This window comes from Harpia harpyja, chromosome 13, assembly GCF_026419915.1.
Source record: "Harpia harpyja isolate bHarHar1 chromosome 13, bHarHar1 primary haplotype, whole genome shotgun sequence".
Lineage (NCBI taxonomy): Eukaryota > Metazoa > Chordata > Aves > Accipitriformes > Accipitridae > Harpia > Harpia harpyja.
This window is the reverse complement of record NC_068952.1, coordinates 252,708-799,822: the sequence shown is the minus strand read 5'-3', so window position 1 is coordinate 799,822 and position 547,115 is coordinate 252,708. Positions and strand designations below refer to the sequence as shown.

Here is a 547,115-nt window from a genome sequence, read left to right as displayed (position 1 = left end):
TACCTGTTGACAGGGTTAATTCACTACCCCAGTTTGAACCTAAGCTTTCGTCACATGCAGTGCTGATGTTCTTCGGAAGACTGATGCCTTGTGCTCCATTTTGAATTTTAGATTTTCGTAGGTTGTGTAGAAATACATATAAGCCTATTTCTCTCTCTCTCTGTGTACATACATGTGCATTTGATGTTCTGTATTTCTCCATGCTCTCCACGCAGGACTCTGCACCAGGGGTAAGATGGTCCTACAGCTTCCAAACCCCTTGGTGAACAACTCCTAGCAGATTCCTCATAGACCCCTTAGGACATCAGGGCTATTTGCACATGTGGGCTGACAATTGGATTCTTTTTATTTTCCTTTGGGACCTTTGTTTCCTTTCCAAGGATCAGGGTGAAAGTGTCATGGTTCTCTCTCCTCCTCGAGAGCGGTGGCAGTGGCTGGTCCTGAGTGAGCCACGGGGAGGAGGACATGCTGAGCCAGGCATGGGGACAGCCATCGGAGGGAGCAGGGTGTGCCAGCACCGTGGGGTTTCAAGCTGACATCACTGCTTTTGATGATGGCATTGAACAGGGGAGCTCGATGTATTGTTTTGATCAGTGCTGCTCTTTCCATTGGCGAGCCTCATGCCCGACGCTCGCGGGGCAGGCTGGCCCTCTGAATGGGACCGCACCACTGTGGCACCGGCTATACGCAGAGCTGTTTCCTCCTCTCTGGGGTGTTGCATCTTGGGCTCTTTGCAGGGCAGGCAATATTTTCATTTTTCTTCTCGAGTCTCTGCTTTGCCCCATTTCAAACCCTGCTCCTGGGACAGGTTTCCAGCCGCTGTAACCCAGCCTGTGCTCGTGACAGGTTCGGACGGAAAGCCATGCTCCTGTTGTCGCTCGTGTGCGCCGTCATATTTGGGATGCTGAGTGCCGCCTCCGTCTCCTACAGCATGCTGGCCATCACGCGGACCCTCACCGGGGTGGCCCTGAGCGGCGTCTCCCTTATTGTATTGCCTTTGGGTAAGTATGTGGGGGTTTGTGGGTGGCCGGTTGTACCCGGGGACTTCTGACAGGCAGTGGGTAGGTAGGGACTTGTCTACCAGACAGGGCAGAGCTAGTAGGAACGGGAGTTTGGGAATTGCTATGTGTGCAATTTCACTACCAGCAGCCAAAAGAACATCCCACTTGGGAGGATCCAACAATTACAATTTTCTGTTAGTCTAATTAATGCTTTAACAGTTTACTCAAAATATAACAACCACTTATTAGTACTTCTGTTGCAACATTAACACTTGCAATCCATGCTACCCAATTCCTCTTAAGGATCATCGGTAGTACAATAAAAACCATCTGCCCCTTTCCTCTAATACTGAGTTCTCACCCTTCAAACACGCTGCTAAGACAATTCATCAGCGTTGCCATGTCCTCAGCAGGAGGAGGACAGTGTGTCATTCACGGGATGTTTCTACCTCCCCAGTCCTGAATTTGCTCAGTTTTCATACGTTCCCAATCCGTATTTTTAGAAAGAGTGGGGGGAAAGAACCACACAAAAAACCAATCATACAGAGCTAGGCAAAACCGAAGTTGAAGAATTTAGGTAATTATATAATAAAAACAAGCTCCAAACTTCAGGGTACCCAACAGAGCACTGGATGATTTTGCACATACAGTGGGGATGTACTAGGCAAGACTCATTGTACTGAAGGGCAAGTTACAGGTGCAGCAAAAATTTCCAGGATTTTTGCCAATATATCCAAAATCAAGCTAAAATGGCTTCAATACTGGAAAAGTCCACACGAGACCTGACAAATCCCAAGGCCTGCTATGGTTTTTTATTGTTATAAAGATCGATGCCTGCAAGATGAAGTAGAGCTTGGGAGGAACATTTCTGGTTGTTAGAGGTTGTAGCAAGATGTGCAGATCTTTGCATGAAAATTGGCTTTTTGTTCACACACACAAACAAGGAGACCACCATCTGTTCTGGTTTTACCTACTCCAGATAGATTCCACATGAATGACAATTCATCCTAATATATTTCTTTAATCTGGAATGATGAGTGGGCAGAGAAATGGGAAGCTGTGCAGGCAAGATGATTAGGGAAAAAAAAATAATCTCTTTGAGGAAGACAACCATTTCAATGCTATTGAATGGGATAAAAAAAAAGTATAACCTAAGGTGTTTTTAGCACTGTTTCTTACTATATGTCCAGTATTTCTTCTTTTAAGGCTTTATTTTAGTTGCTTACAGCTTTGCAGGAGGTTAACCATTGTGGATGAACATTTTAAATGTGCCAAATGTCAGCCAAACAGTAGAACTTTCCTGGAGGAGAAGACCAGGGACGTTACCTCGCTTTGCCCTTGTTAAAAAGCTCTGCAGACCCCTTCCTGGAGAAGTCCTGTGTGTCCCACCTGAACATTGCCTCCCTCTTACAGGGATGGAGTGGGTGGATGTAGAGCACCGCACCTTCTCCGGGATCCTGACTAGCATGTTCTGGAGCATCGGGAACATGCTGCTGGCCGCGGTAGCGTACTTGGTGCGGGAATGGCGCTGGTTATTAGTGGCCGTAACAGGACCGTGTCTTCTGAGCATTGTCTGCCTGTGGTGAGTGCAGCGACCTACGGCTGGTGGGGATGGGAGCGGGCTGTGATTTGCCTCCTCTGCCCTGTGAGAGGGGCAAAAGTTGCAACGCTGATCCTAGGATTGGGTCCAGCAACCCAAAGAGGAGCGGGACTCGTCTGTGTCTTGCACTTGGATTGCCCAGGGGTGGCAGCTCCAACGAGCCAAGCACCATGGCTTTGGGGACAAGGAGGAGGCAGGAATGGGGCCGAGGCCAGGCATTTGGGGGACAGGTTGCAGCGCAAAGGAGCAGAATTTGGTGCTGCAAGCACTGTCAGACGTGGCTCGGAGCAAGAAAAGCGATCCGAATAAAGGGAGGCAGGACCAGGCCAGGTCCCTGCCTTTAATCCCTGGTAGGCTCAAGGTAAATAATTTATCCATCCTCTGTCCCCACCTCACTGGGGAGGATACCTTTGGTACCAATTTTTCCATACGAGGCAATGACACCTGCAGGCTAGGTCAGGTGCATTTATCTCTGCACTTCCCATGGCCTTTCTTAGCTGTGTAACCATCCTGATGGGTCACAGACATCCGCTTTCTGTGGGCTATTTCCCTCCTGTAGCGTTACTTAAGAAATACTTTAGCCTTAAAATGGGACATGGTTCATTTAATCAAAGAAACTAATTTTCTTTTTTATTTTTTTCATGTAGTAACACAGACTAGAATACAGGGTCGATTCACTGATACTGTGACTGTAATGTGAAGTGTATTGGATGAACTTATTCAGTGATCCAAAACAGTCCTTTGAATAAACAGCTCCATTTCCTGGCTGGACAAAAGTCCCGTGTTGAAATAAGCAAGCAGGTATTCCCACAACTGCCCCACTGAAAACATTCAGAAATGGGGGCCTGCGTCTCCTCCACCTTAAGGTGGTTGTTTAGTTCCTCTTGGACATCGGTGTGGTGCTGGACCACACTGCAGAAATCACAGACGTGTCTCTAAGGGTGATGGGGAGCTGTAGCTGGAAACGATGCAGAATAAGCTCTGATTGTTAGACACGTGGGCCCCAAAATTATATGCAGAATCGCTGAGCAGAAAGAGTGATATCCAAATACTGAAGTGCCTTTCAGCTGCCGTCAAAGAGGCTTCTAGAGACTATGGTTTGCTTGCTTACTATGTCTGTCCATCAGCATGAAGCAGTAGATTAAATAGCTGCACAGATCTAGCAAAAAAATCTCAAATAATACTTATGAAAAATGGGATATAAACGGATGCTGTTGTTAATCAATGGCTCAAAAAAGATGTATTGTTTCGGTGGTGATGAGGGGTTTCTGGCAAAGAGTAACATCTGATATTTTGCTGATCAAGTCCAACATAACTAAAATATGTGTTCTGCTGACTTTTTTAGTTTGAGTTGTTTTGCTCTTTTTTTAGGACAACCAGCCATAAAAAATTGAGTCCTGGGAAGTGCTGAAATTCACAGATACATTTGGACCCACCCTTTCCATGATAGCTGATTTCTTTTCTCTTATGTTAATGCCTTTCATGGAGATTGGTTCTCCAACAAATTATACTGTAGTCTGATCAAACTTGAAGCACCCAAGAGGTCAGTGATTGTTGGATAATTAAAAGTCCCTGAAGCATGGAATCAAAATCTAATTTAGCACGCTCTGTAGATATCGTTGACACAATGTCAGAACTCAGTTGAGACATTAGACAACCAAAAGACATAATACTATACTCTGGAGATGGTGGCAATGAGTGCAAAATGCTATCTTTCATTCTTTTTATTTCCCAAGGTGCATTGGGTTATAAGCTTATGGGAAGCAGTTGAAAATTTTCCAGAAGACCAGTTCTGCAAATGTTTTTGCTCTACACATCCTTTTCGGCTACTGCTTGAATAGTGACAGCAGTTGTTCATTAGTTTTATTGTAACCTGATTTAGGGCACATTAATCACCAACAGCTCACAGTGATCTGGTCTTGGACCACTCCAGTGGCAGACTCCAATGAGAGATTTTGACAACTGTGTGACCTCAGTAGACCTCATACCCACATACTTCTTCAAGGCTGTAAGTCCACCCACTGACTGCACAGGATGCTCAGCTGAAAGTCTCCATGAGAACGGCAGATTCTGTTTTCTACTTCTCTCAGGGGACAGATTTGGGTAGCGGGAGGTAGGTGTTGGCTGTTCTAGCAGGAGGTAGCCACTCTGGGGTACTTCCAATGTCTTCTGGACCCTGACTGCTATGCAAACCCAAAAAACACCACGTACCCTCTAGGCCAGATGGGCTGCGCTGTGGCCTGGGAAGCTCCGTGTCAAACAGGGCCATCAGTTGCAACCAGATGCAAGATTAGAAATAAGTCCAAGGAGAGGGAGTTGCAGATGCTAGTTTATGACAAGTGCTGGATCTTTTGCTGGAACAGACAGAAAAATAAGAGTCACAGGACTCCCGCCCTACACGGGTCTGCTAAGCAGACCTCTGAGTTGCTAATTAGCTCTACAGCAGTACAGCACCCCTTGTCGCTCAATGACTAGCATGGATACTTCACTGGGGGCCACAGCCGCAATGATTTAGACCCCAGTTGACTGTCTTGTGCAGAAGGCTTTGATTATTATGAAAAACAAACAAGTTTAGCAATTAATTAAGTATAGAGCTCACTAAATCCTTTCCACATAGTCATTTTTTATATCCTACGATTTCAAAGTTTAAAGTGTCCCCAAAAGCATGAATCTGTAAATATAAACTCTCTGGGGCCAACTTTAAATTATAAGAGTTTGAAACTTCAACCAGCTCAGAAAATTCAAGCTTTGATCAAAGATCACATGATAAAAATTTTGGCTAGACATACTTCAATTAGCAGACTGTACTCCTTTCAGGGTAGAACACTATGTACGTGTAACAAGGGCGTCCCATTACTCTTATTCTCATGCACCACAGTTGCTATTTTTAGCTGAGGTTGAAGTCTCATAGAGAAGACCCCCTCTTTTTGGCCAGGGCCATGTATGTGGGGTGGAAAACATGAAGTGCCAACAGGAACACTGTCTTCTCTCCTCGCTCCAGGTGGGTCCCAGAGTCTGCCCGGTGGCTCATAGCCAACGGCAAAGTGAAACGAGCTCACAGGCATCTGCTTAGATGTGCAAGAATGAACGGAAGGAAAGACTTTGCTGTCTCACCAGAGGTGAGAAACTGAAGATCTAGATACATGTTCTTCCTCTCCCATTTTCTCTATGTTTTACTGCTGTTTGATACCTGAAGCAATGCTCAGCCTGCAGTGTGATCTGTGGTCCACAGGGTGCCATGCTCCATTTTACTCTAGAAAGCAGCTACACCCACATCTAAAGATAAAGCAGCAGCTCAGCTCCCATAAGGCCAGAAATCCCCTTCATTAGGTGGAATGTCTTTCCATTCATTATTGCCATGACAAGAAGCCTCAATGCACTGGACTAAATAGGCAGCGAGAGAGAAGCACAGCCTGAAAAAGTGAGGCAGAGGCATCACTACCATAGCAGGGAGGAGAGTGTGCAGGTGCACAAGCAATTTGTGCAGCTCAGTGTTTGCCTTCTTGGTTGCCGTAGCGGTTGCCAAGTGTTGGTACAGTGGTAGCAGAAAGCAAACGCACATTAATAGCATGTAGTTAGCATATTTTCTCTCATATTACATTTGAGATACTGCATGTAGTGTTATCCAAAAATACAAAAGCTAGTCCACCTTGGGCTGCGTTTGGTGTACATGTGAAACTGGAAGATTGTCGGCCATAGTGCCCCAGTGGTGAATGTGGGTGTAAAGAACATTTGGCATAATCAACTTTTTCCCCTGGCTAAAGCTCTGCACTCAAGTCAGTCACGGCTCTGCCAGCAGTTTTAAAGGAACGTGGCAAGGGTGAGGCGTTGGGCAAAGTAAGCATGTACCCACTGGTTTGAATCCATTTTTTGCTTGACCCCAGAGGTGTAAAGGATGGAGCGAAGATGCTCAGCTAGATCACTGAACAAATAAAGGGGAAGGAGAACCCTAAAAAATAGCCACCTATTCTTAACTCCAAAGCTCAAGGTATGAGGCTGATCTGGAGATCTTCATCTTGTGCTGAGTTCTATCTTAAAAATGTATTTTTGCAGAGTCACAAATGTCAAGACCTTGGTCCATGATGCTTTTTTAAGAACACCCTGTTGGCTCCAGGAGACGGTGACAAGCTCAAGCGATGTCCCAGTTCTAGGCAGGACTCAAGGGCCAGGCAGAAGTTGGTGTCTCCCTTTGGAGAAACGCCAGAGCATAGCCAATGTTCACAACAACCCTTCCCAGCCAGGCTTGGATGGCTGCACGTCTGTCACCTCTGACTAATTTGGTCTACAAGATTTGTCTTCGTCTTGACCTTCTCAAGAGCAACAAAGCTCAGCTGTGAAATCCAGTGGGTAGAGAAGTTTGTGGTTTATTAAATATTGATCTCTTCTTTAGTGTCCATTGGTTTTCCTCTTACCAAAAGAGGAAGATCGGAAACCCGTGGCACCAGCATGTGAGCCTTGTGCTTTGCTGTCACGATCCACCTGCATCTCCATGTGCACACAATGCTTCTGCATCCACACCACTTTCTTATCCTGGCCAGCACGAGCAATTTCTTAATATCTGTTGAAGAGGTAATTAGCCCTTTTGATTTACAACAGAAAAGTGGTGTTTAATCATGTGAGGAATGATGAGTTTACAGGTTGTGGCAGACAGGAGTTGAGTGTGACTCTTCCTTGCCTTTAATCAAGCCAGTAGCTCTGACTAAATACGTAAAAATAACAAGTTATAACCTTTTTCATTCAGCCTTGGCTAATGACTGTATTTCAGAGTGCAGTGCTTCATGAGGAAGGGCATGGGCTTGCACCCTCATTCTTAGGGTTAGGAAATGTAGCTGGGGCTTCTCCACTATCACAGCCTTGCACCAAGTCACACCATACTGTGACCACTGAACCACGATCGAGAAAGACTTGCAGCTGTGACTCCTTGCTGGATTCATGAGGTTTATAAGGACATACTTGTTTTTTCTTGTCCATATCCAAACATGGACTTAGCTGATTCAAGTTTGCTTAATTGACTTGACCAGGCATCAGTGCATTTTGATGACTTATTCAGGTAACAACTGATTTTCCTTAGTTCAGAAGACTTTGAGTTTGAAAGACATATAACCTCTGGATAATTGCACAGCACGTTACTGATGTACGCTCAGGTTTAATAGCATTGTCTTAGAGAACTGATTAAGGAATTTCTCAGTGTGAAATTCTTTTTTCAGTATGAAAAGCTTTGTCACTCATCCAAAAACTGCAAAGAATAGTGTGCAATTAGAAATAAAATCTTAGCTCTTCCCTAGTGAAACATGCTGTTACTTAGAGCTATCCTCTCCCCTTTCCTAATGTTTTCTTTCATTTTGTACAATTCTTTTAACCAGAGAGCTCTTTGGGCTGGGATTTCTCTTTTATTAGATATTTCCACAAGTCCCCAGCCCCCATAACTGTTCAGCACTGTCTTAATTGTAGGTGATGCAGTAGGCCTGCAGATTCCCTCACCCTCCTCGTTCCCCAGCCATCACTGACTGATGTGCATTTTAAGTTTCCCGGGGTTCTGGCTCTCCCAGTTGTCCTTCCACATCCCAAGAAATCTGGCTAACAATACATACTAAAAGATGTTTTCCATGTTAATATCTTTTGTTGCCCATTTTAATAGCAAATCATGCAAATTAAAGAGAGGACAGACTGCCATCAGGGTAACTTGAATCTCATATTGAAATTCCCAGCATTGCAGAAGTAGTCTGTTATCAGTGCTATGATTCATCTTATGCATTTGGATGAAAAGACTTATTATTTGTCTGTGAAAAAAGGTAAAAAAAAAAAAAAAGGTAAAAGTTTAAAAAAATATATAACTTACTTGCCATACTGCAGCATTAACAAAAGTTACCAGATCCAGAGATGAGTATACAGAAATAAAAGGAAAAACGTGGGTTCAACAAACCACTAGATAATGTGGGAAAAGATCATCAAGATGCTAAACAGACAGACCAGACACCACATCTGTTTCAGAAAGTCCCTGAACGGCTGGAGGTGGTGCCATTTCTAGGGGAGTATCTCTACATGCTTGCCCAGCTCTTCTGCAGGCTCCACTGCAGGATGCTGTTGGAGACAAGGCACTGGAGAGGATGATCCTCTGGTCCAAGATGCTGCAGGCCCTCTTCATCCATCTAAGTTGTAGGTTCCCTATGCAGCTCGGTGGCTGGGATTAAGTGTTTATGCAAAAGCTTTGGCCAAGGCTTTGCTTTCTCTGAAGAGGATATTGATTTGAGAACACATGTAACTAAACAGACTCTCTCCTCAAGGTTTCCTGTGATTCATAACCTAACCAACCGTAACTGTCCTACCCTGCATTTGCTGATGATTTTTGGACATGATGAAGCAAGGCCATCCTGAGAGGAATTCATCTCTCCCAATATTAGGTGTCCACATCATCGCTGTCTGCAGTCTCCTTTACAGTTTGCAATCTAATGAATAGCCAATGGAGGCTAGCACGTGGTCCTTTTGACCAAATGCTGTTGTTTGCTCTAGAATAAAATGACTCCATTCCTTCCACTGGAGATCTCCATTAACTACACAGTGAGCTTATGGCAACTAGCTTAGTTATAGCTGCCTGCATTGCAGACCTGTAGTTGTGTGGATCTCTTGCATCTCAGCCAGTGAGTAGAACTTTACCAACTCTCCTGGTACTTACCCCTAATTCAGTTGCCAAAAGATTTTGTGAATAAGCCCTCCCTTCTTCCTTATGTGCCGGGCTCACTTCTCAGTGCCTGACTTTGTATTTATATAAATAGAGTATAAATAATCATGCTTTATATAAATGCACTCATGAGAATAAAGCATGCAGCTCACTGTTAGCTCCTGCCTGAGACCTGACACAACGGCAGGCAACCATATGGGGAAGACGCTGTAAGTGGCCAACGCTGACTTTGCTAACACCATGATGATCTGCCATTTTTCTGCAACCTTTTTGGCCACATTGGGTATGTGGGGAGAAGGGGCCATGGGAGAAAAAAAAGGTCTAAAATGGTAGGCAGTCTATAAAGTTGTAGGAAGACATGATTCTGATAATGTATGGCCAGAGAATTGTTCTGCAATGGGAACGTATGGAAAATGCAAGATGGAGATGGAGCTGGGAAGGACACAGGCCCCACCCTGTCTAGGGTTTCATGTCTGGATCCTAAATGTACAGCAGCTGAGCTGTTTCCTTCTTTCCACCTCTCCCAGGACCTCAGAATGATGACAACAGACAAAAAGCCAGGAGAGAATTACACTTACATCACCTTGTTCAGGACACCAGTCCTGCGGAAGATCTCGCTGTGTTCTGGGACTCTGTGGTAAGCAGTGTCACTTTGCACAGGGTATTTGTCCTGCACTTCCCAGCTGGATTTCCCTAAGCCCCATCTCCACACATTCTTTGCAGGTTTGGTGTTGCCTTCTCTTATTACGGCATGAGCATGAACCTAACTGGCTTTGGGCTCAACATGTATCTCTCCCAGTTTGTCTTTGGCTTCATTGAGATTCCAGCCAAGATGATCATGTACGTGCTGGTGAATCGAGTTGGACGACGGCAGAGTCAGGCGTGGGCACTCATCCTGACCGGACTATGCATAGGAGCAAACATCGTCATTCCCAAGCGTAAGATTCTCTTCTGCTATACGCAGTACTTGCTAGAGGGGAGGTTTCCATTCTGTGCGGTGCTAGAGAAGGAGAAGAGTAGATCTTGCCCACAGGCAATTCTGTATGGAGATGTCCTCCTCCTAGAAGAGCAACTGCGGGACAAGGTTGCCAATGTGGGCTAGCCCTAATATCTGGTAGCAACATGGTCTCCAGTCACCGTGAAGTGGCTAGTGAGGGTCCAGTGATGGCGAGGTGAAGTGCCTATCTTTATTATAGACATTGTCCAGTTGGAAATGTTGGAACCTATCCTTTCATCAGTTCAGCTCCCACTTGGGCTAACAGTTACCGAACTTACTGGTCCAGACTTTGGAGGCAGCAGCTCCAGGGCTATGAAGCTCCCTGTTTTGTCTGTAGGAGCATTGAACCTTCTTCCTTCTTGTACCTGAGGCCACAAGAAGCTTCTTCCTAGAGGCTGCTCTTTGACCATTGTCATAAATGTCTTTTCTTTCCTCCTAGCCTTCACCCCCTTGCGCTCTGCAGTAGCCATTATGGGCAAAGGTTTCTCAGAAGCTGCGTTCACTACCGCCTTCTTGTACACCTGTGAGCTCTACCCCACCGTACTGAGGTAAGAGATGCCGCTCACCCCACTGCACAACCAGAGCCTTGGTGGGACGTCACCCTCGGGTCTTCCACATCAGCACAGCAGGACGTGCTGTTGGCTAGCCTGCAGGACTGATGCCTTGCCTCGAGAAGGTTGTAGGGATTACACATACTCACAGGAGAGGGGCAGAAAGCTACCCTTTTTTTACCTGGGTTATGTGTGGTTAGGTTATGGTGACAGGAAGATGTATAGAAAGGTGAGGAGTATTCCGTGTGGGAAGATTTTTGAACTCCATAAGGCAACTGTGCTTAGTAAATTCTTAGTTCCCCTATGATAATCTGCCAATAACCATTAAAAGACCCCCAAAACAATAATTTGAAATACCAAGTTTTATAAGGGACACCTACTACCACATGTTTGACAGTCTTCTGGACTTCAGATGATATTAAAGCCGCAATTAACTAGCCTTTCAGGAGGAAAAAGAGAGCTTATTTGAAATATCCAGGTAATGGTGACATAAAACCAGATTTAGCACCAGCATAGTTTGGGATATAGCTAATACTGGTGGAGGGAATCGCCTCACTGGTTTCTTTGTGAAAGTCTGAAAAAACCCTCATGGATTACAGCAGGCCTCGTGGCTTACTTCACCTCTGTCCGTCCCTACCCAGAGTACCATTCTCTGCCATGTAGTCCTTTAACTTTCACTGGTCTGTTGCCTGTGGAGAATGATGCATATTTAAACTGAAGTGGCCACGCTGATCTGCTACTTTTCTTCTCAAATTGGTTTTTATTTTTACATGCTCAAAGACATTGACAGATAAAGACAAAAACATTAGTTCCTTCTGCAGTACTTACTCTGCACATGCATAAGTAGGTCCTGGGATCCTTGTTGTCAGTGTGAAATGCCACCCATTCCCTGAAAATTAGCAAGTGGAATAGGTCCTAGGTCTTATTTTTGGCCTCCTCTCCAAGCTCTCCTGGGCTTATAGCCGCAGCAGGACCAAAGGTATCACCGGTATCTCTACTGCCTGCCACCTGCCTAGAAGTACCTGGGAGAAGGAGGGACTTAGGTTTGCTCTCAGCAGATCGAAGGACTTACTAGAGGGATGGGTAGAAAATGCACTCAGCGGTTTAGACATTTAAAGCAGAAACAACTTTAGAGCAGGTATTTTTAGCATGGAACTGCAGCTTCTTTCTCATAGTAGACATAAATCTATTTCTCACAGCAGCTACGGTTGCTCTCTGGGAAATATTACCATTGTAGGAAGATACAAAGAAATTTAGAAAAAACAACCTAGAAAAAGCCTGGCAGAGGAAAAACCTGGGGGGGGGAAGGCTTCAGCACTTGTAGAAAAATAGAGGGAAGGGGCAGAGGGTCTGCACTTTTCCCCAAGGTCTGATATGAAAGAAGTACCCATCTCTTTCTCGCGGTGCTCTGCACCACCACGGTGCCCTACGTTTCCAGGCAGAATGGGATGGGGTACAGCTCCTTCATGGCACGCCTCGGCGGGGCTTTGGCCCCACTCGTGTTTCTGCTGGATGAGGTGTGGAGGTCTCTGCCCGAGGTGACGTACTGTGGCGTAGCAGTGTGCTGCGGCTTGGTGGCCTTCCTGCTCCCGGAGACGCTCCACGTGCGTTTGCCTGAAGGCATCGAGGACATCGAGAAGACACAGTGAGTCAGCTCCATCCTGCCCTCCACGTGGAGTCTGCTGAGAGAGGCGGGGGACATCCCTCTCCGCCGCCCGTAATTCCCCATCTGTGGGTGGCAGCGGATGAAGGGACAGCCCGGTGGGGATCGGGGCTGTCGGGCTTCCTGCTCTTCTGTCCATCAGCCCAAACGTGCCTTCTTTTCTTCCAGAGTGAAAGGGCCGCCACAAATCGGTGGTCCCAAGGGCATGCCGCTACAGTCTCTGCTGAAGTGAGGGTCCCCGTGGGACAGCCACTATGTAGGACTGCAAAACTGAGCCGTGCTCCCACCCGTCAATAAAAGAGCCTTTACTGTCCACCTAGTCTCTCTCTGCAGGGAAGTGGGGCTGAGGACATTGGAGGAAGGAGGCGGATCACGAAACCAGCTGGAGGGAGCTACCCCACTCTGTAGTGTGGCCAGGAGCAAGGATGCAGAGGTCTAAGAGGATGTGGAAATAAAAGCACCCCGTGCTAAGCTCTTCCCAGCCTTTGGCCTTGTTGGACTAGCAGCACCTTTCAGATCACTGCACAGCCTTCCAGAAACTACAATGCATCAGTTTACACACCACAAGAAATGCAATGCAGCAATAAAAAATACTGAGTGTGAATCGTACAAAACCAAATAATCTCAAATAAATCTAACTGGATGGTGGATAAACCATAAACTGTAGCTACAAATGCTTCTTGAATTTGGAAATGGTCTTGACATTTTTCACACTGAGGCTCAAAGCCAGCAAAAAGCACATGCAGGAATCTCACTGAGATGCTGACAAATCACTGACAAATGCTTGCATTTGTCCCACATACACAAAGAAGAATAAAAGCTTTTGCAAATTATTTAAATCTAGTGTGTATGCAATAAGTATCCTTTAAGCTAAAAAAAAAAAAACAACAACCCACCTCACTACAGGAACCTTTGCATGGAATATTGAATAATTCATTATTGGACTTCAGTCTGCTTACTGGTCTAACGCATTGATCTTAAATTTACAGAATGCCTTTGCCTCTTGCACTTACTCCTGCAAACAACAAAGATAAGCTGTCAAATTATCTATAAATTTGGAACCCTGACAAACAGCACTTTCCTAAATTGGGAAGAGGGAATGGCCTCAGCATCTGAGTCCCAGGCGCACCGTGGTTCCCTGGGCTGTGAGGTGTTTTAAGCTAAGGATAACGCATACTTGAGGATGCATCTGAAAGCGGGTGGAGAGGCCCATCCGATCCCAGGTCAGCGAGCGCCTCCTAGTAGAAATAATCTGCCTGGCAAAATTTTATACATCACCTTTTTGCTTTAAGGCAGCAAAAGGAAAGCAAACTCCTCAGAACCACCCTAAGGCTGAGACAATTTTGCATATTCTTTCTGTCTTAAAGATTGGGTCAAATAACCTGCCAAATTCCTGGGAAAAGAGCACCTCGCTGTGCACTGCCTTGGGTTCATCAGCGGCAGACCAGAGTTAAAAATCACGCTAACATTAATAATAGAGCGTAATAAACCTTCGAAAGTGCCATGTGCAGAGCACTTGTTTGGGCATCTTTTTGGGGCATTCCCCTACCTACAGCAAATACGTAGTATACGTACATTAGATACCCTAATGTGCTTGTGCCACAAGGCAGCACGCAAACTGTGCCAAAGAGTAGAAATTAGCAGAAATTTCTGGGTTTGGACAAGCCTGGTATCTCTAACTAGTTCACATTTAGTAACTGCAGGAGCTTTCACATCTTCACTATATGCCTGCGAGTATAATAAATTATGTGTAATGCTGTCGTCAGTTTCTGACCTGGGAGCAGTATAGCCGCACCTTATTTTGGCCATCCTGCTACCTGCCATCGGAGAGCTGGGAAAGATGGTTTTCTTTTGCCGGCAGAGGAGCCTGAGCAGGCTAACGCTGCAGCACTTTCTTCTGAGCCATCCAGGGCAGGGGGCAAAACAAGCTGTGAAATTCACTTTGTCACAACCTGGCAAGTGCCAGTCCAGGAAAACTTTGAATAAAGAAGGTAAAACTTCACTCCAGAGCAGGAGAAAGGTGAGATTTAATGTCCTGATTTCTTCCCCATCTCTTTAGTCTTGTCAAAAGGACGGCAGATGGGGTCCCAAATGAATGGGGCTGAAGGTTGACAGTTCCCATTCCCACTCTGCCCACGCAGGAGCATACCCATAGGCTTCTCCTCACAGACCAAGGTGTGCATTAAAAAATTACCGTGGCTCACTTCTGTATGCCAGGGTTGAGAAAATATTGCTTTAAAACCCTTTTCTTTTTCTTGGTACAGTGTGTATTATATATGTGTATATATACACACAGCTAATTAAAAATTACAGCGTTGGCACCGTGGCCAGCTGGGACAGACCTCTCTCCACAGCACCTTTCTTCATCAGCTCCCCCCCATCCCGCCCCAGGCTGGTCACCAGTCCCCAAGGTGCACCCACCATCGCTGCTGTTTCAGGATGTGATTTTTCTAGTCTTATGACGACTGAGGGCACCTGTCTGGACACAACTTGGGAATTTGGCCGTGTTTTATGAAGTTGCCACTTCTCTGTCTGCTTTGACGAACTGCCAGTGAACCAAGACCAAGTCATGAGAAGAAGGATCCTGTTTGCCCAGAAACAATCCCTTTAAGCTCTGATTGTTCCTGGTTTATGTTCAGGAAAAAACTTTTAGCTTCAAAAAACTAAATTCAGTATCCCAAGTTTCATCCCAGTAACAAATAGGAATACACAATAGCGTCCCATTTTAACAGCCTCCACTTTGGCACTCAGTCAAAGTTGATAAAAAATAATCTGACAGTTCTTTTTCATTTGAACATTGTTATCATCCATTTGGCCTATTGTTAAGTGTTCTGTATTTTCCTTAAGACTACTAATAAAATCTGTGCTTTATTATACCAGCTTAGAAACACTAATTGTTGTCCCTGTCCATAATCCTTTCAAGGTGAAAAGAATTTAATGAAAAACATTTTGAACAATTTAGCAGGAGAAAATGAGATAGCAGCCATTTTTTAAATTAAATTTTTCTGTCCATTAATCTGATGCCGTGAAAAGCCGAAATCAGGACTCCATAGTTGGAAGACTATTAAGCAGGTATCCTTTATTGCAGTGCTGGGCACACAGGGGATCTCTCCTCCTATTGTGGGCGCATGATCAGGTTAATTGCATAGTTTATATACAGGTTCTATATACATATTCATTAGATTGCCAAGAAAAGTTTTACCTATTCATTAGTTTTCTGGGAACTCATTATCATATGCAAATGTCCCTCACACAGGCATATTCGAGGTCTTTGGTGGTCTTCAGGAGTCCTCCAGTGGTCTTCCGTAGTCTTCCTTACTTGTCCGCTGTTTGACCCTTCTCGGATGATTCCGCGCAGTGTGATCTTCTACGTGTTTTGATACATCTTGTCCTAAAGAATGCTCGTTAGTGCCTCTATTATCTACGTCTACATTAATGACGCAGTTCTCCAGACACTTGCAAGGCCATCTGAAAGCACTTTTTTTCTTTGGTATCTTACACATTGTGCAGCGTACAGAACTCTTATCTACTACCGGTCAGCAAATAATTGGGTAAAGAAATAGCAAGACCATTGTGTTCAGAAAAACATAACATAACACCTTGTGCTGTCAAAGAAAAGGCAATAATATCAGTGTGCAGGTCATGACCAATCTGGCACACATCTGAGTTTCCTTCAGCAAGATGTTCTTGATTTGTTGGAAATACATCATGATTTATAGCAACGAACATGAGTATGCAATGCTGATGTCATTCCTCATACAGTGTCTGTAGGAAAACCAGGACATTAAACAACTCAAGAACTCACAGTTTTCATTACTGATAGGTTTGTTAAGACAAACCTGATTTGGGAGGGGAAATCTGATTTCCAGGTTCTGAATCTGTGAGATGAGATGTCTTTGGTCTGCTGCAGACTTGTTTACGAGGAGGACAGAAGTGATGGTTACAAACAAAGAGACCTTTTCGCAAACAGAAAAACCAAACTAGTTAACAATGCATGAGAAGATAAGAACACAGCTTTAGGAAAAACTAAAAGATAGCACGAAAAATGTGAAGGGTTGAATAGGTTGAGAGGAGGAGGAGATGGTCTGTTGGCTCTCCAGTCCCAGTGCCGTGTGGCTCGGAGCACTGCATCACCCCCAGACATGGACAACCGAGGTCTGAGGGGGCAGAGCAGAGGAGGCAACCCTTCCTCACTCGCTGCCCTCCTTCAGCAGCAGTTTATCACCCTGGTTTATTAACGTCCTTCTTGAAGTGGACACAGTACCTAGATGCAGTCTGACGAGCACTGAGCTGGAGGGAACAGCCTCTTCCCTCCACCTCCCAGCTGCAGCCCTGTTCGTAGGGCCCTCAGAGCTGTGCCCGCCAGGCCCCCAGGCCTCGCAGAGCCCCTCCAGCTCCAGCCTCTCTCATTGCCAACGTTCCCTTTCACCCTGATTTTCAGGGGATTCCTGTCGCCTCCAGCCTGCCTGGGTCCGGCTGGATGCCCACCTGCCCTCCTCAAGCTGGCCGACCTCCCCAGCTCTCAGATCTCCCTACCCGCGGCCCGTGCGGCTGTGCAAAGCGACGTGCCATCTCTCTCCAGGACCAGGCCAGACCAGGCCTGGGCCTGTATTCTCTCCACTACCGACACCGGGATCCCACTCGTGGGGCCCCACAGGCCAACCGAGGCCTGTCAGTGCCCGTGACCCCTTAGCACTACCTGCAGCGGGGCTGCAACCCCCGGGCCATGCCTGTCACGGGCGCTGACACCCAAGAGATGTTGCTGGGCGAGAGCTGAGGCCCGACACCGGCACACCGAGAAGGGAAATTCGGTGCCGGAGGCGGTAAGGCCGCCGCGGCCCCCCCCCCGGGGGCGGCCTCCGTGACGTCACTTCCTTGCCAGCGCTAAAAAGGGCGGGGAGGGCGGTTCTGCTTCCGGGTCAGCCCTTCTCTCTCCGGCTGCCGGCGGCGGCTCTCGGCCATGAGGAGCCGGAGCGGGAGGCGGCGGCCGCGTAAGGCCCTGCCTGGGCTGCGGCGGGGGCCCATGGGTTTGGGGTGCTCCTCGGACCGCCGGGGGTAGGGTAGGGTAGGGTAGGGTAGGGTGTGTGTCCCGTCTTCCTCCCCCGCCGCCATGTACACCTTCGTGGTGCGGGACGAAGGTAGCAGCGTGTACGCTGAGGTGAGCCGGCTGCTGCTGGCCAGCGGGCAGTGGCGGCGGCTCCGGAGAGACAACCCTCGCTTCAACCTGATGCTGGGCGAGAGGAACCGGCTCCCCTTCGGCAGGCTGGGTAAGGGTACCCCCCCACACGCTCCCACCCCGGTAACACCACCACCACCACCCCCCCCCCCACGCCGGCAGCAGGGCCGTCCCGGTCCCCGGGCATCCCGCTGGCAGCGACAGCCGAGGGTTTGCTGGGCTCCTTGTCACAGGGACACGGTGGCCGGTCCCGCTTGCGTCGCCGGGAACAAAAGGTGGGGACCGCGGGGGGGTGGGGGGGGGTGTCTCCGTGCAACCGCTTCCCGGCCCCCCCACCCCCCCGGCGGGGTTCTCTGCAGAAACCGGCCCCGGGGACCGGGACCGCTGCCACCAGCTCAAAAGATCCCCCCGCTCCTGTAGTCCTGGAGGGGGTGGTTTTACTGGTGCCCCCCCCCCCCAAAAAAAACCACCCAGGCCAGCTTGGGGGCTGCGGTGTGGTGCAGCAGCAGGGTGGGGTGGAGGGCACCCGGGGACCCCCTCCCACTTCTCGCATGTCGCAGACCCTCAGGGTCGCAGCCACCCCCAGGTGCAGCCCCCACCTCCTGGCCTTGTCCTGCAGTAATGCGCTTGGGGCCGTCGTCACCATCGCAGGGGGCTTCAGTCACCCAGCGAAGTGGTGCCAGTGGCAGCCCCTGGCCTGGCGCAGGGCAGGGACGTTGCGGTGCTGAGCTTAATATGTTTATGGGGGTGTTTCTACGGTTTGGGACAGGTGGGGGAACGGGTGTGAGCCAGGCACGCTCAAACCTTCGCCTTGGAGCTGAGGCTGGTGGGGATGTGCCTCTGCAGGGGCTTGGTGGGCATGACGGCGTTCCTAGTGCTGGCTTGGAGCAGGGGGGGGTTATTCCAGAGGCTCTGTGTGTGTGTATGGCCACACACCCCCCACCTTTTCCCCTGCTGTCTCACTCTCTCTGTCACACTGCCGGCACGTGGGATCCCGGGACCTTCCCTGTGCAGGCTTGTCCCCTCCCTACCTGCCATGCACACTGCCTGTCCCGTAGCAGGCAGGGCTGTCAGCACAGCCACCCCGGCCCTCCACCCTGCCAAATGGGGAAAAGCCCAAGAGCAGAGAGGGAGAGTGCCATGCACTGCCCACTAGCAGGGAGAGCCAAGCCAGGGGCTGGCAGCGTTGTAGGGCACAGCGGGGAGCAGAGATGCACTGTCATTGCCCACGGCTGGAGGCAAGCCGGCAGGAGCCGCAAGGCTGGCAGGTCTCCGTGCATGGTGCTGGCTGCTGTGCTGGCTCCTGTCACCAGGCCTGTGAGAGCAGATTTGGGATGAGGACACGGCAAACCCCAGCAGAGCAGTGTGTTTCCCTCCTGCGGTCCCCTGTGTCTGCATCTGATGGCTGGCAGGACCCTCCTGGCCTCCCTCCCTGCCCTTGGCCCTGGTTTCTTCCTTCCTGGGGTGATTTTGCAGCACTGCTGCTGGCTGCAGAAACATCGGAACAGGAGCAGTCCCCTCGCCCCAGCAGCTCTGGGGCAGGATGGCTTTTGCAGCCCCTTTCTTGCAGTTGCGACTCAGCACTGCCTGCTCTTTCGGATTTGCAAGTCACCAGCTCCAGCACCTCTTCCCTTTTCTCCACATGCATTTGTGAGTGGAAAGTCCCTGTCACATGGCGATGCCATCTGGTCACCTCCTGGCATCAGGGTGTCTGCAGCAGGCAGGGAAACACCGTGAGAGGCTTAAGCAGTGAGGATGCTCACGCACTCTGTAGCTGGGCACAACAAGCAGACCTGTGCTTTAATGTGGCCAGCAGGCAAGGCCTGTGAGCATCGGGCTTCATTGCAGAACGAGTGCAGCTCTTTGATGTGAGCAGTCCTGCACAGCATGTCCAGCTATGGTGGGCTCGTGGCCATCTCTTACTAACCCCTTCCATCCTCGAAAAGAGCCCTGGGTGATAGAAGGGCTTCAGCGAGCCCTTCAGCATGTGTTGCCATGGGATGCTCGAAAATTCAAACCGTTTCTCACAGCCAAGACACATCTATAACCCGTGGAGAGGGACCATGCTTTGGCACTGCCTTCGTTAACCCATCCTCCTTACAGCAGGAGCTGGCTGCCTGAAATCAGTAGATTCAGACCAAAAATAACATGGTTATTTTGGTACATCTTCCAAAAAGCTGTGTCTTCTCTGGTACATCTTCCTAAAGCTGTCCTCCTGAGCAACTGTTGCATCAAAGCTGGCTTGATTTGGTTTTCCTAAAGGCTCTACTCAGGGGAAGCAGGCATTAATGTGGGGGACTGTGGGGATTTGCGTTGCTCGGGGGCTAAGCTAGATCATTTGATGTGGGAGAGGGGTAGAAGTGGGGACTCTCAGCGTGCACCGCTGCCTCTGTCCAGCTGCAGGGACTTCTGTTGCTCTCGCGGAAACCCTAATTCTTGGGGCATCATGCCCTTAACCTGTGAGTGTCTGCATCTAAGTCTGTATCTAATGGAAAAGCAGTTTGTGCTAAGAGGAGGGAAAGGAGGAGGAGGCTGCAGAGTCCTCATGGAGCAGAGGATGCTGGACTACGCCCTGCCAGCCAGTTTGCTTGGTGCCATGGCAGCTTTTTAACCCTGCTAAATGCATGGTGCAGACCTCACAATGTGCCTGAGAACCCATTCCCCTTCCTACCTTGTGGTCCCTCCTTGCTGACCACCAGACTCCATGTTGCAGCCCACTGCTCCGTGGAGATGCTCAGGGAACCAACGAGAATATGCCTCCCAGCAGGTCACTTACCCAATAGCAGTGACTTCAAAGCAGGTTTCAGCCATTTCCGTCGTCCTCCTTTCACCAGCCCCATTTCTCCATCACTGGTGGGATCTCCTTCTGGACCTTGATTCCTCCAGGAACCAAGCAAAATCGATAAACTGGAAAGAGAAGGAAATTTTTCAGTTTTTTACTAATTTCTTTCAGTAAATTAGTGCCTGGTAGTGCTGGCTACATGTTGAAGTGCCTGGAGTTACAGATTTTTTCTGGAAGATGGTTTTCAGCTGTTTTGTATTTAAAGATTTGTGAATAAAATAGTGACCCAGGTCAGGGCCATGACTTTGGGGTTGAAATAGATATTCATTCTCTGTTGAAATAGATATTCACTCTCTGTGATCTTGCAGCTGCTTGGTCTTTAAGGTAATGTTTGCTCCAGGCCTTTTTTCCCAGGCAAACACCAAGGAGGACAGCTAAAACTCTGAATCCTTTTTCAGGGTCCAAGTCACTCCCATGAGCATTTTTTTGAAAAGAGAAGGTGAAGATGGAAGTAAGTGCCATGCTTGGGGGAATCCCCCTGGTCCTAGGTTATATCAAACCAGAGCAGTTTTTCATCATCGTTTCCCTGTTGATGCTCTTGTCAGTTGTTGTCACCAGTGACCCAGGTATTGCTTCAGGCATCACTCGCCTCTTGCACATCTGTGTTCGGCTGCATTGGTTGTGTGGGAGAGGCTGTGTGGCGCTGCCCAGATTTGCGTTACCCTTCAGACAACTGTTGCCATCCTGTCCACCCAGAGAGCTTCCAGCTGAGTGCAAGCGTTCGTGTCATGTGAGAAGGTGAAGGAAGGCAGGCTGTGGTGCAAAGTCCAGTATTGGTAAGGAGGTACCCATCTATTTGGTGCTCTGGAACTTGTGAGGCCACAGCTGGATACTGGGACCAGTTTGGGACTTTACAGTACAAGAAAGGCATAGACACCCTGGACCGACTCCAGCAGGGGATTGTCAGGGGAGGCAGGATGGCAGTCAAGCACTGGGACAAGGACCTGTAGAAGCAGTAGGATCTTCATCCTTAGAGCTCTACTCAGACTTTGACCAAACAAGAGGTTGGAGCAGAGACCCCCAGAGGTCCCTTCCCAACCCAGCTATCCAAGGGGGCTTGCTGCAAACTGTCAGAGGGAAGCAAGGCTCCAAATCTTTTAACGTTTCCCAGTGTTTTGTGATTATCAGGTCCGACAGGGAATCCTGCTGTATGTGACAAAGAAACAAGGCCCTTGCCTAAACTATGATCTTTGTATCATGGTGTGCTTCCCTGCATCCTCTTGCTGCATTTCAAAGTAGCTGAAGTCTTGGCTTTTAAAAACTGCCACCAGCAAATGGGAGAATATTTTTGGGTGGTGCTGCCAGCTCCCAGTGTGAATTAGGAAATTGTTATTTTCCCGTGGAAAATGGAAGTGTCAGATTCAAACCAGACTTGGGTAAATGCATGGTTTTTCATAACTAAAAGAAAGAAGCCACAGGAGCCCGTACCAGCTTAAAGCCTGTTTTTGTGATGCAGGGCAAGGAAACAGCCTCCTTTCTCTTCCCTACTGCACAGGTCCTTTGCACCAAGCAGATGTTTTTTCTTCATTAATTGAGAAGTTTGTCTGACCTCTTTGTTTCCCCTTTTTAGGCCATGAACCTGGACTTGTGCAGCTGGTGAATTACTACAGGGGAGCAGACAAGCTGTGCCGCAAAGCATCTCTGGTGAAGTAAGAAATTCACTGAAATGTTACATGGGATTGACAGAAATTTTTCTTCTAACTGTTGTTGAGTGTTGAACCTGTTCGGAGGGTATTTCACAGAACAGCTGCCCTGGGAGTGTCCTAGCATGTGCTGTCTTCAGACTCCCATGCTAGTCTCTAGACTGTCTCTATCTGCATGCACAAAGGCCCCTTTGTAACTTGAGGGGAAATGCATTTTCCACTGAATTACAGCTGCTTGAAACCATAGAGTGTATTGCATCAGATTAGAACCAAATCAAAAGAAAAAAAAACCAAACCCACAAGCATATCTGTTCTTTTTCATTGTAGACATTTAATTAAAACCTACTCCTTTTATACCCTGTTTCATACAGAGATGAGACACTAACATGCCTTTAGCTAATCAGATTTGTTGGTCAAACAAATGCTTGGAGACATCTCCAGGAAGAGCTCTGGGAGTTATTTCTGCATGACCAGCCATGCCAGGGTCTCCTGGGGAAATGTGGATGAGCTTTCATTGTAGATAACCCTCGTCCCTGTGCAAACTCTGCGGCCATTAGGGCATCTTCATGCCAGGGCTCTTGGTCTCCTTCAAACATTTGATTCCACGTTAGTGTCTGTGCTGCCTATTGCTGATGCAGTCCTGCAGACTGTGTGTGCTGATCTGAGGCCTCTCCTTCCCCTCCGAAGAACCTGGTCCCAGTTGCTTTCTTTACAGTGGTGATGGTTTTTGTTAGGAACTAGCAGAGTGTTTTTTAAACAAGCACTCACGGCATTCCCCAGCTGGCTTTTTCTGCGGCCCATGGTCTAGAGGCAATGCTGACAGTGCTTGCACACCTGTTTTTCTCTCCTGAAGCTTGGCTGACCTTTCTAACTGTGGGGTCACCCATGCATCAAGCTACTTATGAACCCGAGGGACCACAAATGACATTCCTCAGGGCTCCCAGGGTGTCACTGACTGACTGCCATTTCAACAGAGAGGCACAAATGCACAGAGAGAGTCAGCAAGTCATGAGCTCTGCTTTTGGCCTTAAGCAAAGCACAGAGTGAGCATTCAGAGAGGCAGACAGCTCCCTTGACTGAAAGAAAATAGGCCTGGGCTCCTGCTAACAGGCGTTTGCAGGCATCTCTAGACATTACTGGTAGGAGAGGTGTGCCAGAGTGATCAGAGACTGCATGATGCAAGGGGGATCGCAGACACCTTGGGACATGAAACATGTAGCTGTGTCCTTGCTTTCAGTGGGTTCCCAGTGGTCTTCATCCACAACTGGAACACCTGATCAGATCTCAGTGAGGATGGGATCAAGAGCTAAGCATCAGCACAGAAAACATTACTGCTTTGGCTTCCCTTTTGCCTGTTGTGATCACAGCATCCTTCCTGCCCCATTCCGTGTTGGCAAACACACCTCCTCAGTTCCCTTGTGCAAAGATGATGCAGGGAATGTACCACAAGCTCTAGTCACATGGAAACTTTTCTACTGATTGTTTCACAATTTCTGTAGTATCTACAAAACGTTTAGTGAAAGCGTGCAGGTCTGGTTCAAAGAGCAGTGCTTGGCTGCAGGTTGGGGTTGCCATGATAGCTTTAGGAAAACCCTGATTTCAAGGGTCTAAGGAAGATACAATAATTTGGCACTGACTTATCTGTAAGCTGCTATTCATCACCAAGCAAAAGAGCCCAGTTAATGATGATTTTTATTTATTAAATGATGTCCATGCAGGTGGGGACACTCTGGAGATTAACAGCCTGTCTCTCTTCACCCAGGCTAATCAAGACAAGCCCTGAACTATCGGAGTCCTGCACGTGGTTCCCCGAGTCATATGTGATTTACCCAACAAACTTGAAGACCCCTGTGGCTCCAGCACAGAATGGAATTCGCCATCTCATAAACAACACAAGGACAGATGAGCGGGAAGTCTTCTTGGCAGCTTACAACAGGCGGCGGGAAGGCAAAGAAGGCAACGTGTGGATCGCCAAGTCCTCAGCTGGTGCCAAAGGTTCATTCTCCAGCAAAACAGGCCACCTTCTCGTTATTCCTTACTCTTAACTTGATCGGTAGAGTCCCGGGGTTTGGCTGAGCCCAGCTGATATCTAGCCTGTCTATGAAGGGCTTCACCTGCCAACTCCATGCTGGTTAAGCCAGCATAGGGCTGTCCTTTGCTTGGTAGCGTGGGGCATTGTAACATGCACATGCTACCTAGGACATGGATGGCAGTGAAAGGACCTCGATTTTTCTACACGTGTGCCTCAAAATATGGGAAAGTTTGCTGCAGGGAGACAGCAGCAGGGACCAGCAGGCAAGGGGAATGTGGAGAGCAGGAGATAACAGGGAGCAGAACAGGATATGGGAAGGAGGGCAGCAGGCAGGACAGCAGCCTTCAAGGGCAAGGAGCCCAGCTCTCCATGCTGCAGCTAAGCCTGGTTTCACCTGGGCAGAAATACTGCTGCTTGTCTTTGAACTGAACCCAAATGCCTGGTGCCAATGGCCTACCCATGGTCACACTGAGAGACTGGCTGAGCATGCACGAGCTCAGTGCATCGAAATTACACCTGAGCCTCAGCGGAAGGCACCAGAGCAAAGACAAACAATGCAGTGTCTGTATGACCCTTTAATTTGAATAAGGTGATAGATACCTAAGTGATAATGTGTCCTTTCTTGTTCCAGGGTCATTGCATCATTTGCTCTACAGAAATAAAGAGCTATTAGATGAGATAGCTGGACATAGCTATAGATGTAATGCTTTGGTAACTATGTGCTGTCTGCCAGTTTTGGCAGTATCACAGGCATGTTATCAGAACGGCTTTATGAAAACTTGCCTTGCCATGTGTGCAGAACCCAGCCCGAGGCAGGACCTGGTCTTTTCAAAAGGAACAAGCTCACGTGTATTACTCTTATTTACAGAGTCACTTTTGATGCAGTCTTTCAAAAATCACCAGAGAATGTGAAAGCCAGAAGTGGCTGATGCTAAAACTGTCCTTCATGCTGGCTTCCTTCACTGCTCTGCTCTCTTGGCTGTGTTACCAAGAAGCATCAGAAGAGTACGCTCATTTTCATCAGGGATGAAGGGGAGATGAGTCCTTTCATTATGCCAGTGAGGGAATGTGTTTCAGTGTGGTATAACTGTCTGGCAAAGAATCAATCTGGGCAGTTGAAAAGGCCATTGCTGTGGTTCACTGCAGGGTGGGGAGGTTTAAACTCTCCACATACTTTATTCAAGTGTGATCCCATCTTTTCTGCATTAAAGCAGAGTAACCTTTCGTATTCATCAGTGTGCTGTAGAACTCAAGCTGGGAATTAAAGTGGAAAGCAGAGCCTCATGTTAATCTTCTAGAGGGAAGTTTTAAATGTCTGGGGATTACTTCTGATGAAGAAGAAAGCTTGTCAATGTTAATTGCCAAGGCAGATCCAACTCAGGCACAGCTCCTGACTCGGGACAGGTCTAGTGGAAGCTTGGTTGTCCATCAGTAAAAGGAAAATTAAAGGTTTAGGATGTCCTGACTTGAAAGTTGAGAGATTTTTCAACTGTGGCTAGCGGTTTTGATGTTTTCTTTGAGAGAAGGGACAGCTGCCCCACATAAGCTTCTTTCCTGCCTCACTGGGTTGCTGACTAGGTGCACAGTTAAGCTAACCTCCCCCTTGATTCACCGTCTGTCCAGTGCAGAACAGGTGCCTGCTGATTTTTTTCCCACTGCAGGGGCTTTTCTGGCTTACAGAGATGTTGTTTCCCTCCTTCCCCCAGTGCACAGCCTGTGGTTGTACCAATGCAAGCTTCTGCCTGGCTCTGCTGTGATCAGGGGACTAAAAATCTTGCTCCCTGCATAAAAGATGGGTGAGAAAGACACTTTGATGAAAGGAATTCCTTTCTGTGGAGGATGCTAGGATGGGTAGGGGGTCGGCAGGTCTGGGAAGCTGTGACTCACAGGTATACAAAGCATGGAGCAGTGAAAGTACCTGCAGGGCTGTGTCGACAGTGACCTTCAGAAGTCACAGCTAGGAGCGTTTTCCATGGGATGATCCTGTCAAACCCTGCCTGTGCTCCAAACCTGTGTTCTCCCTCTGATGCCCCCCTTGAAGAGTGTTTGTTTCTTTTCACTCAGTATTTCCTCCAAAACACCCAGCACAAAATTAAGACTGAAGTCATCAGCTTTAGTCCAAAAAGTTAACTAAATGCCTGAAGTCTGGACATAGTGCCAGAGAAGTGTTAGATAATTCTAGCTGAGCTGGTTTATCCCTCATGTGGCACCATGCCATCGCTTTATCAAATCCCAGAAGGGATATGTTCTCTCTTCATTGTTCTGCAACAGTGGTTTCATATCTGGACTCTTGCAAGAAATGAACAGTGGCAGCTTCAGCCAAAATGTGGCAGTATTTAAACGGCACATCTAACTTCTTTAATGAAGAGCTTCCACAGCAGGGGAAAACACTGACTACAGGGATGAACATTTTGAAATAGTTCTTTTCCTAATTCAGCAATGATTTTAATAGTAACTTAAATGAACTCGGTGAGCAGGGCAACACAGAGCAAGTATGCATGTGTGACTGCCTCTGGCAGCCAGAGAATCCAGGCAGGGGGAGAAAGTCTGAGTATGGAATAATAAACCACAAACCTCCCTCTCCAAATAAAAAAAATTTAAAAAAAGAAAAATCTCACAAACAAACTGCCAAAACCCCTGTTCTCCAAGCTGCTGAAAAACAGGGAGAAACAAAATGAAATTTGACAAGTGCTGAACACGTGCTCCACCTCCCCGTCAAGCCCAGCTGGAAAAAAACACTGGAAAAGGAAACAAAATCCCCCAAACCAAGCAGCTGCCTCACTGCTTGACAAGGTCCCTGTCTGTGGTGCATCCCCTCGCACCTAAATAGCCACCCCCCTGCAGACAAGGCCCAGGCAGGCCATGCCATCTTGGGTACCCTTGGTTTCCATTTGCGTTAGCTCCGATTACTGGGGAGCTGGATGTCCCATGGTGTGGTAACAGGGAGATCCCTCTGCAGATTCACTGCCTGACACTGAGCAAACATGACATCGCTTGGGCATCGACCAGCCATGGGTTCTTGCATGTCGCATGCCTTTTTGGGCAAATGAGCCATGGTCCACTTGGGCCCTGAAAGAGCTCCAGCAAAGGTAGGAGGATCCTCTACCTAATTTTGTCTTTGTCTTTCTGTGCCAGGGGAAGGCATCCTGATTTCTTCAGAGGCTGCAGAGCTCCTGGACTTCATCGATGAGCAGGGACAAGTGCACGTGATTCAGAAATACCTGGAGAAACCTTTGCTTTTAGAGCCAGGGCATCGCAAGTTTGACATCAGGTAAATTTTCTGCTTTTGTAATAATACTGGGTTTCATTTTCATGCTGTTTCTTTTTAAGTCACTGAGACTAGAGTTTGTTCTCTCACCCCCCAGGAGCTGGGTTCTCGTGGATCATCAATATAATATCTACCTCTACAGAGAGGGTGTCCTGCGGACCTCTTCCGAACCATATAACAGTGCTAATTTCCAGGACAAAACCTGCCACTTGACCAATCACTGCATTCAGAAGGAATATTCCAAAAACTATGGGCGGTATGAGGAAGGGAATGAAATGTTCTTCGAGGAGTTCAACCAGTATCTGATGGATGCCCTGAACATGACGCTTGAGAATAGCATTTTACTGCAAATCAAACACATAATAAGGTAGCCAGCTGCCTGTTGCATAGGGGAACCTAACCCTTCAGTGACAGGGAATGCGTATGGACACAGCTGGGAAGCAGACAGACCGACAAGGGAAGGGTTTCAATTGCATACATTTAAGATAAAGCTATAAACACCCCAATGTCATTGCTCAATGAAAAGGGACCTTCGTAGGTGCTTTTCTCTTAAGGGTATGTGTCAGTGTGTCTGCGTTTTGCCAGCTGTGGCTGGAGATGGATGGAGTGAGATCACCTGGTAAGGGAAGACCTTGGTAGGTCAAAAGACAGGGCTGGGAGAGGTTGTGGTTATAAAAGGTATATGGTGTAAGAGGGGAAATGAAGGTGGACTCAAGTCTGCAGGATCTCGCTCCTTCCCCCACCATCAGCGGGCAGCAGCACATCTCGTTGGCATAGGTCGTCTTACTCAGGCCGCACAGAGCCAGCTACCTCCTGGGCACAGACAGTGCCTGGAGAGAGATCTCGGAGATCAGGGTGCCACAGAGAATCCAGGTCCTGACAAAGTGATCCTACATGGTGGAATTTACTTTGCAAGTACCCTATTGCTGTTAGTTACACCAAAGGGACGTGACACGATCTTTAAGGGACTCCGAGGCAAATGAGCTCTCAATGGCAGTTCTTTGGGGACCTGGTGCAGCCCTTTGTGGCTCTGCCTTCTGCTCCAGGCTCTTAATTGCACATCGTGTTTTTTAACTTGCCTAATCCAGTAGTGAGAGTGGATGCTGCTCTCCAGCTCTTTGGGAGTTAATTCAGGGGTGTCCCCATGTGTGTTTTGATGGTTGCAGGATCTCACTTGCAGAGACCTTGTTACCATGACTTGTGTTGGATATAGCATGTAATTTGGGGCAGTCCCAGGGCAGTCCCCTTCACTTAACTGTGCTATGCATGTGCCCTCAGAAGCTGCAGTGCAACAGGTGTGTCTGCAGCGCTTTTAATCTTGTGTTTCTGTTTTTCCCTTCACAGAAGCTGCCTTATGTGTATAGAACCTGTAATCAGCACGAAGCATCTTCACTACCAGAGCTTCCAGCTCTTTGGCTTTGACTTCATGGTGGATGAGGAGCTGAAGGTCTGGCTGATAGAAGTCAATGGGGCCCCAGCGTGTGCCCAGTGAGTAATCAGGTTTCTGTAATACCCTTGCAATGCCACCATTCACACGCCTCACCCAAAACATGGCTGCGTCCCAGCTCCAAGTGAAAAAGGTGGAAGAAAGTGAATGGCAGGGGAGTTTTCCAAGCTAATGCATACCAGACCACTGCTCTAAGTGCCAGTTGATTTAAGTTTGTTGCTCCTGTCTCCATGGTTGGTATCCCTCAGCTTCTTTCCCATGTGAGATGAGGCACTACCCTCAGTTTTTGGACAGATGGGTTTGAATTTAACTTGCGTCATTTTTATTGACACTGTTGGGTTGAAGTTACATTGCAGAATTAACGCTTTGGGGGTCAGGTGGTTTCTCGGTCCCTCTTGTGGAGCCACTGATGACTGGTCTTTACCTGAACACATGATAAATGAGTAGCATTAAGGGCAGCAGCTGGGAGTGACTGAATTTGCAGGCAGCAGGACCCCAGAGCACACTGTGGGTGCTGCAGACATTGGATCAAAGCCTCCACCAGCCACAGGGAGGCTGGGACAGCCAAACAGCTGTGGCCACGAACATCTCTGCATAGGCACAGCAGGAGGTGTTGTTATTACGTGATTGAGACAACTGTGAGAGACTAGAAGTCTTTGCTAAATGGGCATCTGTATCGTATAGAAGCCCAGCAAAACAGAACAGGCTGTACGTCACTACATTAGAATTTGATTAGATTAGATTAGATGTAGATTAAATTAGATTAGATCATCACTAACAGTAGACAAAAAATACAGGTCAAACCTACCAGACAGCCTGTTCAGCAGCCTTTTCAGGGCTAGGGCTTGGGAGCTTTCTGTGTCCAGGATACCCTGTTCACCATGTGCACCGTGGTGCAATACTGCCTTGCACCTCCTTGTGTTGCTGTACAGGTAGAATTTGGCTGTTGCTGGGTGGATTTGGGTTGCAGCAATGCCCTGTTTGCTTTGTGCCTCTATGGGCGCTTGGAAACCATTGAAAGCAGCTGAGGTACGTTTTGGCTATTTGTGGCTTCTCCTTTTAAGGGTTATTCTAATTTATAGCACCCATATTGCACAGTTCCCATTTAAGAGACAAAAATTGGCTGCTGAAAGCAGTAACATTCCCAGGAGCTGAAAAAGCATCTTACTGTCATGTAGCGCCAAAGGCAGAGGGTGAAAGACATTGTTAATCCTAGTAAAGACAGCTTTGGTACTAAAAATGTCCCAGATACCAGCATGTTCAGGGAGGTTACATGTGTATTTCCTTCAGCAGAAAGTGAAGCTTTTGTTAACTCATTTCTCAGACACCTTGTCTCTCTTCGACCTAATCCTGCTCTGCAGGAGCTGTGCCATGGTGAAACACATTCCACATGGTCTTGTGAAGTCTCTGTGCCTGGTCACAAGCTGATGTGCACAGCTGCACCCCAGTGCAGCATTTCATCAAACGTGAATGCATCTGAGCAGTCCCTCTGGGGCACATCCCCACATGAATGGGTCTGGTGTGATAATCACAACTCCCTGAGTTGGAAGGCCTGTACAGGAGGTGCTCAGCTGTTGTCTGCCCCTGTGCATCTTGCAGTGACTCAAGTCTGGGGCCTGAGGGTGTGGAGACTCTGCTCAGGAGCCTGTTCTGATAGTAAACTTAGATAATGTGTTTTGTGGTCCCATCTGGCAGAGAGCAATATTGGGAAATTCAATGAAAAAGACAGTTGCTGGGGTAGGTGGGGAGGAGATAGAAGAGATGCCACCCTCCTCCCGTTTGCCACCCTGGAGCTACCTGTAATGGGAACAGGATCTTGTAGAACCTGCTGGGAAAATACATGTCTATGTAAAAATTGGTCGGGGGCCTGCTGGTTTGTCCTGCCTGGGCATCTGATTCTCTCTCTCTCTTCGTCTCTCAGGAAGCTGTATGCAGAGCTCTGCCAAGGAATTGTGGATGTAGCCATCTCTAGTGTTTTCCCCCTCAATGACACAGGGCAGAAGACGGGCCAGCCATCATCGATCTTTATCAAGCTGTGATCGTGACAGGAATGCCTCTGCTGTGCACAGGGAGAGACTGCACCCATCGGGTCAGCACAGTTCGGTGGCTTATCTCAGTATCATGCCAAAAAGTGATAGAGACAGGCTTCTCTTCTGGGAAATCACGGCGAAAAACAACAAAACAGACATCCACGCAGAGCTGCGATGAGCCAGAGCTGCTCAGATAACTCTGCCTGCATTCACCAAAATCCACTTTAGAAACAGCTCATGTGACTTTGATATCTGAAACAAATCTCTCTGGGAGAACAACAACATAACCTTAAAATGAAACCCCAACAGGGATACGATAATACTGTATTAGCTCCTCCTTTTCTATAGAGATAACATTGGGTTTTTTAAGGGAATTGAGCGAAGAGAACGATGATCTTCCGGGACATCGTGGCTGGGAAGTTGTCCTCCTCCCGCTGTGTTTCTTCTTTCCTCACCTACTGCATCATTAGTGCCTTAGCTCAGCTCCAAATAGGTGACTCCTTTCCTTTGTTCCTGCTCTATTACATAGAAAGGAGCAAGCTCTCTTGCATCGCAGGATGCCTAAAACCAGGAACACCAAGAATTCAGTTTCCTTAGGTCATTTTCCAAGCTGGTTGCCTGAACACCCAGGCAACAGCTGGCAAAGGGGTGCTGAACTGCAGGCGGTGAATTAACCCAAGCAAGGAAGGCAATTTTGTTTATTTATAGCTATCCCTTTTCCTAATGAGATTTGAATCAGTGTCCATCCCAGTCTGATGCAGTTGGATTCTGTTTAAAAGAGACTCACCGGCAGGCTGTAGGATTCCTAGCATCACTTTTGTGCTGGGAGTGTTTCAAATAGCAGAAACCCAATCTCCTCAGTTTCTTCTGAGACACTGCAGTGAATTTAGGCTCTTCTCTTAGCTTTTACCTTCATGCATTTGAGGCTTGAATCTGAAACCTTTCAACCCAAATTATTTTTATCCTATTTGATCCAGCCAATTTTATTCTCCTCCATTTGACAAATAGTGCGGTTTTCTGCCCTGAACACAGTCCACAGCTCAGTCCCAGCTAGGGGGAAGGTGGGTGAGGTTTTGTAGACCAGGAGAGAGATTCCTTGCATATAGGCTTGCCACACAGCTGGGAAGGCAGGTGTTTTGGGGGGTGGGCAGGGGAGGTTAAATTTCCTGAGGTCCCTGAATTTCAGAGCTAACATCTACTCTGAGTATAACCTAAATCCCTGGCGTATTGCCCACCCTGTGAAGTGTATCTGAATTTTCAGCATGAGCCCAGCACATCCCTCCTAAGCCAGAGCTCTTTGCAGAGCACAGTGGCACTTGTAGCAGCAGTGGGCTTTGTGGCAGGTGTTCAGGGCTGTGTTCTGCTGCCTCTGGCAGGGAGAGATGGTTGGCACCAAAGTAAACTGGTTCCTGCTACCCAAAACAAAGAAGAAGAGATTGTGGAGGTTACAAGCTTCTGGCTGCCTGTGTGTAATGGGAAGTGAATCAAGCAGTGGGATTTCTGCCTCCCTCAGAAGATCCTAGTGCTTTGGCATACTCGTCTCTGCTTGTGATGGAGATTTCAGAGGTCTTTGTGCCAGCAGACCATCCTGGCACCTTTCTGTAGGCAGGACTGAAGTGCCCAGGCCTCCTTGGAGTGATGCATTTTGATCATGCTGTCATGGGATGGATGTTCATTGCGACATGCTGTGAATCCACAAGTGGCACCATTTCACCCAGGGCCAGGAGGGAACAGAGTGCTTAGCAAAACCCCACGGAAGCATCGCAGAGAGGGCACATCCCAAAGTTGTCAACACCTGAAGCGCGACGTAGATCCTCATCTGCAGGTGTGTGGCGGATGCAGGGTGCACTGGTGCACACTGAGAAGTGACAGGAGGCAGGAGCTGTGTGAAAACGGGGCTGCGGCTTTGTTCTCCTGCACTGCAAATGCTGGCGGGTGGCTTCGCTTCCAGCGAGATCCCGAGTGCCAGGTCTGGTGTCTGGATTCGGGCCTCATGGGTGTTCAGAAGAGGGACCGTGAACGCGTCAGTTCGTGAGAGGGGGAGCACTGGGTGATAAGCTGGGAGAGGGGTGTGGGGGAAGGACTTGTTGGGGTTTTTTAACCTTACGATAGCACATAGGTGTCAAAATTTCACTGCAGGCCAGGTAAAGCATAGTGGTAACACTCCAAGGTAAAACAAAGGCTGTAACAGTTGTTACTCAACTTGCAAAGTTCACCATGTCTCCATTGGCACTTTCATATTAGCTCATGTGAGCTTAAAAATTACACCTTTTTGCCCAGCAAAGGGAAGATCTAATAGCCATCGCTCTGGTCCACAATGTGCATGAAGTGACAGAGGAGATGCTGGGCTCTCGCAAGCTCTAGGGCAGACAAGAGCAGAGTGCGAAGCGAGAAGAGAAAATTCTCCCCATCATAATGAAATGAGAAATGCTCATTTTCTGGGGTGCTAGACTTATCCTTGTTTTCCCCTCAAAAGGGAAGTCAAAAAAATGAATCACTCTCTTACTGCACAGTAACATGAGATTCCTGCCGACGTAGTGGGATAAGGGCAAGAAAGTTGCCTGGATGCAGGCAAAACAGGAGTCCCCACTGGAGCAGCTGGTACCGCCGGGAGGAGCAGTGACTCAGGAGTCTCTGCCTAACTCAAAGGCCTTTTCTTCCCCCTTTTTCAGCCTGGATTGTGTTGTGGCACGTCAGCAGCTAGCTGGTTTTGCTGCTCAGCTGAAAGTGGGACTTCAGCTTGATGGTAGAGCCATGACCACAGGTGATGCAGCTATTCATACCCTGCCTTTTCAGCTGGGCTTGGGGCAGATAGTGATTCAGGGATGCTTTAATCGTTGGCTTCTTTGCTGAATTTTTCAGAAATAAGCAACAGCCTCTGGAGGAAAACAGCAAGTATCAGATGTATTTATCACCTGCTCTCAAAGTGCTTCCCAGGGTGAAGCACAGGAGGTAAATGATAAAGGATGGAGAGCACAGTGCCTAAGGTCTTGCCCAAAATATTAGCTATGAGGTGGAGTAGAGGATGCGTGCATGGCTGAGGCCTGAGCATTGCAGCCATGGGTGCACCTTGCAAGTGATGCTCACAAGCCCTTGTGAGACTTCTGTTTGTTTCTTTTTTTAGGAATACACAACAATAAATGTTTTCTAGCTTATTTCAGCTAAAAGGTCAATAGAAAAGGTCTTACTCTCTTTCCTGAGCTTTCACAAAGGATGGTGCTGGCTTTCCAGAGGACACCTACCATATTGCAGAACGTCTCTAGTCTCAGTTGTATCCCTTCATGTCAGCCATGAAGGGTTTCAGGCCCAGGTGCTCTGGCTGTGTTTTCCAGCAGGGTCTGGTCTCACTGGACTCTGTGTTTCAGGTAACTCCCACGTGGCTTGTCTCATACCAGGTTAGTCGTGATTACCATGCAACAGCTACTGTGCTCCTGCCAAAATCCGGTGGCCAGCCACAGCCCATGGAAAATGCTGGAGAAGTCTAAGAAAGGCTCAAAAGCCAGTTCGTCCAGGTGGCCCGGCTTCCCAGCCTTGCTGTGACCAGCACCCTTCAGGACTGCTTGCATGTCCCTGCTCCCAGCATTTCTTGTTCTCCACGTCCAGCTCTCCCCCAGGAGAGCAATGCTGTGCCATACGTAGGTTCATAATCATGTCTCGTTGCCAGTGTCCGCTATGGCAACCCTCAGAAAAACCTGGTGTTGAGAGGATGGTGGGGTACATACGGCACTGCCAAGCTGGCAGCCTGCCGGGCTCCGGTTCGTGTCCCCAGCCGCTCTCACGTCAGCATGCGCGTGTGGGGCCGGCGGGCGCCTGAACTCCTGGATCTCCGGTGACTCGATCCATATCTCTCCTAAACCATCATTAAAACATGCAAAGCCCACAGCCTGTGTGGTGTTTCCTTGGGGCAGCGGGGTGTCAGGTCCCCTCGGAAACCTTCCTGGGGGTGCCTGTGGTGAGCTTCGCCCCCTCCCCCCCTTGCCATGTGGGACCCCAGGAGCCAGCCCAGCTCCACAGTGGAGGTTTCCTCACCTCAGAGTGACGAATGCGCGACAGCAGCGTGGCATGAGGGAGGGTGCTGGCCTCGCACCCCAGGGCTGTCCCAGCACCAGTGGGAGCTGGGGAGTGTGTGTGGGGGGGCTGTTTGGGGGTCCAGAGGCAGCAGGGAGTGATGGGGGGGGGGGGGTGTCAAAGCTTCCCCACCGCTGCTGCAAGGGCCCTGAGCCGCATGTGGCTGGGGTGAGGAGGCGAGCCTTGGGACACGGTGCTGGGACTACCTGCGGGGGACGGGACACGGGTGGAGGTGGCTGTGAGGGGCAGGGACGGCGTGGGACGCGGCTGGGGATGGCTGTGAGGAGCAGAGATGGGGGGGGGGGGGAACGACATGCCCGCGGCCGGCTGTGGGGAGCTGCTCCCTGAGGCGGGGAAGGGTCGGCAGTGCGCAGGCGCGCTGCCCGCGGGCGGGAGGAGGGTGCCGCCGCCTCCGCCCGTTTACCCGTGAGGCGGCGCGAGGCGGTGGCGGCGTGGAGACCGGCATGGCGGAGGCCGGTGGGGATCCTCACAGGCTGCGGCCGCGGCCTCCGGGACGCAGCGGGGCTCGTCGGGACCTGCCCGGTGCCCACATCGAGTCTTTCAACTACGCCGTCAGCGAGGGCGTCTACCGCGCCGTGCAGGTTTGGGGGGCGAATGCGGGGAGGGGGGGGGGCTCGGGGCCGGGCCCTCCCGGTGGGCTCCCGCCGCCCTTCATCCGGTACCGTTGCAGGATCTGTCCCCGCTGGAGTTCGCGCTGAAGGACAGCCGGGTGTTGCTGGTGGTGGCGGGGGTGTCCATCTCCCCCCCCGCCGTGCCGGTAGGGACGGTCTGTCAGGAGAGGAGAGTGTTCCCCGCCGAGTGCCGCGGCCTCCGCAGCACCTACCGCGGCAGGATCACCGTAAGTGGCCGGTTTGCCGGGGGGGGGGGGGCCCTCCCCGCCCGCCACGCGTGTCCTCCCCGCGCAGCCGCTCCCGTGGGGAGCAAAGGCAGCTTGAGTGCTTCACGCGTTTCTGCGTGCTTTAGTTCAAGACCCCTTCCCAATTTCACCTGTCTGGGGTTGGGGAGGTGGGATTTCTAGCTCTGTCCCGCGTGGAGTCTCGGGTGTTGGAGAAGTAGGAGCTCGCTGCGCAAGCTTCCCTTCAAACCCAGCTTGAAACAGGCCCCGTCTCCGCCGCCCTTCTTTTCCACGGGACCCTAGCTGTGTTCTTTACTCTGCTGTCACATTTGCCTTGCGGAAGGAGACCTGTGTCATCCCAGAGAACGTGACAATCCAAATCTTATTTCTGCCGGAATCCAGGTTTCAAAAGCAGCATTGCTCCCATATGCAAGTCCAGAGTTATAGATCCCTCTTGTTCACATCACGTGTTGATCGTTTCTCTGAATTGCTCCAAAATTTGCCTGGAGAAGAAGCAACCTCCCCAGCAAATATTTTCCTTTGCGCCGTGAAAGGATTGCACTGCCATTGCTGTTTTCTATTAAAATTGTGTAATTGCATCTGAGCTGTTCGTGTGCATGAGGCACCCGGTGCAAGGGAGTGCTTGCTTGCAGTTTCAGCTTTTTTTTTTCTCCAAAGCATTACAACTAACAGTGATAAAAGCGACTGTAAGTGCAGTATCTTACCTGAACATGAAAGTGGGGCAGTCACAAATCGTTCGTGGCCACTTTCCCAGCGGCTCTTAAATTTTCCTGAGCTAGAGATGCTTTTCTTTTTCATACTTGAATTATTTCCCATCCTTTTTCCAATGTTTGTTTCTTCGAATATTTTTTGAACCCGTGTAAAGGTTTGGAACAGTTGGAACAAAACGTTTTGCTGTGCCTTGTGTGAGAAGGTATTGCCCTGTGCTGGGATAGGTTGGTTGGTCTCTCCCACTCCCTGCCCTTGCACAGCAGGAAGCAGCGTGTAATCATTCCCTGTTTTCACCGTGCTGCCTTCAACCACATACCCCTCCCTTAGATTCTTCCTGCAGTTCTCACTTCACCTAAGTGAGAAATAAGCCCTGATCTGCTGAGCAGCCACTCATAGGGGAGCCACTTTATACCTTTAGCCATAGGTTGAGCTGGAGACCAGAACTGTGGAGAGGTCTTGATGTAAGGTTGCACCGTGGGTTTAGAGGGGCACAGTAATGTTTCCCTTCCCTTCCACAGTAATTCCTAAGGCTCGATTTACTCTTTAACCTGTTGCCAGGTGTTGAACTAATGTTTTTGTATTGCAGTGCTGATGTTTCTTTCCTGCATGGCAGCAGCTCTTTTAAAGCCTGTTGTTCTGCATATCAAGTTAGGATTGTTGGCTCCCACAGTGCATTTTATCACCTTGTTTCGTACAGTCAAGGGGTCCTTCTGCAGACCCACTGCCAGATCTTATTACTGTAAATAAAGCATTTTCTTTCACACTTTTCTTTCTTGCTTTTCAGATCACTCATGAACTAGTTAGGTGACCAAGTCTTAGGAAGGGCCTCTGCAGGCTTGTAGCATGGATGCCCTTTCACTGAGCAGTGTCTGTTTTCTTCTACTTTTCTTTTAACTATTTGTCAACTTCTGAGGTTTCCTTTCATAACCTGTGGCTGCCTTTTTTATTTAGGCTGCTCTGTTGAAGGGTCTGAAAGGCAAAGTAGACTGTATCAACTTTGTTCACTCTACTAGCAGCTTCTTTACCTAGTTCTAGACTTGTATGATTGTTCTTCTATAAACCCATGTTGACTGTTTTCTGTGGAGTAATCTTTATGCATGTATCTACTAGTTCTGCTTTTTATTACCATCATTACCATTTTACAGTGATAGCATTTTGTTGGACAGAATGTGATTATATTAAATGTACAGTTAATATAGCAGGAAAGATTAAAAGGGCAACTTAATTTGCTCACTGTTTGCGTTGTGTCGTTTTAGGCTGACATCAGCTGGTCAGTGAATGGCATGCCACAAGGGACTATTAAACAGCCCCTGGGGTATATTCCAATCATGGTGAAGTCCAAATTGTGCAACCTCTATAATCTTTCTCCACAAGAGCTCATACAGCACCATGAGGAGGAAGAGGTAACGGGGATTTTGTGGGTCAGGAAAATCTGCATTTTACATGAGCGCTATCTCAGGCCAGCTTCTCTTTACAGAACTTGAGCATTTATATTTTATTTCAAGTTTGACTTGTTATTTTCTCTGAATGTACCCTAATTATGGTGGTTCCATACGGCATCTTGAAAAATTTGCAGTCACAACTGTCTTTGAATACAGGGACCTGTTTGGTGGTGCTACCTACAGTTCCACTATACGACTTCTCAACTGCTAACCGGCAGCTGAGGTTATGTAGCTGTGAGTAGGCCTCTGTGGAGACAAAGATTTGGAGAACAGGCATTGAAAGACACGTTTTCATTCTTGGTTGTCTTCTGCAGCTTTTTCCGCATCTCCCCAGTAGTGTGTCAGCTGTGGGGAATTGAATACAGAATTATTTACTGCTGTATTTTTTGCTCACAGAAAGAGTGAGCAAACTATGAAAGAAAATTTACAATGGCGTACTATTGCTGCCCCCCTGGTATGCCGCTTGTACCTTCATTCATAGTATTACTTGCTACTGAAATGTTTTTTGTCTAATGGCATGCTGTTAGGGGAGCTTTAAATTTATCAGTGTTAAGCTTGTATGTGACCGGAAAGAGATTTTCTGCACTGAAGATCCCTCTGGTTTATAAACTCAGAATGAGAACTTCGGAGCATTTATTAAAAAAATAGTTAATGTCAGCTCTTCAAAGCTGTTCAGTTGACCACACAGGTTTTTGGTTTTTTTTTTTCTTTCTTCCTTTAAATTGTGGAACATGCATCCCTTTCCTTGCACTGTATGCTACATTTAGACTTAATAGTCAATGGCAAGGAGAGCAGCCTTTCCAAATGCAGTGCTGAAACATGTGTCTTGCTATGTGTTTCATAGTTGAAACATTAAACGTTTGTTAACATATAATACAGGCGCTTTTATCTTTTACTTAAAATGTTGGGTTATGAATGTCTAAGCACATTAAAATTATTTTTCTTCTTCTGCCAGGAAATGGGAGGCTACTTTATAATTAATGGCTTAGAAAAAGTCATTAGGATGCTGATTATGCCCAGGCGAAATTTCCCTCTTGCAATGACAAGACACAAATGGAAAAACAGAGGCCCTGGTTTCACAGAGTATGGTAAGCTGAACAGTTTCCTGCAGCATCCTGCTAGTAACTACTTTGAGGACAAATGGAGTGACCATCTGTAGCTGACTTTTGGTAGTTTGTTTTGGTGTAGCTCTTGTAAAAAATATAAACGTTATACTACATATAAAAATAAAGGGTCAACACCACCATAACGATATAAGCCTGAGGCAGGTGCTGGCCTTGTGGGAGCTGTCTGAGCCGCCCATGCTGAGTGAAGCAATTCTATTCTAGGCCTTGGCAGTACGTGTAACCTTTTGTTATGTGGCAGGTGTAACTAAAACCCTACCTTCAGTAGAGGTCAGTGTAAACTGCTGAACTTCTTTCATTGAATTTGTTTATCCATACTTTGAGATGGCAGATTTAATTTACATGAAGCAGATTAACTAGATTCTTGGCTGTCCCATACCTTTGTCATGTATACTCAGTAAAATGAGTTTACAATTTAATTAAACCAAAAAAGTTGCAGTTTTAAACTTGGGTGTTACCAGCTGCTGATTTGACTGGACCATGGCGCTTGAGCATCCACTGTAATTCCACATTAGCTAATTTTGAGGCAGTGCCTGTTTAAACGGTCCCATTTGTTTTATTTTTCGTTGTCCTGCAGTGGATAGCATGGGACTGGACCAGGAAACTGCTGCAGCGGTACCACGTGAACACAGAGATGTGAAAACTTGACCCAGAGTGCAATTAGGAAGAGTACTTGTGTGTTGCTGTATCTTACAGCCTAAGGTTACAGACAGAATAGTTGAGGCTTTGGGCTTTCCTTTTCTTAAAATCTGTACGCATCTTCCAAGCCTCTTGGCAAGTGTGTTGGCTGTCCTGAGACATTTGTCCACTAAGAACTGAATTGAGCTGGTGTATTTATTTGAAATGGGAGACTGATGCTGGAACTAGTGATCTGCCTCGTGTTCTCAGCGAGGAAGTACCGAAGTTTCTCTCATGAATTGTCTCATACCTGCTCAAACATGTCACAGCAATGCAGCCAGTTGGTTTTGTACAGCTCATGTTGGTCTTTGCTTGTGTTAATTTTTGCAGGAGTAGTGATGCACTGTGTTAAGGATGAGCACACTGCAATAAATATGAACCTTCACTACTTGGAAAATGGTTGTGTCATGGTGAATTTCATTTTCCAGAAAGAGTTGTTCTTCCTTCCCTTGGGATTTGCTCTGAAGGTAAACAACTAATGCTCGTGCTGAATAAATACGGAAGTTTTGCTAAGCATTTTTATTCAAGTAGTGAGAAGGAGCTAATTCCATATTAAGTATTTTCAGTCATCCTTCCTATGCTGGCTGAAGAACGATAGTCTAAACAGAGCCTCTGCCTGTAATGTAGCACTTGGCTGCAGCAGAGGAAGTGTGTGCAGGGTCAAGAGAGGAGGGAAGAGTTATGCAAGGATTTCGTGGCTTTTTGCTCATGAATGCTCTGGATGAATAGCTCTTGGAAGGTGTAAGAGTTTGCCACCTAATGTGAAAGATCTCAGGAATCTTTTCTAAAACAGAATGACAGCTGAGTGTTCAGTGAGTGAAGAACATTAATCATTAAAGTCCAGTTGTCCCATCTAAAAGTAAATCAGTGAACTGGCTTTTTTTTTTTTAAGGAGAAAAATAAAATGCTGTTTCTGGTTGCAACTGGAAGCAGTGAAGATCTGGAAGGATCTATCTGAGCACCTTTGATGGATGTAAACTGTTCTTTGGATAGCAGGCAAAACTTTTACTTGAGCCAAGACTTTTTTTAAATTCTCTAAAAGCATGCTTTCTCTAGTAGCAGAGCCAGAGTACTTCAGCCACATATTTTACCTACAGTAGCTAAGTGTTGGAGCAAATCAGAGGCCTGTGGCACTACATGATGGAAGCATCATGTAAATCAGCCTCAGTGAATTTGTATCTTCTTTCAACCTGCTGTATTCACATTGCTTTTGCATAATACATTTCACTTTTTCTTCAATGCTTTTCTTCAACTTTTGTTTCAACAAAAGTAGTTACCAGAAGTAGCGGATTACCTGTTGGTTTAATATGCAAAGAAATTGTACTGACACTGACTTTCTGGTAGCTCGTGAGATCTCAGGATAAGCAGCTCGGTGTTGTCTGAAATTCGAATTCTTCCATAACTGGTCACTATGGGTTTGCACACACACCCCTGCATCAATCAAGCTCAGTTCTGTACTGGTTTCCTGTGGCCCGACCAGGTCAGGCCCACTGTGGCAGACTGCTGCTACTGCGGCCCCACTGCACTTCTGGCTGTAATTGTAGTTTCTTCTTGTGTGTAGCCATCCCAGTGCTCTCCCGTGTTGGACAAGAGGCACCATGTGCTGGACAAGAGGCAGCACGTGCTCTGGCTGCTTCCAAATTGTATATATTGTGATAACCAAGCAGCAGAACTGAGCTTACATCGCCCCCTTTCATAAAGAAATCTGCCTTAGTGTCTTTTTTATGCAGCCTTCAATTTTTCCTGAACTTTTTGAAGCCTACTTAAATGTGATGAACAAATAGTTTACTTAAAGATGAGGCACATTTGTCAGTAAATACGGAAGTCATTGGTGGACAACATACTTGCTTAACCCTGATGTAAAGAAACAACTAGGAAACCGTTATAACACCAAGAGCTAAGAACGTTGGATTTAAGTATGAACTTTAGTATATGAAGTGCTGAAACTAAAGTGAATTCCATCTATTAGCCTTCATCAAAAAGCTAAATTGCCTTTTGGTTTGCATGAGAATAAGTAGCAGCTTGAGCCAATGGTGAATTAAATTCATGTTTCTAAGTGAGCTCATTCTGTAAAGATATTAGTAAATCTTACCTAAACAAGAGAAGCCTGTTAATTTAGAGGGTGCAAGTTTGTTTTTTCCCAAGGTCTCATTGGATTGGGAGTACTTGTGGTCATCATCAGGGTATGAATATCCCCTGCGTTACTCTCTAAGCACCTCAACCCCACCGTATTTTTCAGTTTGCATGGTGGAGGGGTATTTTCAGAGGACTGAAAACTTCTATCAGTGGGGTGCCCTAGTTCTTTTGCTGTATTTTATGGACAGATGTTGCTATGACTTCTTTTTCTGATCTGATACGCTTCTGTCTTTCAGGCATTGGTTAATTTCCCAGACTATCAGATTTTTGAAGAGTTGATCAAAGAAAAGGAAGGTGACACCTTTTACGTGAACTGCATTACTGAGATGATGAGAATGGTAGCAGATGCAGGCTGTTTTACACAGCAAAACGTCCTCGAATACCTGGGAAAGAGCTTCAGAGTAAAACTTAACCTTCCTGAGTGGTACAGCAATGAACAGGCTGCAGATTTCATTTTGGAGTATGTATGTATGCATGTAAGAGTGTGTGATTCAGTGTAATTGTATTGCAATTATAGGCAGATCTAAGAGCACTCTGCCATATCACATCACACTTTGTTGTGGTTTTCACATGCATCTATAAAATGATAGCCAGTGGCCAGTTTTGGGGGGCACTCCAGGATATGATGATAATCTGGATTTGTGGTGTTCAGAAATATGTATTTTAATGGATTGACACACGTATCCCCAAAATGGTTTCAGGAGAGGGTATCAGTTGTTACTTAGCTGTGATTTTCTGATGTATGTGGTGAAAAACATAAATATTAAAGATTAAGGCAGAGAAGGTTAAAGCTAGGTCTGTGGCTGCTCAAGGCTCTATTTGTTGCTCAGAAATACTGCAATTTCTGGCACTTTATCAGTTTCACACAGTCGTTGGCAACTATGATGAGAATTACATTTATCTTTTAAAATGGTAGAAATTAGATGCTTTAAAACCTTGCTTCTTCCATGGAATAAGTTAGGAAGGAATGGAAGAGCTGGCTTTGAGACTGTCAGTGTGACAGGCATTCAACTAAATAATTTCTTTTTCTTTTTTTTTTTTGTAAAGTATGTGTTTGCTCTTTGAGGGGGTTTTTTAGCACATGAAAAGGATCATTTGGGATGCCCAAGTCCTGAGTACTTGTAAATAGGGGGTGGTTGGGTGGCTGGAAACACAAAGGCAGCCTGCAAGTGCCTCAGAGGGGCACTTAAAAGTCCGTAGACCAGCTGGAAGCACAGAACTTTGTACTGAGAAATGTGAGAGGATAATTTCAAGAAAGTTGGAATTATTCTGATTTTCTTATTTCTAAATATTCTGGTGGGCGGTTTCTTTGGGTTTTCTTTTTTCCCTCTGATATGTTCTGTACACCTTATTTGCCTCAGCTGAGGAGATAGAAGAGGAGGAATAGCGAAAACATTAATTGGGATGTACCCTGTATGTAAGAGTGCTGGAACTGTAACTTATCTGGACAGAACCTGCCTTTGGAATTTTGTCTTGCTTTGCAGTGAAGTTATGAAAGCTTCAGTAGAGGGCAACGTAGAGCAGAAGTGAAAAGCTGAAAAAAAATCCTTGAGTGCTGGTAGAAGACTATTGCACTCTCGTCTTGGAGAGCAAGTGATCCCAAGTGTCTTGGGAAGCAGTCAACCAGCTTTAGCGGGAATTCGGTGGGGCTTTCCTTTTTGCTTGTGATAGTGTTGTTCAGCCCACTGTTTTCCACACGTGGGTTGATAGCAGTGCAGATTTGGACTTTCTGTGGCAAGTCACTGATAGTGTTAACAGAAGTGTTTCTTTCGTGGTTTGCTACTAGTTTCCAGCTCAGATTTGGGGTGGGGTGCGTGTGTGTGGATATGTGTGTGTCTATGTGATTGGTGTCATAGTTACTGTAAAGTTAACACGCAGACCTCATCTGTTGACTGGTCCTGACTCAAATATCTGTTTACGTAAACTGTATACTTAAAAGGACATCTAACATGGGAGTGTGTAAAATCAGTCTTTCACAAGGTTCAGCTTCATCTAATCAACCAGGTATATCCTTAACAAAACTAGCCCCTTAAAAAGACAAGTTGTTCATTTTTCAGCTCAGTCTCTGGGCGGTGTTTATTCTTATTTCTTGGAATTTTCCTGTAATACTAAGGGCAACTGGAAAAGCTTGTGCCTTGTTAGGCTTTTTAGCCAAAAAAATTGGTTTGTGATTATTTAGGGGAAACTTGAAGAACAGCTAGCATGAAGAGACGGTGTTAGTTGTCCTCCTTCTTTCTCTTCCTCCAGCAAGTGTATCTGCATACACCTGACAAACAGAACTGAAAAGTTTTACCTGCTCTGTATGATGACCCGCAAGCTGTATGCTTTTGCCAAAGGGGAGTGCATGGAGGATAATCCAGACAGTCTGATGAATCAAGAAGTGCTTACCCCAGGACAGCTTTTCCTTATGTTCTTAAAGGTAAGGTCTTAAGGGGTTTAAGCCTGTGAATGTAATGGTCATCCAGCCCAGACCCCACAGTGACCATGGGGACAGGAGAAGTGCAGGAGCCAGGCTGAAGAGCTAGGAGCCTGGATATGCTATGAAAGCTGAGAGCGCACTGGATGTGGTGTAACCAGGCAGTGTAGTCAAGGAAAGCTTGGCTGTCTCAGTGTAGGGTACTAAATATGCTGAAGAAAAGCCTGTACAAAACCTGGAATAAAGAGCTTTGTAGCCTTGTAGCAAATGAATGCGCCCTATTCGGTGTGGGAGTCTGAGGACAGAGGAATACCGATCCTTCTGGTGTTTGAAGAGGCGTTTGAAACGGCATATTTCTGTTGTAGCAATTGATATGGGAGTGGTAGAGGTCTGTCTTATTGCGGCGTTGCTGCTGTTTCACTTGGAAAATGTGCAAGAAAATAACTGCCCCCCACCCCATCTTCCAAAAGTGATGATTCATGATGTTGTCATTGCTCTCCTGTCTTTAAATTCCTTTACAGATCAGGCAGTTGATAGCATGCTTCTGACTTACATCACCAGTAATAAATTAACTGTGTAAAAATGCAGTTTCCTAATCTATTCCAATTCAATATGAATTCAGTTTATTTCTAGGGTTTCCTCATTTTAGGATGCCGGGAGGAAAGTATTCATGTTCAGAAGCTTGACTATCCCATGAAAATCATTGTGCGATAGTAGTTCCTGTCCTCAAGTAAAGATATTTCCCCGAGTTATGAGATAACTTTTTTTTTTAACCTTTCTTTTCCATTTTAGCCAAAAATTTTCTTTAACATTGCTTTGTTGAAAGACTACTAAAACCTCTCTACTACTTGGGTGGTTTCAGTGAGTTTAGAAATAAAATAAAATGTGAGTTCTGTGAAGCATTTTAGTGCTATATGGAATTCCCACCAGGAACCAGAAGAGGTTGCTTTCCTGCCTGGCCCTGTCAGATCAGCAGGGGAGTGAGTTAACAGCCCCTTTTTTGAATGCAAAGGTGCTAAATAGACTAGAGCATAAAGTAAATGGAGTGTGGCTGTATACAGTGGGTTTTTACAAAGAGTTCAAAGCGTTGTTGGGTATCTTATGTCCTTTTCCCTGTTTTTATATGGTATCTAAGATCACAGCACTGATAAAATTACAGTTAAAATGAAAATCCAGTCCACTATCTCAGCTTGTCTCAGCAACATTTAAATACTGTGTGTCCATGGCCTTCAAGTTTTAGTATCTAAACTTACTTCGTAATGTCGTTTTACTTCGTCACTGTATTTAGCAGGCTAATCAGTGGAGTTATTCTTGTGGTCAGATTATAGGTACAGTTTCTGCTTTGGGTTTTGTTTGTTCTTTATGAAATTTTGTTACTGTATTTCGTTTGCCAGACTTGCCACTGGTCTGGGTGGAAGTGATTACTAAGATGCGGATGGGTATTTTCCTTGCAGGTCTGTGTTGGCGTGATACCATCAGAGTTTTGATAAAATGAAGCCCGTGTGGGAAATATGGCTGGAAAACTGTCAGTTCACTAAAAGTTGTCCATCCTGCTGATTTCAGAGGATTTCTGTAGCACATGCAACTGATGCAAAGTTCTAATTTGAGCCTTTATTTTCCTGTTTTAAATTTAAATCTCTCGCTTTTAAACCGTAGGAGAGGCTTGAAAGCTGGTTGCAATCTGTTAAGTTCGTTTTGGAGAAAAGAACAGAAAAGGCAGGTATCAGCGTAAATGAAGACAGCTTGATGAAGGCATTCAGCCTGGCAACAGACCTCACCAAGCCATTTGAATATCTTCTTGCAACTGGTAACCTGCGATCTAAAACTGGTAAGCCTCCAGGCTTAAGAAGCCTTTTTTTTTCCTGCTAAACAGAATGAGAAGCAACTTAAAACTGACCTCTTAACTGAAAACAATTGCTTGTATGCAGACGTTGTACACTGTAACTGAATTAATGAAAGTGGTTTGAGGAAGGGGATGGTTGAGGAAAAAGGCAAGATTTCTCCTCAAGCATAGACTTTATGTGTGGTATAAAACAGGTTAATTATTAAAGCAAAGCCTCTACCCAGGTAAATAGTTGAAACTAAATTTAACATTGTCCAAAACAGCAACCGTGTTTTGATTTGTTTTCCCAAAGGTTATTTCTTCTTAGAAGGTGCAATGTAAGACAGAGAAGGGGCATTTGTTTATCAGGACTCCCCCATTGGTCATGTGAGCTTAAATGGAGAGAAACTGCTTCGCTAACGTATATTTCGGATTTACCTGGTGCTTCCCTGAAGTGTCTAGTGTTATGATGTTGTAATGGAATGCCCACTAGAAAATGAAATGAGATTAGAAGGCCCCAGAATTTCAGTAAAAAGTACCAGCTGCAAATCCCCAAGTTGCTTCACTGGACTTTCATGCGTTTCTAAAGGGAGCTGGGTTTTAAGCAATAACTTGGAATTTAAAGTCTCTAGGCCTCTTACAGGTCACTGACTTGCCTGTGCACAGGCAACAGCACATGTGTCTTCTGTTGTTGGGATCCTGTGTGAGCATCTTTAGGGCTTGTCAGTGAAAAATAAGAAACTGCCCTGTAATATCATACTTTATTTGTTGAAGCTGGATGACGTCGTGACATAAATCTCAATTTTGTTCCCAAGGCCTGGGCATGTTACAGGACAGTGGTCTGTGTGTGGTGGGAGACAAGCTGAATTTCATTCGCTACCTTTCCCACTTCCGCTGCATACACAGAGGGGCAGCATTTTCCCAGATGAGAACTACAACTGTCCGCAAGCTGCTGCCTGAATCCTGGGGGTTCCTGTGCCCTGTGGACACCCCAGATGGAGAGCCCTGCGGTCTGATGAACCACATGACGGCTGTGTGTGAAATAGTGACGGAGATGGTGCCTGTGATAGACATTCCACCTTTGTTATGTTCCCTAGGTATGTTTTATTGGCTTGATCATTTAATGAAGCAGTCTTCCTTTTTACCTTTCTGCTCTGCAAACCCGTATCTGGGAAAGGTTCTCCAGATACCATCACTGTACACTGTTAATTTGAGAAGGTGAAATCAAGTTAAACCTGTACTACTGTGCTTCTGCTTAGCAGTAAGTAGCACATTGCTTATACAGGCATGTCAGCCTTTTGGAGAGTGTGAAGTTCAATGTAAATGTCTCTTAGCTGCGTGCTGTAGAGTGAAGAAGTTCACTTAAGCAAAAGGGATTGCACAGTACAAACTCTAAGAAATCGGACCAAGCGGTGACTTTCTTATCCTGCTGGTGACTTGAATTAAACTGCAGCTGACTTGTGATTACCACGATAATGGGGATCCTTATTTCAATCAGAAAAAAGGGGGAGGGGAATGGCATTCTTAGTTGTGCATGTTTTGTATTTTCCATTAAGTAATCTACAGCTTTGCGCCGTAGGTCTGAATTTTTTGATGTCTCGGAAAGGTTTTTGGTGTGGATTGAGGCTTCCTGCAGAAACAACTTTGGTGTTTTGTTTGCTTTTTTGGCTGTTCCTTCTACCAACCCCCTCTTCTCACAGGTGTCACCCCCATTGATGCAACTCCAAGCAAGCCTTACGCAGAGTGTTACAGAGTTGTGTTGGACGGCTCTGTGGTGGGCTGGGTAGAGCGGGAGCTGGCTCCTGAGATTGCAGAAACCCTCCGCCGTTTCAAGGTTGTCTTGTTTGAAATGTTCCTTAGCTACACATCCTCAATATGCAGTGGTAAAAAAAAATAGGCATGCTTGGAACTTTTTTTAAACTTCCATTTATTTTATTTTTTAAATCTGACCCAGTAAGTTATCTTTGGCTGTATGTTAGTATTGGAGTGGGCTTTTCTCTTCTTCTTGTCTCATATATCCGTATGTTTGGTCTGTTGGTTTATGAAGTTGTCATTTTTAGAAGAACTTCTTTTCTTGAAAAAGGTAAGATAGACATACTTTGTCCTTTTCTTGGTGGAGATTTTTCTAGAAAAAGTATTTTTAAAATCTTTTCTCCACCATTTTATATTAGTAACTACACCTGTGGTTGGCATTTTCATTGTGTAGCCTGTTGGATGCAGCTTAACTAAACCACTGTCGGTTTGTGTTTCTAAGTTGGCATTTCTTTGCACAAACAGATAACGCAAGAGAAGAGATTTCCTGCACGGGCAGAAGTGGTCCTTATCCCAATGACGGGAAAACCCAGTCTGTATCCTGGGTTGTTCATTTTTACTACCCCTTGCCGGATGGTGCGGCCTGTCAGAAACCTGTTCTATGGAAGGAATGAATGGATTGGTACTCTGGAACAGGTGGGGTTTGCATATTTCCTTTATAAAGCGCTGACTATTGCAGAGGTACCCAGCATCAGAAACAATGTTTTAGAAAATATTTGTGAAAGGAGCTGAGGATGGGACACAGGGAGCTTGTGTTGAAGAGCTAGAATAGGTGGCAAAAGGGGTTTGTCACCTCCTGCTAATTGGTTTCTGGTAAATGTCTTAGATGGACTGTAGGGATCTTTTTGAGATACTGAAATCTGCTCTCAGTGTTAACTTAGTGAAGCTTCTGAAACAAAGGATTGCTGTCATATGTGTACTATCTCATCTTGTGTTACATCATGTTCTCCAAATTGCCCATGGGCAGCCAAGCAGTGGATTGCCAGGGAACTTGCCTATTTGGAACAACTAAAATGGGACACAGCGAGGAGGATGTGTTACTGGAGTTTTTTATTTCCAGACTTGCTTTCCTTGCAGTTGGTCTGTGATTCTGATAGGTAGTTTAACAGCTGTCTGATATTTTTCTTGCCTGTTAATACACTAAGGTGCAGACAACAACCACAGCTAAAACTGAAATGGATAAAAAGACATCGGAGGCAGCTTTGTTTTGCTTCCTTCCGTTTAAAAGAAGGAAGCAAATGAGTGTTGTCCGATTTGATGCTTGCAGATCTTCATGAACGTGGCCTCGCTGGAGTCTGAGGTGGTGCCTGGAATGACCACTCACCAGGAGCTCTTCCCTCACAGCATTCTGAGCGTGGTGGCCAACCTCATCCCCTTCTCTGACCACAACCAAAGTCCACGGAACATGTACCAGTGCCAGATGGGTAAGTGCTGTAGTACCTAATGCTGCAAGTCCCTGGGCAAGGGAGAGGGCGGGGAGGGAAATCTCTCGCATGTCTATTCCAGTGTGTCTTCCTGCATTCCCAAATAACAGCTCTTCCCAGCCATTGTTTCAACATTGAGGTTGACTAACAGCCAGTTTTTTCATGGCAAAGTAAACGAAGTCAAGTTTGTCATCCTGGCTGCCTTCCAGTGGGCAGTTCTAGGTTGTTGCACTCACATTGCCTTCCTTAAGCCTTTAGTAAGTTTTATTTGGGTTTTTTTTTTTCTTCATTTGATGTTGTTGATCATATAGAAAAGTGAAGGGCACTGCACCAGCTGTTTGGTGGTGTTAGTGTGTGACAACTGCGCTGCCAACAGTCCTCTCATCCCCACAACCGACAGGTTAACCTACTTCTGACTGCCAGCTACAGTAGATGCTCTGCAGTAGTGTGAGGCTTCCTTGCCACCTGTTTTCAGTGAGCGACTGCTGTCTTGACACTGCAGCTGTTGAGGGGACACTTGCTAGGCATCTGTTGCAAAAGAGTAATACAGCACTGTGGCAACAGGGTGGGTTTTTTTTCTGACAGCTATTTGACAAAGATTTAAATTGATTTATTAGGTTGTGTGAAAGAAGTTGATATAGGGTATGTAGTGGGGTTTCAGTCAGCTTAGGTGCAAGTGATGTGCAAGAAGCTTATTAAAAAAAAAAAAAGGCAGGCTAAGAGAAAGTGTGTGGGTAGGGACTTCAAGAGAGCAGGCCTTGTTACCTCGATAGCATTGCTAGCGTATTACATTTCTGACAATATTATCAGAAAGATGTCCTTAAAACGCTACCACTTTTTCATACTTTTCTGAAAGTACCAATGTGACTATGTTCAAGACTTGTTTTCCTTGCCAATATATTCATACTGCAGAAGCAAATGCTTTTTGGCCTGGAAATATGTAAGGTGTGCCTCACTATGGGAAACTGGGGAGAGGAAAAAAAAAAACCAAAAAACAACAAAACAAAAAACCCCAAACAAAACCAAAAAAACACCACAGCAACCTTTTCGGAGATTTTGAAATTACAGAAAAGACAGAAAATTACAAATAGTCCTTATGAAATACTATGAAAGGAATTGAGTTTTGTGGTTCATAGAAACTTTTATAGCTGGACTTGGGGCAATTATTAAATGCCAAGGGTTTTAAGATTGATAATCCCTCTAAATTGGAAGTATTTCCAGCTTGCTTTGTAACAAGATACATGGAGGATGAAACATAGATTAACTTTGAATTGATCCTGAATAAATCCAACTTGCTTTCTTTCTTTATAGGAAAACAAACCATGGGGTTTCCAGTTTATAACTACAAGGACCGCTCAGATAACAAATTGTACCACCTTCACACTCCTCAGAGCCCTCTGGTGCGGCCCAGCATGTATGACTATTACGGTATGGACAGCTACCCGGTCGGCACCAATTCAGTTGTGGCTGTCATCTCCTACAGCGGCTATGACATGGAAGATGCAATGGTAAGCCACCAAAAGGAGAAATCCTGCTGTCCTGTAAAGGAATTTGACGTGGGGGACTGCGAAGAAGGGTGGTCCCTAGCTGAGAAGAGCCCGTTTTCTGCTTCTGCTGATCCACAGACTCCGTTAGGGCAGATATAGGAGCACAGTGGTTAAGCGTTGTTACCACAGGTAATGTTGGAGGTACTGAGAGTAGAGTGGAGCTCCCTTCTGCAAGGCAGTGGGCTTCCAGCATTGAAAAATACTGGGGTTACAGGAGGTTTGGGCTTTTTGGAATGGTGACTTGCTGGGAGGCTTTGTTTAGGAAGGCAGTGTTAAAAAGCTAAGTATCAGATCGGAATGGAAATGCTTTCTTTGTTGAAGTTACTAGCAAGTCTTTAACAGGCCTTTGTTTCTTCTTTTTAGATTGTGAACAAATCTTCATGGCAGAGAGGGTTTGCCTATGGAAGTGTTATCAAGATGGAGAGCATTGACCTTTCCCTTAAAGCCAGCAGGGGAGGCGATAATTTAGTCTTCGGCATCAGGCCTGGTGATCCGAACGTTACGGAGAAGTTGGATGCCGATGGACTGCCTTTTGTTGGCTCTATTCTACAGCCTGGGGACCCCTTCTACAGCTTCATGAACCTCAACACAGGGGAGACCTTCACTGTGTACTATCCGTAAGTAGAGCTTGTCCCTCCTGCCTCCACACAGCTGGTGGTGAGCAGTCTCAGAGCAGTTGGCCCTCATGAGCTGCAGTATCTTTTCCTCTAAGTGTTCCCTTTTCTCCTCATGCGATAGTGTCCGTGTCTTGACAGAGAAAACATGTAGGTGACTCCCAAGCGTGTATCACAGCTTTTCTCTAAGCCAGTGTATGCTGCAGAGCCTGACTTATCCCAGGAGGAGGATCGGAGGCCGGTAAAAAAAGCGAGCTTGCAGAAATGTTTTGCTGTCTCCCAAGGACTGTTCCTCTGCCCATCCCCCCCAGTTATTTTCTGTAGCTTTTTGTTAATTGACTCACATAAGGTGTTCTGTCTAAAAAAAGCCAAAGACATGCCAAACAGAAAACCAAAACAAAGTGCCTGGTCGCAGAGACTTGCCAGAAAACCTTGTAAGCAAAGTTGTTACAGGATTAGGGGTTCAAAGAGCAATTTTTATTAACATTGCAGCTTCCAAACTGCTAGAATATTAAAATGTGTCAACTACACCCCTCCCTCCCCCTGGAATATTTCAGGGGTAAGTTTTTTGTAAGATTTTTGAACTTCAGTTGAAAGAGAGAAGGCTGCAGAAGCTTTCATTAAAATCCTCTTAATTATTTCAGGAAAGGGAAGCAAAAACATAGACAAAACCTGATAAATTTAAATGTGTCCTGCACTCCCAGTTGTCCGTACAACTTCAGGCCTTACGTGTGTCTCTCTACAGCACTGATAGAGTGAGGATAATGCTGTGTAGTTATTCACATTGTGAAGGCAACTTAGTTTGAGAAGCACCTGGGTAACACAGTAACTGGCATTACTGGGAAAGCTATTGTTTATTACTCTGTAAGGGGTGGTGCCTTAGCTGCACTGGGGAGACTGCCATGGACTTGTAGAATTAGTCATCCTGTTCATAGAGCAGGGCTAAGAGATTCGGCACATGGTAGTGGGGATCTGTAAGCTCAACCTTGTCCTTGCGCTTGTGGAGCCCTCTTTGGTTCTCCCACCCCACGCTCCTGCTCCCTGGCTCTCGTGCCAGCCCAGCCTTAGTTCAGGTTCTTTATCCAGAGACCCTCTGTACCATTCAGCTTTTGTTCATTCTTGGTCCAAATCAGGTAATTATTTAGGTTCCTACAGAGAGATGAGGTTCCCAGCTCTCAGTGTTGGCTCCTGCCCCCAGTTTGCCCCAGAGACCCAGGGTCCTTAAAGGGAGTTCTCCCTACTGTTGTAACTGCTGCATATGCTGCTAGATCTTATGTGTGGCTTGGAAGAGAGGGAGGACAAAGGCTTTGACGTCAAAAGTTTGAACAAGCTTGGAAGAGGCTTATGAAGCACAGTTGGTTTGTTTGGGGGTTTTTTGAGGGGCGGGGGGGGTGTGTGTGATGGCCTGTACCCTGGTTGCATTTGGACACAGCAAAGTAATAGCTTTGAAACAGAAGCTAAACTGAGGTACAGGCCTTCCGCAAACACTGTGTTCATTAGGACTTCAAAGGAGAAGAAGAAAAGTAACCTTGTCTTAACATGGAACAAAATGTGTTTTATTCCTTAGCTGTCATCTCCAAAACTAGTGGAGAGTTTGGGCTGAAAGCTCTATAAAAACAGTTAGGCCTGCAGCAGACACCTAGCACGTGGAACATCAGCTGAGGGTTCATCTGGAGAAGCAGTACACCCCTGAACAAAGCACTTGTTGGCAAAGCCCTCTCAGCTCACACTGCGCCTTCCCTTTCTGCTCTGAACTTTCCTTTCTGCTTTGCACAGAACCTGGTTCTTTATTTTGGTATCACTCCAAGATGGTGTGAATTTATTGGGGGTAGGGAGAAGGACTGCTGCCTTAACACAAAACAAATGGCACTGGGATGCAGTTTGTCGGATAAAGTGTGATACAGATGAACCAGGTTTAAATGATCGTTATTTTAAATCGTGGGTGGCACATTACCTGAAAGTTGTAGCTGTGCTTCTAGTATTAGAAAAAGCAAGTGAATGGCACTTGGCTGATGCCATTGTATTGCTTCCTTGTCCTAATTCTCACGCAGTCTGATTTCCCTCACTACTGAATAGTACTTTTCAAGCACGGTGTTCCCCAGCTGCCCCAAGGCATTTTATGAGACTTAATGAAGTGGTTTGGTTTTTTTCCTAGCTAAAAATCATTAGCACACCTGACACCTTTGCTGTGATTGTTTTTTCCACCTACACAGGAATAAGGAAGTCGGCATTGTAGACAATGTCAGGTTATGCAGTAATGACCGTGGCACTGGGAAATTCAAGAAGGCTTGCATCACTGTGCGGGTCCCCCGAAATCCAACTGTCGGAGACAAATTTGCCAGCCGTCACGGACAGAAAGGTATCCTGAGCCAGCTCTGGCCAGTTGAGGATATGCCGTTCACAGAGGACGGGATGGTTCCAGACATCCTCTTCAATCCTCATGGCTTTCCCTCCCGTATGACCATTGGGATGTTAATCGAGAGCATGGCGGGGAAGTCAGCAGCGCTGCACGGCATCTCCTACGACGCCACTCCCTTCACCTTCACGGAGAAGAATTCCGCTTTGAAATACTTTGGCGAGACTTTAGTGAGCGCAGGTTATAACTTCTTTGGGACGGAAAAGATGTACAGTGGCATCAGCGGCCTGGAGCTGGAGGCAGAGATCTTTGTGGGAGTGGTGTACTATCAGCGCCTGCGCCACATGGTCTCGGACAAGTTCCAGGTGAGGACAACGGGGCCCCGAGACGCTGTCACCAACCAGCCTGTCAAGGGGAGGAACGTGGAAGGTGGGATTCGCTTCGGCGAGATGGAGCGTGACGCTTTGCTGGCTCACGGCACGTCTTTCTTGCTGCAAGACCGCCTGTTCAACTGCTCCGATGGCTCCATAGCCTACGTCTGCACGAGCTGCGGCAGCATGACGTCGCCTGTGCTGGAGAAACCACCGCACTCCTCCTCCGTGACAAGCAACAGGAGGTACTCCTGCTCTGTCTGCAGCGAAGTGGACGCAATCGAGGTTGTCCCTGTCCCCCACGTCTTCCGTTACTTTGTGGCGGAGCTGGCAGCCATGAACATAAAAACAAAGCTCAACGTGGAGTAGCTCTGTCCTCGGGCACAGCGATGCTGCTGCTGGGAGGGAGGAAGCACGCGTCAGTCCTTCCTTTGCCCCCTGCGGGTTTCAAGCGTTAAGTCGGTTCTCAGGTTCTTCAAATGTTTGCAAGATAAATTTGATGTTTGTACCAAGACGGGGCAGTCGCCAAGCTGTATGGTGAGGAAATACGGCTCTGTTGAAGTTTGTTTACACTTCCTAAAGGATCACTAGCTATTGAGATGTGGCGTATGGGAAATCAAGCGATATCACTGCTCCCTCCAGGCTGCTGGGTTGAGAGCGGTGGGGGTTCTTTATGCTCCGAGCGCTGGCTGCAGCTGTGCAAAGATGAAGAGGTCATAAAACAGCATGAAGCGAATGCTGGGAATGACGGAAAAAAAAGGATATATTTTGTTTTGTGAAGAAAAGTCCTTGCAAAACGCATGCCTTAATGATGGGTACGTGTTAAAGTGATTGGACACGTTTTGTTTTGCTCTATTTCAATACGTATGCCTTGAAACTCATGAAGAAGGCGCAAAGTTCTACCGCACGAAGCCGCAGCCTCGACCCCAAGAGACCACGGTGGCCGAGCCGGGCCCGTCCCGGGAGCGTTTGGTATCGCTGAGCCCAGCACCTCCCTTGGTACGGCACCGCAGCGGGATTTGGGGTTTTTTTGGTGTGTTTGGCTGAAGAAGAAAAAAGAAGAAAGCAGAGGGCTTTCCGGCCTGGCCCCGAGCACCTCGTGCTGTTAAAGCGCAGACGCCGTGGGACAGGAGCTGGCTGTGTCCCCGTCGACGTGCGCAAGCCCGGTCCCCCGCAGCCGCTGCCGCCCCCGGTGGGTGCCAGTCCTGCTCCCCCCGGGGCACCGGCCATGCTCCCGCCTACTCCCACCCCATCCGTTGCCCCCGTCCCGGCCGGGCCGGTGCCCCGGGGCGGCAACCATACGCTTCTTGTTAAAAGAGTTCTTTTGTACGTTTCTACATCACCCGTCTAAAGAGCCGTGCTGGGGACCGGGGGAGGTGGCGGGGGGGGGGGGGTTGGGGATGTGCTCACCGGGGCCCGGCGGACCCGGGGCGGTTCTCCCAGGGTTTGGTGGGCGGCGGGAGGCGGGAGGCGGTGGGGCTGTCCCCCGTGGGCGAGGCGTGGGGGTGCCGTAGGCCCGGCGGTTCCTGCCCGTTCTGTATCAGCCGTAGCACCTCGGCGAAGGAAGGGGCGGCGGGCGGCGGCGGCGGCGGCGGCGGGACCGGGCCCGGCTCCATTACGCGGGATGGACCGTACCACCGCGGCGGGGGGGGCGGGAGGTACCATTGTAGGAGAGGGAGAAGGGATGGTACCACTGCTGCTGGAGGGGGGGGGGGGAGGCGGGCGGTGCCATTGCAGGGGAGTAGCAGTGTCACTGGGGGGGGGGGGGGACAAGCCGCCGCGATGCCAGGTGATGGGCCACGCAGCTGGCAGCGACGGTTGGAGGGGGGCTGAGCCCCTCACACTGTGGCTGCCATGGAGGTGCTGCTGGCTGTCGCTCTGCTCCTGCTCCTGCCCCGTGAGTAGCCCCGGGATGACCAAGAGTAGCCCCGGGACGACCGAGACCGGTGGAGGGGGGGTGGGTGCGAAGGCTGAGCATCGCCCAGCCGGTAGCCGTGGTGCCTGGGACACCGTGTCCCTAACCCCTGTCCGTGTCCCCCCCTCCCCGTGTCCCCTCGCAGCTGGCAGGGCCACCGGACCGCTGCCCACCCTGGCCCCGCCACTGAGCATGATGGTGGCCGGGCAGCGCCGGCGGCTGGTGGTCTGCGTGGTGAGCGACCTGGCCCCCGGCTCCGGCCACGCCGTCTGGATCTCCGGTGGGAACGGCAGCACCCTGCAGTCCTTCACCTACGGGGCCTCCCAGGAGGACGGTGGCACCGTCTGCACCGTCTCCCTCCTCCCCGACGACCCCCCGGCCGAGGGGGATCTCGCCTGCCACGTCGGACCCAACACAACCTCCCCGGCCCACAGCTCCAGCCCCATCCGCGTCACGGGTACGGCCCCGCAGCCACCCTTTCTGCCCGTCTTGCTTGCTCCCCGCTGTCCCAGCGGTCCCCGGGGATGGGGGCCGGCGGGGAGCAGGTGCGAGGTCCCCCTTCCCCGGCCGACATCGCTGCCGACGTCGGGGCGTGCAGGAAGGGGTTTGCGGCCGGCCCTGCCGCACACCTGGCACCGGGTCGCCGCTGTCGCCTCCCCAGCTGCTCTCTCATCCCGCAGGCGACGAAGAAGCGGCAGAGCCGTGTCCCAGCAGCACAGCTGGTGAGTCTCCGGGTTGTGCCGTGGCGGGAATGTCAGTAGCCAGGGAGGGAACGCGGCTGGGCTCCTGGCAGGGACCCGGTTGGGGCCGTGCGGTGGTCGGGGGGGGTCCTCAGGGCGGTGTGGGGCCGGGGAAGAGGGGATGAAGCTCCATCTCGATGGGGAAGGTGGGTCAGAGCCAGCCTGCTCTCGGGGACAGCGCGAGGGTGACACGAGGTATCTTGGGGGACACGCGAGGGTGACAAAAGCCCACGACGGGTCCTGGGGAACCTGTTGGGCCTGAAGTCTCGGGGACAATTCCCCAGGCCCACGGCACCGGAGGGGACGTGGTTGCAACGGGGTACCCCTCCGTTGCAGTGCCGCCGGCCCGCGCCTCGGCAGCCCTGCTCGTGGCCGTCCGCGTGGTGCTCCTGAAAGTCGCGCTCTCCGACGTTCTTCTCACCTCCGTCCTCCTGGCCCAGAGCTGAGGGTCCCGGGACGGAGGCCCACCCCCGAGGGGTAAGTCCCCCTCATTTGGCCTGGGGGTGCAGAAGGTGCCTGAAAGATTCCGGAGGGTGGAGAGGAGCCCCCCCAAAATGCTGGAGGGAGAGACCCTGTGTTCTTTGGGGGGCTGCAAGGGGTGGGGGCTGGAACCCTGCGTGGGTGGGGAAGAAAGAGGGGCTGCCATGTTTTTGTGGGTGGCAGGGACCAGGAATTATCTGGGGGCGTATGGAGGGGACCCTGGATTACCTGGGGAGTAGGGAAGGGACCCCGGATTACCCGGGGGTAGGGAGAGGACCCCAGATAACCTGGGGAGTAGGGAGGGGACCCCAAATTACCAGGGGGATAGGGAGGGGACCCCAGATTACCTGGGGGTAGGGAAGGGACCCCGAATTACTGAGGGGTAGGGAGAGGACCCCAAATTACCGGGGGGTAGGGTGGGGACCCCGGATTATCCGGGGGTAGGGTGGGGACCGCGGATTACCAGGGGGGCCAGGGCAGGGCCCCAGGTTTGCAGGGGCAGGGAGGGACCCCGGAGGGCTGTGTTGGCGGAAGGAGAAGGGGACCCCGGGAAGGGGACGGAGGGGGGAATCGGGGGGTCCCCTCCGTACCGGGGCCATGTGCGCAGCGGCCGCCCCCCACGTGGGAACTGAGCGGGACGACCCGGAGGCGATTCTACGGCGGCCGAGCGGGACCCTCGAATGGTTGGGATTGGCCGGGCGGGCCACGCGCGCCGCTGGGATTGGCCAGCGCCGCGCGGTTGCTATGGTTACCGGGAGGGGCGGGGCGGTGGTCCCGGAAGCGCGGCCCCGGAAGCGGAGCCATGGCGGCGGTGGCGGCGGTAACGCTGCTGCTGCTGGTGCTAACGGCGGCGGCGGCGCTGACGGGAGGCGACGACTCGGACTGGGTACGGCTGCCCAGCAAGTGTGAGGGTAAGCGGGGCCGGAGGGGGGGCCCGCCGGAGGGTCGCCGCCCCCTGGCTCCTCGGGCCGGGCCTGGAGTGGAGGGTGTTACCGGTGAGGAGGCTGCGGCCTGCACCGCGCCCCTACGGGCTGCCCCTCTACCCGTCCCCAAGGCAGGAGCAGAGGGTCCCGCGGCTTGTCCCCGCTGGCGGTTGTCTTCCGTCATCCCCTAGATGAGAGGTTACGGGGTGCCCGGGCAGTTGGTGCTGTTCCCGGTTGGCACTGGTCGCCCAGCCCTTCGTAGCTGGGGGTCGGTCGTCTCCGCTGCTCACAGTTCGGTCTCGGTGATGCTTCCTCCCTGAGCTGCCCCTTGATTCACGAGCAGTCAAAAAGGCTTCGCAGTCAGGTCGTGACGGACCTTTGCCGTCTGTCGTGGTTTCCTCTGTCTTTGCTGTGCAGGGAGGTGCGGAGCTTGGCAGCAAAGAAAAAAGGAAGAAATGAAACTCCGCAGCTCTGCGCAAAGCTTTTCCTGCCAGGGAAGCGGCTCTGGAGACGCTGATGGCCGAGCTGTGCCGTGGCACCTGCATAACCCCAGAGAAGCATCATAGCAAGCGCTGACCACGCGCTGCTCCTCTTCCTGCCCAGGCCTGGAACCCGTGTCAGCGCGGAACGATAGCCGCGGGCAGCACCTGGATAACTGGACCCGGCAGTGAGCGCTCGCGGGGACGCCGCAGCAGGCGTGGTGTGGAGAGGGACGTCCTCGAGGCCCGAGTCCAGAGGGGCTGCAGGAAGGAGCACTCGTCCCACCTGAGAAATGGCTGCGGTCACTTCCAGCCCCTGGTGCCAGCAGAGAAAGGAAAGCGCAGGAGGTGCACGCAGGGCGTCTCGGCATGTGCACGGCAGCCCTGGAGAAGCCACCTCGCTCTCCTCCTGCCTGCGGCACATCTCTCCACCCACGTCATCGCCTGGGAGAAGATGCGGTGGCTCGTCGCTGTCAGACCGTTCCTGCTGGGGCTTGGCCCTTCCTCCAAAGCGGAGCTTGAAGAAGAGGTGGCTCCCGGCAAACAGGAGCCCACAGCACAGGACAAAGCTTTCTCCAGCCTCCCGGGACCCCAGCTTTGGGGGAGGAAGGGCCACACCATGCCTGGCTTCCATTCTTCCATTCCTCCGTATTTCCACTTGTAAACCCCTGAAATATTTCTCTTCTGCTCTCTGTGTCTATAGTTCTGTTGGACTTTTTGTTACAGAAGAAATAAAGCTTTTGTTTCCTTTTTTTTTTTTTTTTGTTTTATAAAAGAAAACATGCGCTGTTATAGAGCTGTTGGTGCTGTGATCTCTGCTGCAGGCAGTGCCCCATGCAGTATTGCTGGAGCTGACAGCCACTTGTGCGGTGACACATAGCCAGCATCTTGTCCTGCTGTCCAGCCCACTGAGCTCTGCCGGCTTCTCGGTCCCCAACGCAGCCCCCGTGTCCCCAGGGCGCTGAGGGAACTGTTACCCGGTGTCATGAGAAGGAGCCATGACCCACGCCGCGGCTCGCGTTGTGAAAAGACCCCGTCCTCTTCCAGGAGGAAGGGAGCGGCTTGTGGCATGGAGGCAGAGGCTTTGGTGGCTGTGAAGCGGAGCTGTTGGGAAACCTGCAGGCAGAACTGGTGCCGTCTGCCATCCCAGCTGTGCCGCAGCAGCTGGCTGCGTAGATGTGCTTACACCGAAGCACTGTTGCGGGTGTTCCTGCTTCAAGGGATTTCCAGTGGAATCAGTTGAGCCATTCCTGGTTACTTCTTTGAATGGCCGAGGCGTCTGTTTTCTGCTCGCAGTGGGACTCCTGGTGCTTGTTTCTGCTGCTGTCCCGTCCCCAGGTGCTGCGTCGTGCTGCCCATCAGAGCGGTGAAACCCCCTAACCCGCCTGTGCTTTCCTTCCCGCAGTGTGCAAGTACGTGGCGGTGGAGCTGAAATCCGCTTTTGAGGAGACCGGCAAGACCAAGGAGGTGATTGACACCAAATACGGCTTCCTGGACGGGAAGGGCTCTGCCGTCAAGTACACGCAGTCGTAAGTCGGAGTGGGACGGGTGGTCTCCTGCCGCTGTCGCTGCCTGCGGTCTGCAAAGCCGGGGGCTTTGGCAGCCTGCGGGCAGGCTGCGCCGTGTGCAGCTCCTCCGAAAAGACTAAACTGTGCCAGGGCTGGTGGGGTGGGGAGGGCAGGGCAGCCAGGGGGTGCTCCTTCTGCTTGGGGGGAGCCTGGGAGCCGCGGAGAGCTCCGCCATCGCACCGGCTGGACTGAGGCTCGCTCTCTGCCCTGGCTGTTCTTGGGGGTCAGTGCCGAGCCCAAGCCCTCCCTCCTCTCCGTGCAGGGACATCCGGTTAATCGAGGTGACGGAGAACATCTGCAAGCGGCTGTTGGATTACAACCTGCACAAGGAGAGGAGCGGCAGTAACAGATTCGCAAAGGTGAGGGCTGTCCGCCAGTCCCAAGCGTCCCTCGCCCGCCCCGGCGCCAAACCAGGGTTCGTTCTTCCCATCCCGTGGATCCCTTGCCAGCGCCCAGCGTGCGAGGCCGCGCTGCTCCCCAAGTTAGGTGTGGGGTGATGTCCTTGGGGGGTGTCCTTGCCCTCGCCTGCATGAAGGGAGCCAGGGGCTGTCTTGCCTGGCCCGTGTCTTCCTGGTTTTGGGAGCCGGTTTGCAGAGGGGGACTCGCTGCCACTCGAATTCCCTCCCGGCAACGCTGATGCCCCGGGGACCCTGATTTTGGCTGGCTTGCACGTACCTGCGCCCCTGGGCAGAGTCGCGTGGCCGGCGCTGGGAGGGGGGGAGCAGGAGCCTGGCGAGAGGAGCGCCGCTTGACCAGGCAGCGCTGCTCCCTCAGGGCATGTCGGAGACGTTCGAGACCCTGCACAACCTGGTGCACAAGGGCGTCAAGGTGGTGATGGACATCCCCTACGAGCTGTGGAACGAGACCTCTGCTGAGGTGGCTGACCTCAAAAAACAGGTACCTGGGCCCGGGGGGATTGACTCGGCAGCCACTGTTGTCCTTGTGGGCCAGAGCGCAGGGGGAGAGAGGGTCTGCTGGGAACGGGGGTGTCGGCAGGACCCACCACCCCTATCCTGGTCCTGCCCCGGCGGCGCGTGGCTGGAGCCAGGCTCTCCTCTCTGCGCTAGTGCGACGTGCTGGTGGAGGAGTACGAAGACGTGATCGAGGACTGGTACAGGCACCACCAGGCAGAGGATCTCTCCCAGTTTCTCTGCGCCGACCACGTGTTAAAAGGAAAGGACACAAGTAAGTCCTGGCCGCTGCCAGGGACAGTGCAGGCATGCTGGGGCAGGTGGGGGGAACCCCGTCAGGGCACAGGGGAGCCCCGCTTCTCCCTCAGGGCCCCCTCTCACCCCTCTCCTCCCCAGGCTGCCTGGCAGAGAAGTGGACTGGCAAGAAGGGTGATTTGGCCAGCGCGGGGGAGAAGCAGAGCAAGAAAAAGAGCGGGAAGAAGAAGAAAAAGGGCCGGAAGGATGAGGACGAGGGAGCTGCCAGCCTCCCGGCCGCAGGGGAGGCCCTGGAGGAGAGCGGGGTCCAGGAGGAGCCTCCGCTCCCCCACAGCCCGTCCGATGAGCTGTAGGGACGCAGCCCCAGCCCCCGGGGTCTCACCCCGCCGTCTCCCGCGGGTACCAAAGGAAAAGGGACTTTGTGGCGAGGCGTGAGCGACTGACCCCGGGGAGGCTGGAGACTTACAAGGGGGGGGTGATCCCACGAGCGGGGGTGGTGGGTGACACGGAGCCACCGCCGCGACGCTGCTGGGGCTCCGGCCACGGGAGGGGCCCTGGGGTCGGCTCCTCGTCCTGCCCGCGTTGCCCGCACCTTGCCCGGACTGTAAATAAAGCCGTTTTCCCCAGAACCGCCGCCGCTGCCGGCCTTGCTTCGCCCGCCGGGCCGGATCCCGTTCCCGCGGTGGGCGGGGCTCCGCTGCTCCGGCCCCGCCCTCGACACGGCTCCGCCCCCCTCGCCCTCGTCGTCCAGCCAAAGGTCGGGGCCGGGATAGGGAGGGGCGTGGCGGCGGGAGGGAGGGGGGCGTGGCGGGAAAGGGGTGCGGTGAGAGCGGGGATTGGAGGAGCCGCAGGGGGGGCGGTGGAAGCGGCGGCGGGGATTGGCGGCGCGGCGGGGGCGGGGGCCGGAGGCGGGGACGCCGTGCGGTGGGGCCGGGGCCGGGGCCGGGGGCCGGGGCCGGGGCCGTGTCGGCGGGATGGTGGACAGCGTGTACCGGACGCGATCGTTGGGGGTGGCGGCGGAGGGGTTGCCGGATCAGTACGCGGACGGGAGGGCGGCCCGCGTATGGCAGCTGTACATCGGGGACACGCGGGGCCGTACGGCCGAGTACCGCAGCTGGCTCCTGGCGCTGCTCCGCCAGCACCGCTGCCGTTCCGTCCTCGACGTGGCCTGCGGCACCGGGTGAGGCACCGAGCCCCGCGCCCGACCGCTCCCCCCCCCGCCCTAGGTTCCCCTCCCCCGGCCCCAATTCCCCCCCCACCTCCCATCCCACCCGCCCCCGGGCCCCCTCGGCTGCCCCCGGTTCCCGCTGACAACCGTGTCCCCAGGGTGGACTCCATCATGCTGCTCGAAGAGGGCTTCCAGGTGACCAGCGTCGACGCCAGCGACAAGATGCTCAAGTACGCGCTGAAGGAGCGCTGGGAGCGGCGCAAGGAGGAGTCCTTCGACCGATGGGGTGCGGGGGGGGATGTGGGTGGAGGGGGGGGGCCGGGAGGGGCGTGCGGACACCGACACCCCAACCCCGGTACTGGGGATCTCTGGCCTGAGCCCCTCCCGTGGCTCCCCTGGTCCCTCGTGTACCGTCCCCCGTCCCTCGCCGGTGCTCGGGCCCCTCGCATGGGTGCTGTGTCGGCCAGGTGGCCTTGCTGCAGGAACGGGCAGGGACCTGCCGGAGCTGGCTGCTCGGCAAGCCCAGGCCGTGGCCCTCGCCTGCCTGCTGGCCCCAGGCCGGATCCGGCGCCCGCAGGGTCCAGGGATGGGCTGGGTGATGCTGGGCTGGGGTCTTGTATGCGGGGAGGGGGAGGCTGTTGGGTAGGTGGGGGTGTCCCTGCCCTCATCTGGTCCCCTGTGTTGCAGTCATCGAGGAGGCCAACTGGCTGACACTGGAGAAGGACCTGGAGAAGCCGGGGGACGGGTTTGACGCAGTCATCTGCCTGGGCAACTCCTTCGCGCACCTGCCTGACTTCAAAGGTGAATGGGGGGGGGGGGAGAGGAGGGGGAGTACCTACGCACATGTGCACAGCGTCTCCCAACAGGCTGAGAACGTGCTCAAACTCATGCCATAAGTGGGGCAGGGGATTACACACGATAGAGTTGCTGTGTCATGGTGTGGCTCCAGGGAGGCTGAGAACGCGCCCCAGTTCATGGCATGAGTGGGGCCATTGGGTCCCACGGTGGTGGAACTATGTGCACCTATGTCACGTCTCTGGCAAGGCTGGCGACACACCCAGACTTGTGCCACAAGCAGGGTGGTGGGTTCCCCACGTGGCTTGCTCTGCCCCAGTGAGGCTGAGAACTTGCCTGAGCTCATACCATGGGTGGGGCTGTGGGTTCTTCAAGCTGAGACTGGTGGGGGGGAGGATGGTGGGGGCCAGCTCTCTGCATGTGTTTGTACGGGCAAGATGGAGCTCCACGGGCTGCGCCGTGGGGTGCAGCCAGTGCCTGGGGACACCACGGATTCCTCCCCAGGGGACCAGAGTGACCACAAGCTGGCCCTGAGGAACATTGCCAGCATGGTGCGGCCAGGGGGTGTCTTGGTCATCGACCACCGCAACTACGATCACATCCTGGCCACAGGCTGCGCGCCGCCTGGCAAGAACATCTACTACAAGGTGGGTGGCCGGCGGACCCTGCCCCATCCCACGCCCCTCTGCCCCAGCCCCCTGGCCCCGAGGGGGCCACGCGGGGCAGGGAGCAGGACTGTGCCCAGGCTGGGGGCCACCACATCCCCGCAGGACACAGACGTCCTCCTGCGGTCCCCAGAGTGATTTGACCAAGGACATCACCACCTCGGTGCTGCTAGTAAACAACAAGGCGCACATGGTGACGCTGGACTACACGGTGCAGGTCCCCCCCACTGAGGCGGGGGCAGCCCCGGAGCTGAGGTGAGAAGGACCGGGGGGGGGGGTGGCTGGTGCCTTGCTCTGCTGTCCGCCCCCCCCCCCACCTCACCATTGTTGCCTCCTTACAGCAAATTTCGGCTCTCCTACTACCCGCACCAGCTGGAGGCCTTCACAGCCCTGCTGAAAGGTGCCTTCCAGGGAAAATGCCAGCACAGTGTCCTGGGCGACTTCCAGCCCTACACACCGGGGCAGGCCCACGTCCCCTGCTACTTCATCCACGTCGTGAAGAAGATGGCCTGAGGGAGCCGTGGAGATGGAACTGTGGTGGCTGGGAACAGCTCTGGGGACAAGCAAGAGGCTGGGGACATTGCTGAGAGCAGCCTGGAAGCCCCCTCCCCTTAATTAAGAGCACTCGTGAGAGCTACCGGAGCCAGTGGTCCGTGTGTCCGTGTGTCCATGTATGGGGCAGGGTATGGCCCTCAGGCCTCTCATCGGGGAAGGAAGGGCCCAGCCTGGGGGGGGAGCGTGGGGTGGGTGCAGGCACAGCTTCACCCCCAACCCCCCAGCTACAGGTGCCAGTCAGGCCTGGGCCGTGGGCTTTGGGGCTCCCCGTGACGCAGACGCAAGGGTGGGCCGGCTCCTGGGTGGTTGCACATCCCTGCCGAGCCCCCTGCAGCACCACTCAGAGGGGTGTACTGCAACCAGTTTTCTCCCTTGCACCCCCCCCCAGCCCCAACCAGGCACTGATCCCCTTTTCTTGACACCCTTCAGCAGCCCCCCTCCTTCCCCAGGGCTCCCAGTGCAGGGAGACTCCGCACACCCCACCAGCACTTCTGCTGTGGCTGCAGCTCCCTCCTCACCCACCCTGGGGAAGAGGTGGTGGCCAGATCCAGCAGTGCGTTGCGGTCAGGAACGGCTCTGCCTGAACACGCTCAGGTGCCAGAGCCGGAGCAACAGGGCTGAAGGCACGCGTCAGCTGGATCTTCATGCGCGAACCACCTGCAGCTGCTTGGAGAACCAGCCCTTCGCTGGGGAGCTGGTCCTCGATAGCCACGCTTGGCTCAGGGACGCGACTGCCAGCAGTTTCGGCGCAGGCAGCAGCGGGGCAAAGCCTGGAAGCAACAATCCCTGGGGCTGGGGTGCGCACAGACCCCTGGTTTAACGTGGGGCTGCCCGTGAGCCGCACCAGCAGCTGCGGGGACCTGGCCGAAGGCAGCTGCTGGCCAGCCGGCTGCCACACACGACTCAAGTGCGGATTTATTTGGCATCCTCGGCAAAGGCCGGGAAGCAGGGCACACACGATGGTGCTGGCAGCTGCCATGAGGCTAGAGGGAATTGAGAAGACTTCAGGGAAGGGGGGGTCTGGGCCAACTGGCACTCGACACAAGTTAGCACAGAGAGGGCAGCTCTGGGCTGCTCCAGCCAAGGGTTGAGGATTTCCAAGGCTGGAACCCTCCCTCTCCCTGTGACAAGTCTTTCCTAGTATCTGGCGGAAATTTCCCTTGCTGCCAGTTGACCCTATTGCCTCTTGTCCCGTTGCCCAGCACCTCCATGAACTGGGCTCCCTCTACAAAGGCAGCTGAGCAAACCCTACTCCCTCAGCCTTTCCTCATCCACCGCGGGCTCCAGCCAGTCTGGCAACCTTTGCCGGACAAGGGTGGCCCCAGCCCAGTTGGTGGGTGTGCTCCCCCCTCTACCCACAGGACAATCTTTTCTCTGCAACACCCAGCCCGCCTGGGGGCTCACAGGGACCTTCCCAAGCCCACAGACACCATCAGCAAGCAAAGACCTAAGGCCAGGCAGTGAATACCTAGTGCCAAAAACCTGTATTTATTCAGGGACACCGTGTCGAGCCCAGGCCAGCTGCAGCAGCAGCACCCTGTGTCCTGCTGCCCTCTGGCCAGCACCCCTCACTAGGGGCTGACACCCCACCAAGCAACTGCCTCCAGTCCCACTCTTGCTGTCCAACTGGGTGCAGTTTGGGCCTTGCTCCCATGTTCTGTCACCCATGGAGACACTCCTACATTGCCCACGACCACAAGACCTGGCTTTCTCCCCAGGGGGGAGTCACCCTGGTATGCTCCCGGCAGCCACAAAGTGCTCCCTGAGATGTGAGGGACTGTTACAGAACCCACCACCAGCTTGGCTGAGCAGAGCAGTGCTTCCACCAGGCTTTGGCTCAAGAAACTGCACAGCCGCTTTTTCCACCCAATCTTGAAAGAAGGGGGCCCAGGAGACATCAGAGAAGAGCAGGCGGGTGCCTGTTTGTGCCTGTTCTCTCGTACCCCTTAAGACACGGTCCCCATCACACCTCCAGTCGCAGCTCTGCTGAGCGTTAGGAGGCAGCAAACTTCTGCCGGATGAGTCTGTACCTGAGCAGCTCCTGCTCGGAGACTGACGGCTGCAACCTCGCAGCAGCCTGCAGGAAATCTTCCATGGTCAGGATTAGAGCAGAGCTCTCTGTATCCAACCCTGCATGAGAGAAAGAACAGGAAAAGGCTGAGAGCCAAGCACAGGGGTGGCTGACAAGATCCAACAGCCCCCTCTCCAGCCACCATAGACTGGAAGGAAATCCTGTGTCTCTCTCCTTCCCCCTGCGGCCAAGCACTGGAGGTGGAGATCATCACATCTACCAAAACCGCCTGCCAGTAACCCAGAGCCTAGCATTTGGACATGGTCCCAAAGCCATCAAGGCTCTTCTCACACAGCCCAGTTACCAGTAGTGGTAACTATCCTCTCTGCCCCTGTGCTGGGCTGCCCCAACATATGGAACAGGTAGGGGCTGGGCTCCTACCTTCCTCAATCCATTCCACCTTGCGTTTGATAGCGCACATCATGGCATCTGAGCACAGGGCATAGATGTCTGCTCCTGTCAGCTGAGCTGGGCATTTTTCTAGGATGGTGGTGAGATTCACAGATTGATCCAGCTTAAACCTGCCAAGAGAGAAAACTGCAGGTGTAAAAGCCACAGAAAAAAACAAACCAGGAGATACGCGGCAGCCAGTGTGACTGGGCAGGAGGAATCAGAGGCCCCATGTTTAGCCGGTTCTGGACTGTGCTCTGCATGCTCCAAAAAAAAAAAAAAAAAAAAAAAAAATCAAAGGGGTTGGTTGATTTGTTTTTTCAACGCAGTCACTTCTCTTTGAATCATCCCCGCAGCAAGGTCCTCTCACCTGCTAAGCAGGATGAAAGATAATTTCTCTGAGTGAGAGCTCAAAGTTAAGTGCTCCACATGCCTGGGAACAGCCTACAGCCAGGGCTGGATAAGAACATGTTTAATTACAGACAGTACAAACCACTGTAACACCAAACCATCCCATCAGAGCCACACTGCAGACAGCGAGCCTCCTTCAGCACGAAAAACAGCATGGTGCTGGAGGGCACGACTGCCAAGCCACATGGTGTGAAAAGATGCTCGCAGCCAGCCCACGCTTTCACCTCTCCTGCTAGCTTATAGTCAAAGGCAGCAGCGATCACAGCTATCCATGACAAAGTCCCTGGAGAGGCAGCTGCGGCGGGTGGTACCTCTGCATCTGAATTGCACGGCTTGCCTCTCTCCCTCCAGAGATGCTCTCAGGAGCTCAGAGCAGTTGGGGAAGCAGCCAAACCCCGCTGCTCGGTGATCCCACACAACCAGTATTCGGGAAAGAGACACAGAGCACAGGCTGAACTCCCCACAGCATTGCAGGAGAGGCAGTGAGACAAACGGAGCTGCCCTCACCCTCAGACCTGCAAACAGCAGATGTGCTAGCGGAACTCTTGCTGGAAGCAAATGGGAGCTTCCTGCCATGCTGCTGTGCCACAGTCTCATCACACTGTTAGGATCTGGCTGAGCTCTTCGAGAAAAGCATGTGGGCACGGTGACAGAAGAATTCGTATCAACCCTTCCCTTGGACAGCCAGCTGAGCTGCTCCCATCTTGTAGGAAAACCAGCCCCAGTTCTGCTTCTGGAAGTTGCCCCATCCTCTTCCCCTACTTGCTGGCTGTGGGTTAGTGACTCAGGTACTCCCCAGGGCTCAGACATGAAGCCGAGCTGGAGCACGCTACGCATCAACCCCAGGAAGACTGCGACTCATTGGAGGGTGGTGGAAAGCTGCTGCGAGCGCACAGGGTCACTCACTTCCTAGTGATGGCACTCAGCACCTGCAGCTGTGACTCCCGGTCTTCATTTATGCCCACATAGACCAGCTTGTCAAACCTGTCAGCAGAGAGGAGAGACGGTCAAGATCGGGCCAAGACAAACTTGCCACTGGTGCTCAACCCTGCACACCAGAAACTGAAGGGTGGCCCTGGGGCAGCTCCTTTTGCTGCCAAGTTCGTGGATGATACAAAGCTTGGGGGGGGAAGCAGTCAATGTGCTGGAGGGCAGGGCTGCTCTAATTCCTCCCACCAGTTTGGTGCCACAGCACCTGCTGTACTGCTGGGGCAATAACCAGAGTGGTAAGGGATAACTATCTTGTGCTGCTGCTACAGCCACAGGCACTCGCCTCCTCTTGGCTTTCTATCTCCTCCACAAACCAGCGCCAGGGGGCTTTAGGAACAGTCTCTGTGGAGGGAACATGGTGGGGACACAATCCAGCTCATCACTGCCTGAGGAGCTCCGGTGAACTACCCTGGGAGCAAGGCAGGTAAGATGCGACATACCTGCCCGGCCGGAGCAGAGCTGAGTCCAGGAGGTCAGGCCTGTTCGTAGCTCCAATGACAAATACATCTCTGGTGGAATGAAGACCATCAAGCTCAGCCAGGAGCTGCGAGACGACTCTGCAGGGAGCAAGACAGGACTCTCACAACTAGGCCTTGGTGAGTCACCCACTGTCACCCTCAGCCACCAAATGAAAAGAAGAAATAAGCAAGGCCACCGGCAGGTCCATGTCTTGGACTTCAGCTCTTATTTTTCTTCCCTGAAGAGCCCTGACACAGACATCCAGACTTCTCCGTCTGAGTGCAGCCAGTGACCATGAGGCTCATTGCAAAGAGAGTGCAAACCCCTGGTACCAAGACACTCCTTCAGGACTGTGCTTGGCTCTGAACCCTTCCAGGATGGCCACACGTCCTTATGCTTGCTATCAGACACTGGCAATACAGACCAAACATAGGCAGGCACGCATAGCTATCGCTAAGGTTCCCCACTCGGATGTGCTAGCTGGTCCTAACTCTTCCCGCTACGTGGTACTGCCCAGCGAGTTCAGCTGCGAGACTGCCCTGTCAGTCCATGCTGGGGACACCCTGGCAAGCCAGTGACGCTGCCAACCAGTCCTCAGGGCAGTGAACGGCACATGTTGCAGATCTAGTTCTGCAGCCACGGGGCTTAAGCTGGTCTGGCAGCACAGTACTTCAGTGCTGCACAGACCCGGAATGGGGATATCTCCACCAGGTTCTGGGATCACCTGAGGTGCCAAACAGACACCATACTCAGCCCCTTCCAGAGCTGCTGGTTTGCGTGTGTGAAGATGGACACCGGGAGCACATGGTGTCACTGGAAAACTCTGCGGAACCCCTCGTGGATGGAGAAGATTGGATGGGGACTATCAGCTCAGCAAAGAGGCCTGGGGGAAACAACCCTGTTTCTGGGTATCTCCAAGCTGTACATAATTTGCTTCTACCAGAGGCACCTGAAAGGTTTCCCACCGCAGGGAAACAGCAGCTAATAGGAGGAGAGCACGGCAGGGGTGTGAAGGATGACCTTGGAGAGGCCAAAGGGAGCAGCTGGCAGCCACAGGAGCAGCTGGAAGAGACTCTGTCTTAACCAAATGTTTGCACAACAGGCTTGGGCAATCGGGAATCTGTGGCAATGCAAACAGCAGTACTAATGTCCAGAGAGAGGAGACAGGCCATGCAGAGGAGCTGAAGGGAACAGGGAGGGAAAAAGTAGAGAAAGATAGTGGGGATGGACTCTGCCTCACAGGGCAATCCTGTGCATGCCCCCAGCTCAGGCAGGTATGCTGCTTTCCCAAGGATGCATGATGCTCACTCACCTGTCCATGACACCCCCTGAATCTCCACTCCGTCCACGACTTGGGGCCAGGGAATCCAGTTCATCAAAGAAGATAATGCAGGGAGCAGCTGCCCTGGCTTTGGCAAACACTGGGAAGAGGCAGCACAAAAGATGAGAAAGACCTGGAGGAGCAGTCAACAGCAACAGGACCTGCTACATCACCAGCAGGGAAGAGCTGTGGATGGAAACCAGCTGCCCACTGCCTCACCACCAACAACTGCTCCTGCCTGAGGGGCTCAGTGGGAGCAGGGACAGGCAGCAGCTAGCATGATGGGCCCCGAGGCTCAGCTGTTGTCTCTGAGGGGCTGCTGTCCCATCAGGAACACCAGGGAAAAGAGTGACAGGAGCAGAGAGAGCAGGAGGGGAAGCTGCACTGAGGCAGGGAACAGACTGGGTGTAGGAGACAGTTGGGTTCATGCCCTTGTGGGCAACTGTGGGTGGGAGTTGGGAAGAGTAGTTTAAGCACTACCTCCTTCCCTCCAGCACCACAGAAAAGCCCTATCTTCCCACATGCAGGAGCAAGATGCATCTCCTCACCATTACGCACGTTCTCCTCACTTTGCCCAACGTACATGTTGATGAGCTCTGGCCCTTTCACGCTGTGGGGCAGGGAGAAGAGGAAGCCAGTTAGAGCATGCCCATCCACTGCCAGGAGAAAGTCAGTCCCAGTGCGTGACCCCCCCGCTCTTTACCTAAGGAACGTCATGGCACACGTGGTTGCCACAGCTTTTGCCAGCAAGGTCTTTCCTGTCCCTGGAGGCCCGTACAGCAGCAGACCAGAGCGGCACAGACCAAGAGACAGCAGCTCTGGGTGCTCCAGGGGCAACTGGATAGTGTCCAGGATCTCCTTCTTCACCTCCTGGAGCCCACCAACATCCTGCCAGGACACAGAGGGGATCTGCCAAGAGAGGGAGAGTACCTGTCAGCACTTCTTCCTGAGCCCCGAGCATGCCTGGGCAGCTCTTTCTCCAGTGGGCTACTAGTCATCAGCCCCTTAGGCCATCAGCTGTGTCTGGCTATGCAGCAAGTCAGCCCCACACTGCACTGCCCAGCCATCCCAGCTGTGGGATCCCCCAGCATCCACATTTCCCCTCTCCTGAGCTTTGCAATAGGGAAAACAAACTGCACACATCCCCAGGCAAGCTGCGCTTGCAGTGTGCTGCCTTGTCTCCAGTCCTCCATTGCACCTCATATCACCCGTCAGCAAAACTACCCTGGGGAAAGTATCTATCTGCCAGGGTTGCCTGCAGCTTTGTGGGGAGAGCGCCCTGCTGCAGACAGCCCCTGGGACACATGAGGGAAGGTAAAAATAAGAAAGGAAAAAAAAAAAAGATAAAAAAAGAAACCCAGACCTAGCAATTATGAGCTACTTGTGTTCAGGGCGCCTTTTCCCCCAGGGTGGTGAGACTGTGCAAGGGCTTCAGACCAGAGTAACAAAACCTGGGCTACTAGGACCTCTGTCATGTGAAGGAGGATGTGAAAGAGAGACATCCTGGAGGACACTGTACAGAAAACTAGCTGCTTTTGAAAGGGGGGGATGCAAGAACAAAGTCCATGGATGCTTACAAGAAATAGATAGGGATGGGGTCAACTGCAAACACGCAAGGGATCATTGCAAAGACCAGAAAGATCCAAACTTGAGAGGGGTGAGCCATGCCACTTTAGTTATTTTATGCTGAGCAAAACAATCTCAGAGGATGCTGCTGCTCTGCTCACAGCTTTAGAAATAGCAGGAATGCGACAGTCTGCACGACAGATCCTCCTGAGAGTCACAGCAGCTCTCCTGGGAACACGCAGAGAAAGCAAAGCCCCAAAACACTTCCCCCCAGCTGCTGGCTGGGTGGGCAACAGGTGCCGGCACAAACGGGGAGTTTAAAAATAGGCTAGAGCAAAATTCTTTCCCCCTCAGCCAGTTTGGCTCTCCTTCCCTTGCTACTTGAGATGATGTTATCTCATGTTCTTTCTCCAGCTGTCCAGCAAGTCCACCAGGAAAATCAGGTCAGACAAGATAAGGATTTCCAGGGGAAAAAAAAAAAAAAAAAAAAAAAAATCTTTTAAAGCAACAGGTCACAGACCCTCCTTCTTCAGTGCCGATGAATGGAAGAGTTGCCCTCTCCCCTGCACTCTTGCTTATACTAGCTAGAAAAAAAGCTCTACAGACATCAGCACAGGAGCTGGGAAACTGCAGCAAGGCTATTTCCAGGGGAGAACATCGTAAGTCTAGGACATGTTGCAGACACTGCCAGCAGCTGGAGGTTTGAAATTAGTTCTTTCTAGGAGGCTCAAGATGTAACTGCAAACAAATGCATGACTAACCAGAAAATGCAAGCAGGGAACTGAAAGTTATGTATGTTGAGAGTATCCGGGTTTGCTAATGGGCTTTCTGAACCACAGCCAATTACTAAGAAATTGATAAAGGATTGTAAAATACAAATAAAATTACCTCCCATTCACACAGTTCAATGCTGAGCACACTCTATGGTTATTATTTGTCTTATAGCAAACTTAACAAACACGCCTCAAAGCAGAGCTCATTTCAGTCTCTAGTAAATTTATGAATGAATTAAGTCCTGGAGTAGCTCCTGGATGATGACACCAGGAAGGATGACACCAGGAAGGTGTCATCCTGCTAGGGCAGGACTGCAAGTGGGCAGTTGGGGAAGGTGCCAGAATAACTGCTCCCAGGCCAACCTTTCCTGTCCTGTGCTGAGCTCAGTCATTTGCACTCAAGGGCGTGGAGAAGGGGCTCCGATCACTTCACTTGGTCCTAACACTACATTACCCAGCAAAAACAGTCACTCCAAATGCTGTTTCCCTGGGTGCCGAGCTGCCAGAGGTGGATCACGCCCCTCCCGAGAAGCTGACTCTGCTGGTGTTCTCTGACACCCCATGTCCCTTTCCCTGAAGAACCCCCAAGCTCTTCAAACTGCCCAGCTGTCAGAAAAGCCTGTGCCAGCTCGAGCAGTGTCCAAGGTCAGGGATCGAATATAAGGCTTCTCACACGTGGGGCAGCTTGTGCCTCAGCCTCTCTGTTCCCATACACCAGGTGGCTGGAGAGACCTCAGCAAGGCTGCCAGACTGCAGATGCCTTTGCCCCTCGAAAGGCTGAGCTACGCAGCTGGCACCCCTATGGCACTAGCCAACTGAGCGGTCTCCAATTAGAGCAGCAAGGGCTTCCCTGACCAAATTCAAAGCCAAGAGGGTGAAAAGCAGTAGTGGGGGAAAGCCCACAGTGGGACTGTTTCCCACCCAAGGCTGGGGGAATACGTGGAAGGACATAGCAGGAAGTGTCGTGCCAGAGCACAGCCCCGTCTGGTGGGGTCTGCGAGAGGTATCTTGAGCCATAGAGCTCTGGAGAACCAACCCCCCTTCCTCTGCCCCAGCGTCCTACCTTCGGGGCTCCCACTGCCTGCGAATGGGCGTCGTGCAGCTGGTCCAAGGCAACACTAAAATCCTCCTCAAGCACTGGGAACCCAGCAGTGCAAAAATCTCTCTCCACTTCCTCGCTCAGTCCGCCTGGAAAACTGGTGAGGAAAGAGAAGGGAAGGACTCAGGCTCTGCCCCACTCCTGGCATTATCAGGCTGGCTGCAGCCCCTGCCCTCTCCCGCCTCCTGCCCTGTTGCCTGTGCTACCTCAAGGCCTGGATGCGGGTACAAGCAGCCCGGCTGCTGTGGGACAACAAGGCACAGAAATCTCCCAGCACAAAACCCTGTGAATGCGGAAACAAACAGCATCAGTTCAGTCACTGACCATAGCTCCAGCTAGGCCATAAAAGGTGTATGGGGAAAAATTCCTCGCAGAGCTGTTCTTTGAGCTTCGGTGCCCTGGTTAAAGGCTCTAGCTTCTTTTTTTTCTATTGGCTCTGTCTTGTAGCAGAGCTGAGCATCAGCCAACACCTCTGCAAAAGGTGTGCAGTCCTTACGCACTAGAAATCTGCGGTTAAAGCTGATGTCTGAGGACTGGGGGTAACCACTGAAGAAGTTGACTGGGCTGTGGGAATTGCCCCCTTTCTCCATGGGCAGATAGGGAAGGTTGGCCTGGAGCTCCTGGCCTGCCCATCTCCACATGCTGCTGTGGTTTCACTCACTGCAGTCCTGCGGGCCAGCTTGGATAGGCTCACTTCTTTGCCCAGAGGTAGACTGGCAGTCAGCATGCTCAGCATCAATCTCCTCTGCTCTTCTGAAGGGGCTTCGATTTTCAACTCGTGAAGGAAAGCAGTCTGCACGTCTGTAGGAACATCCTGGGGCTTGCAGGTTGTGCCGATCACCAGGACTGGGTGGCTGTTGATAAAAGGGGGACAGTGCATGGTCTCAGCTCTATGGAAGCTTCCCTCTTACACTGCCATCACCCATGCAAAGTCACTCTCCAACGGCTAGCCTTTCCTCTGAGAAATGCACACATATTGGCCAAGGCGTCTTGCAGCCACTCTCCTCCAGCTTGCCCTTGAACTGCTTTGTGAGCTCTGTCTCCAAGTCAAGGCCCTTCAAATGACATCTTATTTCTTCACTTGATGTCTCCCTCCCTGCGCCCCGGTACTTGTCATCAGCCTCAAGATTCCCCCGGGGTGCAGCTCCCTTCTGGGGGCTCTGCGACCCTTGGCATGCCTCACAGGAAACACACCAGGTTTGCTCATCTGAACTACTCAGAAACCAGCTTCAGACAACGAAGCTTTCTGAATCCCTCTGACACTAAGCTGGAAGAAGAAGGGCCCTCTGAAGTAAACAAAACAAGTCGTGGGACAGACTCCACCGGATTAAAAATAAAACAGGGCACGTTAGCAATCAGTCACCTTGATGTAACGGTGACTGCTGCCCTAGGAAAGGCAGAAGCAAACAATCACCTCAGATGCCCACAGCAAACATGCAGGGTGCATACCTCAGTGCTGGGTCTCTGTCCAGGAGCAGCTGTCTCAGAGTAGCGATGACCCTGGCATCCTCTCCTAGCCTGTCCCGGTCTCTGCCAAGCACCTCGATGTTTTTCAGCAGGAGCACACACGGATGATACTGCTGGGCCTGGGCAAAGGCCATCTGTACTTTCTCCTCTGTGGCTCCACTGGTGTCACAGCACAAACTAACGCAATCAACCTGCGAGACAGACCACACAACACACAGTCTGCAGCAGTTGCAACATGGACAGCTGGGGTGACCCAGGACAACGTTCACTTCCACAAAGCTTTCGACAGGCAACTCACAGCTGAAAGGAGATCTAAGTGGATGTTTCCCAGAGACATATTCAAAATAGACACATTCAGGACTCCCTGGCATGGAAAAATGGCTGGTTCTTGCTTCTCTGCAGGAGGTGAGGGGGGCAGGAGGGTCTATGTCTGAAAAAGGTGAGGCCAAGGGACCAGAGAAGTCAATACAGTGGGTGTCACAGCTCAGCAACACAAGCTGGAAGGGATGGGAGAGCTGTGGAAGAGGCCAAGACAGGGAGAACAAGGTGTCTCAGAGGAACAGTGCGAAGAGTGGAGGGGGAGACTCAGGAAACTGTTCAAGCCAGTGCCGCACAGGCTCAAAGTGCAAGAGGAAGGTAGAAGGTAAGGGGCGGGGTTGCAGGGGGAAAGTTAGAGGTTGCTAGAGGCCCAGACACTGTTTACAAAGTGAACACTTGATGAAGTTATCCAAAAGGGAGAGGTGACTGGTGAGCCTCAAACAGCAGCTTGAACGCTGCTGGGGCAGTGCTGCCTCCTGGTGCCGTGAGGTCATGCAGGGAGAGCCAAACCATCTCTGGGATTCCCTGGGCCTCATCCTCGGTGTCGTGGTTTAACCCCAGCCAGCAACTAAACACCACGCAGCTGCTCACTCACTCCCCCCACCCAGTGGGATGGGGGAGAAAATCAGGAAAAGAAGCAAAACCCGTGGGTTGAGATAAGAACGGTTTAATAGAACAGAAAAGAAGAAACTAATAACGATAATGATAACACTAATAAAATGACAACAGCAATAATGAAAGGATTGGAATGTACAAATGATGCACAGTGCAATTGCTCACCACCCGCCGACCGACACCCAGCCAGTCCCTGAGCAGCGAATCCCTGCCCCCACTTCCCCGTTCCTATACTAGATGGGATGTCACATGGTATGGAATACCCCGTTGGCCAATTTGGGTCAGGTGCCCTGGCTGTGTCCTGTGCCAACTTCTTGTGCCCCTCCAGCTTTCTCACTGGCTGGGCATGAGAAGCTGAAAAATCCTTGACATTAGTCTAAACACTACTGAGCAACAACTGAAAACATCAGTGTTATCAACATTCTTCACTCTGAACTCAAAACATAGCACTGTACCAGCTACTAGGAAGACAGTTAACTCTATCCCAGCTGAAACCAGGCCACTCGGAAAGGGTAGCTTGGAGTAGGGAGAATGCCTCAGGAGCTGATGTAAAGGGCAAGGAGGGTGATGCAGAGCAGAGGAACTCCTGTGCTTCATGTACTATAGAAAAAAACAGGAGTTAGGGTTGTGGAAGGCACAGCCAAACGGCAGCAGTATCTGTATGCAAGCGTAGAAGGGCAGACAGAAAAGACAAAAAACTGCTGATTGTCCAGTGGTGGAGACTACAGTGCGGAAGAATTACTGTGTCCTGGTAGGAGAGCAGGCAGAACAGTCAAAGGGAAGAGAAGGTGGAATGGTAATGTAAGCATTGCAGTTAAGTGAGAAAAGGAGGGGAGAGTGCAAAAGCTGGGATAGGAGCATAAGATGGACAGCAAATACCTCTGGCTTCAAAAGTAAGAGTGTTAGTCTTTAAAAGCAGCACATAAGGCCAAAACCAGAGCTGTAGCCTTGCACATCACACTAGAACCTGAGGCCACCTGCCAGGACACGGCAGTACCACAGTGCTCCCAAACACATCCTGTACGTGGACCTGAAGGTACTGGGAAGTCTCTACAATCTTGTACTGGATCCAAGAGCTATGGCACATCTGCAGAAGAGTAAGAGCTCAGCACCACTAAGGATCACGTCCAGAAGATAAGCTGCACAGCACTTGGCCAAGGCTGTATCCACCTCCCCCACTGACCCACTGTTATAGCTTTACTTGGGTAGAAAAGAACAGTTACAGACAGTCATGTCAACTTAACAGGACACAAACTCTAAATAGAAGAAGAAAACCCAAATATCCAAAATGCTTAGCTTGTTTTCTATGAGCTTACTCTAAAAATACCCACAAAAAGGAATAAGCCCATGTTTTCTTTCCACAAAAAGGAACCTTTCTGCTCTCTTCTTTCCACCTTTATTCTTCTTCCAAGTCATAGAATGGCTTGGCTTGGAAGGGACCTTAAAGATCATCTCGTTCCAACCCCCCTGGCATGGGCAGGGACACCTTCCACTAGACCAGGGTGCTCAAAGCCCCATCCAACCTGGCCTTGAACACTTCCAGGGATGGGGCACCCACAGCCTCTCTGGGCAACCCGTTCCAGTGTCTCACCACCCTGAAGTCCTTTCAGAGTTTCAGAAACTCTCCTAGAAAAATCACTGTGTGACTTCCAATCCCCTCACTTCTGCAAACGTAACTCTACAGATTCAAGGAGATTAAAGCATTTGCAGGATACATCCCGACTGTCAGAGTGAACAAAAGAGACATGCAGAAGGAAAATAGTATTTCTAACAAGTCTTGGTGCCCAGAAGCTCTGGTGCTGAACAGAACCAGGGCCTAGACCTCATTTTGGCCATGAAGCTTACCCAGTACAGCCACAGCCGTAAGAATGTAAGAATGGCTGTACTGGTTCAGACCAAGAGTCCATTTAGCCCGCTATTTTGTCTCCAAGTATGACCACAAGCAGCTGCTTAAGAAAGAGTAAGATCAGGCTAAGTACATATAACCCTCTCCCCTCGGTACTCTTCCAGGCACCTACCATGCCCACCGAAAGGGATTTTCCCAGTCAGATGCGGTTTCCTAACAGTAAATTTCTCCTCCAAATACTCTTACCTACACAAAGAACCATCTCCTTTATCTTGCCTGTTCCCACTAGCTTCACCTGACAGCCCCAGACCTCGTGCTGGCACAGGGAAAGCAAACAGCTTCCACTCTCTGCTGACCACTCAAGATCTTGTAAACCTTTAGCAAACTCTCCCTAAGTTCACTATTTTTCAAGCTGAAGAGCCTGTTCAGCTGTTCATCACACAGAAACTGGTCTAGATCCCTGATCTTCCCCAGTGGCCTCCTCTGAATTTTTCCAGTTCAGCTTTATGCTTTTGTGATGGGGAGACCAGAACTGTGCACGATATTCAAGCTGTGGCAAGACACGGATCTGCACAGCAGCAGCACCTACACCCGAGTTTGTTTCCTAAAATATGACCTGATTTTTTACAAAAATGGAGAACAGAGCCCAAGTTTTCATAGAACCATTGACATAAACCCAAATTCTTGATACTGACTGGTGACAGTCAGCTTGAAATCTATCATTTTCCATGTAAAACCAACTGCAGTGAACTTTACCTGCCATTTCACTGCTCAGTCACTTGGTCTCATAAAAGCTCTCCTCTAGCCCAAGAACAGTCTGTCTCCCTTTTCCCTTACCTTTAATAACTTAGTTATCACCAAACCATCACATCACTGTTCACCCCCTTTCCCAGGTCATTTCTGAGCTCCCAGTGCAGATGCCTGCAGAGCTCCGCTGCTGATTGTGAAGACCCACTGACTACTCCCATCCCATTCCCAACCTTTAACCAGCACTTTATCCACACCAGGACCTTCACTAACATCCCACTGCCACTCAGTTTCCCAAAGAGCCTTTTCAAAAGCCAAGTAGACTGTGTTGGTCAAGTTACCTTCCCCATACGCTTGGTAACAGCTTCAAGTAACTTTCTGAAGGTTTACAGGACAGGACTTCCCATTGCAAAAACTACATGGATTCTTCACGAGTGGTGAAGTCATCCCAGAATGTCCTAACTCTGTCCTTCACTCTAACCTGCTACAGGTTTGTGCCTCTTGAAGAATGCCTCTTGTTTTCAGCAACTGCCCTTTCCCTGCTGTTCATCTGTTTTGTCTTCCCTTTACTTTTCTCAAGCCCGTCGCAGTACGATCTATGCAGTGGCCTCACGTTGTGGCGCGGTGTCACTCATTCACCTCCACACCAGATGTAACACTTCCTTATCTTGGCTGATGCTTTCTTTCTAAAGAAACCTCTTTTGATGTTGTTCCCCTTTCAGAAGCCAAGCACTACTATGGAAGAGTTGGTGGCTTTTTTGCTCTCAGGGCAGGGTGATGGTGAATGTGAACAGTTACAGGGCAACTCTTCTACCAGCCATGAGATTTTGAACCAGACCTGGCACACATGCTGTTATCAAACCAAGGGCTGCATTTCTTTTCTAGGTTTCCCACCCAGCTAGAGAAGATCTCAGCATCATCTCTGCCTCACTTTCCAACATGCCTTTTGCCCAGCCTATGCAGGGACAATTGAAAACACCCAATGCCACTGCAATTCCTGCCCTTGTTACCTCTCCAATTTCTCTCAGTATATTTTAGTTACCACCACCTTCTGGGGTACAGTATCAACTCAATGCCCTATCAAATGACAGGAAGTTAGCATGCTGAAATACAACTGTGTATTGCAGTATCTGTAAAGTATATCAGACTGACAGCAATAATAGCAAGAATCAGTAAAGAAAGGTACAAATGTACACCCTGGGCCAAGAGATTTCTAAATCACTGACTTCGGACCGCTGGAGGATACACGCCAGAGGAAACATCTCTTCATGCTTATGCTCTTTTCCTGAGCATCTGTTACTGGCCAGTCTCAGACAAGCTCCAGGGGGCTAGACGGACCTTTAGGCTGATCCAAACGGTTGCTCTGAGGTTCTGCCCACCAGCAGTCACAATCCGTGCCAGGGGGAGCTGCTAAGCTCAGCATACTCAGACTCCTTTTGTCTGCATGTGCGCATGGGAGCAGCTTCTGGGTAGGTTCGTGTCATGGTTGCAGCAGGGGTGTTGGTATGGCTAACTTAAAGAACATTTCCATAATTCTTTGCATTGTTGTAAATCCACCAATCAACAGACCGCAGGGGGAATTACCTTGAAGAGGTGGAGGTTGAGGCAGCTACACACAGCTCTGACAGCCATCAGCTTCCCACTGCCGCTTGGCCCCGAGAGGAGAACGTTGCCGGCCCCGCTCAGTGCGCTTGCCCTGTAACACAGAGGCAGTTCTCCCAGTGACTGGGGACCACAGTCCCAGCTCTCCCAGGGCTTGCTAGAAGGAATTCTAACCCACCGACTGTTCAGGTGAGGCTGAAGAGCATCACAGAGCTGCTTCACGACATCAGAAAGTCCAGCAGGAGACAAACTGCTCCAGAACTCATGGCTGTTATAGGCTGGGGCAGATGGGACAGCGCTGTTTGTTGAACCCACCTGTGAGGAAGGGAAAACAGCACTCTGTGGAACACCGCCTGAGAAAAGACAGGTACCAAGTGACAAAGTCTGTCCCGAAATGCCATTTTCCAATGGCAGGAGACACAAGCCTCCACAGGCACCTTCATCATCCATAGCGCAACCTCAGCCTCGGATCTCCTGTACACCCTCCCTGCTCTCCACTGACATCTTACCAGATAGAGAGAGGTGTTCCGGGTGTCCACCAGGTAACCCTCAGACTGCTCGCCTTCCACCATGCCTAAAATCTTCCTCACTTTAAAGTAAAGCTCTGGCCACCTAAGGGAAAAACAAGCAGTCTCAATTGTCGAGTCAAGATCTTGAAGGCAGGAACAATACAGCTGTCATCAAGAAGACAGCTGAAAGGTACGGGTAAGCAGAGATACTCTTGCCCTCTCCCAGGATGCACATGGATCCTTTACGGACCCCGCTGCGCTGTCTGGCCAGACAGACCAACAGGACTGTCCACAGTTACAGCTTCTGCTGGTAGCTTCAGTCCACAAGTACAGCTGTACTAACCTTATTTCATCTAAGAGCTCAAGACATTCTCTTTTCTGCCATCGCTTCCTTCACTACAGCTCCACAGAGATTCACCCGCAGTGTATAAAACCTTACAGCACAGAGTCCTCTAGGCTGCAGGCTAGGACTCACCCAAATACCACAAGAGCCTTACAAGCATCCTGTCCTGGACACCTTGCAGAAAAAATGCTTCTTCCCACATTGATATCCCACTGGACAGATTAAGGGATCTGCAGAGGTCTCCTCCAGGATTTTCTCCACCCTCTGAATAACTGTAGCACTTGCACACCAACACAGTTCCAAGCTCTTTAGGTCTCATGAACTCTGCTGTCTTCTCTAGTTTGCCACATGCCTAATATGTAAGTCCACAAATGGAAGACTTGTGCCTCCTATGGTCCCGCCTCCCTCTGAGAAACAGCCTAGAAAATACTCATTGTAGTACTGCTATAAAACTATTGAATTTTCAAATACATAGGGGAGCTGCTCAGTGTTAGCAACGTGTCATTGGTGCATCCTGCATGAAACAATTCAAGCAATTCTTCACATCGCATGCCTTGGTTACCTGTGGCAGGTCCCTCAGTGACACAGCTGAAGCACTTATATTAACGCCAGCCAAATCCCGCTGCAAGCACCTGATACAAAGCACTCTGATACAAAGGTGACTTTCTCTCATTTAGCACAGAACTGTTTCAAAGCCATATAAGCAAAACCAAGAAAGGCAGAATTCGTGGCCAAACAGAAAGTTATTCTAACATGAACTGTAAGGGCTTATATTCACACTTTGTTGTTTGTCACACGTTGACATGCCCAACTTCCACTTTGCTGTCTTTATGTGTGGCGCTGGCTGTCCTCAGGCCACCCCTTCCTCCTCTGCATTCTTTTTCCCCATCAGTGTTTCTCTCTCTCTCTCTTTCCTTTCTTCCCTCCATGACTATTTGAGTGAGCTAAGGGAGGCCTCCCTTTTAGCTGCAGCCCTCCATAATCCAACAAAAACATCTCCCTCGTCCCCCTAAAATAAGAGGCAGATAAACTCTAAACTCCAGGGACAGAGGAGAATGGAATAAACTATCTCGTTTCAAGAGAGTCAATAGTGGAAGAGTATCTCTTCTCTTGCAGTATCCATGTAATAGAGCCACAGTTTGTTGCCACCTACCTTAGGAATTTGTCTGCATTTACTTCTAAAAACTCAGCATGTCCAAATGTTGGAACACACAGGATGTCTCCCTCCTGGACAAGCCTACAAAAAAACCAGGGAGTTTCACCAGTGAAAGAGAGTAAATCCTACCAGTTGTGTGTCCTCCCTGCCCCATACCACATGCGTTTTTAGAGAAAAGAATGTAGCTATTCACACTGGCTCACTCCTTTCCTGAAAATAAAACTATAAATAGCCACTTCAAGATTTAGCATGTGAGTAGGCGCATCGAGACTAGTAAGGGGAACCTTCTGGGAACAGCATAGAAGATGAATGCTATTGAAGAGCGTCTCTTCCAGACAAAATAGCCTCCTGATCCCTGGAACAGCTGAGTATAATCCCACCAGCAAGCCTCGACAGCCAAATGAAAAAGGCTCAGGGGCAGGTGTCACAAGAGAATATGGCAACACATCCAGTTCCCCGATTACTCAACTTTGTTCAAAGCTGAAAACCGGGGTTACAAACGTGCCCCAGAATGGAGGTTTGTGGGCAGCACTTGGGAGCCCTCCGCATCAGACAGTAGACCACGAGGGAGGAGACTTGAAGACGACTGCCGAAGGACAGGACAAGAGGCGTTGCGTGCAAGCGAAGCACGAGCGGACATTTTAAAACTACTCGGCGTCTGCGTTAAGGCGTTGATTAGGCACATCATCACCGTGTTATCAAATCCGGGCGCCGCAAACGCAGAGCAAGGGCACGGACGCATCTCATGAATACACGCCACGAACAGAAACATGTCTGCTCCCCGCGCAGCGGCTCACCGGGGCGTATCGAAGTGCTTGTAGAGAAGCCGGTCGTAGCTTCCCCGGGCGCTGTAGGCCGGCGAGCAGACGATCTCTAGGTGCAGCTCCTTGGCAAAGGGAGGCACGGATAAGATGGACCGGCTGCCTTTCCCATCCGCTGCCCCGGATCTCTCGTACCTCTGCAGAGGCGTAGAGGACACACCGTCAGAGCCCGCCGCCACCGTGGCCGGCCCCAGAGGCCTCCGCATCCCCCGGCCCCGACTCACCCGCAGGCGAAGCTGAGCGGCAGCGGCGGGCTCGCAGCCCAGATTGAAGGCCAGGGCGGGGGCCAGCAGTGCTGTCCCGTCAACCGGGCCGCGGCGGGCGGCCCGCGGATATTCCCAAGGCGGCGGACGGGCCAGCAGAGCCGCCAAGTGCTCACGGCCCGTTCCCTCGGCGCCCACCCTTACCCACTCCCCTTGGAAAAACCCCAGCGCCAACAAACCCCGTCGGCTTACCCACACCTCCGCCCCTCCACCGCCCGTTCCGCCGCCGGGGATCGCCCTTAACACCGCCGCCGTTTCGTCCCCCCCCGCGCTTTTCCCGGTCCCGGCGGCGGCGAAACGGGAGACGAGGGGTGGCGCGGTGGGGCGCCGGCAGGGGGCGCTAAAGGTCGCGGGCTCGCGCGGCGGCGGGGGCGGGGGGGCGAGGGCGGTGCGCGTGCCGTTGCCTAGCAACCCCTGAAGCGCCGGCCTCGATTCTAACACCAGTGGGCCAGGCCCCGGTCCCGGTCCCGGCACCGTCTCGCCCCGCCGCACAAGCACGGCACCGTTTACCGGCCGTCCCGTCCTTCCCACGGCTCCCAGCAATACCCAAGCCAAAGGCGGTGGGCGGCGTACCGGCCAGACGGCCACCCGTCGGCCGGCCGCCAATCCCAACCGCCGCAACAAGGCCCCGCGTAACCACAGCTCCGCGCCCCGCCGGCCGCCGGCCTCTAACGCCACGGCGTTCAGTAATACGGCCTGAGCCCCGCCGCGTCCCGCCGGCCGTACCGCTAGCACCAGCCCGCCGCCCCGACCGCGCAAAGCCGCGCACAGCGGCGGCGGTGCCAGCAGCAGGGCGGTGGCCGGTGCCAGCTCCGCCGGCGGAGCGTCCAGCGGCCGCAGCACCGCCACCGCCATTAGAGCCGCCGGGCGGAAGCCCCGCCCCGCTACCATAGAGTTGCGCGGCTAGAGAGGACGCGGCGCGCAGGCGCAGGGCGGTCCCGTCGGGCCTCCTCGCCGTTCCGCTAAGGTCATGGAGACGGCGGCGTAGAGCGGCCCCAGTAGCGTCGGGGATCATAGAGCGGGGGTGGCGAGAGGCTGCTTTCTCTCAGGAGAGGCCCAGCTCGGCCCCGCTTCGGGCGGCGCTGGCGGTCAGCGGTACCGGGAGTAACGGCACCTTGCCCGGCGGCTGAGGCGATCTCACCTCAGGGTTGGGCCTCTGCGAGGCCTCGCTCCCCGGCCCAGCCACCGCCGAGGGCTGGAGGCCTGGGCGCAGAGCAACGCGGTGGTACTGGCCTCGGCCTCCTCAGGCTCCAGCGGGGCCGCAGCCAGAGGTTGGGGAAGGTGGGAAAGAGGGGAAACGGGGCTGAAAAGGCGGGTGAGGCCTTTGCTGCCCTGCCCCTTCCCCGAGCCCAGCGCCGGCAGAACGTGGAGTCAGAGGGAAATGGCATGCAGCCAGAGCGCGATACCGAAAAGCCAGTCGATCTCTAAGACTCGTTTTGGAGTTTTAGAAAGCAGGCGTTCTTTATTGCAGCGCTGGATGCACGGGGAATAGTTCCACCTAGCATGCATACCACAGCTTTAGCACTAACAGGTTATATAGAATAACTAATTACATATTAGTCAGATTAGTATACATATACATAAAAATAATTGCAACAGATTATCTTAGTACTGCCTACATCTTATCATGCGCAATGAAGGATCCATTTGAGTCGAAGGGCTGCTTTTGCGACCACCGACCCATTTGAAGTTCTTGTTGGCTGTCCTTGAAGTCTTTATTCTTGTCCTTGTTCTTTGATCTTGAAGCTTAACGCCGCTTCAATCACACGTGGTCAGTTTCAACGTTGTTCTCATCTAGCGTACAGGAACATCTAGTCATAAGAGCAAAGAACTGCAAAACTTACGGGTAACTACCTCTCCTAGTTAATTGCTTGGCTATACTTTTGTCTATTGTTTCAATCATAGTGTCAGTATAAGATTTCTAATAATTATTTACCACATCTCACTTTTACAGTCACCTAGCGGCAAACCAGTTTCCACAGCTGGTACAAAATATTAAAACCATCAAAATATTTAGACATACCATACAGAATGTATGGAAATATGCTATCAAGCGGAACATGTTGCCTTCACCGGCGCCAGCCTGGTGAGATTTTTGCAGGCTGAATACGTCCGCTTGGTTCATAAGAACGTGCTTGTGTCGGTGTCAGTGCTGAACTAACCTCGGAAAGGAGCAGTCTGGAGGAAGCCTGTGCCCGCTGCCAGAACCCGGCTTGCTCTGGGGAAGGGACCGCTTATTGTACCGAGTGCCTGTTGGCGACCCAAGAAGCGAGTAATGAAAAACAACCCCCCGTAGGATTCTTTTAATTCTGCATCCAGGCACCGCTGCATGTCGCCCCGCAGGTAGACAGGGGTCTGTTGGACTGAGGGGAAGGAGTGAGGCTTCTGGTTACCTCTAGGACTCCAGCCAGCCTTCCCCGTTCCTGGACGGCTCGCTGTGTCCCATCGCCCCGCTCCACACGAGGGAGCACTTAGAAAACGTTCGTACTCGCTTCCTCACGTCCCAGTCTTGAAAATCTAGCCAGGGGCTTGGGAGGATCGGCTGAGACAAAATGCCAGTTAGGAATGAATATTACTAAGCTGTGCAGAAATGGCACCATGAGGATGCTTCTGCAAATGCAGCCCTGCGGCCTTCTCTGTACCGGACGGCTCTGGGGCCATCACCAGGACACCCCCAACTGCCTCCTTGCAACCCCCAGACGTGCATGCCTGGCAGTCAGCCTCCAATCCCATAAAAGCCGAGAGGTGCCAAAATAATCTCATTTTATTCCCTTTTCCCTTTCCTCATCCCTTCTTCCATGATTGGTTCAGCAGATCGCTTAAGTCCCCGGCTAGCGCTGTATACATGGCATTGTGAAAAGATCTGGATGTGCCAGGGCGGATGGCAGCCCCGATGAACTGAAGTGAGGCTGCGGCAGCGCCGGCTGCTGAACGGTGGCTTTGATGTTACCGACTCCGCTGCCCATGCCGCGTCGAAGGGATCTCCCACCTGAGCAAACCCAGCCTCTGTGGCTGAGGGACCCCCAAGGCTCCTCACGGAGGGAAGTTCGTGCCAGCCAGGCCCTGGTGTGGTCACCAAGATGGCTGCTGGGTCTCGCATGGGCAACCCCACTGCAGCAGCGGAGGTGTGCGCAAGCGGCAGCCGTTGCCATAAGTCAGGGTTTCTTGTGTCGCACTGTCGTAACCGGCCCTGGTCTGAACCGGTACTGGCAGGAGTCGTGGCTGGGTTTGGCTACCGCTAATCTCAGGGTGGATGAAATGTGAAGCAACGACAAGAAGAATGTGTTGCCGTACTCCTACTGCCGCTACAACCACAGTGACATATGGAGGACAGCGAGCACTTCCCTGCCAGGCTTAGCGCAGACAGCTAAGAGGCGAGTGACTGTCCCTCCTCTGAGGATTGCCCCACCAGACCCTGCCACCAGCTCCTGGTGGCAACTGGGAGCCCAGCCTTGGGCAGTTGCTGTCACCCACCAGCACCTCCCTTCGCTTGGCCTCCCCTGGGCTCTCACCTCTTCTGAGCCCCGACGTACCCGGCTGCATCCTGTGGTTACTTCCTAGCACACTAAAAGTACCTCGGGCCAGCAGCCCTCCCCGTGACTCCCCCTTCACGGCGGAAGGTGAGAGCTGGGAGCCCACCAGGAGAGTTGTCCGCACCCCTGTGCGGGGCCGGGGCTGTGGTGTTTCCCCTTGTAGCAGTTGTGGTGGCGACATGCTTGCTCTCGCGGCGCTGCACCCAACACAAGGCGAAGAGCCAGGCCATCTGCACGCGGGCAGGGCAAAAAAAAAATGATTGCAGGCATCCAGTGCCAGCATGGCACGGCCCAAATAAAAGGTTTGCAGATGCTGCTCAGGCAGGATTAGGCCTCCAATGTGCTAAGTCTCGGCTCTCGGTGAGCCTAATTGCTGCTGCAATAAGCCCTGGCTGGTCCTTCCCTGAACCGTGCTCCCCACGGCCCCCCCGTCAAACATTTTTTTTTTTTGCTGCAAAGCTTGTATTTGCTATGCATATGTTCCCCCCCGCCCAGCAGGGCCTGGCCAAGCAGAGGAGGGGAAAGGCAGGGAATCTGCAGATGCCACTTTTTATTGCTCTGCTCTTCCCAGCCAGTGTCCCACCGCTCTCTGCCCGCCCAGCACAGCCGGTGGCTGCCTGTGTGCAAGGAGCCAGGCCAAGCAGCAGAGGTGGGGACAGGTGACAGCATCGTTACATGGCCGCACACCCCCTGAGCTGTATTAGGAAACCTTCCAAATTGGAATTATTCAGATTTTAATAAAACCTTCTGATAATTTTCCGTTATGTTTTGGCCAGCGGTTGAAACTGGAGGTGTTCCACGAGAGCTGTCGCGGCGTGTGCGTGGGCCAGTTCAGCCCAGCCGTGAGGTGAGGACCCGTCGCAGCCAGGAATCGGGCAGTTGGATGGCCACGGCACCCTTTGTGCCTCGCTGGGGGTGCTTGTGCGATTGGGACCATGTAGCTGCTTTGTGCCCCTCCCCAGAAGGCAGAGGTTCCCCCAGCGGTGCCTCCCATCGTGCGTTCACCTAGCCCAAGTGAGCAGCTGCTCCTTGTATTTCATCACAAGAGATGTGGAGACACAGGGCCCAACTCCACACTTTCAGAAGCGGCAGGATCAGCAGGAGGAGGAGAGGACTGCACAGAGACTCGAGAGGTAGAGCACCTTTCCTGCCATCAGGGCGGCAGACGTTTCAGTGAAGAACCTCACACTTGAGCTGTATCAAGGAGGATTTTCAACAACGCTCGGGAGAACGAAGCAACTTTCTCCCCATGACTTCCCTCAGGAACTGGCCACGTGCTCCGTTTCGGACGATCTCCTAACCCATCGGCTGTGGTTTGGCTCTTTGACTGGCACAAATCAATCACCTTCTGGCACGTGTAGGCCACTGGACTGGAACTCAATTCTGGGGAGGCACACGAGGGCTTTGCTTTGCCCCCTTGGAATGACTACACTGGCTCAGCAGAGCTCTCCAACCCAGTTTAGGCACGAGTCTGCAGAGGATCTGTTCAAAGCTAGCAGCTACCATGAGGTGTGCCGAAGGAAGGTACAAATTGCAACACGGAGCATGAAAACAAAAGATACACCACAATTTTATTTATGGATGTGTAATAAATAAATGGTGGACAAAACAGGAAGAGCCACATTCAAAAATCCAGATCACTAAAGTGCTTTTAGACATAAATATAGGACAACCAAGAAACAGCTCTGACATTAACACTTTTTACAGACAATTACAAAATATCTTCTTATGTCAATTCACAAAATCATTTAATTGCTCCGGGATATTATGGCTTGGTTTTCAAAAAGGTCTGTTCTATTATGCATAGCGTGGCAGATATAACATTCAAGAGCGTACAAAATCATTGCATAAACAAAAATGTCTTTACCCCCTTCTCCCAAATATGAGTTAAGGAAGCTACACAGTGTAAATCCAGTGATAAGGCTGCATTGGCAGGCCAGATCCTCAGGAGGTATAAACTGGTGTGTCCGTCAGGTTACACCAGCTTGAGGATGAACCCTACCGTGTTTAAAAACCCTGCTGCTCCTCGAGGTGGAAGAATTGTGTGCTCAAAGCGGAGGGACTTGCCCCACGGGTGCTGTGCAGGGGTGGAAGTGCTCGGAAAAGGCATCTGTAAACTCCTGCACCGTCTTTGCACCTGCGCATTTGAGAAGGGAGCGACTCCCATTGCATTGCTGCTCTTTGTGCTCCTGGCTAGCCGGGGAAGCGTTCACAGCCCAGAGGGGAAGGACGGCTCTTCCCCAGCAGCAGTCCGTGCTGACCACAACGCGGTCTCATTTTCTCACTGCTCTTGGCCCCGCTGGGACACCTCTCCCACCCTCCACCCTGGCTCTGCTGAGAAATGAACAGCTTGAAAATGAGGGGACAAGGGGATGTGTGTGCCCAGTTTTAAAATGCCCTGAATTCAGATAAAAGTTCAATTGTTTAAGAAAAATATATATATATATCTCAATAAATCAATAAATACTATTATCTCGCCAGGAAGCTGCGAGGTCTGGCCTCCTCCGGGGCAGCCCGAGCTCAGCGGTCCCTGTCCTTCTGCTCCGGGGGGGGGTCCCCGTTGATGCACTGCCTCAGTACGCCCCTCTTCTCGTGCTTGGCTGTCCTGGAGAGGTCGATGGCTGTGTCCTCCGAATCTTTTGCAGGGCCAAGCTTGTCGGAGCCCCTCTGGGAACTGGCCTGCTTCCCTTTGAGTTCCTCCTCCTCCTGCTCCGCTCGCCAGCCATCTGCCAGCTTCTCTTGGCTCTCCGCCTTCCTGCTCACCTCCATGGACTTTTTGTGCATGCCTTGCAGAGGGCAGAGAGCAAAGCCAAGGGTGCCGGCTGCTTATTTCTGCCCGGGACCGCTCAGCATCACCTCCTGCCCTCCTGCTGTTTCTTTCAGCTCTCGCTTGCACCCCGAGGAAAACTCACGCTAGCTACCAGCATTTCCCGACCCAGAGCCCTGCCACCTGCTCTCTGCAGCCCGAGAGGATGGCTTGCAGCAGAATTGGTCCATACCTCCCCTGCAGCGGGGAAGACTTACGGGGAGAGGGGGGCTGTGATGGCCCATCCCAGCCAGGATTTCGAGTGCCACCTCAGCGTAGGACCGTGTATGAGCAGAGGGTAGCTCTGAGGTAGCATTAACATTATGTTTTGTTTGGGGGGGAGGGTGATGACTTCCTAGCCGCCCTGCAACTCCCGTGCTGGCTGCTAGCACTAGGAAGCGATACCTCAGCACGTGCAGGCACCTGTCTGACACGGCAGTAAAAGGTTTGCCTTTTCCTAGCTGTTCTTTGCAAGGAGGGAGTGGAAAAGCCAGGGCGCTTGGCAGCCTGCATACAGCTCATGGCCGAGGCCCCATTCTTTTCTGGGAAAAGGCAAGGACCGTCATAAAAAAGGAAGGGCGGTTCGCTCCGCAGCTGCCTCCTGACCCCCCGCCCAGTCCCAAGCTCCCACTTACCCAGCAGCCATGGGGCGCAGGATCCCACCAGCCCGCTCTTGGCGGAGTTGATGATGGACTCGGGCAGAGGGATGGAGTGCCTCACCATGGCCCCGTAGAGGCCGTACTCGGCCATCACGCTGCTCCGGCCCCAGCACTTCTCCCGCTTCCGCCACTTGGCTCTTCGGTTCTGAAACCAAACCTTCAGGGGTAACAGCCAGGAGAGCACGGAGGGGTGGGATTGGGGAGGAGATAGCCCCCGCGGCCGGGCATCCAGGGCCCGTTGGGCACGGGGGAGCGTGCGTCCAGGGCAAGGGGGCAGCCGCGGGGGTGCGTGGAGGGGTTTGGGTGTGCGAGCGCAGGGTGCGGATGCGCAGGTGGCAGAGGGAGGGCGGCCGGGGCGGTGCGTGGGGAGGGGGTTGGAGGAGGGCACACACGTGGGTGTCAGTGAGAGAGGGGAGGAAGGGGGGGGGGAGAGGGAACACACGTTACACGAGGCTGATCGTGACACAGGAGGGTGATCCCAGCCAAAGTCACCCTACGCTTCGCCTGCCCGCAGGGCCCCTCTGCTGCCTCCGCACGGAGCACCAACCTCTCCAGAAAAAGGGGTCCGTAATGCAGTGACCAACGATGACAGTGAGTTCTCAGGTCCCTCTCCCCAACCCCTTCCTGCGTTCAAAGCCTCAAGGGGTGTAGATACAGCCTGGCTGCTGCCCAAACCACCACCCCATTCTTAAGCCAATGGGCTGCTCCACAGTGGGGCAGGATCAGGCCCTAAAATGCCATGTGTCCCTCAGAGGGACAAGCTAGCGAGCAAGCTAGTGGGACACAGCTTGGCCCAGCAGCTCCTGAATCGCTCTCCGGAGACCCAGCTCAGGCAGGAGCTGAGTCTCCGGAGGACAGAGCCGAGCTGCTGGCAGCAAGCAGCTGTCAGAGCCAGCTCCGTCCCCTGGTTCTGCATTTCCATTTGGAGCCTGTTCAGTGCTGGAGCGGGGGGGGAGGGGAAGCTGAGCTGCTCCCCCCCCGCCCCAAGCATCCTGCAGCACTTCGGTGCCACCACATTCCCACCGCCTGCATCAGTTCAGTGCCACCACTTTCCCACCGCCAGCGCTCACTGGTCGCAGAGCAGAAGAGACAGCCAGCTGCCCGCAGACTCCACGGGGAGAGAGGACCAGCACAGCCACCCACCTGTATCCTGTCCTCCGGCAACTCCGTCTTCACGGCCAGCATCTCCCGGGCATAGACGTCAGGGTAGTGAGCTTCGTTGAAAGCCTTCTCCAGCTCTTCCAGCTGGTGAGCTGTGAACACCGTCCTGCCGAGAAGAGAGAGCGTCCTGTGACACAGTCCAGACCCTTACAGCAAGCAGCGGGGCTGGCAGCCCCTTCCCCGCTGAGGTTTTTCCACCTGAAAATCCTCCCCCCAGCTACAGCCCTTCTCTTTCGTTGCTCCCTTGGGGACATCCACCGCCCCAGCCCGAGGACCAGAGGGGACAGCGGGGAGGCTGGCGGTAGCAGCGAGGAGGTGAGAATGGGGACAACCCCGCTCTCGGGCTCTACCTGTGCCGGCGTTTCTTCCTCTTGATCTGGGACGTGGGCATCTTCAGGTCGCTGGCGTCCCCGGAGAGGCTGTCCTCGTCTGGCAGCAGCATGCGGGAGGGGAAGAGTCACATTCCCGTTGGGAGCACGGACACCAAACCCAGCTCCCAAAACACGGCTCCAGCCACCCGCGGGGAGCAGGCCCGGGACGAAGCTCCCTTCCCGCACCAACCGGTAACATCAGGACCACCGCCGAGGCCGGAGAACCGCACCGGTGCCACCATCCCGGGGCAAAGGGGATCGACACCCACCCTTGCCGGGGGCGGGGGGGGGTCGGAGAGGCGGCAGCCCTGCGGGACGGGGATACACGGGGCCGATCCCCCCCACCCCCGCCCCGAGCCCTCCATCCCGGTCCCCGCTTACCGGAGATATTCTCCTTGTGGCGGCGGGCGGCGGGGGGCGGCCCGGGGGGCGGGCGGGGACCACGGGCTGGCAGCAGCGGTAGCGGGGCGGGCAGCAGGCAGGGGGTCCCCGGTCCCCCCAAACCGCAGAGCAGCCCCAACCCCAAGCCCAGAGTCCCGCCGCCCTCGTAGCCACCGGCGGCGGCGGGGGGCGGACCGGGGGGCGGCTGCAGCTCAGCCTCCAGCCCCAGCAGGTCGGTGATGGCGAAACCTTTGGCTCGCAGCCCCGCGCCTCCCGGTCGCCCCGCCGCTCCGGGGGCTACCGGGACGGGCACCGCTACCGGCCCCGCCGCCGCCGCCGCCGCCGCCGCCACCGTGCGTCCCCCCGACGGCTCCGCCCGGCCCGGCATCGCCGCCGCCGCCGCCGTTTGGCCCGGCCCGGAGCGGGCACCGCCGCCCGCCGCCCTTTTTATCGTCCCGCCGCCGTCTCCGGCTCCAATCACACCCCGGGCCGGCGGGGGGGCCGCTCCCAATCCCCGGATTAACGGCCCCCGGCCCCCCCGGTTACCGCCCCGGTCCCCCGCCGCCTCCTCCCGCCGTCCCTCCCTCCGCTCCCCTCGGCCCCCGCCCCTCGGTCCTCCCCCAGCCCCTCGCCGGGTCCCCTGCGGTCCCCCCCGGGTCCTCTCCTTGGGTCCCCTTCGGTCCCTCGCCAGGACCGGCACCCCCTCAGCACCCCGCCGCCCCCGGTCCCGGCCACCCAGCTCCCCCATAAGCCCCCCCCCCCCCCATCCTTGTGGGTTCCCTCCCTGGGTCTTGTCCCACTCTGTCCCCATGTCCCCTCCTCCAGGGCTCCGCAGTGGCCTCCCCAGGTCCCCTCCCTGGTACCCCCATCCCACCCGGTGGCCCTTCAGCCCCACACCCCAGCCAGAGCATCCCACCAGGCCACTCTGTCCCTGGGGATGGGGACAGGGATGGGGACGGCCGGGGGCTGTTGGGCAGGACCCTCTGTGACCCCCGGTGTCCTGCCACCGGGTCTGGGGCCACCTCGAGGTGCCTGGCCTCCGTGTTCCCTTTTGCTCCCAGATTCTTGCACCTGGGCTGCTATTTTTTCCCCCCTTCCCTTCATCTGTTGATGGAAACGATTTACAACCGGCTTACACGGGCCGCCTGATCTGGGCCTTCGCTGGACGGTCAGATTAACCGAGGGTCCTTCTGATAAAGATAATTACAAGGGGACTCCGCATTAACTTTGCATTATTAAAGAAAGACCCAAATCTCCCCTCGCAAGCTGTTCCTGGGATTAGCAGAACAATAACTTTCATTTAGGATAATTGCCGTGGCCGGCGCTGGGGGCTGGCGGCGGGGGGGCACCCTCTGGGCCATCGCGCTTCGCGCCAAGAAAGGCAAATGGGTGCGAGGGGAGCGGGAGGTGTGTGTGGGGGTCACGCTCCCAAAGCCACCGAGCAATTGGGGGGCCCCACGTGCTTGGGATGCAGGGATGCTCAGGGCATCCCCACCTGGGGTTGCCCCCCACCCAGGGACAGGGCACCCCAGGGTCCCCTTGGGCACCTTCGCTTCTCCAGAATGGTTTTGCCGCAGTTTTGCTGGAATCAGAGACTTTCACTGTCAGGCAGGGAGGATCTGCCACAGTAATTAGAAGCCATAATCCAGCCACCACCCACAACAAATTTCCTGTCCGAGCAGATATTAGTGGATAAAACCCTAATTTTTGACGTTGTCCCAGAATCAGCTTGATTTCAGCAGTTTACATTCAGGCTGAGCTGTTGGGAGAGATGATGAAGCCTTAAATATGCATATGGCCTAGGCATTTGGAAAGTTTGGGGATAAAGCACGTATAATTGCTCCTAATCAGTTTATGAAACATAAAAGCTCAAACCCAAGAGAAAGCCGATAGATGCAGAAATGGAAATAGCGATTAAATCTCGCCGTGCTGGCGAGGTGGCCTGGATACGGCGCTGCTGCCCGAGGCAGCGGGCGACCGTGGGAGTGCCACGGGGGACGGGGATGCGCCCGCTCCTGGGACAGGGCTGTGGGACAAGGTGGGGGGACGTGCCTGCCGCCACTGCCGGCTCCATCGGCCACGGTGGAGAGGGGCATCTCCACCGGTCCTTTGGACAATAAATCAGTTAAAGGATATCTTGATATATGCTCATCAGATAGGATTAGCTGGGATTAGACTAATCAGTAAATGTTTCTCTGCTCATTATTTTCCAGGGAAGATTTTCAGCTGATTCTCCGACGCCGAAAGATTATTAATCGCTTAAAGAGCAGAACATCAAACATCGCCCCTTGCTCTAATTTCCCCCGGCTTCACCCCCCCCTCCGTGAGCAGGGCGCCTGCACCAGCCGGCCCGGCAGCCCCAGGGTACCCCAGGACCCAGACCCTCCACGAGGGCTCCGGCCAGGGCGGACGGAGACTGCAGCGCCCCGGCCCCAGTGCAGACCCATGTCCCAGGGGTGGGTGCTGCCCACAGGCGATGCTGGAGCACCCCGTCCCCTGCGTGCTGCTCCCCGCTGCACTTTGCAGGACTTGGGGCACAGCGAGGTGGGACAGTCCCCGACGTGTCCCCTCGTCCCTGTGGCTGCACCAGCACCACGTCAAGGCACCCACGGTGCCCTGCAGCACCCTAAGGGATAATGTCGTGCGGGCACACAGGATGGGACGGGTGGCTGGGACTGTCCCGTTCAGACACCGGGGACGAGCCTTGCCCATCCTTGGGGGATTACAGATACGTGCAACATTTTGGCAGACCCTCCTCAGCCAACGATGGCTCCCAAGCCAGCGGCTGGTGGGTTTTTGGGGCCCCGGCTTTTGCAGGGACATGAAACTCAAGGAAACCCCAGAAAGATGTGCATTTGCCTTGCAACCACCTGCTGTAGCGATGATGAGGGGGAAGCAAGGAGGAGGTATTCAAGGGCCTGGTTTAGGGGATTAGTAATGGGATAAGTCAGCTTTCACCTCCCCGGTTTAGATATGAATCAGGTCAATAATAAAGGACCATCTGACAGTTTCAGGCAGCACGGGGTGGAAGAGGCTCCCGTGCTCCAGGCTGGACAGAGAACCCCTCTCCAAAAGCACGGCTCCTGCTGCACATCCACCCGTTGGACTTGTGTCGGCAGCCACAGCCCGATGCTCCCCGCCGGCTCCGTGCCACGCACCCGCATCAGCTCCTGGCAACCCGGCACGGGAGCGAGGTTGGAGCCTGGTCCCCAGGGATGATGTTGAAGCCACAGCCCTCGGGTGCCTGCTCTGTAGGGCAAGCTCAGCCGGCTGACTGGTGGCCGTGGTGGACCTTGCATTGGTGTAGGGTGGCCCAGAAGTGGAGCGCGGCAGGGTGGGCAGCCAGCTGACGGCAACGCAGGCAATTTGGCAAAGGTGGGAGCCTGGGGAGAAGGTCCCTGCCTCAATAAGCATGGACAGAAGGAAAAGGGCTTTTCTTCCACCTCCTCCGTGTCCTGCTGGGAGCACAGGGAAGTGATGGCTGTTGTGAAAACGTTGCCTCTGACACATGGATGAAAAGGAACTGAGAAATAGCCCATCGCTAGGGGAGAAGGCAGCAAAGAGGGGGACGTTGCAGTGAGGCACGTCCGTATTTCGCAAGGCTAAATCCCCACCTCTGAGTTACAGGTGGGCTTCCTCCTTGCAATGCAGGTGATGGGACTTTTCGCAGGCTGCAGCCAGGGCTGAGTGGTGAGTTATGTGTGTGCTCCTGGCCAATTGGGAGTAGATCTATCTAATGGCCAAATATCCTCCATTTTGGGGTGATGGATTTGCGGGGGCAGGCGGCATAGCCAGGTTAAACGAATGGGGAAATCTGTGCTCCCCGGCACTGCCGGGCTGCGGGAAGTGCTTCGTTTCTAGCTCGAGTGTACGTGGCTGAAGCAAAGGGTTTGCAGGGTGAGCGCAGCCACAGCTGGCCACGCACGCCACCTGCTTAGTGCTGTAGCATCGCCAGCGAAGCTTACTACAAGTGCATCGGCAGCCCTAATTTGCCACTGGGGGAGGTCCCTTTCCATGTCCCACTCTGCATGCCCCAGAGACATCCCTACTAATTCCTCTGCACAGATTTCTGTCTTAAGGCATTTGCCTTTGATTAAAACCAGAAGAGCAGTCACGGTTTAAGTGGAGTTTAAGAGCAAACCATGTGCTGATGCACAGGGCTCTCACATCTGGAGTGTCGCAGATTTAATCAAACTGCTGGGAAGTGCCGCACACAGACAGCTGTCACAGCAGCCTGGAGCCCATCTCCTGATTAATTCCTAGCCAAACACAGGGCAAACAAATGACCATCAAGGTGCTACACCTACAGCCTCGACTGGAGGCATGACTGGCAATCGGTGAGCAAGAGAAGCTCACCCTGTGTATCTCCAGAAGCTATAGGTGATGTAGCCCATGGAAAGCCCTGTCCCTGCTGCTAGAGAGGAGACTGGGGCTTGTCCCAGAGGTGTAAACCTTTAAGTGATATATGGGAACATGAGGGACAGGGTGTTTATGAAGAAACCCAGGCGGAGCAGGCACAACAGCCATAGCTCTGATTTCTGGCTGCTCCTTCAGCTGGTGCTTTTCGCTTCCACTCCACTTTGTTGTTGTTTTCTAGTCCCGTTTACCTGCTCATCTCACATCCCCGTGGGCAACCCGCTCCTGTCCTATACAGGGTGCGTGAGCTGGGACACAGCCTTCCCCGGGGATGCTCTGCCTGGCGTAGATCCTGGGCAAACTCCGCTTGCTTCCGCAGCCTTCTGCAAAATCTGGGCAATGGCAAAACAGGGCAGGTCCAGACTCGGTTCTCCTTGGTGCTCATTCACAGCTCATTAAAGCTAATTGAAATGACTATCGGAGCTGGGTCTATGTGGGTGCTTGGAAGTCCTGGGCACACGGCACAGCTAGGCTGGGAATATCCAACTGTGAGGAGCCCCAAACTAGCCGATGGACTGTCCATTCCAATTAGCCCCACAAAGGAGCTATTATTCCTCCGCACTATGCTTGTCCGATTACTTTATCTTATTATTTTTTGATCATTCCTCCAAAATGTGCTAATTAAACAGAAATCATCAAGTCAATTAGAGAAACACTCATTAAAGCAGAAAAGAAAAGAAAATATCAGCAGAAGAAAAACGGCTGTGAGGCTCCCAAGCACACACAATAGCTGCCACATTCATTAAATCAGCATCTCCCAAAAGAGGGGTAGACATTGTCCCACTCTGGTACGTGCCCTGGAAATGAAACTTCCCAAGCGATGGAGTCAGATTTCTTTCTTTCTTTTTTTTTTTTTTTAAATGGAAAAACACCACCACCTCACGTTTCTTTTACATTTGGGAGAGCAGAGAATTTTTTGATCCTGTGAAGGTCTCAACCCAAGGACAATGAAACCCCCTGGAAGATTTTTACTGACCTTAGTGGGTTTTGAACTGAAGGCTTAACTTACAGACTGGAAGATTGTCAGCTAGTTTCTTCATTCAGATGTTTGACCTTCAATCAGATAATGACATGAAGTGCAAATAAGTTAAAAAAAGTTAAAGCCCAGCAAGGTCTTTCAGAATATCTCCACTGACATCCATAGTTCTAGCATTTGCCATCTAGATACGGAGGCTTGGGGGAGCTCGCTCTGCTTTAGCCTGGAGGATGCCAGCAGCGATGGGCAGATGCTCTCTGCGCTACGTGGAACAGGGAGGGCGAAGGGAAGGGACCTACCCACACCAGGCAGCAGGACAGGGACAGAGCTGGGAGCCAAATCTTGCTGGATCCTAGCGCAGGCATCTTATCCAGGTGCCATAGGCATTGCTGCTGCTCAGCACTCTGGGTGTAACATAAAATATCCCAGTCTGTGGCTGACACCCCAGTTGCTTCCATGGGAAATCTAGGCTTGGCTCCAGGACTCCAGTCTCCTGACCCGGCTGGCTCTCAGATACCCAGCAACGTGCTGGGGGATAGGGCATACCTCACCCCCCCGAGAGCCACAGCTACAGCTTGCGAGTGCAAGGGGTGTTGGAAAAGCTCCGGGACAACTGGGCTGGTTTGGAAGCCACTGGTCCCAGGAGGTGAAGGAGTGATGGAGAAGTGCCTGGGCTGCAAACAGGCATTGTGAGAACTGGCTGCTCCTCTGGTGACTTGAAGGTTGATTTTTTTCCTCTCCTTGCCTCTTCTCCACCTCACAGCCTTCTTTCCCTCCCAGACACCTCTACCCACCCAGCCTCCAAGCCATCCCTCTCTTTCTCTAAGTGCCTGTCCAGTGCTCATTGTCACAACATCTGAACCTCTCTGCATTTTCTTCTTTCTGCTGCCTCCCATGGCTTCCTCAGCTCCCAGCTCAGGAGCACGGTGAACCCCCAGGCAGCACCTTCTCCACGTTCATACCCAGCACCTCGCCAAGCAGAAGCCGCCCAGAACAAATGCATCCCTTCCCACCTCCCTGCCCTGACCTGCAGCAAGCTGGAAGCAAGTGACTTGCCCCGCAGACACAGGGAAATCCAGGAAAACACATGAAACAGTGATTTCAGTATTTCTAACATATCTCTGTTGGTGGGTAGAGAAAGGAGGATTTCACTTTATTCTGACCCCAAAGTGGTGGAGAGTCCAGCTCAGGTCCGGGTGAAGGTATTGCCTAGCCTTTGCGTTTCCAAACCAGTTCAGCCATGCCTAATCGTAGGCGCTATGCTATGAGACCTGACAGAATTACTTCTCCTTTAATTAATCTCCAAGTTTGCTATCTGAGTGCTGTGCCATATGGTATTGATTTTTCAGCTCGGTATGACAGCACTTGCCATGAAAGAAGCTAACCTAATTAAAGCAGAGGACACCACGCGCAGAGGCCGCTACTCTCACTCTTCCCTTTAATACCGCTTTCTAGATCGGCTCTCCTGGATGCAAACAGGTGCCGAAACACGGCGCCTCTGCTTGAAGGTGAATTCAAAGGTTTTGGCTGTGCAAAGAGGTCCGGGTCCCTTTCTCGGCACCGGCCTGGGCTTGCAACGCGGCTCTGGGTCTGCCGTGACAAGTGATACCCTGGGCTTTCCCAGCTCTCTCCATTCTGCGGCTAAGCAGGAGGTTTTGGAGCACGGCTTCCTAACACCAAGCAATGTCTCCATTTCTTTTCAGACAGAGCAGATAATTCATCAATGAAATTCACAGCTCCCCCCCAATTAAGGACTGGACTCCCAAATGACATAAACTAGGATTTTTTTTTAGCTAAAGAGACTGACATGTGGCTGTCTCATAGAACCCACCTGGCATTATACGAGCAAATGACCCTTTACTGAAGCAATCTTGTCCCAAACAGACCATCTAAAGGACCTACAGAAATAACAGAAAAATAACATCAAATATATCCCTGTGCATGGATCCTCGCTCTTGTATGAGTAGGGTCGTATGTGCCTGGCCATCTCAACTTTGCAGGCAACGACATTAATTAGTGTTAGAAATACAGATAGAAAAGGTAGGGTTCCCGTAGCTCACTTCACCCATTTTACTTGACCCTGCAGGAAAGCTTTTCATACCCAGCTTCCCTTTGTGCTCTCGGGGACGCGTTTGCTGTGCTCTGACACTGCATTCTGCAATTTTCTTTTCGGATGCAGAAAGAGCAGCTTTTGATGTGCACGGACTTCCCCCTGCCTGCTTCTCCTGCCGTAGCTCAGCCCTGCTCTCACCAATGCCACTCCTGACCCATCTTTTTCTCTTCTTCTTTTCTTTTCAGCTCCTTCATTGGCAGCACCTAATTGTAAAATGTGTAAAATTTTCTTGTGGGATTAATTTTTCCTATAATAAAGGACAGATTTTAGCACAAAGGACTTCCCAGCTTTTCTACTAGCTCCTGGTCTTTGCTTTGACGTGATTCCTCCAATATAGTCAATGTGGACCTTGATGCTAAAAGGGAACATATTGTCCAAAACGAACAGATTGAATGTTGCCGACAATGAACAGTTACTTAATCACCTCGAATAAGGACTTATATTACTGATATTGTCATGCTCTGGGAAAAAAGGAAGAGGAAAAGGATTAAGAGGCAGAAGTAAACCTCTCCCTTGTGGGATCATTGTCTGCAGGCTTCCCTTTCCGCCTGAGGTTTTGCTGGATTTTGAAGGTGGAATAAACGTATTTTCTTCCTATTTGGAAACGGCAGCGAAGGCTCTTGTTTCCTTTTGCTCGGTACCTAGAAATGTTCCAGTTTCACTAGGGAAGAGATACCTGGTTATCGGTTTCCTTCAGCATCCCCCCGCTCACCCTCCTTTGCGAATCCTGCAGTGCTCAGCCAGCCAAAGCGCTCTCCAGCCTCCTGGGAGGTGAACGCGCGGTGGCGTTGATGGCAGAAATCCTGCGGAATACCCTTCCCTCTGCTCTTGTCGCCCTGCCCAGCGCAGGAAACCTCTGTGCCAGCCCCATTTTGGGGTACTCGCTGCCCTGGCCCAGCAGAGCATCTTTGGAGGGGAGGACGCAACCCACCTGGGAGGGGACCCACCGCTGAGGGTGTCCTACCCCCACTTCCCCTTACTTTTGTTGGCCATCCCAGCACCATAATGGTCTGGAGCACACGAGCAGGTCACCTCCATCTCCCCTCCTAGCTGGGAGCCCACGGCCCATCCATCCCTCTCTTTTTAAGTGACCCCCCCTTTGTTTCTTTAGCTCATGAGGGGAGATGTAACGAAGAGCCCCGTGGCCCCGAGCGGCAGCTGAGTGTTCATTTGTTTGGCAAAGGAGACGCTCGGACTGGGGGAAGCCCCCGAGAGTGCTGGCGTGAACCGTGGCCGGTGTGAGCTGTGCGGCGGGCTGCGGGGCAGCCATCCCCAGGGGCAACCTGAGAAAAGAGGCAATTAGCCGGCCCCTCACCAGCACAGCGGGAGCGGTTCAAGAGGACAGAAAAGCCGAGCCCTGGTGGTAATGACATTTTTCCACATGGGTAAATGCATTGATCTGTGACAAACAATACCAGGCTGTGCCTCTGCCCGTGGTGCAGAGGAGGAGGGACGGGAGAGCTTCCCCATGCAAGATGTTAGAGACAGAAGTTTCCCAGTTCCCCTGCAAGAAGCTGGATGTACGTGGAGGACGGGGCCCTAAGGATGTGCCTCCAGCCCCTGCTGAAACCACAGCCCAGGTCTCACCCAGGGACAGGCTTCCCAGCGGGTGCCAGGAGCTTAAAGTTAAGTGCAATGCAGGCGAGCTTCATGCATGATCGCATCCCGCGTCCTCAGAAAGTCCTGCAGAGCAGAAAAGCAGGGTACAGAGCACTTGAGCAAAGCTTGATAATAGAGCTACCCTGGGGTACAACACCTATTCACTGAGGCTAAACCAGTAACAATTAAATCTGCTTCTGCCCCTGATACCCTAACTCATCACCGTAGCCTTAGTTGCCTTCTACCCATCCCCTGCGGGGCTGTGACTGTGGGCTGATCCCATGCTTGTAGAGCATCTGATGTAAGAGAGCATTTGGGTAAAATCCCAACCAATGCCTGGGCCGGGGCATCTCTCCCAGGGCAATTCCTCTGGGAAAAGCCCAAGTCGCCTAAAGGCTGGACCCTGGCAGACCTGGATTTCTGCTTTGCTTGGAGCAGTTCTTCCTACTTCCCCACTTCCAAAAATAGCCAGGTGACCACGTATAAATACCACGGTTCAGACAGAAGTAGCGGGATGTTCCAGGAACATCATACGCCCTATGGATCAGGCATCCTGCGTGTCTGAGAAGAAACATATAGGAGTGTATTATTAGTGTCTTGTTATCGAGTGGACAAAGTGGTTTTAGGAGAGCACAGGGCAAGGCACGCATCCTGGCCGAAGAGCTTAACTTCTAAGCTTTAATCAGAAGAATTAGGGCTTTACTTTGGCTCTAATTTAATCAGAATGAATAGCGGAGGTGGTCGTGCCATTTCGTGGGCAGGGTGCTATCGGCTCGGGGCATTCCCTCCTGCCTTGCGTTCGCCAGGCAGCACCCCTGGGTGACCAGGGTCTGACCGCTGGCCACAGGCACTCTCCCGATGGCCACAGCTCGGCTCTGAGCACCTCGGGCAGGACAAAAGCCCTCTTGGCTCTGGGGGGAGTTGCCCGGGCTGGCTTTGCCCTTCCACTGGGGGCTTAGCTTTAGGTGGGCTCCCACAGGGCTGTCCGAGTTCTCAGCTACCTGGAAACACATGCACGTGTCTGATGGCAGCTCCGGCAGGTCTCCTACGTCTCTGCTCACTCAGCACTCTCCTTGGGGCTGGAGCCATCAGGAAACGGCCCCTGATGGTCGTTTTATTGCCAGCTGGACTGTAGCCTGGGACCTAGTTTAGCCCGGCTTCCAGCACCCGTGCGGTCGCGTGGCTGTGCCGTGGGTATAGCAGAGCTGGACCAGGTCTCCCAGCAGCAATAGCGAGCATAAAGGAAGGAGATTTGTTCCCTTCACAGCAGGCAGGCCTCTCCGCTCGTGACACGGGGGTTGCAGACCCCTTGGCAGGCCAGGACCTGTGCGTGGGGAAAGGACCTGGGGCTAAATCCAGGGCAGGCATCGCTCTTTCCCCCCCAACTCAGCACCTGCCTCACCCACCACATCGTCATGGGATCGCTTTTCCTTCCTTTTTAACTGCAAACTGGCACTTCGCGGAGTGACGTTTCACCTGGCAAGCTCCACTTCAAGGCAAAGAGCCCCAAACTGTGACCGGTTGAAGCAAACTGCCCCGTCCTTCTGATGTGAGCCGCAACGGTCAGAGGGCTCTTGCCACGCACCTCTTTCCACCCTCTTTTTTTTTTTTTTTGACGCTCTCGTCTGTTCGCTTTTGCACAGAAGCAAGCGCATCCCTCATCGCAAAGCCAGACCCCAGCTGCCCTGGGCACCGTGCCACCCTGCCACTCTTCTCCCTGGCCAGAGCAAATTCCTGACCGTGGCAGCAGGCAAATACCAGGCACATGCACTGAATGTGACCCTCACCCCAGCGCCTCTCACTCCTCCTTGCTGCGCTTCCAGCCCAGAGAAGTGGCTCGGATCCTCCTGAGCAAAATCTAATCAGGCCTGTGTAAAATAACGGAGGGTGAAAGAAAAGCCCTGACCATATTTTTAAATAATACCAAAAAGCTGTAAGTATGTGGTCGGCCTGCTTGTTCTTACTGCCTGGGATCAGCCCGATTATTCAGGGATTCATTTTTATTTCTGAGTTTTATTTTTTCTCATTTAACAGCTGCACATTAATAAAAACTCCATTTATTGGAGGATTTGGCTGGGATTGCTATAATAAAATAGAAGGATTTGTGCCGGGCACTGAAAGAACTCTCTGCAAAAAGTAGTGTTTTTCCAGTGATTAGGAGCGCCGGAACATATTGTTTTGCTGTGTAGCCCCGTCACTGCCGAGGATGGTGACAGATGTCTTGTGTTAATGTTGAATGATTAAATGCCATTTCTGAAGCCACTCCCTAGCTGTGTAGCACGGTGCTGCTTCACCCACACAATCTGCCTTCAATCTGTTCCCTTCGCCGAGAGCATCCCGCCTTGCTGACTGTCAAGAAGCCCCCATCGCAACCCGGGCTGCACGCCGTGCCCCAGGGCCAGCCACTGTCTGGACATCAGCCTTTCAGTCACCCTGTAAGGACCAGACCGACTGTCATCGCAACTCAAAGACGGAGGAAGCAGAGAGACAAGTACAACTCTTGTGCTTCTCACCCTGTCGGGGTGTCCTTCACCCGCACCAACTAGCGAGGGCAGGTTTGGTGGGAAACGTGAGGCTAGCCCAAGACATCACTATTTCCAGCTCTAGCCACTGCTCTGCTAAAAGAGGTGATGATACGTTCCTGCAGACTTGCCTCTTTTCTATCCATAGGCCACTGCTTTTGTCAGCAGAGGCTTCCTTGATCCCATTTTTGACCACTGCCTTTGAGCAAGGCAAAGAACATCCCAGTCATGGGTGTCTACGTAGCCATGTCCAGCTGCACTGGGGGCTCCACAAGCCCTCTCACACTGGCTTACTTGCTTTCCAGTGTCCCCAACCCATCTCCTTTTACTCCCTTATTCTGCTAAACCACTGCAGCCCACAAACCGCATCCTGCCCTGCGCAAAACCAGGTAGGTAACTCGACTCTGGGAAAAAAAGAGCCTCTGCCCAGGAGGAGAAGATGGGCAGGCCAGCAGCGAGGTGGAAGTGGTGGCTCACTGCTGTCCACCTGAAATTTAGCAAACAGTGATGCTCCTCTTCTAAAAGCCTGCTCTGGCCTCGGCAAACACACACAGAGATACCCAGAGATACCCACACACACACATACACACAGATCCTTGATCAGAACATCTGTATCCTCTGGAAGTATGTTGTCTTTGCAAAACCATTATCTGTTTGGCATCTGTTGCAATGACCTACTCCAGCGACGTCGCGCGCGCACCACTTCTGACCCACACGCGCACATGCGACGTCCGAGTCCCAACGCAGCACAGAGGACAAATAAGGTTGTTTCTCCAAATAGAGCCGATACGGTGGGGGGAAGGGAAGAGCCGGCTGGGGAAAATCTGGCCGTTCACATGCATTCACACATGTCGCTACAAGTCCTGTCAGTCAAGAAGAAAACATGGTAGGGGGCAATTTGGCAAGCTGGGAGGCGCAGAGAGATGTTAAGGAGGGGGATGCCCCCTTGGGAAGCCAGGTCAGGCCAAGATGGTGTGACCACATCCATTCACGCCATCTGCAAACGGCACCCTTCTGCCCGCCTCTGCTCCCTCCATTCCCCTCTCCGTGCACCCCATGGATTGGGGGGTGATGTACCCCCTCATCCCAGGACCAAGCGCCACTGAAGACGTCGTCGTCCCCCCCCCCGGGCTGCAGCGACGTGGCTGCGCAAGGCGGCTCTTCTGCAAAGCGCGAGGAAGTGGGAGGGCAAGGTGGTGCCAAATGGCAAGAGGCCCAAATTGACTTATTTCTACCACCTCTCCTTTAAAAAAATATGAAACCTGCTGTCACTCGCTAATCCATCAGCCTGACAGGTCAAGTAAAAGCAGGTTGCCCACTCGCTTTCACTTCTCCCCCAACTTAATCTCTGTGCTAAATTACAAGTTGATAATGGGTTCCCATTAATTATTGATTTTCCAGATAATACTTGTTAAAGTAGAATTAACGCTATTGTTTCTGAACAAATACTGCCCAAATACTGTGTTTAGCGGGCTTGTAATCAGCTTTACCCACTTCTCCTCTAATCTGATTGAAACAGATTTCCTACCAAATCTTTTTTATCATTTTGTTGATATTAAAAGGTCACATATTTATGTCTGCCCAAAAGTTTAATTTAAGTTACCGCAATTGATTATCATTATGTGCTCGTGCGCAAATAGAAGAGTGCTGATGGATGCAACTTTAATTTAGACTGGGAATGAAGAAGCGGAGAGACAACGGAAGAAGTACACTTTCCATGGCGTTCAGTGAGTGATGTTAGGCATTGTACATTTTAGCTTATTTTCCCAAGCCCTATATTATGATTCTGTTCATCATAATGCCTTTTGACCCACTGCATTTACTCCATCATAATTATCCTTTAATACTCTTATAAATGAACTTTTAGCTTATCTTCCATTAATTCTCAGAACAAGCAAAGCACACACGTAACAAACAAAGCCATCTAAATAAAGTGTTTAACCCTTTTGGTGGCTTTCCCTGATTATTCAAAGGCGGGCCGTGCGTTTAAGAGGTAGGTGGCTTAATTACGCTTCCTCTTGCAAGGTGCAGAGCGTGTGATGGCATTTCAGCCCCTCTTCAAGCCAAGCCCCATCGGACGACTCTCTGAAAAGCAAAAGCAATGAATTAAAACCAAAGCAAAACTAGCTGGCAAATGTATCACAGATCAGCCTGGGATTTCTCCAGTGCTGGGCGGCCGCCCAAGCCGAATGGCACACAAGACCTGAGATGAGCTAGTTAGAAAGGGAAGGTGGAGGCGACTTGTGTCAAGCACTTGAGAGGCTTCAATTCGGTTTCCAGCTCAGCCATGAGCTCTCAATGAGCCCTTGGATAACTCAGCTCTCTAGGACGTGGAGGGAATACCCCTGCCAGGTCTGTCCTGTGTACCTGCACATTGGAGCAGCGACCGTTTTTCACAACGCAGCCATCAAAGAGCTCACGGTATTAAACACTATATCGCTTTCCACCTTGTTTCTCCTCCACAGCCAGGCTCAAGCCATGGTGGGAAATGGGGATGCACCAGCTTGTTCCACTTACCGTGTTTCAGAGCTTGGCACATAATCACATCTCAGCTATGGTCTCAACAAAGGTTTTGCTAAATACAAATATTCCAGCAATACGATGTCTGGGGAGCACAAGACCAACACCGGTTTGCAGCTGTAGTCGGGTGCGGGCGAGACCCTGCAGACTGGACTGGAGACATCATCTGCCAGCAGAGTCTTCCTTGTCCTTCATAACCCAGGAGGGACGAGAGTCTCCAGTACTCCCAGCGCCTTGGACACCTGCCACTGACCCGGCATGTCAGACTCTCTCAAACTCTTCTGCAGATGGCAAAGCTGCAACCCATCTCTGCTGTGACCTGATTTCCCTGATCCACCTTGCGACGAGCGTGCGGTAGCTGGCACCGGTCAGTGCCTGCTTCCCGAAGCGGAGGACAGGCGCCCGGGCACCCACCGCCCAGACAGCCCTGCTGCCCACGCATTTCCAAATGTCCCAGATGGGGACAAGATCAGTAAGGGATCTGTGGCACCGTGAGGGGTCACCTCCTCGGCAGGAGATGCCCGCTGCTGCTAGCGATGCGATCGCAGTTCCTCTTGCTGTGGTCACTCCAGTCTCCTTGCTGCGGTTATTTATTATATTTGCATGACAAGCAAAGCAAGAGAAGGTCCCTTTCCCGGAGAGTTTGCTAAACCTGGACATACAAGGGCAGAGAAATGGAGCATTATTTTCCCCGAAGGAGCTGAGACACAGAGGTTAAAGACCAGATCCAATACAGGCTTTAGCTGCCCTGTCCTCAGACTTTAGGCATCTCCGTGCAACCCTGCAAACCTTAAACACCTTGTAAGCAGCTGGTCAATGGTCAGCCCGAGGGGCCTCACATTTTCCCAGGAGACATGGCAATGAGGTCCCATGGGCAGAGCAAGGAACGGAGATGGGTGGATACTTCAACCACCGGGTCGTTGTCCTGAAATGGCTCCACATACGGCAGGGACTCATCTGCTTCAGCATTTCCTTCCCCACACGCATCCTGCATCTGCTTGTTCTGAAGGCAAACTGCTTTCATTTTCCATCAGTTCATCGCAGAGTATCTCACCTGCATAATTCAGAGGTAGCTAGAGGCCAACTCATTAGACACAATTCTTAAGATCCTCTTTTATAGACTGGGTAAACTCTGCAACTTGCCAGTGAAAATCAAACAGATTTTCATGGAAATTTGGTGATATTCAGTGAAAAGCTATTAGCGTGCATAATGAGAAAATACCTAATTCTCCCAAAGAAGGTTTTATGCCCGTAAGTGCATCTACAATAACCTGGAAGGGTTAGATTATAGCTAGTAATGCCACGCAGACCTCTAAAGGAGATTAACTGAGGAGTTTTGTTATTAAAGGTGTACTGTTCATGAGTCTAACTCTGCTACAGTGATAGATACTAAAGAGTAGTAAAAAAGGTTAGCAGCCCTGAGCGGCTCTACGAGACGACTTGCCCACATTGGTGCACGTTCCACTAAAAAAAGATCTCAACAAATGACAAATGAAACAGCCGCCCTATTTGGTCCCCAGCCCATCTTATTTGCTCTCTAATATTACTTGCCCTCACAAAATCCTGTTATAGTCTTTTCCCTGGTTTTGCCAGCAAGATGATGATTCTTTCAAAGTCACGGGGCTGGATCCTCAGCTGCTGTGGACCTGACCCAGCTTTGTCAGCTAATGGGACTATGCTGACTTACATCAGTGGGGAATCTGGTTGCTCCCCTGCTTCACGTGGAACGGACTCACAAAGATTATCAGTTAGCTTTAAGACTATCATGTTTTTATTGTAAAGAAATCACTCTAAAAGCATTTTTCCCAATTCAGTTTTTAAGAATCCAATCCTCTGCTGTAGCTTAAGGACAAACAATTGCATGATTACCACCAGCAGAGCCAAGGCCAACTTGAGAAATTTTTATTTATTTCCTGATAACATAATCCACATTCCACAGAATCTGCCATGTGAAATATACTCCTGTGTAATACCAAAGTGTTAATGGCACAGAGTAAAACCGCAAGCTGGTTTGAAATCCAGAGATTTTGAAGGAAAAGATATGAAATCACGTAATGCAGCTCCATAATCGTTTGACAATAAGTGATCCTTTTATCCGATTATTATTTCAGTTGCGTGTCTTTAATAAAATGCAGCAGTTACCCATTCCCCAAAGCATTTGGACCACAGTTATGACCAAAGAGTGGTGGCCCACACCAGGAAAGCTGTGTCCTGATCCTTCATTACCCCATGCACAGCCTGAGCTCCTCAAATCTTAGGACCATCAATGGGCTGAGACATAGGATCACATCAATAATTGCTTTAAACTGCAGTAGCTCCAATGAAATCGTTGCACCAGTGGTTACTGACTGGCAGGCAGGAGATGGCGAGGACCAATATAGGAATATAAAGACAGCATTGAAAAAGACCGTGACTAATAAAGTCAAAGAAAATAAGAAGGAAGTCTTTACATTTACCAAGAGCAAACATATCTCCTGCTCGTTAGTTAGCTTTCCTACAATAGACTGCTTGTTAAGCTGCCATTCACGGTTCAGAATAATTTTATTTCAGTCAATAAACTTTTGCAGTTTTAAATAAGGAAAGAAGCAGTGGTCACCTCTTTTGGTGATAGCTGCAGGAAACTACCAGCTCCTTAACTTTCCAAGGGGAAATTCTCCAACACAACAGACGACTTAATTTGTAAAGAATTTGGGAGAGCTAACACAGCACCAGGGAAGTCCTGCTTTTTATGGTTTCAAAAAAGACAAATGATCCTTTTCCATCAGATTGGAAGTTGGCTTAAAGAATGTAAGCATGTTGGTAAAATAATACTACGGCTTCTCAAAGGAATTTGATTTCATTTTGATTTAAAAAGAAGTAAGTGTTATGCAATATTGGCTGTGCCCATATTGACCAGTTTTCAATCTATTTAACTGCTAAATCCTCAAATCAACACCAGCCTTTTCTCAGCCCAGTAGAGTTTGGTTAACGACCAGTCTGCAAAGAAACATTAAATGTTGCTGGGTTTTCATCACATTTGCAGAGGATTCCAAAATGAGCACTGAATAGCATGGGGTCAGGTCAGATACAGAGACAAATTTAACCACCTCCAGAAATACATTATTGTTTTCAAAAAAGCTACAGTCAAACGTAAGGCTACATCTCCTTGGAAAAAGACTGCAGACAGTCCTTTGGGATGGTGCCTAAAATAGCTGAAGAAAAGGTTGAATAAAACGCCATGGTTGGTACATATTCTCCCTCTGAAATGAGATGAATTTGGATAAGAAAGGAAGGGATGTATTTTTCACCATGGATTCCCTAATGTCATTTACAGCAGCCAAAAAATGAGCTGTTCTTAGCTGTGCCAGCTATGAACTTGGCTGTTCATACATGGTGTCATGTGTACATGGGGTATAGTAAAATTATTCACTCCTAGAAAGCACATTATCAGAAACTAGGGCATAAAGATATGAGGCAGAGAGATATTTTTCTCTTTTTGTTTTGTTTTGCTGCTGTTTTGTGGCCCTTGGGGACTGAACGACAGAGATGTAGAGGGGGATTTCCCATAACTCACCTAAGAAAATCCATGTTGAATTTCTGGAGGAGAAAGTCAGGAAAGATGCAACTTCTTTTGCCTTCACAAATTCTGTAACTGGAAAGGAAGAGTCCTTGCATTTTGCCTTCTAAATAGTCTAGTGGAAAAAAAAAAAAATCCTACAAAATTGCAAAAGCAGCATGGGAATCATACTGCCTTGGTCATCCCTTGCTGGCCCCACTCAGCTGTTTGGGAAAATACTGAGTAACCTGGGATGCTTTGCTGCTGACTACAGACCAGTTACACAGATCCGTGACATGGGTCTGATTTTCACAGGTGCCCCACTCTACCCAGTTCCCACTGAAAGCTATGAACACCGCAGGCTCACAGCACCCCAGAAAATCAGGCACCGTGTATCTGTACAGCAATGCCATTGGGCTTTTTATGTCTTTTCCTTGTAATAAACAGGCAGCGATGAATGCAGTGAAGGAAGATGCGCCAGAGCAGAGTTGTGTGTCAGAGAACAAGCCACCAGAGCCAGGCTGGACGGGAATGAAGTGGCTGACCTAGTGCAAATGCACAGACCTTCATTAAAGTCAGCCACTATGCCAAATAATTCAAGAGTAAATTCTTATTAGAACAGTATTTTTCAAAGTCTTTACAGCTGTCAAAGATATTTGCAGAGCAGTAGGTTTTCTTTCTTTACCCTGATCAACTGCTTGAAGTTAAAGACAGTCCTACAGAGCATCTGCAACAGCAGCCTCTGAGATTTCCCAGAAGATACACAGATGTCCATGTAGCACATTCATACCTCCTGACCACAACTTGCTTTTCTATAACTGTTCATAGCCCTGAGTAGCCTCTGGCCTGCCAAGGGTCTGGATATCGGGCTGAAATCCAGTGGTCCAGAGGTGAGGATATAGCAGGAGCTGAATACTTATATCAGGGCCTGCAAGGCATGCAAAGTAAGTGGCTGAGCTAAAACCCAGCTCAGGGGGGCCCTTCTCCTTCCTCGTGATGGTGGAGAAACATCAGCAGGTTCAAAGCTGGATAACTGAACCCGTAGACACCTGCAGAGATTATCAAAGGTGCTAAAAGCACAAGCTCTTTCTTTGGCATGTACAGATTAATTGAAATGTCTGACCAAAATGCCCAAGTAGGACAGACAGAGGCACACCTCATCTACAATTTTCTTTTGCTGATTAGGTAGCAGTGACCTGTGGTTTGGGGTTTTGAACTGGAGAACAAAATGAGGTGTGAACGCTGAGCAGGACCGTCCATTCTGTTAGACTCCTTTCCTTCCAACATGACTCTCCACCAGCTCCGGCAAATTCAGACCAGAATAAAACTGATGACGTTAAATCAGGCTGAATAGATTGGTGGCTCTGGTACTTCTTTGCCTCTTGAGATCCCAACATGGGATTTCTCCAGAAATGAAGGAGCACTTCAGTTACAGGATTGGGGTCACATCTCCGAGCACAGAGCATGTGCACCAGTGATGGCAGTACAAGCTGACAGCTGTCATATATTTTTTCTCACCAGAAAAAAAAAATGTTATTAAATGAGCAAAAAACTTTGCACAACACACGCCACCATTACACCAGCATCAACCCAGAAGCTTAGAAAGACACAGAGGCAACATCCCTGGGAACCACTCTTTTTCTCCTAGGGATCCCACCCATTGCCTGTCCCCTCTGAGGAAGAGGCGAGAACTGCGTGTGCGTGGGGAGAAAGGCGTTTGTCCACATCATCTTATTTATTCATGGGCCTTCCTTAATAGTAATGATAAGAATAATAAATCCTGTGGGAGCAATGTAACTAATTCATGCGCGGATGTGCAAATGGGCAATTTGCAAACTAATTGCCCCCGCACAATACGCTGTGCAGACAGGTTGTCCCAACACTGGCTCTGCGTACTTTTTGTACGCGGCGGCTGCCTGGTAAGAGGCGGTTGAAATGCTTTCTGGGCAGACAATGGGCTTGCTCAAGTGTGCAACTATTTCGGAGGGAAGCTATCCCGCCCACCCCGGGTGGCGAAGGTTTGTTCTGCCTGCGTCCAGCTGCCATGCTGTGCCAGGAAAACACAGGGGCCATGTGCAGGACAAAACAGTTTTGCCTTATTGCCTCTGCCGGCTTGGAAGGACGCAGAGAATATCAGCAGCATATGGGCCTCGGGGGATTTCAGCCATTTAACAAACATTATATGCTCCATAACAAAACAACAATATTTCGGTACTTAGATCAACCAAATAACTAAATTAAATTCCCTAGACGGTGAGGGCTGGTATGCTAATTGGCTTGCCTTGTGGATTTTCTATGCGGCTCCCCAAGAAACAGATTGGCCCATTTTTCAGGCAACTGATTGTTAATTGGAGTAATGAATAGCAGGCTGGAGGGGCTGATCACTTCGCTTGGTAAATTCAAATCCCCGTTATTCATGAGGACAAGCTAGAGGTGAAGTGGTTTTCATGGGAGGTGGGCAGACGGGCTGGTGCCGGGTTAAATCAAACGTGTTTTTCTTTCCTTTTACGCTGGGAACACAAGGGAAGGTTTAGCACCTGATTCCCCCATCCCTCTGAGATGCTGTGCTCTTCAAACAGCTGAATCACCCGCAAGGGCTTCCCCCATTGCCTGCAGAAGGCCAACCGGTACCTTTATCGAGCAGATCTCTGCAGATCTCTCGCTCTGGCTCTGTGGTCCCTAACACAAACAACCTCTACTGCCTCTGGTTTTGCTACGCTTTGCTTCCCTGGTAGCTCTGATGGGCTGGACAGAAGGGCTTGAGGGGCAGGAGCAGGCTGGTGTAGCCAGGTCAGCAGGACACAGCTCCGAGGCTTCTCCCTCCATCGTCCCTCCTGCATCCTCAGCCACTGCTCCTTCCCCTTCCCACTCACTCACCAGCAGTGGTTCTCCTTCCCCACTATCCCAGCTTCCCAAGTTGGTCAGAGGAACACAACCGGGGTGTGGGGAAGGTGAAGTTTGGGGTCTTGTCTGCTCTTTGATCTGGAAGACCCAGCCCTCAAGTCTGCAGGAGGAGGGATGAAGGCTGTTACCTGGTTTCCCACCCCACTCTCTCCAATACCTGGCTTCAGTTTCAAAGAGAGCGTGAAAATGCTGAGCCCTCTCTGTTCCCGCAAACTTTGCTGTAAGCCAAGCTCTCAGCATCGCCCGAGGGCTGAGCAGCCCTCTTCAGACCTGGCTCCGTGGGAGCACACGGGACACCTGCAGCTCTTCCGAGCAAGCTTCCCTGCAACTGCTTTCTGCACCAAGACCCCAGGTAATGACTGCCTGAAAACCACGGCCAAACTATTCACCAAAGACTATACTCAGAAAGTTTTAGAAATGGGTCCCTTTAGGGTATTTCAAGTACTGATAAGCTTTTCAGTTTGTTAGCTGAACCAAAAAAATAGCTTTTCTAAATTCACGGAGTTACCCAACCAAAATATTTTAACTTGGTAATACATCACCTTTCCAGACAACCACAGTTATGCATTCTACCAAAAGGTAGCAATTGTTTCAGTTGCTTATTCTCCAACAAATGCAGTTTCGGTTTCATGTTGAGCACGAAGGTGGCTCAAACCAGCACACAGGTGCCTAACATCAAAAGCCACTTCTGAAAATCTCACAGCATAATTTTTCTGCATCACGGTATCAAAGTAACTGAGCTCATCAGAGAGACTAAAATTACATTTGGCAAGAAGAGACTTATTTTCATAAATTACGTTAGAAGACAGGCAGGTGACCCCATTTACTGAGAAAAAACGTGGCACAAGAGAAGACACTCTATATTCAAAAGCAATTAATGGGTTTTGGTATCTGCACTTCTGGATGCCCAAGGTGGGTGCTCCAAAATGTCCCATCCTCAAAGTGCAGGGAGGCTGGGTTTTGGAAAAAAGTCGTCTTAAAGCGCCTCAGGTTGAAAAGCAGAGATTTCCTATGGTTGCTTCTCCGAGCTGCTCATAACTATTCATCCAGGCACTTCTGCATTCACCCTGGCATACAAGTGCTTTATAACCAACAGTGAATTTATCACTGGGGCACTAGAAAACACATTCATTTTATAGGAACTAAACCACTGAAAATTAGTTTGCTTCTTCAAGGAAGCTTAGAAATACTGGAGAACAGTCCTGCAGCTCCTGAAGCATAAATGACTGAAGGCTAACAACAGGCTGCCACTAATATTTATTTGTCAGTACTTGGTACAAGACATGAAAAAACTACCTGTGAATACATCTTTTCTTTCAAAGGTGCACAATGATTATTTCACACACAAAACTTTAGGCACCCTCTAACAAATGAGAGGTTCACAGTGTTTCAGAGTGTTTCTGGATCATTCTCCCTTATGAGACTCTACGCATTCATCATCAATGTACAGGGTCAGGCAAAACCACATGGAGGACTGGGAGCAGTGAACTCCTTCTCAAGGGGCACTGGGACAGCAGGGCACCCCCAAAAACAGCTCTCAGGGCATGAGAAGTGACATTCAGCAAAGAAGAAAACAATACTGCACTCAGATCTGATGCAGATGGTTAAGTTGGGCATAGTCCTCTGGATACAATGCCACATTTTTGAAGGTACCCTAAATTAAAGTCAAGGTTTGTTTCTGATGTGTTCCTCTTCAGCTTCTGAGATAAATACAAGAACTGCACCTGTGAACAGCTATTTACTTCTCCCTCCGTAAAGCTGACATGAAAGTTTCATAGAGTGAAACCCACAGAGCTGTCTCAGACCTCCGTGGCTTCAGCTCCTCTTGTTGCTCAAGGAATGCAGTGTAAGAGTAGGCTGTGCTGCCTCAGACAGCACTGTCACATTGAAATGGGCCTCTGGAGGTAGTTTTTGCTCTTTAATGTGACCCATTCACATTTTTGTACAATGAAGAAACATATGCTAGTAACTCTTCAGGTCAGATTTAATTTTAAGATTGGATACCTTGGGTTATATACATAGGGGGGAGTCGGCAGCCAGCTTTGTTTCCATATTTCCATTTCTACACATATGGAGCAGTAGAATATTATCAATATTAAGGACAGACAGACACTTTTGGTTTTCCGTTCTTTGTAATTTTAAATTGCTCCTAACGTGCTTTATATAATAGTAATTGAAAATATCGTTAAGACACACACAGAAAAGCCGTCATGAAACTGAACAGTGTGAAAACAAGTAATCATGCGAAGATCCACATCTTCACACAAAACCCACAGCTACTGTCTGTAGTCAGCAGTCTAACTGGCAGCTGATTACTAAGGGCATTTTTCAGGAGTCGATACTATCTAGGTCTTCGTTAATGACCTGGAAGATGGGATGCAATGTACTTTCGGCAAGTTTGCGTTCTGCACCAAGCTGGAGGGCAGGGCTGCTCTTCAGAGGGACCTGGACAGGCTGGAGAAGTGGGCTGACAGGGGCCTCACGAGGTCCAGCAAAAGCACATGCCAAGTCCTGCCCCAGGACAGACAGAAATCGCCACACAAGGGGACAGACCGAGGGCTAGCTCCATGGAAAAGCCCCCGGGGGCCAAGCTGACCAGGATCAGCAGCATGCTCTTGCAGCAAAGGCGGCTAACCGTGCCCTGAGCTATATTAGCAAAAGAGGAGCCAGCAGGAGAGGGAAGAGACCCTACTCCTCCATTCTGCACTTGTTTGTCCAACCTGGAGCAGGAGAGGCAAAGGGGAGAGCTTTCTGCTATCTGCAGCTACCTAAAGAAGAGAAGACGGAGCCGGGCTCTTCCCAGAGATCTTCAGCGACAGCGCAAGAAGTGATGGGCGCAAGCTGGAACATGGCAAGTTCCTGTTAGGAAAAAAATCTCACCTTATGGGTGGTTCAGTCCTGGGACTTGGCCCAGAGAGTCTCCATCCTTGAGATACTAAAAACTCGACTGGGCAAGGCTTTGAGCAACCCGATCAAACTTCAAATTTGGCCCTAGTTTGAGCATGGGAACCTCAAGAGGTCAGTTTGAAGCTAAATTATTCTAAGTTTCAAATATCATGCACAACATGTTTTTTAAAACCAGAGCATTTTTACCAAAAGCTGCTTTTTTGAACCTTAATGTCATACATCATACATACCTTAATGTCATTCATCATAATAGCTCTCAAAAGCTCTACAGGAGAGGTTGGGATCGATTTTCTGCAGAGGAAGCAGAATGATAAGGTGAGAAAGGACTTTCTTCTCCCTCAGAATATTTGCAATTGACTCCAAGATTATGACAAGATCATAAAAACCTTTATTAACAAAAGCCAGGTCAAGGCACGGACTATCTGTTCATCTAGACAAACCTGTGCCACTTGACAACCAGTTTAGCTAATGAATAATACACATATTTGAACAACTGCTTTGCCCACGTGCTTACTGGTAGAACATACATTTTTGACTGCCTGGAAACCCATGCCTAACATGAAACATGGGGAACAATTCCTGAAATCGTGAACAGTTAAACGTGGTAGCAATTTGTTTTCACTTCACTCATCCTCTCCGCCCATTTTTTTTCAAAACAAGCTTCTTGAAGGAATTACGGATAATATTCAACACAGTGCTATGTGACAGCCCACAGATGGATGCGTTTCTAATGAATTTGGAGAAGTTAAAAGCGCACTGATAGCAGACATGAAAAAAATATGGGGAATTCTCCTTAATTAGATTACACTCTGCGCACCCTGTCTGTATGAATGAGGACGCAGCAGTGGAAACCGCCTGACAGCGTTGTTAATACAACTGCTAGGGTTTGTAGTAGCGGACATCTGTTTTAAAGCCATGATCCACATCTGCCCCTAGAGGCCAATCAGCTGGGCTTTGGACCTCGGTCTAAAACATTAAAAGCAAAATTCATACTTGCTGAGAGCAGGTGCAGTTCCATCAAACTCACCACATTTCAACGTCACCCTAGATTTCAAACAGTTCCTACAGTCTGCAAGTGAGGCACAAGTGCAAGGAAGAATAAGCCCATTTATTATAAAATGTTCAAATATCAGCAGGGTGTACTAATGCTGTTTCCCAGCGTAGAAATGTGTCTCAATAGAGTGACCAAAGTGCAAAGCACACTCGGCCCCTACTCACTGCCCTACAAGTCAAGGGCTTGAAAATGTTGCTGTGTTTTCTCCCTCACACTTAATTTTCTTGCATATAGACATGCACGACGATATATCCCCTTGCCTAGAAGAGCAATAAAAACAATTTCACTTTTTTTTCTCTGAAAGCAGAATCAATTCAGGTTTTATTGCAACAATCCAAGGCACGGGTCAAATATGGAGGGGGCAGAAGGGGAAAATCTGGAAATGATCCTCCCATACGTCACTGCAGATGACAGGCACACACCTCAGTATAAATAAATAACTGCTAAGCCATCCCCATTCATGTTTCTAATTAGTGCAACCTATTTAACAAATAGACACATAATATAGGTCAATTATGTAGGTCATGATAAATTTGTGAGGAACTTCAGCCTGTAGGGCACCAAAAAGACCACGTTGAGGCAGCATTTTCAAAATTACAGCTCATTTCTGCACATGGCTTGCGAACAGCAGTGAGGAACAGCAGAGACCTGCTCGGTTTTTGTTTTGTGGTGCTACAGTCACAACCACTAACAAAAGCATCAGTGACATCCCCTGGGACACACCCTCTGTGATACGATCACAGAACGTGGTAGAGCCCATCCAGCGTTTATTCTAGATAAATCCAATGCAAAGCCACTAAAATCATCTATCACACCCTACTATATTGCAGAGCAAGAGCAAAATATACTTACTTGGCCTGACTCTGAAGTGCTTCAGTGTTTGAACTTATTGCCACACAATACCTTTAGCTCGAAAAAAAATCCCAGAAGACAAAAAGACATACTACTTCAGACCACAGAAATCGTTGGAGCATCATTAGAAAAGCAAAGACAGAACTAGAAAAGCAAAGCAGTCAGTGGAGGGCCTACATGTGAATGTGGCAAAGGCATGTTTTGATCCTGATTTCCGCAGAATAGGAGGCTTATGTGATTGTTTTGCCCCCCTGCTGCCCCTCCAAAACTATTGAACCAGTTACTAGTTTCAGCCACAGTTGCCAGAAATATAGATGTCTCAAAGATGTTTAATTTCTCTGAGTTTGTCAAAAACTGGTGGGCATCCAGAGGAGAAGGAGAAATATCTTATTTATGCTTCCTCCATAGGAAAGGAAATGGCAACTCAGCATTTACCTAGTACATTTGACCATGACCCTCTGACGAGGGACAGAGGCAGCTCCAGAGAAGCCACAATATGTGCCAAGTCCTGGCTTGCTAGAAATTTTGGGGAGGAATGATGATGAACCACAGTGGAGTGCACCAGAGAGCAGCAGGTGGCACGTGGGGTTTCAAGTAAGTGACGGGACTGCAGTTACCTATCCTGCTCAGGGATACGGGGAGGACGTGGGGATAGAATATCACAGCAAACACTACAGGTGTGTGGTTTGCAGCAAGGAGATAAAGGGGTTGTGGGACTCGGATCTGTAGGGAAACAAGCTTAGTGTTCACTGTTCAATGAACATCACACTTTTCTGCTGAAGGTCAGAACTACTGTAATTTGTTCTTTGAGATGAAGGGAGAAAATAGATCTTGAATGGGAATTTGAGCTGTAGGTTTAGTTGCTGTTACCTTTCCTTACTATTTCCAAAATATTTTTCTTCTTCAGGCAATCTCAACTCAGCCTGCCATGGGACAGGACTTCTGGCTTCCTGGACTGCTGTTAGCAGAAGAACTCCAAAAATCTTCAAATGAAGTATCTCAGGAAGTTACCTGAAGTACTCTTTTGTACCTTAAACATGCAATAATATTAACAGCATTAATAAAGTGGCTGGGGAGCATCTGGGACCCAGGAGTTAGGAGGCTGGTGTCTGAGCACCCGTGGGCTGCTACGCCAGCTTCAGCGGCACCAGCACCAGCCACAAACTGGGAACAGACTCCTTACACCCCTGAGCTTCCCAAGCCTGCGCTGCTGCCTGGAAGAGCCAGTCACCACACAGGGCAGGGGCAGGAGCATGGAAGAAAACATGCTCTGCACAGGGAGCCTTAATTAACTGCGCAGCTCTCAGAAGGCAGGTGTTCCAAACCGCACATGTGCATCGGGGTCCACATAAGGCAGCCCAAACGCTATCGCTGGCCACATGTCAGCTGATTGAACTCCTGCGTGCCTCTCTGAGGGTGCAAGGAGATGGAGCATTTTGTGTAATTTGGCATATGTTACTACCTGGCTTGCACAAAACAACGTACCAATCATGTGCCGTTCATGGGTACACCGTGCCAAAAATACTGACCTTGTATTTATATCTATAATATAATCTTGTTACTGTTCGCAATAGTCATGACCGAACTGATGAAATAACCTTTTCATTACACAGTTTCTCATATTTGTACAATTTGCCTTTGATCACTATTTATTAATTCTCATTAAGACACCCAGCACAATTGTTCTTACAACACTGGAGTAACAGAGATCGTTTCCCAAATAACGCGTTCTCAATAACCTACATTCTAGCTCAGGTATGACATATATAATATACCAAGCTATGAATCTAAATGTGCACATGTAAGAAAGATATATAATACATAGACATCATACTTGAAAAATTGTTACACACCTCAGACTATATGGCTTCAATTAATCCTAGGAATGACCACACACAAAACCTTTTAAACCATGTACACTCCCTCCCAGGGCCCTAGATGAGGCAAGCGGGTTTCCAAGAACAGACTGAGAACTGCTGCCCACGCACATAAATGATGCTTTTCACAGGAGGACCCCCCCCTGCCCCAGCATTACATTCCCATTCTTTGGCATCTCTAACCCTAACTGCAGCACTGTTTATGAACATATATGCAAGATATATGAGAAATAAATAGTGTACTGTTTTGCCCCGTCCCTTGGGAAATGGTGTTCCTGATAAAATACTGCTCTCTGCTGGCCTGGCCTGCTTTTCCACGAGGGCCTCACTTCCCACAGTCTTCTCTCTTCCCTAGTGAAAAGGGGAAGACCACCTTGTTTTGCTGGCTCTTTAATTGCATTTTTTAGCAACCGGTGACAGGTGCGTCTTTCATTTAGGATTGAAAAACATTATATTGCTAAGGCAAACAATATTGATATCGCCTAAACCTTTTAAGAAAAAATGCCAGTAGTCCTTGAACTTGAGTAACTCTCCAGAAGTACTCCTGTTTTCTTGCAACTTGAAAGAAGAAATAGGCTGTTCACGTAGCATGCTGCCCATTGTAACAAGCTCAGACAAGAGTGTATTTTTAAACGTAAGGGACTGAAGTCCTGTTTTGGGTTTTGGGAAACTTGCTCCTAGGTGGGAATTTTTACAGCAGCCCAAAATCCCAGTGATGACCACCAGATTTGAGATGGGGTTCCCTGGTCTTTTACTTTAAAGGACAACCCCAGGCCTGGGTAGCTCCCTGGCCTGAAACTTGTAACATCTTTACTTCCTATCCCAAATTTTTTGGTTGTTTTACCAAAAGGGGATCACTCAGACCAAAGCTAACTGAAACCCAGCTTATTTGCCTTGAATTTACCTTCACACTGCCACCAGGTATCGCTGTGCTACAGCTGGTATAGCAATAACCATAAAAACTGGCAAATTTTAATCTGTCAGCATCTTCTATTTCGGGTCAGAATAAGATGATGCCATGCTGCAGACGTACCAAGACAAGCCACCCATGCCCAGCTGCAAATGTCAGTGTTCCCTCAGTCTCAGGGAAAAAAGGTATTTACCCAGCAGTCAGACTGCATCTTTGCTGAGGTTCTCCTGTCTATCTTCTTCCCGATGGGTTTACAGCTCATGACATGCCCTGTGACTGACAGGAGTGCTACAGCAGCAATTTGGGGATTAACACCGACAGGAATTACCAGAGTGCTCCCAGCTGTTTTTTTCAAGCTGTCTGCAGACACAGACAGGTTTCTGTGGAGAAACCACACCAGGTGTCAGGGTCTTGCTTACCAACTAGGAGAGCTAGAAACTAAATATAGATTCTGTTGCAACCACATCATGGGGGAGCCACTAATCTTAAAAGATTTTAAGTCTTTGTGCCTTAATCTTCCTTTGTAGGATTCTCCCATTAATAGCATGGTTCCTTTTAAATATAATTAAACAACATTAAAACAAGTTAGAAAAATAGTTGGAAAGATCGGTTCCATTTACCTGGGTAAAACAGAGAGGGAGTTTGATTTGAACAGTAACCATCATTTGAAATTCCTCAATGCCTACTACCCACAGGGCCAGGAAAAAAAAAAAAGCCTAATTTACTTTCCAAACACTGCTGCGAGGGAGTCACTAGAATAAATAACACCCTGGGAGACTCCACGCTCACTCCTGCAGTGGGGTCTCTCAGCACAGACGCCCGCACCCACACGGAGCTGCGGGAGCGACGGCAGGGCTCGCTGGGAGGATGCGAATCTCTCGCCCGCATCCAACAGCACCACGGCTTACGCTTCTGCCCCGCGTCTGATTTCCAAACATCAGTCTCCATCTCTTCACGCCTTGTGTTTGCTGCTGCGCGCTCATGCCTCCTCGCTCCCAAACCGCCTCTCTTCATTCTTCCAGACTGGGTGAGGCAGCAAGCTGCCGCAGAAGTGATTTTAGCTGTGGAAACACAAAATGATCTAGGTGGAAGCAGAGCCGTTAAGGAAGTTACTCAAGCAGAAGAACTGCTGGAAGAACACAAGGTACGGAGAAAATAAAACACGAGCAGCTACTCGAGGGAGTCCTTTGCTCACATCTACGAACTCTTTCCGCCTCAGAGCTGGACCAAACTTGCCGGGTAAAGAGTTCTAGCAAGGGCTGGCTCTCAGGAGGGGAGCAGAGAGTGTCCAGCAGTCCTGCTTGGCCTTACCTCAGGGCTACAGGGCCCGGCCCTCGGCTTGCGCAGGCCCCGCTCCTCTCCACAGCCACCTTCTGCCGGACAGCCTCTGCCCGCACCTCCTCCTTTCACCTCAGGGCCAGTTTCTCTCCCACCTCTCCGTTTTTGTGGTGTTTTACCCTTTTTTAAGCACATTTTCCCGGCGGGGTCTCAGCTCCAATATCAGGAAAGAAACCACAGCAAAGCACAACGCAAGAAATCTACAATCACTCACATGACATCGTCCAGATAATTAAAAAACAGTCGGTGGTGATTTATGGGGAGCAAATCCCATTATATCTTTCCTTTTTTGAGAGCGTAACGAAGAAGAGAAAGCAAACCAATCGATGAAGTTGACTTAAGGTTTTGACACATACGTAATCTGTTGATGATATGAATTCAGGAGGCGTGCAGAAGGTGTGAGGGGGAGGAATTTAAATTCAAGGCAATTACGGCGTATTGCCAAAAACGGGTAAGACAAAATTTTGTAAAAATGGAGGAAAGCAGAACCACAGGCACAAATACACATGAAAAACATATCGGCGTAGGGGAGAAGGACCTGTAGGCTGCCACGAAACAGAAATCAGGGAGATGGCATTGCAAAAAGAATGAAATATCACCGCTGAGGGCTTCCACTGGGCCTCGCCGGAGGCGTGCTCTCCTCACGGAAGATTCCCCCACGATCAACACCGACCCCGGTCACCGGCCGTACCGTCGAGTCCTCCGTGGAGCGGGACACGGAGGCGGCGCTGACCCGCCCACACCGGCTCGCACCGCGCCTGCGCAGTGGGAGCGGCGGCGGCCGCCCGCGGGGCGGGACAGCGGCGTCGCCATGGCGGGCTGGGAGGCGGCGTGTGAGTGCGGGCGGCGGGGTCGGGAGCCGCGCACCGTGAGGGATGTGTGGGGCGGTGGGCACGGGGATCCGCGTGTGAGGGGGCACGGCGGGCGGGCGAGCGACCCGCGGGTCGGGCCCGGTTGCCTGCCGGCCTGTGCCGCGGCGGGCGCCTGCCCCGACGCCCGGTTCCCGCGGGGTCCCCGGTGGCGGAAAGCTTTTCCCTTGGAACATATTTCAGGGTCCCCTGGCAAAGGCAGGGATGAGTTAATCCCGATTCTCTTCAGGGAAATGGGGGTAGGGGGTTTATGCTGGCGGGCTGCTGCTCCTCCACCCCCCTCATCCTTCCAGCCTCCCCGTTCCCGCCGGGCAGACTTCTGTCTCCTCACAGGATCATCCAGTTCCTGCTGCTTTCCTCTCATGACACGGTTTTAGCTCTCGTGTAGCTGCAGTTGAGGCCTTTCTGGCACCGGCAAGATTGGCGTAATCGCCCCGTGTATCTGCAGTAGTTGCCACCTACGTCTCTGTGCCTGCTGGTAGAAGCCAGAAGGATTTTTCATTTTTTTTTGCAATGCCATCTCCCTGATTTCTGTTTCGTGGCAGCCTACAGGTCCTTCTCCCCTACGCCGATATGTTTTTCATGTGTATTTGTGCCTGTGGTTCTGCTTTCCTCCATTTTTACAAAATTTTGTCTTACCTGTTTTTGGCAATACGCCGTAATTGCCTTGAATTTAAATTCCTCCCCCTCACACCTTCTGCACGCCTCCTGAATTCATATCATCAACAGATTACGTATGTGTCAAAACCTTAAGTCAACTTCATCGATTGGTTTGCTTTCTCTTCTTCGTTACGCTCTCAAAAAAGGAAAGATATAATGGGATTTGCTCCCCATAAATCACCACCGACTGTTTTTTAATTATCTGGACGATGTCATGTGAGTGATTGTAGATTTCTTGCGTTGTGCTTTGCTGTGGTTTCTTTCCTGATATTGGAGCTGAGAGGTCCACTCTAATTCCCTGGATCTTTTATCGTGCCTTTTAAACATTGATTTTAAACTGTCCTTGTCCAGTCTTCTGGGACCTCCTTCACCATCCAGGGACTAACAAAGAAAACTGCAAATGATTCCGGTTGCTCAGAAAAGTTGTGGGATCTCCATCCTTGGAGTTTTTCAAGATACAGATGGATGTAGCCCTGAGCAACGTGGTGGGTCCCCATAGCTGCCTGTGCTTTGAGCAGGAGATTGGATGAGAGACCTCTTGAGGTCCCTTCCCGCCTCAGTTACTGTATTTAGCTTCTCTGAACTCTCCTACTCTGTTCCTTCTTAGGCAATGTTCCGTAGCAATGGGGAAAAGAAGATTTATACAGCTTCACATCTTAAAATTAGCTATAGATCTCAATGACATGCTGAAGGAGGATGGATATGTTCCTTCTGAAACATTGGGAAAGTAGTGTGTGGTCTCATAGGCATCCAGCAGCCATGAAGGCATTTGGTGGTTAGGACAAGCAACATGGGAGGAAGGGATTTTGCTGCTAGGTCCAGTTCTACAAGTGATTCCCAGGTGAATCCCAGATTTTTGAATGCGGGATTCTGCGTTCTGGAATAAATGTAAGCATATACCTGCAAGTTGCCCTGCGTTAGCTGAGGTAGATTTGAGCACTGAAGACAGTAGCTGATATCTCAGTCTTACTGCAGATGCTGACAGAGCTGCGGGCATAAATCCTTTTACTTACCAGCAGTGGTCTGTCACTCCCTGTGTGTAAGTTTTTTTTTACCAGGCTGTTTGTTGCAGTGACTTACTGCTTACTTTGACTATCATGCCCAACTTCCTTATCACAGATCTAAACCAACTAACAGTTAAGTATTTAACTAATGCCCAAGTCAAGTTTACTCCTGTAAGTCCCTTAGCAAATAACCATCATACTCTTAATCCTTTCAGCAGGTTTAGAAAATAAAACATACCTTTTCTTTTCTGTTGGATATAGGAGTGATGTGGGAACAACCTGTTCTGTGTGAAGGACAAGAAACAAAACATTTGATAAAGGGAAGAAACAAAACATCTGATAAATGGAAGCCATGAAGATATCAAAGCGGTTCTTCGCTTTTGGGATTTTGGCATGCATAGCTATTTATGTTGCGTACATAAAATGGCACTTGGATTCCAAACCAGTCGTGGGAGCAACAGAAGGAGTTGCTGAAAGCAGGGGAGACAAACTGAACCATCAGTCACTGACCACAGATCTCTCAGTTTTTTATGGAATTATGTTTGACGCAGGAAGCACAGGAACTCGCATCCATATTTTTAAATTTACACAGCAGCCAAAAGGTATGGCCTGCTCATTGCACGATAGATTAATTCTTCCATAACATATGGAGCAGATTATTGATGATTCTTTTCTAGGGATTACTTGAACAAACATGCTTCAGCTCTTTCTAGAGAACCATTAGGAAGTATATTGTGATTCAAGCATGTGGGTTTGGATAAAATTATGAAAACATTCAACAAGGAGAAGATGCTGTAATGTCAGAATGTGAAGTAAATAGCAGCTGTACCTTTAGAACAGTGCCTTGAAGAAGAGCAGTTTTTCATCACACTGCTTGGTGGAAGAGAGGATTACAAATTCAAACGGCCATATTCCCACAAATTTTCACCATGAGGTTGTTGGCTGTCTCCAGTTCCTGGCAGTGAGCTGCTTTTCTCTGCGTTGTCTGGTTTAGTGCATCCTTGGCTTCAGTGTTGGATTTAAATTGCAAAACTTCACTGTTTTGTTAAAATTGCTGTGTATTGCTTCTGGACAGAAAGTATCACTGAGAAGCGAGACGGAAGTGTGCAAAAAGCTCCAGTTTTCCTCTGAAGTCATAAGCTTCATTCGTTCAGGTGTTGCCAGCTCCTGTTTGTGAATCTCTTAAAGATGAGAGAACGTGTGTGGATGCTGTTAGTAGGTGATCTGAGGATGCTTTTAAGGATTAGCAGTGTGGTGTATGGTGTGATTGGCCTGTGGGAAGCACCTTAGGTTTGCAGAATGGGCTAGTGTAAGGCTTAGCCACCAAAGGCATTAAACAGCAGTCCGTGGATTTCCTTCTTTCAGTGTATTCCCAAATCTTTGCTTCTTCCTTGCCTGCTTCTCTTTAAAGACAATTTCAGAATACATTGCAGGAAACTTTGTGGAGTGTAATTGGGTACAGGAGGAGGATGTTGTCAAGTTCATGTTGTCTTACCTGCAGGTTCGTGTAATTGTCTATACTGCAGGTTTCCCAAATACTTTGGTCTGGCTCCCTCTGCTGCCACTGAGTTTTGCTGGAGTCAAGTTTAGCCACAACAGAGCACGCTGAAACGTGGGGTCTTTGTTACCAGTGCAGTTTGGAGAGCTGCACATGGCAGGTGTAAGGGCTCAAAGAGAACTTGTACCCATCTGGTGATTGTCTGATGTGCATGAAAAATATGTGCATAGCGGACACCAGCACCTGAAGAACAGACATGACTTTTAGAAATTATTTTCTCGGGAGCTAATTCCATAGCAAGGGCTGTATTTAAAGGTTGGGTGGCTGTTGATAGTTCATTAGACAGAGGCTTTGGTTGACTTCCATTAGCACATAATAATGTAATTTGTAAAATGGTGTTCTTTGTGTGTGTGCAAAATTATTTGTACCATTACTTATTTTGGAATACTGCTTTTGAACAGAGACTCCCAAATTAACCCATGAGACGTTTAAAGCACTGAAGCCAGGTCTATCTGCATATGCCGATGATGTTGAAAAGGTAATTTTGTTTCTGTTACTGTAAAAGTACATGCCCCAAATCGTCCTGTTTTTGATATGTCCTGCAAATCACATCTATCTTGCCGTGGTACAGTATGCTGAACTGTCTCAATTCAGGGAAGTGTTTCCAAATGATAGAAGCCCACAGTAAAAGTTGGTCAACATGCAGAGGAGCAAGGAACAGAATGCATCTAGTTCCACTCAGTGACGTTGTTAATTAAGCATAGTGGATGTTTTTCCCATCTCTGCCTTAAAAATATTGATGAGCTTAAGAAAAAGACAAAAGAGCTGTGTTGGATTGGAGCACAGCCTTCTCCAGAAGTGACTGGAATTGGATTCTCAGGAAAATAGTCTAAAAAACAGGCCAAGTACTAAGTGACTTCTCTCCCTTCTCCCTTACCTTCTGGCTCGCAGGGATTTAGGGACTTCCTAAGCCAGATTTAGACGCAGCTCATAGTGTTTTACTGGCTCCAAAGGCCTTTTTTTTCCCAAGGATTTGTCATACTGCCTTTTGAACCTTTCGTAGCCAAGACATTCAGTGGCATAGAGTTCTATGTCACTGTTTGAAAAAGCGACTCTTCCTGTTTGTTTTTGACCTGTTGCTGGATAATCCCCATTATATCTGCCAGGTCTCACGCTGTGGGAGATAGTGAGTCCTCCACCTTCTCCTGACCCCTTGTGATATTCACTTGTCTCTGTTCCACATTTACAGTGAATCATACCTCTGATCACCCTTTTGCCTTTCCAAGAAAGGCAAATCTAAAGAGTTTCTAATTGCCTTTTGTTCTTTCTCTGCTCACAGAGTGGCCAGGGAATAAAAGAGCTCCTGGAGGTGGCGAAGAAAGAAGTTCCTATGGAGCTGTGGAAGTTTACTCCTCTGGTCCTGAAAGCCACAGCTGGCTTACGGTTGCTGCCAGGAGAGAAAGCTCAGAAGTTGCTGGATAAGGTACTATTTCTCATCTTTCAGTTTGCTTTCCAGAAATTTTATAGCAAAGTTTGGTCCCTTCTGTGTAAGGTACATACTCCTTTATCTTCAGGTACGAGCCATTCCTATCATTTAAGCCTGAAAGCAGTGCAGAGCCACCTGATCTCAAATGGGGCTGGGGGGAGAAATTGCATGAGTACAAGCACAGAGGAATGATGACAGCTCCAAATAAGCCTGGAGATGACATCTAACAAGTGTAATGAGATACTCCTAACAATCACTACAGGCATGTTCTTACTGGGCGTGTTTGTTGGTGGTTTTGACCAGGATGCTGCTATTTTGAGAAAAGCTCTCTGCTATTTGATTGGTCATGTTATCAGCCAGCTGCTGCAAGGTTGCTCCTTTATATAGATTGGAAATAATGTGAATTATATTTATAGGCATGTAAAATATGTTTAATATTTTAAAATATTATAAAAATAAACAAAATATTATGTTCTGGCCCTTACGTCTGCAGGAAAAGTTTATTAAGTGTGCACTAAGTGTACTCTTTTTCTAAGCAATAATTGGAAGAAAGAAATGTGGTGCAGTTGAAACCAATGTCTGTATTGTTCTCTGCTGCCCGCAAGCTGGCCCATTCTTTTCCACACTGAATTTCAGCTGGAACCACTGCAGGTTTTACTTCGGAGGACTCTGGAAACCTAGGGCTTTGCTACCTCATGTAGGATGTAGTGTAGAGGACCTCTAACAGCCAACATGCTCCTGTTAAAAATGCCATTCCCTGGGGCATTCCTAAAAGCCAGGGTGTCCATCTCCTGCCTCTCCCGTGCATATGTAATACCCTGCGGATCACCAGTTGCAGCAGAGTAAACTGGGTTCCCTTCCCTACCCAGGTCCATCCCTTGTTAATGGCATTTCTGAGCAGTCTTCATGCTTGAAAACCCACACATCCATCCCTGTCTCTGCACCAAACTGCAGAGCCAGCATGTAAATCACTGACCTTTTATAGCAGAGTGCAGGCTGATGCTTGTTGGGCTCTTGAACTTCAAAGTGGTAAGCAGCAGTCAGGATCTGGTCCAAGAAGAAGAGCAGTTGTGTAAAACTGGAGTTTTAAAAAAGCTTGCTTTTCAGCTGAAAAAAAGATTTCTCTGAGTGTAGCTTTTATTTGAACTACAGGTGAAGGAGATTTTTCAGGCCTCCCCCTTCTTCGTGAGGGACAACTGCGTGTCGATAATGAACGGAACCGATGAAGGTAGGCTAACTTGTGGAGACCCTTTCTGCAACCCTGGAGATTCCTGCTGCACTGTGACAAGTCCCCTCTCACTGTAGTGGGAACCCACAAGCAGTGGGTTTGACACAGTTTTTACTCTGCTTCAGGCAGTGCCTGCCAAAGAGATCTTGTGCTACGTTTTCCAATTTGAAGTTCTGAACTCTGTCCTGATTTTCAAAGCTTTGAGTGCCGGGCAGTTCCTGTGGGGTCACCAGGAAGCTACTGTGCAGTCAGCACATCTGAAAAGGTTTCTGAATCTGCTTGTTGAGATGGTCTTCGACAACTGGTTTTGCACACCCTGCTCTTGACAATGCTCATAAGAGCTTTCTGGAAGTATTTGGTCATAATGTTAATTATAACTGATCTAATGAGTGTGATTGTGAATTCAATCTGAAAAAATGTTATATAGAGAAGAAAATACATGCTGAAATAAGTTGATGCTCATCAAAAAATGCTGAGAACAGAACCCAGAATCAGTCTTGATTTAAAATAATTTGAGGAAATATGTCTGAATTCTAAGTAACTGAGTATTGAAATGTGTTTTAAATCCGCTTAGAAACCAAACTTTAAAATAGCTGGAGCTGTTTGGGGCTGTTGATGAGTTTCTTTTTTACTGCTTAATGGAAGACAGACATCGTAATTCTTCTTTTTGTTTTGTTTTAAAATCATGAGTAGCAGTGATAGCCTTGGTTCAGCCAAGGGTTGAACTGGACCATGTTCCCTAGCATGCCTTGAGTTTTAACCACATGGATAAATATTTTAATTTGTTAACATGAGGCCCACTAATTCATCTAATTTATGGAGAAAAGGTTTATAAAACAGGAAGAGGACAGAAGCAGTGTGGCTCACAAAGATGCTTAGCGGAAAATAGGAAAAATTAGAACACTGAAGAGATGAAAATTCTTAGTATTCAAAAGGAAAGTCGAGTGCCTGACATCAAACAAAAGCTTACCAGTGGATGTTCTCCTAGAAAATGAACAATGCGAGTGTCAGTCATTTCCTTGTCTTTTAGCTAAGGGCTGAAGCCTTTGTGACTTCTCGCCTAAGTTTTTGACCAGTGAAATACAGAGTTCTCCAGGCATTTCGTATATGGAGCTTCTCTTCCAAATGTCGCATCAGCTCTGGTATAGAAGGTCATTCTCTTTGTTCAAGGCATCTAATCTTGTTTTTTGACAGCTGTTGACAGTTGTGGAAACACTGGCTTTGGGGCAAGGTGGGTCAGGAGAGCTCAGCAGGGCCAGTCCTATTCACTCTTCTTGAAGATCCTTCTTGCTTAGCTCTCAGCTGGACATCCTTTGGAGACTTTGTATTAGAAGTCGTCCATTTGTGGAAGGGGGACAAGGGAGCTTGTGGCAGATGGTCTCTGGTGTCTCTGTCTGTTGTTGGATGACAAGCTCTGGTTTGCTGGTTATTTTGTTTAGATGGTGCAGTTAAACTGTATGAGAAAACTTAAAAATGCCTCCAGCTAAACAGATCCTAAAGCAGGAAGACCCTGTAATACGGCTCACCTTATTTGTTACTGTTGTTAGATAAAATGAAATGGTATGATCTAACAGTGCGTCTTCTGAATCTTTTTCTTATTAGGTATTTCAGCCTGGATCACAATAAATTTTTTAACAGGTATGTGTACATGAGCATGTGCATAAAGATATGACCGATGCTGTGAAATTCATGCTGTTTTCTCCCCCTGTGTGGGATTTGCTCATTCATTGGGGTCGAATGGGAGGAAGAAGGAGCTGGGAATAAGTCAGCAGTTGTTTTTGGCCTGGCCTATTTAAGTCATTAGGATTTTGGCCATTTACTTGACAGAGTGAGGAGTTTAATCCCTTTTCCTAGATATTTAATGTAGCCTTTCTTTCAATTCCTTGTAGGGTACCAGAGCATTTTATTCCTTTTTAGAGTCTGCCACTAGCTCTGGCTAGATTTTTAATGTGGATATTCTAGTTGTGCTTGGCAGCTGCACAGAGTGAAGGCAAGTGCTATGCTACTTCCTTACAGGTAACATAGAAAAACCACAAGTGTTTACACTGCTGAGTTAGAAAAGGGTAGCTGAAAAGTAAAGAAAAAACTAAGCTGAAGCCCTCTCTGACAATAAGTAAAGCAGTCTGCTGTCCAAGTGCTCTGTTCAGCGCACACAGTGTGTGGAGCAACACGACAAGTGCTCTGAACCTTTTTATGCTCACAGGAAATATCAGAAAGGTCAGAGATCTTCAGACATAAGCTATCATGAGGTATACCGAGGTACTTGGCGCAAACTAGTCTTGTCAGGAAGGTGTATTTGAAGGATCTAACTGAGAAGAACTGGATTTAAATGAGAGGAGAGGTCTGGGCTGGCAGCCGGCAGAATTCCAAGACAGCTGAATCTCTTAGGCCAGCTCTTTTCAGTCTGTCGTCCTCTTGGCCATAGCAATCTGCAAAATATCACTAAGGGATCAGGGAGAGATGGCCAAGAAAACCACATTCCTCTGTGTTACAAAGTGGTTACCAGAGTAGAGTTTGCAAAAGGGTCCTTACATCCACTGAAAAATGTTTAGGAATCCAGTAACCAAAGGTGCTGTAATTAGGGCATGAACAGCCACCAGAGAAATAAGAGAAACTCTGTCAATTGAAGATTTTCAGGTCACCCTGATAAAGCCCAAGTAAGTGCCCAGTAGATGACAGTATAATTTTGTGCTGGCTGGAAGCTGACAGATGGAGTTAGATTGTCCTCTTTCTTTACCACTGTACTTCTGGTTTTGTTCCTAACCAGTTTCTCACAGCACCCACCGTGGCTTTCTCTGTTCTGTCACACATTTCAGGTAGCCTAGATGATCCGCAGAAGAGAAGTGTAGGGATGCTGGATTTGGGTGGTGGATCAACACAGATCACCTTCCTTCCACGCACTGAGGTAATGTGAACATGCACACTGCTGGGAAATGCTGGTGCAGGAATCAGTAACTGCTCAGATTTGTTTCCCTTGGAAACTGGCCAAGAGTTTGTCAGTATGACATGAAGCCACGCTTCTGACAGAAGTCACATCTGCCTTGTTATAGTCAGTCACAGAGGCATTCACAATTGTTTGTCAGTCCTCTTACTCCAACTCCATGGGTCAGTGGTGCATGTGGTTGTCCTGGTTTCAACTGGGATAGAGTTAACTGTCTTCCTAGTAGCTGGTACAGTGCTATGTTTTGAGTTCAGTATGTGAAGAATGTTGATAACACTGATGTTTTCAGTTGTTGCTCAGTAGTGTTTAGACTAATGTCAAGGATTTTTCAGCTTCTCATGCCCAGCCAGTGAGAAAGCTGGAGGGGCACAAGAAGTTGGCACAGGACACAGCCAGGGCACCTGACCCAAACTGGCCAACGGTGTATTCCATACCATGTGACGTCCCATCCAGTTTAGGAACGGGGAAGTGGGGGGGGGCAGGGATTCACCGCTCGGGGACTGGCTGGGTGTCGGTCGGCGGGTGGTGAGCAATTGCACTGTGCATCATTTGTACATTCCAATCCTTTCATTACTGCTGTTGTCATTTTATTAGTGTTATCATTATCATTATTAGTTTCTTCTTTTCTGTTCTATTAAACCGTTCTTATCTCAACCCACGGGTTTTGCTTCTTTTCCCGATTTTCTCCCCCATCCCACTGAGTGGGGGGGAGTGAGTGAGCGGCTGTGTGGTGTTTAGTTGCTGGCTGGGGTTAAACCACGACAGTGGTGAATCTGCCAGGGCTGCTTTATCTTGGGGAAAATGCAGTGTTCGTCTGAGCGTCTTAATCCTTGACTCTCACTTTGTGCTGCTTATAATGAAGAACTCAAAGGCAGTGCTGTTAATGAATTCAGGTCCAACATTTGGCCTATATTGGGTTTTAAGAACAGAGTGAGACGCCTTGTCAATCCTTCTGGTTTTCCTGAGTTCACTGAGTTGCAAATGAATGCTTTCTAAGGAGCAACTGTTACTGTGCAGTACAAATACATGCTGACGTTTGTCATTTCAGCTTCCTGTTGTGGCATTTTTATAGGTGTTCTGTGAGCTGGAAGCCCTATGGATGCAGAGTCGTAAGGCTCTGGCCTGAGCAGAGATACTGTTCATAGTAAAGCTGCACAAAAGCAGAGGGTTGGAATGCTGTACCCAATGTGCCAGCCTGGGCTGATCAAGACATTGTGCTCTTACAGCAGAATGACAGGGGATGTGAAGAGTCCGGGATGTGGAAATTCTGGGCTTAGAGATGGCGTTAAGATATAAGCAGCATGAATAGTATCGTGGCCTGAGCTTTGCTCCCCACAAACGTGCTAGCCATCCTGGTGCACTTGGGGAAGGGGCTGAAAAGTGCATTAGATAATTACCCTTTCATTTCTTCAGACCACAGGCTGGTCCTCACTCTGTTCCTTGGCAAGCACAGTGATGTGCTTTTCCTCTGGCTTGTGGAAGTTCACAGCTGAATTCACTTGAGTAGGAAGTTAATGCGTGCCTGGCTTTCATATTACTTTGCACACAGTTTTCCCTAGTAGGGATCATGTGAAGAAGCAGTTGCTGTAGCTTCTTGACAAAATGAGTTAAGAGCTGGAATAAGGATTCCTTTTTAATTAAAATAATTCTTTTATATACCAATTTGGTGTGGATACAAATAGAAGTGTAACCAGTTTAGACTCTGTCATGTGAAGAGACTATTCTAGCTCCAGGTTTTGTGGTTGTCTGGTGTATCAGCGGTCAAATCGAAATACTTGCAAATTCATCATTTCTCTCTGAGGCATGCTAGGATTGTTTCATGTTTTTCCTGGTGTTTCAGAAGATTGTGTTGTTGATGTTTGCTGCTGCCAGCAGAAACCTTGCAGTGACATCTTTTTCTCCCTCCAGGCCACTCTCCAGACATCACCAGCTGGCCATACAACTTCATTTCAGATGTTTAACAACACCTACAAGCTGTATTCGTACAGGTTAGTTGCGGGAAAGAGAACACACTGGACAGATAGAAGCTTTTTATGAAGCCAGTGAGACGTAGGTGTTTTGCTGAAGTGAGGTCCTTGCAAATGAGTACCCGGAAGAAGTGGAGAAACCTGAGCCATGTCATTGTGGTGGATTAACCTTGGCTGCCTGCCAGGTGTCTACCAAGCTGCTCTATCACTCCCCTTCCATCAACAGGACAGGGGAAAGAAAATATGACAAAAAGCTCATGGCTCAGGATAAGGCAGGGAGGTCACTTAGCAGTTACTGTCATGGGCAAAACAGACTTGACTTAGAGGAGCTAATTTAATTTATTGCCAATTAAATGGTAGGATAATGAGAAATATGAACAATATAAAACACCTTCTCCCCGCCTCTCCCTCCTTCCCAGGCTCAGCTTCACTCCCAACTCTTCTACCTCCTCACTGCTGAGCCGTGCAGGAGGATGAAGAATGTGCATTGTAGTCAGTTCATAGCACTTTGTCTCTGCCATTCCTTCCTCTTCACTGTCTTCCCCTGCTCCCAGTGTTTTGGGCAGAGAGAAGCAGCTTCTTCCCACCTATGTTTGCTGTGGGGTGTGTTTGGGCTCAAAAAGAGTCAATTCTGTATGCTAGAGGCTGTGCTGCTTGTGAGAAGGGTAGGAGAAATGTTAGGGGAATGCCTTCAGCATTCCCAGTTCTTCAAGAGCCAGATTACCGTTGACAGCTCTTGCCTGTACTTTTTCGACGAGAGATTATCCTTCTGGGTGAGCGTAATATGAGAGTGGGTTGTCACACTGTTCCCCTTACGTGCATTAGCTGCTGACTCGAGCCATTTTGCTGGGACCATGTAGAGGAGACTGGCACGTCCCAGCCAAGTTGTCAGTGGAGTATCAGAGGAAGGCTGTTTGTTGTTCACAGAGGCTTTTATCCCTTTGCAGTTACCTGGGACTCGGGCTGATGTCAGCGAGGCTCGCCATTTTAGGAGGAGTTGAGGGAAAACCCTGTAAGTTCTGGGCGCTCCTCAAGTCTTGGCTCTGAGCATAGGGTACATAGCCCTGTTGTGGGGGGGGGAGTTTGTCTGTCCCCTTCCCACTGGGCTCAAGGTTCCTGAGTGGTATGTGGACTCCTGTCACCATGGCTGGGTGCATTTGAGACAAATGCAGGAGGTGACACTGCTAGATCCCAGGAGACCTGGATTCTTGCCAGCCCTGGGGGGGGCATGGGACATCTGAGCCATGACTGGGACTTGGAGGTGCCTTGCTGAGGCTGTGGGACAGTATGGAGCAGGGCTGGGGGTGAGGGATCTGAAATTGACTCCTGATATTTTTCCCTAATGTTTTACTTCTGCAGTAGGAGAAGGGGAGGAATTGATCAGCCCTTGTTTACCACCTGGCTTCAAATCTGAATGGCAGCATGCTGAGATAGTGTACAAAATTAAAGGACAGAAGGCAGGTATAGTGATTTATCACTCTTTCTATCTAGGCCAGCATGCTATTAGCAGAGTAAATGATACACTCTCAGCCTCTTGCAGAGACATTAGATTCTCTGTTTACCATTCTATCTGGCTCCTCTTGATGTGCTTTTAAAGAGATTCTGCAGCTCTTTCCTCTTGTGGCATGGTGTGTCCGTCTAGTCAGTAAAGCTGCTAGTAGTAATGCAGATGGAGTTGAGCAATCCCTGAACAGGTCTTTCAAAATCCTTCTGCCTCAAATGATGTTGTCCATCTCTTCTGATCTATCGCATACTTCGTCCCACGCTGAGGATAGTAAGTGTTGCCACTGGAAGAAGATGCAGACTTCACTTCTCTGTGAAGAGCTTACGGAGTGCTATTGTGCCAAAGGGAGCCAGTTTCCTGCCAGATCCTAAATAAGTAAGTATATTTTCCTCTCTGCCTATAATATGCTGTGTTTCTCTGCCTTCTTTTAGGTGAACCTCTGTATGAGTCTTGTTCTAACAAAGTGGCAAAGATGCTCTACAAAAAAGTGCATAAAGCTGAGGAAGTGAAGGACTTGGATTTTTACACTTTCTCCTACTACTATGACCGTGCAGCAGAGGTTGGTCTCATAGGTACGTTTGCTCCTGTTTTCATTTCATTTTAAATGACAAGTTGTGGAAGAAATGGTGACGCTTATACACATCACGATGCTTTGCTAAGCTGTCGTGGAACTTGGTCTTTTGCTACACTGCTGTGCAGCATTGGTCTCGACTGGATATTGAATGCTATTTAATGTCTATAGAGAAGGGACTGGGGCTGCGAAATAGGACCTGCAACTTCTGGTAATGGTTTTTAAACAAACTGCCTGCATTTCAGAAATCGTTGTTGTCTGATTAATCCTACAACCCAAAACAGAAAAAAGCCGTCATCATGATAAACAAATTTCTTGGGCAATAAAGCAGTAAAGTGATCTTGGGCTGTGTGTTTTGCTTCACTGACCTTTTTAGATGGAATGAAGATTTTCAGGTAATTGCACGTGTACTCAGAACGCATCCCATCTCTTTTCTAGTGGTATGCTGGTGTACAGAAGGCTGTCGTGTTCAGTGGTAGAAAGCAGATGATGAGATTTCAAGCTAGTTTGGACAAATATACCCCCCTCCTCAGCCACCTTATTTTACAATTAATTTCAGATTTAATATGTCTCAGAGCACCACGGCCCTGTCAGATCTGGTCAAAGGCGTTAACTGTGTTCAGGCATCACAGGGCAGGGTAGCACAGACATGGGGACGAGGTGAGAGAGTCTGTAAACTATGCTTCTTTAGGAAATGAGGCTAAAAGCTCTTCATAAAACAAGGCTTTTCAATCTATACTGAGAATCTTTTAAAGGCTTTTTCTACCTTTAAAGCAAGTGTGAGTTTTGTCATTAATTTCAGTGACTCGGTTTGATTTCTAAACAACTTTTATGACTTGAATCTACAATTGCCTTTATACAAAAAACATAAAAAACCATGGGGGTTTTTTTTCCTTCTAGATAAAGAAAAAGGAGGAAGCTTAACTGTTGGTGACTTTGAAATTGCAGCTAAATACGGTGAGTAAAATACAATCACACACACACACATGTAATTGTGTGTAAATTCATACCCAGGTGGCAAATGTGTGACATGCTAAGCAGCCTGATTTTTTTAAGTAAATATTAGGCACCTCTCTCCATAGCATCTCACCAACATTTCTGCTTATTTCTGAAAATCTCAACTATTTTTGTATTAATTCTTGCTTTTGCAGCCCACATAAGACATACCTTATAATACTTACGTTTCAAAACTCTCTCAAGAATTACTAATAAACTTACCAGTTAACAGTTGTCCTGAAATCATGCTTTCAAGATAGATGTGGAAGTTCTCATCCTGTTAGCATAACCTGTCCTAATCTGGTTTAATTTTTCTTTTTGTCTCAAGATTTGTTCATATGCTTGATTGTTAATCGGAAAAGGGGGAAAACCGGTTCATAGCTTTTCACTTCATCAGCTGCAGAGAGAACTGCTTACGCAGATTTACAAATGTAAACATTCTTTTCTTAATACCACAAACTCAGGCTTTGATCAAACTGACACGGGGCTTTTTGGTAAACTTTATGATAATGTCTGAACAATTGTTGCAGTTCTGATTTCTGGACTACCATTTGTGTCATTCATCCTGAGAAAGGAAGTGAGTTTTATTTTGGTTTTGTCTTTTCTTTTGTCTTTTTGTTTTTCGTTTGGTTTTGTCAACATGTGTTGAGTGCTTATGCTCGAGAAACATAACACACCTGAGGTTGCTCAGATTTTTAAAGGCTTGACGTAGATAGAAGAAAAGTTGGAGGCCCTTTTCATCCTTTCGCGGAGAGATACAAGAAACTCAGCTGTCTTAGGGGAGAGACAGAATGCTTTGATCTTCCTTCCAGTGTGCCAAAGCTTTTGCGCTTCTGCTAACGTGTGCATGTCATTTCAACCCCGTTGTAACAGGTTCCAACGCTGCGCAGCTCAACTGACAAGAGGTGTTTTATGGTTTCATTTGAGGTTTTTCAAAGCTGGGCTGATGCCCACAGTGCGCATTCAGACACTGTTTTCTTTCTCCTTAGTATGTAAGACCATGGAAATCAGCCCCGGAAGCAGCCCTTTTCTCTGCATGGACCTCACGTACATCACCATCCTCCTGCAAGAACTGGGTTTCCCGAAGAGCCAAGTCTTTAAGGTGATGCATGAAATGGATTGCTGGGGAGAGTGGGCAGGATGGTGCCGAGGAAGTAGTCATCATGCCAGTAGCTCAGTCCTTGATTTGCCTTCTTGCTCCAACACGTGCTCTGTGATTGGGGGTGGAGGGACACCGTCCCCACGACGGTGATAACCGGTTGTGATAACCTTCAGCACTGTATTCACCTTGCATGCTTCTCCTTCTCCCAAAGAATTGTTTTAACTTTTTTGTTTGGGTTTTCCATCCCCCCACCAGCTTGCCCGGAAAATTGACAATGTTGAAACGAGCTGGGCATTGGGAGCCACTTTTCATTACATCGACTCACTCAATAGACTGCAGTACTAAAGCTCCTTGAAGGTGACTTTTGGGAATCTCAGTTTTTGGAAGCCGAACACGGAAGAATCTGTTGAAGGGCCTGCTTTTGGCTTCCGGAGTCCTTTGGGAGGTCATCATAAACTAGGCCCCTTTCTTCCCACCCCTTGCCAAGTCCCCTCCATCACTAGCTCTTTTTTACAGTGCAGAGTGCAGTGTCTAAAGAATAAGCCTTGATTTGACAGCATCTGCAGTCAGCTTGATGTAAAACGTGATCATTGTTGAAGGAAAACCAGGACTCTGCAGGACATTTATGATCTCTATGAGAAAAACACACCTTTTTGGAATATGCCTGTACTATGTGCTTGTACTGTGCTGAAGTCGCTGCAGGAAATGGTCACTCCAGAAGGAACTCTTTACCGTCCTGATTTCAGGGTGTTTCTTCCTGTTTGTCAGCAGTTTTCAGTGGTGATTTTTATTTTACTACTTCCGTGTTTGAAGGTGAACTTGTGTGTGTGCGTGCAAAGACAGTGCATTTACACAGATGTGCTGCTGACAGGCAGCAGCTTTGAAATGCAGTGTGGAAGTCTGAGCTCTGCTTCCCGCTTGCTGAACTAGAAAAGCTCAGGAGCACCCTGGAAACTGGATATGGACTTAGAGGTGTGAATCAGAGCCTATATGCCCTGCCGGGTTAAAGCCTACAGCCTAATGTTTGTTCCCTGGCTGTTGGGAGATGGATGGTGGAAGACAACATCAGATTTGCTGGATCTAGACGAGCAAGGCCTGGGAGTTGGGTACAGGACTAACGATGGATTTGACAGTTCTAGAGTCGGTCAGGGTAAGAGCGATGAACAAGACGCAGCCACAAAAATAAACCCTGAGCACGGCTTATCGGACCTCACAGACATTTGTGCCTTGGCAAGGTTGATGCAGGGCCCGCGATGAATGCATTTACGTGGTGTTTTGGGTGCCGCTTCCTGCAGATGCATCTCGCTTTGATAAATGAATGTATTGTGGTTGCACTGAGCCGTGGCAGGGTAGCTGCAATGCACCACTCCAACAGTGTCCTGTACGCAGGCTGGAAGTGATCGTGGAGGCAGCAGGAGCTGGAGAGGACATGCCGCGCTATTTGTAATCTAACTGTGGAATTGTGTTGTGTTTGTATGGATGTTTAGAGCAGACCCGAGTGGTCTTCTGGGGGTGCAAAAGAGCCCAGCCTCCCGGAGAGCCAGCAGCGTGTACCCCGACTCGTGGGCTCGTGGCCACAGCCTCGTTCTTTCCCCGGGGCTGTGAGACGTGGTCCGGTGGCGTGTGGTGCTGCCTGGCCGCTGGCTCTGCAGCTGAGTGTACGGGGGACACTCGAACCCCACTGGACTGACAATAAAACCCCGTTTTAAGATGAAAACGTGGTGGTATGGCTTTTAACGCCAGAGCCTGCAGGGCGGGTGGGTTGAGAAATGAGTGCCCTGACGCCATCCCTGTCCCCTCACGCCATCCCAGCCCCTCCACCATCCTCGTCCCCCCCGCCGCCGTGCCATCCCTGTCTCCACATGCCATCCCTGTCTCCACATGCCATCCCTGTCTCCACATGCCATCCCAGCCCCCTACGCCATCCCAGCCCCCCACGCCATCCCCATCCCCAAACGCCATCCCGGTTCCCCACACACCCTTCCCCGTCCCCAATCAGCCCGGCTTCCCCCCCCCCCCCCCTTCCACCAGCCCCCCTCCGGCCGTGTCACGACCCGCTCCATCGCTTCGGGGCCGGACCGGGGGCGGGCGGCCTCTTCCCCTTCGTCGGGGGCCGGGCCGGGCGCCAGCCGTGCGGGGCTCCGCCTCATCGCGGGCGGTAGAAGCGCAGGCGCGGCGGCGGCGGGCCCGGCTGCGGCAGAGCCGGAGCCGAAGCCGAAGCCGAAGCCGGAGCCGGAGCCGGAGCCGGAGCCGAGTCGGCGGGATGGCTGCGCCGCTGAGCGACGGGGAGCGGAGAAAGCAGATCAGCGTACGGGGGATCGCGGGGCTGGGGGACGTGGCGGAGGTACGCAAGAGCTTCAACCGCCATCTCCATTTCACCCTCGTCAAGGACCGCAACGTCGCCACCCCCCGCGACTACTACTTCGCGCTGGCCCACACCGTGCGCGACCACCTGGTGGGACGCTGGATTCGCACCCAGCAGCATTACTACGAGAGGGACCCCAAGGTGAGCGAACCCACGGGGATGGCGACAGACCGGCCCCCTCGGCCCACGGGCATCCCCACGGCCGCATCTCGCCCTGGCCGCGTCCCCCGTGGGCATCGCCGTGGTCACGTCCCTTGCGTGCACCTCGCCGCGGCTCCGTCCCCGTGGGCATCGCCACCGCCGTGTCCCTCGTGCAGTTCGCCGTGGCTGTGACCCCCACGAGTTTCTTTGCAGCCCTGTCCCAATGAGCCTTGCTGCAGCCGTGTCCTCCCTCGGGCATCCCCACGACTGTGACCCCCCCCTGCGCCTTGTCGCAACCGCGTCCCCTGTCATCCCGCTGTGAGCGTGTCCTCACACGGGCCTTGCTGCTGCCAGCTCCTCCGCACGCTTCACCGCGGCCAGGTCCTGCGCTCGCACCACCGCGGTGGTGTCCCCTCTGGGCATCGTCACCTCCACGTCTCGGCACATGCCTCGGCACAGCCAGGACGTCCTGGCTTCGCTCCTGCGGAGCCCGCAGGCAGCTCGGCTTTGAGGCTGGAGAGGAGTTTCTTGCCTCGTGCAAACCAGACAAGCTTTCCCAGGTCACCAAACCCTGGCGAGTTGATGGTTCCTGGGGGACCCAGCCTGCTCCCTCCTCTCCTCTCCACTCGTAAAGTCAGGATGGCGATGCTGGAGATATTGGGGACTGCAGGACATTATTCAGCCTTAATCCTTTTGAATTAAGACCCAATCCAGCACTTTTAACTGGAGAGCCCCGGAGGGCAGCTGTGTACTAGAAAAGGCACATACCTTCCCAGTCTGTAGGCAGCTGCCTCCCCGAGTCAGCTCTTTTCTTGGGGTTATGAATATTGCCTTGACACAAGAAACAGACTGCAATTTCACACCGGTAAGGCTGCACATGCACTGGGAGTTACGCCGGTGCGTGGAGCTCTCCCTTTTATCCTTACTCACACAAATGCGCTCTGAGCCGTATTGCTGCACTAACAGAAGGGATTGTACAGATCCCATAAAAGCCAGGAGGAGCTTGGAGTGGGTTTGCTTACTGTCCCCTGCGCTTAGATTCTCACTAGAAACAATGTCCCTGCGGGAGGCTGAGCGGAGCAGAGTATTTATGCAACTGTGTGATGGTTTCAGTCTTTCCGATGCGCCCCAAGGAACAGATGGACCCTCTCAGACTCCCAGCAGAGGTGACAGAATGGGTAATCCTGCTGCTTAGTGGGGAAGATCTCGGCTACAAAGGAAAGAGATTCCAGGGGAAGCACGCTTTAAAGTCAGGCTATTGCTCTGTTAAAAATTCCTGTCTATTTATAAAAATATCTATAGCAATAAATCTGAGCGAGGGCAAAAGTTTGCACAGCCTGCTTCTCATCCTATAAACAGGCTTTCATTAGCATTCGTGGCACAGGCACAGCTCCTCTGAAACTTGGAAGGTCACCACAGAGCAGCCCGTCTTGCACAGTTGGGCCGGGAACCCTGCCACCCGTGGGACAGTTTATTTGTTCAACAGGGTGAAATGTGCGTGTGAATCTCGGCGTGGGGAGAACAGGAGGACCCGTGTGATAGGAACACTGGAAAATCGCTAGCAGGAAGGGGCCTGGCCCTGAGCCCGGCCGGCGTGCATGGGACGGGGGGCTCGCTCCGGCTTTCAGCAGGCTCTGGATCAGCTTCAGCTCAGCATGGGAAAACTTTAAAAACCAAGCGTAAGCATCACCTCAGCTGAGTTTGACGGTGTATAAATATCCCATTCAGCATCCTAGATAATTCTTGCCCTGAGTTAAATAGGGAAACACTTAACAAGCAACGAGATTTTCCTATAGAAGGCTGTTGGCAGGGAGACGTGCGGCGGAGGGTTGGCTCGCATCCCGCGCGAGCTTCTGACAAACAAACTGCGGTGCGTGGTGTTCAGGAGCAGGCGCCAAGAGCCGGGTTGGGAAGACATCCCTACTCTGGAAAGCACTTGGGTCTGCTCCTAATTTTAAGTGACTTTGGTGAAAGCAAAGTGTTGTGCTGTGCGTAAGCGTCTTGCTTTGCCTCCCCAGCGCATTTACTACCTGTCCCTGGAGTTCTACATGGGCCGCACTCTGCAGAACACCATGGTGAACCTGGGACTGCAGAACGCTTGCGACGAAGCCATTTACCAGGTGAAGTCTTGGGGGTACGGGGGTCCCCCTGAGGAACTGCCCAAACTTTTCTATGCGGAGGGCTGGGTAGCTTTATTTCTCAGGGCTTCCTCCTAAGAATGTGTTATTTTGACTAAACGACACGAGGCTTGGCTCTCTGTTAGTGTTTTTCATCCCCTAGAGAAGACCGTGGGGGGACCCTGGGGTTCCTTGAGAGTTGGAGTACGGTTTTCTCAAACCACCCTTTTCCTGTCGTGGCTGGGAAAATCCAGAATAGTAGCCAGAAAGCAACACCCAGTATCCCAAAAGACTAGGGAGTCCCAGGCTGCAAATAGCTTTCCATTACTAGGAGAGATGATGGCTCATCACGGGAGATGTAGTCTAATAGGGGAGGCTGGGCCAGAAGGGGAAACTGGAGCACCAAAATGCCAAATTACAGTTCATACATGCAGGTACACAAGGCACCGCAGCAGCGCTGCCAGAGAAAAGTGAATCACCGGGAAGGAAGAAAGCAGGGAAATTGTTTTCTTGAATTAAAATGTCATTGGATGAGTTCAAACTGGAAAAAACACAGCTGAGTACCACCAAGGCAATCACAAATGTGAGGCCACGGTTACGTAGGCTTGCAGCCACCTCTGCAGCAGGACAGTGACTTTTTTGACAGAATATGAGGTTTTGGGCTTTCTCACCCAAAAGCTTTATTTCCCCCCTTCCTCTTCCCTCCCACCCCACGGGATTGATCCACATTACACTTTCTAGCAGAAGTTGGGCTCTGTCACTCTCTCAAAATGAGGTGCTATGATTGCTGATGAAACGTCCTGGTGACCGCTTTCCCTGCCCAGAGATGGGAAGGGATTTCCAGGGAGGGACCTGACATGTTTCCTCTCTGAGGTATCGTGCCTCGGAGCGCAGGCTGGTTTTTTTCGGGGAGGATCCTCATGTCCCTTTGCAAGGCATTTTCCACATACTGATTTGGCCTGACGTGCGAGCGGAGGCTTCCCTCACTGTAGCCTCCGACATGTGGAGCTCGTCATGGCCAGCGGCCAGCTGGGATGGGAGGTCTCGTATCCAGCGTGGCTCTGTCACTGAGAGAATTCACCTCGGTTTTTGTGACCCCGTCACACTGTGCGTGAGGCTTTCCCGGCTTGTGGTTGCAGACCGCTGAAGCCGTGGGAGAGTGGTTCGGGGAGCAGCCATGGTGTCAGCCTGACTTTCCGCTGTCCCCCCTGGCACTGAGGTGAGATACTGCTGCCTTCCGAGAGGCAGCATCTCTTGACTCCTGGAGTAGTCCTTGCTGCTGGAATGCTTAGCCTTCATCCGGCAGCAGCCCCCGGGCCAGAGAAAAAATAGCCCGAGAGGTGCAGCAGAGGAGACAACCACTTCCAGCCATGGATTCCGGCCAAAGAGCTTGGCGGCAGGATGCGGGAAGGCACGGAGTGTAATGGTGAACGCTGCAGTAACCAGCTGCCGGTGTGGTTGTGCCCTTCCTCAAGGACTGGGGGGGGGTGCGAGCAGAGCTGGGGGCACGTGTAGCCGGGCAGGACTCAGCGGTCCCTTGTGTGCCGACTTGGCCGTTCACCGTCCTGTCTCCAACGGCGAGTTTGGTGGAAGGGCCTCCTGGCGTGAGGGGCTGCCGGGAGATGAGTGTATTGTTTGAGATCTCTAAGGAAGCCTAGTTCGTGGGAAAGCGATGTTTGATGATGGGCTAAATTGTTTTCCAATTAATTGGGCTGCCCGGGGACCAGAGGCTGTTAAGATGCTTTGTGGGGAGGGGAGGGTGGGGGCATGCAGAGACCCCTGTGTGTTAAATTTCCCGTGGTGTGGGTTGTTTTTGGTGTTTGCCCTCCTCGGAGAGCAGCCCCAGGACGTGGGCTTCGGGTGGTGACGTGTTCTGCTGTGGCTCTTTCCCCAATAGCTGGGTTTGGACTTGGAGGAGCTGGAAGAAATCGAAGAAGATGCTGGGCTGGGAAACGGAGGCCTGGGCCGTTTGGCAGGTAATACAGGGAGAGGGGAGCCCCCTCCTCATGCAGGGTGCACGGGGACCGAGGGTGGCCTGGCTGGAGGCTGTCATGCCCTCGCTGCCGGCGCTGCGGCAGACAGCACGCAGACCTCAGCCTGCATCCACCCTGCAGCAGCGTGGTACCCTCCTGCCTGCTCTTGGCTGGCCAGAAACGATCCCCGTCCCCAGTGAGAGCATCCAGGAGATGTAGCTGTGTAGTCTGCAGCACAGCAGGCAGGGCTGCGGCTGAAAGAGGCTGTCTGGAGCCTTTTTCCTCACCTCCCTGTGAAATCTCTCACTTTTCAGAGGCACCCAAGCAGCTCTCGTGTAGGCAGATTGTTGGCTGCTATTTTAGTCTGCCTGTCCCACAGGACTGCTGGAGATGAGAGCTCCCCAATGCGGAGGAAATGCTGGGGCTGATCTTTGCCAGAGCTGCCACGGACGGAGGGCTGGAAGGGTTTGCTCCAAAAGCAATAATAGCAAAGTAGCTGGTGGAGCAGTGAGTTGGGGTCAGAAACCCTGCTTTACTGGGCAGGCAAGCTTAGAGCAAGGCGTGGGCACTTGCGGCAAGTTTAGAAGAGCTCTCATTGCGACAAGGCTGGATTTAGGTTTTTGGTGACCTGTCCTTGTCACCAACAGCCTTGGAGTGTTCATCGTGGCTCGGCAGGACGTCCGTGGGGTCCTGCCGCAGGCTGTCCCCTTCTGTCCCTTCTGCACGCGGATTTTCTCTTGAGTAATAAATGTTTCCAGCCCCTACAGCACGCTGTAGCAGATGCAGCGAGTGAGGGGTGAGTTTCCTTGCAGCGTGACCATGCTCTGCTCTTCCAGCTTGCTTCCTAGACTCCATGGCCACTCTGGGGCTGGCGGCATACGGTTACGGCATCCGCTACGAGTTCGGTATCTTCAATCAGAAGATTGTCGACGGCTGGCAGGTACGTTGGCGAACTCAGGTCATGCTTTCTCCTTCTGTTTCGTGCTGCGGTGGCCACCGCTGCCTGTGGACAAAGCCTGGCCACACAAACGGCACTGCGGTGCCTTGAGCTGTTCGTAAACTGTTCATAAACAACCTGAGAGTCCCATCCAGCCCAGCAGTGAGTGGGCAAGGAGTCAGGCTAAGGATGGAGATGTAGCTAAACACCTCATGAAGGTGTCTGGTGGAGGATGAATTTGACTATGATGGAAGAGGAGCAAGTGCCTGGGGTGCTGCTGCTCCTGTGGGTTCCCTGGGAGACTGGCAGCGGGGGCTTAAACAGGGACTCTCCTCTAGCATTAGTGATCATAATATTTTGCAAGTGAAAATAGGTGAAAAAAACTGCCCCAGCTGGCAGTTTTCCCTAGTGTATGTCTGGAAATGGTTTGCATTAGGAGATTTGCCTTGCTTCTAAACATAAAGGACCTTTTTTCCCCGTAAAATAGCTCTCCATAAGTCAGGGAGCGTGAGAGGTTTGAGGGTTGGGTTTTTTTCCTCCTTCCCCACAAAGAAGCTGCAATGCTAGGCCCTATAAATGGTGAAAACAGGGACAAAAGCATCCACTGTAATTGGCTTAATGTTACTTAAAAAAGAACAGGGGTGGTGGCGATGCTGGGTTGTGGCTCAGACCTGCAGAGAAACGCCGGCAGGCACAGAGCATCTCTCCAAGTGCCTCAGCCCCTCTGGTTTCTGGTGCACATCAGCCTTGGTGGGTCTGCTGAATTCACTTCACTCCCATTTGTGCTGTTGTGAGCAGGGAAGAGAAATCCTCTCTGGCAGAGGGCAGAGCAGTTAGCAAGACCTGGGTTACAGGGGGCGGTTTGTGGCCAGGAACAGCACCGATGGGCTTCTAGGGAACCCCATCCCACATATTCCCCCTATCACGGTCAATCTGGATGTAAAAGCCTCGAGACAGACTGAGTGCAGCAATCTGTGCTGTTTGGATGGTTTAAACCTGTACAGCTCTGCAAAGCCCATAGAGGCTGATTTATTTATACCAGCTGGGATGTAGTCATCCATGTTTCAAAAAGCCCAGCTGTCCTCTAGAGGCCTCTGCATATCCATTTTTAAAGCCAGCTTACTAAAGCTTTGCTTTTAAACTGGCCTCCCTTCGGAGAGCCTAGTTTAGCCTTCACTTGGAGACACAAGCCATCACTTGAACCTCGTTTTCTTCTCGCAGGTGGAGGAGGCCGATGACTGGCTACGCTACGGCAATCCCTGGGAGAAAGCTCGCCCGGAGTACATGCTCCCTGTGCACTTCTACGGCCGCGTGGATCACACCCCTGAGGGGGTGAAGTGGATCGACACTCAGGTACCAACGTCTTCCTCGGTGCTGGGCTGGGGGAGTAGGGGCCAGGGTAGCGTGGAGGTGGAGAATCTGTCCCCGGGCTGCCTGAGGTGGTCAGACCTTGCTTCTCTCCCAGTCTGGCAAAACTCTCTGCTACCCTTGCAAATACAAAGGTGACTTTGTTGGCTACAGCTGCAGCAGGATTTGAGGAAAAAGAAGGATGGTATTCAGTCATAGCTGTAACTTCAGGTCAGTTGGAGCCTCCTTCTCTACTGATCTCCAGGGCGAAGCCCCACAGTCTTGCATGGATTTATGTCGGAGGAGGACTGTATCCCTGGCAGCTGTGCTAGACTCCTTCCGCACTGCTCCTGGCTACCACTCGCTCAAACCCAGTGGTTTTGCAGGTGGTTCTGGCACTGCTGCTGTGGGTAGAGATTCATCTCGTGGGGTGGCCATGGAGCAATTCCGTGGGTGTTTAACTCCTGTGATCACAGCAAGTTCGTCTTTCCCAGGCTCGCCTGATGGGTAGAGTGCTGTCAGGGAAGGCTGGAGGCATGGTTTCAAGTCTCCAGTCTGCCTGGAGGCCTTGTTTTGTGGCATCGTGGAGAGCAAACGCTTCTTCAGCCTCCCACAGTTGGGGAGGTAACGCTGTGCTTCGGGAGCATGTGCCTGCTCAGAGCGTAGGCTGCTGCGTCGTAAATGCATTCCAGTCTTACCGCTGAGGAAGGCAAGCTTTAAAGAGGCACAGATTTATTAAGAGGATTGAAGATGTTTCAGCCTCTCCTGTCTAAGCAGTGCCCGGGATGGAGGAAGGAAGGACTATGAATTTCTCTGGGATTCAGGGACATGACCTAGCCTTGTTCCCATAATGTTCAAGGGTCTCTCACCCTGACGAGCCAGCTCTACCCATCCGAGGAGTGCATAGTCATAAAGCCGTTCTCTTTAGCGCCAAGAGCTGAAGCTCCGTTGCAGAGCTGCCTGGGCCTGCTCAGAGAAACAAACCAGGTCCTTTTCCAGCGTCCCTGGTTGTCAAAGGCTGTACAGTGACATAGGCCATTCCCAGGACACAGACAGTGCAGGGGTTCAACACCACAGCCTCGTGAACAGCGTGGAGGCACCATGCCAGAGCTCTCTGGGGAAGCAGATATCCACCTGGGGACGGAGTGCCGTTGCCTTTCAGTGTGCTCCTCTTCTGACCCCGGCGGTAGTCTGGGGTTTCAGGGATCCCAAGCAGTGCAGTGGAAACACTGCTTCCTACAAGGAGGTGAATTTTCAGATAGTGCCAATTAGGGAACAAGTTGGAAAGGCTCGAAAAAAGCCAAAGACGCAGTCTCCAAATATAGCATCACTCTGTTCATGTGATGTGTGCCCCAGTCGCGTGGCTCAGGCAGGGCAGGCTTTCTGCCTGCTTCCATGTTCGGGGCTGGTAATAGCAGCTTTGAGAGCCTGAGCTCTTGCTGATTCTCCCCAGAGGGGAGGTGTTGCTGATGCCAGCACGAAGAGGCTGTTCAGGGCCAACGTGCCAATCTGCCTGCGTTTTCCCTGCCCTGTGAGCACAGCTCCTTCAGTTCTCTGCTGCCTCTCACATCTTTGTTTGGGGACAGCCTCTGGCTGCTGGGCTGTCGTGCCAGTACACACTGACTTGTTCAGGAGGGTGCTGGCTCTTTTTGCCAGTGTCAGAGGGGCAGCCCAGGCTCCGTGCTGCAGGATCAGGGCATTGCTCTGCAAGCACTGTTCAGCTCTGCTGGCATCAGCCCTCAGCGTCTTTGTTCCAGGCTGAGGTCAGGGTGCCTTGCCTTGCTGCTCAGCAGGTCTGGAGGCACGCAGGTGTTGGCGTAACAGTGAGCTGGAGCACAGAAGCTTGGAAGCATACCCATGCCTTGCCTGGCTCGTGTAATCTGAACTGGGAGCCCCGGTGTTACTCCCTGTAGCCACGTGTGAAGCATCCTGATGCTTAAGCATCATCCGTAGACTGCACTAATAGTTTCATACTCGTGTTCAGTTTGGATGCTGGAGATCGCAGTGGATTTACCCAGGCAGGTTCAACAAACCTTGACTGTTGGGTGAATTGCTGTGGGAATGGTGCTGCGGTGGTAGGGTTTGGTCCTGGCAGGCTGCGGAAGGCTATTGGGCAGGATTCAGGCTGTGGAGTTTATCCCAGATGGAAACGCAAAGGTCATCCCAGCTGCCCTGGCCCCACCCCAGCACAGACAGAATGGCAGTGGCCAGCTGAGGATTCTTGCCATGCTCTGGTGAATAACTAAGAGGCACTCCAGTTGGTATAGGAAGGTCAGCAAGTTGCTTGCAACTCTCTTTTACATTTCATTGATGGGCTTGTAACTCCCAGTTTGTCGGTAAAGCTCCAAACAGCTCTGCTTCTCCTATTAACGCTTTGCCAGTGGGTGCTGGCGGTGCCCGTGATAGCAGGGGATTCTGTGAAGCTCAGCAGGTCTGTTTTAGTAAGGTGAGATTCTTGCCACAGCCGGGAGTTGTCTGTGTCCTCTGGATTCTTCCTGCAGAGGTTTCAGCCACTTTCCCACCTTCTCTGAGGCCATCGTGCTGCTAATCAGAGGGGAATACTGTCCTTTTGCAGGTTGTCCTTGCTATGCCTTACGACACGCCAGTGCCAGGATACAAGAACAACACTGTAAACACCATGAGGCTGTGGTCTGCAAAAGCACCCAATGACTTCAACCTCCAAGAGTGTAAGTGCTATCCCTCCGCTGCCTCTCTTCTGGCCATGCTGGGACATGGTTGTTCCTGTGTGCATAGCACCTGGCACGGCACTCCCTATCTGATCTGCTTTATCCATATCTCCTGGCTGCCTCCAAACACAGTGCTGTGTGCGCATCCATGGATCACACTCCCTCCAACCACTTCCAGAGCCCTCACGCACCAGGACACCCATCCGTCCTCCTTCCATACCCATCACGCTTCTCATGCTCTCAAAACCTGCCCTATACCTTCCCCAAGTGACAGACCACCTGCCACTGCGTTCCCCACGTCACCAAATGAGCTGCAAACCCACACTTGCCATGGAGGGTCGTTTCTGTGCAGCATCATCCCTTGGTGCTGAAGGAGAAGAGCAGCACAGCCCACCTTACTGTTGGTTTCCTTTGGGTCTACGTGTGACCTCTCTGCTGCGTTTTTCCAGGCTCTAATTGTAGTGCTGAAGAAGAGCAGATACACAGCAACTAACATACCAAATGTCAGTGAGGGGCTGTTACAGAAGGGGAAGGTTTTAGACTAGACTGCTTTGATTTATTCTTCCGTTCTGGCAAGCGCAGAGATGTGTGTGTCAAAGCAGCCCTGCCAGGGGAACTTGTGTGGGACAAGGGGTGATGGCTCTCGAGTCCTCATAATTCTGCATTGGCAGCTGTGAGCTGGGTTTCAGAAGAGCCTTTTGTACCCTTTAGCAGTTGAGCGTGATTGCGGTATTTGTGCTTCTTTGCCCTGCCCCATTCCTCCTTCATCCTTAAGCAAGATGGCTGGTCACTCGCTTCCTTTTTTTGCCTTCTCTGGCTGCTGTCTGTCTTCAGTTTCTGTCTGTCCTTCCTAATATGTGTGTCTTGAGAAACTGCATGGAGATATGCCTTTCTCTTATCCCATCTCCTCCTGTCTCTCTGGTGCCTTTCACACATGTACATTCCCATTCATATTTCATTATTACCAGCCTGAATGTTCCTGTTACAAATTGCTCTATAAGAGGGAAAAGTGCAGTGTCAGGGACCTACCTGAACCTCTACAGCTGCTGCAGTGCTGTGTGTGTTTCTCTCTTGCTGCAGTCAACGTGGGTGACTACATTGAGGCGGTGTTGGACAGAAACCTGGCAGAAAACATATCCAGAGTCCTGTACCCAAATGACAACGTGAGTGATTCTCTTGCCTGCTGCTCTGGATCATCCTCCCTGTAGTTGTATTGCCTTGTTTGCAAGCACTGGAAGGTCATGGCCACCTGGTATTTATTGTTCTGGTTTAAGGATTTTTAATACAATAGGTTGGCCCCGTAATTCTCAGTGAACAGACACAGCTCTGCTGGCTCCAGAGGGTCTCTGCTGACTGATGGCAGCTGGGAGAGTCTGGCCCATATTGTGTAGCTGCTCTGTCCCCTGCTGCAAGGAGGGGAAGACATATTACTCCTTCAAATTCAAGGCAATTTACATGGCTTACCCTTTGCAAAAGTAAGTTGTCATTTCAGAGGCGGCCATGAGGGGGGGACTCGTTTCCATCCCCAGTTCAAGGGATTTCTCGCTGCAGGGACTGTCCCAGGCCATGCACTCACTGGGCACTGGATCCAGAAGGGAAGAGCCCTCACTATCTAGTCATGGGTTAGGATCTGTGCTGGAAAAGCTCATCTCCTGCACTTTACCTGCACCCTCTCATTGCTGCTGGCTTTTAAAAATAGCGTGAAGTGTAGTGTGCATGGGAGGCAGCTGGTATGTCCAGAGACACGGGCTCCTGGCTATTGCAGGGAGTCCAAAATCCAAGGGTCTTGCAGTGAGGGAGGGAGCTGCGCTTGCTCTGTAGGACTAGCATGGATGTGGCAAGTTCTGGTGCTCTCTGGAGGCAGCTGTTTGGGATGCCGAGCCCCTTGTCAGTCCCTACAGCTGCTGCCCCATCAGAGGCAATATGAGAAACATCCACATTTGCCCTGATGAGGTGCTAAACTTGTGAGGCCCGTTGGGAAGCCCATCAGAGTGGGTAGGAGCATCTCCAGGGGTTCGGCTGCCAACTGGGGATGGCAACTGCAGCACTGATGGCTGTGGTCCCCCCACTTGCAGTTCTTTGAAGGCAAGGAGCTGCGGCTGAAACAGGAGTACTTTGTGGTGGCTGCTACCCTCCAAGACATCATCCGCCGTTTTAAGTCCTCCAAATTCGGCTGTCGAGACCCTGTGAGAACATGCTTTGAAACCTTCCCAGACAAGGTGAGTTTGTGGGCAGAGAGGGCCCGGGGGCGTTTTAGCTAGACCTGCCTATCATGAGGGAGAGCAGGATGCTCAGGACCAAGTGGGGGCATGTATACAAAGACCCTGGCAGTTTGGGTTGGAAAACAGGTGATCTCTGGGCTATTTTCCCAGGGAAAAATTTGCAATTTGGAGCAAAACTTGCGAAGGTTGAATAGCTCCGTTCCTGGGAGCTCGCTCTGTTTCTGGCGTGTGCGCCATGAGAAGAGGCTTGGGCATGACCCTCACCCCAACCCCATGCATGCAGGACACTGTCACAGTCCTATCCCTGCCAGCTCTGAGCCCAGCAAGTCTCTGTTGCAGGTGGCTATTCAGCTAAACGACACCCACCCTGCCCTGTCCATCCCAGAGCTTATGCGGATCCTGGTGGATGTGGAGAAAGTGGATTGGGACAAGGTAAGCAGAGCTAGGAGGTCCGTGCCAAACGTTGCAGCGGAAAGAGCTGCTGTCCTGTCCTCACACGGGCTCTCCTTTCCCCTCCTGGCCTGGGCACGCACGCGTTAACCTGCTGTCCGTAACGCAGGCCTGGGAGATCACGAAACGGACCTGCGCCTACACCAACCACACTGTGCTGCCTGAAGCCCTGGAGCGCTGGCCGGTCTCCATGTTTGAAAAGCTGCTGCCACGTCACCTAGAGATCATTTACGCCCTCAACCAGATGCATCTGGACGTAAGGGACTGGGCCGGTCACAGGCTGTGGGAACTCTGGGGGTCTTGATCTGGCCGCTTTTAGGATGGGAATGTTCCTAGGTCCTATGGCTGGGTCGCTAATGTCCCTCTTTCTGCCTGCCGGCCTGCAGCGGGTGGCAGCTCTCTACCCAGGGGACATTGACCGTCTCCGGAGGATGTCGGTGATCGAAGAAGGAGACTGCAAACGTATTAACATGGCGCATCTCTGTGTGATTGGCTCCCATGCGGTCAACGGCGTGGCCCGCATCCACTCTGACATTGTGAAGAACTCAGTGTGAGTTGGGGGACACCCAAGGCACGCTCCCTTTCCACTCGCTGGGCTTTACGTGCAAGCATGGGGGGGCTAGCTGGAGCGATCAGGTGTCGAGGGCTGCTTTGGTTGCCCTGCTGGGCATGGCAGGTTGGGGAGACTGTCTTATTTGCATGTGTGCAAGGTCTAACGTCCCTTTGGAGCTGGTGAAACCCTCGGCATTACGGCCGAGGAAGGGGGTGAGAAGCGGCATAGAGAGTTCACGCTTGTTCCAGGGAGATCCGCAGTGACTGCCCCGAGTCAGGAGCACATGCGGTGGGGGCCCAGCTGAAGCTCTGGGGGGTGGTGGGTGGTTCAAAGCTCCCTGGTGTTCCAGGTTCAAGGATTTCTATGAGCTGGAGCCAGAGAAGTTTCAGAACAAGACAAACGGGATCACGCCGAGGCGCTGGCTCCTGCTGTGCAACCCAGGGCTGGCCGATGTTATCGCTGAGGTGAGTCGCAAGCTGTCCTGAAGTGAGGGGCTGAGTGTGATCCGTTTGCTTCTGATCACCTCTTCGTGTGGTCTGATCAGAGCCGAGGCTCACGCCTGGCGGGTGAGAGTGAGGACAGCCTGGAAGCATGCCTGTTGCACGTGTAGGTGTGAGATTGGCTGGGCTTTAAAGTCGGTGATGAAGAGTTGGCCAAAAACGTTGCAGAAATTTGGCTCTGGTTCCCTGCCCTCGCAGTGGCTATACACAACCTTGCAGGCAGTACCGTGGTATGTGAAATGGGGTGTCTGCAAAACCATTCAGCTTCACGGGCACAAAGGAACTCCAGCCCCAGTTCTATCATCTCCTTTGTTTACCAGGCCCTTTAGCACGGGTTTTTTTGCTTCACACTGCGCCATGCCATAGCTGAATAACGTCCTGCAATTAAATGTATCTTTGTGTCCTGCCCATCAGTTTCTCCAGGTGCCAGGAGGCCCTGGTACATGTGCACACATCCTCCCTCTAAAGCTCCTTGAGGGAGGGGGACTTGTTTGGGTTTTTGCAAGTGCCCTGTTTCCCCTGTACCTTTGGGCTCCCTGACGATACGGAGAAGTAAGCTCGTTATAAGAAACTATGCCCCTTTTCCCAGCCAGAGTGCCTCTTCCAATTCCCAATGGGACTGTGGCATCTCTGTTGGGAAAGTGCAGTTGTGGACTGGGTGAGGTGTCTCACGGGTGGGACATCCCTCTCTTGGCTTGTTCTTTTAGAAAATCGGGGAAGGTTTTATCACAGATCTGAGCCAGCTGAAGAAGCTACTGGATTTCATCAATAATGAGACTTTTATCAGGGATGTGGCGAAAGTCAAACAGGTAATGTGCACTGGAGGTGGGGCGGGGGAAAGGCACCATGCTCCCAGGAACATCCCGGCAGCAAACGCTCACTTCTGACACAAGGCCTGGGAACCCATGCCTGTTCCTCATCAGATTTTCTTGCCAGGAAAACAAGCTGAAGTTTGCAGCCTACTTGGAGGAGCAGTACAAGGTCAAGATCAACCCTTCGTCCATGTTCGATGTTCAGGTCAAGCGAATCCATGAGTACAAGCGGCAACTGCTGAACTGCCTGCATGCTATCACTCTATACAACCGTAAGTCCTGCCTGGGTTCATAGACAAGGGGTGTCCCCCCAGGCGCTCACTGCCAGGGTTCCCATGTAAAAGTATACCAGTTGGTGGCCAAGGACTCCTGAGCCTAGCTCTGCCCTCCTGTCATGAAGGTCTTCTCTCCAGGAGGGAAGACAGAGTGTCTGAAGGGTCGTACAGAGCTCTAAGGAAAAGCTCACAGCCCACGTCTCCAGCCCAGCTGGGTCCCAGGGCCCAGGTAACCCCCACACCTGTACTGCAGGTGTTAGGACTGACCTGGTGCAAGTTGAACCCCCACTCCCCGGTGTATGCTTCGGGCCCCTGCCCATTCCCAAAGGGAGGCAAATCATTGGAGCTCTGCATCGTGCTGGCTTGAGTCGTTGTCCGAGGACTCTGCAGCCTATTTTTGCCCACCACAGCTCTGGTGGATGTCTCATTGAGCTTTGGGGTTCTGCAAGTTTTCTGGGTCCACGTGACATGGGCTGGGATCCCAGCCCACCTCTGATGAACGCAATTAACTCTATCCAGTTTATCTTCACTTTGGTTGTGTTATGCCCTGCTCTTTCAGGCATCAGACGCGATCCATCCAAATCCTTTGTGCCCAGGACTATTATGATCGGAGGAAAGGTAACGTGCATCCCAGACTCGGTGCATGCATGGCTCAGTGGGGATGTGGGGAAGGTGCTGTCCCCTTTTTGTGGCTTTGCCGGGCCCGCTGTAGGTTAGCTAGCATGTATCTGCTGGTGGGCTCTTCAGGAAACACCTTTATGGACTAATCAGACTGAACGAGGCCCCATCACTGTTTGCTTGTGGCTCAGGACTTCACCTCCCACTAGGGTGTTTTTGCTGATCCATGTGAACAGCAGAGGTGAGGCCCACGTTCTCCCCGCGGTGAGGACCCGCACTGGCACCTCTCATGCTCTCCCTTCCTTAAAAGCCTTCACCATTTCTGGGCTGCTCTTCTTCAGGCGGCCCCTGGCTACCACATGGCCAAGATGATCATCAAACTCATCACGTCCATCGGTGAGGTCATCAACAACGATCCCTATGTGGGGGACAGGCTCAAGGTCATCTTCCTGGAGAACTACCGGGTATCCTTGGCTGAGAAGGGTACGTCTGGTCTTGTGTAAGCACACGTCAGGAGCTGGGCACGTCCCAGCTGAGCCCAGAAACTGGCTGGCCTGAGAGGCTGTCATGGCAGGTCACCTGGCTCTCCCTTAGGAAGGGCTTGAGGGCTCCACACAGGGTGGGCAGCCAGCTTCATGCAGGAGTGATAGCAACTGCATGGGGTCATGGCAGGGCTGAGCCTGGCTCTGGCCCCGGAGCCATGCTGTTTGGGCTGAGGTAGAGGTCAGCAGGGCCACTAGCAGATGCCCGGGGTTGTTTTGGTGTCATGGGGAGCTGCAGCGTGCCAAGGATTAACTCCTACCTCTCTTGCACCCGACAGTGATCCCAGCAGCAGATCTCTCCCAGCAGATCTCCACAGCTGGCACGGAGGCCTCGGGTACCGGGAACATGAAGTTCATGGTGAACGGGGCCCTCACCATTGGTACCATGGATGGGGCCAACGTGGAGATGGCGGAGGAGGCAGGCGAAGAAAACCTCTTCATCTTTGGCATGCGGGTGGAGGACGTGGAGGCCCTGGATCGCCAAGGGTTGGTGCTGGGGAGAGCCCCATACGTGCCAGGGCTTGTCAGATGGGGATACAGGTCCCAGCTCTAGCGGGGAGAGATGTAATCTCTGGGAGGGACACTCTCCTCCCTGGGCAGTTCTGGAGCAGGAAAAAGCAGGGGGCTGGAGGCAGCCTTCGCCCTGGGCTGGTCAGTGCATGGTCCATCACGGACGCAGCTCACCCTGAGCACAACGGCTGTGAACAGGACGGGAGCCTGGGCACAAAGCGATTCAGGCACTGCGACTGGTCTCGGAGCCGCTAGCAGGGTGCTCTGATGGACACAGCCCCAGAAAAAAGGCCCCTCAGGAGCCATAAAACATCCTTGCCAGGAGCCAGCATCCTTGCCCAGCATCCTTGCCTGCCCAACCTGCCCCAGACGTGTCAGGTCCTGCCCTCTGGGTGCTGGGCCCCGGTGGGGAGAGCATCAGCCCCTACAGCCCATCTCTGCCGGGCGCAGGTATAACGCACAGGAGTACTACGAGCGTCTGCCAGAGCTGCGACAGGCTATCGACCAGATCAGCAGCGGTTTTTTCTCCCCTCGAGACCCCGGTTGCTTCAGGGACGTTGTGAACATGCTCATGTACCACGACAGGCGAGTCCTGGCAAGCATCCCCTTTGGTGGGCTGCTCTCAGCCTGCCCGCGACCCTTTCCCAGCCGGCCCCGTCCTGCCAGGCTGGGACCCTACAGCAAGCAAACCCTAACATTTCTCTGCTTTGGGTTTCAGGTTTAAGGTGTTTGCCGACTACGAGGCTTACATTAAATGCCAAGGTCAAGTGGACCAGCTGTTCATGGTAAGAGCTGCCCGCTACCGAGGGGGAGGGACGGGGTCTTCGGCCATGGTGGTGCAGTGGGAAGACGTGGGGGAAGCCGAGTGTGCTCCCGTGGAGTCCTTCTTACAGACACCGCATCGCCTGGGCACGGGGTCAGGGCGACGCAGGTTTTGCTGCTTCGGCAGCCCCGCGCCACAGCATTTAAACCAGCCAAAAAAAAAAAAAAAGCTGGGACAGAGCCAGGTGAGGGACTGACTGCTGATATTGCCTCTCCTCTTCCCAGGACCCCCGGGAGTGGACTAAGAAAGTCATCAGGAACATTGCATGCTCGGGCAAGTTCTCCAGTGATAGGACCATCACGGAGTATGCCCGGGAGATCTGGGGTGTGGAACCATCTGCCACAAAAATCCCCCCACCCAACCTCCCCCGGGATTGATGCAAGCACAGGGGGAAGGAAGGAGGGATGCGCTCCCAGCCCAGGAGGCCTCACCTGAATTTCACCGCCAGTCAGATGGGCTCAGCTCTGCAGAAACAAGGTTTTTCCCTCAGCGGGGTAGAAGGATGCTCTGAGGAAGAGCCCTGACTGAGGAAGAGGAGCTGGGGGAGAGGAGAAAGGACCCTGTTTGTACCCATGTATCCAGCCTGCATGTGCTGCATAGTGCTTTTAGTGAGATGACCACAGAGAAGTCTTCCACAGCTGTGCTCCATGCTTAACAAGGGCTTTCCAACTAAATCCTCCCCTCTCCCCATGCATGCAGCCTGGCCAGGCCTCCTTGACCCTGCCCCGCAAGCAGGTTTAGCCAAAACAGAGCCTGTCTTGCATCCTCCTCCAGTGGGTCTGCCAGCCCCAAAGCTAGGGGAGGGAGAGGCTGCTGCCTGCCCCTCTAGTTACCCCCCTCCCAAATAACACCCAGAGAAGGTGGGACTGGCTGTTAAAGCAGCTGGCACCCTGCCGGCACCAATGTCAAATGCCGTGTGCCACAAGGAGGAGAGAGAGCCTGGGATCAGCGACTTCCTTGCCACAGCGCTTGCCGTACCCTCCTCCCGCACCTCTTAACTAAAAGCCCAGTAACCAAGTCACTCCAGGGATTTTTAGCCTCCGTGTCTGCATAGAGAGTGTTGTACCTGCCACTGCCAGCTGGGTGGCTGACCCTGCTGGGCCCACAGACAGTCTCCTGGCTCTCCAGGCACAGCTGGGTGCTACCCAGGCCGTGAACACGTATGGCATCTCTTGCGTCTCTTCGCAGCTGGGTCACGCTGCTCCATGTGTCTCTCCTGGCGCTGGGGTCAGAGTTTAACACCTGTAGTGCTGTGTAGTGCACCAGTACTCCCTTGTGTGACACCCAACTCATTAAAACAACCAGAACACCTGCTGGGTTGACTTGGGGCTGACTTGTGACTACTCCATGCCTGTGGGTTCAGGTTGCAACAAGTTCAGGCCATGGTGCTTGAAGCCATGCTGGTGTTCCCCAGCTGTGGCTTCGTGGGAGGGTCCCCCGCAGCTGGCATGGTACTGGGGTGCTGGCACCACCATCAGGGAGACATGCCCATGGCAGAAAGGTCAGTCTTGCCAGCACAGAGGGTGTACAGGAGGGAGCTGGTCCCAGAGGCTGCACTGGGCTAGCTAGGGCCAAAGCCATTTACCTGCATCTCTGACGTGTTGACTATATGCACTCGGGTGAGGGTTACAGTGTTGGGTTTGCCCAACAAATGGCACACAGGGCTCCTGTGCTAGAAATCCCATGGGCAGTTCCAACTTCCCCCATCCCCAGTGGGAAAGCAGAGACTCGGCTGCAGCCGGAGTACAGGCACAGACCCACTGGGCTCCAGGAGAGCTGCTCACCCAGAGCTGGCAGCAGCCACAAAGACTTGCCCAGTCCCAGCTGCAAGCTCATCTCCCATGCACAACCCTACTGCAGCCCTGCCGCACACCCAGCTGACCTGCCCAACTGGGGGAAAAGTCCCAAAAACTGCCAGGTAAAACGGGTGAAGCTGAAGTGATCAGCAGTCAATGCCTTTATTAAAACTACACCACTTTTAGATAAACATTTCAGTTTAAATTTCCAAGCACATCACTGGCCTACTAACGGGAATGATGGTGCTGGGATCACCAACACCAGCAGTTCACATGCTGGACCCTCAGCTCTGTCACACGGGAGGAAGGCAGCCAGCCAGCCTCTGGCTCAGGCTGTGCTTTGCCCCAAGCCAGCTGCCAGCAGCATTAGCTGGAATGTGCACATCACTCTCCAGAGCCAAGTAAGTGTTTCTCTTCTGTCAGTGCAATAAATACAAGTGCATCAAACATAATTTAAGTGGCACAGTTAGCTTATGAGTATCATGGGTCAGAAACCTCAGGGACAACCACGCTATGGCAGAAGAATCTCAGTACAAGAACAAGCTACTGTCTGCTTTGCAACTAGTATGAGCCTGCAGATATAACTTGGATGCATGCTGAGCAGTTTATACTACGCTGTACACCCCTGAACAGACCCTTCAGGCAGCACAATTCACTCTGAGCACTAGTGACTAAACCTACAGCACCTGGTATTCTCTATATAGATTGATGGGGGGCAGGGCCAGGTCCCCAGCCAGACACTACAGAGTCAGCACATGACCCTCTTCTGTCTCGGTGCAGAGCTCATCGGTGGCATAAACCAGCCCCTGTTCTAGCCCCAAGCAGGGCAAGGACATCCCCAGAACCTCTCCCCATGGGAGAGGCTCATTCCCACTTCTGCCTCCTGGACAACGTGCTCCAACCATGGCTGTGAGATGGGCTGAGAAGTGCTACTGGAAGTGCCTGGGAAGCCCAGAAGGGAGGTGGAGGGAGAGATGGGGAGGGACACCCCAGACTGTTATTTTTGCATCAAGAACTGCATACCACTGCCTGCTTTAACTACAGAGGAACAGTGTAGCCACCAGGAACAGGAAAACCTGACCTAAGGAGTTAAAAGGTAGTTGAGGAAAAAACCCTGCCCTTCCCACCCAAAGGAAGCACATGTCTGTCTGGGTGTGTACAGGGAGAATGGAAGACATCCATTCCCACATCCTGGGCCCACATTGTTCATGGAAGGGGGAGATCAAGCCAAAAAGTAATCTCACAGTTTCCAGCTTAAACTCCTAAGTTTGCAATTTATCTACATAAGTCACTTCAGTCCTAATAGGAAGTGCATGTGAAGAAGGGGAGGAGCTCCACAGAGGATAGCAGGGATGGGAGCAGAAATGATGTTGAGAAGGAAAAGGGTACAGAAAAGATAAAAGGGCACTGACCTTTTCCATTAAATAGATGTTTGAAAAGGAAGAACAAAAAAAATCTTTCATTTTATTTCCAAATGTGTGCAATTAGCCCAACACTTGCAACACATTGTGACTGAAGAGCTAAATAAAAATATCTCTCACCACCTGGACCTTCTGTGTGTTTGTAATTACAGCCACTTAGCGAAAAGGAAAGGCAAAACATGTATTTCCTAGAAAGAGAACACCTCAAACTCAAGCAAGACAACTGTGGCATGGAGACACGGCAAAAGCCATTCGCCTACAAATGAGTCTCTATGTGATCCAAAAACAGCAGCAGTGTTTAGAAGTGAAAGAAACACCCTTGGTCATGACACACGTGTCCTAGGAATGTCTGTCCTCAGTGGTACCACGCTGGATTGGCCAGGCTTTGTTGTGCTTACATTTTTCATGGTTTGGTACTGGCTCCTGGGCCGTTATCACCCCTCCATCCATGTCAAAAAAGAAGCCAACAACTTCTTTCTTCTACCATCGCAGATGCTGATGCCAGGAGCTGGAGTTGCCAAGGGTACACATCAGGACCGGAGTGGGAATCCCTGACCTCCTCTAGTGCCAGGGATGGAAGAATGGCAGATTGACCCACAGGGAGCAGGGACGAAAAGGAGAGAGAGGAAGGAAAGAAAGGAAAACCTCTGTGCTGCCAAGCAGCCAGTCTTCAGTGATGATGCTCATGTTCAGATTTTCCCAGGAATTCCCTAGGAAAGGAAAGGACACAGCAGTGACACTCAGCTCTCCTACACTCTGGTGCATGCTGCAGCCTGCAGGTCTTCCCATTCCCCTGGCAAATACTAGGGCTCAAGCGCTTGCAGCTACAGGGAACAGCACTGAGCTTTGCTCTCACCCATCAGTGGCTCCCACTAGAAGAGGCAAGGAGAAGTAGCTGCTTCACAAACAACTCCTCCAGAGCATCCAGCTCGCAGCAGAGATGAGCCAGAGAGGAGAAATGCTCCCAGCTTTCTGTGGCTCCCCTTCCCAAAACCTGCTTTGCAGGGAGGTGGAGAGCTCTGACTTTGTGCTAAGCCAGCCCCAGTATCTCACCCGCTCTGAAGACCAAAGGGGTTTTCAGAAGAGCTGCCCAATACAGGTGCCTGTTACACAGCTCTCTTGCTCCTGGGTTCTTGTCACTGTGCCCCAAAGCCCCAAGCCCCAGCCCCCCCCAAAGCCAGAGGAGACCCCGGTTAGCTGGGCTGTTACCGCAGTATTCGAGGTAGCTCTGGACTCCTGTAGATGTACTTGTGCCGGTAGCCAAGGTCTGTGTGGAACGGAACAAACTGCACCTTGTAGTCTCGGAAACTCCGTGATGTCGCAGCGATGTTGTAAAGCTGAGTCCAAGGGGAAGCAGGTGAGGGACACGTGTCACTCCAAACCAGCTACCCCTGCCAAACCAGCACCCCTCTCAAGGGTGGGTTATGGGCCCTGGCTTGACCAGCTTTGCTAGCTCTAGCTCCAGCTCCCTTTCACTATTGATTTGCCACCTCCAACACCACAGAATTTGTAGTACCTTCAGGCTATGCATTTCTACATACACCTTCCTATTGCTGACTTTTTGCCTGGCTGGGATGTGGTTCTAGCCACACCAGTTCCTCCCACCAGATCAGTTTGCAGAGCCACACATGTACCTTCTTTCCCAGATGAAACGGTACTACCGGGTCATCCTCAGCATGAAGGATGAGCAGGGAGCAGGAAATGTATTTCACACTGTAAAAGACACAACAATGTCACAAAGGCTCAGAGCAATCCCCATCACTCTCTAACACCAACACACTTGGATTTTCAAGGAAACTCAATGACAAACATGTCCTGTGGGTCACTGACTGCAGTTCAGCTCTTGAAAACACTATTATCTGGGCACCATTCATTTAATCTATAGAAAATTTACTAGTGAAAGGCACCCCTGTAAAAGCTATTTGCTGCTTAGACCAGAGAAGAGTGGCTCACCCCACCGCAAAGCATCATCCCCCCAGGTCTGGTTTGGTTCCAGTACTGGAAACCAAATTCAAAAATACTCAGGCTCTTGAATGAAAGGCTCAGTGAAAAGAGACAATGTTATTACATGCAGGGTGGCTTATGCAAATGCACAGCAGGGAAATCCTCCCAGACTTTCAGTGTCCCAATGCTACTGTTTAATGTGTACACTTGAAAAGCATAAATCACATGGACCAAATTAGCATATCCCTGAGTAGTCTCTGTGCTCTCTGTTGCATCTGTCCTTATTAAGAACAATTTGAAAAGAGCAGCTCCACACTGCAAAGCTGTGTTGCACTCAGGGCTGCGAGAGTAACTGAAATCCCTTCAGCAAGTATAATGCTTCAGGGGAAAAAAAAAAAGAGAAAAAAAAGCAGAAAGTGCAGTCTGATGTCTATCCTCCTTGATGCTTGCCATGGCTCACTGCAGCCACAGCTGAAACCCCAGCAACGAGGGAACTCACTTCTCATCGTTTGCAAATTTAATTCCACTTGTCGTGATGGGGTCAAGGAAGAACCAGTCAAAGCCAGGGAAGTATCTGTATATCTGAGAGGAAAAATTTGTGTTAGTGGCAGGCACCAGCAGGACAGTTATACAAACAGCAGAATGGGGCAGGCCACTGCCATCCCAGTAACACCCCTTGGCTGCTGGCTGCACCCTCTGCAGTGAGGTGGTCCATGTTTCCATCAGCATTATTTTTCCACTCCTGTTTCTGGCCTGTCTTATCAGCCTGCTCAGAGGCAGGCTCTCTGGGTGCTTGCATGGTCAAGGTCTCTAAGTATCATGCTGCTGCTGGCAACAGTCTTCCTGGAAGAGAGCTGTACCCCAGGGCACCTCACCAGCCCGGCCACATCCAACACCCAGTCTGGGTGTCTGCTCAGTTCAGAGCTAACTTGCAGCCATGCCGGATGGAAGAGATGGACACATCAGAGTGAACTCACCAGGGAAACAACACAAGCACAAAGGGGCCATGTGGACGGGGTAGTGACCAAGAGAAGCCCAGCTTTGCTATCGCTTTGCTCACAGCCCACAAAATAGCCTCCTGCAACAGAGAAACTACAACACAAGAAGAACGGGCTGTCCACTGCTGAGAGCAGAGTCTATCTTCCCCTCCTTACATTTACTACCCTTTCTGATCCTGGTTTCTGTTTTCTTTAAACAGGCTCCACACATGGCTCTGGTACTGCTTATTATACTACTGTTCCCAGGAGCTGCCTTAAGTGCAGCTCTCTACACCTGACACTTATAAATATCACTGCTGCCCCACAAGTCATGCAGTTAGCTCAGCTACATCACTTCTGAAGGTTAATTTCTAAGCATACAATTACATGCCACTAGTGTGAGAGCCACTGTGTACTTGCCACAGAAAAGGGGTGACTTCGTGCCTCCTCCCGTATGTTGGTGAATGGAGATTCCAGTATCAGGGCATCTGGAGGCGTTTCTGAAAAGCCAAAGGCAATGTGCTGAAATGCAGGGGTGCAGACAGCCAGCAAGGTCAGGGTCTGCCTTATGAGAGCAGATGCCACCACGGCGCGCCAAGGACAGCCTTGTCACAACCCCAAATATATGCGGAAATCTGGGATGCCAGCAGGACCCGGGCTGGGTGGGAAGAACTTCTACGCACCAGACTTACCTCTCTCACAAAGGCGCCTCACTAGATTTGTTGCGACCCTGGAAAGAAGAACAGTGAGCATTTAATCTGGCACAGGCCCTCTGCAAAGCACAAGGCTCTAGTGGCAGTAGGTGGTAGAGGTACAACTCAACTGCCGTAACGTCGACCCCTCACACTGTCTGAGGTCTGGGCAGCCAGCGCACAATGACTTGGGTCTCCCATACCCAACTGTCTCAAATGGCATCAGGTGCCTGCATTTAGGTAAGTGAACAAGTCCAAGGAAGCAGCACATCATGTAGCCACTTGGAAGGACCTCCTTTAAGGTAGCTCTCAGGCTCCCAGCGTATCTGCAGCCGTGTGACATAGCCTCTTACCCTCAGACCACAATGGCTGAGCAAGAAAGAGGGGAATGTGGGGGTATGGGCAGAAGGGTGCTGTGTTCCAGGCAGCTGGAGCACAGGGTCCCAGGGTGACACTGCCAGGAGTTTCCATAGCTGGGTCAGAAAGCAGCAAGGTCTCCCCCATGCATCTCCCTAATGGGATATTATTTAGAATAATATAATGCAGACTGACCAAGGGGAGAGAAAGTGGGACTGCACTGATCTCTTCCTGTGGTGAACCTGTGTCTATATGTCCTTCAGAGCAGAACATCAGGGATATTTCTGAAGGGAATATCCCTCCCTAAGGGATATTTCTGAAGCTGCTGAATCCTCCAAGCACAGCGTATTTAAAAAACCTCAAACTCCAGGCTGGCTATGGTCACCAGGGAACTCAGCTGGGGACCACAGTCCCAGGCCACTTGGACTGCAGTGCATTGGGGAATGTCATGAGCATGCTCTGACCCAGAAAGGGATCCTGAACATGGCAAAAATTTAGAGGAAGAACCAGAGAAAAAGCCTTTACCTTCTCTCAAACAAAGCAGGATGTTTAGTATCACAGATGAAGAGGCACTATCCTGAAATACCTCCCTGTCCCAGCAACACATTTGTTGGACAGCAAGGCAAGCTGTTGTGGTCTCAAACAGTTTAATCTGCGCACAGCTCAACTCAAAAGTAACTCCTGTGTTTGCCCTCTGCTCCTCTGTAAATCAAGGGGGTAAGAGCACATGCTGCTTGCTGAACACGACCCACCTCCAGACAGCAGCGGAAAGGGAGAAAGCAGGAAAGGAAAGTTAAGAACATGCAGGCAAAGGCACTTGACACTTTGAAATTCCCTGTGCCCGGCATGACCACATAAATGTCACACATGGCCAGCAGTGTAGTCATGCAGGCATCTGCATGAGTACTGATTACACACAGCATGTTTGCCAGGACAGGAGGAAAACGTTTTGTGAGGGCAAGTCACGTCCACATGCGGCTGGTCTGAGATACTCAGACTATCAGAGAAGCCTGATGTTCTGCTCTGAAGGATGTATAGACACAGGTTCACCACAGGAAGAGATCAGTGCAGTCCCACTTTCTCTCCCCTTGGTCAGTCTGCATTATATTATTCTAAATGTCTTTTCCAGTGTAACCCTCTGGGCTATGAAGGTTCAAGATCAATTCCTACATAGTCATTCACTGTAGCCCTCTCACTCTGTAGAGTGCAAAGGGGAAGCTACTCTGCAGCAATTATGCCACAGACTCCAAGCCAAGCCAGCCTGGGGATTACGGCAAACAGCACCTTCATCCAAGGTCGGTGTTTAATGTTTTTCAGAAGCTGGTAAGTCCCACTGACATCAGATGCTTACCCCGTGCCCAAGGAGTGACCCCATATATAGACAGGGTTGTCTCCGCTTCTTGCTTTTATCCAGTCGAAGACATGAAGGGCGTCGTAGGTCATTCCCCTCTCTGATGGGCTGCCTATTGAATCACCCCAGCCTGAAACACAAATAGTCCTTCTGAGAACCGTACAAACTGGTCAGCAAAGCCAGCCAGCTCTTCCTATGCAGCCCATCTGCAACTGCAAAGGGACCTGGGACATGGACAGTTTCTGTTTATTTCATCATGCACCTCTACAATTCGGGGCTGGTAGCCCTGAATAATCCACAATCATTTAAACAAGGTAACTGCTGGCTGCCAAGGAGTTTTTGTGGATTTAGTCAACAACAGAAACAAGAGCTGGATCTCAAACACTGCCACACTGTGTTTCTTGCACCTCCCCATCTGCAACAGCCCAGCTCCCAAACCTTAGCTGCTTTTGCATGCATGTAACCAACTTGTAAGGGGAGTCTCTAACAGCATAAGAATTGGATGCTTAGGGTCAAAACCGAAGCATGTTTCACAAAGCTGTTGCAAAATCAGTTTGTCCGTGCTGTTCGATCAATGCCCTCAAGCAATTTTCCACCCTCCTGATTGTTTTGGCTCTGTCATTATTGCAGCATGTCTACACATCTTATGCTAAGCAGCAAGCATACCACATCCCTTCCGATACCTAATAGGCAGGCAGAGAAGCAGCTGCCAGCAGGACTGAAAAGCAGGGCAAGCTCCTACAAATAAACCTCTCCCAGATGTCTTCTTGATAAAAATGCAACGGATTAATTTCTTTCCTGTATCTCCAGTGGCATTATACTGCAGCCATGGCTTAAATACTAAGACGGGAAAAAAAGAGCAGATGTTTGACTGCTGGTGGCACAGAGTTGCAAAATGGTCATGGCTTCTGCCGAGGACATTACCAGTTGTGAGCAAATCATTTACTCTATGTCTTATCTCACCTATCAGCTTTTAAAAAGAAGTGCAAGTTCAGTTCCTTGTGTGACCTCAGGGAAGTCAGTTAGATCATATCCAAAAGACTACATCTAGGCAAGCTTACTAGTTTCCAGATGTGCACCTGGAGGATGCCTGAACTGGATGCTGTGGCAACGTATGTGCCTGGGTCACCCTCTGCTCCTTAGCTCCCAAATCAATGAGTCCTGTGCATGAAGACAGAGAGGAGCCAGAGTCCACTGAGCTGGACATCAGGAAGCAGTGCTACGCAGGAAGGCACTGGAAAGAAATTTCCCGAAGTTCTTTCGATACCCATGAGGAAAAAAAGCAGCAATAACCACATCTAATTAGCTGGCAGGAAGCATTTATAAAATAACAGCTCCCCTCAGATCCAAAAAAAAGAGCAACTCCTTTGTTGCTTCTACAGAGAGAGACATCTAAAAGTGTTTCGTAATAAAAGAAGCCAACATACCTCGATAATCAAACGTGACCACGTGGTACCCAAGGGAGCTGAGAACCTGCAGGGCAGAGAAACATGCAGAAACCCATCACAGAGACTTGCACAGCAGCCGTGCTCTTGCCTCAGACCAATGTGCAGGGATCTAATTTATAACATTATCAGCCTGACATGGTAAAGCAACAACTTACAGCTTTTTGGTGTAGCAGGCACAGAGCTTTTCAAAAGCCAATCTCAGCCCGCTGGTTTTACTCCATTTGTTTCCTGGACCTCGTATCAGACTATATTAGATGTTGATTCTCCCTTTAAAAGCTTTACCCTTAAGATCCACAAATATCCTATGACTGCTTCCCCTACAAACACTTTCAGGTTTTCCAGTGAAACAGTACAACTGCTTCATTTATATTATTCAAATTGGCATAAATGTTAGCATAACATATAGGAGCCCGTTTCAGGTTTCAGAAGGCTTAAATGTATACATCCAAAACGTGCAATTGCTCTATCATGAAGATTTATGTTACAGCCAATGGTAACCCTAACAAAATCTGTTAAAAGAAAGTAGAAATGCCGAATGTCAGATCAACTGGCTTGGACAAACTGCCTTGGTAAAAACAATGCTAGCATTCCAAGCTACCATTGCTCGGTATGAACCTAACAGCTCAGTGGTAGATAAAAATCAACAAAAAGTCACAAAAGGATTAAAATGTTGTTGCTCTCGTGGCTATGTATGATACATGATGAAAAAAAGCAATCTTAGTATTACACTATACTCTAAGCCTTCTAATGGACAAAAGGAAATAATCTCATATGTAAAACCAACACGTTATTTCCAGTGTAACTGAAATCTTAACAGCCTGAACAATTACTGTTACTACGTCAGATCTCATTAGTACAGAAAAAAAGAGGACAACATAGAAAAGAAGGGCGTTCAGGTAACTCAACTCCTTTGCTGGGAGGACTATGATGGTGATTGTTTCTCCCACTTCCCTCTAGGATCCATCCAGAGCTAATTTTCATACATTTCGGTCATGCACTGGATGTTTCCTTCTCCTCACTGGTCTGTGATTCCATGTTACATCCCAAATTACTTCATGGGGCATGGTCAACATACATTGGACACGTTCTCTTTGTCACTTCTAAACCCATTTTTGTCCAGCTCCCAGGTCTGCACCTCTTTAGCTGACCACTGGCAGACTGTGCACAGCCCGGGGGTCTCAGCCTGTGCCCCGTTCCATGCACGCTCATACCTGCGCTCTTCTGCAATGCTCCCTGTGTCCCCATCTCCGAGGTCTCTGCTGTCATACCAGGCCTGCACTCCTCTACACTGTACCACTACCCTGGGTGTCATGGGTGTTTCATTTGACACAGAGTAACTGTATCTGTAACTTGTACATAAAAACGTTAGAGTGATTTTCTCTATAACACTATCTGTATGAGAATTGCTACTATTTGTATTACAGTTATGGCTATGCCATGTCATTACACAAAGCTCAGCAAAAATAAAACCAGCTAGCCAGTGGCCACTTGGTTGTTAGACAATTGCTTTTATGGCTAAACAAGCTCAAAACAGTGCTCCAGGGAGCTCCAAAGCAAGGTCAGAAGAAGCCTCACAAGCCTCAGCTGTGTTACTAGCAGTGGCAATGCTATATGCACTGGGTTACAGGGCTGCAATTTCGCTTTTTGACAGTCTGTCAACTGCAGGCTATTGCTCACGAGTCCAGCAAGGATATTGTAAACCCTCCTGTGGCTCAAGGCTGCTCACCAGGACCAAGCAATGGATTTTGTTGGAGGTGTCTACCTTTTCAGCTTGCCTCATGATAGCCTGCACAGGTCTAAGGGTAGTGCGTAGCTCTTCATTGCAATGTGCTGCCATTACTGGGTTGCTGAGTGTTTGATTTTATAGCCAATGCAGCTTGCACAATGAATAAATTGCTATTAAGATGACAACTACAGGATGCAAAGCCAAGTTCAAAACTCCTGTAGTGGTAGGACACCATTCTCAGAGGGTTCTACTCATTCTCAGCACTGTGGCAGATCAGATATTTGCTTGGTGTGCAACATTTGGTACCTTCAGGGCTCGTTGCACCACAAGCTGGACTTCCAGTGTTAACGGCTGGGTTAGCATTCGTTGCAGTTTTTTAAATAACACACCTAGTGGTACTGGGACTATCGCAGCTTACAACTGGAATGGTACCTGTAAGGTGAGCATTACTTCTAAAGGAATAGTACAACTTTAACCTTAACAAGTTACATATACAGATATCATGTAGAGTTATAAACAATTAGACAATTTACAACAATTTGGGGGCACAGAGTATGCATAGAAGTACAACTGGAGCTTACACAGACAACCAGCACCTGATTGGAAATGGAGAGAGCATTTCCATTGTCCCACTAGGATCTAAATGGTCGTCTGAAGAGGGAAAGCCAGTAACTTCACGTACATATCACACAGTTTGCCCTGATACTTGCTGGCACCCCATCCGAGACTAACATGTTACATCATGCTCACCCTTACTGCACTTGGTTGTGTCATTTCTTGCCACTAGCCATGGGGTTATGCTAGTGCACTACCCCTCTTTTAATGCCATTTCCCACTAACAGTTATTTGGAATTTATATTAGCAGATGCAACTGCAACATCTTCAAAGTCACTTGAAGCTCCTTTGTTTTTTGCTATTCAGGTCTCCTCAAGCAATTCCTATTTCTCTTTCTTTGGCTCTAAATCCTTCAAAGGGGTTCCCTTGGAGGTGACAAGGTCCATACTGTGTGCACTTCCAGGGCAAAGGCCCTTTACAGCAGAGGTATTAAATATGCAGTTGTTCCACTCTGGTGTCTGCACTCACAAGTTACCGTTTCTTCAGCATCCTCTTGCAAATAACTATGCCAAAATCACAGGGAGATGTGGTGATGTATATACACCACCACAGTACCAAATACCACTGCAACCTACATAACATTAGCAGAATAATCAGGTAAAATATTAATTAACAAATTAGGTGCTGCAGGACAGCTGTGATTCCATTTCCATCAGAATCACTGTATACCATTTTTCACTTACATACTGGACGCCCTTACCGGACATGCAGAACAGAAAGTTCCTTCTTGCAAAGTTTGGTTTTCAGCTTTACAATGTGATTTTACTGCTAAGATATCACATATAATCTAGCCTTTTCCAGACCATTAAAAATTATTTAACCTGTTGACAGTTTACCCGTGTTCTATACATTTGTTATGTATTGGCTGCATTGGCGGCATCTCTTCTCAGTAACAAATGGATGCACTTTTTTTTTAATTAGCAGCTGTTACATTTAAAACCAGATTTTTACCATCCTCTGTTTCTTCTTAAAAAAATACGCCGAGTTTAACACATCCATTGCAATTACGCACACAGGACCAATGTTTCATTTTCAAAGCCAACTGTATCCCAGTTCCACTAGAGACTTTATTATTCAGCTATTCCTTCAACTTCTATCTGCTTAATTACTGATAAATAATTAACTGATAATGTTCTCAATTGAAACATTTTTTTCTTTTTGGTCTCCATCCTAGTTTTCTTTTATGCTTATACCCATGTATACTTTGCACCTGTGCTGTTAGGGCTGGTACCCACCACACTCTGGGAGCTCAGCCCCTGCAGCAGGAAAGCACTGCTGTTCACCCCAGGCCACTGTTCCCATGGGAGCTCTGCCTTCTTCCACCTGAACATTCACCTTTTCCCCCTCTCTGTCTTCCTGCAAACAGCCCTTCAGCACCTGGTTCTCCCCCTGCATTTACCTCCTCAGACCATTGGTCTGACCTGCACCAGCCACCACCTGCACCTCCTACCTGTTGAAGACCAAAACAGAGTGGCCTCCAGTTTTCCCTAACCCCAGTCCGAGTCTGAACTATCAAGCCCAGCCCTAACCCCCAAATCCTGCCGCTCAGCACAGCCAAAAGCAGCAAGGAAGCACCTGAGACAGCAGCCGTGCCTGGAAAGAACGTGGAGTCTCCTGAAGAGTGACAGGAATGGTGTGATGCATCCCCAGCCAAATTCTCCTCTCGCCACTGGGAGCCAGGAGCTGCAAGGCTAGACAAAGCAAATGCACCTGGCAGAGAGCAGGAGATGCTACAACATTCATCTGCCTGACTCTTGTCCTGGTCAGCTGCCAAAAGCACCAGCCCTCTCACAGCAATAAGCAATGAGGATGCCCTCAAGACACCCCCAGGCACAGGCAGCAGCAATTTCCAGGCTCACCTAAACCTAGGCAGTCCATGCTCAGGACCCCTGACCACCAAGACATGCCTCCTCACAGCCCAGCATGACACAGGCCAGTGTGCCCAGTTGTCCTCTCCCTAGCAGACACTAGGGACAAAGACCTGGGATAAAGGTGATGAAGGTCATCTCATGCCTTTATCAAAGGAAGTCATCGATGGAGCCTCCCACTCCTGCACCAATTCAACTCAAAGCCAAGATACAGGCGAACCACTTGCAGGGGCTCATTCCTCCGAGGACCTGCCAAGCCCCAACCACGGGCACTGCCCCGCTCTTACACTTCAGAGGTGCCTTTCTCTTCCAGGGAAAAGAAGAGATGGGGCTGAGGAATAACACAAACAAGCAGGAAAAGCAGCAGAAACTGTCACTACCACCACTGCAGCTGCCAGAGCTGTAAGGTGCCCACCTCAACTTTCACAGTGCAGGGCCCCACACTAACAGCACCCTCTGCTTTAGAGCACGGCTCTGCTGCCCAAGCACCTTCCTTCCTACCCTGGCACTGGGCAGCTGCAGCACCCAAACATCCACTTCCCAAGTGGAGAGCAGACATGCAAAGCAAGGCCAAAGTACGGCCTATCACAGTAGATACACTAGAGAAGGAAAAACCTCCACCGTCAACACCCAGCTCCTCCTGGTGAAGGACACAGACAGCTTATGATGAGCTATAACATCCCTGCCTGAAGCCAACAACCCTGGGAGCACCCCAAGCCCATGCCCTGCACTAACAGCCTCCTCTGTTTTAGTCTTTTTTTAAGAGTATTTTTCTTTCTTGTTTTTCCCCTTAGAATTAGTTCAGAAGAAGTCTCAGATGAAGCCAGTAAGATTTCAATTGGCTTTGCAGATAACAGGCATTTCCTCTGACACTTAACAGGATGTTTAGAGTAACAATGCCAAATGTTTTATTTATAGAAATTACTTATGCCCCTATAACAATACCGTATTGTTTCATGTGCTGCTACAAAGTTGGGTAACCTCATGCAGTGGGCAAAAAACCCTCTGCATCAGCTCTCTGCTATCCCAGCACATCAGTGTAATAACAGCTAAAAGCTTCACTGCCAAAGCCTCAAGGTACAAGTATGAATTGCAGAAGCAGTTTGTGGTAGTCTGTCACTGACAGTCAAGGTAGCTAAGAGAACAGGATTCTTTTCAGTTTTTAAAAGGTTTTGAGTTGCATTATTCAAGCATGGCTAATCTGAATAATGTGAATAACACAGTGACCCTGAATACATTGGTAACTGTGGTATCTGAAAACCAGGCTTGAGCAAAGAATAACTGGACACTTGTCCAGGCTAGAAGAAAGCATGCCTCTCAAAGCAAGTTTGTATCTGGTTACTGCTCTACTGCTGCTCCTCCTAATGGCTTCCTCATGGCTCCTGCTTCTGGTTACTGTCTTCAAAGACACATTGACTTGGGCAAGAATGATTTTGGACAGCTGCCGCTCACAGACTGTGCAGCAGTGACAGTCTCAATTTTCAGTGCTGCTTCTGCTGAAAAAAGATGCTCACATGAATCAACCACTTGGAAAGAAAGGACAGAGACCTCTTACAGTTATTATTTCCCTTCTGAACCTCTTCTAGAGGGTTTTCCCTGCTGCTTCCAGCCTACTACCAGCACCAGCAAAGAGAACAGCAATCCAGCCTGTTTCATTCTGCTGGAATAAGCACAAACCCAGAGTTTCTGGCATGGTTCTGGGATGCCCATGTGTATGTTCACATATGAGTAACTGACTGAAAAAGAAACTAAGCAACTTGTCTATGTTCTCAGAAGCAAAAGAGTACCAGACACAGGAAGAGAAACCTTGGGGTTTGATAAACTCTGTTCTCTATATGTGTACACACACAGAAACACACAGGGGCATGCAGAGCCTTTGAGTATTCTGAAGCACTGCTACTCTTGCTCAGTCAAAATCCAAAACAACTCCTCTTCCTGTCTTGGCCAGCACAAAATTAATTGCAGCATAGGCTGGTTCCCAGAAAAATGACCAAATAGACCACCATACACAACAGTCTCCTCAACCAACTTTCTGCAACTTAGCTCATCCTTTTTTCTTGAAGGAAAAGAAATATCACCTGCCTTCTCAGGGTTGCCAAACAGCATTTTCTAAGCAATCTGAATTAAAAAGACTTTGCAGCAGGGGATCTTGCATAAGAAGCTGCATTGCAATAAAGCTTTATGAGTGCCAACACTCTGACACAAATTATAAAGCGAAGGGAATGACAGCTAAATCCATAGGAAAAAACACAGACTCAGACCCCTCTGAAATGAGCCAACGAAAATAATTATGGCTCTTTTAGAAACACGCGATGAGACCAAGAAATTGTGTGTGAGAATTTCAGCCAAGAGAGAGTTTAATAAAATAAATGACAGCAAAAGTCATTAGGCAAAAGACCCAAAGCAGCTGAAGTTGCCTGTTCTCATGTAACATACCATGGTGCTACATCTGGAAAATTCATTGGGTTTTGTACAAAATCTTCAGCACTTGAGATGGTACCACTCATACGAATGAACTGTGCCATGGGAAAGGGGGAAACCCAGGCTGAACCTGCCTGCCTGCCAAGTGATGAAGTAACCCCCGCACTGGCAACCTTGAAAGTGTTTTATTGCAACAAATTGTTCTGTGAATAGGCAAGTACTAGCTTTGTCACACTGGCCAACTAATGGACCAAGGAGGAGGTTTATAGTGGCTCAGCCCAACATTTTGGCATTTAAAAGGCCAAATGTCACCTTCAAAAGTTTGAAGAGTGCAAGGAATCCGAGCTGGCCTCAATCCACGTGTATATATATATTCAAAGCTGCGCCAGGGGAGGTTTAGACTGGACATTAGGAAGCATTTCTTTACCAAGATGGTGGTCAAACACTGTAACAGCCTTCCTAGAGAGGTGGTTGATGCCCCAAGCCTGTCAGTGTTTAAGAGGCATTTGGACAATGCCCTTAACATGCTTAACTTTTGGTCAGCCCTGAAGTGGTCAGGCAGTTGGACTAGATGATCATTGTGGATCCCTTCCAACTGAAAATATTCTATTCTATGATGGTGAGTATATAGAGACTGGTAACATATGAAAGAATACTCTTAAATGGTACCTTGAATTAGTATACTAGTATAATCAGTGAAATTACGGCTGTGATTAAATAAAACCTTAATTTTTTCCGATAAACTGTGTTGTGAAAGTGTTCCTGGCAAAGACTCTGGTTAGCTCAGTTGGAGCTGACAGTTAACAACAGCAAGTAAAAGACCTTTCAAATATCTTTTAATATGGGGAAGTGTGCTCACGGCTTATAGACCCCTTTTCCCACACATGCTTCATATCTAGAGGAGACTAAGAGCCCTAAGCTATCTTCCTGTTGGCAGTGGGCTGTAACGAGCAGTCTTCTCAAGTCTGTGCACATCCGATGTGTTAACGCAACTACTTGAACAACACGTGCAGCCACTTACCTTGTAAAGCTCCACACGGTGATCCCCTCCTCTGGCGAGAGTGGTTCATGAAGAGAAGAGGAGAAAAAAAACCACCAAACAAACAAGAACAAAAAAACCACATGTGAACATTTCAGATTCCAGAAACAGACTTTCCCAATTGCCTCAGGTTTTCAGTTTAACACAAACATGCCAAACATAAGAAACACTGTAACTGCTTTGTCACAGGCTTCGGGGAGACAGCAAGGCTTTGCTGAGCTGTGTAGGACATAGCTTTGAAGTCAACTTCTCCCTATAAATCTCTTCTCAAAGCAGGTAAAGATGAACTTTTCAACCCACCCTCCTATCTGCCTTTTCCAAAGCGTGTAATATATCCAAACCAGCCTGTCCCTGTTGGCTTTGCAGACCCTGAACTCCTGGCACCATTGCTGCCCCAGCCAGTAACCCCTGCTCTCCAAGGTGTGATGCTCTCAGCAGAACTCACCACATTAACCCAAGCAGCTGGCCCTTGGATTTTCTCACCTGGCTCCAAGCACAGGGACAGAAAGGACATGTGCAAAAGACTGAGCAGAGAAAACCAGAGTTGAACACTGCAAGTAAGTCCATGGGAAGAATCTGCTTTAATGTTTTTTTTCATAAATTGAAATCTAGACAATAAAATGGAAAGGAGAGTGAATGTGCCATTACATGCTTTAAAATATATCCACAACATGACATGGCTAATCCACACTCAAACTTTAGTCCAGTATTGATGCAAGAGTAGATTTACTCCTGCACTCATAAGAAAACTAAAACATTCACACTATGACTGGTTTGGTCAGTGCATGCCTCTAAACCAAAACGCCACTTTCCAGACCTCCCTCTAAGAACACATGCACTTGCCAGCCAAAAGCTGTCAGCTCCAACTGTACTACAAAATACCTAATGCAGCCAAAAACACTCAGGGCAAAACACAAGGGATTGCTTGTAAGTCATTTTGAATCACACAAGCCTGAAGAAGAAGAACACTTGCTTGAAAAGTCACCCTTGCCGTGCACACATTGGTGCCTTTTCATCATTCCTCAAAGTACAACAGAGGAATTTTTTCTAAGGGGATCAAGTAATCATAAAATTTTTGCCTCAGCTCCAGACCACTCAGGCAAACCAGAAAGCCAAGGCAGTGCCTTTTACTTATGGTTAATGCAGCCTGCATCAATAAAGCAGCCCTTTGACAAAAGACTGAATATGCAGTGTAGAATCATACAGCAATATATACTAAAGCTGAAATGGCAAAGCCAATACACCTCCAGCTTCTCCAATACACAGAGTAAAGCAAAATGCGAAATACGTAATCGATCCATAGCTCGCTCAGTACTTTATCTCAGTAGCACTTGGGGGAGCCAAGAAGTAAAGCTAATCAATAAGCACATAACAGAGATACTGGTCCCAAATTACCACCATTAAGCTGCAGAATAGCTTCCGTTAGTATCATTTGCTACACCCAATAAAGGCAAGAAAACGAGCGAAGCAGTATTTGAAAAATAATGCAACAATTTGATTAAACCTTGTAACAGATCAGCACAAGAAGACAAGATCAGTTTCCAAAAACCATCTGCTCATGCATTTCCTGGCTCACAGCACGCATCTTCCACATCATGCCCTTGTACCAAAAAAGAACACTGCTAAGACAAGAATTTAAGTGAAAAAGGGCAATGTTCTTGCGATGTAAAGGCTAGCAAACCTTCGCTACTGGCACAGTTGAAACAGAGTTTCTTTGCTTTACATCATGGAACTTGTATTTCTGCAATGTTTCTGCTCTTGCATAGTATCTACAAGCAGACATCAGCTTCAAAAGAACATGCACTGGCACTCAAAACTCAGAAAGGGGCTGATACTCTTTGTAAGATGCATATTAGTAAGGAAAAAGACCATGTTCTAATAAATAAACTAAAGCACTGTAGCATGCAGAGATGTGGCAGTAAGAACATGATTCTGAGAAACATTTGGGAAGTTTCACACTGCGCTAATGGTTTTTAGCATCCAGCAACAAAGTATAGAGAACCAACCTACTTCTTTAGCTGATACACGTAGTCAACTGTAAAATTACAAATTTTAGAAATGCTCCTATTCCAGACAAATGTCCTGTATGTATGCAACAATGAAACAAGACCAGCACATTACCTCTTTCCTTCTGATTTTCTTTCCTCAGAATGTGTTAACTACTAAAATAAGTTCATGAAAGGAACTGGAAAGTTTATTTAATGCATGTAAATCACATATACAGAAGCAGTAATACTATCCCATGATAGTATTATTTCATTGAGTGTATTTCATATACTGAAAAGAAGTACTTCTCCCTACCTGATCTAGGAAGTGTCACAGCCTCCTGGCTTCTAGCAGAGGATACAAGGTAAACTACAGTATCAGCTATCTCTGATAACTGCAATAAATCTATTCCCACATTCAATAAATGGAGAGGCATCATTTCTTAAAACATGCTTTCCTTTTAAAAGAAAGGAGATGCACCAAACTGCTTTTATTCTGGTTTTAATCATAGAATAGTTTGGGTTGGAAGGGACCTTTAAAGGCCATCTAGTCCAACCGCTCTGTGATTAGCAGGGACATCTTCAACTAGATCAGGTTTCTCAGAGCCCCTTCCAACCTGACCATGAATGTTTCCAGGGATGGGGCATCTACCACCTCTCTGGGCAACCTGTGCCAGTGTTTCACCACCCTCATCGTAAAAAATTTCTTCCTTATATCTAGCCTAAATCTACCCTCTTTTAGTTTAAAACCATTACCCCTTGTCCTATCGCTACAGGCCCTACTAAAAAGTTTGTCCCCATCTTTCTTATCAATATGTTGAAGCTGTGGCAAGCCAGGAAAACACAGCATGAAACAAAGCCATCACTGTTTTGTGCCTCACCTTGTTCCCGCATTGCCATGCAAGTAAAGGATTACAGGGTGGCTGGAACCCAAAGCATCTTCAAACCACAACTGGTCCTTCCCTCGGGCATTCTTCCATAAAGCTGCAGGGACCGTGTGCCTGTATACAGAAGGAAAAATTACATTGTCCTGTTGCTACACAGTGTCTGCCACTTGAATTTTGAGGTTTTTTTCATCAACTCATTAACTCAGGATTACACACCTCACACACACTCTTCACAAATCTGTCATGATTAGCCGACAAATGGCCAAGTTTAAAAGGCAGTGGCTAGGGTTATTTCTACATTTTCACCTCCATCGCTGTTGCCTTCAAAACTCAGGGCTGTGTGAGGCATCAAACCTCACAGGCAAACCCAAAGCACAATTACAGAACTTCCTGCTGTTCTGGAGAAAGAATGTCAATTCCTCACCTTTTATAGCACTTAATTACTTCAATTAACACACTTATACACCATAAACAAGATTCACAGCTAGGTCGCAGATATTCAGAATAATCAAAGTCAGCTGGTTTTGGAAAGCATGTTTGGTGAATAAGAGGCATATCTGACTCCATAGTCAATCTGAGGAAAAAGAGGGGCTCAGGATCTGATGAGAAGATCATTTTGTTTTCAGACACCAGGTTCTTGAAGGTGTAACATTTTAGCTGGAAAAGCTACAATCTAGAAGAGCCAGGAATTTTTAACTCACAGCTGTTCTTCCATAGATAATATAGCTGGGCAGCATGTTACAAAGAATTCAACGCTGGTGAAATGAAAAGAGAGGAATGACAGACCAAACAGATTGGATAATTATTCTAGAAGACAAACACTGAAAGGGAGTACACGCCCACAACCACCTCAGATTGTTGAGAAGGGGGCTAGCTTACAGCTGTCAGAAGCAACTTAAGTACTCACATGCCTTTCTCCTTGGAAGAAAGACAAACTCCATCTACCACACCTTCCTCCCAGATGTACAACTCAGAGGACAAACCAATACAGGGGGAAACAATGTAAAAAGACTACTCGCATGCATACAGCCAGCAGACATTGAGTTCTTGAGGAGGAAAAAAGCCCCAGTAACTGCAGGACTCACAACTTCAACTGTTCTACCTCAAGACTTTTGCAAGCTTATGAACAAAGCAGGCTGAGGACTTTGTTTCAGAAGTATACCAAACACAAGACCTTAAACTGGCATTAAAGCAAGGCTCCAAACTTTCATGAAAACCTATCTCATAAGTATCAAGACAAATGACATGGACTCTGAACTGCCGCCACAAACTGGAAGTTCTGGTTTAGTAAAGATACACAGTACAGTACACTTGTAAGGGAAACAAAAATCTCAAGAATGCTATCTAAACTTACTCAGCTTAGCAGGTAGAATTTTAATTTTCCAAGTGAAGATATAAACCATTATTTATCAGCCTACCCTGGAAAGACTGAACTTCCAGCTTTCACGAAAACCTGTCCTTCACCAAAATTCACGTAAAGGGAAGGAACCATCTTTATGTAGCACTGTCCCATTCAAAAGGTCATATACCCTCAAGTGAAGAGAAAATCTCTACTGCATTAGTGGACACATACAAGTTACACACACATAACTGAAAACTTCAAATCCTTCAGCTTACAGATCTAACATCACTGGCTGTATTAAGGAACAGCCCCCTTCCCTCCACACCTGACATGGTGTCTAGCCTTTTTTTCAGGTGTTTGCTGCTCTTGCATGTATATTCAAACTGCAAGCACTTCTTCAAAGCTAGCAGGAACTTTTCTGTGGCTTTGAAACTTCTGGTGTTGAGACACAATAGAAAAGTGATGACAAGAAACAGATGCAGAAGCTGGTTTGAGCTGATATAATAATACAGGAAGTACTGAAAGTTGACCTTTTCAGACAGAGAACCACTCATCTGAGCTGATCCTGGGTAACAAGGAGCTAAAATAAATTGCCCTTGCCTGGGACCAGAAAATCTTCTTCGTGAGGAAGGAATGACAAGTGAGCTCTGATACTGTCACTTGTTTTGTTACAAGAGTAAACTGTGTGTTCCGTTCTCACCCACTCTCCAAACCTTACATATGTTTTACACACAGAATATTCTTCCTCCTACTCTGATCACTTTGATCCTGTTTTCCTATCTTCCCCCACATTTATTTTGCCAAACAAAATATGAACAGCAGTTGAGTGACAGAACTTCTAACTCCTTGGGTCTCATTGATATGGAGGCATGATCTTTGTAGCAATGCAGACCTGTAACCTTTACGATTCCAAATTATGATGTTTCTCTGAATGCACAGGTTGTCCAATTGTGTTTAATGCATTACTAATCCAAGTTCAGATGTGCTCCAGAGATCTGCATACTTTTCAACATGAACTCGGTCACTTGGCAGAGGAAAACACAAACATCCACAAAACAGAACAGGCAATGGTTGTCACATGCACAGCGAAAATACTGGATAGGCAACACTGAGAACAAAAACAAGGATAAAGGTGTATGGGCACATACTGCACAGAACAGGCTTCCCTACCAGACTCCGATGGTTACATCCTCCTCTGGCTGCAGGTAATAATTACAGGTGTGGTTTAACCCTTGATCCTGTGGTCTTTTCAAGTCAATGAAATATGGGACCCTCACTGAAATACAAAAAAGTAAAAAACATAATAATAATTAAAAAAAACAGAATATGAAACCTTTTAATTTTTACCTTTATTTTCTTACAAAACTGCTTTACCAAGGCACTGGAGAGTTGTACAAACTGGTCCACTGTGCTGGGAAGACCTTATTCTTTCTGTGTGAAAGAATGAACTGGCCACAGCTGTGACTAAAATATGAACATCAAAGAGAGCAGGTAAGAAGACACAAGCAACCATCAAAAAAACAGGGAGCAGGCTAAAATTAAGAGGTGGGGGAGACAGACAAAGCTTCCCGTGACACACATTTAACCACCTCTGCCCAGCCTGCTTTGTAAATCTCCCAGCCACGAGACAGTCGCTCCTGCTGCATCAGTGGGGTGGGTTAGCTGGTTTGGCAAAACTTTACTGTTTGCATCGTAGCTGTAATGGAAGTTACTGATGGGACAAACTCCCTGGGATAAAGGGTGCATCCCAGAGCTGTAACATGTTTCAGGATGACACGTGGTTTCAGCCTCTATAATACAACAACCTAAAGGAGATACTACATTATAGTAGCAGACACCACATGGTTCGTGTCCTGTAAGAGTAAGATAAATTGTGTTAAACACTGTCCTCCTGAGCCTTTGAGGAGGATATGCAGTTTGTTAGCCCACTCTTCAAAGACTATCAAATAATTGCCGTATCTCCCAGACACTGCAGCATTTAAAAGAGATCATGTTAGGCCAGAAACTTCATCTCTTCAGGAAGAGAACCCTGAAAACAAAATCATTACACCTCAATTCGATCTTCCAAATGTTTTATGTTCCCCAGCTTATACAATACACAGTTGTTCGTTGCTTGTTACATTCACCGATTCAAACATGAGCGACATCAGGAAAGTCAAACATCAAACATTTTCAGCATTTTGTTTTCCATTGCTTGGTTCACAAGCTACATCTTATAGACACTGTGCAATGTGCTAAATGAGAGGATGTGCTTAGTCTAAATGCTTCCTTTTCCATCACCAATGCTGTATGGCCTGTGCTTAGTCTAAATGCTTCCTTTTCCATCACCAATGCTGTATGGCCTCTCTAGGCAGCCTCTGACACACCCAATACCAAGGCAGATGCTATAGAGATCTACTGACAGCATCAGTTTTAAGGACTCTCTTTTCCCAGTGATTCAGGCTTTTCCCATAAACTTGAGCTCCACTCCAGCAGGGCCAGGAAGTCTGTCTCCTGGAAATTTAGTGACATAACAATTAACATACCAAAGTTTTTGTGCTACTGACACACAAAGAAGCACTGATAATGGTGACAGTCTGTGCTGGTTTTGGCTGGGATAGAGTTAATTTTCTTCACAGTAGCTAGTATGGGGCTACGTTTTGGATTTGTGCTGAAAACAGTGTTGATAATGCAGTGATGTTTTCCTTACTGCTGAGCAGCGCTTACACAGAGCCAAGGCCTTTTCTACTTCCCACCCCACCCCACCAGCAAGCAGGCTGGGGGGGCAGAAGAACTTGGGAGGGGACACAGCCGGGACAGCTGACCCCAACTGACCAAAGGGATATTCCAGACGATACGACATCATGCTCAGCATATAAAGCTGGGGGAAGAAGGAGGAAGGGATGCGGAGGGGGAGACACATTCACAGTTATGGTGTTTGTCTTCCCAAGTTACCGTTACACTTGATGGAGCCCTGCTTTCCTGGAAATGGCTGAACACCTGCCTGCCAATGGTAAGTGGTGAATTAATTCCTTGTTTTGCTTTGCTTGTGTGCACAGCTCTTGCTTTACCTATTAAACTGTCTTTATCTCAGCCCCTGTGTTTTCTCGCTTTTACTCTTCCAATTGTCTCCCCCATCCCACCGGGGAGGAGTAAGTGAGTGGCTGCGTGGCGCTTAATTGCTGACTGGATTAAACCACTTCACTTACCACCCAAAAAAGAGTCACTAAACATGCCACAAACATGAAAACCAAGCCAGACATCAGCCAATGTCAACCTGACAAATCTGGCCCCTTAGACTGCAAATCTATACCTGTGAAGTCTGTTTGCTCTTATGCAAAAGCATGTGGAAGTGTCCCAGACAAAGCATGCACATCACCAGAGACCCGCTGGGTCACTGTGCTGTCACCGCAGAACTCTGCGATGCTCTCACAAGGGTGGTGGATCCTCCAAGAGGATGGTAGGTTCTGCGGTCAAGGTCTGGACAGGCACACAAGTCACTCCTAGCAGTGTTTTGAGAAAGTTATTCAAGTTCTCTCTGCCTCGATTTTCCCATTTGCCAAATCTGTTATGATTTTCTTGTGCAATTTTGTAATACAAAAAGATACAAAGAGGAACATACTAACGTTAGTGATGGGGGCCAGGTAAGCATCTACCTCAAAGCAAGAGAAAAATATAAAAGTACAGGCAATTTTTATGTATGGCCATTTATCACTGGGATGGTCCACCTATTCTACACACACAAACATATCGCCATCATCATCATATAGGCATACATCACACGGAGACTTAGCACGTTAAAGGTTTTTTAGTGACATGTTTCAGAGCTATTTGATATTACTCGTAACACATCACACGACAAAAATCATATGATTTGTTAATCATACTGATACACTAAATCTGATCTAGTCTGTATTTATGCTTCTAGAAATCTCGGTTTTCTGAAGACTTCCAGCAGAGACAGCTTGAGATGTCTACCCCATATGCTCATGTATCTCATAACCTGGAATAAAAGTCCGTCCTCAAGAACAAATCCAGATGTTGGTTCAGTTGCTAAACAGCGGGAGCACAGCTATCGATTCATCTTTAGCTATCTCAAGAAACAAATGGAAGCACTTTCTCCTGAAGCTCTGTGCTACTGTTTTGGAAGCAAATCTCAAACTACACAAAAGGAGGAGTAAAAGATGGCTGAAGAGTAGCGATTTATACTCAGAAATTAAAAAAACAGTATAACAGGGCAAACCCTACGCCACTCCTGTGGAGGAGAAATGTCACTCTCCAGTGCAGAAGAATTACTCAAACATGTCAATGTTCTTCTAGTAAGTGTGTTAGAATGCACTTTGCATTACGGTAAATAGTTTTTCATGGGAGTACCATCACAAGTAAAATCTGACTGCCATTATATAAAGCAGTAGGAACAACGTTGCAGTGATATTAGTGCAAGTACTAGTACAAGAAAGTGTTATGGAACAATTATTTCGTTCACTTGGGAACGAACAGAGGTAGGGACTTCAGGGAGACCTAGCAAAGCTCTGCAAGGGCAAATTAAAATCATCACTGAAAAAGCAAGGTGACAAAAATGGAAGTAACCTGCATTATTCACCTTACCCAGCTGTCAGTTCTGACAATCAAGGCACAAGTACTGGCCACGGATGTGCACACTTCACAGTGACCATGATCCTAGGTATTAGAATATACAGAGCATACAACCAAAATGACAGAAGTTACATAAAAGCAACATAGCTGTAGTTGGTCCTTCTAGCTTCTACAGTCAAAGGAAGATATTTTTCAACACTTCATTACAAAACACAAGTGAGGTTTAAAGACAAATTTAGATGGCAAAGAAGCCTCTCTCATACAGTGATGCTCCGTTATTTTCCATCCCGTGGATGCTCAAGCCTCCCTGGGCGACCTGGGAGCTGAGCCAGCTCACCAGACCCACTGTACTGCCAGTTTGACCAAATGCAAAGGCTAAAGAGACACAAGGAAACAGTCAATCTGAATGCATAAAGAGGTCTCTTCTGTCCCAAACAGAATATTCTCCTAAAATGCTTTCAGGTGGAGAGTCACTGCCTGGAAAACAATTAATGGGATTTAATTTCACTTACTTGTTGTCATTCATGCAACTTCGTTGAACCCTTCAGAAAAATGCATTCGACATATTGCACGGTTTTCCTGAAGGAGACCCTTTCAGCTGAAAGCTGACTTCAGTTTGGTCACTGTATTTGTATAAAGACATACTACAAAGACCACTAGGGCCACAGAGAATGCTTTCCAAACCATAGTTTGGATAACTTACAACCTGTGAAAGTTCATATCCTTCACAAGCTATACACATGCAGGGTGAAAGTGAAGGCAGACAAATGAAAGATAAAGACACTCCTCCCCTTCAGCCCTCACCCATCCCAACAGACTGAGTCACTTACCAAAGTTTAGGAAGACCAGCTTTGCCTGAATAGCAGGGCAAAGTTTTACTAGAAATGGAATCGCTATGTACACTCCCAGCAACCAGATTATTAACTTCCGCAATCGAAACCATAATCCATATCGCCTGTATAAAAGAAAAAAAAAAAAAAAAAAAAGAGAGAAAGACAGACCTGAATACAGCAGGAATTTTATGAAGCAATTTTCACAATGATCTGTGTGCTTGGTGTATTTGAAAACCTGGTCATTTACTCTTTAAAGAAAACTAACTTTAAACAGTTTATGTAGCCTCAGTTGTTTGAAAGAGGCAGAAGTAACCAAACTGTCAGCTGATGATATGCAGCTTAGAAAAAGGGAACAGAAACTCCCCACTAATTACATTTTGAAACACTCTGTAACAAGAGCTTTTTTCTGCTGATTTAACAGATTTCAGGATCTCTAGAAATGCATATCACATGCCTGTCCCCAAAAAGTAGCCTGACTGCACTTCCCATTTAAATCACAATTAGCAACATTTTGTTCAGTTAGATTTTCAGATATTTTGAGGAACTATGTGCAATGAGACTGATAAAATTACACGTGATCTCATGTACAGACTGGAACAGACATTCTGCTAAAAGGGTTCATACCTCTCAATGCTCTGGAAAGCAAATCTAAGTTATAAAACATTATGAAATTAATCTTATCTGCAGCATCACTCTCTATGTGTCCAGACTGAGTTTGGAGCAATTGCCCCAACACTTTATTTCTATTTTCTTCTAAATACTCTGATCAGGAATAAGCTACAAAAAAAACCCCAAACCAACACCACAAAAACAAACAACCGACAACAACAACAAAAAAAAACAATCAAAGAACCACACAGCAGCTAGTTAAGCAATTTTTCTCAAAATATACTTTATTGCCTCAGAATAATTACCACATACACACTCATATACATATATATGCATGTACATATACATAAAAGTGTACTTCTAATGGTCTAGTTGATTAACATTTTATGGGCAGAAACACTGAGGCCCTCGACTATCACTGCAGTCAAGAACTAAAAGGCATGTAAACCCTTCAGGCAACACAACTTCCTTTGCTTTCCAGCAGACAGTCTCAAGCAGGAACGATGTTGCACACCAGTGAGCAACCAGTTCTCAGTATCGGGAACTGCCAGCAGCTGAAAGCAGAGATCAATTTTTCCAAGAGGCATGAAGTTATTAATCTCCCATTTGGCAATTTTAGGAGCTGACACACACCACTTGCTCCACACTAGGGCTGAGAGGGTTTGAACACTGTCAGCTAGTATAAACTATCAAAAAGAGAGCCTGAAGACCTCTTTTTAAAGCATTTCTACAAGAAATACAAGTGTACAGACAGAACTGGGATGGAAATAGTTTAATCACGTACCAAAATCTTCAAGATCTCAACAGCTTTGTAGTCCTAGGCTAAAGCCAAGGCTCTCAGGAACAGTTTTTCAGCTCAGTGAAAAAGGAGACACTCCAACACCACCACCCCACCCAGTAAGTTTTTGACAGGATTGCCAGGATACTCACAGGGAATAGCTGATCCTCCTATCCATCCAAAACCTGCCTTCATCACACTACTGCCCGCCTACAAGTAGCTGTCTGTTTCCTCTCACCCAGGAACTGGAAACATCTACATCAAAACTGATGCACTTCTCTTGACAAGCTAAAGGAACTGCATTTTCCAAGAGGGAAAAAAATACATCACTAAGACACTGCCAACCAGCTCTGACTGCAACAAGTCCATGTCGAAAGGTTCAACAGATTTTAATACTTCCCATGGCAAACCTGACAATGAAGAGGTGAAAAAAGCCAGCAAGGCTTCCAGTGACATTTCCACACCTCAAGCCCAGTTTCCTAAAGTATTAAGGAAAGCAGAAACAGCAAAGGACTGACGGAGGAAACAGTACAAAACAAGGGCTTTACAAGAACATTATTGAGTACCAAAGCCTTAGACTGACCCACCTCTGCCCCATGGAGAGCAGCAAATACAGGCAAAAGAGGCAGAGGTCCTGAGTGCACAAGCAGTAACAAGCAACACAAAGTCTGCCTACAGTTGTGGTCTTTGAGAGGCACCCAGCAGACGTACTGTACAGCCCGGCTCTGCAGACCAATCCGCTGTGAAATGCTGTAAGGTCAGCTAAATACACATGCAAACCCTACAACTTTGGAAAAAAAAACCAAAACCACACATTTTGCTTGGGCTAATCACAGCTGATCACAGCTCTCCACTCTCAAAACCAGCTTTCCACAACCATCCCCACATTAGCACCTACCGCCTATTTCCATTCCTGGAAGAGGTTTGTGGAAGAGAAGGAGAAGAGAGATCACTGAATGGTAGCTGACATTTAGTTGACATTTAGCAATCAGGATATAATTTAGCTCTCTTCAATGAGAGAAGTGTGTCTTTTAGTTAAAACTTTTTCTCTTGTTTGGCTGGTTGCTCAGACTTAACAGAACCTCGCAGTTTCCCCTCACCTCACGCTTGAGAGGTGGTTGCCATCACCACCTTCCCACTGAGAACGGTAACATGGGTGAGCAACCAGAGGGGATGGGGCTTTCCAGCAAGCTGTCCTGTCTGGGGCCCAGATCCTGATGCAGCCAAACACAGCTCTCCTGGGGGACTTTTGCATACACCAGGATTTCAGTCCTACAGAAAAAAATCCCACTTGTTTAGAAAGGCACCAGAGTCAGGTCTGAACTCCTCCAGGCACAACCAGAGCACATCAAATACAGGTTCTTCAGATGTCTGGGTTGCAAAAGCACTCGGCATGACCCAGCCACAAGCTGGAACCAGGAACAGAAAACGCTGAAGACTACATTGTCCGAGTAATGCTGTCAGAGCTCAAGAATGATTTTAGTTTCTCTTTTTTTGAGACTGAACCGAGACATTTCTTCCTTTGCTCTGGTACCCCACACCAAATGCTAATCGGTAATGTGACATTTACACCTCATCTCCAGGGAGATGTCTACTTAAAATGCAACCAGGGCAAAGCCTCTATCTGTCAACTATCCATCTCTTCTCCCGATAAATCCAAGACAACGTGCTGAAGTACAGACGTTGTAAAATTATCAGGTAAGTCTTTAGTGAGCAATTTAGCTAAATTAAGCTGTTCTTGCTCTGCAGAAAAGCTATTTCAGGAAATAAATGCCTTGTACAGGGAGCTTCTGGTGTGCTCAGGAAAAGGCAGCAGCAACATACTTTTGACCCCCTTTTCACCAGGTAACTCAGTCAGTCTTAGTTAGAAAATACAAGTGAGTTAGAGAATAAGCAGCTGCAAACTGGTGACATTGAAGAATATCATAAACAGATTTCTAGGAACAATAAAAGTAATGTCTAAAAACAAAAAAAACCCCGACAACAAAAAAAACCCCACACCTACCCAAAACACCCAACCCCAAGTCACCCCAAAATCAAAAAAATCCCCACTGACATCACATTTTCTCCCTCTGCCCAGCTTCTGGGTTCTGTCCAAACACAGGCAAAATATGAAGTAGTTTTTGCTTCACGCAGGTTTCCAAAGTGGATTTGAAGATACAGTCTCTCTCCAGACATATTTAAATCTGAAAGAAGAAAGTCTTTCCTGTGAGTGTGACATCAGAGACGGAAAATATTCCTGGTAATTTACACCTGGACAAAAGTCCTATATTCACTCAGAACAAGCGTATTTGGCATTTGGGCAAACAGTTAAGAGTACCTGGCTGGCAAGGAGAAGCTGGGGGTCCTCTTCATGAGAGCTTCTCCTAAGTGTGCTATCTTTACCAGCACCAAGAGAACTGCAGGCACAAACATCCTTCGTCTAACCATGGAAAATGACTGCCAAACTAAGATTTAAGTACCGCACCATCACACAACAGGTATTTCAAGCCATGGTCCACAATTACAGCGTGTCTGCAAAGAGCAACAGAAGCAAGCAAATTTAATATGGGCATATTTCAATTCACAGTACTGGTGTTCCTCCCTCCTCTCCAGCAAACTTGGGAGGTTTCATGAACAGAGAGTGTCCACTGACCACGCTACTGTGGTGTGTTCTGCATGCAGATTCAGATTAAAATAATTTCCCTGGAGAGCACCTGAATCACTTCTGTGTCAGAAGTACACCAGAAGAGTTTCCATTGGGATCTCCTTATCAGCTGTGCTACAAGGGTGAAAGGGCAGGCCAAGGGCGAAACAAGAGACTGGTATCAACAGAGCTGCAGTCTAGCAAGAACAAAATTTATCAGAAACACACAAACACTGGGCTTGCCGTCCCAGAAGGACCTACAGACAAATGCACATACAGCCCACATGGCCTTTGCCATGCAGCAGAGGCAACAGTAAAAGAAAATGCTCACAGACACCCAAATACAAGACTACGTTTGTTCAGCGAATGCTGTTTCTCTGGCTTGCTCTAGTGTCCTTTGAATCATCAGCTGTTCAAACTGCAAACTGACAATCCTTTCCCAGCAGGAATTCAGAGCATGGGATGTGGAGAGCCAACACCATTTTCATTCTTGGTCACGCAAGGTACCTTCTTGGTCACGCAAGGTACCTCCTGATTACCAGGTGACAAAAGTTACTTTAAAAGTGGTAGAGGAAGAAATAAATAACATGAATAATGGTATAACAAGAACACGTTCCCCCACTTTTCTAACAGAAAACATTAAAAAAAAAAAATCAATACATTCCTCCCCACAGACAAGGATCAAGAGCATAACAATGAGGAAGTAGACAAAGGCATGGGCAAAAGATTAAAAAAACTGAGGGTCAAAGGGAATTTAAAGGACTGGGATGAATTTCTTTGGGTAAACAGTGTTGTACCCAGACCAACCTATTCTACAACCTGGAAACTGCAACTGAGCCCCAAGCATACAGCGGCATACAGAAACAACACAGCAGCCACGCACAGGGCGAGACAGCCCACACATCAAGTCACTGGCAAGCCTTCCAGCCTTCCTTTAAACAAGGGATGGTTTCTAGCCCAGGTAGGATCTTCAAGAGCATTTGTCTTCCCTTCCTATAGGAAGTCTGGACAGTGGTGTTGCACAGGGCTCCTCCTTCTTACAGGTCCTAAAGGGGGAAAGGATCACCCAATCTTTCTTCTCCCCCCACAGAGGCCATCTGAGCCACTCAAGCTGATTAATCTTTTGTTTTATTTCACTTGTTCCCTGCCAAGAAAATAAAAAAGGAAAAGCAAAAAACCTTCCAACTGTGTGAAAGCACATTCAGAGAAAGCCTCTCAGCTCCTGAATGGGAGTTCTCAGGCAGGCGGTGGGTCTTATCTCCACTTCCAAATGTTACCAGCAGCTTTTAGACAGCTTGTGCAATGACATGCACCAAAGTAATTTTCCACTACAAGATTAATATGGGTAGTCTTCTCGTCTGGTTTGCTGCAAAGCCTGCTTTATGTGCAGCCAAATGCAAACTGAAAAGATGCAAATGTCAAAGGGTTTGTCCCCTCCTGGTTTCTGTGCACAGCGAACGAAGCTGCATAGGGCAAATAGGCAACCATGTGATTCTTTTATTTCGAGCCCAGCTATGCAGAATTCTCCTCAATGAAAAGTCTGCAGCCAAGCCTTAATTCTGCTTCACTGGAGGTACTGTATAGAGAGCAGGGAGGTTGAATTATAGAAAATTCATCCAATCCTGAAAACAGATCTTCCCCCGAGTTCTTGAAAGCCAGTGGGAACACAGCAGTATCCACCAGAACTCTTAGATTCTGAGCAACTGATCCCTCCCTTTGGCATTAGGATCCTTTTTAACAGGATCAGTTCACTGCAAAACAACTTGAAAAGAAAAATCAAAGGCGCCAAACTCACCTTGCTATTCTAGGGATTAAGTGATCATCTAAAAAAAAAATCATAAACCACAATCCTGGAAACAAGACACAAATATAAAGGCATTACTCATTTTTTTCCCCAAGCTTGTTTCATAAAGCAACGCCCAAAAATCATGGACATAAACTGCATGGGTATCTGCATCCTCAGAGGCTTTTAGTTTCAATCAATTCCTAAAAATCTTTGCTCTTGGAAAGATCTGAAAAACAAGAAGAAAATTAGCTCTACCAGATTGCTTTGCCATCTCCTAGGAAAAGTTCCTTAAAATCTTGAACCTTTGCTCTTTCTGAAGAAATATTCTAGTCTCTCTCTAGAAATCTAGACTGCAGTACAGTTTCATCACTTCAGCACTTCTACAAAAGAATGAAGATACTACATTGCAAAGAGCTGTGCAGAGCATATTTTTACAAAGGGTAAAGGACTTAACGATGTTTCAAGCATCCAGCAGTAGAATAAATTGTTACTGACACATGCCATGTCTGTGAAGGACACGATTTACTTTTTGATGCTGCAAAAGACAACCTGATCTTTCAGCTATTGGGACGAGACAGAAAAGGTTGGGTATCTATTTGTTCTTTGACAGCCTCTATAATTCAAGTACAAATCTATCTGCACATAAAGCCGAGCATTAACAGTAGAAGTTGTTAGATCTGTTACCAGGAAGTATCAGTCAATTAACACAAGGTAAATTTCCATTCTATGCCATCAAAGGTACAGAAGATGCAACAGACAAATTAATACCTAATCCTATGACTTTCACCACTGTAGCATCCAAAATGTTCATCATTCGACTTAAGAAAAGCATCTGAAATCAGGGACTATTTTAGTCACGTCATAGATACACAAACAATAAAGAGGTTATAAGAGATCCTGAGAAGTCACCCAGTCTATTCCCTCATCCTACAAAGGACACGCTAAAACAGTTGTCTGTGTAATTCCTCCTACCAACTCCTGGCAAAGTACAACAGTCCACGCTTAACGAACGTCCCTCTGGAGATGCAGAGCTGAGCTAGACGGACTGAAGTTCGCCAGGTTCACGCAACAAATCAGACTAGCTGACTTCTCACTGAACAGTGATCTTTCCTAGAAAAAGAGAAGGGTACCAGAGTACTTCAAAAGCTGAATAAAGATTTAACCAGTAGGCAGAGATAGAAAAAGCTATCCATATCTCAAAATCCAGCTAAGCTACTAAATGGTCCTATTTACACCAATGAGAAAGTGGGAAAGGGGGGGTGAATAAAACACTAAGCACACCTTCTTAAATATTGGCCTTAAAAAGCTAGGATGGAGCAAGGCATTCAAGCCTCTACCAGCAGAGACCGAGCCCAGGAAAATCTACTCCACTCCATAGTTCCCACAGCCTACTTAGTTTGACTGTACCCAGGAGCAAACAGTTGGGATGTTCTACTATTTCTCTTTTAATTAAAAGACAAATTAACAGGAATAACAGGCTTAATAAGGTAGTGGAAAAGGCAACTAATTTAAAGCCTACGGGTTTTTATAAAAAAAGATAGAAAAGAAAGGCAAGTTGAGTTTTTTTGAGAATGTTTTCAAACATGCAAGCTCCACCTTCAGGTTCCTTGGAATATATGACAGCTTATTTTTTAAACAGACATACCACCAACAGTGATGGAAAGTGAAGGTGTCCCAGCAGAGGGAAAAGCTCAAAAACTAGCATTGACAAGGAGCTGTCAGTACACCCATAAAACCTTTTGAGTGAGCATTTGACAGGAGATTCAAACTGTTCTAACCATAGAAAAACACTGCCAGCTACTGAAATTTTGGGGTTTTTTGCTGCAAAGCAAAAAATGCTTTCTTCCTTTTTTTTTTTTTGTTGCTGAATAGTATGTTGTATTTCTGAAGCACAGCAGAAAGCTGTCATAAGCACTAGCTTATTTCTCTGTTCATAGCAGTACCACAGAAAGACAGTGAAAGCTGCATACACAGCTCCATGGAAGTGCTGCATGTCAGCAAACAGAACCAGAATATTTTGCCTATATGTTAATCAGCACTTTCAGCACCCCACACCTTATTTTACATTAACAATGTCCCATGTAACACCAACCAAAAGGCTACTAATGCTGCCTTCAGTTAGGCCTGCTGGATTTCTGTCATCTTTAAAAAAAAAAAAAACAAAACAAAACAAAAAACCACACACATGACCTTTCAGTCAGAGAAGTTACCCAAGTTCATTTGACAAGCTCTACATGCGTAAACTACGCAGTTTATCCCACTTTCCATTCACTTCCATACCCATGCAGATTGAAGTTGGCAAATGTTAATGAGGCCATAAAAGAAGATTCATCGTAGGAAAGACCTGAACCTGTACACGCATCATAGCGGACACATGCAAATACATATAAAATTAGCTTTTCAAATTTATCAGCTTGTAGACATGGTTTAGCAGCTGTGGTAGAAAAGCCTGCCCAAAGAAGGAGCCTCCAGGACCTTTTCTTTTGTCAGTGGCATCAGCTTACAAAGACTGTACAACTGCCGCCTTAAACACATTCCTCTTCAGCAATGTCCTTTCCCTCCCTTCACTGCAAACTGTCTATTCCCAAACTCTTCCCTGAGGCTTTCTTACCCATTTCAGCCCCAAAACAAGCTGTTGCCTGCAGGGCATCTCCTTTTGGCTGGGGTAAGAGCTTCAGGCAGTGTTGTTCCAACTACCTGAATGCAGATGAGGTTTGAAACTTTAAGCTCCCAAAATTCCCCAGTCCACCACTTCATTACCTAGCTGCCCTCTTGCAGGCCAGACTTTCACTTAGACTGCTTCTGTGCCTCCTTCTGATTAATATCAAGTGATTAAACATTAACTTAAAACAATAAACAGCAAGAAGGAAGCCATCTAGCTAGTAATTTACAAGAATTCAGGTCTGTCTCTCCAAGACATATAACTGCAAAGTAAAGGAGAGCATCTCAATTAATTGGGTTTTTCAGAAGGGACCAGCAAGCTCCAGCTATCAAGACCTTAATAACTACATTTCAGCTTGTGGAATAGGGAAAGATCTTGAGTAGGACCTGCAAGAATCAAGATTCCAGTGCACCAAGACAGGGAAACGTGACATGAGCACTCAGGATAAGGGGAAATGGAAGGCACTGCTAATCAGCCAGCCAATAGCAATGAAATGCCAGGTAGGGTCATACAGGGACTCAGAGCACAGCAGGAAAAATAAATGAAGCCCATAAAGTGAAGGAAAGGGAAGTTAGTGTACAATGTTAATGAGCAGAAATAAAGGAGCAGCCTGCAGGTAAGGTATAGGCCTTTGGCAGTGAAACACGTTTGCCAAAAGCAGAGCAAATGAAGCAAGGTAGGGAAAGGCTCACACAAACAAGCATTTATTCACACACCCCACAGGACAAGGACATGGGAGCTACATCTAACTCTTCCCCCTCGAGCATCCTGTCCCTTCCCAATGCCATGCCTTGGGCTCTCCTTCACAACCATCCCCTAAGCTGACTACCCCTGAAAGGTAGTAACAATACTGCTTGTCTGATTAAATCACTGTAAGTATTGACACTTCCTTTGAAGGACAGGAGCTTGGACCATCAGTCTTGATAACCTACAATTCTAATTGCGTGAAACCAACATGTGTGTCACAGACCAGGAGACAAGAATGAGCTGAACACTTGGCAATACAGCACTGATTTATTTAAAATGCATACTGACAGCATGACCTAAGCAACAGCTATGTTACTTTTCAATACTTAGGTAAAATGGTATTGGCATTAATGTGAATTGTGTGTGACAAGATTAACCCAAAAGCCGTGTTTGAAGAATAAGGGAGCAGATGCTTCTGTTATTTTAAGTATGCAGCAAACAATGAATAATTATACCCTAAGCAACTGAACAATTGACTTTTGGGACAGAAAAGAAGGCTTGGGGATTAGGGTTTTAAGATTGTTGACTTGCCTTGAAAGCATCTTCTGCAACAGCTGTTTAGTTTGCGCCAGAACATTTCCAGTATGAACCATTTGTTTAAATTCTACGATTATGCTTTCTCCAGAGCTCCCCAGCAACGCTGCTGACACTAATCAAATCTGAAGTCACCCACACTAGATTTTAGGCAAGCTTGGCATTGAGATACCACTGTGGTGCAAGTACACTCCCTCCACAGTGTTTACTGAATTCTTAAGTTTTCCACTCATTTCACAGCTGACAGCTGGTTTATATTAAAGGCACAGCCCTGTCAATAGTCCACGAGCTGGGGAACGCAAAGCTGTCTGCAAATGAAAGAGGAAAAAACAGAACATAAACACGACAAAACTGAAACAGCACCAGAAGTGCAAAACCGGAGCTTGAGACCAGCTGAGTTGGATTTTTATTGAAGCAGTACAGCTCATTTCTCTCCATCACACTCTCCTTCACGAGGAGGAATATTGGGGTGCACAAGCAAAGGTTCAAGAGCAGAACCAATTTAGACATGTAATATTCCACCACAGCTCCTAACTGCCGTTTAACATAAAGCCACTTGCCTGTTGAATGCATACCATAATTGAAAAAGCATACAGTACGGCCAAGCCAGTTCCCCTACCACCACTTAAAACTTGTTAACATGCTGTAAATCCACCAGACATGCATGCGTGTGTTAACCTTGCAGCAATAACAGGACTTTGTTCCTATGGATACACATGTATGAACAGGTCCATATTTCCAAGCTGCACAACTCTGTGGGCATAAAATCATCTTTTCACACAACAGTTTTTGGGAGACAGCCACACAGCTTGAGAATTACCACTACTCGCAGGCTCTGTGCCTCTGGCTCTCTTTTAGACCACCTGAGCAAAAGTCTCATTTGTGTATTGTAGACCTTTTTCCTTTTAAATGCATGAAGATGGTCGTCTTATATTTGTCCAATTGAGAGAGCTCTGCTTTTGCTGGCAAAGATCAGAAGCCATTCCTCCTTGGAAGTCTGAAGCAAAAAAAATGTTTTTGTGTTAGCAGTGATACTGCCACCTTTTAGATGCAGAATACATCATTAGTAATACATTTTGATTACAATGAACCAACAGTTCCTGTTAGAGGCATACAAGCAAACAAGAACACTAAACAATGCCAAAACATTACATATGCTGACCGTCAGCTGAGCACAGTTACATTTAGCTGGCAGTCACACTGCCCTCTGTAATTGTGACCTGTTTAAAAAGGGAGGCTTAGCAAACAGTGCATGGCCATAAAGCAACAGCCATGGTTAAAGAACAGATGTATGAACAGATACAGAACTGCTGTCAGCCTCTGACATACCTTTAACAGGGGGTTATTTTGCATACAGCCAGGAAGATTAATCTGTTCCTGCTTTCATCGGTGCTTTATTCAGGGATTCCAGCTTTAGCTATCATCTCGTTGAGGAAACAATTCCAAAAGGACAGAAAAATTAACGACAATTAAAACCAGAGCCTTTGCTAATACTACAGAACTCTGAAGAGCCAAGCCAGAAAACACATACTCAACAAAGGTGAAAAGCAGGTGTTGGAATTTCTACTTAACTACACAGAAACAGAACATTTTGCAGCACTGTGCATCAGCCTACCACAGTTTAAAGCAAAATGTGGTCCCTACTCCGGTAGTCAAAAGGGGAAAAGAATGCTTTACTACAGACAGCACAAAACTATCAGAAACTGAAAGAAAAGGTTATTCACTATTTCTGCTGGATTTTCAAGGACGAGAGAATGGGACATTTCCAATGATTGTGTCCAAATCACAGTTTTCATATTCAGCAGTATAAAACTGACGTTGCCAGCCTCACTCCTGCTTCCTAAAGGTGCTCTGAAACCAATCGAAACTTTACAAAAAGTGAGATAGGACTGCCTTAGGGAAGAAAACAGAACAGGCTTCCCTTCCTGGGGAATCACAAGGAAGTCTAAAAAATCTACTCTATCCTTAAACACCTTGCACACACTTTCCTCCACAAGCAAGGATGCTGCAACCTGCAAGCCCTGACTCCAAAGCTCCAGTTACATCACCCTCATCTGCGTAGGCTACTCTGTCTCAGAAAAGTCACCCCAGGGGAACTTTACTGCCAGGGGAAAGCAAATCAGCCTCTAGACAGGGTAAATGCATTTACTGTTCTCTGATCTGAGCTAGCATATATCCCACTGAAAAGTACTCTTCCAAGAGGGTTTGGTTTGGGGTTTTTTTTCAGTTATGCCACACAACGTCCTTTATTCTGCACACCTACAGTAACAAGAGAGACGAGGTTCCACATGACCTCATTTCATTTATTCAACACCCATCTCTTCTGCAAGAAGAACTAACCAGCATTTTAAGTGGGTATTAATTTGATTTTAATACAATCATTCACATTTAGAACAGCAGCACAGATACTACAGGAAAGAATATTTGAAATCTCAGCTACCCTTCTTTGTCCGGTGCCTGATGTGCAAGAAGTGTATTGTATAAGTGAAAGGCAGGGCCCACATTTTGGCCCACCCATCGGTTCTTCTTTTCAGAGGCTGAGAAGGAACAACAGGTCTTGCTATTCACACGTCGCCCCTACTAAAACACAACAGGGAGGTAACCAAAGAACACTGTTATCTCTTCCCAAGCTTGATATGAGCAAAAAACTCTGGGCTTAAGAGGAATTCTATATTCTGTTATCTGTGCTTAAAGCCATTCAGCATCCATTCAGACATGGCAGTTACTGAAAAAAGTGAAACTGGCCAGTCTGTTGGGGGAGGATTTTTATTTTTAAAATAAACTCCACAAAGATCGAACTACTTGCACTACTCAAATCCTATATGCCCTCCACTAGAACGTTTTGCTTCAGCTATTTGCTAGATTCAGAAGACAACTTCGATGCCTGGGGTTTTCATGCTCTTCTTTTGATTTCTAAAATTCTCTTTCTGTGGTTTGATAGATTGTGTTGAACAAGGAGAAGGCAGCTGTGGGACTTATTTAAAATATTTTCAAGTGTTTGTGTTTTAAAAGTTAATTTTCTAGCCTAACAATCTTTTTTATTGCTCTACTACTCAGTAAGAGTTACAACACTGAAATAAACGTGGGTTAAACAAACACTTTGATTTGGAAAGTCAACACAGATATCCTTCCTGTTAGCTCAGTTCAGTAGTCACAGTTTAAATGACCAAGGCACTTAGAGTTTAAAATTAGGAGATCCTGCTTGCAAGTTTAAATTGCCTTCAATAAGGAAGAGGCAGAGTTCTGAAGCTCAGTGTTGCACAGTTTTACCAACACTGACTGCTTTGAGAAAGAGATGCGTGTCCACAAGGCGAGAGAGCAAAGCCTAGATCGCAACCTTACTCCTGGATAGGCGATACTAGTGCCAGGCCGGTCTGAAAGGACACATGACAGCTTGCAGAGGTGATTACCTAGAACAACTTCACTCTTTGTCACAGTTCCCGTCCCACAGTTACAACCTCTACGCTCTCCCCTGCCATCCTGCCTTACAGCCAGCTACATTTAACCTGTGTTCTGGTGAACTTTTTGCTATTTCACCAGCTGCCCCAGACTGCTGACTGCCCTATTCATCAGCCCTCATCAACCCTCTCCTCCTGCAAGTTTTACGAACAGTAATTGTCTCATCACTGGGATGGCTGATATACAAAATTACTCAACCTTGACCCCAAGCATGAATTCCAAGATAACTCTCCACTGAGCCAGTTTTCAATAGAGGTAACATACTCTTCGTTAGCAATGCAAAGCCTTTCAATAAAATAAACTACAGTACAAAGTCAAGTGCTTTGGAGAAACAATTTTACCACTGATGCTTTCATCAACCAGGCTGTAATCTTGACAAACCTGTCACATTTTACACTTAAGACCTCTCTTCCACAGGGCAGATCTCTTTTCATTAGTATATATATGTTTAGCTGCTAAATCTTCTTCCACCGAATTGCAAATTAACTCTTACCATTAAAGTTGCACAGACTCTGACTCAGGCTAATGACTTTAAAGTCTCCTAGGTCTCCTGTTACCCTTTTAATACACCAGAAGTACTTTCTTTTAATCTTCTCGTGGTACTGATTCAGTCACAGCTACATTAACATAGTGCTCTCACATTACAGCCTTAGTGAATCTCCCTTGCTTACAATCACTCACTCTCAATGTCAGAAGCTGTCCACTACTGTAACACCAACAACATGACACTTACAGTGCAGCTACCCACTAAGTTTCCAAAACCCAGAGTTTTGTAGGGGAATAGCTGTAGAAGCCTATTTAACTAATTTCACATCCTGGCATGATTACCAAAATAAACTGACCTGCCCTTCAGGCCTGGAAGGATCAAGTAACTTAGCTGTAACCTCCTAAAAGCACATCATGGTGCCTTTCAAAGGAAACTGGACTCAGCAAGCAGGACTCTTCACCTACAGCAGAAGTCCTGCTTGGGTATACTGGGCTTCTTGCACATACCACAGCAGCGGATTCTGGAGAGGAAATGATGCCGCCACCATTAGTTTTAATGAAAACACCACAGTATTGTTTTCACCAAAAAGAAACACATATATATTGCATCCTGGAGAAAGCCTACAGACTCGCTGTGATGACCTGTGACTGCATTTGCAGAGAACTAGATTCCTGGCTCAGCAACTACATGCCATTTATAGCATGAAAGCAAGTCATCCTCAAAAATTAGCTTGTCATAAGTAGACCATTGATCCTCTGTGTAAGTGAAAACAGGCTGGAAATAGACATGGGGATACTGGAGGAAAAAAGGATATCTAGAGGGAAAATCACATATAGGAACCTAAGACTTGTGCTGATGTTAGAAGTTCAGTTTAGCTGGTCATCCTATAGCACAGCATCACACTGGTCAACAACCCAGCCCACGATCATACTCACTGGTATGCCCAAAGGAACCGGTAATGGCCAGTTGAGAAGAAAGGACAGAAAAGATTGTGATAACACCGAGAAGACCCTGGTCTCCACAGACATCTTCACTCCACAGGCGACTAGAAAGTCCTCTCAATCCCAGGAGTTACCCAGAACTATCCATATGTTGGGAAGTTTAGGTATACTGAATGAAACAAGCAGAGGTCTGCAATTCATACAGCTCCGAGGTAGAAAAGGACTTTATAGGAATTACAAAGTAGTAGCAACTAGCAACACCGCAGTAATTATTAATTCAGGCATAAACCATTAAAGCAGAGCAACTGAACCCAGGGGCACACATGATGTCAGAAGTACGGCACCGCAATGAAATAAGGAGTCCAACACAAAACTCAGTCATAACTAGAGGGCAAACTGTCTTCAGTCTGAAGCAAGCCTGCCTGAGTGGAGTTCTCCATAAGAAATATGGGGACTTGAAAAAACTGCTCAGAGACTATGAGACTGTAGGAGCACGTAACACAGAGCAGGTGCAGCAGAAAAATGCTGTGCTCTACTACAGAAAATCCAGAGAGACTCATGGGAAAGTTGCATCCAAGGAAAGAAATTTTAGATCATACAGACAGGCCTGCAAGAGGATGCTAGAGTCTCAAGAGATGCTTGAGAGAGCAAACCATGCCCGTTTAACACAAAAACCAAAAAGTCAGTGATGAACATGGTGAAAGAAGATAGACTTTAACAGTAACACAGAGGCACAGAACTGTCAGCTACACATCAACACGATGGCCTCACAAATCAGTAAGTCCTTAAAAAGAAAGTATCCCAGATTAAAAAACCCACACTAATAAAACTAATAACTCCCCACATTGCAGGGAGTTTTGCAATTTTTGCTGAATCAATTATACATCTTTAAGAAAGAGGGGGGAGAAGATGAGCACAAGGAAAGAGAATTACAATGGCTGCAAAGGCTGAACAAATTGGGAAGATGATGCAGAGACTGAACACCTAATGCCCCAAACTGGTAACCTGGGAGCAATTCAGAGGCACTCATTTAGCCATAAGCTGCCAAAATGGCTGACAACGCATGAGACAAACCAGGATTTAGACACAGCCACTGAGTTCCCATTCATAAAACAAAAAGCCAGACACATGTGGAAGTAATTATACAATCCCATTTTTAACAGATCTGAGCAAAATATTACTGTGCATCCTCTTCAAGAGAATGGTAGCCAAAAAAAACCCCCACGCTACAAAAAAATCCCCACATAAAGCAAGCCGCTTTTACACATTTTACACAAATGAGGAACTGTATTCAACCTGTACTCACTATGGAAGAAAGCACAGGCAAGCGACTGGAAACCATTTCACAGCTCCTTTGTGAACTTTGCTCAAGAACAACTGAAATAGCAGCAGCTACCCAGCAGGAAGGTGGAATTGGTGAAAAAGCTGCATGACTGATGAAATGTCCCTATACAAGCAGTCCCCTTCCTCCTTGAAGAGCACTAACAAGGAACTAGTTTAACCTGAAGACAGCAATTAAGAGAGAAAATAGCACAAAACTCGCTTGGGAAAAAAAAATTCTTAAGGAAGATACTGATGAAAACTTGCAGGAGAACAATTCAAAGATTTGTCATCTCTGCTACAATGACCAGTCTGGAATAATCATAAAAGACTATGTGAATGCTTCTAGACAAAGTAACATCAGGAAAAAAGGGACTAAGCCTAGAGATATAAGGAGCGGAGGGAGGGGGGGAAACACAGATAATAGACATGGCTAAGTTTTCTGTCAGAGGAAATATACTGCTGCTTAAATCCAAAGAGACACAGGAAGGCATGAAGCACTTCAGCTGCTGGGGCAGGATGGCACTAAGGGTCACCACACATCACATTCGACACGCCTGGGCACACTCACTGTTCCAGGAAAATTCAGCTGCATCAGAGGGAAAGATACCAGCAGACTGCTGCAGCCTCTTCTCTTCAGCACCTCACTGTATTTTCATAGAATGCCCAGGAAAGGGTACCGTAAAAGCAACCTTCTGCCTTTCAAGAGAAAGCTGCACACAACGAACAAGAAGGCAATCATGGGTGACTACAGTGTAACTGAAATTACACCAAATTGTAATATATTCAGACAAAAAAGATCTAGCTTGTGGGATACGCAGGCTGGACAACCAGTGAAAGTGTGCCAAAAACACGCCTTGCGGGGACCTGTACCAGGAACAGGGGGCTGCTAAGAGCGAAGATAGCAGAGAGAACTGAAGAGGCAGCCTGAGGGACAGCAGGCTTCTCCAGCAACGCAGGAAGACAAAAGTATCGAGGTATACAGCTTACGCACACGGGATTTGCAGCTTTTCACTGCTTCACAGCATGAAGAGAGACAGAAACACATTTTAACATTTGCAGCACACAAGTGTTTGTAGGAGAATAGGGAATGGCAAAATCATACTTCAGGTCTATAGTCTGACTATTGACTGGGATTAATGAGGCACAGGTAAGGACTAGGTCACAGAAGTGAAGGGTAATATACATGTGACCCTTTGCCACAAGGATCAGGGTTCAGCAGAAATGAAATAGGAGAATTTGCTTTGATGTCAATGCCAGTATTAAGCTCACTTGATTTTCTTTATTCTCTGTGCTCCCACATAAATGTTTTCTATACCTAAGGCTGCTCAAATGCATTTCCTCAGAACATCAGAGCCACTGACCACAAAAAAAAGTCAGAGCAACTACCCAAAACACAATGCTACCTTAATAACCATCTAGCACTTAAACACCGCCACCTGGAAAATGCATCATAACACAAATATTAGAGGAATGGCCATCCACACAAAACACGCATACCAGGAAAGCCAAGCACTGCATGCTGCTTCTTTAGTACTGCATTACTGCATTTAATACATTTCAGACAAAACATCTCCATTCCTTTAAAAAAACAAATCGTTCACAGATTTTTAATGTAGCTACTGGTAAAGTTCTTGGATAACCACCATATTGTATTTTACTGCTACCTATGGAAGAAAAACAGAAATACCTATCTTTGTTCCTTTCTGTTTGTAAACCACTTAAGAAAAGCCACAGCAACTACAGTACGCACTAGCTGAAGCCACATGAATCTTATTTATCAGATACCCATCCCCGTTATACGTATGTGCACACACACACACTTTCCGTAACAGAGTAGCTTAAACGCACAGCCACCTCTTCAGAATGAGTTTCAGCTCCTGGATGAATGAACACAGTGTGATGATATGACTGAACCAAAACAGAGGGACAAATACAGTGCCAGTAAAATTCAAAAATACTGCTGCAAGAATAAGCTGCTGCTGCTGGTAAGTCAATACTGTATTCTACAAACATCACTTACATTTACAGTTATGGTGCTATTTATTTCCTTTGCTGAGGAACTAGACGTGACCAGAAACAGCCTTGCTGGGGAAGTGCACACACAAGCCCTGCTGCTGCTCTACAGCCCTGGTCACTGCTGCAATTACAAACATCGCTGCCTCTGCAGTCCCCCGTGCTCTGGACCCACGGGATCTGCCACATGATCAGCCCTTGGCTGCAGAACTATGCAGCCACTTCAGGCTACTGTGGGGTCGGTTTGCTTTTCTAATCAGCGGTTTGTATCATTTACAAAGAAAAGATGGAAACCCACATACTAAAGCTGAACATATGTGCGGTTTTCCCAAGTCTGCAGAGAGACTAAATAACAGCAGTATGAAATGCAGACAGCCCCACTTCCCCTGAACACAGAATTTACAGCCACCAGAAGTGCTGATTTTAACTATTTCATCAATAAGCATACTGCTAAGAATAGTTTGTTGTGGTACAAATCCCCAGTTCCAGCTATTATGCCACCTCCACCATCCCAGCAACCTTGCAGCAGAGTTTTCACCTCCTTACAGTTTCTGCGAGCTGTGGAGTAAAACTGATCTAACATGCTGAAAACAACACCACAATCAAACACTGATTTTATACCCAGTAGTATAAGGAATGCTGCAATAACAGCATGACTTTGCATGTTAAAATGAGAATCTAAATGCTCATACAGCAACTTGTTAGCCACATAACTAGCCACAGTCGGGGTGCCCCGCAACGGAGGTCCACTGTATATGTACCCTCCTCACGTTCTTCCTTAAAACACCCACTGCTGTCCGCTGCCAAAGGTGGGATACGGAGCTAGAAAGCTGTCTGACCTGACTCAGGGTGGTTGTTCTGGACAACAACCTTATCTCTGGGCATCACACCTTCTTCTGCCTGGACCTCTCATTCCTGCATGCTCAGATTCACACTTCAGCAGTGTATTTGTTACCCTGTAGAAAATCTAACTGGAGCGTATTGGCAGACCCAGACATCTTGCCTGCAAACCACTGTCTGAAGGCTCACAAGGGGAAGAAGGTAAAGGGGGTCCATTGAAAGTCAGTAAGAAAGGCAGACAACGCAATCCAGGACAGCAGAAAAGAAAAAATAACAGAAGTACAGAAGAGAGCAATTGTTCTGCTTTGCACTTTTACTCAGTTACAAACACACACCATTTTGGCAACACTGCACAGGATGATCTACAGGACTCAAAAAAAAAAAAAAATTTGAGATGTGGAAAAGGGAAAGTGAGTTCCAAACAAACAAGACTTTCCTACAGTGTCAAGAGTTTAACAAACACTGCTGTATGGAATACAGCACCTGATCCAAAAAGAAGAAGAAGAAGAAGAAAAAAAAAAAAAAAAGAAAACGCCCAAAACGCCAGGACTTCAAGGACTTCCGAAATAGGCTTCAAAGGCTCAACACGGAGGAAAGTGAGGAAAATTTTCCTGCTGACCATTTTAAAATGCGCAGATGGAGAAATAAATACAAGAAAACTTTCCACAGATGAGATGTGTTTTCTCTGCTTTTAGTTTGGCCTTTACAATACTGCGTATCTAACAGCTGTGCTATGTCTGGTTTCCACAAAGTACCTGCCTGTCAGACCAAGCCAACAGCCTGTGCTGTGTGCTCTTAGGGCTTGCTCAATGCTCATCACTGAAGGAGCATTTCCACTTCAGTAAAAAGTACTTGAATGCCATTCATAATGTTGAAGAAGCTAATAAGTCATCATTTGGTTACCACTGGTCTTAGAAGTTATCCACTCGGACAAATGGAGTAAATCTGCTGAATTTTTAAATGTTATAAAAGCAGAGCTCTGACAGACTCTGATCTATTGCACAGTCACTGAAATGGAGAGATCAACCCAACGCCATTTTCAATTACCAAAAGCTTGTCATAACAGGAACAGAGCGCTGACAACATCCCAAAGGTTTACCTCCAGGGCACAAAATTGAATAGCTATTACCCAATAAAAGAAATAACATTAAAGCCTCTGTCTTTAAACATGACAAAAATACATGTCATGAACAGGAAAAAGTTATTTTCAAATGTTAATTTTGCTTATGAGAACCGAAAAATTCTCAGAAAATTTACCAGAGAAACAGCCACGTTGGCTCGTTTTCTAGAAATCCACTGATAAGCACTTTTTTTTTTTTTTTAACAGGCTGCTGTATTCCTGAAGCACAGCAATTTGGCTTCAGCTACCCAAACCACACAGCTATTTTGACCATTAAATATTCTTCACACTTACAAAACGCCATCAGAGAAAAGCACTATACTGCTGTAGATGAAACTAAAAGGCTCTTTTCCTCCCCAGCCTTCTACAACTGTGAGTCCGTCTTCATTGTATATTACATCCGCCTGAAATCTTGCACGAAGAAGGTTCCAGCTTGTAAGCAGCTTCTATTGTTACAGATTTTCTTTTTTATATAGAGGAACACAAACATTTTCCCAGCATAAATCTGTGCAAAATGTTTTAAATGTTAACACAGCTAGCAAAAAGCCACAGCTAAACTCTTTTTAATGGAGTCACGCATATAAGCTTCTCCTACCGACACCTAAATCCAATTAATTTATAGGAAAGAGATCACTTTGACAGGCACTGGCTTTTTCCAAAAAGAAAAGGCATCCTACCTGCAGGCCCCTGCTCCTCCACATACACTCTCTGAAGGAAAGGATTTTGTGCTAGCCATGTTTTTCGGGCAAACGCCTGCCTGTACCAAAGGGGGCTGGATGAAGCAACGCTCAGGTATTAAAAAAAAAAAATCAAATCCTGCCAGCCTTTGCTGGCCAGACCCGGGTCTGCAGGACCCACTACCACCCCGTTCTCTAATTAGTTATTTGTACCGAGAACTCGAAAGCATCCGAGGGGACGGCACCTGCTCACCCGGCACACAAAACCCAGGGAAGTGCAACCCAGGTGGGAAACATCCTGAATTCCCACGTACCTCCCTGCCCCCCGGGAAAAGCCCTTTCCCTCTCCTTGCAAAACACAGCCCCGCCACCGGGCTGAGGAGGTGCCCGAGGCCCCGCTCCCGGGCAGGCTCCCGGTGAGGAGAGGGGCGGGAAGACGGTGCTGCGGCCGCAGGCCCCGCGGGTGGCAGAGAGGCCGAGACCGGGGGGGATCTCTTCAGCCCGGGCCGGTGGGCTCGGCAGGGGCTGAGGGATAACAAAGCCCGGCGTAGGGACGCCCCGACGGCGGCCCTCACCTGCCCAGCGGTCGCTTCATGCCCGCGTCGACGTCGGCGGCGGCGGCGGCGGGCAGGCGCAGGCTGTGCCTCAGGCTGCAGCCCTTGTCAAGGGGCGCGGGAGCGGCGGCGGCACGCTCATGCTCCACCGTGACCGACTCGTTGCGTTTCCTCATGCCGGGGCGGCGGCGGGCCGGGGCGGCGGAGACGGCAGAAGCGACACCGCGCACTGCCGCCGCTCGCCCTGCGCCGCGCTCAGCGCCGCACCACGCCCCGCCCCGCCAAGCCCCGCCTACCGGCGCTCCCCTCGCGAGGAAAGGCGGCGCTTGCCAGCACTTCGGCGGGAGCGCGGCGCCATCTTTAGTGCGGGCAAAAGCGCCGGCCGCCATTTTGTTGGCGGCCGCAGGCGGGGACTCGAGGCGCGGGCGAGGGGTGGTGGTGTGGCGGATGGGGGGGGGGAATAATGTCTGTGGGCGGCACGTTCGGCTTCAGGCCCTGGGTGCCCCTCTCTCCTGGGCTTGGGAGAGGTGGTGGTGCGAGGAGATGACCCCTGAGGGCTTTGGGAGTGAAGGGGCACAATGGGTGCGGAGCGCAGGGGGAGGCAGGGGCAGGTGAGAGTTTGCAAGGCCTTGTCCTTAAGTGTGAGGTGACGTGCTGGTGCGTGTCCCAGCACAGGGACCTGGGAGAGATCCCCTCTGGTGTTGTGGAAGCCTGCGGGTGACTGGAAGTGTTGGTACCCCAGCACCTGGAATGGACACGCGGCTTGCCGAGCTGCCACTCGCAAGGGGCAGTGGTGGGGATGAGGCTGGCATCGTTAAAACTGCTTCTGCCTGAAGCGTTGGTGGGACACGTGGAAACACGGGCAGTTGTGAATCAAAGAACACCACCTGGTCTGCATGGGCCTGGAGGGGCTGTGAGACCCTGCCGAGGACTAGGGGCTAAGCTAGCCTGAGCATGGAGGAATGGCATAGTTGGTACAGGGATGCGGAGAAAGGCAAAACTAGCAGTAGCCCTGACTGTTAGACTCAGCAGTGAGGACAGGAGTGAAGCACTGAGACGACACAGATAATCATAGCCTTGGTCCGTGAACAGTCAAGAGATCTCACCTTCTACTATCTTGTCTTCCAAAACTTTCTCTGAAGCAAAAGGCAGCTATATCAAAGTTTTGCATGTGACTGCCCCTCTCCCATTTGCTCTGTAGCCTTCTGGGGAGGTTATGATACCACTTTGGAAAGCACGTCCTCATCTGCTGATCTCTACAGACACACACGCGCAGGCAAGGCTAACTTGCTATAGAGCTTCCCCAGCAGTGTGGGGATTCTGCAGTGGAAACAAGTGGTGGCAAATAAAAAACAAATAAAACATCCCCTCCAGTATCAGCAATAGCTGGTGACTGCACTGTCCGTACCATTGGGGAGCAGGATAGCAATGCACTGCAGAAAGCAGCCATGCTCATGTGTTCTGTCTCCCACTGCTGCTGCTGGGTTGATCTATCGGGGTACCTTCTGTGTTCCTGTAAAGTGAAAAAGTGAAGCAATTCCTAGAAAATGGCTCTTGGGACAAGTGATCTCGGCTGTCTTGCATCCATTTCTTCTGACTTGCTGCTGACTGATCCTGTACCTGATGGAACATGGAGATTCAAGAGAAATACATGAGTGAATTAATCCCAGGAGCAAAGACAAGGCAGGAAAAAAAGGAGGAAGCAATTGTTAAAATACAAGCCTCAACTACCTCAGCAGTTACGTGTAGCTAGCAGAAAGTACCGTGTAATGTACTGATACATGCTTTGTCATGTTTCTGGAAGCTTCTCCTAACATTTGAGACCTTTTAGAGATTTTCCCTTGACCAGATCATAATTGCTGAAATTTCCAGCCAGTCTTTTGGAAAGATTGGTTGTTCTCTGGCATGCTTTGAACAGCAAAGGAGAGTGTTCTTGTCCCTCTGATTTTATTTCGTTTCCTACATCTCATTGGGAAGACTGAATGCTGCAATTGGGGATTGTTAGCCATGCGTTAGGAGCTTTGCCTGGTGGCAACATTTCATGAGTGGTGTTCACTCCAAAAGCAGGCTCTGCAAAGGCTGTATGGGGCTCTTTGGGAGTGGCAGTGCAGTCCTGTGAAGAGGGAATTGCAAGCTGCCCAACAGGCTTTGATACAAGGGGAATGGATGCAGGTGTCATAAATCCTCTGAGATGCCTCTGGGTGCAGTTTATTGCTGAGAAGGACAACTTAGGAAAATTACTTGAAAGTCTGTCTTTGTGGCATGGGTCTTAATACCAGTTGGCTTTTTCTCTGGGCTAGAAAGAAGATAAGCAAGTATTTTCTTGTGGCAACCTTAAACTATTCTCAGCATTTCTAAAAGCTTCTCTTCCTTAACTATGTGTGAGTATAAACAGGTGCTTGTTTGGTCTCTCCCATCATATCAGATGTTTAAGATTCAGAAATCACCACATCTTTTTTTTTTTTTTTTTAGTGTAATGTCCTCTGTGCTGCTAGTAGATAATTTATAGAATATGAAGAGATTCTCCCATGTGGGATCAGTACTTGCCCTTCTTACCTATTGAAAGAGATGAGTAGTGCCTCAGAAATTTGCCCACTCACAGAAATCAGTGCATAACATCCATTCTGAATTCCAAATTAACCCCAAATGCCATGGTTGAATTCTGGTGGACTTGATAGGAGTTTGTTGAGACAAGGGTCCGCTACAAACTGTACTTCTGCTGCTGTTACAGGCAAACCACGGTGAAATTCTACCATCTGCGGTCACCAAATACTTCATCTGAACAATGCAAAACAGCTTAGGGCATGTGCTGCCACAGGATTTCTTAGCAGCCAGTAACTCCATGTGGTTCTACAAAGAGAGCATGTACAGGAAGAACAGGAAAATCCAGTCAGAGTAAACGTCGGGAAAGAATTTGAGATTTCTTAGCTCAAGGCATGAACAAAGATTATGGTAGAGCAGTAGTAGAAACTATCCCTGTGGGCAAGGACATGTTCCATAGGGTTTCTGTATGTCCAGAATGATCTGGAAGAGGTCTGGAGACAGGCCATGAGGCAAGGACACAGCCTGCTGGACTGCACTAATGACAATCTCCTCCTCACTCTGTATTCTCCAGAGGCAGCCGCACCTGAACTCACCTGCCTGGCCTGGAGATGTGGAAGATAGATGGAAAGCAAAGGACAGCAAGTGAGCACAGATCCTAAGTAACATTATCAAAGGAAGGGATGAGAGCTGTATTTCGCTGTGGATGAGGTCAGCCAAGTCTCCCCAAAGGACAGAATCCAGAGCAGGAGATGCTGAAGGAACCCCGAAAAGCCAGGAGAAAGTACTGGTTAGGAAGCCACTGGGAGATAACTCTCTGGAGAGCACAAAGATATTCAAAGCAGCAGAGAAATCAGAAAAGGGCAGGGCCACCTCCTTTGAGGAGGTGCTTGAAAGGGGCGCAAAAGCCAAGGAGAGGTGACACAGGGCAGAGCAGAAGGAGACTGCACCCTGCTGAGGAAGGCAGCAGTACCTCTGGAAATGCAGAGAGGCCTGCTAGGAGGACAGCTACCCACATCTTTCTGTTCCTCAAACTGCTCCTCTCTGACAGGACAAAGAGGGAAACCTGATGCTACAAGCTTTCCCTAGCCACCGATTGCAGCACAAATTCTATAGCTCAAGTTGGTGGCACTGTGTTTGTGCTTGATGGGCAGCGCAGGACTCTCCGGTGGGTTGAGCGCTCCTCCAGCTGCTGCCTTTGCAGCACAGCACCACGGGCTTCTTCATTCTGCTTACCCAGCTGTCCCCAGGTTGGACCATGTAGAGGAAATTATGGAGAGTCCAGATGGAGGGGACTGTAGAGCCATCCTTCCATGCTGACTTCCTGAAGGCAGGAAAATCCAGGTTACTAAGGGTAGAGCCAACTTTGGAAAAGTCTGTCACGCAGTGCTCCTAATGACTCAGACAAGTGTCTGCTGCTGGTGTTTCCAAGTCAGCACAACCTGCTGCCTGCTACCTGCTAGTTTTCCTAGTCAGCAGTAGACACAGAGCTGACTGAAGCCAGCGGAGCTGGACAGAGTTTCACTGTGTGCTAGTGCTCCAGTTTGCTATGCAGGGGCTGAGCCAAGCCTCTCCAGCAAAGCTAGAGTGCTTCCACCACTCTCCTGATCCATCCTTGGCTGTAGCTAAGCCGGTTTCTGAAAGCCCCATGTTGAAATGAGTAGTGCTTTTTAGATTACACATTGTCAGTTAAGAAGTAAAGCATCTGGGAAGCATTTCTACTCACTTGCCTGCCCGGGCAATTATTCACTAGTGTGTCTGAAGGTGTCCAAAAGCCATCTCTCCACAATTTTCTCCATGCTGGCCATCTGGCTGACATGCCAGTGGCAGTGGTCAGTGACAGATGGTCACGAGGTGCAGGGATGTCATTCAGACACCTTTTTGCTCACCTCAGTTTTCTGTGAACCTCCTCCAGATGCTGTAGATCTGGTGACGTCATCTCCGGGAATTCAAGAGGCCATGCAGAATCAGAGTGGTTTGGGTTGGCAAGGACCTTAAAGATCATCTAGTCCAAACTCTCTGCCATGGGCAGGGACATCTTTCACTCGATCCAGTTGCTCTAAGCCTTGTCCAGACTGACTTTGAACACTTCCAGTGATGGGGCATCCACAGCTTCTCTGGGAAACCTGCTCCAGGGGCCACTATTCTTTCTCCTCTTCATTAATGACCTGGATCATGGGTCAGAGTGCACCCTCAGCGAGTTTGCAGATGATCAAAAACTGCAAGGAGCGGCTGATACAGGTTGTGCAGCTGTTCGGAGGTGACCAGCTAGGCTGGAGAAATGAGCCTCATGAAGTTCAACAAAGGGATGTGCAAAGTTCTGCACGTGGGGAGGGTAAACCCCAGGCACCAGTGCATGCTGGAGGTATGACAACTGGCCAGCCATGGCCTTGAAACTTTCTGGCCTTTGCTGCCTTCAGGAATTGCAGGCCCCTGAGGCCAGAGGGAGTGCCTGGGGTGAGGAAGAGTTCCCCTTGGGAAGGGAGAACCAGTCTGAGGAACAAATGGGACAAACACAAGTCCCTGGGAGCAGATCCTGGAGTGCTGAGAGAGCTGGCTGAAGTCCTTCCAAGACCACTCCCCATCACCTATGGCCATCATTATTTATGGCCACGGTGATGGGGAGAGGTTCCTGGGGACTGACAGAAAGCAAGTGTTGCTGCTGTCTTCAAGGAGGGCAAGCAGGAGGATGCAGGGAACAGGCCTGTACAGGCCAGCCAGTCTCACCTTGGTCCTTGGGAAGGTGATGGAGCAAGGAATCCTGGAAACTATTTCCAGACACATGGAGGACAAGGTGGCCATCGGGAGTAGTAGATCACCTTTGATGGGTAGATGGCTTTATGAAGGGGAGATAATGCTGAAGCAACCTGATACAGTATATGTCAGAGGCTGACCAACCAGCTGGAAAGCAACATGGCAGAGAAGGCCCTGGAGGTCTCCTGGTGGACACCAAGTTGGACATGAGGCAGCAGTGCACCCTTGGGGCAACAAAGACCGAAAGTCTCCTGGGCTGCATTAGGGGGAATGTTGCCAGTGGGTAGAGGGAGATGATCCTTCCCCTCTCCTCAGCCCTGGTGAGGCCAGCCCCAGAGCACTGTGTCCAGTTCTGGGCCGCCCAGTACAAGAGAGACATGGACATACTGGAGCAAGTGCTGTGAAGGGCCACAAAGATGACAAAGGGACTGGAGAAACGGTCCTGGGAGGCTGGGGATGGCTCTGCTCATGGTGGGAACCTTCATATTCCTGGGGCCTGGCAGCTCCCACAGTCACAGAGGGGCTTTGAATGGAGAGATGTCCCCAGACAGGGAGGCTGCTTTGTGGGCTGGAGGGTGATGCCACCATGAATTGGGGGAGGTCCCTTGCAGGGGCTCTCCATGATGGGAGCTCTGCCAGGAAAGAGGGAGCCAAGAGAGGGTACAAGGCTTTTATTAGCAGCTCCCTGAAGTCAAGGGGGCCCCAAAACTGCATGGGATTTCCGAGTGCTTGGCGACCTCGGTGCCCGAGGGCCGGTGGCCCAGGGACAGGAACCAAGAGACCCAGTGGGTCCGGAGCAGCTTGGCGGCTGAGAGGCGCTGGCAGGCAGGGCACAGCAGGCGCAAGATCACCTCCTGGGGGGACGCGGGGGTCAGGGTGAGGCCTGGGGGAAGCCCATCATCTTGGAGACCCCTGCACACTCCCACCCCAACGTCCCTTGCCCCTGGTGCCCCAGCTGCCCCCAGTGCTCCTCAATGTCCCGTAGCTCCTCTACTGCACCCATGGCCCCTGCAGTGCCCTCCAGCTCTCCCCCTGATGACACCTAGCTGCCCTCCACATCCCCCCCATGGCCCTAGCTCCCCCTTAATGCTTCCTAGGCACCCCCCAAAGCCCCATAGGTGCCCCCCCCCATTCCCCTGACCCCTGTCTTCTGTTCTCCCACCCCCCAATGCCCTTCCAGTGCCCCCCAGCTGCCCTCAGCCCTCCCACCTTGCAATCCTGGGGCAGGGGCTGCCTTTGGGGGAAGACAGGGGGCCGCTGGGTCTGGCACAGCAGGTTGGTGGCATCGAAAGGCATGCAGCCCAGGAGCAGGGCATAGAGGATGACCCCGGGGCTCCAGGTGTCTGCCAGGAAGGGATTGTAGGGCTGCTCCTGCAGAATCTCGGTCCAGGCGTAAGCATAGGAACCGCAGAAGGTCTGGCTCAGCACTGCCTTGGCGGGCAGCCCCATATGTTGGGAGGCCCCGAGGGACTCCCCACTGGCATCCTGCAGGGCTACCCTCCTGGAGAAGCTGGAGATGGAGACTTCACGTTGTCCTCGCTGTCCAGGAGAAGGTTTTCCACCTTCAAGTCCCTGCGGTGGAGAGGCAGCACATGCTGGGGGCAGGCAGGGGCGGATGGCAGCTGTGGGGAGGGGGAGCTCAGGGGCCAAGGAGGGAGCTGTGGGTAGATGAGGGGTCGGGGGCTCCTCTGGGAGGAGGAGGGCTTGGACTGGGAGCTGTGGGGCAGGCGGCCATGTAGAGGGAAGGTAGGTAAGGGTGCGGTGTGGCAGGCAGAGGTGTGGAGACCAAGAGAGGCTTCCAGGAGGCCCTTCATTGCCTGGGCTGGGGGGAATGATCCTCCAGGCAGCATGGCCGGGGCCCTGCAGACCCCTCACTGCCTCGGGGAGCTCTGTCCCCAGCTGCCAGAGCGGGGACCCTGTGCCCCCACCACGCTCACCCACCGGTGGATGATGGCCCTGCTGCGCAGGTAGGGCAGAGCGAGGAGCAGCTGCGAGAACCAGAGCCCTGCCTGTCCCTGGGAGCAGGGTTCTTGGCTCTGCAACCGCTCCAGGATGCTCCCTGAGGAGCTAGAAGCCCGGCTTTATCTCCGTGCCTTGCTATAGCGTGACAGCACAAGCCCTTCAAGACCTGTGGGCAGCAGGGGCTTGACGTGGGACAGGCCTGCCCCCCTCTGGCCCCCTCTTGCCTTGCACCCCCGCTCCTTTTGCCCACCAATGCTCTCCTCTAACCCTCGGCAGTTCCCCACAAAGTGCCCACCACAGCTGCTATCCTCCTGGAGCTCCCACCGCCAATAGCTCCCTGCCCCTCTGAATCTCTGCCCATTGCCCCCCGGTGCCCCCAATGCCCTTCTACCCCAGGGACTCCCCCTGCCCCTTCAACTCCTCCAATGCCCCTGCCCTGTTAAGCCTCCCAGTAGCACCACTGCCTATGAAGCTCTCCAAAGGGTGCTCCCTCTTAGCCCCTGATGCCCCAAGGCCCCTCCGATGCCCCCCCTCCCTTTGCCCCGCAGCATTTCATGATGCTCAGGGGGCCCCCCCCACTCGCCCTGCCTGCATCTGATGGGACAGGAGCTTCCTGAAGTCTTCCTCCAGCACCTGGAGGTTTTCTAGTGAAACCCCTTCCAGAGCTGTTCGGAAAGCTTGGAAAACTACAGTTTTGCTCTTTTCAACACTCCCTGCTCTGGGGAAGCACATCCTTCACAACCAAGACTAGGCTGGAAATTGAGACTGGCACGAGGTGGGTCTCGCTGCTCATGTGCTTGCACTAGGTGTGCCGGGCTCCTGCTGGAAAAGGCAGCTGCTGGGCAGCTGAGGCAGCAGGATCCAAGTCCTCTGCTGGCGGGTGTCGTGGTTTAACCCCCAGCCAGCAACTAAGCACCCCACAGCCGCTCACTCAGCTCCCTCACAGTGGAATAGGGGAGAGAATCAGAAGGGTAAAAGTGAGAAAACTCATGGGCTGAGATAAGGACAGTTTAACAGATAAAACAAAAGCCACATGTGCAAGCAAAGCAAAACAAGGAATTCATTCACCACTTCCCATTGGCAGGCAGGCGTTCAGCCATCTCCAGGACAGCGTAATGGTGACTTGGGAAGACAAACGCCATCACTCCGAACATCACCCCCCTTCCTTCTTCTTCCCCCAGCTTTATATGCTGAGCATTACATCCTATGGTCTGGAATATCCCTTGGGTCAGTTGGGGTCAGCTGTCCCGGCTGTGTCCCCTCCCAACTTCTTGTGCCCCCCCAGCCTGCTCGCTGGTGGGGTGGGGTGAGAAGCAGAAAAGGCCTTGGCTCCATGTAAGCACCACTCAGCAATAACTAAAATATCTCTGCCTTATATCAGCACTGTTTTCAGCACAAATCCAAAACATAGCCCCATACTAGCTACTATGAAGAAAATTAACTCTATCCCAGCCAAAACCAGCACAGCAGGTTCAGGAAAATTAGGCCCAAACACCAGCTGCTTGGCATTAGGAGGAATTCAGGGGCCAAATAGCAGCTTGGTGAAGCTGAGCTCCTCCAGGACCAGTCGCCAGAGGAACTGCAAGGAAAGCCAATCCAGAACTCGATGTGACAACTTAGGAGAGGAAATGGTGATAGCTGTGAACTCTTCAAGCAAGTGGCTTTTATGTGCTCACACTGGAGCACTGCCCTGCTCACAAGCACCCAGATGGTTGTGCTGGTGCTCTGGCCAGGGTCACTCGTGCATGACACGGGAGAGGGACAACAGCAACCAGGGCCTTGCTCTGTTCCAGGGGAACCTCTTGAGTGCTGATGGCTGTCAAGCCAACGAGGATAAGCATGCTGGCAAGCTTTTGGACTGACCTTAGACCCTCTAGGCATCATGAGCCCTAACAAGGCAGCCCTTTGCCAGCAGGTCCTGCTCAGTTCAGGTCCATGAACTTGAGGGCAGCTTGCTGCCTGCTGGTTGCTTTTCCCGACGTTGAACCCCAGCTTGAAGGCAATGTCTGCAGGCTGCTGGAGGCTGTCCTCCTACTGCGAGGATGCAGGGCCATCTGCCAGCAAGTTGTCCCAAGTTGCCCCATGCAATCAGGGAAGCGTCCTGGGACCCGCGTCCCAGGAACAGCCTTCTCCATCATCAGCGGGGGCACTGCGCTGGCTGTGCTGGGCCTTGCAGTGCTTCCACACGCGCATTACCATCCACCCTTGGTTCCATCCATCCACCAGCTTGCGCCGACACCGTTATTTCCACCAACAGCCTCCCCAAAGCCGTGCCTCCAAGCACCAACAAGCACCTGCCCCGCAAAGCTGGGGCACAGCCCCTGGGGCCAGCTCAGGCTGTCGGGGCTCTTCCTCCCCAAGGGAGAGCTACGCAGGAGAACGAACCCCGCCGCTTTTACTCCCGCCCTCCCGGAGGCATGTGCGCGCAGCAAGGACCCGGGAGCCCCGGGCAGCTCCTCGGCGCCTCCCCGCTGTGGCCGGGTGCCTGCCAGCACCGAGGCTCCCGTGGAGATCTGCCCCTACTCGCATGCCCCTAAAGCCGCTTCCCTGTGGGGGACCCCCGGGCACTGGCACCTCCGCTCCGCTCCACCCCGCCCACGGAGAACCGGGGCCGGGCCCCGCCGCCGACCGGGGAACCTGGCGGTGCTGCCCCGGAAGAGCCGCTCGGCCTTAGCCTGTCCCCGCCCCCCCGGGGAGGCGTGCCCGGCGCCAGTCCGCGGTTTAGCCAATGAAAAAAATCTGCTGCCCTGCGTCAGCGCCGCGCAGCGCTGGCGGAAACTGTTACTAGGCAGGTCGGCGCGGCTGGCCCAATGGGAGCAAGGCGCTGCGGCCGGGCCCGGGCGCAGGCGGCGGCGGCGGCAGCGGGCGCGGAGCGGCTGGGGCCCGGCGCTCACCATGCCCTACAAGCTGAAGAAGGAGAAGGTGCGACGGGCGGTAGCGGCGGCGGCGCCGGGATACCTCCCCCCCCCTCTCATACGGCCCGGGCGCGGTCCGGTGACCGGTCACCCGTTCCCGTCGCCCTCCCCGTCCGCGGCCCTTTCCTCGGCGCGGCCCTCGGGCGGGGGCGCGCGCGCGCGCGCGCGGGGCTGCGGCCGGCAGGGGGCGGGGGCGCGCGCGCCCGGGGCGGGGCGGGTGGTGCAGGAGGGCGGCGGGGGCGCGCGCGCGCCGGGCGGGGCGGGGAGGGGGGGGGGACACACGACCATCGCTGCCGGTACCGGTCCCCGTCCCCCCCCCCCCCCCCACGCGTGAGCGGGGGCTGCGGCCCGCTCCCCGCACGTTCGGGAGGCGGTAGGAGGTGGGGGGGGCTACGGGGCACGGCAGCCCCTCTCCCGCGATGCCCCCGGTGGGGGAGGTACGACCCCACCCGCGTCCCGGTCCCACCGCGGGGAGGCCGGCGAAGGCGGCGGCTGCCGGTGCTCCGCGGCCCCGGTGCTGCCCGCAGGCGGGGCGGGGGCCCGGATCCGCCTCTGCCGCCGCCCGGGGCTGGGCGGGCCGGGCCGTGGCCCCGGGAGCGCCGGGACCGTGGGTGCTCCGCACCTTGTAGAGCCGGTGGGCAGCGGCGGGGCCGTGCCCCGGGGAAGGGTCGGGTGGGCGCGGGGCCCTGTCACCCGGAGGTGCCCGGCCGGGGTTGAGCCTGCGGTGACCGGGACGGGACGTGCCAGCACCGCTCCTGCTTGGGCCCGTGTCCCCGCCACGGGTGTCCGCTACCGGGGGAGTCGTTCCGGGTGCCCTTCCCGCGGGGAGAAGGGTTGGGAGTTCCCACCCGAAGCAGGGCTTGCTGCAGGGGCGGAGGCGGGGTGGGTCTGTGGTGGTGCACAGCTGAACTCGGCAGAGAGGTGCTAAAATTCAGCACAAGGTGGAATTTTCTCTGAATGTCTTTTTCGTCGTTTCAGGAGTCTCCGAAGTCTACCAAAAGCACCACAAAGCCTGGCGGCGGCAGCGGCGGCAGCAGTAGTGGGAAGGATGGTGGGGCAGAGAATTCGGAAGAGGTAAGGTTTTCGTCGTGGATACAGCAGTGTGCGTGTGCAAGTCATCTTTGAGGAGGAATAACATCTTTCATTCTAGCTCCTTCAGACTGCTCTGCCAGATAGCGTATGTCACCGGGATCTTAAGGAATCGGAGAAGACGGTGGCAAAGACTAAAGTTAAGATGAAGTTAGCTCCCCTTGAAAGTTGGCCCAAAGGGAACAATGACTACAGTAGAGACAGGATGAGTCTCATACCCTACAGCCCTGCAAAAAGAGATTTGGCACGAAGCTGACAGCGAGTGCTGCTCACAGAGGTGGGCAGAGCGTGGTAAAGTTGGCCGCAGAGAGGGAAGAGCCACAGTTATCAAGAAGGAGGAAGCCCGACAGGCGGGAGCAGCTTCCTTGCTCCTGTCAGAGCAAAACGCAATAAACTCTCCTGTCACCTTGTGTCAGAGTGGGAGAATAGTGAGAAGCAATAGAAGAGGAACGTGTTCTTCTGAGGCATTTCCTGGGGGAGTGAGATTAGGAAGTAATGGATAGGGCACCTGAAAGAACAGAGGTAAACTGCTAGAGATTATATGGTTCTCCTTTGGTATAACAGCCTTGTTGCCGAGCACAACATTACTCACAAGAAGGCACAGTCTGTATTCCCAGCTGTGCAGAGTCTCTTTCACCCTCAATTTTGATGTTGCCAAGCTCGATGTGTTAGAATGGCCTCAGCAGAACGTGATGATATGATAAGCTGTGCTTAGAATTAGCAAAAATTTGGGTAAACTGGAACTTTTCTGGTAGACTTGAGTTTGGCACTCAAACAGTGTGGTTGTGGATTTTGAGACTTGGCTCAGAAGGGCGTTGTACGCGTGTCCAAGAAAGCATGCATATGTGTGTGGTTTATTTTTTTTTAATAATGCAATTTGGCAAACAAGCTGTGCCACTTCTGTGTCCATAGAAGCCTGTGTGCTCGAGTCTTGTCTGGAACATGTTGCACTTGTAATTTGGTGGACTGGGGCTAGGAGACATGTAAGGCTAATGAAGACTAGGAAGAAATCTGTAGTTCAGTGGGATGGTCGTAGTCAAAATAAGGTTATTTTAGTCTCCTTCAAAGCATAGATCTATGTTGCAGAGGCTCAGAAAATATCCCTACTACTAGCCACTTGGTTTCAGGGTCCAAGCCGTGCTCACGCCTAACCTGCCGTGTGGCCAGCGAGGAATGAGAAGCTGAGTTTGTTTGCCTCGGAGCAGGTAGCAGTTTTGTAGATCCTCTTTTTGTACCCCATCCTGGTCTTGGCCTCTGCCCATGCTATTTTGTGTATGCGGCTGAACACAGCTTGCTGGGAGAGCTGTCTGCTGACTGCAAGGAAGTGAGAGAACTCCTGCCTTGGCATCATGGGGTCAGGCTTACCTTTTATTTATTTGGCACTATCTGTCCGCTGAGTTCACAGCTCTGGGAAGAGGAAGGAAAGCCTGGGTCTTACAACGCAAGGGTGACGGATAGCCATCAAAGCAGAGCGCTCTGTCCCCATCCAAAGCAGCAGTGGGCTGTGGTGCTGCTCTCCTGCTTACAAGTGGTTCACTAGGATAGGGAGAATAGCGCAGGCTACAAGCTTCCTTCTGTGACCTGAAACGGCACGTAATGTCTGGTTGTGCCTGGGTGCAGAAGAAACTTAGAAGGGATGCGTCTAACCTTCCCTCCCACAAAACATACCCAGCCACTTCCTCATACTCCAAACAAAATCCAGCCCTTTTTTAAGATGGAAGGCTGGGTCTCCTTTGATCATAGGAACAGAGAGCAGAGCAGAAAGGAGACATCTCTGCAGTGCGCAGTGCCACAGGTCTCTTCTCCCTTTCCCTGTTGAGTTTGCAGTGAAGTTTGTTCTCTCTTGGTGCTTTCCTGTCTCTGGACTGCTCTGCTGCAGAATGGAAGAGAGCTCTTTGCTTGATAAGAAGAAATGTACACCAGTTTGAATGCGATTTTCCTGCTCTTCAGGAAGCACAGAAAGGTATTTTGACTTTCCCATTGGGGACTGTGAGGAATTAGGTGACTTGTGCTGGGAGCGAGACTCCTTCCTTGTGTCAAAAGCAGGAGGTGGTTTGACTCGTGAAACACCAGGAGTGGTATTGCCTGGTGGGGTTGATGGGCTGAGCCTAGCCTGGATGCCTCTGCTGCCATTGTGAGAGTTTTGTGCCCTGTAAATTCCTCCATGGAGTTAGGTTGGTTGCCTTTTCTAGGGTGAAAGTTGTGTGCGCCACAGACTTTTCTTTTTTTCTTTGTATCTCAACAGATGCTTAATGGGCTTGCAGCAGGCAAGCAGCACTTGGGCAGCCCTCTTCCAGTATGCGCTTTCCTCTCTCGCACCATGTTCCAAGGAACAGGGGAGGACTCAGCCCTAATTTATCCTGGTACCAGAAAGTTGTGACTTGTTTTGCAGGCAAGTCGTCTGGCTGGTGGAATGAGTAAAGCTTGTTGAAGAGCAGCTCTGGTTTAACAGATCTGAGCAAGTGCAGCAGATGAGGACGTCCTGTGGGGACCTCTGTGGAGGGAGATGAAGAGGGTAGGAGTCAGTCCAGAAACCCTTAAGCATAGTGCTTTGTTCTCTGCAGCGAAGAAGCTTTTAGTGGAGCTGATCCGGAAGGGCAGATATGTTCAAAAGCAGACGCATCCCCACAAGGGAAGGCAAGTGTTTGAGTTCCCTTGTAAGTACAGGGGTAGTGCGGTGTTCTTTTAGATGCCCATCTTAGGGTGAAGCTGTCTGAGGTGAAGAGCTAGCAGAGCTTGGCCAGCCCCTGGCTTTGTGTGGGCAATTTGCTCCAGAAGAGGCAGGAACAGTGGAGGAAAACATGAGAGCAGGGAATGGGAAATAAAAGGTTTGTTTAGTTCATTCCCTCTGGAACATGATAAAGATATGAATGGAGAGAATTTCTGCATGGCTATTTAAGGAGAAAAAAGAAATAATGTCAGAGACCAAGGCAGCATTGAATGACAGGATGAGAAAGAGTTACTCCTGGCCAGAAAGACTGGGAGAGGCAGCTGGGTGGGGAAGAGAGTTAATGACCTGGAAGTGGGAGCAGGGATTAGCAGCAGCAGTAAAGAGGAGAGAGGAGTTGCTCTGCAGCCTCAAGGGCAGCTTGGAGCCTCGCTGATGAGATTTGCAGCACTGGGAGAGGGTGCTCCTTTTCACTGAGCTGCTGCGTTAACGTGTTTTGCAGATATCTCCATGGGGCTTGTTACTGCAGTACCTGGAGTTCATTATTCAGAGACGGGCGTTACAGTGTGTTGATGTTACTTCTGAGGCAGAGAGCTTGATTTTAATAGGGAAGCTGTGTAACAGCAGACAAAGAGAGCAGGTACTGACTTGAGCGATGGGAAGGGAAGAGTCATCTGAGGAGGAGGAGCTGAGAGCAGATCTGGGCTGAGAAGCTTAGCAAGCGGGGGATGCTCAAGGGACCAGTGAGGCAGAAGGGCTTTCCAAGTGGCAATGCACTCAGCCACGGTAGGAGTGCCTGCAGAGGTGAGGTCATGCATGGGTAGGAGAGCGGAGGAGAAGCCGGCACAGCTCAGGGTGGCTGAGGGAAAAGGGTCTCTGTCCCTGGGAGCCCAGGGTGAAGAGAAACGGCACAGAGCAAGCCCAGGGCCTGGGGCTCATTGACTTGTGCAGACAAGTTCCTAGCAAGGAGGTGGTGGGAACCAGTGGGGAGGAAGCGCTATGAAGCCAGGGAGCCTGTGCTTGGGGGAGTTAGAACATGGTTGCAATCGGGGCTGGCCCATTCTGTCGGCACGAGTAGCCGCTCCTCCGCAGCAGAAAAAGTGGGGCTGCCGCACCGTGCTTGGGCAAACAGCTTTGTGCTCGTCTCCAGTCGCTTCAGCACGTGCAGCGTAACAGCCGTTGGCAAACAGTGTTTCCCAAGCAGCCAGCTTTGCCATGGTGGTGTGAGCCCTGCCTGTCAGGATGGGGCTGAGCCTGATCAGGTAGATGTGTGCCTGCAGCCATGTAGGGGTCAGCTGGTGTTGGTGTCGGGGAAACAATCTGTGAGGTTGATACCTGTGCATTAAGAGAAAAGCTTTCAGTTTTAGCAGTCTGCTGTGTTTTCAGGGATGTAAACTTCATAGAAGAAAGTGTTAGGAAACTTAAAACAAGTCTCTTCTGATTCATGTGGCCAGGGTAGGAGGTGTTGAAGGCAGAAGGACAGCAGGCCTGCCACAGGAAGCACCTCCTGAAAGCAACTATTCAGCTTGATGCCAGGAAGGCCATATAGAGGCAATCCATCCTAAAACCCTCTGAGCACTGCAGCGCAAGAGCGTATCTGACCTCCCCCATCATCGGATTTTCTCTAGCAAACTCAGTTATGTGATTTTTGCATGCGTATGCCTGTTTCCTAAATAACCAGCAGCTAAACCTGAAGCTGTGTTTTGTCTCTCTTCATGCCAGCTGTTGAAGACTGTAGAAGCTGGTGGCAAGGACTTGTCCAGACCCCTAATGAAGGCAGAGTGGCTGCAGCCTGTTAGCATGCAGTACACACACCATGCTCAGAACATTTGCCTGTGGCATTTCTGGGTGGGTGGGGAGTGCACAGGCATGTCCTGTCAGCTAGGAGGACCCATCTGTCCTCCTCCCTCAGTGTTACCTGTGAGGCCACTAATGAATGCATCTTTTGTTTCTCTCTGTACCATCTTTTCTCCGCGGTGGCTCAGCATTCAGGTTTTGCCCTTCTTCTCTGTTGAAGGAGAGTGATGCAGAGTAGAGGACTAGCCTTCCCAAAAGCATCTGGACAACATCTGAGTGGCTCATGCTGCCCTGATACCCAAATATTCAGGGTGAAGAATGAAATTCTCACTCCTGGAAGGTTGCCAGCAAGGATTCAGCCTTACTTAACTGAGGAGAGACTGCTGTTCAGGATAAGTTGCTTCCAATTTGTAGTCTGGGCCTGCTTTGTTTGGCAGGCACAGCTGTTTTCATCACAAGCTTATCTTGCTCCCTCCTCTCATTGTGGGACAATGCTGCTCCATGAAAGGAATCAGATCAAATCTAAACTGAAGAGAGTTCAAGTCTTGTCTCCCCACACCTTGGCTTGGAGCTGAGCTTGAAACAGAACCGCTTAAGATTTCCTTCAAGCAGAGTCACACCAGAATCAAAATACTTCTCATTTCTGCTGCAAAGTAATGGCTTGAAAAAACAATTGGTGTTTCGTGTTGGGCACTGTTTTTCACAGGGAGTCTTTGCACTTGCTCTACAGATCCTAATCTGTAGAGCAGTGTCTCCTTGTAGGCAGCTTTCCCTGTTCCTACCTTGCTGCCTCCCTGTGTGCTGCGGGTACAGTAACTCTTGCTCTTGCACTGTGGTGCTGTGCTGCACGTCTTTGGAAACCATCAGGACTCAGTTCAGGGACTGTGCAGGGTAAGCTGCAGCTTAGCTGCTTCTCACAGGAAGAGACTGGCCATATCTGATTCGGAGGAGAGCTCTGATGAGCTTCTGCACTGCTGGTGCTTTCCCTCAAAATCCTGCTGGTTGGTGTTCTGGGGAGGTGTGCGTTTGTACTGCTATGCTGTATGTGGCAGCTGGGAGTTTATGGGGGAAGGAGGGGGTGACATCCAAGGATTTCACCCACTTCTGCTCCCCATCCATTGCGCTATCCCTGTTGTGTCCTAAACAGGTTCACCCTGCAGCTCCTTGGCTTCATGTGCCAGCAGGAAGGAGGTGGCAGAGCTGAGGAAGGGAGTGTTGCTGGGCTCACGCAGCAAAGCCAGAGTAGGCTGAGTGCTGTCTCCAGCTGAGCCCTCTGCTATAGGCTTGTTGGCAGGATGTTGCCCTCTTCCATATTAAGTTTTCCATGAGTTGGGTCAGTGTGGTGTTAAAGGGTTAGTTATTGAGCCATTATGGCCCAAGTGGGACTTGAACCAGCAGAGCTTCAGCAAGGTCAGAACAGAGCTGAGCTGAGCAAACACTGGCTTGAGTTTCTGGTCACTTGCTAAAAATAAGAAAGTGCCTCTGTAAGTGCTGTTTAACAAGCATGAAGTGGAGAGGATGTCTGCTGGAGGAAAGTGCAGGCAAAGAGTTTGTGTGGCTAAAAGGGGCGATGTGGAAAAAAGCAAATTGACAGAAGTCCAGACAGCAGTGAGGCTGAGACAAGGCGTAGATGGAGGGAGCAGCCCAGACGGGTTGGGAAAACCTGCAGCCTGGAACCTAAGGTTTGGGTGTGACCTGTGTGGTTTGTAGACTAGCAGCTCCTGGTCTATGGATGCAGTGATGATTTTAGTGGTCTTCACTATTGCTTTTCCAGGGCTGTCGTGTCTGCTCTGTACTATACGCTGTTTTGCTTTTTCCCAGGTGGTTCCCTGCACAAGGATAAGGAAACAACTTGCTAGTTTTCAAAACATGTTTGCTGTGTTTGGTAGAGTGCTGTAATCAGAGGCAGCGGTACACTGATCTTTCTGTTTGGACCACAGAAAGTTCCTATTTCTGCTTTTTTGTGTCAACAGACTCCTGTAACTTGTTGCAGGATGTGCCTTTGCTTTCTTTATCCCTAGCACCCGCTGTGCCCAGAGGCTCTGGTGTCTCTCTGGTACCTCGCAGATATGAGTAAAACTGGTGTTCACTTTGCAGGTATGCTGCAAATGCAACCAACGGGTCTAGAGCCCTGCAGAAGTGGGTGAGATGCACTGAATTGCAAGTGCAACAGTGAAAAACGTGCCCAGTTTCTTCAGTCCAAGAAGATGCCGATGGTATCTGATTGCTTGGGAGGCTTGTAGATAAAAACTTATGAGTTGTTTTACTCTTTTCTCCCTCATCAGGCCCAGCAGCCGCAGCAGCAGCCACAGCAGCAGCCACAGCAGCAGCCGCAGACAACTTCAAACAAGCGGCCCAGTAACAGTGCTCCCCCACCAACCCAGCTGAATAAGATTAAGTACTCGGGGGGACCCCAGATTGTGAAGAAGGAGCGCCGGCACAGCTCTTCTCGCTTCAATCTGAGCAAAAACCGGGAACTGCAAAAGCTCCCAGCCCTTAAAGGTAAAGAAGCTGTGGGTGGGAGTGACCTGCATGAAAGCTGCACCTTCTCCAGGCAGAATGCAGTGGTGTAAGGGCTCTTCCCAAAGTGACCCTGGCAGTGTCCTGCTAACCTCCTGCAGACAGTGTGGCAGGGATGGCTCTGGGAAAGGTGCTTGGTTTGGCAGCAGGTTGAGAACTGATGGATAGCCTAAAAGAAAAGGAGGATGCTCAATACGAACTCTAGTACTTACTTTATTGTTTGAACTGATTTAAGCTCTCATGCTTGTCTGTACTTAGGATTGCCTCAGATTGTTCAGCAGGAAGTGCAGAGACCTTGGTGCAGACTGCTTTTGGTTCCTACAGCCACCTGTTCTTGGGAGAGGATCAGACCTCCTCCTCCTTGTTTTTCCATTGCAAATTACGGTAGTGCTATTGAACTTGTCCGCACTAGGGCAATTACCCAGCATTAGCAGTTAGTCTACATAATGGTGCAATTAAATATGACTTAAGTGCGGACGAGGAGAAAGCATTTTCAGCAGTCACTCAGCCAGACCCGTTGCTGACATTGCTCACAGAAACAGGCAGCCCTTTTAGGAAGGCTGACTGCCTTGCAGCTCAGCAGCCGTTCTGAGGTTGCCTGATTGGCCTTAGCAGTGCCTAGTTTCCAGTGGCTTATATCAGATATAATATCAGAAAGAGAATGCTGTTAATAGAGGTCCTCTGCCACCTTGGCCTCTCTCTTCTGGGCTGCTCTCTGGGAGGAAGGTTAGCCTACACTGTGCTCTGCCCAGCTCCCTTTGTGACCGTGGGGTGCAGGGTGTGAGTGTCGCTGGTCTGTGAAGGGAGCTAGTGTCATAATTTAACCCAGCCAGCAACTAAGCACCATGCAGCTGCTCACCCCCCAACCCCCCAGTGGGATGGGGGAGAGAATTGGGGAAAAAAATTAAAACTCCTGGGTTGAGATAAGAACAGTTTAATAGGACAGAAAGGAAGAAATTAATAATAATAATAATAAAATGACAATAATAATAATAAAAGAATTGGATTATACAAAACAAATGATGCACAATGCAATTGCTCACCACTTGCTGACCGATGTTCAGCAGCGATCCCTTCCCACCCAACTCCCCCCAGTTTATATACTGGGCATGATGTCACATGGTATGAAATACCCCTTTGGCCAGTTGGGGTCAGCTGTCCTGGCTGTGTCCCCTCCCAACTCCTTGTGCCCTTCCACCCTTCTTGCTGGCTGGGCATGAGAAGCTGAAAAACCCGTACTTTAGTGTAAACACTCCTTAGCAACAACTGAAAACAGCAGTGTTATCAACATTCTTCTCATATGGAACCCAAAACATAACACTACACCAGCTACTAGGAAGAAAATTATCTCTATCCCAGCTGAAACCAGGACAGCTAGTTAAGTGAGTTCCTTTTCCAGCATACCTTGTACTGGGAAGGGATCAATGCTTATCAGATCAGACACCACTACTGTATTTGAAATTGCCTTATGGAGTAGTTGCTCCAGAGGCCTTGCAATCCCTCTGCCTCCACTGTCCCATCTCCATAGCAGGGATAACACTGCCTCTCCCTCTTCCCCCACCAGTTCAAGGGGGACTGTGACAGGGCTGGCGGGGGGAACACAGGACAAGGAACAAACCAGGAAGATGTTTTGCCTATCTCCAAGGACAGACATCCCTGCTTTCTCTGACAGATGCTCCTCCACACGAACGAGAAGAGCTTTTCATCCAGAAGCTGCGGCAGTGCTGCGTGCTTTTTGACTTCATCTCTGACCCTCTCAGTGACCTGAAGTTCAAGGAGGTGAAGCGAGCAGGTCTCAACGAGATGGTGGAATACATCACACACAACCGAGATGTTGTCACTGAGGCCATCTATCCTGAAGCTGTTATCATGGTAGGGCATGGGGCCAGTACGTGCTTTTGTGCCCAAAAAACAGGGACTGTTCAGAAGCCTGGGGGGGAGGAGGGGATAGGGATTTGTCAGAGAGGAGTGTGACCCCAGTCCTACCCGTTCCTTTTTTCCTGCCTACTCCCAGAAAGAGAAGGAGGGGGGGGCAGTGACAGTGCCTGGCATAGGAAGTGGTGGAAGTTCTTGTCTCTGGCAGAGACTGCACTTACAGAGTTCATATGCAGATTGTAACCCTGCAGCCTCTAGGGAGGGATCTGTTTGTGGGCACAGCTGTAGCAAATCACAATGTGTTGCTCTGCAGTGAAGGATTTGCTATGGAGAGGACCATCATGAGGTGCAGGGATGTCATTCATACACCTTTTGACTCACTTCAGTTTTCAGTGAACCTCTTCCGGACACTCCCGCCATCATCCAATCCCACAGGAGCGGAGTTTGACCCTGAGGAAGATGAGCCTACATTAGAGGCTGCCTGGCCGCACCTTCAGGTGAGGAGGAGGAGGAGGATATAGACCTGGTGAATTTATCTGCAGGATGTTGAGAGTCCACGTAGGCAGGCTAGAGCCTGCCAGCCCTACCGCTGGCTGCTTCCCCAGCCTCCGAGGGTTGCTGGTGTGGGGACTGGGAGAGACCAGACCTGCCACCCATGGGTCAGAGGTGTCTTGTAGGCAATGCAGGCAGCAGGGATGTCCTGGAAACATGCTGATGGCTGTGTGCAACATTCACCTGCAGATGGCTGTAGTCCCACATGGCCCTGAGGTAGTCTGGGAGCGAACACTTTACTGGGAGTGAGGGAGTTGTGCCATATTGCCTATGTAAGAAGCAATTCCCAGCAGTGTTAATGTCCCTCCCGAAGGCTCAAGAGCTTGCATCCTCTGGGCTTCAGCAGCATTGGAGGCAGCACCTCTGTCTGCTTCAGCGTTCCTCTCCTTGGTCAGCTCCCTGGGAGACACATGGAGGAAGAGGACTGCTTGGTGCCAAAGCAAAGCCTGTGCTGGCACCTTCTACCATGTCTCCTGTATGCTGGATGTAATTCACTTACGTTAACTGGGAGCAAATGTTTGACCAGAAAAGACAGGGAACTGGAGGGGAGGAAGAGGGGGAAGGGAGACAAGGATCTTTTCATTAGGCTCTGTCCCCTGGGAAAAAGACTTTAAGACAAACTAGGTGAAAAGGGTTATGAAAGCAACAGTGAGCGTGGGTTAGCAGAGCTCAGCAGTGGAAGTCAGGAGGTAAGCTTGTGGAGGTCTCCCCAGGCACTTGCACAGGGATGTGTTGTCAAGCAGACAAAGGCAGAACAAGAGCCAGGCACTGCAGAATGAAGCAGAAAATACAGAGAGGAAATAAGGTGCAGTTCTGCAGCAGCGGTTAATCACTTCTCACTGCTGCAGTTGACATAGGGATGTGAGTGTCGATAGAAATGGTGTGTCCTCAGCACCAGAGTGCTGTGAATGCCAGGAAGCATTTGTTTCTCAGAGTTAAGTCAGCAGCAGCCAGCATGGATTTGTGGCGAATGTGTGCTGAGTTTTTTGGTCATCACCTCAGTTTTTTCTATGCTGCTGTCCTTGGCAGCTGGGCCCTACCTGTGGTGGCCCCATAGGTCCTTCAGCTCCAGAGTCAGACCTTTGGGATGCAGCGCTCTTGTTTGGCCTGCTGGCCCCTCAGAAGCGCTAGGCAGGGTCAGCCCTGGAATGGACTCGTCCCTCTAGGAGGACAGCAGGACCAGATGTTGCTGTGTCAGCACTGACAGCCTTCTTAAAGCAAGCTACCCTTTGTTGTCTGAGTGGAACACAGCATGCAGCTCGCATGGCTTAGCAGGGCCAAGCCAACCTGGAGTCAGTCCCCAGGAGGCAGAGGACATAACGTGTTTCCCTGGGGTCCGTTTCATTTCTCTGCTTTTCTGTTCTTCCTTGGTGTGTCAAGGGCTTCCAATGAAGCGTGAGCCTTTGCCATCTCTTCTGGAGGTTTCTATTCTCTGTAGAGATGTGGGCTGAAGGTGGGAGAAGAGTTTCCCAGGCCTAGTGTCTTCATCTGAGTAGGTGACTTGTCTTTGCTGGGACCTGAAGTTGATGAGATCTCATGCAGACGTAGGCAGTTATGTACCACTGGCCCCCTGCCCATCAGAGCAAGGGCAGCTAAGTTGATCCCACAAGGTCCTGTGTTTTCTGTGCTCCCCTTCAGGCTTCACAGCCTTTCCCCGAATCCTTAAGGAGAAGTAAAACATTTAAAATCTGAAGTAAACACTGATAAGAGGACGGGGGGGGATTTCTAAGTGATCTCTCCTTCTCCCCTGTAGCTGGTGTACGAATTCTTCCTCCGGTTCCTGGAATCGCCTGACTTTCAACCAAACGTAGCCAAGAAATACATTGACCAGAAGTTTGTACTATCTGTAAGTAATCGTTGCCCCTGCCACTGTGCACCACTTTTATGAAGGACATGCAGCAGATTTTGGTCAAGGTGTTATGCAAACAGTCCAGCTTTGTCAGCAGGTGCTTGATGATGTGGGTTTTCTTTTTTCCTTTGTCTAGTCTTGAATGAGCAGCCAGAATTCTCTGTGCAGGGTAAGAGTGTGTGCGAGCTGTAGTCCCTGGAACTCATCGTTCATTGTACAGGTGGAGAGGGGCACTGGGAGCCTTGCAGGGGAAATCCGGGGACACACAGCTTTGTAGAGCGTGCAGGCCATTGCTGTGCTTCCAAAGATGAAAGAAGTGCTGATGGTTCCAGCTTGTGGCTAGGAGGCTGCATGTTTCAGGGAAGCGACCACTGTGCTCAGGGTGCTGAAGGCATCACTCAGCTGGAAGAGCCACTTTTGCCGAGCAGGAGCAGTGCCCAGTGTCGCTGGTAGCTTTGTCCAGACAGGTGGTATGCAGACACTGACTGAATTTCTCTCCCCACAGCTGCTGGATCTCTTTGACAGTGAAGACCCCAGAGAACGAGACTTCCTAAAGACTATTCTGCACAGGATCTATGGGAAGTTCCTGGGTCTGCGAGCGTATGTGAGGCGGCAGATCAACAATATATTTTACAGGTGAGATGTTTCTTAGTGCCAGTGGCCTAGTGAGTGAATGGGACAGTCCAGTGAGATAAAATTGGGGCACTGAGCTGTGATTCTCTCTGTTCCAGACTGTGATTAGCTAAGTGACTCAGTTATGTCACGCTACTTTGGTAAGGATAGCATTCACCTGTGCTTAAGAGCAGTGAGGGTGTGATAGCACTGCCTTCAGCGCACATAGCAAATGTTGGGACCTGTGAGCTTTAGCTGATCTGGGGGCCATGAACTTATTTGCTTCTATCTTTTACACCTTGCCCTGTCGTCTTGGAGTTCTGTTATTTGCTAGGAAACTCCCTGTCTCCAGTGTTTTTCCTTTCTTTTGCTTATCAAACTGTATGCAGCATTTGGCAATGACCTCTCATTCTTCTCTTCCCTTTAGGTTCATCTATGAAACAGAGCACCACAATGGGATTGCAGAGCTGCTGGAGATCCTGGGAAGGTAAGAGCACTTTTGGAAGTCCCAGAGGGCCCATGGTGAATGAGACCTCCCAGCCCAGTGTGCTGTGTGAGCTGGCAGTGCCTTCCCTCAGCAGTTCTTGCAGGAGCCACCTCTTCCCAGAGGATCTCAGTCTGACGAAGCACACAGTGAAAATACTCCCCAGCCTGCCAATGAATGCAGTGGTAGCCTTCTCCTCCCCAGATTTTGTCTCCTGTTCTTTTGAGTTTGAGTCCAGTCACACTTGCTGTCTTGCCTCAGCAGGCAGTAAGAGAGAAGAGTTCTTCACAGCCCTGAGAAGCCTAAGCAGTGGGCAGCCTTCTCCGTGGCTTCAAATGCCCTTCTGTTTGCAGCCCTGTTTTGTGCTGCCATCCTCCTGTTCTATTAAGTACAAGCCTCGAGGACTGGGCTGCCTCTGTGCTGGCCTTCCCCAGATGTTCTGCTTTAGTGTGTGTGGGCTCAGCCTGGCACAGGACAGAGCAGAGCCCAGGTCCCATCAGAGGCGTTTCCCTGCTGTGCCTGCTGAGGAGACACTCTCGCTGAGTTTGGTATGCAGGTTGGGCCCCAGTGACCACACTTGCTCTGGTGGGTGCTTTCTCAGGTGACTAATGAGAGCTAGGGCAAGCCACTGATGCTTTTGGGGTGAGAGATACTGTATTTCTGCTGGGTGAAGATGTTAACGAGACTCTTGTTTCTTCTCAGCATAATCAATGGGTTTGCTCTGCCTCTGAAGGAAGAGCACAAGATGTTCCTCATCAGAGTCTTGTTACCGCTGCACAAGGTGAAGTCTCTCAGTGTCTATCACCCGCAGGTGAGAAGCGCTTCAAGTTCCCAGGGCAGAATGTGATTCTTGCAAAAGCCGTTGTTCAGGCTTGCTTATAGCTATTCACCGGGCTCCATTACTGTGTTGTAGAAAGTTCTTGCTGTGAGATGTTTTGGGCTCTGCACTAGTCCCTTACTGTGGTGGTTTGTCCCAGCCTTGCGGTGCCTGGGCCTGTGTGTATACGTGTGTGCTTTTTGCCACTGACTGATAGGAGGGTATCTTGCCATTTCCTGCTGACTTAATGCTGCGGCCTGCTTTGCCTTTCTGTGCTGGAAGTTTGTGAAATATTGGGGCCCTGCTGAAACCAGAGGTAAAATTCCGAGCTGCAGTCATCAGCCTGTGCGTGTGGTGTGTCAGTGGTTAGTCACCGCTGAGACATGCGGAGAAATCAATGTGCTGGGCTGCTAGGCTGGTATAGAGATTAATTTCTTGCAATTCAGAATACATCCTAGAAGAGCAGAGAAGATCAGGACTCAGGCTAGGAAGTGAAAAAGTATGAGTACTGAGTAGTGATGTCTGTTCTCCCACCCTTGTTTTTACGGGGCAGGGCTTTGTGATGGGTTTGTTCCTTCCCATGTGTGCAGCTGTGCTTGCATTTCAGTGTATTAGCTGTGGACTGCTCTAGGTGGCTCAAGTTTTATCCTTTATGCTGCACAAATGTCCTGAGCTCAGCCGTTGCCTGCTTGGTCTTAGAGCCTTCACTTGCCGTCAGAAGAACTGGATTTGTTTGGAGCTGCAACTGTCTGCTCATCACACACACTGTGGAGGGCATAATGTGACTTCCAGCCTACGGGGGTGGTGGCACTTTAATCTCAGGTACACTTGAGGAAGCTCTAATCTTGCCATGTTTTTTTCCTACAGTTGGCGTACTGTGTTGTACAGTTCTTGGAGAAAGACAGCAGCTTGACAGAGCCAGTGAGTAACCTCGCTTAACCTCTGTGTGTCAGTCAAGTCCCAAAAAGCTTCATGGCTTCCTTAGAGTACAGCAAGGGTGAAAAAAGGCTAAAAAGGCTGGGAGTCAACTGGATTGTTTACTGGGTTTGCCTGGTACCCTGTGGGCAGAAGGGGCTATGCTGCTCATGTGCAAGCCTTTAGCATTCTCTCCTGAAAGCTTCAGGAAGGCGGGCTATAGTCTTCCTTTGTGCTTCAGATCTTGGTGTAGCAGGATGAACACTATACCAAGCTGTCCTTTCACGGCAGAGCTTTGAGCTAGTGACAGATGCTGCAGAGTCGAAACACATGGCCATCTGATATCTGATGGAACCAGTATGAGCTCGTGGGGGTTCTGAAATAGTAAGAGTTCATTCCAGACTGCCAGAGTTCGCTGAAAAACTGTAGGGGTGAGGTTAGGAACCTGGGACGCAAAGGTCTACTTAGGCAAGCCACTGTTCCTTGATGAAAGTATTCTCCTTCCTGCTCTAGCATCAGTTTGCTACCTCCATAGTAAGTCACATTGTAGACACATTTGCCTTCAGGGTGTAGTGCTGGGAAACAGCAGGTTCTAAAATGTGTGAGCAGTGTAGATGGGGACCTCACATATTCCAGCTACTGGCTGCGCAGACCTGCAGAGTTAACCCGGCTATATGCTGGCTTGGCAGAAGGTGCAAGCAGGAGACAAGTGTTTCTCCACCCACTGCAGGCCAGGAAATATCTTCTACAGAGCTGAGCTTCACAGCCTCAAAACAGCAGATGGCCAAAGAACGCATGCTTGTGTCACTGTATCAGGGAGCACCAGAAAGTGTGAGCATTTTAATGAGTAACGCTAGCTGAGGTCGTTCTGTTCTCTGGCTGAAATGTGTGCGTTTGTGGTGAGCCTGACTGTCCTTGGTGGAAGCTGGTCAGCTGTTGTCAGCTTTCTGGATCCTCAGCATTGACACCAGCAGTGCTGAAGCAGACCTCCCAGCTTTTCCTTTAAATGTGGGTCCTCTGCTTCCTGTGTTCCCAAAAGCCTGCTCTGAAACAAACTGCGTAAAGTAGCTTCCTGATCATGCTGAGTACTTCCCATGGCTGACATCCAGCCCAACAGCCTCCTGCCAAAGCACTTACTGTAGGGTGAGGGAGAAGAGAGAAATAGAAATCTGTCAATATTTCCAGGATTCATTTTGCAGCTTATTCAAATAGTAAAGCTCCATAGCTCATAGCTGCTTCCTGGGTAATGGGTTAGTGGCCCCTGGATTAGAGACCTGGTTTGGTGCTTGTGGAAAGCAGTGGCATGACCCAATTTCATTACCTTCAGTGGGTGTTGCATTGGGTCTCAACGAGACATACCAAGGCTGTATTGCCACAGGTTGTGTCCTGTTGAAGCATCCTGCTTGTGAAGGTTTCGAATCACCTCCTGAGATGACTGGGGTTATTGAAGTCTTGAAGAACTTCAGGGCTTGTGCATCAGCAAGGCTCTGAATGCACAAGGAGATGTTGGCACCAGTGCTGGAAGGAGGCCAGATCACTCGCTAGGTCCACACTTGCTTAGAGTGGGCCTCCCAGAAGCTTGCTCAGCAAGGCTTGGTGTGGTAGCTCTTGCATTAACAGCAGTCTGAGTGACTGCCAGGTGAGCAAGGCCTTAGATGTGCTCAGTAATAGCAAAGACAGACTTGACACACCTCGCACCACCTTAGCTGTAGGAGAAATTATGTCTGAGTCACTGAAGCTAACTCTTGCCTGAATGGCAGACCTGAGTAATGACAAACACTGAGGATACCAAACTGTTGGCTTCTCAAGCCTTGATTTGGTGGATACATAATGCTCAGATGTTTCAAATCTTGCTGTTGCATTGCCCACTGCTGTGAATTTCCTCTCACGTGCTGGCTTCAGGATTGGGTTGCTGAAGTACACAGAGTTTGAAAGAGCAACTCCTACCGCCAGTTGCGTGTGAATCTAGTGTCCACAGAGTTAGCATTTCTGTAAATGCCGTACCAATAGCTCCAACAGACTGAAGGTCTGCAGGATCTTGGATCCTGCCTTTGACTGTGTCTAGAAGCAGATGGGTAGGGAAGGAAGCAATATTAAAAATAAACAAAATCAATCAAGTGGGATATAGCACTTCCCCTCCTATATTCTTCCAGTATCTTGTAAGCAATAGTACACTCAGCCAGAATTTGCATCTGGACTGTCATATTTAATTATCACCATTAGGTGTGACCTCCATAAACGTGTCTGCTCCCTCTGGAGTCTGTTTGGACTTTGAGTCTCCACAAGCAAGAATGAGCTCCGTAATCCAATTACCTTTCTGTGAAATGGTACTTCCTTTTCCTTGTCGCAAACCCGTCCATTGCATTTTTTTATTGGGTGCTCCCTAGTGTTCAAGCTCTGCAGTGTGGTGAATAATGATTCTTCAGTGACCTTCTCCATAGCATTTCCAATTTTATTAGTTGATCTTCCATGGTTGCTCTGCACCATCTGCCAGACGCTGCCTGCTCTGGTTTGAGCCTTCTGTGTTAAGCTGTGTTTGGGGAAAAAAGTTGTTCTAAGCTTTGTGCTTGTAGTACAGAACCATAGCAGCCTGGGCAGTGCTGCTGTCTTGCGTGTAACTTGGCAGAGTTTGGATTTTTCTCTTCTTTCTTCCCTGGTAACCCACCCTGACTTTCTAAGAAAGTCTTCTGTTACTGCCTCCCCTCTGTGGTTGTGACCAGACCCTTAAAAATGTATTTCATAGGTGGTGGTAACTTTCAGCCTCTAACACTGTCTCTCTACCCTCCCCACTTAGGTGATTGTGGGCTTGCTGAAGTTCTGGCCGAAAACTCACAGTCCCAAGGAGGTGATGTTTCTAAATGAGCTGGAGGAGATCCTGGACGTGATTGAGCCATCTGAGTTTGTGAAAGTTATGGAGCCCTTGTTCAGGCAGTTGGCCAAGTGTGTCTCCAGCCCACACTTCCAGGTGGGTTGCAGCTCAGGGAGGGGATGGGGCACTGGCTTGTAATCTGCTTGCCTCGTGAGGGTGACACGACAGCTTTTGGGCTTGTCTTTGTGGATCAGTGGCACGTGGAGGTGTGACCAGGGTGAGTATTGCGGTGACACGTGGTGAGAGGCAGTAAGAATTCTCGCCACAACCACAGAGCGAGCTCATCCAAAGAGAAAACAAAGCGGATCGGTGGAGCCCCTCCCGCTGCACTGTGGTATTCAGCACCATGTATTGCAGCAGGCTGGAGCTGGAGCAGAGGTGCTCTGCCACCTCCTGTTTTGGCTAGCAAACATAGAGGCGATCCATCCAGTGTCACCCTGTTGCAGTAAAACCATGCTGGCTGCAGTGCTGGAGGGAGACCAACCAAAGAGACAGTGTGCAGAGAAGATGCTTTGTACTGTTCTGGTGTAGGTGGTAAAACGTGAGGTATACTGAAAAAATGCTAGAGTCTGCTTCTTCCTTGTTCCCACTGAAGGGAAGGTGGCTGTAGTACCAGGCAAAAACAATCTCTGTGGCTGGTAGTCTTAAGGTTGAAGGGTGGTAGGACCTGCTAGTAGCTCCTAGCAGGTGTTCTTGGCTCACTGGTTTAGCTTGCCATGAAGAGTGCCCGAGGAAGAAGATAGCTTGCTGCTGAAACATGTGGCTGACCCAGGTATGGGTGGTGTGTTAAATAGTGACATAGCTCTCCCCCAGAGTGAGTGTGACTGCACAGTGAGGCAGACTGGCTTCAGTCCGGCTTTTGGTATGGAGATGTACAAAGTCATGTGTTTACAAGCCAAAAATGAGGTCAGCCGAGGTCACGTGTGTATGTAAAAGATCACTGTTTCCTGGAAAGGACTGGGGGAGCCTGATGGAAACCAGCTGGTCATGGATTACTGGTGTGGTGATGGGAACCAAAGGACTGACATGACCTTTGGGCATGGAAGGAGCTACCATAGGGAACTAAGGAGCTTGAATAAAGTAGGGTAAAGGCTGGAGGAGAGGCATCCTGTACTTGATAGCAGCCCTCATCTGCTGCCAACTCTTTGAAAAACAAGACTGAAAAACCTGGAGAAGGTGCAAACACTTTACAGCCTAAGAAAATTAACCCCAAAGGTGTTCCATACAGTCAGGCTGAACAGTCTCTGTGCCTGCAGCTTGTCTGAGAGCAAAAACAGGAATTGACTTCTTGGTAAGGCTGAACACCTTGGTGGGGGAGAGTTTTCTCTGAGTGGATTGTGTGTTAATCTAGCAGAAAAAGGCTTAACGAGATCTAATAGCTAGAAACCAAAGCTAGGTAAGTGAACACGAGGTGAGTTTCACTTCGTTTACTCATGTGGAACAATATGTTAAGGGGATATAGTGAGTTCTCCATCGTCTGAAATATAAGACTGAGACTGGATGTCTCTCTTCCTAGGTTTTTAAGCCATTCTCAAGCTAGTGCTAAATGCAGAAATTAGCGTGGTGATCTGCATTGCCCAGATTTGCGGTTAAATATGAAGAATTGTGGTTGAATCTATCACTATGTGGAAACTTGTTAGACTTGTTTTTCTTGTTAGAGCAGGATGGATGCCCCAAGATTTTCCATATTTTCATCCTTACTAAATCAGGGGGATGAATTGTGGGCCTGGTGACTGAAGCATGCTCCAAAGCCCAGAGAAACTCTGTTGTGGGGAAGGCCAGGGAGGAGTGGGAGGAATGGAGTTTCACAGAGGACAGTCTGAGGAAACGAAGGAGGCTTGGAGCTAGTCTGAGCTGTGACCTGGAGTGGATGACATTACTGTCCTCAACTGTTGTGTAAAGGGTGTTGGAGTCATCGGTATATCAATGGTAGGCTTGCCTAGTCGAGAATGTGAGGTTTTCCCCAGGAAAGTGAGAAGTGTCTGACAGGCTGAAGGAAAGAAGGCTGGGTAGCACGGATGAATGGCCTTGTGGAAGTTGGCGAAGGTCAGCCCTGCTGCCCACGCTGTGGGGAAGCATTTGCTCCTCGGCTGGGTGGTGGCAAGCTCTGGCCTCAGCACTGCACAGTCTCCCTGTGCACACAGGTGTTACTGGAAGGAGCCTCTCCAAGGATGGCTTTCTCTCCCACTGCAGGTGGCAGAGCGAGCGCTGTACTATTGGAACAACGAATATATCATGAGCCTGATCAGCGATAACGCAGCCAAAATTCTCCCGATCATGTTTCCAGCACTCTACAAGAACTCCAAGAGTCACTGGAACAAGTAGGTCTTTCCACATGCCCTGGCACTTTCTGTGCATGCAGGATTGCTTGACCTACTAGCAATCTTGGGGCATGCTGCTACAGTGCAACGACGCATGGCACTTGGTGACACCAGGTGCTGAGCCAGAGGGGTTGTTAGTAGTATCAGCATGGAAAAGTGCCACAGCAGACCACAGCGGCCTGCTTTTGCAAGGGGTCAGGCACTGCAATGACCCGCCTTGGGGCCACTGAGTCTACCCAGAGTTTGATACTTGCATATCACTAATGCTGCTGGTCTCTTGGAGGTGTGCAGTAGGTTTTCCAGCCGACTTCTGGCTGCTTGTTAACTAATGATCACACATATGCTGAACGTGACCAGAGACCTTGGCTAATGCGGTGCCTGACTCCTTGAATACAGAAAGAATGGAGAAAACAGAACTAACTGGGCAGATGTCCCATGTCAAGTGATTGCCCTCCGTGTCTGGTTCCCCAATACTAGTCTGTTTTATGGTTTTCTCATCAACTTCCTTTCTTCCGACTGCTTCTTCAGTTGATTCCTTACCTGGTTAATTCAAGTTGTAAAATGCATTTCCTTTTTAATGAATTAGCTAAAATTACTCAGCCCACAGCCAAGATCCTAAAATCTTCCAGCAAAATAATTAATTTTAGGGAGGCTGGGTGAGTCCAGGGCTTAGGACTACACTGTGGTAGCAAAGACAGGGTTGTGAGGTGGAACTTGTTTGCAGAGAGCTCCCCACTAGTCTGCTGTTTGACTGCTTCCTTCTCTTTATTGTATTGGGAAGCACGAACTTGAGCCACCAGTCAAGGGTGCTCTAAACACTGGGGTGGACACAGCCGCACAGACATGAACACACACAAACACCCAGATACACACACGTGCGCCAACAGGCACATGCATGTGCAGACGGGCACGTACATGCATGCACACACACATACGATGTGTGTGCGCATATGCACGTGTGCGTGCAGACAGATGTGCACAGACACGCTTTCACTCAGTGTTACTGCCCCTCCTGATCAGAGTTCAGAAAAGGACTTTATGTTCTTGTCTGAAATCCTTCAGCAGTTCTGTTTCCTTAGTGCAGCAGTCAAGATTCATGATTCTGCTGTTTCTGTCTTTTCTTCTTGTCTCCTTCCCAGTGGTATGGCAGAAGTCCTGAAGGTGTTTTCCTCTTATTTCTCCTTGTCTTTGTTTTAGCAGTAGCTACTTCATCTCAGGGCAGGTTGAGTACCTCAGATTCTCCCCTTCCTTCCCATAGCTCGTCTACTCCAGCACTTTGTCAGACAGCCTGCGTAAGTCCAGCAGGGCTGTAGCTCTCTCTCTTATTCCATCTGTACAGCTGGTGAGGCACAGAGCTCAATCTACTGAGTCTCTTATCTTTTGCCTCTGGGTCAGGTATTTCAGAGACAGCTTCAATACTTGTATTTATTTCCTGGGAGAGTCCTTGGCCCAGAGAGCACTCACATACAGTGCAACCTATCCATAAATTGCTGACATGAAGTCAGCTTTTCTTCTGTGGTATTCTTTGTGCTGGTTCCTGTCTCTACAGGGCTGCTGAATGTCTGTGTTTTGGGCAGCTCAGTGACAAAGCTCATGACTGAATACTGGGCAGCCCAAAAAAGTAATTGTGTGTATGCGAGGTGAACTGTGGGAGACACTAAAGCTAGATTGGGTAAAGGCCCCCTGAGAACAGCCCTGAGCAGGTCCCTAGTATCCTTCCTTTCCAGTTTCTAACTGCAAGAAATAAATGCATGAATGCGTCCTTTTGCACTCATTAGTCTGACCACAGTAGAACAGACCTGTCCCAGCGGTCTTCTCTTTCTTCTCTGTCTCTTTCTCCCTGGGTGATAGTCTCTGCTGTGTTTGTGGAGGGGGTTTTTCCATGCTAAGAGCTGGGACTGTGTGAAAATCTTTTGCCACGTTGCTGTAGTATGAGTTGCTGCTGCTGTTAGCTCTTGTCTGTGCTGCTGGTGCTAACTCAGTGCTTAGTGCCTGGAGGATACCAGCATGACTTGTTCTCCTTTCCTCATTTCTTTGCAGGACAATCCATGGGCTGATCTACAATGCACTGAAGCTGTTCATGGAGATGAACCAAAAGCTATTTGATGACTGCACGCAGCAATACAAGGCAGAGAAGCAGAAGTGAGTAAGAGGTTCTTGCCAAGTAACTTGAGCTCATCCTGGAGTCTCCTTGGGGTAGAGTAAGAGATGGTAGATCCCAGCAGGCAGAGGGGAAATGGAAAGGTGGTGCAAATAATTTTGTCAAAGAGTAGGATTCCTCAGCAATAACTATGTGTAGGGATGAGAAGACGTAAAATGTGTGTCCCGATAAAAATCCTTTCAGTTCTGCTGAAGCAGGGAGCTTGGAAAAGAGTGACAGAGTTTGCTGGGTCATAAGGAAATAAATTACAATGTAGAGGATACTCAGCTTTGCAGAGATGCTTATGCTCTGCCTTGGAAATATTTACCAGTTCATATATGTCATAGTGATGCCAGTGGAATCCTGCTGCTTTAGAGAGACTTTTTTGAAGAGCTTTGCTGCAGTGGGCATAATGCTTCTTTCCTGCCACAGGACGCTTTCAGTTTTCCAGTAATAAAGATGGAATAATACCTGGAATTTCAAAGAGGAAATGGTGGGGATAAAATCTGAGCTCAGCAAGTACCTGTGCAATGATGCTGTAAAGAGGAAAAAACTCCACTTTTTCTGCTTCCTTGTGCTGGTTTTGGTGCTTGTATGACTTGTTTTCTGCTGACTTAGTGATGTAAAAGAGTGCTTCTCATTCCTGGGTGAGCCAGGGCTGCCACAAGGGTGGCGGTGGGGAGAGCAGGGCTAACCCTTGCTGGCAGTGGGGAGCTCTGGGATACATTCACTTGTTTTGTGAAATAATAATGAATAACAATGTTGAGATATGAATTAGAGCTTGGGAATGGGTAACCTGAGAAATTAAGGTTTTGTTAACATCTAAATGGGGAGCAAGCAAGATTTTTTTTTATTGCCCCCCACCCCCTGCCCATTCTAGGGCATTTGTGAAGCCCACATATGTCTGCACGTATATTTTAAGTCACAGTGACAGCACATTTACTATGAGATCTACCTGGTGTTTCCATCGGGAGCTTTTTCTGCCTGTTAGCTTCTACCCATACTGACCTGCTGAGTGTGACTGTTCCCAGCATTGGTGTGTGGCTAATGGAGGATTGTTCTGGAAAAGGTCAACAAAGCAGCTCAGAGCTGTCCAAGAAGTGGATGGGTAGAGCTGCACTGTTTTCTGCTCATGTTAAGATGATTTTTTTTTTTTTTTCTCTAGTGCCTCTCTGCCTAATTATGCTTCAGAAAACCTTGTGTTGGGTTTTTATCAAGGATATACCTTTTGCTCTCGTAGATAACCAAATTTGGTAAAATGTCAGTTGAAAACTTGGTGGGCAGGATGTAAAAGAGCCTTTTATCAGCTGAATCTGAGATGAGTTTCCCTACGGTGAGCATGATACAATTCCTCAGCTAAGTGAGATTTCCCTGCCCCAGGGACCCAGCTAAGGAGGCCTTTCTGGGCAAAACCAAGAAGGCTCAACTCTGCTGTCGCTAGCACAGCATTAGCAGCTGTTCTGGGCTTGAGAAGTGTGAAAAGGTCACCCTCTGAAGGGATGCTAGAGCTGGGAGAGGAACATTGTGAAAGGTCTGTAGGGACAGGCTGGGAAACAACTAGAAATGGAAATCAGTGGCAGAAGGGAATGGGGTAGGACAGCAGGCTGGTGGGGAGGAGCAGCTTCTCTGGGCAAGGAGGCAGAAAGGAGGTAGAGACTTTGGGAAGAGGTACAGTGAAGAGCTGGGGGGGGGCTGGTATTCTTAGTGTCAACAGATAGTAGGAATGGGATATGTAAAGGCAACAAATTAGAGGAGGAGATGTGAGGAGATGGGGGTTTGTTGGGCAAGGGGCCTGGGACTGGATAGGACGTAGGACAATGGTGGGAGAAAAGAGCACGCACTGGGGAAGATGGATTAGAAAGCTGGGTGTACTAGAGCAGTATGCTCAAGTTCTTTGCTTAAGTCCATTGTGAAAGTGTCGTCTTTTCCCTCCATGTCTTTAAAATATCCAAGAAATATAAGCAAATCCACGTGCACTTAACACTGTGGCTGCATGTTCTGGAGTGTAATAGACCAAAATTGTTGCTGGAACGAACAGGGTTAGAAAAAGCATGTTTCACAGGCAGGAGAAGGTGTTGATTTGTGGTGTCTCCCCGGTGGAACGAGACCGTTTCGTAGCTGAAGAGTCTGCCTCGGAGTTTGGGGTGCCGTTCCTGCACTTCCCCTACCTGCTCTTCTTTCTGCAGAGTGCTGCGACCTGTTCTGGTGAGCAGCAGGTCCCGTTGCCTCCCTTCCAATGGAGAAGACACGCTGCATCCGCAGCTCATTTCTGCTGCCTCCCTGGCAGAGCTGACTGAAGGCCGTGCCTGTTGGTGGACAATAATGTGGCATTGCAGTCAATTGCCGTTTTCTTTTCAAACACGAAGACTTAAACAGAGTAGAAATAGTACTTTTTTTTTTCTAATAAAAACCTGTGAGGCTGCGATGCCGAGTGCCTCTGGAGTAAAGCAGCGTGCCGAAGGCTGCCTGTGGGAATGCTGGCTGCATCGCTGTAATGCAGGATTGACCTTTAACTGTGCGATGCCTTGCTTTTTGCACATGACCTCAGCCTTATTCAGTGAGACTGACGAGTTTGAAACGCTGAGGCTTCTTTAGTGTAGACAGAAAAAGGGAGAGACGCCTATGGAGTGTTTTCCCAATGAGCCGCTAGAGACCTTGAGCTATGAACTAGAAAACAGCACACATGGGAAGGACTGCACGTGCAAACAAAGCCAGTAAATGTGAAACTGAAAAGGAGAGAGCTTGTAGGTATGCAATTAGGCTGCAACCAGATGTTTAGAGGCCTGCTCAGAAAAGGCTTAGCCATGTTTTTAGTTAGTTACCATGCCTAAAAGTGACATGCCAAGGCTGGTCACCGAGGGACAGACTTTCCCCGGGACATGTGGGGAGGCTCTGCTGTTCAGTGCAGATGGACTGACTGTGCTTCGCTAATCTCCCCAGACATCTTGAAGCTGTTTGAATTATCAGAACCCTTCAGGAGGAGAAGATACCTCCCAATATAGCTTTTCTTTTCCAAATGTCCTGCCGGTGGCTTTCTCATACTGTTAGTAATGGGGTCAGGAATGAAGGGAGCTGATGAGGTGCGCATCACCCAGAAAGCAGGGCTGGGGGTGCTGCTCCCGCAGACTCAGCGCTGTCCTGCGAGGCATTGCTGTTTAGAAAGGTGGGATTCTCCAAAGACTCCTGTGGATGAGTGACACTTTCAGATAAACTGCAATGGAAATGTCCTAGTGTAGGAGGCAAAGCCAGGCTGATTGATGAGGTTGGCAGAGCGCTTCCCCTATAGAGGGATGTTGGACAGTTGTAATACTACAGTTAAGTCAATGTGGCATCAAAATAAAGATGAAAGTTTGTTTCATTCTTTGGAAATACTTCTTTGGCTAAAAAGAGTGATCACAGGTGTAAAGCTTTCGGATTTTTAGAAGTACTGCTCTTAGTTAGACCGGTATACTCTTTGCAAGGTAGTCTTTTGCAATATCAGCTGAGCACGAGATGGGTAAACTGGTGGATCTTGAAGCGCAGTGAGGAACGGAGGGCTTCCCCCATGCTATTCAAACTGCTTTGGTGATCTGAAAGGAGAGAACTGGTGCTAGAGATGCATGGAGCTGAAAGACTGGATGAGTGCCCTTGGCTCACTGTGTACCAGACCAGTAATGCGATGTAGTCCAGCCAAACAAAATAAGCTTTGTTACACCCTTAGATGGCATGGCAGTAGACACGATACCAGCAAAGTAGATGTTGCTTTGGAGGGGCAGTGGCCTTCACGATGTGAAGGCCTTTGTGGACAGACATATCAGTCTGCATTTCCAGTGGCAAGATTGGAATAATATGTATATTTCTGTTTACCAGAGGTTAAAAAGGATTCTGGAGAAACTGGGGATGAAGCAAGAAGGAGCTAGGGAAGATCAGTGCTAACTCCTGGTCACAGTCCCCTGCAGAGTTCTACAGAGCTCTGTCAGAAAATGAGGTGTGGGTTATTCATTTGGGGTTTGGTTGTTTGGAGTAGTCTCGTCCTGGTTTCAGCTGGGATAGAGTTAGTCTTCTTTCTAGTAGCTGCTATAGTGTTATGTTTTGGGTTCAGTATGAGAAGAATGTTGATAACACACTGATGTTTTCAGTTGTTGCTACGGAGTGTTTAGCCTAAGGCAAGGATTTTTCAGCTTCTCATGCCCAGCCAGCAAGAAGGCTGGAGGGGCACAAGAAGTTGGGAGGGGACACAGCCAGGACAGCTGACCCCAACTGGCCAAAGGCATGTTCCATACCATGGATGTCATGCCCAGTATATAAACTGGGGGCAGTGGGGCTGGGGGGAATCACTGCTCAGGAACTAACTGGGCATTGGTTGGCAAGTGGTGAGCAATTGCATTGTGCATCACTTGTTTTGTATATTCCAATCCTTTTATTATTATTATTGTCATTTTATTATTGTTGTTGTTATGATTATCGGTTTCTTCCTTTCTGTTCTACTAAACTGTTATAATCTCAACCCAGGTATTTTACCTTCCCCCCGCCCCCCCATTTCTCTCTCCCATCCCACTGGAGGAGTGAGCGAGCAGCTGTGTGGTGCTTAGTTACTGGCTGGGGTTAAACAACGACAAGTCTGCTGCTTGAATGCTTGGCAGCTTCATTCTCATTTTTAGCCTCCTTTCTTACATATATTTCAAGAGTGTGAGGTGATTACAGAGTATAGGAACTTCCTTAGCATGGATACATAGGGCACTAGAGAATGAAGTAGCTGGGATGGAAGCCACATAGTTAGAAATAAAGCAGAGATATTAGTACAAATGTTTAAAATGTAGAAGAGAATAACAAGGAGTGGTGGGTGCTCGCCTCTGTTTGCAGGGAACGTTCACTGCCCTGGGATTTACAGGTGGCCCAGTTGAATGGTCATTTACGGTTTGTGCCAAAATCCGTGCCAAGTTCAAGAGCTGTGCCTGGAGGTTTGGGCAGCTCTCTGGTGTGCTGTGGCCACGGGGAAAGGGAACTGTGGGCAGTTGAGCCCCAACTCTATTGGAAATGGCAGTTTGTCCCTCTGCGTCTGTAAGGCACCAGGAAAATTTGTGTTTGACATCCAAACTGATGTCATTGCTTTACTCCAGAAACCAGCTGCTCTGGTTCACTCCTGCAGCACAAAGCCAGGGAAAAAGTACCTGTGCAGCCCTGTGCTCTGAGGTGAGGGAGGAGCGTGCCTGCCTACCTCCTGCTAGCTGCAGTGTGTCTCTTCTTGCCACATCTCGCCTGTAGATAGAATTAGGGGTCTTTAAAGGACAGAGCAGCTCTTCCCCGTGCCTACGCTTTTCTGCTGTCTCTTGCTTTTGTCTTCCTGTGAGCGAAAGCTGCACTTTCCCTGGGAGTTCACAATTGTGTGCTCTCTCTCCTTCCAGGGGAAGGTTCAGGATGAAGGAACGAGAAGAAATGTGGCAGAAAATAGAGGAGCTGGCCCGGCTGAACCCCCAGGTGGGTAACAGCAGGACCTAGGATGAATGAGACAAGAATGTGCTGGGGGTCTTCACCTGCTTCCTGCGCTCATGAGAGCAGGCTCTAGCACCTGATCTCAGTCCTGCGCACACAGCTGCAGCAGTGTTCTGTCCCTCCCAAAACCCAGTGTCTTGGGGATGCTGGCAGTGTTTTACCAGCCTGGCCCTCTGTAGCACTGACCTCTAAGTAATGCCTTGTAGAGAGCATGTACGTGTTTATGGACTCCTCTCAGCTGCAGCTGCACATGCAGCGTGCTGTGGCTCAGAGGGCACAGGCAGGCATGGATAGGAGAAGATGCTCCTTTCCTGCTGTGTACCTGCTGCTACCTTTGCGGGTGCTGGAGAGGGCGGCTGGAAGAAGCGTGCCAGGCTGTGTTAGGGTGCTGGGGGAGAAGGCTTGGTGTTGGATGGTGTGCTGACTCTCCAGCTGTCTGTTTTTCTGCAGTACCCCATGTATTACGCACCTCCACCATTGCCTCCTGTCTGCTGTATGGAAACGGAGACCCCGACTGCGGAGGATATACAGCTACTGAAGAAAACGGTGGAGACGGAGGCTGTGCAGGTGCGTAGGTGACTAGGGTCCTTCCACAATTACTCTCAGACCAGCCAGGACAGCATAGTTGGTCCGGGGTCCAGCAGCCAGAACTGGGTCTTTCCAAGTCTTCTGAGGGTAAATGTCCCTACTCTCATCCCTGATTGTTAGTGATCAACCTGTAGTCTGAAGAGTGGAGTTTATCTAACCTTCCCACTCTGGAAAAAGTGCAAGTGGGACTTTTCTGTGTCCTTTTAGTCTGTGTTTGGCGCTCAGCCTGTTCTGTAGCATGCTACGGTGTCGCCCAGCATATCCTAGAGCAGTTGGAGTCAGAGAATGGGGAGGCTGGAGGGGTGAAGGGGTTTGCTACTGATCCCTGACTCCTTTGGTTTGTCTGTAGATGCTGAAAGACATTAAGAAGGAGAAAGTTTTGCTGCGCCGGAAATCTGAGCTTCCTCAGGACGTCTACACTATAAAAGCCCTGGAGGCCCACAAGAGAGCAGAAGAGTTTCTCACCTCAAGCCAGGAGGCTCTCTGACGGGCTCAGGAGCTGGCCCGGGAAGCTCTGCCCCATCCTTTTCCCCCAGGGGTCACGGAAATGCACTTGGTTCTCATGTATAAATAAGGAATGAACATGGTGAGCTGTGCCTGTCCTCCACTCCATCCACATCCCTCCAGGGTAGATCTGGTTTTACGTTATAACTTGTATCTCACCACTGTCATGTCCTCCTGCTTTTCCTCCTTCCTCCTGCTTTTCCACCTCGGGTGTACGTGCGTGAAGGGAGCCTGCCTGACCTGTGATTGTATCAGCCCAGGCAGGAGTCGCTTCACTTCCAGCTGCCGCCTGGTTCTTAGTCTGCCTGGGAACCAGAGCCTCGCTGCCCCGCAACACAGGCTCTGGGTTGGCCAGAGACTACCGTGCGTGGCTCAGCATGCTGCTACAAGCCCCAAGTGCCCACCTCTGCCATGCCTGCCCCCGTGCTACCCGTGCAGTCAAGCCCTGCGGCGGTCAGAAGTCTGCCTGAGCTCGGGGCAGGAGCGTGTGGCAGAGTTTGTGGGGGCTCTGCTGCCTCTCCACCCTGCCTTGGGGTGCAGCCTCGCAGCTGGAGGGTCTTACGTACAGCGGAGGAGACGTTCGCTTCTATCTTTCTTTTGCTTCAAGCCCCTTCTGTTCCCCTGTCAGTGGAGTGGGGGTTCATTGCTTTGCCACCCTCAGTAAAGCTGGGTGCAAGCACTACATACTATTGCAGCCCTCCCTTTAGAGCATCCTTAGAAGCTCTCTTGTGGGAAAGTGAATTCCTTCAGCTGTTTGTGTTGGTCTGTGCTGACTTGTCTCCATCCCAGTGTCTTGGGTTAATTGTAGGCCCAGAATTAACTTCCTGCTTTGTAGCAGGTGTCAGCCACTGACTTCTGCTTTCTTTCCTCTACCTGCTCAATTAAAATACTCCTGCAGCTCTCTCCCTTTGTCGCTGTATCCCATCCTTAGCTCTGCAGTGGCCAGGGTTTCTAGGAAGCTTGTGCTGCTAAAGTCATTTCTGCAAACTAGTGGGAGCAACAGATAGGTGTTATGGGGCCAGGCTGAATTCCTGAGTGTTCAGTTCTCTCCTCTTTATGATCAATGGCTAGGTGCTATTGCTGAATTGCTTGCGTGGGTGCTCTGAGCAAAGTTCGCCTTGCCCTGTTACTTTGGCACCTGCTGTGGCCTGAGGCCCTTGTTAGTTATCATATGGTGCATCAGGGACTTGTGCTAATTTAGCATTTAGAGCGCATTTGCTGATAGCCCAGGGGGTTGCGCAGCACTGGGGTGCTACTGTGATCCGGCTTTCTCCCCTACCTTTTGTGGTGCAGATTCAGTGCCCGGCCAAGATGCCACCTCAGAGAGGCTGAGGTGGTAGGAAAGGGGGTCTTCCTTGCTTCTTACCTGCTGCGCTTGCTTTCTTGACACATAAGCTTAAGTGGGTTTGCAATAGCGCAGGAGCTTACGGGGCCGGTGCTAGTCTGACACTGCTTTGCAGCATCGTGGGTTGTTGCAGAAGGTCCTGGTGTATCTGCTTGTCCTCACCAGTAAACCATTCCCAGGTCAGAGGTTCATCCCCTCTAATCTTACTGCTGGTGTGCAACACATCTTGATCCCAACCCAAACTAAGCTGGTTTTTCCCCTGTGTATCCTGTACCTGGTGCCCTGTTTAGCTCTCTTTCCGTTTGGCCCTCGTTAGGCATGCCACCATCTCTTAGGAGCAGCTGGCAAGCGTGAGTTATGTGTGAGATCACCCACAGTCGTGCAGGACCCCGCCTCCCCTCCGCTTCATGCAATGGGCCAGTTCATCAGGAGACTTACGAAACACCTCAGGGAGGTTATTGCTTATTTTGAACATTAGTCTGAGCTCATGGTCAGCTGCCAATCAATTACCTCACGCCTGGCACAGCATGTAGACGTGCACTGGGTGATGCTGGATGGCTCACAGGAGCGGCAGGCGTTTTGGGGCGCAGCGGAGACAAGGACTGCCCAGCACCAGCCGCCGCAGGGCTCGGGCTGGGGAGGATGTTTCTTCCCGTTGCAGTACAGGCTTTCCAATTCGTCTGCTTAGCATTGCGTTGTAAGCCGCCACCTCATTTTTAGAGTGCTACAAGCATGTATGTGCCCTCACTCGAGCCTGCTTGCTGCTAGGCAGTGGCTGCCTTTCCCTGCTGTGGGCTGTTCTGCCTGCAGAAGGAACGGAGACTTCTGGTGCGCAGAAGTTGTCGCTGTCCTGCAGATGGTCTGTCTCTGCCGGCAGTCGCCGAGCGTGGCCGGAGGAATGCCGCCGGGGTTGTGCCATGTGCAGGGACAGGACTGTAACGCATCACGACTACGTGCTGTACGGCTTTGATGTTCTCATAGCTTTGTGTGTCTTGTTCTGGGTCAGGGAACTTACGCTTAGTACCTTCACATTGCCGTTAGTTTGCTGCCTATTCATTCCGGTGTCCTGGACATCTAGGAAGGGGACCATGTGAGAAAGGGGGGAGTGTGTTCACCCTCTCCGCCACATGTACTGCTCATATGCAGACCTGCGTCTGCCACGCTACAGCTGCCCCTTGCTCAACACTTGGTTTCTAGCGTTAGTGCTGCTCATTTCTGCCTATGCCTTTCCCCACATCAGCCAAATGGACAGAACTGGAGCTGCCTCTTCCACTTCACCTGGCTCCCTCCTCCTGAGGGAACAAGCAAAACTAACTAACTACTGCATTCACCCCCTGGACACAAGTATTAAGCTGCTTACAGTTCATATGTACATATGGTGTACTTTATTTTCAGTAGAGCATTACATAGTATGAAAGTGTTGGATTTTGTACAGATGTCCCTGTATGTACAGAACTAAATAAAACCGATCTCTTGGAAAGACACATTGGACTCCACCTCTGATACTCCAACACACAGCCCTTCTCCTGGGAGGAGGGGCCCTAGCGCGGAGAGGGACTTCTTCAGCACTGACAGCACAGGGACGAATCCAGCGTTTGTCCCAAGGGAATACGGGCAAAGCCGGCCAACCCCCCTCCCTCCGCACGCGCACAGGTATGGAAACAGGTCGGGCTCCTCGCAGGCAGAGGAAGCCAACACAAGGACATCGCAGCGACTTACGCGCCAGCCAGAACCAGGGAGGAGGAGTGGGAAGGGAAGTCGGACAACGTCAGTGGGAGAAACTGGAAGGTCGATGCCGGCAAGTCCCGTCACCGCTCGGCTCCGAGGCAGCGGCTGCCTGCCTCGCCTGCGCGGCGGAGGGAGGGCTGGGGTTAGCAGCCCCCGCGCCGCAGCTCGGCCCTCACTTCCACTCGGGCCTGGGGCCACCGAGGCTCTGCCGGGCCTGCAGCGTGCGCTGCACCACGTCCCTCCACTGGTCCTCCGAGATCTGGCTGGCCCAGGCGGGGATGCCCAGGGTGGGAAGCTTCACGCCGGCCATCGTCCTCTTCACCAGCTCCACATGCTCTGGGAACAGAGAGAGCGTGAGACCGTGGCCGAGCCCGGCGTGGGGCGGCCGGGAGAGCCTGGGCGGAGATCCCGTTACCTGCATCCATGGGGATGGAGCTTCGGCTGCTCTGAGCCGCTGCGCCTTCCGCAGCCGCCGCCTCCTCCTCCTCCTCCTCCTCGCTGTCCACCGGCGGGTCGGGCAGGTGCAGCCTCAGCATCTGCAGAGAAAGGTGGGCAGCGGGGATCGGGCCCGTTCCTTCCCCCCGTGGAACCGCGCCGCCCCGCCGCCGGCTCTCCCCCCCAACCCGGCCCGGTTCGGCGGGAGGCCCTTGGCGGTACCTGCAGCCGCTCCTGCAGGCCGGGGCCCGCCTCAGCGCAGCCCGCCGGGGCGGCGGGGGGGCCCGCCTCACCGGGGCCCTGCTCCGGCTCTTGGCTCAGCGGCTGGTACAAATACCCGCCGCCGCCTTCTTCCTCCTCCTCCTCCTCCTCTTCTTCTTCTTCCTCGTCACCGCTCCAGCCCGCCGCACCATCGGGGGCCTCCGGCGGCCCCGGTTCCTCGGGACACACCCGCTCCGGCCCCATGCTCCGCGCCACCGCCATCCACCGGGCGCGGTGCCGGGGTGGGAGGCCCCGCCGCCGCCGCCGCCGCCGCCGCCACCCGGAAGCGCTGCCGCGGGGCACTGTGGGTGTTGTAGTCCCAGGGCGGACTCCCCCTCTCCGGGCGCCGCCATATCGCGCCCGGCCGGCAGGGTGGGGTAGGGTAGGGCACGGAAGGTACCACCCCCCGAGGCGCGGGGGGGGGGGGTCAGTGGGTGGGCCCTGGCGCCCTCGGAGGGCCCCGGTGGGGCCGTTACCGCCTCGGCGCGGGAGGGCGACCGCCGTCCACGGACTACAAGTCCCAGGGAGCGGCTGTGGGAGCGAGGTTGTCGGATTGTCTTCCCGCCGCCAGGTACGGGGTCGGGGCTGAGAGGGACCGACCGTCGGGGAGCTGGTGAACGGGGGGCCCCGGAGCTACCGTCGAGCCCTTCCGCGGGGAACGGGCCCCGGTGGGCGGGCAGGGCCCCTCGGGCAGCGGTCGTGAGGCGGGGGGTGGCCCTGAAGAGGGGCCCGGGGGGGGGAGGGGGGGGCTGGCGGCTGCCGGCAGGGGTCTGCCCTCCTGCTCCCCGCCTTGGCGTAACCGCCGCCGGGCCTCCTCCCTCCATCCCGCCTCGCCGGGGGCTTGTGCGGTTACGAGCCGTTCGCCCTTGCCCCCCTCCTCTCCAGGCTCGGCCGCTTCACGCCGGGGTCCTTCTCCCCCCCGGGTCCCCGTGCAGCAGGGCAGAGAGCAACCGACCGGCACCGGTGAGCACCGTCAGGCCGGCTCGGTGAAACTCCCTGCTTGGAGGGTCCCGGTGTCGGTGTAAGAACGGGGACGGAGCGAGGGCAAACGGCGGGGCTTTGGGCGAAGCGAGAAATGCCACGTTAGCTGTGAGCTCGCCTTTCCTCGGCCCGCTCCCTCCCAAGGGCTGGCAGGGCAGAAGGGGCTCGACAGCAGCCAGAGGCCGAGAGAAATTCCCGGGGAGGGAGAGGAGGGTCAAGGAATCTCGCCGAAGCTCTCCCTTGGGAAGCGGTGGCGAGGTTCGGGAGGCAAAGGGAGAATTTCAGGGGCAAGGTGCGGGATGTCAGCCGGGCTTTGGGCAAAAGTCGGTCAGCGGCGGGCAAAATATTTGGGCAAAAATAAGGAGGCGGCGCAGCTGTCTGCAGGGAGCGAGGCTGGAATAAATTTCTGCCTGAGCGGCGTGGTCTGCGATTCCCGTGTCTAACACGAGCTTCCAGATCGGTCTCGGTTAACGAGCTCAGGGGCTGTTCTAGCACCGTCTAGTTTACTGGTGCTGGGATTGCGTTGCCAGTGTCCGAGCTGCTGAATGTGCAAGCTTGCAATTTCACACTGCCTTAGCATAAATAGTCAAAGCATCACATAAATGTCAAGCATGAGTGAAGAAAGCGGGTTGTTCTCGTGCTATCTCTAACAGTAAGTTGGATGTGCTTGAAATAGAACCGTCTATATGGACTGCTGTGAGCTGGCTGGACTATTTTAAGTGTTACTAAACCTTGTGGCTGGCATCTTTTGGGAGACAGGACCGAGGCAGCCGCACGGTAGGATTTGCTCTCTGGAGCGACTTTGCAGGGGCAGTAGGCTGCTCTGCTTGGGGTGGTGCTGTAATTCTGGGGGTGACCGAGCGAGCTCTTGAAAATCCGGGCCGCTTTCTGCTGGGTTTCTCCCCCTTTCTGGGTGAATTGACTGCAGCAAGGCAAATCTGAGCAGCTTTCAGAAATGGCTCTAGGTTTCTCTCTGTGTGCATAGAGGAATGAGGTAGCCCAGGGAACACTCTTTGCGCAGAGAAGTGGATCCAAGGATATATATTTTTGTTCTAAGATTATCGTCTGGCTGTTGTACTTGGAGATGGTCAGTGGCTTTCCATCTCAAATGAAATGTTTTCATAGTTAATTGTAGGGATTGAAAATAGAAAGTCGAAAGCCAATAGAACAAACAGCTGAAAAATCTGACTAAAACCCATGATTACTCTCCCCCCCCCCATCTATGCCACTTTGCTCAAGTCACCACAACAGTTTTGGAAGGTGTGCTAGTGAGAAATTATCGAGTGATTTTTCTGGTGATCTCAGATGGCTGTATGCTGTGCTGGTAGACCCCAGTTAGGTGTAAGCTGGGGCAGTTAGGATGAAGGTTGTTTCAGGCATTACGTGCATCTTCAGACAACAGCAGAACCAGAGATTTGGGAGTGTTGTCTATAGGTACTGTATTCAAAGAACGCAGAGCTGACTTAAACATGGTTGTTCCCTTGCTTAGCAGTGAAATGCCCTGGGTGAATTGCTGCGCTCTCTTTGCTGGATGTCAGTGCTGACGAAGAACAAGGGAGGTGTCGAAGGACGTCCATAGCTATTTCTCAGCTAATAGACTTGTGAGCTTCCACTGGTGGGCAGGTGTCACGCCTGACTGCAGCAACAGACCCAGTCTGCAGTCACCCCACGGCTATTGTTGCACCACTTGCTCTGCTCTGGAAGTGTGTACCTGGGCTTGCGGTGCTGTGCACAGTCAGTGGAGGGCTTCAGGCATTTCTGTGGGACCACAGCAGGTTATTTTGAGCACTTTTTAATTTTAGCCTCCCTGTGATTAGTGGCACAGGAACAACTCATTGCTGTGCTCACTTAATTTCCAGCATCATCAGCATCAGGTACTTCAACAGTAGATGAAGTGTAACCTGATTTTTAGAAACGTTCTTATTCCTGGCAATTAATTGCCAGGACCTACCAGGGTTTCAACCCAAATTTCTCTGCTTTCTCTGTGCTTGACTGTAACTCTGGATAGATTATGCCAGACCAGGGAAATGGGGAGTTGTGAAGATTGCATGATTGCTGCCTGTGTAAGTGCAAAATGAAATGAAAAGATCTATTAGTTTTTGGAGAGGTGAAGCGGGGAGTTCATATGTGCGTCAGTGAAAGCAAGCGGTGGCTTGAAGAGAAGCATGTGTGCCCTTCTGCGAAGGAGACCCCGAGTGAGTGCATGTGTGTGTGTGGTCAGGATGCTCAGCGTGTCGCTTCTCTGAGCTGAGATTGGGGAAAAGAGGCAGCCAGAGCTTCCTGATCTAAGGTGAGCGAGCGTATGCCGAGCTAATGGAGCATGTGGGAGTGCAGTTTCTTTGGTTTTGCTTCATCTAGAAAATCTCTTCTCTCACCGTATAAGAAACGTGCTGATGGAGCTTTTTGGTCTCCCTGTAAGTATACGGTCGTAGTTCCTGGGGACGCTGGGGCACAATTCCAGCTGGGCATGCTGAATCAGTCAAAGGAGATTCCTCAGACCTTCAGCCAGCTTCTGCTGTGGGCGCAGATGAACTGCAGAGGCTGCTCTAAAAGAGGTGCAGCTCTGGGGAGGAGAGGGGTGGCTCAGCAGGATCCAGAAAAGGGACACAGGCTTAGCTGTCTGCATGAATCCATGTAGAAGGCAACCCTCCTCTTACCCTGCTGGCTTTTGGCAGTAGCAATAGCTTCTGTGATTTAAACGATTCGAGCTTAACTTTTCTGTGGTGTGGAAGCCCTTCCTCTAATCCATGGTGAATGTTAGCGTCACTAACTGTCCCTTTGGTTTGCGGTGCAGAGTGAAAAAGCACTTGGTTTGCCTGAGATGGGATGTGTACCGCCTCCTGCAGCCAGCGCCCTCCCAGTTCTCTGGTACCATTTGCCTCCATCGTATCAATATTTCTGTATTTTACAGCCTACATCCCTGTTGCTGGTGTCCTAAATGAGAAATCACGGAATGTATTTTGCGTAACTTAATATTGTACGTTTGGGGGAAATTGTTAGGAAATTTTCGTATCAATTATCAGATCAATTCATATCAATTGTTTCATATCCATATCAAAACCTGAAATGGAACTTAACAGCATGCATAGTTGTAGGACAGAAAATAACTTTTTCTCAAAAAAAAAGCGTTTAACTCATATTTCCAGATAGCGCAGAGAGAGGAATTGCAGGAGGAAAATCGACTTTGGGACAGAAAACTGCTCTAATGAAATGATTTCCAAAAAAGGCAGGAGAGGAGAGAGGCTGGAGCTGGATGCAGAAAGCATGGGGAGGAGTGGGGGGTCCTCAGGAGATGGGGAGGGGACCCATACATGGCCAAAAAGAGGAGAACAAGCGCTTGGCGAAGGTGGGAAGGCGTTGCGATGGTTCCGGGGTAGGGTTGTGGCCAGTGGAAGGCCAGAAGAGGAAGATGGAGTCTGGCTGGATGTTTTTATTACAGTGTAGGGAAGAGCACTCGGGTTTGGAAAAACACTGGCAGCTTGTTAAATCCTGTGTTTTCCTTGGCCTTTTAATATACGATCCTGTAAGGATTGCTTCACGCTTCTGATTGTCTTCTTTTTGTAAAGCGAATGAGTGTTTCTGCATGCCCAGGGCCTGACAAGTGGCAGCATGAGGCTGTGCTAGCTAAGCTTTGTGTTTGCTCTGAAGGGGTATCCCTGTCCTGAGCCAAGGCGAAGTGCAGCCAACTTCAACCCCATCACCCCCACCACCACCCCGGGGCCTGCGTACAGCCGCCTGCCTCCTGGGAAGCGCTGATGGCTGGAAAAGCCTTTCCCAGTAATAGTAATTGTAGGAACCAACGCTGCAACCTTGTTGCTACAACAGCAGCATCCTTTCCTGCAGTGTGAACAACTGGGCCTTGAGCTGCTGCCTCTCCATTGACCAGATTAACTTCTTAGGATGTGCAGCCTTCGTTTCCCGCGTTCCTATGACTAATCTTAATTATAAGGCTGTTCAGGCAGGGTAGCCAGCTCCTGTTGGAGTGAAAGGACCAGTGTCCTGCTCTGGCAGCAGCGTGCTCCTCGGCACACAGCTCAAGTGAACTCCCAAGGGTGAAGAAGAGTTTTCCCAGCCTTTCTGGCAAAAAAAGGCAAGCAAGCAGCTTGGTACGATGCCTGCCTGCCATGCCAGGCTGCTGTGCTCCTCTACCCCAGAAGGAACCAAGTGGAGAACTTGGAAGTAAGATTGATCCTCTTAATCTTCCAGGATTGGGCTCAGTCTGAAGGGTGTTGAAAATATTGGCACTGGTGATAAAGTCCAGTTAATCTCCTTGAGGAGTCTCTTACAGAATCACTTAACCAAGAAGTGATTTTGAGGAAAGTATCAGTTAGATTTTTTCAATGATAACTCATGACTGAGGCAGGAAACACATTTAGATATGTGAAGCCTTCAAAATAGCCTGAAAGGTGACTTTGGTGGTCTCCATGGAAACCCATCTATTCTGTAGCTTTGCGGAGGACTTATACAAGAGCTGCTGCCTGGCTTCAAAAAAAAAAAAAAAAAAAAGAGTAATTTAAAAAACAAAACCCAAACCTGCTAGATCTGAATTTGGAGTGGTCCCAGGCACACAGCGAAGTGTGGTCTGTAGCAGAGGGGGACTGTTTCTGGGTCCTTCTGGAGCAGCACTGCTGGAGAAAAGCTTGATGTGACTTTCTGGGTTGCTGACTGCAATTTAGGTTACAGCGGTTGCCGCAGGACGAAACAGCTTTGCAGGAGGGACTCCTTGGTCTGCGCTCATCTGTTACAAGTAAGACTGCAGGATGCTCTCTGTTCAGACTTTGCACATGTCCTGTTGCTGTAACATTCAGGTATAGAGCATGCTCTGGCTGCCAGTCTCTTTTGGGAACACTTGAAAAAGAAATAACTTTAAAAAGAAATTACTCAAATTTTGCTGAGATTTAGGAGTTCTGGAATGAGGCGACTGGTTTCTGGATGCTTTTGAACTGTCTGTAGTATGCATGGCTGGAGCTGGAAGCCTGAGCTCTGTTCCATGCCAGGAGGTCCCTCTTGGGTGGCATCTCTGACTCCTTCCCCAGGTGGGGATAAAATGGGAGCATGCAGGTGGGTCAAATGCTGCGCTGATCAGGGTGCTGATGGGCTGTACAGGTGCCTGGTTGTGAGTGGTGGTTCTGCTTGGCTGAAGGGCTGGGGGAGGCCAAATGGAGCAAAGCAGCATGATGTTGCCCCTTCCTGCTGCTCTCCAGCTACTTCAGAAACTTTATGCAGGAGGAAAGTTCTCCTTGTGAAAAAACTCACTGCTTTCCAAAAAGAAAAGGGACAGAGAAAATGCGTAGGATTTTTAGTCCTCATTCTAAGGCATCTGCAAATTTCTTTGTGTTCTCCAAATGCTAAAACTGGGTGTGGGGTGGGAGTGTGCTGGCTGCATCTTCCAAGAAGCTAGAACCAAGCAATAAAAAAGAGAATTTTCGTTAGGCTGTCTGAAACACTGACGTCTCTTCTAATGGCTGTTTTTCAGCTGGGGGAAAACTGTTAAAGAATTGAACTGGCCTGCTTTTTCAGAAGCACCTGGGCAGGACCGTGCTCCAGATCATTAGATCCAAAGGAGAATCTCTGCAAAAATCAGCTGTGGTGACTTCTCTGAGAGCTGATCTGAGCCATCTGTTTGAAGCGTGAAACATATCAGTTTCTTAACTGAGATATGATGTTACAAAATTTTCGTAGTTATGCCTGGAATTGCTGCGAGAGAAAAAGGCCTTATTCTGATCATTAGAAAAGAGCTTTCTCCCCAGACTAGGGGGTCTCTGTTCTCTCATGTTTAATAAAGCTGGACCCTAGTGCTCAAATCAATGAGTCCAAATGCTAGTGTTGTAGTCCACCCCCATATCGGGGAGTCGGTTGCTTTATGTGGGGATCGTTCTTTGGGTTTTTTTGTTGGGTGGTTTTTCCGTTTGTTTTTTTTTTTTTTAATATTTTCCTCTGCTGTTTCTCACAACTGATCCAAAGAGCACGCTCTCTTCCCTCTGGCTCTGTTCTTTTCACCTTCACAGTTGGCTCTCGCTGTGTGTTTTCATTCATGCGGACAAATTGTTCTGGTGTGTACATGATGTGTACATGACCAAGGCACGGCTGGGCACGCAGCACTCGGCTGCCTTCACCAAAGGTGCTTGGCTTGGGCTGCCTCTACGGCCACGCTGAGGTTTTTTTGTATGCTGCGAGGACATCTCTGCTTGCTCTTCCGAGCCTTGCTCGGGTTACGGTACCTGCCTTGTGTCTCCTTCCCAAGCGGAGAGTAAAACTGTCTCCAGCTGGGAGGCAGATGAGTAAGGATACAGCAATGTGACCTTTGTAGTTGGAATTCAAGGAAGACAGGAAGACCTGCAGAATGGATCGTGTTATTTTAGCATTCTTTCTCTGTTACAGAGCCAGGTGACATCGTGGTGGCCCAGGAAGCATGCGGCTGTGGCACTGGGGGCCCTGAAGACTGCCTGGCTTGCAGGGAGGAATGCTACGGTGGGCAGTGCACTTGGAAGGTGGGCCACGGAGGGTGAACCACGCAGCCGTGGCTGTCGGGCACAAGGTCTATTCCTTTGGCGGATATTGTTCTGGAGAAGACTATGAGACTCTGCGGCAGATTGACGTCCATGTTTTTAATGCAGGTAAATATGTCCCTGTGGTGCTCGAAGGAGTGGCTTGCTGGGCTCGGTTATTAGTTTTCTTGCCCAGTGCTGCTTAACATGTTACGCTCCATAACATGCTGTCTGACTCTAATTTCCAAAAAAGTTATCAGTGTAGATGGGAGCCTCTTCCCTTATGCAGCCCTGTATTTTCAGCTTCAGGGGCAGGGTGCAGAGGGGCTGTAGTTCACCAGATGGCTAGGATAAGGACTCACTAGAAGTAACCCCACAGCCAATGGCTTGTTTTGTCCTTGTTCTCACTGAACACTAACTCAGCTAGGTGCAAAGAGGCGATGTTTACCTGGCTCGGATTCCCCATCCAGTTTGCAGCGTGGCCGTGCTCAGCTGCCCCTAGCTTGGAGGGTGTAGGGTGGGAGCCGGTGCACTCAGTTAAGTCTCCAGGTTTAGACTCCTGAGCTGTTTCCCTGGGGGGGCAGCTGACAACCACTGCCAGCATGATGGAGTCGGTAGGGGCATGTGGCTGGGATGGAGGCCTTCCTGTTTTGGCAGCAGCTATCATGCAAGTTCACAACGTGGCTTAGAAAAGCGTCTGGAGCTGGAGCCGTTTGTGTAGGGTAGCCTGTATCTGTCAGGAGACTGAGTTGGAGCCATGACTGTGCTGGGAGAGGCTGTATTTCTTGATTCAGTGCTCTTTGAACTGAAGAGATTACTGAGCTGGTCCATGAAGTATTTCCTTATAATTAGGCAGGTGGTTGAAAAACTGCACGGGTGCTTGGATGGGTTCAGCTGAACAGAGACAAGAGCAGAGAACCAATGACCAGTTTTGCGGACTGGACAGCATGCTGAACGCTCTCCTAACGTGCATGTGGCATGTAGACAAAACTAGTTTGTCTGTAAGGTGCAGTGAATTCACTTCTTTAAGTCTGACTGTGGAGAAGACTGACTTGTACAGTAGGGGATAAAGGCATTGGTTACACAGGGCTGCCAAGGTGACCTGCTCACAGTGTAGAGGGGAGTGTAGCTCAGGACCTTGTGAACAAAGACATTCATCTCTATCCAGAGAGACTGGGCACTCATGCTCAAGACAGTTGAACGTGTACTTGTAAAATGTGCCAGCAGAGCACTGCTTTTATGATGGAAGCACAATTACCGTGCCCAAAGGAATGCTCTTGTGTTGTCTACCCTTCTTGCCACTCCCAAATATTAGTGTCATGATGCTGCTGCCACCACGTGGGAGGTGACACTGGCTTCCCAAGCCCTTGCTTGCTCAGTTAGCATTGCCAGGTTCCAGTGCTAAAGCCAAGATACCAGATTTTGAATGATCTCTTTCAATCTTCCAAAGCAAAAGATTGTGTTTTAGGTAGGAAACATCCCGTCTAGCTTGACTTTAGCATTGGCTGTGCTTCCTCAGTGCTCTTTCTGCCTCTGGGGTAGATGCTCACCTTTTAAGATGCCTGACCCTTTCCCTATGTTAGTATTTCAGGGGAACTGCAGACTGTTTTCTGCTATATTTCGTGTTATCTCCACGTTGAAAACAAAACTGGAGGCTGTATGTGTGGTAGAGGGAGGGTGTCTGGTTGCTGTTGCGTAACGGCCATGTAACCCTCGCTGTGACTCTTGCGCTGTCATTAAACTCTGCAATACCTGTTGACTGCTCTGGCTACTGCTGAACGTGACATACAGGCTGCCAGGAAGGAGAACCTGTAATCACAAGGAACTTCTATTAGTAACACAAGGTTAGCAGGGAGAACTTGGGTATGGATGGGAGTAAAGGAGACAGACAGCTGCCTCATCTAAAGCTTAAAAAACTAAACAAAAGCAAACAAAACCTGTTCCAACAAAGCTGCTGTGTTGCTTTACTTAAACTGCACTACTGCAAGTCCAAATAATGCCTTCAGGTGTGTTCCCTTGAATGTTGCTGCAGTGACTTATTCCTGTGCTGCCCATTCTTTCCAGCTTTGAGTCTCTTTAAAAATGTCACTAGCCTGAAGTAGTGTCTGCATTCATTATCACCTCTGCACTTTTTCTTTTTCCTTTCCCTATTTTTTTTTTTTTTGTGTGTATGTATGTGTGTGCTGTGCCTTCATTCACAGGCTCTGATGAGCCAGAGTGGAAACCCCTTCAGTGTAATTGATGCAGAATGGAACCTGTTTCTGTCCAGAGTCCTCTGGTCCTCCCGTGCTTCCTCTAGTCTCTCCTGTGACAGGGGAAAACTGGAGAACTGTGCTTCCATGTTCATTAACTAGCTACTACTCAGGGTCAGACACAGCTTTGTCTTGCTTACTAGACTGCCTCTGCACCTTGTCGTAGGGGGGAAAAAAGCACCGTGCAGGATGGGTTGTGACCTGTGAGCATGTGTAGCGGGCTTAGCATTTGACATGGGCCCAAACTTGTGTTTTCAGTGTCTCTGCGCTGGATCAAGCTGCCTCCAGTGTGGACAAACAGCCGAGACCACGTGAGAGAGGTGCCCTATATGAGGTATGGGCACTCAGCAGTGCTCATAGATGACACCGTCTACATATGGGGTGGTCGCAATGACACTGAGGGAGCCTGCAACGTGCTCTATGCCTTTGATGTCAGTAAGTTCCAGCTTCTCACTCTTCCTTGTTAAAACTGCTCTTGATGAGACCTTCTCTCTGCCCCACCACGCTGCTCCCCAACTTGTTTTCCTGTCCCTCAGTCTCTCTACAAAGTGACAGTCTGGAGGAAACAGTGCAAATGGGGAATTGGTGTTGCTGGCTGTTTCAGCAGGTTTAGAAGGGGAGCAGGGTGGCCAGCGTGTCTGCACACTTGACTCTATGTAAAAGCCTTTGAACAGAGATTACTGAATTTGTCTAATAGTCAAATGGGTTTCAGTTTTTCTATCAGCTTTGTGTGCTCTCTCTGATAGTAACTGCAACTGAAGCATTCTCTCTGTGTGATACATTATTCCTTAACTGTGGCTGAAGGTTGCAGCGAGAAGGGGCTAGAGGATTGTGCTTCCTCTCCAGGGTGGTCCTTCTTTCTGAAAGCGTGAAAGAGAGTGAGGAATAAAACACAGAAGTTGTCAGGGACAGGATGGCAAAATAAGGGAAGGCATGAGTCAAGTTAGATAGACCCAAAAGATAAACTCCTTCAGCCTTTTGGTTGGCTTCTCCATAGTGCTGCTGGCACACCTGGGGAGAACAGGCACCATCAGGAACTGGGTGGAAAGGAGTGTCAGGAAAGGAAGGGAGTACATCTGGATTGTGGAGGCAAGTCCATCTAAATACTGACCAGTGACTGGCTTGCTGGACTTGCAAGGAAACTGCTTGTTCTGGTGCTTGGTCGTGGGTTCCCTGCTTTGCCAGGAAATGTCTTGCGGCTTGGAGCTGCTCTCTGGGCACGGGGTTTCCCCCTTCCCCGGACACATGCAGCTGGGAAGCCACCAGTAAACCTCTGCCTATGCAGAGGCCTCGTAGTGGGAGCTGCCTGGTCTCCCTGCGAACTCCAGCGCTTTAGCATTAAGTGAAAATTAACGGAAAGGCCAGACTTCAGTCCTGGTCCGAACCCTCTGCAGCTGTCTGTACACGCTGTGCCTGTTCCCTGTCAGTCCTGGAAAGTGAGGCTGGCAGTTGTAATCCCGTGTCCGTGGTATAAGTTCCACTGTAGGAGTCGCATCAAGCTGGATAAAGTCTTGGCTGGGTGCAATTTTGTCCCCCGGGGTGCCGAGCAGATCGTAAGTCAAGGTCTCTTCCATCTCTAATTTGACGTGTTGTGCTTGGGTGAGCTCTTGCTGCTACCGTGTGACTGGGCTTGGAAGCAGCCCCATGAAGGAAAGGAACTCGATAGCCGCTGCAGCTTTCTCACTAGAGGCTGCCCAGGAATTCTGTTGACCTTGCAAGACCCTTTGTGTGGTTCCAGCTGGAGCCTAGGTGGATAGCTGTGGCCGCAGGCCAAGTTCAGAGAAGTTATCCTTGTGAAGAATGTTGCTTTGGTTCCAATGTTACCACTTGCTGAAATAAGCACTGCTCTTGGCAGCTCGCAGCAGTTAGGGAGGGTGGTGGGAATGTCTCCTGCTGCCTCAAGGCTTATGTGTGCCTCTCTGGGCTCTTGGGACAGGTGCCTGTTTGTGCTTGGCAGTGAGTCGCTGGCTTGGCTCCATGTTGCCCTGGCACGGAGAACATCTCTGGCTGGATTTAGTCCTCCCCTAAATCAAGCCAACCCCTGGAGCGTGCGGGCTAAGGGGCTGAATCTGGCTGGTGCAGGCTCACGGGGAGCAGTGTGAAGAGAACCATGAAGGGTGGAGTGTGAGGAGGGCTCCCCTTGAAAAGGGGATGAGAATGTAACAAGAGGAGCAGATAAGATAGGGAGAGCTGCGCTGCAGAGGTGGGGATGTGCACAGGAGCTCTGTTGACATGGTAAGCTTGTAGTTAAGTGACTTCTGCCTGGATTCAAGAGCTGTTTTTCCTCAGTCAGTTAGTCAGCATCTCCATGCCGTGAGGTCAGTTGAGCCACTTAGCATCACTGCTTCATTGTAATTGAAACTGTAAATGCAGAGTTGATAAGTGACTCACAAGTAGGCTTTGCAAGAGATTCAATAAAAATAACATTGCTGAAGTACACGCACTTCAAACGTGAGCTGTTTGTCAGGTCAGGCAGAGTCAGCAGCCGTGCCCAGGAGCTGAGATCTCTGTCACTGTGCCCCTCTGTGGAGGCTCAGGCAGGTAGCCTTGCCTGAAGAAGCTTACAGCATCTGCAGAGAAGGAGGTGCTGTGTGTGAGAGAGAAGGATTTCTGTCTTAGAAATGAAGAACAGTAGCAAAGAGCTATCCCATCCCAACATCTACTGTATTTTCTTAGCGTTGCCTTCTGTTTTGTTTCAGACACGCACAAGTGGTTCACGCCAAAGGTGTCTGGAATGGTCCCAGGGGCGAGAGATGGGCATTCGGCTTGTGTCCTGGGAAAGAGCATGTTTATCTTTGGAGGCTATGAACAGCTGGTGAGTAGTCTCTGTAACTGTTATTTGGCGATCCCTTGGGAAAGAGGGTGCTCCTACCCAGGGCATCGGTAGAGGCAGGATACAGGGTCATATTTGTATCCATAGTTGCTTTCATTTTATAACTCAGCAAAGTAATGGTATTAGTTACCCAGGGTATGCTCTTTGTTTTGCAGAGAAGATGGTTGGGAAAGTAGGCCTAAAAAAATGGTGGGTATTTTTTTTCTTCCCCAAAACATATATAGAGGTAAAAATATAAATATTTTTATATATATAAATATTTTTTTCTGGCTCATTGCTCAGCCAAATTTAGCTAGATAAATACATAGCATTTTAAATAAATATATATTGATCTACATTTATTTTAATTTGGCTGAGCAATGAGCCAGAAAAATCACTTTCCAATGTCTGTGGTGTTGCTGTGAGGTTTCGTCCTAATCCGGTGCATGTTCCCTGTATTCTGTACCCGCTCTCACATCTTGCTGATCCCCTCCAGCAGGCACTTGCTTGCCCTCCCATTAAGAATACCTTGAGCTGAAGGTCATCCTGCACTAGTTGTCGGTGTGCCTAATGCTCCTTTGAGCAAATCCTTATGCTCTGACTGACCTTAAGAACTGGGTAAATATCATTTCAGCCTATCAACAGGCTCCAGAAAAGCTGTGCAAAGTCACATCTGTTTATTTGGAAGAAAGCTGGGGCTCTATTACAGCAGTCCCGGGGTTATTCCCCCTCTTCTGAGGACAATAGCATGCCAAATCCATGATCTTGATTATAGCAGCAGGAAGAGTTAAAATGTGGCTTGTTTTTAACCAAGACAAAGCAAGCCTCTAGCTGTCTTGCTGCTATCTCCCCTGCCTGGAGGAGTAGGAGTCCATGCTGTTAGCGTGAATGCAGGCTCTTCCAGGCAGCTAGCTGCAGACGAGTTTTGTAGGATCCTCAGAAACCCAAGTGTATTTGCTCCTGGATGTTTAACTTCCTAGAAGTAATCTTAGTTTCTAGCTCTCATCAGGTGGCTTTAGCAGAGCCAGTTTGACTGTCCCATTAGTGCCCCTTTCTTCTGTCGCTGCATGGAGTGGAGGCAGGGTTCTGCTGCGAATGTACATTATTGTGTGCCAAACAGCCTTGAGGGGGAGGAACTGAGCACCAAATAAATGGGAAAGCTGCAGGAAAAGACAAGACACCTTTGAGGAGAAATGGGCTTTGCCTTCCTCTTGTTAAGTGATAGGTGTGCTGTCTACCTTGACATTTTGGAGCAAGCACCGTGTCTTTTAGGACAGTGTCCTTCCTGGGGCCAGATGTGACCAGGCTTGTGACCAGGCTGCCCTGCTGTCTTCCAGGCTGACTGCTTTTCAAACGATATCCATAAATTGGACACCACAAACATGATGTGGACCTTAATCTCTGCCAAGGTCAGTGTCTGCTTTTCACTCTGGTTTGTGGAGGAAGTCTCATATCTGCTATTCTCTGGGGTAGCTGCCTACACCTGTCTCCCACCTTCTGTCTGGTGTGGCTGGGATCTACAGGAGGGGAAGTTCTCCAGCAGAAGGCAGCCATGGCAACTTCCCCATCAAGCTGTGTCATCTCCCTGGGTAATTTGCATTATTCCTCTTGTTCTGTTGTTTTACTCTGTCCCTGCAGGGTACGCCAGCTCGCTGGAGAGACTTCCATTCAGCTACCATCATTGGAACAAAGATGTATGTATTTGGTGGCAGAGCTGATCGTTTTGGGCCATTTCACTCCAACAATGAGATCTACTGTAACCGCATTAAAGTATTTGATACAGAAACAAACTCCTGGCTGGACTCCCCTCCAACTCCAGTGCTCCCTGAAGGCCGGCGGAGCCATTCAGCATGTGAGTGTGGGTCTGCTGAGAGAGGAGGACAGTGGAAGGGAATTTCTGCCTGTCTCAGAAAGGGTGTCTGGTCCGCTGGGTGGAGATGTGGGTTAGTAAGGGTGCACAGGGCCTGGCTTCTGTGGAAAGCTGCTGCCCGCCAAAAAGCCTTGCACGTAGCCCTGGACGTGAAGGTGATGTAAGCGAAGGTGGATAACCAGCACGCTTTGCTTTGTGTTTGATGTTGGGACAGGGACCTGCTGGGCTTTACCTTGGGTGGCACACTGATGTCTATGCTTACTCCCCACAGTCAGCTACAATGGGGAGCTATATGTATTTGGTGGCTACAACGCACGCCTGAACAGACACTTCCATGACCTCTGGAAATTCAATCCAGGTATTTATGCTTTTAACTTGTTGCAGTGATAGTGCTCAAGGCCCTCAAGTGTGTGAGTGCTCAGATGGACATGCTTTCCAAGGGCTAGGAGCCTGCCTGGGGGGAAACGGCCCTCTGACAGCATTGATAAGAACTTGCTACTGTGCTTGGGACCCCTGTTCCTCCTCAGACTGTCTCCAAATTTCAGTTAGAAAGTGGGAAAGAAAGTATTGCTGAAAGACCCAGCTAATCAAAGGGTGGTTGGCAAAACTTTGTCTAGTTCTTAAATATGCAGAAGTGTTGGTAGAGAAGAAGATATGGGGAAGCAATGGGCTTAGGGGAGCTAGAGACCATAGCTGGGGAAACCACTCAACTTGAGCTGCAGGATCACACTCTCTTGGTACCAGATCAAACTGTGCAGCAGAAGGGGTGGTTCTTCAGCTGGTACCCTGAATATCGGTCAACTGTGAGCTGCTTTGGGGTCCTCAGGCACTTTTCGCAGTCCATTAGACTGATTTTTGTTTGCTAATTGCCTTGCATAGTAAAGTTACCTGAGAGCAGCCAACTTGCTGCTCCCCAAGCTGATCTGTGAGCTAGTGTGAGAGCTCCTGAAGGTTTCAGTGCTGTGCAGTAGTGATTAATCACCCCCCAGCATCCTCGCCACAGAGACCAGCAAGGACAAAGGCTGCTGTCTTCTCCACCTGGTTCAGTTCCCCTATGCTCCTTTCCCACCACCAAGCTGTCCCAGCAGTCTCCACTCTGCGAGGATGGTCTGCGTTCACAGTGGCTGCCAGCAGATGGAGCTGGTTCCTGGGTCTCCCTCCAGATCTGGACCGCAGCAGGGTGCTGGGGAGAAGAGCCTGCCCGCCTGCCTGCTCCTGGAGCTCTGCCCTGCACAGCTCCCTGTGATGTCTGATCTGCAACTCCCATCTCAGCAGGCAGAGCTCCAGGGCTGTGCCTGGCATCTGAGCGACACTTCAGTAACAACCTCATAGAAGTGCACCTTTTTGCCACTAGCAAGAAGAGGAGGTCGACAGGGAGGGTGGATGTTGGCTAGTTGGTGTCTGTGGGGCAGTGCGTCTTGGCCAGACTCTTGTGACAAGCTGGTGCGCTCTTTTCCACCCCTTAGTTTCTCTCTCTTGGAGGAAGATTGAGCCCAAGGGGAAAGGCCCGTGTCCTCGACGCCGGCAGTGCTGCTGCAGAGTAGGGGACAAAATCATTCTCTTTGGAGGCACCAGGTGAGTTGCGTGGGGTGGCTCTGTGAGAGGGTTTGCCACTCCCTTCAGCACAGTGTCCCTCCACGCTCTGCCCCATGCTGTAGTCAGATGCACTTCAGAGGCACATGGCAACTGTCCTTCTACCTTACAAGTGTAAGAAATGATGAAGATCAGGGCTCCTCTGGAAAAAGGCCAAGGAGGAGATTGAAGTGGTCATGTAAGCTTGTAAAGCACCTGGTGACAAGCCTTCTTGTACAAGTAGAGGCAGAAGTATGTAACATGCTGTTCAGGAGGGGTTGTGCAGTGGTCAAGCTTTCTGTGAAAGAGGTCATGGGGAGGGGGGAGGAGATCCTGCCATCAGAAGGACAAATACCTTGGTCTGCTGTGCTGTAGCAGACCTCAGACTGACTTATCTTCCCCTACATGCTGCCCTGCTTCTCCCACCAAAGTTTCTTTCTTTCATTGGCAAGTGTGGTGCCTGCCAAGCTGCGGTGGGATGTCCGCTCAGCTGGGAGCTGTTTGAGGAGCCCACAGACACGACAAGGCAACATTCCCTTCTGTGCCAGTGTTCCTTAGCAAAGTTTCCATTCACAAAAGGGATCTGGTGCTAAGGATTTAGCTGTCAAACAATGGAATTGATACTGTTGGGGTGCAGGGTGGCTGGATGTGGCCAAGAGCCTTAACAGCTGCTAAAAGAAAGGAAGTGGCCCATCACCAGGACATGCTCTTTGCTGTCTGGAATGACAAATTGCAGCTCTGGAGCACAGGCCTGTTTGCCAGCATCTACCTTGCAGAGACCTCTGAAATGCTTTCAGCCTTCCACGTGGTTTGGAAAGCTTTGGGGATTTCTCGGGGACCCTGGCAGTGGCTTTTTGAGAATACTTCTGAAGAGAGGTTGGGGCAGAGGACAAGGCAGGGCAGGTTCTGCTGATGGGCTGACCGTACCAGTCTGCGATGGAGTGAAGGGCCTTCAGGCCCCAGGAGTGCTGGGGGTATGTGCTTAGTTGTCTGTGTGGGTGTGAGGGAGTGCTTAGTGCAGGTGAGGCGTGCAGAGGTGCTGAGTTTATCCAATCTTCTCAACAGATACTGGGTGCTGCTCTGTACAGTAGAAGGCTTGGTAGGGCTTGATGGCAGTTTTGGATGCTCTCGGATGCTGCGGTATGGATTTGTGTTACAGCAGCAAATGAACTCTGATGTTAAACCTAGGCAGCCCTAGGAAATGCTAGCAAACCACAATAAATTTGACACCAACTTTTTGGAGTTTGGGCCACCTCTGCCAGGCAACGCAGCAGTGCCTTGTCTTCTCCACTGAACAACTTTGGTATTCAACTTGTTCCTTAATCCAGGCTCAACCCCAATGCAGGCCAGTTCATCAACACTAATTTGGGATAGGAAGAGTTGCTGGCAGCCAGGAATGCAGCCTGCTTGGACTGGAGGGAGGGTCTTGCAGGCTGGGGAAGGGGGAGACGGGGGTGGGAACTCTGCTCGCTTCCTGTAACAGTTATCAGGTGTACTCTGGAGCTGCCTGGAGAGATAAGAAGTTTTCCAGGAAGTCGTTGTAATGGAGAACTCCCTGTGGTCTGCCTCCTGACCTGTGCTCCCCTGCCTGGGATGGGGTGGGGGGGGCACACAGCGCGGGGGATCCGGCAGGGCTCCTTGGAGGATGAGCCGGCAGGCTCGGCTTGCTAGGCAGCAGCACCGGGGGACGGGCAGGCAAAACCTCTTTGTGTCCTGCCTTCCCTTACAGGATTCACGTCCGCTGTAGACTGTTCAAGAGCCACTTCTGCAGGGTGCCTGCTCCCGTGGCATTCAAATGCGTAGTCCCTTTTGTAGTCCTGCCTAGAGCCTGGTCTTTTTGCCCCAGCTGTGGTCTCTCACTGTGGCCAGCAGCAATCCTGTCACTTGTGTCCCATTTAAGTGACCAGAAAGTCATGTAGCACTAAGCTCAGTGTTCCTGTTAGCTGTGTCACAGTTGTGGCCCCAGTCTGGTTTCCTCCCAAACCCACCAGCACTTCAGCATGCAGAGACCATCCACAAGGGATAACGAGGAGCAGAGGGAATGCTATAAACCAGAGTCTAGCTGAACAGATGCTGATCCGGGTTTGGCTTGAGGGTGCGTTTTCCCTGACAAGGCTTAGAAATGCCTGGCTCTGGTGAGGGAGTAGGGGCTCTCACTGGGCGCTTGGTGCAGGGCTCAAGAGCATTCGCCAACACGCTGAATTGCTGTGCAGCTGGAACGAGCAGTTTTGCTGGGCTCTGCCTGGCAAAGGGGTGCCCTGCACCCTGCTGTCTGGGAGTTGTGGCTCTCCTGGTCTTGAACTCCAGGCTTTCCCTAGCTGCTTTACAGTTTGGTGATTAAAACCACAGACATGGTGCCTGCTGGCTTGCCTTTGAAAGATAAGGGATGGTCTAGGGTTTCCTGTGACGTGGATGTGAGATTAGATTGTGGCGTGGTGAACACACAGGGGTGGAATTAAAGGGGCTTTTGCCTGTATCCGGGCAGATGGGACCCATCAGCGACAGGTCTTCTCTGCCAGTAGTGAGCAGTGCCCCACAGTTTGTGCTGGGTTTATGGGAACCTGGCGGGGGGTAGGTACCGTCTCATATCCCATGAGATGTGAAGCTTATTGGGTCATAGGTGGGGAAGCAAATGACACTGAGGTGAGAAGTCACTGCATGAGGTCCCAGCTAAGCAGTGAGGACACACTAAATTGCCTTGTCACAGACCAAAGCAGGACTTAAAACACCTTTCGTTTCTTTCAAATTCTCCAAAAAAACATCAGCCATGGGAGTGCTTTCCCCTGGTCCAAGCACTACTGTTCCAGCACAGGCTGGTCTGTCTCTGCTAGGGGATGCAGTGACCAGTCTCTCAGGTGCTTTGGTTGTTCCATCAAGACCGCGGAGGCAGCAAACCATAGGTGAGGCTGTCTGTTCCCTAGAAATGCCTGAAGTCATTGCTCCTCACTAGCATTCCAGGACCAACATCAGATGGGAGTATCAGCAAATTGGGATTGGTTTAAAATGACTGCTGCACTGATCAACGCCTGACACGTGCTCAGTTACAGTCTTCTGAAATGCCGTTCCCATTTTGGCACAACCAGGGAGCTGTGGCTGGAGCCCACGGTGATTCCTGAGTCAGACTGAGAAATGTCTGTGCTTGCCCTGCCATGCAGATGTTTCCTAGCTGCTTTCTCCACACTTCTCTTAGAACATCTCTATGGCTGTGCTGAAATAATTGCAGTAGATTTTAACCACATGAGAACTGGAGCGACGAACAGTGTGTGGCTGGGCAGAATCTGTTTCAAACTTTGTGCTGTTGTGCTTGGCCCACAACTTCAGCTCATGCAGCGGAACCTAAAAGCAGTCTAGCTGCTGGCCTAGTCAGAGGAACACAAGCTAATAAAATAGGATGTTTTCCTGGCTGCAGGTTGCTAACCTGTTGGCTTTTGCTGGAGAGTTTGTGCTAATGCAGCAGGTACATATAGCTATTGCAGACAAAGAGGGAAAGAGCTGCCACTAAGCCAGGTGAAGACCTCAGCATCTGCTTCAGGTGCTTATTCACTGCTGCTGCTGCCGCCTCCGCTCCTCTGTAGAAAAAGTTGAACTTCTGCAGAGCACCTTCCATATTGTCCTCAGAGAAAGCAGCTTGGCTTATCACACTCTGGCCCACTGCAGTACTGCGGCAGTGTGGTACAGTGCATATTGCCTCTGTCCCCAGCAGCATCAGTGCTCCTGAGAGCTTACAGACAGGAGAATCCAGGTCACAGGTTTCCATGGCATGACTCATGAGTAACATATGGCGTATGGCGGTCTACAGATGTTTCATGCAGCCCTGGGAAGCTAGAGCTGAGGTGGGCAGGGAGAGCACAGCAGTGTTGCCTGCAGCATATGGCTTCTTTTGTTGCTTCTCCAGGTTGCAGAAAATTTGGATGGCCACTAGCTACTTCAGGAGCTGCCGCCATCTCTGGAGATAGGTCATGGCTCCCACGATCTGCGGCCTTGCAGCACAACTAGAGAGCCTTGCGAAAAGTCCTCTTGGGTCTCCAGCTTATCTCTCCTACCTGTCTGGGGCCACCAGCACAGCTTTTTGGACTTAGTACTGTGCCGTTGTGTGGTGTCTGATTCTTCCTAGATCAGATGCCTGCCCCGTGTGATGTTCTCCCAAATCCTTGTGCTTCCCATTGCATGGTCCCCTTGGCAGTGAGGTGAAGCTGGCCTGAGGTCTGAAAAAAAACAAAAAAACAAAAAAAACCAAAAAACAACAAAAAAAACCTGTGTGGACTGGGTCATGCTGCTCCATGTGGTGTTTGGGGCCAGGTAGGGATGGGCTGACCCCTGCCTGCCCAGGCAGTTTGATCTGTATGTGTTTCCTAACACGTTACTAGGGCAGCCTTCCATGATACAGCATTGCTGTGAAGCTAGTTTCCAACAGTGCGCTGGGTTCTCCAGGTGATACCAGGCTGTCTGGCCCTGCCTGCTGTGGAGCAGCCCGTGGGGCCTGTTTATCACACAAAGAGCGGGACAGATGCTTGTGCAAGCACGACTGCCTGCCTGCCTTCACAGCTGCTATAATATCCCTTCTCCAGCCTGCTCGGAGTCATCCTCAGCCTCGTCCCGGTGCTCAGCTTTGCCTCTCTGAGTGGAGCTCTTTAGAGGGTCGGATCCGCTGAAATTGCTGAGCAAATAGAAGCCTGAAACAAGCCTTGGCTCTGGAGGCAGCTGTTTGCCAGCACCCTCCTCATGCCTGGAGGGTGGGTGCCACAGTTCTGGAGGAGGCCCCAGGGTTGCTTTGTTGTTGGAGAGTGGTTTGGGAGGTACTTGGGGAAGGAGGAGTGTGAAACCAGCCAGTGGCTGGTCAATGTACAAGAAGGGAAAAGGGCTTTTCCCTGCAGAGTGGGACCTGTGTTCGGAGGTGCAGCAAAGTAACAGAGGCAGGTGAGGTGAGGGGGAGGCTCGCAGCTGGAGTCATTGTGGTCGTGTGTGAGAAGGTGGCAGCTCCCCCATTCCCTGCTATGGCTTGCAGAGGAGATGGTGTGTGTTTCTGCCCCCAGCTCTGTGCAGCTCTGCCTATTCTGCGAGGAGCTGGGAGAGTGATGGCTTTGGGTGCTGCTGGGGGAAGCAGAAGGACAGGAGGGATCAGAGGGCTCCTGCATGGGGCAGGCAGGCCAGGAACAGTCCTGGACTTGCTCAGCCCTTGGGGAGCCCAAGGGACTGTAACTGGTGTACAAGCGTTTTGGCACTGACTGATACACTTTGCTTTGCTTCTGCAGCCCATCTCCAGAGGAGGGAATGGGTGACGAATTTGACCTGATGGATCACTCAGACCTCTACATCCTCGACTTCAGTACGTGAGCACTCCCTGCCCAGCTTGTGCCTCTCACCACAAGGTGCCCTGTGAGCAGGCCCTGCTGTGAAGCACCGTACCATGTCCTACATGGCTCCAGGTGCCTGCCTCTCAGAGCCAGGCAGCTTCCTCTGGCTGGCGTATGTGGCTTAAGGCAGACCAGCCAGAGATGCAGCTGTGCTTGCAGGCCTGAGCTGGGCTCATGACTATTCATGCTCTCCTTCACACAGACTTCTTGTGGGAGCACAGAGAACTGCTCCAGCCTGTCCCTGGTATGCCTGCCTTGTCCCTCAGAGGGGATGGCTGGAGTGCTCTGCTCTGTTCCCTGTGGCACGATGCCCCCTCCGTAGTGTCCAGATGAGGACTGCTGTGGCTAACTGCCCTCTTTCCACAGGCCCCAGTCTAAAGACGCTGTGTAAGCTAGCAGTGATTCAGTACAGCCTGGACCAGTCCTGCCTTCCCCACGACATCAGGTACTGCGTGCCTTGCCGGGAAGTCACCCCACGCGTGCTCCCTGTCCTTGGGGTGCTCCAGCCCTGGCTAAGGGCTGCCTGGGGCCCTCTTTGGCACTGTGCAGCTTCAGGGCAGGCTGGGCTGGAAACCACAGCTGAGGCTGATGTGCAGCGGAGCTGCTCCAGCCCTGGGCACTGTGTTGGTGCTTTCTCTCAGTGTATCCCGTTGGTGTGTTACAGATGGGAGCTCTCGGCCATGACAACAAACAGCACCATCAGCCGCCCCATCGTCTCGTCCCAGGGCTGACGCCGGCTTGTCCCTCTACCACCCTGCCCTCGCCCCTCCACACACTGACTTCTTGCTCCACTGCCTGCATGAGTTTTTAGCCCTTTCAAGCAAGGAACATGTGAGCTCAGTTTGTTTTGCCCTAGCCAGGCCTCCCTCTGCCCTTGTTACGCTTTGGGCATCACGAGTGTGCAGGCAGAGCCGTCCGCCGGGGAAGAAATTGGTTCGCCCCAGCAGCACAACTGTGAACCCCGCTCCTTGCTGATGGCTCCAGCGTCTCCTGCCTTCCTTCCCCTTGCCTGTGGAGCTGTGGCTGTACTGGCCTGGTCCCCAGCCACTTTCCAAGGGCCTGAATCAACTCCGACCACCAGCCACGGCCCTGGGCTTGGCCCTTGGGCTATGAACTGTTCCTGCGCTGCCTGGAGAGAGCAGGGACCTCCATGCCTGCACCCGCCAGTGCTGACCAGCGTCCTGGCACCGGATGGCAGGCCCTAGCCCCAAGCTGAGCCTGATGTGGGGGCCTGGGCCCAGCTGGACTCTCTGCCCAGCTCCTGTTGTAAAACAGAAACTGGGGGGAGTTTTATAAATGCTGAGGCAGAGATGGTTTCTGCTGCTCTGTGTGTCCTAGCAGGTGAACTGGGAGGAGAGGTGGTTTGGGAGGGGAGAGACTGAACCATGTGCTTTCCCCCACAGCTGCAGGCCACCAGTGGCTTGTGGCAGCAGCTCGCACCAGCCACAGCCCTGGCTGGGGTGGGAGAAGGGGAGCTGGACCCCCCCCAAAGCAGCACTGCCCTGGTGTGCCTGCCTCCTGCCCGGGGGCTGTGCTGCCCCGTGAGAGGGCAGGGAGGAAGGTGGTGTGTGTCTCCTGGGCTGCACTGCCTCAGGAAGGTGGGTGCCCCACAGCTCCCTGCCCCGTGGAGGGAGGTGGAGGGATGTCGGGGCCAGCCTCCCCAGGCAACATGGAGTGCTGTGCCCAAGCCCCTTCCCGTGGAGGTGAGGCATCTGATGTGAAGAGGCAGCAGCTGTAGCAGAGCTAACGCAGGGGAAGCTAGGGAAATGCTCAGGGTGCTCCCTGGCATGTAAATTCACGGGGAAGCTGAGAGATGGTGGTGGCTGCGTGCTCACAACGCGTGACGGAGGGCCCAGGCCATCTCCCCTGCCAGGGTCCAGTGCTGCTCGCCCAGCAGTGCAAGGCTGCAAAAGTGCCTGGGCTCCTCAGCCTGGGGGAGGTGGCCAATGCAGGTGCAATGGAGCAGCACGAGAGCAGCGCAAACCCCATGGCAAGAGAACAGAAGGCACCACAATTGCGACAAAAGCTTGTTCTTCGTGTACTGGCAGCACCTCGCTGTGGTGGGTGATGAGCATCAATGGCAGGGCTGGGGCCTGAAGGGAGCCAGGGTGTGCTGACAGCACATCTGGCTCAGGGAGAGCACCTCCAGCCTGGGCTCCCCTTTTGTGGTCCTTGGCACCTGCAAGTTGCCTGTGAGGGCTGGGTGGGCAGCTCCCATGTGTTGTCCGGCGGCTCCAGATCCCCTGCTCAACCAGCTGCCTCAGCCACAGGCTCTCTCTCAAGCCATGCCATTAAATTGAGGGGTTTTTTGCCATGGCATCCTCTTCCCCAGCACCGAAGCACCAAGCTCACTCTTCTTGTAGGGTGCCAGGCACTAGGAAACACGCACAGACTGACCCAGGCTCACTGCACTGGGCAGCGTGGTGCTGAGCACAGAGGCTGACTGGCTGTCACCGGGGCTTCTCTGGGGAGAATCACAATCTCTGGGACATTGAGTGGAGACAACAGGCCCTAGAAAGGCTCAGCACCCCACGCCAGCTGCCTCTAGGAGAGCAAACCTTTGGTGGGGAGACAGCTTTTCTGGGAAGAAAAGAAGGGGCTCACCAGGGAGAGGGTCACAGGCACTCCCCTCCCCTTCAAGGGTTCCCTCAGGTTCAGGGGTGCTGTGGCCCAGACCTTCCTCTACCAGGACCTTGCTGCAGACCTGGGGACGGGACACTGCTCACCACCTTGGTCTGGATGTCTCCAGTGTACTTCGTTGGTGTATCAGCTCCCTCTCCCAGCACCCAGCTCAGTTATCAGTGATGCTGGAGGGCAGCTGCCGGGCGGGTGGACTAGCCACAGGCCTTCAGCCCATCACGGACCTTCTGCTGGACCGGCAACAACTGTGGGCCAGGAGCTATGCGGATGTGTGCCCCACGGGGGGATCCCTGCTACCTTCATCATCACCCCCTCCTGAGCAGCCAGGTTTGCTTTAAAGACCCTGGCTTCCTTTTATTGCTTCCCCTCTCAGATTGCAGCCAGCTGCGAGGACTATTTTTAGCAGCCTGCCTTCTAAAAATAGCCCCGAGCTGTTTGGAGTTGCGTCACGAGAGGTAACTCTCCACGAGCGGCTTGGCCCCTGCGCCCCGGGAGGGTACAAAAGGAGGCCGGGAGCAGCGGGGTCAGCAGGTTCGGACGCAGCCAGAGGCGAAGGCGGCAGCCGTGCGCTGCCAGCTTCAGGCATCCTAGTGCCGGCACCATGACCATCTTCTGCAGCCACTGCCACAGGCCCCTGCAGGCAGAGATGAGCTGCCTGCCCAGGAGGGGAAAGCAGGCGCCCAGTGCCTCGAAGCCGTTCAGGTGAGCTCCCTACTGTCTCCCGCCTACAGGGCTGTGATGGCCTCCGAGCTGGGGAGAGACCCGGGCCAGCTTGCGTGGTGCCCCGTGGCCCTTGCAAGGGGCTGGCACCAGCTTGGGACAGCGGGGCTGCCAGCTAGCACGTGGGGAGGAGGCGCGGGAGCTTGGAGGGGCAGAGGGATTGCGGGTGATCAAAAAGTAAAGGCAGATGCAATGGGCTGGGCCTCACTGGATGAAGTTTCCATCCTTGCGGGGTTTGGCAGGGAGGTCGTGTCACTTGCGCTCCCTGCCAAAGCACAGGTCATTGTCCAACCTGCCCCCCCCACCCCCAGCGAGAGGGGCACCAGCCACACCAGCAGTGTGACCCTCCTGGGTAGCCGTGAGCACTTCTGCCTGCGCCCGCTGCACTGAAAGCCACCAAAGGTTTGCTCTCCTAGAGGCAGCTGGCACGGGTGCGGAGCCTCTTCAGGGGAGCATCTCCACTCCGTGTCCACGAGCTTGCAATTCTCCCCATAGCGGCGGGTGGGGAATGCTGTCCCTCTCCCTCCCCGGACGTGTCTCCCCAGATGGCTGGCTTTGCAGGTCAACCAAGAGTGCCTCCAAGGCTCGCAGGGACCAGATCAACGTGGAGCTGCAGGCGCTGCGCTCCCTGCTGCCCATCTCGGCGCAGGAGAAGGAGCGGCTCTCCTACCTCCACACCATGGCCCTGGTGTGCCTCCGGCTGCGGGGGGCTCAGCTGTTCCCTCCAGGTACCTGTGGCACTGCTGTACCCCACGCTAGCTTGGCTCTGCGGGGGGCATTGCTCCTGCCCTGGCAAGACAGCGCTTCACCCTGTGCTCGCCCTGCAGACTCAGCTCCTCCTGCGGGACCAGCCCTCGGCACAGAGCTGCTCTCCCTGCTGCCAGGATTTCTGCTCGTGCTCTCGGCCAACGGCAAGCTGGTCTACGTCTCTGAGAACGTGGCTCAGGTCCTGGGCCTCTCCATGGTAAGTGCCCACTGGGCATTTGCAGTCACTGTCCCTGTCCCGGTGCCTTTTTTGCGCGCACGGCACGCTGCCCTGGCAGATGCTGGCCTGTGGCTCCAGCGGGCAGGCGCAGTCCATGACAGCAGCCCCCTCTTTGTCAGGTGGAGCTGCTCGCCCAGGGGGACACGATCTTCGACATCCTAGATGGGCGAGCGCACGAGGATGCACGCAAGAAGCTCCTCCTCGCCCAGGAGGAGCCTGGCAGGGGTAAGGAAGGCCTCAGCTGGCATCTCACAGATGCTGCTGCCCTGCTCTGGCCTTTCATGGCCGTCGCTGCTAGGAGCAGAGCGAGGAAGCCCCTGACCCGCTCCAGCCGGTTTGTTTCCCTGCAGAAGTCACGTTTGTCAGCGAGATGCGCACATCCAAGGCCTTCCGGCTGCAGCACGGGGGGAATCGGGCTGTGGCAGTGCGCGGGCGCTTCACAGCCCTGCGCCGGCTGGCCTCCCCCTCCACCGCAGCCTTCCTGGCCCTCTGCACGCCGGTTGCGCAGTTGCCTGCAGACAGCGATGCCAGTTCCCAGGATGACCTAATCCAGAGCACGCACATCCTAGACATGACGTTTACTGATGTCACGGAGAGGTGAGGGGTGCCTGCTCACACCATAGCCCCAACTGTACCTCTTGGGCAGCAAGGATCATTTCCCTTCACCAAGCCTGTGTGTGGGACACAGGCTGGACCTCGCGTGAGCAGTGGGACTCTGCCAGACGCTTCCCAAGCCTCGTCCCTCCCTCGTTTGCAACTCGTTTCTGTACCCCTGTTGTTTTGCTCTCTCCTCCACCGTGCAACAGCTGCTCCTTGCTCACACAGTGCAGACCCTGCAAACCACTCAGTCCTCACTCCCCTTGTCTTCCCCAGTGTCACCTACCACCTTGGCTACTGCAGGGAGGAATTGATCGGTCAGTCGTGGTACAGCCTCCTGCACCCCGAGGACACTGACCTAGCGGCTGCCCAGCACAGGGCCGTGGGTGAGTGTCAGGCCTGGGAACGTACCTGTCTTTGGCTACACCTGAAACCTGGCTGTCCAGGCCAAAAGAAACAAAGTGAATTTAGTTCTGCCCACTGTGGCTCCCTGCTCCGAAAAGGACAAAGCAGGGAATTGGTTACACACCCCACACGCTGTCTGTAAGGTCACAGGGAGCTTCCAAGCTTGGGAACACGAGCACCGTGCTTTGCCCCAGTGCAGAGAAGAGGGACTCGCTTGAGCCCCAGCTTTTTGAGAGGGCTGGACTGTTACAGACCTGCCTCCGCTACCCGTGGCTTCTGTCCCGCTGGGGCCACAGCAGCAGACTGACTACAGACCCCATCAGGGCTGCCTGCGGGGTCCACGGCCGGCATGCTGCTCTACCCTGGCAACCGGGGCCGCCGTGCCCTGCCGCAGGCTAACGCGGCCCCTCGCCCACAGCGCTCGGGACCGGGACCGGGGCCGGACCCGCAGCAGGGTCAGCAGTTCTGCGTGTGCTGCGCAGAGACCGCACCTGGGCCTGGCTTCGCGTATCGGCGCGGCGGGAGGACGGAAGCCACGCCATCACCTGCACCAGCCGCTGCCTCAGGTAGAAGGCTTTAATGGAGAGGTGGGGGGGGGGGGGGGGAAGCGGGGCCGTGCCCCCCGAGCCGCTCCTCACTCCCGTGTCCGCCGCAGGGAGGAAGAAGCGGCCTACCTACGCGCCCGGCAGTACCACCCCCCGCCCCGTACCACGCCGCAGCCGCCGGCGGGAGGGGAGCTCAGCCTGCTAGCCGCACAGCTCCGTGCCCTGGCCGACAGCCTCTCGCCGCCCACCGCCGCCGCTCCGGTTTGGCCCTGGCCCCAGGCCGAGGCCGAGGCCGAGGCCTTCCCCCCGGGCCCACCGGACGCCGCCTGGGCCCGTCTCCTTGGCAACGCGCTGGAGGGGGCGGGACCCACCGCCGCGCACGCGCACTACGCCCCCTGCCCGCACCAATAAAAACGCCCTTTTCCCACCCCTCTTCCCCCCCTCCCCGCCTGTTTCGTTCTGTCTGCGCTTGCGCCGCCGCTCTTCGCCCCGCCTACTTCCTGTCCTGCGCCTGAGGCGGGCTCGGGGGGTGAGGGGAGTGGGCGGCCATGAGGCCGCGTCAGGAGGGTGAGGGGGGTCGGGCGGCGGGACGGAGAAGAGCCGCCGCCGATGAGGAGGACGAGGACGAGGACGAGGACGAGGACGTGTGGGAGCTGAAGGCGGCGGAGGGCGAGAGTTCCAGCGACAGCGAGAGCTTCCCGGGGGCTGAGGGCGCGGCGGGGGCTCTCGGGAGAGGTAAGGGCCGGCTCGCTGAGGTGGGCCCTGCGGGGCGGGAGCGCCCTCCGGGAAAGGTGGTGGTCTCCAGGCTGGGGCTTGACGTCCTCGTCCCGTTTTCCGGGGCAGCTGGCGGGGCGCGGAGGCCGGGCGAGGTGGAGAGGCCTGAGGTGGGGTCCAAGAGCTGGGCCTCGGCTTGAGCTGTTTGAGAGCTCTCCAGAACAAAAGCTGACAGGGGCCTCTTTTCTCTCCGGTCGCCTTCCTCGCGTGTGGAAGTTCTCCTGTATCTTCTGAAGGACAGTTCCTCTGTGCAAATTTAGGTGTGCGGTAGCTTGAAAGGCTCTCACCGGGACAGGTAAACCAGAAGAACCGGGTGATGTGTAGCCGTGGCAACAGCGGTGGTGCTTCGGCTGGGTGTATTGAGGCGGTTGTTCTCATCTGCAGCAAGATATGCAGTGTGGTTTCCTTGTCTTGAAACGACCAAGGTGAGAATGAAAACCTTACAAGGCATACATCAAAGGCCCTCGAAGAAAATTGTGAGGGAATGGATGTCAGTGTTAAATACGTGGTAGGGCACCATGTGTGTCACAGGGGTCAAGAGTTACTGGTTGTCTTGTGAGAGGAGTCTCCTTGCTATGTTTGTGGGGGGCTGTGGGGGAGGCACATCTCATCTAGAGGTAGGCTTTCAGGAAGGGGGTTCTTCCCCCCCATCTGTAGGCATTTTGTTCTCCTCTTTTAATGGTGAGCTTTAGCAAAGCTCAGAGAGAGGACCGCTAACAGTCACTCTCTCTTTCCCACAGCTGGATGTGAATGGGAACAGTGATTTTGCTTTTACAACCTGTCTGGGCCCTCTGTAATCTCATTTTTGGAACAGAAGTAGTTATATTAGGGTCCAGCACTAGGTTTGTCTCAGTGGGAAATGACTGGGTGGATACAAGCCATTTCTTAGGCCATCTATTTTTGCATCCTGGACACTCTTTGATGTGCTCAGCAGGTTGTATAGTTCTCAGCAGGTTCAGCTGAGAAAGGCATAAGGTGTCCTTGTGTCATGGGAGTCTGTGGGAGGAGAGGAAAATGGGGAGGCTGTGCTGGTGAGCAGGAAATGCCCATGTTATCAGCAGGTAACAGTAGCTTAGCAAGAGGTGGAAGGAAGACGAAACAATTCACAAAATAGTGGAGGAAGGGAAGAAATGGCAGGAGGGGGAAGATGAAATGGACTATAGAGACAGCACAGAAAAGGTAAATTATATTCTAGGGGTGAAAAAGGAATGAAAAAAAAGGGAAATTAAAATGTCAAGAAAGAATGCAAGAAACAAGGAAAGTAAGCTAATCCTGTCTTTTAGCAGGCATTTTGGTGGAGAACCTGTCGGCATAGATTTTAAGGATCATGAACTCTCCTTGTGCAGATGTTGTGGCTAGGACCAGCCACTTTGGAGCAGGAAGGCAGCAACCTTTTCACACACACAGTTGTCAAATCTGCTGCCCAGCAGTGAATGCCTGCTGGGGCCATTCACTTCTGCTCCAAAACAGGCTTCTTTTTTTATGCTGATGTCAAACAATGTTTTTATCAATGCAAGTGGCTACTTCAGTCTCCTACAAATAGATAGTAGGATGTATTTTCGTGGACTGATACTACCGTGTAGAAAGCACTTTCTCTGTTAGGTTTTGGGTGGTCAACTCTGGTCTGGTATCTCGTACCGGTATTGAAGTATTTTATCAGTGGAAGCTCTGGATGCCTTCGCTTTGTCTGATTTATACCAAATCTCTTTTCTAATCCTTTGCTAAGTGTTGCATCTTTTTATATGGTGCCTTTATTTTGTTTTCATTGACATCGCGTAAGCCTTTGCTATTTCAACAGTATTGTTTTGGAGTTGTAGGTAAATGGCGTATTGTAGTGTGAGTGATGGTATTTTGTCTGTCTTTGTGCAATGTTAGAGTAGCTTCCACATCATTCTTCCTTTCTTCTAATTCTTTCTTTGCCCTTTTGACTGTCCTTGCTTAGAATCTTTTGTTTGTCTGTCCGGTGATGCTTTGAGTATCCAGTGATGCTCAAATACTGCCCTATGTAGTGATTAATTGCTCTCTACCCCAGTAATTTGTATAATTAGCACAGATTTTTCCTATAGTGCAGCAGTCTAAAGCTATCTGTACTAAATTTGAACAGTGTGGTGGCAGCTGCTCTTGTCTAAGTCCTAGAATTTATTGGTTTTCTTAAGTCCCTGTAAACCCCAACAGCATGATTACTTTAGATTGCTGAGCTGCTTGGCACTCAGCCCTTACCTGAATGCGGGCACAGTTCTTTGGTCTGAAGGTGATTTCATGTTCTGGGCAGGCAGGCAACAGGTGATTGTACAAGTGACACGGGGAAAGGTGGAGAACCTGAGGGAGATCAGAAAGGGCAACAGTGCTGTCATCCCTAAGAAGATGGAGGGCAAGGGTGTTTGTGGGAGCCCAAGCGAGAGAGGATATCAAACTGCAGTAAGATAAGTGGAAAGGGTGTTTTGGGGAAGCAGTGTAATGAAGTAGAGCTGTATTCACGTTTCCTTTGTCCCTTGTGAGGCAAACTGGATATATGGTGTTCCCTTAACTCTCCTTGGAGGACTAACGAGTGTGGACAGAGCAGAGTTCCTGGGTGTTCAGAACAAGCAAAAAGAAAACATTTCTTGAGGCAGCACTTGAACATGCTCATTACGTTTTCTGGATGATGTGAGTAGATTCTGAAGCAGAAAGTCTTGGTTATTGCCAAGGTGAGAGTGACTGGGTTGATGAGTCCATGCTCTGAGCCAACATGACTGACCTCATGTTGCTTCCTGAATTCAGCAGCAGATTTGGGCAGAGCATGCAGAAACCTTGTGTCGTGGGGCAGTGTATTGGGTTTGTGTGGCAAGGTTTTGGTAGCAGGGGGGGCTACAGGGGTGGCTTCTGTGAGAAGATGCCAGAAGCTTCCCCCATGTCCCATTAGCTCAGCCTTGGTTAGGGCCTCTGTCAGCAACAGTGGCAGCACCTCTGTGGCAAGATATTTAAGAAAGGGAAAAAAAACCCTGCTGCAGAACAGCAGCTGGAAGAGAGGAGTTGAGAATATGTGAGAGAAACAGCTCTGCAGATGCCAAGGTCAGTGAAGAAGGAGGAGGTGCTCCAGGCACCGGAGCAGAGATTCCCCTGCAGCCTGTGGTGAAGACCATGGTGAGGCAGGCTGTCCCCCTGCAGCCTGTGGAGGACCCCACGCCGGAGCAGGTGGATGCCCAAAGGAGGCTGTGACCCCATGGGAAGCCCGCGCTGGAGCAGGCTCCTGGCAGGACCTGTGGCCACGTGGAGAGAGGAGCCCATGCTGGAGCAGGTTTGCTGGCAGGACTTGTGACCCCACAGGGGACCCATGCTGGAGCAGCGTGTGCCTGAAGGACTGCAGCCCGTGGGAAGGACTCACATTGGAGAAGTTCATGGAGGACTGTCTCCTGTGGGTGGGACCCCATGGTGGAGCAGGGCAAGAGTGAGAAGTCCTCCACCTGAGGAGGAAGGAGCACCAGAGACAATGTGTGATGAACTGACCCCAATCCCCATTCCCTGTCCCCCTGCACCGCTGGTGGGGAGGAAGTGGAGAAAAACAGGAGTGAAGCTGTGCCTGGGAAGAAGGGGTATGTATGGGGGGTGTTTTAAGATTTGGGTTTTGTTTCTCATTATCCTGCTCTGATTTCATTGGTAATAAATTAAATCAATTTTCCCCAAGTCGAGACTGTTTTGCCTGTGACTGTTATTGATGAGTGATCCCTCCTTGTCCTCATCTCGACCCGTGAGCCTTTTGTTACATTTTCTCTCCTCTGTCCAGCTGAGGAGGGGAGTGATAGAGCAGCTTTGGTGGGCACCTGGCCTCCAGCCAGGGTCAACCCACCACAGGCATGATGCGATTGTTTTTGCTAGGCCACAGTTGGGGTGTTTTGTGCCAAATGCATAGTATTGCAAAGGCTTAGAAAGACTGCGTGCCTGTCACTGCTCAGAGGTGTTGAGCAGGCAAATGCCACCCAGGTGGTGTTCGCCAAGACTTTCTCCTTCAGAATGGAGCCAATGCAAACCCTCCTGTTCCTTCTTGTCCCTACCATTGTCCAGAGAACGGAATGAGCATATCCAAGTGCTGCCTTAAGAAATGTTTCCTGATTGCTAGTCCTGAACACCCAGAGGTGTAAATCCAGAAGGAATCGTTGATGATATTTTTACATTGTGGTTATAAGAAGTGTTAAAGATCACTGTCGCTGAGGGATATTAACAGAAAATCCCAGAATATGTTGTGCATTCATCAGCACTTTGGGTAGAATTGGTTTTGCTGTTTCTTGTGGTGTTTGTGTTGGTCTTCTAGTCAGCAGTCAGAGGAGAGAAGGAATATTTTATGGAACGCAAGGTGTAAATAACACTGCGGGGAGCTCATGGCAGGGCTAGAATATGAAACTGCTTTTTGGTGTTGTGGGGTTTTGTTCTTCCCCCAGTGAATCAGGCTATAAGCTATTCCTATTAGTAGCGAGGTGGTAAAGGTTGAATATCTGGATTTCAGTAGTTTACAGGCCTCTGGGGTGCTGAGGAGGCTCTGCAGTGGGAATCGCTTCATTGCAGACTGAGCAGTGCTACGGTCAATGTGCAGTGGGAAGAGACTGTCTCCGAGTCTTAACAGACAGACTGAACAGGTGATCTGGTTTTCCTGCAGCACCTTCTGGCTGGTCTTATGATGTGAGAGATATGATGATGCCCATTTAAAGGTGATGGGACAAGAACACTCTGTTAAAGTGAAAGAGTTGGGACTGGGAGCTGACCCCTCAGAATTTGCAATGCGGCCAAAATATAGCCTAGTGGAGAGCTCGTACTATTCTTTGTACCAGGTAAAAACTTTGAACTGGCTTTGTGTGTGGTACTGAGTGGAGAGAGAAGTAAAGACACGTTGTGGAGAGGGGGAGACTATTCTAGTGCTAAAGACTGCAGTGATTAATCAGAGAGAAATCAAAGGCTGAGAGATGCAGCGGCTTCCTTCTGCCATGTGGTTGTATAGGGATGACACCACTGTGCTCATGTTACCGTCTCGGGCTCTGAGACGTCCCTCTTGGTGGAATTTGGGGGTGAGAATTACCTTGAGAAGCTGTTTGGTTCAGGTGTGTCCTGTGTTCTCTTCCAGATCAATCTCACGTGTCTTTTGAGGAACTACTGCGGGTGCAGAGTGATACAAGAACGAGAGTGTGCAAGCAGGTGACTGGTGGGAAGAAAACTGCAAAACCTACCAAAGCTACAGTGAAGCAGCAGCAAGGCAAAAAGGGGTAAAGAGGTTCTTTTGTCATCAGAAAAATGTGCATGTGTGAGCTGTTTCAGAGCTCTTAATATCCTATCCTGTTCAAATCCGCCAGCAGCCACCTCTTACTTGATAGTTAAATCAGCACTCAATTCCTTTACACCCTCTGTATTAAAGCACTTTTAACCCACGGCATGGTATGCTTCTCTCTTAATCTGTATGATAGTGCTTTACTCATGTCCCCTGGGCCCTGAAATAGTTATCCTGCTGTTTTCTAAACCCCTTCCAGCTTATCAGCATCTTCTGCCTGGTTCCACTGGCTGGAGTTGCAGTGACAGCCAATTGTTCTGGGATTTCATTCATCCTTCTGCTGTTGTCTCATCTGTGGCTTGTCTGTTGATTTTCCTTTTTTTCCCCTCTACAGTACTTATCACAGACTTTTTCCTGTCCTCAGTGGTCTTTACATCTCCTATTTGCATACTCTGTAGGTGCTATTGATGTGGTGACTGTAAAATGTATTCAACACAACAAAAACTATCAGATCTTTTTACAGTCCTCCACAGGCCCCCACTGGTAACAACTGTTATACCATTACCTTTTATTTGCAGTACTTACTGGGTTTCAGTCCTCAGGGTCGTATTTAAGTGATTTCAACAGGTTTCCTCTGTTACACTGGCATTCCCTAACCTGTTTCTGAATCTCTGCTGAATACATGTTTCTTCTGCAGTAAACAGTTGATTAGAATAATGCTTCTGCTTTACCTTTCACCCAAGAGTCTGGGGGATTTTGTGTAGTGCAACATCTTCACACAGCGTCTCTATTTCTGCCACACACTTTGCATAATTCTGTTTTTATTTCATTCCCCTAATCCTTTAAGTGATGCATCACTGTAAATCCCACATGCTGGTTCTCATGTTTTTGTTACGGAAGTGAGCTTAAAAAAAAAAAAAAAATCAAACTTCAGGGAAATCCCCTGGAACTGAGCTGGCTTCAGCAATGCTGCATAAAGCTGACTTGAGAGCTTTGTACAGGGGTGTAGCCACATCAGCAGACGTGAAAATACACTGAACGCTGCCGTAAGTGGAATTTGGAAAACTTACTTATGCCTGCAGTGTTTATGTTCCTGCCCTGGTGTTATTGTGGTGCTGAACGTGGGTATAATGCCCATGTTGTGGGTACTCTCAGCGGGTGGTTCACAGGTCTTTTCATGTTTCTAATAACTTACCTGATGTACTGACAAATCGCAGGACACAGCATCCAAGTAATATGGGAAGAGTAATGCCCTGTTCTCCCACCTTCTACTGTCCCCCTCGTACACCTAAAGCATCAGGCTCTAAAGGCCTGTGTTGCAAGGAGAACTTGTTCACTTCATTGGTTGTCACCATGGTCCTCACAGTCCTGACTAGCTGTGAAGTCTCTTTTGAGATATGTACCATAAGCTGTAAGGCCTTATTCCTGGGGGCTGACCTTTTCTTTACCTGTGTTATGGTATGCTTTCTCACTGAGTCTGGCCACAGTAGAATTCGCCTGTCTTTGTAACTACCAGGTCAGTGCAGAAATTCCCAGCTTTGGTCTCACCTTTCAATATAAGTATTAGTCCAGAGTGCATGAGTTGGTGGGCCAGGAATAGAAGAGGGTTGTTGCATGATGAATGAAAACATGGAGAGGAATAATTGAGTATGGTGCATTTACTGACGCAGGTGGTGGCTGTATCAAGTTTTGCGTAGGATTGTTTTAACCATGCATTTATAGATCGTTTGGTTGTAGTAGCCTTGTCTGGCTCTTGACTGAAGTCACCTCTTTGCTCTGTGTAGGTATCATGGTGAGAACTGAGGGGGAGAGTCTGCCGTATTGGCACTGTGTGGTAATGTTCTCCTGACAGTCTGGCTAACCTCCTGATATGTTAGCCTGGGCCTCATTCTGTCCTCTGCTCCTCTGAAGTACATTTTTCTCTTTTTCAGGCCATTGGAGATGTCTGCCAAGAAGCCTGTACCTTTTCTGCGACAAGTCGTCTCTGTTACAAAGAAGGTGGGTGCTCCCCCTCCCCAGTTCAGGACCTGACTTCCCTTAGCAGTGTTGATAGGGCACAGATATGGTCTTGGGGCTGCTGAAGATGTCACAGGCTGGTTTTGGAGGATAGGGCTTGGGCCAGTGTCTGGGGAGAACAAGCGATTGGGTGCAGGAGCAGCTGCTGTCTGTATGACCTGCTGCTGTGCATGATGCACAACTTGAGGAGTAACTCGAACATCTTAATATGTTAATTTCCACAGTTAGAGATCTCTTTTCGTCTCTCTCTTTTTGTGTGACCTGACCCAGGTAATCTGTGAAAATCTAGATAGGTTTGAATTCCCAAATCCATCACCTTGACAACATGCGTTCATCCAGCTCTTGGTCTGGGAGTTGCAGGTGTTTGGAGACAGCACTCACGCTGTTGTTCCTTGAATTGGCCGCTCCTGGGTGGTAGACTTGCATATGATGATGCTTGTTGCTTGTTAGACTGGATGCTTGATGACCTTGTGAGGGACTGCCACCTTGATTATTGGACTCGGTCTTTGCCAACTGCCGATGTTTTCAATGGTGGGTGCATAATATTGCTAGTAAAGAAATTGGCGAGGTCTGATCTGTGGAAGGAGAGTAAGCAGGCTATTAACAGGGTAGTCCTGGCCACAGCTCTTACCTTTGCCTTCCCTGCCTTCAGGTCCGCAGAGACCCTCGATTTGATGACCTGTCTGGAGAGTATAAGCCCGAAATATTTATGAGGACATACAGCTTCCTGGACAACATCAAGAGGCAGGAGAAAGAGGTGATGCTGTGTGCCTGTCCTTGGCCAGAAGAACCTTGCTTGGCTTCTGCAAAGGCTTTTCACAGTGGAGGTGGCAAGCAGGCAGTGATGCAGCTTTCTGCTCTCTTCTTCAGATGATTCAGAAGCAGCTGAAAAAATGCCGGAATGTGGAGCAGAAGGAGAAACTCCAGCAGCTCCTGAACCGCATGGTGAGTTCAGTGCAGCATCTCCTCTCCTGTGAGGCAATGCACTAGAAGAGAGGATGTGTGACCTGAGGTCTGCCTAGACACTTGCTGACACAGGCCATCCTTTCTGTACAGACGCAGCAAGAACAGGCACAGAAAAACCAGCAGAAATTGAGGGAGAGGGAGCTGTCTTTGAAGAGACAACAGAGGGAATTGGCCAAGCAGGGAAAGAAACCCTTTTTCCTGAAGAAATGTAAGTACTCGGTGCGAACATGCTGCAGGAAGACCTAGAGGGAGTACTGCTGACAGGACTCCAAGCACTGGAAGTTATCCATAATATTCCTCAGAGCTGTGGAGGGATTGTTCTAGCACTGGTACTCGAGGGACAAGCCAGGCCTGGAGCCAGGGAGGGAGAGGTGAGGAGGGGCTGGTCTGTAGAGATGATTCAGGCTTCAGTTTAAAACCTTGCTCCCCTCCTCTCTACAGCTGAGAAGCGGAAATTGGAGCTAGCCGAGAAGTATGCAGAGCTGAAGAGGAGTGGAAAGCTGGAGAGCTTCCTGAACAAGAAGAGGAAGAGGAATGCCATCAAAGACAAGCGCCGTCTGCCCTCACAGAAAAACTTGTGACTGCTGGACAGACATGCTGTTGTCTGGCACTGGGACTTGCTCTGCCCTGGCCAGGCCTGGAAGATGGTCATCCCTCTTCCCAGTATCTGCCTTTCACTGTACAGTGGGTGCTGTTAGGCAGCAGAGCAGAGGCTGAACTGAAGGAAATAGTGCTTTTTGTACCTGAAATGTCCTCTTCACTTGTGGTTTACGCCATGCCTGTGTGGTGACAAGTCTGTCCTGCAGATGCACATGGTGTTGACAGCTGTCTCTGTCCTCATACCTGCTCATCTCTTCCTCTAGCTAGGAGAGCACGAGCCCTACCCTGCATTGCTGGCTTTACTCCAGGTCTTACCAGACACCAGCTGAGGTGGGAAAGGACCTCGGGTGGGTGGGCTCTGGTACAATGCCTGCTCAGAGCAGGGCTAAACCTGGCTTCAGACAAGCTGCTTCAGTTGGGTCTGGGAATGCCCAAGGACAGATGCCACCGCCTCTTTTGGCCTCTGCTCCACTGCTTCAAGTTCTCAAGATGAAACTTTTTTTACCTCCTTCAGTAAACCTGCCTGGTTTTGGTCCATCATCAGTCTTGTTCTCAGTGAAGTGCCTGGCTCTGTCTTCTCAGTAGTTTTGTCGTGGGGGGTGGGAAAGGGGTGCTGTTAGGTCTCCCCAAAGCCTTCTCTTCCTGAGGGTGAATAAACGCTGTTCCCTTAGCCTTTCCTTGCAGTGCTCCAGCCTCTGACACCTTCCACATCCTCAACCGGAGTCAGCCCAGAGGACCAACATCTATCTTCTGGGGGCCCAGCCTGGATGCAGTATCTGGATGGAGTCTCACAACTCATTAGTGCTTCTAGGAAACTGATTCTGTATGAAATAAAATCCCTCAGTTTTCTCAGTGTCGGTGCTGTTAAGAGTTGAAAGTGTTTGAACTTGGGGGAGTTAATGCCTCCAACATTTCATCTGTTGCTCTCTCATTTCTCCTCGCTCCTGATTGCCCCTCTCTCCTGTGGCTGTGCTGACAAGGAGGTGATGTTGATGTGACCCAGATGATCTCTGTCTGACAGGTCAGACTGTGTGCTGGGAGAGTGCCTCGGCTCTGCAGGGCAGAGCGTTCCCTGGGCACAGCTCTGCTGTGTGCGGGCGGGCAGGTGGTGCGTGGGACCTGGGGAAAGGCCTTGCAGTGAGTGAGAAATGGAATGATGAGCAACTCCATCATGCCCACCTGAGGGTGTTGCTGAAATATCTGCCTCCGCCGCAGTTCTGTGGGTGATGCGAGTTCTGCTCTGGTGACAGGTTTTAGTGGAACTGGGGGAAGGCAGTGGAAATGGGATGTGCCAGCTGGCTAGAAACCATATGGAAATCCTCAGCTGCCTTTAACCTGCCTGTGGCTTATTGCTTTGCACTTGTGCCTGGCTGCTGCTTCCTCCTCCTCTTCCCTCATGATGTGGGATGCGGAGCCTGCCACATCCTTGTACCTTCGAGGAGAGTTACCTTGGGAGCGGTGTGGCAGCAACAAAGCCCAAGGCTGTCCTGACCCCTTTGTGGCATTGGTCTGTTTTATGCTCTCAATTTTTAATCCAAACCTCCACCTGTACTTTAATGTAAGAAGGGAAGACGACTGGGGCCTGGACAGGCTGGAGGCGGCTCACCCCTCTGTCACTGCTGTCAGGGCCTTGCTTTGAGGGGCAACGTAGGAGCAGCATTCCCGAGTCCATGTGTTCCCATCCCCAGCTGCTAGTAGGTCATGCCCAGCAGGGAACAAACCTGGTGCACCCCCAAAGTGGTCCTGCTTTCCCCTCCTGCTCCTCTGGAGCCAAATGGCTCCTTCCTCCCAAGACCCGCATGCCTGCCTGCAAGGAGAACATCCTGCTGGGATGTCACCTGCTTCTCTTCAGCACCTTAGCAGGGACGAGCAAGTCTGCCGGCCTGGCTCTCCCTGCCAGCCCCCGGGCCCAGTACCCTGCAGCAGGGGAAGCCCTTGGCGTTGCCCAGCTCAGCCAGTGTTGTGGCGGCACTGGGTGTTGGGGACAGGCGGCAGCATGGCAACACCAGCTCCAACAGGAGGAGATGCTTCCAACATCTCCAGAGAGCTTTCTACTGCCAGGGGAGCTGCTTTTCCCTGCGGCCTCCCAGCCTCAAGGAGGCAGTTGGGTTATTTTCCTTCCGTTTCTAACGTTGTTCTGGCAGTGTCCCCCTGCTAGACCTGCTCTGGCATCCCTCCAGGTGGAGCGTGGGGATTTGCTACGGGTGTCCCTGGGGAGGACGTGGGATACTGGGCATGGCTGGCACCAGCTGATGTAAGTGGAGCTGGTTGCGCAGGCAGTGGTGGCTGACAAAGCTTCCACACCTTCTCCCCCAGTGACACCCTTGGAGCCCACCAGACTCACAAGAACCTGCCTCTCCTTTCCCAGCTGCTGGCCAGGAGAAATGGCTTCGGATGCCGGTGTCTGGGCTGCTCTCCCCAGGCCAGGGTGGTCACTGAGCGAGCCCCCTGCTCCAGATGTTCTCTGCAGCTGCACATCCAGGCACATGAGGGACAGGCACCCACGGGAGCCGGCGGGACCTGCCTGCCAGCAGGGATACAGACAGGAGGAGGCTGCAGGGCTCAGGTCTTTTATTGCAAAGAGGGAAGATAGGAAAAAGGACAGTCATCCCCTCTGGGTGCCCCCCAGGCCTGCAGCTGGCTGAGAGGGGTGACAGGTGGGGGGAGGCCCAGGCCTTGCTCCCCCGGCACGGGGACCCCCGGTTCACGCAGCGGGGAGCAGGCTGCTGCCAAGCACCAAGCTGGAGCCAGGGCCAACCACCACAGCGGAGCGGGTGACGTGCAGTGTCCCCATGCAGCCCCCCCCGCCCCAAGCCTGAGCCCTGGCTGGCCGGAGGGCAGTGCTGCGTGGGGGAGCACTGATGGGGGGAGCCCGGCGCAAGGTAGGGCTGCCTGGCCCCAGCCAGACGCGGCGTGCAGTAGGCAAACCTGGCCTCCTCCTCCTCCTCCTCGGCTCCGCTGCCCATCTCACTCAGCAGGGTGTTGAGGTCCCGAACTGCTCTGCGGCCTTAAGGAGGCTGCTATTGGGGGGGGGGTCCCTCGCCATGCGACCCTCGGGGACCGGAGCAGCTTCACCCAGGGAGGAAGGGAGCAGGGTCATTGCCCTCTGTCCACGCGGGGAGCTCAGCCACCCGCCTTGGGTTTGCAGGTACGGCCAGACGTGGCGGTGCCCAGCCTGTGGCTCCTGCTGGCTTGTCACGTATTGTCCTGGGCCAGCTCCTCCGGGCAGGCAGGGTGGTCCCGGGATTTGTGCAGCCCTGGGGAGGGCTGGGCCTGGGCGCTGTGCTGCAGGGCCAGGTCCGGCCCCAGGGCCGCGTGGTGCCGGTGCCGCTGGTACTGCACAAACGTACAGACCTTCAACCCGATGGCCAGCATGTTCTTGCCCATGAAGATGCTGGAGACCCGGGCGTCCCTGAAAAAGACCATGTTGCTGCCTCGGATGAAGATGGTGGTGATGTTGACAGTGAGCATGCTCAGCATGGGGTACAGCATCATCCGGTGCGGCATGATGCCAATCCCTTGCATGCTGATCTCACAGAGGGACACGCAAGGGAGGACCAGGAGCAAGATGTAGCAGTAGAAGAACATGATGCCCTCAGCCCAGAGTGGCAGCCCCTTCTTCTGGGGCTCCCACAGGTTGGCCTGGATGTCCAGCACGTCCAGCATGTCCACAATGACCCAGAAGAGGCGGTTGCGGAGATCTTCTTTCTTCTTGAATGTCCTGACATACTCCATGTGCTCCGTGGCCACCAACAACACGTAGAGGGCTGGGATGCAGATGGAGAGCAGCAAGGTCAGCGCTTTGCGGGCTATGAGATCCAGGCTTTTCCGGTCAGCTTTATAGTTCTGGTACACAAAGTAGACTTTGATCTCCAGAACGAAGACATACAGGAACCAGAGGATCATGGCGTAGCCCCGCTTAGCTGTCTTTACCTCCGCCCCGACCCAGATGGCCACATAGCGGAGCACCAGCAGGAAGCATACGTCACCCACTGCCACCATGACGCAGATGCCCAGCTTTCTGGAGCCCTGGCTCTGCTCCACCAGGTAGGCATCCATGAGGATGAGGCTGGTCATGATGAGCACAGTGGAGAGGCACACGTGGGGCTTGCTGACAGGTGGTGGGGGAACCATCCTGCACAGAGGAACAGGCAGGGCCGTCAGGGAGTTGTTTGTTGGGATTCCCCATCCCCGCCTTTGGGCCCCCTTCTGTCCCCCTCTCCCCAACAACTGTGGATGGCTGAAAGAAGGTCGGCGGGGGGGTTCATAGACTCTTCTCCCATCCTATGTGCCTGGTTTGTTCCAAACCTGCAGCCTCCTAGCCGAAGTGCTCCTGAGACTCCTGGCCAGGCCCTCCTGGTGGCACACACTGGCTGAAACCCAGCTCCTAGGCTGAACATGGGGATATGGTGGGGCAGGCTGGACAGCCTTCAGGCACTTGGAATGCTACTGCCTCTTCCAGTAGCTCATCGCTCTGGTTAGTCTCTGCCTTATTTTCCATGGGATTTCCCAGCCAGTGGCACTGGTTATATTCTCACCCCACAAGGCAAACAAGACCATATCTATGCTTTTAACCCAAGCAGGTCCTTAGCTGCTATGATCCTGGACCGCTCTGTTTTTAGTCTCCTTTATTTTCATGCATAGCATGAGGCGAAGGATTATTTTTAGCCTGGCTGTCCTGTGGGGTGGGAGGGAAGAAATCAGCCCAGCATCTTCCGTTTCCTTCAGCCTCACACTCCCCAAGAGCTCTGCCTACAGCTGTTCACCCGTGCCCACCCTGCCCCAGAACGACAAACTGAAAGCAAGGAAAAGCAGCACCAGCCCACAGCTCCAGGACACAAGCAGCTCTGCAACAGGCCCTCAATTTCAGCTGGATGTTCAGCTTTCCCAGGCTGGGACAGAGCAAAGCACAGTCCCCAAAAGCACCCTGCCTGCCATGGATGGCACCGGGGCTGTCAGGCTCCCTCCCCCTGACCAAGCACAGCTGCAGGCAGCTGCTGCCAGAGACGGAGGGAGGACGGAGCCAGGGCCTTGCCGGGCACGGCTCGGCAGCTGCTCTGGAGGGGAGCCAGCCCCCCAGCTGAAATGGAGGACGAAGCTGGCCTGCCGACTGCGTGGCACAGCACCGCACGACGGCTGCTTGCGCGGAGCCCGCTCGGCCGCATCTTGGGCCACGCGGGGGCCCCGGGACCCCATCGTGGGCATCGAGTGGGTAGCACTTGACCGGGGAGCAGGCGCTTGGGAGCAGGACGGAGGCCGCGCAATTAGCGGTCACCCCTTAACCACCGACAGCACAGGACCCTGGCCCCAAACTGCCCAAACTCCCGCTTTTTGGCCGAGGGAGCGGGCGTCCTGCGCAGTCCTGCATCCCGGGGCCCAGAAGCATCCTGGCACGTTGAGGGAAGGAGGCAGTGAAGCCTAAGCCCGCCAGACACGGGTGCTTCTAAGGGGGAGAGATCGGATGCTGGTGGGCACGAGGGAGCTGGTGGCTGTGGCACAGCTGGAGCGTGCCGCGGGGCTGGGGTTTCACCCCACCGCCTCGTCCAGCCTTCGGAGGACCCGGAGCCAGCCCAGGCCCCAGCTCGGCAGGCTGCCCCACCTCGCCCCGGCCTCAGAGTGGGGCTCCCACGCTGCCTCCCACCACGGTAAAGCTCAACCCACCGCGGGCTGCATCCCCTTGGGCTGCCCACGGACGCTCCCGGCCCCCGGGCCCACCGAGGGGGAGGGCAGCCCGCACCGACAGGGTGCCGGGAGGGGACAAGGGGGGGGCCGGACCCGAGGAAGGGGTCCCCCTCCGCCCGGACCGCGCTTACCTCGGGCGGTTCCCCGGGGCGCCGGGCGGCGGCGGCGGTGGCGGCGGCGGTGGGGGGGCCCCGGCGACGGCCCCGGGCCCGGCGCGGCATCGCCCGGCGCGCCCCGGTGGTTGCTCTGATGCGGCGGCGGCGGCGGCGGCGGCTCTTGGCCCCTCCCGGCGGGCGGGCGGGCGGAGACTGCGGCGGCCCCCGCCTCACCGGAGCTCCCGGCACCGCCCGCCGCCCCCTCTCGCTCCGGTTCCCGCTGCCCGACCCCCGCCCCCGGCAAAAGCGGGGGGTTCCCCTCCTTGTTCCCCCCCCCCCCCCCCAACGCCCCGGCCGGGCACCCTCCCGTTCCCCTTCTGCGCCCATCAGCTTCTGCCTTGGGGTGGGGGTCACATCCCGCACACTGTGTGTGTGTGTGTCCCCCACCTTCAGCCAGCCTCCTGCCCCACAGCCTCCTCCTGCCCTGTCCCAGACCCCCCCCAGGGCTATGGGTGCTCCCTGCCACAGCCCGGGAGAGGCCCCAGGAAAACCTGGGGGGGCCCAGGGAAGGTTGAACTGTCGAGGGTCCTGCCCAGGGACCGGGACCCCTTCCTTGCTGGGGCCTCGCTGGTGGGGGAACCCCTGCACCTCCGTGACCCAGCACTCAGCCGTGCCGGTTTGCGGGGTCCTGGGGAGCTCCAGCTCCGCAGGACACTGGTAGAACTGGGCTGGGCACAACCAGGGGCTTGTGTGTGCAGATAAACCAGACCAGCGAAAGCAAAAGGTCTCCCTTACCCTGGTGGACATCCCTCTCTGCAAATGCTCTTCTATCAGCCTGAGGAGCTTACTGCATTTAACTCTGAGCTTGTTTCTAATTGATTTAGGTCTTAGCTACACAGGGAAGGTTTTCCAGTATATTTCCACTCTGACTTTGAAGCGCTGGTTGTAAATATATGTATTTTGGAAGATGGGGAGGCGCCGGGAAGCCTGGAGATGGACTAAGAGCAAAACCAGGCATAGATCTTGAGTGAGAGGACGACTGCCAGTCACAGTCACTGAGCGCCAGGAGAAATGCAGTCCACCTCACCTCCAGCTGCTGACAGGGTGTCTGTAAGGCCCCTGTTGTATCTGATGACTTGCAGCATCTTGGGCAGCACATATGAATCCCGCCTGTAGCGTCCGTGGCAAATGGAGACACTGAACCGGCATCCAGGGTCAGCTCACGTGTCCCACGGTGAGGGTGGGCTGGTTTATGCAGGCAGGTGGAGGGTCTGTGTGAAGGGAGCAGAGCTCTGGGTTAGAGATGTGCAACAAGGTAAAGAGTTTGGCTGTGGGATCATTCTCCTAGTCCAGGAAAAAGCAGCAATCTCCAGAAGAGCTGGAAGAGCGGGGGAACAAAGCGGCCAAAGCAACCTGCCTCCAAAAAGGAAAAGGAGACCTTGCAACTCCAGCTGAGTGGAGAGCACTGTGAGGCATGAGAGGGGAAGCCAACACAGAAACAAAACTTAGGTCTTTCCTGCTAGCCACAGAAGTGCCAGCTCTCACTCCACATCAGGGGAGTCTCTTGCAGGCTGTAGGGACGAGCAAAGGGTCTCTGGCCACGGAGGCACAGAGGTACGCACGTGACAGAGGTAGGAGAGAGGTGCTGGAGGCAGCTACTAAGCAGTGGGGCTAAAGACGATTCATCCCTGGGCTGGAATCATAAAACTCCCGAGTCTTCACTAGAGGCTAAGACGGGAGGTGACAACATTTGTGTGGGAAGCAGTTAAAAAGCTGCTTTAATGAGATACATAAAAATATGCAACCAGAGCAAGAGGAGATACTTATGTACTTCTCTAAAACATGATGCTGGAACCAGGGTGCCAGAGTTCACACGTGGATGCGGCTGTGATCAGAGACAAAATGGAAGGAAACCGAAGAGGGGTACACCAGGGTTCCCAGGCAGATAGCTGCTCCCTGGCTGCCGCTGGCTCCAGACCTGGAGGAAAAGCATCTTCAGCTTAGCCCTGTGCTGCCTAGGACACCTGCACCCCACCATTATCACTGAAGAGGTCCTCTAGGGCAGTGACTGCAATGCACTCAAAGGCTGTTGGGAGAGAGCCAGAGAAATCCAGCAATGTTGAGCATCCTCGAAGGGGAACTGCAGGAAGCAGGGGAAGTTTGTTAGCAAGGAACAGCAAGCAGTGGCTGTGATGGGGAAAGGCTGGCAGTGGCCTGGGGACCGTGCTGAGAGCTTCAGCTACTCCAAAAAAGCCTCCTGGCCCCCCAGAACCTGGCCACAGAGCAGAAGGCGAGAGGTGGCTGGTGCTGATGGGCATCCTTCAGGAAGGCAATTTAAAAAAAAAAAACTGGGAACAGCTTCTGAGTGAAGGATCACAGGGTACTGAAGGGTGCTTTAACATCACAAAAAGGCCTAACAAGATGCCTGATCCAAGCAGAGAGACGTTGTCCGTTGTGGCTAAATTCCAGCCTTTGGTCATGGAAATGATGACGAAGAGCAAAGACGGTTTCTTGGGAATTTCTCATGTCGCTCTGTCTGGGCTGAGGAATTGGACTGCCCCAGCAGCCCCTATGAGCGTGATGCTTGCCAGACAGTTTAAAGCCTTTCTTCCTCCAAAGAATAAACTGGATCTTGGGGATTCATGGTGGATAAATCCTAGTGAATTGAACAGCTTCACTGGATATCTTTCCAACAACAGATTTTAACCCACGCGCCCAAAGAGACTAGAGTGAGCGAGGTGCTGGAAGGTGACATCAGAGTGGAGAAGCGAGAAATTGGATATGCCACATGGGACAACAAAGGAATGAACGTAGACAGTCAATCCAGGTAACCATTTGTCAAAATAGAGAATGAAGGGGATGGAGCTAAGCAATGGTGACAACATCCTTTGGGACGCGGGCTCGCCTCTGAGACAGTGGTGTCTAGCGAAAAAACCTTAATTTCAAACACAGCTGCATGCGGCATGACGCATCTGATGGGACAGAGAGCGGGTGCTGCTACTGATGCGGGGACAGCCCTCGGAACGGCTCTTTGTGTCACAGCCACTGGGGGCCAGTGTAGACCTACACAGCTTGCTCAGGACAAAACCACCCCTGGCTCCTGGTCGTGGGGGATAGGGGGTGACCGACAGCATCTGCCTGTCCCCCCCCAGAACATCCCCCATATACCCTCCAGCCCCAGCTCACCATGGGGTGGGCTCCTCTCAGCCCCACATTGCCCAGGGCCTGCGCTGGACTTGGTGCCTGGGAACAGCACCCTTTCCCACTGCTCTGGGCTGAAGCTGCTGGCAGCAGGGGCCTGCAGGTTGTGCTTACAAGGGAGAAAACATGGCTTTGCACCACAAAAGGTGCTCTTGCAGCTAAAACCAGGGCATTTTGAGAGGGATGTCTGTATTGAAGAGAAATGCTCTACTCCCCAGCAGCTGCCGTGTCTTGCTGCACCTTGTCCAGGGTGCGAAGGCTAAGGTGACACATGGCTCTTTTAGGAACAGCACGGTTGAGAAAAGTGCTGGCCCAAAGGGATCAGGTGCCCTGCATGGGCTTGACCACCATACAGGGCACACTGTGGCACCTCGTCTGCCAAGGACAAAGCTGCCGCCCGCTGCAAGGTCTCTAAACAGTGTTGAAGTGCTGGGGAGCAGCTGGTGGGCATGGTCCTTTCGGATAACAGTGACACATAGCAAAAAAAAAAAAGGGAGGGGGGTTTCTGGAGGCACATTTCAAGCTGGTTGCCTGGATGCTAAAGAGCGAGAGTTCCTTGGGTGCTTTTCCTGATGTGTTTGGAGATCGTATCCACGATGGAGCAAATCTCAGCTGGTGGTTGGCACACAGAATGGTCTCAGCTTAAGAGGAGGTGGGGAAGCAGCTGAATGAGATGACAACACTTCCAGGCTCTGTTTAAGCTGAAAGATAAGCAGGCTTTGGTACTTACAATGAAAAACACGGGAAAATTTTGACCCCAAAGACAGAGAAAAGCCACTGTGTGTGGAAGAGCACATTTCTGGGTAGCTCATGCTGTAGGCACAAAGTCAGTATAACATGAAAGCAGGAACAAAGGAAGAGCAGGCCGTGTAGCCAAGCCCCCAAATAAACAAGGCACATTGAAACAGCCTGAGAACAAATGCATAAATTCATCTGTAGAAAAGCCAGAAGGCCGAAACAAACAAGTGAGCTGCATTAAGGATAGAGGTACTGGAAGGGAACAGGCTGCAGGGAGAGAGATGGAGAAATCCACCTCAATCACATTGAACATCCCCCCAGGGGAAATGCAGGAAAAGGAGGAAGCGTGTCAGCAAGAAACTGCAAGTGGTGGCTGTGACGAGAAAAGGCCATTTGTGACCTGGGGACCATGCTGAGGGCTTCCACAGCTCTGAAAAAGCATCACAGATTGCAGAGTGTGGCACAGCCACTGAGCAGAGCAGAGGTGGCTGGAAGTGATGGGCATCCTTCAGGAAGGCAGGGGAGAAGCAGCCCTCCCAGGCCAGAGAGGTGGCCCAGGAGAGCTGTAGGACTGCCAGCCCTTGGGGACTGCCTGGAAGGCTTCATTCAAGGTTCTGTCGCTTCACCAGGCTGCCTTGCACTGAGCAGAGAGCTGCCTCTGGCCTCCTGGAAGTGAGAGGGCATCCCTGAAAGCCTGGAGCTCTCCGCGCTATTGAAGTACCACACAAATAGTTGGGAATGGTGACTAAGACTGGAAGGCAAATGGGTGAAAGCAAACAGCTGGGGAGGCACCGCGATGGGACAAATCAGGCCTTCAGATCTAGAAGGGTCCTCTGGAGCAGGCAGCTGCTTTTGGGGAAGGGTAATGATGATACCCAGCTGAAATCAAACCACAATGGGTAGAAATGCTGAGACAAGGCCAGGCCAGCATGACCATCACGTGACACTCTCCTGCTGCAAAACAGGGTTTTCACATTCATCTGCAGAGTGTTATGAAAACACAGCTCATCCTTGATCCAGTTGGACCTCCCCAAAAGCCTCTGCTAAGATCCCTTAGCAAACGCTCTTAGAGAACCAAGAGGGTCAAGGATGAAAGGAAAGGTCCTCTCATGCATTAATGACTTGCTTAAAGGAAGGAAAACGCATCGAAGTGGCAAACAAGCTGCTTTGCAAGCAAGACTGGAGGTCTGGGCAACTCTGTGCTGGGATCCATGCTGTTCATCAGATGCAGAAATGGGCTACGAAAGGGGGCAGAGAGCAAGGTGGAAGAGTTGGACGATGATTCAGATCATTAATCTAGTCAAACTGAAAGCTGATGTGAATACCTGCATGTTACCAAGAGACCTGCAGCTCAACAGCAGGTGAAATGTAGAACTGACAAATGCAAGTACAAAGAAGAGGTCCAAGGGACAGGTTATAAATTAGACATCAGTATTCAGGGAAGTGACCCCGAAACGCTTGCTGATAATGTTCTGAAAACACCAGTGCTGTGCTCAAGGTCCACAGTAGAAACTGTGGATGATTTATACTGCTTCGCAAGTTTGTGCTGCTCCCGCTTCTCAAATCCTAATCCCTCCACTGGCATGAGCCGCATCTTACAGTCTGCCTGGAATAACGCTGCATCTATGGAAAACTCTGTCCCTGCTGAGTATATTGAACAGCACAGGACCTGGCATGGTCCCTGCCGAAGCCAGGGGCTTCTCTTTATTTTTGCGGCTTGGCCATTATTGACTCGGCTGCTTCTTTCAAGTAGTTTTAAGTGGCGAACGCTGCAGCTCCCAGTTCATCGCTGCCTCCTTTCAGGAGCCCTCAGCCAGCATCACCCTACTGGGATGATCCGGTACCCCGTTCCTTTCCCGTTCCTCCAGAGGCAGTGCCATTTCAGACAGACCCTCTGCGAAGGCTGAGGTGGAGCAGGGGGCATCTTTCTCCTCGAACGGTCCCACAGCAACGCCTTTATTCACCTCCCCGTGCCACACAGGCTTGCCCCCAGCTCTGCCCTGTCCTTCTTCCCAGGGGTCTGGAGGAAAAAAAAAAAAAAAAAAAGCCAGTTTTAACTCGCGGTTTATCTTTGGCAAGGCTTAGCTTTTAGCTCCGGCCCAGCCAGGCCCACGGCTCCCCGTTGCCATGGCAACCCCGCCACAGCTAGGCCGCGGGCGGGAGGGCGCGCGCCCGACCGCACCCCTCAGCGCGCTCGCGCTGCTGCCCTTTAAAGGGATGGCCGCCACGCCTCCTTCCCCCCCCCCTCCCCTAGCCGGAGCAGAGACGCCGTTTGCCATTGGCTGACCCCGCCCCGACGACCGCGCCCTCTTGCCTTTTCGATTGGCTACCGGTCGCTCCGGCCGCCTCCCTCTCGGTTCCGATTAGCTGGTGGCCCAAATCGCCGTCCTTACCCTTTCCCCGCTCCGATTGGCTCCTCTCCCGCCGCAGGCCGCGCCCTAGGCGCGTTCTGATTGGTCACGGGCCTTCCCCCCCCCCTCCCGCTCCTCACCCATACCCCCTCCCACCCCGCCGCGCCCTGACACGCTCCGGTTGGCGGTCGGGCCCGCCCCTCCCCGCTCCGCTCCGCCCCGCCCCGCCCCGCCCCGCGAGCGAGCGGGCGGGCGGGCGGGCGCGCGCCGAGGCGGAGGCCGGCGCTGAGGCGAGGGGCTCGCGCCGCCCCCCCCCATCGCCAGTGGCGGCGGCGGCGGCGGGATGGCGGCGGCGGCGGCGGCGGCGGCCGGCGCGTTGGGCTCGGGCCCCTCCGCGGGGCCCCCAGCGGGGACCAGCGGGTCGTCGTCGGCAGCGGCGGCGGCAGTGGCGACGGCGGCGATGGCGGTAGCCGGCCCCGGGCCGGTGCCGGTCCCTATGAACCTCTTTGCGACGTGGGAGATTGACCGTTCGGCGCCGAGCTGTGTGCCCAGGTAAGCCGCGCCGCCCCGGGGCCTCGCCCTGGGGGCCGTCCTGCTCCGTTGCGGGGGCCTCGGTGAGGCCGAGGCCGGGACCGGGGATGGTGGTGGGGGGGGGGGGAGCATCCCTGCCCCGCCGGGCCGAGCCAGGCCCGGGGCCGCGCCCCCCCCCCCCGGTGGCCGCTGGGCCTTGCCCCAGCCATAGGCTGGATGCACGGCGAACGGCTACCCCCGTCCTCCGTTCCCCCACCGTGCCGCCCGGTGTGCTTGCAGCGGGAGCAGCGGCAGCACCGGGGACCGGCGGGGCTGGGTGTGCCAGCACCGGACCACGGCTGCGTTGACTCCATGTTGCGGCCTCTGGCTAGCGTCTGCCGTGATGGCCATGGAAGGTCTCGGAGGGACGTTTATCATCGCCGCCATGCTGCTTCCGAAAGCTGCCTCCTCACCCCTGAAGTGAACGATGGGCTTACAACCGGTCCCCTGAAGCCAGGTCGTGGCCACCTGGCATCCGTGGGGGTTCCCTGTGTCACCTGCACTCCAGACCGTAGGTAGCAGCAACAAGGATTCACTGTGCTGCCGACTGAACTCACGGCTGTATCTCCGGCAGAGCTGGAAGACGAGCTGAACGGTGTAAATGTCATTGTTGACTGTGCGGTTAAGGGTATGTCCAGGCTGGATGTGCTTATGGGAAGAATGGCAAGACCTGTCTTGGAGCCAGGAGGTGCTGGATGTGTTATTGAGCTGGGTGTCTTTTGGCCCACCCATCAGACATTGATCAGGAGGTCTTCTCATGAGAGCTAAGGGGCGGATTCAGGAAGTTACTCTGGGCTGTGGTACGTTGTCTGCAAGTGATGTATTCAAGTGCTGCACAAAAACTGGAGGTGTAAAATTCAAGACAGGAAAAATAGTTGTTCCAGTAGGGCAGGAGAACACCAGCCTTTGTGAAGGGGCTTCGGAAGGTTGATATGTTTGTGGGGAGAAACTTGGTGGTTGAGTGGCCAGATGGGTCAGAGTAGAAATGTTCCGAAATACTCTGAGCTTGTAGAGAAAGCCTGTGTGATTGCAGTGCCCAAGGAGGTTCTGGCCTGAGCAGGCAGCAAGTGGGAAAGAGTTTGCAACGTGTTTGTGAAAAGCCAGTGTACCTTTTGATGACACATGCTGAGGCTGTTGTGTGGAGCAGGAAGCAGTGATCATTCTATAGCTTTTAAGTGACTCGAGGTATTGTTTATTTGTGGGTAGGTTACTCCCAAGCTGGAATTTGGAGAGCAGGACAGAATTACCAGGTTGACTTCCTGCAGAAAGAATAGAAGTTGCAGATACAGAGCACAGAACTTAGTGATGGTGAAGAACGTGCATGTACATAGTCTTCACAAATGGAAATGCTGCAAGAGCTAGAGAGAGGAGGAACTGCTTTGGGCAAACCAAAGACAGAATGATTGGGAATAGTGAGACTGAGTTTAGAAATGGGTTACATGGGTGGCGGGATGCCAGTGGGTGAGCAGAAATGGAGTGCCATCAGGTTGAAAGTTGTTTGAAGAACTGCTCTTTGGCCCAGTGAATCCTGGTGCCTTTTCACAAGGACAGTTTCTGTGAGCATTGTGTAGATGCCTGTTCTAATGCACAACCATCTTTGTGTGTTGATAGCCGTGGGGGGCAGCCATCTGACACACCAGCTTGGAGGAAACTTCTATAAAAATTAATCTGAAATTTCATCTCTGGAATGTCTTCAAATGCAACGTTTGTTAGGATGGGAAGAAGCTGATGCTTCCTTCAGAGGCCATGGCTCTAACATGGTGTGCTGCTATGCCTGTAGAGTCAGCAGGTGTCTGGAGAAGTCCCGTCAGGCCACAGTGACCAGTGTGGGACTGGTGCTTCTGTATTTTCTAGTCTTCAGCTAGCCCAAGCTTTCCTGACTGAGCGGGTTACAGGTGGGCACCTATCAGGCAGGTATTTGTGTTCAGTGAAACTAAAGGGAGATCAAGCCCCAAATCTGAACTGGGTTAATGGTGTATCTGTGCACCGTTCTTCCTTATTTCTCGCCCGTGTTCTTCCTCTACTGATCTGCTTGTATAATGTTTTAGTCTTGACATTATGTTCTTCAAGGTAGAAACTGTGCTGTACTGTCCCAGTGCCCAGCACAGGTGGTCTCTGGTCTTACTGTGCTTTGGGGGTGGTAGTGGTGGCAAAATAATATCCATTCAAGGGCAATAATCCTTCTCCCTTGGGCGTCTCCATCTCTTACGCGTGTGTAGTCTCAATTCTTCCAGCCCTATGCATATCTAGGGAAAGGAGAACTTTGCACTGGTTTTAATGCTATAGAATGTGCTTTCTTTTTCTAGACTCTGTATCGTAAGTCTTTGTGGCCCCTGTGCTTCTTCTTAGGTGTTTCATTTTCTGAAAATGCAGCTCTGGCTGCTGCAGGAGCGGGACTGGGGTAGATCAGCCTTTGTGGGGTTGCTCTGTGTTTGGCTGTTAACGCAGGACAGTTGAGAGGTTGTGTCCAGGCCTTCAGGATTTCAGAGAGGCAGTCTGGGCCAGTAAAAATAGGCACCATGAAGTAAGTATACGCCCCAGTGTACCAAACAGTTCAGTAGTATGACTGTAAGACTTCTGATGCCTTGTAGGAGGATCTTGGATTTCTAAGATGAACTGTTGCCCGTAATGGAAGTCTTGCCTGCTGAACCAAGAATGCGCCACTGAACTAAGTCCACATTTAGTTTTGGAAGTTGCCTTGCTCCCAGAATGGAGGTATCATCCCTCCTGCTGGCGTCTTTCCCTTTTCAGGGCCGAGTTGATCTAGGAACTCTTAATGCCCTTCCTATGAACCGAGTAAGCATAGCCTAGACCCAGCTGCCTTTGGTTCAAGTGGCTCCTAGGGGAGGCAGAGCTGAATTTTCTGGGCAGTGGGCTATTATGCAGAGAGGCAGAAGGAAGTAAACACCTGGAAACCAAGCAAAATGCTCTTTGCATCTTCAGTTAGGCTACCCACTGGGACAGGGATTATTGGCTTCCCATTGCGATGCCTTAGAAGGAAAGCAATCCTGGTTGATTCATGCTGCAGGGTATGAAGCATGCTTTTGCTAAAATAGCCAATCCATCAGCCTTAACTTCCACTCATAGTTATCTTAGTAAAAGTCTTCATAGCAGTGTTCTGTGGTGGGAGAAAGTGTCTTTATTGTGATATCATGCAAGTAAGTACCCTTAAGGGTTGTAGTAGGCTTTCACTGTATGGAGACTGCAAGAAATGAACTAGATCTTTGCCACAGTAAAATGTCTGTCTGCATCAAGGTAATGTCTTACAGTGTTTTCATTGTTTTGTATGCTGATTGGGCAGTACATCTGGAAAAAATGTGTGAAAGGACTTTGTGCAAGGTCTTGTTCCTTCCAAGTAGTGTTATTTTTCAACCTCTGTTAATAGGACTGCTCTTCCTTTTTTTCCCTTTAATATCTGAGAGCCTGTAAATGCAAGTTCTTAATTAGGAAACAAGATAAGATTGTGTGATTGTGTTCACTCTTACTCTTTTTCCATGACACAGCTGTTGTGTTCAGTGTTATGTGGATGTTGTTTCAGTGATAAGTCATCACGTTTTTAGTTAGAGGTGAGAGATAACAAGTTGTATTTTGGCTAATGAGTCAAGCTCAGATTGCAAAGGCAGTTTCTACCTGTACAAATTATGCTGTGAACGGTGCTGCAAGGATTCAAATACACTGCATTTCGTCCAGGGTACCTCGTATCTCGGTACGATACACGAGCTCAAAAACATTCCAAGTCTTGGTGCCACCCACACAGTGTGCTTGAACACAGTGTCTCCTGCTTTTGATAAGAAAAGCATTGACTTAGGGAAATGCATGTGGTTTGGGCTCACTTTGCGAGATTGTGTATGTGCACCTTCAGGACATTATGTTTCAGGAGATGCTCTGGATTTTCTGTCATTAAAACTTCCAAATGTGTGTTTTGGAAAGTTATAGCCTAATGAATGTCTTCTTGGAAGGAGAGCAGTTATTACAAGTACGATGGAAAATATCCCGTAAGTGCTAGCCGTGGTGATCCTTTGAAGTGCCACGAGGTGAACGTTCTCGTCTCTGCAACCCTGTTGTCCTGTGTGGGCAGACAGTGTCTATTACCTGACACCTCATGGAGAGTAAGGTAAGACTTGCAGCTGGTTGCATGCTTTCTTTTGCCTGAGGTCCAGAAAGCCTTGCAGTGAGCAGTACCTGTCGTACAGTATGGAGGAATGTGCTCTCCTCTGGCACAACTGCATTCAACTGGATTGGCCGCATCTCGCAGCCCCGTGAAGTGGACTGCTCTGTCAGCTGTGGACTCACGGGTCTGTTTCTTCTCTGCAAGGAGTATTGTGGGTCTGTTCTACAAGCCCTAACAGTTTCCTTTTCTGAAGCTGATTTGGTGATGAAAAGCCTCTGAACTGGGTGTTCCTTTAAGAAACACTTATTCCAGCTGGAATAACATGTATTTATCTGCCTGAGATGTTCTTGAGTGGTTTCCTGGGTAAATCAGGCATTTTCATGGTAAACTTCCAACCTCAGCAAAATCTGCTCTGTTTGGGTAAGCTACAGAGTTGCACCTCTGGGAATGTTAAATGATTCCAGATTGTTCCTTCAAAAGATACTATGATGCTGTGACAAACCGGAGTAGCTCCAGACAGGGAGCGCTTGGGAGAGGCCAGTTTCTTGTAAGGAAGCAGTCTCTTATAAACTGGTGGTATTTGCTGTGTTTGAATTATGATTTCCTTTTAGTACTATATAGAAAACAAAATGTTCTAAACAGCCATCAGATGGCTTATTATTCTTAATATTGTGGGCTTGGCTACAAGCCTGCAACATAATATGCCTGATGTGTTGTTCGCTAGCTGTCGCGCTCTGTGACTTGTCTGTTGCAGAGGAGCACGTTTGGGATTTCTCTGGCAGTGTTATGTTTCCCTTCTGAGCGTACGATAACTGAGTTGGTGTCTGTTATTCCTTCTTTCTGCTCATTAGTGGAACTCGGGAGAAGTGTCCCCTGCCAGTATGATTGATAGGGGTGTGTGCTCCTTTCAGAATATTTATAGTGACTTTCTGAAGGCTTAATTTTATTTGAAGTACCTGCCACGCTGCCTCCTAGCCTTGCTCTCCACTGTTTCATTCATTAGCTAGGCTGTGTTAGCTCAGTTGTCTGATGGTTTATAAAAAATGTTGCATTGTTCTTGTCATGCTAGTATGCTATGAGTGCTCATTCTGCTTCCTCTGGCGTATTCAGTTACTTGTGATGGATTACTAACAGCCATGTAGTATGAGTATAGTGCACTTTCCTCTGGGGTGGAGAACCCCTGACCTTTATCCTGTCAAAAGAATAAATTGCTGAGCACCAGTATCTTATGGGGTTCCCGCAGCAGATCCATTCTTCAATGAAATCTGTGCTGATGCTTTTGTGTAATTGTTTGCAACGTGGAATCATTCTAAATTGAACGCATGTCTCCAGTCAACTTCCGAAGAAGTTATTTCCAAAAAAAGAGCCAGAGTTGAGAAACATACTGCATTTTATAGCATGTCAGATGAGCGTCTGGGCAAGGCTGTTTTCCAAATACCTCGTGTTCTTATCTAGTCCAAGATTTCAGCATCCCAGCTGATGGGGAAGCTGCGCTTCTCTTTTGTTTTGTTTTATTTTAACTACCTCAAAGCTGGTGGATACTGTTTTGGGAAATAAGAAGTGACAGTGTCTTACTCCTCTGTGTGGGACGTGGCAGCAGGAACCTGTCTCTGCCTCCCGGGAAGCAGACAGCTTAAGTGATACTGCTCTTGTAGTTAGAAGTCTCTTAGATAAATGAGGCTTTGTTTGGATACTTCAGTATACTCATTGCAGTGGACGAAAGGAGAGATGCAGTATTTCAGGTACCTTAACACATTGCAACTGTGGTTACAGAGATCACTCCCTACTCTGCAGTGTGATTCAGCCTCTGTGCACACAGCCCAAAATTGCACTGGTTTTTTTCTGCAGGCCTGTTGCAATGCCATCTCCTTTATAATTTACTGCCCACTGTCATCTCTCACGCTCTTTCTGTTTCTCCTGTCTCATGTGGTCTAACCCAGTGAAAGATTCTGTTTAGTAAATAAAACCTCCTGTTGTATTTTGGCTGCTATTCTAGTTTTTCTAGGTTCCCCTTATTTTCCTACTCATGCTGATTTTCACATTTCCACTGTAAATCCTTCTTGTCATGCTTCTTATTCTTCAGTGCGAGCATATATCTTAAGTAGCATGAGATCCGAAGCCAGTGCTGGTGGGACAAAAAAATGTCCAGCTTCCGTGCCCAGCTGTGTATTTTTAAGTGTTTTTCTGTGGTTATGATAACTAAATTCTCATCACCATAGGCGGTTTGGGATGATGGCAGAACTCATGTCTTTGGTTCCCTTTTCCAAAACTGAAACACACTAACAATTAGCTGTTGTGTTGTTACAATGTAGCAGAGTTAGAATAACAGTAACTCCCTTGTAAAGGGTTCTGCTGCTCTTTTCCTGTTCTTTAATACCTTTTTTCTACCAGGGGAGAAGATCATGTTCATCCAAAGCCTCTCCTTGATTCTTCTGCTGTTTTTCAGTAACAGTTCAAGTATTGTCTCTGAATCCATATTATTTAGATCAGGGGTTTTTTATATTTGCATTATTTATATATTTTTAGAAGAGCTCCCTTGTATTTGTTCTGCATTTTCCCCTGTGTTCCTTCAGCTGTCTTCTAGCAGCCCATTTACTTTCCACCTTACCAATACATCCACTTTCTTCTTACTGCTCCTTTCCCTCAAAAGCCCTGCACATGCCTGCTGATAATTTTGGCATTGTTCTCACATTTTTTTGTACACTTCTGCCTTGCCTTGCACACCTGCAACTGAGTAATCTTTAGTTCTGAATCTTAATTTTTCCCTTTTCAAAGTAGTTTGCTTTTTTTCTCAGAATTTAGAGACTATTCCTTGTGAAGCTGCAATGGCCACATCTTGTTCTTGTATGGCTTGTATTTTTCAGCTGGACTATGTTCTTGATGTGCTTGGGTTGTTTTTTTAATGGCTTTTAGATTTTTTCACTGTTGATGAATATCAGCTTTTTTCTTTTGTTAGACTTTCTGAATTTTCTGTATGTGCATTCCTGAAATACAGTCCCATAAGTCGACATTTCTTTCAGTCCTGTCATACCTTATGCTTGAGGCTGCTTGCTCCAAGTATTCCTTCCTTTCTTGTGTGCTCCTCTGTCAGAAGCAGACTCAGGATGTCCATTTGGATTTCACGGCATACTGAATATATGAATAATTTACTCATTTTTTCCTTGATGTTTGTCAAATCCCTTGACTTTTCAAGCTTTTTCTCTGCCTGTTATGTTCCTTAATCTCCAGTCAGGCAAAAGAACAACATTCCCATTACTCTGTATTTACGCTTTGTTCATCTCACCTGTGTATTGATGAAATGTTCATACTTATTTGGGGAAAACTTTATCTGTTGCAGTACGGATTTGTGGAAGCATGGACAAGTCACCCTTATTTCAGGGACCTCCTCCACCCACAAGGATCTGAGCAGAGAACTGCATTGTACAGGCTCTGGTTATTAACAGCTTGTATTGCAAGTGGATGAAAAGCCTACGCACAAATTTAACAGTTTTGGTGAGAATCATTCTTTGAGTGAAGAACCTTAACTGTGCAACTCTTTAGAATTAAACTTTTTTTTTAAATGTAAATTTTTTTTCTTACCGTTATGAAGAAGCCTCAAAAATGGATGCCCATGCTGGTCTGGCACTGTCTCTTCCACGGGCCTGTATCACTGCTATTGTATCACTTCAGTCCCTCTCCTGTGCTGCCTTCCTGGATGTATCTTACCACGGTACCATGTTCCTGAGCTTGCGGGTAGCCAGATCTAAGGTGCTTGCCGGCTCAAGATAATAGCAAAGGAAACAGATGGGCTGTTTGGTGGGTTTGCTACTTCAGAAGTAGCAAGCTGTAATGAAACCATAACTCTGTGTTCATCATTGGTAGGAAAGTTGTTAGACTATGCATTACAGAAACTGCTGTATGGCACATGTTCCCTTTTTGTCAGTGTGCATGGAGATCTCTGCCAGGACAGCCTGGGCGATGGAGGATGCCCTGTGTTTTAAGTCGCTGTAGCAGGGTTTGCCGGACAGGTGTCTATTGGCACTTGAACAAATGCCTGCAGCAGAGAACTGGAGGAAGTTGGTGTGGATCAGTGAACTAACCTTGACCTCCTTTCACTGCTTTTCCCAGCTTGGCTGCATTGGCACATCTCCAGCAGACTTGCAGGTGTACCCCAGCAAGCTCTGCCAGGTGATGAGTGTTAAGATGTAGCCTGTCCTGCATCCCGTTAGCGCTTTTAAACTTGGTTGAAAGGTACTTGTCACTGTGTCTTAAGCACTTGTTCTTTTCCTCCTGTAGACAAGGCTGCAAGTGATGTTTTTGTAATCACTCACTGCTTTGTGGTGGTTAATTCATTAACATATTTTATTTTAGCCTGGAGATACAGTGAGCGAGCTGTTTAGCAACAGGTATCATGGCAGACTGCTAGTGCTGTGGCTCTGTGGAGGTGCGGTGCATTTGCACCTTGCCGTGCCATAGAATGCTGCTCTCGGCTAAGCTGGCAGCGCAGCATCTTTTGTTAAAACAGCCTTGGATTTAGGGACAGCTGGTGCAGCAATTCTGCTGCGTCTGTAGGCAGAAAAGTTCAAAATCTGTTACGTTTGTGAAACAACTTCTGTGTCATTAGCCATACTAATGCTGATGCCCAATTTCAGCATGGCTAAAATGAGAGAAGATCAATGTGCTGCTGCAGACTTCCACTTTTTTTTCTGTCTGCCCTGAGGCTGCTTTTGGGCAGACCCCAAGTGAACAGCTGGAAGTTCAAACATAGTGATCTTAAGTAAAGCAATGACCAGTTAAAGATGTGATGTTTCCCAAGCAATGTACCCTTTCTGTTGCCTATAAAAAATATTTTTTAAAAGCTTGCTGCAGCATGTAGCCTTGTCACTGACCTGTGGATTGTTTAGTAAGCTCTTTCTAACGTTTCTAGGGAGGCTGTTACGCAGCAGCAATGAATTTGGTCACATGCTTTTTGTTAAACAAGTAACTTGTTTGAAAATAGAGCAGAAAGATGACCTTGCGGTTTGGACACTGAAGTGAGCCTTAGATTCAGATCCAGAATCTGAAGTTGCTTGCTCTTCTTCTAGTTCAAATAACCCTTTCCCTGCCTGAAGCCATAGCTATGACTCACGTTCCTGTTCTCCACACTTTGTTCCCAGCTGCTTGTTTCCATGCAGTGTTGCCATTTCCTTGCGTGTGCTAGGGAGCCTGTGGAGTTGTATTGTAAAGCAGAAGTGATCTTGAGGTGTGGCAGGGTTGCTCCCAAAGCCAATGTCCTGCAACATGGTGCCAGTACTCACGAAGGAAGAAATTTGTCCTTTTTGGGAAAAACAGAGCCTTACAAGACTGCCCTTGAACTCTGGTGTATTTCTGTATTTCCCTGAGCTGGAAAGACAGAGCTGAAACTAGAGAAAATGGCTGGGGTTTCTTCCCTGGCTTCCACAGACTGGAGAGCTGGGATAGGAAGCCTGAAGGTGCTCAGAAAGGGGCAACTGGAGAGAAACCATCGGGGAACCAGATCACCAGCAGAGTTTTCCTTGCTGTCTAATCTGGATGTTGCCGGCTGGGAATCCCCTTAACAGGCTCAGAGGACCATGGGAAGTGGTGGAGTCTGGAGGAGGTTTGGGGAGCAGTATGCGGAAATCATTTGGGATTTTTTGGACTTTCTGCTTAGATTTTAAGGGCTCTTTGTGCTGAGGAAGGACATTGCTCCTGGTAGGGGCAATTAATATCTGCATAGCTTGCAGTGGAGCATGAGAGAAGCTAGTGCCTGTGTGACTGAGTAGCATGCTGTGCATGCTGGGACAGGCTGTCTGGGCAGATCCTAATGCTTCCTCAGGAGATGCTTCTTGACAATGTGCTTATTATCTGGAAATCAGCTTGTGTGACAGGAGGCGCCAGGAGGCTATGGCAGAGTCTCGTGTCCTGTTGTGGTAGATGCTGTGTGATGTACTATAATGAAACACTGCCTGTTCTGTGGGGGTTTTACTCCATGCTTTGGGTAGACACGGGTGAGGGGGAAGCAGAGGTGAAGTGATTCATCCAACAGTTAAAAAGTGGCAGAGATGGATTAAATCTCTCATCTCTGCCTGGAACCAGATCTTAACTCTAAATTGCTTCCTTCTGTAAAGGCAGTGAAGTCTCGCTGTAGCAAAGCCTGGGGGATGTGGTTATATCACTGCAACTCTCCTGTGCACATGGTGGGGCAGCAGTTGTTTGGTATGGTTTGTCCTCAATTAATTTTCCTTTTTTTTTTTTTTTTTACCCCCCTCCCCAAACGTTTGGGTATTGTGAATAACACAGCAAATGAGTCGTAGCCTCACACAGGAAGCTGCTAAGAAAATACAAGTCTGTCCAACTCTCTCAACTTCTGATCTATTTGCCCAATTTTGTCCTGGCTTGTCAAGGGCAACTGCCTCAAAGAACCATGTTTCAGAGAAATCAGTGGTTAAAGGGAGGTCCTATTAGATTGCTTGTGATGCAGAACTTGGCTTTCTTCCAACCGCCTGTTTGCAGGCTGATGTGCCTGGGTGCATTGCAGAGGTAACTCTCAACTACCCTTGAGGTTTGCTGTCTTTTTCCAGTGGGGTGGTATTGAGAGTCAGGAGGGGAAAAGGAGGAGAGAAACAGCTTGGAAAGAGCCGATAAAAGTGTGGGAAAGGGGGTGGGAGAGAATGGTGCATTTTCAGGTTAAGAGGTTTCATGACTAGCACCAAAATTTGAGGGGTGATCTTTCCAGTGATGCATCTGTGTGGGTATTTAATGTGAAAGGATGCAGAGTGATGGGAGAATGGTTTCAAGGAGCCCGTTTCATTCACTATTTGTGCGGCAAGGTGCACTTGCTCCCTACATACATAGGTAAATGTGCCTTTAAACCAGTGAGGTGAGAAGTATCAGCCATGAGTAGGAGGCAAAATTAGCAACCTTAAACACCCCTCTTAAGCAACTGGAGGAGAAAAGGTTTAACAGCTACCCCCCCGCCTTATAACTTCTGCCTACTCAGAGCCTAGCCAAGAGGAGGGAAAGGAAATCTCTTAACCTTATTATTGTTTGTGACTGCAGTAAGCAATCCAGTTACTGCCATCCTTTAATCCTGACGCTGTTGGACCCCAATTAGAGAATTCTTGGATTCATACCCTTGCAGGCAGGGATGTGGCGTATGTGAGGGAAATCACTGAACCTCTCTGGGCCTTGACCATTATCTGAAGAAACAGATGAGGCTTCACACTGACCACTTGGAGTTTGTCCAAGGAGCGTGAGAAGAGTTGGCCCCAAAATTTGAGTCCTGTCTATCTGTCCAGGTAAGGAATGACTGCCCAGCTGCCACTGGGTTCTCCAGCCTCTCCTTTTAAGCAACCTGGATACTTCCTTCATAGATCTAAATGTCTTTTGGGGGAAGTTTGAAGCTTTTAGCAGATCCTGATGGTTCCTTCCTCTTGAGAAGAGGAATCTTGAAAAGCATGTTCCAAAGACCACTTCTACCACTCTGGCCACGGTTATTTCTCCTCTGGGCAGCTAGCAGAGCTGTGCGATATGCAAGAAACTGGGCCGTAGACTGTGGTAGTGTGTGCCTGTGCCAGGGTAATGGTGTTCTTTGGGCGGGATGCAGAGAAGAAAAATGGTTGGTGGTCAGATAGCAGAAGTGGTCAACATCCCAACTAAACGCTGCTGTGAACAGAAGGCAGAGCAGTTAGTTATTGGCACCCAGAAGATCTTATATTCCCTTCTGAAAAATGATGGGGCACTTGTGTCCAGTCCTGATTGTAATGTCAAACACTGCTGTTGACATGAATATGAATAGGTTTCGGGTCCCAAGTGACAAAAGATTAATAACTCAGCTTAATTACAACCTAGTTTTTTTTCTAGTACTCTGAGAGTAAATGACTTTTCAAGGAGAGCTGGCTCTGAGATGTGCAGGATGTCGGAACTCTCCTTGGGAAGAAGGCAAAACTAAGTAGATCAAGGTTTAAAATCCAGGGTAGCTTTGTGTTAGAGAAGATCCATGGTCTCTGCCTTCACAGTAGATACGATTTCAAGCCAAACAAACTTCTGTTGAGGTTAGAAGTGTTCAGTGTAGGTGTCTTCCAGGGTGGTTACAGCCTCAGCTGTCCAGATGGAAACAGTTCTATGGAGCGTCTTCCTTGTGATACCTGACAGCACAGCACGCTGAAAGAGGTTATGAAAAGGAAGTGTGGAGTTATGTGTTGTTTTGCCAGCAATTTGATGGTATAAGTAAAGCATGTGAGGTTTCAGAATTCAATTCCTGTTATCCAGAACAAACATTTGCTGCTGACAGCCCTCTAGAAGGATCCCTGAATTGTCAACAATGCAGGTGAATTGATAACTGATATGGTTTCTCTGTCTAAGCAGTAGGGCAGAGAGCAAGATGAGGAACTTTCTCAGAAGCAGCAGCAGCAGGTAGAGCAATGACTACTAAAAAAAAAGAGAAAGGAATCTTCTTTTAAAAAAGAAAGAAAGAAAAAAAAAAAAGATAGGTTGGTCACAATGTGAGGATTTCTAGAAGTACCTTCTGAGTGTCCTGGGTCTTGGCTCTTGACTAACTATGGGAAATGAAGCCACTGAACGGGAAATAACTTGCTGCTTTCTGGTGTTGCGAGAGATAACCTCAGACTGCCTGAAAGGAGACTTTTGCACAACTTCTTCTTCCCTTATTTTGCAATAGCAAATCTTTTCTTCCCACAAAATATGTGGTGTATGTTCTGTAGAGCATCTGTTGCTCTTTGGGCATGTAACTGAAACATGCTTGTGCACGGACACCCCTCCACGCCCCCACCCCACGCCCACCTGAAAGACAAAAAATGGACCTCAGTGACAAGTTACTACCCTTGTCAAGGACACTTTGGAAATGCATGCACTGCAAAAGACCTTTGAATTTGAGCTGTGGTGATATGACTGTTCGTCCTTCCTGCTTCTCCCTGTACCTGTGGACTCTTTTTGGAGTGCCAGCTCTGCGTGCTACCTTCCATACTTGTAGGATGCTCATGGGCTTGCAAATGACAGTTGCTGCTTCTGAATGATACCTGGTGATGAGAGGTGGTGATGGAGAGTGTTTGAAATGCTACCTTTGAAGCACACGTCTGGGCAGAATGCTTGGCTCCACCAGCGTGCTTGTCCTGGACATCACACCTGCATTGTGCTCTGCTTGTTGCGTGTCATCCTTGTTCTCCTGGGACAGAGGTGCTCAGCCTTTTAGAAAAGCAATAAATCCATTTAAAGCAAACAAGTTGCTAGCTGGTACTGGCCACATCCGTGGTGCAGGTCTAGGTAGAGGGGGCAAAAATGGAAGAGAGTTTGTGTTCTTCTGTCCTCTTGAACCCAGAGCCATTTTGCAACTGTATCACTAAAGCACAGTAGGACACAAACTTGTGGTGGTTGCTTAGGTTCTCTCTGGTTCTCACAGTTCTCAAGCTTTTCTCTGTTTCCTGCAGCATGCAGATTGTATAAAGGTCAGGTGAGTTTGGGTGTGAGCCAGCCATGCTTGGCGCTTGCTAATTTTCTTCCCTTTATATTTTCAGATATTGTGCTACCATGAGGTTTCCTGTATTTCAGCTATGATACAAATATTTTAAAGAATTAAGCCTTAATGTTTAGGATTAGATAAAAGGGGTGTTGAGGGAAGGAATCTGTTTTATGCCTAGTTACCTTGTGCTTGTGGATGGACAGCCTGCCATGTTTGGGAGGAGAAGCAGCTCCTGAACAAACTGTTGAGTAGGTCTGCTAATGACAGATGGTGTGGGGTGGCAACTGCTAGTGACCTGATAGTAAAAGGACCAGGCCAGTGAAACAGGGTAGCAGAGAGATTTTCAGACTTGGGAATCTATAAGAAGTTGTGTATGACTGATTCAAAAGAGCTTTTCAGTGTTGCACTATGTTGCACTTAAAGCTGCAAATGTACAGCCATCGCCAATCTTAGATCTCCCAACTTTGGTTTTCACAAGCTGTCTTAAGATTTACAGCCTGAAACACAAGGATTTATTGCTTGTGCTTAGTTTCACCACGCACTTTTGCTGACATTAAATTGCCCCGATGGAGGACAAACTTAGAGCAAATTCACCTAAGCTGAATGCTTCCTTTCCTCTGACTTTGGGGAGTGAACCTCATAAGCTCTCTTAGAGTATGTATGCAGGTCCACAACAAGTACCCCCTAAATATGTTTTGGGTTGGTTTTTTTTTTTTTCTGTCTCTAATGGAAGGCCATTATGGCCTTCTCCAATGGAAGGAGACATTAGGGACTAGGAAAAAATCTTGCTTTTCCATGTGGACACACCCGAGAACAGAAGTGTTTAGAGTTGCCTGGGACCCATAGGGGTATTTCTTTCTTGCCCATCTTTATTCCCCACCCTCGTGGAATTTGGCATATGGTTTCTGTTGCACTGATAGTAGGAGGTTTCCTGTAAAGCTTTGTGTTTCTTAAGGCAGGCTTTGACTTCTTTTTACTTTGCCTGCTGAGGTTATGCTTTTGGGGAATGTTACCCTCTGAATATCAAGGCTAGCAGCTTTCCTTTCCTTAGGAGTCATGATATGATTTTGAAGGTGTATGCAGATTTTGCTCTGAAGGAACCTGTCTAATAAAATAAGAAATTTTCCATCAGGACAAGCTGTGTGTTTCTTGGTGGCTGCAGCTTCTAGATGAAATAGGTGAGATGCTCCTAAAGCATATGTTTTAGAATCAGCTCTCTCTCTATGCTGTGAATTACTGGGCTACATCCAGTTACAAAACTCGATGTAAAATCCTGCTGCTGACTGCAGACAGCTCCTGAGGCCACAGCTCCAGAGGGTAACAAATGTGTTGAGTGTTAGGTTGTTCTTCAGGCACCTATTTTATTGCAGATCTGAGAAAGCTGAGCTATGAGGTGTGTGGTTGAGTTTTTTCCCCTGTCCTTTGGGATGCATTTCAAGCTGTTTCTCAATGGCTGTTGGCAGACTTCCAGTCTCTTGCTGCCTTGCTAAATCACCTGTAGTGTGAGTAGTTTAGTAACACGTGAGAATTATAGCAAGCATAAGGTGGTATGACTGCAGTGTTTGAAATACACTGTTGTGCCCTGGGAGTGCAGATGGAAAAGCCTGCCTGGAAGTGGTGTGTGGGGTGAATGGTCAGTACGAATTTGAGTGCAAATCCAGTGCTAACTCCCAGCTGCTGACATCCCTAGCAGGGGGTAAGCTGGTAGGAATTTTTCTTTCTTCTGGGTTAGTTCTCTCACCAACCCAAAGGAGAATGGAGTAATGTGGCAAGGATGCTGAGAAGCTGCCCCTTCATAGAAGAGCATTGCCTGGTGGGACTCCCTAGTGCTAGCAGCAGCTCTGCTGGAAGGCAAAAAGAGGGTTTGATGAAAATCTGCTCTGAAACATGGCTGCTTGATTTCTTCATCCATGGTAGCTGACTTCCATCTTCTCTTGTATGGACCTGGGTGGCCTTAGTCAGCATGTTTTTGGTAGAGAGGAGACAGTCTGCCTTCTTTCCAGTTTTTTCCAAGGAATTTTTTTCACTCAGTGGGTGAGGGGAAAAATGCCAACTTTCTAGGCAGTGGTACTGCTAGGGATGAACACTCCTCGCCTTTACTCTTTCCTGATGAGAAAACTCCTCTTCCAGTGCACCTGAAACCCTGCCCTCCTTCCTCTTTTCCAGGAGACGGGAAGGTGCATGCAAACTGTCTGTGAAGTATCTAGTAGAGATATTGATCTCCCATCCGTTGTTCTGCTTTCAGACAAAGCAGGTGGCTGGGTAATTACAAATATTATTTCTCAGAAAAGAAAAAAATCAAGCTTTTCTCAAGCAGAATCCCACTATTTCCTCTCAGTTGCTTCTCCCTGGGCATATGGAGAAAAGAAAAGCTGTCCGTAGCCCTTCTGGAAGTTGCCTGAAACTTTGGCTGACCATGGTGTGAAGCAAATCCTACAGCTGCTCTGATGCCCTTTGTAGGGTTGTTGGTTCACATGCTTCAGGTGTTAAGGGAGTGTGTTAAGATAGAAGAGGCATTTACAATTCAAATATCATAGAATCTTCTGAGTTGGAAGGGATCCATGAGTATCATCGAGTCCAACTCCATACAGGGCAACCTAAAAGTCTCACACTTTAACTGGAAATGGGTGCTTCCAAACCTTGCAGCAGGTAATGCAGTATTAGGGCTGTGGGTTCAGGTAACACAGCGGTGGGGCCCGTGCCAGGGAGCAGAAGGTAGGGAATGGTAAAGCCCACCAGATGACCAACCAGCCAAGCACTTGACATGGGGACTGGCTGTGGGCAGCTTGTGCAGATGGTTATGTGCAGTTAAGCTCTGCTATCTGCTTGAGATGCAGCAGAACAGACAGGTCATGGTATGCTGCACTCTGGGTTCTTGAGATTGTGCCCTGCTGTGAGGTTGTGAGGAGGGATGGTGGTAATTGTCCCCATTTCTAAAGAATGTCTTGTAGCTCCCTGGCTATGTGTCGGAGACTTGCAGGCCAGGTGTGTACAGTGGAGAAGGGAAGCTTTCTCCTACGGATTAGTACTTTGTTTTGGGAAAGGAAATGATTTCTAGGGGACAATTTGAGGAGCCATCTCTGGATCAAGGCAGAGCTGTTCAGGATGGGAATCAGAGCTCTTCAAAAAGCTGTAACTTTGCTTCTTAGTGTAAAAATTTTGGTGCTATTTAATGCAACAATGACTTTGAAGTTGTTGAGCTTCAACTTTGCAAATGTTAAATTCAGCTCCTGCGAATGAGTATCGGACACTGTGTTGCTGGAGCAGTTATTCCTGGAATCAGGCTACTGCTTTGTCTGTTGAAAGGAATTGCATCCAATGTCTGATGGGGAGGCACTTTTTCAGCTATGTAGCCTTTTATTCTCTTGACATACCTCACAAAAAGGGCAATAAATTTCAGAGATGGCTTGACACCAGCCCAAGTTATTTTGTTACTCACCAATAAATGATGGACCATTTTTCTGTGGGTTTTTGGTGTGTTGCCATTTTCTGTTTGCCTGAGCCGATATGGTGTTTGTGTATGCTCTACAGGAGATCAGGCCAGACAGACCTTTAATATTAATGTCCCTCCTAATCTTAAAAACATATGGAAAAAAACCCCAATGGGAAGTCTTACATGCTGAGCCTTAGGAGATGACATGTTAGATCCTGACACTGAATGGTTTTCTAGTAAGTATCTTCTCGAGTATCAGCTTCCCCACCACCACCCCGCCCCCCCAAAGAATATGTGTTGTTTGGCATCTTTCATCTTCTGCAATGCAAGTAGCTGGGACGCGTGATCCAAAGCTGTTGTGTGAGCTCTCATCACAGCACAGCCAGTATTGTCAATAGAAATCTGTGTAGCAGATTGCAGGACTCGGCACAGGATAAAATAGGTGAAATAAAAGTACTCAAAGCCAACAATAATGTCTTGATGAAGCTGTGTTAGCAGTATGGTATGCTGAGGGAGAGAGGTGAGTGGCTAATTGCTGTTGTCTCACCTTAACTGGAAGCCTCGCTGAGTGGCGTGCCTTTCTGCTGGGGTGCTGGGTGATCTGTGTAGTTGGCATTAGAAGTGTTTCCTGTGGGTGACTCATGCACTGGGTTGTTTCAAAAGAAGGTGGGAGAGCTTTATTCCTTTCTCAGGCTGAATTCCAAACCCACTGTACCTACATTTGGCATGACACCTTGGATGGCATGAATTGGCAGTCCCAGCCTCACAGCTTGGGACTGGCACCCCTTCTCTGGCACTAGGTCCAGTGCATGCCTGACTATGTGGCAAGCCATCTCAGTGCTGGCCTCTAAGGAGACAACTTGTTATTTTTTAGGTTCGTTCTTTGCTGGATTAGCAGGTTGAGTCAGTTCATCATGTGCTCAAATATACGGTGGTGGTGGTAAATCACAGGGAGTGGAGAACAAGGCATTGGCTTCTGGTGGTGGGGCTGCTGGCTTGGTTCACCAGCTTTTCCGCCTGTACACTCTGAAAGGGATGTCGGTGTTCCCAAAGAACTGGGGTGATACTTGATTTCTGTGAACATCTCTTACAGGGGCCTGAAAATGAGCCTGGAAATGAACTGTCTGGACCCCTGGGGGCATTGTGGGGGAAGCTGTTATGAGCAGTTACATTACCCCAGATATCTATCTGCTAGATGCTGCCCATTGCGTGCTCTCTAATGAGCACAGCCTGCAGCATGAGGTCCACAAAATGAAGCCATGCTGTTTTGTCTGCAGGAGGGCAGCTGTATAAGGAAAAGATCTTTCTGACTGAACCTTAGTGTAAACAGGTTAAACCATCCTTTTTATTTCTTCACAAATGTCTTTTTATTCCTTTGATTAATATGGATAAGTAGTCCTCTCTACTTTTTGTTTTGGGCTGGCTTCAGTTAATGGTGATTTGGAGGATAACGGGGTAGAGTAAGGTATTTCTCACTGAGCGCCAGTTCTAATGGGTGCGTTATCAAGTGTCCTCTTCCCCAGCACCTTCTCCAGGTGGCTTCTTGAAGAAATTCTCTGCAGAGATGGAAATATGTCTCTAGAAGAAAGCCTCTTCCAAAAGCACCAAAGCATAGCGGAGTTGCACTGAAGCATAGGGATTCCTGAGGAGATTGCAGCAGTGTGTGCCTGTGTGAGAACTCATCCTTTCTTGTTATGTTTGAAGCTGTTACAGAATTTCCTGGGCACAGAGGTGTTTTAAGCCCAAATTGCTGTGGTGTACCTGGGGCTGCAATCAAACATCATTCAGCAAGTGAGTGGCAGGCATTTTCACAGAGCTTTGAAATCTTATGCTAGAGTCAGTTCAATCAGGAGTGCAGCTCTCAGAGGTGCGTGCTGGACAGATTATCAATAGTGCTCAGATACCACCTTTATCAAAAGCAGTGCAAAATCAAGAAAAAACTGCCAGAAACAGCTAACAAATAATCCCCACAGTTCTTTGTTCTATGACTGAAAAGTCTTTCCTTTAAGCCTTTCTTTTTCCATGGGGGAAATCAACCTTGAGTCTGAAACCCAGTGCTTTAGTATCTGTGAGCAGCTCTTCTTTGTGCAGGATGCTCAAATAAAACTAGCTTGTGGGAGACTTTCTCAGCCTGCCTTTTAAGGAGTAAGCAGCATTACTCTGGAGAGATGGGGTGCTGGTTCCTACACAGAGTGTGCACACAGATCTTGTTCATGGAGAGCCAGGGGCAGGTACCGTGTGCTTTATGTGGCTACCAAACCTGGAAGCAGAGGTGGCTGTACCTGATGCAGGGGCTTTTCATAGTCATGTGCCTGTTCTCTGTCCTAGAGCTTGGTTGTCACCTGTATCTTCTGGATTTTTGCTTCATATTTCATAGCTCTTCACATTGCTGGATTAAATCTCTTTTCTTGCAAGAAGAGTTAAGGCATATATCTTATGTTTCCTCTGTCAATGAAATGTGTTCATGTCTGGGGTTTATTATGTTTTGCAAGTGTTCAATTGCAGAGTTTTTGCATCCTGCAACATCACCAAAAGTGAAGCTGGACTTGCTGTCAAATTGGGATATTGTAGAGGGAGGCAAAAGCAGTACTGACAGAAATGCAAATGGTAGATGAGTCTCATGTTTCAGGTTATCTCTAGAATTGCTGGAATAATTTGTACTTTCTATGTGGCAGTTACAAGCAGTCAGAGGGGCTGACAGGAGCAATTGCATTAAGGCTACTAACTGTTGCTAATACTGCCAGCCAGAGGGATTGTAGTGTTGCCTGACTGAGGCTTAAGCCAGGTGTTTTATATCAGGTACTTAAGTTCAAGCTTTGAGAGGTGATGTAAACAAGAAGGAAGGGAAAATGCCCAGTTTTATTTCTGGGATTTTGGAAAATGCTGGAAGACTGCTGTGCTCTGAATTATTGTCAGCCTTTACAAAGCGGTTCTGAGAACTGCGCACTCCAGTAGGTCTAGTTTTATGTTTTTATTGCCTGTTGTGCTGAAGCAGCTCATGCTACTTTTTAACAGAGAACAAGCTGTTTGTGTTGCACACAACATGCATGCTGCTCTGAAACCGATGTGTGTAGTCTTCAAAGATCTCCAGTGTGTCATTCCCTCAAATGGAGAAACTTGGGGAATCAATCATGGTGGCGGTTCAAGGATCTGCCTTATGGTACCTTCATGGCCTGGCTTTGCTGGATGCTGAGACTGTGCCAGATGTCCCAGCTGCTCTGGTGTCCCTTGGAGATCTTTCATTCATAAGACTGGACTGGATTGATCTTTCTTAGGCTTGCAATCCTGTTGCCAGAAAGCCGGATAACTGGCTGTCGTCCAGGTGCTAGAAGGGCTTTGCTGTCTGAATTTTCTGAGTATGGTGGTCTCCGGTGACATGGATTTGCGGAGTTGCTGTGGCAACCTGCATAGGTTCCCTCAAGTCCCAGCCTGGTTCCTGGCTTCCTAAGTAGCTCCGCTATTCATCTCTCTTGTGAGAGGGGGAGTGGGAGCTGGCCCCTGAGGCAGTTTGCCTGCAGGACAAGAAAAGCACCCTCTGAAGGGGTAGGGGCAGAGAGTACCACCTTCCCAGAGAGCATGCAGAGCTGCAGAGCCCTGCCTGCCTTCCCTCCCTCCAGCTGGGCAGATTCTCTGCAACCAACCTGCTGCCTTTGCTTGCTTATTCCTGCCGTAGTTAAAGGGTTTTGTTGTCTCCTGGGCCTAATGCATTTAGGTCAGAGTGAGCTAAACCACAATTTAAATCAAGCTTTTTGGAAGTAATTTGAAAGCTTGTGCTGTTTTCATTTTAGGTGAAAAAATGTTGGTAACTTAAGCAGAAACCTGGCTCTTAAAACAGTGCTAGCTGCAAGGGAGGTTATTCCTCTGAAGTTTGAGTGGAGTGTAGTTCAAACGGGGCCTTGAGTTTAGCCCCTGAAGGCAGAATTTTTAAAGCTCCCGAGGTAATTTTGGACCTGATGCTTCCTAGCTGAGGTCCTCCCTGGAACATGCAGCCTGTGCAGAACTGTCCCCTTCACTCCTGTGAGTTCAGTGTGCAGCACTGTTGGCTCCACATACTCACAAATTTTCTTCTGAAGCTCCGACGCCTTCTCATGAGGATGCTCACAAGGCCCTGGGTGGATATCTCTTTGAGCGTGACAATGTGAATCACCAGGGAGAAAATGAAACTTCCCCTTTTATGTGGATGTTTGCTAACAGATAAGCTGATTAATTAAATGGTAGACACAGCTGTAATATAGGGAAATTAAGGGTTGGAGAGAGATAAAAGTCTCTTTTTGTTTCTTTTAAATTGAATTTTAAACACATCTTTATTATTATGCATCGTGGGGTATTATATGCATATCTGGATTGAAGTTCTCTCGTCTTCTCTTCAGGATCTGACCACCCATCCCAGCATAATAGTCTTGTTTTCCTGTTTCTTGTGAGGTGCCCAGCATTACTGTGTACTTAATGTTCAGGGCAAGCTAAACATGCAGTGTTCATCAAAAGCTGTTCCAGTTTTTATTTTTCAGTCCAACAGGTTCTGCATAACTGATGTCTTTTTGTGAATCTTGATTCAAGTATAAAGCACATAGTGTTCTCTTGTTTCTGTGAAGTTTAACAGCAATTGTGGAGAAAAACCTAAGCTTAGTGAAATGCTGCTTGGAGTTCCAAGACAGCAAGAGTTGCTTATGTTTTGGGCTTTATATGCAGTTGAATATGCACTTGGGTCGTGATCATAACAGTTTAGAGTTGAAGATGCTGGACTGTGGACAGCAGAAGTATCAGCTCCTCTTGGTGGCTTAGGGAAGCTGGAAGCATCAAAGTATTTGGACCTGACCCTTGAGTTCCCATCACACCTCTCAGTGACACATGTCGGGGGGCTGGAAGATGTAGAACTTGTGGAATGGCCTTGGCTAATCAGCCAGGTGTAGTGCCTGCTGGGATGCACAGGGTTATTTTATCCTGTATACCTAGCAGGTGAAGGTAATAGAGCCAAATGTGGTCACAGACATTGCAAAGTCTTTCTGCAGCTTCTGGGGATTCAATAGCCTCAACATAATAGTGGCAGGTTGATCTTTGTCTAGGAGGAAGGTTGATCTCAGTATCCCTACCCTCACCTACCTTATTTGTGCCAGACCACCTCAACCTCTTGCATGTTTTAAGTGTGCTGTTAAATGGTGCTTTCTTATAATATAGATGTTTTTCTGAGACTAGATTGTTGCCAGATGGACATGCATGTCTGATCACTTTGTGGTGCATGGTCACTGCAGTGGTTATTCCCTTTATACCATCCAAGCCACACAGTTCACTTAAAGTAACTTTTGACCTAGCTTTACACAGCCTTGAGCCTGGAGATGCTCTGGGTATTGTATGTGTGTGATTAAAAATAACAGAGAAGCAAATATGTGATCGGGACTTGAATTCTTGCAGAGCTGTTAGTGATCTCAGAAACCACAGGAGTGTCATGTTACTCAATTCCCAGATGGAGATGCTTTGTAATGCCTGTATGAAATGTTCCAGCACACTATAAACATGGAGCCTGGATGCTGCAGAGGCCATACATGGATAGAGAAGAGTGTTTATTGAATGGTAGCGCAAGTTCTGATCTTCAGTCTGGGCACAAGACTGCATGCTAGCCTCTGTACATTTAACTCGCTGTGTGAGGAGGGGGTGTGCAGGGGGAGCTCCTGCATATTTGGGTTGGGTTTGCAGCCTACCTTGTGTCTCCTGAGTATATCACAAACATACCTGAGTGTCCATTCCCAAACTCCTGTGGGGGTGATGAGAAATGTAGTAGACCGAGGGGCAGGGAGTGATGCTGGGGGCATGTTTCTGCTTTTGCTATTTCAGAGTCATCTTAAATATTTGTGTTACATCTCATTGCGTTCTGCCTCTTACTTGCCAAGGCTGGTTGCCTTAGTCACCAGGGCTTTGGTAACTACGACAACAAGATTGAGCAGGCAAAGGTAGAAATAATGGTAGTAACTTTCTCGACTCTTTCTGAAATTGGCTTATATGAACCAATATCATGCATGTGGGCGACTTGTGTCAGCAGTCTGTTCTCCCTTTCTGCCTGACACATCCTGAAATCCTACTGGCAGCACCAACCTAACAGAGCTGTGTGCTGGCCCTCCTGCAACTGGAAACAAGCCCATCAGGGACATGTGAGTGTTGCTGGCCACCCTCCTTGCTGGAGCACGGCAGCCTGTGCTGGAGCAGAGTCCAAGGGGTACCTAAGGCAAGCCCTCGGGGGCCAGCACTTGTGTACCCGCCAACTTGGTGGCAGATCCTGAGTGGGAAGCATCAGGGCAGTGTGTCTGCTGGGATGGGAAGGCAGGCTCACAGGTGACTGGCTTTTGGATACTGTTTACACTATAGGTAGAGTTGGAGGTCAGCTTTTGATGCAGTTCTGCTTTGCTTTGAGGGCAGGCTGTTTCTGTCCTACCAGGTAATCCTGAATCCTGACTTGGGACAATGAAATTATATCTCCCATATCACCTTTGAAACATGTTGCTCCGGGAAGCTCCCATAGCTGCATCCTGCTGTGTCTGGGCATTGTTACTAATGCTTTTTCTGCAGTAACGAACCAACGCTGTGTTCTCTCCTCTGGAAAGCCCCCAGCTCCATGAATTTGTGCCAGCAAGGCACTTGTCTAGTATTCCTCACTGCTCTGTGAATTGGTTTCCTTCTCTCCGCTTGTTTTCTCTCAGCTGAGCATGATAGGGAGCTGCAACGAACACAGTCAAGGGATTCCCTGGAAGCACAAGCCTGTTCTTTGTGGGCACCTAGTGCAATCTTAATGGGCTCTCTTGAACACTTTAAGACAAAATCAGCCACTGTCCCCAGTAGAACTAAACCTCCAAACAAACCCAGGTCAAGGAGCGTGGCACAATCTGAGGGTTTCAGCAGCGTTTGGAGGAACGGTTGTAACCTATTAGGCCTCTGTGAAGACTGTCCTTGAAGAGGCAGGGGAATACATGTTCAGGGCAGGAAAGTGTAATAGTTGTGGAAGGCTGCCACTGCTGTGTGCTTGCAAACATCAGCCTGTGCTCCAGTAACGAATCCTGCTGCTTGCAGAGAAAAGAGCAGCCTTGACTGATGTCTTGCTGCAGAAGAAACTTTGTACTCACTCTGCCTTTGGTTTGGATTTCATTTAAATTCTGAGCTAGATGCTCAAACTTCATTACTTTTCTCGTTAGAATGCAATACCCAAGCCTTAGTGTGTATGCCAGCCTTCCTCCTAATTCCCCAGCCATAGCTCTGTAGTTAGACACCCATGACCAAGACTCCCTTCTTCTGTGCCGCAGTGCAAATTTGGGATTGTCCAGCAGTGCAAAGAGGAGGGCTGGAGGAACTGCCCCTTCAGGAGCAGTGGGCTTCGGGGACTGCAGTATCTTTTGCTCAGCCACAAAAAAGGGGAATAATTTGGGCTGCTTTGCTCACCTGGTAAGAATTAAAAGCAATGCCATTGCCAGCTGTGGTTAGTCAAAACTGTCTGCAAGAAACCTGCTCCTGATGGCTCAGCTGGCTGTGACCATGTTTGCTCCTTGATCTGGGATGGATAATCTCTGAGGCTGAACACCAGGGTTTTGTGTGGCCATGGCCTGGCTCAGGGAGAGGGTGTCCTGTGCTGCTGAGCCTTACCAGTGGCTCTTCTCAGAGAGGTCCCCAACCATGCAGGGGAGGAAGTGGAGGGTTTGTGCTAATGTGATGGGAGCAGTGTTGGCCTCTCGCTTGCCAGAGGAGTGCACGTGTGTAGCGGGGCACAAAAAATCATAGGTCAGAAGTCTCAGGATAACTCTGAGCTACTTCTGTTCTGGTCATGGGGTCCAGCGAGTGGCTGAACCCTCCCCAAGATATCCATGCAGCCTGATGAAAAGCTTGACTTAAAGATCTGAGTCTTAAAAAATCACTGTTCTGATGGGAACCCTTTGACAAACAGCACCTAGGACTGCAGAGGATGCTTCTGCTGTGGATGTAGTGTTCCAGTTTGAGCAAGTATCCCTGTATCTAATTTTAAGAACAGTGGCTCCTGATTTGTATAATGTGTTGTTTTTTTTTTTAACTTCTGCAGTCTTACCTACTGCTTTTATTTATCACTGCTCACCCTTTGGATGCAGACCCTGAAGGTCTTCTATAGGCCCAGGAGCATGTTGAGACCTTGACAGTGTTCTTGAGCTTCAGGTGGTACCTGGACTTGCAGCTGTCGAGTGTTGTGCGAGTCCAGTGGTTATATGCTGTTGACCTACTGTGAAAGCAGTTGGTTGCCAACAGCAGGGTGTTAGACTGAAGGTGGGTGCTGTGGGTGCCCTCTGAGGAGTGACTGCAGATCCAAGGGTGCCCTTAATGCATAGCCCTGGCTGTGGCTTTCCAGGGAGGACTCTGGAGAGCAGCGCTGGGGGAAGATGTCCTGCCACCTTTGTTACCAAGGAAACAGTGTCTGCATTTCACAGCTGCTGAAGATTTTTTTATTCCAGAGTAAAAAATTAATTTCCAGACTGCAGCTGCATCAAGCTTTTTGGGCATGAGCATGCTAAGCTGTTTGGTTGTGCCTGACCTCTGGGCTGAGTTGCAGGTAGATCTCAGATGTGAGTTTTCTGACGCTTTGGATCACTGTCCTGCAGCTTTTTAGGTATCTGAGGGTGCTGAGATTTCAGGCTGGCTGCAGTACTTTGAGAGGGCATTGGAACCAAGTCTTGGAAGTTCGTCCCTTCCTGCTGAGCCCAGCTGGCTGTCTCTACTCTGCCTATCTGCCCTTTTTCCAAGAGCCCATTCACTGTGCATGTTATGTGCATACACGGAGGTCCATAATAGATTACTCTGGTGAGGAGTAGCAGCAGTGGTCCATGGTAAGAGCTGCAAATGCTTTTACAACAAAGACATGGTTGGGCAGTATCTCACAGTAATACATCACTTTGTTGACCACAGATGGTGCAGTCATCAGTGTGAGGAGATTCTGTCTGCTTTAACCAGGCATGAGAGCTGTTGATTGTGGTGTCATTCAAGAGGTCTGGGGATAACCTTCCCTAGAGTCTGGCTGTCTTCTGTGACCTGTACTGGGGAGGGTACACTTGTGATTGAGCAGCTTGCTACTGACTGGTAATTTTGAGGAAGCTGTGGATCCAAGAGCTTAGAAGTCTTTTGGAGCAGGTTCTCACTGGGGCATCTTCTGGTCATTCTGAGCCCCTGTCTGATCTGTGAGTTCTTCACTAAGATCACTCCTAGGGTGAATCTGCAGGCTGTTCTTGCTCAGATACCTCATTATGAACCTGTCTACCAAAGAAAAACAGGCCAGGCAGTCATGAGTTGGCAGAGGGGCAGTTAAAGTTGTCCGACAACATAAGTCAAAGTATTGTTTTCAGGAAGAGCACTGTCTCTCGCACTCTGCATGGCTGCAGAAAAGGTGCTCTATTCCCAGGGTTGTGTGTGGTGCCTCCTGTGCGTGCTGGGGATGCAGCTACTAGTCCAGATACTGTGGAGGCTGCTGGCGGGTAGAAAGCTGGCAAAAAAGACCTTCTCTCTGCTGTCTCGATTGCTAGTGGAGCCATGCTCAAGGGCTCTGCTGTGTCAATCTGCTTGCAGGGAGCAACCCCCAGTGCTCCCCCCATCCCATCTCAAACTGCTGGGATTTGAATGTGGTGCCTGTAAGTGACAACGGCGGAGACCAGCATGGCAGCATATACATGACAGAGGGCACTGAGTGCCACAGCATCAGCACTATGGCTTTCTCCTGCTGTGGCCCTGTGCTCGTCCAGCTGTCCCGCAAAGGGTGGTGTGCTGTGGCAGTCTCTTTGCATATCAGCAACTGAATGTGCCTGCGGGAACTCTGGAGGCCTTCTTGGAGGAAGGAAGGAGAGGATGTCTGGTGTAGCTGTGCGTGTTCTGGGGAAGCTCTCTGCTGAAGAGTCTCTGTGTTAGTGTTACTTCCTCCCACGTTTCTGGGAGCTGTGTAAGTTCAGTAGTGTGTCTGACACTTTTCAGAGGCTGCCAAGCTCTGTTTGCTCTTTCTCTAGTTCTTTAAGGCTAGAGAAATGGGTGGCTTGAGACAAAGTAACTTCAGTTAATTTAGCATCAATGACTGTGTTTCTTTGCCTGAACCTTGTGATGTGATGGGCTAGTTCATAGACTGAAGTTGTTTTCAGGGAAGGATGTTCCGTCTGAGGATGAGAATCACTGTGACAAATCAATATTGGTTTGTCATCCCTTCTCATGCCTTGGTTGCAAGGCATGGTGGCTTTCCTATCTTTGTTCTGGTGGACAAGGTGGTACTAACAGCTCAGCCTCACACAGAAGTGCTGGACACTGCGTCGGCAGTTGAAGCTGTGTTGCCAGTCGTTTACTAAGAATCTCTGCTCCAAGAATGGAGGATTCTTTTATTCGAATAGTTTTGTATCTCTTGATTTAGAAGATGAAGTTCCTCTTGCAAAAGGGGCTGGGGTGTTTCAATACAAGAAGAATGGACATACATAACCACAGTTAGAGAAGTTTGAAGCAAGAACATTAAAGAAGGCTGGATTAAAGGTACTCATGTAGCCTTGCTTTAGTTCTGCTGTTTTCTTAGCCTTGACAGTTTGAATCAATGAACTTTAATGCCATTTGAGACTGCGGAGTGTTTAACAAAATGGAAGAAAATAATCCAAATAAGTATCCTGCTATGTGACGCTATCTTGATATTTGCATGATCACTGCTTGGGTTAGGGTGGACCTAAGAACATGAATATGTTTTGGTCTAGAACTGCCTTAGCCCTGAGTCCTGATGGTGGCTGACAAGACGTTTACAGAAAGAGTGTAAGAAGGGCAAGTACGGCCTCCTGGCTCTGAAGGTAAACAGCTTGGGTGCTTCCTTAGCTGGAACCTTTCTCTGTAGTGGGTGCATTGGAAAAGCATTTTACGGCTTGAAGTGGTGGCAGAAGTACTTATGGAAAAAATGGGGAAAAAACCTGAACAAGTAGCCCAGGACTAGATTCACAGGAGCAGACTGGACAGATGCCAGTTTGTATTAGGTAGACTACTGAGTGCAATATGTAGCCTCTTGCTTCAGCCAGTGTCTTTCCCAGGAGACTGGCAGTGACTGATGGGAAGCCACACTTCTCTAAGGGTTTTAAGGGAGATTTGAGAAACTGTAGACTAGTAAGCATCAAGCATGTTAGCGGAAGTTAAAGAACAGGGGTAGTGGAGCACATGGATAGATATGATGTTGGTGTATGGGCCCTTTTGTAAAAAGAAGACTTGCCTCTCAGGTGTTTTGGAATTGTTGAGGCACAAGAACTGGGAGATCCAGTTGATATTCTGCTTGGATTTCCAAAAGGCCTTCAGCAAGGTCAATCTGCTGAAGAGGAGTGTGTTAAAAAACAAGGCTGCCATGGAACAAAGGGGGAAGTCCTCACATGGATAAATAATTATTTAAATAGATGTCCTGGTTGTGGCTAGGATAGAGTTAATTTTCTTTCTAGTAGCTGGTATAGTGTTATGGTTTGGATTTAGTATGAGAATGATGTTGCTAACACACTGATGTTTTCAGTTGTTGCCAAGGAGTGCTTATACTGAGTCAAGGATTTTTCAGCTTCTTATGCCCAGCCAGCAAGAAGGCTGGAGGGGCACAAGAAGTTGGGAGGGGACACAGCCAGGACAGCTGACCCCAACTGGCCAAAGGCATATTCCATACCATGGATGTCATGCCCAGTATATAAATTGGGGGGAGTTGGCTGGAGGGGGCGGATTGCTGCTCAGGGACTAACTGGTCATTGGTTGGCAAGTGGTGAGCAATTGCATTGTGCATCACTTGTTTTGTATATTCCAATTCTTTTATTATTACTATTGTCATTATTATCATTATTATTTTCTTCCTTTCTGTTCTATGAAACTGTTATCTCAACCCACGAGTTTTACTTTTTTTTTTTCCCCAATTCTCTCTCCCATCCCACTGGGTGGGGGGGGGAAGCAAGCAAGCGGCTGCGTGGTGCTTAGTTGCTGGCTGGGGTTAAACTATGACAATAAATAACAGGAATACATAGTCAGTTGTCATGGTGAAAGCTCACTAGTGGAGATCTGGAGGGATCTGCACTCAGGTACCTGTTCAGTATAATCCTAAATAGAAATACTCCTTTTTGGAGAAGATTGCTATAGCACTGAAGAACTCCAGCCCAGGCAGGGTCTGCTGAGGGACCATCTTTCACACACACTTACACATACTTACTCTTTGCAGAGCTTTAGCTGCCTAAATTTTTAGGGAGAGTTTGTGATGCTGTGCTGAAGACTTGGATGTAGCTTAGATTTGCATTTCAGGAATGCAAGTTGAATTTTTCAGGCTTAATCTTATTTTTTCTTTTTGACTTGAGAGTGTTAAGAATCTGACATGTCTCTTCTTGGCAAAATACTGGTTTGGAGCCCTTGAAACTTTCCAGAGATCAGCACAGGTATTTAAAGTAGGCATATTCCTTCATCCAGTTTCTTTTTGTGAAGTGCCGGATGATATTAGACTTCTTCCCTTTCCTTACAAAGAGGAACATCAGTGCTGAATCCCAGGGAAATCATCAAGCATGGCTTAAGGAGTACATTCTGATCAGACTCTGACAGAAGCCATTGTGTGAGGCTCGCTGGCAGCTGGAGACAAGTGATTGAGCTTACTGTGGCGACAGTCTGAACCAGCTGCAAGTTTTGATGAGCTCTGTGGTTTTTTTTTTTTTATATTCATGTCATATACACTAGTGCAGTAGCAAGCATTTTATTCTATACCTATGCTCATGTCTCCAGTGCCTTGGCTGTTCAGGCATGTTTATGTATAAGCTCTGCCAGCCAGACCTTCTACTCTCCAATATTAAGAAGCTGGCAGTGGTAGTTCATAGTGCAGTGGAAAGTGAGAAGGAAATAACTGGGAACAGAAAACATGTATTGTTCCAAACACTGGGAAAACAGAGCTCACTCATCAGCACTCTGCAGTTCAGCTGTAATCCATGAAATGCGCAGTCCCCGCTCAGGCACCCAGGTCTGAGCTGGCACTGTGTTTGTTGCACAGCTGCTTTGGCTGCCAAGGCTGTATGATGACCCTCTTGCGCTGCAAACGTTCATCTCTGCTTTCAGAAATGAGAACGTGATAACTGAAAGGGTGTAATGGTGAACCCACCGTTTACCTTGGTGACCTCCCCTCCAAGGTTGTTCCTGTTGCCTCTTGGCAGTCCTCTCACCTGCATTTTGCCTGTGCAAGGATCCAGCCAATTCAGAGAGAGGATCTGGGCATTTGGAGAAGGACAACAACATCGTAACATCTGCTAGAGGGCTCCTGAAGATGGAAGAGTGAGTGCTGCTGGGCCTGTCCTTCTCCGACCTCTGTGTACGGAGGTGTGCACGAACAAAATGTATTTAAACTTTCCATAGGGAAACACAGATATCTGTTCACATACAGAGCCCAGCTTGTATCAACTGTTGCTAGCCCCTGTCTGTGCTTGCGTTGGTGGCAGGGCTTGGGGGCTTCTGGTTCTCGCATGGTGTAGCTGTTCCTCTGGGGAAGTGCTGGCTGCTCACTCCCCTGCTCTTGAGGAGCTGCTTGCTGGCATGTGGAAGCTCATTGCAATTCAGAGGAAGTAGCTGAAACTTCTCTTCTTCTGGAAAAGTAGGTCGGGGAAATCTGCCTGTCAGGAACGTCTGGAGGGAGAAAAAGGGATTTGGGGAAAGCGGTAAGAGCCCAACACAATCCACCTCCATCTGTTTTTATTGAAGAGATTTGTGGCATGAATGTAAATCATAAAGGCTTCTATAAAAATGCCACTTCCTGCTAGAGTGGCATCTGGTGACCTGAGGTGCAAGTCAAAAGTGGGACCTTTGGGTCCAAATTCTCTGTGATCTTTGGCATCTCACTTTCCCTTTCTGTGCCCTGCCTTCTCATCCGAAACAAGGAGCAGTGCTGGGGGAGTTGAGGAGGTGTGACTGAGTGACCAGCAGCTTTGCTAAGTTGTGTAGTGGGATGGGAGGATGAGGTGAATCATCCAAGCTCTAGTGATCCATTAAAGCAGTAAAAAGGAAGAGATGAGTACAAACAGCTGTGTTTTGGCTAGTTGCTTTTTATCCAGAGGGGAAGAGGCAGGGGATTTGTGTGTGTGTGTGGAAGGATTGCTGTTGCTTGTCTTCCACTACAGCTATGGAAGGGAAATTTGGTCAGCCAAAGAAACACTGGGTCTGGTTCAGACCAGGCTCAATGGGAGCTGAGCATTACTATCCAACTGCTGGCAACTCGGCTGGCTTGACTAGCTCTTGTTTGCACCCCTCATTCTCCCAACAGGAGTATTTTGAGCCTGCTCCAAATGGGTCTCTTTCCTCTTACCTGAGAAGTCTTCAAAGATGTGCAATTGCCACTGCAGGACTCCTGTCAGATGAGTGCTCTGGTGGGAGGAACTTTTTTCACTGCACCCTGATCTGCCTTCCCTTAGCAATGGCACATCCCAGGCCAGCCCGCAGTGGGAGCGGTTCATAGCAAGTTGGCTTTCCTTCCCATATCCATCTTGTTTTTATGGCTGTGTGTCATGTGCTGGAGACAAAGCAGTGCCTCGTAAAGGGTCGTTGGATGAACATTGCTCACAGTCTGGTAAAGGCAGGCAAAGAGCGGAGCTTGACCATGGGCACGCTTGCATTTGCATGGGCTGTGTCTGTGCATTGCTACACAAAGCAGCAGCTTGCTTCCTTGATCTTGCGCAGCAAGAAGTAAAGTGTGGACATGGACGTGGAGGGGCTTATCCTGTGCAACTGGCTGGCGTAGAGACTTGCAGCCTGCAGAAGACATTGGGAAGTGTGGCATGGTAGCTCTTGTGTGTCTGATGCTTTGCTACCTTGGAGATGGGCTTTTTAACAGCCTTCTGGACTTGCAAGGTATGGACTGACAGGTCTTGGGGGAAGCAGTGTGTCCTGCTATAAGCTTGTACTGTACCCACGGCTACTGTTTGGCCATGGTACAGTAGAACAAAAATGCTTTCCTTTTAAGAATGACTGTACTTAAAACAGACAAATATGTGCGTAAGGCTGGATGGAGGATAAACCTTGTGAACAACGGCAGCCTCTTTTGTTGTAGCAGGTAGACCTGTCCTTGCATTGCTGAGGGCAATCAGCACTTAGATGGCTCTAACCTATCTCTTCCTCTTTGCAAATGTGCATAGCTGGTAGCCAAGTGGGTGCTGAGTTTTCTAGCTGCCTCAAATGTGAAAGAAATTAATTCAATGTTGCTGCTTCCAGTAGGTGCTGGTCTGCTTCCAAAATGGGAAAAGCCAGTTTGGTTTATGTCAGTGAGGCAGGTCAGGTTTTCATGAACATTGATGGCTTTATGCCGTTCTCTGTGTATAGAATTGATGTTGGGTGACGGGAGCAAGAGTTTCTCATGCTGCCAATTCTTAGGCCAGTAACTAGTCTTTGAATATGAGAGTAATATGTGCCAAGAAGACAACCTCAGTGTCCTGCTCTGCAGATGCTTTGGGACTGAAGTCCAAATCTAGATCAAAAGCATCAAATGTGGGTGTCTTAAAATGCCAGACTCAGCTGGAGGCATAAATTTCAAGATGGAAGTGCCTCACCAGTTCGTATCATAAAGACATGTCCCAGGGAGAGAGGTTTGCTTCAGAAAACTCACTAGGACTTATCCTAAAAATACTGGGCCAACGAAGAGTATCTTGTTTAGGCACAACAAGATTAATGCATCTTCATGTTAATTACTTCTGGCAATGTGCACTCATCTTTGACTTCTGCCAGCACAAATGCAATGGACCTCAAGCCTCTTTGACAGAGTTCAAGATCTGTATGCTGCTAATAGGAGTCCTCAGAGGCTTGGATGATGGTTGGATCCCTTGTCGCTTTTGGTGGTGAGAAAAGAAACATGCAAGGCTGTCAGACAACATAAACTTCCTTTCTTCAAAATGGGTCAGAGCTGGAGTACCAAATGCTAATAGTAATGCTGCTGCTACTGCTAGCAGACTCCCCAGGGCTATGCTGCAGCCTTGCTTCTGCTTTCTTACATTCTGGGGCATCTAAGCTATATGGAAAAAGCTTTATGTACCTTCTCACAGAAGCAGATTGAAGTCAGTAATCTGTCTCTGGAAAGTCCTTTACCACTTGCCTATAGCATAGCTGTTGACAGCAGCGTGGGCTCAGGATGATCAGCAAGGTAAAGCGTACCCAAGCACATGTGAACTCCCTGCAGTCTTTTCTCCTGGAGTCCTATAAAAATTATAGAGTTATTCAGCATATTCGTTTCTAGCTTCCTTTTTTAAAAGTGAGAGAGTAACTCACTTCGTATTGACTAGATTGAAAATTCACAAATAATTAATCTCCTTTAGTATGGAAATGAAAGTTCAGTTAAAATCTCCAAGTCAGTCCCTTAAAATTAGCTCACTAAACTACTTTAAAAGTACTGGATTATAAGAACGTTCATCTAAACATTTCTTGTATAGAAAGCCCAGTTAATTGGATGGAGGATTATTATTCCTAAGTAGTCAGAAACCAATGGATTCTCTTCAATGCTCTCCAAGAGTCTGGATCCAGGAGATCTTATCGTATACACTCTCCCCTTTTACTTGGAGGTTCAAAGAGGAAAATCAGCTTTCTGCTTTTTCAAGCTTCCAGTTGGGTTTCTCAACTCCACAACTTGCCAATGAACCAAAGTGTTTCATTTCTGTTTGCAGAGGTATTCTCTCTGTGCACCCAGGGCAGGAAATGGCTGTCAAGGCTGGGGCTAGCACTCGGCTAACTCTGGTTCCAGATGTCAGTCTGCTAAGTTCTCTGTGCTTACTTTGAGTTCTTTAAAGCTATGAAGCATTTTTCCTGCAAAACTTTTTTTTAAGTTCACAGAAAATAGTTTTTATTAGCTGTATAATAGGATGATTGTTAAAATGTCAATGTACTTTTTAGGTGTATTTCTCTTTTCTAAAAGATTTGAATAGAATATCTCAACTTCTGTGTCCGCTCTAAGAAGTGCTGCCTTGGCTTTTATCTGCCCACCTTCTTTGGAGGAAGGCCGTTACAGAGGAGATTAAATAGAAGAGCTCTGCAAACATTCTTGCTGCACTGAGGCTCAAGCGTAATGAAATCTGAAGGGAAACCCAGGATTACTGAAGGATGGAGGTTCTCAGCCCAGGTGAATAGCCACTGTTGTGTGGTCCCCAGAAAGCACACCTACCTGAAAAGTGTTAGTTGTGCATCCGTGAGTGACAAATCTGGCCTGAGGTCTGGGCAGGACCGTGTACTTTATTAGCAAGGTCTAATTGTAAAATCCTGGCCTGGAGGGTTGTGCCCTGTGAACTGCAGGTCCTGGGAAGGTGATTTTCAAGGGCAGGTGCTGTGCTCACAGGACTTGCTATCTGACTTCTGTTTATTCTTGGCTTCCCCAACAGTGGCAGTTTTTGTCTACAGTGGTCCTGCTCTTGCAAGATGCTCTTGCCTCTTCTTCTGATGCGAACCTTCTTCCTTCCTTTGATTGTGCTGTTTGTTTGTTCCCATCCTGTCCTTGCTGTCACCTTTTATCTCTGATGACACAGACCATGGATGGATGCTGCCTAGAAGCCCCTTTGACACTGTACGTGAGTTGGATTACTTGGGATATGTGGGATAATTAGGTATGATTGTGTGCAGATGAAACAAAACAAGTTTCAGAAAAAGCTCACAAAAACCCTGCGCTCAACAAGGCTGATTTCTACATGCAGAGCATTCACTTTTGACTAGGGTATGATAAGATCAGCTTGTGCCTTGTGATAGTGCTGGAGAGTTAGTTGCTTCTAAGCAGGTAAATTTAGTCCCACAGCTAAGACATGCCTTGGCCCTGTGCTGTACATGCTTTGGCTGTTGCAGTGCGAAGGATGACAGGGTTGTATATATTCTTGATGAGGGCAGCAGTAACTTCAGTGGGGTCCAATTTTAACTGACCTGTATGTGCTTCTCTAATTGCATGCTAATTTTAAGCAGGGATTATTCTTGTAAAGCCGCATTTAAATTTGCCAATGCAATTTTAGTGCACATTAAAAAACCTAAAGTAGTGCAGGCTTGGCATATACCCTTCGTCAGGTAGAAGCCAGTTGTAGATAGTGTGCAATAGGTTCAGGTGAACCTACTGTGGCAGTTTGAAATCTCACTGTTCAGCTGCACGTGGGAGTTGACAGAGGTTCTAGAAAGCAGTGCAGAAGTTGGTTGTGGACCCCAGTAAGCGCCTCTGCCTTTCCACTCAAAAGCACTACAGTGATTTCCTTTCTGGTTGCATAGCGATGCTCTTTAGCCTTTCTGAAGCAAAAGCCTCCTCCATCAATGGCTGATGCCTTGAAAGGGAGATCTCCAGACCTTCTTCCTTCTTTCAGGGTACAAGCCTATTTTAATTCTCCCTGTTGCTAGTTCAGTTCCTGGGCTGTCTTTCCCCCTTGTACAAAGCAGGGTTGGCTGCACTCCAGGTCTGTAAAGACCCACATTGTTCTGTGTGGAATTGCTCATAACAACTGGTTATTCCCTTAAACAAGCATCTTTAGGTGTAGTTAACGTCAGAGGACCTTGGTGGTACGAGCTTCTGTGGACAGGACCAAACTGTACTCCTCTTCCCTCAATGTGTCAGTGTACTTGATACTGGAGCCAGCCCCAGTGATACTGTAAAATGGTTCTTCCAGACAGCATTGCCAGGGTTGCAGTGGATGAGAGGTTCACTTAAGATTGGGTGGGACTTCCCTGTATCGTGACATGGCTCTGGGGCATGCTGTGTTGGCTATGAGTGCTTGTTGGTGGGGAGCTGATGGGGCCTAACTTTTTAATCTACTGTAGGACACACTGGGCTGAATACAGGAATCCTGGAGATGCTGGGCTGCTGCTCTAATGCAGGCATTGGGGGGAAGCATGCTTTATCTGCAGTGACAGTGGTGGAGCTGCTTCTCCTGTATCAGGTTGGTCCAGAGAGCAGCTCTGAGCACCTCCTGCCCAGCAGCAGGCAGGACTGCTGCTGTTGGCCTGGGCATCCTGGGCCCTGCCACTGCTGGAGATATGGCTTGTGTTTGTCAGGCTAGGTGCTCTAAGCATGTTGGACTGTCTATGCAGCTTCCAGGATTCTGGATAGTTGCTGGGTCTCCAGGTATTGTGGACCTGTGTCTCCCCTCACCTCAGCCTCTGTGCCTCCATCCCCTCCACCACGTCTGGGCTGATTCTGCCACTTATGCTAAGGAGCAATGGTGATGCTCTGATGTAGAATCTCTGATCTATCTTTTATATCGTACACAAGGGAAGAGTAGGGCGATTGCACCCAAGGAATTGCGCGAACAAAAGACCCTGTGCTTTTATACCTGGGTAGCAGCGTTCTTCCTGGGGGAACAGCTTCTTCTGTCTCTTCTCCATATGTGATTATCCCAAGGAAGGGATTCATGTCTCCTTTGAACTGGCAGCCTATTTATAGCTGCAAACTGAGCACCAGTGAATGTAACGTGCTACTAACAAGCTGATGAATGCTTTGGGGGCCTTGGCTTCTCGTCTCTGGGCTTGTGTTTTGTTCTTGTTTCTGAATATTGCTATTCACGTCCTTGGTGATTTGATTGGTTTCATCTTTCAGATGCTTGCTTCTTGGCCCTGAAAACTGAAGATAGTATGATCTAGCCAGGCTGCTGTGCTGCCCCTCCATTCAGGCATTAGGGTGGGTTATCTGATGTCTTCACAGCATTTCTGTTAAGAAACTGCCAGATATTTCTCAACTAGGTTTTTCCTTTGAGTGGTACCCTATTGGTATGCCCAGATCCTGGGCCTTTAGTTAAGTTTGCTTCCCTGATGATGTTGTCCCTTGACTTTTGTTCTTCTCTTAAAACTTGTAACTGGCTAGAATTTTACAGTCACTTGCGGTCTTATTGCCTGCCCTTATTAACCACTTCCTCCGTGTTAGATAGAGTCAGATTCAGAGGCGTCCCCTCATGGCTGTTTTCAAAACTTTTCAGTATTATTCTGGGCTTGAACTAGCTTTTATTTCTTTTATAGGCTTCTTTTACAGTTTGATCAGTGAACCAAAAAAGCCACATTTTTGTCTCTTCTGCTTCAGTTGGCTGGTGCAGAGCTGCCTGTGGACCAGTCCCAAGGTATGTGCACTGGCATACATTTTTCTAACAGGCTGCGTAGAAGAGCTGAGGATGACTCATTTCAGAAACGTTTAACAACCTTCTGTATAAAATTCAGAGTACTTAGAAAGAAAACAAGGACACTGCATCTGAACATACAGGCTTGACTTGGCCACCACATGCCCAGATAATGGGCATAAAGGAGTGCCTCTGTTGCGCCAGGTGGCTTTGTGTACATCTATCATGCAGAAAATCCTTCACTTCAGCCACAGATTGCCATGGGTTTGTGGGAAGGATTGTATGATAATCACCTGTGCCTCCATTTCCCAAGTTCTCCAATAGGCACTCTGGTGTTCCGGTGAGCGCTACAAAAATGTACTTTAAAGAGAATAAGTGGTTGATAGGGTGTTGAATTTTTCATGTATGTTACGAATTCAAATTGTCTTAGCCAGGGTGTCTTTGGATTGCTGCATGTGCCCGGTGTGGCTGTAATGTGGTGTGGTGAGGAGACACACCAGGCTATTCACGGACCCTTTTGCTACGGTCTGTCATGATCGCTCCTGGCTCTGCTTGCAGCTTGCTGAGATGCTGAATGGGCACAATGATCCTTGGAAAGAATGTCCTGTTCCGCTGGGACAACGGCTGGCAGTGAGCAGCTCCAGGTGCATGGAGTGTCATCTGCTTAGTCTGCGTGCTGCTTTGCTGGAGCCCCCAGGGCCCTGTCAGCCTGTGAGTAACTGTCTGACGCTGCTGAGCCCAGGCTGCAGTGCCTTTGAGAGCTGGGGCTGCGCCTGCTGGGCAGCCTGGCAGCCTGCTGGGAAATCTTGTGGTGCCAGCGAGCATGAATGACTGCAGGCAGCAGCTGCCTGCATGCTTCGCCTGGAGAGGTCCTCGAGGGGAAACTGCCTTTGCTCTGGCTTGCTGGAGCTCAAGCTGCTCCCTGGACACAGCTCCTCTACTTTTGCAGGGCAGCCAGTCTATGCTTCTTGATGCCTGCTCCCAGAGAGCCTGATGTGACAGGGATGGACCAGACCACGTAGCATTATTCTGTTGCTGGGGTTTTCTGGTAAATACAATGGTACTTCTCAGCTAGGGATCTAGTGTGAGCCATAGCAACGTGTACAGCCTTCTCACTTCCACTCCAGCTGCACGGGTTGTGTGGCATCTCTGCCTCAGAAAAGTATGCATGCTTGGGTAGAAACAGCCCAGCAGCTGTGGATTGCAGTGGTGTGACAAGATGGATGTCTCTGACAGGAGGGGCTATTTCTGAAGCTGACTGACGAGGAGAAGCAGTATACACTAGAGTGTTTGCAGGCATCTCTATGCTAAAAGGAAAGCTGCTCTGTAGCACCAGGTAAGATGCAGCTCCTTGCCATGGGGTGTGTGAGATAGCTCTGGTATGTCTGTAACAGTGACAGGTTGGAGCGGCCAACAGGGTCTTTCTAGGCAGATCTCAGGGTTTCCATTCCACCCTCTGATCTTGCTTTTGACACTGAATGCACAGAGTGATTGTTGTCCTGTGATTTTTTAACAACTGCCCTTTCATAGCTCCCCCACTTTTCAGACAAGGGTCCTTGTGTTGTGTGTGGTCAGCACAGTGGCCTCACTGGTCTAGATCAGTGGGTTAAGAGACCTGTGTATCAGAGAGCTTAAAAACCCATTGGGAAACTCCATGCAGAAAATTTAAGTTCACTTTTAGTCAGCCCAGATCCCTTTTGCTTTTGCCTGGGAAGTAGTCCACAGAGACCCAGAGGTCTGGGGTGGTGGGTGAAAAGCAGCACTTCCAGCAGCGCTGCAGTGTGAAGGTACAGGTGGGTACCAAATTACAAACTGGTTAAAAGGAAAAGATTTAAAACAAAACCAGTGGGGAAAGCTGTGAACAGAGGCTGAATACATCTGGGAAGACAGCACAGCAACTTTGTTAAAATAGCAGTGTCACAGCCTGTGCAAATCCTGGGGATGATAATAGTAGGCCATGGTGCTTTGGTAGGGCATTTTTCTGTTGCTGACTTTTTCTGGCACAGAACAGCATGACCAGACTGTAAAATGACATTACGAGGTGCCAGGTTTGTATCTGACTTGAATCAGATTAAATGTTAGCAGGAAAAGAATTTTGTTAGGAAACATGCAGTTCCCAAGAGTATTTTATTTAGTCTTTCCTCTTAGCTTTTGAACCTGTTGGGCAACTCATTTAGTATTTATGGAAGAGTAGGAGGGGAAAAGTTTAAAAACCACATCACTAGGTATCAGGAGGGTGCAGAAAAGCCTCACAAGCAGCAAAATGGGTCAGTTCAAATCTCGAAGCTGCAGCCCCATCAGAGCAGAGAGCTGGGCATTCTCTGCCTTGTCATTGGCACCTGTTCCTTGCATTTTGCCTTAGTGCGGTTATATTGCCTGCTTGGGCAGGCTGGAGGCTTGTGGAGCAGAGCTGTACTGTGTGAGGGAGGCATTTAGTGCAGCTTTACAGGCAGGCATGAAGCTGTGATGAGAGTAGCAGCCTGGCTGGTAGCTGTGCAGGGTCCAGGGCTGTGCCAGTGCCATCAGAGGTGGAGCAGCTCTTCCCTGGAGTGGTTTGCCTCACAAAGAAAGTGTTTAATAGCACAGAGGAAAGCTGGATGTGCAGAAGGCTGTAGCTTGCCTCGGTGAACAGTGGTACCTACCTTAACTCTCTGTACTGGTAGGTTCAGTCCCCGCTAGTTCATACGCTCTGCTGGGCAGAGCTCTATATTGAGTTCTGTCTGGAGAGAGGAGACTTGCTAGGAAGGAGAGGCAGGAATAGCCCTGCCAATGCTGACAGGCTGCAGTGGTCTCTTTCCTGTTGCCCAGGTTCTGCGCTGGCTGCATACGCAAGCAGTGCTCATCCTGCCTGGGAATTTGTGGTGCTGGGTAGGCCTGGTGCCACAGCAGCAGCTGCTTTTTCCTCCCACAGTGGGACTAGCCACGTTGGCAGGAATGACCCCTGAGATCAGGGTAGGAAGGATGCATGCGACTTGCTCTCCAGGGTGGCAAAGCATGTGGGACCTCTCAGTCCACAGCAGGGATGGGTCAGGAGGTGGCATTTCTCAGGAGGAAGCAGTCCTCAGGTCAGGAGGTGGCATTCAGGTTATATATTGACTTTAGCTATCTCTTTGTCTGCTGTGTACAGTGTCCCACACTGAGCTATCCTGGAAATGAGCATAGCAGCAAGCACTTGTGCCCTAGACACAAGTCCACAACGCAAACAGCTAGTAGACCAGAGCGGTCCACTTCCTTTCAAGGCTGCCTCTATTGCTGAGTCCGAAACTGTGGAGCTGTCTGTAGCTATGGAGCCTGCAAAGGACAGCTGTGCTTAGAGAAATCTTCCTGGGAATAGGAAGGGAGCATTTCATCTCATAGGCTTATCTTTGACTTACCTCCACTATTACATTTGCATTGGTCTGAGAAAGCAGCATTTGTCTTGTTCAGAAGCAATTTGCTTGGAGGGATGGTGGCACACGCTTGCCCATGTGACGAGGCACGTCCAAACCTCAGAGGACGGCTCAGCAGCCTTGAGAAGGAAAGCACACATGCTCTGGAGTAGTCAGCTGCAGGCTTGACCAGTGGGAATCCTGGGCAGCTTTGCTGTGTTGAGAGTATCACTGCTGTCTGTGCTTAGTGAGGATGCTGGAGAACAGGGAATACTCCCCGATTTGGTATGTAGCCTTGGCCAAGCATTTGTGCGAGAGCTGTTTTTCCACTGCAGCCAAGCCTATCCTGATTTGGGATGCCATGATCTCTGTAAGGGCTCTGAAGAAGCCACGCATCCTCGTGCCTCTGCTTCCTTGCCCTGCTGCTTGGAACAGCCCACCCTTCCTCAATATGCCATGGGTAGCAAATGAGCAGAGGGGTCTTGATATTAGCTCTTGTTCTGAACAGCCATTTTGTCATTAGAAATGCAGTGTTATGAGTAGTTCGGATCTTCTTCCATGTGCACAGCCTGCATGTTAACATTTTGGCAGCACAAAAGCAGCTGAAAGCCTGTAGTAGATGTAGCTTTTTGGAAAGAAAAGTACTATGCATCCTGAGCACAGCACTGCTGTTGGTCTATCTGCCTCTCTTCTCGTGACTCACTGTGTTTAGGGCTGGTGTACGTTCAATAGTGCATCTTGGCTGATCTCTTTTAACAAGGCTGTTTCAAAAGCGTAACCCGTTAAAACCCTGAGGGAAACATAGTGGCTGGTCTAAGAACAGTTTTGGCTACAGTTTGGCTACAGCTATCAGATACCAGTTTTGAAAGCCCTGGGGAAGAGAACGATTTTGCACATGTTAGGTATTTAGAAAGATTTTGCTATTCTCCTAGATAAATCCAACATCTCTTCTGTAACGCTGAGTGAATCTTCTGTCTTCCAGACAAAATCCATTTGTCAATGAATCCATTACCTGGCTGTGCTTGATCCTCCTTCACACTTGGCTGCTTTCACACAGGTAGCAAGCAGGTCTGATAGCTGTTTCTGGTGATCACTAGTAGCCACTGCTGCTGGCTGAGAAACGCACATGGTCTGTCAATGTTTTTGTCCTTTTCTGAGCCTCCTTATCTTGTAGGTGCCTTTGACCCAGCCTGGTATGTCTGCTATGCCTTGTCCTAACTGTTGTATCTCTTTGGGTTGTAACCTGCTCTTTCCCGTGCATCTGTTGTGGGTGGCTGTGCCATCTCGGTGGTATTGCAATACTATGAAATATATATTTGAACACAGAGGAGTGCTAAGAGCTTGTGATAGAGAGCAGGCTATTCCTGGGAGGCCTCTGGGTGGCAGTCAGAGCTCCTGGGCAGACCCATCCATGTATATGATCCCTGCAGTGGGAAAGCCGCTTGCGAGTGTGTTTAATAGAGCAGCTGGGTGCAGCAAGCTCAAGGGCAAGTCACTGACCAAACCAGAGCTGTTCTGAGGTCATCTGCCCCGGGATTAAAGAGTTAGGCACTCTTCCAAGGGCTGATTGGAATGGGGCATGCCTGATAAACGTACATACAGAGTGACATGGTGGTTTAATGCAGTTAAGAATGGACTGCCTAGTCAGTTGAGAACAGCGGGGGCTGTTGGGGTGGGCTTTCTCTCCTGTGAGGATAGGAAAAATGAAAAAATGAGGTGCTCCAATTCAATACAGTGGTGCTGAGGTCCCATTTAATGTGCTGCACTGGCAAGGCCTGTACTAGCCTCTTTGAACAGAGGCTGCAGTCTGTCTTGAATGGCCATCGCAGGGGGCATGAGCTAACCAGGACACAAGGCTGTGAGGAGGACTCTGGGCAGCTGTGAGCAGACAGCCATGAAGACAAGGAAAGGTGGACGTATCTACTTGCAGGACTCTGTTTTCTTCCCTTTGCCTCCCATTTGTCCTGACTGAGGATGCCGTCTTGCTCTTGGTAATGTATACCCTGCCAACACTGGCTGTTCCCAGGGTCTTTGCCCTCTGTCCTCCCGTGTAGTGCAGCCAACTTGCTGCTGTGGGGAGAAGGAACACCTTCTCAGCACGGGCTTTACGTTCCTTTGCTGTTATAACCCTCAGAGGAAGACGAGTGTTAGCTGGTCCTCCAGAATGTCTGAGCTTTGGCCTTGGGTTTGGTCTGTCAAGAGGCACTTGGAAGGAGGTGGGATGATGGAGGGGACCAGGAATAGTCACATGGGAAAAAAGGCTGGATTTCCTAAGGCAGGCAGAGCCATAAGCTGTGAAATGCTTTTACAGGAAATGAAGCGACGTAGCAACCTGGGATGTTTTGTCTTCCTGTCCCTCATGCTTTGGGGTTTCCTTTGGGAAGGTCACTTGGGAATTGGGATGAGTCAAACCTACTGCAATTTGCAGTAACAGAGGTCTGCTCTGGATCCAGCAGCACGGCAGACATTTGCTATTGGTAGCAAGCTGCTGTCAGCCAGGGTGGTGGGGAGTCAAAATGCCCCTCTCATGGCAAGGGGAGGATTGCTGGTCAGCACCAGGGCTGTTGTGCTACACACCACCTTGTGTAGCTCAGCTGGGGGACCTAATACACAGCAGGCATTTCGTGGCCCTGGCCCTAGCTCTTTCCTTGGGGACCCCAGGAGGGTGTTGTCATGGCCTTTTTTAGCCTCTGCATCCTACTGTGTTACACCACTTCAGTGCAGCTTGCTTTACTTGTCCTTCCCAGACTGCAGCAGCTGCAGTTGCTTGAGGGCAGAGAGGCAAGTGTGCTAGCAAGCCTTGAGTTCTCTGTCACACTTTCCCTTGGGGAAGCTCTCAAAGCAGGCTGCCATCGGCTTTCATCCCAGTTCATCTTAAAGCATGTAATTGGCACACCTACCCATCCTGATGAAGAACCTGCTGCTGTCCCAGTTCATCGCTCCTGTTTGCTGGCAACAGGGACTTGGTTTCTGAAAGTAGAGTAGGTCTCTCCTCCCCTCTGCACGCATCAGTGGTGTCTCGTGCATACATCACTTACTGCCTAGGGAGTATCTTGACTTCAGAAAGCTGTGGCTGAGAGTGCGTTCCAGGCAGTATCTCAATGCTCGCATCCCGTTTGTGTGCTCTTCCCTTAGCACCTGCTTTGGCCACTATCAGAGCTGAGCTGTAAGGCTGGACACCCATCTGATCAGAGGAGGTAAAGCTGCTTTTACAAACCGCTCTAGGTGGCTAGCCAGTCCGGAGGACGAGCTGCAGGACATGCCCTTCGCCTGGGGTGTCTGGTCCTGGCTGGCTGCCCTCTGCCATCTAGTGGGAAGCTTTGTAGGAAATAGGTGCTGTGCAACAACTGACCAGGGGTGCAGGAGTGTCCCGTAGCTTGTGAGCCCCACTGAACATCTGGCATCTCTCCAGAAGTCCAGTCTCAGAGGTGGAGATCACCTTGAAAGGCAAACCTGAGCTGTCAAAGTCAGGAAAAATATTGAGGAGCTGCTAAACTGCTGCTATTGAACGTTTAGCCCATGACTGTGCATCTGGTAAGGGCAGTGGTGTTGACAAGGGTGCGTGGAGGGCCAGTGCTTGGAAAGGTGGATGTGCTCCAACATTTGTGGGTGGCATGGGAGCTACAGGCAAAAGCCAGGGAACCTGGCTGCTGCCACTTGAAGAAATCAGTGCAAGTGTTCAGGAAAATAATCCTGCCCAGAGAATGAGCTGTCACTCACCAGTGGTCAGTAAGCCAAGCACTGAACAGCCCAGGGTGCCAGCAGAAAAAATGTACCATGCCTGCTCAAGGTACCTCCTCAGCCAGCAGCAGTGGTGGGGTGTGTGCTCCTGCTTGGTACCAGGTTGAATAAGGAGGAAGAGAAGAATGAGTGAAAAGTAGGAGCTGCTTTATTTTGTTGCACGTTTAAAAAGCCATGATCAGGAAAGGGGATTTTTGGCTGACTGACCATCCCAGCTAGTGATGGAAAGAAGGCAGCATTTTTGAAGATAATACCAGGAAATGGTGAGTACATCTCACCAGTAAACAACCAGTAGTGGAGTGTAGGAGTACTGGAGTTGCAGCATGCTGTCAGACTGTCCTGTTGGAGCTCATTTTCCTCGCTGCTGTCAGTCACCGTTGCTTTCAGAGTGTTTACACGGTCATGTTCACCACAACTCGGTATAGAGGAAGTCCTTGAGGTAGTTCCACAGCTCAAGAGCAGTTCCTACTTATTCTTTTTAATTATATGAGCAAGTAGATCCAGGTTTATAACTTATCTACCAAAAAGTTCAGTGACTTGGGGGGATCATGCAGTGATCAGTTCTGGACAAGACCATGGGGTAGTTGTTGTGGGATTTGGCTAAAGTGTTCAAAGAGGTGTACCGTTTTGATCACTGTGGATCGATCCTGTCCTATAGAGATCTGCAGGGATTAGCGTGAGACCCACTGCTGTCCAGTACTGGCGCTAAACACCCAGCAGTGACACAAATCTGGGTGACGCAGGGATTGGTTAAATAACAGATCAAAAGAGGGTAATCAGGGACAGCCAAGCTGCCAGGGAGCACCCTTTTAAAAATTGTGTGCTCTTCTGCTGCAAGTAAGTATGTTTAGACTCCTGAACATGTGTGCTAATCCCTGTGGGAAGGGTAGTGGTATTTTAGAAAGCACTGTTTTGAGAAGGGGTTGGAGTTGCAGGGTACAAGCTATACCTGAGCTAGTGAGATCTTTGAGTGCTGCAGGGGGTGAAGAGCAGAGGGTGGTAGGGGGTAACCACCTTCCTGCATGTGGTATGGGAAGGACCAGGGGCAGAATACAGCGTCTCCCACTGTGTAAAAGAGATCTTGAAAACTGGAGAGGGGTAGAAAGAGAAGAAACAAGCTTTGAAGTGCCTTATCGGAGATAAAAGAGCTGCCCAAGTGGGCAGAGCTGATCAGTATGCACTTACTCTTCCCTGAGGAAAAATACCAGGTACTGACAGGACTCCTGAGTGCCTCAGAGAGGAGCATGAAGAGCTAATGAGTGGATTAGTTTGGATAAGGAGCGTGTTTTTACAGTGAGAACAACTGCCAGGTAGAATTATAATCTTTCAATATCCTCAGATTAAGACTGAATAGCCTTACGGAAGTTTTAATCTTTTGGAGATAACTTTTCCATGCAGGTAACTATCACGACTAGATAGATCAGTGCTGTATGGAAAATTTGAGTAGATGTTCTGTCCTTGTCATATACATTCAAGCCTCATTCTTCTCTGTGGCTTGTCTAGGGACTAGGGACACTCAAAGTTAGCACTGGTTAGTGATGATGTTAGCTAAGCTTAGCCTCTTTGCAAGCTTTTCCTTAGTACATCTGGTGTAGTTGCTGTACCCCATCTTTCTGGCTAGCACTCAGTCCTGCCCTCCCTGCCCTAGAGCTGGCCTCTTTGTCTTTGGCCACATTCCCCACAGCTCACTCCTAACCTTGCCTAAGTATTTCTGGGGAGCAAGAAGCCTGCCCTAGATGATAAGATTTCTCCCTTCCTACAAGCAGAGGCTCAGAGGGGAAGGGTGGACAGAGATGGGATCACTGCTTGCAGTGCTGGGGTGCACAGGGTACGAGGGCTTAGGGGGCTGCAGCCCTGGGCTTTGGCTGAAGGAATCCAGACCATCTGGCAAAGAGGCGGACAGAGCTTGCCTGCGCTCCCAGCTTCCTGACTTCTGGTCTCCACCATGCCCTGCTATCCAAACACAAAGGACAGAGCAGCAGGGTTGCAGTCACAGTCCAGCAAACCTTGTGCACAAGCTAAAATAATTTTAGCAGGGAGGGCAGGGGCATGGTAGGAGGTGCGTGCTTGCTAAGCCCTAAACCTGTCCTGCAATATGGCTGTCTGTCTTTCCCTTTCCAGTATCATTCCACCTCTGGGCTGTTCTACACTGTTGCTGTACATTAGCATAGCAAGAGCAGGTTTTTTTTCCCTTCTAAAAAAAAAAAGAAAAAAGCAAGGAGGAATAGATTTGGCCCTCAGAGCACAGTGTGTCAGACAGAAAGGTATTTGGTAGTAGCCCATCTGTTCTTCAGGAAGGGTGGCCTAAATCTCAGGTACAGCACACCGGTATCCACAAAAGTCCTGGGTACCACTGGCTGCAGCAATGCAGACATTGAGCGTGGAGCACAGAGGCTAGCTTGCAAAACATGAGAGTGCCAGTGTTGCTTGTAAAAACGTGTCTGGCCTGGGGTCCCTGACACATGGTTCCTTGCAAATAGTCTCCATGGGAGTCCTGCTGCAGGCTTCTAGGCAGGAGGTCGGGGTGGCTGGCTGTCTCACAGGCACTGACTAATGCTTCTAGCAGCAAAAGTAGCTCTTCTCGCTCAGCCTCAGGCTCCTTCATGGGTTTTTCCTGGAAGTGCCACTTACCATACTGAGTCCCCAGGATTTGAGGTTGTCAGGGTGGCTCTGCTCTATGAGGCTTCCTGCGGGGCTGCTGCCTCCCAGCTTCCCAAGTCAGCTCTGTGTGGTACTGTGCAAAAGAAGAGCTGAGTTCTGATGTCTGCATGGGAACATTTGCCTTAACTAAGTCCAGGATAAGAGTGGATTTAACTGCTTTGGTTTATAAATAAACAGCACTGTGGCCAAGGTAGATTTAAGCAGAGCTGGCAACAGCTCTACTTGGGAAGGGATCTCTTTACCACATGGCCTGCTGTTGGACTTCCTGTTGCATGCTAATCCCTTAAGCCTGCTTTAGCTCTGTTAATTTTCCTTCTTTCCTTTTTTCCCCAATGGGCTGTCTCGGTGGCGCGTGAATGCCAGTGTTCCTCGGCCAAGCGTATGCCTGCGGCTGGGCCAAGCATCCAGGCTGCCTTCTGAGCACCGGGTACCATGTGGCAGGGCCCCAGGGATGGTGGTGCCTGAATGTGTCCCATTCTCTCTGTCTTACAGGCTCTGCAGTCTGCGCCTGAAGAAACTCACGGTGCTGAAAGAGCTGGACAAAGAGCTGAGCTCTGTGCTTATCGCTGTGAAGATTCAGGTAGGCTCCTCTCCTTGCTGCTGCCTGATGGCAGCAAGCCCATCCTTGTGCCCTCTGTGAAGTGCTGGTCTGCATGTCCCTTGCCTTGTGCCAACCTCTTGCTTCTGTCTTCGTTAGCCCCTAGGGAGATTTTGGCTCTCAGGCAGGTGGGAATGATGCCCCAGGGACAGCAGCAAGCTGCCTGGTGCTGGTTTGTATCAGGGATGAATTTGGTTAGGCCTCTGTACTGGGACAGAGTGCGTCTTGCTTCCCTGCCTGCCTCAGCCAAGGCCCTCCTCTCGAGCCGCTGTTCGGAGTTTGGCATCCCCTACCCCACCGTTCCTGACCCCTTACACAGGCTCAGTGCTGGGTGGCTTCTGGCAGTGCCCTCCATCCAGATCCCCACCATGGGGAGTGAAGGGTGGGAAGGGAAGCGTGCAAGGGATCAGTGGCTCTGTGCATGACTTCTGCTGACATTTGCACCCTGTGTGATCTCACTGCTGCCTCTGCTGTCCCCTCCCTTTCTCTGTGCATCCCTGCTAGGCCTGGTGCCTCTACTCTGAACCAGGCAGAGGGGAGGGGAGAGGATCTTTGTCACCAAGGGGAGAGGGAATTTGCCGCCATCCTGGTATGTGCGATCCTCCCCCCTCCCTCTCTGCAGCTGGTGGTGAAGAGATGGGTCCCTGTGGGTGCAGGCACATCCTTTCCACTTGCCAAAGGACACCATGGAAGCAAGATGCCTCTTGAGTATACTATCCTCACCACAGCTCCCCCAACCCAGCTAGGATGCTGGTGTCCTTCTTTCGTTCTTGTCAGCTAGCAGAAAAGCTGCTGATCCCGTTGAAAGCACCGTGGGGCAGGAGCTCAGCAGCTTTGCACTCCCGCAGAGCTCTTTGTGCCGCACACATTAGGATCTAAATCCTGGATTAGTGCTGGAAGCTGCAGTATTAGTGGAGCTCTGGGAGCTGGGGTTTGCCTTCATGGCAGACCTGATTCACTTGCACAGAAGGAACTGAAGAGCGAAATGTGTGAAACCCAGGGACTCGAGTGAGGACAGCAGGAGGATGCTGTCCTCCACACACTATTAGTCAGTGTCCCACTTTGCTGGCCTGTGTGTATGGTGCCATTCAGGAGAGCTGAAAGCACTGGGCTTTCAGCCCCGAAACCCCCGAGACCTGTGCTCCTTTGGTGGAGGCCGTAGCAAGGGAACAACCTGGGCAGGAGAGAGCTGCCTGGCCCCTCAAATTGTGGCAGCAATCAAGGCTGGGCCACAGGTTCCAACAGCACAGGACTGGAGGGCTGGGAGCAAGCTGGGGGCTGTGGGTCCCACATGGTGGGGAGGGCTAGGCTGGTCCCTCATTCCTTTTATCTCCTGCGCTGCCGGCCCAAGATGTCTGTGTTTCTCTGGACTGGGGAACCTTGGGCTCCTGTGCAGCCTCCCTTATGCTGGGACTGCCATGTACTGAGCATGTATGTCCTCAGCTGCCCCTTCTCTCATGCACTGCAAATGTGAGACTGAAAGAGGCTGCACAGTGGGACTCCAGCTCTTTAAGACAGATCACCTCCATCCCTGCCACACAGCAGCCTTGCACCCTGTTGGCAAAAGAAATTAACAGGCCCCAGCAGTGACTGTTTGAGGCCACAGGGGCTCTTCACTGCAGTGCTCCCTCCTTTCCCTGCCAGGGAGTGGAGGCTGCATTCAGGGTCTTAATTTAAACATGGTCACCTCCTCTCTGAGTGGCCGCATACCCGTGGCTGCATACTGGTGTAGGCTACCTGCGAAGCTGAAGGAAACTGGAGGAGAATGCTTCTGCCCACATTACCCTGTGGCTTGACACTCATTGTGGGAGTGGGGTGGATTTGTGTGCCTCCCCAGGCTGCTTTCACCTGCTTGGTGAAAGGCAGGGTCGGGGACTACTGAGCCTTCCTGGAAGGCAGATGGAAGCTGTAGGCAGCTTCAGCACAGCCTGCCTACAGAATGGCCTCAGATGGATCCATCCCTCCTGCTCCTCTCCTAGGTAACAGATGAGTCACGCTAGCAAGAAGCTGTTTGAAGGCTGCTCAGTGAGTGTTGCCATCTCCATCTTTTGGATGGAAACAGCTGATGCATGTAATTTGTGGAGGACCTTCAACTTCCCAAGGGAGCAGCTGGGGACTAGTGGAAAAGGGGAGCTATATTTTCATTTCAGTAGTAGCTCTGTTGGGTTAAGGAAGTTGCCTGTCAGGAAGTTGCTGCTCTGAAAGGCAGGTTGCATGGAAACAGAGCTCTGATCCTGCCTGAGTGGGGCTGGCACTAAGACGACAGTCTGCTCTATGAATGTATGTGACCCAAAGGATAGTGTAAGCCTGTCTAGAATATCCGATCTCCTCCTCACAGTGATTGTGCCCTTCTGGTCTTAAAAGGCAGCTTCCGAGTGTGGCATGAGCTGTTACCTGCTCCTTCATCTGAAACTTTGACTGCTGTCAAAGGACTAAGGGAGCTTTCTCTGTCTACAGAACATACCCATTTCCCAGAGGGGATTTGAATATTTAACGTTCAGTGGCTTCCAGTGAGATAAAGTCTGAACTACTGTGAAAAAGGGAACTTGTATCACTTGAATGGTTTTTAAACCCTTATCCCTCATTATTTGCTTTAACAGACTGGAAATGTCATAGAGCATTTCCTTCTGTATATTGTTCAGCATGGTATTAAGAGATTCAGATGTGCCTGGCTCAGCTCTGTAAAGGTGCAGCTATCTGTCTTGGCATTGTAACTGATTATGGTGTGAAGGGAAGCATGGTGCTCCCTCTCAGCAGAGAGACTTACTATAATTCAGAAACACCCACTCTTGAGCTGTGAATAGAGGAAACAATCAAAGAAAGAAGAAAACAAGCCCCAGCACTCCCAGAACTTCCAGCTTCTGTGACAGGTGCTGTGGGAGGGGTGCAGATCCTCCTGCAGCTGCTTGCAGGATGTGGCTGGTGACTCAGGTTCGACCCTTGGTGCTGCTGTAGAGGGATGATGCTGGCAGCCCCTACGTAGCAAACCAGAATGTGTGCTACAGAATAGGCCAGGCTGAGAAGCTCGTTTGCCTCTGCCAGGCCTGCCTGCTGCCCTGGCCCTGCTCCCTGCAGGAACTTGGATTTTTTGCTCCTTCTTGCTATGCATGGAAGGTACATGCAGAGTTTTCTGTCTACACCTCACTCATGCTTTGTTTCTAATCTTTTTGCAACCACTTGCAGGATTTTCCACTCCTGCCTGAGTAATCCCAGCTACCCCCTAAATAACTAAATTTGCTGATGATATTTAATGGGCTATTCTCTCCCAAATGCACCTTTAGCTTGAATTCTGGGTAGTGCTTTGCTGTCTGTCTTGGTCTGGTCTCCCATACTATGTTTGTTCTCCCTCCTTTTCCAGGTTTAGTATGCTCTTCTAGCCTCAACCCTGTGTTTTAAACAAGACCCATCAGGACAGATTTATACCTGAAATTGGGGATTGTACCCTGCAAACCAGACCTGGGCATCATGCGCCTGTGTACAGTAGTGAAAGCTCCTGTATATTTTCAGTCTATTAGCTAGTGAAGATCTGTGACCACAAGCTCTCCCTATTGCTTTTCACTTCCTTGACAGTCTTTGTCATGATCTTCACTGTAACAGTCTGATGTTTAGTTTTCCTGTAGTACTGATGGTGATACTCAACTGTTCTGCTGAGAAATTGGTCTTCCCTGATATTACTCGAATTGCAGAATAGCTGAGCTACATCAAGTGCTCAAGGCCATGTCCAGCTGGGGTTTGAGTTTGTCAAGGGATGGAGAATCGTTGGTCTTTCTGTGTCCTGTCCCAAGGTTTGACTGTACTCATAGAGGAAAAAAAAGAATACCCCAACATCTAATGGTAATTTCCCATGTTCCAGCTCATCCCCCTTGCCTCTCACTCTGTCCCTGTGCACCTCTGAGAGGAGTTCACTTCTGTCTTCTCTGCACCCTCCTGCTAAGTGTCTGTAGGCAGCAATTAAGTACCCCTTCACCCTCTCTTTTACCAGCTGAACAAACCCAGCTTACTCCTCTCCTCGTATGTCCTGTGCTCCAGCCCCTGATCATCCTAATGTCTTCTGCTGGACTTGCTGCACTTTGTCAATGTCTGTTTCATACTGGGGAGCCCAAACTGGCTCTGGAATCCAGTTGTGGTGTCACCAGTGCTGAACAGAGGGGAGGAATCCCTTTTCTCTGCCTGCACATTTGCTGAGGCCAAGATTGGTGTCACCCCAGAATCCCCCCTGGCCCTTTCTGCAGAGCCTGTCCTGCTGCCTGGGGTTCTTCCCAGGCAGCAAAGTTGTGGGATGTCCTAGGGATGGACTTTGCTTTTGCCTTTATTGAACTTCATGAGGTTTGTGTCAACCTTACTGGAAGTCCCAAATTGTTCTTAACTCCCTGTTGCTGACAGGCAGGTAGTAGCCCCCAGGTGCTAGTTTCTAATCTGTTTCGTTGGAGCAATGCTAGTTTCTGCTGGGTTGTGGTTTGCTCCTGAAGGTGATCTAGTGTTTCCTACTGGATATGTGAGTGCCATCCATTTCACGAAACCTAGCATACCTTGCAGGCTGAACTTGAGCTTTAGGTAGTGGCTTTACCTTGCTGAGAGGCCTGTACCTCACTCATTTGTCTAGCCCTTTTTCTACCCCATGTCCGAAGTGCTATGCTCCATGATGCCCTGGGAGCTGGTCCTCTGAGCTTAGACATTATGATCTTTCTCCCTTCATGTGACCCCACAGGCCAGGTATCTCCTAGGGCTTGAGATCAGCCAGGTCACTGCACCCATAAAGAACTGGCCCGGACCTAAAAAGTGCTGCTGTTTAGGGGTCTCTGAGCTCCACTGCTGCTCCCTTCTGCTTGCATTGTGATAATGAGCCAGCCTTTGTCGCAGTCCTTGCAATGCCACGTGGACGTGCACCGGCATTTCACTGAGGGCCAACGCCTAGCGTTGGAGCTGGGTGTGTAACTTCCATAGTGGTAAATGACAGTAACACACAGGACAGCAATGTTTATGAAACCTTCACTCACCGGACGTACCACCCAGGCTGTCCTCACCTTTCCTTTGCTGTAACTCAGTCCCCAGAAATAGCATCTTCAGGAGGAATAATTGCACCACTATGTGTATTTTGATGAAAAAACTTTGGTTTTTGGTGGATAATCTCTGGTGGATTATCTCTCTGCAACAAACAGCAAATGGTAAATGTGCTAAAGTAAATGGTCACTGTTGTAGTGACCACCTATCATCTCTTATTAAAGAAGAGTTCAGGAAGGAAGAGTCAGTGCATTCTTGGCCAGAAAATCTCACAGATGGTGAAGGAGATGAGCTCCACTGCCTCTTTTCAGTTTTAGGAAAAGGTTTCACAGGAAAGCCTCACTCCCAGCACAGTCGCTGGGATCAATGTTGCAGACAGCTCAGACTGGGCCTCTTGAAAACTGAAGACCATTTCACTAGAGCTTGTCTTTGGTCGGTGTCAGTGAGAACTGTAATGCTTCATCATTGCAAAACATGGAGGCCTTTCTTGCCTCCCTTCTCTAGGTTGTTTGGTTTTTTTCCTTGCTAGCATGGGTAACATCAACATGCAAGAGGTGCAAGAAAGGCCTTATATCAGCGCCACCCAGGCTTGCTGGACCCTGCTGGAGTTCCCAAGCAAGCTTCCTTGGTGCTCACTGGGTGTTGAAACATGCCTGTGCCCATTGTCATTGTCTTTGATTGCAGAGGGGATGTAGCTGTGGTCTCCTTTACGGTGCCACCTGCATGCTCCTGTCATGACTTCTGGGGCTGTTGTCCAAGTTGCAGTGGAGATGAAGAGCTGGGGGCTCTAACCTCACCTAACATTAGCCAAAGCTAGGATTTGCCTCAGTTGCTGAAGGGTCTCTGACCATGGCCAACTTAGGATCCTGCTGGCCAAGGCATCTGTCAGGATCAAGCTGGGAAGCGTGTGGAGACGCAGTGAGGTCCTGGGAAGGAAAGGGCAACATATATGAGGTGGGACCTGGTTCCTTTTAACTGCTGTGCCTATTTGGTTAGCTTTGACCCATCTGCTTGCTAGTCCACAGTTTAAATTAAGGAGGGCTCACAAAAGCAATGGTAACTGATTTGCAAGAACACCTGTACTGGCCTATCCTGTTGCCTCCCTAAATCAATGTCTCAGCTTGCTGGCCCATTCATAGGGAGGCAGGAGAGAGTGAGGAACCACCATGGGCTATTTTATGCTTGGAGCTGGTCCCACAGCCCCCCAGGGACACAGCCAGAGGGCAGGGCCTTTTGAGAGGTCTGTGAGTTTTGCCACCCTGCGACCAAGAGAGCCTGGTGCATGCAGACAGCTTTTTTCATCCCTGAAGTCATTCAGTGTCTCTGTCAGCAGCCAAGCCATAGAGATAGTAAAGGTAGGACAGAAGTAAAGGAAAGAGTTGGAGTGGGCACGTGGTTAGAGTGCCTCTCTTACTGCCCTCCTGGGGCAAAAAACCATTTGTATACGTGGAGAGATAAGGACTGCTGCCCAAGGAAAAGACAAGGAGGAGTTTTCTCAGACACAAGCTAGGCAAGTGACATCCTGCCTTGGTCCCAGCAGAGCCATCTTACCAGCTGTGCCTGGGCAGGGGTCTGCACTGGGTCTGTCTGCTGGGGGCAGAGATGTGCTCCAGGACCTGTCCCTTTCCTGGCTAGGCAGTGTGTCGGGACCTTTTCCTTCCCCTGCTGGTGCTGTATGCATGGCTCCCTCTGGCTCTAGCAGTGTCCCCCTCCACAATGTCTGGTGGGCTTCAGGTGCAAGGAGCCAGATTAAGCAGAGCAGGTTTGGGAGGACCAAGTGCTCCCTGGCAGGTGGGCAAGGAGAAGGGGCCTTTGGAAGCTCAGGAGAAACTGCAGGCTTTTGCGAAGCATTGATTGGTGTGTGTGAGGTGGCTCTGCGAGGTGGAACAGAACAGAGTCAAGGCACTGGCTTTTTCCTTGTGGACTGTCAACACCATTGACTTGTGTGTGTGGTACAAGTGGAGTCCATGGCCAAGCTGCTCCAGCTTAGCTGTGTGCGTCTACCAATCTTGTTGTAGGGTTCAAAGCGAGTCCTGAGATCAAATGAATACGTCCTCCCGCCTGGTGGCCTGATGGAGACCGAGCTGGAGCTGACCTTCTCACTGCAGGTACCTTGTGTTGCCTGGTCCCCTGGGCTCCCTGGTGCTCCCCTCACCTGGCATTTCTCTGCAAGCACGGCTTTGGGGGCTCAGTGTGAAGGGGGTAGCCTCTGAGGAGGGGCCTCTTGTGGTTGCCCATGCTCAGATCATAACAGCACAGATTCCTGCTGCTGGCCAGCTGCTCCATTGCTCCAGGGGTTGTTTTGCTGGGCATGGGGATTTGGAGGATGATGTGGCGTGCAGGTGGGCTTTGAGGGGCACCTCAAAGCTCAGCAGGTCAGGTCTTGCTGTACATCAGCACTGAGGAAGAATTTTCTACCTGTGTGTCACGCTGAGCCCTGCCCTCATGCTGCTATCTTCCCTGTGCTTCCCTTCCCCAGTACCCACACTTCCTCAAGAGAGATGGCAACAAACTACAGATCATGCTGCAACGGAGGAAGAGATACAAGAACCGCACGATCCTGGGCTACAAGACCCTTGCAGTGGGCATCATTAATATGGCCGAGGTACAGGGTACTGGGAATAGAGGGGAGCTTTGCACGGCCTCCCTGTGCCAGTGCTGGGAAGGGAGCTGGGCTGGCTGGCAGGCGCTCGGTGCTGTGAGTGCTCTGGCTTGTTGGCTAGCTGTAAGACAGAGGGGGTGGGCTGCCAGCTGCCATTGTGTCACCCTGGCAGGGGGCTTGTCTGTCTGTCTAGGTGATGCAGCACCCGACGGATGGCGGGCAGCTTCTGGGCCTCCACAGCAACATGAAGGATGTGAACATCCGAGTGGCTGAAATCAGCATCTACTCTTTGTCCAGTCAGCCCATTGACCATGAGGATGGGAGCGTCCCCTCAGGTCCTAAAATCAAAGCTTCAGGTGTGTTAGCGCTCATCACAGACTTGAACGCAAGCGTTTGGGACAGGACATGGGTAACGGAGAGTGTCCCCAAGCGCCTGCCAGCAATACCAATCATTTCACTGGGGCCGTGACAGGTGTCATGCTTAGCTGTGGCATCTGCACTGTCTGCTTTCAGATCGCTCCCCAGACATTGATAACTACTCTGAAGAAGAGGATGACAGCTTCTCCTCAGAGCAGGAAGCCAGCGATGATGCTGTGCAGGGTCAGGTAAGGGAGGCCCCGGCAAAGCGGCTTATGTCCTGGTCCCATTTCTGGGGCAAGTCAGGGGTTGAGGGTCTTGATCACCCTGAGCCCTCTCATTTCCCTTATAAACATTTGTCATGGTTTCAGAGGGCAGAGAGCCACAATACCTGACAGCAGGAAGAACTGTGGACTGCTATCAAGTCCATGGTGGGGCAAGGGACTTTGGAGAGCCATAGGTCTCACCCATCTGTTCTTGGGGCTGTCTGGTCTGCAGCATAAAACCCCTGCTGACCCCCTTCCATCTTGCACCACGATTCTCTTCCATCTCCCTGTGATAACAGGCCAGAGATTGCCCTCTCTCAGAGAGAGAACAGAGATTTTAGGAAGAAGTACAGTCTGGGTCTGAAAATAGTTAGAGGTGGCAGACCCATCCCAGCCCTGTGATGAGCTGTGCCACTGCTGTTTGCTGTCCTCTTGTTGTGGTGCCTACACTCAAGGCCAAAAAAGACTTGTGGTAGCGTGCTGATCAAGCACAGGGACAAACCCCTGTTCAGGGTCCTCCACATTACCCGTCCCATCGTGCGGGGTTAACGCATCAGGGCCCCATTTCCCTGGGAGCTGTGTGTATTGTTGAGGCTGATCCCTGGAAGAACACTTTTTGTGAGTGCAGGTGCTGTGCCCTCTGAGCTAACCCTGGAGAGGGGAAAGCAGGAGAACAACACATGGGTCATGGGGAGGCTGGCGAGTGCAGAGAGAAGAGTTTTAGGTTGTAACAAGGACTGTTGCAGAAAGCTACTGTCTCCCCTCTGAATCTTGCTGGTACATGTCCCTCTGGAGGGGCCTGAGGGCAAAGGCGCTGGGGAAGAAGGTCTATTGGGGGACAGTGCTAAGGAGGGAGAAGGAGCTGCATAGAGAGGTGGGAGAAGTGAGAAGCAAAACTCTGGGAGTAGAGTGGACCAAAGCTTTTCAAAATGGGGGGCAAGTGTGGGACGGGAACTTCTAGGAGATGCTGCTCCCTGCACTCTGAGTTGCTCTGATGTGATGTGACCTTTTGCCTGCAGGATCTGTTTGATGAAGAGGATGACTTGAGGAAAACCAAGAAGGCTAGGAGGAAAATGATCCGAACCACATCAATGACCAGAGTAACATCAGCATTTACAATGCGATCAAAGGGATGGAAGGGATTCACTTCCTCCCCTTCCTGCTGGGAGTGAGGAGGGTTTGCGGGGGATGCTGGCACTGGTGCAGAGCAGGGGAGAGAGCCCTCGGCTCTGAGAAGAAGGGGCAAACCTCTTGCCATTAATGAGTTAGCTTGCTGCTCAGAGCTGTACCCCAGCTCACAGTCTGTACTGTGTTTAGCCTGGATTCCTATCAGTGATGATCTATGTACAACACAGTTTTGAGTTGCTGCTGTGACATGGTCTCTTCTCTTTCCCTCTCCGAGGAAGGGGAAGGTTGGCGCAAGGAAGGGTGAACCATTAGCAGCTCCTCTGCCTGTCAGCAGAAGTGGGGAGCTGCCCTGCCAGCCCCCTGCTCTCCAAGCATCTCCTTGTCCCCATCTGTTTCAGCCCTGCAGGTCCCTGGGCACCTTCTTCCTGAGTTTGTTCCCTATCTTTTCTTGCTTGAAGGCAGCATTCCTCAACCAGATGATCTGGGGAGAAAGGGGATATAAATGGAGAGAAAGTGCTATTCCAGCCCATAGCAGAGAGTCTGAGTCCTTGCACCCTCCCTTATGCCCAGATACAGTGGTTTCTTGCGGAGTCCAGATTTAGTCCAAATCCTACAGCAAATTTAAAGAGCAAGGGAGGTAACAGCTGACCTTGGGCCCGTGGACCCAGAAGGGAGCTGATGGCATGTTAAAGAGAGCAACCGTGGCCTGTATGTTAGTCATCTTGGAACATGGTTTGATAGATTTGCTGATCTTTTTTCTTCCTTTGTTTTGTTTTAGCAACCAAACTTCAAGCAGAAATTTGTGGCTTTGCTGAAGAGGTTTAAAGTGACGGAGGAGGTAAGAAGTGGGAAGGCTGTCCCATCTGGTGGTGTCTCCTGCAGATGTGTAGGTGTCAGAGTGCTGGTTCTCACTCACTGGGAGCACAAGGCATGAGATGCAGGTGCTCAGGGGTGTTAACAAAGGCGGTGTGAGACCACTGTGTGGCACAGACTGGGCCTTGGCTTTTCCAAAGCCTTCTACCCCAAGAAGGCAACTCTGAGCCTCATGCTCAAATAAAAAACACCTTCCTGCTGGGGAGAGGGGCCAGGGGAAGAAGGGTGCTGTCATAGACTGGCTCTGCCCCAGGAGCTGGCATTGCAGGGGCAATCCTGTTCACAAATGAGAGCAGGCTAACATCAGCCTGCGGGTAGCTGGCCTTGGCTGGGAGCCTGGACTGAGTGTGCAGCACAGCCCGTGAAGGTCCTCCCAGGTGTCTTAACTCCTAGTAAGTATGAAGGGTGTCTGAGACTGCTTCGGATGTCGTGCTCATGGCACCCTCCTTTGGCCCAATGACAGTGTCACTTGCTTCTTCCACAGCCTGGATTTGGCTCCCTGAGGTGGGAACAGTGCTGTGGTGTGCCTCGTGGCTGGGAGGGAGCTTTTATGTGCCTGGCCTGGGATGCAGGTGACTCCATATCTCTTCATTGCCCTCTGGGCTTGGTCCCACAGGTCCTGGACTCTGACCCTGTAGACCAGACCCAGGAGGTGGAGGAAGACCTGGGCTTGCTCTATGACAGCCTGGAAGAGTGCAACAACAGTGACAGCGGCCCGGAGATTGAGGACAATGAAAGTGTGCACAGCACACCCAAGCCCACGCTGAGGTAAGGGTTGCAGGGAGTCACAGGCCAACAGCGCAGTCTATGGGACCTGGAGAAATGCCCTCTGACACTTTCTGTTGCTTGGGCTAATGCAGGCATTGTCTTGTCTCCACTCCCATCACCATCTTCTATTGGCACCACTGAGCTCCTCAGTTGCATATCCTGTTTAGTAAACTCAAAACTGCCCATTAAAACTGCCTCCCTTCACATTTAGTCTCATTTAATTTCCTGCCAGCTGAGCATCTGATGCTTACTGATCTGCTGGAAAAGTACCTACTTGATCTAAGCCCCCACTGTTCCCAGCTCTCATATCTTTCTGCTGGCAGTCCTGGGCTTCGCAGGGCTCTCCACACTGAAGCATGCCTGTCTTTTGAGCACTTTGTGACTGCATAGGCCAGTCCTTGTGTCCCTGTGAGATCTGCATGCTGCGTTCTGACCCTTTGTGGAGACATGTGACTAGCAACCATCAGTGATATTCCTCACTCCATTCCCCAGGCACCCAGTGGCTTGACTTGCTCTGCCAAGCACTGCTGACTTGGCACAGAGGTCTCCAGTGGACCATGCAGTGAAACCAGGCTTTTCTCCCATGTGATCTGCATTCACCTGGCCTCTCTGCTCATGGCTGTTCTGTTTCCGTGCTGTCCTTTTGTGAGAAAGTTGCCTTTTATTGTCTTTCTACTTGGCTGCCTCACAGTGTGCTGGGTCTCTTCTAGCCAAGCCAAGCTTACTTGTCATTATTATTTCTATAGTTTGGTATTTAAATATAATTTGGGTTAGTTGGAATCCCTGCTGAAGGTACTTAGCAGGGGTAGCAGACTTGGTCTGCCGCAGGCAAACTGTTTGAAATTAAATCTGCTGGATTCAGGAACCCATGGGGCACTGGGGAAGAAACAGGAACATGGTAGCAGTTATGTTTTCCACAAATCCACAAGTCGTTGTGAAGGAGACAGCAGGCATGCGAGCAAGGGGCAGCTGCTTAGGTGGTCTGCTTGGACTCCAAAAGGAGTTTCACGTGGTCTGTCTGATATCAAAGGAAACAAAGGCACTGTGGGAGAAAAAGGAAGGTCTTTTTGTGGTCAGTTAGTGGTTTATGTATGCAAACTATGTAAAACTATGTAAACTGTAAAAGTCTATTGAGAGTATTTAAATATAAGACCCTGCCCTGTTTCTGCAAGTGCCTACTTGCAAACATCTGGTCACTGGGAGAGCATCCTAGAGGAACTGCTGGTTTGTGCTTGCACCTGCCGCTACAGTCTTCCTTGGGTGTTTGCTGCTGTCTCTGGTAGGACAGCCCATTGGGCCCTGGGCTCAATGAATGAAGTGTCCCTAGCTTGGTTTGCTCTCCAGTGCCTCAGTTTCTGGCAGTGCTGAGTGTGTATCCCCTTGAAGTCACATTACTGGGTCTGTACTTTTTCTAAGGAGATGTGAGAGCTGACTGCCAAGGTCTTTAGTGTAGACCGCATGGTTCCAAGGCCCTGCATAGCCTTCTCAGCTGGTGATGACCTTCCAGCCCAGCCTGTAAATTCAAGATGTGATCCTCATGTTGGGTTTATTTATTGTCATAGACAGCCTTGCTAGACACTGTGAAGGTCTGTGTGGAGCAAGGGCATTAAAGTAGCCCTTAAGGGTGAGCAGTGGCTGGTGCACTGGATTGAGCCAGTGGTGTTGGGAACAGATAGCTATTCTTTTGATCAGCTGTGGGGGCCACGCAGCTGTAGGCTGCTCCCGCACTGGGGTGAAACTGGAGCTAGAGCTGAGGCTGTTAGGTAAGACCTCAACAGTCAGAGCCTTTGATTGAAGATCAGAGGTGAAAGAGCAAATGTCTCCATAGGTGACTGGGAAAATGGGTGGGGGAGAGGGGGCTAATTCATTGAAAACAGAAGGAGGCTGTGCAGAAGCGCTGGGATTTACATAAATCTCAACCTGCTGAGACTCAGGCTCAATCATGTCTATAGGAGAGCCTTTAAACTGCGGAACGGGGAAAGCCAAGAGCTGCAGAAGAGCTCTGTGCTCAGTGTGACATATCCTCTAAGGATGAAAGCTTCTGAAATGCAAGTGAGAGGGGACAGAAACAGACACAGCTTCCATGGGGAAGGGGGAGACAGCCCCATTTAAATGAGTTATTGAAAGCCAGACCAAGTGTATACAATCTAGACACATCCAATGTCTAAGAAAAAGGAGGGGATGAAGATACCTTTTTAAGATGCCAGTGGCACCAGGGGTATGTCATGTTCTGGTGGGATTACTGGGACAGTACAGAGGAGTGTGGGAGAGATGCTGATTGGGGAGTGAATTATTAGAAAACGTACATATTTCTCTGGTTTGACTCAAGTTATTAACATAGTCTGTATGGATTGAAATTGCTGGCTGAGAAAAGGCAGGTGTAGAATAATGACTGTACAGGGTGGTGACAATGCCTGAGATCCTGTAGCAGAGATTGGAGGGGTGGAGAGAGCTGAAATATGTTAATAACAGGAGACATCATTTACCTCTCTGTTACCTGGAGAAAATGTCCCACCAGGGCACAATGGCACAATTCCAGCTCTAAACCTGGAGCTTTGGTAAATGAACATGTCGTGAAGCAGCTGGTCATGGAGCCAGTGAGAAGAAAATCAAGCCTTGACTTCCCCCAGCCAGTGTATAAACACTGCTTCTGAATTGCTGCTCTGTGGTGGGGACCATCATTTACTGAGATGAAATGTCCTTGTAGGAGCAGTAAAAGCAAAGAACCTGACACACACTGTTGTGCCTGGCAGCATATTGTGTTGTATACAAATGAGGAAACATGTTAAAAGGACAGTAAAAGGAGCAGCCAGGATGTTCAGAGGTCTGTAGGTATCCTGCAGAAAGCTGCAGATACCTCCAGTTGAGGACAATGGAAAACAATGGAAACTCTAGCAGAGTCCTAACAGAAGAACTGCTCTATATCCTAAGCCTCTGTGGCCATCCCTGGAAACCTGCAATCTGGTATCCCCATCTGCACACCAGGCAAATCAGGAGAAACTTTTCCTGGGAGTTAGTGAGGAAATACATACATACAGCTTAGAGGGAAGCTAGCTCAGATCTCCTGCAGGAAAGTCACACATTGCATATGGGCTGCAGTTGCTGTAAGGGTCCTGGGAAAGCTGACAGGTGAGATCCAGCGATAGACCCTGCTTGTTTCCTAAAGACTGGTCTTTGAGCAGCCCACAGGATGTGGAGAGGGTCCTTGGCAAATAAATAATGGATGGAAAAAGGGGAAACAAAAGTGGAAGCTCACACTGTGGTGGCAGAGCCAGTCCTGCTGCCCCAAGGGAGTTCCTGTGTTGACCATTGTGACTTGGAAACGGGACCTTGGAGTTGCACAGTGCGGCTCTACCAAAACAACAGCTCAGAGACCTAAAAAAAGGCAAATTTAAGTGCTGGGGAACAAAAGAGGATATTGCTGTGCTGCTGTGCTACCTGAGGTGTGGTTCTGTGTGCAATACTGTGGTCTTCAGAGCCTTGGGACAGGGGAAAGCAGAAAGGGAAGGTGGAAGCTGCTGCTGGAAGTGTGCAGCAGCAGCAGTCACAGGCAAGGAGCTCTCCCTGGAAAAGGGGGAGCAGAAGGGAAGGCAGCAGAAATCTGTGGAAGCTGTGGTGGTGCAGAGGGGGCAGAGAGATTCATCAGCATATTGGAGTTGTGGTGTTGACAGAGACCATATACCAGTGAGATGGGACAAGGTGGCAGTTCCTCACCCTGCACTGCAGTGGTGGGGGATCACCTGAGACAGAAATCGCTGCTGGCTAGGAGACAGGGACCCTGCCTCCAACTCACTGGGGTCACAGGTCTAGCCCTGTTGGTCTGGGGTGGCCCCATCCTGTCCCTGCACCCAGCATTGTTGCAGCAGAACATGGTGTGTGGGTCTGGCGGTCTGCTGGCAGGTCTGCATCTAGGCTGTGAGTTGCTTGGACACTTGGGTGTCTGCCCCTGTGTCCCACTGGGGACGTCTCCACAGTGCTTTGTGCTTGGGACAGGCCGGCGGGGGTGTGCTGGGATCATGGTGACTTCGTTCCTCTCTTATTCCTGCCTTTTTCTCTCCCGTCTGTCTGTCTGTCCGTCCGTCCGTTCGTCTGTCTGTTTCTCTGCAGGCGTTTCTTTGAGGGAGTCTCTCATTCTGGTTCCCAGACTGAGATCGGCAGTCTGCACAGCCAGAAAGGGCAGGATCAAGAGTCGGGCAGCCCTGTGAGTTATACCACCACCACCACCACCACCTCTTGCCCCCTTCCCTCCCCAGCCAGCCCAGCATCCCTGCAGTGCCTGCAGCTCCCTCTGAGACCACAGCTCCTGGCAGCACCTGCCTGGGGCTGCTCCTTCCCTTCTTTCCTCTTCTTTTTCCCAGTGCAGGCAGACAGGTAGTGATGGGGGGCATCCTCTGGGGCCGGTCCCAGGGGGACGTAGGGCTCCCCTGTGGGAGCGTGTGCTCTGTGAGGCCAGGCATGGGTCGCTGGCAGCTGCCCCGCTCGGGGTGCTCCATCCTGCTCTGACCCCACTCCATGTCCCCCAGGGCGAGGCAGACAAGCGGAAGCCGGGAGCGCTGCGACCGCAGGAGGAGCCAGGGGTGGAGATCCCTGCAGTGGTGAGTCCAGGCTATGGGATGTGGAATAGGGCTGGAGCTCCCTCAGACCCCACCTTGCTTTCTGGGGTAGTGGGGTTGTCCACCAGCCTGGGAGCAGGGCTGGGGGGGACAAGTAGATTGGGCTGGAGAGCAGGGTTAGGGTCTGCAGAAGATGCAGCCCAGCCCCCTCAAGGCCCTGCAGCCTTGGCTCTCCAGCAGGGCCACCAGCCTTATCCTGGATGGGGGCACCCATGGGTGCAGGGAGCAGGGCAGGGAGAGCGACGTGTGTGACGTGATTGTGTGTGGCCCTCAGGAGCTGGCTGCAGAAGAGCCATGTTCACGGCTGGCCCCCGCAGAGGCTGCAACGAGGGAGGGCAGCGTGGACAGGCTGGCCCAGCTGGGTCCCGGAACCAAAGCCGAGCTCCCCAGTGCCGTGTCCCCCAGGTAAGGTGGGTCTGTGCCCCATGCCAGGGCTGAAAGGGCTCACACTGTCTCTCTGGAGTGAGCAGGGGTTGATGGAGATGGGATTTCCTCAACGGTGTTGCCTCTCCTGCTTCTCGCTCACAGTAAGGCAGAGAGCAAGCAGTTGTGGCGTCCCCGCAGCACCTCTGTGAAGGACCGGCAGAGCTCAAAGGGACAGGGTGGCCGCGCCAGCAGCTTGGACAGCGAGAGCTCTCCAGACTCATGGCACAGCACGCAGGTGAGGCCCTGGAAGCCACCTCACCCAGAGGCTTCTCACTCGAGAGCCCTTCAGCCATGGGCAGAGCAGCCAAGGCAGCTGGTTGGCGTTAACTTTTGTGGTGATGCTGTCATAGGTGCCCCGAAAATCTGTTTATGATCAGCTGAACCAGATCCTGGTCTCAGATGAGCAACTCCCTGAGAGCATTGTGCTGGTGAATGTCGCCGAGTGGCAAGGGCAGGTGAGTAGGCGTGACGGGAGCTGGGTGCATGAGGGGAGCTGTAAGCAGGATCCCAGGGGATTCTCCCAACCACGGCAGGGTGTCCTAAGGAAACTGGCACCAGCTGTGCCCTCCTCTCCCCCGGGTGGCCCTTCCTCTGGGGAGACAGTGCATTTGCACAGTGCTGAGCTGCAGGCACAAGACTCTGGCACGTCTTCTCTGTCACGTGCCACACACCAGCATTGCTGGATCCTCAAAGCACGATGCTCCGAGCAGTCCCAGGAAGGCTGGTTAACGGATTGTACCTTGTGCCCTCACTGCTTGGTCCCGGCTCCCAGTGACTGCACTGGTCAGAGCTTTGTTGGATGCCCTGGCAGAGGTGCCAGACTCCCTCTGCTCTGCCACCAGGCCCTGGGAAGCAGCAGAGGTGCCGTTTCTCACTCAGAGATGGGAGAGCATAGCCCACCGCTCCCAGGGAGCATTAACTGCATTGTCAGAGCTGGGGTCTCTGGGCAGGGAGGCATATGAGGCCTTCCTGCCTCATGCTGATCACCATCGCGTCCATGTGAGGACAGACCTAGCCCCTGACGAGCACCTGCCTCCCCCATGCATGGAGTTGACTGCTGAAGGTGAGCAGGGCCATGTATGTGTGTGCGATCACGCAAACAGCAGTTATATAAAGCACCGGCGAGACCCCTTTGGGATCCTGCAGCTACATCTGACATCTAGAAAGTGCTGGAAAATCAAGGCAGGCTTTGTGGCAGAAGAAAGGGCTTCTCAGTGAGAGGTGGTGGAGTCTTGACCCAAGCTGTGCATTCCTTGGCGTGTTCCTGCTCTAGCTCTTGTCCTGATGGGGAAAAAAGGAGCAATGCCATTTCCAGACACTGCTGTCATGGCATCTTCTAAGCCCCCTTGTCTAGCACGGCTGCCTGTTTTACCACTGTTCAGTTACACGCAGACACCTGAAGAGGCACAGAAGGATTTTGCAGTGCTACAGTGGGAGAGAGCAAGAGAAAGGAATGAGCAGAGGGGGACTGAGCCTAGAGCTGGGCCCCGCCGTGGGACGGCAGGATTTAAATCTGAGGGTCCCTGGACCAAAACCCTGTCTCTCAAGGAGCACAGCCTGGTTCTTGGGACAGAATTGCTCTTGCCGTCGCAGGGTGGTGGCTGCTGTGCTCAAAGGCGAGAGCAGGGGACTGGTGCAGCCAGCCCCCTGGAGCAGAGCTGGGAGGAGCAGGGATGCTCAGGCATGCAGCCAGGGATGACCTGATGGTTTCAGCCTCCCTGCACAGGCGTGGGTGGCGACAGGGGCCCCAGCTCTATTCCAGGAGGCACAGGGGCCAGGGCAGGCATGGGCTGGTGCTGGCCAGCACAGCCATGCCCCCCACCCCAGGGTACCTTAACCCAAGCTCTCTGCATTGGCAGTACGTGAGTGAGCAGCTCCAGGCGCACAAGCAGTTGGTTGTATCCACCTGCTCCGTGGCGGACATCCAGGCAGCCTTCAACACCACTGTCTCCCGCATCCAGCGATAGTGAGTACGGCTTGGGCTCGGCCTGGCGGCTTCCTACGACTGCAGAGAAGGGCTGGGAAGGGCCCTGGCTCCCCCAGGGCTTGTTAGGACCCTTTGGGATTGTGGACACAACTATAGGAGCAGGTGTAGGCCCTGGGGAAAATGGGGGATCCCAGGGCTGGTTGTGCCCACGGCAGCGCTCAGCAAGCTGGAAATGGTCAGCAATGGGTTTCTGATGCTGGGTCGGCTGGCTCGGCAGGGCATGTCCCCTGCCCCCTGACCCACCTGCTGAGCCACCGCGTGTCCCTCAAGGTCTCTTTTTCTCTCCCTTTGGCAGCTGTAACTGTAACTCCCACATGCCTCCCCCGGTGAAGGTGGTGGTGGCGGGCGACCAGAGCTACCTGAGCGTTGTCCTCCGTTTCTTCGTGGAGCAGCTGGCCAGCAAGACACCCGACTGGCTCAACTACCTTCGCTTCCTTCTTGTGCCACTGGGTGAGAGCCACCGCGAGTCAAACCCCAGGGTTGTCCTCTCCCACCACCCCGGGCTCCCCTGCCCGGAGCCAATCTCGCCCTTCTCACCCGCAGGCTCTCACCCTCTGGCCAAGTACCTGGCCTCGGTGGATAACAAATACAGCACTCTCTTCCTGGACACGGCATGGCGGGAGCTGTTCAGCAGGGCTGAGCCACCCATCGCAGGTGAGGAGCGGGGCAGGCTGGGGCCAGCAGCGCCTCGAAGGGGAGCCCAGCTGCCACCAAGGCCCTCACGGCTCTCTGCGCCCGCAGACACTGTGGACATCGCGGGCCGCGTCGCCCAGTTCATCGCCGGAGCCAGCCTCTCTCACCAGCTCCCCATCTCTGAGGCCATGCTGACGTACAAGCAGAAGAGGTGAGCGTGGTCCCGGGGAACCTGTCCTGCCTCGTGCGGCCTCAGTCTGGGCTGTGCCCGGGCCAGGGCTGTGGGAGACGGGGGACAGGCGAGTGATGCCTTGTGCTCTACTCCGCCGGCAAGCAGCGCGGTGCTGAGGGTAGCTGGGGTTCCACAGTGAGAGGCCTGCGGCGCCGTCCCCTGCCACCCCCTGATGCGCTCGGCCCCTCCAGTAGCTGTGGGCTTGACGGCCCCGACAGTGGGGACCGGCTACCAGGGCTGGGCTGGGCTGGGCTGGGGACCGCGAGCCGGCACTGTGCTGCCCAGGGGTTGACGCTCGTGTTTCAGCTGCGCTCTCACCTTTCCCTTCTCTTGGTTTCTGGCACCCAAGGAAGAGAAGTCTCTATTTTGATTTTTATATCAGGTATTGGCTTGTGCTTGCTGTGCCGCTGCCTGGCCCCCCCTCCCCTTTCTCCCCATGTGCGTCCATCCCTCTTGCCGTGCAGAGGAGCCGTGACCCCAAAGCGGGGCAGGGCTGCCCTCCCGCATGCAAGCCCTCTCCCAGCACTGGAGGGGCCGACTCCTTGCCTCCTTGTGTAGTGTGCCCTGTGCTGCCATGTCGGGGACAGGGGGTCCCATGGGAGGGAGGGCAGAGGAGACTGTCCCAGTGACCGTGAGCCAGCGTTGGCCCCAGCCAGAGTGGGGGTCCCTGGGCCACAAGGCTAGGCGTATGGCACGCGGTGCTCAGCGCACCCAGACCCTGACCAGCCTCTCTTCCATGTGCAGCCCCGACGAGGACTCCTGCCAGAAGTTTGTACCCTTTGTGGGGGTGAGTGTGTTGAGGGGCCAGCAGGCAATTGGGGCTGGGGGGGGGCGGAGAGGGGAAGTGCACAGCCCTGCTGATGCTGGGGATCATCTAACTCATCTGTCCTTGCAGGTGGTGAAGGTGGGCCTGGTGGAGCAGTCCTTCAGTGCCTCTGGTGAGTCCCTGGGAACCCTCAGTCCCTGGCTCCCTTCTCCGCTGCGTGGAGGCCCTTGTTGGTACCCCTCAACCCCCCCCACCGACCCACACTCTTCCTCCCCAGTGGACTCGGATGATGCCACAGTCTGCACCCCCTCCCTGCTGAGCTCAGTGCCAGCCGCCGGTGGAGCAGCCCCCTACGGCAAGGAGACTGTGAGCACCCCACCACCGTCCCCGTCTGTCAGCAGTGGCCTCTCGGGTGCCGGGTAAGGAAGCCCCACGCAGTCTGAGGCAGTGGGTGCTGGGGGTGGCGGGTTGGGAGGGTTTGAGGTGCTCGCTGGCGAGGTTGCCACATCCAGGGGTTATCGGGCCGGCGTGCAGCTGCGTGCTCCACGGTGCTGCCCGTCTTGCCCAGGTCTCTGAGCCCCGGTGTGGAGGTGATGGGCCTGCAGGTGGACTACTGGACAACACAAGGGCTGGACAGGAAGAAGGAGGGCGAGAAGCGGGAGACGGGTATCAAGAACACGCTCAAGAGCAACTTCCGCTCACTCCAGGTCAGCCGCATCCCCGGCACAGGGGAGCTGGTGCCCCCAAGCACCATGGCCATGACCGTGGTCACCAAGGAGAAAAACAAGAAAGGTAACCAAGCCCACCCTGGGGTGCTCTCTGGCTGTGGGGGCCGCAGTCTGTTGCAAAAAGGGCAGGGGGGGAGCCCGCAGGAGGGCAGGGCTGAGACCCGGCCCAGCGGGGGCCAGTCAGTGCAGCCAGCCCTGGGGTGAGGGCTCCCACCCAGGGCCAGGTGGGGATATCCTAACACTGGTCCTGTCTGTCCTCGGACCCCAGTGATGTTCCTGAGCAAGAAACCAAAAGAGAAGGACTTGGAACCCAAAAGCCAGGTCATCGAAGGGATCACACGCCTCATCTGCACAGCCAAGCACCAGAACACCATGTTGCGAGGTGAGGGGAGGTGCAAGCCCCACGGGGCTGTAGGGGGGGGAGCAGATGAAGCAGCACAGGCTGCCTGTGGCAGGGCTGCACCTCACTGCACCCTCTCCCCTCAGTCTCCATAGATGGGGTGGAGTGGAACGATGTGAAGTTTTTCCAGCTGGCGGCACAGTGGCCAACGCATGTCAAGTACCTCCCTGTGGGTATCTTTGGCTACTCGAAGAGCGTGTGAGACGCAGGGGCTGCCCAGGGATGGAGCTGCGGAGGGTCGCAGGAGGAGACAGGGAGACAGAGACAGACTTGCTCTTGTCCCCTCTCTGCTGCGGCCCAGCCCCTGCCTGCTCTGCAGAGGGAGATAACACACCCGCACCGCTCCCTGTGGGCCAAGACCCGTGAAGGTGAGGCCAGTGAGACCGGGTCCGTGCACCCTCCAACACCAGCCAGGGCACCACGCCATCTGCCTCCCATGACCCCCAACAGCAGCCTGGGACAAGGGTTGGCACCAGCCAGCAGGGACCCCAGAAAGGGCTCTGGGCCCCACTTTTCCCCCCTGACATGCCTGCCAGGCCAGCTCCCCAGCCAGCCGGGGCCCCAGCTGGGCTGGGCCCAGGCATGTTCCCCAGCGCTGGAGCCAGCAGGATTGCTCCTGGGGGGATGCAGGGCCCACCAACCTTGTACCACCCCTTGCCAGCCCCACTGCCAGCCTCACGCTGCTGCGCCCGGCCCTGCCCCGCAGGGCTGAGCCTCAGCGGCTTTTGTAGTCCCCCTGCAGCCCTGCTGCCAAGGCTGGCAGAGCAGAGCGCGGCTGAGGCTGTCCCCCTCATTTCCCCATCCCTTCCCGACCAGCCCTGCCCCATGGTGCTGCCAGCTGGAGGTGTGGCATGGGGGGCACCTGGGTTTTTTTTTTACAAGATTCTATTTTTTTTAAATTTATTGTACGGTTACTTTTCGGGATTAATTTTAATAAATTAATGCTGGTACCATTACGGCAGGGGCGTGTGTGTGTCCCTCCATGCCTGAGGAGAGAACGCGTACGGGCAGGGTGCGGCTACTACCACCACTCCAGCAAGCACAGCTCTCAGGGCTGCCCGGGGCACAGCAACCAGTGGTAGGACCTGGCCACATTCCCAGCCATGGGCCAGCTGAGCTCTCCGACAGAATACGAACTCGGCCTGGGTGGAGCTTGGCTCATTTATTTAAAACAAAACCCACAAGTACTCAGGAAGAGACAGGCTCAATCCAGCCTCTGTCCACTCACCCCAGCCAGGTCCTTGTCTACCTGAAGGTGGAAAAAGTCTGTCTCCTTTCGGCAGAGGCCGGGCTCGCTGATGTCTTGATTTCTACAGTCTGGAAGGCAACCTGGGGCTGGACCTGGGAGGTAGGGGGTGTTGTGGGTTCAGCAGAGATGTATTCCAAGACATGAGGCCTCTCCTCCTGGCGCCGGAGATAGCCCTGGTTCAGCAGGTGCAGGACACAGGACAGCACGTCCACGCTGTGGCAGCAGAAGCTCAGGAATTGCAGCCCCGGCCCCAGCTCACCCTTCTGGCAGGCATCGATCACCTACAGCAGCAAGGCAGCCCCACGCTGCAGCGCGGCGCAGCACCCGGGCGGCCCCTCTCTGCCCCCCCGAGCCCTCCATACCCTAAACACCAGGTTGTCAATGTGGAGCTGCTTCTCCACCTTGAGGATGCGGGTGATGAGGCAGCAGAGGACGTTCCTCTTCCTTTCCAGGGCGCTGACATCAGCCCTCTCTGCCCGCAGGTACCTCTGCCGGGGCAGCAGCCTCAGGTGGCGGCCAGAGGCACGGGCCAGGGCTGCCTGGTTCAGCCGCAGCGCACCTGGAGCTGGCACCCGACCCAGGGTCAGCCAAGCCCCGAGCCCCAGGACACCCGCGGGGCTGCCGGACCCACCCCGGCCCTCCCGCTGCCGCCTTCGCGGGCGTCAGCCCCATCCCCGGCCCCCCCCGAGCGACAGCCGCACGCACGACCCCTGGCCCCGGTCCCCAGCCCCACACGCAGACCCAAGACCCAACCACCCACGCATCGCCCCCAGCCCTCCACGCGGCCCCGGGCCCCAACAGACAGGCTCGCCTCCCCTACCCCAGCACCCGCTCAGGGCTCAGACCAGCACCCCCCCAGGGGTGCCCCGGCCCCACGCTCACCTCCCGGCGTGCAGCTCCGCAGCAGGACGCCCTCGCCGTGGGTCAGCGGCGTCAGCGCGTGGTGCACCAGGTCAGCGGGGAGCCCCGTAGCCTGCAGCAGGGCCTCCACGGCCACCTCCTGCAGGAGAGCGTGGGAGGGGAACGGCCAGCCGAGACCCACCAGCCGCAGGTCCGGCCCCGAAGACCGCCGGGGACCCCGCCACGCTCCAGCATCCGCTGCCTCCCTCGCCCCACCGCGGCCCCGGCTCCTACCTCGGCGCTGTTGAAGCACAGCAGGACGTACATCTGCAGCGTGGACACGTGGAGGACGCAGTCTCCAAACCGCAGTTCGGCGTGGCCCAGCCACGTCCACTGCAACCGCCGGGGCTTCGTGCGCTCCCAGCCCAGCTGGCTCTGGCCTGCCAGAGACGGCGTCAGCGCAGGGGCCGGGGGCCAGCTCTGCCGGGCGCTCCCGGCGCAGCCCAGCGCTCCTGCCGCTTCTGGCTCCGCTGCTGCGCAGGACCCGGGCCCGCTGCCGTGACACTCACTCCGCCGGCAGAAGTCGGCGAATTCATCCAGCGGGGAGCTCAGCGCCGCCGAGAAAAACCTCCCGGGTTCATCCATGTAGCAGAACGGGGGAAACGGGCCAGCAGCGCGGGGACAGGGCTAGCACCTTCACCTCCGGCCCGTCCGCCACCGAGGCCGTCCCCGGTGCCTGGGCACGCGGACACGAGGGCGGCTCAGGAGGGGCCCCGGGATCCCCGCGAGGAAGGCGGGCAGCCCCCAGCCTCCCCGCCCCACCAGCGCGCTCACCTCCTCCAGGCCCGCGTCCAGCTCCAGCAGCCGCTTGTCCCGCTCCTGCAGCTGGAAGAGGTAGAACTGCTGCTGGAGCTCCTCCGACTCGGCCAAGTTGCTCAGCATCTCTTGGGGGAAGCGGCTGGGGAAGCACAGCCCGAGCTGCTCCACGACGGCTCCTTCCAGCCACGACGGCCCTTGCGCCAGGAGCCGGTCCCCCAGGTAGTGCCTGCCACAGCCACCAGCGTCGCGTCAGGGGCCGGCCCGAGCCCCGTGGCCATCGGCCAGCGGGCAGGAGACCGAGACGGCCCCGGCTCTGGCCTCACCCCGAGGCGCACGGGCCCGGCAGCACCCGTCTCCCCTCCCCGGCGCCAGCGGGGAACGCGCCTCCGCAGGCCGGCAGCGCCCGTGGGCCCTCGCAGCCTTTCCTCCACGTGCAGGAGCCGGGAAAAGCAAAGCGGGAGCACCGCTGCCGCGCCAGCCCGGGCTCAGCCACGGCCTCGGCACCGCCTGCGCCTCCCGCGCCGCGCCAGGCCCTCCGGTCCCGTGGAGACGCGGCAGCCCTCGGCCCCTCACCGGTAGAAGTGCTCGAAGGTGTGGGCGAGCTCCAGGCCGCTGAAGACGACGAAGGGCTCCAGGATCCGCTGCAGCGGCCCCGCGCTGCCCGCAGCCCCGTAGAGCTCCTGGATCTGCGCGTCAAGGTAGCGGGCGAACTGCTCGCTCACCTGCGGAAGGGACGGGGCTGGCTGCGGAGGGGGCTCGCCGGGTGGCCGCAGGGCCAGCCGGGGGGAACGTCCCCGGGGGGAGCACCCGGCGAGCCCCGGGGCTCTCGGGCAGGGGCCGAGGGTGCCCAGGCGGCCAGGTCCAGGCAGGAGCGCGCCGGCCCCGGTGCCACGCTGCCTCGACTCACGTGCAGGGCGGTGAGGAAGGAGAGCTGCAGCAAAGCCCCCGCGAAGCCCTGGCCCAGGGCCAGCACGAAGGCGGCCTGCTGCCCGAAGAGCTCCTCCGTGGCGCCGCGCAGGCGCTGGTACAACCCGCAGTATCGCTCCACGAGGTCCGGCGCCTGCCCCGCCGCCTCCAGGAACCGCTGCACCTGCGGGATGCGGCGCGACAGGGCTGAGCCCCGCAGCGGGACGTGCCCGCGGCCCCAGCCTCGCTCCGCCGACGCTGACCGCCCGGGTCCCGGCCGGGGGAACGACACGAGGCCCCGGCGCAGCCGCGGGCGAGCGAGAGCTTGCGGCGAGGCGGGAGCGCAGCCCCGAGGGGTGGGCAGGGGCTGCCCAGCAGAAAACAAGCGGCCCGACACCGTACCCGTCTCCTAGCCCGCAGCACGAGCCCTGCCAGGGTGGCGAGCGCGGCGGGGCTGCCCCCGCGCCCCTCCGGGCCCCACGGGGGCCAGGAACAGCCCCGCTCCCCCCTACGCCCGCCCGGTGCGGGATCCCACGCGCACTCTCCGGCCCCCCCAGCTCTACCTGCTGCTGCACCACGCCACGCCAGCACTGCGAGATGCCCCGCAGGCCGCTCGACTTCTCCGCCACCGCCTTCGCAGCCCTGGCCGGCGCCTCCTTGTTCTTCCTCTCCTTCCCGCCTGCCGAGGGACGACCCCGGGCTCGGCACGCTGACCGCCAGCAGCCTCCCCCTCTCCCCGGGAGCGCAGGGCAGAGGAGATGCCGGACAGGCACGGTCGCGAGCCTCCCGTGCCACAGGCCCGTCCCCAGCGGATCCCCGTGGCCACAGCCCGGCGCTCGGGACCACCCCTCGCCCAGCCCCACGGGAGAGCAGCCCCTCGCTCACCGGCTGCCCTCGCCTCCTCCGGCTCCGGGCCGCCGGGGTCCACGTGCACCAGGAGCTGGGTCAGGCGCCGCACGCGGGAACCGAAGACGGCGCCGCGGCTCGCGCCGCAGCCGGGCGGCTCCACGCTCTCCAGGTACTCGCTCAGCAGCCAGGCCAGGGGGCTGACGCCGCGCGGGTCTGCGAGGCCAAGCAGGCTCAGAGCGGGGCGCCTCAGCCCGGGGCACGGCGCCGACGGGCCCGGGGGAGCGCGGGGTACCTGGGCTGGTGATGCTCTGCACCAAGGGGTTCACCAGGGCCTCCCAGCACGTCCTGCCCAAGGCGCGGGCCGCCTCGTCGTCGGGAAGGAAGCGGTCGGCGAAGCCCTGCTCGTGCCGCAGCGCCCGGTTCAGCCTGCAACAGCGACCGGGCACCTGCCGACGGCTGGGGGGATCCCCCCAGGAAAGCAGAGCGCGGCCGTCGCTCCCCGCTCTGCCCCTCGCCAGGCACGACGGCCCCGCTCGCCCCTCGCGGCCCCCGCCAAACCGGGGGTCTGCGCGGCACCTGCAGCCGCAAGATCCTGCCTGCGCCTGCCCCTGCGGGCCGCCTCTCTCGGGGGGGGGGCGAGCTGCGCCCACGTGCCCAGCGTCAACCTGGGGGACCCCGAGGTGGCCCCGGCCCCGCGGGACACCCGGCTGCTCCTCTCCCGGCCCCACAGCCCCCTCGCGGGCTGCCGGCACCGTCCCCCCAGGCCCCGGGGCACCGGGGACGCGACGGCGCGGCCAGGAGACGACGCACCTGCCGAAGAGCTGCAGCAGTCGCCCCCGGTCGCGGCAGATCTCCTGGCACCAGGCGTGAGCCCGAGCAGTGCAGGAGAGGAACGTCCGCCGGCACAGCTGCTCCTTGAAGATGGGCCAGAAAGTGGGCTTGGGACCCAGCACCTCGATGCCACGCACACGCGTGTCGATGCCGCCCTGCGGGAGAGCGCGACCCTCAGCTCCTCAGGCCCCCGGCGCCCCGCGCTGCCGCCCCCCCGGCCCGGCCCCCCGCTCCCCTACCTGCTGGCACCGCTTCACCCGGATCTGGATGACGGGCCAGAAGCGGGTCATGTTCTCCAGCAGGATCACTCTGCTGTCCGAGGGCAGGACGGTCACCTGCAGGCGGACGGCCAGCCCTCAGCACGCCGCAGCACAGCTCCTGCCATCCCCGCCTCCCCGTGGGACGCCTCCCCGGGCCCCGCGCCGGGGCGAGACCTTCGCGGGGCACAGCGAGGACCAGCCCGCCGCTCCCGTGGGGCCCCGCGGCCCCTGCGAGACTCACCGCGTTGAGCTCCGTTCTGACGGTGGCCGGGCTGTCGCCCCCCAGCACCACGACGCGGGCCGGCATGTAGCTGGAGTCCTCGCTGGCCACCAGCATGCTCATCTCCCTGCGGCACAGCAAACGCGGAGCTGCCCCGCCGCCCCCGCCTCCCCGCCAGCCCCACGCACCGCTGCCCGCGTCCGGCGACCCCCGGGACGGGGGCCGCCGGGGCAGGGCTCGCGCGGACCCCCAAAGCCCTCTCCTCCCCGCGCGGCTGCTGGCCCTCCTGGCCCCGAGACCCCCCGGCCCAGCCCCACCTGACCACCACGCCGCACTGCATGTGGACGGTGATGAAGTGGGAGCCGGTGCTGCCGTTCGACTCCCAGTAGGTCTTGGGGTTCCTGTCCGTGAGCTTGCTGGCCCGGTGCGGGTTGGAGGAGACCTGCACCTTCTCCCAGCACTTGTCCTCCTTCACCTCCACGCTGGAGCCTGCGGGGAGAGCACGGGCAGCCTCCGGCCGCCAGGCCGGCACGCGTCGGGCACGGGGGGCCGGCTCCCGCCCCCCGCGCTCACCTCGGCACAGGTTGCGCAGAAAGACGTCAAAGAAGGGGATGCCGATGGGCCGGTGGCTCCGGCGGTGCTCCTCAATCTGCCCCAGGACCAGCTACGGGACGGGGCGAGGCTCTCACCGGGGGCCCGGCGTCCTCCTCCCCTCGCCCGCCGCGGGGCTGCGGCAGGCAGAGGGCCGCCCCTCGGCGCCGGGGTCCCACCTGGATGCAGCCGGCCAAGATGCTGGTCGTCAGCTTCTTGTAGAGGCTGGCGTACTTCTCGCAGTCGATCACCAGGTCGAGCAGGGCCGGCGCCAGCGCCGGGGCCGTGCCGTGCTTGTCCAGGGCTTTGGACAGAGCCTCGCGGGTGCCCACGCGGCACATCACCACCGCGCAGTCCTTGCTGGCGGTGGCCAGCCGGTGCAGGAAGCCGACCACCTCCTGCACCACCTGCGGAGCGGGCGGCGCTGAGCGGCCGGGCCGGCGCTGGGAACCCGCCGGGCCCCGGCAGCGGGGTGCTGCGGCGCTCCATCCCCTCCGCCCCGACGGCGCCCGCGAGAGCCCGGCCGGCTGCGGCGCCAGGCACGCCAGCCAGCGGGACGCGGCCGGGACAGCCGCTCCTCGCCTCTCCCGGCACGGCCGACGCATGGCACGGCACGGCCGGCAAAGCCGCCCCTGCCTGCCAGGAGTCCCGGGGCCCCCTCACCTCCCGGTCGCTGCTGTGGGCGCTCAGGGAGGACAAACAGGGCTCCACGCACTCGTGCCAGGGCAGCACGTCCTCCTGGTAACCGTCCAGGAACTTGTTCAGGATCCTGAGTGACGGAGGGGGCCCACTCAGGCCGGGGCACGCCGGCAGCCGTGCCAGAGGCAGCCCTGCTTCTCTGCCCCGCCTGCAAGGCTGGCACCCCCAGGGACTGGGAGCCAGGGCTCCCCAGCACCCGGGACACCCCCCAGGGACTGGGAGCCAGGGCTCCCCAGCACCCGGGACACCCCCAGGGACTGGGAGCCAGGGCTCCCCAGCACCCGGGACACCCCCAGGGACTGGGAGCCAGGGCTCCCCAGCACCCGGGACACCCCACCGGCACCCAGGCACGTGCCGCTCTGCCCCCGCGTGTCCCTGCGCCCCAGGACGCCCCGATCAGCACCCGCCTACGTGCTGGGGTGCCCCTGCCGAAGAAGGACAGCCCCCCCGGGACCCACAGACACGCGCCGCGTCCCCCCAGCATCGCCGCCAGCACTCGCACGCCTGCGGCGGAGGACCCGGACCCCGCCGCATCCCCCCCCGGACCCACCTGAGGACGCTCAGGCTCACGCCCTTCTCTGCCCCCAGCAGCTCAAAGCTGCGCAGCAGCAGCCTGAAGCATCTGGGGTCCTGCAGCAGCCGGGCCGCCTCGCCGGAGGGGACTTCGCCGCAGAGCTGCCGCTCCAGTGCCACCACCACCTCCTTGGACAAGGCGCCGTCCCCCAGGCCGCCCAGCAGCGTCCGCACGCCCCTCAGGTCCAGCGGGGCCTCTCTGCCTGCCACGACAAGGACGCGCGGGTCCCGCGTGAGAGACCTCGGCCCCCGGGGTGCTCTGCCCTGGCCGCAGAGCCGGCCCTGCCCGCCGCACCCAGGGGCCCGTGGCACGGCGGGGGGCGCGGGCGGCACGCTACCTGCCGTCTCCGGGCCCGGGGGCAGCCGGTGCTCCGCGAGGCGGTTGATGGCGCCGAGGGCCAGCATGGCGTGAGGGCAGCCGGCGCTCTGCCCGTCCCGCCAGCAGCTCTGCAGCACCCTGGGGAGATCGCAGCTCGCCAGCTGCTCCGCCAGGCCCCGGTGGCCGTCCATCAGCATGTTCACCACCAGCAAGCCGTTCTGCACGCCTGAGGAGCCCCTGAAGGGACAGAGCCGTGCGGGCGCCTTCCTCCCCCGAGCACGGAGCCTCCCCTGCGCCCGCGAGCCACCGGCCTGCCTTGCTCGGCCCCCCGCCCCGGTGCAGAGGGTGTCCCGCCGCCCCCAGCCGCTGCCCTCGCTCTGCCCCTACCCTGGGACCCTCTGCAGGGTGCTGACGGCAGCAGGGATGGCACTCAGCAGGCTGGACGAGCCCTCGCTGGAGGCAGAGCCGATGCTGGCAAAGATCTCCCGCATCATCTGCGCGTCGGCGTGGTTCAGGGGCTTCCCACCGGCACCTCCTGGCTCACCGGCCGCGGCTCCCACCAACACCTTCAGGGCCTGCAAGGTCGACGGCGGTCAGGAGGGCAGCGGGCATCTCCGCCGGCGCCCTGCCCGCCCGCCTACAGCGTCCCCTCTGCCGCGCTCACCGCCAGGCCGGCCTGCTGCACCAGGGCAGAGGCGGCGTGCTGCCGCATGCAGGCCAGCACAGCCCGCACGCCGCCCTCCGTGGCGAACGGCACGCGCCAGTCGTACTTCGCCATGAGCACGGCCAGCAGCCGCAGCGTCGCCGCCACCAGGGCCTTCTCTGCCGCCTCGGCGCTCAGCAGCTCCGCCGCCACCTTCGCCAGCTTCTCCCTGCGCGGGAAAGGACACCTCGGGAGGAGCCTCCTGGCGCTGCCGCCGGCACGCCGGCACCCCGGGCCCGGCCAGCCGCCTTCTGCCTGCCCACGTGCCTCTACCGCGCTGGGTCAGCCCCAGGAACGAGCCGGCCTGGGACAAAGGCACACGAGATCCACCTCTCTTCTTGCCGAGCACGCAGGGACACACGGGCCGTCGCGCTCCCGCTGCCACCTCCCGCGCTCCCACCTCCGCTACTGTCCCCCACCCTGCCGACACAGCCCTCCCCAGCCGGCAAGGAGGGCTGTGCGGCACCCCGCGGCTCACCCAACGCTCCTGGTCCCCAGCCCGCCCTGGGCTCTGCCGACTTGCTGCTCGGGCTCGGGCTCCTCCTCCAGGATCTTCACGATGTGCTTGAGCCCGGCTAAGCGCAGCCCCACCTCCGAGCTGCTGCTCCGGACCACGTCCACCACGGCTGCAATCTTGGCCAGCGAGCCCCTCTCGCTCGCCCCCTCGCAGCTGCCCAGCGCTGGCAGCAGGGAGACGGGGACACAGGCGTTAGGGCAGCAGTAACACCCCCCGCAACTCCCGGGGTGCCACGCACCCACAGACCCAGCACCCACAGTCCCAGCACCCACAGGACCCCCCGCCCCAGGCAACCTCGGGCGCCTGGCATCCCGCGGCGCCCTGCCCAGAACCTTCCTCCGACGAGGCAACGGTGCCGCCTCCAGCACCGTGCGTGCGCCCCAGCGCATAGCAGGCGATTACCTTTGATCTGCTCCTCCGTCACCTCGGGGAAGAACAGCCCTTCCCTCTCCAGGAGCTCGCCAAACAGCTGGGAATCCGACTTTGCTGCCGTAGTGGGGGCTCGGGGCGGCACTGTGGCTGCGGAAAGGTCTTCCTTCGCCGCCTTGGCCGCCGTGGCATCAGGGCCAGCGCTCCTGCAGCCGGCACCCTCCGAGGACGCCGCGGTGCCACCCCCGCCATCCTGCTCGGCCCCCCCTGCCGAGGAAGTATTTGGCGTAGATGTGGGAGCCGCGCAGGTCACACTGAGCGCTGCCCTGGCACCGCTGCTCCAAGACCCGCAGCATCTTCTGGGCCAGCTCCGCAGGTACTGACAGCTGGATCAGGGCTTCTTCATCCACCTCCGGCAGCTGGACAGACGGGGTCACGTTAACCCTCACGGACTCACCACAGACCCCACGCCCCTTGTGACGGCCAGCGCCACAACGGACAGAAAGGCTGCACCGCCGGAGGGCCCCGGGGCCATTCCCAAGTGCCACCCTCCCCTGGCTGTCCCCAACCCAACTACCACCAGCCCAGACCTCCCACCGGCACTCACCACCCAACCGCAACCGGCAGAATCACCCCATGGGCTTGCCTCGCCTACCCAAACTTCGCCGGACACAGTCACCCTTCCAGGGTCACAGGAGACCGCGTTTCCTCTCATCTCTCCTCACCCCTTTGCTGTGCCCAGCTCCCCACGCTTTCGCCTCACCCTCCCCTTTCAGTCCCAGTTCTGCCCCGTTCAGGCCATCCCTGCACAGCTCACGCTTGCCATCTCCTCCTCCGCGCCAGGTCCCTTCCCTGTCGTTCTCCCTCGCTCCCTCCCTCCCATTTCCCCACTGCAGGCTCTGGCCCTTACCTGCTCTCCCTGGTCCTGCTGGATGAGAGAGATGATCTCTTTCTGCTCCGGCACTTCCAGCTTCTTCATGAAGAAGAGCAGCTCCCACCACTCGGCACGGCTCAGGGCCTCTGCAGCCTTGGTCGGCTGCTCCCCCAGGTAAGGCAGAGAGTACAGGCCCCCAAAGGGCTTGCAGAAAAACGGCTGCGCAACTGCAGGAGAGCAGAGCAAGGAAGGGCACTGTCAGCTCTGCCAGTTCCCCCGTCCTCTGCTGCACACCCCACATTCCCCAGGGAAAGAGCTCGTGCGGACCGTCTGGGCAGAAGAGGTCCCCACCGTCCCACAGCCTGCTGTGGGAAAGGGAGGTGACAGGAGGGCAGTGAGAGAGGGGGAACATGCTGGGAGGAGACCCCAGAAGCTGCAGAGATGGGGATTACCATCTTCACTTGAACCTCTTTGGGCTGTAGAACAGAAAAAGCACACGCTTAAAGTGGGCAACTCTAGCTCACTGCTCCCCCAACCTGTTCCCACAGTGCCTGGACCAGCCAGGGCAACACACTCGGACACCCGGACCAGCAGAATCCACAGTGCCAGCGTGCAGCTGCAGAAAGGCTGGGGAGAAAAGCTGCAGGCCCAGCTGACAGGCTGCTCACCTGCTGCCAGTTTGTGGTTGCGTGTCAGGGCGGACACCTTCTCCTGGCCCTCATGCTCCTCTTGCCCCGAAGGGCCGATGATCTCCACCATGTGCCAGTGAACCCAGTAGGTACAGCCCAGGGCTTGCCAGTACACCTGAGAAGGAGAGCCCAACACATACCCAGCTGAGGGAAGGCAAGCCCAGCCCCGCTGTTCCCACGCAAGGCTGCGTGCTTCCTACAGCACAACAGAGCTAGACGGGCCCCTCGACAGCCCCTGCCCTCCCAGCAGAGGATACCTGCACGGGCGGCGTGCCATCGTTGCTCTGGCGGAAGTCACCCTCGTCACCCGCGCTGACCTGCTCGTAGTCCTCCAGCATGCGTACCCTCATGCCGCGCGCCAGGTTCGCCTGCACATACTCCACGTAGCTGCTGCGGCTTGGGAAGGCCGAGCGCGTCTTGAAGATGCTGGGCTCTTTCGGTGGGGGAGCGGGAGCTGCTTGAGCAGCGGTGCAGGATGTGGCCCTATGCTGGAAGATGGAGCGGGTGGTGCGAGGCCGTAGCTCCTGTTGGGGCAGCGGCTCTGGCTTGTGGCCGTGGTCCCAGCCCATCACGTGCACCAGCTCCAAGATGAGGTTTGCCATAGCCATGCTGAACTCAAACTCCTGCTTCACACGGCTCCTCTCCTCAGCGAGCGGGCCGGGCACAACGCAGTCCTGCTGCTCCCCTCCCTGCTCCACGCCGCTGCTGAGCTTGTCCATCAGAGAAGTGACACGCAGGTAGCGCTTCACCAGAACGAACAGCAGCTTCCCGGGGATCTGCAACAAGCACGGCTGTCAGAATCGAGCCTGCAGAGCCCCTCCAGCCCCCGGCTCTCTCGGAGCCACCAGCTCATCCACAGTCAGGCTCCCACGATAGCTCCAGACCAGCAGGCAGCAGCAGAGACCTCTCAGCCCACCCTCATCTCCCTGCTCAGAGACAAGGCTCTCCATGTGCCCCTCCACCACCCCCCAGCCTCAAGCCAGGCCCAGATCCTGTGCCAGCTCTCCCCACGCCCAGTCCTGCTCAGCTGCCCACTACCGACTACCCTCCTGTCCTAAACAACGACACCAGCTCTGGCCCCCTCACTCCCAGCCCTCCTGACCCCTAAAACCCACAGGCCCAGGGCTGGCAGGACCTGCCGCTACCTGGGGAAGGTGAATCCCCTCAAAGGACATGCAGTGCTCTTCAGAGGATGTTGTCTCAGCAAACAGCTCCAGCAAGGTGTAACGACTGTCGAAGTCCATGTGCTGCTCAATGCCATCCTGCTGGCTCAGGGACAGCAGGACATAGGCCCAGCTCCCTGTGACAACAACAGAAACTCTTCAAGCCTCGCAAAGATAACCCTCACCCCACCCTGCCTGCACGATACAGACATGCAGGCAAGGAACAGCTTTGCTGCTCACTGTCACCTAGAACCACGTTCCGTCCTTTAATCTGGGTTGGCAACATTTTGCTCCACTGAATGACACCGCGTTTTTTCCACCCCTAAAGCTGCGAGATTCCCCCAAAGCAGCAGCCCCAAATAAATGACTCCAGAATAGGGCTCCAGGGGAGAAAGAAGTTAAGTTTTAACCTGAGTCAGCCCCCCATCTGCCCCACTGGAGAGCCACGTGAGCTCGGGCACTAGGACAGGGAAAGCCAGATCTCTTGTGGGACACACCACCACTAGCAACCTTCCAGGTGCACCCAAGCCTCATCGGGCACTTCTGAGCCACGGCAGCTCCTCTCAAATGAGAGGACTGGGAAAGGACCAGCCTCCACCCACCAGGGCCTAAGGAAAGGCTCCCTGCCAAGAACAGGCAGAGCCTTTCCGATTGAAAGCATGCAGCAGAGACACCCCGACACTCTGCCAAGCCCCTTGGCATAAGTCCTCCTAACAGTTAATCAGCATCCCAGCTCAGGAAGCTGTCAGGGGAAAGAGTTCCCAAGTCTTAAAGCACCCCAGACAACTACGACCGAGGAGCCCCCTGGAAGCTCCAGTATGATCCTTCCCCTTTTGCCAACAAGCCCCAGGACACACTGCTTCCCAGGCATCCCACGCCTACAAAAGGACTGGCACCCCTCAGCTGCCCAGCAGCACCTCCTCAGCTGCACTGAGCAGCAGCAGCAGCAGCCCCCACCTGCATCGTGCGAAGCCAGGGCCCTCAGCATCTTGCCGGCACTGCGGCGGATTTGCTTCTCCTTGTGGCACAGCATCTTCATCAGCAAGTCGAGGGCTCCCGTCTCCTTGAAGGCGCCCGCCAGCGAGCCAATGCTGGCGTACGCGCTCAGCACGTGGATGGTGTTGAGGATGGAGGACTCCGGGGCCCCGGTCTCGGCCATCTGCCGGCCAGCTCGCTGCGCCAGGCTCCTGACATCAGCCTTCATCTCCAGCAGCGAGGCTTCATCCAGCGGGACATCTGCAGCGAACGGGCTGGCTGCCTTCTCCTCTTTCACCCACTGCCCTTCCAGCTTCCTCTTGCCCAGCAGCGCTGGGCAGCTGGCACAGACCTCTTCTGCAGACATCCACATCGAGATGTTCTCCGGCTTGGTCTCTGCAGAGGAGGCACTGCTGCCTTCCACTGCTCTCTCCTCCAAGCTGACGATACTCCACTGGATCAGGTACTCGGGCTGGCCGTCGTGGCCTCGCCGCTGCCGGAGCAGCTCCTCCGGGTAGGCCTGCAGTTTGGCTCCCAGGTGCACAAGCAGGTTGCCATTATGCCTCTCATTCACCATGGCAGGAAACGTGCCTGCAGAGACAGGGGGGGAGCTGGAGCTGGGGAGAGGCAGCTGAGGCCACAGGCTTTGCTATGGCTAGAAACCTATCATCCTGTGGCTCGCAGTGCTTGTAATGTGGCAGCACGACAAAAAAAAACGTGCTAGTTGTACTAGCCGTACTCAAGGTCAGTGGTGTAAGCCCCTAATACAACAAGATTAATAAAGCATAAGATACAGTTCATTTTCTCCTTGGAAAACAGCACACACGGAACAACAAGATAACAGACCAGGACAGAGTGATCTTTAGACCGTTAAACGGGCTGTGGCATGGCAGGAACAGGGACAGCAGTGCCCAAGGAGGCCAGCTATTCCCAGGAAGCTCAACCGTAAAACCCAGCTGTGGGCTGACAGAGGTCCCCCAGCCCGGTGGAACACGCATCCTGGCCCTGAGTGCCAGCGCAAGCCTGGGCTGGAGGGCTCCGGGGCTCAACACCCGACCGGGAATAGAAGCACAGCCCAGGAACAGGCCCGTGCCCGGGACACGGACGCTGCAGGCGGGCGGCACGGCACCGCAATTACCGGGGAGTGGGTTTCCGTGGCGCTGACGGCAGCAATAAAGCTCCTTCTAAGCGTGGGGCCGAGCGAGAGCTCCCAGGGCACCGAGAAGCGCCCGGCCCGGCCCGGCCCGACCCGGCTGCCGCAGCCCCGGCCCCGGGCCGCCTCACCTCGGGGCTCCGGTCCCGACGCCTCCCGTGGGTCTCCCCCAAAAAAAAGGAAAAGACCCGAGACCACCCTAAGACAGCTCCGCTCCAGGTGCTCACCAGGCCAGGCCGTTTCCCAAACCGCTTCCTTCCGCCGCAGGACCGGGCCGGGCCGGACCGCACCGCACCGCCTTACCTCCAACACCGCTTCCACGCCGCTTCCGGGTTGGTGAGTGCGCATGCGCGCTGGCTCCCCTACCCGGACGGAAGCTGGACGCGGCCAAAATTCTTCCGCTAGCGGTCCGGTCCCCGCTGGCTGTCCCGGGCCGGGGGGGTACCGGGATGCGGGGGGAGACACGGCGTGGAGCTGGGAGAGTTCAGGACCGGGGGGGTGGAACACGGGGAGGTGGGGGGTGTGAGGGGCACTTGGGAGACAGCGGGCTAGGGGGGGGTGGGTTGGGGAGGGCAGCGAGGAAGGCGGGCAGCACCGGGGACGGTGTTACCGGGGCTGGGAGGTGCTGAGGTCCGTGCTCCCCAGCTGCGCAGCAGGTCACCCTGGCTGGCAATCACCCTCCTGCCTTACCGCACGGCTGTCCCGCTTGCCTTCACCGCCTCGCAAGTCGAGGCGGGGAGGGGAAGAGCCCGGCTGTCCCGCAGTCAGGCTCGGCACGATCGTACGGAGCTCGGTTTGATCCCACCGAGACCCCCGCTCACCCCAAGCTCAAGCCGAGGTAGCCCACAGCCCCACGCTCATCTCTCCTGGAAGCCCGACTCCAGCCAGGGGCTGAACTCGGCCAAACGTGTCCCCACACTCATCTCTCCTGGCAGCCCGACTCCGGCCAGGGGCTGAACACAGCCGAACGTGTCCCGTGGGCAACGCTCCCCGAGGCCCCGCACAGAAAAGGCAGCAGTAACGCGACAGCGGTGGCATGGAGAACGCTTTATTGGCCCCCCCGCCCGGCGTCACTCCTGTGCTGTGACCCGCGGCAGGTTGACGTAGCTTTTCATGGGCGGGAGAGGCTTGATCTTGCGTCCGGCCCAGCCGCCCTTGCGATGCCACAAGCCCGTGTGCGGGCGCTTGCCCAGCCACCGGTTCCGGCCCGCCTTCCCGATCACCCGTTTGTTGTGGTCGACGTTGGACACGCGGCCCACCGTGGCCACGCAGGTCTCCAGCACCTTTGGGGACAAGAGAAGAGCTGCAGGCCTCCCTGGGGACGCACGGCTGCACGCCCAGGCGGTCGCATCAGGGACGGCGCGGCTCCTTTACCTGCATGTGCCTCTTGGAGGGCAGCTGCACGATGGCCGTCCCGTTCACCTTCCTCAGCAGCACCCCACAAGTCCCTGCAGCGGGCGAGAGGAGAGGAGGCAGCTGCCCCCAGCAGCAGGACAAAGCACCTCGCCCCGTGGCGAGCACATCCCCGTGCTGGGAACTCCCCAAAAAACCCCCGCCGCCACCGCCCTTCGTGCGACACTTCTTCCCGAAGACAGGACCTCGAGGAAGCGACGGAGCAGCTCCCGCTGCTCCGGAGGGTTGTTTTGCACCCTATCACGGGGAGAAGGGAGGAGAGCCGCTCCCGGTCACCGGCCACCCGGAGCTCTCCTCTCCGTCTGCGCTAAGCCAAATCCGCCTACAAACAGCGGCTCCTTTGCCCGGAGACGCACCGGCTGCCCGGATATACTGCGCTCCCTTCCCCGGGTGGCTCTCCAAGTTGCAGATCAGCGTGCCGACGGGCAGAGCCCCCAGCGGGTAAGCGTCCCCTTCGTTGGCCGATACTGGAAGACAAAAAAACCCGATGAGCTGGGCAACGAGCGGCCGGCGGGCCCCCCGTCAGGGCCACCCCCGGTCCTGGCACGTACCTGCCATCCTGCCGATGTGAGAGGAGTTCTTGATGATGTCCCCCGGCTGCATGTTCTCCGTGGCGATGATCCAGCGTTTTCGGTTGCCGCTGGCCACCAGCGCGATATCGGCTGACCTGCGTGGGGAATCCACGGTGGGTGGGTGGGTGAGGTGGGTGGTGGGTGTCACCGTAGGCCCGGGGCCGAGCCCGTCCTCCGTACTCACCTGCAAGGGTCGTAGCGGACGCTGATGACCTTCTCGGTGAAGGGCTCCGGTGGGGCCCCCTCCTCGTAACGAAGCCGCTGGAAATCGATCATACGGTACCGTCGCTTGTGCCCCCCGCCGATCCCCCGCACACGGATGCGGCCTGCGGGATTAAGGGAACGGCTACAGTCGGAACCCATCCCCGTTCCCGTCCCCACCGGCACCGGGCCGCCCGCCCACCTGTGTGGTCTCGGCCACCCGTTTTCTTCATGCCCACCGGCCGCACCGTATACTTGACCCGGCACTTCCACAGGGGGTTGGTGGTACAGCGAGGCACCGAACCGCCCAGCCCGCGGCGGGCAGCCGCCAGCACTCCCCCCGCCACACCGGACGGAGGAAGAAAAAGCGGCGGAACGGGGAACCGGGCACGGAGCGGTGCGGCCGACAACAGCAGCGCTCCGAAAGCTCGGCACAGTCCCGCCGCCATTGCCGCCGTCGCGGAGGGGCGGGGCGGGGCCCCTGCCGGAAACGGGAGCGGGGGAGGGCGGGGCCTCCGCCGGAAGCGGAGGGAGGGGGCCCGCCGGGAGGTGGCGCGCGCACCCGCCGGCGGGGCCGAGGCGGCGGCGGCGGCCATGTTGGATTTAAAGGGGCTGCGCCGCTGAAGGAGGAGGGCGGTGCCGGTTCCCGCCCTGCCCCACCTCCGTTGTACCGGGACTTCGACCGGAACAGCTTGACCGCGTCGCGGCGGCTACCGCCGCCGCTATCGAGACCTCACACCGAGCAGGTTGTTGGACGGGCGGGGTTGTGGTGCTCGGTCGTTTCTCCGGCCCAGCGCGCGGGGCCCGTGGGGTGGGGTGGTCCTCGGTGTGTGTGTGTGTGGGGGGAGCAACGGGAGAACGGTGGGACCCCCCACGGAGGAACCCCTGACGTGGAGCCGGGCCCGGGGGGGTGGGTCGGGGAACCGGGCAACCGGGCCCGTCGTTCCCGGAGCCGGCCGGCGGGCCGCACCGGTGAGGTCGGCGATAAGGACGCTGGTTGCGCGGACTTTGGAGCCGTGGGATCCAGCTCTCTCCGGTCCCGGGGCGAGCTCCTCGTTCGGTGGGGGGCCCGGTGGCTGCTGTCGGCAGAGGCCCGGAGCCCCCCGGAGCGGGGTGTGTTGGTGACAAGGGGGGGGGGACACGGACACAGTCTCCAGTGCCAGTGGTGGCCGCTCCCAGTGTGCTGTGGGCACAGCCTGTGGGATTCACTGCTCTATAATTAGGCCGTGTCTTCATTGCCGGGAACGGCTTTCCGCGTAAGATAAAGAATAATACACGTTGGCGCTCCTGCTACGTAATCCTGCTATGGATTTTTAATTTTTATTGGTTTTTTTTTTTTTTTTAGCTGTGCTGCAGCCGTGTGTACCCCATAGCCAGGCGGGTTTGTCCTCCAGAACTAGGGAAGGGAGAGCAGCGAGACGCTTTAATGAAAAAGCGTGTGGTGGGAGATGAGGCAAGAGAGACCTTGCGTGTCAACGTGGCTGGGCTCCCTCCTGGGACACCCTGAGCCCTTCCCCGTGTTGGGGGACCTGTGGGGTGGGACGGGAGTCCCCATGAAGCAGGCAGGTGTCGGTAGTTGGGGACGGCATGCTTCCAGAGGTTCACGAAACATTGTAGAGAGCACCCTGAAGGTTGCGTGTTACCGCGGATGGGATGGTCGTGGCAACAATCCGCCGGCTGCGTTGGATGCTGCGATGCTGTGGCGTTCGTCCTCTCTCTGCGTAAAGCATCTAGAGATCGAACGAACGCTTCCAGGCGGTGCCTGGCCCAGCTCCGCACTGCGCAGTGCTGACACAGTAGGATTCCCAGGGATCTTGTCCTGTCTCTGGCCGATTCTGCGGGCGCAGCGACAGCCATCGCGCAGCTGGTGGGTTCTCTGCAGCTCCACCTGCTCGGCTGTAGGGGCTGGGATGGGGTTAGCAGTGGGGACACAGGTGAGGGTGATACCAAATGGGATGTAAAACCTTTCGCCACAAGAGCGAGCGTAGGATGGAGCAGATCTAGCTGGGTGTAGGGCCGCCTGAGCAGGAGCCTGACGGTGGGGTAGAGCCCCTCGGGCAGCGTGCGGCGGCACCTTGGGGGTTTTGCTCTGCTCCTCGGTGCTCCCGTCGGTCCGCAAGAAGGGAGCCCTGGGCTTGGCTTGCGCGGCACTTTCTGCGCTCCCAGGAGAGCGTCCGACCGTCCTGTTTCTGGAGCCTGGCTGCATCTCCTTCCCCTCCCCCTGCTGCAGTGTGGTTGGCTGCCGAGCGCCTGGTGCCTGCGCTTCTGCTAGAACCGGAGGGCAGCGCGGCTGACGCCGTGGGAGCCGTGCATCGCTGCGGCCTGCGCTTCTCCGTGGCACTGGGGCATCCGGGAGTGCCAACGCTGGACAAGCCGCTGCAGGCAGCCAGGTACCACTCCTCTGCGGTGCGGGGTGGGGGAGGATTCCCATCTGGTGACTGAGACGGGCAGGGTGCCCAGCGGTCCTGTAACAAAGGACCGCTTTGAACTGCAATTTCGGGCAGAGCTGATGAAAACTTTTCTCCTTTGGAAGCTTACAGTTCGCCAGGTGGGCACAGAATTTCTCTGTGGTGATACTGAGGAGGGATGAAGGGGTTTCTATGGCTTGCTTGTCCCAAGGATACGCAGCGGGCGTGCCTCCTGCTGCCAGACAAAGCCGGAGAGACGATGACGGAGGCAGCTCCTAGCATACAGAAACGGCTCGCAAACTTTCAGAGCCTTGTTTCCCCCCAAACCTTCCTCCTGTTAATAATCTGCTTATTAAGCTATTCCGAAGTGGAGGGGCACCCTACCAAAGGTGGGGGGCGGGGGGGGGGCATTGCTGGTAAGCTTCTGGGAGGGAGAGGATGCGGCTGGGAGGAGGTGTCTGAAGAAGGGCTGGGGGATGGCGTTGCAGCAGAATGCTTCGGCCGGGCAGCCGGGAGAAATTTGCACAATGGTGGGAGGCAGCAACACATTACCAGCAACCTCAGGCTTCCCTGTGTCTTGCAGAGCTGGCATCTGGCAGTCCCTTGCAGCTCCATGCTAGGGTCTCCTCTAGTGCCCTTGGTCTCCCGTCTCCCATGCCGCCTCAGAGACATGGAAGGCCCCCCCGCAGGGGAAGGAGGGTGGTGTTCAGCACACATTGGGTCAAAGATCTGGCCAGCTCAGACGCAGGGTAAATAAAGACGGCTGAGCCTTGCTGTAATTGGCAGAAGGAGCAGGAAGCTGGTGTTCTCTCATCTGCTGTTTTGGAGGAACGTCCAGGTAGGAAGAACAGCATTAACCCCAAATACCAAAATGGCTCTCGGGGCACAAAGGACACGTGGCAAGGTTTTTGACCTTGGCAGAGTTGCTGGATGAAGGCTTGATTTGCTAGGAAAGAGCCACGTAGCTCCTCAAAGAACTCCAGCTGGTTGGGGAAGCTAGAGGTAAAATAGATCCTTTGCTTATTATGCAGGTAGAGCTTTGTCTCTGTGAATTTGGCTGCCTCGTTACAGTTTACAAGACCCGTTTGCTTCTGGAAATAGCAGCTCAGTCTCGTAGCCTGCAGTCAGCTGGTCTTTGCAGCTGCCCCAGGTACACTGTGGAGGGAGTGCGGGAACTCCAGAGCCCTTCAGGGTACACAGAGTGGTTCCAGGGCACTTGCTGGTCCCAGCTGCGTCCTGGACATCTCCTGTACTCCTGAGGTACATCCAGTGCATAGCCCTCACATTAGACAGATGCCTGCAGAGGCACTGGCTCCTGGGAATTATTCTGCCTGCTTTAATACTACTTCATGCTGTCATGGCAAGGTAATGGCTCTCACTCTGTCTTTTATAGAGCGAGACTCCCAATCAGATTCTGAAGCTAGGAAGAGGTGCTTGTCCTGGCTTCGTTCCAGCTGCTTAGCTCTCATCTCCGCTAGCCTGGAAACAGGTTTTAATGGTGTTCCACTGTAGTCCCAGGCACAGCAGATGCAGAATGGATTTGGTGAGCTGCTGCAGACATGAGCAAGAGTTTAAAAACAAGGTCTTATCAGCTGATCTGGAGGTGCTAGCACAAGCTTGCTGGTGGGGGTGGTGAAGACTGCTGTTCTGGTTTCAATGGCATGCTGAAAGGTGCATGTTTCCCTGGCCAGCTGGGGCTGTAAACAGCAGGAACTGCAATAAGGAGCAAAATGGCTTTCTGCTAACGGCACGTGTCGGTGCTGGTTTGGGGTGGGTTTTGTTGGTTGGTTGTTTTGTTGGGGTTTTTTTAACCCTTGTTGCCTCCAGTATCTGTATTCTTTGATCACCAATGAATGAAAGGAGTAAGACCTTTCTGGTCTTGAAAGAAATGAGTGACCTGATACAAAACCAACCAGACCATCTCCTCTGTCTTCCTCAGAGCACGTATGCTTATTGGAATTGGATCATGATTTGGTAACACAGGAACTGCTTGCTCTGGTCAATTCGAACAAAGCCGGGTACCTTTTGACTTGCCATTTCCAGCTGTGGGCTGGAAAGCAGGAGGGGGATGGGAAGCTCCCAGGTCCTTTCTGTAGTGACGTGAACCTGAGTCACTGCGGCCAAGTCCCTGTAAAGCCAGCGTACCTCCACCTTGCCCTAGGTTTCGGGAAGGTTATGCTACGGTACGTTTTTTGTTAGAGATCGTAGGTGGTGGGGAGCTGAAGCTTCTGGGACAGAGAGGAGTGTTTTGTGCTGAAGGGAAAGAGCATGAAGGGAGCCTCCTATCTCCTTGCGGGAGACCCCTTCCACTTCAGCTGCAAATCTAGTTCCTTAGTCCTAGTTAAAAGCCCCTGGGGCTCTTGCAGGCTGCTGGTTAGCATAGACTTTCCCAACACGGGCCTTCTGGTATCTCGAAAAACCCCTGGAGCTTCACACTCAGCTAGAGCTGTCATGTGTCAGCTGCTGCTGAAAAAAGCAATCCTGGCCTTGATCCCTGTCCAGGGGATGGGGAGGACTGGGCTGTTTCCAACAGCAGAGTCAACTTGTACTGAATTACACCTGACTCCAAAGCTTGGGGAAGCTGGTTGGGCGAAGCCTTTCTGGGCTTGGGGATTGGCTTTAAAACCATGCAAGGGGGTGCCTGGATGCTAAAGGAGAGTCCTGTTTTTTGGGCATGGGAGAATGTGGGTGAGACAACTCATTGCCTCTGCTCCCTGCTCTGCTGCTGGAGGTGGATTGCATTGCCGCTCTTGCTCTGGGACAGAGGGCCCCTGTCCCCATGGGACCTTGCTGGAAGGAGGCATGTGCTGCATTCCCTTCCTCTGGGCCTAAGGTCAGGTTCTAGTGCTGTGGTGCCTGGCCCCTTTGTCCTGAAGTGTTGTTCAGCAAAGGCAAATGGAATAAGGAGTTTATCTAAGGAATTCAGATGAGGATTTTTCCACCAGTTCTTATTTTTAGGAGTCCAGCATTTGCCCTCTAATTTCTGGCTCTTGCTCATGTTGCAGTTCTTAACGTTACCCTGAAGCTGACTGCACACCCGTCTGTCCCTTCATTTGCAAAACATCCTTCTCTTGCCTTTGTTTCTAAAGCCTTAACGTGTGTGTGCAGCTGCTCTTAGTGGTGAAGTTCTGGGGCATCATGCAGAGCTGATTGTATTTCTTGTTTTACCCATATTGGAGCGGCTCTGGAAATGCTGACTGTCGGATGTGCAGCTGAGCAGCACCGGTTCGTCCCTTTTCCGTGGCTCTGTTGCAGGTGGCCTGGGGTGGTGACCCTGAGCACAGTGGCTCTTCTGGCAGTGGTGTGGCAGTATGCAAGTTTCCTGGCAGTGTCAATATGTCCTGACTGCACAGTGGAAGCCTCAGAGGCTCTGCACAGCTGACCGTAGTCTCCTACAGTCTCTGTTTGCTTTCTGACACTATGGTATCAAAATAAGAAGACTTGTGCTTGTGACATTGCCTCTGCAATGGTTGCAACCTTGGCACTCTGCTTTTTACTGCTTTTATTTTTCATTATCAGCATCCAAGGTACTAGGTCTAGGTTTTGTTGCAGTATCCCTTAGGAGTGGAGACTCAGCTGTATATTGGCGATCTCACTTCTAGCTTTGGTGGTGGTCAGCCAATGAAGGGTCTCTTTCCAGAGACCCCTTATTCTGTTGTTTAACAGTAGCGAGCTGGCAGAGGTCCAAAGGAAAAAAAAAAACCCTCCCTGCTTTTATCAAGTTTTTTGCTTCTCAAATAGAGAACCTTGCTGTTTTTTCAGGTAGCAAAAGCATGTCTCGCAGCATGAGACTGGGATAATTATTGTGCAAATAAGACTTTAAGCCCCGTGGTTCCCTTTCTAAATGCTACCATTGCTATCTATCTCCCAAACGTGGTCACTCATTCTTGCTATGGGTCAGACTTACTCTTTTCCACAGGAAGCTTTTTTCCAGAACCAGCTGGTTTTCTGCAATTACCATATCCTTAAATCACCTTCTCCTACAGAAGAGTTTGCTGCTAAAAATCTGTGCCCACTTCTATGCAGAAAGTGCTGGCAAGCCATCTGCAGTTTGAAGGAAGCTGCAATTATTGTCTTGACAGTATCACTTGTGCAAGTTGTGATGGTACCCCGTGTCTCACATATACTTGGTCCAGGGACATGCGGAGGGACAGTGAACTGAATTTGTTTGAGGCATGTGTAGACCTGAAGTCTCTGTAGCCTTCTAGCATTAGGCATCATAATCTAAGCTTTAAGGTTCACTTGGACCCATTTAGTCTGGCATCCTTGTTTCTGTTGTGGGTTTAAGAGAGCAGTGAAGCTTCTAGCTCTTTCCTCTTAAAGCTCTTGCATGTGGGAGCAGTTTTCAGAGGCAGAAAAGTGGGCTGCTGAAATTGCTGATGCTCAGTGATTTCCCGGTTATGCACTTGAATACAGGAGGAAGGTTTCTGCCTGGCAGGGTGTGCTGGCTGATGGATTCCCAGCTGATTGCTGCAACTGCCACAAAGCTCAGTGCACGCATGTTCCTTCCCTGTCTTCCTGCAGCACTCCTCCAAATGGGAGCAGGGGAGGGGAGATGAGATGGGTGTTGCCAGAAAGCCAGGCTATTCTAGCAGCTCCCTGTAAATAGGGAAGACGTGCCAACTAGAGCAGAAACATGCTGGTGGAGACCTGGGCCATGACACCTGCAGAGCCGTGAAGAATGCGGCAGGATAAACTAGGAGCTGGGCACTCCAGCTCCCAAGGAACCTCTTGGAAAAGCATTCTTCCTATTCCAGTCTGAATCTCCCCCTGCCAAGGCAAATGATGGTGTCTCCTCTCCTCTCTGCAGGAACCTCCGAGTGCGTTTTCTGCATGGATAAAGGACACTCAGTGCCCTTTACTGAATGTGTGGGAGTAGGAAGAGTGCTTATACAGCAGCCTCAGCCTGCCCGACCTTGCCGTCAGTTGCCATAGAGCATGTTTCCTCTCTGGAGGGCTGGGCACCGAGTGTAGACCTGCCAGCACTGGGAGAGCTAGAAATAAGGCTCTGTAGGGAAGAATTGTCACTTTGAAGGGATAATAAGTCAGCTCCCACCAGTGTTTCTTGGTTTTCTTTGCTGTGCAAGAGGTGGCAGTATTTAAGTGACTTCTCTGCAGTCTTCTCTTTGTTTTCTTGTTGGTACTTGGAAGTGAACAGCCCATGTGCTATTCTCACATTTTGCACCTTGTGTCCAGCCTGGGCAATCCCCTGTCCACTCTTGAATGCTGGAAGCATGTTGGTATCTAGCAGAGCTGTGCTTCTAGGATGTCTTCCTAGGGGGAGGAAGACCAGGCTTGTGTAGAGGTGTTTGCACAGCCAGTGAGAGAAAAGGAACCTGTATTGGTACGTCTTGAGGATTTGAGGATGTAGTTGCAGGGTAGAATGAGTCTGATGTGCTGTGGGTCAGGATGTTTGGATTATTTTCCCTTCTTGGTCTGAAACCTTTACAGTTCTGAAAAACTAGTTGATCGTGGGGACTGTGAAATGCTCAAGGCTCTTTCTGCTGGAAGGGCTGAAGAAAGACAGGATGTTGCTGTAGTAGAGGCACTGGTGGTTTAACACACAGCTTGGCGATTTCTCACTTGAGGAGTAGTTCTGTGCACAGTGGAATTAATGAGGCTCATTTTCTATGGATCTGGGTCTTGTCTGACTCTGTTATCTACCAAGGTGCAAGCTCTGGTGGCTTTTTATCATGAATCGCAACATGTTGCTCTTCCCAATGCGTTTGTATTGTACTTTTTAAAGATGGCAGCGAGATCTCTGTATGGACATAAGTAATGCTTTCATGAAAACTGACAGCATCTCACAGCTGACCCAGCAGACAGAGGGGAAAGATGAGTAAGCACTTGTGCTGCACAGCTGTGTGAGCCTTAAGGCAGAGCTCTAGTTTTGTTGTATGTGGGGCATGAGGCAGCTCCTGGGGATCTCCTTGTGTCCCAAGCATTGCCTATGCTCCAGAGGACTCCCACTTCCTGATTTCCCTGTTCCTGAGTTTGGGGCTGTGTTTCCTTATGAGCTGAAACCAGTGACAGGGCTGTTTCACCCTTTAGCAGTTGTTACTTGGCTTCTTTGGAAGCAGGTAAGGGCCTGTTGAGCCTTCCTGGGAGGCTGTCTCGACCCATTTCAGAGCAGGACAGCAGTGCTTTGCCAGATGTGGCAGAGCAAGCGTCCTTTGGGCTGCCAGGCTCTTCCTCTGGAGCTTGGAATCGTTGCTCACCTCTTCCTGAACTGTGCTCACCCGCAGAAGTATGCCTTAGGCATGGCTTCCTCCATTGCTTTAGCGCTCGATCACTTCCCCAGATGTGTTATAAAGGTGGGAAAAAGAATAACCAGGGGACTTATGGATGAGAATGCTTAGCTGCCAGTTCCTGGAGAATCAGTTTGGAAGAAAGGATATGAGTGGCAGCCAACTCTCAACAGACCTAGTATTTTCTTCAAAACAGTAGTCTATGCCCTTTATCTTGATCTTAGTGGAGTTTTTCATGACCTTCTTATCATATCGTCTTCTCTAAAGCAAACTGGGAAACATCACAGTCCAGATGAGACTTTTCAGCGTAAAATGCACAATGCACAGGGTAACCGCATGTGGAGCATGGCAGATACCCAAAAGTGAAGGATACACTGAAGTATGGCTCAGGGTTGGTGCTGATGCTGGATCATTAAGTGAGTGTGAAGTCAGCATTAAGATTCTGGGGTAGGTGGGGGAGGACTTGGCTCTTGCTCGAAGGTATGAACAGGAACCCAGTCTTCAAGAGACATAAAGTGTTTCTGCCCTGCTGAGGTTCAGTAAGGTCTCTGCTGTGTGTTGAGAGTTTGCTGCCCTTCCTGAGGGATGGATGTGCATTACTGGAACGGAAAGAAAAGAGGAGCTGAGAGGAGAGCTCAGGCCTATAAAACAACTCAAGGAACTTCTGGAAGAGTGAGGCTAAAGAGGAAGAAATGGGTGGGTATAATGAGATGTGTTACTTATAGCAACTGTCCCAGCACTGTTTGCCATCTTCACTTTCAGTGCTGCAGTGAGGAAGAAACGGGACCCCTCTATTGCTCAGGGCCTGCTCCTGGACAGGGATAGTGGTAGCTGAGCTGGGGGATCGCCCTGAGCCCCCCCTGGGCAGAGCACACAGCTGGGGAGGAGAGGAGCTCTGCTCTCTTTCTTCCTGGGGCAGCATTTCTGCTTGCTCAGTAAAACAGGCACAAGGCTGCTGCCCAACAAAAGAGTTCAAACCGTGCAGAGGTGGGTCCTGCAGGAGGACAAAGAAAAATCTATTGGCAGCTCTTCCTCCACCTCCTCCTGCGTAATGCCTGGGCAGTTCGCCAGGTTCCTGGCGGCAGGGCCCTGGGTGCTCAGGTTGCAGCGCATCCCGCCAGCTGCGGGTTGCAAGGAGGTGCTGGTGGGCAGGTGCTGCCTGCGCAGGGCATGGCAGCTGCCTGCCTTCAGCCCTGCAGGAGCCTGGCCTTGCAGTGACCGATAGCGAGGTAGGTGGTGGCTTTCCTACCATCGCTGAGTAATGTGAAGAGGCTGCTGGGGTGGCCACGCTGAGAGGAAGGCTGAGAGGGGGTTAGAGGAGTGAGTCGTAGAGCAGTCAGGGTACTGTCAACCTGCTGTAAGAGGTCTTGTCTGCTGCTTATGTCTCTCGCCGTCTGGCCTGCTGTGTTTTCCTAGCTCCTGGATTTTCTATGCAGCGATCTTGCAGCCACGCTAACTTTGTGGGTTGTAGCGCTTGGTGTCTCTGTGCAAAGGCGGTAGCTTGGTACTCTCCTGTTGTATATCTGGGGGGAACAGGACAGGGAAGGAGTGGTACAGAGTCCTTAGGCCATCCTGAGGAGGTCTTGAGCTGGCAGCAGGGCAAATGAAGCTGGAAAAGCTGTTAGTGTTTCAAGCTGACACCCACGCAAGGGTTACGCTAGTGTAATGGTAGCAGTTGGTGTATGTAAGCTTTCCCACACAGGCGTGATTCAGTTCATGCTGGCGGTGTTATGTCCCTTTTCGCCACAATGGCTGTTCTGTGCCAGGGCTGGGATTGTCAGGGTGTACTCTTCTGGTCAGGGAATTTTTTGTTTGGCCCAGTAAGGCCACTGATGCCTCTCTGTCTGAGAGATGCTCTTCCAGGAGATTTTCCACAGAGGAAGCAGAAAGCTTTGAGCCAGCATCCCTTCACTTTCTATTCCGTTTCTTCTGCAGTCGGAAGAGGTGTTGAGCTCTGACAGCCTCCTTGCATCAGTGGTCTGTGGGCAGGAGGTGTACGCATTGCAACCCCAGCTGCCAACTGCAAATCTCTGCTCTTAAATGGAAGCTAAATCAGCTTTTCTTGCTGCTGGGAGTGTGGGGGTGTTGGAGGTCAGCACTGATTCTAGCCTTTTTGTCTCCTGTCCACGTGTGCCACCTGCACTGGTTGCCAGCACTCTGTGCCACAAAAGCGGAGACACGTGCCCTGACAGCCTCATGCTGCCAAAGGGAGAGGGGAAGACGAAGGGGAAGGGCTTAGAATAGGCAACCAGTTGAATGCTGTCTCTGGCTGCTTGAAGGAGGCTGTGACACTTGTGTCTGGTTGTGGCTCTCTGAAACAGCACTGAGGCGCTCGGGTTTTGTCTCTCTCTCTTTGTAGGGCTGCCGGAGCAGGACTATGTCCACCATGGTGTACCCAAGGGAGGAGAAACTGGACAAGCTGAGCCAAGAGGAGATAATTTCCAACACCAAGCTGGTGATGCAAGGGCTGGAGGCACTCAAGAATGAGCACAACTCCATCCTGCACAGCTTGCTGGAGACCATCAAGTGCCTGAAGAAAGACGAAGAAGCCAATCTCGTGCATGAGAAATCCAACCTGCTCCGCAAGTCAGTGGAGATGATCGAACTGGGGCTCGGAGAAGCTCAGGTGAGAGTGGTGGGTGACCCCCCCCAGGCATTACCCAGGACTGACAGGGGAAGGCGAGCGTGTGGCCGTTCCCCATAAGCTGTAGGGGCAGCAAGGGGCTGAGTGTAGGCAGCCTGCATGACCCCGAGGGTGGGCCCTAAGCATGCATGTGAGGGAGATGACAAGATTGTGGTAGTTACTGACTAGGACTCTTGACAAGGTGATGATGGCACTGTCCAACCACCTGAATGCTGTGGAGTCAGAGAAGCAGAAACTGCGTGCTCAGGTGCGGAGACTGTGCCAGGAGAACCAGTGGCTGCGTGACGAGCTTGCCAACACCCAGCAGAAGCTGCAGCGTAGTGAACAAACTGTGGCTCAGCTGGAGGAGGAGAAGAAACACCTTGAGTTCATGAACCAGCTGAAGAAGTATGATGAGGATGTCTCGCCTTCGGTATGTTGAGCAGCCACCTTTGGGGGTGGGGGAGGCTGGACCAGCAGGATTGCCTAGGTGCGATAGCATTGCCCTGGATTTTTCCCCTTCCCAGCTACCATGCACAGCAATGCCTGTAACTGAAGGGAGCCTGCATGGGCAAGAGTCTCTGGAAGAACATGGAGTAGCATGCCAGGATGTGCTAGGAAAATTTGGCTTTATTAGTTTTGTTGTGGGGGGAAGATGGTGGCAGAGACAACAGGGGAAGTTGGGGGTGTTGGTGGGCTGCAGCAAGGAGGAGAGTTTGGCAGCTGACTCAGCCCAGGCTGCTGCTGTATCCTCTGAGAACCAACAGTATTGTGATTCCCATCCTCTCAGGAGGAGAAGGAGGGCGACTCTGCTAAGGACTCTCTGGATGATCTGTTCCCGAATGAGGAGGAGGAGCATGGTCCTGGATGTAAGTGTTTGCTCGTGCATGGTTGCTGGCTGTCTCTGTTCAAGCCTGCTGTGCCAACTGTGCCCCTGTTTATTCCTCTGTGCCTGTAGTGCCCCACCAGCACAGCAGTGCAGTGGCAGCTGCCCAGCAGGGAGGCTATGAGATTCCCGCACGCTTGCGCACCCTCCACAACCTCGTCATCCAGTACGCCTCACAGGGACGCTATGAGGTGGCTGTGCCGCTCTGCAAGCAGGCGCTGGAGGACCTGGAGAAGACATCAGGCCACGACCACCCTGATGTGGCCACCATGCTCAACATCCTGGCGCTAGTGTACAGGTGAGCATGGTGGGGAGTGCAGGACTGGGTGGTGGGGAGGGCACGACTGGGCCAGGAGAGCTTTCTGCCTCTCCCGTTTACCAGGACAGTGCATTCTGCTGACAGGGAGCTCCCCCAGCTTCCAGTGGTTCGCCTTTCAGAAAGGTTTTGGCACAGATGAGGTATCTGGCCCGCCGGACTCCCTAATATAACTAGGGACTGGCTAAGGTAGGGAGGAATGGAGAAATGAAAGGGCTTTGGGGGCTGGATCTGTGTGGAAGAAGGACTGTTGTTCACTGTTCTGCTTCGTATGGGCTGTGGTGTCCAAATCCCGAATAACTGGTTGACTTTGCACTGCAGGGATCAGAATAAATACAAAGAGGCAGCACACCTCTTGAATGATGCTCTCTCCATTCGTGAGAAGACTCTGGGCAAAGACCACCCAGCGGTGAGTGTCTCCCTCCTCTTTCAGTCACTTCCCTTGACCTGTGGGTGCTGCTGGGTCTCGAACGGTGTCCTTATTGTGTGTCTGCAGCCAGACTGTCAAGGACAACAGTGTGCTCTGTGATGCGAGGGGTGCTGTTCACATGGTGTGGGGCTCCGTTTTACTGTTTCAGTATTTCCTGCTGTTTTGTTCAGTATGGCCTGTCAGGAGGTGGCTTCTCCTGGATCCTGCGATGTAGGCAGGGTAGCCTTCTGCCTCTGGACCTCCTTCTCTTCAGAATCAGCTGTACTGCAGGCATGAAGGAAATGGGACAGTCACTGTTACTGCTGCTTGCACCCCTTCTTTGGTCCCACTGGATTCTGCTTTGTTTCATGGAGATGCTTATGTCTCTGCAGGTGGCAGCAACTTTGAACAATCTGGCTGTTCTTTATGGCAAGAGAGGGAAGTACAAAGAAGCAGAGCCGCTGTGTAAGCGAGCCCTGGAGATCCGTGAGAAGGTACTGGTCTCCCATGTTCTCCTTCCTTCCAGCTCTCCCTGAGGGTTTTCCCCCATTACCTCACTGCATCTGGGAGATCAGGACCTACCTAATCTCTTTGGCTGCTGATTCTCCCACCACCTTTCCTGTCTCTCCAGTGGTTGCAGCCTTAGAGAGGCCTGGCAGGAGGTGGAAGCTGGAATTTCTCCTCTTTACCTCCCTAGTCTTTGGCTCTTGTCTGACATAGGCATGTCCTGGAGGGACTACAGTTCTACTAACTCCAAGAATACACTGCAGTCTTTAAGTGTTGACTTTTTGTGGCTTCTCTTCTTTACCCAGGTCCTAGGCAAAGACCATCCTGATGTGGCCAAGCAGCTGAACAACCTAGCCCTGCTGTGCCAGAACCAGGGCAAGTATGACGAGGTGGAGTACTATTACTGCCGGGCCCTGGAGATCTACGAGAGCTGCCTGGGTCCCGATGACCCCAATGTGGCCAAGACCAAGAACAACCTGGTGAGACCCTGGGGAGAGGCCATGTGGGGATGGGGAGTGGTGCCATGGGAAAGGTGAGCATTGCCTGGTGCTTGGAAGGATGCAGAGAAATAGCTGCAAGAGGGCGGGCAGAGTTAACCTGTGTTGCCCAGTGGGGCTGGAGCTGTTTTCTTGGTTGCAGGCCTCCTGTTACCTGAAGCAAGGCAAATACAAAGATGCAGAGGTGCTGTATAAGGAGATCCTTACCCGTGCTCACGTGAAGGAGTTTGGCTCTGTGGATGGTTTGTAAAGCAGAAGCTGTTGGGGCTGGGGAAGGGTGAGCAGTTGGTCTCCTGGATCTCAGCCTAGGCTTGGCTGGTTCTGGCATCCCCCTGGCAGAGGGATGGGATGCCTTGCAGGCCCCCGTCTTTGGGCAGCCTTTGAGACACTGCCATTCTAGTGTGTTATGCTGTTCTACCTTTTCTCTCAGAAGAGGTCTTGGAGAGCTCTGGCTGTCAGTCTTTACTGGGTTGGGAATAGTTGTGGCTAAAAGGGGGAATAGCAAGTGGCACAATCATTCCCAGGCGTAGGCTAAAGTTTCTCCTGTACACCTGGCACAGACATTCCCCCATGGGAGGACTTGTTCCTGCCTTCCCCTGTCCTGCCCTTGCAATGTCAGCTGCCTTTCTTGGGGCTCTGGCCCAGGGACCAGGGGAATCTGTAAGCCTTGTCACTTCCCTCTGGTGAGCTGCTGGCTCTGGGGACAGGGTGCTGGGCTGTGCAGGCGGCAGAGCCCCAGAGGGAGTGGCAGAGCAACAGGGTGAGGTGGTGAGCGGAGCTGTCTTACGTTCTTCCCCACGCAGATGAACACAAGCCAATCTGGATGCATGCAGAGGAGAGAGAGGAGATGAGCAAGGTGAGTCTGAGCTGCTGGTGTTGCCTGTTGACAGCAGCAAGAGCCCTGGGAGGGGAAGGAGGTCCGGGAGTTTTGATCCTCTCTTACCACAGCCAGACCTTCCTTCCTGCAGTCTGACGAGCTGCCGTGGCCACTGATGAAGGCCATAAGGGGTCTGGAGGGTGGAGAAGAGAGAGTGTGGCTGCTCCTTGGGGCAGCAGGGAGGGAGGGGCCCATCAGAGATGCTTTTCCTGGGGCAGGGGGTTGTTAAGCCTCTCAGCCATGGCTGCATGCACTCTCTTTTTGCTTTAGTGATCCCTCTAGGGCACGCAGATGATGGAAGATGGTGGATGGCAGAGGGTTGTGCTGCAGGGCCTTGGCACTTTGTTCCAAAGAGCTGCTAGTACCCAGAGCACAACCCGCTTCTGAAGCAGCCCTAAGGCTGCCTGGGGGAAAAATGGAGGTCAAGAAGAAACTGCTGCCATCACCTGGCTTAGGAAATGGAGCCAAACCTCCTGAAAAAGATGTCTGCACAGGGCGGGCCCTAGCTGTTCTATGTCCTAGCTGGCCTCTGAAAGAGGATAGACATGGGTTGTGCTTGCTTTGGACTAAGATGAGAGGCAAAGAAGCTGTTGCTCCTGTTGCCCAGGCCCTGCTCTGTGCTTAGCTGATAAATGCAGCAGAGTCCTGTCTCTGCTTCTCCCAAGCCGAAGACCTCACCTGCTTTTTGGCAGGTGGGCGAAGCAGCAGAATGAAGGGCTCTGGTCTAGTCCTCTAGCTGCGGTGGGAGCAGACACTGTCTCTCTCCTTTTCCTTTGCCTCAGAGCAAGCCCCATCCCTACATGGGCTCAGACAGCAGGCTGGTAGGCTTGGCTTAGTGACTTATCAGTCCCATCCTGCGAGTCCTAAGAGCAGGGCACTAGCAGCTGCCTCCCACCAGCACACTAGGTCTTCCCATTGAACTGCTCTTTGTGGTCCCCAGTGCAGAGCAGTGCTCAGCTCCACCTTGCACTGCTCCGGTTGCTGCCCTATGAAGGCTCTGCTGCAAAGAAATTAGGCTTGCTGCCGCGCCATCCTATGCAGGAGAAATCAAAGTTGGAGCAGAGACTAGGCTCCCCTTGCCCCCTCTGGGATTAAGACACTTCTGGTGGTATCTTCGGCGAATTAAGAGTAGATAGTTGTAGTGTGAAGCTACGCTCCAGATAATGCAAGCTTTGCTACAGGGCAAGAGAACAGGCTCAGGGACCTACAGTTGGAGTGAGATTTGTTTTACAGCCTGGGGCAAGGGTTGAACCTCTTTCCCTGCCCCTGGGGCTCCCGTCCCCAGGGTCGCTATGCCCATTCCCCATGGCCCGCCATGGTTGGCATGGCCTTCCTGGCCAGGTGGTGGCAAGCAGACCTGCTTGTACTGCTGGCCCAGGGGCTGGGGCTGCTGTGCTCTGCTTTGTGCTGTGTTTCCACGTCTCCTATTAAAAAGGATCAAACCCCTCTTGCAGAGCTTCAGTTCTTTTTTCCCCTCACCCCTCTTTCCTTCTGCTCTCAGTGGCAGCACGGGGTTGGGCGCAGCTGGCAGCCCTGGCCTGCGATGCTCTTTCTGCCCCAAGGGATTTGACACCTTTCCCCTCCAGTTCAGCCTGGGCTGCCTCTACGCAAGCTTCAGATGTGTTTTGAGTCCTGGGTTCTCCTGTACCTGGGGCTTGCCCAGGCTGTGTAGGCTCTGGCACAAGGAAACTCATATGCCTATGGCTCAGGGAAGACTCCTTCAGGTAGGGTAAAGATCTGAGAAGTTACGTGGGACTGAGTAAGAAAAATGGTCCCTGTAAAGACAGTTTCTTGCCCTTGCCAGAGGGAAACTCTTGCTGTGGAGCAATGATCCCCTGCACCTGCTTGGTGAGAGTAGCTGAGCTGGATGCTTTCTGCCTGGCCCCTGTGTCCTGTGGGTGCAGAGCCAGCGGCGTGGCACACACCCGAGGGCTTGCCACGCACCAGGGTGCACAGCGTGTGGACAAGCATCCCTTGCTCCCGCAGCAGTGGCGATTCCTGCTTGCAGGTGCCGTGGTCCCTACTGACCCAGGGCAACGCTGGCTAGCAGTTAGTGCCCTGCAGAGTGGGTTGTCCTGGCCCTAGATCTTTCTCCTTGAGCATCAAGCTCTGCCCCTTCTCCTGTTGCCCTGGGCCAGCAGCCTCTTTGCTTCTGGCTGCGGCAGGTCCAGCCAGCCAGCTTTGGGGCACAAAGGCTGGGCTTGGAGAAGAGACAGCTAGCTTGGCTGAGCTGCTGTGGAGCAGGTCTGACCTAGCAGGCAGAAGGCTTAGATGTGGCTGGCTGATTCCTTTGCTAGCCATGGCTGAGGGGTTTAGTGTCCATGCTGCCTGGCACGCCTATGGGGTTTTTGTTGGTTGGGGTTTTTTTTCTTTTGTCTCTCTTTCGCATGCTGGAGGGCGTGGGGTGTCGTGTCCTCCAGAGCACCGTGAGGATGGGCTGTGTTGTCCCTGCTGCCTTTGGTACCATGGAAGGGGCAAGGAGATGGGATTGTGCTCCTTGCTGGGGTGGGGACATCACTCCTACTTATGGCCCAGATCTGTTGCAGCAAATGGGCTTTCACCTTTCCTTCCAGGAACCTGCTGGGCTTTATCACTGCATTTGCACATTGTGTTTCCAAAGGCTGGGCTGGTGTGGGGGTGCAGTTTGGGACCTGACCCTAGCACCCAGTGGGAGAGCACAGGCCAGAGAACGGCAGTAGGCATGGGGCTAACAGCTCTCATCTCTCCTCACCCTGTAGAGCAAGCACAGAGACAGTGCTCCCTACGCTGAGTACGGCGGCTGGTACAAGGCCTGTAAGGTTAGCAGGTAAGAGGTGGTTTGTGGGCAGCTGTGGGCTCTGGAGGCGGTGGTCCCAGGGCTCCTGCTCACCTTCCGTCTATTACTGCAGCCCGACTGTGAACACCACCCTGAGGAACCTGGGTGCTCTGTACCGACGCCAGGGCAAGCTAGAGGCAGCTGAGACCTTGGAGGAGTGTGCAGTTCGCTCTCGGCGGCAGGTAACCCCGGAGGGACCTTCCCTGGTGGAGGGGGGCATTGTGGGGCTTGGGGTGGCAATCCCCACCGGTCATGGCACAGCATTTGGCTTGGAGTGTGGTGAGGGACTCTCCTGGGCCTTGCAGCCTCTGATGTCCTTGGTTTACATTCCCCCGACACCAGAGCACCTTGGTGGTTGGGGTTGCATTTGTGCCGGGGTACATGCGTGTGTACATGTACAGGGTTGTGCGTGTGCGTGCATGCATGGATGGAGCGGATGAGTCTGTGGACATGTGGGGAAGAAGGCATGGCTCTGAGTGCAGAAATACTGCAGCTGGGTTAGGGCAGGTTACTGGGCTTTGTCAGCTACTGGGGAGATCTGCACTCACTGGGATGTTTTCTTCCCACTAATTTTTTGTCCAGGGAACACACTAGGGATTTCTTAGGGTATGTCTCGCCCTAAACTCCTCTCGATCCTCAAATAGTAAAGCAGGAGTTGTAAGCACCTAGCACAAAGGCTGAAGGACAGCAGAAACCTTCACGCACCAAAATGTGAAGAAAAAAAGCTGTCAGCTTTGGGGTAGCAAGCCCTTGTCCCCCAGGGTGGTTTATGTCCTGGAGGGGGGGGCTCACTGAGCTGGGAACCCAAACAGGACTGCAGAGTGCAGGGTGGCATTTGGCTCCTTCCTTCTTGTGCTAGAGAGTTTTGGCTGTGGTGGGGTAATGGCCAGGAGAGGGGACAGGACCAAGCCCAGTGATGGCACAGCAGATGGCTAGATGGAAAGAACCCAGAAGAGCAAAACAAGGTGCTTCCTTATCCCTTTCTACTTGCAGGGCATTGACCCGATCAACCAGACGAAGGTGGTGGAGATCCTGAAGGAGGGCGATGGCACAGAGAGACGTCGGAGCCTGGGGGGCAGCGTCAAGTACGAGAATGCCACAGACGGTAGCGAGGAAGTGAGTATGGGCGTGGAATGGAGCGGGGTAAGTACAAGACACCATCAAGAATGGCCTCAGCCGGCTGCCGGAGGGAAGGGGCAGCCTGGCTCAGGGCTGTCCCCGCGTGGCCTGTCGTGGCATCCTTGTCTGCCTCCATTCGTTCCCTGCACACTTCCTTCCCCTCTTTCTTGGCATGAGCCAGCCAGCCTGCAAAGGTGCGTGTCTGGGCCTGGCTTCTGGCGTACAGGCCAGATATTCCCAACTGAGGGCTCCTGCTTTCTTCCAGCGGGCTGCCAGGCCCTGGCAATGCACAGCATGAGCTGGTCCTGGTCTGCCCTTAATCTTAGCCTTGCATCCTTATTAACATCTCTCCCTGCTGCTCCCCTCTTGAGGCCCTGGCTGAGAACATCGGCCCCATCTCAGGCTCGTGCAGCCTCTGTGAGCAACTTGGCTGTCTGTCCTGCACTGCGCCACTGGCGGTGCTGAGCCCGGGGAGGGTTGCGTGTGTGTGTGTGTCTGGTGTGTCTGTGACTGAGCGACTGCAGGGCATGGGAATAGTCTGCAGCCAGCATCTTTGCTGTTCCCCTCTGCTGGCCTCATGCCCTCCGTAGGCTCTGGCCAAGCAGAGGTGGTAAAAGGCAGGTCTTTGCGGGATGCCGGGCCGGGCTGACCGGCGGTGGCAAAAGAGGCTGCTGTTAGCTGAGGCGCAGACAGGGCGACCTGAGCCTGTCTAGGCTTGCTCTGAGACTGAGGGACACTTTGGTCACTAGCGCTGAGTTTGGAGGAAGGTAACGGTCCAGGTCTGGGAGAGGCGCCTTTTGTCTTCTGCAAGGAGGAGGATGGAGAAGAGGCGGCAAGTGAGCATGGTGCTGGTGGGTGCTTGGCTCGAGGGCTGCTAGAGCTGTTAACGCTTACCGTTCCTCCTGCAAACTCTAGTTGAGAGCGTAGCGTAGCTGGGTACCCAGGGGTTATTGCGGCCTAGCGCAGGTGACACACTGAGCACACGGAGTCCTTGCTCCCCCCCCCTTACATCTGCTGTCACTAACCCTTCCCCACTTGGCTCAGCTCTACCCCAACCCGCATGAGCTCCCTCCCTTCCTCCTTCCTCTTCCCTGTTGCCATGACAGCCCCTCAACACCCAAGCCTGAAGCCTGCTGGCTCTCTTGATTGTGGATTGTACCCAGGAGGTGGCTGGAGGGGACCTGGGGAGCTGAGCTTCGAGGGGACCCGGCAGCTCTGCCAGATGCGGGGCTGTCCTCTGTCCCAGCTCTCAGCATCGTGAGTGAAGAGGGTCCTAGCCCTGGCAAGGCACCAACCCTGGACCCTTGCACTCCCTAGTTAGTAGAGGGGCTAGACAAGCACAGAGGGAGGGCTGCAGGTTTGGATTAGGATCACCTGGTGCCTGTCCTGGCTGGTGTCTCTCTGCAGTTCCTCCTGGCTGTGGTTGGTGTTGAGTGATTGCTTTGCGCTGGTGATGGTCTGGGAGACCTTCCTTGACAGTCTCTGAGCTGATCATCCCAGGGCAAGCAGGCAATGCCACCCTCTCCGCCAGCCTGACCCAGCCAAGGGGGATAGTCCCTGCTTATATGACCCTTCCCCAAGAGGCTTGGAAGGGCTTCCCTGGCCCAGCTAGCTGTAGATAGAGGGTTTGAGGGCTAACCCAGCACCCTGGGGGGCACGGCTGCTGCCACGTGATGCTCGGTGCCTTCTCCAGCCTGCTGCACGTATCGCCAGCCTCCTCCCCAGCCAGCAGCCCTGTACTGGGCTGCAGCTCCCCACAAAAGAAGGCTGAGGCAGCTCCCGCTGCTCCTGTCTGTCACGGCCAGTTGTTCCCTGTGCTGGTCTAGAGACTTTCGGACGTGCTGCCTCACGGCAGCCTCTGCTGCCATCCCTTAGCCGTCAGCTGCTGCAGGCACAGGGCCATGGGAGCCCCCAGGGTGCCAGCAGCCTCTGTGCCCTGCTGCCACGGGCAGCTCTGGGAAGTACCCCAGGGCCCGGACCAGCTACTTGCTGCCCAGGTAATTGGCCTGGGAGAGCCGGGGTCCGGCCTGGGAGAGCAGGGACGGCCCCAGCTCAGTGCTGCTGAGGTCTTGGCAGGCACCCCGTGCCCGAGGCTCAGGAGCAGGCAGCTCTCAGAGCAGGGAGGCCCAGGCTGTTCCTCCCAGAGCTAGCTGTTCCTGCCAGCCTGCTAGAGCGCGTCGGCAAAGATGCGAGCCGGCTGTTTCAGCCTCGCAGGACTCCCTCCCTGCCCAGACGTGGCCCGTTGTCTCTGCATGCGGCCTGGGCCCTGCCCCACCTGCTCCCTGGGTGACCTACAACCTCACGGCCTTGTAAATTGTGTCTTTCTCCTCTCTGTGCACTAGGCTTAAATGCCTCCCGAGACTCCCTCTTTCCCCTCCACCGCAAATCACCTGGATGTTTGTGTTGTATCTTCTGACTTTTCCTCCACACCATCCCTCCTTCCTCGGCAAGAACTCCACGCCAGTCCCCCAACCCTCCCGGCGCGCGAGGGCACCGCGACGCCTGCCAGAGGAGTGCCTGGCCGCGTGGCCCGGTTCCAGTCCCGTGGCCGGCAAGAGCAGGAAGAATCTGCGAGGAGCTGCCTGCTCCCCGAGGCCAGGGCGACGGGCCACCGTCCCCTTGCGTGCCCCTACCCCCAGCCTGCCCTTGCACATCCCTGGGGACCAGGCCTGCGGGGGATTGTCTTCACTCCAGGCGTGCCGACTCCACCGTCATTAGACATCCTCAACCCTCCTAGCTTGTTCCCTCCATCTCTGCAGAGGCCGGGACGGAGGCACGAAGATGGGAGGCTGTTTTGGGAGAGAGGCCTGGCCTTGGCAGGGCTGTCGTGTGCCCAGTTGCTTTCTTCCCTGTAGGCTTAGCTGATGTTAGTGCCCCGTAGCAAACCTGCGCTGGCCACCAGTGAGCTGGGCTCTCCCTGCAGCACAGGGCTGTCTCTCCCTGTCTTGCTCTCCTCCTCCCTGCTGAGCTCTGCAACCCAGGGGCAGCATGTGGGTCTCTCTGCAGGGGCACGGGAATGTAGGGTGGCCCGTAGCTGCTGTACATCCAAGACGAGGTGAGGGGGTGACAGCCAAGGGCCATGCATGGAACAGGGACCTGCCAGGACAGGCGTGTTTGGTTGCAACCTCCTGAGCTGGTGCTGTAGCCGAGTTCCTCACCTGATGGCATTAAGGGGTGAATCAGCTCCCCTGATTGCTCCAGGGTCCCCAGGTGTGGCTGCTGGGAGAGGGAGAGGTAGGGGTGAAGCTGTCTGCTGTTCCTTGGAGGCAGAGGAAGGGTAGGAGGAAAACAACTTTTCTGCAAGGGGCCAGACCCCAGGCCATTAGAAGTGGCTGAGATGGGGAACAGGCTGGTTTGGAGCAGAGTGGTTGGGAGAAAAAGGACGTGCAAAGAAGGATGTGAGGAAAGGGAGAGCTGGGGCTTGGGGTGCTCTGAGCATGTGGGGGCAGATGGGATGGCTTGGAGGGAGGTTTCCACCGGAGGAGAAGGGGCCAGGTTGCTCATGGAGGAGGGCAATTCTTGAACACAGGACCTGACTCGCCAGGTGTGGTCCCTGGGGCTGTCACTCGATGTCTGGCTGTCCCTAGCCAAGTGGGTGCGAAATCTGTAACCCTGTTACTGCTAGGAAGACGGTGCTGACCCTGGCCGTGCGTGGGGGGGTCTCCGTGTCTCTGATGGGACTCCAGGCCCGCACAGGGTCTGGAGATGTCGGTCACTACTGGGAAAAGGGGATGTTTCCCAGGGCCAGACCAGCACTGCCTTGAGCCTCCCACCCTGGGGTGCAGAGCCTCATCCCACCTCCTGTGAACCTTCCTGGCCCTCCTACCTGGGAAGAAAGCTGGGGAGGCTGCAGCCAGCAGGATAGAGCCCAGAGGCCAGCGCAGGACAACCCCCCCCCCCTTATTTATTTAGCTAGATAGTTTCTCTCATGCTAGTTATCTGGCAGGTTGTGATACTAAACGTGCTTGTGTCTGTCTGGGCCTGGCTTTCCTGCGGTGGTGCAGAGGCCTTGGGGCACATGCATGCTGCTCCCCTGGGAGCTTGTGCTTGCTAAAAGGAGGTTTTGTCCTCAGGACCACGGGGTGCGGAGCCCAGGGCTGAGCGCTCTAGGGCTGCACCTTCCCTGCCTCTCTCTCCCAGCGCTGCTCCATGCTCCCGGAGAGCAGGGAGTCCCCAGTGCAGGGTGCGTTCAGGCCTCAGTGCCACCTGCCCCTGTGTTTTGCCACGTCCTGGACCTGGTGCTGTAACAACCGTACCTCTGATTAAAGGTAGACAGACCCGAACCGCTGCCCTGTGCTTCTTTCCATGCTTTGTAGGCCAGCGTCGGTCAGCCCTGGGGTGGTGGGCGCAAATGCTGCTGGAGCAGGTGTGGGGGTGCTTGGTGTCTGTGTGCGTGCAGGGGGACGTGCCCCCCCCCCCAGGGCACCTCTCCTAGGCTGAGCATTGGCGATGAGGGACCCAGCTCCACCGTGCCTCTCCCTAACCTCCAAACTGGGGTTGCTACTAACCTCAGCTCTGTAGCCGTGTGTGGCAGGGCTGCCCTGAAGCATCTGAGCTTGGACCTTTCCCAACGAGTGTTTCCATTAGGCAGAGAAATACCCCATTGTGTCCCCCGGTGCTGAGCTCCGTGTGCTGCCAAATGCTGCCCAAGTCCTCTGCCTCCGTGCAGCAGGCAGGGTGGGAGCATGCAGTGGAGAGCGGCTCGGTGGTGGAGCTGCTTCTTTTTCTTTGAGTGCTCTCATCCTGGTGGGTGCAATGGGGGGGGGTTCTGCGGTAAACCAAGCCCCATAAATGTTCTGGGTTAAAAATAACCCTGCAGAAAAGGGAGTGGGGAGAGAAGGGAGGCTATTTTTAACCCAGTATGCAGCAGCATTTGGTTCTGGTGTTGGTCTGCAGACAGTCTGCATCACTGTAGCTGGGGAAATGTGGCTCCATCCTCTAGCCCTGACCCCAGACCATGCTTCCTGGCTGGATCCTGCTGCCCTTGTACCATGGTCCAGCTCCTCTGACCCAGCTGTGTTCCCTTCTCCACCCCTGGCTTGTGTGCCCTGGCAAAAGGAACAGTGCCTGGCATGGCAGCACCCTGCAGGGAGGGTGGTGACCCAGCGTGGGTCCGGTGGGGAGGCAAAAGATACTCCACTCCATCTTTGCTAGTGTCGCATACTGATGGCCAGCTCCTCCAAAACCTGCCCAGGATGCCTGGTGCAGGAGTTCAATTGTTTACCTTGCTAATACTTTTGGTGCTCTCTGCATTCCTGGTGAGTGGGTCCCTTGCAGCAAAACCACATGGCTCCTAGTTTGGAACCCCCTCATCCTGACGAGAAAGTGAAGAGGTTCAATGCGCTTGGCTTATGCAAGAAGGGATGAGATGAATACCAGGAGAAGGGTTTGCTGGTAGGAAAAGTCCTGTTCAGCTGTTGGAGAAGGGTCTAGGGCTGGATCAGCTTTGGGTGATCGGAGCGGGGAGGTGTTGGAAAAGCCTTTCCCAGGGCCACAACCCGTCACGGTCAGCACAAGGGGGTGACTGGCCTAAGGCAGAGCCCCTGCTTACATGCAGAGCTGCATGGAGATTCCTGGGGCAATTGCTGCTGCCAGCCTGGGCCACAGGGCATTTGGGTCATTCGGACTGGTACAAAGGGGCTCCCACGTATGCTCGTAAGGAGCAAAAGGCTTTTGTGGTCACCTTATCTCTGTTTCTTCTGCCCTGATGTGCCAGGGGCCATCGGGATCAGGAGCAGGGAGGACTGGTGTTACCAGGCAAAAGTAACTCCACATTAGCAGTGGTGCCACAACCTCGCGTAACGAGCATGCCTGGCCACAGGGGAAGAGCTCGGTGCCATGATGGCACAGTGGCATGAGGTGGGGAACAATATTTAGGGCTGGTTTTGGTCTTTGGAAAAAGCAGGCAGCCGTAAAGAAACCCCTCCAAAGTGCCACCTTGGGGCAGCTAGCGGGGCCGGGCGCAGCTAAAGTCGGGGCGCCGAGGAGAGTGGTGCCCGCTTGGCAACACAGTGCTGGTGCAGCCAAATGAATGCATCCCGGATGGAGCTGCCTGAATTGCTCAGCAGGCTCAGAGCTAAACGTCGTGGGGGTGTTAGAGGTGGGACAAGGCCGTGTGTACGTGAATGTGCATCAGGACGAGTGCTGGATGGAGAGGAGGAATAGCAATGGCATGGTGAGGAAGGGTAAGGGGAGGGGGAGGATAGTCTCCAGCCAGCAGCAAATGAGGAGAGAGTCCTTGAAATAAATGTCCCGGCAGCATGTCCTGGCCTGATAAAAGTACCCCCAAGCTTGGGGCTCCCATCACGGCTTGGTGCTTCCCTGGCCCCTGGGACCTCCTTGGTAGCTGCTGCCTGAGCTGTCGCGGGTGATGGAGCTATGCCATGTCTGAGCAGGGCTGCGGGGCCGCCAGTGCCGTTTGTGCTGGTGGCCTGGTGCAGGTCAGCAGCCTGGCTGGGTGTTGGGCTTCCACCGGGCAGGAGGGAGGATCGGTCTGAATGAGCCAGGCTATGGTGGTGGTGGTGGTGGTGGGGGGGCCCCAACTCCATCATCATTGTGTCTCATGGAGAACCGGGGTGAGGGGGAGCCACGTAGTGAGCAGTAAGCCTGCTCTGGGCCAGGGCTTAATCCTCAGTACAAGTGGGCAAGAGGGCATTTGGAGCCAAGCCCGGTTCCTGGCCACTCATCTGCAGCACGCCAGAGCCTGATCGGTGCCACTCAGCCGTCGCCCTGGCTTGTGTCTCTGTGTCCAGGATGGCAGTGGCACCCTCCAGCGCAGCAGCTCCCTGGGGAAAATCCGGGATGTGATACGGAGGAGCAGTGAGATGTTGGTCAAGAAACTGCAGGGCAATGGTCCCCTGGAGCCCAGGAACACCAGGTAGGGACCAGGGCTGTGAGGGCCAGGCTGGGTGCAGGGTGGGTGGTGGCCCTGCCGCTTTGGGAGTCGGGGTCTGGCCAGGCACAACAAGATCACGCCTCTCCTCTGCTTCCTTGTAGCATGAAACGAGCTGCATCATTAAATTACCTGCACAAGTCTAGCGATGCTTCGTTTGAGGTAAACACCGGGCGGGCAGCGGGGCCGGTGCAGGAATGGGTGCTGGGGTGGGGGCTGTGTGGCCGTGGCTGGTGACGCTGGCCGTGGGGGGCACAGTGGGCCACGGATGTGATGCTCCAGGCCCCACCGGAGGCGTTCATCCATGCAGATGTACTCCGCTGCCGTGCGGGGCTGGAGCTACTCTTGCCTTGCCAAGCGGTGGCACGGGCCAGTGCCCCCACTTGCACCCCCCGGGGCAGCTGCGTAGCCCCTCTTCTGAGATCGTAGCTCCACAAATGAAGGCGTTGCCTCCAAGTAACCACCTCCCTGCCTGCTGAGCTCAGCAAACCCTCCAGCCGCAGAATTGGAGCAGGGAGAGCAGAGGTGGCACCTAAGGGGGGGCTGGTAAGGGCGCTGGGGGAGTCCTGGCTTGCAAGGCAAAGGCCGGGGGGGGGGGTCAGGAGGTGGGCTGGCAGCTTTTGGGTGGCACGGATTTGCAGGTACTGGTCCTCACGGGCGATGTATTTTGCAGGGCACCCAAGGCCTCCGCGCGGAGAGCAGAGGCCTGAGCGCCAGCAGCATGGACCTGTCCTCCCACAGCTCCCTGCTCTCCTCCAACTGACCCGCTTGGAGCTGCACCCGCCGCCTTCCCCACCTCAACTGCTCTGGTTTTTTGGGTTTTTTTTTTTTTGTTTGGGTTTTTTTTTTTTGGTTTTCCCCCCCCCCCCTCCATCACCGGCTCTTGGGTTTACCCCGGCGCCCCTTCGCAGGCCTCAACTCATTTGGGAATCGCAGCCCACCCGCATGCTCCCCTCTGCTACATCCCCAGGGCCGCAACAGCTTCGGTGGCAACACGCTCGGCACCAGTCCGCACACCTTTAACCAGATTAAAAAAAACAAAAAAAAAACAACAAAAAAACGCCAGGCCGGTGGGAGCGAAGCAGCCCTGTCGTGGAGGTGGAGGGTGGGTGAAGCGGGGGGGGTGGGCGCAGGCCCCGGCTGTGGTGAGGGAAGAGCGGGGCGCTGGGGAGCGTGGCGGGATCCCCCCCCCCCCTCGTTTCCCGACGGTTGGTTGATTGCTGTACTTTATTTTATTAAATAAAACCGACCCTAGAAGCGACCGCGCCTCGGCCTCAGGCTTGGCGGGAGGGGCGGGGTGTGGGGGGGGCGGGCGGTGCGGCGGCGTGATGACGCTATGACGCAAGGGCGGCGGGGCGTGGCCCGCTGCTTCACTTCCGGGTGTGTGTGGTGGGGGGTGATGGCGAGGATCACGCTGGAGGATTTGGACGGTCTGGGCGAGGAGGCCGCAGCCGGCGGCGGGGGAGACGGCGATGAGGAGGACGAGCAGGAACGGGGCCGGTTGTTCGCGCACTGGGAAGCCGTAGCCAGCACGCACCGAGTGAGCCTGCCCCGGGGTGAGCGTTGAGACGGGCGGGAACGGGGGATCCGTTACCGGGACAGCCTGGGGAAGGTGGCTCTGAACCGGGCCGCGGAGGCGGTGAGGCCGGGAGAGGCTTTCCACGGCTGACAGCGTCCTGCGAACCGGCTTCGGAGCCGGTGGCAGGTACCGGGGTTGGCCGGACCCGGGCCCCGGTGCGCCGCGGGATTCCCCTCTGCTCTCCGGCCTTGGCGAACCTCGCTTCTCCTCTGCTTTTTGCCTTGCAGACATGGCGGGCCCGATCGTCCAGATGACCCGGCACAACCAGGCTCGCGAGCCCGTGCCGTACGTTACCCTCTCGCAGCGTGAGAAGGTGAGGCCTGCTCCTCTCTGCGCAGCCGAGCGAGGCTGGGGTGGGTGGGTGCCGCCATCACCGTCGCCGCCGCCGCCAGCCTGGGGAGCGGGAAGAGCGGCTTCCTCGCAGAGAAGGCAGCCGCGTGTCGGCTTGCGCGTTGCCGGCCTTCCAGAGGTTTCTGCAGAAGCGCTGCAGCCAGGACGGCGGCTCTGGATTGGTGCAGCATTCTGCCATTCCTGCGTCGTCTTCTGTGTTGAGTAACGGCAGTGCTCAACTCTCCAGCCTTTGCTGTAAAATCGGACTAGTCGTGCCGCTTTCTCTGGTCTCCGGGGCTTCCAGCTGCCTCCTTTACCAACCTATCCTCTGCTGGGGTGGGCACATCCAAGCGAGTAAATTTTCGGTTCAGAGTCTGCTCCCTGCCTTGCTCAGAACACTCTGTCGCATAGCTCAAAGTCCTGCTGGGTTTGTGTTTGTGCTAGTTATGTGGCTGCTGGTTGAGCTGGAGATCTCAGCTGGCACAAGATAAGGATGCTTCTGTGGGGAACACGGGGCCTGGCTGGCAGACCTGAGCATGTGGTGGTGTTTGTCACAAATGCCAATCAAAGGCGGTAGCTTCTGCCTGAAGATCTCCCGGTTTTGCTGGCTAAGTTGCACACCTCCTCTCATCTCTTGCACAAAAGGGTGCTTCTGCGCTTTGAGAAATAACTGTGAAGAAGCGCTTGTCAGACTGGTTCCTGTGTCTCTGCAGGCTTGGTTGGGCTTGCTACCAAGAAGACATCTGTCCCTTGTCCTCTATATGAGGAGAGCTTAACCAGTTTCTTCTGGGCTGAGGTCCAGCACTCCTGCCTGTAAAAGATGTCTGAGGGTTGTACAGCTCTGAACTGGGGCTTCACCACACTCCCTCTTCCCCTGCTCTTCTGGGTCCCAGGGACTTCTGTGGGCCCTTCTCTACCTATGCTGGTCCCAGGCAGGAATGGGGCCCCAAGACTTTGCGGGGCCTGAAGATCTTTTGTTGCTCTTGGCGTCCCCTCTGCGCCTGAGGAGGATTCTTGGAGTTTGATTCTGGGGCTGGATGAGGAGATAGGAGCCGCTTCGTGGCATTCGTGCTGAGGGGCCTCCGGAGCTGGGGCCCTTAAGGACAGGTTTCCCAGGCTCGGGCAGGTCAGTAGTTTTTGGTTGCTCCTCCTGAGCTGTCAGTGCTACAAGCCCTCATCCTCTTGGAGGCAAGCGAATTGTTATGCCACCTGCAGAGCCTTGCTCTGTCAATACTCAGTCAAATTCCCTAGCTCACATTGTAGGGACCTGTTGCCACTGGGTCTGTGTGAAGCATCTTCAATCTTCCTCTTGGTCAGGTCTCATCTTCTAGAGTGGTGGTGCTGAACGTAATAATCAGTCTGTGGAAGGACCAGACACCACGCCTTGCTGGGCCGATAGGTTTATTTGCAGATGCTGTGGCAGATGAGAATTGCAAATAGCCTAGAGGGACTGGCAGGTTCCTTGCTTGGAAAATGCTCTTGCTCTGCTTTGCTTGGTGGGACGACAGCAGGCATGGCCCCATCTAGAGGGTGAATGCTGGCTGGCCTGCAGTGTTTTGGGGCACTCTTCTTCCTGGCAGCCCACTGATGCACACGAGCAGCCCAGATGCCTGCCTTCTGCCTTTGGTTTGGCTTTCTGAGTAGAGACCCGATTTGGGTGGAGGCACAGGGAGGCTGCGCTCAGTGTTGAGGCTGGTCACAACTTCCTGCCTCACTCAGTGCCAACACAGCTGTGGAGCACAGAAGTCTGGAGAAGTGCCCTGAGCTCTGTGGAACAAGGTTGTCTCATGACTGCTTTAATCTGGCTGAAGAACAAGCTGAGAGCAGGAGGATAGGTGCTGGCTACAACTTCCCCACCCCTCTTTATGCAGTACCTGTGGTTATAACCATGCCACGAGCTGAACTACGAGCAGAGCCAGATGCAATCTCCCCACTCCCCTTGCCCCCCTTCTGTGTTGGGTTTGTCCAGAAGACTGGGCATCTGTGCTGGAAATAGAGCTTCTGACCCATCCCAGAAAGCTGTCCCCTCTGCGCCAGCTGGGTTCGTGTCTCTTCTTCCTCCTGTCAATTCTTGGTATGGGAGAAGAATCTGAGAGGAGTTTTGTTCCAACCTTCACAGCTCTTCTGGGTGCTAGAGCTCTTCTGTCAGACTTTCCCTTCTACTGGGCACGAGGCTTTCTGCTTGTTATCCTCTGTGCACGCAGTCCTCCGGGGAAAAGGGGCTGCGCCTGAGAATAACGTCAACCTTCCTGGAGGCCTTTGGGTGCCTGGAATCAGGAACATCCTTGTGAGTAGGCAGGACAGCGACTGGAGAGGAGCAGAAAGTCCTGTGCCCGCTGCTGAGGATGTGCTGTATTCCTTGTGCATGCCAGGAGCCTCCAAGCCTCCCTGTCCCCTGTCTGTGCTTTTCCTTTCGCTGACTTTTGCCCAGTGCTGTTAAGTGTCCTCGTCTGAGGTGCGTGTGATGCCAGTTCCCCTCGCCTTCTCCGGCCTCCCCTGCCAATCACTGACTAGCAGGGGGTCTCATTTTGGCAGGGTCCTGTCTCCCCAATTCCTGCCTGTCAGTGTTGGTTTTGCCACCCAAGTGCTGCGGTGTTGTCGGTGTGCTTGACTCTGACTTGGCTTGTCTGTGGCCTGTTTCAGAGCGAGGAAGCGGCCTACGAGGAGCGGCGGTACCCAGCTGGGAAGTGGGCATGTGTCACCAAGGGGGAGCCCATGTATGAGCAGAGCATCTCCATGAGCTTCATGAAGCTCATGCGCTACATCTGCAAGGAGAACTCTGTAGGTGTGTGCAGGCAGGGGCTGGAGGGGGCTGGCAGGCCGTACAGAGGGAGGGCCCTGCCGCTGTTCATCTGGAGTGGGGAGGAGGGCTGCCGTCTCAATGTGCCTGCTGCCTTCCTACCTCCTTCCAGGTTGCTATCTGGGCATGACAGTCCCAGTGCTCAACGAAATCCACCTGACCAAGGAGGGGACCGAGCTGGAGCGTGAAGTCGTAACTGCCTATTATCTCCCGGGAGAGTTCCAGCAAAACCCTCCTGTTCCCATGGACCCCGAAGTCCGCATCACTGAGAGGGCACCGCTCCGGGTTATAACCAGGTGACCCCAGCACCAGAGGTGTTTTCTCAGCTCAGCAGGGGTGTATGAACTCCCTGCATGGCTCCCACGCTTCCTTGGACAGAGGGATGGGAGCCCTGGCTGTGGGAAGGGGGAACGTGCTGGCTGTGTTGCTTACGTTGCTCCCTTTGCTGCAGGGTTTTCTACGGGATGACCACTGAGGAGACGATTCTGCGAGAGATCGCTCTCTTCTGGGAGCTCTTGGGCTCCACAGACACTGTGCTCCGGGAAACCTACATCGTGGCTGCTTATGAAAATCCCAGCATCCCTCAGCGCCGCAATGAGATCTGGTTCATCTGCCGAGCAGAGTGAGTCCCCTCTGTGACCGCAAACCGTCCTGTGACTGGACCTGGTGTAGATGGCAGTTCTGACCCAAAGGAGACGAATGCACATCCTGACCCACCGTTCACCCACAAAATGACAGACCAGGAGACTGCGGGGTGGGTTTGCACTCTGCCCTGTGAGGGCCCAGCCAGGGGAAAACCTGCCTGGTCTGCACTTCACCTGCCCCGCAGGGGCCAGCTGAGGCTGGAGCTGGCACTGGGGAGAGCCTCTGCAGCAGGCTCCTGGTGGGAAGCACGCGCTGGGGTCTCGCGTAAGGCAGTAACTGTGTGGGCTTGTGCAACGTGCTAGCCTGACCTGGGCTTCTCTCAGCTCTGAGCTGGGGTTGCAGAGCCGCGCCAGGTACGCTAGTGGGGCTTGTGGTTGGCAGAGTCACAAGCTGATGGTGTCCAGAAGGTAGATGACTGTGTACGAGGAGTGGGGCTCTGGGCTCTGGCCTGATTCCTGTGAGAAAGGCTGCCTGTCCCCAACAGAGCCACTGAAATGCTGCTACAGGGACAGTGGGGTTCGAAGGAGGAAAGGCTCGCCGCAAGCGAGATGTGGATCCTGAACGTTTCCTGCTGGGATGGCTCTCTTTGGACTGTTGGGTGCCTCCCTGGCTGTCACTCGCCATCCCTCAGCCAGGACTGGGGCGCTGGCAGCCTTTGTCCATCAGTTGTGGGTGCTATTTTGCAGACCCGCTGCAAGCTGAGAGGGACGGGTCCTGACAGCAGCAGCAGCGGCACCGCTGTGTGTCGTGTTGTGCATTGATCAGTGAGTTTCACACCCATGAAAACCGTCACGCTTTCCTGGGGGAAGCTGGCAGTGCCAACAGTAAATAAACCCAGCTCAAACCACTGCAGCTGCACGTCACTGATAATGGGGATGGGGCGTGCCCGGGTTGGCTCGGGAAGAGCCTTGCTCTCTCCCTCCTCAAGATGCTCCAGACTAATTAGCTGTGGCTAATTAGAAGGGCTCTAACGTTTGCCCAGCTTATGGCCTCGTGTTCAGCCAGGCACAGCCTCTGCTTTGCTGCGCAGGCTGCTTCAAACAACTGTGGCCACACTCCCCTGCAGGTGAGGTGGTTTTCTGTTGGATGGGGTCCGCTCTAGCCTCGTTTTTCCCCTGTGCAAAAAGTTGGCTCCTTTGACTCTACTGCGCACGGGCGCCTGATCGTGGGGGCTGAGAATTCAAACGGGACTGCACATCGTGCTGGTTGGTCGCAGGAACTGGTGTACTTTTGCAGGGATGTGCTTGACTGGCTCAGTGTGGAGGGGCTTCTGGCTGCTTCTGACCCAGTTCCCAAGGAGTTTTCCTCCTGCTGTAACTGGAGGTGGGCTGTGTGCCTCGCCTCCTGCTGCTGCTGCTCAAACTCTGGCTCTGGCCCTTTAGCCCTACGATGCAGCCAGAGCCAGGGGGAAGGCCAGGGCCAGCTCCGTGGTCTCATTGTCGTAGCAGTGCAGGTGCCTTCTGCTCCTCCGTTCTCCAGTCAGATGCTGTTCACTGCCCTATCCAGGCTGGCTTGTCCTCTGGCAGCGAGGGAGACTGGCTGCCCAGCCTGTGGCTGTGGGGAGAGCAGAGCCGAGCGTGTTACACCCTCCTCTTCGGGGGAGCGAGGTAGCTTCGGGCAGAGTCTGGGCAAGCACAGCAAGAGCAGACAGTGGTTTCCTGGCTATCTGGTGGTGCAGTTCTTGTCCCTGGGGCACTAAAGGCAGGTGGGGCTGAGGAGGTGCTGTGACAGCCTGCAGCTCTGAGGGCTGATGTGGCAAGCACTCCTCAGATTAAGAGTGGCGATACCGGGATCAGCAGTGCTGGCTGCTGATCACTTCCCTCCTGGGGAAAGGAGAAGCAAGTCCCTTACGCGAGGCTGGGGTCCGGTAGCTCAGCGTCGGTGAGAGCGCAAAGTCAGCCAGCACGTGTGGGACAGAGGCCCTTCCTCTTACTACACGTCAGGTGCTTTGCTTGCCCTGAGCTTGCAGGTGGAAGTAAAACTTGCTTTCTAGAGCTTGCTGAATAGGCTACCGCTTCCTCTGAGGCTGCTTGGTCCCCAACCACAACCAGAACAGCTTTCGGTGACAGGAAGCGGTGGCTTCTCTATGAGAGGACTGGTCTGCGGCTACTGGCAAAGCCGCACGACCACGCGCCCAGCTGGGGCAGCTCTGTGGTCTCCCAGGCCCTGCTGGAGGTGGTAATGGTGGGGGCTTCTGGTGCAGCTCCAGGCTGGCACCGCCACACAGGGCGGTGCTCCGATCCGGTGCCAACGGGCTTTGCCGAGTCAAGGCTTCAGCATCCTCCGTGATGGATCCAGCAGCGCTTTCGGGGAGGCTGCGGGGGGGGGGTCTGATGGTAAGTCTTCCACGCAGTACCAAAAGCAGCCAGAGTTTTGGAGGCTCGACAAACCGGCTGGAAAGCTGGTGTTCAGAGCTGCAGCTGCCAGTGGCGGTGGCGCGGAGCTGCAGCAGGTTCCACGGGAGACCTTCGGCTGGGCACGGAGGCCTCCGGCCCGCGCCGTGCGGGTGGCCAGGCCAACTTGCGCTGCTGCGCCTTGAATTTGGGCGATGCGGAGGAGCAGCGAAGAAGCAAAGCGACGGCGTTGCGCAGCTGGGGCTGCGTGTCCGGCCCTCTACCCGCCTTGGGGTGCGATGCCCCTGGCTCCCCGGTGCCCCTGTGCTTTCACAGAGTCCCTCAACGATACAGCTTCTACCGTCCATCTAACGAACAGCCAGCCTGGGAGGGAAGCTCTTTTATCTCCTCCGTGGCTCCTCACCACCCCACATTGGGGCTTGCTACGACTGGGAACCGGGGATACCCAGCTCCTTCTGCGGGTCCCAGCCAGCTAGCCCTGATACCGAAAAGCTGGTCAAAGAAACTCTCTAAGACTCGTTTTGGAGTTTTAGAAAGTAGGCATTCTTCATTGCAGCGCTGGATGCACAGGGGATAGTTCCACCTAGCGTGCATGCCACAGCTTTAGCACAAACAGGTTATATAGAATAACTAATTGCATATTAATCAGATTAGTATACATATACATAAAAATGATTATAACTGATTATCTTAGTACTGCCTACATCCGATCATGCGCCATGAAGGATCCATTTGAGTTGAAGGGCTGCTTTTGCGACCACCGACCCATTTGAAGTTCTTGTTGGCTCTCCTTGAAGTCTTTATTCTTGTCCTTGTTCTTTGGTCTTGAAGGTTAACGCAGTTTCAATCACACGTGGTCAGTTTCAACGTTGTTCTCATCTAGCGTACAGGAACATCTAGTCATAAGAGCAAAGAACTGCAAAACTTACGGGTAACTACCTCTCCTAGTTAATCGCTTGGCTATACTTTTGTCTGTTGTTTCAATCATAGTGTCAGTATAAGATTTCTAATCATCATTTACCAAATCTCACTTTTACAGTCACCTAGCAGCAAACCAGTGTCCACGGCTGGTACAAAATACTAAAACCATCAAAATATTTAGACATACCAGACAGAATGTATGGACACATGCCGTCAGCCCTCGTCCCCCGGTGGGCCAGCCGTGGCTTCTCGGTGCTGGCGAGACAAGAAACAACCCCCCCCCCCCCCCAAAAAAAAGCCGCCACCGTCGAGCCGGGGGGGGCTGAGCCGGGCGCTGCCCGCGGGGCCCCGCTCCCCCCCCCGGGCCCCGCCCATTTTCCGGTGCTCGCCCCGCCCACCCCCCGGAAGCCCCTCCCGGCGACGGCGGGGCGGCGGTGGCGGCATGGCCGGTGGACGGGGCGCACGCTGAGCGGAGCGGCGGGGGAGGAATGGCGGCGGTGCGGGCGCTTCTGGTGTTGGGTGAGTGAGCGAGGACCGGGGCCGGGCTCCGCAGCATTTCCCCGTTTTGGGGATGCGGGTCCCCGTGTTCATCCGTGGCGGCGGGGCTTCGCGCTACCGACCACCCCCCCCCCCCCCTTCCCTCTCTGCTCCGGTTTCCCGTGCGACGGTGGGGCCCGACCACCCCGGGGACGAGCCCGTTGGGGCTCCGGCGTGGAGCAAGGGGGCTGCACAGAGCCCCTTCGCCGTGCTCCCGCCCCGTTGATGCTACGGGAGTCACCGGGACGCCTCGGTCCGGCTCGCCGTTCCCGGTCCGGCTCGCCGTTCCCGGTCCTGTAAGCCCGTCGGGGAAGCGTCGTGCTTAAAGGAATTCGGATGCAAATGCTCCAGACGTTTTGCCGTCCGGGGAGGGGGATCCCGGTGTCCCTCTCGCTGGGCTCGGTCCCGGTTTCGCAGCCTCCGCGGTTGAGGGCTGACGCCAGGAAGGCTGTTTGTGTGCGGCAGGCAGCGGGTGGTTTTCCCATGAAATCATGAGCGGGTCAAAACTCGGGAGAAAAAAAATCCAGTGGGCTCCCACCCGGCAGAAAATCGGGGCTCCCACCCGGCAGGAATCGGGGCTCCCACCCGGCAGAAAATCGGGGCTCCCACCCGGCAGGAATCGGGGCTCCCACGCCTAGAAATCGGGCTCCCACCCGCAGAAATCAGGCTCCCACCCACCGAGGGGGTTTTTGTCCCTTGCTGAGCGCATCCGGATGAGCCATCCCCCGTTCCGTGCCACCCTCCGTGCCGTGCAGGGGATGAGCCAGCCTCCCTGCCTCTTCCCAGCTCTGCCATTCCTCATCGGTGGTACAGAGGTTTTGGGGGCGGCTGGTTGATTTTTTTTTTTTTTTTTTTTCCCTGGCTGCTGTTTTTCCGACTCCAGCCGCAAGGCCCAAACCCGCCTTCCCTCGCTCCGCTCCATGGTGTTTCTCCCTGCTGGCCTCCTAGCGCCATTTTCCTTGCCTGAGGAACCCCGGGGTTTTGGCTGTGGTGCGAGAGCCACGGGGACCGTGAGCTGATTTCCAGCCTGGCTTTGAAAGGTCCCACGTCTGCCCCACGCCACGCTGCCTTGTTTCTCATCCCCTTTTGGTTGGCAACCCCGCAGACAGGCTGGGTCCTGCGCGTCGCTTCTGTGTCACCGCGCGCAATTGTACGGTTCGCTTTGCAGTTTCTGCTGCATAATCGAGAGCGATCTTGGTGTAGCACCTGGGGACGATACCGCCTCGGAGGGAAAGGTATTTATAGTGCTGCTGCTGCTGCTCTTCACGTGTCTGGAGCTGGGATCGAGCCCTGCTGCCAGGCTGCAAGTAATGTCCAATTTACAGCTGATAAGCACAAAAAGCAGCACTTATTTAACTGATTAGGACCATAATTGCCGTTTGCCTTGGCAGGCTTCTGGGAAGGCTGTTTCTGGAGGAGGAGTGCATGCTTTGTTTGGGCTCCGATTTGGAGCCGTGGGGCCCCGTGGACCTGCCGCGGCATTCGCCTACCTGCCAGCGTGCCGCCACCGGCAGCTGGGATGTGCGGCCCTGCCCGTGAGGGTTGTCCACCGCCTTTCGTGCCGGCACGCTCCCCTCTCCGGTTGCTGGAGTTTTTGTGTTGCTCCAAGCACGTACTCTCCTCCTAGTTTCTCTTGCTCAGCAGGACCACGTCCTACAGCATCGGGAGGAACGTGCTGCCGTCCAGCTCACGGGACGCTGTAAAAAAAATCTCAGACGCCAGCAATGTGGCCGAAATGTACCGTTTGATGTCTAGGTTTTTAGTGGTAAGTTTTGCAGGTTGCAGGGCAGCGTCTCCCTCTGCCTGCGGATGCTGTTTGGAGAGAGGGCTGGGGAAAGACCTGCGAAGTGTGGGGTATCCGTGGCTGACGTGGGTCCGTCCTTTGCCACGTACGTGTTCCAGGAGTGCTCGGTGCCTGGACTGCTGGTTCCTGTTCCTCCATTTCCGTTGCTTGGCGAAGCTGTGATCTTTCTGGCAATGACACTGCAGCGTGCCAGATGTGTGCTGGCTTCTGCTGGAACATGTGGTTGAAATGCTAGCGGAGGAAATATTTGCTGAGTCAACTTTTCTCTGAAGCTAAAAAACCCCAAAAGGTCTATTTTGTTCTGGAAGTGCCTCCGTGTCCCAAGTTGAGCTGTACGTTTCTGTATGGCAGTGCTTTTCTTGTGCTCGCTAGCAAGCCTGTTCCTAAAGAATAAAATCTCTGAAAACAGGAATGATCACATAGGATCTGAGAATTTCTCCTGGGTTTAAAGGGTCCAAAATAAATTTCCAATAGTACGACTTGGGTGACTTTCTCTCTTTGAGCTAAAGCTGCCATCTGTTTTCCAGCGGCTCCAAGTCCTCTGCAGCCAGACCGAGTACTGTGATAGTTGATCTGAGCAAGCATCCTTTCAGCCGCCAAAAAGCTGTGCTGCTCAGCACATTTCTGGGCTGTTTTGGGGTAAAGCAGTGACAAGCCAATACCATTCTTTTCTTATGTGATCCCCCTTGAGACTTGGCTGTGCTCAGGCAGTGCTCCGGGCAGGCTGTAACCCCGACGTGGCAGGAGCTTCAAAGGCACAGCGACTCCATAGTCATGGCTATAGGCACTTCTTTGTCTGCACAGTGGGTGCTGGACCGCTGAGAGCTGGCACCGACCAGAGGGTTGTCATGTTCTGCATCCTTTAAAGATGTCCTCTGATCTCCTAATTGATCTGGAATGAGACCATCTTCGAAAGGCAGCTGGGCAGATGTTTAAACTGCAGCAAGCACCTGTGTTTAGTTGCGTGCTGGGTGATGAACGTTCTTGCTCCCAGTCTGCTGAAGCCCTCTTGCTCAGGAGAGGTGGGTGGATGGCACCGCGCATCTGCGTGTTGCTCAGATGGATAGGTCTCGCCTTGTTTGACCAAAGGCTGGTCCATGTTGCATCCAAGCAGATAGGCATATGTGTCCTAGGAGGGCAGGCTGCGCTTTCTCCAAAGGCCATGGAGCCCAAGGGGAACGGAGGGCAGAAGGTAGGAAAGGGGTGGGAAGAGAAGAGCCTGGCTTTGGGGCAGCGGGCAAGAACTCAAGAGCCAGTCTGGCTGTAAGTGATAAGGCACTTAAAAAAGATCTGAAGGCTGTGAGGCCTGGTTACAGGTATTTACTAGGGCAACTTTACACTAATATTTTTCTTCCCTTCTTTGCAATTCATCTGCTATTTGAGCTGCAAAGATCAAAGCTGTCTTCCAGCAAGCACACGTGGACTTAAGTAAATAGCTGGACCTACACCTCTCTCCAGTGAATAAACACTCTTTCCTCCCTGAACATTTTCAAGCGTAGCTCTCAGGCCTGGAATGCAAAATATTTCACATTAGCAGTGGGTGTTTCCACTGCTTTCAATATTTAGGAACTTGGAACAAATGCTTATTTAGCAGCAGACAGACTTGGGTACAAACGTGCTCTTTGTGAAGGCAGTTGCTGCTGCGGTGTTTGCAGGGAAATTCCCCTGAGACGGGAGGACATGCGATTGTTTGTCCAGACCCCAAGGAAACAGGTCTTGTTCTCCTAACGTGAGTGGCGGTCTCATGGGCTGGGACAGGCAGCTCTTTGGAGGCCTGGAGGGCAGCGAGGCTGACAAGATGCTTGGCATATGCGCAGGAACATCCTCCTTTAGGAGGATTTAAGTGGTGCAGGCTGTTAACGTTGGGTTTGGAGGGGGTTGCAAAAGCTGCGAACAAAGCACGGTGGATTTTGCTGTGCGAGAGAGGCAGCTGTACCCAATTCACCTCCCCAGGCGAATGCCTTTGGCATGGTGATACCTCCTGGAGAAGGCTGGTCATGCCCGAGGTGGGAGAAGGGCAAGGGTAGTGTCTTTTACCTTTATGAGAAATCAACTGTGTCTTGAGGGAGAGGGGGAAGGGAGATGAAGAAATGATGATTTGACAATTGGTGACGTGTTGGTTCTTTGGCATCAGCGTGCATTTCAGCATGGCAGAAGTGCTGTGCTGGGTGGCCTGTCTCCGTGTTTTGCTCCTTGCCTGGACGATGTTGGGAGGTAGCATCCAAGAGCTGCTTGTAAATACCTTTAGCCTGTTAGACGTTATATTGCACAGTGGGGTTGAAGGGCTGTGCTGTGAATGTAGCGTACCTTCTCTGCCGGCTTGCCTGGAAGAAGCAATCCCACTGCTGGGCATGGAAGGATTTGTCTCGGAGAGACGTGACAGGGGGCAGATAGGGATGCTGCAGGTTTTCACGCTTTTCACGTGGCTGCCTGCTAGAGCAGGGGCTGTTCCCTGGGCTTTGTCGTGGTTGGGAGGCTCTGCGCGTGGTTCACGTCTTGTCCCTGATGTCCTTGTGAGCTTTCAGCGGTCCAAATACGTTGTACATCCCTTGCCTTTGAGGGTGGTTGTTCAGAGGGAGTGCGAGTAAGATGGGGGACCCCGGGGTCTTTTGGAAGCCGTTTGCTCATTTCCTAATGCCGAAGCTGTGGAACCACAGCATAAGAAAGCAAGCACACGGCTTTTTGATTCTGGAGGGTATGGCCTGGGCAGGGTCCTGCTCTTCCACCTCCTCCATCCTACCCAACCCTGTCAGGACCTGCCGTGCTGGTTGTGTTGATGAGCTGTCGGCTCTCCGTTTGTCTCTTCTATTCCTTGCCTGTTGCTGGGGGATCTGGTCCAGGGGCTGCTTTCCTCCATTGCTGTTGGGTGCTATGCGACGCAGAAGCATCCCATCACCTCTCAAGTCACCCGGTGCCAGCAAATCTCCCTTGCATTGCAGTGGGAACTGTTACTATTGCTGTTTGGTTTAGACTGGACAGCTGGTGTCCCTAAACAAAAAAGGGCCGGACTGAAGGATCATCGTGAGGAAGACCACCCTCCTGTGCCTTCTGAACGTACCACTGTGCAGGCAGCGGGAAGAAAGAGAGGCTTGCAAGGCACGTCTTCATATGGATGTAGGTTGGTTTGGGAGCTAGACCGAAGTGCGATAGAAGCTTTGCAGGATGCTCACGAGTGTCTGCGGTCTCAAAGAGCGGAGCAGTGGAAGAATAGTTGTCTGGGGTTTCTTCTGGATGTTCTCCCCCATGGGAGGTGGGTGCAGGCTGGTCGTAGCGAAGCTCCTGTGGGCTCTTGAGGTTGGAGGCACGTTCGGTGCGTTAAGCAGCTGCAGCTCTCTGGGTCCGGTCTGTGGGTCTGGGTGCTGCTTGAACTCCGGTTGAGTAGAGTCCTGTCCAAAGGTTTGTCCAATGTTTCCTCTTGCTTTGGCACACTGCAGCACGGTGAGGATGAACCCGTGTCACCCCATCAAGGCAGGGACTCCATTTCGGGTCATTCCTTTGTTCTGGGGAAATACTTGGCACCAAGCGCTGTTCTCCTGTGTTTACCTGTGTCTCCTTTTAATCTCTGCAGCCCCTGCCGAGTAGCTGGGGAAGATCTTCAAGCCAAACACAAGTGGTCTTTGTTTCAAAGCATCAATTTGTGTTGGCAGCCAGGTCTGCAGCGCATGTGCTTTTCATTGACTGCTGCTCCAGCTCCGTTCCTCACTCTTGCCAGCTTTTTTTTTTTTTAATTTAATACAAAAATGTTTTTCCTGAGCTTAAAAGGCTGAGCCGTACAGTACTTCTAGTCTTAATTTAAGCCTTGCCTTTTTTGGGGAAGCAGTCTCTGTCTGTGCACAGAACAGTCTGCTTTCCTCTCCTCCGAGAGGTAACTAATACGTGCTGTCTGATCAGCAGAGAGAGAGGTGAGGGGGACTTCAGAGTGGTTTGCAAGCTTCTGAAAGCCTGGTCTGTGTGCCTGGGATGAGGAGTTTTGGTGTGCCGGCCCAGCTCGGACTGTTCCCGAGCCTGTTTATCTTAGAGCATTTCGGGAAGGTTGATGGGTAGGTGCTTTTGTTGATACTGTTACTGCCTGGGGCTGCTCTTTTGATTTGGTCGGCTTTCAAAAATCCATCCTCTCTTCTCCAATTTTGACCCTCTGAAGTTGTTCTGCAAGGACTTCTCTTCAAAATGCATTTTAATCCTTAAAAGTATTAGGTGACATCCAGGCGAGGCCCAGGCCACTACTTAAAACGTTCCTGTTGACGGTGAACAGATGGATGCTGGGGTGTCAAGGTGCCCCAGAGAGCAGAAATGAAAACTAGCCAGATCCAACCACAGGAGAATTCATACTGGGACTTGCCAGGGTGGAACGTCGCAGGGATGAGTACTCGTGAACTCCCTGTCCCCTTGCACAGCGGGTGCACGCAAATTGTGTGTCTGGAGTTGAGGCACGGCTGTTTTTAACCAATGATTCCTCGCGTGAGATGGAGCTTGCCGGTGGGATACCAATGGCCCGTCAAATTAAACTCTGATTTGAATGGAGCGGGGAAGGAAGTTTGGCATTTGTGGACTGGGGTGTGCACGGGGCCCCTGAGTGCGTGTGAATTGAATTCACCGCTGTCAGATGGTCTGGACCTCTGTGAGGTTGGGATGGCTGGGCTCGGTGTTCATATTGTGCAGGGTGATGAATGAGGAAAACCGATACGAGCAGACTCCTGTTTGGAAAGTGGGGTGACGCATTTGATTTTGGGGGAGTGAACCCTCCCGCTCTGGAAAACGAGATGTTGCAGGCTGGCAGAAAGCGATGACACACGCAGGGTCACTGCCTGTGCTGGGAGCGGGTGCGGGAAGGGGCTGGGGTTTAAGTGAGTGAGTATTAGAAGTCTACTTGTATTTCAGCCCCTGGCTGACATCGTTCGGTTCCTAGATGACTTCTATCCTGGAGGACAGGAGTGTCCGTGAGCGCTTTGCATTCAGACCTCAATGCTAACGACAGATATTTGTTTTCAGGGCAGCTCTAAGGTGCCAGGCTTTATAACTTTTCCTCTCCTGCGATGCTGTTGTGAGATGAGGTTTGTCCCAGCACGAGGGATTTTACGCCTGGGTGCAGCTCAGGCTGCCCTGAAAAGCAGCCAAGACAGTGCCCTGCTGCTGTCGAGCCAGACACGCCGGCAAGTTGGCTCCGTCCTCCATCACCCCAAGTCAGAGGGCTCTGGCCTCCTCGTGCCATGGTTCTGGGGACAAGCCCCGTTCTGGCTGCAGAGGGGAGGCTTATATGCCTCTGGGCAGCTCTGCGCGGGGTTGTCCTTGCTGTCGAACGTGATGCTGGCACAAGATAGGCACGGTATTGCTTAAGACCAACTATAAACTCCCTCCTCGTTACGGTTGCTTGTTGGCCTCTTTAGGAGCACAAAGGAAGCCTTTGATTCCAAAACATACAGTGACTCTTCAAATGGTTAAAGGCAGGACAAGCTGCGGCTTGCAAGTGCCTTTATTGCTCTCCACACAGTGTGCTTTGGTGTGTGTCCTGGCTCTGCTGGGAGCCCCATCACTTGCGTGGCACGGGGTTGCGGCATGGTGCTGGCAGTGCCTGTGTCAGTGGGAAGCTTTCATGGGAGGAAAGGTGATGGTTTTTGTCTTTCCCAGCAAAGATGAGATCAAAGAAGATAAAACCAGACAGTCTTGTAGGGTGCCGCACACAAGGCAGCGCTTCCAGCTCTCCTGAACCATCCATGGGAGCATAGGTGGGTTTGTGCTGCTGAGGACGAGGCGTTCAGTTGCCTCTCCGCAGCTTCCCTGGAGAGGGGCCAGCACCGAAAGTCTCCTCCAGCAGTTGAAGAATTGTGCAAATCGTCTCGGACCAAAGAAAACGGAGCTTCCTGCGAGTCACTTGGTGTTCTTTGTTCCTATCCCTCCGTACTGCCTGCTGTGAACGCTGGGAGCCCGGGAGATAATCGGAGAGCACCCGGCAGGCGCTATGGGAGCGGCTGGTTCCTGGGCTGAGCCTCCTTCGGTAGCAGCGAGATGGCTGGATGTCAGCCGATTCGTCTTGAGACCACCTTTTCCTCCAGCCAGGTTTGAACAGATGTTTATCCACCATATTCCAAGCGAAAGCTCGGCTACGAAGGCAACGGGTGTGATTTTTCTCTTGGCTCCTGGTGGCTGTCCCTGCGTGTTGCGTGTGCTTGCAGCCTTCAGATGTGTAAGTGGAGGCTCAGCTTGCTGGGGTCTCCCCTGCCACGGCAGCGTTGACCCTTCTGCCCCATTCCTGCCTCTGTCTTGCTGCCTTCTTGTTCTGGCCCAGGTGCTGCTGTTCCTTTTCCAGCTGTGCCTCCTGTCTCCCCTCTTCGTGGTTCCTCTTCTGCATCCAGCCCCCCCTCATGGCATGCCACGCGTCCCCTTCTCGGACTTCCCTGTCGCTCGGTTTCTCTCCTGTGCCTGGCTGTGAGCGCTGCTGTTTTGCCAGGTGTGGCTCGTGGCTTCCTCATCCCATCTTTTGAGATTGCTCTCGTCTCCGCGAGCCAGACACCCAGTTCACAACGGTGGCGAGAAATCAGAGCAGAGCTGGGGCAGGGCTGCTGAGGTGTTTCAGGTGGTTCTCGGAAATCGGAGGCTTTTGATGAGAATTCTTCTACTCAGCTAAGGCAAAGTCTTAAAACCACGTGGCCTGAAGCAGAAACCGTTAATCTGAACGGTTAACGTTTTGGCAAGGAAATAAGCACCCAGGAAACAAGAGTGTCGTGCTGGGCATCCTTCAGTGTCACACTGTGGTCCTGTGGCCTTGCTGGGATTTGGTTCTGCCTCTCCTTGGCTGGAGATGCTCTCCTGCCTGGCTCCTGTGCAGACAAAGACGTGCCATGGGTTTGATGGAGCAATCCATTTTACCTGGATTTCTGAGCAGCCAGGGACCTGCAGATATCTCAGCGCAACTTTTTACTCTCCGGGACCTGGTTGTTGGGTGTCTGTTGCCACTGTTTGTGCTTCCTTGGGCTTCCTAAGCCTGTTTGTGCTTAGGATGTCCTGGTGCTCTTCCCACTGGTGGATTAGGGACTGTCCAGTAAGAATTATTTGTTCTCCAGATACATTGGGAATCAGCTATCCTGCAGCTGTCTCTGTGAGTCTGTTGTACCCGAGCTTTTCTTTAATTTGTCACTGGGGCTTTGCATTAGATCTGTCTGTAGCAAGCGTTCTGCCTAATTATCGATTTGTAGAAGTATTCCAGAAAGTGCTCTGCTTGCATATTCTTCCCACTCAGTGACTTTTCTCCATTTTTAGCTGAGAGGTAATGTAGCAATGTCTCATAGAGAAGCTACCTTTTAATTAATATTGCATGAGCAGAGGAAATATTAGCTTCTCTGTCTACTTGCCTATTTTTGTGGCTTTTAATATAGATTCATAAATTGCTCTAATGAAAATAAACAAGGAGCTGTTCCTTTCTGTGCCCTCTTTGCTTTCAGAGGTGATACTGCAGGTCCAGTCTCCCCGCTGATGTTTTCCCCCAGGAGGCAGGTCCTGGGCTGTAGCTGGACAGCAGTGCTGCCCTGCACAACCAGAAATGGTGATTGCGAAATGGGGCTGGTCTTCAGCTTTCCAGCGATGAAAAGAGAAGGAGCTGGATGAAATCTGCAGACCTGTACGGCACAGTTGGGGACAGAGATGGGGAGTTGTGGATGATGCTTTGTAGCCAGGAGGAAGGCAGCGTCACGTAGACTGAAAATGGATGTGCAATGCACAGCAGGCAGTATTAACTAGCGTCCCCGAAACGCTCCTGAGGGGTGACACAGAAATGATACGAACCCGGAGAGAAGCCCTGGGCAACCAGTCCCTCCTCGGCAAGCTTCAGATGCAGGCAGAGGTCAAAACCCAACAGTGTAGAGCCCATATAAATAGGAGAGGCACCAACGCGGCTAGTTGGTGGAGTGAGGCCTTTTTCAGGCGTCTCCTCAATGCCTTTTGGCAGCTCCACTTGTCTCTGGCACTGCTGGATGCATGCTGCAATTTTTAGCTTGCAGCACCGTAGTGGCTGCTAGGAAAAAAGCTGGTGTGTTTTGTTGGGAGTGCCTTTCCTTGGGAGCTTCTTCCCTTCCTACGGGAGGGGAGCAAACAGGTCAAACCTGCAATAAAACCAAGTGGCAAAGCAGGATGCTCCAGAGAGACTCACTCACCTCGAGCCGGACTCACGGCGCAGCCTTGCTCCGTGGGGAATACGGCTGCCGGATTGCCCCCAGTGTAGTGCTCTATGGGGCATCCTCCAGCCTCTGTGCCATCCCCTTGCTCCTGGGAAAGCCGAGCGGCTGGATGCGTGCTTGTGGCTGGCCCATGCGGAGCCAGCCGCGTGCCCGGGTGTACAACCGAATCGCTAGAGCGGTTGCCACGGCGTGGGTGTCACTTTCAAGGCTACGGCCACTGGATGAACCATTTCTCCCATGAGCTATAAGCTGTCTGGAGAACTTGGCCAGCTGGATCTTCGTGGCAAATCCATCTGAGTCTCTACAGGCAGATAACTAAGGGAAACTTAGCTGTAAATACACCGCCATGACCCGGAGAGAGATTTAAAATATTTATCCCAGCGCAGGGCTTGGGAGATAAATAAGCTCCCTGTCTGCTTCCTTGCGTGCAAGGCTCGGGAGCGCAGCTGTCCCTTTGTCCCCAGCTCTCAAGAGTCTTCCTTGGGGCTGGAGGGTTGTTTTTGGGTGGGCTTGAAGTCCCTATAGATAGTGTAAACATATAGCTGCCAGCAAAACGGCGAGGGGGACGCCGAGGGTGTCCGCGTGCTGGCGTGGACGTGAGTTCTTGTCTGCGCCCTCTCTCCCCCCATTGCCCCCCGCCAGCTGCTGTCCCTGCTCTGCTGCTCTCAGGGTGTTTGTGGAGCTTGCTGGTGAGCCGTGTCTGGCTTGGGGTCTGCCGGGTAAGGTTGTAACCCTCCCACCCAGCCACCTCAGAAAGCAAGATCCGCAAGACGTCCTGACCGAGCACATCCAAGAGCCAGCGCAGGTTTGGGTGGTACTGGGGAGGTTTTTCTCCTTCCAGTGGGTTTGGTGGCAGCATGCGGAGAAGCAGCTCGCTCGAGCAGCTTCAGTGCCAAATCTGCTTCGTTCTTTCCCTGGAAGAGCAAGGGGAGGGCTTGCTGGAAGGAACGCGCCGTGCCCAGCGCAGCCTTGGGTCGGGTGCTGACCCGACGGCCTCGCTGCGTGGAGAGGAGCCGGTTCTGAGCAGCAGCCTTGTCTTCTCCGACGGTGTGTTGATGAAGTGGCTGGCTTTGCTTGGAGGCCTCGTGTGCGTGTGCTTCTTCTCTTTGCACTGCTTCCCTTGCCCTGGCCTCCTCCTCCCCCCCGCCACCTCCCTCTTTTGTCTCTGCAGCCTGAGTTTCCATTCTCTGGGTTGGCTGGGGCTCCTGTTTGCTGAAGGGAAGCACCAGGCAGCTTTATGGAGCTTTTTCTGGTTTTTCCCATCGTCTGCTGGAATGGTGTTTCAGCTGGAACAGGAAAAACGTGAAGCCCTGGCCAGGGGCTCCCTCTGCACGCACACAGCACCGTTGTGGAGGAATCCCTCTTGGCTGGGCTTGGGATGGCAGGAGTAACGTCAGCCTTCAACCCTCAGCTTGAGCGAAGGGGCGTGAAGATGTCCTGGCGAGGTGCGATGCCTGGAGGTGCTGGACCCCAACTACCACGGGTTGAGTTCTCAGCCACACGGACCTTGTGGGCGAAGCAACGCAGCCTCATCGCCGCAGGGTCTTGCCTCCAGCCCCAAGGCAAGGAGTGTCGAGTCCCGAGCCAGCTCTGTCGCGGCTTTTCCCTGCTGGCAGGACCTACCTGGCTGTTCAACGCTGCCTGGGCTCTCCTCTACCACCAGAGGGGTTTTGCTTGGTAAGGACCTTTGCATTCTCACGCGCTCCTCGCTTAAATTGCGAGCGAAGCATCATCCTTCGACGCCGTTGCACAGGGAGCACGCGGCTCACCCTGGCTCTGCTTGGCACCCGTCTGCCACGTTTCCTTTCGTGGGAGAAAAGCGCGGTACCTTTGCTGTGCCAGCCAGAGAGTTCGGCCTCCGGATCAGCTGTGTCTCCAGCCGGCCATGTGCTGCCAGTAGCACGTCGGCTATAAATCAGTGTTTCTGAGGAAGCCAGGGAATCGCTCAAGGGCTCTGAGCAAGCCTGGGAGAGTCGGTTGGCAGGACCTGTGGGTGCAGCAAGTCTGTCGCTGGTGCTGAGTCACCCTTGAAGCATTTGTGTTTCTCAGTGGGGCTTGGCAACACAGCTGGCGATGTCTGCTCCGGAGCCTTTGGCTGACGCACCATTAAAGAGGGTTTAATTGAGCCAGCAGGATTCCCAGCTCCTGCACTGGGCTTGTGGCTTTCCTGTCTCACTTGTTCCTCTGTCTCTGTTTATCTGCCACCAAGATATTGTCCTGGCCTTCCTGGGGGTCCCATGGCCACCACTGCCATGCTGCTCAGCGAGCAGGCACGGGTCCAAGCTTTCTTCTCCACTAGCCAGCGGCCGTGGTGCAAACAGTTGCCAGCGTGTGCCTGTGCCTTGAATGTTTGGGCAGAAAAAGCTGCGGTCTGGCTGCTAACTCTGCCCTATCCCCCTCCCAGCTGCACCACCCCAGCGCTGTGTTCGTGGCTTGGGCTGGTTCTTTGTCTGCGTTGGGGGCTCAGGAGAGGTACCTGGGCTTCTTTTAGGGGCATGGGACCACCCGGTTGCCTCGGTGGCCCAACAGAATGGCATCCTTGCCCTGGGACCAGGCGTGTCGTCCCCCCCAGAGATGCCCGTGCCTCCTCTTGCAGCAGATGCCAGGAGAACGGGCGCAGCCCTGTTGCGGAGCGTGGCTCAGAGCAGTGTCAACCTGCTCCTGCGGGGCCAAGGCCAGTTGTTCTGGTTCAGCAGCCCCAAGCTGTTGCGGGAAGCCGAGGAGCTTGGGCTACCGCTGGGACTACCCTGGCTTGCTCCAGTTTTCCTCTGTTTGAGCAAGGTGCTGAGATGTCAGGACAGACCGTGGGGCAAAGGCACAGCTAGCCGTTCAGCCCAAGCACATCTTCCGTACCTTAAGGCCGTTAGCAAATCCCTCGGCCTTGGAGACCAAACTGCGCGGCGTGGTGGCTGTCCCACCAGCCCAAGTAAGCCTGCAGCGGGGTTATTTGTTGGCAGCAGCCCTGCTCTGCCTGGGAATAAGGAGGAACCTCCCGTAACGTTCCCTGCGGAGTAGCACCCTGGTTGCTGTTCTTGCTCGTCGCCGGAGCAGCAGCTAGCTCGCGCGGTGGGAAATGCCCTGGACCTCGCTCCCCACCGCCACCCTGTCCCTGTCCGCAAAGGTTTATCATGTCGTGTTGCCTTGGGGTGGCTCTTCTGTTACCCTGCTGCCTGGCTTTGAGCCCACAGGAAAGTGGGGTCTCTGCTTGCTGCCGCTGCTGTGGAGGATAGAGGCTGCGGAGCCTTTATGGCATTTATGAAACTGAGCTTGGGATGGTCTTGGAAGAAGCAAGCCTGAGGGGTGTGTGGCTGGGGAGGGGGCTGGGATTCACGGGATCTGTGCTGGGGAAGCAGGATGGGCACCATGAGGAACAGAGGTGGGAAAAGCCCCAAACTGGCTTGAACCGAGTGGGTGAGCGAGGTCAGTGCCAGGGTAGCCTGGCTGTCCCGTCGGGAGCCTGCAGCTGGGTGCCTGGGCTCACTGTCCTTGCGCCGACCCTTTTTCTCAGTTATGCTGGTCTTTTCTCCTGTGGCACAGGTGTGAGCCGTTCCTGCCCGCTTTGGGACTGGGGCTATGTGCAATGGAAGCTGCAGGCATCTCCCCGCTGCGTGTGGCAGGGAGCTCTTCCCATGGCCAGCTGCATCCCAGCGCGTTACTGCGAGCGCTGCCTCAGCGTTTGCTCCAGCAATTGATTTACAGCGTTCAAACCCCAGTGGGTCTGTTCAGATTTCTTGCGATAATTGCTCAGAAATTGGGCTTCGCCGTTCCCAAGTATGGGATCCTGGGCAGGGAGGGAAATCCCCCCCAGCTTGCAGCCTCTCTGAACAGGTCTGGGGAGGCTAATGGGAATTGCGCTAAATGGTTGCAGCTTTTCTTTTTTTAATTCTAAAGCTTGGTTTGAAGGGCAGAGTTGGCTTATGGATGGTTGCTCGGAGCCTGTGTTTAAAAGCACCCCTCCAGGCAGAGGGCAGTGGAGAGAGGTGCTGTGGGGCACCAGGGGCGAGCTCAGGCTGCGGTCCCATTGCAGACCACTTGTCGCTCACTGGTAGGCCAGCAGCCGAGAAGTTTCCAAACCTGGGCTTGCATCTGCTATACGTCATAGGGCTCCTGGTGGGGTCCATGAGGGTGGCCAGGGTCTGGGCAGATGTAATCTTGCATTGGCACACAGGGGTGGAGGCGAGAAAAGAGTGGACCAAGCTTGCTGTTTCTATTTGGGACCCAAGCGAAAAAGCCAAGTACTGTGGGATGAGCAGATGCCCTCAGCTGTTACAGGGTGGGGATGCTTCTGTGCTGACTTGCATCCTGGGTTGCTTCTCCTCTTGATCAGTAAATCCCACCTGGAAGGTTGCATATGCGGGTGCTTTGCGTTTGAAACTTTGCTCATGGATGCAAACGGCTGTGCTACAGGTTAATTTGACGTAGCCTTCCGCGGAGCATGCGGAGAAGAACTAGATGCATGGCCGGCGTGGTGGTGTGATAACTGGTGTGAAGTGGTGGTGTGCAAGCATCGCGTCTCCTGCAAGTCCGGAGCAAACCACCGCAAAAGGGAGAGAGGCTCAGCGGTCGTCCGAGCAGACCCGCGCTCAGAGCAGGGCTGTTGGATCCAGGTGGGTGGAAGAACTGTAGGGTGTTTTCCCAAGTCCCTCGTCGTCTTGATCCACACCAGTACGACCGTGCTGTGTTTATGCCAGGCCTGGAGCTCCCAAGTGCTGGTGCAGTTCCTCATGGCTCATGAAGCCAAAGCCACTCTAGCGGAGCGTTTCTTGGAAATGCTGTTTTGTACCCATCCATTCGTGCTGGGGACTCAAATAGGAGCGATGTTTTTTTCCTGGGTGCAGAGTGAGCTTTTGTTTTTACTTTAACTGGAATGGGAAACGACGTAGTTTTAAAAGGCTTGTATGATGGGTGCCCAAAGGCTTTCCAGATGTTGGGCTTGATCAGACCAAGCCTGCCGTGTTCAGAGCTCCTTGCCTGCATCAAACCATTTCCATCTGGCCTGGTGGGAGAGAGTGGTTTATTGCAACTCTACCCGTCTGAGAGGCTTTCTCAACTGGAACCTCTTGCACAGAGGAACTTGCTGGCTGGAAATCATTTGGAGATGCAAATCTCTCTGGGTGTTTGGCTTGGCTGCTGTTTCCGTGGTATCTGCTAAGCAGTGGAATAGAGCTGTGTGTGGAGCAGGCGTGCTCCGAGCAGCTGCTTTATGTGGCTGTAGGGACCGACCAGCAAGGCAGGGGGGTTGCTTGTGTTATTAAGCATTCATGATTTTTCCTTGCCTGCTTCTACAGCTTCAGCTGGTGCAAATGAGCCTGCTGGCTCTGTGTTTGTGACCAGGAGGGGAGGAAAAGCTGACCCATGTGTTGTTCCCAGTCCTGGCATGCCAAAAATCTGCTTTTATAGGAGCATGTTCGTAATGAACTGTGCCAGTAAACACATGGCTTGCTCGAGCCGTGAATGGGAGGTCTGCTTGGGGCCCTGGGCTCACCGAGAGCCTCACGAGGACAAAGAGCAGATGCTGGCGTGCATTGCTTGCTCCGTGGCAGCCTGCATCCTCCGGGCTGCAGCAGATGGGGAGCGGGAGGTGGGATCAAGGTACTAAGTGCTTGCCTGGTCCGGTGACGGCAGAGAGGGCAGGACGAGAGGCCAGGCGAGTGGTTTTACTGCGTGCTGCTCTTTGTGGTTCCCCTGGCTTGGGGAGGGCTGGCTTTGCTTCTCTGCAGATGGGGCTGTTTGCAGCAGAGGCTGGGTTGGAAGGAGCCTGGGTGCTGCAGGCAAGGGAAGGAGCGCTGCTGGCAGCTTGGGGTGATGATTGTGGATGGGGAAGAGGGAGAAAAGGAGGGATGCGTGGAGTCCATTGGGGCCCAGATGTCGTAGGGACAACGGGGCTGCGCCTGGCTGCAGCAGAAAGGAAAGGCTGTCAGGTGAGAGTTGCAGTCCTGAGCATTAGCAGCGCTTCGGTGTCTAGAACCTTGCTCCCGTTTAGGAACTGCTGCCAAGCTTGCGTGGGCTAAGCTGCTGGCGAGGAGTGCACAGCCAGCACCTCAGGAGTTAAAGCTGCATGCAGTGAGTGGAGCCTTGTTCTCACAGGGGGCTCAACACTTCTGGACCAGCAAGCTCGGGATGCTCCAGCCCAGCGATTCGATTGCCCAGCCTTCAGAAGCAAGCTGGGGCTTGAACTCAGAGTGTGCTGCTCTTTGATCCAAGAGTGGCTAAAAGCAAAGTCCCAGCACTGGAGCCGTTCCTGAGGACTTGGCAACAGAAGGAATTGCTGCCTGCAGACAATGATGTTTAATAAATTGCTCCTAAAGACAAGACCCGTTTGCTAATTCTTTCTGGGAGTGTGTTATTGAAATCTGTGAGAGTCCAGGACCCTAAACCCTAACACAGTCCCCACTGTGCCCTTTGTTGCCTTGCGATGGAGCACAGGTCATGGTCTTTTCCAAAAATATGCCTATGGTTGCCTTTGACACCAGACTTCTGCTGTGGCCCCATTGTCTTTCCCAGAGAACGTGGCGATAAATCAGTCCCGTGTTTGGGGCTGTCCGTGTCCATCCCACGTTGAGCTCCCCTGGGACGTGGGACCTGAGTGTGAGCTTCTCGGTCCCTTCTGCTGAGGTTTGATGCTCTTTTCCTTCAAGGGGGGCCTTTCTTGTAGTCCTTAACTCTGCCCCTGGGCTTGCAGTGAGGCGGGTGGTCTTGGTAGCTGTGGCCTGGGTTGTTGGTTTTGCTTGGGGTTGGCAGCAGCTAAGCGTGCTGCTGCGGGATGCAATGGCAGCTTCAAAGCAATGCGCTGCCTGTGCCTTCCTTGCCTTGTTGCAGGTCTACGGAGCTGGGAGCGAGTGCTGCAGAGCGACGTGAGTCCAGAATGCGTTAGCTCATCCAAACCTTCCTTTTCCCTTAGTGATTCCTCACTGAAGAGGAATAGCCTGTGTTGCTGCTGGGTTGATTGCAGAGGCTTCGTTTCCTCAACGTTCTGAGCAATGGCAGTGGCAGAAGCAGAAAGTTCATAGTGTGGATATGGTGGGGTAGTGGTACATCAGCTATGCATTCCCAGGTGGCAAAAAGCTATCGCTGCCACCTTGCTTTGCTGAGGCTTATTAATTAGCTGACACATCCAGAGTTGGTCGCATGGTAGAAAGTGGTGAAAGTGTCTCTTAATCCTGCTCTTTCAGTCTGGGGCTGAAGGGATGCAGCCTGGGGATGGACTTGGGCTACTCCCGCTGCTCACCTCAGGTTTGCGCTGGGGGCTAGGGCATCTCTGGCCAGGTCACCCTCCTCTCTCCCAGCTGTATTCCCGGCCTCCTCTCTGCAGAAAAGCGCACTGTGTGGTTGCTGCAAGGTACCCAGGGCCTTCCCCAGGAGAACTGCTGAGATCTTTGCCCCTTCGGGTGTTGCAAAGGGCCGGGAAGAGCAGGCACCCCACCTGTGTGCTGCAGCAGTGTCTTCCTAGGGAACGTGGCATCTTTTGCTAACTATTAAAGAAAATGGACAGGGAACAAACGTTTAGCAGTGTGTTACCAAGCTGTCTTGTCTAGTTAGGTGCTGAGCTGGGGGTGTAAATACCTCCAGCTCCCACCTCAGGGCTGAGACTCGCTGGTTGTGCATCCCCAGGGAGCGCTGGCTCCACAGTGGAGCTGGGACAACTGGGAGCTCCCCTGCTCTGGCATGGGAGCGTTTGAGGTCCTCTCTGCTCTGAGAGGCCAGAACAGACGCTGGCCAGCTGTGTCCTCTGCCAGAAGAACTCCTTGGGGGAGCTGGCTGTGCCAGTTTTTGCAGCTAGCTCCTTCCATTGCATCCTGGTACCCGCGGGTCTTTGTTTTATTTCTTTCCTGTAAGCCAGCTCTCCCCTTCCACAGCTGGGGCAGATCTGAGGCCTCCTGCTGGCAGAGGAGAAGAGGAGGAGGATGGTTCCTCTTTGGGGAGGAAGGATGCAGTTTGGGTCCTCTGGGCTTTGCTGCCCTGGGCACTGCAGATGAGTTGCAGCTCCTCTAATCTGCTGTTCCAGATGCAGAACATTAAAGGAGCTGGCTTGCACATCTGGCTGAGCTGACCCAGGGTGAACTTTGCGAAGTGTCCGTGGAAGCGAGGCTGCAGAATAACGCTCCCGGGGCCTGGCTGGAGAGTGGGGCTGGACTACAAGCTGCAGAAGCCCCACAGCGCTGGGCTTGCTTTCCAAACCAGGAAACCTTAAACTTGCACAAAGCCCTCTTCCCAAATCCCATTCCCGTGCTTTTAATTCCTTGTTTGGTTGCAAGCATCTTTGGCATTACTCATCCTTGCATCAGCTGTGGTGTCTGAAGAGGTTGGTTACCTAGGTTCTTTTGGGTACGAAGTGAAATGGATCCTTTTCTTTTCCCTTTCTGTCCTCCATCCAGAGCTCTTTTAGCTCGGTGCCCAGGAGCTGGGCAATGGGCATGCCTGGCGGTGGGTGGCTCGGGGTCGAGGGGGAGCGCGGATCTCCCGTGGGACTGGGGACGTGGAGCCGCTGCGGTGGGCTTCCAGCTCTGCTGGCACCCCAGCCGTGCCAAACGCCTGCCAAGGCTAGCCATCGCCTGCTGAGGTCTGTTTTCTTTCCTTCACAACTGCTGCTCGGTGCAAGTGCCGGGGGCTGCCATGCTGCGGCACGCGCCGCCGCTAGCCAACTTGCCTGTTGCATCCCCAGCACGGCTGTAGGCGAGCGAGACGGCTGCGGAGACAGCGGGGATCGGGGGCTGCGCGGCAGCTGAAGGCCCTGCGGTTGAGGCTGCGTTCCCAAGCGATGTCGTTAGGCAAGGAGACAATGATTTTTGGATTGCTTCAAGATGTAGGCGACTCGGTCTGTCAGGCGAGGCGGGAGATGTGCTGCCTGGTCTCCCCGGCTCGCACGGTTGTTTGGCGGCACCAAGATGGGGTTGAGCTACTGGAGCGTCCCCGGGCGAGCGCTGGCTCGTGGGGGGCTGCTCGTGCGTGACACACGAAACGACGGATGGAAAACCTGGCTCGGGTCGAGGCTTGGCTTGTAACGCTGCTTCGTGCCCTTGCAGCCTGAAAGATGACCGAGAAGGTTTGGGCTTGCTGCCATGGCAGGGACTCGCCAGGCAGCACGCGTGGTCCTCTCTGGCCTCTGGGTACGGTGCGGAAGGTGGGCAGACCCTCTCGCTGGCCGCAGCCCCGAGCACAGCCTTAGAGATGGCTGATCCCCCAGGGGCGAGTCCTGCCACCCCCGCGCGTTTTCCGGCCGCGTCTCCGTGATTACAAAGCCCGGCGCTCCACGAAGGTCTGCGGTCCCTGAGGTTCGTTGCCTGTTGTCCGGCTATCTCCGCGGCACAGCGTGGGAGGACGGCGTCCAGCCTCGGAGGCGAGCGCTGAAACCCACGGCTCGGCAGTTTGCTGTAACCTCCTTCCCCGAGAGCCCTGCAGCGTCTCTGTGCCTGGGATGGACCGAACCTGGTGCTGCCCAGGTGGGAACGGGGATGTGGGATCCCCCAAAACTTCAGCCCCGATTTCCCAGCGCTAGCCCCCAGCCCTGCCATGTCTCCTTCAGACCCTTATTACGCTTCTGGTGCATTTTTGTACAGCTCTGGCTGGTGAAAACGGCAACGCTGATGTCTCTCGCTTTTCTGGCTCGGGAGAACGGCTCCAAACCAAAGCATTCCCAGGCTGTGCTGCAGCCTGCTGCCAAATCGCTGCAGTAATGCTGTGGCAGCATTCGATGGGGTTGGCTACCATGGGGCTGGGTCTGCTTTGCCAGAGGCGTGGAGAGCCCTTTGCTCCCTGGCAAGCTCATAGGATTGAAAACTCACTCTGCAGAGCTTCGGGCAGCAGTGACTCGCCATAGGGTTGCTCGCAAAGTCTGTCCTGGATGCGGCTTTCCTGGTTTTGTCAGCCTGAAATGCTCTGCACATGGTCAGCCCGCTGTGGCCTTTGGAGGAGGCTGCGACGTCCGAGTCCTGGGGACATCCCAAGCCCGAAAGGTGAATTGAGATACACGCGGTAGAAATTCAGGCTGGCAATGCAGGTGTTCGTGTGAGTGTTTTTCCTGGGAAGCGGCTATTTGCGTCCTTAAATAAATGAAATTAATTTTGAGCAGGGGGATACCTCTGCATGAAGGATGCTGTGTTCCTGCCTTCGGATCTTTGCTATAAGCAAGCTCTCGGAGCCGGGATGTGAACTGAGCATCCTCTTCTCTCCATCCTTGTGCGTCCTGCTGATGCCTGTCCCCTCCCTGCAGATGATTTGCTCGGTGGTGTGTGGGAATGATACCCTGGGGACCTGTAGGTACCAGTGCAGCTTCCCTACACAGTTCGCTTAACCTTCATCTATTACCTCAACAGGAGGGTTTTTGTATTTCAATTAAATATCCTTTGGGTAAAACACCACTGGGTGTTTTCAAGTGCGCTGCATTTCAAATGTGTTTATCTAATCTGGCCGAAGCTTTCCTGAAAAGCTTTCTGTAGCCACAGTTGAAATGGTTTTAGGCCAGAAACATGTGTTGAGGGTTTCTTTTTCTCCCAGTCAGGGATGGCTTGTGTCACATACATACGCAGAGAGCGGGTGTTTGCCAGCGCACTCATTTGGGACTGCTGCTTGGCGTTGGCTTTGCAGGACTGTGGCTGGCCCAGCTGGGTTCCTAGGGGAGAGCTCTGCACTGGCTTGGGCTTGCTAAGCCGACTTTCAACAAACTTGGTGTTGCTGGGTATTTTTGGGGGTGGCTCTCACTGAGGGAAGAGAAAAAGTCAATTCTGCTTCTTTCAGCAGCTCCTAGCAATGCAGCCCGGCCCAGATTAGCTCATGAAACCACAACAGAACCATGCAGCGGTGCTGGGAGGTCCTCTAGTTCTTCATTCGGTACAGGTGGCGATGTCTGTTGGCTTTATACGGGTTTTACGCAAACTCTGGCATAATGGCATCCCAGACCATCTGCTTGGACAGCTTGCTTGAGCCTCTGTCCCAAAAGCCCAGATGAGATGGAGGGGATGCACGAGCCCTGCTGACTGCAGCCATTTGCTGGACCAGGGCTCTACAACTTTCATGGGCAAGTGCAGCACATCCCATCTCCGAACACCGGGCCCTGGTGCTCTGGATTGAGAGTACTGTGAAAAGCTGTGTCCAGCTCTGGGCTTCTGACATCTTCCACCCCAAAACGTCTGGACCACATCTAGCTGCTCCCAGTCTTTCCTCGTAGCCCGGATCTGAGGTATGGTTGCGACAATGGTTTCCAGCACATGCAGCCAGTCCATCCAACGGCACCTTGGATGCTATTGTCAAAGCAAAACACAAGTTTATGGCTCTTATTGCACTTCAACACTTACTTATCCCAGTTTACTTTGGCACTTGTGCTCACGAGGCGTTCATCGCAGGGATCTCGCTTGAGCTGAAACGGTTGTGTCCGTTTCCCCAGGATGGAAGACGAGGACGTAAACAGTTTCTCCTGTTTCACCGGGGAGCTGGATCCCGGTGTTTCCTGACACCTTGTAAAATCCCTGCTTCCCACGTGGAGCTTGTGCCAAGCCTTCGTCATGTCTCTTGTCCGCAGAGCCATGTCCTCCTGCCCGGACGTGGGGATGCTGAGGCAGCAGGATTTATGTGATGAGGCTGCCGAAGCTTTCAGCTGACCCGCGCTGAGTGAAATGCAATTGTGCTGGCAGTGATGGGGCGAAAGCAGTTCCGCTGCTGTTTAGTGTTGACGCTGCTGATGCTGACAATTTAATGCTAGAAGCACACCTAATTTAAAATATCGTGTCTTAATACCCGAATGGCCTACACCTTCAGAGAGAGAGGTGCCTCATCACTAGCTCCAGCACTCGCATGACTAGTAGACTGTGAAAGGTTTTGGGATGCTGAGACCCCAAGAGGAGAACTGATCCATCTCCTTCACGAGCTCTCCTAATGCACGCTGCCGCCTTGCACGTGTTTTGTACCACACAGGTATGGTTTGACGGGCGTGTGCCTTGGTGCCCTGAAGCACATCTGTGGAAAAGGACCGACCCAGCTCCTGTAGGTTCAAACCGGAGTGGATTTGACTGTCCTGTTCCCCTTTGCTCCTGTCCGTCTGTCCCAGCAGCCTGTTTTGGCGTGAGCCAAAGGGTGGCTGCGATGTCCTATCAAATTGTGTCCCTTTACCAGGCTTTTACACAGACACCCGACAGGAGGATGTGGCTGAGCCTCCAAGGAAGAACCGTCCTTCAGCTGGGCTTGGATCCTGTTCATCTAACTCATCCAGGCAACCACTTTCTGAAGCCGTTTTCCTTACAGTGGTGGGAGCGCACCGTTTTGACCACTTTCTTGTTTGCCTTCGTGAGAGATTGCTTCCAAGATGCTCGGAATCTGCCTGGCTTGGCCTCTTTCCCTGCAGAGCACGGTGCTGAGAACAGAGTCCACCAGCAGTCAGCGCGTGTTGAATTGCCCTTTGTCTGCTTTCCTTTCTGCGGCCAGCTGGTAACCGGAGCAGAGCGCCTGCATGGCTGGCTGTGGCCAGACAGCAGCCAGATTTAGGAATACGCTAGCACGGTCCCTCGGCGGCCACGTCAGCCAATGCCTCGGGAAGCGCTGGCTGCTCTGTCCCCGGGACCCTGAGCTCTTGGGTGGGGGCTCGTGTGTGGAGGAGGATTCTTTGGCTTTTCCACCACTGCAGAGAGATGCTTCCAGCCTTCTACAGCCACCCCACGGCCGCTATCAGACCCTGGGGTCAACCCTTGCAATTTCTTGTTTCCGCTGCTACTTGCAAGTGGGGTGAGTCCCCAGCAGAAGCTTGGGGTGTCACTGCTGCATCTCCTTGTGCTGTGCTCCAGCAGCTGCTGTGGTTATTCCCATGGGCAATCCTTGTTCCAGACCTTTTTTTTTTTTTTTCTGGGTAGTTTCTGAGGATGTGGAAGTGAGACAGAGACATGATCCCAAGGAGAGAAGCTTTGAGGAAAGCCTAGAAACAGTCTATGGGTGTTCCTGATCTGGGGCAATCTTGACGCATGGCTGGGACTTAGGACGCGTCCCCAAAAAAACCAGGACAAGAGGAGCTCAAAGAACCATCCGAACTGCCCAGGAAGCTGCTTGCTCTCCAATGTCTTGGTGACTGACTTCTCGGCTCACACACCACGAGACATCTCTCTGTTCAGGCTGGAAGTGCGGCACTCGGCAGTGCGTCAGGGTCACGGGAGCTCCCTCCTAATGCCCCCGGCCCCAGGGAGCAGAGGGCTCTCCTTGGCTTGTGGCAAGCTCAGGCAGCCCTGTCCCAGTGATTGCTGGAGCGACAGCCTTAAAGAGGCTGTGCTGGAATCTGAGCACAGATCTGTTTAAATTCCCCCATCGGGGACTGGTTTTGGCAGATGTGCTTCGGGCTGCGTTTCTCCTAACGTGACGGTATCAGCTGTCCGGAGACCCTTGAGAACAGCACGTGCTTACCTATTCCCTTCTCCCCGTCCCCATGCTCTAAACGTGCCCTTATTTTTCTGTCTTGCAGCTGTGGGGACTCGGGCAATGATCCTTTTCACCAAGGAGCCGTACTCCCAGGATGCCCTGCACGGCCGCAGCGCCATTCTCCGCTGCGAGGTGGAGGATCCAGCAGATGTGGAGTTTGAATGGCTGCAGAACGGGCTCCCCGTTCGGGACACGGAGCAGCGCTTCAAGGAAGGCAGCAACCTCCAGTTTGCCGCCGTCGATCGGCACCGGGATGCCGGGGATTTCCAGTGCGTGGCGAGGAACTTGCTCACTGGGGAGGAGGCTCGCACAACCAACGCATCTTTCAATATCAAGTGTGAGTGTGGGGAGAGGGCAGCCAGGCACACGCCGCAGCCTGGTGCTGCCCACCGTGGACAGGGCAAAGCACTCTCTTGGAAGGGGCTGAGACTGGAAACAGCTTTGCTAGCCCACCTGCTAACACGTCTGGGGGCCGTGGTCAGACGGGGATCGGACGGCATGAACTGTGCAAGTAGGATTCCTCCCCAGCTACCATGTCCTTCATGCCCTCTAGGCTGCTTGTATCTTCTGATGTCCCCAAGGCTGTCGGAGATGCTTTCTCCTGCCACCTTCCCCATTTGTATATATGAAACGGGGATGTTACTGCACCAAGTGTGTCCTGAGCACTGCAGATCCTTTCAGAGCCCCTCTTATCCCTCAGAGAACAGCTACACGGGGCAACGTGGGGTGTTTGCAGGTTGGGTGTCCCTTTCCTCCGTGCCTGCGTCCTTGCTGCCTGCTCTGGTTATTACTGAGTCGGCATCCACCCGGGCTCTGTAGGTTTGGAGAGCCAGCTGTGTTGTTATTCTTTGATCCCACAGGGATTGAGACAGGCAGCGTGGTGCTGAAGCAGCCGGCCAGCGTAGCTGAGATCCAGCCCTCCTCCGCAGTGGTGCTGCGGTGTCACATCGATGGCCACCCGCGGTAAGGGTTGCTTCCCGAGGAATGGACCCTGCCGGGGGTCCCCCTGCACCTTCACTGCATGCTCTTCCCTTCTTTCTCTCTGTCTCTCTCTCCTCTCTCCTGCCGAGGATTCAGTAGAGTCTAGGGAAGGCGAAAGGCAGGATTGAGCCTGTGGCTGAGCACCGGGAGAGAAGGCAAACGGCTTCCTCAGAGCCGCGTAGCGAGGAGCACAGTAAGGACGGGCTGTCACAGTCCGGTCGCTGAGCTGCTTGGTGTGCTGCGGTCACTCTCCGTTGCTTTTCCAGTCATGTCCCGTCCACTTGGCTGCATGTCTCATGGCTTCGTGTCCGTGTCGGGGCCGGCAGTGGGGACAGAGAGCCAGGGAAATGGGCCATCTCTGGGCTGTCTCCTCCGCACATGTGCTCTCTGGGGAGCCCTGCCGGTGTCCTGCGCCCGGTCACCCTCTTGCCCCTGTCTTGCAGCCCCACGTGGCAGTGGTTTCGGGACGGTACGCCTCTCCCCAACGGCCGCAGCACCTATTCCGTCAGCAACAAGGAGCGAACGCTGACCCTGCAGAGTGCCAGCCCCGACGACAACGGTCTCTACTACTGCTGCGCCCGCAGTGCCGTCGGCTTCGTCTGCAGCCAGAACAACTTCACGCTGAATATCATCGGTGAGTTGTGTCCTGGCTGCTCGGCGCTGGGGGCTCGGCTGTTTTACTGCTCTGCTAACAGCCTCCCCTCTGCTGCAGGGCAGGAGCCAGGCTGCAGGGGAATCATAGACTCATAGAATCATTTAGGTTGGAAAAGACCTTCAAGACCGTCGAGTCCCAACCATCAACCATGCCCACTAAACCATGTCCTGGAAGTGTCAGGCTGGTGTGACTTTCTCTGTGCGAAGCCTCTGGCCGGAGACAGGCCTGACGCACTTGGCCGGGCTTGAACCCTGCCCTGTCTACAGGTTCCAGGAGAAGGGATCATTCCTTCGTGACTCGGGAGAAGGGACTGCTCAGTTTGGATAGATCTGTCGGGAGTTGAGGTTGTGGATGGGGAGGGCTTGGGACGGTGGGTGGGTGGGAATAATGATTGGATTGTCATGTTAATGAGTTCTCCTCTGTCCAGGGGGAAAGTTACTGCTCTGGTATGACTTCGTCGTCAACTCATAATTTTATTGCAGCGTTTTTCAGTGGCATCTCTGTTATAGCACATCCTAGGTGTTTCGTATTCAGAGCACATCAGATTCACTGCAGTCTGGCAGTCTTATAGCCTAAGAGGGTGTTTACCAAAAAATTCGGAAATGATTTTGGAATTTCATAGCAAAAATGGGATCATAGCCCAAAAATGGGATCTGCCCCTGCTTCTTTCTGGAGCAGGTCTATGCCGTCGTCTCCGGTACTGGAGTACCAGGGTCTTCCCTCCTTCAACAAGGTTTGGACCCTGGAGGCTGTAGGTGCTGCCGGTTTGGCTAATACCAGTGCCACCGTGGTGCCGCGTGGGTGAGACGCCCCGCTGGCCTTCGGAGGCAAGGCCCGGGGAGAGCAGGAGATGTTGACCTTAGAGAGGTATTTGGAATTGGACAAGGGAATTCGCAGTCCGGCGACAGGTTTGATCTGTTTGCTAGGAGCCCAGGGTGCTCAGGACCTTGCCGTGGAAGCAGAAAGGGCTTTCCTCAGAGCAGCTACCGCCTGCGGTCCTGGGCTCTGGCTGCGTAACTACAGCCGTGCTGCCATGTCTGCCTCCTCGGGGCTCGCAGGGTGCGACCCGCTCTTTTCTTTGAGTTTCCCCCAGAGCAACGGTGAAGGGATACCACGGGCGGCTCTGCTCTTCTCTTCTCACCCTCTTGTCGTCTCTGCCGTTGCAGACGAGAGCTTTCCTCAGGCGGTGATCGTCCCGCAGGACCTCATCGTGACCAAGAACGAAGAGGCCATGTTCGACTGCCAGTTTGCAGCCGTGCCCCCTCCCACGCAGGAGTGGCTCTTTGAAGACAGCCCCATCACCAACAGATCCAAGTAATAGGGACCCCGGTGATGTGGGTAGGGCTGGGAGGAGAGGGGGGCACCGTGTTCCGGAAGAAATGGAGAGAGGCCAAATCCTGGCCGTGCCCGAGGGCAAGCATTCGACGTCAGGCCGGCCATTGGGATTGGTTTCTCATCTTGGCTGGCTTGGGTTTAGCAGGGCCTTGGTACTTGTGCATGGCTTTTATCTGCGTAGGACTCAGCAAGCGGTTTGTCCTCAAACGGGTCTGTGGGGCTGTCGCTCCTGGGTGCCCACGCAGGATGATCCCCAGAGCTGGGGATGTCTGCCAGCCCCAGACGTCCGTGTGTGGTGATTTCGTGGAGCCAGGGACAGCTCAAGCCCCAGACGCCCGCGTAGGACAATTCCCAGAGTCAGGGACGTGTCCCAGTACCAGATGCCTGCAGGTGTTGATCCCCAGCCTCAGGGACGCCTCCCAGACCCCAACATCTGCACAGCGATCACTGGCCCCGTGGCTGTCTCGCACCTCCAGATACCCGCGCGTGGTGATGCCCAGAGCCAGGAATGTTTGTGAACCCCCCCCCCCAGACCCCTACTCATGGGGCAAACCCCAGAGATGGGGACATCTCCCAGCCCAGGCTGCCCGAGGAGGGCGATGCTGGCGCCTGGCAAGGCAAGAGGAGCTGTCTGGGTGCCAGATGCCCAGTGGCCCGGCAGCTCCCGGGCACCATCTCTTGCCCCCCCCCTTCCCACCCCCTTCCCTGGCTTGTGCCAGCCTTCAGAGCTGGCCCAGCCTGGTGACACATCTTTTGGTGGGAGCCAGCACTTCTCCGAGAAAAGAGACTTTCCCTTAGCTCGCTTCCCCCACGAAGCACGTTGTCCCGCCGTCTCCTTGTTTACGCGTGCGGCTCCCCTCGCGCCGGGAAGCTTTGCCTCGGTCCGAAGTCTCCCTTTCGGTTCCGCGGGCTCACGTAGGACATCACGGGGTTGTGGCTCTGGCCCACGTCCTGCAGAGATGCCCGCTGAGCCTTGCCTCTCCCCCCGTGCCCAGGACCACCGTGTTCGCCAACGGCTCCCTGCTGATCACCCAGGTGAGGGCTCGCAGCACCGGTGTCTATAAGTGCGTTGGCCGTGGGCAGAGGGGGAAAGCTCTGGTGCTGAAGGCGACTCTGCGGCTAGCAGGTGAGGTCCTGGGGCTGGTGGCAGGGCGGGCAGTGGGTCCCAGAGTTGCGGTGTCGCTCTGGAGCTATGTGACGATATAGCAATGGGTCAGTACGTGGGAGAAGTGCTTGGTTTAATCTGTGAAGCGGCTCGTCCTTGCCGCCTGGATGAGGGGAGCAAACAGAGCTGGTGAGCTCTCTCAGCACCTCGGCTGGTGCCTCCCGTGGGGATGATCAGGCTGGTGGGTTGGCTACGTGTTCCTGCCCTGTTTGAGCCCTGCTGTCTATCGCTCCTCTCAGAGATCGAAGAAATGGCACCCTTCTCCCCGAAGGTGTTGACGGCGAACCAGGGGCACCGCGTGGCCTGCGTTGCCCCGCGAGGCGTACCCACCCCCCAAGTGTGGTGGGAGAGGAACCAGGAACGAGTTCCCACTGCTGGCAGGGTGCACCAAGAGGCAGAGCAGCTCGTTTTCACCAGTATCACCGAGACGGATGCGGGGACCTACACCTGCCACGCTGCCAACAAGGCTGGAGAGAAGAAACAGGAACTGAGCATCACCGTGGCTAGTAGGCAGCTTTCCAAGAAGGGCTGGGAGCGGAGAAAGGGGCTGGATAGAGGGTTGGGGTGAGCCGGGGCGGGATGGCGCATCACCTCGTTGATACGGAGAGGCGCATCTCTCATGGCTGGCTGCACGCCGCCTGTCTGGTCTGCCCTGGTGCTGGCCAGAGAGGCGGTGAGCGGCCCCGTGTAACCCCTTGCCTCCGTGCCCAGCGGTACCCAAATGGGTGGAGATGCCCAAGGACAGCCAGCTGGAGGAGAGCAAGCCAGGATACCTGCACTGCCTCAGCAAGGCCTCCCTGAAACCCACCGTCACCTGGTACCGCAACGGCGTCTCCATCTCTGAGGTGAGGCGATGGGGCAAGCCCCTGCTGCTCACGGGCACTTCGGCCAGGTACCTGCTCGGCTCCTTCCTCTACTGCTGCTGTTTCTTGCCTTGCTCCCAGGCCCAGCATCCCTGTCACCCCCACTGTGGCCATGTTCCTGGCACCATCTCCATCCTACTGGTGTATGGGTGCACGACTGGCTGTCTCTAGCCACTTGGCTGGGAGCCAGCCCTCTGCTTTTGGGGCAGTGACGAGAGAGGTGTCACTGCAGCTTGTCTCAGTTCTCCACGTGGGTCTCAGCAGGGCTGTGTCTATCTGAGGCGTGGTGCGGGCTCGTGGGAACGTCAGGAGTGCCACAGGCAAGGTCTGAGCCCAGGGCTGGTGACAATGTCATTTCTGCCCCGCTCCCTCCCTCCCTCTGGGCAGGACTCACGGTTTGAGATCTCCGAGAATGGGACGCTGCGCATCAACAACGTGGAGGTGTACGATGGGACCATGTACAAGTGCGTGAGCAGCACGCCAGCAGGCAGCATCGAGGGATACGCACGGGTGCACGTGCTAGGTATGCTGCCAAGCACTCCACGTCCTCCCCTTTGGGGGAGCTCTTTTGCCTGGCAGGGTGCAGGCACGATACCCCGAGCTCTGGTGCTTTCTGCGGCTGAGGGAGCCTTAACATCACGCCTGTCTTTTGCAGAGAAGCTGAAGTTCACCCCGCCGCCCCAGCCGCTGCAGTGCATGGAGTTTGATAAGGAGGTTACAGTGTCCTGCTCAGCCACCGGCCGGGAAAAACCCACCATCCAGTGGACTAAAACGGGTAAGGGGGGGGGGACTTGGATGCAGTATGTCTGTTTCTGACCCGGGGCCCCAGGACCTTTGCGTTGGCCCACGTCCAACGTGGGTGAAGCGGCGGTGCTGCGGCTGCCCGGGCAGCCGCCGTGTGGCACGGTGCTTCCCGCACGACTGCTGCATCCCCTCTTCTTGCGTCCTGCAGACGGGAGCAGCCTGCCGTCCCACGTCAGTCACAATGCCGGCATCTTGTCCTTCCACAAGGTGAGCAGGAGCGACTCGGGGAACTACACGTGCATCGCCTCCAACAGCCCGCAAGGCGAGATCCGTGCCACCGTGCAGCTCGTGGTCGCAGGTGAGGGCTCTGCGGCGGGCAGGTGGGTTTCCCACTGTGCTGGCCTTGCAGTGGGTTTGCCTGGGTGGCAGCCGACCGGCGTGCCCCGGCGGAGAGAGAAATGTCTGGCCTGACCCCGAGCTCTGCCCCGTGGCACTTGAGCGTCTGGTCCGTCAGCGCTTTGCAAACAGCCCGAGAGGGCATGTGCCGCTGAGCCAGTGCTGGCCCCGCTCCCTTGTGGGAGCTCAGCATCGTTCCCAGAAGCTGACAGCGTTCGTGTCGGCCTCTCTGCCTTCAGTTTACGTCACCTTCAAGCTAGAGCCAGAGCCCACGACGGTGTACCAGGGGCACACAGCCATGTTCCAGTGCCAGGCAGAGGGGGACCCCGTGCCGCACATCCAGTGGAAAGGGAAGGACAAGATTTTGGATCCCGGCAAGCTGCTGCCCAGGTACACAGCCTCCATTCCAAACCGCAACGCGGCGCAGCGTGGCGTTCCCCGTGCCTACCCAGCACGCGGGTGCCGATGGTGCGGTCTCGGGTTCCCAGCTTGGGGGGCACGCAGTCGGTTGTCTCCGTGTCCCAGAGCCTGGACTCTCCTGGCCTCGGGGTTGCCTTTTCTGCCACAGCCTGCCAAGCCGCAGCTGAGCTTGCAACCGTTTGCTCTTGAGCCTTGCGCAGCCTGAGATTCGAGACGATTGCACTGGGGACATGGGGCTGAGGCACCCTGGGAAGATGGGGCTGCAGGTACCCCAAGCCTGCCTCTACCCTCTGGTGCTTGCAAAGGGCTCTGTGTGGTTGGCAGGATTCAGATCATGCCCAATGGCTCCCTGGTGATTTACGACGTCACCACCGAGGACTCTGGAAAATACACCTGTATCGCCGGCAACAGCTGCAACATCAAGCACCGCGAGGCCTTCCTATACGTCGTAGGTAAGGGGGGTGCCCCACATCGGGACGTGGCCTCCTGGTGTCCCCAGCAGCTCTAGGCTCTGCTTCTGGCCCCACCGGTGGGTGACGCCTGCTAGGGAGTCACGGCAGCATCCCTATCGGGATGCAACGCGGCGTGCTGCGGCTGGACGAGGAGGTGGCCACAGCAAGCGGGGGGGAGGCTTTTCTCATTCCACCAGCACGTTCCTGAGCAGGATTTGGGAAATCCCTCCGCACCCTCATGGGTTTGGTGCTCTGTGCCCCACAGACAAGCCGGCAGCGGAAGAGGATGAGGGACCTGGCAGCCACACACCCTACAAGATGATCCAGACCATTGGGCTTTCGGTGGGGGCGGCTGTTGCCTACATCATTATCGTGCTGGGGCTGATGTTCTACTGTAAGAAGCGGAGAAAAGCCAAGAGGCTGAAGAAGCACCCGGAGGGCGAGGAGCCTGAAATGGAGTGTCTGAATGGTGAGGCCGGCACCTCTGGGGGTGGGGGCTTCACTGCTGGCCCATTACCCCTGGGCTGGAGGGGCTGAGAGACGGGGAGCTCCCAGGGAACAGGGGACTCCTCTTTACCCTGGGAGTCTCTTGCTCTTGGTTTTGGCTATGGCTGGTGGCAGAGACCTGCTGCCGGGTGAGAAATAGGCAGTTGGTGTGAAATCTGCATCCCAGCCCCACATTGTGGCCGCCTCTGTCTGCTGAGTCATGTATCGCTCCCGCTTTCCAGCACCCGTACATGGCATCGCATACACCCTTTGCCAAGGGGAGGGGAGTATCTCTATTGCAATATAATGAAATAGTAGTATTCTTCCAGCCTGTTCAAATCACAGTTCAGCAGCTCCTGGTGCTGACGGGAAGACTTTTCACTGAACGGCCCTGAACTCTGCTGTGAACTCACCCTGTTATCTCTGAAACCCATATAAGCTTTGGGCGTCTACGGCATCCTCCAGCAAGGACTTCTGGAGCACAAAACTATCTCTTTGCTTTCCAAGCTTGTCACCTATCAGCTCTGCGCTGGAACACACAGCTCTTCCGTACGTCTGATTGTTCCTGCGAGTGCCTTTTCTGGTTGCGCTATCGCCTTTCTGAGATGGGGAGCCCCAGACAGGACTTGGTGCATCCAGCTTTGCCGAGTGACACAGCTGGGCTGTGTCCTGTCCCCAGCTGTGCCACTGGCTTCGGTTCCCTGTCCACAGAGCTCGCTCTGGAGAGAGAGCAGGCAGCTCAGGGCTGAGCCCACCGCTGTGGCCGGGACACTGGGGTTGCTTTCCCCAGCCCTCGTGTTTTATCTCTGGCTGCACCTCCCAGTGCTCCGTGTCCCTCCGCAGCTGGCCTGTACCTTTGCTGCTAGCTAAGTCGGCGGCTTCGGCAAACCGCTGCCGGCAGCAGCCCTTCCATGTCGGCAGCGTGTTGCACTACCCTGGTGCCTACTTTCGGTGTGTCCATTGGAGGATGTTCCCTTCGGTCCTGTGGCAGCCGAGCTGCTTTTTAACAGCTGTTTCCGTGAGACCCTGCAAAATCCCCGCAAATAGACTAAACTGGGTCCCCGCTGTGCATGAGCTACATGGCTCCTTCAGTGAACCCGAGATCTCTGAGGCATCGTTTTCATTTCCAAAAGCTGTTGCAGCTCTTTTTCCTGACGTCATGGTTGTCCTTGCATCACTGATACCAGTGAGGACTTGTGAGTGGTGGCGTGCTGCCCCTATAATTCCCTGGATATCCCCCCCCACTGTAAATGCAGTCATCGTGCTTCCCCCTCCCAGTTCTCCAGCACACAGCCACGTCCTGATGGTGTGGGGGTTGCTGTGAGGTCCTGGCAAAACATCACTGCTGGGTTTGTCTCCTGTTTTTCCTCTTGTATTGGTACTTTGAACAGAGCCAAACCTCCAGAAGAGAAGTCTGGCTGTGGGGGAATCTCCTGGGAGCAGGGATGCAGGAGCATCTCTGCAGCTTTGTGCTCTGCTGCTGTCGCCACTGTGAGCTCTTTCTGTGGACAAGTCGTAGGCAGCTCACCTGGTGCCGACAGGCTCCGGCCAGCATCCTCTTCCTGGGAAAGGATTTGTTCTAATCTTTTTTGAGGTGGTCTCAGATTTTTATTTTGGCCTATGTTTATTATATTTTTCTTTTTATTCTGCCAGACTTTGCCTCTTCTTATCCCCTTCATTTGGAACCAGTTTAGCTGTCAGAGATGCATCCTCACTGCTACACGCAGACCCAGCTGCCCAGACGTCTACACTCCTTTTTGGTACTTCCATAGCCTCTCTGGAGAAGTGGTTTGTGTTTGCTGTCAGCTCCAGCGGAGTCACCCCCTTCACCATGGTCTTCAAAGATCTGGCTCTTTTCCTCCTTTTGATGTGGTCCCTCTTTAGCTGGGTGACCTGAAGTATCTCAGCACCTACCTGATGACAAGTACTCCCTGGCTGGCCACCAGCTGACTTTTCCAGTGCCCTCAGGATCCAGACAGATTTGACCTTCCTATGGATTTGCAGTGGATCCTTCCTATGGATTTCCTATGGATCGATGCACTCCGAACAAGTCAGTCACCTTCCAAGGTCACGTCCTCGGTGCGCCACATCCTCTGTAGCAAGGGTGCTTGCTCTCAGTGTCCCTCTGTCTGACGCTGCTGCTTTTTCTGGGTGAATAAAGACATGGCATTTGGGGAGGTTAACAGCTGTGGGGACTGAGCGGAGCATTTGATTTCTGTGTTGGCACGTGCTAATTTCTCCAGGGCAGCGTGGCTGCGTCTCTTTCTCCAGGAGATGCTCAGGCGTCGCAGGCAGGTGGGCAAAGCAGGCAGCTCCTCTACACTTGGTTCCCCTCTGGACTGCTGGATACATAAATTAAGCTTCCTGTTCATTTTTGCGGTCCCTTTTGTTATTGACTGTCTTGTCAAAGCTCTGTGAAACACGGGGATGTCTGTTCTCAAAAGCGTCTGTCGTTGCTGCCCGCTGGTGCTGTCTCTCAGTGGCAGCATATTCGCTCTGCAGCCTTTGGTATTTTCTTGGCACAGTTGCAGCGGTCGTCTTGTATTATCCTCTTGGCTTCAAGCTTGTAGTCTTGAGACACCATCAGTCATGAGTGCAGACAGCACAGGGTCAAACAGTCTTGCTAATAATTAGCGTAAAAACAGGGAGAGCGTAAGTCGCATCACGCTTTGATTTACAGGGTAGGTGGTGTTTTTTCACTGTCGTCTTCTGCAAATGTTACTCCAGCATGTGAGAGAGGACAGCTGTCAGTAGCTTAAGTCAACGTATCTCAGCTCCAAGCCTACCTCTGACAAAGCCACAGTCCCTGTCATCGTGGCCAGACCTGCTCAGGATGTGCTCGTGGGCTGGTACCTCTCTCGTACGCATTCGTTGTAAGCGTGCACGTACGCACGCTGCTGTACAATACCCCTTGATGCAAATGATGGGCAGTGGGATTCCTGTTGGAGTTACCTCATGTTGGGTCAAGTCTTAACGTTGTGATTAAATCCTTTTGCATGGCCGGGTGTTTCCTTAACGCTTGCTCCTGGATTGGCTGAAATGGAGTGTGCACAGTGATGCAGGGTGATGCTGCGCATGCGTCAGCCACCTTAGCTCAGCGCTGTGCCCCGCTTTACGTTCAAACTCCTGCCTTCAGCTTACGGGAAGCACCGCTTCCTAGTGCCAGGTCCGATCCAAGCAGTCAATGCATTCAAAATCAAGGTTTGCTATCTATACAGTCTTTTCCCCTACCAGCTGCCGGTAAAACGCAGGGTTCTCTACTTTCTTAAGGCAATAACGTTTTGTCCTGTTCATTGGCTTCTGTTTGTGCCGGGGAAATTTCTAGCGGAGTTCCTGAGCAGAAAGCTTGCTGGGGTTGATTGCAAGGACAGTGCTTCCTAGCGCTGCTTGAACCCAGGCAGCGAAGGAAACTCCAGGCTGATCTGGTCTGAGGGGTTCAAGGTTACCGAGGACACGAGCATTGCTGGCTTGCTGGGAAGTGAGCAGGAGCAGGGGAGTCAGGCTGCAGCAGCTAATGCCAGAAAGTCGCTCGGGCATCAAGAGACTGCGCTTAATAGCGAGCAGAGTCGTCTCTGCTCTCTCTCTGCCTCACGCGTCCGATCTCCTGCTGCTGTTCCGCAGAGTTTTGTCAATGGTAGTTTGGATGTAGCCAGCGCTTCGGGATGACCGAGTGGCATGGGATGGACAAGGCCAGATGGGTCTGGTTACCTCTGGGACCAAAGCCATTGCTCAGCATCTGATTTCAAGGGTGGCTGCCAGGGATGGGGCCAGACGTGAGCCCAGAGAGGGAACAACTGTGCGGAGGCCGCTCTGTTGCCTGGGGCTAGACGTCAAGCTGGGGTGCTTGCAGCCAGTTGTGGGTGCTCGGAGCGTCAGCCCCAGAAGGGGCTGATCCTTAGCGTGACGTTCTCTGCACAGCCTGGCAGGATGCTGAAGCCGGTTACGCTTCCCTTGCAGGTGGTACTTTGCTGCAGAACGGGCAGATGACAGCAGAGATCCAGGAAGAAGTGGCCTTGACCAACCTGGGCAGCAGCTCTGGGGCCAGCAAGCGGCACAGCGCTGCCGACAAGATGCACTTTCCACGTTCCAACCTGCAGACAATCACAACCCTGGGTACGCTGGGCCAGCCTGGCCCTGACCCCGCTCCAGCAGGAAACCTGCGGCTGAAAGCCCGGCATGTCCTAGCCAGAAAATTGGATGTGCCGGGGTACAGAGGGCCCTGCAGCCGCCGGGCTGTCAAATACATACGCTGTCTTAACGTATGCTGCCTTCCCATGTGCTGCTCTACACTTCCAGGCCGGGGGGAGTTTGGTGAAGTGTTCCTGGCCAAGGCAAAAGGTGCAGAGGATGGCGAGGGTGAAGCACTGGTCCTGGTGAAGAGCTTGCAGACGAGGGATGAGCAGCTGCAGCTGGATTTCCGAAGAGAGGCCGAGATGTTTGGCAAGCTGAACCACTCCAACGTGGTGCGGCTGCTGGGGCTGTGCCGTGAGGCAGAGCCCCACTACATGGTCCTGGAGTATGTGGACTTGGTAAGGGCTCTGCCCGCAGCGAGGAGGAGGAGGAGGAGGGGTGGACAGTGGGCGTGGGACCTGCAAGTGTGGCATGGTCCAGGCTGGCAGCACAGAGCAAGCAAGGTGTAGGGAGACCAGGCTGAGCTTACCGCTGTTCCCAACACGTGGAGCAGTCTCAAGGGGATTGGGAGGGGGTCTCCTGCAAGACCTGGAGGTGTCTTTATCCTTTCCCACACCCTCCTGATTTCTGGCTTATGTCCAGGACTCCACTGAGTAAGTTAAGCTATGGGACTCCGTGCTGCAGAATGGCTGCGAATGCTAAGGGCTACTAGGGGGAGCCTGGGAGTTCATGGGAGAGAAATCAATTTGGGACGTGAAAAACGTCCTGGAAACATCAGGCCTGCTTATCTTAGCCAGTCGAGGCCCAGAAGTGAGATGCTGGCTTGCCCTACAGGGCAGGGACCAGGAGGGCAGGTGGGGGACTATGGAGATGAGGATCCGTGGGCCTGCCCCAGCTGGGCACAGCGGGGACCGATGCGGCTGGCAGCACGGAGAAGTGCTGCCTCTGAGTTGCTGTCTGTCTCCCAGGGGGACCTGAAGCAGTTCCTGAGGATCTCCAAGAGCAAGGATGAGTCTCTGAAGCCGCAGCCCCTCACTACCAAACATAAGGTGATAGCGCAGCTTTGGAAGCGCTGTGGGGTTTGGGGACCCCGAGGAAGGCAGCCAGTGCTGACATCTCCCTTGGGGGTCAGGTGTCTCTCTGCACACAGGTGGCCCTGGGCATGGAGCATCTCTCCAACGGCAGGTTCGTGCACCGGGATTTGGCAGCCAGGAACTGCCTGGTCAGTGCCCAGCGGCAGGTCAAGGTCTCATCCCTGAGCCTCAGCAAAGACGTGTACAACAGGTCAGCCGGGAGCCTGGCAGGGGAACGGGAGGGAATGGGATGGCACCAGTCTCATCGCCTGCCGGTCCTGCCCGCAGCGAGTACTACCACTTTCGCCAAGCCTGGATCCCGCTGCGCTGGATGCCACCCGAAGCCGTGCTGGAGGACGAGTTCTCCACCAAGTCAGACGTGTGGTCCTTCGGGGTGCTCATGTGGGAGGTCTTCACGCACGGGGAGATGCCCTACACCCCGCTGGCAGACGATGAGGTCCTAGCAGGTATGTGGAGCACCTCGTGCTGTCCCTGGCGTTGTAGCCTGCATCCTTTCCTCGTGGTAGAAGGGGCTGGGCGACGTCCCCCTCTCTCGACACGGTGCTGGTCTGGCTGGGGAGCGGCCGTTCCAGCCCGCGTGGAGAGATGCTGCCCTCCTCGCACCCCACGAAGAGCATCGCGTCCCTTCCCCAACGGCCCTTTGGACTTTGCTTTCACGCCAGGTCTGCAGTCAGGAAAGACGAAGCTCCCGCAGCCCGAGGGTTGCCCTTCCCGCCTCGCCAAGCTGATGCAGCGCTGTTGGGCCCCCAGCCCTAAGGATCGACCCTCCTTCAGCGAGCTCGCCACCGCCCTTGGGGACAGCCCGGCCGACAGCAAAGCCTGAGCATCCCGGCCCTTGCCGGGGAAGGACGCGGCGCGGGGGCGGACGGGGGTCCGTAGGTGCCTGGGGAGCCCCCCGGCGCTCCTTGCGGCCCCTTTGCCGAGCCTGACCCCGACGCGCCAGCGAACGGCTCGGCACCAGCAGCTGCTGGACTCAAAGCACAAGCCAGTGTACCCCAGTCCCCCCCCCCACCCCTCTCCTCCACGGGTCCCAAAAGACAGCCCTCGCTGCCTCTTGCTCTCCGCCTGCCCAGCCCGGCGTCCTCGGGCCGCTGGTGCGGATGGAGCGCAGCTCTTCCCTCCCCCAGTAAAGAGCTGGGCTCCAGCACCAGGCTCTCCATCCCCGCTCGCCACACGCATATCTGCTGGCCTGGCCCGGCCGCTCTCTCCGTCCGTCTGTGCGAGGCATGCCTGGCTCTCCCGCGCCCCACGGGTACAGGCCAGCCAGCAGGAACACAAAAGTGCCTGGCATATGAAGGAGCTCACTACCTTTCCCAACTACCCTGTGCCTTTTTTTTTTTTTTTGTACAACGACTCTGGGCAGTACCCCCTCTCTCCCTCTTCCAGAGTGCCGACTCCTCCCTAACATAGTATTTCTGTTACTGGAATGCAGCCTAGAGTGGGTTAGTTTGTTTGCTTGAGCGGAGGGTACCGCAGCCAAGAAGGGTTGGGTTTTGTTGGGTTTTTATGTGCTGCTCTCAATAAAGAAGGCTTTTTTTTTTGTTTGGTTTTTTTTTTTTTTTTGGTCTTTGTAAGATGCTGCTGTCAGATGGCTGTTTGACTGTTTTCTTCCACTTGGTTCCTGGGAAGGGTTGGAGGCCGGTTCCTCAGGCATCTGTCTCCTGTATTTAACCCTTTTGCCCCCTTCCCAGCCGGATCCGAGATGTCATTCCCAGCCTGTCGTGGCGTGCCCTGAGGGAGCGCTTTGCCTCAGCGCTTACTGTCTCCCTGGGCAGGCGTGTTTTGCTCTGCAAGAGGGACATGTGTCTCAAGAAAAAAATGTCCCTCTCAGATGCCCTGCAAGCAACCGCGTATGGACACGGTGACAGGCTCCCCCCCCCTCCCCGGTTCAGGTAGCCAAGCTTTCCTAGCGACTTTTCTGCTTTGTAATTGGGTTTGTGCACCCACCCCTGTGGCCCTTGGGCAGCTTTGCAGCCGGCGCGGGGTTGCGTTTTCGCACGGGAGATTTTCAGCTGCTGCTTCTGCCAGGACTGAGGAGCTAGGCAGGGCCAGACCTGGATGGGGATGCCGGGGGGAATCCTGCTCTCGGATGCGGACTGCAGCCCCCTCCCCTGTGTCAACGGCCCTGAGCAATGGCAGGGTCCTGCCAGTCTTTTCCTGGGGAAGACGGGGTGGGCAGATGATATACAAGAAGCCCCAGTCTCCGTAGCGTGAACGTGAGCCAAGCCAGCATGGGATAGGTCTTTTCCCTTGGATCCGGAGTGGGATGCTGGGTTTGGCCAAGGTGCAGACCAGCAGTTTTGCTTGCTGCACGGCTCTGGGTTGGGAGGGTTATGGAGAAAAAGCTGAGCTTTTCCAGGAAGGCTACTGGGGCTGGACTTGAGGCGATGTGCACAAGGGAAATTCATATTGGGTATTAGGAAAAACGCTTCCCCCCAAGGGTGGTAAAGGTCTGAGTTCCAGAGAAGCTGTGGGATCTCCATCATCAAGAGATACTCAACCCTGGACCAGATAAGCCCTGAACAACCCAATCTAGTTAGCTCTGCTTTGAGCAGGGATGGGCCAGAAATGTCCGGGATCCCTTTCCCACCTCTGCTACCCAGAGAGGCTATGGAGATGCTGGAGGGGGAAGAGGGCTCACTTCTTGGAATGTGCTAGCTGGCTCAGAGCTCAGATCTGGTCCAGGGCTTGGGAACGGGGTCAGCCGGGCCTGTCTGGGCGCAAGCAAGTTTGCTGTCTATAGAGCAAAGAGTTCTCAAAAGTGTTTGTCCCTTTCCTGAGGCTTGTGACGTGTCTTGCAGCTGGGAGCTGTGGAGTTTCTTCAAGCCAAGGCCTCTTGGTGAGCTAAGATGTGGTTGCGGCTGGCTCTTGGGTCCCTCTATTTTCTCCCTAGACCTGGTGCTTCTTCACATAGTGGGCTTGGCAGCAGGTTATCGCCACCCTGAACCCTTGCTGCCTCCGTGACCCTTCTCCAGATGGCCTGGGGCTGGTGGCATTGCGCACGCTGGGAGGACCTGTTACGGGCAGAAGTCTCGGGATGTGCCTTCTCTCCCCCTTGCAGCTCCACGTCCCTCTTGTCGCTCCTGCCCGTCCTTCCCAGTTTGTACGCAACCCTTTCGAAGCGCGCAAGTGCCGTAGCGCTGCTGCATGCGTGCTCTCCAACTTGCAAGTGACCTCTCACGTGCGTTTGCTGTTGTTTGATGTCCTTTTGTTCCATCTCTCCCATCCATCCCATTCCCGTGGACTTTCCTGCCTGCCGCCCTACGTCTCGGGCAGGACGGCTGCGCGCCGTGGACCGATTCCTGCAGCCAAGTCACTAACGAATGTGTCTTGTCTTGCCTGTGCGTCCCTGTGGTATTCTTTACCTCTAGAGCACGTCTTGCCCCAGAAATATTCCCAGCTGGTTCTGCAACTGCTTCCTTGGGCATTTGTGGATAGATCGTATCGGAGCCTGTCGCTCGATCCTTCTAGCTGGACTAGCGTTCCTACGCTGCAGCATCTCATCTCATCCCTCAGCAGGGCTTACCCACTCCATCCCGCTCACTGGTGCTGTTCCTCGGAGGCTGTCCGGGAAGCGAGGGGCAGGTAAGGGCGGTTGTACGGCATCAGCCGACAGGCCAGCGAGTGACCTCGAGTCTCTGCCCCAGGCGAAGGCCACCTGCGTATCGGACGCAATGAACGATCCCTTGTCCTCCCACCTTGCTGCCCCGTGTTGGACGTGACAGGCAGGGTAGCAGGGTTATTGCTGTGCTCGCTCAAAATGCTCCTGGGTGGGCTGGAGATGGAGCCAGGCACCCTCACTTGTCGGGGAGGACCTAGCCAAGCAGCATCTCTGTGATGCCACGGCTAGAGAATAGAAATTCCAAGGGCTGCTGGAGTGACACCCTTGCTCTGCCAGCTTCGTGCGTGCAGGTATCTCTGTGTACTGGGAGGGAACGACACGGTTGCGGCGGGCTGGTTCTGCGAGCAGTGTCAGGATGGGGTGCTCAGCTTTATCCCAACACATCTTGGGGACTCGAGTGCCTGTTTACCACACAGTCAAGACCTAGTGACTAGAGGGAAGCACCTAAATGGAAAGGCACCAAAGCTAGGACAGACTCTAGACCCAAAGGGTGCAGAAAGGCGGAGGTTGGGATTGCGTATTTTGGGGAGTGATGTCATGAAAAAGTTCTGTATCCTTGGGGATGGGACAGATGTTGGCCAAACTAATTGGAAACAGCAAGCTGAGCAAATAACAGTTCTAGCTAAGTGCAGTGGAGGAGAGCAGAAAATCAGAGCCCCTGCAGGAGAATGAGAGGACTCGGGCTGTTGACAGAGGTAGGATCCAATTGCTTCAGCCCAAATTGAAGGAACATCTTAAAAAAAAAAAAAAAAAAACCAAACCAAAAAAAAAAACTTGGGAAAGGAAGACAACCTGTGGTATCCAAGGCCAGGAAGAACAGCGCGGCTCCATCAGAGCAAAAGTCCACTTAGTGGGCCACCAGCTGCGGCCAAAATCGAACATTTACTGAACAGCCTAAGAGGATAGCAAGCAGGTATGCGCTGTCCCAGCTAACAACTCCCTAAAGCATAAGGACCTTCAAACCAGGCATTTCCAGCAGTCCTTGATGGTTTTTCTTGCCAGAAAGTTATCCAAGTTCCCCTTACACCTGTGCATGCTTTGAGCACCCCGGGGGCAATGAGCGCACAGATCCGCTACGCAGCTTGAAGAAAGCGCTTTTTCGGTTTGCTCTGATTTCATCTGCTGCCCCGTGGCTCTTACGCAGCTGTGTCAGGCACCTGTGGGCAAATTAATGGGCCTTAATTGTCCTAAGCAGCCTCACCTGGGACCTCCCACCCTCTTGAGCTGCATTTAAGCTCAAGCCTCGGGCTTTCAGTTTTGTTTTAAGCAATCTCATAGGTTAATCTGTTTTGGCCATGCCTCCAGCCCTGTCTTTTAGGCGTATATTGTAGCCGTATTATCCAGTCCTGATTTCAGCTGTATTATCTAGTCCTGATTTCAGCCCTATCTCCTGACCAGGTGGATACGGGACCTTGGTTCATCGCTCGTTCTGCGGATGGACCCTGTTACCAACAACTGCCTCTGCTCTGCTCAGGTACTGTGGGACTATACTTGTTAGCGAGGGCATGGAATCACCCTTAAATACTGGCTCGTCACCCCTCGCAGAGGCAGCCCCGCTCATGCTGTTCACTGATGTCACGTATGAGGGGCAGAAGCACCCCTCTGCTGACCAAAAAAAAGCACATTAAGAAAGGCCTTAACCTCGTTTTACGTGTGCAGCAGTACCTCCAATCTAGTTTTTGCTGCTGATAGATGAGGTCTGGCTCTTAAAAAAGAAAAAAAAAAAGAGCATCTACCTGTACTCAGCAGCAGTCAGAAAAGCAGCTGAATTAGCCGTAAGAAGATCAGCAACAGGATAGAAACCATCACAACCCCAGCGTTGAGTGCAGAGGGTGTTTAATAGTTCCCCAGTAGAGATACGGATGAAGAGCTGGAAAAGGATGAGAAAGGGCTCGCTGCAATGGTCTAGAGGAGTATTGTATTGCAAAGGGGACGCGGAGGGCTGGGGTGATGCTATGGGCAGCTGGCACAGGCAGCATCTTGTCTGGAAGGATCCTTGGGGGTAATTGGGTAAGAGGCTTTTACGGCATAGTGTCAAGTGCCGTGCCCACAGCTGTGTCAGAAGAGGGTTAGAAATGTGAATTTTATGACTTGGGGCGGGGGCTGTAAATGAGGACAGCTCTGAAGATGAAATGGGACTGTCAAGTGGCCAAAAACTTGGTTTAAGGTGCTTTCAACTGCCACCGGGTGCTGGTTTGTTAGGGTGTTGCTGGTAACTTGTGTCCTGTGGGTGATGGTGGTCAGGGAACGGGTCTTGGCTCTGCGGCGTGCTTCTGGCTGCCTTGGTGAGAGATGAGCATCCCGGGAAGCTCAGAGGCAGGCTGATCCTCCGACTCGGAAAGCATCCCCAGGATGAGGCTAGGGGAGGGGAAGGATGCCAGCAGAAGGGCTGAGCCAGCCCCAAAACGAGCCGGTTCTCACCTCTTGCCTGTGCAGTCTCTCCTGCAGCCTGGGGAGCGAAAGGCTTCCCCGCGGACCTACAGTCGGAAGGCTCAGGGGAAGGAAGAAAGCGTCTATGGGCGAGAGGAACCCCAATCCCAGTACCTGCGGGCTGGCCCGGCTCCGGCTATCGGATCTACGTACCAGTTGCTCTCAGCCCTAACTGGTGCGTCCAGCCGCGCAGAGGGTCTGGCTGACCCTTCCTCGGCTTGGCGTGACGGGGGCCAAGCCTCCGTCTCACCTGTGCCAGGTATAGTTTGGGTTCAGCTCGAAGGGAGGGTGGCCAGGGCATGTGATGGGGAGGCATGTGAGTCCCAGCAGCCCTGCTGGGAGCTATAAATGGCATGTGTGCTCACTGGAGGAGCACGGCTGGCGGGGAGGAGGGGGGAGGCGGTGGCGGCGAAGCGGGGGGGGGGGGGGGGTGTTTGGTTTTATAGTTACTCCCTTGCTCTCTCGGAGGTCGGCCCCAGAGAGCGGGAGGCAGCCGCGAAGGCCGGCGGCGAGCGCGCGCGTCCTCTGAGCGACGGGGGCCAACGCGCAAAAGGCTTGCGGGAGCTGCAGAACTTTCCCTCCGTGGGGTTCCCAGGAGGCAAACGGGGTCTTGTGGCAGGGCTGGTGTTGGCGGAGGTGAGGTTTTGCCCTGGGTTGCAGCTCCTACCTGTAGGACAGGGTATGGGAGAACCCTTTTCTCAGCCAAGGATGTGGCTCCGTCCGTCCTCGCAGCTTCGAGCTCCGGGGCTGCCTGGTCCCTTTTGCACCCAGTTTCGTCCTGGGAGGTCCCGGTTCACACCTGAGCAGAGGATGTGGGAGCTGCTGAGCAAGGGGGGGACACGACACAGGTCCCAGTCTGTGTAGTGGGGCCATCCCAGCCGTCTCCCCACGGGACAGCCGTACCCACGGATGGCTGTGGTACAGGACTCCGTTCTCTCTGGACTCGAAGGCAGTTGTGGCCCATCCTGGTAAACGGAGACCCCTTTTTCATCCCACCAGCGCTCAGCTGGGGCTCGGGCGATGTGTATTTGGGTCTTATCTTGCCCAGTCCTGTATCCTGAGCACCCCTGTGAGCCCCAGCCCACCCCCCTCAGCGTCCCCGCACCCCCGGGGGGGAAGCGGGCAGCCCCCTGATCCATCCCCGCAGGGTGCACAGCGTGGGTGGACAGTTATCTGGTGGCATCCCCAAGAAGCAGGAGGGTTCGGGGGGGGTTGTGTGTGCGTGGAGCATCCTCCCGGCGGCACCCACGAGGGTGGCTGCGAGGCAAGGCAGGGAGTCTCGGCGAGGACGCGAGTGCCTGCAGCTGGCAGCAGGAGGGCTGGAAGGACGGGTGCCTCAGCCCGGGTTCCTCCGCCGGGCCGCCCGTTAGCGGCGACAACCGCCTTCGGTGCTCCGTCCCGCCCCGTCCGTGCGGCGCGCTGTCCCTTTAAGAGCCTCCCTGCGTGTTTCAACCTGGGAGTGACGCGAGCGCGGTCGGAACGTATGCAAATCAAACGCCAGGGCGTCCACCAATAGGCGCCGCCGTTTGACTCCCCCACCAGCCAATCGAGCGAAACCTCCCGGCGGGGCGCCGGCTCGCCCCATATAAGGAGCGCCTTCGCCATAAAAGGCAACATTGTATCGCTTTATATGGGGGCGGCGCGGCGCGGCGGGGGCGGCGGCGGCGGAGGAGCGGGGCCCTGAACGCGGAGCCGGGGCCATGGCGGGGCCGGCCTGACCCGACCCGACCCGCTCTCGCCGCCGCGATGTTACCGAGCCAAGCCGGGGCCGGGAACGGCACCACCGCTGCCGCCGCCGCTGCTGCTGCCGCCGCCGCCGCCGCGCTGGCCCGCGGCTCGGGTTTGGGCCGGTCACCGGTGCCACAGCGCGGGGCGAACGGTGGTGGGGTGGCGGCGGCGGCGGCGGCGGGGCCGCCCGGGGGCCGCCTGGAGCGGGAAGCGTTGTACAGCGGCAGCGAGGGAGACTCGGAGTCGGCCGAGGAGGAGGAGCTGGGCGGCGAGAGGCGCGGCGTTAAGCGTGGCCTGGCCGAAGCGGCGGCGGCGGGGCCCGCGGCGGGAGCGGCGGCGGCGGCCGCTTACAGCGGTGGTGGCGGCGGCGGAGGCGGCGGTGGGGGTGGCGGGGCGGTGAGCGGTGCCAAACCCGGTAAGAAGACGCGGGGCCGGGTGAAGATCAAGATGGAGTTCATCGACAACAAACTGCGGCGTTACACCACCTTTAGCAAGAGGAAAACCGGCATCATGAAGAAGGTACGGCGGCACCGGGCAGGGAGGGAGGGTGGGCTCCGGTATCGGTGGGTTACCCACCTGTCCGTGGCCGGCGGGAGCCCCGGGGCTGTTCGCCTTCCCGGCCGAGCGGGGCCGTGCCCGGAAACGGCGACGGCTTCCCGGTCCCGCCCGGGGTTGGCGGGGGGGGGGGGGGAGCCGGGCTCGGCCCCCGCTTCTTCCGGGGGGCTTCTCGGGAGCCTCCGGCGGGGCCGGTTATGGCTTGTGGCCGGGACTTGGTGCCCGTGGGGCTCCCGGGCCACCCGGGGTCGCGGTCACGCAGCCCGTGGGAGACACACACGCGGACTCCGAGGGGCGGCGGGGGGGGGGGGGGGGGCCGTCCCAGTGCAGCGTGCAGCTCTCGGCTGGAGCGGAGCGGACCCCCGCTCGGTGCGGGGTGTTACTGGGCTCCACGCCGGTCCCGTGGCCCGGGTGGGCTGCCCTGCCGAGGGTCCAGCCGGGCCTTTAGCCGTAGAAGGGGCCAGCACCGCGTCTCGGTCGATCCGGAACGCTTTCCGCGATTCCTGGCGGCCGGAGCCGTTGTGCAAGGCTAAAATCCAAAAGTTGGGGGATGTTGCGTGCAGTGGGGTGCTGCTGGCTCATCAGCATCCCCCCCCCCCCCCCCCCCCCGTTGCCGCTGGGAGCATCCTCTGAACCGCTGGGCAGTGCTGCATCCCAGCCGAGCCGGGCTTCGCGCGCCCTGGGAAGGTGGGAATGGTTGCGGGATACTGCTGGGTAGGGTGAAGAATGAGGCCGTCCCGTCTATGGCAGCTGGTGCGAGACCACCAAGTATGCCGTGATGGCATGCGAAAAGCGTTTTTCCAAGCCCACGGGTCGATCCTGGGGGATGGTAACCTTATTGTAGGGGTGTCTGGGTGCAGCTGGGCTCAGGACTGGGAAGACTGAGAGGGGAATCCGGGTCCCGACCCGGCTGGGATGTCGGGAAGGGGAAGGAGGGAGCAGAGGTGTGTGGGCTGAGCAGCATCCTCCCACATGGCTCGGCAGAGGTGAGGGGAACAGGCATCCAGATGCTTGGAGAAGCAGGGGTGGGCATTCCGGAATGGGGACAGCCCAGTGTCCCCATGTCCTCGGACTGCTCTCCTGAGGGCATCGCCCTTTTCCTGCCATGCACGTCCCCTAAGGGCATGCTAAAGGAGATGGGAACAGCAGCACGGGGCACATCAACCTGTAGGGAACCGATCTTGAGTTGGTTTTAGAGGCCGCGGCTCCTCTGGGGTGACAGGGAGCCGGAGCTGGTGTGAGCAAAAGGAGGGACGTGCTGGGGACTCTCGTCCCGCGCTCTGTGCGTCCCTTCCATCGGTGACTCCCTGTTCTTCCCTTGCGCTGCTGGCAGGCCTACGAGCTCTCCACGCTGACTGGCACTCAAGTCCTGCTGCTGGTGGCCAGCGAGACGGGCCACGTGTACACGTTTGCCACGCGGAAGCTGCAGCCCATGATCACCAGTGAGACGGGGAAGGCGTTGATCCAGACGTGCCTCAACTCCCCGGACTCGCCGCCGCGCTCGGACCCCACCACTGACCAGCGCATGAGTGCCACGGGCTTTGAGGAGACAGACCTCACCTACCAGGTGTCCGAGTCGGACAGCAGCGGGGAGACCAAGGTAACGTTCCCTGTGCTCAGCTGCACGCCTGGGAGGCACGGGCTCTTCCCGTGGGACTCTGCTGGGAAGCCCTGAACATCCCCAGCCCTCCTGGAATAGCAGCTTGGGAAGCTGAGGGTGGGTCCCCTTTTGCTGCGATTCCAGCAAGCTCGTGTCGTGGCCTCTCGGGGCTGGCTCCTTCTACTTGGCTGGTGGTAGCGGTGATTCGGAGAGGGAGGGAAGTGGGTGGCAGGTGTCCCGGCCTCGGCCTTTGCAGCGGGGGTCCCCACCGGCCCGGCCCACCCCCCCCCCCGGCCGGTTCTCGGCGCCGTTATCTCTCCGCGGGCGTCTCCATGCTCTCGCACTCATTGATAAAAATTTGATTCTGCCTCCATGGCCTTATAAGGCCTGGTTTCCCTCGCCAGAGTCCCTGGCAGGGCCCCTCACATTCCTTATAAGCTGCAGCTGTCTCTTGCTTTGGTGCTGTTTTGGAAGGGGGCAGGGAGGACATGGGGAATGGAAACATTTGGCTGGATGGGCCTTTTCTGCTCCCCGCCTGGTGTCCCTGCAGGCGCCGGCTCTTGCCTGCCCGTGTTACTTGTGGCTTCTCGCCCGGGGTGCTGCAGAGGGCCGGCCCGTGGGTGCTGCGTCAAGCGATGGCCTTTTTCTGCTGGAAGGGCCCTGTCTTGTCCCTGCATCCCCCGGTGCCGTTCCTGGGAGCTGTTGCAAGAAAGCTGGTCCCTGTATCCCTGCCGCTTCCTTTGCAGGCTGATGCTCGGGTCCGCAGGTGCTTGGAGATGGGAGGCAGGGGGAATTTGTGGTGCGAGGCTGGGACGACGTGCTGAGCTGGGGGTTGTGCCACAGTTTCCCGGGCCGGCGTTGGGTGCTGCGAGTTGCTGCAGCTCTGCTGCACCCGCGCTCGTGGCACGGGTGCTGGGCTTGCTGCAAAAGCATCCTTCCAGGTGAACGGTGGCCTTGCGCTAGGAGCCCTCCAGCCGACTGTACGCAAGCCGCAGCAGCATCCTTGCCGTACAGTAGCCACTAAATTTCAGCAGGCAGAACCTGGAGAAGGGTGTTTGAGGTCTCTGCAGTAATCCCAGAGGCAGGGAGCGCGGTCCTGAGACGTGCCCAGCAGCCACGATTCCTCCGCGCCCTCTTCCCCCACGTGCGTGCAGTGCTGCACCGAGCAAAAGCTTACCGCTGCTGAGCCCTGAGAAATACCAGTGGTCCCAGAGATCCCTGCAGGCGGAGGAGCTGTGGTGGGCCAAGGTGTTGCTGGCTGGAGAGCGATGTGCTGGAGCTCAGCAGAGTCCCTGGGAAGGCTTCCCGCTGATGGGATCCCAACAACGGTCCGGGCTGTCCCAGTATGGCGTGACTCCCCCGGGTGCCTCCGATTCCTAGTGTGAGTTGTGCCAGCCCTTTCCAGTAGGCAAAGGAGCCCGTTGTCACCAGCAATTTCTCCCTTGCGCAGCCCGCGTTTGTAAGGACTTGTGGCTCTTGGGCTTCTCCTGGACGGAAGGGCAAGTCCTGTGGGTGTTTTATCATGAGACAAGTTACCTACGCCTGGAATAATTTGGAGGCGCGGGAAGCGCTGTGCATGGCAGCTGGCTTGTCCCTGGCGTGGGGCTTGTCCGCATCATGTCCCTTAAGATTTTTTTTTTTTTCCTGAAAATACTGCTAGGTGGCCCCAAAGGAAGCGTGCTCTTGGGTTGCGGTAGCTCTGCAGAGGGGATCTTCTTAACGCAGCTTCTCTCTGCCCGCTTTCTGATGCAACCCTGCAAGCTCCATCCCATGAGTGGCAATGCTTAGCGTGGGGTGCCTTGTGGCCACAGCCAGAATTTGGCGTGGGGCTGGAGGAGCCCTGCGGCCCTGTCTTCTGCTTGACGTTCCGGTTAAACCCACCCCTGGCCTGCTGAGGGTTCTTGTCACGGCAAGCCCTGGGGCTGGGGACCGTCCCACCCTGACCCTCCCCTTCTGCAGGGCTGGAAGCCTGGTTTGGTGCTCTGGCAGAGGTCAGCCCCATTCGGATAGACCAAGAAGCCCTCTGAGGATGAAGGGAGCCTGTGGGTGGGCCGTGCTAGGTGGCTGGCATCCTTGCTGAGGGATGGGTGGTACACAGGGCTGGGTTACGGGTGCCTCGTTGCAGGAAATTAAGTGCCTGGACTGTCAGGTCCAGCCGCATAGGATGCTCCGAGAGGGTCGAGCAGTTGCTCCCTGGCATTCCCGTGAACTCTGCTTCCTGAACTTCTGTACAGACAAAACCTGCGTGTCTTCAGCTGCTGCAGCAGAGCGGGGAGCAATGCAGCCAGGCTGTTACCTGCAGTCGGCAGCCTGCTGGTGTTCCTTTGCGCTACAGCCAGCAGCAGCTATGAGATCCTCCCGCTGTGCCAAACCCAAACTCCCTGCCATGGAGCTGAGCTCGGGCCGCAGCTGGGACTGGGGCACGCTGTACTCCCAAGAACAGCACCTCTATCCTCACCACGGTACTGTGATGCGCTGACCCGTCTGATTTTTTGCGGGCCCCAAACGACACGGTGCCCTCCTGTAATCTCCCGGGTGCGGTTTTGTGGGAGAGGGGATTTTGGAGGGAGCTCAGGGGCTCTAGATTGGGGTGAGAGCATGGGAGTAGCCCTGATCTGGTCATCTCTCTTTGGGGTGGGAGAAAGGTGGGACTCTCTGCACCATCCGGAGTGCAGAACAGGTGTTGGAGACCAGTTTGGGATTTCCCACGTACCTCCAAGGCCAGTTGTCCTGCAACATCCGCGTAATAACGCTGGCCGGGGGGGAGTCTGGGCCATGCTGAACGGCATTGTCGCGGGCAGCTCCCAGAAGCTGTGGAGTTGGAATCGTTTCTGTCCCCAAGACCCTACTATGGTCCAGGATGGGCATCGACTGGCCTGGGCTGTGCCCTGTGGTCCGCTCACGCTGCCCAGCATTTATCGCGCATGCCACAGCGGCGCGGGTCTGTGTAGACATCTCCCGCCGCTACGCCGCACCTCTCTGCTCTGTGTTGATTCCCCAGGCACCGCAAACTGAAGTTTGCGGTCAGCTGTGGCGGGGAATGGATTTGCAGCTGGATCAGGAAGGGAAAGGCCCTTCGGGGCTGCCGTGCTGGTTCAGGGCTTGTCCGTGGCCCCTTGGATCGTCTCTGCTGAAGGTGACCCGTAACTTGGCCCCTGTTGGAGGCTGGCCTTGGACATGTAGTCTGGGCTTTGCAGGATGCTGGGGGGGACCCCAGGGGCTCTGCGGCGTCCCACACAGGCATGAGGAGAAGGCAACAGGTGTCCAGTGCCAAGGTCTCTCCCAGCTCTCTTTCTGTACTGGGAGTTATTGTTGCAGCCCAAGAGAACCACGGCAAAGACGGGATGAATCCGAGTCTCACCTGTGGCGGAGATGGGGTGTGCGTGGTTGGAGCCTGCTGGCACGGCATCCTTCCCAAGCGTCTCTGCTGTTCCCATCATACTGAGGTTTGCCCTCGTGCTTCTAGGGAGTCCTGGGAATCCCCCTGAGCAGGGTGCTGTGAATTTTTGGGGATGCCTCCTCCAGCCCTGAGAGTACGGAGCGTAGGCGGGGGATGCCAAGTGCCCTGGCTGCTTGGGCGCTCTGTCTCAGGGGTGTACAGCTTTAGGGCTGTGCCTGGGGATGAGTGAGCCTGGCTTTTCCAGCTGGGAACAGGACCCACCCTGCTCCGCTGTGGATGGGGGGGGGGTGGGGAGCTCTGCCCTGTCACCCACGTGGGGAGGGCACCCACAGCCTCGCAGTCCCATGTGGGATGGCAGGAGTTTGTGGTTGAGCTAATGGAAAGTGCCTCCGCTGGGATCCGCTCTGTCATCACGTGCCTCTTCTAATTCGGACTTTGGGGACTGCGGTGCCAAGGCGGAGGGGTGTTGCTCTCCTCCCTCCCCAGGCCCTGAGGCACGGCTGGGTGCCCGGGATTGGCTCCCCCTGTCCAAAATGGGCTGCCTTCCCTTTTTTAGCTGTTCGTTGAGCTGTGAATTCCTCGTTCCTGGCAGCTTGACAAGCTGGGAACAAGGCTTAGCACGTGGGAGAGCTGGGCCCCCCAGCCTGCAGTGGGAGGGGTGGGAGTGTGGCAGCCTTAACTCTTTCCAGGCGTACCGGCGGCTGCGGCGGGACACGGGGACGGCAGGTCCCCTGTGGCATGGTCTCCAGCGGAGCCGTGTATTTGCAGTCCGCTCTTGGCCAGCTGAGCAGGGCAGGAGAGGAGCCGTGGAGACCCTGGGTATCCGTAAAGGGGATTTGGGAGAAGGAGGCGTGTTGGGTGAAGCGTGACTGCCGGGGGTAGCAGGGATCATGCTGGGCTTGGTTGGGTCCGGCAGATCCAAGCCGTGTCCAGCCACACGCCTCGTGGCTGCGGAAACCGGGGTGTTACGTGCCCTGCAGCCTGGCATACGCGTTCCTCCCTCGTTCCCAGACCCAGGAGGCCAGCCTCTCAGGCTAGCGTTGGCCGAGCGCAGGGCCGTTTTCCTCCTGGAGCTCAGCTTCCCTGGTGATGCCGTCCTCGGCTCCGATGCTCCGTGCAGGACCGTGGTGCGTGCTGGCTGTAGCTAACACGCGGGGTCGCTTGGAAGCGTTTGCCTTGTGCCCGTCTCCTGCTAGTGGGCTGGCAAATGGGTGCTTCCCTTGGCCAGGTTCTCCCTTTTGCTCCAGGAGATCTGCGGAGGCATTCCCCAGGGCCTGCCAAAAAGCAGCTGTCAGGGCAGGGTTTGGTGTCCGGGTTTGGCCATACTCGCCTCTCCCTTGCTGCTTTCGGTGTACAGCTGCCTTTAAGAGCCAGTTCTCGGCTTGTTCTTGGCCATGTGTTTCCTGCCATAAGGGAAGTGGTGCGTGTTCCTGACAGGAGACGGTGTGTTTGCCTTTACGTCTCTCCCTGCAAGGACTGCTTTTGCCTGTTGTGGGCCAAAAAGAGGCTGTTCTCTTCTTGGAGGCTACGGGGACTCCTGGGGAGGGGAAGGGTTGCTTCGTCCCCTGGTGTCTTGCAGGGAAGCCTCTGGGGGACCTGTATGGCCCCGGGCTTGTATCCAAGGTTTACGCTGAGCCCTCTCCAGCTCTCCTCACGCTGCGTTATTGGGCACAGTCTCTTCATGTTTGTAAAAGCAACTCCTCTCTGCTACCCTGGCTCTGCTCCGTGTGCTGGCAGCGGGCTATGAGGGTATGGTTTAGCCACGGGGATGCAACCTGCGGAGCCCGGTTCGGCCTCCTGGGCAGATGTTGACCAGATCCAAGGGCTGGTCTGAGTTGTCACAATCTCTCCTTCCCCAGGACGCACTGAAACCAGCGTTCACTGTCACCAACCTGCCGGGGACAACGTCTACCATCCAGACAGCCCCCACCACCTCGACCTCCATGCAGGTCAGCAGTGGCCCGTCATTCCCCATCACGAATTACCTGGCGCCAGTGTCTGCCAGCATCAGCCCCAATGCCGTCACCAGTGCCAACGGGACAGTGCTGAAGACTACTGGAGCCAGTGCAGTGACATCTGGGGGCCTCATGCCGATACCCACTGGCTTCACCCTCATGTCAGGTCAGTGCCTTTAGGAACCGAGGACTGCATCCATCCGTCTCTGCACCCGGAGCGTGTTGCTGCCCTCTCCAGAGGAGAGGAGACCTAGTGGCAGGAGGTAGCGGAGTGGTTGCTGCTGTAGGGTCAACCTGGCTGGGATTCCTTGCTCGAGCCCAGCCAGGCCGGTGGCTGGAGAAGGGCGATGTAGTGAGCGTTTCCTTAGAGTGCTGCTAGCTGGCCCTGCTGCTGGGAAAGGCGTGGTGGCAAGGGAGCTGAGCCGGGACCCCAGGGCAGCACCGAGAAGCCTGGAGGGAGTGAAAAGAGCTGGTGGTGACAAAGCCTTTCTTTCTCCCTCCTTTTGGCAGGTGCTTCCCTTTCTCCGGGGACCCCTACCATTCCTCTCGCTCAGTTACAGCCGCACTCCCTGGCTTTTTCCAGCCAGCAGGGCCAGGTGCTCACGGGTACGGCTGGACAGCTGCAGCAGGCACAACAGACAGTCTTCCGCTTCCCTGCCAGAGCTGGAGGGCAGATTGTGTCGCTGACAGGTCAGCACTCGCTTCTCCTCCGCTTGCTTGAGGTGGGGGGGGATGGAGGCATCTGTGGGGGTCCTGGTCCTGGCCAGAGAGCTGACCCCCAACCGAGGTGGGAGCACAGAGGAGGCAGAGCGCAGGCCACCCTGGCTGTGGCCGCAGGGGAGAGATGGGAAGACAGGGCAGGGAACGCTTGGCGTAGGCAGGAGCAGCATCCTGGGGGATACGGACCGAGGGAAGCAGCGGGTTGTCAGTCTCCTGCCCCAGGGTTTGCCCTGCGGCTAGCAAACGCAGGGGAGACGGGTCCCCGGTGCGGCTGCGCTGAGGCTGAACTGTGCTGCTAGGAGGACCGACGGAAGGAGACCGCAGGGGCTCGGATGCCCGGCGGGTGTTTTTTGAGTGCTGGCGTTTGGCTCTGAGCAGCTGCCCCTGCTTTTGTATTTGGATCTGCAGTCAGTCGCTGAACCACAGTGCAGAGGATAGATGAGGAGAGACCCAGAGCAGAGGAGGGAGCGGTGCTGCTCTGCCGCTTTGTGCGCGTTGTCCTTTGCAGGAGATTTCTCGTCACGCTGAGTCGAGGCTCTCCAAGTGTTGTACCGGGGCTGGACGTGCTCCTGGCTGGAGTTTCAGAGCAGGGCTAGGCTGTCCTTTGAGGGGGCAGCCGTCGTCTGAGGACCAGCGCTGAGAGTGAGGCGGTATTTCTCGTGTCCCGCCTGTTTGCGCACAAGCTGATGAGTCTGATAGCCTGCGTGCTTTCTTGGAGCCCTTATGGCTTCCGTGGGCCCTGGCAGACAGCGTGATCCCACGCAAGGGGACTGGATTTCCCTGGTGGTCTGGAGGAGCAAAGAGAATAATGGAGGTGTGTCTCTGCGGTGTGGTGCGTGGGGAGATGCCCAGTCTGAGTGAGGTGGCTGGTGATTCCTGCTTTCTGGCATCCCTTGCTCTTCCCTCCGGAGACAGGACCTGAGCCTGAGGGCAGCTTTCTGTGCTGAGCTCCATCTCTGGAGCTGAAGAGCTTTGCAACGAGTGGGCTGGGCCGGAGGCTGTGCGGCCATGCCTCCGCAGGTCTGCGACGCACACCTTGTGGCCCAGTGGTCTCTAATCCCTTGACCGATGTCTTGGAGATCACAAGCTGGCTGAGATAGCTGTTCCCCGAGTGCCCTGTGGAGAACGGAGCCGGGCTCCGGAGCGCGAAGGCAGCGGAGCTCAGCTGGCCTGGGCATTCGGGCTCTCCCAGTTCTGCTCGGTGCAGTGAGATGATCCTTGCAGGGTTGGCTGAGGATGGGCAGTGCTGGGGACATGTGCTGGCCCCCTTTTCTCCCAGCATCATCGGTGCTGTGTCTTAGTGGAGCCAGGAACGGTGAGGAGGACTCCAGGCATTCCTGAACCGTGCCTGGGACCTGGAGACGAGCTGCTGTGGCCTTTCCTTTTCTCTCTGGAGCCCTGTAGGCCAGCTAACCCCTCCTTGGTCCCTGCGTGCCAGGAGAGAGCAGGTTTTGGCCTGCTCTTTGGGGCGGGTCCTGGTTTCTGCCACGTGCTGCTTTTTGGCTAGCCTTCCCCGGTGCAGTGCCGGGCCACGCTGCAGAGCTGTATGCTGCCGGAGAAGGACTTGGGGGGGTGGGGGGGCTTTCACGTGGCCCAGAGTGCCTGTATCCCTGCTGAGCCAACAGGCTGATCGGCTCCTCTCTTTCCCCAGGTGGTACCATGGCTCAGCAGGTCCCGGTCCAGGCGATCCAGGTGCACCAGGCACCGCAGCAAACGTCTCCCTCCAGTGACAGCAGCACTGACCTTACCCAGACCTCTTCCAGTGGAACAGGTAATTGGGACGTTACAGTAACCACTGTCTTCCTTCCTAACCGCTGCTGATAACAGCCCACACCGAGAGACCTCACACCCGCTCCCTGCCCAGGATCCTTCTTCAGACCAACTCTATCCCAGCCTTTCTGGCAGCTTCCCAGGTGTATTTATACCTCTTGCCAGTCCATACCGTGCTGTGCTACGTCTAGGTAGATGCTGCTGTGCATAGGGCACCTTACAAGGGATTTCAGAGCCTCTCTAGGTACATCATCTGCTCTTACTTGTGGCATGGAGCTGGGAGCAGCTTGCCCGGTTCTCGGATAGTTTCTTGGTGAGCCAGCGTTGCCCCTAGAGATTTTTACTCTCTGTGTAGAGGACACCTCTGTTGTCAGCAAAATCTGAGTTCAGGTGCCTGGATAGAGTCTGAATCCAGTTCAGCAGCTTTATTAAAGCTTCATTGGGAAACTTGTACCTCAAGTTGAATTCAGTCCTGGGATGTTTGGCTGCCATGCTCTTCTGCCTTCTCATACTCGTGAAAGGAGAGGTTTGAGCTCTCCTGCCTGTTCTTCCAAGAGCTTGGGAGAACAAGATGGGTATCCAAGAGCTTGGGAGAACAAGATGGGTATCTCCACGCACCTGCTGCTTCAGGACCGCATGCCAAGGGTGGCTGAGGGAGGGGTGCTGAGCGGGCTTGTGAGTGTAGCAGACTCCTTTCGTGTGGCTCACATGTAGTCTGTCCTGGTGCCAGTGACCCTCCCGGCAACCATCATGACGTCGTCTGTGCCAACCACTGTGGGTGGCCACATGATGTACCCCAGCCCACATGCGGTGATGTACGCGCCCACATCTGGCCTTGCGGACGGTGGACTTGCAGTCCTCAACGCTTTCTCGCAGGCGCCCTCAGCGATGCAGGTGTCCCACGGCCAGGTCCAGGATCAGGGTAAGACAGCCGTCTGGGTCAGTGCTCCCTTAAGTGCTCTGACACCCTGATTTTTCTCGTCTCGCATGTATTTGTGCTGTGTATTAATTTCGTAGAATTTTCTTCTAAGCAGTCGTAGCGGCTGTACGAAGGCCCGGCAAGGGCGATGATTGGTGCGCGCTTTTAGATCCCGCCGTTCTCCTATGCATAGGATTGCTTGAGCCGTTTGCTGGGGAAAAAGGGGTGAGGGTTGCTGGGATGGGTGGCATATGGGGCAGGCGCAGCAGTGGAGGAAGCTAGGAGATTCTGAAGAGGATGTGTGGTTGCATGAGGGGGCAAAGCAGCACGAAGCCATGCAGGCAAGACTTGGACTGAGGGCTTGCGCCTGCCTCTCCCAGCATTTGGAAAACTAGCGCGTTTGGCTTGCTTCTGGGATGCCTCCATGCATGCAAATAGGCACCTTCATCCTTGCGAAGCTCCGTGGAGCTCAGAGGAAGGACCCGGGGGGGAGCACTGTTTAAGGGACGGTGTCATTTGTGCTTTCTCTCTCTCTCTCTCTGTGGCAGGTGGCGTCCCCCAAGTGTTCCTGACAGCCCCATCAGGCACCGTTCAGATCCCGGTCTCGGCTGTCCAGCTTCACCAGGTAGGCGCAGAACGGTACTTGCGGGTGTTCAGGGGGGTGTCCTTGCTCTGCCCCTGCTTGCGCATCCTTTGTGGGTCTGGGCAGACCTCGGGTAGGGGTGGTCCTCGGGTCTGGGAGAGCTGTCAGTGCCATCCACCCTTGGGTGAGGAAGCCTTGCCCTCCTTGGACAGGTGCCCAGAAAAGACGGTGCCACCCTGGCTGCTGGCACGCACGGTCTCGGGGCGCGCTGTACCCCCCCCCCCAGTGCTTCCTCCTCCCTTTTCTCTCTAGATGGCTGTCATCGGGCAGCAGAGCAGCAGTGGCAGCAGCCTGACGGAGCTGCAGGTGGTCAACTTGGACACCTCGCACAGCGCCAAGAGTGACTGAGAGGCCTCTGCTGCTGGCCTTGCGCTGTCCCCGGCTTGCCACGCCGGTGCCGGGGCTGGCGGCAATTCCTTCTCGTACAGACTGCACCAGTTATTTATTGTTGCCTTTTCACGTTTCCTTCATCCACACATGCACACACACACGCACGCACGCACCCACCCACACACACAGGCATGCGCGTGGGGCTGCAGGACCCACCGGGGTGGAGCGGTGCTGGGGCCGTGCAGGGCTTGGGGGCGTTTGGATGCTGCGATAGCTGTGCTTGTCTCACGCCAGCCAAAGAAACTTGTCTCTTTGAGGGGAAGATTGTTCTGCGCTGTAAATAAATACTGCGGGCCATTCCCAGCGGGAGGCTCTGGCTCCTTCTGGGCGCTCTGAGTCACCTTGCCCATGAGTTTTTTGCTCTGCGTGGGGCTCAGCTCGGACCCAGAGCCGTCCCGCCGGCGCAGCTCGGAGCGGAGCAGGTCGAGGCTGTGCTGCTTGGCCTCAGCAATGTGCCTTTGTCGGGGTGACCGATCCTGGCTGCAGCAACTCACCCTGGGCTCCGGACAGGGGAGAGCCGGCCGGCTTGTACGTGCATCTCCGGTTGGGTCTGCGCGCCCTTCCCTCTGCGGCACGTCGCCCTGTCCTCCTCGTATGCACTACAGCGAGCCTTCTGCCCTCAGTGCCAGGATCTCCAGGAGCACAACGATGCCCCAGAGAGCTCCTGGTGGTGGTGGTGGTGGTGGTGGTGGTGGGCTCTGTGGCCGCCCCAGCCCCACGCTCTCCTCTCAGCTCTCGCACTGCTTGCGGACTCCGTGCACCCAGGGGAACGTGGCCGGGTCTTTCCCACATCCCCCTGCAGCTCCGGCCAGCGCTTTGTTTTTTAAATTTCTGTGTCTGATGCAAGGTGGAGAAACAACTCAAGTGTCAAAGGGAAGAGCCCACAGGGCGCTGAGCTGCCGGGCAGGTGGCAGGCTCTTTTTCTGAGCGCCAGGGTGACCTGCAGGCCATCCTGGGCTGTGGAGGAGCCGCTGTGATGCCTGTGCAAGCTCAGCAAGGCCAGGGGAGAGGGGCTGGAGCGTGCTTGGTCCTGCATGGGAGTTGCTGTGAATGGCTCTGCTACCTAGCCCTGTCCCTGGAGGGAGAGTGAGCGAGAGAAGCTGCTGAATCCTTAGAGGAAGAAGCAGCTACTGTAACTTTTTTTTTTTTTTTTTTTTTTAATTTTTAAGTTAAAGACAAAAGAAGCCTTGGAGAAAAAAGAAAAAAAAAAAAAAAGAAAAAAAAAAAAGAAAATGACTTTATTTTTCTAAGTGTTAAACTCAGTATTTATGTAATTCTTTAAGGAATAAAAGTTTGGCTCCTGTACAGTTTTCATGGGGTTTGTACCAGGGGGATGGGAGAGGGGTGGGTGGGCATGGAGGCAGGAAAGGGGCCTTGCTTTTGAGTTTGTATTGTAACCTTGGACATGTTCCCTCAGCATTAGCGTTTAAGCTGTGCTCTCCACCCACCAGCATGTGCCAGGGATCAAGCTGAACCGAGTGGGATGCTTGTTTCCCGCTTACCTGTACTGAGGACTCCGTACCCGTCATTTTGGGCTTAACGGGCAGAAGGCAAGTGAAGCAGTGGCTGGTCTCTAGAAGTGAAAAACCCATCCCTGAGGAGCAAGGGGCTTGCAGTGTGCCTGGGTGCCAGAGATGGGCTGGGTTTTCTGATGCCCGCCCGGTTCGCCTCTGGTCCTGGGACCTGCGGCCGTTCCGTGTCGCTGCTCTTGGTGTGGAGCAGTGCTACCTGTGACTGCCGAAGGGATACGGCCGTCCCCCACTCCTCCTTGGGTGGCGAGGGGCCAGCGGTGGCTTTATCCCTGCTCGCTGTACGGGTAGCATCTCCTGAACTTCTAGCTGATGATCTTTGGGCTGTAGTTTCCCCCTCTACAGCCATTCCTTAGCGCATGGATGCGGACAGGTCCCCTCCAAGCCGCCCTGCCCTGTGCAAAGTGCTCCCAGAGCGGCGTTTCAGCCCTCTGCCTGAAGCCTGGGAAGGGCTTGGGGGGGTCTGTCTGGTGAGAGAGATTACGTGCTGCCTCCCCTTAGCATCCTTGCTCTAAGAGCGATGCGTATCCCGCGGCTCGGAGCGCGTGGGAGTGCTGTGCCGTGCCCCTTTACTAGGTGTACGAAGGCTGCTCGGTGACGCTTCCAAAACGAGGTTGGGTACCTAGGAGTTCATCCAGGGAGAAGGATGGGGTTGGGGTTTGCATTGTCCTTCGCCCCAGCGCGTCACTGTGGCCTGGCTTTGCTCCGCTTTGCTTGTGCTAGCACTGTGGAGCAGAGCGGTTGGGCTGGGATGGCAGGAATGCCCCTGCTGCTACGGGGTGTCTGACTGCGTCCCCTCCCTGGCTCCCCAAAGGCAACTGCTGGTTAAACGCTAATGGTGTATTTTATTTAAGTGCAGACTTGTAAGAAGACTTGTGTATCAGGGATGAATTGGCATTTATTGTGTGGTGACATTTTTAGTTCATTTTACCGGTTTGAGGGTTGTGTGTGTGTGCGTGTGTGTGTGTGCGCGTGTGTACGCATAAGTGTGTGTGGGATTTCCCCCCCCCCCCCCCCCCCCTCCAGTTTCCAGGGTTGTGTTTCTGGAAGGATGTGGAAGTAATCACAGTACTATGTACAGAGCTTTCTTTTGTATTAAAAAAAATTACTCTTTCAATAAATGTTATCATTTTGTGCACAGATTTGGGATCTTGGCCGTGCTTTGCGGGAGGGGACGACACGCCTTAGGGCCAATGAATGGGGATCGGAGGCAGATTCCTGCGCCAGTTTGTGTACTGCGGAGGGTAGGGGGGCTGTCTGGGCATGATGTGGCAAAGGGGGGCTCTTTGCAAAAATCTCCATCCCCGCTGCCTCCTGCGCAGGTGAGACCTGACCGGCTGGGCTCCTACTCCGGGAGTCCCAGAGCCAGAGCGGGCCTGGGGTGGACAGCAGGTCTGCGAAGTCTGTTTTTTCTGAACGGTCGGGAACGGTGCTGGTGAGCAGGGCGTGGTGTCAAGAGAAATAAAAACCAGGAATGAGGAGGAACGGGGACTTTTGAAGAAGAAAAGAATTGGTCTACTTCATGGGTGTTAACAGGGAGGAGCAGGAGCACTTCAAGGAAGAGTTAAAACAGGGAGGACAAAAAGCCCATGTTGCTTATGGAGTAGTTAAGCGATAACTAAGGCCTAGAAGAGGAATTTTTGCCATTGTAACATCAAAGAAAAGATGATCCCTAGGTCTGGCACCAGGTGGATTATATATTGATAAACTACCACAAACCAAAGGAGGACAGAGATATTTTTTTAGTAGTGACAGGTATTTCCAGAATAGAGAAAAATTTCATATGAAGGTGCTGCTGTTAAGGTAGTGTTAACCTGATACAGAACTCGACAGATAAGTGATGCTGGCCAAGTTCTTGTCATCATAGGAGATGTCATGCAGCTGGCAACCCAGAGCATCCAGACATGGTGGTTGGGGTGTGCAGGACCATCCCCTGGCCTCTGGACAAGAAGAAAGAACAACCCGGGCTTTAAAATAAACCGGTTGAAAGGCAGCAGGCAGAACAGCTTCCTCTGACATTGACAGGCATCTGATCCAAGTCTCAAATGAAAATGAGATTGTTTCCCCTTCCCTCTTCCAAGTCCATTACTTTTGGACACCTGATGTCTTTAAGGATGGAGCTTAACTAACTGTTGTCTTTATGAGGCCCAACACCAAGACTGTTAAATTCCCTGCAGAAAACTGCTATGAGGAGATACGGCAATATTCAAAGTCCAAACTGGAGAGACATTACTTAAAGTCAGGTCAAAGGTCTGTAGGCCCCTAGAAGTCAGGTCAAAGGTCTGTAGGGCCCTAGAAGCCAGGTCAGGGGCACATGAGGGCTCACTAAAGTGCCTAAAGGTAGGAAAGAAACCAAAGGGAGACAGGCTTATTAGTCATCAGTGCTGCTGAGTCAGCAGTATGCCAGCTAAAAATCCAACTCCTAGCCTCTACATAGCATCAGGTCCTGGAGCAGGTAGGTACCAGTATAATGTAAGGAAAGCTTAGCACTGGTAAGAGTCGGTGTGGTGGAAGGACTGCACTATTCCTCACAGTGCGATTTGGAGAAGATAGATCTCAGTGTAGCCAGAGAGGAGAAGATTGTACAGAAAGTGCTTAGGAGCAAAACACAGCTGAAACGGCTCGCTTCCCCATTGGGAAGGGAGCTGCTTCGCTTTTACGGGTTACACCACAGCCAGCCCCACGTTCGGCGTGCCTACACAGATAGGTCTCGTGGTTCAGCACCACAAAACCCTCTCAGGACAAGTAATCCCATGTTACTTGTGCACAGGCATCATGTATGACATATAAAACTCCTAACATGGAGCAAGATACCGCACACATAATCTTTATTTTTAGGATAAATGTCTAAGAATGGCATCAAGACTGTCAGAGCCAAGACATAAACAGGGCATATGAATACCACAGAAAACCTTTCAGTGTCACAAACAAGATGCCTGTGTCCTATCCAGTCGTTTCCATTTATTGTTGGTGACAGTTTTGGCTGTGGGATGTTGCCAGCTGACGTTAGCAGCCAGGCTGCATTGCCCACTGCAGAGCATTATCACCACCTCATGTTTGTGACATTAAACACACGAGCGTTGCGGGTGCAGTACATGCACAAAATAACAGCTGCCAAGAGCAGAGGAAAATAGCAATGGTTGTGTGTGTGGTGTCAGCTTTTATGTAGTCGTGTGGCATTTAGGAAGTTATTTTCCCCTTCATTAGTGCAAATGTACTGCGTTTATCTCTACAGGAGGTGAAGGGCCTTGTAAAGGCAAAGCATGATATAACTAAATACCGGTTCGATCCTCTGAATTTTAACAATGCCTTGGGAGTTAACGGGGAAGGAAAATGACATGTTAATTGAACACACAGAGATTTCAAGAGCATCCACGGGATTCTGGAAAGAGAGCGTCAACAGCATCAGCAGAGGTTACACCTACTGACGGGAGAAATCAAGAGGCTGTCTTGGAAACACAAACATTTACAGTCCACCATTGGTGCCACAGCTTTAGGGGATGGTCTGCACAGACTGATGCAGCACTGCACTGATTTATCCAGCCTATAGTTAATTGCAGTTATGTTGTTTGTATTAATTCCTGATTGCTAGTGTAAAACATGGAAATTGTCTAATCAGTTGCATTGGTACCGAGGGTAGAAATGAAGTTGGGCACGTACATGAAGCTGCTCCAGGACCAAGTTAAGAAAGCAGACTCTCGTCCATTTAGCCTTTGATTTTAACGTTTGTTTGTAATTTAAAACAAATGTCAACAGACCAACAGAAACCTGCACCTACTAGATTGTAGCTAACTGCTTTGAGGCTTCTTGAGGAAGGGAAATATGGGCAAAGGAGAAAAATTTAGTTTTTATGGTGTGGGCATTACAGATCAGCATAACACCAAAGCTGGAAAGGAACTGGGAACAGGCCAAACTCGGGTGCAACTGGCTTCAATTGCCTCTCTAGCAACACTGAAACCCGGGCAGCCTTACAACCCAAAACCTGCCGAGAGCGAGCGCAGTTCTCACTGAAGCGAGCCGAACCAGGCGGACGGAAGGTGGGGTGCGAGCCTGAAATCACCCCAAAACCCCGGACCTGAAAAAGTTGCTGCAGTCATTTTTGGTTAACACCGCATTTGCAATAACGTTAATGCTGACATGATGGGCTTTTAGCCTTCCTTTTGCCTACCCCAGTCTTTAACAGAGTTAATTAATCACCAGAGGAAACCACACCAGCACGGGGTGTAACACCAGCATCTGGAGCTCGCGCAGGTGTCGCCTTCAGCTCCCAACCTCAATTATTTTCTCCTTTCTAGTAAGGCCGAGGGGGATCAGAAGGTATTTTTTCTCATTTTTCTGTCCCTCACTCCTATCCCCGGTGTTCAGACACCACGGGGGGGGGGGGGACACAGAAGCCCTGTCACACACGCTTGGCCCGCGCTACCACAAACAGGCCGCAACTCCCCTCAACGCTCCCGGGAGCCAGCCCCAGGCCGCAGGACCGGCTCTTGTCGATACCGGGAGCTGCGACCCGCGGCCCGGCCTGGTCCCACCCGGTGACACCGATCGAAACGCTCGGGCCCACGGAAGGGACCGGCGCCGTGGGCCGGTAAAACCAGGAGAGCGCATGCGCGGAGAGCGCAGGCGCGCAGCCCGCCCCTCCCGCGAGGTCTTCTAGCCCTCGCCGCCACCCGTAGTGGGCGTGGTTTGCGTGCCCGTGCGTGCCCGGGATGCGGAAGTGGGGATCTGTAGCGGCGGCGGTGGCGGCAGGTGCGGGTCGCGGTGCTGATTCTGGTCCTTTCCCGGTGGTCGTAGGGGCCGGGAACGGGGTCGGGGTGTGAGGGGGAGCCTCCTTTTACCCCGTCTCGGTGGAGATCCGGGGGATGAACCGCCCCCCACTGCGCACCGGGGCCGGGCCCCGTTGTCCCCTGCCCCGCTGCGGGCCGAGCTGTGGCTGCTGGGGCAGGGGTGAGCCGAGAGCCGCGGGGCAGAAGCAGGGCTCGCTGAGGCGTCTGGAACGGCCTGGAAGAAAAACCGTCGTCTTTTCTGCAGCGGCCATTGCTGAGGATAAACCGTTTTTAGCGGCCCCGCTCGTTTCGCTGTGCAGGCAGGCCGCCGGCCTTGCTGTCCCGGGACTGGGATGGGATGGGGTGGGATGCTCTGGGATGCTCTGCTCCGCCTGCCTGTGCACAGGGCCGTGCTTCTGAACCGGGTGCCGTGCTGCTTTACGGACTCGGGACCGGAGGTGGCATGTTCATTTGGCATAATTCTGAAACTTGCCGTAGGGTGTGTATTTAAGCAGTCTAACAATGTAGCTGTGGGTTGTCGTAGGCTCGGTGTGCCTCGTTCGTCGCACGCATTGCAGCTGCTTCTTCAGATGCCCTAAATCCAAATTCTACCCCACCTAGCTACAAATCCTTTTGGGTCCCTTCCGATAGCTCAGCTCTAAAGAGGTTTTTTCATGCTAAATGCCATGATGTGGGGACAGGGTGAAGTTATCAAATGAAACAACGCTTCACAGAGACTTTTGTTTTCCTATGATTCTTATTTTATGTGAGCCTCTTGGGGTAGGTTTTTTTTGTGTGCTGTACAAGCACAGTTAGGGAAAACAATTGTTTGGCTTATGGTGTGGCCTGTAAACACTGTTATAAAGCACAGGAGAGTAACTTGGTCCTTTTATTACAGAGAGACTGCACGAAGATTCCCAGCTGGCTTGCCTGCAAACTCCAAGGAAGGCACAACTGAAGGTAGGTATGAATTTCTCAAGAGTTCAGGCTTCTCTCTGCACCTGGGAAGCATCTTTAATGTGCCTATCATGGTCTTTGATGGTCAGTATAGTCTTTGGTTGTACGTCAGTATATTCTTTGGTTGTACGTGGATTGACTATTTCCTATGTATGTTAGCTTCTTTTTTAAGAATGACTTGTGTTGCCATCAGCTGAACAGCACGTTGCTTCACTGATTCTCTTGCTAGGATGTGTAAGTGACAACAAAAGGGCCTGTTTGTGTGTTTCCACTACCACCTGCTGGAGCACCTCTGAGAACCATCTTATCAGACTCTGATCTGGCATCCTTTGTAGTAGTGAAGTCCGGCCGTTGTGTGTGGTACTGTCTACAGTTGGCCAGCTGATTGCGGGCGCTCAGTCTTAGACTGCAAATTATTTCGTGCTCCTCTCTGCATAGATGAAAGCAGAGAAGTGTCATGGTTGCTTCTTTGTAGTCCTAAGGTACGCAGAACAATCAGGCAGCAGAGAGCAGCAATCTTTGCCTTTTGTTGAATTTGCCCATTGACTAAACATTGTAAAGGTGAAGCATATCTGAGACGAGGCCAAGGAGGAAAGACTGAGTGGCTTTTAGACAGTGACCTGATCTGATGTATAAGAACTTGATCTGAGAAAACACTGGTGATTTTCTTCAGGGCCTGGTGACTCGAGTTAGGTCCAGCTCCACAGTGAGAGAGCCTTGAGCTCTAGGTAAACTTGCAGTCTAAACAGATATAAATGGTAAATAAACAAGAGGGAAGATAGAAGGGCAAAAGCAGCAACTTGCGCAGGGACGTGTCACAACACGACAGTTGTTGGACAACTGTGGACAGTGGCAGGGATGAGAACAAGACCCAGGTCTCATGTCATTATTTGCTGTCTTGTAAGAGGATTTGAATGGGCCCATTTTGCCTTGGGATTTTTGAGGAAAACTTCTTTCTGTGTGTGCCAGTAATGCTGGGAACGGGGTTTGTATATGAAACACTGGCTCATTTTCTTGGAGGGGGGATGTGAGCTTCTGCAAAATGGAGTTTTCTACAGAGCTTTATCCTGGGTGCAGGATCACAAGATCAAAAGCTGTGCCTCAGCCACTTCTACTGTCAAGCAACTGAGGTGCTTGCTCACGCTTTCCCTGGCATGCAGCTCCAAAATAAAAGCTTGCCTCTGCTTCCCCCTCTGTCTCTGCAGGCACGTTTCCTGCCATGGTGAATGAGAGGCATAATGGCAACCTGCTTGTGCACCTGGGAGCCAAACTGCAGGCCTACCCGGAGGAGCTGCTCCGGCAGCGGCGAGGCTACGACGGCCAGCCCGAGTACCTGATCCAGTGGAGTATCGTCAGCTTGGAGGAGAGAGCAGTGGAAGGCAGCAGTGCCTCCTCTGCAGAGACCAAGCCGGAGAACATCTCGATGTGGATGTCTGCAGAAGAGGTCTGTGCCAGCTGCCCGGCGCTGCTGGGCAAGAGGAAGCTGGAAGGGCAGTGGGTGAAAGAGGAGAAGGCAGCCAGCCCGTTCGCTGCAGATGTCCCGCTGGATGAAGCCTCGCTGCTGGAGATGAAGGCTGATGTCAGGAGCCTGGCGCAGCGAGCTGGCCGGCAGATGGCCGAGACCGGGGCCCCGGAGTCCTCCATCCTCAACACCATCCACGTGCTGAGCGCGTACGCCAGCATTGGCTCGCTGGCGGGCGCCTTCAAGGAGACGGGAGCCCTCGACTTGCTGATGAAGATGCTGTGCCACAAGGAGAAGCAAATCCGCCGCAGTGCCGGCAAGATGCTGAGGGCCCTGGCTTCGCACGATGCAGGTGGGGGCTGCTGCTGCTGCTGCTCAGTGCAGCTGAGGAGGTGCTGCTGGGCAGCTGAGGGGTGCCAGTCCTTTTGTAGGCGTGGGATGCCTGGGAAGCAGTGTGTCCTGGGGCTTGTTGGCAAAAGGGGAAGGATCATACTGGAGCTTCCAGGGGGCTCCTCGGTCATAGTTGTCTGGGGTGCTTTAAGACTTGGGAACTCTTTCCCCTGACAGCTTCCTGAGCTGGGATGCTGATTAACTGTTAGGAGGACTTATGCCAAGGGGCTTGGCAGAGTGTCGGGGTGTCTCTGCTGCATGCTTTCAATCGGAAAGGCTCTGGCCTGTTCTTGGCAGGGAGCCTTTCCTTAGGCCCTGGTGGGTGGAGGCTGGTCCTTTCCCAGTCCTCTCATTTGAGAGGAGCTGCCGTGGCTCAGAAGTGCCCGATGAGGCTTGGGTGCACCTGGAAGGTTGCTAGTGGTGGTGTGTCCCACAAGAGATCTGGCTTTCCCTGTCCTAGTGCCCGAGCTCACGTGGCTCTCCAGTGGGGCAGATGGGGGGCTGACTCAGGTTAAAACTTAACTTCTTTCTCCCCTGGAACCCTATTCTGGAGTCATTTATTTGGGGCTGCTGCTTTGGGGGAATCTCGCAGCTTTAGGGGTGGAAAAAACGCGGTGTCATTCAGTGGAGCAAAATGTTGCCAACCCAGATTAAAGGACGGAACGTGGTTCTAGGTGACAGTGAGCAGCAAAGCTGTTCCTTGCCTGCATGTCTGTATCGTGCAGGCAGGGTGGGGTGAGGGTTATCTTTGCGAGGCCTGAAGAATTTCTGTTGTTGTCACAGGGAGCCGGGCCTATGTCCTGCTGTCCCTGAGCCAGCAGGATGGCATTGAGCAGCACATGGACTTTGACAGTCGTTACACCTTGCTGGAGCTGTTTGCTGAGATGATGTCTTCTGAAGAGCACTGCATGTCCTTTGAGGGGATTCACCTTCCCCAGGTAGCGGCAGGTCCTGCCAGCCCTGGGCCTGTGGGTTTTAGGGGTCAGGAGGGCTGGGAGTGAGGGGGCCAGAGCTGGTGTCGTTGTTTGGGACAGGAGGGTAGTCGGTAGTGGGCAGCTGAGCAGGACTGGGCGTGGGGAGAGCTGGCACAGGATCTGGGCCTGGCTTGAGGCTGGGGGGTGGTGGAGGGGCACATGGAGAGCCTTGTCTCTGAGCAGGGAGATGAGGGTGGGCTGAGAGGTCTCTGCTGCTGCCTGCTGGTCTGGAGCTATCGTGGGAGCCTGACTGTGGGTGAGCTGGTGGCTCCGAGAGAGCCGGGGGCTGGAGGGGCTCTGCAGGCTCAATTCTGACAGCCGTGCTTGTTGCAGATCCCCGGGAAGCTGCTGTTTGTTCTGGTGAAGCGCTACCTGCGTGTCACTTCTCTGATGGACAAGCTCAGCAGCGGCGTGGAGCAGGGAGGGGAGCAGCAGGACTGCGTTGTGCCCGGCCCGCTCGCTGAGGAGAGGAGCCGTGTGAAGCAGGAGTTTGAGTTCAGCATGGCTATGGCAAACCTCATCTTGGAGCTGGTGCACGTGATGGGCTGGGACCACGGCCACAAGCCAGAGCCGCTGCCCCAACAGGAGCTACGGCCTCGCACCACCCACTCCATCTTCCACCCCAAGACCCCAGCCTGCACTGCTGCCCAAATGCCTGTGCTCACTTCAAATCATGATCCCCACAAAAAGCAGGGTCATGCCTTCCTAACCCCGTCAGACTTCGCAGACCGCAGTGGCTATGTGGAGTACTTGCAGGCAAACCTGGTGCGCGGCATGAGGGTGCGCTTGCTGGAGGACTGTGGTGATGTTAGAGCTGGGGAGGAAGGCGAGTTTCTTCAGAGCACTAATAGCATGCACACAGTGCAGGTAGGTCACTAGTGGAAGTAGTCTGGCTGGGATGGCAGAGGGGAGTGACAGGGGTGACTGATGATTTCCTAATGATGTCTTCATGTGCAGGAAATTTGACAAGAGGCGTATCATAATTAGGACACTGTCTACATCTGTCCTAGCAAAGAAGTCACCTTTCAGAGCTGGAAGTGTGGGTCCTGAGGAAAGCTAGTCTGATTTAGTATGGGTTGTCCTGCTAAGATTTCTTAGCCTCTAAAATGGATGGCTATATCCTGCATCCCAGGAACAGTCCCTAGCCCTGGTTTGATCTTGAGGGTGGTTTGGGAACAGGCTAGCTGGCGCAAACGAGTAACACAGCAAAAGGTGCTTGAAGGTCTTAAGCCTTGGTATGTGAGTGACAGTACTTATGGCATACTGTTGTTCTCACTGGGTTGGACACAGCCTACGTAGCTGTTTCTTTTGATCTGCGACTGTATGCCGGGATCTGTTTCCCTTTAAAAATGCCCTTTGGGTGATCTTTTGATCTGCGACTGTATGCCGGGATCTGTTTCCCCTTTAAAAATGCCCTTTGGGTGAGCTGACCTTAAATGAGAGTTTGTGTTGAAAAGAGCTGTTAGAGCTACGTATTTACAGTTGAGTTGCTAGGTTTGTGCCAGAGATCAGGGAAAAGGCCTCAATATTTGAGGAGGGGGAGGAATCATAGAATAGTTTAGGTTGGAAGGGACCTTTAAAGTTCATCTGGTCCAACTCCCTCTGCAATGAGCAGGGACAACTTCAACTAGATCAGGTTGCTCAGAGCCCTGTCCAACCTGACCATGAATGTTTCCAGGGATGGGGCATCTACCACCTCTCTGGGCAGCCTGTTCCAGTGTTTCACCACCCTCATCGCAAAGAATTTCTTCCTTATGTCCAATCTAAATCTACCCTCTTTCAGTTTAAAGCCATTACCCCTTGTCCTATCGCAACAGTCCCTACTAAAAAGTCTGTCCCCATCTTTCTCGTAAGCCCCCTTTAAGTATTGAAAGGCCGCTAAAAGTTCTCCCCAGAGCCTTCTCTTCTCCAGGCTGAACAAACCCCAAGTCTCTCAGCCTTTCCTCATAGCAGATGTGTTCCAGCCCTCTAGAGGGGGAGAATCACTTCCCTTGACCGGCTGGCCACGCTTCTTTTTGTGCAGCCTAGGATACAGTTGGCTTTCTGGGCTGCAAGCGCACGTTGCCGGCTCCTGTCTAGTTTTTCATCCACCGGTACCCCCATGTCCTTCTTGGCAGGACTGCGCTCAATCCCTTCATCCCCCAGCCTGTATTTTATACTGGGGGTTGCCCTGACCCAGGTGCAGGACCTTGCACTTGGCCTTGTTGAACCTCATGAGGTTCACATGGGCCCACTTCTTGAGCTTGTCCAGGTCCCTCCTGTCCCTCAGGCCTGTCAACTGCACCACTCAGCTTGGTGTCATCTGCACACTTGCTGAGCGTGCACTCGATCCCACTGTTTATGTCATTGATGAAGGTATTAAACAGTACTGTCCCAATACAGACCCCTGAGGGACACCACTCGTCACTGATCTCCATCCGGACACTGAGCCGTTGACCACTACTCTCTGGATGTGACCATACAGCCAATTCCTTATCCTGTGAATAGTCCATCCATCAAATCCATCTCTCTCCAATTTAGAGAAGGATGTTGTGGGGAACCATGTCAGAGGCCTTACAGAAGATCCAGATAGATGTCATTCGTAGCTCTTCCCTTGTCCATTGATGTAGTCACTCCATTATAGAAGGCCACTAGGTTGGTCAGGCAAGACTTGCCCTTGGTAAAGCTGTGCTGGTTGGCTCAAATCGCCTCCCTGTCCTCCATGTGCCTTAGCATAGCTCCCAGGAGGATCTGTTCCATGATTTTCCCAGGCACAGAAGTGAGGCTGACAAGTTGGTAGTTCCCAGGGTCCTCCTTTCTACCCTTTTTAAAAACGAGTGCAATGTTTCCCTTTTTCCAGTCAGCAGGGACTTCAGCTGACTGCCATGACTTTTCAAATATCACGAAGAGTGGCAATCAGCCAATTCCTTCAGGACTCTGGGATGCATCTTGTTGGGTCTCATAGACTTCTGTATATTCAGGTTCCTCAGGTGGCCTCAAACCAGTTCTTCTCTTACAGTGGGAGGGACTTTGCTCTCCCAGTCCCTGCCTTGAGGTCCATCCACTGGAGAGGTGTGGGAAGAGAGATTGCCAGTGAAGACCGAGGTAAAAAAGTTGTTGAGTATCTCAGCCTTCCCCTCCTCTGTTGTTACCAGTTTGCCAGTCTTGTTCGTCAGGGGGTACGCTTTCTTTGACCTTTCTTTTCTGGCTGACATACCTACAGAAGCCCTTCTTATTAATCTTTGTGTCCCTTGCCAAGTTCAGCTCCAGCTGCGCCTTGGCCTTCTTGACCCCATCTCTACACCATCAGGCGATGTCCCTGTACTCTTCCCAGGATACCTGTCCCTGCTTCCACTGCGTGTGCCTTCCATTTCCTTCTTGCCCTTTAGTTAGACCAGCAGGTCATGACTCATCCATGCTGGTCTGTTGCCTTCCTTTCCTGATTTCTTACACATGGGGATCAAGAGGTCTTGTGATCTACGGAAAGCGTCCTTAAAGATCTTCCAGCTCTGTTCTGCTCCCTTGTCCCTGAGTGCAGTTTTCCAGGGAGTCCCACTGATGAACTTCTTGAACAGCTGGAAATTTGCTTTCCCAAAATTCGGGGTCCTGACTTTACTCTTTGCCTGTCCCATATCCCTCGGGACTGTGAACTCCACCAGTGTATGATCGCTGCAGCCCAGGCAGCCTCCAATCTTAGTGTCTGTGATTAGCTCATTTGCGTTGGTGAAAAACAGGTCCAGTAACGCATCCCCTCTGGTAGGGCTGTCTATTACCTGCCCTAAGAAGTTATCCTCGATGCACTCCAGGAGTCTCCTGGACTGTCTGCAGCTCACCGTGCTACTTTTCCAGCAGATGTCAGGGTGATTGAAGTCCCCCAGGAGGATGAGACCCTGCCAGCGCAATCCCTCCTGTAGCTGGAGCAAGAAGGCTTTGTCATGAGGCTCGCCTTGATCGGGCAGCCTGTAAACGCCGACCACGAGGTTCCCTTTGTTGGCTTGATCTCTGATTCTTGGCCTAAGGCATTCAGCTCTTGCCACTCTCAGAACATCCTGCTAGTGTATGGGTCAGTGCTGGAGCAGCAGGGCTTGGACTCGAGCCTGGAGGTGAGAGAGCACTTGAGTGCTGTTCCGGCCTTTTTGTGGGCACAGGGAGGTGTTTGATCCTGCTTAGACCTTTTTCTTGAGACTTTCTTTTCAGTCCTGAAGGCTGGGCACGTTCAGTGAGAGCTGAGACTTTGTTTTGACTATGCAGTGGGGAGCTGGTGGGCTTTGTGCGTCACTCTAATCTATGTATGGTTATTTCTGCAGGCTGTCTGCTGATCTTGTGCTTTGGCCATGCTTTTAAGCTTCCCAAACACTGCAGCTAGAGGCACAATTTCTGTTCTCTTAAAAATCAAGCTTTAGCTGGCTGTCATCCATAGATAGAGGGCTCTGTCTGCTCGTGTCCTCTGCTCAGTCCAGCATTGTGTTGGCTGCAAACAGGGCTATAATTCAGTTCATGAAATTGTTATTAAATTGAGATAGTAACCAGTACAATGAGAAACTGTAACCACTGCACACATGTTAGTGTGTGCAATTGTGGGTTTGGGGGGGGGTTTTTTGTTGTTTTGTTTTGTTTTCTCTCCCCCAAGTAATTTGCAAAAGTGCATACTTTGGTTTTGCAGATGATAAATAAGGAGTCTGAGGCCACTTGAGTTGGTCATAGCTGTACTTCAGGTGCCTCTTCAGCCTATGCTCAAAGGCTTTTACTTTTTTTTCCAATTTTCTCCCCCATCCCACTGGGGGCGGGGGTGAGTGAGCGAACGGCTGTGTGGTGTTTAGCTGCCTGCTGGGTTAAACCACGAAGCTACTTCAAGCTGATTCCTGTGGCTTTAGATGGCCTGCAAATAGACTTAAGTGCTATGCCAGTGCAAAGCTCTGTGTTGCTGATATTCAAAAATCAATAGCTGAAAAGCCTCACTCTCGTATCTGTAGAAACGCGTGACTTCCTAATGCTCTTTCCAAATCTGTCTTGCTGTAACTTAAAGTTCATTACCAACCTTTCCAGAGAGGAGGTAGAGAATTTGACATTACCTTCTGCATGTTTGAAGACCATCTCCTTTAAATCTACTTTCAGCTTTTGTAAAGCATGAGATTCTCTAGCCTTCTTGGCCATTTTATTTTGTGTAATGCCATTATTTTAATTTATAGCCAAATAAAAATTAGCCAATTAAGAACACTGAACACTGACTTACTTCTTTTCTCCTATTGTGTCTCTCTGCTTTCTTGTGTACAGGGAAATTGTGTGAATATTCTTTTGGTTTTTTTCCTCAGCCGGTTGCAGACTGCTGCTTCCTTCTGATACTTGTCTGTGAGAACTGGTTTTAGGATGAATTTTTCCAGTCACCTTTCCGTAACTTTAACTTACTCTGGTCCAGGCTCCTTAACTGCCTTCTAGTTTTGGAGCACTTCTTGCAGATGTAATTTAAACCAATAGCTCAAAATACTCTAAAATGTGCATGTGCAAGAAGGATGCTTTCAGCCTTATCTGCTTGTTTGGTGGTGGATGTTACCAGGATGCGCTTGTATTAGGAGAGCATAACTGTTAGGACAGCATGTGCTGTGCAAATATGGCGTGCCCATCTTATTTGCACTTTCTTCTAGTCCCATTCTTTTCCCTTCATATTCCTAAGTTCTTGGGTTCTGTTGGGCAGATTTCTTGCCCACAGTTCCTCTACTTAATCACTTTCTTCTCTGGTTTAATAATTTACCATTTGATGCCCTGTGCTTTACTGAAGTTGACAATTGAAATCAATCTTTTTTTTTTTTAATCTAGAAAATCGGTTACTTCAGCAAAGAAAGCTAATGCATCAATTTGTCAGAATTGCAACTTGAAGCAGGTTTACCTGTTAATTCAAATTTATTGTTTATCTTGAATGCTTTTTGTTGTTCTTTCCACTAAAATATGCTTTAAAGGTTTGCATACTCCTGCAGTCAAAGTGGTGAAGCTGTAGTGATGATTTAAGTAATTTTTTTTTTCTCAGATTAGAGGCACTGGCTTTAGTGTTTGTCAGTCACATGGAAACACCACTGAATAACCTAAATCCTTCCCACTTTCCAACTGTGCTTCTGGCAGATTACTTGGCATGTGTTTCATCTCTCTCCTCCAAACTGAATTTCGGTTCTCTCTCAGTTGTGGCAACTTCTGGATTTGTATCCCTCTACCCGTTATCAGTCTGTTTTGCTTTCTTTTGTGTTTACTCAATATTCAAGTAGAATACTCTTCTAGTTTTGGACCATGCATAGGTGATTTTTCATTGCAGGCCCCCTCAACTGAATAACTGCTTTGCATCTTATTTTTAAGTGGTTGATAACCCTTTTGTCTTTTATAACCCAGTCTGTAAAGATAAATTGCAAAGGAAATATGTTTCCTACTGATTCTCTCTTTGTCCTTATGCTCCTTGATTTTTAAGATCTGTGTTTTTCTAAAATTCTGTTTTCTATTTCTTATAAGCTTGTACTTGCTTTTACACTTAATGTAACTGGGCACTTGGAAAGAGCACCAGGATCCTTTCACGTTTTTCCCCTGGTGCCTGTGTTATAAATTTCAGAGGGTTTTTTTACTCACTTTTGAGCTGAAGTGTACTGTTAACTTCCATTCCCTTTGTCCAGTTGGTCCTTTAGGTTCCTTCTCCTGTCTATTTTTCTGTTTAACTAGGTTGAATAAACATGCAATTGCTCCATCCAGGCTTATTTTCAGTAACAGTCTTCCGTAAGGCTCACGCTACTGGCAAAACCAGCTCTAAATGGTAACAAATACTTAGTGAAGAAGATTGTTGGCTGTTATATTTGGAAGTACCTAATTTCTGCAGCTATTAGTGTTCCTTGCCCTCCAGTCTGTCTAGGAAGTTGGGAATGTACCTGCAGTCTTTGGGGGTGTTAATTTTTACCCTGCTCTTTATGTTCATATCTAGGTATGTGTCCGTAGCAGTTCCCCAGAGGTATGGGAGAAACTTGTGAATCAAATCATTCAATGAGTGGCATCTCAAAATCATCTTTGTAATGACATGTCTTGATCGTCCTTGCTTTTCAGGGCCTTTGCCATCAGTCTCTCTCTGAAGGGAAACTTGATTTTTATGTGTGTTCCTCTTTCTTATCTTGTGTATCACACTTGCTTTGTATTGACAGTTTATCTGCTGGTGACTAGTGAGTTCAAGCTACAAGCACTGCTTCTCCCTGGTCTTTGTTAAAATTTTGATCCTTTCCTTTTTGGATTAGTTCTGCTTTTGCAGCTCATCCTGTGTCGTGGTTTAACCCCAGCCAGCAACTAAGCACCACACAGCCACTCGCTCACCTCCCCGCTGCTGCGGTGGGATGGAGGAGAGAATCAGAAGGGTAAAAGTGAGAAAACTCCTGGGTTGAGATAAAGTCAGTTTAATAGGTAAAGCAAAAGCCACGCGTGCAAGCAAAACAAAACAAGGAATTCATTTACCACTTCCCATGGGCCGGCAGGTGTTCAGCCATCTCCAGGAAAGCAGGGCTCCCTCACACGTAATGGTAACTTGGGAAGACAAACGCCATCACTCCAAATGTCCCCCCTTCCTCCTTCTTCCCCCAGCTTTATTTATATGCTGAGCATGACGTTCCATGGTCTGGAATATCCCTTTGGTCAGTTGGGGTCAGCTGTCCCGGCTGTGTCCCCTCCCAAGTTCTTGTGCCCCTCCAGCCTGCTCGCTGGTGGGGTGGGGTGAGGAGCAGAAAAGGCCTTGGCTCTGTGTAAGCACTGCTCATCAGGAAAGAAAACATCACTGCATTATCAGCACTGTTTTCAGCACAAATCCAAAACATAGCCCCATACTAGCTACTATGAAGAAAATTAACTCTATCCCAGCCAAAACCAGCACATCCTGCCTGAGGCTTGCTGTCGGCCTTCTGTGTGCAAAACACAAATTCATGTGCATTTTTGATTGGGGCCAGTCCATCATGAGTCTGTCTCCTGCCTCCTCTCATGTTTCCTTTGTTGCTCTGTTTTCTGTTGCTTTCTTTGCCTCTCCAAAGAAAAAGTTTCACTGGTGTGTCTGGTCCTTCAGTCATACCTTTCCATGACTCCTCTGAGATGATATTTGATACGTAACTCGTTTAGGTCAGGGGTTCATTGAAGACTAATTGGTGTTGTGCATAGAGTTTAACTCAATTTCCTTCTATATAGTGCTTTCTTAAAGTCTCTCGGCGTCTTATCTCTTTAGCTCTCCAGCGCAGTGGAGTCCTAGTGGCACTGGTGTAACTCCAAAAGAGCTCAGGGAATCAGGCAACCTGTGTATTTTTCTGCTGTTTTTTTTAAGGTATTGACATGTTGTACTTGCTGTTGCTGGGTCCTCCTTCTGCTCAGAAGGTTAAATGTACAACTACGGCATGGGAGGCCATAAAAAAAATCGTTTTGGTTTTGAGAGGCAACTTGGACAAAGCACGGGAAACAATTGCTGCCTTTGAGATATGCTTGTCAAGAGCCCAAAACCTATCTGAGAGGGTTGGTGAGTGACCAAGGCGTAAAAGTATAACCAATAGAAGATGAAGTCACAGTAGGAAAAATAGTTTTCTTTACATTTGCATTCACCAAGTGGTTTGTGCCTCAAGACCCTTTATATACAGCTCCTCTGCCTTGAGGTAGTGTTGGTTATGCTCTTCCTTTGTATGCTTTTCCCAAGGCTGCTGCTGGGCACTTTTGGAATGGGCATGCTTAACTAGATGTGCTTCTGTCACTGCTGCTGTGCTAGATGAGATCTGTAGTGGTTGCAGGCAAAGTCGGTGGTTTTTTTAAATAAAGATCCCGGTGTAACCAGGGGAACAAGTTAATAAGGATGATATGCTTAAAAATTAGACAATGTCTGTGTTGAAATCTGTTTATGAATTAGGTGGTCTTCTACTTGAACAGTGCTTGCTATCTCCATGCGTTTGGGAAATGGGAGAACAAATGTAGCATGAGGATTGAATGAGTGAGCAAATCTGATCATCTAGATCTGTTTCACCCACAGGTTTTATGGCAGTCAACAGGTCAGACCTACTGGATGCATTGGCATATGTTGGAGATTATTGGCTTTGGAGACCAGTGGGAAGATCCTGCTGCTCAGGAAAAAGAATATAGTCTGATAGAGAGCTTTAATCTAGACACAGGTGAGATTATGTGCTGCATGTGTGTGGCTGTATCATCTCTTTCTGATTCTGCTGTGGTATATTTTTGAGTGGTGAACTTTATATGCCTAAGCATATAGCAACTAGCAGGTTGGATGTAGAAAGCATTATGAGCTTTTAGTTTGTATGACCATGTAGAGCTGGTTAAGTAATTACATGGCTTGTGGTTGCATGGAGTATTTTTGAATCCTAGACTTCTGTCATGATATAATAGAAGTCATGATATAAAAAGCATAAAACTTGATTTAAACTGCGACTGTCAAAAATATGTGTTCGAATTAACTGAACAAACTGCCAAAATAAGAACACAGAATGTCTCTGAGATGAAGCTGCTTTAAGGACCCTCAGATCCCCTTGAATAAGTGATGTGGATTTCTAAAAGCATTAACATGCCAACAATTTATTTAACTTCATACCACTCAATTTTGGGCAAGGTGAGCATTAAATGCAGTTTTCATAAGACATCTGCAGAGTCTCCTAGAATCCTTTGACATTGGTCTTGTACTGGGAGAAGATAAAAGGGAAAATCCAGACTTCAGATACCCCTTCCTCGTTCAGCGTCTGACATGACTCTGGCCAGGGAAACCTGTTAAAGTAACTCTTTTATCACACCAGCAATCTTGTAGGACATCTTTTGGATAGAGTGATTTGGATTTAACTGCTGCAAGAGACAGAATATACATGAGATCAGCAGCTAATCATCCACTTTAAAAAAATATTCTTATTGCCGTTTGAAAAGATGGCGTCTTTGATGGCTTCTACATCTTTTAACTAAATACTTAACTGCACATCAGTTTGAAGTGGTTAAGTTAAAACAAACTTGGTTAGACTTTGGCTTTTGTCTTGGTCTTTCTGGTTTTGACAGAAGCATGGGTTCTATTTCACTTCTGTGTAAAACTCTTACCAGTCATCATATCCCACACAGAAACTGAATTGAAAAAGTAGATTCTTTCTGCTTTGGATCTTGACAGTTGGATAAATTAGCTCATGTTGACTGACTGTTGGTAATCAGCTGTGTATGTAGTTGCTCTTAGCACACCTGAGTCTCTCGGAGTGAGTTTGGCCCTTTTCTGTTGAGTCTTGAGGTGGTGAATATCTCCCACCTTGCATTTGCAGAGAAAGCTGCAAGTTGTTGCTTAGCAGATATCAGCAAGTGTTGATTCAGCTCTTATTTCTAAATTACCTAAGGAATATTGAACCTACATAACATTTTATCTCCCTCTCTTCATTTTGGATGCATTAGCTAAAAGGAGCATGATAACTATGCAGTCTTGTTTTGCTTTTGCCTATGAGTATTTGCCCTGTTAGCCAGCAGGAGGCATTTGGAAAAGAGAGAAGCTCTTGGCAGTAGTAACTTCTTGTCCATTGACTCCTCCAGCATCTTGGGCCAGCTCTGTTTCCCCTTCTGCAGCTGCACGCTGGCACTGTGGATTCTGCTGGTCCGGGTGTCCGAGTGTGTTGCCCTGGCTGGTCCAGGCACCGTGGGAACAGGTTGGGGGAGCAGTGAGCTAGAGTTGCCCACTTTAAGCGTGTGCTTTTTCTGTTCTACAGCCCAAAGAGGTTCAAGTGAAGATGGTGATCCCCATCTCTGCAGCTTCTGGGGTCTCCTCCCAGCATGTTCCCCCTCTCTCACTGCCCTCCTGTCACCTCCCTTTCCCACAGCAGGCTGTGGGACGGTGGGGACCTCTTCTGCCCAGACGGTCCGCACGAGCTCTTTCCCTGGGGAATGTGGGGTGTGCAGCAGAGGACGGGGGAACTGGCAGAGCTGACAGTGCCCTTCCTTGCTCTGCTCTCCTGCAGTTGCGCAGCCGTTTTTCTGCAAGCCCTTTGGGGGCCTGTACTCTCTGCCTTACCTGGGGGAGCAGCCGACCAAGGCTGCAGAGGCCCTGAGCCGTGCCGAGTGGTGGGAGCTGCTCTTCTTCGTGAAGAAGCTGGAAGTGCCGGAGCAGAAAGAGATCATCTCTCTCATCCAGCAGGACCAGGGAGAGCAGGTAAGGGCCAGAGCCTGCAGCGGGGAAATGAGAGGGAGGGAGCGAGGGAGAACGACAGGGAAGGGACCGGGCGCGGAGGAGGAGATGGCAAGCGTGAGCTGTGCAGGGATGGCCTGAACGGGGCAGAACTGGGACTGAAAGGGGAGGGTGAGGCGAAAGCGTGGGGAGCTGGGCACAGCAAAGGGGTGAGGAGACATGAGAGGAAACGCGGTCTCCCGTGACCCTGGAAGGGTGACTGTGTCCGGCGAGGTTTGGGTAGGCGAGGCAAGCCCACGGGGTGATTCTGCCGGTTGCGGTTGGGTGGTGAGTGCCGGTGGGAGGTCTGGGCTGGTGGTAGTTGGGTTGGGGACAGCCAGGGGAGGGTGGCACTGGGGAATGGCCCCGGGGCCCTCCGGCGGTGCAGCCTTTCTGTCCGTTGTGGCGCTGGCCGTCACGAGGGGCGTGGGGTCTGTGGTGAGTCCGTGAGGGTTAACGTGACCCCGTCTGTCCAGCTGCCGGAGGTGGATGAAGAAGCCCTGATCCAGCTGTCAGTACCTGCGGAGCTGGCCCAGAAGATGCTGCGGGTCTTGGAGCAGCGGTGCCAGGGCAGCGCTCAGTGTGACCTGCGCGGTTCCCACATCTACGCCAAATACTTCCTCGGCAGGGGGGCCGAGCAGGATGGCGGGGGTGGCACCGCGGCGTCCTCGGAGGGTGCCGGCTGCAGGAGCGCTGGCCCTGATGCCACGGCGGCCAAGGCGGCGAAGGAAGACCTTTCCGCAGCCACAGTGCCGCCCCGAGCCCCCGCTACGGCGGCAAAGTCGGATTCCCAGCTGTTTGGCGAGCTCCTGGAGAGGGAAGGGCTGTTCTTCCCCGAGGTGACGGAGGAGCAGATCAAAGGTAATCGCCTGCTATGCGCTGGGACGCACGCACGGTGCTGGAGGCGGCACCGTTGCCTCGTCGGAGGAAGGTTCTGGGCAGGGCGCGGGATGCCAGGCGCCCGAGGTTGCCTGGGGCGGGGGGTCCTGTGGGTGCTGGGACTGTGGGTGCTGGGTCTGTGGGTGCGTGGCACCCCAGGAGTTGCTGGGGGTGTTACTGCTGCCCTAACGCCTGTGTCCCCGTCTCCCTGCCGCCAGCGCTGGGCAGCTGCGAGGGGGCGAGCGAGAGGGGCTCGCTGGCCAAGATTGCAGCCGTGGTGGACGTGGTCCAGAGCAGCAGCTCGGAGGTGGGGCTGCGCTTAGCCGGGCTCAAGCACATCGTGAAGATCCTGGAGGAGGAGCCCGAGCCCGAGCAGCAAGTCGGCAGAGCCCAGGGCGGGCTGGGGACCAGGAGCGTTGGGTGAGCCGCGGGGTGCCGCACAGCCCTCCTTGCCGGCTGGGGAGGGCTGTGTCGGCAGGGTGGGGGACAGTAGCGGAGGTGGGAGCGCGGGAGGTGGCAGCGGGAGCGCGACGGCCCGTGTGTCCCTGCGTGCTCGGCAAGAAGAGAGGTGGATCTCGTGTGCCTTTGTCCCAGGCCGGCTCGTTCCTGGGGCTGACCCAGCGCGGTAGAGGCACGTGGGCCGGGAGAAGGCGGCTGGCCGGGCCCGGGGTGCCGGCGTGCCGGCGGCAGCGCCAGGAGGCTCCTCCCGAGGTGTCCTTTCCCGCGCAGGGAGAAGCTGGCGAAGGTGGCGGCGGAGCTGCTGAGCGCCGAGGCGGCAGAGAAGGCCCTGGTGGCGGCGACGCTGCGGCTGCTGGCCGTGCTCATGGCGAAGTACGACTGGCGCGTGCCGTTCGCCACAGAGGGCGGCGTGCGGGCTGTGCTGGCCTGCATGCGGCAGCACGCCGCCTCTGCCCTGGTGCAGCAGGCCGGCCTGGCGGTGAGCGCGGCAGAGGGGACGCTGTAGGCGGGCGGGCAGGGCGCCGGCGGAGATGCCCGCTGCCCTCCTGACCGCCGTCGACCTTGCAGGCCCTGAAGGTGTTGGTGGGAGCCGCGGCCGGTGAGCCAGGAGGTGCCGGTGGGAAGCCCCTGAACCACGCCGACGCGCAGATGATGCGGGAGATCTTTGCCAGCATCGGCTCTGCCTCCAGCGAGGGCTCGTCCAGCCTGCTGAGTGCCATCCCTGCTGCCGTCAGCACCCTGCAGAGGGTCCCAGGGTAGGGGCAGAGCGAGGGCAGCGGCTGGGGGCGGCGGGACACCCTCTGCACCGGGGCGGGGGGGCGAGCAAGGCAGGCCGGTGGCTCGCGGGCGCAGGGGAGGCTCCGTGCTCGGGGGAGGAAGGCGCCCGCACGGCTCTGTCCCTTCAGGGGCTCCTCAGGCGTGCAGAACGGCTTGCTGGTGGTGAACATGCTGATGGACGGCCACCGGGGCCTGGCGGAGCAGCTGGCGAGCTGCGATCTCCCCAGGGTGCTGCAGAGCTGCTGGCGGGACGGGCAGAGCGCCGGCTGCCCTCACGCCATGCTGGCCCTCGGCGCCATCAACCGCCTCGCGGAGCACCGGCTGCCCCCGGGCCCGGAGACGGCAGGTAGCGTGCCGCCCGCGCCCCCCGCCGTGCCACGGGCCCCTGGGTGCGGCGGGCAGGGCCGGCTCTGCGGCCAGGGCAGAGCACCCCGGGGGCCGAGGTCTCTCACGCGGGACCCGCGCGTCCTTGTCGTGGCAGGCAGAGAGGCCCCGCTGGACCTGAGGGGCGTGCGGACGCTGCTGGGCGGCCTGGGGGACGGCGCCTTGTCCAAGGAGGTGGTGGTGGCACTGGAGCGGCAGCTCTGCGGCGAAGTCCCCTCCGGCGAGGCGGCCCGGCTGCTGCAGGACCCCAGATGCTTCAGGCTGCTGCTGCGCAGCTTTGAGCTGCTGGGGGCAGAGAAGGGCGTGAGCCTGAGCGTCCTCAGGTGGGTCCGGGGGGGGATGCGGCGGGGTCCGGGTCCTCCGCCGCAGGCGTGCGAGTGCTGGCGGCGATGCTGGGGGGACGCGGCGCGTGTCTGTGGGTCCCGGGGGGGCTGTCCTTCTTCGGCAGGGGCACCCCAGCACGTAGGCGGGTGCTGATCGGGGCGTCCTGGGGCGCAGGGACACGCGGGGGCAGAGCGGCACGTGCCTGGGTGCCGGTGGGGTGTCCCGGGTGCTGGGGAGCCCTGGCTCCCAGTCCCTGGGGGTGTCCCGGGTGCTGGGGAGCCCTGGCTCCCAGTCCCTGGGGGGTGTCCCGGGTGCTGGGGAGCCCTGGCTCCCAGTCCCTGGGGGGTGTCCCGGGTGCTGGGGAACCCTGGCTCCCAGTCCCTGGGGGTGTCCCGGGTGCTGGGGAGCCCTGGCTCCCAGTCCCTGGGGGGTGTCCCGGGTGCTGGGGAGCCCTGGCTCCCAGTCCCTGGGGGTGTCCCGGGTGCTGGGGAGCCCTGGCTCCCAGTCCCTGGGGGTGCCAGCCTTGCAGGCGGGGCAGAGAAGCAGGGCTGCCTCTGGCACGGCTGCCGGCGTGCCCCGGCCTGAGTGGGCCCCCTCCGTCACTCAGGATCCTGAACAAGTTCCTGGACGGTTACCAGGAGGACGTGCTGCCCTGGCACGAGTGCGTGGAGCCCTGTTTGTCCTCCCTGAGCGCCCACAGCAGCGACCGGGAGGTGAGGGGGCCCCGGGACTCCTGGCAGGCAGGGGCGGCTTTGCCGGCCGTGCCGTGCCACGCGTCGGCCGTGCCGGGAGAGGCGAGGAGCGGCTGTCCCGGCCGCGTCCCGCTGGCTGGCGTGCCTGGCGCCGCAGCCGGCCGGGCTCTCGCGGGCGCCGTCGGGGCGGAGGGGATGGAGCGCCGCAGCACCCCGCTGCCGGGGCCCGGCGGGTTCCCAGCGCCGGCCCGGCCGCTCAGCGCCGCCCGCTCCGCAGGTGGTGCAGGAGGTGGTCGGCTTCCTGCACCGGCTGGCCACCGCCAGCAAGGACTGCGCGGTGGTGATGTGCCGCGTGGGCACCCGCGAGGCTCTGTCCAAAGCCCTGGACAAGCAGGGCACGGCCCCGGCGCTGGCGCCGGCCCTGCTCGACCTGGTGATCGACTGCGAGAAGTACGCCAGCCTCTACAAGAAGCTGACGACCAGCATCTTGGCCGGCTGCATCCAGGTGGGACCCCGGCGCCGAGGGGCGGCCCTCTGCCTGCCGCAGCCCCGCGGCGGGCGAGGGGAGGAGGACGCCGGGCCCCCGGTGAGAGCCTCGCCCCGTCCCGTAGCTGGTCCTGGGGCAGATTGAGGAGCACCGCCGGAGCCACCGGCCCATCGGCATCCCCTTCTTTGACGTCTTTCTGCGCAACCTGTGCCGAGGTGAGCGCGGGGGGCGGGAGCCGGCCCCCCGTGCCCGACGCGTGCCGGCCTGGCGGCCGGAGGCTGCCCGTGCTCTCCCCGCAGGCTCCAGCGTGGAGGTGAAGGAGGACAAGTGCTGGGAGAAGGTGCAGGTCTCCTCCAACCCGCACCGGGCCAGCAAGCTCACGGACAGGAACCCCAAGACCTACTGGGAGTCGAACGGCAGCACCGGCTCCCACTTCATCACCGTCCACATGCAGTGCGGCGTGGTGGTCAGGTGGGGCTGGGCCGGGGGGTCTCGGGGCCAGGAGGGCCAGCAGCCGCGCGGGGAGGAGAGGGCTTTGGGGGTCCGCGCGAGCCCTGCCCCGGCGGCCCCCGTCCCGGGGGTCGCCGGACGCGGGCAGCGGTGCGTGGGGCTGGCGGGGAGGCGGGGGCGGCGGGGCAGCTCCGCGTTTGCTGTGCCGCAGGGAGATGAGCATGCTGGTGGCCAGCGAGGACTCCAGCTACATGCCGGCCCGCGTCGTGGTGCTGGGGGGCGACAGCCCGGCCACCGTCAGAACGGAGCTCAACGCGGTGAGTCTCGCAGGGGCCGCGGGGCCCCACGGGAGCGGCGGGCTGGTCCTCGCTGTGCCCCGCGAAGGTCTCGCCCCGGCGCGGGGCCCGGGGAGGCGTCCCACGGGGAGGCGGGGATGGCAGGAGCTGTGCTGCGGCGTGCTGAGGGCTGGCCGTCCGCCTGCAGGTGACCGTCCTGCCCTCGGACAGCAGAGTGATCCTGCTGGAGAACATGACCCGCTTCTGGCCCGTCATCCAGATCCGGGTGAAGCGGTGCCAGCAGGTAGGGGAGCGGGGGGCCGGGCCGGGGGGGCGGCAGCGCGGGGCGCCGGGGGCCTGAGGAGCTGAGGGTCGCGCTCTCCCGCAGGGCGGCATCGACACGCGTGTGCGTGGCATCGAGGTGCTGGGTCCCAAGCCCACTTTCTGGCCCATCTTCAAGGAGCAGCTGTGCCGGCGGACGTTCCTCTCCTGCACTGCTCGGGCTCACGCCTGGTGCCAGGAGATCTGCCGCGACCGGGGGCGACTGCTGCAGCTCTTCGGCAGGTGCGTCGTCTCCTGGCCGCGCCGTCGCGTCCCCGGTGCCCCGGGGCCTGGGGGGACGGTGCCGGCAGCCCGCGAGGGGGCTGTGGGGCCGGGGCCACCTCGGGGTCCCCCAGGTTTAAGCTGGGCACGTGGGCGCAGCTCGCCCCCCCCCGAGAGAGGCGGCCCGCAGGGGCAGGCGCAGGCAGGATCTTGCGGCTGCAGGTGCCGCGCAGACCCCCGGTTTGGCGGGGGCCGCGAGGGGCGAGCAGGGCCGTCGTGCCTGGCGAGGGGCAGAGCGGGGAGCGACGGCCGCGCTCTGCTTTCCTGGGGGGATCCCCCCAGCCGTCGGCAGGTGCCCGGTCGCTGTTGCAGGCTGAACCGGGCGCTGCGGCACGAGCAGGGCTTCGCCGACCGCTTCCTTCCCGACGACGAGGCGGCCCGCGCCTTGGGCAGGACGTGCTGGGAGGCCCTGGTGAACCCCTTGGTGCAGAGCATCACCAGCCCAGGTACCCCGCGCTCCCCCGGGCCCGTCGGCGCCGTGCCCCGGGCTGAGGCACCCCGCTCTGAGCCTGCTTGGCCTCGCAGACCCGCGCGGCGTCAGCCCCCTGGCCTGGCTGCTGAGCGAGTACCTGGAGAGCGTGGAGCCGCCCGGCTGCGGCGCGAGCCGCGGCGCCGTCTTCGGTTCCCGCGTGCGGCGCCTGACCCAGCTCCTGGTGCACGTGGACCCCGGCGGCCCGGAGCCGGAGGAGGCGAGGGCAGCCGGTGAGCGAGGGGCTGCTCTCCCGTGGGGCTGGGCGAGGGGTGGTCCCGAGCGCCGGGCTGTGGCCACGGGGATCCGCTGGGGACGGGCCTGTGGCACGGGAGGCTCGCGACCGTGCCTGTCCGGCATCTCCTCTGCCCTGCGCTCCCGGGGAGAGGGGGAGGCTGCTGGCGGTCAGCGTGCCGAGCCCGGGGTCGTCCCTCGGCAGGCGGGAAGGAGAGGAAGAACAAGGAGGCGCCGGCCAGGGCTGCGAAGGCGGTGGCGGAGAAGTCGAGCGGCCTGTGGGGCATCTCGCAGTGCTGGCGTGGCGTGGTGCAGCAGCAGGTACAGCTGGGGGGGCCGGAGAGGGCGCGTGGCACCCTGCACCGGGCGGGCGTAGGGGGGAGCGGGGCTGTTCCTGGCCCCCGTGGGGCCCGGAGGGGCGCGGGGGCAGCCCCGCCGCGCTCGCCACCCTGGCAGGGCTCGTGCTGCGGGCTAGGAGACGGGTACGGTGTCGGGCCGCTTGTTTTCTGCTGGGCAGCCCCTGCCCACCCCTCGGGGCTGCGCTCCCGCCTCGCCGCAAGCTCTCGCTCGCCCGCGGCTGCGCCGGGGCCTCGTGTCGTTCCCCCGGCCGGGACCCGGGCGGTCAGCGTCGGTGGAGCGAGGCTGGGGCCGCGGGCACGTCCCGCTGCGGGGCTCAGCCCTGTCGCGCCGCATCCCGCAGGTGCAGCGGTTCCTGGAGGCGGCGGGGCAGGCGCCGGACCTCGTGGAGCGATACTGCGGGCTGTACCAGCACCTGCGCGGCGCCACGGAGGAGCTCTTCGGGCAGCAGGCCGCCTTCGTGCTGGCCCTGGGCCAGGGCTTCGCAGGGGCTTTGCTGCAGCTCTCCTTCCTCACCGCCCTGCACGTGAGTTGAGGCAGCGTGGCACCGGGGCCGGCGCGCTCCTGCCTGGACCTGGCCGCCTGGGCACCCTCGGCCCCTGCCCGAGAGCCCCGGGGCTCGCCGGGTGCTCCCCCCGGGGACGTTCCCCCCGGCTGGCCCTGCGGCCACCCAGCGAGCCCCCTCCGCAGCCAGCCCCGTCCCTTCCGCAGGTGAGCGAGCAGTTCGCCCGCTACCTTGACGCGCAGATCCAGGAGCTCTACGGGGCTGCGGGCAGCGCGGGGCCGCTGCAGCGGCTGCAGCGGATCCTGGAGCCCTTCGTCGTCTTCAGCGGCCTGGAGCTCGCCCACACCTTCGAGCACTTCTACCGGTGAGGGGCCGAGGGCTGCCGCGTCTCCACGGGACCGGAGGGCCTGGCGCGGCGCGGGAGGCGCAGGCGGTGCCGAGGCCGTGGCTGAGCCCGGGCTGGCGCGGCAGCGGTGCTCCCGCTTTGCTTTTCCCGGCTCCTGCACGTGGAGGAAAGGCTGCGAGGGCCCACGGGCGCTGCCGGCCTGCGGAGGCGCGTTCCCCGCTGGCGCCGGGGAGGGGAGACGGGTGCTGCCGGGCCCGTGCGCCTCGGGGTGAGGCCAGAGCCGGGGCCGTCTCGGTCTCCTGCCCGCTGGCCGATGGCCACGGGGCTCGGGCCGGCCCCTGACGCGACGCTGGTGGCTGTGGCAGGCACTACCTGGGGGACCGGCTCCTGGCGCAAGGGCCGTCCTGGCTGGAAGGAGCCGTCGTGGAGCAGCTCGGGCTGTGCTTCCCCAGCCGCTTCCCCCAAGAGATGCTGAGCAACTTGGCCGAGTCGGAGGAGCTCCAGCAGCAGTTCTACCTCTTCCAGCTGCAGGAGCGGGACAAGCGGCTGCTGGAGCTGGACGCGGGCTTGGAGGAGGTGAGCGCGCTGGTGGGGCGGGGAGGCTGGGGGCTGCCCGCCTTCCTCGCGGGGATCCCGGGGCCCCTCCTGAGCCGCCCTCGTGTCCGCGTGCCCAGGCACCGGGGACGGCCTCGGTGGCGGACGGGCCGGAGGTGAAGGTGCTAGCCCTGTCCCCGCGCTGCTGGCCCGTTTCCCCGTTCTGCTACATGGATGAACCCGGGAGGTTTTTCTCGGCGGCGCTGAGCTCCCCGCTGGATGAATTCGCCGACTTCTGCCGGCGGAGTGAGTGTCGCGGCAGCGGGCGCGGGTCTCGCCGGGGCCCGGGTCCTGCGCAGCAGCGGAGCCAGAAGCGGCAGGAGCGCTGGGCTGCGCCGGGAGCGCCCGGCAGAGCTGGCCCCCGGCCCCTGCGCTGACGCCGTCTCTGGCAGGCCAGAGCCAGCTGGGCTGGGAGCGCACGAAGCCCCGGCGGTTGCAGTGGACGTGGCTGGGCCACGCCGAACTGCGGTTTGGAGACTGCGTCCTCCACGTGTCCACGCTGCAGATGTACGTCCTGCTGTGCTTCAACAGCGCCGAGGTAGGAGCCGGGGCCGCGGTGGGGCGAGGGAGGCAGCGGATGCTGGAGCGTGGCGGGGTCCCCGGCGGTCTTCGGGGCCGGACCTGCGGCTGGTGGGTCTCGGCTGGCCGTTCCCCTCCCACGCTCTCCTGCAGGAGGTGGCCGTGGAGGCCCTGCTGCAGGCTACGGGGCTCCCCGCTGACCTGGTGCACCACGCGCTGACGCCACTGACCCACGGCGAGGGCGTCCTGCTGCGGAGCTGCACGCCGGGAGGTGAGCGTGGGGCCGGGGCACCCCTGGGGGGGTGCTGGTCTGAGCCCCGAGCGGGTGCTGGGGTAGGGGAGGCGAGCCTGTCTGCCGGCGCGCGGGTCCGCGTGTCACGTTGGGGCCCGAGGCCGCGTGGAGGGCTGGGGGCGACGCGTGGGTGGTTGGGTCTTGGGTCTGCGTGTGGGGCTGGGGACCGGGGCCAGGGGTCGTGCGTGCGGCTGTCGCTCGGGGGGGGCCGGGGATGGGGCTGACGCCCGCGAAGGCGGCAGCGGGAGGCCCGGGGTGGGTCCGGCAGCCCCGTGGGTGTCCTGGGGCTCGGGGCTTGGCTGACCCTGGGTCGGGTGCCAGCTCCAGGTGCGCTGCGGCTGAACCAGGCAGCCCTGGCCCGTGCCTCTGGCCGCCACCTGAGGCTGCTGCCCCGGCAGAGGTACCTGCGGGCAGAGAGGGCTGATGTCAGCGCCCTGGAAAGGAAGAGGAACGTCCTCTGCTGCCTCATCACCCGCATCCTCAAGGTGGAGAAGCAGCTCCACATTGACAACCTGGTGTTTAGGGTATGGAGGGCTCGGGGGGGCAGAGAGGGGCCGCCCGGGTGCTGCGCCGCGCTGCAGCGTGGGGCTGCCTTGCTGCTGTAGGTGATCGATGCCTGCCAGAAGGGTGAGCTGGGGCCGGGGCTGCAATTCCTGAGCTTCTGCTGCCACAGCGTGGACGTGCTGTCCTGTGTCCTGCACCTGCTGAACCAGGGCTATCTCCGGCGCCAGGAGGAGAGGCCTCATGTCTTGGAATACGTCTCTGCTGAACCCACAACACCTCTTGGGGGCCAGGCACAGATGGTTTTCCAGAGCAGGCCACCAGAGGCATCTCCGGATGAGGACAGCATAGACTGCCTGTATGGGTAGGGATGCACGTCACCAGGTGTGGAGGGCTGTGCATCTCCACCCTGGATGGTCATGACACATTTTTCCATGTCAGGTTGAATCCTGGCATAGGCAGGTCGGAGGATTTTCTCATGGCAATGCTGCAGGTGCCAATGGGGCACACGCTTAGTCCAGAGGAGGCAAAGCTGCTCATGAACCAGACAGTACAGCGGGTCCAGGATACTCTGAGCATCCCGGGTGATGTTGCTCGGCACCTCCTCATGCACTGCAGGTGGAATGTGGATTTCCTGATCCAGTGCTACGTGGAGAACCGCGAGACCTTGCTCATCTCCTCCGGGCTGCAAGTGCAGGATGCCCAGCCCCCCCCAAGCCCAGGAACCCACTGCCCAGTCTGTATGAACCAGCTGTGTCCCACTGAGAAGCCACCGACCCTCTGTTGCCTGCACTACTGCTGCAAGGTGAGGGTCCTTGGGGTCTTTGGCTCCTGTAACTTGGTAGGGAATTGCTGCTGCCTAGTTGGAGCAGCTGTTCTTTGTCTGAAGATGTTATCAGGTGATTTTCACAGAGCTCATACGTTCTCTTTTCTCAGCTCCCTTGTTTGTTGTGATCCTTCAGCTCCTGATTAGTCTGTTCCCACTTTTGTGTGTTTGAGTACTTATCCACAGTTTGTGGTGGTTTCATGCACCCGCTGCTGGGTGGGGTGGGCTTCCAGGGTCATATATGGCCGAGGTGGTGCAGCTCCTGTTTAACTCTGATGTCTCCTCTCTGCCTTCGCAGCCCTGTTGGAGTGAGTATCTCACGACTCGCATTGAACAGAACATGGTTGTCAACTGCACCTGTCCCATATCTGAGTGCCGTGCACAGCCAACTACAGCCTTCATTTGTTCCATCGTTTCCTCCGAGGAGATTATAGCCAAGGTGAAGTAGGGGAGGTGGTTACTGTGTGTCCAAGCTCTGTTTCATTTTGGTTAGCACTAGCAGATAATCTTCCTGCTGCTTTTCCCTTTCCCATTCCTAAGACTGGCAGTGTGATACTTGAGGCCGACCAGATTTCTGCCCAGTGGTGTGTCTGTTGTCTCTGATCGTGGTCAATACCAGCTATTCAGGAAAGCATAACATCAGCAAAAGAGCACAATGGTATTTTCTCTAAACACATCTGCAGCAAACAACATTTCAGGTGCATCTTTAGTTGAGGACCAGGTGAGAGCTGTGGTAGCAGCTTATGACAAGTATCCTCTGCTGGTATGCTGGAAGCAAATGTAAAATCTAGGACAAATGAAGAGAAAACATTTGAGCAATTTCATTTTTTCGCTGCATCAATGACCCCAACATCCTTTCTCTTCCATCAGTCTCTGGCTTTGAGCACCTCAGGTTTTTGTGAAGGTGACAGAAGTTACCACATGAGACTTAATCTTCATTCTAAGTCTGTGTGGGTCTACAGACATCTCTAAACCAGCCTTCCTGAGCTCTGCTCACCTTAGTCCTCAGTCAGCAGGGGGCAGCAGGAGCTGCTTGTTTTGAGGCATGAGCTACTTTTTCTCCCTATTCTTTCAGTTTTTAGTTATTACTTATTGCTGAATGCTCTCCCCACCTAACGGCAGAGCTGTGGCTGTCACATGACAGACTCTTTTTGTTAGTTGCTGGACAGAACAGGCGTCTCATCTGTTTTTCCACTGCTCTGTTGTGTTTGACAGGTCTCCGCCAGCAATTGCTTCTCCAAAAATATTCTTTCTCCTCTTCCAGTTTGTTACTGTCATTACGATCCTGTGCGAACGGTCGTAAGGAGAAATGAACAGTAGTCATAAAGACTGCTCTATCTTATAATTTTTCTTTAAGCTTGCATACTGGCAACCAAAATGGGCAAGGCTACAGAAAAGCATTTGCTTTGATGTATCTTTTGTATCTTGTTTTCTATAAGAACTGCTTGGAGAATTAGTGCATGTATCTGGGCAGTTAGTTCTTACTGGCTTTGCAAATCCTGTAGTCACGGCTATCTGGAGAGCAGGATTTAATATCCTGTTGCTATGGCTGTTTTATTAAAAAAAAAATTATTGCCCGTCAACATAAATTGCAGACAATTTTAACAAGTTGCTCTGATGCTCTCACTAGAATGTTATCTGTTTCCCTTTTTGCTCAGTAAGTGGTATGGCTGGGGCGTTAATGCCTCGTGTAGTCACACATTCAGTCATAGAATAATTTAAGTTGCAGTAATCTGTGGAGATCTCTGGTCCAACCCTGTACTCAAAATAGCCAGATTATTGTGTGAAGATCAAACGCTGAAGTTAAAAAAACTGCTCCAGATTCAGTCTTCTCTGTATCTTACATGTAGGTAGCTCTAGGCAGTGATAAGATCCCCATCTGCTAACTTCTCCCCATGCTGAACAAACCCAGCTTTCTCAACCCCCCCCTCATACATTCTGTGCTCCAGCCCCAGCTGTCTTGGTGGGTGGCCTATGGATGACATTTTCTCTAATCTGTTAATGTCTGTCTTGTACTTGGAAGCCCAAACTGTTCCCGGTACCCAATTGTGTCACCAGTGCCAAATAGCTATGAGAAATCCCTTCCCTTGCCTGCTGGCTGCGCTCTTGCTAATACGAGAATATTTGAGTTTAAACTTCTCATGCTTGTATTTCTACAACGCATAAACCCTGTCATGTTTCTGAAAGAGGTTTTCTCTCAACCTTATTTCCCTCAAGTTCCTTGAGAGTCTGTTCTTCAGAGGTGGTATTCTATTCTGCCCCCAGGGATTCTTTGCTGGGAATCATGCTGTAGGCTCCGTACTTAGATTAACTCGAGCATGTGCAAAGGTTCCTCTAAGATCTGTTGGTCAGTGTCATGCAGTACTTGGCAATTTCTTGATTGTACCTGGCTAGTTTTCTTCCCAGACCTTCGTTGGACACTTGTTCCCTCTCCTTTTAGGCTTCCTGAGAGCAGCTCTTTCTCTTATGGTTCCAGTAGGAATCTTAGATCTGCTTCAGCGGTTGCATCTCTGTCTCCTCTTCACCAAGAAGACAGGATAGAGCAAAACTCCAGACACCAGACCTTGTGCAATTCAGCCTCTCTGAAGGCTGTGATTTGGTGCTGTCTGCTGACTCAAGTACCCATTTATCTCTCTGGGTACTGGTGTCTGGGCAGAAATGATCACATTGCCTATCAACAGGATGACAGCAGACACAGACGTAGCCTCTCTGAGAAGAATGAAGTGGCTTTGTTGAGACTTTGCCTCTACCAGGCATTTTGCCATGACACAGGCTGACATCCTTGCAGCCTGTCAGCACACACTCTCTGGTTTAGGTTGCCTGAGAGAGAGAATGAACAAGAGAGAATAAACGAGGGAGATAAATGAATGAGAGCCCTCTCTGAGGCCCTGTAGTGCTCAGGGCTTGCACCTTTTCTCTCTAGTGCTTGTCGTGACCTGTGTTGTCCTTTCTGTGCCTGGTGGCTCTCCAGGTATGCAAAAATCTTTGCAGGAGGGCTGTGAAGACTACAGGATTTCTTCTGAACTTCCTCTAGCTTTGTGTATGTTTGCACAGTCTTTACAGTAACTGAGCATAGAAGACTAAGCTACTATGTGCAGTAGGTTGCATCCCTGGGTCCCTACCTGAACAGTTCCTTACCGATAACCAATTTGCCTTGTCCTCTGCAGTAATGTCTAGAGGCTGTGGGCAAAGCAAATCTCCTTTCCCTTTGAATGTCATGTAACTAAGCAAAAGTCTGCTGAGGAACTTAAAACCAGAAAAAGTTAAAAAGAGCACCTGATAGCTTTCTATGGTGAGATGATTGGCTTGGTGGATGAGGGGAGATGATGTTCATCTTGGCTTTAGCAAGGGTTTCTACACCAGCATCCACAACATCCTCAGAAAAAAACTGATGAAGTACAAGCTGGATGAGTGGACAGTGAGATGGCCCGCTGAGCTCAAAGGGTTATGATCAGTGGCAGAAAGCTCAGCTGGAGGCCAGTCACTAGTGGTATAACCCAGAGGTTGATGCTAAGGTTAATATTGTTTCACATCTTCATTGATGACCTGGATGGTGGGACCAAGTGCACTCTCAGCAAATTTATAGATGATAAACAGCTGGGAGGACTGATCGATGCTCCAGATGGTTGTGCTGCCATTCAGAGGGACCTCAACAGGCTAGAGAACTTAGCAAACAAGAATATCATTAAGTTCAACAAAGGGAAATGCCAAGTCCTGCTCCTGGGGTGGAATAATCCAGTGCAACAGTATGTGCTGGGGGCCAACCATCTGCAAAGCAGCCCTGCAGAAAAAAAAAATGGGATCGTGGTGCACAACAAGTTGAACATAAGCCAGCAGTGTGCCCTTGTGGCTAAGAAGGTCCAGTAGCATCTTAGGTTGAATTAGGAAGAGCAGTGACAGCAGGTTAAGGAAAGTGATTCTTCCCCTCTACCCAGTGCTGGTGAGACCACACCTGGAGTACTATGTCCATTTCTGGGCTCACTAGTACAAGAAAGATGTGGGCATACTGGGGAGAATCCAGCAAAAGGCCACGAAGATGATTTAGGTTTTGGAACCCCTCTTGCTGGGAGAGCTGGGTTTGTTTAACCTGGAGAAGAGAAGGCTCAGGGGTGAATCTTATCAACATGTGTAAATACACAAATGGGATTAAGGAGCCAGATTCTTCTTGGTGATACGCAGTGAAAGGATAAGAGGCAGTGGGCACTAATTTAAATACAAGGAATTCCATTTAAACATAAGAAAACTTTTTTTTTTTTTTTTTTTTTTTTAACAGTAGGGGTAATGGGACATTGGAACAGGTTCGGCAGAGAGGCTTGTAGTCTCTATCCTTGGGTATGCTCAAAACCCAACTGGACATAGTCCTGAGCAACCCTGCTTTGAGCTGGAGGGGTTGGACTAGTTTTTTATCTCCAGAAGTGCCTTCCAACCTCAGCTATTCTGTGATTACATGAAGCAGCCTCCAGATATGACACGAGGGGTGGGCAATTTACACAAAGGGAGTGAAAGAGTAAACTAACTTGGTGCTGTTTTGTTGTGAGCAGTTGTTCAGTCAGATATAGGGCCCAGGGGCACCAGACCCAAGTTGTAAGGCCTAACCTTGCAGCTTCTCTGCCTTAAATGTCCTTCTTGGCTTCTTATTACAGTATGAAAAAGCCCTCCTCAGAGGCTACGTTGAGTGCTGCTCCAACCTGACGTGGTGCACCAACCCTCAGGGCTGTGATCAGATCCTCCTTAAGGATGGACTTGGCTACGGGGCAGCCTGTTCCAAGTGCTCCTGGATATCCTGCTTCAACTGCAACTTCCCAGAGGTGAGGCTGAGCTGAATCATCACAGGCAGTGCTGTCTTGGGTTTGGCACACGCCGTTCTGCTTTTGTGTGGTTGACTGGCTCTCTCTTTCAGGCCCATTATCCTGCCAGCTGCAGCCACATGTCTCAGTGGGTGGATGATGATGGGTACTATGAGGGAATGACAAGTGAAGCCCAAAGCAAACATCTGGCTAAGCTCATTTCGAAGCATTGCCCAAGCTGCCGGGCTCAGATAGAGAAAAATGAGGGGTGCCTGCAGTGAGTATCCATTTTTGTTTGCTACTGAAGACAGGAGTGGGCAAAGACATACAGTTAGGTCCACTGTGCTTTTTTTGGCTGTGGAGTAAGTGTTACAGCAGGTCTGTTTTATAGTTTTAGAAGAATGAGTGATTGCTTTTAATTCCTAGGAAAAGCAAAATGTTCCCCAGCATTCAGACTTAAATCCATTGATAGCTCTGTAGTAGAACCCAAACTCATTTTGCAATACCTTTTTGTAGCGCATGCTTGTCTGCTCTCATAATCTGCTATAGACCTACAGAGGTACAGGTTAGGAGAGTGGATAGCTAAGCACCATTTTTTCTTTCATGCTCAGCTATTCCTGTAACTTTAAGCAATTTTCTTTTAACTGCCTCTCTTGAATTGACTTGGATTGCCAAGCAGCTTTTTACATGATAGGGGAGTTATCTCCAGCTTTGAAGCCAGAGCTTAGGAGTCACCATTTGGTTCTTTCTTGCACTGGCATAGCCCTTAGTGCCCAGCTGTGATTTGTCCCCACATGTGTGTGGCCCTAGGGCTGTGCAATGCCTTTCTGCACTGTGGAGTGCTGTATTACTGAGGGAAGAGGTGAGGTGCTCATGTGGATCTTGCTTCAAACTGTGGAATGCTTAGTTCACCCTTCAAGTACTTGGTAAGTTGGTACTGTGAGATCTGCGCTGCCAGTTTACCCAGCTCATTTTTGGAGGCACAACGACTGGTTTTAAGCATCATCTGCGTCCAGCAACGGGTTTAAAAAACACACGCAGGGAAATGCATAGTACTGAGTGAATGGAAGTGACTGGATCTCACACTCCAGCCCTGTGATGTAGGGGAATGCTGGGAGGAACTGTCTGCAAGTGGCTGTTAGGACTGACCGATTCCCATTGTTCTTCTCCTACCATGCAGTATGACGTGTGCAAAGTGTAATCATGGCTTCTGTTGGCGTTGCCTCAAGCCCTGGAGGCCGACTCATAAGGATTATTACAACTGCTCTGCTATGGTGAGTGGTTTGCTATATCTCAGCGGTTCATGCTTGTGTTCGGATGCACCTGGCCTCTCAGAGGGAGGGTGAGGATCTCCAGTTGTGCCCTTTACTCTGGACTTTGTGCCCTTGCCAGTAATATTGATAGTATTGTCAAAGTCTGTACGTGTGGTAGCCATTTCCAGGCAACCCTGGTACTTGAGGGAAATGGCTACAGGTTACTTCTACTTCTCCTTTCAGGTGAGTAAAGCAGCTTGGCAGGAGAAGCGTTTTCAGGATTACAATGAGAGATGCACCTTTCATCATCACGCAAGGGTAAGGCCTCCTCCTTCCTTTGCAGATGCCGATTCTGTTGCCTTAGCCCTGGTGAGCAGGACAGTTTCTGTTGTGTCTCAGTGTGTTTCACTTGAAGCTGAGAAGCAGGCTTTGGTTCCAGGTGGGGGTGCCTGATCATTTCGCCTTTGCTCCGATGCAAGGGGTGTTTCTTGGCCTGCTTTCTTCTACCAAATCTGTTGTGGAAACTGGACACCTAACTTGTGGTGTTCACGTGCTCAAACTGATGCAGTACTTGGAAGCAATGGCAACTGAAGGCTGAACTCTTATCTAGAGCTGAGATACTGTAAAATGTTGAAGTGGTGACACAGCAGAGATGTCATAGTTGGATGCAGTAAATGCTCTCCTGCTGCCTGCATCTTCTGGGATGGCGCTTCAGGATGCTTAGCAATTATCTGTGTGGAAGGTGCTATTTTTTTGATCTTGTGGAGCTTGACATTGACTTATTTTTTTTCCTCCTTCGGTTATTGCAGGAATTTGCCATGAGTCTGAGGAACAGGGTTTCTTCCATCAGTGAGATGCCAAAAATTAGGACTTTGACCTTTGTTCTTGATGCCTGCAAAGTGCTAGAACAGGCACGGAAGGTAAGGCTGGATAACAGGCTTGCCGAGGTTTAGGCCTAATTCTGTTGGTGTGTTTTATGCTTTTCTTAAAGTGAGGAGACACTAACCTTGCTCTATTTCAAACAAGGGGAGACAGAAAAAGCTTGAGGGGAGGAATAGCATCAAGATAGGGGAAGAGCTCATGTCTGTCTTTCCCTGCTCTCCCTCTGAGTTGGGCTCTGTCTGTAGTGTTCCTCACAGTCGGGTCATAGGATTTGGAGCTTAGCTTAAGTTGACACCATGGAATCAGCACAAGGATCTATATTTAGGGTTTTCACATACTGGGTTTGGTCCATTCCAATTTGAAAGGCCCCGGTGGTGGTGCTTACCTTTTGAAAGCTCTCCTGATGGTATGTTACAGTTACGAAGTCCCTCTTGATATCAGCTCATGTTAGGATTTTCCTTTCTTAACTTCATTTCATGAGCCGTAGGTGTTTGGGGAGCACTGAGTTACCTACTGCATGCCCTGATAGCCACATTATGAAGGATTTGCAGTGCAGCTACTGGATGTGTGCAGTAAGCCTGTGACAGCGTACGCCTGCAATGGCTTCTATCCCCTGAAACATAGGAAGGAGGTGGGAATTGCCTTTGCAGTATTTCCTCTGTAATATATACCTTGTTTGTGCAGGCAAACTTGATTTTGAGAGAGGTGTGCGGAGCAAGAGTGTCTGACTCTGTTTTGTCTTTTCAGTAGGGTAGCCCCTGTGTTTGCCAGGATGCATATCGCTGTTGCTTGCTGCTGCTGGCTTTTCTGGCCCATTTCTTTAAATGGCAACAGTGGTCTTGTTTCCTGCTGGGTGCCTGGGTGGCTTTAGGAGTCATTCATTTATAATAGGAGTTTGTCACTTGTTGAAATGCCTTTGTTGTGGGCTCTTGGTGCTGTATAGTACCATGACTGCTTCCCTTTGGGCTCAGTTCTCTCTGTTCATTGCCACTTGAGTTCAACCTTGGCTGCCCAGCAATGTGTAGATTCTGTGTGCTGGTTGTTTTGACTCTCTGCCTGCTGGTCAGTCACACTTGTTAAGCATTTACAGTCTGCGTTCTTGTGATGGTTTGCAGGTGGGAACAATCAGGTATTTTCAGACTTCAGTACAAAATAATTACACATTAATTTCCAGTCCTATGGGTAGCTCTAGGTAGCCTGGCACTTCTGCCACTTGGCATAATGGCTCACTGGGCTATCACCACAGACCAGAAGTGCTGCCAGGCTTCTCTCAGCCATGGATACGTAATGAAATCTGGAAGGGTTTGATGCTACTCTCTTCTTGCCCACTCTGAAGCTGAAGGAGGATGCTTACAGCATGGTCTGTACCTCTCCAGGTGCTGGCCTACTCCTGTGTGTACAGCTACTATAACCAGGACACTGAGAGCATGGATGTTGTGGAACAGCAGACTGAGAGCCTAGAGCTGCACACTAATGCTCTGCAGATCCTTCTGGGTAAGTCCTGCAGCCTCTCCAAAGTAAAGAGTAGCATTCCCAGCTGTTTGGTTCAAAGGGTGGCAGCTCTGTAGTGGGACAATAGTATACACACCAGCACCCAGCTGGTCTCTCTCACTTCTCCCACCCCATTTTTGCCACCTTGATGTCATTTCTTGGAAGTCCACTGAAGCAGTTTTGCTGCCAGTGGAGATCGATGCAGTAAGGAGCAACACATTCCCTTCTGAAAGAGGAATGTATGCGCACAGGAGACCTAAGTAGCTGTGACTGGCTTCATAATCAGAGCCGAGGCACTCGGTCTCCGCTTAAGAGTGTGGGAAGCAGCATGACTTTGTTGGCCTTGATTGCAGAGGAAACCCTGCTGCAGTACCAGGACCTGGCCTCTTCTCTTCAGCTCCTGAAAGCAGAGCATTTCAGTACTGGTTTGGAGTTGGTACACCAGATCAAGGAGCGTCTCTTTGCAATACTCTGGCACTCCACACAGGTGAAGTCCACACGCCCATTAGTGGCTTGTCTTGCTCTGGTCTGGTTTGATCTTGGGCAAACCTAGAAAGGGGCTTGATCAGCTCTGAGGGGATAGACTCTCAGTGCTGCGTATATGTAGGGAAGGGGTTTGCAGCACAAAACACGCCCCAAATTGCATATTGTCTCTCTCTTCTGGCTGTTCTTCCGTACCAGCAGGATTTCCATGTTGGGCTCCAGACGTTGGCAGATCCTGGTCAGAGAAAGGTGAAAGTCTCAAATGTGCCTACTTCAGCCCCTGCCTGTATAGGGTGAGTTTTCTTAGCAGGGTAACAAGGAAAGGTGGGTGAGTGTAGACAAAAAGCAGGTAACCAGAGTTTTCTCCTGTGCTCGCTGACATACAGAAGAGTTAATAACAGATACTGGTTACTTGCATCCTGTGTTGTGGTTTGAGATAAGGATGCAAGTGACATAGTGGTATAGGGAGACCAGCAAAACCTCTGCTTGGTACGCAGCTATGGTCAAGAAAGCTCCATCACTGGCAGGCCCAGTTATGGAAATTGTTCTCCCTGGACTCTCTTGGGTTTCTGTGGAGAGTCACACTCTCCCTTCAGAGGTGTATCAGAGATCTAGGAGGTGTCTAGGTGAGAGAAGCAAGAATAAGAGCATACATGGGGGGAGATGGAAGGGCCTAACATTTATTTTAAGAAGGGAATGGAGAAGAGGTGACACAGCTGTAAAATAGTGTGTTGAGAGGTAAAATGGATGGTTTGTTGTTTCCCTGTCCTAAGAGTACTGAGCTGGCAGGTGTTAAGTATGATTGGAAGGTGATGAGTTCGAAACAAAGTCCATTCCTGTATGACATGCTGTTTAAACCAAAAAACACAACTGGCATCTGCTATCCCAGTGTGACCAATCCCCTCTGACAGCTACTGTGTTTCCAGGAGCTGAACAGGGTGCTGAGTGTTGCAAGAAAGAATGACAACTGAATCAAGAGACACTTGGTTTCAGAGCAGGGTTTCTGGTCTCCTCAGAATGAGGCTGAGACACCAGAGCTGGTGGCAGTGTAGCTTGTTTGCCCAGTCACAGGCGGCTCTCTGACACAGCCCTGTGCTGCATGCATGGATAAGGCCATTTAATCACCTTCTCCTAGGTGCACCTGCGTGGCTGCTGTGTCCCTGAGGCATGGCTTTGAACGGGGATGCTGAGGGGATGGTAGCAGGGAGGATGAGGGTGGTGTGGGGCTGGGTTGTGGTTGCTGTTCACGGCCAGGGCTCTACTCTGATGCTCTCCTCCTCAATAGGCCAAAACGTACCATCTTGTGCGACTCCCCCAACACAGATGAAGGTGGCAAAGAGGTTGAAGATGAGGAGTACGAACCGCAGTGGCAGGAAGACTATGATGACGATGATGACCTCGATGAAGACAACTTTCTGTTTGATGATGAGTCAGATAATCTTGATTGTGACTCCTACTTTGACGATGATGATGCCTATGACTAGAAGTGGGCTGTCACCCAGCCTGCCAGCCTGGACCTCTGCCTCGCCTCTGTCTCGACCAGTTTGTATTAGTGTCTGTCCTCAAAGGGACATTTCCTCTGGGGGCTACTTGCTCAGTGACTCCCCTTTAATATGCAGGACATTGCTCTGGACAGATGGGCTGTGTTACTGTGGCCACCTCTCTCAGAAAGACATCTCCTCGCCTTTCTCCCTTGTCTCCATTTCTGCCCATAGGTATCTAATTGAGTTAGAAAGTCACAGTCCAGCTGCAAAGTGCGGACTGCTTGCCACCTGTTAAAGGGCTGTTCAGTGTCCTTGGGCATGCTTTTCCCCAGGACCGGGCACAGGTGAGTGTGGCATGTGTCCTAGCATGGCACTGTCTAATACAGCCAGTGTCTAGAAATACCGTAAAGTGATGCATTTACACTCGAGTCAAAGCTTCCCATCTGGAGCTGGTGGGATTCCCTCCAGAGCCACAGATGGATGTGGTTCAGTGCATTCCTCTAGTTGAGGGGGACAGCTTTTTTTTGCTGCTTGTTGGAGTTGTCTTCTCTGCTATGAAGCAGGATGGGCTGCTATGAGTGGCACAAGTTTGTGGGACTGTTTTTAAGTGTATAAATGTATGCACGCACACACATATATGATATATATATATATGCACAGAGGTTGTTCAGATAATACTTTATCTTTTCAAAAAAGAAAACCCTGAGGAACAAGGGTTGAAAACAGTTCTGTTTAAAAAAAGAAACAGTTTTCTTCTAGCACAAGCCTTCTTGTTGTCTATGGGGAACATGGGTGTTAAGGGAGAGCAGGACATTCTTGAGTGAGGAGGATGTGACCTGGATGTGCTTATGCCAGGATTTATTTGTGAAATATGTGTGGGTTTAGGATCCTCACCCAGGCCACGCAGTCTGCCCCGCGAAGTGGCTTTTCCTTCCTGGGCAGTTCAGGGAATAGTAAGAGGTAAGGGGAGGGATGGGAAAGAGGGCAGGGGACCAGACCACACGGAGTGATGGGGCTGGTGTTTCTGGGAGCAGGTGCAAGACAGAATGCCTGCATGTTGATGAAGGTAGTAAGATCTGGTGTCCAGCAGAAGGCAGATGTGGGACTGCTGTTGGGGCTTGAGGGGTGATTTGGAGATTTGTGGGGTTGTTTTGGAGATACAGGGCTCTTCTCAGGCCTTGGGTGTCATCTGGGAGGGATGTGGGTTTGTTAGGGAATGCTGGGCAGGGGACAACTGCCAGGGGCAGACCAGGGAGAGGACTGAGTTTTCTACTCTCCCCCACCCCCTTGCTCCTAGTCCTGCATAGATTTCAGCCTCCTGGCTGAACCCCAGAGTCTCTCATGGTGGAAGTCCCAACCCTGTTCCCACTATGTGGCAAATGGGTTCCCTGCCCCACAACCAGAGACACACACCTCTCTGGGCCCTCTCCTCGGGGTCACTAGGGGGAGAGATGTGGTGGGGATGCCCAGACATCCTTACCTTCCCCAGTGTGACCAGTCCTTGCAGGAACAGCCTGAATTCCCCAGGTTGCTGGGTGACAGAGGAGAACATCTTAAGTGCTTGAGTTCCTCATGTGGAGACTCATGCCTGGAGTTCCTCATCCACTGTCTCCTGGATGCCTGCTTAAAACCCCAAAAGTCAGAAGGATTGTGAGGCCCTGCATGATATTTGTAGTGAAAATCAAAATCAAGCCTTGATCTTCTACTCTGTGAGAGGTTTCTGTCCTCACTGAGCTTGCCTTAAGACACCTGCGTGTCATGGTTTAACCCCAGCCAGAAACTAAGCACCAGGCAGCTGCTCACTCACTTCCCCCCCACCCAGTGGGATGGGGGAGAGAATTGGGGGAAAAAAAAAAGTAAAACTCATGGGTTGAGATAAGAACAGTTTAATAGAACAGAAAGGAAGAAAATAATAATGATAACAATAATAAAAAAAGAATTGGAATATACAAAACAAGTGATGCACAATGCAATTGCTCACCACTTGCCAACCAATGCCCAGTTAGTTCCTGAGCAGCGATTCCCCCCAGCCCCACTGCCCCCAGTTTATATACTGGGCATGACATCCATGGTATGGAATATGCCTTTGGCCAGTTGGGGTCAGCTGTCCTGGCTGTGTCCCCTCCCAACTTCTTGTGCCCCTCCAGCCTTCTTGCTGGCTGGGCATGAGAAGCTGAAAAATCCTTAACTTTCGACTAAACACTCCTTAGCAACAACTGAAAACATCAGTGTGTTAGCAACATTCTTCTCCTACTGAACCCGAACCATAACACTATAGCAGCTACTAGAAAGAAAATTAACTCTATCCCAGCTGAAACCAGTACGCTGTGTTACGGTTTGACAGGTGTACTGTCCCTGGAGCAGGTCATGGCAGGCACATGGCATCAGAAGTGAGAGCCCTTTGGGGCTCACCCCCCCCCCACCTTACTGGGTAGGTGGAAAAAATGATTTTTTTGCCAGTAGTATTTCACTGGCAACTGGACTGTGGCCTGAATTGCATAACCGCGGGGCCTCCCATTTATTCTATTCCTCTGATGTCTCTTTGCAGTGCCAGACTGGAGTCATGCTTCTTTCACGGGGTCTTCTTTCCCTGCTGATTCTGCCAAGCCTGTTCTCTTGGCTGTGGTTTCGCTGGATAGTAAGAAGGGACAGTGGGAATCTCATTCATCCATTCATGCACATCACTAACTGGATGATGAGGTATTTGGCTATTTATTGATCACTGTCGTGGTTTCAGTCCAGCTGGTAACAAAGCACCACGCAGCCGCTTGCTCACTCCCCACCACCCGCCCCGGCCACGGTAGGATGAGGAGAAAAGATAAAGAAAGGCTCGTGGGTCGAGACAAGAACTGGGAGGCATTACTCCCCACTTATGGTCACGGGCAAAAGACAGGCTCAGCTGGGGGAAGAAACAAAATCAATTTAATTTACTACAAATCAAATCAAAACAAGGATACTGAGAAGTAAAACCAAACTTTCTTCCCACCCCTTCCTCCTTCCTGGCTCAACTCCATTCCTGAATTCTCCACCTCCTCCCCAGCAGCAGCACAGGGGGATGGGAATGGGGATTGGGGTCAGTTCATCAGACGTTGTCTCTGCCGCTCCTTCCTCCTCAGGGGCAGGACTCATCACTCGTCCCCTGCTCCACCGTGGGGTCCCTCCCACGGGAGACAGTCCTTCACGAACTTCTCCAACACGAGTCCTTCCCACGGGCTGCAGTTCTTCACGAACTGCTCCGGCGTGGGTCCTTCCCGTGGGCTGCAGTCCTTCAGGTACAGCCTGCTCCAGCGTGGGCTTTCCCATGGAGTCCCGGCCATCTTCGGGGGCATCCGACTGCTCCGGCGTGGATTGCTCCCCGGGCTGCAGGTGGGCATCTGCTCCCCAGCTCCCCTCCATGGGCTGGGGGGGGACAGCCTGCCGTCTCCCCACGGGCTGCGGCGGCATCAACCTCCTCCGGCGCACCTCCTCCCCCTCCTTCTTCACTGACCTCGGTATCTGCAGAGGGTTTTCTCTCACATTCCAATCCCCCTACTCACTACCGATTCCCCTTAAATATGTTATCCCAGAGGTGCTACCGCCGTCGTTGGTGATGGGCTCGGCCTTGGCCAGCGGTAGGTCCGACTTGGAGCTGGGGAAGATTCTAGCAGCTTCTCACAGGAGCCACCCCTGCGACCCTCTCCCCCGCTACCAAAAAAAAACCCGGCACCACACAAATCTGTAACAATAGCACATAAATTACACATTCCTTTTCCGGGCTAAGTAAGGTGCCCTGTGCACCTAGGTAAAGCCAGTTGGTTTTGTTGGCAGATAAGATTATGCAGCGTGATTACCAAGTTCCCTTTTATTCCCTACCTACTATTCTTTCTATCTCCATTACTTCCGATGAGCATCCATTTCCCTAGATCATGACAACCTGTAAATGTAATTTGTTTACAGTCAAATGAGTTTGCACATAACTTGCAAAGATATGTACAATATCTACAGATGTGCTACCTGCCTACGTTCTTGTACATTCCTTGCTTTTACATTCCTCCATTTTACATTCCTCCCTTCTTTCACATTCCTTCCTTCTGTATTTCCCTCCGTCCTCACTGCACTTCCTTCTTTCCCCTTCCTTTATTCCTTCCTTCATTTCTTTCTGCTTCCCTTCCTACTTCCTCCTTTCTTTATTGCCCTCTGTCCTCACTTTACATACATACTTCAATACTTCAATTCCCTTTTTCCTGCCCTTCTGCCTTCTTGACTTTCTGCTCTCCTCTGTTCCTCCTTGTCCACTTCCCTTCCTTCCTGACTTCTTTCCTTAATTACTATCTTCCTTCTTCTCTCACTACTTTCCTCAATACTTCCTTCCTTAATCCTTCTTGCCTTCATCTCTATCTGCCTGCCTGCTTTCCTTCCCTAATTCTTCTCTCCTGTCTGCCTTCTTTCTTCTACCTCTCTTCCTGCCTTCCTTTCATTCCATCATCTTCCCTTTGCCCTCCCCTTCCCCTTGCCTTCCTTCCTTCTTTCCTTCCCCCCTCTCCCTTCCTTATTTGCCTCTGTCCTCAGTTTCCTTCCTTCCTTCCCGTGTTTCCTCTTTCCTTTCCTCCCCACAGTTTTCCTTCCCCCCCATCCCCTTCTTCACCTGGTGTGGGTCTGCAGCCTTGAGGGCTCGTGTGCCCGGGTGCTGGCAGCTGGGACGACTGACATCCAGGGACCCACTGCAGATCTGTGCCCATCTCCTGGGGGACTGGCAGCATACCTACGGGTTTATATATTTCCCACTAACAATTCTTCATCCTGATCAGCCCGTGAGAGAAAGGAGATGAGACCCTTGGTGCTGCTTGGGTTTTTGTGAGTGGAGTGTTTCTGTCTGTGCTGAGTCGTATGGCTGGCCGTGTGTTATTTATACTCGTGTTTTATATTTGTATGTGTGCCAACACGGAATACGTGCTTAGCCTCAATACTGTTTGGACTTGGAGGCATGGAGCGGCAGCTCTATCTCTGTCGGGCTATCAGATTTGGCTTCACCTAACACACAGAAGGTAGAAGCAAGGGCAGACTACTTGTGAGGTTTACAAAGACATTGCCCGCGCATGTAGGAAGGGAGTTACGAAAGTCAAAGCTTACTTTTCACCGGTAAGATTTGCCCTCAGGCCTCCTAGCAGAGTCTTGTAGGAGTGAAGCGGTACCCGCAGTAGTGGAAGATAGAATTAGGGACCACTCAAGTCCATTAGACAATTAAGTCGATAGTACCAGATGGGATGCAAAGGGCTGGCAGATGCCGTGAGGCCACTCTTCATCATCCTGAAAAGGTCATGGCGATCGGGGATGCTCCCAGTGACTGGAAAACGGCAGACGGTACATCTATTGTCAAGAAGGACAATCCAGGAAACAAGAGGCCAGTCAGCCTCACTTCGGTCCTTGGGAAAGATCTGGAACTGCGTATTGGCTGACAACACTATAAAATTCGTGGTTCGTCAAGAAGTTATTGAGAATTAATTTAGAAAGTCGTGGATTGCTCCAGGAGGAAGGGAAGAGAAAGTTCTATCAATTTGGGACCCAAAAGCAGTCACGGTGATTCCAGAAGCGGTTTGTGGTGAGACCCTAGTCTCAGAATGGAAGATTTCAGCTCCAAATGTCATCCTTCTGAGACCTAGTGACTGGAGGAAGGAAGAATTTTTGCATTGGACTAGGTTGCTCTGTCAGGGCTATGGAATCACCAACTTTGGAAAGGACAAAATCAGTAACAACTGGAGTGAATTTTATAGGGGCATTCCCTACAAGAAGCTCATTAGTGCCTTACCATTAAGAGCGAACGTCTGCCCCAAGAGGGAGTTTCTAACACGGGGTAGGCAGGAAATTCAAGTTAAGATCTACCAGCATTGTCCAAGCTGAGAGTGAGTTGCTCCCATATTAGTAGGTATTGCCCTGCAGATGGGGCAGCCGGGATCAAAAGACATAATCAGCAGTGTGTTCTACTGGCTGAAGAAACTCAGAAGAAGGACTGGCAAGATTCTAACAAGCCACTCCGAAGATATCACCAAAATGATCCTTCAGGGATCCCCGCGCAGAGGACTGAAGCACCCAGCATCCTGTCCAACCCCATGCTGGTGGGACTGGGGGATGCCTGCCCAGCAGACTGGGCTCCTTAGTCCCGGGATACTGCAAGCCTCAGGGATCACGGTCCCAAGGATACTGGCAAGGCACATAGCTGTGCGCAAAGAGGGGTTCCCCAGCCCGTTGTAGCAGTGGGGCTCAGGAACGCTCCCACAAAACACTGTGCCCACCACTGGTGTACCAGCAGGGCACTTAGGCTATCGAAAATGCCACCTCCCTTGGCAAGGAAGTTAAGATTACGGTTAAGGGGTTAAGAACAAGTTTACAGTTCGGGTTAGGGTCATTAGGGTTACAGTTTGGGTTAGGATTAGTGTAAGGGTTAGGTTGCAATTAGGGCTAAGGGTTAGTGTTGTGGTTAGGGCGCTATTAGTATTAGGGTTTGGTTAGGGGCCTTAGGGTTATGGCTATTAGAATTAGCATTAGGGCTAGGGGTTAGACTGAGGTTAAGTGGTAAGGGTTAGTGTTATGGTTTGGGATAGAGTTTAGGGTTCTCCATCACCCTCACCCAGATACTAACCCTAGCTGGAGCCCAGGTCCAAAACAGATACCTGTCAGCTAAGCCTCACACTGAAAGCAGCCGCTCCGGATAGCGTTGTAAGCCCTCACCTCCCCTTTGTAGTCCCTTCGTGTAAGGTTTAGTTTAAGGGTCATTAGGGTTAGCAACTAGTGTTAGAGATAGGGTTAGGGTTTAAGATTAAGGTTGGCGTTATCCTTCACCGTCACTCGGACGATAACCCTAGGCAGAGCTAGGTCCAAAACAGGCACTCGCAACCTATGGTTAGGTTTAGGGGTTAGGATTAGGGTTACGGTCATGAGGGTTAGGGTTAGGTTTGCGTTTAGGGTTAGGGTTACAGTCGTTAGGGTTAAATTTTGGGTTAGGTTTGAGTTTAGGGTTAGGGCTAGGGTTACGGTTAATAGGGTTAGGGTTAGGTGGTAGGGTTAAGATTAGGTTTACGGTCATTTTAGTTAAATTTAGGGTTAGAGTCAGTTACGGTAAGGGTTAGGGTTTAGGGCTAAGGTTAGGGTTATAATTTCATCTAGGGTTAAGTTTTAAGGGTAAGGGTTAGTATTGTTAGGGTTAGTGTTAACGGGGTTAGGTGGTAGGTATAGGGTTAGGCTTATAGTAATTTTGGTTAAATTTAGGGTTAGGGTTACATTTAAGGTGAGGCTTTTGGGTTAGGGCTAACATGAGGGTTATAGTTTCAATCAGAGTCAGGGTTTAGGTGTTAGGGTTAAGTTTAAATGTTAGTTTCATGGATATGGATACAGTCATTAGAGTTAATGTTACCGCTACAGTTAGGCTTAGGCATAGAGTTGGAGTTTCAATTGTTAGGGTTAAGTTTAGCATTAGGGTCTAGGGGTTATGGTCATTAAGGTAAGGGCTAGGGGTTTTTTTCATTAGTGGTAGGCTTAGATTTACAGTTAGTTTTTTCTTTTGTGGAGTACGGTGGAAGTGTGATTGTCGAATAGTATGTGAGGCAAAGGTAGAAGAACAATCCTAGTAGTGAGAGTATGGCAATGATTGTGGCTGTTGTGGTTATTTTGTAAGTTCTTTGATGGTAAGTCATTTAGGCAGGAAGCCTGTTAGTGGAGGAAGTCGTGCTAGGAAGAGTAAGACTAATATTAAGTTTATATTTAGTACAGGGTTTTTTTGTTCATGAGGTTATTGTCACTGATAGTTTTAGAACTTTAGTTGTGTTGAGGGGGAGGAATATTGTAGCAGTTCTTAGGAAGTATAAGTAGCGAGAGTTTGGGACTGTAGATAACAATTATAGCTATTCAGCGTAAGTGGGAGAGGGATGAGAAGGCTAAGGTTTTTCAAATTTGTGTTTGGTTTAGTCCTATTCAGCCTCTTAGGGCTGCTGAGGCAATGGCTATGGTGGTTAATAGCGTTGGGTTGAGTGGGTTAGGAAGAGAACGGTGATGGGGGGAGGAATTTAATTATTGTTGATAGTAGCAGAGCGGTGGTTAGGGATGAGCCTTGAAGTACTTCTGGGAATCAGAAATGCAAACTAGTACTAGTTTGATTGCAATTGCTATTCTCAGTAGGAGGCAGGGTGTTGGGTGGCTTGGTTGGGTGATGTCTCGTTGGCCTGTGGCTCAAGCACGGGTTACGACTGAAAAGAGGACTAACGCCGAGGCGGGTGCTTGTACTAAGAAGTGTTTGGTTGTGGCTTCAGTGGCTCGAGGGTGGTGGGATTTGGAGACGAGGGGAATGATAGTGAGGGTGTTAGTTTCTAGTCCTGTTCAGGCTATGATTCAGTGGTTGCTTGAAATTGTAATGGTTGCTCCTAGGAGTAAGCTTAGGGAGGAGATTTATTTTGCATGGGGGTTAATTAGGAGGGGAAGAGGTTAAACCATCATTTCGGGGAATGGGCCCGAGAGTTTTTTAGCTGACCCTACTAGAAAATAATATAGAGGAAGTACGAGGAGTTTTGAGCTCTTCTGTCTAGGTTTGATTTCTACTTTTCTAAATCTTTTAGGAAATGAGAGGGCTGGTATAGCTCTACGTTCACCTTACCGTAGTGATCCTTTTTTATGTTCAGGCACGTTTACTTAAGTAACGATGTGGGCTTGCATTGCAGATTGGTACACTGGTGTGTCAAAGGCATAGCGCGAACGTCAGCGGCAGGACGTTTTTTCAGAGGAGGCGTACGAGTTGGTTGTAGCGCAGTCATGGACACGAAGCACAAATGCATAAGAAGCCTGAGGAAAGGAGCAGGCCTGTTGTAGCCAAGGCCACTGGAAATAGTTTTTTTGGGGGGGAGGTTTAGCAAACTTAGGTTTAGGAATAGGATAGTAGTTAGTGTAGTTATCAGTATGATATTTGCGTATTAACCTAGGAAGAACAGGGTGACTGGTCCTGCGGTGTACTCTATGCTGAAGTCTGATGCTACGTCGGATTCACCTTCTGAATAGGCTCCTTAATGAATAATTTTACTCTGTTTGCTACTGGCTGTAATAATCCAAAGGGGCCTACAATGTTAGGGCCTTTTGGGGCTTGTATGTGACTTAGGATTTTTTGTTCTACTAATGTTAAGAAGGCTACAGCAATTAGAATGGGGATAGCACAGGCTAGGGCTGTGATAAGATATTTTAAAGTAGAGGGTCAGGTCACGAGTAGGTGTGGTGCGGAAAGAGGGGAGCTAGGGAGAGGATTTGAACCTCTGGGTAAAGGGCTTAAGCCTTTTGCATTTGTTGAGCTCTGCCATGCTAGCAGTCCTTTTCTAGGACAGGGGAGGCTATGGGTGCTCTCTTGGTAGTTTAGTTGAGTTCGTTACGTGGAGGGAGGCATGCTTGTACTATTGGCCTCACTTTTCTGGTCCTTTTGTACTAGGGAGAGTTCAGCATGGATAGAAACCGACCTGGATTGTTCCAGTCTGAACTCAGCTCACGTAGGACTGTTAATTGTTGAACAAACGAACCCTTAATAGCAGCTGCACCTTTGGGATGTCCTGATCTAACATCGAGGTCGTAAACTTCCTTGTCTGTATGGGCTCTTGGAGAAGATTGCGCTGTTATCCCTGGGTAGCTTGGTCCATTGGTCAACTATATTGGGTCTGGTTGCTGTTAGTACTTCGAGTGGTTGCTCTTGGTTAAGAGGTGTGGTCTTATTTTTGGAGGGTTTGTTTTTCTCCAAGGTTGCCCCAAGAAAAAAAGTGGGCCAGCATTTCTGGGTGGGCGGTGGGGGGGACAGTGAGGCTGGTGGGCTTGAGCTTGTGTGTAGTGGCTGCTAATTTTTAGGTTCCGCAGGGTCTTCTCATCTTACCTCTATATTCCTGCTTTTTCATGGGAAGATCAAGTTCACTGATTATCTGTAAGAGATGGTTAGGCTTAGGGCAGGCATCACTTTAAATACTTAGTCAGCTGAAGACTATGTTTTTGGTAAACGGTTGGGCCTTGAGTTTGCCTAGTTCCTTTTACAGATTTTAATCTTTCTAAAAGACACTCCTGAGTTAACAAGGTGGGTTTAATATATAATCCTCTTAAAACTGAGATATTAGTTGTGATCTGTTAATAATGTGATGATGTGAGCTTGCACTTGAGAGGGGGAGGCCCCTAGTTACTCATTTTGGCATTAATTCTCCTATTATTATAGGTTGGCCTGTTGGTGATCAGGGAGTCATATTGGTTTTGGACTTTTAGGTGTGGAGCTTTGAGGCACTCTTTGTTGGTGACTGCTTAAAGGTCGGCAGTGTGGGGAATAAGAGTTGAGTAGTTATCTGGTGGGGGAGATTGTGTTCTTTTTTTAAAGGAGCTGTACCCCCTTTAAATTGCTTATGATTTACTACATGGGGGCTAGATTAAATGTCTGTAGAGTAAAATTAAGACAGAACTTTGACTCATTTCACAGGCAACCAGCTATCACCCAGCTTGATTGTCTTTTCACCTTTACTAGCAAGTCATCCCATTCTTTTGCAACAGAGACGGGTTTGCTCAGCGATTGCTGCTTGTAAGTAGCTCTCGGGTTTTGGGATAGCAAGCTTAAATTCATTTTGCTTTGTTGTTCTTGCTAAGTCATGATGCGAGAGGCACAAGGGTTTACCTTTGCTATTTACTGCTTGGGTTTTTCATTGCTATTTCATCCTTCCCTTACGATACAAATCTCTGTTGTGGCAAGGGTCTTAAGGGGGCTCTGTTGTCCCGCTTTACCGCTAATCCACCTTCTGGGGATGATTTCACATCTCCGTCGGTAGGTTTTCTGTTTTAGAAAATGTAGCCCACTTCTTCCATCTCATAAGCTATACCTTGACCTGTCTTGTTAGTGGGGTTGAGGCTATTATTTTCACCGTTACGGTCTAAGGGGAGGTGAATTGGTGACGGCAGTATGTAGTCTGTCTTGGTGAGGGGCAGTTGGGTGGGTTAGCAATTCTAGAACAGGCTCCTCTACGTGGGTTTGGGGCACTGCCAAGTCCTTAGAGTTTTAAAAGAGTTTGCGCTTGTAGTTCTCAGGCAGATGCTTTGGTAAAGTGTCAAGATTTAGGGCTAGGCATAGTGGGGTACGTAATCCCAGATTGTGTCTTAGCTTTTGTAGAGTTCAATTAACCGTGGATGCTAAGCTTGACCTGAGGGTGGCTTTAGGTGCATCTTAGGCTTATGACAACTCAGTTACATTGTGATCTGAGTTATCTCGATAACGTTACGGCTGTTTACACCATATTACAGTTAATTGGTGAAGCACAAGCTTTACCAACCCTAGGTGCCGCTGTAAGTCAAGTTTATACTTAACTGCTTAATGTTCGTCACTGCTTTTCTCCTTTAAAGAGTGCATCACCCAGAGCTGTAGCTCGGTAGTTACCGGGCAAACTTTGTGCTTTTCCTGCCCTTTCATATCTGTGTACTGCCCTTTCACTTATAATGAGTTCATAGAAATGAAAGTATAAAAAAAGTAACTTTAACAATCACTATTCAATTAAAAATGTCATTTAACTTTGAGCCATAGGAAGTAACATTGTGCTCCGCATATGTTGCCGCACAATCTTTTCTACTTCTTCCCGGTGAATTTGTCAAGGCACGACTGAGTGAGCCTCAGGGTAGGATGTCCCAGTCTGAACACATTAATCTTTGAAGGTTTTAGGACTATTAGGATTTTTAGGAGAGACAGGTGGAGCAGACTGCATCGGCCTTAAATTGGTTGTGAGTACTGAGTAGGTGCGGGTGGTTTTTTTAATCAGCGTTGGAGCTGATGATAGTAAACAAAAAAGGAGGCAAGAGAAATGACCCTGGGCATTTGGGAATATTACAATTAGATCTAAAGGATTAGACTCCCAGCTTCCTAACTGTCCAGAAACTTATCCTCGGGGGCACCCTGTGCAAAGAGTGGTGGCTAGTTAATGCAGTAGTGTAAAAATAACAGACAAGTTTATCCGTATTGCTACTCTACTTCCATATGTGTCTATTCTAAAGGCAGAGTCGGTTTGGTTGTTTTAAAAACAAAACGTAAAAGCACCGATGGAATTTATATTACTGACATCTAGCTGTAGGATTTTACAGATCTGTTGTCAGCTCACTCCCCCTCTTCAGTATGACAGTGTGGGAATAATAGTGTCTGACTCGGATATATATGTGTGTACGCGCTTCACTTGAAAACCAGATGAGTTGGCGTGTAAGTTCTGCGAGAGGATTGTCTCAGAGAGAATTCTGGAAATACACTTCACCTTTCTGATTGCAGAAGGATGCAATGATAGGACTTTGTTTTATCTTGGGAAGGCTGATAAAATATTAGAAAGATGCGTTTTACTGATGCATTTGTCCAACAACATTGTATCTTGTATTGACATGGCTTTTGTTCATTCTCTGTACCAAATTTCTGCAAGCAGTGGGAAAAAGAACAGAACTGTTGTCCCCGTCATTCAGGAACAACGGTACAGAATACAAAAACCAAGTTACAGAATGTGCTGACTTGAATAGGTCCTGCGGCATGCAAAGAGATTCGTTGTTCTTTATAACTACTAGTTGGTACTTCTACTGCTTATGTTGAAGTACTTTTTAAAATGCAGCTGGTGTACTATGTATTCCAAGGCAAAGTCACATTGTTTGGCTGTTTAAAAACAAACAAACAAAACCGAGAAACGAACAACAGAAAACCTGAATTTGGAGGTAGCAATCTGACTTGGCTGATCCCTAAAATAAATTGGTGTGCTTCATTTTAAAAGCAGGATCATGCAAAACTGCTCCTATTTTGTTTTAAAGGAGATATAATGAATAAAATCAGTGAATCTAGTGCGTGGTGCTTCTGACCAAATGCATAAGCATTTACTTGAGGGTAAGATAAACAGTACCTCGAACTCACTGGTCATACTGGCTAACTCTCCATTGCCTAAAAATGGGACTAAGGTTGGCTCGGGCATGGGTGTCTACATGAGAGACATCCACGTTTAGTCAGATGAATCCCACCCCAGTCTCCTGTGTTCCTCCTCGGGTCTCTGACGACTCTGCTGTTAGCCCTTAGAGAAGCCAAGTACAGTCTCCGTCTCTTTTATTTCTTTTATTTCTTTTTTTTTTTTTAAACAGAAAGCAAAGTCAGTCTTAGACATTCAGTTGTGGAAGAAAGTTTGTGTTTGAAGATCATGCTTGGCTCTTCGAGTAGGTCTAATTAGATGCCTTTTCCTCTTCTGTTCATTCCTGATAAGCTTAGGCACTCTCTGTTTGTCCTGTTCCTGAGGACCGCTGCCCCAGGCACCTAGCATTGCACAGGGAGATTCTGTATCTTGTTTTGCACCGTGAATTTTGTTAGTCATCAGGAATAAAGTATTTTCAGGACATAAGCTAACTAAATTGCACTCAAGTGAAAAAAGTGGTCTATAACTTCTGAGAGATAATATTGGAATATAATCAGAATATAAATGTTTTGAGTAAAAGATGCTTAAAAAGTTAGGTGAAAATTATGAGCATAGCGCGATTTTTTTAGTTTGGATTTTTATATATTTTAAAGTTTGAATTTAAACAAATTTAGTTGAACTGATGTGGAAAACATGTTCAGATCACCAAGTATTTCTTTCAAATGAGAATAAGCAAAGTAGCAGCTACAAAGAGCGTTTCGGCTTTAAAGTGCTTTGTATTTTTGAATGCAAATCTACAAGTTCCTGTTAAATTAACGTGGCCTAGAAAAACAATCTTTTAATTCTGTGTCACAAATTTTATGCTCCATCCCCTTCTAAAAAATTATTGTCGATGTTGCTTAGCAGAGACATAGGCAATTAGTGGTTGGTTTGTGGCCACTCAGGACGTGTATCGCTCTCCTTTTGCTCAGCAGACTCTCAGGCTGCGGCAAGCGCCCAGACATCACAGTGCACGTGGAGGATCGAAAGAAGAAGTCAGCGAGTTACGAAGGAGGAATGGGCAAGTAAAATGTGAAAGCCTGCACCCCGTCTGTCCTAAATAATGGACTGCTCAGCTCCGGGCTGGCAGCACAGGTCACCTGCAATTCAGGGTCTTGGGCACAAATCTTCTGCCGTTAGGTCCTTACCTCCTTCCTCACGAAGAAAAAAAAAAAAAAAATAAAAGGACATCCCTGTTATTTAGTTCAGTAAAGGGAAAAGAAACTTCTCTTTAGATCTGTTGGCCTCTTTTGGAGGATAGACTTTAGCACAAAGGCGGATAGTGCCCTCGTAGCAGGCGGAGGGGATGCAGAGAGTCTGCTCCCACGGAAGCTGTTCCGCTTTGTATAATTTAGGAACTGTTGTACTGGGCGTTGGAAGCCGAGTTCCCAGCAGGCACGCCATAGCTCCTTTCTCTCTGTCTCTCTCTCTGGACCGTTAATTGTCCCGATACCACTCTGGGTTTACAGAAAGCGGGTCACCCACCGTTAAAGGGAGATGCTCTCCTCGGGATGCCTGCAACCTCGAGCTCAGCCTCGCGCTTGCTCAGTGAGAGAATCTTCCCTTAGGAGTTTTTTTTTTTTTTTCGTGCTCCGCTTTTAAATTACAGTCTGTATTATTTATGCCAATATTTAAAACAGCTTTCTGATTCCCTGGTTAAAGTATTCTGAACATACTCCAGCTACGTTTTATATGCACAACTCCCACCAACCATCAGTTTTTATTTCAAGTCATTTCTCTTCGGTGATACGCAAAGTGCTCAGCCCCTGGCACCGCTGGGCCCAGGCAAGTGCAGCGACCGAGGGCACGTGCACGTTTGCGTGCCAAGGGCACGCTCGCCCCGACCTGCGAGCCGGGGCTGGGGCAGAGCGGCAGGGTGACGTTTAAGAAGTTTAGGACAAGACCCTGACAGCGTGTCGAGGGAGCAGGCATGGCTCGTGAACTAATTGACCGTGTTTGCGTTCTGTAGAAGGACGGGGAAGGGATGCGTTGTGGCATTCTTTCTCCTCGTCTTCCTTTCAGGTGCCAGAAGTCCTGCGCGTCCTTTGCAGCCGCATGCAGACCATGCAAGAGGACACCCACAGACCCCTCCTGCTCCAGGCAGCGTATCTCCTGGCCCGCTTTCACCACGAGCCTGTGGTCGACAGCCTCCTCCAGAAACGTCTGCCCATGGACGGGTCCGTGCACTCCCATTTTGCCCCTCTGATTAAACGTGGCTTGCCCATGTTAAGAGGAATCCAAAGAAGAACAAGGTCGCTCGTCTCCCAAAAGGTCTGAGCATTGCAAGGCCATCTCCGGAAAAAAAACAGTCATCATAAGCCCAACTGCTGACAAGGAGAGAGTTTGGGCTCTGGCGAGGGCACCGCAGGTACCAAGGATATGAGCTCAAGGGTGAATGTCTCCTCTTGCCCTGCAGGGATGCGACGGAGCTGTGGAGGATCCTGGGGAGAAGCAGCCTTGGCGTTCAGGTCCTGAAGTACTTAAAACAGAAATTAGAGGCAGCGGGAGAGAACAGCCCTGGGCCCCACTCCTCTGCTCACAAACTGGACCACAGCCAGGCTGCTCTGGAGTCCCTCACGGTACGCTCGACGGCAGAGGCGTTCCTGCAGCTTCGTGTCTGCTTTCTAGCAAACGCCTGGGGAGACTGCACGGGGGTAATGTGCCGGGGCATCTCCGCATTAGTGCTGCGAGGGGCCGGGACACTTTGCTGCTCCTGGACCGCAAGGCTGTCCCTGGCACGAGACCTGCAGGCAGCAAAAGCTCCCCAAGGGAGGCAGCGGGATGGCACTGGTGGGCAAAGCCCTCGTTTAATGGGTGTTTCTTGGCTGAATTTCCCTGTAGCTCCCCCGTGCCGTCTCCGAGGTGGTGTTCGTGCTGCCAGCCAAGGAAAGGGTCCAGCGCCTGCTTCCCCGTCTCCTTCCTGGCCTCCTGGGTGAGATCAGCAAGGCGCTGGGTGAGGGGATGCTGCTTGCCCCTCTGAGATGCCAGAGAGGGCTCTTCTTCAGTGCATCAAGGAGTGAGGACAAGCCACGCAGGTAAGGAGCAGGAGGAGCAGGGAAGTTGGGGAGCTTTACTTCCCCAGCCAGCTGTGTTCATTTGTGGCGCTGAGGGACCGCTTTTGCCTGCCCTGTTTCCTACGCGTGGCAGCAGGTTGCCAGGGCTGGCTCGACTTCTCTTCTTTCCCGGAGAAATGTCCGTTCCCAGAGAGGAAGGAGCCACGGGATTGGCATCGCCGGTTGCTCTCGTCCTGCCTCGTGTGCAACCCCGATGGCAGGGTGTCCTTCTTCTCCCTCCGCTCACTGGGGAGAGACCCTGCGTGGGAACGGTCCGGCCGAGCACCCTGCGGATGGGGGAGACCCTTCCTGCTCCGGGGGCTGTGGCCCAGCTCCGACCATGGCCATCTCTGGTTTGGCGTTTTGGAGACTTAGCTCGTGTAATCTGTGGCCTGGCGGCGTGTGACCGCAGGGCTTGGCTGCAGCAGTGGTGTTCCTGCCTTTCAGATTTATAAGCGAACGGACCCGTTGTGTCGCATCCTCGTAGCGCCAGGCTCTGCCCCTGCTCCTGGTCCTCAAGGGTTGGGGGAAACTGGGGCTGTCTCTGGCCTGCAAGTCCTGCTTCCTAAAATGCTGGTAAAAAGAGCCCTTAGGGAGCACCTTGGGCATCTGGCATCGAGGGAGCACGGGGACCCTGGGTTTCCTCCTGCTGTCAGTGGCCTGAGGCATGGCAAAGGATGAAAATATCCATTTTCATGGACATGGAGTTTGGGATGAGTGAACCAACACCTCCCAAGACGGCGGAGCCTTTTAGCTCTGCTACAGACAAATCTTCCCTGGAAGCGCTGCGATCTGAGACGTCTTTGGGCTTTCTTTTTACCAGCCCTTACTGTGGGGCTTTAGAGCTGGTGCTGAGCAGATGCGTGGAGAAGAGATGGCTGTTGCTGCTGCGGAGGCAGGGAGCGTGGGCATCCCTCAAAAACCCACAGGCTCAAGCTGATGGTGTGATTCTCCTGACGAGGTGAGCTCCTCTTCTTGCGTCTCACCTTCTTGTGGGTGGCTGTGCCCAGGGAAATGGCTGCCAGGACCATTCCCACGTGTGCAGGGAGCTGTCTTGCGGGGCTGAAAAGCGCCTGCACCAGAGCAGGGGAAGTTTTGGGTCGTGGCCTGTGTCCTTGCCGCGTGACCGCGAGTTGCCTTCTTGTGCAGTGTCCTGCTTCGCAACCGGCTCGTCACAAGGGGTGCGATATGGACCCTCTCCCAGTGGCTGAACTCCCCCTCGGGAAACCTGCAGCTCACAGCGACAGCTTGCTTTGCTGAGGTTGAGGCAACAGGAGGGGAAGGAAGGGTTCAGAAGGCTTCTCTTGGAAAACTGCTGCTTGGGATGCCTCTTTCTGGAGGAAGAAGGTGCCAGAAGAGAGCGTCATCATCCAACGGATCCAACGGATCCTCGTTTCTACGAAGCCCGTTCACGTGGTGTGCCTTGACTTAGGTGGCACGCTGGCGCTCACGGGCATACTGCTTTATTGCAGCTGATGAAGGATCCGCCAGTCATGGAGAAGAAGTTCCTGGAAAGTGTCCTAGGTGTCTCGGTGGAGAAGTCACAGCACGGAATCGGCGCCGTGCGGCAGATGGCAGTGAGAGGTCTGGGCAACGCCGTCAGGGGAGCACCCAAGGAGGTGAGACCAACTTTTCCCCTTTCTGACTGCAGCCCCTCACTGGCAAGAGCCTGGTGAAGAGCAGCAAGGGGCTTCGACAGCTTGGACATTATTCATTACCTTGTTTATTTGTTTCTATTAATCATAATAAGCAATACCAGTCTCTGTCTTTCATCTGTACATTGAGAAAGTAGACATGCTGTGACACAGAGAGTGAACAAGAGGGTTAGATCTCTCATTTCTCTTATTTTGTATGTAGCGTCCATAATAAAGCGAAATTTTCTCAACCCCAACATTCAGCCAGCATGATCCTAAGCTGAAAAATTTTAGAGTTTTGATATACAATGAAAGTCAACAAACTGTTTACCTGAAAATAAAGGCAAACGGGGCTCTTTCCGAAGACCACGCTCCTTCGTCTGATGTCAATAGGGTGGCAAAGGGGAAACCTGGTGCCAAACAAGGCTTCCTGGGCTGAGGTCACCTCTGAGCAGGTTTCTAGCAACTTCAGCCCTTGGCAGCTGAAGGGATCCTGACCAAAGACCGTTGCCCGTCAAGGAGTTTAGAGACCCACCTAACAGTTACCCTGAGGAGACCCAAGCCTGGGCTGCTCTGTGCACATCCCATCCCTTGGCCTCAGGAGGAGCTTAGCAAGCTCACTGCAACCGAGGAGCCTGCGGGCAGCTCCCCCATGTACCAGCGATTACGCCGCCTGCGTGGCCTTGTAGGAAAACCCTGTAACAGCTCAAATGGCCAAAATGGCCTTACCCTTCCCACAAGTGGTGTCTGCACAGCACCCTGCATGGAGATTGGAGGCGCATTCGGTGCTGCAAAAGTCAGGGTTCCCAGCATCTGAAGAGACTATCTATATTAGTCTTTCTTTATAGCGCTAGCTCTGATAAATAGCACGTTAAGAGGTATTTCACGGAGTCTGCGTGCCTTTATAAGGGGATCATAACGGGACAGCACCTCCTGGTGCAAAACATAAGCAATGGTGAAGAGAAGCCGTTCGGGTCGGGACTAGCGAGGAGCTTGTGGGTGTCTTTGGCTTTGCAGGCGCACGAGCACAAGAAGATCATCCTGGAGGTGCTGCAGAGGGGCCTGGAGAACACCACGTGTCCTGTGGTGGCTGCTGGGAGCGTGCTGGCGCTGGCTGAGGTGGTGAGGAAGCTGAAGGCAGAGGGCTTGGGGTCTGCCTTCAAAGATATTGCCAGGTCCACCAAGATGTTCTTGGAGGCGGTGAGTGAAATAACTTTCTCCTGCTTGTCCGAGGGGTAGTGGGGTGGGCTGGGACCTCCCCATGCTGCGTGGAGGGTCTCTGCTGGCTGAATGTCTGCTTTGAGCCTTTTTCCCCACTGTTCTGTGGGTAGGGTGGGTTGTGCTGTGGAGTGCCTGTGTTTCCCCCAGGACAACAGGGTCTCTCACATGCCCCTGCGGTTTCTCGGGCTTTAGACAGCTCCCCTGCCAGAAAGGATGCTCGGGTACCTTGACACTCCCCATAGATTGGGAGTCACACTTGGACTCACGACCTACGTGGCAGGGAAGGAATCTGGATGAGGCAACCTTCTTTCCAAACCTGGCTTCCAAAACATAGTTTTCCAAAGAACCGTATTCAAGCACACTGACTTACTGATCGGCGATTCTTGTTTTGGTTCTTTACATACCGGTTTCTCGAGGGTGGGAATGAGTGGACGACAGCGATTTCTTGGGCTGCCATCCTCCACGGGCAGCGCGCGACTGTTGATGTGGGGTTGGTAGGACGTGCCCTCGTTACCCAGCTGACAGATGGGGTCTGTGAGTTGCAGGAGCCAGATGTCCTTCGCTTCTCAGCCTTCAGCCTCTACGCTGTCCTGGCCTCCTCCGCCTCAGGGAAAAGATCGTTCTTCACCAGAGAAGTGTGGGAAACCTGGGTCAGCCTTCTCTTGCACGTCCAGGATCCTGACCCTGAAGTTTCCAATGTAAGAGCCCCCAGATCTTATTTGCAAAACTGTAGAAAGCCACAGAAAGCTGCCTGGTGAATTGCTGCAGCCAGTGCCCTCCCTGCCTGGGGCAGCCCCCTCTGCTAGGGAGAGCTCAGCGGAGCTCAGCCGGATGAGCTTCCCGGGAAGGACCCCGGCCACTCCAACGGGGGAGGAACAACGTGGCACGACTCTCTTTTTTCAGGTGTTTAGGACCACTCTCTACGTCTGCGCTCCATTTCTGGTGCCGGAGCGGGTGCAGGAGAGCATCGTCACCTCCATCGGGCTGAGCGCAGCCCGGCTGCGGTACGAGGTTTGCCATTGCTTGGTGAGTGAGCTGTGCCCCGGGGAGACGTCGCAGCCGCAGGGCTGTTCCCCAGAACCGAGAAGGGAGTGTGAGGCGACACGCCAAGGGTGGGCAGGATGGGACCCGTGCTGAGACATGGCTGAAGCTGCGCTCCCCAAAGAGACAGCCACAGGGGACCGCGCTTTCCCCGTCCGCCCAGGGACACCAGGACCAGCCTTGGCAGGGCAGCCGCAGAAGGGTTTGCTCAGGGCGAGCGTAGGAGAAGGCGACGGCGTGCGGAGCCGGCGCTGGTGGGGTGGCCGGGCCCCGCACGAAGCGATGCTCAAGCTCTGCCTGCTGCTGCTGCATCCCGACTGTAAAGTTCGGATCTTTCTAGCCTTCCCCTCCAGCTCCCCGAGCATGTCCCGGGTGTAGGGGAGAGCCACAAGACAGCGCTGGAGGGCAATGCTCTGACATCTGCCTTTGTCCCATGCCTTAGGAGACATCCTGGAAAAAAACAAGACGCCTTAGCGGCTCTTGGCAGCAGCTGGAATGAGGCTCCTGTCTTCAGGTAGGTTTGAACGGAGCTGAGCTCTGGCTCTGCAGGTCAGGGAGGGGGTCAGAGGCTTGGCAGCAAAAAGCCTGGCTTGGAGCAGAAGGGGGGCACGCAGCAAGGCCAGCTCCTCATCACCCCCCCGTGTCGCTGCAGCTTTCCATCGCCTGCGGCCAGGGGCAGACAGCATCTTCTGCCGCTGTGGACCACGATGGGCCGGGGGTACTTGTGGCAATAAATTTCCTTTCACGGTCACGCCGATGGAGAGTTGATCTTTCTTTCCTAGAGACGGGGGGGGCCGGGACAGGGCCATGCCAAGGCCTGAGGGCATGCACCCACGGGAGCTGGCTGACGGGACCATGAGGCTGCTCTCAATGATCTTGGAAACGTTGCAGCAATTGGGAAAGGTTCCTGAGGACTGGGAGAAAGCAAATGTGGCTGCTGTCTTCGGGAAGGGCCAGAAAGGAGATCCAAGGCAGCACAGGCTGGTTGGCCTTGCTTTGGTCCTTTGGAAGAGGATGGAGCAGAACCTGCTGGGAACAGGGGAGACCAAAAGATGTTGTTTACTTTGGGTTTAGTTAGTATTTTGACACCATCTCCCATAACGCCCTCGCTGACGAGGTGACAAAGACTGAGTCGGACAAGAGGCTGCAGAGGGCGACTGAAACCAGTTCTCACGCCTGCCCACGGGGCTGCAATTTCTGGCACAAAGCCCCACGAGAGGATCGCCCGCTAGCAATGCGCCACGTTTGGGCACCAGTGCTGATGGAACGTCCGCTCCCCACGAGGGATGCAGGCGATGTGGCAGAGCGTGCCCCCAGCTAGTTGGCAGGGTGTCAGAGTCCTGTGCTCCTTGACCAGCTGCTTTCAGATGCTCCACGTGAGGAGGGTTTAAGGTTTTAATACTAAATTTATTTATTTGAGGATATTTGATGTCACAGGGGATTTTTATTTAGAGAAGTGATATATACTTAATAGACTGAAATCACAATATAGTGAAATGACAAGGGAAAAAGAATGGAGCAATCGTATTATACAGCTGAATCAGAAGGCAAATATGATTCCCATTACCTCTCTCTACACGCTTACCGCCAGGATGCTGGGTGTCCCCAGTTGCCTGGCAGGGGTACATGGGTTGAAGCCAGCTAAAGGCCATTTCTCTCTTCAAAGTATATTTTTCTGGGTGTACTGTAAAATTTTCTGGTACTGTAAAATACTGTCTTCCAAAGAGAAATTTAAAATCTTCAGTCTTTTTTTTTTTTTTTTTTTTTTTTAATGCACATGGGATCTGCTTAAAAACCCCAACCAAACCAACCAAATGTAAGGCGGGGCGGGGGCAGTGCCACAAAAAATGTGTTCTACAAAATGATAATGTCCTGGTAGAGTAAATTTGAGGAGACTCTGCATCCCCTTTCTGTCCAGTTATTGGTGATCTGGGGGGAAAGGTCTCGCTCCGGCGGTCCGTGGAGGTTCCTTTGTGCTGAGGAGAAATCGGCAGGGACAGGACCGAGTGCCTGAGGAGACCCTTCCCAGCACCACCACCACGCAGGGCAATGGGCAGGATGGAGGAGAAGAGTTCCTCTGCCCGTGGGGATGCTGAAATGGCCACCAAGGGCCAGGACTGGCCCTCAGAAGATATTTGGGCACGGTGGAGGGGATAGTCCTGTCGGTGCCCTGACAGGGAGGAAGACGAGGCTTGTGCAGAGGGTGCTGCCTTCTCTACCCCCTCAGGACACGGGGTCCTGTGCGTGCCCAAATATCTTCATGATGGGGGAACTACATTTCCTAGCGTGCCGCGGGGGTCCCAGCCCCACGCACGTCTTCTGCCAGCTCCTGAGCACATGCAATGTGAAAACCTGCACCCCCCCAAACTGTATTTCCTTCTTCTTGTAGCTCTTTTTGTTTAATCTGATGTAGGACGGTGAGCTCACCAGTTTGTATTTCTGTTTCAGACCACAGCTTTTCCTGCTAGTTTTCATACAGGAAGGGCTCGTGCGTTTGCAGCCTTGAGTAAGTGGCGAAATTCTCAATGGCCGATGCACAAATAACCAGAAAATTCTGAAAAAAAACCCAAACCCAACCCCAAACAAAAAAACCAAACAGAAGAAATCTCATAAATTCTCTGTAGCAGAGAAAAGAAAAAGATGTTTCTTTTTGCATGGACATAGCAGGTTGCAGGGACACCGTGGGGCAAACAAGGAGGTAGGGGGAAGATTTCTTAGCCCGAGGTATAGACCAAGAGCTGTTAAAGAATTCTCAGTCATGGGTTTCTCTAGGTTTGCTTTATTAACAACTCAGAGTTGGGCCACCACTGCAGCGAATGGCAACCCACAGTCATCTTCTCATCCCCTTTACCTTGACGTCTCATACCTACGCAATTCTGAGAAAACCTCTCTGGCTGTTTCATTAACTATTTCACATTTATCTTTGTAAGCTCTACATATTTTAATCACTCCCCAGCTAAGCACCTGTATCATCTTGCTGATTTTTCATCTTTCGTTTGATCTGTCTCTACTGATTAGCTTGACTGGGTTTTAATCCGGTCCTGGATTGGGGCTATACAGGGGGACAGGCTGAGAACGCTGTTCATGGCCTGTTGAGCAGCTCTGTTGCCATTAATAACCTTAACTCATTCTATATTAATTTCTAACAGTCTTATAGTCCTAAATTTTCTCAAATCTTCTGCAGAGCACCCGGAGCCCCGGGATTGCTGGAAGGTGTTGGGCATGTTTCCAAGCTACCAACACATGGAAGAGACTGGTTTCTCCAGGGACAACTGCCCAGGTAGGGATGGGGATGCCTACCAGGGTCTAATGGTTCATTTTAGAGTAGCAGGGCCCAAGTTGACCCAGCCCACCCCTCCTTAAATCGCCAAGTGCTGCCTCATGTCCTTCAGCCCTTGCCTAGTTCCTCTCTGTGCTGCGGTTTTGCCGACTCCTCCTCTGTTAAGGGTTTTCTGTTGAATTGTGCTGAAGGGAAGTCACACCCCGTGGTTTGAGCAATTGCCAGACAGAGAGGGACTGGGGGTCAACCTACGGAGGAGACGGGCGCAGGTCCTTGCAAAGACCCCGGGAGAGAAGATGCGAGTCCTTGGAGCGCAGTGGAGACGGGACCTGGGGAAAGTAGGGTCCTTGTGAGGTGGGAAGAGGAGCTGCGGTGCAATGGAAGGGCATGCGGGGCAACTGGGAGGGTTTGGAGGTCACTGGGAAGGAGTGGAAGAAAGCAGAGGATCTAGGAAGGGCCCGCATTCTGCGAGCAACCGCCTAACAGTGCCCTGACATGCCATGGGGTTAAGGGGAAGGCTGCTCTCTCCTAATTAATTGTAGCTAGCACTGGGTAATTAGGGGAGAGCCCATGGCTGGGGGCCAGGAGGGATCTGGGTGTACTCGGGTTTGTGGGGTGGAGCAGGGACATCTGGACAGCTGTGTCCTGGGTGGGTAGGAATGGGCGGACAGGGAACACGTGGGTAGGTTGGGGCATCCAGTTGCCCGGGTCCCCTTGAGGGCAGAGCGTGTGGGGTTGAACAGAGGGAGACATGCCTGGGTCCCCCAGGGGATTAGTGTGTTGGGGGGGTGGAGCAGAGTGAGCTGGGACATCTGGGACTCTCCTGGGGAGCGGTTGGGTGTGCTGGTGCAGCAGAGGCACCCGATACCACAGTTCCGCAGGGGGCTGTGGTTGCCCATACAACGGGGTTGCCCTTACAAGTCCCTTCCCAGGTCACCATGGCCATGAAGTCTCAGTGGTTGATCTCGTAATCCTGCTCCTGCCTCATGGCACCAATCCATATGGGGTCCCATTATGCGGCATGATGTGCACTGCAATCCCGTAGCCCCACTCCTACTCCATCCTACGCTTCCCCCCCCGTAACCCATGCCTGTGTCACCTCAATCCCGTAGCCCCACTCCCACCTCCTGGCCAAACACCCATCCCATCGTGCCACTCCATACCCCAAACCCACCCCAAAGTCCAACGCTGACCACACGGGCCCACTCCCACTGGCACACCACCACCAACCCAGTCCCTAGTAAACAACAGCCCCCTCCCACGCTGTAGCCCCCTCTCACCCCACATCTGTACTGTGTCCTCATAAACGCAATTTTATGCCCAAGTGCTGTTTCCTCCACCTAGCTTCCCGTTTATTGGCCCACTCTTTCTCCATAGCATAAAATCTTACCTATAGTGCCACTCCAGCCTGTAGCCTCACTTCTACTCCAGAGGGTAATGCCCACTCCGTAACACGAATCTTACCCCATAGACCCACTCACACCACATAGCCCAATTTTACACCATGGGCAAGTAAGCACCCTATAGCCTCCCTCCCAACACCCCCCTCCAAGCCCCATTCTAACCCCACAGCCCAAAAAACACCCCGTAGAAGACTCACTGCTTTACTCTACTCCCATCCTAAAAACCATCGTCCACTCCATCCCTGCTCCCACACTACAGCCTGACAGCCACCCTGCATTCCATATCCCACTCCGACCTGGTAATCCAACACAAAGCCTGTTGCCTTTCTCCCACCCTGTTTCCCTTCTCCCATCCCACAGGGCAAGGACAATCCCATAGAGCAATGCAAACTGCAAACATCCATTCATCCATCCATCCACCCCTACAAGCTCTATATCCCATCCTCTTAGCCCCTATAGCCCATCTCTACAGCTTCCAGTAATCCCAAAGTCTACCCTGATCTCATCCCCACAGTACTCCATATACTTCTACTGCCTCAATAATTCATCCCTGCAACTCCAGCACCCCTACAGCCCCTCACTTTTTCCAAGGTCATAGAATCATAATATCACAGAATGGTTTGGGTTGGAAGGGACATTTAAAGATCATCTGGTCCAACCTCCCTGCCGTGGGCAGGCACATCTTTCACTCGATAAGTTTGCTCAAAGCTCCATCCAACCTGACCTTGAACATTTCCAACGATGGGTCATCCACAACTTCCCTGGGCAACCTGTTCCAGTGTCTTACCACCCTCATTGTAAAAATGCCTCCCTTATTGTCCTGGTTTCAGCTGGGATAGAGTTAATTTTCTTTCTAGTAGCTGCTATAGTGTTAAGTTTTGGGTTCAGTAAAAGAATGTTGCTAACACACTGATGTTTTCAGTTGTTGCTAAGGAGTGTTTATACTAAAAGTCAAGGATTTTTCAGTTTCTCATTCCCAGCCAGCAAGAAGGCTGGAGGGGCACAAGAAGTTGGGAGGGGACACAGCCAGGACAGCTGACCCAAAGTGGCCGAAGTGGTATTTCATACCGTGTGACGTCCCATCTAGTGTAGGAACTGGGGGGAGTTGGCCTGGGGGGGTTGCTGCTCGGGAACTAACTGGGCATCGGTCGGCGAGTGGTGAGCAATTGCAGTGTGCATCATTTGTTTTGTATATTCCAATCCTTCTATTATTATCATTTTATTATTGTTATTATTATCATTATTAGTTTCTTCCTTTCTGTTCTATTAAACTGTTCTTATCTCAACCCAGGAGTTTTACTTTTTTTCTGATTCTCTCCACCATCCCACTTGCGGGGGGGCAGGGGAGTGAGTGAGCGGCGGCCTGGTGCTTAGTCGCTGGCTGGGGTTAAACCATGACACTTATGTCCAGCCTAAATCTCCTCTCATATTCTAGCCCCACGGCTCCCATATATCACACATACAGCCCTCAAAAATGCAATATCCCTTCTTCGCAGACCCCTTAAACCCACGATGCCCCCATCAGCCATCCCCACCAACACCATATCCCTACAAAGCCCCATGAGCTCCTCTCGCAGTCCTTGATATACCCGCACTGTCCCCCATACTCCTGCAGTGCCCGGCAAATCCCCACTTTTCCCCAGATTGCCCCATTTTCTCATTGCCTCCATCTCAGGCCCACAGAGATCCCAGAAATCTGAGCTTCTCCGTACAATCCCCTGCCCTCTCTGCGGTGGCTCTCCCTGCACCCCCTGGATCCAGTGCCCTAACATCAAGGACAGGGACAACCCCAGGCAAGGAGAGAGGGTGACAGCAGCGGTTGTTGGGTTGATGACTCACCAGAGGACCTGTTCTGCTTTGGGGGCTCTCTTTCCACCTTCTTTCTTCTCATCCTTCTCTCTGCCTTCCATTCCTTCTCCAACCTCTTTCAGATGCAAATAAGAACCAGGTGTGATGGGAACATGGTGGGGTTACGGGTGAGATGGAGCAGAGGCAGGCACACACAGAACACAAACACAAGCACACACTTTGGGAAGGAGCATGGAAACATGCATCTTTCCATGAAACCCACAAGACCCAAACACAACGTCCAGCTTTATTCGGACAGACCTGTGGCGGGTTGGAAGGCACGAGGGTCTGCGCAGAGGAACGGAGCAGCCAAAGCAATGCCGGTTGAACACGCACCATTTCTGCCTGTCGGGGACTCTGAGGCAGACAACGAGGAATCAGGCATGGCCTGAGAGAATGGATTGCCTTAGCTAATAGAGAAAACATTTATGGGATAGTTCATCTCATTCCTCTCGTTAGTCCATCTGAATCCCTCTTCCAGATCTGCAAAAGAGAGAAGCAGCAGCATTGGAAATGGCTTCTCTTCAGTCTTGGACCTCAATATGCAGATAAATTTCGGAATCAAAAGAGGGAGGAGGGTAAGGAGCAATCCTTTTCAAATTCTCTATACAGAACAACCTCCCAAAATGGCTTTAAACAAAATGTTTGTTCCCTTTTTTCTTTGGAAAGGCAGGTGGAATAACAGTCAAACCCAGTCATTTTCTGGCAAAGAAAATGAAGTGTGGATTCTAATAATTAGTATGGCCTAGTGAAAGTGAAATATTTACCTCTTCTCTTCATCAGGCAGTGGGAGAAGAAAAAGATGAGGCCATTGATGGTAAAGAATGAACCCCCAACAATGATCTCTCGAATCCAGCTGATTTTATGGCCTGGGAAGAAATCAATGGTGCCTTTACCATGATCCAACCTCCCCCCCTCTGCAAAAAAAGCCAGACAAGGTGATGAGACAGTCTTTTCATTGAGATCTTTTTCTCCAGTATCCCTCCTTATTTTTGTCCATAAAAACATGGGCAGTTATGGAATGAACTCATTTAGTGATGGATAGAGAATCCGAGGCAGAGAGTTGAATGGTCACAGGACAGGAAGGGATAGAGATGAGACTCACGGATGAGTTCATAGGCAAGCAAACGGGTAATGAATTAAATAATGATGGGTTAGTGGTTACTTGATGCTCTAGTGAGGAAGGGTTTGAACTCACTTTTTACATAGACGATGACACTGCGGCTCCTTTCTGAGCGAACGGGACGTGTAGCCTTATTTACAAAATAGGCACAACTGTAAGACCCAGAGTCCGCCTCTCCCGTGATCCTGAGGTTGAAGCTGTAGTTTTTCACATTCGATACTGGGACGGAGACTGCAAGTCCAGAGTCTGCATAGTACTGGACTTGTTTAACGTCATCTGGAGATGAGGGGAAGGAGCAGAGCAGATTGACGTGGTTCCCAGGCCTATAGACCTGCTGCTGAGGATCCAGGGATAAAGTTGGGGCCATGGGAGCAGCTGGGGAAAAAACAAACAGTAAAAAACCCAAGCGATAGGCTATCTGTTGACATCAGGGCCTGTGCGCAAACCCCATGCTCTTTCCCAATGTCTCGACTCAGCCTCAAAAAAGGGACTAGAAAATAAGTTAATTATTCTTCTGACTATTAGCGGGGCAAATACAGAGCCCTGAACTCAGAACAGCTTCTAGGGGTCACTCATGGCTCTGTTTTCTACGCCCATCTTGAACCATGGGCAGATGAAAAAAGAACCACGGGTCTCAGAGATAAAAACTCAAAGCAGCTTAAGTGGTTTCTTTGTTTTCACTGAAATGCAGAAAATAAGTATTTTTACGTGTCCAAAGTAGGAAGGCATGTAATACACCCCAAGCCCTAACGAAAGCTTTGGGGAGGCTTACTGCTGTATGACCTCTTGGAGGTGACACAGCTGTTTGGCCAACTTATTCCTGCTTTCTCAGAGAAATCCAGGAGCACAAAAGGAGCTTGTGAGAAGCCAGAGCAACTTCATTTGTGCATTGGCGACCAAATGATAGGGCTATCAGACTAGGTGATGCTCTAAAGGGAAGCGTGCTATGTCTGCGATGATGGTACCCAAGCCATATAGACAAGACCAACCTACCCTGAACCTTAAGTGAAAGAGGAAGGCTCCTATTGGAAGGAATTTCTTGTCCGGACTCCTTCAGAAAGTACGTGCACGTGTACTCCCCAGAAGATGCTTTTGTAGCTGTAAGCTTAAACAAAGCAGTCGGATCAGAGAAAGATGCTGTTTGGTTGATTTGCTCCCCAGTTTGATTGAAGAAACGAAATCCACCTATTTTCCTCGTTGTCAGGGCCAAGCATTTCAATGTGACAGATTCCCCTTCATAATAGACATCATGTCTGGGGTCTGCGGAGAGTATAGGGACTGGCAGAAGCTCTGAGGATGAAAGAAAGAATTTGGAGGATGGGAGGGAACTTTCAGAGAGGAAAAGGAAAGTGAGACACCCCTTTTCCCTCCATTTTACAAAACATGGCTCAACCTCGCCTCCTCGACAAGGGCTCTGTTCAGCTGGAGAGCATCTTGTGAGAGGTCGAGCTGCACTTACCTGCAAAGGACACAGCCAACGGTAGCAGCTGGAGGAAAGCTGCAAGAAAGTTGCACTGAGACGACAAGAGAGAGGAGACTGCAAAAAAGAGGGAAAAGAAGTCACTTACGCAGCCACTGCCTTATGAAGTCCTGCCCCTCAGTCGAGACGGCAGCCCCTCCACAACACGATGGATTCATACAGGTCATGGTTCCATTTTTGTGCCACCGTGGCACGGAAAACCTAGACCGATCATGGAGAAAACCCGTGAAACAATTTCACATGCCAATGAGGTCACCCGTTGAAAAAAATCTAGGAAACTCAACATGTCCCCGAACTTATCTTTTAGCTCCATGCAACACATGTTGCATGAGATTATTTCTTCTGTTAGAAGCGGTTTGGTGACCGCCAAGCAATTGATTGATATCAGCACTGGGAAATGGTATCTTGAAACTTAAAGAAATGGGGCTGCTGGAGTCCTCACGGAGTTAGGAAGGACAGGAGACCTGATGGGTCCTAGCGGGGGAGAACGGCGGCGCTGAGCCAGGGTGCGGGGCAGGATGAGCTCAAGGTCAACTTACATCAAATACCGGGCTGCCGAAAGGAATCTTCGGGGTTTCTGGCCAGCTCCGAGGTGGGGTTGTTGCTCGGATTAGAGACGAGGAGGGCCTGGGGAGCTGTGGTGGGCTGGCCCTGGCTGGCAGACCAGCCCCATACAGCCACGCGCTCCCCCCACCCCCAGCAGGACGGGAATAAAGGATAGGAAGAGCAAAAGTGAGAAAACTCATGGGTCGAGATAAAAAAGTTAAAGGAGTAATGGAAGGAGGAAGAGAAAAAAAAAACCCCTAAACAACGATGCAAAGACAATCACTCAGCACCTGCCACAAGAACGGGGATACCCAGCAGACCCCGAGCGATAGCTGGCTGTCCCAAACCCCCTTTCCCACCGTTGTTATTGATTAGCATGAGGTTATAGGACATGGAATATCTCTTGGGTCAGCTGGGGTCAGCTGTTCTGCTTGTGTCCCCTCCCAGCTTCTTCCACACCCCCAACCTGCTCCTTGCAGGGCAGAATGGAACCATGGAAGGCCTTGACACCCTGCAAACGCTGTCAGCGATAGCCAAAGCTCTGGTGTGTTATCATCGCTCTTCTAGTCACAAACGCAAAACGGCACCGTGCGGGCGGCTGGGAAGAAAACTCACTCCGTCCAGCCAGCGCCAGGCCAGGAACCGGGATCTTGGGTTCTCTCCCTGGCCCGGCAGCTGTAACCCATCACATCAACCCTGCGCAGGAGGTCGGTGTAGGACCTCACCCCCTCCACCCGAGAGGAAACAGAGCTGTCTCAAGTCTCGTATTTAACCCTCCAATCCATTGCATGTGTGCCCACAATTCCCTGAAGAGCATTTGGGTTTGAGCTCAGGGATTCTCTGCATCTGGTTAACTCCCAGCCCCCGCCCCACCCCGTCTCTCACGTCTCTATCCGCAAATAACTAACTGCACTGGAAAAGTCACGTTTCTTCCCCCTTTGCTATCTACAGACAAGTGTCCCGAGTCATCCAGATGCAAATTCTTGTTTTCAAACTGCTGGTGTCCTGGTTAAAAAATACTTTGACTTCTTTGCAACTAAGCTTCCCAGGGGTATGTTGCAGAAAACAAAACCCCCAACGCTCTCAAAGCAAAATCAAAATAGAAAAATTGTTCGTGCTGGGTTGTTTTTTTTTTTGTTTGGTTTGGTGTCTTTTTTCTTGCTAATGTGAAAAAAGCAAACATCTTCCAGACCTCAACAGCCTCTTCACTGAGTACTAGAGCATTGGTGTGAGCTGCCAGGAATCACCGCGCTGCCAACATCTCCATCTCCATAACCATCAAATTTCTGTCTCTCTACGGAAAGAGGCCAGCGTGTCCCTACATTGATGACCTCTTCCTTTCCACCTCCTGGAAAAAAAGGCTTAGACTTGGGCAACTTGAGAGTAATCCAAGCGCCTTAATTCTGGTCTCGACTTCTGTTGGTGATGCCCTAGAGATTAATCTTGCCTGGTTTGGGGTGTTTCAGTCAAGAAGTCAAACGCTGTGCAAGTGTTGCGGATGCAGAAATCCAGGATAAGTCTCAGCTGGACTAGCAACATGAAGGATGCGGGTGTTGCAACTGTGAGGCAGCAGATGTAATCAGCTGTTTTCTGCTGAAAATTGCCTCCCCCGCACGGAGCATTTGAACCTAGCGTCTTTTGTATTGGGGTGAGATGCACAGAGGAAGAGGATGCACGCAAGTGCATGACCCTTCTTTTCAGTCCCCACTGATGATGCTGAAAAATTAGTGCTGAACAGAGGTGGGATAGAGGCAGGCCTGAGCATTTGATGTCCTGGAGCACAGTTTTGACCTGAGATAGATCTCTCTCAGACAGATCATAACTTTGTTTCACCCCTAGTCTGGGATGAACCAGTCCTAGTTTGGTTCTCAAGCCAGAAAGCAGACTGAAAAAGCAGAACAATGGATCAGATCTGATTTCATAAGAATCTACACCAGAAAGAAAATGATGGAACTGGTATTTAACAGCTGGACCCATTTGCCACAAAGAAGAACACACATTGGGAACTTCCCCAGCACCACCACAGCAATGAGTTTTCAGCCAACCGTTCTTCATCTCCTGAGAATATTGATATCCAGCTGGCAGGACAGAACTAACTGCATCAACCCACTGGAGAAATAAATTATTGAGGGCCTAACATTAGGAAAGGGAAGGGGAAAAGGACAGGAGAGGAGAGAGGAATGCCGTTATATGGAGGACTATGAAATACAGGAGGGAAGATTGGATTGAAATCCCAAAAGGAGAGAGGGAGAAAGAAGATATAGCAGCAGCAACAAAAGAGAGGACTCGAGAGGGGTATAAGGCAGAAGAAGGCTAGAGATGAAAGAAAGGAAAAGAATGGAGAAGGGAAGAAATTAGAGAAAAGGAAAAAGGAGAACTAAACATATGCATGGGGAGGGAGAAAACAAAACGGGGGTTGAGAGACTCACTGAGGGGTATCATGAGGCAGTAGATATTCATGGCACCGCGGGCCAGGGTGTGCTCAGAGCTCTGTGCTGGCCTGTCCAGGAGAGGAGCGTGCTGCCTGGTGGGTCCGTCCTGCCTTCGTTATCTGCCTGACTTGAACTGGGTGGTCAGAGGGGCAGGGAGAGGAAGCGCTGCAGAATGAAGTAGAAGCCACTAACCACAAAGAGGGAAACTACACCCTGGATGTTATGTGTCTGTCCTGGCTTCAGCTGGGATAGAGTTAATTTTCTTTCTAGTAGCTGCTATAGTGTTATGGTTCGGGTTCAGTAGAAGACTGTTGCTAACACACTGATGTTTTCAGTTGTTGCTAAAGGAGTGTTTATACTAAGTCAAGGATTTTTCAGTTTCTCATTCCCAGCCAGCAAGAAGGCTGGAGGGGCACAAGAAGTTGGG

General features: G+C 52.2%; 29 protein-coding genes, 3 long non-coding RNA genes and 1 pseudogene across 62 annotated transcripts in view; 20 read left to right on the top strand and 13 right to left on the bottom strand.

Moving 5' to 3' along the window:
• The window catches only part of SLC22A7 (solute carrier family 22 member 7), an 18,924-nt gene extending 5,594 nt beyond the window's left edge, over nt 1-13,330 (top strand). Inside the window, exons 3-12 of the mRNA XM_052806756.1 lie at nt 847-1,001; nt 2,415-2,583; nt 5,603-5,708; nt 6,421-6,446; nt 8,261-8,279; nt 9,847-9,917; nt 10,004-10,218; nt 10,717-10,825; nt 12,267-12,473; nt 12,660-13,330. Of these exons, the coding sequence (XP_052662716.1) occupies nt 847-1,001; nt 2,415-2,583; nt 5,603-5,708; nt 6,421-6,446; nt 8,261-8,279; nt 9,847-9,917; nt 10,004-10,218; nt 10,717-10,825; nt 12,267-12,473; nt 12,660-12,723 (1,141 nt within the window). The 3' untranslated portion in view covers nt 12,724-13,330. The remainder of the gene's footprint in view (nt 1-846; nt 1,002-2,414; nt 2,584-5,602; nt 5,709-6,420; nt 6,447-8,260; nt 8,280-9,846; nt 9,918-10,003; nt 10,219-10,716; nt 10,826-12,266; nt 12,474-12,659) is intronic.
• A 2,220-nt stretch (nt 13,331-15,550) lies between these two features.
• LOC128150519 (uncharacterized) lies at nt 15,551-17,354 on the bottom strand. The gene is made up of 2 exons (XR_008238076.1): nt 17,191-17,354; nt 15,551-16,447 (listed from the first exon to the last, which is right to left on the bottom strand). It is a non-coding gene; the product is annotated as an uncharacterized LOC128150519 (long non-coding RNA).
• Nucleotides 17,355-17,402: 48 nt separating this feature from the next.
• TTL (tubulin tyrosine ligase) lies at nt 17,403-34,809 on the top strand. The gene is made up of 7 exons (XM_052806761.1): nt 17,403-17,758; nt 22,080-22,158; nt 23,915-24,147; nt 27,320-27,455; nt 27,550-27,819; nt 28,797-28,940; nt 30,821-34,809. Exons 1-7 carry the CDS (start codon nt 17,602-17,604, stop codon nt 30,936-30,938), a joined length of 1,137 nt encoding a protein of 378 aa, XP_052662721.1. The 5' UTR covers nt 17,403-17,601; the 3' UTR covers nt 30,939-34,809.
• A 618-nt stretch (nt 34,810-35,427) lies between these two features.
• POLR1B (RNA polymerase I subunit B) lies at nt 35,428-55,664 on the top strand. Its single transcript, XM_052806750.1, has 15 exons — nt 35,428-35,599; nt 35,689-35,856; nt 37,842-37,988; nt 38,983-39,115; nt 40,160-40,296; nt 42,202-42,425; nt 44,213-44,384; nt 46,038-46,209; nt 47,019-47,300; nt 47,904-48,037; nt 48,481-48,651; nt 49,283-49,439; nt 50,751-50,947; nt 51,350-51,603; nt 53,814-55,664. The coding sequence occupies exons 1-15, from the start codon at nt 35,462-35,464 to the stop codon at nt 54,694-54,696; spliced, it is 3,369 nt and encodes a 1,122-aa protein (XP_052662710.1). The 5' UTR covers nt 35,428-35,461; the 3' UTR covers nt 54,697-55,664.
• On the bottom strand, nt 53,511-55,966 carry C13H6orf226 (chromosome 13 C6orf226 homolog). Its single transcript, XM_052806765.1, has 2 exons — nt 55,738-55,966; nt 53,511-55,022 (listed from the first exon to the last, which is right to left on the bottom strand). The coding sequence occupies exons 1-2, from the start codon at nt 55,941-55,943 to the stop codon at nt 54,944-54,946; spliced, it is 285 nt and encodes a 94-aa protein (XP_052662725.1). The 5' UTR covers nt 55,944-55,966; the 3' UTR covers nt 53,511-54,943.
• A 99-nt stretch (nt 55,967-56,065) lies between these two features.
• Nucleotides 56,066-62,296, top strand: CNPY3 (canopy FGF signaling regulator 3). Of its 2 annotated transcripts, XM_052806764.1 has the most exons (8): nt 56,097-56,224; nt 56,388-56,699; nt 56,923-56,964; nt 60,270-60,393; nt 60,695-60,791; nt 61,207-61,329; nt 61,500-61,617; nt 61,740-62,296. In XM_052806764.1, exons 1-8 carry the CDS (start codon nt 56,182-56,184, stop codon nt 61,949-61,951), a joined length of 1,071 nt encoding a protein of 356 aa, XP_052662724.1. In that variant the 5' UTR covers nt 56,097-56,181; the 3' UTR covers nt 61,952-62,296. The 2 variants fall into 2 exon arrangements, with proteins under 2 accessions (XP_052662723.1, XP_052662724.1); XM_052806763.1 differs by lacking the exons at nt 60,270-60,393; nt 60,695-60,791; nt 61,207-61,329; nt 61,500-61,617; nt 61,740-62,296 and adding exons at nt 57,319-57,459; nt 58,803-58,994 and having other exon boundaries at nt 56,066-56,224; nt 56,388-56,964.
• Nucleotides 62,297-62,532: 236 nt separating this feature from the next.
• GNMT (glycine N-methyltransferase) lies at nt 62,533-64,868 on the top strand. Its single transcript, XM_052806762.1, has 6 exons — nt 62,533-62,778; nt 62,925-63,052; nt 63,454-63,567; nt 64,066-64,208; nt 64,360-64,481; nt 64,568-64,868. The coding sequence occupies exons 1-6, from the start codon at nt 62,573-62,575 to the stop codon at nt 64,737-64,739; spliced, it is 885 nt and encodes a 294-aa protein (XP_052662722.1). The 5' UTR covers nt 62,533-62,572; the 3' UTR covers nt 64,740-64,868.
• A 1,378-nt stretch (nt 64,869-66,246) lies between these two features.
• PEX6 (peroxisomal biogenesis factor 6) lies at nt 66,247-84,416 on the bottom strand. Its single transcript, XM_052806751.1, has 17 exons — nt 83,510-84,416; nt 83,262-83,422; nt 82,462-82,545; nt 80,966-81,068; nt 80,635-80,771; nt 80,439-80,550; nt 75,311-75,519; nt 74,523-74,715; nt 74,068-74,144; nt 73,826-73,958; nt 71,127-71,332; nt 70,972-71,033; nt 70,415-70,523; nt 69,084-69,200; nt 68,560-68,637; nt 67,234-67,373; nt 66,247-66,911 (listed from the first exon to the last, which is right to left on the bottom strand). The coding sequence occupies exons 1-17, from the start codon at nt 84,401-84,403 to the stop codon at nt 66,775-66,777; spliced, it is 2,952 nt and encodes a 983-aa protein (XP_052662711.1). The 5' UTR covers nt 84,404-84,416; the 3' UTR covers nt 66,247-66,774.
• Nucleotides 84,417-88,625: 4,209 nt separating this feature from the next.
• On the bottom strand, nt 88,626-92,880 carry VSX1 (visual system homeobox 1). 2 transcript variants are annotated; one of them, XM_052806771.1, is made up of 5 exons: nt 92,460-92,880; nt 92,058-92,136; nt 91,690-91,813; nt 90,523-90,691; nt 88,626-89,867 (listed from the first exon to the last, which is right to left on the bottom strand). In XM_052806771.1, exons 1-5 carry the CDS (start codon nt 92,845-92,847, stop codon nt 89,602-89,604), a joined length of 1,026 nt encoding a protein of 341 aa, XP_052662731.1. In that variant the 5' UTR covers nt 92,848-92,880; the 3' UTR covers nt 88,626-89,601. The 2 variants fall into 2 exon arrangements, with proteins under 2 accessions (XP_052662731.1, XP_052662730.1); XM_052806770.1 differs by having other exon boundaries at nt 90,523-90,703; nt 92,460-92,879.
• Nucleotides 92,881-119,443: 26,563 nt separating this feature from the next.
• On the bottom strand, nt 119,444-122,138 carry LOC128150415 (uncharacterized). The gene is made up of 2 exons (XR_008238052.1): nt 121,956-122,138; nt 119,444-121,705 (listed from the first exon to the last, which is right to left on the bottom strand). It is a non-coding gene; the product is annotated as an uncharacterized LOC128150415 (long non-coding RNA).
• Nucleotides 122,139-122,775: 637 nt separating this feature from the next.
• On the top strand, nt 122,776-139,525 carry ENTPD6 (ectonucleoside triphosphate diphosphohydrolase 6). Of its 3 annotated transcripts, none has more exons than XM_052806159.1 (14): nt 122,776-122,815; nt 124,777-125,117; nt 126,475-126,551; nt 127,353-127,496; nt 128,652-128,727; nt 130,330-130,365; nt 131,544-131,632; nt 133,577-133,656; nt 134,583-134,647; nt 134,995-135,096; nt 135,571-135,711; nt 136,611-136,667; nt 137,696-137,808; nt 138,064-139,525. In XM_052806159.1, the coding sequence occupies exons 2-14, from the start codon at nt 124,859-124,861 to the stop codon at nt 138,151-138,153; spliced, it is 1,329 nt and encodes a 442-aa protein (XP_052662119.1). In that variant the 5' UTR covers nt 122,776-122,815; nt 124,777-124,858; the 3' UTR covers nt 138,154-139,525. The 3 variants fall into 3 exon arrangements, with proteins under 3 accessions (XP_052662119.1, XP_052662120.1, XP_052662118.1); XM_052806160.1 differs by having other exon boundaries at nt 122,799-122,819; nt 124,780-125,117; XM_052806158.1 differs by lacking the exon at nt 122,776-122,815 and adding an exon at nt 123,857-123,996.
• Nucleotides 139,526-140,031: 506 nt separating this feature from the next.
• On the top strand, nt 140,032-157,994 carry LOC128150461 (glycogen phosphorylase, brain form). Its single transcript, XM_052806660.1, has 20 exons — nt 140,032-140,314; nt 142,333-142,434; nt 144,329-144,407; nt 145,241-145,344; nt 146,563-146,694; nt 149,264-149,375; nt 150,456-150,538; nt 151,451-151,594; nt 151,937-152,029; nt 152,157-152,303; nt 152,434-152,597; nt 152,950-153,064; nt 153,808-153,909; nt 154,037-154,184; nt 154,747-154,805; nt 155,147-155,288; nt 155,626-155,833; nt 156,308-156,442; nt 156,576-156,642; nt 156,905-157,994. The coding sequence occupies exons 1-20, from the start codon at nt 140,072-140,074 to the stop codon at nt 157,055-157,057; spliced, it is 2,532 nt and encodes an 843-aa protein (XP_052662620.1). The 5' UTR covers nt 140,032-140,071; the 3' UTR covers nt 157,058-157,994.
• A 614-nt stretch (nt 157,995-158,608) lies between these two features.
• On the bottom strand, nt 158,609-205,396 carry ABHD12 (abhydrolase domain containing 12, lysophospholipase). 3 transcript variants are annotated; one of them, XM_052806661.1, is made up of 14 exons: nt 205,135-205,396; nt 183,955-184,079; nt 179,720-179,825; nt 177,202-177,321; nt 174,318-174,348; nt 166,646-166,691; nt 165,219-165,348; nt 163,511-163,548; nt 163,239-163,318; nt 162,341-162,423; nt 161,532-161,610; nt 161,107-161,234; nt 160,543-160,607; nt 158,609-160,405 (listed from the first exon to the last, which is right to left on the bottom strand). In XM_052806661.1, the coding sequence occupies exons 1-13, from the start codon at nt 205,287-205,289 to the stop codon at nt 160,568-160,570; spliced, it is 1,161 nt and encodes a 386-aa protein (XP_052662621.1). In that variant the 5' UTR covers nt 205,290-205,396; the 3' UTR covers nt 158,609-160,405; nt 160,543-160,567. The 3 variants fall into 3 exon arrangements, with proteins under 3 accessions (XP_052662621.1, XP_052662622.1, XP_052662623.1); XM_052806662.1 differs by adding an exon at nt 204,560-204,639 and having other exon boundaries at nt 158,609-160,607; nt 205,135-205,150; XM_052806663.1 differs by lacking the exon at nt 205,135-205,396 and adding an exon at nt 185,497-185,537 and having other exon boundaries at nt 158,609-160,607.
• A 5,686-nt stretch (nt 205,397-211,082) lies between these two features.
• LOC128150418 (uncharacterized) lies at nt 211,083-214,508 on the bottom strand. The gene is made up of 3 exons (XM_052806587.1): nt 214,406-214,508; nt 211,618-212,444; nt 211,083-211,262 (listed from the first exon to the last, which is right to left on the bottom strand). The coding sequence occupies exons 1-3, from the start codon at nt 214,506-214,508 to the stop codon at nt 211,083-211,085; spliced, it is 1,110 nt and encodes a 369-aa protein (XP_052662547.1).
• Nucleotides 214,509-215,154: 646 nt separating this feature from the next.
• On the top strand, nt 215,155-247,186 carry PPP2R5D (protein phosphatase 2 regulatory subunit B'delta). 2 transcript variants are annotated; one of them, XM_052805733.1, is made up of 16 exons: nt 215,155-215,292; nt 216,264-216,359; nt 223,125-223,341; nt 225,032-225,231; nt 225,621-225,731; nt 227,540-227,632; nt 228,141-228,271; nt 228,675-228,734; nt 229,434-229,542; nt 230,416-230,469; nt 233,258-233,428; nt 235,526-235,653; nt 237,694-237,795; nt 243,178-243,250; nt 243,716-243,832; nt 244,203-247,186. In XM_052805733.1, the coding sequence occupies exons 1-16, from the start codon at nt 215,266-215,268 to the stop codon at nt 244,338-244,340; spliced, it is 1,827 nt and encodes a 608-aa protein (XP_052661693.1). In that variant the 5' UTR covers nt 215,155-215,265; the 3' UTR covers nt 244,341-247,186. The 2 variants fall into 2 exon arrangements, with proteins under 2 accessions (XP_052661693.1, XP_052661694.1); XM_052805734.1 differs by lacking the exon at nt 215,155-215,292 and adding an exon at nt 215,659-215,722.
• MEA1 (male-enhanced antigen 1) lies at nt 247,065-248,399 on the bottom strand. Its single transcript, XM_052805736.1, has 3 exons — nt 248,088-248,399; nt 247,846-247,966; nt 247,065-247,766 (listed from the first exon to the last, which is right to left on the bottom strand). Exons 1-3 carry the CDS (start codon nt 248,346-248,348, stop codon nt 247,603-247,605), a joined length of 546 nt encoding a protein of 181 aa, XP_052661696.1. The 5' UTR covers nt 248,349-248,399; the 3' UTR covers nt 247,065-247,602.
• Nucleotides 248,400-248,558: 159 nt separating this feature from the next.
• KLHDC3 (kelch domain containing 3) lies at nt 248,559-270,764 on the top strand. 4 transcript variants are annotated; one of them, XM_052805590.1, is made up of 11 exons: nt 248,559-248,697; nt 255,489-255,724; nt 258,106-258,282; nt 260,547-260,662; nt 261,997-262,068; nt 262,298-262,511; nt 262,801-262,887; nt 263,996-264,104; nt 269,354-269,427; nt 269,822-269,900; nt 270,120-270,764. In XM_052805590.1, exons 2-11 carry the CDS (start codon nt 255,571-255,573, stop codon nt 270,184-270,186), a joined length of 1,149 nt encoding a protein of 382 aa, XP_052661550.1. In that variant the 5' UTR covers nt 248,559-248,697; nt 255,489-255,570; the 3' UTR covers nt 270,187-270,764. The 4 variants fall into 4 exon arrangements, with proteins under 4 accessions (XP_052661550.1, XP_052661549.1, XP_052661551.1 ...); XM_052805589.1 differs by lacking the exon at nt 248,559-248,697 and adding an exon at nt 249,755-249,884; XM_052805591.1 differs by lacking the exon at nt 248,559-248,697 and adding an exon at nt 253,719-253,854.
• Nucleotides 270,765-271,901: 1,137 nt separating this feature from the next.
• LOC128150417 (neuronal PAS domain-containing protein 4-like) lies at nt 271,902-275,109 on the top strand. Its single transcript, XM_052806586.1, has 7 exons — nt 271,902-272,797; nt 273,377-273,543; nt 273,643-273,779; nt 273,920-274,025; nt 274,151-274,397; nt 274,674-274,804; nt 275,099-275,109. The coding sequence occupies exons 1-7, from the start codon at nt 272,697-272,699 to the stop codon at nt 275,107-275,109; spliced, it is 900 nt and encodes a 299-aa protein (XP_052662546.1). The 5' UTR covers nt 271,902-272,696.
• LOC128149963 (serine/arginine repetitive matrix protein 1-like) lies at nt 274,829-275,765 on the top strand. Its single transcript, XM_052805594.1, has 2 exons — nt 274,829-275,368; nt 275,458-275,765. The coding sequence occupies exons 1-2, from the start codon at nt 275,152-275,154 to the stop codon at nt 275,550-275,552; spliced, it is 312 nt and encodes a 103-aa protein (XP_052661554.1). The 5' UTR covers nt 274,829-275,151; the 3' UTR covers nt 275,553-275,765.
• An 83-nt stretch (nt 275,766-275,848) lies between these two features.
• On the top strand, nt 275,849-285,793 carry RRP36 (ribosomal RNA processing 36). Its single transcript, XM_052805593.1, has 7 exons — nt 275,849-276,082; nt 281,214-281,352; nt 283,286-283,352; nt 284,023-284,127; nt 284,241-284,315; nt 284,427-284,544; nt 284,778-285,793. Exons 1-7 carry the CDS (start codon nt 275,896-275,898, stop codon nt 284,915-284,917), a joined length of 831 nt encoding a protein of 276 aa, XP_052661553.1. The 5' UTR covers nt 275,849-275,895; the 3' UTR covers nt 284,918-285,793.
• Nucleotides 285,794-287,490: 1,697 nt separating this feature from the next.
• On the bottom strand, nt 287,491-290,921 carry LOC128149894 (transmembrane protein 121-like). 2 transcript variants are annotated; one of them, XM_052805447.1, is made up of 3 exons: nt 290,821-290,921; nt 290,750-290,769; nt 287,491-289,071 (listed from the first exon to the last, which is right to left on the bottom strand). In XM_052805447.1, exon 3 carries the CDS (start codon nt 289,068-289,070, stop codon nt 288,132-288,134), a length of 939 nt encoding a protein of 312 aa, XP_052661407.1. In that variant the 5' UTR covers nt 289,071; nt 290,750-290,769; nt 290,821-290,921; the 3' UTR covers nt 287,491-288,131. The 2 variants fall into 2 exon arrangements, with proteins under 2 accessions (XP_052661407.1, XP_052661406.1); XM_052805446.1 differs by having other exon boundaries at nt 290,750-290,890.
• Nucleotides 288,922-366,714, top strand: LOC128149893 (phosphofurin acidic cluster sorting protein 1-like). Of its 5 annotated transcripts, none has more exons than XM_052805442.1 (25): nt 288,922-288,983; nt 344,873-344,960; nt 351,998-352,087; nt 352,459-352,584; nt 352,775-352,937; nt 353,095-353,186; nt 354,224-354,304; nt 355,111-355,170; nt 355,822-355,973; nt 360,081-360,174; nt 360,497-360,568; nt 360,861-360,991; nt 361,115-361,247; nt 361,363-361,467; nt 362,872-362,978; nt 363,295-363,449; nt 363,543-363,653; nt 363,741-363,843; nt 364,214-364,246; nt 364,609-364,651; nt 364,760-364,802; nt 364,908-365,049; nt 365,199-365,422; nt 365,627-365,740; nt 365,845-366,714. In XM_052805442.1, the coding sequence occupies exons 1-25, from the start codon at nt 288,937-288,939 to the stop codon at nt 365,958-365,960; spliced, it is 2,625 nt and encodes an 874-aa protein (XP_052661402.1). In that variant the 5' UTR covers nt 288,922-288,936; the 3' UTR covers nt 365,961-366,714. The 5 variants fall into 5 exon arrangements, with proteins under 5 accessions (XP_052661402.1, XP_052661400.1, XP_052661401.1 ...); XM_052805440.1 differs by lacking the exon at nt 288,922-288,983 and adding an exon at nt 297,338-297,555; XM_052805444.1 differs by lacking the exon at nt 288,922-288,983 and adding an exon at nt 339,938-339,969.
• Nucleotides 366,715-366,905: 191 nt separating this feature from the next.
• On the bottom strand, nt 366,906-380,720 carry LOC128149892 (cullin-9-like). Its single transcript, XM_052805439.1, is given in 32 exon segments — nt 366,906-367,288; nt 367,370-367,566; nt 367,890-368,007; nt 368,142-368,287; nt 368,417-368,498; nt 368,500-368,583; nt 368,682-368,892; nt 369,240-369,388; nt 369,574-369,756; nt 370,136-370,251; nt 370,458-370,634; nt 370,714-370,847; nt 371,232-371,407; nt 371,492-371,587; nt 371,754-371,859; nt 372,050-372,221; nt 372,306-372,396; nt 372,503-372,730; nt 372,987-373,092; nt 373,573-373,798; nt 373,934-374,151; nt 374,302-374,489; nt 374,579-374,786; nt 375,096-375,297; nt 375,537-375,771; nt 375,773-375,922; nt 376,414-376,604; nt 377,046-377,181; nt 377,324-377,842; nt 378,212-378,366; nt 379,187-379,795; nt 380,585-380,720. Coding segments are annotated over 32 exon segments (6,015 nt in total). The 5' UTR covers nt 380,706-380,720; the 3' UTR covers nt 366,906-367,003.
• A 665-nt stretch (nt 380,721-381,385) lies between these two features.
• MRPL2 (mitochondrial ribosomal protein L2) lies at nt 381,386-383,011 on the bottom strand. Of its 2 annotated transcripts, none has more exons than XM_052806767.1 (6): nt 382,746-383,011; nt 382,527-382,668; nt 382,322-382,437; nt 382,127-382,237; nt 381,732-381,805; nt 381,386-381,640 (listed from the first exon to the last, which is right to left on the bottom strand). In XM_052806767.1, exons 1-6 carry the CDS (start codon nt 382,990-382,992, stop codon nt 381,428-381,430), a joined length of 903 nt encoding a protein of 300 aa, XP_052662727.1. In that variant the 5' UTR covers nt 382,993-383,011; the 3' UTR covers nt 381,386-381,427. The 2 variants fall into 2 exon arrangements, with proteins under 2 accessions (XP_052662727.1, XP_052662728.1); XM_052806768.1 differs by having other exon boundaries at nt 382,527-382,688; nt 382,746-382,933.
• A 104-nt stretch (nt 383,012-383,115) lies between these two features.
• On the top strand, nt 383,116-408,940 carry KLC4 (kinesin light chain 4). Of its 6 annotated transcripts, none has more exons than XM_052805520.1 (17): nt 383,117-383,289; nt 384,774-384,933; nt 393,559-393,825; nt 394,025-394,255; nt 394,613-394,691; nt 394,781-395,006; nt 395,346-395,433; nt 395,826-395,927; nt 396,246-396,419; nt 396,580-396,679; nt 397,241-397,293; nt 400,053-400,120; nt 400,203-400,311; nt 401,123-401,245; nt 408,001-408,125; nt 408,245-408,302; nt 408,814-408,940. In XM_052805520.1, exons 3-17 carry the CDS (start codon nt 393,577-393,579, stop codon nt 408,901-408,903), a joined length of 1,875 nt encoding a protein of 624 aa, XP_052661480.1. In that variant the 5' UTR covers nt 383,117-383,289; nt 384,774-384,933; nt 393,559-393,576; the 3' UTR covers nt 408,904-408,940. The 6 variants fall into 6 exon arrangements, with proteins under 6 accessions (XP_052661478.1, XP_052661480.1, XP_052661476.1 ...); XM_052805516.1 differs by having other exon boundaries at nt 383,118-383,289; nt 401,123-401,272; XM_052805518.1 differs by lacking the exon at nt 384,774-384,933 and having other exon boundaries at nt 383,116-383,289; nt 401,123-401,272.
• Nucleotides 408,941-409,475: 535 nt separating this feature from the next.
• Nucleotides 409,476-414,342, top strand: LOC128150306 (heme-binding protein 1-like). Its single transcript, XM_052806405.1, has 5 exons — nt 409,476-409,696; nt 409,947-410,032; nt 412,693-412,834; nt 412,962-413,145; nt 413,301-414,342. The coding sequence occupies exons 1-5, from the start codon at nt 409,477-409,479 to the stop codon at nt 413,473-413,475; spliced, it is 807 nt and encodes a 268-aa protein (XP_052662365.1). The 5' UTR covers nt 409,476; the 3' UTR covers nt 413,476-414,342.
• Nucleotides 414,343-417,178: 2,836 nt separating this feature from the next.
• On the top strand, nt 417,179-454,932 carry PTK7 (protein tyrosine kinase 7 (inactive)). 2 transcript variants are annotated; one of them, XM_052805857.1, is made up of 21 exons: nt 417,179-417,288; nt 440,714-441,007; nt 441,224-441,406; nt 441,531-441,633; nt 442,095-442,285; nt 443,473-443,620; nt 444,637-444,767; nt 445,046-445,312; nt 445,518-445,651; nt 446,057-446,192; nt 446,325-446,444; nt 446,622-446,771; nt 447,049-447,199; nt 447,554-447,681; nt 447,947-448,150; nt 452,125-452,280; nt 452,464-452,696; nt 453,267-453,347; nt 453,431-453,582; nt 453,660-453,838; nt 454,055-454,932. In XM_052805857.1, exons 1-21 carry the CDS (start codon nt 417,258-417,260, stop codon nt 454,213-454,215), a joined length of 3,333 nt encoding a protein of 1,110 aa, XP_052661817.1. In that variant the 5' UTR covers nt 417,179-417,257; the 3' UTR covers nt 454,216-454,932. The 2 variants fall into 2 exon arrangements, with proteins under 2 accessions (XP_052661817.1, XP_052661818.1); XM_052805858.1 differs by lacking the exon at nt 441,224-441,406.
• A 6,133-nt stretch (nt 454,933-461,065) lies between these two features.
• SRF (serum response factor) lies at nt 461,066-475,793 on the top strand. 3 transcript variants are annotated; one of them, XM_052806211.1, is made up of 7 exons: nt 461,066-461,691; nt 463,061-463,327; nt 468,587-468,848; nt 469,193-469,372; nt 471,054-471,173; nt 472,640-472,716; nt 472,987-475,793. In XM_052806211.1, exons 1-7 carry the CDS (start codon nt 461,191-461,193, stop codon nt 473,080-473,082), a joined length of 1,503 nt encoding a protein of 500 aa, XP_052662171.1. In that variant the 5' UTR covers nt 461,066-461,190; the 3' UTR covers nt 473,083-475,793. The 3 variants fall into 3 exon arrangements, with proteins under 3 accessions (XP_052662171.1, XP_052662172.1, XP_052662170.1); XM_052806210.1 differs by lacking the exon at nt 469,193-469,372 and adding an exon at nt 471,903-472,094 and having other exon boundaries at nt 461,080-461,691; XM_052806212.1 differs by lacking the exon at nt 469,193-469,372.
• Nucleotides 475,794-476,714: 921 nt separating this feature from the next.
• LOC128150333 (uncharacterized) lies at nt 476,715-478,854 on the top strand. The gene is made up of 3 exons (XR_008238027.1): nt 476,715-476,926; nt 476,957-476,983; nt 478,667-478,854. It is a non-coding gene; the product is annotated as an uncharacterized LOC128150333 (long non-coding RNA).
• Nucleotides 478,855-479,340: 486 nt separating this feature from the next.
• On the top strand, nt 479,341-515,471 carry LOC128149891 (cullin-9-like). Of its 2 annotated transcripts, XM_052805438.1 has the most exons (42): nt 479,341-479,402; nt 480,318-480,379; nt 481,582-482,190; nt 483,012-483,166; nt 483,536-484,069; nt 492,192-492,330; nt 494,149-494,339; nt 494,831-495,215; nt 495,452-495,653; nt 495,963-496,170; nt 496,260-496,447; nt 496,598-496,815; nt 496,951-497,176; nt 497,785-497,890; nt 498,147-498,374; nt 498,481-498,571; nt 498,656-498,827; nt 499,018-499,123; nt 499,290-499,385; nt 499,470-499,645; nt 499,997-500,130; nt 500,210-500,386; nt 500,593-500,708; nt 501,088-501,270; nt 501,456-501,613; nt 501,961-502,171; nt 502,270-502,435; nt 502,582-502,727; nt 502,862-502,979; nt 503,322-503,524; nt 503,606-503,865; nt 503,943-504,306; nt 504,626-504,766; nt 508,971-509,135; nt 509,228-509,391; nt 510,295-510,388; nt 510,611-510,685; nt 511,177-511,287; nt 512,626-512,743; nt 513,094-513,227; nt 513,425-513,516; nt 514,509-515,471. In XM_052805438.1, exons 3-42 carry the CDS (start codon nt 481,596-481,598, stop codon nt 514,705-514,707), a joined length of 7,545 nt encoding a protein of 2,514 aa, XP_052661398.1. In that variant the 5' UTR covers nt 479,341-479,402; nt 480,318-480,379; nt 481,582-481,595; the 3' UTR covers nt 514,708-515,471. The 2 variants fall into 2 exon arrangements, 1 of the variants encoding a protein (XP_052661398.1); XR_008237888.1 differs by lacking the exons at nt 508,971-509,135; nt 509,228-509,391; nt 511,177-511,287; ... (2 more) ...; nt 513,425-513,516; nt 514,509-515,471 and having other exon boundaries at nt 479,344-479,402.
• A 6,717-nt stretch (nt 515,472-522,188) lies between these two features.
• On the bottom strand, nt 522,189-527,606 carry LOC128150414 (NADH-ubiquinone oxidoreductase chain 2-like; annotated as a pseudogene).
• Nucleotides 527,607-527,655: 49 nt separating this feature from the next.
• LOC128150412 (maestro heat-like repeat-containing protein family member 2B) lies at nt 527,656-533,131 on the top strand. The gene is made up of 9 exons (XM_052806582.1): nt 527,656-527,682; nt 528,563-528,652; nt 529,650-529,804; nt 530,044-530,206; nt 530,469-530,662; nt 531,504-531,641; nt 531,830-531,941; nt 532,153-532,299; nt 532,916-533,131. Exons 1-9 carry the CDS (start codon nt 527,656-527,658, stop codon nt 533,129-533,131), a joined length of 1,242 nt encoding a protein of 413 aa, XP_052662542.1.
• A 3,710-nt stretch (nt 533,132-536,841) lies between these two features.
• On the bottom strand, nt 536,842-546,903 carry LOC128150389 (uncharacterized). 6 transcript variants are annotated; one of them, XR_008238047.1, is made up of 8 exons: nt 546,686-546,903; nt 543,690-543,767; nt 543,224-543,520; nt 542,306-542,605; nt 541,875-542,024; nt 541,099-541,590; nt 538,109-538,185; nt 536,842-537,130 (listed from the first exon to the last, which is right to left on the bottom strand). XR_008238047.1 is itself a non-coding variant. In XM_052806544.1 (6 exons), exons 1-6 carry the CDS (start codon nt 546,714-546,716, stop codon nt 541,514-541,516), a joined length of 933 nt encoding a protein of 310 aa, XP_052662504.1. In that variant the 5' UTR covers nt 546,717-546,903; the 3' UTR covers nt 541,023-541,513. The 6 variants fall into 6 exon arrangements, 1 of the variants encoding a protein (XP_052662504.1); XR_008238048.1 differs by lacking the exon at nt 538,109-538,185; XR_008238046.1 differs by lacking the exon at nt 536,842-537,130 and having other exon boundaries at nt 537,854-538,185.
• Nucleotides 546,904-547,115: the final 212 nt, after the last annotated feature.

What these genes read in the sequence shown, in the direction of transcription:
- TTL (XM_052806761.1), top strand. Translation starts at nt 17,602, where the DNA reads ATGTACACCTTCGTGGTGCGGGACGAAGGTAGCAGCGTGTACGCTGAG. An exon ending in CGCAAAGCATCTCTGGTGAA is followed by an intron (nt 22,159 to 23,914) that starts GTAAGAAATTCA and finishes CTCTTCACCCAG; the next exon opens with GCTAATCAAGACAAGCCCTG. An exon ending in GGGGCCCCAGCGTGTGCCCA is followed by an intron (nt 28,941 to 30,820) that starts GTGAGTAATCAG and finishes TTCGTCTCTCAG; the next exon opens with GAAGCTGTATGCAGAGCTCT.
- POLR1B (XM_052806750.1), top strand. Translation starts at nt 35,462, where the DNA reads ATGGCGGAGGCCGGTGGGGATCCTCACAGGCTGCGGCCGCGGCCTCCG. An exon ending in CCTTGGGATTTGCTCTGAAG is followed by an intron (nt 40,297 to 42,201) that starts GTAAACAACTAA and finishes TCTGTCTTTCAG; the next exon opens with GCATTGGTTAATTTCCCAGA. An exon ending in GCTGCAGATTTCATTTTGGA is followed by an intron (nt 42,426 to 44,212) that starts GTATGTATGTAT and finishes CTCTTCCTCCAG; the next exon opens with CAAGTGTATCTGCATACACC.
- C13H6orf226 (XM_052806765.1), bottom strand. Translation starts at nt 55,943, where the DNA reads ATGGAGCCGGGCCCGGTCCCGCCGCCGCCGCCGCCGCCGCCCGCCGCC. An exon ending in CCCGGGTCCGCCGGGCCCCG is followed by an intron (nt 55,023 to 55,737) that starts GTGAGCACATCC and finishes ATCTTTGCACAG; the next exon opens with CTGCAGCCAGCGCTCGGAGC.
- CNPY3 (XM_052806764.1), top strand. Translation starts at nt 56,182, where the DNA reads ATGGAGGTGCTGCTGGCTGTCGCTCTGCTCCTGCTCCTGCCCC. An exon ending in GCAGTAACAGATTCGCAAAG is followed by an intron (nt 60,792 to 61,206) that starts GTGAGGGCTGTC and finishes CTGCTCCCTCAG; the next exon opens with GGCATGTCGGAGACGTTCGA. An exon ending in GTTAAAAGGAAAGGACACAA is followed by an intron (nt 61,618 to 61,739) that starts GTAAGTCCTGGC and finishes TCTCCTCCCCAG; the next exon opens with GCTGCCTGGCAGAGAAGTGG.
- GNMT (XM_052806762.1), top strand. Translation starts at nt 62,573, where the DNA reads ATGGTGGACAGCGTGTACCGGACGCGATCGTTGGGGGTGGCGGCGGAG. An exon ending in GACGTGGCCTGCGGCACCGG is followed by an intron (nt 62,779 to 62,924) that starts GTGAGGCACCGA and finishes CCGTGTCCCCAG; the next exon opens with GGTGGACTCCATCATGCTGC. An exon ending in GGGGCAGCCCCGGAGCTGAG is followed by an intron (nt 64,482 to 64,567) that starts GTGAGAAGGACC and finishes GCCTCCTTACAG; the next exon opens with CAAATTTCGGCTCTCCTACT.
- PEX6 (XM_052806751.1), bottom strand. Translation starts at nt 84,403, where the DNA reads ATGGCGGTGGCGGTGCTGCGGCCGCTGGACGCTCCGCCGGCGGAGCTG. An exon ending in CCGCTCAGCTTCGCCTGCGG is followed by an intron (nt 83,423 to 83,509) that starts GTGAGTCGGGGC and finishes ACGCCTCTGCAG; the next exon opens with AGGTACGAGAGATCCGGGGC. An exon ending in CAGCCTCACCTGAACAGTCG is followed by an intron (nt 80,551 to 80,634) that starts GTGGGTTAGAAT and finishes TCTGTGTTACAG; the next exon opens with GGCAAGCGCACTGAGCGGGG.
- VSX1 (XM_052806770.1), bottom strand. Translation starts at nt 92,847, where the DNA reads ATGCCGGGCCGGGCGGAGCCGTCGGGGGGACGCACGGTGGCGGCGGCG. An exon ending in AGGAAGAAACGCCGGCACAG is followed by an intron (nt 91,814 to 92,057) that starts GTAGAGCCCGAG and finishes TCTTCTCGGCAG; the next exon opens with GACGGTGTTCACAGCTCACC. An exon ending in CTGCGCCCCATGGCTGCTGG is followed by an intron (nt 89,868 to 90,522) that starts GTAAGTGGGAGC and finishes GCCCTCTGCAAG; the next exon opens with GCATGCACAAAAAGTCCATG.
- ENTPD6 (XM_052806159.1), top strand. Translation starts at nt 124,859, where the DNA reads ATGGAAGCCATGAAGATATCAAAGCGGTTCTTCGCTTTTGGGATTTTG. An exon ending in AATTAAAGGACAGAAGGCAG is followed by an intron (nt 135,097 to 135,570) that starts GTATAGTGATTT and finishes GCCTTCTTTTAG; the next exon opens with GTGAACCTCTGTATGAGTCT. An exon ending in TGAAATTGCAGCTAAATACG is followed by an intron (nt 136,668 to 137,695) that starts GTGAGTAAAATA and finishes CTTTCTCCTTAG; the next exon opens with TATGTAAGACCATGGAAATC.
- LOC128150461 (XM_052806660.1), top strand. Translation starts at nt 140,072, where the DNA reads ATGGCTGCGCCGCTGAGCGACGGGGAGCGGAGAAAGCAGATCAGCGTA. An exon ending in GCGACGAAGCCATTTACCAG is followed by an intron (nt 142,435 to 144,328) that starts GTGAAGTCTTGG and finishes TTTCCCCAATAG; the next exon opens with CTGGGTTTGGACTTGGAGGA. An exon ending in TCCTGTACCCAAATGACAAC is followed by an intron (nt 150,539 to 151,450) that starts GTGAGTGATTCT and finishes CCCCACTTGCAG; the next exon opens with TTCTTTGAAGGCAAGGAGCT.
- ABHD12 (XM_052806661.1), bottom strand. Translation starts at nt 205,289, where the DNA reads ATGAGGAAACGCAACGAGTCGGTCACGGTGGAGCATGAGCGTGCCGCC. An exon ending in ATGAAGCGACCGCTGGGCAG is followed by an intron (nt 184,080 to 205,134) that starts GTGAGGGCCGCC and finishes TCTTTTATACAG; the next exon opens with GCGATATGGATTATGGTTTC. An exon ending in CATGGCAATGCGGGAACAAG is followed by an intron (nt 174,349 to 177,201) that starts GTGAGGCACAAA and finishes CACTCTCGCCAG; the next exon opens with AGGAGGGGATCACCGTGTGG.
- LOC128150418 (XM_052806587.1), bottom strand. Translation starts at nt 214,508, where the DNA reads ATGATGGAGAAGGCTGTTCCTGGGACGCGGGTCCCAGGACGCTTCCCT. An exon ending in GATGGCCCTGCATCCTCGCA is followed by an intron (nt 212,445 to 214,405) that starts GTAGGAGGACAG and finishes GAGCGGTTGCAG; the next exon opens with AGCCAAGAACCCTGCTCCCA. An exon ending in CCCTGCCCCAGGATTGCAAG is followed by an intron (nt 211,263 to 211,617) that starts GTGGGAGGGCTG and finishes GCGTCCCCCCAG; the next exon opens with GAGGTGATCTTGCGCCTGCT.
- PPP2R5D (XM_052805733.1), top strand. Translation starts at nt 215,266, where the DNA reads ATGCCCTACAAGCTGAAGAAGGAGAAG. An exon ending in ACAAGCTGAAGAAGGAGAAG is followed by an intron (nt 215,293 to 216,263) that starts GTGCGACGGGCG and finishes TCGTCGTTTCAG; the next exon opens with GAGTCTCCGAAGTCTACCAA. An exon ending in TCCAAGAGTCACTGGAACAA is followed by an intron (nt 235,654 to 237,693) that starts GTAGGTCTTTCC and finishes ATTTCTTTGCAG; the next exon opens with GACAATCCATGGGCTGATCT.
- MEA1 (XM_052805736.1), bottom strand. Translation starts at nt 248,348, where the DNA reads ATGGCGGTGGCGCGGAGCATGGGGCCGGAGCGGGTGTGTCCCGAGGAA. An exon ending in GCCTGCAGGAGCGGCTGCAG is followed by an intron (nt 247,967 to 248,087) that starts GTACCGCCAAGG and finishes CTTTCTCTGCAG; the next exon opens with ATGCTGAGGCTGCACCTGCC. An exon ending in CTCCATCCCCATGGATGCAG is followed by an intron (nt 247,767 to 247,845) that starts GTAACGGGATCT and finishes CTCTGTTCCCAG; the next exon opens with AGCATGTGGAGCTGGTGAAG.
- KLHDC3 (XM_052805590.1), top strand. Translation starts at nt 255,571, where the DNA reads ATGCTACGGTGGGCAGTGCACTTGGAAGGTGGGCCACGGAGGGTGAAC. An exon ending in CGTCCATGTTTTTAATGCAG is followed by an intron (nt 255,725 to 258,105) that starts GTAAATATGTCC and finishes TTGTGTTTTCAG; the next exon opens with TGTCTCTGCGCTGGATCAAG. An exon ending in CCTCTGGAAATTCAATCCAG is followed by an intron (nt 262,888 to 263,995) that starts GTATTTATGCTT and finishes TCCACCCCTTAG; the next exon opens with TTTCTCTCTCTTGGAGGAAG.
- LOC128150417 (XM_052806586.1), top strand. Translation starts at nt 272,697, where the DNA reads ATGACCATCTTCTGCAGCCACTGCCACAGGCCCCTGCAGGCAGAGATG. An exon ending in AGGTCCTGGGCCTCTCCATG is followed by an intron (nt 273,780 to 273,919) that starts GTAAGTGCCCAC and finishes CCTCTTTGTCAG; the next exon opens with GTGGAGCTGCTCGCCCAGGG. An exon ending in TTTACTGATGTCACGGAGAG is followed by an intron (nt 274,398 to 274,673) that starts GTGAGGGGTGCC and finishes TGTCTTCCCCAG; the next exon opens with TGTCACCTACCACCTTGGCT.
- LOC128149963 (XM_052805594.1), top strand. Translation starts at nt 275,152, where the DNA reads ATGCTGCTCTACCCTGGCAACCGGGGCCGCCGTGCCCTGCCGCAGGCT. An exon ending in TGCACCAGCCGCTGCCTCAG is followed by an intron (nt 275,369 to 275,457) that starts GTAGAAGGCTTT and finishes TGTCCGCCGCAG; the next exon opens with GGAGGAAGAAGCGGCCTACC.
- RRP36 (XM_052805593.1), top strand. Translation starts at nt 275,896, where the DNA reads ATGAGGCCGCGTCAGGAGGGTGAGGGGGGTCGGGCGGCGGGACGGAGA. An exon ending in CAGCAGCAAGGCAAAAAGGG is followed by an intron (nt 281,353 to 283,285) that starts GTAAAGAGGTTC and finishes TCTCTTTTTCAG; the next exon opens with GCCATTGGAGATGTCTGCCA. An exon ending in ACCCTTTTTCCTGAAGAAAT is followed by an intron (nt 284,545 to 284,777) that starts GTAAGTACTCGG and finishes TCCTCTCTACAG; the next exon opens with CTGAGAAGCGGAAATTGGAG.
- LOC128149894 (XM_052805447.1), bottom strand. Translation starts at nt 289,070, where the DNA reads ATGGTTCCCCCACCACCTGTCAGCAAGCCCCACGTGTGCCTCTCCACT.
- LOC128149893 (XM_052805440.1), top strand. Translation starts at nt 297,347, where the DNA reads ATGGCGGCGGCGGCGGCGGCGGCGGCCGGCGCGTTGGGCTCGGGCCCC. An exon ending in GGGTGGAGATCCCTGCAGTG is followed by an intron (nt 360,569 to 360,860) that starts GTGAGTCCAGGC and finishes TGTGGCCCTCAG; the next exon opens with GAGCTGGCTGCAGAAGAGCC. An exon ending in ACTCATGGCACAGCACGCAG is followed by an intron (nt 361,248 to 361,362) that starts GTGAGGCCCTGG and finishes ATGCTGTCATAG; the next exon opens with GTGCCCCGAAAATCTGTTTA.
- MRPL2 (XM_052806767.1), bottom strand. Translation starts at nt 382,992, where the DNA reads ATGGCGGCGGGACTGTGCCGAGCTTTCGGAGCGCTGCTGTTGTCGGCC. An exon ending in GGGTGGCCGAGACCACACAG is followed by an intron (nt 382,669 to 382,745) that starts GTGGGCGGGCGG and finishes TTAATCCCGCAG; the next exon opens with GCCGCATCCGTGTGCGGGGG. An exon ending in GTCCGCTACGACCCTTGCAG is followed by an intron (nt 382,438 to 382,526) that starts GTGAGTACGGAG and finishes TTCCCCACGCAG; the next exon opens with GTCAGCCGATATCGCGCTGG.
- KLC4 (XM_052805518.1), top strand. Translation starts at nt 393,577, where the DNA reads ATGTCCACCATGGTGTACCCAAGGGAGGAGAAACTGGACAAGCTGAGC. An exon ending in TGGGGCTCGGAGAAGCTCAG is followed by an intron (nt 393,826 to 394,024) that starts GTGAGAGTGGTG and finishes ACTCTTGACAAG; the next exon opens with GTGATGATGGCACTGTCCAA. An exon ending in CAGTTCGCTCTCGGCGGCAG is followed by an intron (nt 400,312 to 401,122) that starts GTAACCCCGGAG and finishes TTCTACTTGCAG; the next exon opens with GGCATTGACCCGATCAACCA.
- LOC128150306 (XM_052806405.1), top strand. Translation starts at nt 409,477, where the DNA reads ATGACGCAAGGGCGGCGGGGCGTGGCCCGCTGCTTCACTTCCGGGTGT. An exon ending in CCCTCTCGCAGCGTGAGAAG is followed by an intron (nt 410,033 to 412,692) that starts GTGAGGCCTGCT and finishes GGCCTGTTTCAG; the next exon opens with AGCGAGGAAGCGGCCTACGA. An exon ending in CCGCTCCGGGTTATAACCAG is followed by an intron (nt 413,146 to 413,300) that starts GTGACCCCAGCA and finishes CCTTTGCTGCAG; the next exon opens with GGTTTTCTACGGGATGACCA.
- PTK7 (XM_052805857.1), top strand. Translation starts at nt 417,258, where the DNA reads ATGGCGGCGGTGCGGGCGCTTCTGGTGTTGG. An exon ending in GGCCTTCCTATACGTCGTAG is followed by an intron (nt 447,682 to 447,946) that starts GTAAGGGGGGTG and finishes TGTGCCCCACAG; the next exon opens with ACAAGCCGGCAGCGGAAGAG. An exon ending in TCCTGGAGTATGTGGACTTG is followed by an intron (nt 452,697 to 453,266) that starts GTAAGGGCTCTG and finishes TCTGTCTCCCAG; the next exon opens with GGGGACCTGAAGCAGTTCCT.
- SRF (XM_052806210.1), top strand. Translation starts at nt 461,191, where the DNA reads ATGTTACCGAGCCAAGCCGGGGCCGGGAACGGCACCACCGCTGCCGCC. An exon ending in ACAGCAGCGGGGAGACCAAG is followed by an intron (nt 463,328 to 468,586) that starts GTAACGTTCCCT and finishes CTCCTTCCCCAG; the next exon opens with GACGCACTGAAACCAGCGTT. An exon ending in GACCTCTTCCAGTGGAACAG is followed by an intron (nt 471,174 to 471,902) that starts GTAATTGGGACG and finishes TCCTGGTGCCAG; the next exon opens with TGACCCTCCCGGCAACCATC.
- LOC128149891 (XM_052805438.1), top strand. Translation starts at nt 481,596, where the DNA reads ATGGTGAATGAGAGGCATAATGGCAACCTGCTTGTGCACCTGGGAGCC. An exon ending in ACCTTCGAGCACTTCTACCG is followed by an intron (nt 501,614 to 501,960) that starts GTGAGGGGCCGA and finishes TGGCTGTGGCAG; the next exon opens with GCACTACCTGGGGGACCGGC. An exon ending in CCGAGGAGATTATAGCCAAG is followed by an intron (nt 504,767 to 508,970) that starts GTGAAGTAGGGG and finishes TTCTTATTACAG; the next exon opens with TATGAAAAAGCCCTCCTCAG.
- LOC128150412 (XM_052806582.1), top strand. Translation starts at nt 527,656, where the DNA reads ATGGGTGTCTACATGAGAGACATCCAC. An exon ending in AAACGTCTGCCCATGGACGG is followed by an intron (nt 529,805 to 530,043) that starts GTCCGTGCACTC and finishes CTTGCCCTGCAG; the next exon opens with GGATGCGACGGAGCTGTGGA. An exon ending in CGACAGCTTGCTTTGCTGAG is followed by an intron (nt 531,942 to 532,152) that starts GTTGAGGCAACA and finishes GCTTTATTGCAG; the next exon opens with CTGATGAAGGATCCGCCAGT.
- LOC128150389 (XM_052806544.1), bottom strand. Translation starts at nt 546,716, where the DNA reads ATGAATATCTACTGCCTCATGATACCCCTCA. An exon ending in GTTGGCTGTGTCCTTTGCAG is followed by an intron (nt 543,521 to 543,689) that starts GTAAGTGCAGCT and finishes TTTCATCCTCAG; the next exon opens with AGCTTCTGCCAGTCCCTATA. An exon ending in TGTCATCGTCTATGTAAAAA is followed by an intron (nt 542,025 to 542,305) that starts GTGAGTTCAAAC and finishes CTTTTTTTGCAG; the next exon opens with AGGGGGGGAGGTTGGATCAT.